This window comes from Copadichromis virginalis, linkage group LG8, assembly GCF_057382275.1.
Source record: "Copadichromis virginalis isolate Kocher_CV1m ecotype Utaka linkage group LG8, C_Virginalis_male_GT1.1, whole genome shotgun sequence".
Taxonomy (NCBI): Eukaryota; Metazoa; Chordata; class Actinopteri; order Cichliformes; family Cichlidae; genus Copadichromis; species Copadichromis virginalis.
The window spans coordinates 26,936,616-27,492,779 of NC_140625.1; the positions used below are offsets into that span (position 1 = coordinate 26,936,616).

The window sequence follows — 556,164 nt, forward strand, 5'->3', positions numbered from 1 at the left end:
CTCTGCAATGCGTCAGGAACCCACATGCAAGCCCGGCTCCTGGCAGCACTTACAAGGCTTGTATGTTCTGCAAAACTGTGCCTCAAACACATGGCAGCCCTGTGCCTGGGAGCTGGCAACAATCTAATTCCCAATACTTTTGCCCATGCAAGCGCGTGTGTGTTTGTGTTAAAGAGAGACAGAGAGGGTTATTGTGTACTATTGGCAAATCCCTTTACTTTGTAGCTGTGATGAGTATATATGTATATACAGATCTGTGCCGTGGAACACAAACAGATGTCTTCTCTGCTAGAAGGTGGTGCGGTAGCCTCAGCATTAAAACCACTGGCAGGTCATTATATTGCGCAGCGCATTGTTCAGCTGGGAAACCTTGTTTGTTGGTATTTACTCAAGTGTAATTATGACAATTATGAAAATACATTTGGAGTTTTGTGCACTATTGCTTTGTATTATACTTATACACTTAGAACAAGCCTAAACATTATTTTTCAACAAAGCTCCCCCAATGGCAGCAGTTTCCCATAGTAGAACAACCTGCTCACGGCATCAGATCCCAAAGCACTGAGCCAGCCTTCAAACTAGCAAGTCTAAATCCAATCCAGCATGTGTTTGTTGTGCCAGGGACAATCCAATACAGGGAAATCCCAGCCCAAAGCACGCACCCAAAGGATCCTCTGCCAACATCACACTGCCCTGGACACTGCCAGAGAGCTCCTCTCCATGTCCCAGCTACTAAGAGCTGTTTTGGCATCACAACGAGACATAAAAACAATATTAGGGATTTTGGCTTTAATGTTAAGTACTGGTTTATGCATTTGTTCTATAAAAAAAATCATATCAACATGTGCAGCCATGCTAAAATAGTGATATTTAAAAGTTATGTTTAGATGTTCACCAGTGAATAACAACCCAGCGTTCAATGATTAGAGTTAATGGAAACCACAATAATTCTGGTGGGAACAGTAGATTTGCTCAAACACTTCTGAGAGGGGATGGGGTGACCACTTCTGAGGACCAAAAATGTTTGCCCAAACTCTACGGCAATCTAATTTTTGTTGAGATACTTCAGTCCAGACTAAAGATGGTGACCAACCTACAGGCTGAGACACTGTGTCAGCAATGCTACAGTCACACTGGAGAAAGCTGTGGGTGGAGGCCGGAGCACAACCAAAATTACAGTGGCCATGTGCAATGAATTGTGATCTTGTTGCTTTTTCAATGGTTGCTGAAATTGAATAGTGTAAATGACCCACGGCAAACCCGATGATATTTACATGCTTTGCAGCATAATCTTTCTTAACACTCACGGTTGCTGTGCACAATCACACAGCTGCAGCTTTTCAGCTCAGCCAAACACTCCAACAACAACCGACAGGACCTAGGGCAGACTCTTTATGCCGTTGAGGTATGATTGCGGATGCCGCTCAGGTGCGTCCGCCTCCCCTGCAGCAGCACCGCAGACCACGCCCTTCAAGCTGGCAATTAGATGCAATCTGTTTGTGAGAATGTGATGACTGAATGTAGTAACTTGGCACAAATCTCAGATTTGTTGCCTTCTACATTTACAGTGCTCAGCCAAAGCACTCACAGATCTTACACAGAAAATCCCCCCACAAATAGTGACGTAGCTTCAGCACGATGACGATCTAGCTGCAAAATGGCACAGGTGCTCAGCAGCTTTGGTTTTATATAGAAATATTACCAACAAGCTCACAAGTCCAATCATGTTGGACATGAGATTTTATAATCGGAATAACTGCAATCGTAGCACAAGCTAAACAAAATGCCATGACTTCACAGCATAACACAACATTTTGTGACTTCCTGATAATACAGAAACAAATGGCTGTGTAAAGGCGATTGTCATGGTCCGCGGCCCGGCGTCTGAGGTGCTGATGGGATGCCCACTCCCGTGGGCGTGGCCGCTGCATCCCATCCCAGGCGATCACCAGGTGGACCATTTAATCCTGCCCAGCCTGCTGCTCCACGCCAGTCCGTAATCGTCCTTCAGCGATCACTGCTCGGCGTGTTTTGAGTCACCAGCCTGTCCACCTGCCTGTCCAGAATTTGGATCACGATCAACCCCAGCCGCCTCGACCTTTCTGGAGCTTCTCCCCACGGACCCTCACCCCTCCCTCCGGTTCCCTTGGCCCCGCTATCATCCCTCCCACGGTCCCGCTCTCGGCGTTTCCTGCGCGATTCTTCTCCCGGTCCCTCGGTTTCTCTGGTTCCGTGCGTTTTCTCCCTTCTACTCTCCCGGGACACTCTCAGTTATAATAAAGTTTATTTTTTCTCTCGTACCGCTGTGTGTGTGTTCTGCTCCTGGGTCCAGCTTGTGTGTTGAACTTCGGTTCTTGACAGGCGATGTCTATGGCAGCTAGAACAGAATAATAAGTGCACGTCTTAAACTCCCTGTGGTGCATTTATGTATTCATAGCACACACGGTAGCACAGACATACACACAGTCTACGTCACTCGTTATTCACACTAACACTCCCTTACACAGGGTTGCCGGCTGCTCGGATTTGACAGCAGAGGATCAAAGTGCTGCTCCATCAGCGTCTCTTTGAGGAAGGCACTGCAGGTGCAGAGGATTTACCACAGAGACAAGACCGATAAGTCCTCCCTGATATTCATAGTGCAAAATGAACAAAATGAGTACATGTCCTCCAAAGAAGACTTCCTGCATCCATGTTCACAGCAGCCTGGAAATTAATCATAAAAAATCCTCCCATTTTAGTCCTAAGCTGGCCTGGTGCTCATGTTTATGCACTACAGGTCAGTCCGCTCACCTCACAAACACAAATCTCATTATGCAAAGTACTTTTTTTTTTCTGAGGATAGCCAAGAACTTGACGAACCAATACGAAAAACAAAAAACCCCAAAACATGCTAAATAATGGTTACAAGCTTAGCATAATGAATTTTAAATGACCTTAAAAAGGAATGCAGTAAAACTGTGCTTGTGGTAAGAAATGTGGTAACTAAAGTGAATATAAAAGCCTTTGGATATTCCTGAAATATAACAGACTATTTTGAAAAATATGTTAAATTCCTATAACTTTCCTTTAAAAAAAACAAATGTCAAATTTCACTACAGCCAATGTCTATTTGCAGACAAATCAGTGGTTTCCATGCAAACTATGGATGACAACATCCCCCTGCAGGGGACCAAAGAAATCACAAAGAAGTTTTTGATGGGACACCTCTCCGATTTCATCCAGCAGCACCCAGAAACCAGCTGGGGAAGACACATTTTTCCCAGTGACCGGAAGTTCACTGTTCATATACCACACAGGAATATGCTCATCACACATCGCATTGAAGCTGACTGTTAGCAGTCGTTTCAGTAGAGAAAAGTTCCCTTGCTCACTCTGGGAGGGTTAGTGGAAAAGTACGAGCAGTCATCGAGCAAAAACAGGAGCTGGAAGCATGTAAATATAATAATAACCACTGCAGCCAAGAAGAGTGCCTGACGAGCCCAGTTGTAAGTAAGCTATTAAGACTCGACTGTACACTGTGTTCGTGTTTTCCTCCGAAAACATTAAGTTCTGTTGGAGCAGCCTTTTGACGCCTCTCTCTGTCTCTCGCAAGCAAAGTTGACCCGCACAACAAAGTAAAGCTATTTTTCTGACACGGACCCCGCCGTATTAGTCAGAGGTCCCTTTACTACTGTTCGGAGCTGCGGACCTTCAGTAATAGTAATAAATCACACAGCAATAGTACATTCACGTTGTTGTAAAAAGCATGATAATATATTAAGTAATCCAAAGTATTCAGAATACGTTACTGTCATTGAGTAACGTAACGAAATACGTTACAGAATACATTTTGGGGCATGTATTCTGTAATCTGTAATGGAATACATTTTAAAAGTAACCTTCCCAACACTGTTCATCACCAAACCAATTTTCATTTGTGCTAGCATGACAAAACCCTCTAGTGTTTTCCTTACCATCATTTTAAATACTTCAACCTTTGAGAAGTGGAAGGAGATTTTGCAAAAACATCTGTTGTGTCGTCTCAGCATCAAATTAAACTTCTTTTAAAACTCTCTCTTCACAAGAACACAAGTAACCAGCACAGCAAGAATGCTGCAACATAAGTGGATTTCTGTAAGTAACAATGAAGCTGTTACTATCTCACAGCGAGCCCCCAGGCTGAGGGCTGCTACTGGCTCGATGAGTGTCTAAGGCCTAGGACTTCAACATATGAGCCCTGAGTGAGACGAGCTTATGTTAAAGTGGACTTTATTGGATCTAAAAGTATCTTTCTGGTGCTGAAAGTTCTGTTCCTCATTAGGTAAAAAAGTATAATGCATGTATCAGTCCTTCAATCTGTGAATCACTGAAGAGGATCAAATCAGAACCTGGCCCGTGCTGAATTTTTTGGGCCAATACATTTTCTTTCCAGGAATAAAAATACAGATACAGCCAAAATTTGGAGCCAGTGAGATAAAATTTTGCACACATGTTTTAAGAATCTGTCACACAAATGTAAACAACTTTCTGGCATCAGTGAGGGATTAGATGTAGAGATATAAAACAATAAAACTGATTTAAACCTCAGAACAACTTTGGGAAGAGCCCCAAGATAATAAAATCATGCCAAAAAAATTGAAATGGCAGAGGGATGCCAGACCAAACACAGACTTGATTTAATGTTGTTCTTTTAACTCGACTTTATATTAAGTTAACGTATAATTAAAAACTACTCAACAAAAGCAGTCTCAGTTTAGGTTTTGTGCCTCAGAGTTTTTCCAGCTACTCTCTGGTTTCAGATTTTTGAGACCCAATCAAACAGCACTGATTTCCACATAAAATCCATTTATTTCACAAAAAACACGAGCGCTTTAGAATAAAACGCTTCCATCTTTTATGTAAAGGAGAGTTGAAACATTTTGCCATTCATTTTACTAGCATGCTAATTTATTTTAAACAAAACAGTATATAAGTTATAAAATATATGGGAATGGATGGAGATGTTTTGATGTTGCTGGATCTGACCTCTGCTTTTGACACTGTTGATCATCTTATTTTGTTAGATAGATTAAACCACTGGGTGGGTGTATCGGGTACCGCATTGGAATGGTTTAAATCCTATTTGTCAAATCGATCTTTCTCTGTGGCTACCTCTAAGTTTAGATCCTCCGTTAGCTCTCTTGCCTATGGGGTGCCTCAGGGCTCTGTCTTGGGACCATTACTGTTTTTGTTGTATTTACTCCCTCTTCTGCAACTTCTTAGCTCTTACTCTGATATTTCATATCGTTGTTATGCAGATGATATTCAGCTATATATCTCTTTTAGGCCACCTGATGTTTCTAAGCTCCAAATCTTGCAGTCCTGCTTAGATTCCGTTAGAGATTGGCTGGCTGGTAATTACCTTCAACTAAATAAGATAAGAGATAAGAGATAAGATAGAACTTTATTAATCCCTCGGGTGGGTTCCTCTGGGAAATTCGATTTCCAAAAAAGCACAGCACCGACAGAAGTTACAGAGTTACAGAATATTATATATACACACACACACACACACACACACACACACACACACACACATATATAAATACAGAGACAATATAAATAAAATATACGAAGGGGATAAATAGAATAAATAGGAATAAAAAATAAAAATACAAGTGAATTGCACATTTCAAGTATTGAGGTCTATTGCACTGTTGACTATTTACAAAAGTATTGCACAAAAGGTATTGTACAGTGAGGTGAAGAGGCACTACAGCTTAGTTGTTCCCCCCTCCTTTGTCCTCCTGTTTCCCCTCCCTCTCCCCTCCAGAGAGGAGTTAAACAGTCTGATGGCGTGTGGGACAAAGGAGTTTTTAAGTCTGTTAGTTCTTGTCTTGGGGAGAAGCAACCTGTCACTGAACAGACTCTTCTGATTGTTTATGGCCGTGTGCAGAGGATGCCCAGCATTGTTCATAATGTCCATCAGTTTCTTTAATGTCCTTTTCTCTGCCACTGTCACCAGAGTGTCCAGCTTCATGCCGACCACAGAGCTAGCCCTCCTGATCAGTTTCTCCAGCCTGCATGAGTCCTTCTTTGCTGTGCTGCTCCCCCAGCACACCACAGCATAGAAAAGTACTCCAGCAACCACCGACTGGTAAAACATCCTCAGGAGCTTCCTGCAGATGTTAAAAGACCTCAGCCTCCTGAGGAAGTACAGTCGGCTTTGGGCTTTTTTATACAGGTGCTCTGTGTTGCATGACCAGTCCAGTTTATTGTCCACCCACAGCCCGAGGTACTTGTACTTGTTGACCACCTCCACCTCCTCCCCCTCTATCTGAACCGGCAGTGGACCTGCTCTAGACCTCCCGAAGTCCACAACCAGTTCCTTAGTCTTTGAGGTGTTGAGTTGCAGGTGGTTTGTGTGACTCCATGCGACAAAGTTCCTCACCAGACTTCTGTACTCCTCTTCCTGATCATCCCAGATACACCCCATGATGGCTGTGTCGTCTGCAAACTTCTGAATGTGGCATAATTCAGAGTTGTAGCAGAAGTCAGAGGTGTACAGGGTGAAGAGAAGAGGGGACAGCACAGTTCCCTGTGGTGCTCCTGTGCTGCTGACCACTGTGTCAGACGTGATGTCCTTCAGCCTGACGTACTGTGGTCTGTCGATGAGGTAGTCGGAGATCCAAGCCACCAGGCAGGGGTCCACCTCTATCCTGTTCAGTTTTTCCTGAAGCATACAGGGTCGGATGGTATTAAAGGCACTGGAAAAGTCAAGAAACAGGATCCTGACCGTGCCTTTTCCCCCATCCAGGTGTGAGTGGGCTCTGTGTAGGAGGTACAGGATGGCATCCTCCACTCCGACACCCACCTTGTATGCAAACTGTAGTGGGTCCTGGGCATGTTGTACCTGTGGTCGGAGGAGGTTGAGGAAGAGCCGCTCTAGAGTCTTCATAAGATGTGACGTCAGTGCCACCGGTCGGAAGTCATTCAGCTCATTGGGCCGGTTCTTTTTGGGGACCGGGACGATGCAGGATGTCTTCCATAGGGCGGGCACTCTTAGCAGGGGCGACTGTGTCCACACAAAAGTTGAGGTAGTCTGTAAGACAGTGTGTCGCCCCCTCTATGTCCTCACCATGTGGGCTCAGGAGCACATCCCAGTCTGTGGTGTCATAACAGTCCCTCAGAGCATCCTCCTTTTCTGGGGTCCATCTCCGGATGGAGCGCGTTGTGACCGGCTGCCTTTGGACGAGGGGTGTGTAAATGCTGATAAAACGGAAGTCATTGTCTTTGCTCCTGAGAAATGTGTTCCCCTCGTGGTTAAAAATCTAGGCCCTCTTGCTTCTTATATTAAATCCTCCATTAGGAACCTTGGTGTTACATTTGATCCAGCTCTGACGCTGGACACACACGTTAAATCTTTGGTTCACTCTTGTTTTTACCATTTAAGAAATATTGCTAAGCTGAGTCCCATTGTGTCACGTTCTGAATTGGAAATGATTATTCATGCTTTTGTTTCATCTCACTTAGACTATTGTAATTCCTTGTGGGGCGATCGTGGCTCAAGAGTTGGGAGTTCGCCTTGTAATCGGAAGGTTGCCGGTTTGAGCCCTGGCTGGGACAGTCTCGGTCGTTGTGTCCTTGGGCAAGACACTTCACCCGTTGCCTACTGGTGGTGGTCAGAGGTGACGCCAGTGTCCGGCAGCCTCGCCTCTGTCAGTGCGCCCCAGGGTGGCTGTGGCTACAATGTAGCTGCCATCACCAATGTGTGTGAATGTGTGTGTGAATGGGTGGATGACTGGATATGTAAAGCGCTTTGGGGTCCTTAGGGACTAGTAAAGTGCTATATAAATACAGGCCATTTACCATTTGTTTACTTGCTTAAGTAATCCCTCCCTGGAACAACTGCAGGGCGTTGAGAATGCTGCTGCTAGGCTTCTGACAAAGCATCACAAATACTCTCATGCCACTCCCCTGCTGATTCAGCTGCATGTAGCTCCAACTTACTTAAGTGATCTTCTTCTTTCTTATCACCCCAGCAGGTCCCTGAGGTCTTGTGACCAGGGGTTGCTGGTTGTCCCGCATACAAGGTTAAAAACAAAAGGTGACAGAGCATTTGTATCAGTGGCTCCCAGAGTCTGGAACTCGCTCCCTTTGAGTTTGAGATCTGTGGACTCAGTCATGTCTTTTAAAAAGCAGTTAAAAACCTCTGTTTAAACTCACTTTTGGTTGATTTTGTTTCGTTTTAGATTTTAATGTCTGTTTTCTGCCTCTGTAAAGCACTTTGTGATTTTATCTTGAAAGGTGCTATATAAATACAATTTTACTTACTTTACTTACTATTGGGATTTTTACGCATTTTAAGATTATTATTATTATTATTATTATTATTATTATTATTATTATTATTATTATTATTATTATTATTATTATTATTAAATTATTATGTTATTATAGAAAGACACAAACCATGTACTATGTTACAAATTCAAACTTAAAGCTATTAGATTTCTTGTCATGCTGCGTACTTTGAATCACAGATGCCATGCAGCCCATCTATGACCTGAAGCCAAAACAAACACAGGCTGTTCTGCTCCATCATTAAGTTTACTGTGCACCCATTTCTCTACAGATGCCTCTGATTGCACTCAAGCTTGAGAAAACAAGACTCGAAAAGCAGTGGTGGAAACACTGTAGAGGTAAAATGTGAGCTTTAATTTCTGAGGCGTGTTGCTGCCAAATCAAAATTTCTTTTTTGTTGGGATATGTTCCTTTGTTTAGGTCTCAGTGGTTCCAGCTGAGACCTAATTTATTACCATCAGATACACCATTCACACTTTGGGGTAGGGGGAACATACAGCAGGGCGAATGCCAAATAAAAGAATTCTACAGCACAGTCGGAGGGCGATCAGCTTCTAATCTGATTGTGTCCATATTTTTACACGATTCTCATTTGCATCGGTTATTAACAAACCAGAGTGACTGGACTAATCAAAGTGCTGCACCCATGAAATCCTTGTTTGCTTGCATGCCTGTGCAGGCCGTAATTCACATTCAAAACCACAAGAAAATAAAAGCAGCGTAGAGAACATACAGGCTTTACTGACATGACAATTTGGCCTCCGCAGACTGCCAGGAAAATAAAAAAGATCAGAGAGTCAAAGCAGACAGGGAGCCCAGAGTGCCAGCAGGTCATGCCTGTGCACAGTATGATGCAGTCAGGCCCGTTGTGCACATCTAATCTTCTTTTGCTCGCTCATGCGTTTGCCTTTTTTTTTCTTTTCTTACTCCATGCCGTCGTCTTTTTCACCTTTTCTTGGACTAAAAAGTTTTTTTTTTCCAAAAAGATAAATTGTGTTCTACTGTAAATCGATATAGAATAAAATACAATATTTCTGATTGAATTATAGTAGAATGACAACAAAAAACTTCAGAAATACTAAAATATGGTTGGGAAAATAGACTGAATTTTAAGAATGCGAACACTAAGGATATAGTGTAATTGAAACTTTAAATGAATAATGAAAAACAAAAGCATTTGTCCATTTTGCCACAAAATCTGGTGGCAGCGGATGAGCTATATAATCTCCCCAGTGAACTGAGATTCTACTCTGCGTTTTCCTCCAACTGGTTGTGCCAGGATGACCTCAATGGAGAAATCCAGGAGGCATCCTAATCCAATGCTCAAACCACACCATGAACCCCCAAAAGGTTGATTCTGTTCATCTGGACGCAGCTTTTTTAGTGGGAGAAACGTTTCGTCACTCATCCAAGGGACTTCTTCAGTCTCACCTGACTGCAGGTTTCCCCAGCCTTATAAAATGCTGAAGAAGACCCTTGGATGAGTGACAAAACGTTTCTCCCACTGATAACGCTGCGTCCATATGAACAGAATCAACCTTTTGGGATTTACTTACCTGGATGATTGAGCATGCATCAAGACACATCATGAACCTTTAGCCATGAAGCAGCTACTATACTCAAGCTCCTTCCAAAGTTTGGCCAAGCCACCTTCTGCTAAGTGACGGGCTATCTCTGTGACCTCATTCTTTTGGTCACTGCCCATTTCATGATCATAGGTGAGGGCTGGAATGGAAAATGACAGGTAAGTCAAAGGTTTTGCCTTTCAGTTCAGCTTTCCCTTCAACAGCAAAGTCAGTACAACGCTCTGAGGTCAAATCAATCTCACGATCACTCCCATTCCTTGTGGACAAAGATGGTTACATTTTCCTGTAAACCCAGTGTCAGCAATCCGGTAGAAAACAAAGGCCTCAGACTTTGAGGTGCTGACTCTTTACAGTCTCACACTGCAAACTGCCCCTGTGTGAATTAAAGGTCATGTCATTTAATGAAGCCAACAGAACCACATTATCTGCACAAATTAGACGCAACTCTGAGAGTGCCAAAACCAACACCTTCCTCCCCTGGCTATGCCTTGAGATTTGGGGGGCATAAAACAAGCCACATACTAGAACTCTGCAACACAGAAGCATACTCACTGGGATGATACTCTGTATTATGATGTATGCCAAAATATACATGGCTGGAGGGTAATATAGCAGTGTTCAGTGGTTATTCTTTTAGAAGAACACTTTTGGGGGACGCTATGAGGTTCACCAAAGTAGACACCTTGAGATCCTGTGTAATGTCTATCAAAGACAGGCTGGGCAAACCCTGGGTTTGTCTGTTTTTTGGTAATCCAGTAAGTCTAATGACTGAAAAACATGCACTGATTTAAAATACAATAAAAAGGAAAGTGTAAATAATTTAAGTAATCCTAAACAAGATTTTCCAACTCTGTGTTTCCATTATAGATAAACCTGCACATACAGTGTGACGTAAACGCTTCTGATATCTCAGACACCGGCGCCTGGCACAGCTTCTATTCTAAGACGTAACCCTACAGCATCCCACTGCATCTACACCTCCAATGAAAAGTCAGTCAGCCAAAGGCAAAAACAAGCCTTATTCTCCCCTAGCACATACTGTAAATTAACCTCCCTCACATCTTTCCATTCCTCTCTGTCAGCAGCTCTCCCCTGCAATGCAGACAATTTTGAAGGCTAGCACTGATGCACTGGAGCAGGTCCAGTAAGTGATTAGGGGAGTGAGTGAGAGTACTAGGATGGCTAATGTCCAACTGTAAATTATCTTGAAGAGACAGATAGTGAGAGAGAGAAACAAACAAGGAGGAGAGAGGGTCAAACAAAGACAAAAGGATAAAAGCGTGTGGTTATGGTAGAAGCAGTCACAAAGAGTTATCTACTGTAGATTAGTGTGGAAAAAGTATCAAGTATTGAAGTAGGGTTCAGAGACTTGTGGCGCCGCAGTTTTCATTCAGCAAGAACAATGCTACTGATAAATAAAATGCTAAATAGCAAATGATAAGCTTGTAACAATCAAATGGTGATCCATTAGACTTCAAATACGTCTTATCTGTAGGACTAAAGCTTAAAGAATTGCAGATATTGACTAAATGAAATTAATTTATTGCACCAAAACTGGAGGATGGGGTGTTAGTAGAAATGTGAGATAATTCATTTTATTACATCATAGTTAACTGGATATTTTTGTCAGTTTTGGACTGCTAATCAGATAAAACATGTTTTGGTCTACAGGAGATCTATGTTGGCAATTTTTCACAGTATTTGTATGTTTTATAGAACAAATGACTAATTAGTTAATGTCAAAAAAGGTAGTTACTGACAGCCCAAAGGATAAAAGCGTTGTGTCTCTGTCACACCAGAGTAAAAAACAAAGGATGGAAACCCCCTTGCAAAAAAAAAAAAAAAAAAAAAAAAAAATCAATGGTTGCCTGGTAATTCTATTGAATTAATGGTCGGGCATTGTACAGCTACAAGCATTTCACCCCCATGTCATACTGTGTATGGTTGTGTGTGTGTGACAAATAAAATTTGAATTTGAATTTGAATTTATTGCTGGTCGAAATCAATTGCAAGCAGTAGCAGTAACCAGCTGCTCATCCAGAGGTTGTGAGTGTTGCACCCTCAACCTCTGGGCAGCTGGGTTGCATAGTGGGAAGCAACCAGCTCCCAAACAACTGCAATAGAACTGACTGGGATCACAGTTAATAATTACAATCTAATTTATGAATGCATAAAGATTGCCAACACTCAGCAGTCAGTCTGCACCAAGAACTGTAAATCATCTCTAATCCACCTCTACTCACCTTTTTTTGCTAAATGTATATTCTGATCTGCTATGTCGTACAGTAACTAACTATGTCACTATTATGAGTATCAATATATCAATGAGGTTCTGCCTGGATTCTGTAAGTGAGTAGTGTTTACTATGAATTTCTGTGTGTAGAAACAGATTAGCAATTTTCACAAAAGTAACAATCACCATATTATCGCAATTAGATTTCATGTAATTGCCAAGTGGACCCCAGTCAATCACAAACCGATAGCAGACTGATTCTTGAAGACTTTGAAGATGGTTGGTCCCTATTTTTAAAGCAGCAATTTCAAAGGCAACAAGACTGCAGGTTCATTGCAAATGGTCACAGTAATTTTTGTTGTGCTGAGGTCTCCAACCACTATTTTCCTAGTGTAAGGATATCATAATAAAATGTTGACGTTATGAGTTTTCTTTCTTTTTTTTTTTAGTTTTTGTTGTTTATCAAAACTGAGACAGACAAAGCTAATATCAGCTGGTCCAAAATTATATTTCTATGGTGCTGGTGCTCCCCATTAATTAAAAACAGCATCACACTCTTCATCCTTCACCTTCAATAACTGTTGTTTCTTGAACAAAACCCACACTGGTATTTGCAGCTGGCTTATATTAGTTTTCTTGGCACTATGAGGTTTATGGATGATTCTTCAAAGCTTCACTGACCTGCAGTCCCACACAGAAACCTTGTGTTTTTATTGCATATCACAAAGTGAGACGTGTCAGACATCATTGTCTGCTTTTGACTACTAATGTTCCTCCATTGCACACACTTTTATGTGAATAAAAGCAGAGAGGAGGAATCACAGAAAAACTGGAAGACAGTTTAGGAAAAAAGGGGAAAAAAATGGGCATATTTTACATGGCAACAAAGACGAGATCAGTTGACATCATAACCAAACTTCTCCAGTTGACACCATATATTCAAGGAATTATTTTTTGTTGATGTTTTCTGGACATTTCATGTTTTGTGCAGTATCTATCAAAACCCCATACATTTTTACTAAAAATGAATAGTTCAGGTTATAAATTTAAAGTAAGAGCAGGTAATGTCCCTACACACATCCCTAACATAAAAATGAGGTGATAATGTGCAATAATCCCCCCAGTGTGATAAAAGGGGACAGAGATAGCTCAGTAGGTAGAGTGGTGGCCCCATAATTGGAGGTCAGGTGTTCGAATCCACTGAACAGCCTCTCTGAGCAAGGTACTGTCCCTACACACTGCTCCCCGGGTGCCCAATGGCTGCCCACTGCTTCACTGAGTGAATGGGTTAAATGCAGAGAAGAATTTCCCCACAGGGATCAATAAAGTATACATTATTATTATTAAAATACAATTGTAAATGGGTTTCTTGGACATTTTCATATGACTAATCTGAAAGAAGGCATGCTATGAAAGTATATCCTGATATGAAACTGCTTCTTTGCATGTAAAAAAAAGAAAGAAAGAAAGAAAAGCAACCTAACTTTTAATCATATTAGAATAAAATTTGAAGTGAGAAAATATTTTATAAGACCCAAACTCCAGCCAGTTTACTTTGGCTCAAGAGCAGATGCTACATGCAAACGTTGTCAGAGGACAAAGGACAGAAAAGCAGCAACCAGCTGGTCAACCTGTGGACGACTTGTTGGTTTCCTCTACTGCTTGCAATTGATTTCTACCAGCGAAAAAAAAATTCAATGCAATTACCAGGCAACCATTGATTTTTTTGGCTTTGTATTCAAAGTCAGATATCATCATGGTCTTTGAATACTTAAAACATATGCAAGCATTCTCTTATAATATAAACCTTTTCCTTTGCTTTTTACATTTGAAGTGAAGCTTTGTAAAATAGCTCTACAGTATATCTCAGAGTGGACCAGTGTATAAAAAATATATGCCTGCAGGCTGGCTTTCAGCTCTGATTGTGAAAAATCTGGTTTTGTCTGTCAGTCTTTTATGGCAGACAGCTCTACATGCGACCTGTGAACCATGCTGTGGTGAATGAGTACAATCAGAGACCAAAGTACGTTAAAATGGGACACAAAGAAAGCTAATTGATATAAGGCATTATATGGTGCCTGCATTGTATTCTTAAGCTGTCACTCTTCAGCAACAAAATGGACTTTAAAAACTAACATTTTTAAAAATGCAGCACACACCTGCAGAGTCTGATGAATGTGAAATCACCCACAATCATTTTTTTTCCTTTCTAAGCCTGAACACTTGTGGCTCCTGAGGTCGTATCATGGAGGTGCTATAATGTCTGCTATAAATGTCACCTTACATGATGTCCGGCTCTGGAAAACGACGAGGTCATTGCAAAGATTCTCTCATCTTATTTTCCTATAATTCAGCAAAGCATCTTCATATGTGTCCAGGCTTTAAGTGGCAACAACTCCCATGTACTTTGCATTGGTGACCATCGGCCCATTAACTGTTCTCACCATAAAAGGCCGATTTGGATTTATGTCACTTAAGAGCAAACATCTGGTGTAAGCTCAAGAAACTACAAGCGTCTTTATTCCCATCTGTCCATTTTGTACCAGTGGCATGTAAGTAATGTATGTGAACTTCACCACTGTGCTGGTGCGTGTCCTTTTGGGGGGGGGGGGGGGAAGGATCTCAGTAGCTGTTTAGTGTTTAGTGGTAATTGAGAGGCTAAGTGGCTGAGTACATCCTGCCAAATCAGCAAAAGTACAGGAAGGAGGTCTGGCTCCAGGGGCCAGTGGCTATAATTCCCCCTTCTACTTATTAAATATTAAACATCCATCTATATTATTGTCAACTGAAGGCAAAAAATGTGGCCAAATTACAGGAACAGACGAAAGCTCAGTTCCAGTTTTACACTGATAGAGTCCATCAATCCACTATGAAAGATCTAAAAGCTCTCCACCCCTGGTATCTAAACCTATTTTTAAAAAAACAAACAAAAAAGGTAAGCTGTAAATTTCTGGGCCAAAAGCCATAACTATTATTAAATTAGCCAGTGCACCGCTCATTGCTATGTTCTTGCACAGCTCTGGAGCACTTTCGGTGCTGCTTCTATTTTTAGCTCATCATGGTCCTCAAATGTGCTCAAAGAGAAATGCCAACAGTCTTAAAGTTACCCAACTTTAGTGTTATCACAGCTGATAAGTCCATATTCTCAGAGTGTGCATATACTGTAAGCTGGATCCTGTATAGTGAAATCTAACAGATGATCTGGGAGAATTTCTGGGAATGTTGGCCCATTTCCAGACAGAGAAGTCTGCTCTAAAGTCCAGCCATGATGTGCTTTACGCACCTTTGACACTTTGCAGTCCACATGAAGTTCTAAGGTCTGTGGTGACTGGCACTGGAGGAAGTTGGACATTATACATAATTTTAATGTGGGCTACTATTTCATGACTGAGTTGCTATCATTCCCAATTACTTCCACTTTGTTATAATACCACTAACTATTGACTGTGGAACAGTTGGTAGTAATTTCACGACTGAACTTGTTGCATAGGTGGCGTCCTATCACAATACCTTGCTGGAGTTCACCGAGCTCCAGAGAGAGACGCATTCATGTCTGTAGAAGCAGTCTCCATGCCCAGTGCTGAGTTTTATACATAACCTGTGATTATGGAAGTGACTGGAACTCTTGAGCTCAATGGTCCGGATGGGTGAATATTGCTGGGAACACAGTGTACCTAGGTCTTTCCTAAAAAAGAAATAAAAAAGGGAATAAGTAAAGGAGAAGTAAACCACTGAGACATGGCTTAGTGACTCATTTACATGAATTAACATCTTGTGAAGAAAAAAAAAAAAAATAAACATCAAAAAGATTTTATCTATAACAGCTTACTGAGGTAGAAACAAAAGTCGCATCTTCTATGCGATATGGAAGGATTATATCACAGTTATAACATTAACTGCTTATTTTATATTACATGTAAACTGTATCTACTCATGACACCAGGAGCATGTATCCTTTCTGTTCCCTTATAGTTTGTAGACATAGTTTTTTAAATTTAATTTGTTTGTTTCTTATGAATATCACATGAAAATTAATGAAATCCAGTCGCTTAGTGTGCTCATGTGTGCATTGATTAGACTGCTGATCTATACTCATGTAGTGCATCATTTATGTCCACCTACTGACTCTGAAATTCTGCATGTAAAGGTCACTTGGATAATTCCTTAGATTCCTGAAAACAAGAGATTAAATACCAAAAAATATTGATTCTATTGAAAATATTTAACATTAAATATTGTAAAATCATCTTTAAAAGAGCATATCTTCAATTATTTAATTTTATAATCGCCTCTGTCAGTGCGCCCCAGGGTGGCTGTGGCTACAATGTAGCTTGCCATCACCAGTGTGTGAATGTGTGTGTGAATGGGTGGATGACTGGATATGTAAAGCGCTTTGGGGTCCTTAGGGACTAGTAAAGCGCTATATAAATACAGGCCATTTACCATTTACCATTTAATTTAATAATAATAAAAAGAAAAACAGACATATTTGCATGAGGGAAAATGTCAGTAGATCAGAAATGAAATGCCAGGCCATTTTCATTAACTTTTGTCCCCATTTTGCTGCTCAGGTTGACCTTCAGCAGGTCCTCTTGACATGTCTGCACGCCTAAATGCACTGAGTTGCTGGCTGATTAGATATTTGTGTTAATGTGTAGTTGAATCTGATTATAGTGTCCAGCAAATTCAAGTTTTTTTTAGATGATTTCTTATGTCTAACTTATGTAAATGATGCATTAAATGTAAATGAGTTGAAGGTAGAGCCAGAATGATTTATTAACAGACTGATATTATTATATGGGTGATTATTAGCTACATGGAGATGGAGCCATAACTGCATCTATAACAACAAAACAATAAAAAAGAGACAGTAGAAACACCCTTCAACCAGTCGGCATAAATGAGTAAACAAATAACTGAACAAATTTCAGGGAAATCTGTTTAAGTTTCATGTGTCTGAAAGAAAAAAATATCAGCAGATAAAGAAAATGATGGATTTTGAAATGACCAAACATCGCTACGTGTATCAGTCTTAAGCAATCTTAATCAGTTGGGCTTTGCTTAGAGGATAATTGTGGATTACAACGGAGAGCAGTGCATGTTGGCTTACATCTGTTTCCAATAAAGTGCTGCCTTTATTCAGCACCAATGCTGAAATTGGATGGAGAAACAAACAAAGCGCTGTGCTGATTCACTTTTCATTATTCAATCTTATCATTAAGACTTTTGTTTTTTTGGAAGATTTACAAGATTTCTACAACTTTAAGGCTCTAAAAATGTTTTAAAAACTTTATTTTTCATGTTATTATTCAATAGCTATACCCTTTTCCACTATCATGTAATTATTTCCACTTTCTTTCTTGTATTAACTCTTTTTCGACCTTGAGGACTTTTAGGTGGGTCAGTCTGTTCGATTGAACCGCCTGTCTATATAAGTACTTTCTTTTGGATGCTATACTATCTGCTTTCACAGGACAGACTGTCTTTATCTAGGCCCCTTCCAAGGGCCTCAGCTAATCTGAGCATCTTAAAAATCTTATGTGACATCTCCTACACTTTGTCTCCTTGCATGATCACAAAATTAAACAGCTTCACTGCCATTACAGACAATTTTGCTAATGCTCTCCAGATGAGCAGCAAAACATTAGAGAGCGAGAGAGAGAAAGCTACAAGGAAGAAAGCAGCTGTAAAAAGAAAACTGGAGACACAATCTTCCATTTATGTCCAACACTAACATTGTCTAACTGCTCCTCACTATCGTTATTACACGGTACAGTAAAGAGTCTCAGTAAATCTAATGCCAGCTGCATTCTCACAGAGGCAAAGTAACTATCACGAAATAATTGCACCATTTATTTGCCATGTCAACAAACAAAGGGCAACACGTTGCATTGTGGGAACCTGGCAACTGTTCTCTTTGCTCTGGGCTTGTTGTGTGACTGAATAAATATGATAAGAAAAGGTACAAACGAGAAGCGACAATTTTTTTTTTTTTTTTTTGTGAGGCAATATTTAAAAGGTTGAACAGATATGATATAAAAATATACAAATTAATACATGCTCTGTATTCATTATCATTATCATGTGGAGAAATGTCTGTACATTTACACAGTAGTGGCTGAATCATTATTTACTGTTCCAAGGCTACAACATGGGAGGTATACAGTTAAGCCTTATACTGATATTTGGGTTTTTTCAGCTCATTGTTTAGTTTTAAATACTTGTCATCTGTGTTCAGCTCCTCCCCAAATAGGCGTGGCTTCTTCAGGCTCAGGTTAGCACACCTGTGTCTCATTATCATTTATCCTCAGCATTTAACTCCGGCTCACCAGTCTCATTAGAGTTGCTCAGACTGTTTTGTATCTTGTTACCTTTTCTAAAGATATAAACATAGCTAAACCTCCCTTGTTCTGCCTCACCAGCATGTATGTGCCATTTGTTGTTCACCTACTGGATGAAACACAGCTCCAAAAATAAAGAATAACTGGTTAATCTAAGCCTTGAAGCCTCTGGGGACCTTAGTTCATTGTATTCAAGACTGGAAAAAATGAAGATTGCAAACTTTTACGAACCTCTGTAATTATGAGCCACAGCCGGTCTACCTCCTGTAGAGTGCGCGGTAGACTAATTGGGAGGTCCATGGCTCAATCCCTGGCTCCTCCAACTTGCATGTTGAAAGCCAATATACTGAACACTGGGGTGCATCTGTTTGAGTGTGTGAACGTTGGGTTAAAAGTGCTCCGGCATAGAAAAAAGCATGTATGAATTGGTGAACAAGTGTGTGTAGATGAGGCTTGTAGTGAGAAAGCAGTCGGAGTAGAAAAACGCTCTGTAAGTACTAATCCATGCAATACTCACCTTGTGTTTCAATAAACCTGTTGAACCTTTAGCTCCGGGGTCCCCAATCCCAATCCACGAGGGCCGGTGTCCCTGCAGGTTTTAGATGTGTCCTTGATCCATCACAGCTGATTTAAATGGATAAATTACCTTCTCAACATGTCTTGAAGTTCTCCAGAGGCCTGGTAATGAACTAATCATGTGATTCAGGTGTGTTGACCCAGGGTGAGATTTAAAACCTGCAGGACACCGGCCCTCGTGGACTGAGATTGGGTACCCCGCTTTAGCTTAACCTTTTTGCTAACAAAAAATGTTGGACCCACACTGTACCATAAAAGCAGATGGGTCCAAAGTTAATGCCACTTCGACAGCCACGCTGTCAGTGGCTACCGAAGGGATTGCCACAAGAAATGTACCACTGATTAGTAGTCAGTGGATTTACCGCTATTTTCTTCCCACAGAAATTACTTCAACTTCTAATAATCAGTTTTGAAATCTGCTGACGTTTTGCAAAAGCAAATAACTATTCTCTCAATGAGTTGAGTTTATGAGTTGGCAAAATGAGTGCCAAAAGTAAACGATGGTCTGATTATGTCAATATTGTGTTTAGAGCATGCCCCATTGCACCCAAGTTACAAAAAACTCCCCAAGGTTAAGCACATACTGCTGGTTTCACCAGAGGTTTTTATTTGGCTATAAAGTTTTTGGCCTGTAACTTCTTATTATAGCTCAACCTCTGCCTGTCACATATACTGTATGTCTAAGTAACTAAGATGATTAAAAATTAATCATTTCCAGCAGTATGGAGAGGTTAAACCTCAGTATGATCTCAGTAAAAAACTGTTGTAGAACATGCTGGCAAAGAAATGCAGCTTAATCGTAGCCAAATGAAAAATTAACATCTTTATTGAAATGCTGATGAATGTTGGGTCGTCTTATAATAAATGAATTAATATAGTTATTTGCATAATTGCATGTTTTTTTTCTCTACTGCTTCTTCATGCGATAATTATACAACATTTTACAACTTGTCCCTCTTTGACACATACACATGAAACTGTGTATGTGTGAAGCTCCATGCCAGGAGCTGGTGTACCCGGTGATGAATATACTGGATGTTTGCGCTCAAAGACAATTCAAAATGTGGACAAGAGGAGCCATAAAATTAAGTTTAAATCACCCACTCTCATTCTCTTATTCTCATTCTGTCACATTTTAGTTAATGGACTCAGGCGCAGACCGGGAATCCTTACAGAGTTAACAATCAGTTTATTCACACAACGACACCAGGTGATACTATTTACAACGTGCTGGAGGGAGGGGAGGGGGGGTCCGGGGTTTGTGAGGGGAAAGACGGGAATCAGACGCACTCCAAAGGCTCTCTCTTCACTCCCCACAATGGGGACACACAAATCCACTCACTAATGGTTGAGAGACTGACGCTGATAGCTCAACGATCCAGCGACGAGTGACACAGCGCTGCCGTCTTAAATCGGCCTTGCGATCATCCTGATAGGCACCAGGTGTGTGGGCCAGGGGCGGGAGTTATTTGTTTACTCATTTATGCCGACTGGTTGAAGGGTGTTTCTACTGTCTCTTTTTTATTGTTTTGTTGTTATAGATGCAGTTATGGCTCCATCTCCATGTAGCTAATAATCACCCATATAATAATATCAGTCTGTTAATAAATCATTCTGGCTCTACCTTCAACTCATTTACATTTAATGCATCATTTACATAAGTTAGACATAAGAAATCATCTAAAAAAACTTGAATTTGCTGGACACTATAATCAGATTCAACTACACATTAACACAAATATCTAATCAGCCAGCAACTCAGTGCATTTAGGCGTGCAGACATGTCAAGAGGACCTGCTGAAGGTCAACCTGAGCAGCAAAATGGGGACAAAAGTTAATGAAAATGGCCTGGCATTTCATTTCTGATCTACTGACATTTTCCCTCATGCAAATATGTCTGTTTTTCTTTTTATTATTATTAAATTAAATGGTAAATGGTAAATGGCCTGTATTTATATAGCGCTTTACTAGTCCCTAAGGACCCCAAAGCGCTTTACATATCCAGTCATCCACCCATTCACACACTGGTGATGGCAAGCTACATTGTAGCCACAGCCACCCTGGGGCGCACTGACCATGCGCAATGACCATGACACATTCCCCACGCTCAGAGTTAACTTTTTTCCTTTTGACATTTACATTTGACACGTCAGTAATAACATTATAAAATAAAACATTTACTTTCCAGAAGTATTCTATAATAATTCAAAGCAGTTTGCACTAATGAAGCTTTTGCATGTCAGTAACGGATCAGAAAACTGTGTGATTGCCTTTGAGGGTCTTTCATTGTAAGGAATTTTGTATATATAGGATGTTATTGTTCATAAATAGTCACACTGAAATGTTCCACACACCCAACTGTGTGGAGCATTGCAGTGTGACTATTTATGAATGCGCAAAAGAAGACACACACAACGCGCTCTGTTTAGACCCAGACCAAACAGTATTGTTTGACTGTTTTGGACTTTATGTTTCCCAATTTTGCTTGAAGTTATAAAGTTATTTTGTTATTTACATATGGCCTAATAATGATCCTTATTGCTGTTTTAGAGAGGAGCGGTGCTTCAAAGGATAGTTGCAGATTTCTGTAGGAATCTGCAGATTATACAGTACAAATAAAATGTTTGCGTTTCTCCAACGTTGTCTTCCCAACAGTTTCACTAACATCTTCACTGGATGGCCAGGAAGATTTCACGATGTCTTCTAGGACGCTTCTCCTGCGCTGATAATTAGCGTCTGTCTTGTGTCAGTGACGTAAAAGACTGATTTAATGTGACGTGACCATTCAAACAGCAGTCGCTTTCTAAAACATCAGATATGTATCGGATTCAGCACCACATTACCTGCAGTGTGAACCATCCAATAGCAATGAAATCCAAACAGGAGCCAAAAACCCCCCAAACAAACACAAAAATACAAGAAGAACTGAATTAAAACAAGAATTCAGATCTCACAAGAATAAACAAGAATGCAGGAATCAAAAGCAATACTGAACCCTGACAATGCCAGCAGTGGTCTTTTCAGCCAGAATGACTGCAAACACCTGAGCAGACATGCACAGCCTGCGATAACAAAATTACTGGCTGCGACCGAGTGGCCTGCGCTGTTTTCAGCATTTGTCTGTACATGTGTTTGTGGATGTGAATGTGTAGAAACAATGCCAGAAGATCATGTCTGCCTAAACATCCGTGGACAGATTTTATCAACTTGATAATGCCACAAACAGACGCAGTAATGACAGGCTGAGTTGGAGCAAGAGCATTATCTGCAGCCATGACTACTGAGGAGCAGTGGCGCTGTCACATCTTCTTTTGCATTTTTAATGCTTTTGTAACCCTCCATGTGATACATCTTTATGTAATATGTACTAGCTTCAATAGCGTGCACAACTCATCGGCTGAGTTGTGGTTTTTCCCAGAAAAAGAACGCCTCTTAAACACCTGCTGTTTCTGATTGCTCTGAAATGTCTCCAGTGTGCAATTTCTTGTGCTAAATGATTATAAAAGTTTAGTATTTTTTGCATTACGACCACTTGTGTTTACAAGAGGTGCTGCTGCTAGTGGGGTCGACTCATTCTAGCTGAATGAATGAGTGGTTAGAGCTCAGTATGTCATGGGTGACTGCACTCTGCACAAGACCTCTCAGTCTCCAGACAGCCACTATTAGTGCACTGCCTAAGCCCTTAAGGGATGTTCCAACCCTCATCAGGCAGTAATGAAAAGGGGTGGAATGGGAGGTATACAGGTCATGTCTTTGCTCCGGGTCTGTTCACTATTAATAAATATAGCCAGAGATCTGCCTCAAATCACAGGTATGCAAAAGCATCTGATTACACAGGCAAGTGATGTGAAAAATATTTGCGCCCTTCCTGATTTCCTAGTGTTTTGCATATTTATCACACCTATATGCTTCAGATCATCAAACACATTTTAATATTAGACGAAGATAACATGAGTAAATACACAATGCAGTTTTTAAATTATGATTTCATTGATTAAGCGAGGGTTTAAGTCATAAATTAACTGAATAGCTGCATTTTTTTTTGGAAAGCTGAGTTCAGTTTCACTAAATACATTCAGGCCTGATTACTGGCAGACATGTTGAATTAAGAAATCACTTAAATGGAACCTGTCTGACAAAGTAAAGCAGGCTAAAAGATCTCTAAAAGCAGCACATCATGCCACGATCTGAAGAAACACCTGAAAACCAAAGTCACTTAACTCAATCAGCCTGGAAAGGGTTACACAGCCATTTTTAAGGATTTGGGACTCCAGTGAACCACGGTAAGAGCCATTACACACAAACAGAGAAAACCTGGGACATTGGTGAAGCTTCCCATGTCTCAATTAAGGTCAGAGCTCATGATTCAACAATAAGAAAGAAACTTGGCAAAAATGGCATCCATCTTCGTTCCAAGGATAAAACCACTGATGACCAAAAAGAACGAAGGTTTGTCTCACATTTGCCAAAAAACCCCCATATTGATAACCTCTGTACTGACGAGACAGAAGCTGAACTTGTTGGAAGATTTGAATCCCGTTACATCTGGCATAAAACTAACACATTGATGTAGTAAATGAAACCATGAATTCTGCATTTAACAAAAACAATCATATGACCCCAATGAGCAAGCACTTTAGCGACAGTGGGAAGGAAAAACTCCCTTTTAACAGGAAGAAACCTCCAGCAGAACCAGGCTCAGGGAGGGGCGGGGCCATCTGCTGCGACCGGTTGGGGTGAGAGAAGGAAAACATGAAGAAATGCTGTAGAAGAGAGCCAGAGATTAATAACAAGTATGATTCAATGCAGAGAGGTCTATTAACACATGAGTTAGAAAGGTGACTGAAGAAGAAATACTCAGTGTATCATGGGAATCCCCCAGCAGCCTACACCTATTGCAGCATAACTAAGGGAGGATTCAGAGTCACCCGATCCAGCCCTAACTATATGCTTTAGCAAAAAGAAAAGTTTGAAGCCTAAAAGTAGACATAGTGTCTGTCTCCTGAATCCAAACTGGAAGCTGGTTCAACAGAAGAGGGGCCTGAAAACTGAAGGCAGGCAAGTCAGCCTGCAGTGTGAGAGCGAATTGCTCTAATTTGGTGATATGGTACTATAAGGTCATTAAGATAAGATGGGGCCGGATTATTTAAGACCTCGTATGCAGTGTTGGTCAAGTTACTTGAAAAAAGTAATCAGTAACTAATTACTGATTACTTCCCCCAAAAAGTAATCCCATTACTTTACTGATTACTTATTTTCAAAAGTAATTAATTACTTAGTTACTTTTTAAAAACACAATTTACAACCTGAATAGGTGATAAAGCGATAGATCTTTCAACCCAGTTCTACTTTTTCTGCACAATCCATCATACAAAATGTAATCAAATGGAAAAGTCTCTTTTTAAAACTTGTTTTATTAGTTTTAATATTTTAACTTTATGCATCAAGTTGAAAATATATGTAGTGTGTATATATTGTTTTTTGTTTTATATGTCTGAAACAAATAAAGATACAATACAATACAATACAATAATTTAATTATATGCAACATTCACTGACTGGAAGAAATTTGTTTAACATTTGAACCTATTTTCTGCACATTCCAGCACATAATTATTTTATTTTTTTTGTGTGTTTACACTCACTCTTTCAAATAGATGCAAGTAAAACACAGCAGAAAATAAATAACATCAAAGACTAGCGGTCCTGTTGCTCTATTTTCACCTGTAAAGCAGGAGTGGGGTAGGCGGAGGTTTACCCTGGTGCAGGTGTGCCGCAGCGGTCAGTGGAAGAATCCGCGAGTTTCTCTGTGAGTTTCCCATTACGCCGTAGCGCACTCGGTGCTTGCTTGGAAGTTTAGGGGTTTTTTTTCGCTGTAAAAAGAAGTTTTCTTCCCACGCACAACGGACGCTAATGTTTTTGTCACTTTTTATGGAATCAAACTCAAAGTAAGGTCAGTACTTCCACGCTTTAAACGCTGCACGCTCATACTCTCTCCTGCACTCGATATATTATCCATTGTTGATCTGCACACAGCTGTTGTCACAAACGTCGCACTCGCTTACGTCATTGTCATGAGACATTCTCGCAAAAAAATCACGGTTTTAGTAATGCAGTAACGCAGCGTGCTTACGGGAAAGTAAGAGTAATCTAATTACCTTTTTTGCAATAGTAATCCCTTACTTTACTCGTTACTTGAAAAAACTAATCGGATTACAGTAACGCGTCTGCCCATCTCTGATTGCTTGTGAGGAGCAGGATTTTGAATTCAATTCTATATTGGGAAGCCAATATAGTTGATTTTTGGATTCTGCAGCAGGACAATGATCCAAAACACCCCAAACACACCAACTCCACCTCTGCATGGCTTAAGAAAAACAATATGAAGACTTGAGTAGACTAGAGTGGCTTAGTAAGTCCTGAACGGATCCGATTGATTGCTGTGGCATGACCTTAAAAACATGGTTCATGCTTCAATGTGGCAGAATAAAAATAATTCTGCAAAGAAGAGTGGATCAAAATTCCTCCACAATGCTGTAAAAGACTAATTGTCAGTTAACAAAGGCTTGATAGCAACTGTTACTGGTGACCTAACCAGTTATCAGAGTTAGAAAACTGGAAATAAACAAAAATAAGATCCATATATATAACAGATAAGCAGTGTTGGGGAGTAACGGAATACATGTACCGCCGTTACGTATTTAAAATACAAAATATGAGTAACTGTATTCCGTTACAGTTACCGTTTAAAAAGGTGGTATTTAGAATACAGTTACTTTGTTGGAATAAATGGATTACACGGCGGTACTTTCCTGTTTCATATTGTCGCGGGTCAGGACTGTTTGGGTTTTGTTTGACAGCTACGTTCTGTTGTTGCAGGCGGCAGCGTTACGGTTGCCATGGTTACAGGGTAACGCTCTCTCTGCGACTGTGTGTTTCCTGGGTGAGCGAGCGCCTTTTTGTTGTTGTGCTAAGCTAATAGGCAGAATGCTACAGGTATAGCTCTAAAGAATGTAGCATCATGGGCAGTGTAGTCCGTGCTGCAGGGAGAATGGACTGCCATACCCGTTATGTGTCTGTGAGCGAGGGAGGGAGAAAAAGGAAAAGTATGAGTTGTCATCGAGCAGAAACGGGAGCTGGAAGCATGTAAATATAATAATAACCACTGCAGCCAAGAAGAGTGCCTGACGAGCCCAGTTGTAATAAGCTATTAAGACTCGACTGTACACCGTGTTCGTGTTTTCCTCCGAAACAATAAGTTCCGTTGGAGCAGTCTTTCAACGCCTCTCTCTGTCTCTCGCTAGCAAACTTGACCCAGACAACAAAGTAAAGCTATTTTTCGGCTACGAGCCGACAGGGACCCCGCCGTATTAGTCAGAGGTCCCTTTACTACGGTTCAGAGCCGCGGTGAGTAACAGTAATAAATCACAGCAATAGTACATTCACGTAGTTGTAAACAGCATGATAATATATTAAGTAATCCAAAGTATTCAGAATACGTTACTCTCATCGAGTAACGTAACGTAACAGTGAAGGGAATTTTGGTTCCCTATTACCTCAGGTTAATTAATATCATTATAATTTAATAATGTTAAGTGACGCTTATAGCTGAAGCTTTTATTTTGTCATGTGCTGCTTTGTTTTTAAACATACATGAGTCTTAATAAGATAAAAGATGTCATTTTATGCTAAAGCCTTTTTTATTAGATATACAGTCGAGCAAAAAAGAATTTTTCCTTCCTTTATGTAAAACTAAGTGCTCCTCCCATAGGAATTAAATATAATTAAATATAATAATAAAAAGAAAAGAATTAAGGTGTTGCAAAAGTACAGACAAAGTTTAGACCTCTTGAAATGCTGTGGTAGGACATTACGAGAGCTCTGCAAAACAAAATCCTGCAAACCTCAATAAACTCAAGCAATGTTTTTAAGGAAGAGTTTGCTAAAATTCCTCCTCAGTGATGTGTGAAACTGTTAAAGTCATACAGAAAACCGTTATTTCAAGTTATTGCTGATAAAGGTGGTTTTACAAGCTCCTGAAACATGTGGTATAGTTAGTTTTTTACAGGACTGCAAAGAGTCTGTCATGGTACTGCGTTTGTGACCCAGTATTTGTGTTTCAGACCCTGGAATTATATCTTTTAATTATTGTTGTTCATGGTTTTGTTTTTCTTTAGTTCTCAGTGATCTTCGTTCTCTCTTCGTGTTTATTTCGGCCTGTTTCAATCTCTGTCTCCGTGTGTTCTCTGGGTCATCCTGTGCTCGTCCTTTCTTGTCGAGTCAGCCTTGTCTCTGTGTTCGTTCATCTCCTGTCTCCCCCCAGTCTGTCGTGTCTCCTTGTCAAGTCCACGTCTCCATACCTGTCTCCTGTTTCCCGTTTTATTTTGATAGTTCCTTGTCCTGTGTTCAGTGGATTCAGTTTTGCTTCCTCCCAGTCTTGTTATGTCAGATTATTTCCAGCTGTGTTTCCCATTCCCTCGTTACTCCTTGTGTATTTAAGCCCTGTGTTTTCCTCTGTCAATTGTCTCGTCGTACACCCTCTTTGCTATGTGTTTCTTCCGAACTCTTAGTAGTATCCTAGTCCTCCGTTTCCCAGCTTAGTTCCTTAGTTTCCTAGTTGCTTACTTTTTATTTCTAGTTCTTTGTTTTCTGTATAAATGCAGAATTATGTCCAGTAATAAAGCTTCCGTTTTCAGTTAACTTCCCATGTTTGAGTCCTGCGTTTGTATCCTACAGCCATGACAGAGTCTGGTAGAAACCCTCTTTCACAGCTGTACTTATATAAACTAGGTTTTAAAATTTACCAGACAATTGTATTATCGTGCCACTGGTATTCTGTCTTCTTTAAAAATTTGCTGTAATTTATACATGTTCTTCATTCTGTGTCCTTCAGTGTAGTGGGAACCTTGGACATGTAGGAGAGCTTGGCGTCACATCACAGTGCAGCATATGGCAGCAGGAAAAGGTCAACTCTGCTTCAGTATCAGGTGCCAGATAATACAGAGCACACGAGGACACATTTCAGGCAGTGTTTGATATGTTTTAATGAGACAGGTGGGTGCATGATCAGGTGTCAGCCAAGAGCTAGAGAGCATCAAAACTAAAAGGTGTAGCTACACCTAATTAACACATGAATAATCGATTACGTCTTTTATCTTAGTAACTGACGAGTTGCTACAGAGGGTTAAGTCCTGAGTAATTGACACTAGCTGCATCTGAATGGTAAATCAGCTAATTATAAGTATTTTGCTGAGATATAGGTGTAAATGAGCTTTTCATTAGATTGCTAGCATAAAAAGCAACATACAGAACTGTAGTGCTGCATCAGACAGTGCAAGAGCAAAAAAAAAAAAAAAAAAAAAAAAAAAAAATGAGCCACATTTTTTTTTAAATTCACATCCCAACATACTGTATACCAAATCCCCATTAAATGGTATCTATCAAGTTTTATTTCTCAGTGTTTATCCAACCAGAATGAAGATGTCTAGAAACAACTTCAGTGCTGCTGTTGATGATGACGACACAGGGCTCGCTGAACATTTATGTAAAGCGTTGTGTCAGCAAAAATAGTGCCATACATCCACCTGACTAATACACAATCTCTAGAGGCGTCCAAAGACAGTTGTAGACTCTGGGCCTGAAAGGAGAAGCCAGTATGGTAGTGCCTTAAACCTGGATTGTTTCAAAAACCCAGCAGGGCATCAATCTTTTAGCTGCAAAGGAAATGTTAAAAAACAAACAAACAAACAAAAAACCCACAACAACAACTTTGGGGTCTTTATTTAGGATCTCAGTGAGCAGATTCCTAATTAATTTACTGTGGAAATTAAATGGCAAATGGACTGGTGGATACATAATGCTTTTATACTCTATTTGAGCACTTAAAACACTTTATATTTGCCTTATCTACACCGATTTCTCCCATTTTTTGTAGAGTGCTTTCTTCACACAAATTCATGCTCCAGTGAATGCCTTGCCCATTCTTGCCCAAGGATACTTAGGTATGCAGACTGGAAACTGGAGCAGCCAAATATCAAACCAACAACCTCACCCATCAATTGAAAAGCCAGACGCATCATGTATCAGGTCTGCAACCAAATCTGAGGCTTATTGAAAACGTTCAAAAGGTCTGGAGAAATACCGCTCATTTTCAGACTTTAGCAAAGTACTGTACAGTCTATAAACACAACTGTTTTTATAATTCAGATAAATGAAACATGCTGTGTGAAGGAAAACGTGACAAGTGACACTAATCGTGTCGCACTATTTCACTGATGAGCAAATGGTGGTGGTGAGACAATCACATAAACACAATTCCAAGAGTAAATTATTTACACTTTAAAGCCTTTCATATTCTATTTCACTTATATTATACACACTGTCCATTTGTGGCCATCAGTAAGTCTAAACAGACAGTAACACTACAGTCAAAATGAGCACATAAAAAGTAACATCTGATTTATAACAGTTTATACTACAGTTTGACCTGTTAATACCTCGAGGAATGTCTCGTCCTGCTCTGACCTACCTGTAAACCTCTTTATGTTTACATTGCTTTATACTTTGTTTACTGAATTACTAAATACATGTAAAAACTGCCCATGTTTCTAACACCTACTTTAGCAGAAAGTAAATCTAATCTTAAAAGTTGAGGTGTTTGTTTCCCCGAATCCAAACTGCGAGAGTGGCCTGATGGCTGAAGGCGCTGCCTCTCATTCCACTTTTAAAAACTCCATGAAGCACGAGTACGCCTGAAGTCTGAGAGAAAAGTGATCTTCAGCCATTGATTATAACGGATGTGCTTTATGTCATTTTTACCATTACAAGCTCCTCAAACAAGAGTGCTGTAACTACTGAATGGTTGTATTATATAACTGAATCATTCTAGCATTCATCAGCATCATCTAGTTCCTTTTTCTTATTATATTTATCTTTATAATTACTTCAATAAAACACTGATGTTAAGAATTGGCCTGATAGATCGTCTAGCTTTCAAGGTGCTGTACTATCATTTTGCTGGACTTGTTGCAGTACAGCATACAGACTCACTGAGTATATTAGAAGGAAAATAACTCATCTCTCTTGACTGATGAGGTCTTTGGCTCTGATCACTGAGCATGCAATTCGTTTTAATGAGAAATCTTTGAATCTTGGGCAACATTTGTATGTACTGTCTGTAAGGTGGGTTCCCAAGCAACAAATGGTCTTTTCAAGCCTTTAACTTAAGTGTGTGTAGAGTCACAGAGTCTCAGAGAGCTTTAATTTCAACTAAGTCATTGTCTAAGAAGCAAATAGAAAATCTGGAGATACTCCTCATAAATATAATTAGATTTATAAAATCAATAAAAATATGTGATCTATTGCCTTGTGTTCATGAGGGGCAATCAATTGTATGCATTAAGAAGACCAATCATCCGTAGTCCAAAAAACCTCCTACAGTACATGCTCCATCTGCTCCACTGTATTAAATAAAGCCTGCCTGGGTTTCACTTCATTGTGTCTACTTCAGCAGGGGAAAATAGACTCCAAACCTGGGCTCAATAACCAAATAAGGTCTGAGGCATCCTATTCATTGTCCAATCTAGTGCTCAAAATTGAAAGAAACCAATCAAAGACATCAGTTTTCAATTTTGGCACAGCTGAGAAAAATATTGATCAGGCAGGAGTTTCTTATCTAAACACTGGAAAAAAGGATGCGCTAATACCAGATTTATTATGTTTACTACTAAATCAATACCGTGGCTCCAAACATGATTTGCTTGAATTAAGATTAAAGTAATCAAGACATGTAATATAGTTAAAGACAACATGCTTGACTCAGTCACACAAACCTCCAAAATAAATCTACATTGAATTTTTCTATTTACTGAAATACCAAGAAATTTTTATAGAAAAAAAAAAACTGGACACTTTACTGGCCAACAATTACATTTTCACTCTGTTTTTTTGTTTGTGCATAATTCATCAGTACTTATTGTGTTAGTAATTTTTTCTAATTAAGAAGACTAAAATCCCAGCCACATAAGCCTTCAGACTGGTTGGTGACCACCTGAGAAACATCAGTCTCTAGGGGAAAATATGAGTAGCAATGCACAGGACGCCATTGGGTGCTCAAAGCTGTTGTATAGTTGATAAAGCCCCAGTCAGTGATCCCCTGATAACCAGTGGTCACTAGAGAAAAATGCATATTCTTTGTTTATTGCTATGATCGCTAACAGGTTGCCACAGTTGCTACTACTCACTAAGCAGTACTGCAACTGTGAAGAATGCAATGCAAACCAGGATAACTAACCATTCACCTACTAGGTATGTAGCTACTTTGATAGTGTGTGACTACTGATAGTGCCATCTCAAATCATTTAAATCATTCATGTATTCAAAATGGCGAGTTTAAGTAGTGAAATACATGATTTGACACATCTGCATCAGTTAAAGTGCAAAAATACTATTAATAAATATTTGGGTGATCAATCGGTGTAAAATGTTTAACTGTACCAACATATCAGATAGCAGTACAGAAATATAGGTGTCCTAAGACAATATTACCTTTATTTTTTCTAAAACAAAAGCTTATTTTAAAAATTAACATACAAAATTAAATGCTGGTTGAAGCCAATCAAGAACTTTAAAAGCTTTTCCATGACCGAGTTGTCTAAAAAGAAACGGAAAATCCATTCAGACATTCAATGTTCAAAATATTCACCAATTTCCCCAGCCCATCTAATTATTAATGTCAAAATGAAAAATGTATACAACTATGTAATATACAAGAAAAGGCTGGCATTAAAATTAATAGAAAGAAGAGTATTAACCATTAGAGAACCAGTGTCCTCAGGCTAAGCAGAGTAATTGCTGTAGTTAAAATGACGTTTTTATCATCACTCATTTGTTGCTGCTCAATTTTGCATTTCTTTTCCATGACACACTCATTGTATTGATTCCTTATAATATAATGCCTCATCTGACTGTAACAAAAATGGATGAGTAGAGGACTAATCAATGAACCTCACTCCCAGGACACCTGGAGGAAACCTTAGCAAAGCCGCACAGTCAGGAGTCTGCATACAGTGATGGAAAACACTCGATCCTTTCATCCAACTTGCTTTATGTTATTAAAAAAAAAGGGAGAGAAGAAATAAAAGAGCGACAACTGACAGCCCTTGTATTGTGTTGACGGTGGGAGGATTAAAGACTGAGAAAACTCGAGAAGATGAGAAGAGACTGAGCGACCATCTGAATGAGGCAGATTAGCTGCGTTTGTGGTGTTCACACAGATTTCATGAAGCTAATATCAAAGCAGCAGCTGGAGGAAAAGGCCAGGCAGAGACACATGAGGACAGCGACAGAAAAGGGAATGAGAAATGCAATCTCCTTAAAAGAGGAGGAGCCTGCCATCAACTGGTGTGTGTGTATATTTTCATATACTGCTCTGCACTGTCCTGCCCTCTCCCTCTTTAACTTGAGAGGAAATTTTCTTGTGAAACTCAGCTGGCTAACTCTTCTGGGATAATATTTTATACAGCTGCAAACTAAAACCTTGTGATGGGTTCAGAAGCCTTGTGATTGAGAACATCTTTAAAAATGCAAACCCCTTCAAAGAGCTTCACTCTGAATCCATCTGAAGACACAGCTGGCTTTCTCCCAGACTTTTTTTTAAATTTTCTTGTGGAAAAATTCTTTTCTTATGACCTTGATGTAAGCTCTGGGGTTTGATTATTAGAGGCTCTTCCTATTCGTGCAAAAATTGTTGAAATGCATCGTTCTCTGAGAGGGGATTAGCATGTTTTGGTTTCATGTTCTCATTATGTTTGCTGTTCTAATGTAGTATATTATCTAAGAGTAAATTGTTGGATCATTTTCGGTGATATCTCTGTGCTGCAATTCATCACAGTGGCAGATTTAATTTCCTGTATAGATGATAATCTTCCCCAATCAGATACAAAACTTGTAATAACAAGAATACAAACAGTTCAGGTGTTTTGTTTTGTTTTTTTAAAATGTTATCTATTTTGAGGCTGTACCTTAGTGGAACAGAGCTTTAACTCCAAATTATATACAGGAGGTGTGGAAAGTCTTGAGCCACTCCTGATTTCTTTATATTTTGTTTCCAAGGAGCCAGACGTTCTTGCATTTTTTAAGTGGTCTTGAGCAACACTTCTCCAGGTTTTCTGGAGGTCTTTCAGTTTTTTCCTCAGGCATTACGTCTTTTATGGTCCTTGTACCAGATCATTTTCAGAGGAGCGTTTTTGTGTTTGTTCGTTAAGCCACTTAACACTGACTTATGAATCATTCAAACATAAAAGAGACCTAGCTCAAGAGATGAGCCAGTGTTGTCTCTACACATAAAAGACAACTTAGCAACAGACCAGTGTTTCTTTAGGTGCTTTGTTAGTAGCAGCAGATGAATAGCATCTGAAAGTAATGCGTTTAAGAAATAGGAAAAAAAAAATCCAGCAAAGGGCGGCTCAAGACAGCCAAAACCCGACACAGGACCTGAGAGATGCGTCTCACCCTTCAGCTGATCCATCTACTGTTCACTGAAGCCTCATTAGAAATGATCTCAGTGGAAAGGTGGCTGTTAAGAAGCCATTCTCGTGGATGGGAAATGGGGAGAAAAGGCTGAGGTTTGCCAAAGTGTACATGAAATGAACTGAAAATCAGTGGATGACCCAAATGTGAAATGTGTGGCTCAGTGAGTTTCTACAGCAATCGAAAACGCAGTAGAGGCTCTATTATGGTTTAAGGCTGTATTTCAGCCAGCGTTGTTCGAGATCTTGTCAAAATTCCCTTCCCTCTCTTCTTCTTAAGGAAGCTTTGCCCACTATTGGTCCCTGTATCCAACTTTTACTGAATGCATCACAGCATTACTTAGAAGATTATTAAAAACCCTAACTGTTGACTTGGGCCTCCCATATTCTTCTCTTCACCAGCTCGGGTTAGTTCAGAACGCAGCTGTGTGTCTCTTAACTGGTACTAGAAATTATGATCACATCACACCAGTTTTAACCAACCTACATTGGCTCCCTGTCGAATATCGTTATCAATTTCAAAATTCTCTTCCTTACCTTTAAAATTCGAAACAATTTGGCTCCCAGCTATCTATCTGAACTCCTCTATTTGTATAATCCTAATAGAGCACTAAGATCTTCCAATCAGATGCTCCTGATCACGTCTGAAGTCCAGAGGTGATCCGGCTCTTGACCGGCTTTTGAATCAAACTAGTTGATAACTTCGTGGCTAGTTATGCTGTTTACCCATATTGTTCATTGCCCTCCTTTTAACTGTTTTATTCTAACCGTCTTGTGCTATTGCTCTGACCAACTGTGAAGCACGTTGGTCAACTTTGTTGTATTATGTGCTATAGAAATAAATTGTGATTTGAAAATTGATGGAATTATGAACACAGATTTTAATCCACTATGCACCACCTTTTCAAAAAGCACCATTTTTCCAGCAGGACATTGGTTATACACATACATACACACACACACACACACACACACTTAAAATGTTTATTAACAACAACAATGAGGCGTCCTTTAAGCTTTTTTTTTCTGGTTTTTATTGTTTCTACCAATATCCAAAAATGTAAACCTGTTTCTTTAAATTTGAAGATCATTAAGTCACTGAATCATTAGACAAATAAGTTAATGATAAAGGGAAAATTTAGAAAGGTTAAAAACAAAAGGCAGCCAACATCCAAAGAAGAGCTTTGAATGTCCTTCAAGGAGCCTGGAGGACTGTTCCTGAAGACCACTTAAAAATAAATAAATAAATTTACATTAAAGCTTGGAGAAGAAAGTTCAGTATAAAGGACGTCATGCTAAATGCAGATTTTCAAGCTCACTAGAATTATACAAACTATGTTTTTGCTTCCCTGTTTCAATCCAAGAAATGAGTGGTGGCTAAAGTCTTTTGCAATGTACTGTAGTCTAGTAAGGACTGTTATTACCATGTCTGAAAGTAATCTGCGAGCACAAACAGTTCGTCCCATCATAAACGATTTGGAAAACACAGAGAAGTGTGTTCTCTGGAGCTGCTTCAATTAGAACAAATGGAACAGTAACAAAGTGTTTGTGCTGAAATTTGACATTCAAATGAGCTTCATAAATTCTCATTAGGGCAGCAGTTATTTAAATTCTGAATGCATGTGTCAGCTATTATAATTAATTAGTTCGTTAATGTATACAGCAGGGTGACTGCAAGCCATATACCACTCTTAATACATTTCTAACCATATCTGAGCACATTTAACATTGACCACAAGTACTGCAGCCTGGGCATTGTTATTGTTGCGACCAAAAGTAGTTATAAAACTTACATTTTCTGACTCGTTGGCAAACTCTCTAAAGATTATACTTAATGGCGTTTTATTTTTGGACTTATTTCCAGTTGATTATTGTAGTTTCAGTTAATTTTTGTAGTTCATTAGTTCCAGGAGGTCAGAGTACAGACGTGTGATGTCATCAGTAAGCGCAGAAAAAAGAAAAACAGTGTGTGAGACGTGAGAACATTATTTGCTGATGATATGCTGCCTGTAAACTCCGAACCTGAACTGAGGAGAATAAAGTTGCCACAAGGAGAATGGAGTCATGTCTTTCTGAGGGTGCAATATTATTAGAAGTAATAATCCTATTTTCAGTTAAAAGTGACAAACAATTATGTAAATCAACTAAAATGGCATTTATGTAACTTTAATATTTTTTAATTTTATTTTTTGTGTTGCAGCTCTCAGTTCACATGCACTGCTTTGGCTTGTTGTGCCACTCAGTCAACAAACAGATCTGGGATACAGAGTTGATTTTTTTTTTCTTACACAATTATTTATAAACTTAAAAAAAAAAAAAAAAAAAAAAACCTGAACTATTAAAACATTTATTACAGCCCCATCCCCTTGGCCATCAGGTTACATCTAGCCAGTGTTTTTGACCATAAACCTTGTCTTTCGAATCACTGGTGATGGAGAAGAGAGCTAACAAAAAGGTCCAGACAGCAGGGGACTTGTCCACCCTGGGAGACTTGCAAAGTCGCCATGGAGACAGCCTAGGCCAACAAACTAACATTTCATGGTCACGTATTTCTGAAAGCAGACCAAGTGTTACAGAGTTAAAAAAAAAAAAAAAAAAAAAAAAACAAAAAACTCAGCAATTCCAGGTAAAAATTAACGATCTTTCCACAGGTTCCCTTTCAAGGTTTATTGATTTACACACAACACAAAACTGGAGCCTTATAGTAAAAAAAGTCATTATTATTTATTTATTTATTTTTAATCTTCTTTATTACTGAAAGATAATAGACAAGGTGAAAGAAGCTGGCAGAATTATTGGAACAAGTCTGCCAGAGATCAGTAATATCTTCCCCACTCGCTGTCTGAGGAGGGTGCACAGTATCCTGCGGGACCAACATCACCCTGCGCGCCACCTTTTCCATCTGCTGCCCTCAGGGAGAAGGTACAGGTCTATACAGGCCAGAACATCCAGACTGGCCAACAGCCTGTATCCACAGGCTGTGAGGCTCCTGAACTCTCTGCCCCCCTCTCACGGACAATAACCATATCCAACTTCTTAATAGCAATGAACTGGTCTGCATTGGTGCATCATATCTTTATTCTCTTCCCCCTCCTGCCCCCCCCCCCTCTTTCTTAAATAGATAACTATCATATCTGATATCATATCTCACAGTACAATAATATTGAATGGGTTGCATTGTTGTATTTTGTCATGTTTCTCAGGTCTTTGTCTGAATTTCTACGAACATTATTGCTAAGGATTGTCTTATTGCATTGGAGTCACACTGGGTTAAATATGTACACTTGGGTTTTAAGGGGTATTTATTATTTTCTTCTTTTTTGGGGGGTTGTATGGAAGCCCCAAACGCAATTTCATTGTTCTTGACAATGACAATAAATAAATAAATACTAAAATACTAAATACAAATATATGAAAAGATAATAATTGGATATTTGACAATTACTGGAATGTAGATAAGCTACATAATGTCAGACAGCAAAATGACTCAATAATACAGGAGACAAGTTAAAATTATAAGTGAATTCTAAACTACCAGCTTACATTGATACACATGAACGCAGTCAGCGGGGCAAATAAAACAGGCAGACAAATATCAGACAAGACAATATCAGTGCAAGGTCCAAAACCAGCACAGCCACTGTCAATTCACTGACAAACATAAACCACAGGAAAAAAGAGGAAAAAAAACAAGAAACTCACATGCAAAGGTCTGTGGCTCTCATTCATTGTATTAATTGAACTGACCTCACAGCCCATTGCTCATTCAGTCAGCTGGGTTCAGTTAATGTGCAAATGTATTGTTTATAAGGTTGGGGAAACCTGCAGTCAGCTGAGACTGAAGATGTCACTTGGACAAGTGACAGAACGTTTCTCCCACTGAAAACATTACATCCAAGAGGTCCAATCTCACCTCTTTTAAGAGGTCATACATTATAAAAAGCTAAATAAGAAATGGCTGGATAGCTTGACTACAAGGAAAATCAAAAAATATGGCACCTGAGGATTACCTGATCAAGAAGAGGTAGTCCAGAACACAGGCAGGAAAAAACTGGCACAACTAAAACTTGAACCAAAAGATGGACCAGATTCAAGAAATACAACATAAAAGAGAAAATGGTGGACAGCAATCAAAACAAAAAGCCACAAAGTAAATCAGTTTGGGTGACCACTTATACTTTACGCAAATACAGTTTCCTCTTCCAGGAACCAATTAATATTACGTCAAAGAAGAGCACACAGCATCATATTGAATTCACTGTACTTCCAGTATTCGGCCAAACATCTGTAAAAGTCCACTTGGGAAAGAAAGGCTGGATGGCTGCATACAAATTTCAACTTCTAAAAGCCAGAACTGTCTATTTGCACAATTCTGTCAAGGTTTAGGACAACAGTGCCAGGTTTCAAGAGGTTTCTTTGTAAGTACTACTTTTGTAGTTTTATGTTACCTTGGACAAGGTTTTATGTTCCCTTGCAAATTTTATTGCTTATTACACCTTTCAAAGAGCCAAGCTGCAGCAGTATACAGCCACCCAGGGGGTTAAAACAGTGCATCTACATCTGTGGTTGAAGCTATGATACGTTTACAGCAGCTGTGCTTTAAACACTGTAGTCATCAAAGCACTGCCAGCACAATCATGTCAAATCACTGCACATACAATGGCTGCAATAGCACCAGATCGATTGAAATGTGTCACAGCCATAATCATCATAACCAAAGCACAGCCAAGGTTACAGCCACAGCAATAATCATAATCAGAGCAGTCTGTTATCGTTTAATAGGACAAGTCCTTGGACGAATAATTGAAAGAAATGAGGTGTTCAAGACTTTTGCACAATTCTACATGGATGCAGCTCTTTGTCAAAGAGGCAAGGTCCAAAAACATCAAAAAAAAATCTAAAGCACAGGTAAGAACTGGCCCAATAAAATAAGGAACAGATGAGAGAAAAAAAAAGCCATGAACAGGTGAAAAGGTCAGACACAATGAAACAGGAAACTGCTGGAGAGGAAACACAAATGGAAAGTATCAAAATGGGGATTTACAAAAGCACCGTTTTGGGGGAGGAAAAAAAAAAAGTAGCCATGAGTTGTGATGAAACCAAGGTAATGGACTGCTTGGCAGGTGGTCTAAAATAACCTTACATCTAACTTCAGTCAGAAATACTCACTGTGAAGCCAGTGCCATTATTATCCAAACTGTTACAGTTAAATTTAGTGGCACAGGTGCCACTAAATCTATGGTGCTGTGAGCTGCATGTGAAGTAGAGTGAAAATTCAGCAGGGAGCAGAACAAAGCAGGCAGTTAAAATATACTGAATTAGAGAGAAATCACCACAGGTACTGTAGACTAGGCAGAAAGGAGGATGCTGGCGAAGGGAGAAACACTTAGCTAATGTTTACGGCAATGTTGCAGGCTGCAAATACAGCTTAAAGACATCTTTAGTTTGAACCTTCCCAGTCTTAAAATACCCATTAAAATAACATTATGACATCCCAGCACAAACAGAGATAATTTCCCTATATTTCATAACTCACCACGTAGGATTTGGCAAAGCTTACAACAGGGGTATGACTGGTTTAATTCACAGGTGTGCTGACACAAAGCTTTACTAGGTAGCGGTCATTTCTGCTTATTTGGATCACTAAGCTTCTTTAATGTGTCTGTAGTTCTGGATGGCTTTGTCTCAAAAATATTATGGCCTGCTGTTGGTACAGCCAACATCCAACATCCATATTACTCTGCTTCCAATGAAAAGACATCTGTCTGTGTGCATTACACCCATATGGTTTGTGGATGCATCTTGCTAACCGGGTTTGCTGGTTAAACATAAGGTCTCAGTCATGTAGGTCTACAGGCCTGTCAGCAACAATCTGGCCACCACCAGTCACCAGGGAAAACCGTATGCCCAGACTGGTTGGCAAGTGCACCTTAGAGGTTGCTGGCCATTGCCAGGTGATATCAGTGTATCACAAAATGGTGATACACTGAAAAACCTACTTGTCATTGCTTTGGTTGCTAGCAGATTACCAGGGCCGCTCGAAGTTTGCATGGGCTCATTCAAAAAAAAAAAAAGAAAAAATTTGAAAAAGAAAACCCCCAGCCTGAAAAGTATTTGATATATAAAGCTACAATTTGACAGTAATAAATAATAATAATCAAATTTTCCACCATATTTTTATGCTCTGAGATGATCCAGCAGAAGGCTTGGCTGATTTGACCCTCTAATATGCTAACTTGATTGTTAACACCTCTGAATTATAGTGAATCCTGAAAAAATGTGATGCTAATCAGGAAATTTGCCTTCAAAATAAAAAGGTTGCCACTGCAGCCAACATGTTTCAAAACATGCAACTTTTGCAAAGGTAAAATGTTTTTTGATTTGTGTTTGCACTTTTTACAGTTTCACACCAGATCTGAGATTTTAAAACGCAAAGCTGCTGCGGGGTGGATTTTTGGTGTAGCACTATGCTTGTGACTCCCAGCAACCTCAAGCAACCATTTACAACCAGTTGGGGAATACTCTTTTCTCCCTTTTGATTGCAGATGGCTTTCCAGGCCATATGACTGAAGCCCAACTAAGCAGTCTCTTCTAATGGAAATGTCACTTCTGGCTCAAATAAACCCAACATGCTGGCAATCTAAGCACAAAGATTAAGCTAAAAAAAAAAGTGAAGGATGATGCCCATGGGTGGCGCAGTTACAACTCCACACCTATAAACATTTCAGATGTATTGGTGCATGCTGAAGGCTATGCTCACGGACCCGTTTTAAAGAACAATGTCATGCTTTTGAACACGAGCATGACTTATGTCGTTTGATGTTTTCTGTGTACACAGGTTATGTCATAGTGTAGGTTTTCCAATGTAGCACACATTTACCCCATCCAGACACGCTGCCTGCCTGACATAAAAGCACACCCATGCAGACTTTCAGATATTTGTACAAAAGCATAGTTTCCTTAACACATGGTCAACCATTTGGAACACACACGCGCAGCTTAAGGCGTGTCAGCTTGGCTCCACTAAGCTGCCAGAGTCTATATCTGTTAGTCTGGGTGCTTTAGGTTAAAAGCTTTTAATATGAACAATGAAAAATACAGTGGCACATAAAAAAAAAAAAAAAATAACAGCACAGGAGTAAAATAGCAGGATGACAGAAAAAGAACTGTATGGAGAACGACCGAAATAGATAAAAGGTGCTGCACAGAGCACAAGGGGAATGGGACGTAAAGAGAAAATTGCAACTAATGATTAGTTTCATTAACATTTAATATCCTGGTGATTACCATTTGATTTAAAGGATATTCCAGCAATTAAGTCCTGCACTTCCATTATGTTTTGGGACTATCACAAGACAAATGAAAAAAGGGGCAAAAGCTCACATTTCCTGACTTTAGTGTCTTGCAAGTTTTGCGCAGAACTTCCCATAAAGCCTGTAATGCTAATTACACCCATTGTTTCAGGTTGTCACAGCTTCTTCAAAGCAGCACAGGGTATTCACAAAATTGTCTCTGTGTCTTTTAGAATCCTCTATGAAAAGTAAACTATTGCATGTGGAGCTGTCAATTAAATAACTGACTACAGTACACTTAATGCATGTCGTTTGGGTTATATGACTGAATTCTGCCAACAGACATCTCGGTACCATTAAGCTGCAGGATGTATTTGCCGTACAACCACAGTCACCGTCACCTCAGTCAGATTACATTGCTCAACATGTTGTATATGTTCCTCGGGGAAACTGCACATTAAGCAATGTGTACAGAACATACTGAAGGCAAAGGTCCAGAGGAAGTGGAGCATTAAAAAGAGCACACGACTGAACATTACACACTCCGTGGCAGCCTTACTGGCAGCTAAACTACAATTTCTGGACATTTATAGTTAGGTGAAAATGTTGCATTTTCTTTGGGTCACATTTTCAAATTGCTGGTTTGGTTTGAGCAGCTGTTTCAAATAGAAGAAAAAAGCTACACAGTAGAAGCAGCAAATCGTTACTATTTTACCTCGATAAAGGACTCCAAAGAATTGACAAATCACTTCAGGGTTACAATAATCTTGCCAGCCATTTCAAAAAGAGACAAGAGGGTCACCAGTGTTTGGACCCGTTGCTGACACTGTCACACATCATGTACCACTGCTGACTTTGTCTGCAACTCACATACGTGACACGCAATCAGTATTTCTTTTCCCTCTTTCTCCCTCACTCATGCACACTTCTTAGTCTTTTATGAACTAATGTTGGAAATGTGGTTTTTCTTGAAAAAAAATCAGCCAAATATTGCATCAGATTGAATAGAATCAGCTATCATTTATGATTTTTAATGGAACATCTCCACGGGTCATCTATTATTTATTCTTTTGCTCAACTTAATATTTTCCTTCTTATTTGCCAGTCTCTTAAAGACCTTTTCTTTGAAACTCTGCCTCGCAGGCTTGCATTCAAGAGTTGCTCTGCTGATGCCGAGACTGATCTTCTGCAGTTATCTGTTAATTAAGCTGGCTGATGTGCTCCCTTCTTGCCTAATCACACACCAGAGTTTTCCGTTTTGGGCAAAGCCAGGTTGTACTTCTCTGTAGGGTAGTAGAGAAGACCATTATATTTAGTCTTCAGTGTTTTGGCAGTGTTGTTGCTTACAACTGTATTAAAAGTTTCAGAAGTACAATCATTTTTTTCAGACTATTATCAAACCCAGCAAGGCTGGTGCAACTGATTTTCAAAGAAGCTAAATATATTGTGTCTTTAACCAACCACCAACTGGCCAAGGAATACACATTTTCCCCAGGAAACCAAAGGAACCAGGGTTTAGTTTTTAATTTCACTTGCTAAAACTATTTGTGAAGCTAGCTTAAGATTCTAGTTTCTTAGCTTTAAACTATTACTGTAATAAACCTGACATTCAGATTTCTCTGAGAGCCCTTTCATAACCAATTACAACTTTTCAAAGCTTCTAGCATAGCTGTAGACATTCTCACTGTGTCTCAGTTTGAATTGGTTAAAGTATGCAGTGCTGCTCTGAAAACCTTGCAATTGCACTGGCCATTAATAAATCGCTGTGGTCACCTGTAGTGTGTAAAAAAGACACTGATTTTTGTGCAAACACTTACCAACTACTCCCTAAGTCAGGGGCGTCCAAATCTAGGCCTCAAGGGCCCAGCATCCTGCAGGTTCTAGATGCGTCCTTCTTGTTCTTCTTTGTGTTTAACGGCGGTTGGCAACCAACGTAAAGGAGCATTACCGCCTCCTACTGTTCCGGAGTATGGGTCAGACAGTGAGCTTACAGTCTGTATCCAAAAAACAATACAAAACCGAAAAAAAAGACCCTACACTCTTTCATAAACACCTATATCCTTCAGAAACCCCACCAGTTCCCTCACCTGTACCGTACTACCCTCCAACACACTCTTCAGATTAAATTCCCCAATTCTCTGCTCCTTCAATCTATTCTGCAGAACTTTCCTTTCCACATCATAACCCTTGCACCGCAGTATTACATGCTCTACTGTCTCCACCTCCTCCTGGCACACTCCACAAAGCCCTGTCTCATGTTCTCCTATCATCTATAGTATTTTATTTAATGCACAATGTCCCAGTCTAAGCCTGGTAATGACCACCTCTTCTCTCCTATTACCCCTATACAACCTACACCCTGCCACCCCCTTCTTAAGATGATACAATTGCCTGCACTTACTCCCTGAATCCCACCGCGTCTGCCACTCCTGAACAACCTGCCTCCAAACAATACCTTTTGCTTCAGATTCGCTGCTTTTAATTTCCATCTCAGTCCTATTTTTAGTCAACGCTCCTTTTGCCAACCTAGCCACCTTTTCATTTCCACTGATTCCTACATGAGCTGGCACCCAAAGAAAGTGAATATTGCCACCACAACACCTTATTCTGCTTATAGTCTACAGCATACTATACAGCATGCCCTGCCTTGTCTTCGAACAAAATGACTAGACTTGGAAGAACAGCTGCAGAGTCAGAACACACTACCACCTGCCTGATTTTTGAACACTCTACCCATTTCAATGCTACCAAAATTGCTACCATTTCAACCGTGTACACTGCCAGTCCATCTTTATTTCAATATTTTTTTGATGGAATTGCTATTCCTAAACACTGTACTTCCAGTATCTGGACTTTTAGCACCATCCGTGAACACATGAATACACTCAGAGTATTCATTCAAGCTGTGAAAATGAAATGCTGAAACAAGATCGACGACTCCTTTCAATTTTCTCTTCAGATCCAGCAAGTACCAGTCCACAGGAGGGGTCTCCAATAACCATGGAGGAACCACAGGGAACACTACTGCAGGACATATTTTAAGTTCATACACTTGACACTCCTTAGCCCACTGATTCCCCACCTTTCCAAAATGATCCTTCTGACTTCTTCCATACTCCCAGCATTCCAAAAGTACCTCCTTTGTGGGATGTGTGTCACCATGACCACCAAGATGAACCCAGTAATTCACCGATATTTGCTTCCTCCTAAGATCTAGGGGCATTTCTCCCATCTCCACTTGTAGGGAGACGTTTTAAAAGCTCCACAGCACACTCCAAGGGCTTCCGATTGCAGAACATCCAAACGTCTCAGCACAGAAGGAGCTGCTGAACCATATGCCACACACCCATAATCGAAGACCGATCTAATTAATGCCTGGTAAAGACTTTTCAAAGCAGAAGAGCTCGCTCCCCAACCCCTCCCAGCTACACACCTCATAACATTAATAACTTTTTTGCATTCGGTTTCTAGATGTGTCCTTGATCCAACACAGCTGATTTAAATGGCTAAATTACCTCATCAACTGTCTTGGTAATGATCACCTGAATCATTTGATTCAGGTGTGTTGACCCAGGGTGAGAGCTAAAACCTGGGGACACTGGGCCTTGAGGCCTGGAGTTGGACAACCCTTCCCTAAGTAGTAGTGAAACAGAAAAGTGAGATGCAAACCAGAAACTTAGAAGTTCACAAAACTTTTACTTTAAAGTTAAATGTTCTCTGTTTGTTTGTAGTTTATGGGGCGATCGTGGCTCAAGAGTTGCGCGTTCGTCTTGTGATCGCAAGGTTGCCGGTTCGAGCCCCGGCTTGGACAGTCTCGGATGTTGTGTCCTTGGGCAAAACACTTCACCCGTTGCCTACTGGTGGTGGTCAGACGGCCCGGTGGCGCCAGTGCCCGGCAGCCTCGCCTCTGTCAGTGCGCCCCAGGGCGGCTGTGGCTACAATGTAGCTGCCATCACCAGTGTGTGAATGGGTGGATGATTGTGTATAGTGTAAAGCGCTTTGGGGTCCTTAGGACCAAGTAAAGCGCTATACAAATATAGACCATTTAACATTTTACCATTTTTTTATTGTTGCAGACAAGTCGACGTCTTACCTGAATAAAAAGGTCTTAAAAAAGCAGCAGGGTTGATCCTCCCTTAGCTCCGCCTAGCAACTGGAGATTACGAAGGAATCAGTCTGTAGACATGTGTGCCTGAGGTCTTAATCAGCAGATAAAATTTTTGTCCCTCTTTTGGCCTTATTTCTTTTACCTGCTGCCTTTTGGTGTTAAAACTGATTTCATCTGGCTGGAACTTTATAGTGTGTATGATGTAAGCTTTATGGCCCTTATGGTGCATTACACTAAAATGAATCACAGAAAGCAATTCGAGTAATAACTCTGCTAATCAGCATGAGTGCATTATGTGTATGTATCAGCCTCAGCTAGAAAACATAACACTATATTTCTAAGCTTTCATTCCTTCCTAGAAATACTATGTTCCCACCAACACTATATGGCCAATAAAACATTTAATACTGTGGTAAAGATAATAACACTTGGCAAAGCAGAAATGTTTTGGCCGCCTATACTGTAATACATCAACCGATTCTATTCTTGTCACTCGATTTCTCCTCGGATGCCAATAAATGACAATAAAAATGGTTCTGAATTCAACTAAAAGAGTGTTTAAGTTGAAGTATAGACTTTTACAGCACACTGCAGGTAGACAGCTTTCTATTTACATTTTAATATTCATGTCACTTCTGGACAATGTGAGCTACAACAGCCTTTGCTGTATTCATGTAGGAAAACATGACTCTTATGTCATGTGACTTATGTCTGCATTATGCCAGTAGGGATCCCAGTGTCATTAGGCTGCAGGACACATTCACTGTCAAGCCACAGTCACCTCAGTCACATTGGATAGCTCGGCACGTTGTACATGTTCCTCTGGGAAAACTCACATTAAGCAAAGTCTACAGAAGTGACTGAAGGCAAAGATCAGCAGGAACCGAAGCACTGAAATGAGGTCATGTGTTGAGATGTTCCACCCCGATGCCGATGACTGAAGACTACAAATTTCAGTGATATAGATGGAAGGCACTGACTCATGTCTTGGGGATGGGCTTGTCAGCGAGTGCGTGGTGACTGTTCCTTTACCTGCCGGACTGAGGCAGCTCAGAGGAAAGGAGCCAAATGGATCCATCCTCTTTGGGATCCCACCACCTGCAGAAGGTGCTCTAGGGGTCCACTTTGTTATAGATGCCTGGGTGCCAACTGGCTTCAGGGAAAAAGCCCTGCCTGGGGAGAGGGAAGTCTTGGCAGCTCTGGTTAGACTGCTGCCCCTGAATCTGGATAAGCAAGTGAAAAGGGATATGAATCAGACAGAGGGATGGATGAATTAAAGCACAGGAGAGCTAAAGACTAGTCAGAATGAAGTTAGCCATTCTTCATTCCTTTGGTGTTATTTGGTTTGCAAAGATAGCCTTTCAATTTTCTATGACTTTGCAAACTCTCCTTTAAAAATTAGCTTTTTTAAAACAAATGGCTAAATCACAAAGGAAGTGTGTAAATGTCACAAAGTACAATTGAGCGGACTGTGATTATGGTGCAGTGTGTGACCGTTCATGTGGAATTTTAATAGGCAGCCCAAAAACTCTCTGTGCTCTGCCTGCAATGAATTCACTTTCCCACATCAGCCAGAGGGAAAAAATGTTATCTCCTGCAAACCAAAACCAATTTGGTAGAGAATAAACGATGCACCTGCCCAATTGCCAGACACTAAAACCTCTGATCCCTTGTTATCTGCTTCATTTCTTTCATTTTGACACGGCAGTAACTGATTGTAGAGCAGGAATACTCCATCACTCTCAGAGATCATCATTTCCATGCAAATAAGAAAAGTGGACGAGCAGACAGCACACTTAAGAAGCACTGAGGTATAATATCCCACGGCGGATCAATAAACAACATATGGAAGTGACTCATCACCAGCGCATTCACCCGCCTCATCCTTCTGGCAAAGTGCTGAGGCAAGGCTCTCCCGACGTCTGCTCCAGATCCGATAAGGAGAGATGTTCCCACTCAGACACAAGGGGCCTGCTGGCAACAAGTCCATCTCGTTTTATTGATCTGCTCCACCAGGATCTAAGAAATATGACTGAGAGCTGATTCCCTAATGGGAGTGCAAATAGGAGCAGCTTGACCATGGCCTGTCTGCATGATACATGCCAGGTGGATGGACAGGCCACTCATCTTCTCATTGTCAGCTAATCGGCTGCCTGCCATGCCTTGTTTCTAAGTCAGGGCTAATAGTCGGCAGACGGTGTCTTCTGCTCTCCTAACCATCACCCATCACTCTTAGACATATACACATATAATTCCTCCTCACCCCTCTCTACTCTGTCCCCCTCAATCTAAACTCCCACAGGGGAAGAGGCGAGAGCTGTGGTTAGGGTTAAGTGTTGCAGTTATGGTGATGCACGTACATTTTTAATCACACTTATGTCCCTCTTGTAAGGCAGCAGGCTTTTTGGTCTCAGGCTCCACCATTTATATTCAAGCCCACTTCCTACAACTATAGATCATCTGCATTTGGGCAGGCTTTTGAAATTTACTGACTTTAATAGTCAAAGCAATATTCGACTCTGTTAAAGTAAAACATGAAAAGTAATCACAGAGAAAAGTTCCAGTCCATCAGTCTAATGATGATATCTTTTAGCAATATTGAAAAGGTAAGTGATAGGATCAGCCCAATCAATCATTTTGGCAGGTAATATTTTTTTACAGTATACAAATGCAATATTGGTTCATCTAGGGAGCAAATCAGGGAAACTATATTAATGTCTTAAACTTTATTAAATCAAATGAATGTAATAAAATGGGATTTAACTAACTGAAAAAAAATTACCATTAAGCAGCTCAAATTTATTTCCCTTGTAGATCACAATTTACAGTCAGTTTTTCAGTGCAGCATCAAAAGGGATTTGAGATTAAGCAATAAAAAACACTGATGGAAGTGAAGACTTTCCACTATAATTCAAAGGGTTTAACAAAAATATTACATCAACCATTTAGCAAGAACCCCCATTTTCACGAAAGTACTGTAAATTGATTATTACAGTTACAACAGGGATTATTTTTAATACTTGGATGCAAACCCGTTTCAGTCAGTGATTATCTGAGGCCTGAAACCAGAGGAGTCATTTACTGTGAAGCACCAACCCTTTAATTTTTATGCTGTGCCCCCCTTTTGTTGCTGGATCCCTTTCATTGTTTTAAATCATCTGCATCCTCCTGTGTTACACCAACCGTCTGTATATCCGCCTTCATTTCACCCATCCTTCTCTGTCACCTTCATCTTTTACTCCTGTCTAGAAGCTCTATCTTTAATAATCTTTGTCCAATATATCCACTGTCCCTCCTCTGTCCCTCTCCACCAGTGTGTGAATGTGAGAGTGAATGAATAGTGGTATTGTAAAGCGCTTTGGGTGCCTTGAAAAGCGCTATATAAATCCAATCCATTATTATTATTATCATTACTGTCCCTCCTCTGGACATGTCCAAACCATTTCAGCCTTGCCTCTCTAACTTTGTCTCTGTGTCTCTGGTATATTTTTTTCCACTCCTGTCCATCCCGGTCACTTCCAATTTAAATCGTAGCATCTTCAACCCTGCCACCTCCAGCTCCACCTCCTGTCTCCAACCTGGATGTACCAGCACACTTTAATTTACGGCTCAGCTGATACTTTTCCAAGATTCCATGTGGAAATTCTCATATACTCTGTACACAGTTTTTAAATTACTTCACCTTTCCTACATGTGCTACTGCAAGCTGCTTTGCAACCCACTTCCCCATTTTTGAACATAAATAATTGTACAAAGAAAAAGAAAGTTCTTTGATTATAGTGGTCCTGAACTTTAGTTTTGTGGTTTATTGTTAACTTTAATGATTATTCCAGTAATTGTTTGGACTTTTCTTTCATTAAAAATTCTGAGCACCTCTCCAGCCTGCAAATATCTTCTCAAACATTGTATTAAAATTTTAGGAGTCTATACTGGAATGTGGTAATGTTAGGAGTTAGGGTTAGAATTTTAAAAAGATTTAATTATATTTTAAAGAAAATTAAAACACATTTTGTTTTGCTTTGACATTGCTTTATCTAATTATCCCATAATATTTTCACAGAGGAGTGAGGACTAAAGTTACTAACTAGTAGAGGCTTCGAAGTCTGATTCATGTGTAACACTTTTGCTTTCTCCAGGCAAAGCAGCAGGATATTTCTATTCACTGATGTATATGGGAGTTACAGCAGCAGCAGCTTGGCTGACCTTGGTGCTCCTCATGTATCAGCCAAGAACCCAATGTAAGCCCAGGCAGAGGGAAATAATCACTGTGAATAATTTCGTAATGCTTTCACAGAGGAAACTGGTCAGGCAGACAAAAAAAAAGCTTGACGATGTGAAGCATAGAAAAAACATAGAAGGTTTACTGGATGGCAGCGAGACAAAGAGAGGGGATAATCAAAGAGTAATGTAATAATACATAAAACTGTAGTAAAAAGGAGGGATGAATGAAAGAAGGGCCATGCATGATAAAGGGGTGGGGTGATATGGAGGCAGTGCTGTGTCCAGAGTCCTGGGATCCTGCTGCAGTCTGCATTATTCATGGGAAAGCTAGATTCATCCAGGGTGACTTACATAGCTCATCATTTACATGCTATCACTACTGAATTATTTAAATAATGAGTTGTGAGTTTGATGATCCATAAAGCATGGGGTGGGCTCCCTAAGGGGAAACAATGACTAAGAGGTTGGTCACAAGCAGCTATGGCTAAACTAGATTCAGAATAACAGCAATTTACAGTGTAAAGACAAGAGCAGAGAGACGTCTTGAGTAATGCACTGACATTAATAAAGTTGATGTTACACTAGTGACCAGCTGGAGACCATGGCAGGACCAAAATGTATGCGACCGTGTGCAATGAACTTTGAAGTGGATGCTTGGCAGTGAGTTGCTGGCTTCAAAATGACAATAAAATGGCAAGATGAAGTCAGTCTGCTATCACCCTGCGATTAAACAGGCTCAAGTTGTCAAATACATGTGTTTGTGATAATGACTGTGACAAATCAGAGAAAACTGCAAATCTGTGGCCAGATGAACTTAAATTACTTACATTCAGTTTAACCAGAAATTCATATAACTGCAAAGGAAATTCCCCTAAAGTGACATAGTTGCTGCAAGATGGCAATTTAACTGCACAATGACATTGTCAGAATATGACCAGAATACAACGAGCTGGCATCCAGTTGAGTCAAGTCCCTTATTGCAAAGTGACACATTGCAGATGAGTTAGTTTCACTGACTCACTCAGATTGATTGTGACAATCTGTGTTTATAAATTAGACGGAAGTTACTGGCAAACTTTTCCCAATCTGTCTGAGAGCAATTGCAGTCTCCCGCCAGGCGACTTATGCAATTGCCTTCCAACAAAAAATGCCCAACCTTGCTTAATGGTTGAGTCTGCAAAACCGTCATCCTTCAAGAACTTGCAATCAGCCACCCAGTGTGGAAAAATTCAGTGCAATCACCCACCGCTTAACAACCTTCCTAGTCGCAAGGAAGTTTCAATCCCATATTTACTCTAGTGTGACTGAGCCACTGCACATCAGACATGAAAGGTAGCTGAACCAAAATCATGTGTCAATCAAGTGTCACACTGAAAATGGCTCAAACATGGTCCAGTATTCATGCCATACAGAGCTCTGCAGAGGCACGTCTACACGCTGTAGCTGTCTGCTGCAGCTGAGCTGTTCTCTTTTCTGCTCAAACAAGCTTTACAGCAAAACAGCATTAAATCTCTGCATAGCATATCATGCACAAGCAACACACTTGTTATAGACTGAAGCCCATCTGCAAAAACTATGTGCTGATTGAATTCCCAAAGTCCTTCTCACACTGGAGCGCTATATATCCAGCATAAGGAAGAGAACTTAAAACACCTAAAGTGCTAAATGTATCTAATCTGGAAGCAACTTTTGGCTTCTCTGGTGCTGAATATCTGCAGCAATCATCTTGTTGGTTTAGGTTGAACAATGAAGATTAACCCATGCTATACCATCTGTGGTATAGCAGATGAAATGTCTGTATCTTGCACTGCATACCTGGATCTTTTCATAATGGAAAATATTCACTCATATTCCAAATCTCATCATTCCAAATAAAAACAAATAAACAGTCACAGCGTCACATAAAACTCACGTTGTTTCTACAAATCTGCCACAGAAAATACATTAATTTAAAGAACCCACATAAGCAACAGACTGAATCTGTGAACCACATTACTAAACCACAGCAGTTCATCATTCATGTGACATATAATCATAACATCTACCTAAACCTAGGGGGGCATCCAGAAATGGTAACAGTTTCATACCCCACATATATGTGATGAAAGAATCTTTTATACTGGAGTTTTTGGGCTGCACACACACTTGTGGTCCCTGAGGCATTTTAGAGCTTCAAGCGTTGGCAGTAATAGCTTATAGACTGTACACTTTAATGTATGATTATACTGTAGCTCCTTATTGTAAATTATATCCAGGTGTAAAACATAAAAGTGTGTTATAAAGCATGATGGTTTGGCAGAGTAAAGGGAGTAATTCTAAGCTCATTTTATTCATTGTAATATTATGGTCACAGATCTAATGCGTTCTCTGCATCTTCCAGTTTCCCTCTTGACACAAGTCTTCTTACTGTGGCTGCTCTATAAATAAAAATGCACACGTGTAAAGTGAAAGTTTATTCTTTTCAGAAGACCCCATCTTTCAGTAACTACACCTGCGCTCAACATGATTTATCCCTCATGTTGTTGAAGCTAAAGAGAGTAGAGAGCCAGGGAGCAGCAGCGGGAATCCATGCTGAGAAAGAGTACTACGGATGTGATGTTTGCTTTGAGAGTTTGATGGAGAAGCTTGGAGAAGGCCAGAAGGAGTTGCTCTGTGTCTTTGTTGATCAAGAAAAGCATATGATGGGGAGAGAGAGGAACTGCAGAACTGCATGAGAAAGTCAGGAGTGGCAGAGAAGTATGGGAGGTCGGTGCATGAAGACAGTGAGACAGTGGTGAGCTGTGTGGTAGGGGTGACACTGGATTCAAGGTGGGGGTTTGATTACCTCAGGCACAGGCTCTGGGCACTTTCTTGCTTGTGATGGGGATGGACAGGCTGACACATGAGTCTCTATGATGTTTGCAGATGATACTGTCATCTATAGTGAGAGCAGGATGCAGGTGGAAGAGAGTCTGGACAGGCACAGGTATGTGCTGGAAAGAAGAGGAATGAAAGTCAGTATAACGAAAAGAATACGTATGGAAATGAGAAGGAGACAAGAGAAAAGGTGAACATACAAAGACTGGAAGTGAAGGTATATGAGTTTAAATACCTGAGGTCAACCTCGTAAAGCAGCAGACAATCAACAAGAGAGGTGGAGGAGAGAGTACAGGCAGAGTGGAGCTGGTGCAGACGAGTGTCCTGAGTGATTTACAACAGGATAGCAGTAAAAGTCAAAGGAAAGGTTTGCAAGACGATTGTGAGACCTGCTATGATGTATGGTTTGGAAATTGTGGCCCTGACAAAAAGACAGGAGGTGGCGTAGCTAAAGATGCTAAGATTTGGGTTGGGAGTCATCAGGATGGACTAGATTAGAAGTATATCAGAGGAACAGCACAGGCTGAGTGCTTTAGAGATGATTTGTACATGTGCAGAGGAGGAATAGTAGATATACTGGACAAAGGATGTTGTAGATGAAGCTGCCACACTCAAAAGAGAAAAAAATGAAGGCAGGAGGAAAAAAGAAAGACCTTAGAAGAGGTTCATGCAGTGAAGGATGACACTTCAAAATAGATTGCATTGAATTATAATGTATTCTGGACCTTTGATGGAGGAAATGTTCTATAACTGGATGTCCTTAAATTTTAATTGAATATCCCTGATATAGCAAAACATATTTTACAAAATAATATGCATTTCAAATTTCGGTAACATTTTAAAATGTGTATTTTTAGGAAAGCCAACTATCCAAAGTTCATACAGAACCATCCCATCTAATGCCCTCTGGCAGCAGCTAACAATGGGACTTGATAATGATGCACAAAACGTACTCTATAGATAAAGCTGCTGATTTGTCCGGATCCATTTATTCGAGGAATGGACAGAAAGCTCGTGTGGCTCAGCACAGATTAAATTATTAATATTCAGCATAACCCTTAAATGAAGAGGGTGAAGCTTTAAACTTTTGTCATCACTAAAAGCAAAAGAGAGATGATGCTTCCACACCAAATGACTGCTCGGATTAATAGCAAATTATCAACAACGATTTAAGTTAAGTGACTTACAGTCATGTCTTGTCTAGTCTTCAAAAACATTAATTCCACCCATCTGATTATGCACTGAAATTCAGTGCAGGGATAAGATATGATAAAGCTGTGAGGGGATAGCTGCAGTAAAAACCTTTCAAGTATAAATCATCCAGTGCAGAGTGGTGATCAAAGGCAGGCAACACGATTCTATATAATAAAAATGCTAGTCGTTCATTAATGCTAACCGTCAAAGTGGGCCGAGTTCAAGATGCTGCTTTTATCTTTGCATTCCCCTTTGAACTACACATACATTCATATTTAGGCAGGTGCATGTTGACATGGCTGAATGCCATTAGCTGGGGAACAGCTTTGTGATCTGATCTGAAAATACAGCAACAACCTGACGATAAATAAGACTACAGTTCTATAATAATATGTGTACATGCAGAGGGGCAGCAGAGTAATCCGAAAGCTGCACAACAAGTTTTCTCTTTCTCTTGTTCTGATCCTACAGGGACACAACCTGGACCACTTAGGAAGATTAAAAAGAATCTATAGACAAGTGGAAACAGGTCCCTGAAAGAGACAGTACGTTCGAACTAAGTGTAATTTGTCTTACTAATACATTCGAAATGCTTTCAGCCTGAACATAGGCCTTCAGAGGCAGCTTTCAGCTTTTTGCATGCTCAGTAATGCAATTGTGGTATAGCAGATGAAATTATCCTTCAGAAGGTACTCGTGATGAGAGCGCAGGGTGTGGGCTCAAGTGCTTTTATGACACACGTTCCAGTTTGTAGTCCTTGAGTCAGAAATGAAATGAAATGAAATTCTAGGGGGAGAATTTCTATAGTCCTGCTGCTACTTTAATCTAAATTTGTCTGAAAAGATGTTTGAAGATATTTAGTTGGAGATGCAATAATCAGGCTTGGATATGGTTAGATTTACAAGTATTTGGACAATAGCACTGTGGTAGCCTTCAAAGAGAGCACTTCTGTATAAAACATGTACATTTGAATAGTGTATTTTTAGATTTGGTTGTATTGTTTGCTATTTCTTTGCTTTTTATTGTTATTTATTCTACATGCTGCTAACAGGAATCTGTCGTTTATTTTACTACAGGCAGAGTAAGGTTTGGTGCCTCCTAAAAACACCATACAGTGCAAGTGTAAGGACATTTTTTCTATTAAACAATACCGCAAATGCATCTAGTTTTCTCATTATGTTAACACGGTAGCTGGTAATCTGCCGGTGCAGACATCAACCTTATTGTAGCTTTCACAGCTTGGTTGTATTAACTTAAATTGCTCAACCGGGCTTGTGTGTTTGTGTAGCAGTTATCCACAATAACACAGCTGAGGAGGGATTCCTGCAATCTGTATTTTTATTTTATAGAGTTATGTTCTTTATGTCCACTATTAAAAAAGACTGTTTTGTTGCTTTTTCTATTTTTGTTGGTCTTAATGAATTCTGCTCAGACCTGAAAATGCCTTCAGTCACGTGGTTTTGAGTGACCCACAAACACTGTTCCCCTCCTGTCTCCTCCTCTGTTAGCTCACCCTTCCATGTTTTCTCTTTACTCCACAAAATGTGAGAATAACAACACGACAGAAGCGAACACAGCTGCAGACAAAGACTGAGGGAGAACAATACAGCTGACTGTCCTTGAAAAGGCAAAATAAAACGAAACAAAACAAAAATACAAAGCAAGCACAAGATGCTCAGTAAGCCCTAGGTAATCAATTTGGGGTGTTCAGATTTAGTCATGGCTTAATACCCAGCAGTCCAGTGCTAAATTGCAGTGAAGTTAAATCTAATTAGAGCAGTCTCTTAAGCCGTGATGTGTTTTATTTATTGCAGCATTTCTGGAGCATTTTCTTAATTTATGTGGCATTACCATGGTGACCAGCAAATTTTCCACTGCTGGTTTTAAACTCTGAGTGTCACAAAGCCATCATAAATCTTATTATTGGGTGGAATGAGTATGTTAATAATGTAAAACAAGAACAGTTTATGAATATTCATAGTACATGTGATAGATCTGGGTAAGGCTTTATGAGTTGCCACATAAGCCAGACAGCTCATGCTCAAAAACTATTCGTCATCTGAAGGCGTCACTGCGGACGTCCTCGTCTATAAAGGCACAAAAGTGGGTTTCAGACTTTAGTTAAACACTTTTGTTTCGAAGTTCTTTATTACAAGTTTATTCATTTTCATTTTTTTGTTATGAGCGGGAAGACAGACAAGAGGAATTTATAACCAGCCAAGAGTCAGATTTAGATCAGTGAGTGTGTTAACGTGGATAGAAATATCCTGTTTATGGGGCTCATCCAGGCTCATCTGATTAAGCATATCCCCCAGTGTTCCTGCACCTAATTACATTTAAGACTTTTTAAGGGCTTTTTGTTAAAATATGCAATAGTTGTTTGGGTTTTTTTTTTAATTATTGTACTTTAAAAATGATGATCTAGTTACATAAAAATTAAATAGTTGGACATCTTAGTTGTTTATTGACATTTATATCATAGTTATACACAGATTTGTGCTTTTCCAGCATATTCTTTTTGGGGGGCTTCACATAATGCTGTGTTTTCAGATGCATCTCACTATTATGGACATTGCATCATTGCCTTCACGCACAAGAAATAATTATCAGCCAGGGGACAATAGCACTCAGTTTCACTTTTTTCCCAGTGATTTTTTGGGGGGTTTTGCTTTTAATTGTTGGATACATTTAGTTACCCAAAGGTGATTGGTCATCTTAAAGATCGATGACTTGGGAGTGAAAGCAGAAGGACGTCTTGACATACCAGCAGCTTTAACAATATGGGATTATAGGAGTAAGAACCACCTGGTTATTCAATCAGAAAAGTAATAATTGACAAATTAATACATCATTCATTGACTTTTTATTTAACTTTCATGTACTCGTATCCAAATAAGTGTCGAGCAGCTTTAATGCTACAGAGGCTTCCAGTAACAACTCGCTTCAAAACTGGATGGTGCTGAAACTCGAACAACAAAGCTTCCTGCAGCAAAATCAAATGTCACAACAATCCCACTTTTAGTGTAGAGATGTAGAATGTCTCCTGACAGCCCACAGCCACATCATGACTAGACTCTGACTCATGCTGGAATGCCTCCACCGCTGAAGTTGCAGTTTTTTATCCTCTTGCGTGAAAGAATGAGATACAGGTGGTGAAACTGAGCTTCCACTGAAGGGTGGCGGGCCTCTCCCATAGCAATAGGTTGAGAATTTTTTTTCTGTTGGTAAACTGGAAAGACTGGATTGTGAACACCTTCAGATCCCCCCCTGAAGAGCTGGGAAAATGACCTGAAAGAGTCTGGGTCACTACTTAAACTGCTGTACCCACAATCTGAACCTAGATAAGCACCAGAAGATGGATGCATGCATAGATATTTTAAGAAGGATGGGGTCTCTCTAAATGTTGTTAACAACTTTGGAAAGCAGAATGTGTTAATTATATCATCCATCCATTTTTGCTCAAGTGTCTATCATACTAGGTTCCCATGGAGCTTATTCCAGCTGACACAGGCAGAGTGGTGTGGTACACCATGGACTGCCAGTCCATCCTAGTACTAACATAGGTTAACACAGGTTATAATTAACCTACCATGCATTTCTTTGGACTGAGTGAACAAGCTGGAGTACCTGCAGAAAACCCACAGAGGTGCAGGAAGAACGTCCAAACTCCTGTTTTTGTCATATGATACAATGGCGACTAACCCCACCAGCTCATTTCTGGACTTCATATTCAAATCGCTTTTTTCAGGTATGAGAAAATAAACATAAATAGTTTTTGTTCACTATGAATGTGACGTTTTATAGAGTTTGACAGAGCAGTCAGAGAGACTGTAGAGAGAGCTTAAGAAAGTCTAGGGGCAAACTCTTTAAACCCCACGGTGCATTTCAATGGCAGGAGGGCAGTGTTTACAGGGACGTCATCTCCTGTTGTCCGTCCCGTCCTTGGCTTTCTCAAAGACCCTGCGAGGAATCCAGAGCTCATAATTAATTGATCCAGTTCTTGTTTGATTCTATTTATAGTTAACCACTTCCACACATCAAGACATCCTTCTTCCCTATGACATGAAACTCTCAACACCCTTGATCAACGCATTATTATCTGGTGGAAGCTTGTCAAGGTCACAGCAGGGCAGCTGAGAAATGAATCTCGAGTGCATTGTGTTTTATGAGACCCAGCACTGTCACATCCACAGGAAAACCAAGCGTATGCAGTGGGAGCCTCACAACATGGAGCATGCATATTTCAAAATGTTCAATTTGAGGAGACACGTGCCCCCTCGGTTGCAGAGGGCTTGATGGGCGCACTGCATTTCTGGTCGGGAGGTCATCCATACTTAATGAGGTTGTTGGTTGTTTGGCAGTCATGTGACTTTGTTTTCCTCCAAAGAAAAAGGCAGACATGCTGCCTCTTTGGGATGAGCAAAAACTTATTTTTGAAGTTGTGAGTTAACATAAAATAGGGGAAATTAAACATGCATACAAGATCAGAGGGTCATTGGGTTTCATAGATGTTTCAGACATATTCATTTACATTTCTGCAGCAGTGCGAGAAAACAGGCATGAGACACATAAGTAATCATAAGGTAATCACTGCCCACCACCTGACATCCACAGATCACATTTTCTCGGTTAAATCTGGTCAGCCAATCACGATTTTTAAAAATATGTCTCCTTCAACCTGCTTGAAAAGTGAATGTTTAATTTTCTGATGATAGCAGGTTTAAAAGATCTCTAAATAGTAAATACTGTCAAATCTAAAATCAGGTTACAGTAAATTTCAAAAGGAAAACTTTATCATACGTCTAGATCAGACCTAGCTACTGTTTAAAAATTAAACAAACATATTTAAGTTTAGTTTTGATACAAAATTGATACGAATTGTTTTGAGGTTGTGAAAATGTTAAATACAACACAAATATTAGCTCGTGTCTTATGCAACGAGACATAAAAACTGTTTTGTGTGTGTTTCATTCTGTGTATAAAAGGCTGTAAAAACACAAAATATTTCAGAATATATTACAGAAAATTTCAAATCTGTTGGTTCTAGGAGTCAGAGGTGCTAAGGAGGATGAGTGCACTTTCATAAGAGATGTGTTTTTCTACACATTTTTCACAACTGAAAATACTTTTTTTTACTTTACATCAAATCTTAACATTATATCTTTGAGTCTTGCATCCTCTAAATATATTCAGTTATTAAAAATCTTAATTCACGTTAATTAGCGGTACTTCTAAAATAATAAAAACAAATAAAATGTTCAAAATAACAATAAAATATGTTAAAAGTAAGATTTCTCATTCTGCAGAAATGTGGTTTCTGTCATAAAAAAAAAAACATACATTAAAGGTAACAACATTCATTAACTAAATAAGCTTCAAATGAGTGTTATTCTAAATTGTTACATTTACATGTGAGCAGCACTTTTCTGTTGTAGTTGGTTGAGGCGGAAGTAGTTTTAATTTACTGCCCTCGGTAAATCTCAGTGGCCAGTTTTGAGATGGTAGGGGAAGAAATGGAATTTATGTAAATAAATATTACAAATAAAAATATTGCAAAGTTAAATGATTGTTTTTAATTCAATTAAACAATCTTAAAAGGGTTAGAGTGGTTAAATAACTATAACAAACTAACTTGGACAAGTAACTAATATCAATATAGTAATTTTATGACTTGGTTGAACAATAAAGGTTCAAACTGTAAGAATATATCTTTATCAGATTTAATCAGTGATTCAGTATGATAACTTTCACCCTGTGAGACATGACTCCTCTGACTTTATGAGCATATACAGTGCAGTACAGTGTAGTAAATCCCAAAATAAGACAAACCCTGATATTCATTGACTGGAACTACAAGGTATTGAATTCCCAACATGAAACAAAAGGATCAAATAAATGTTGACACTATAAATAAACAGCTCCGATATTTTTACTTCACACTGCGTATGTTTAACATGGCAGATATCTACATCCTTTACTTCCTCTGCTAACAAATATTTTTTATAATTTGCGTTCACGCGTCCATACAAAGTGACAAATGTTAGCTTGGATTAAGTGTTAACTGTCAGACAAATTTAACACCTTTTCAAGGAGAGCGATGAGAAGAAAGAAGTCGCTACATTTCTATGACACTGTAAATCAGCGTAAATAAGGGAATGAACAGAGAAGAGAAAACCTCTTGACAAAAAGAGAGAAAGACCAATAATCTCCGCCTTGAGGTTTTTCTATTTATAGAGGCAGAACGTCTCTTCATATTAAGGTCAATGGCAGCTATTTGCTGCCCTCTACTGTAGAAATACAGACTGGCTTTTTTCAGGTGTACTTACTGTAGCATATTTGTTTTTGCTTTGTGTTTTTTAACTGCAGAATTCTTTATACGTATTTTGTTATTTGGTACACTGTGCACATAATATATGGCCCAGATTTTAACTGCATAGCCCAGAACATAATAACATTTTTTTTTTTGCATAAACTCTGGGTCACACATTCACATTTGCCCTATGCACTGGTCTCTTTGGCCTCAAATGGAGTGTAAAAAGAATATGAAAATAGCAAGATGAGCCAAAGCATCCTGAGACAAACATTTTAGAATAGATTCATTATTATCATCAAGCCCTTAAAAGTAAAGCAATACTTGAGAGCCACAGCTTTCAGACTGGGAAGCATGGTGGTGTGCTGTCCCATTCCCTATGACAGCTGGGACAGGCTCCCTGCAATACAGAACTGGATAAGTGGAAAGTTTTTCAGACTTCAGGAAAAGTTATTATAGTTAACTAAAACTAAAACTAAACACTAAAAATAGGTCAAAAAAGATTTTAGTTAACTAAAAGAAAAACTAGACCTAGAAACTAGAAAACTAACTGCAATAAAAAATGTAGAGGAATTACCCTCACTGTAGTTTTAGGCTTATAAAAATACTTTTTAAAAAAGAAAGCACTGTTTTTATTGTAACACTTGCACTGATTTTCCTAAACCTCTGCCTGTTGCCTGACATTTGTCCTCCTTACAATAATTAAAAAGCCATTTACTGCGTCTGTCATCTTAAACGAGTTAGTCCCGATACGGCTTTGTTTTTGCTTTAAGGTAACTGACCTTTTAAAATAATGCTAATTTTCATATAGTTTTGTTCATCTTAAGTTCCTCTTATTTTTTGTAGCATAACAACACAGAAGGCCTTTATGCAAATTTATGCTAAAACACATACAGGTAATTGTGATAAATGTCACGACTGGGGGGGGCACGTCTGCATGAACATCGGGTAGTAGTCATCATTAAAAAGAAGCACGTGATCAACATACTGGATTTTACTGATGTAGTACTAGGATATGAGCAACAAAGAACAAGTCGTTCAACTATTTCTATCAAAAAAATACAATGTTTGGACGAAACATTTACCTCCCAGGTATAACTTTAATCATGATTTCAACTCATGTTTAAAGAAGACTTTAAATCTATTCAACATAAATGGGTGGGATGCCATTGCATATCTGCTTAACACCAAATAAAAAGCTTATTTTGCCCCTAAAATGAGGATTTATATTGTTATGACTTAAATCATTTGATTGCTTTCATATAATGTGTGACACCCTGCTAATTTACTGCCTCGTAATACCTCACTGTTACTTTCGCTTACTGAATGTTTAAACAGCCCCCGGTGTTGTTTAACAGGGTGAGCACTGTACAGCGTCAGTATCAGCTTGCAATGGGGGAAATGAAGACCATAGATTTAATTTTTGATTTGATGCATAGGTTTACTATCAGGTAGAGTTGACAGAAAGTACAAAGAAGTACTGTTTCAAGCTGCAGAGTTTAGGACAATCATTCAGATTGAATAACCTGATGCACTGCACAGCTTTCAGGAGGTGCATTGCAAGAGTTACTACTCTCAGGCATTTTCTACAAACCCTTGTACCTGCAAAGACAAAGTACAGAACATAGCACAAAATATCACATCTATGCACAATTCTGAAAGTGTTTCCTGCTTTTATTAAGTACAATTTTCAAAAAAAAAAAAAAAAAAAAAAAAAGTACAATTTTCATTTTTCCTTTTGTGCAAACTCTATTGTACTGTAAGGACTAACTAGTCATGATGTTAAGCAACCTAAAAGTCTGAACTAAACTCCTGCAAACACGTCATGGAGGAGGCATGTCAGTACATTGTAGTCACTGAAAAAGGTGTCCTAAATACAGCCTTTCTCTTTTTGATGAGCAGTAATCCATCTGATGCTTACATCTGTGTTTAGAGTCAACACTCAACCTTCTTGAGAGCCCTGGATGTGCAAACAAAAGTTAAGCACAGCCACAACAAGACAGGAGAGGCTGCCTCACACCATGTTGTGCCTGTTGTACATACTGAAAAGCACACAAAAAATGATGAGCACAATGCTTCGTCTTACCAATTCCTTTACAGATCCAACACATTTTCTGCATTTTAATTAAACGCCAGAAAACGAGGACACGGCGGCACAAATACGCAGTACAACAATGAAGGATTTTGAGATGATGCTTGAAAAACATTGTATTTAGAGTCAAGCGCTCTTACAGAAAATGGCTTTGCAATGTCCTTCAAAAACAAAGCAAGTACACTTTTTTAAAAAAGAAAATCAAACCAGGAGCTACAAGCGCAACTTTTCACATTTAATCAACATTCAGTTTATCCGATGTTCTCAAACAGTCTGATAAAAAAAAAGTAAATGCATTGTCATCTTGTGCTGTAGCAAGTCTTACAATGAAGCCCTTTAGAGTAAGAATACATCTGAAAACATGATGAAGGCTCGGGCAGATCAACTATTATGTACACATACGTGAACTCTTTGGTTCTATGATCCATGTTTGATTCATTTATTACTTTTTTCCAATTTAACACACTTAATAAAATGAATGTTTTCATGTTTTGCAGTGACAGCGTGAACCACAAATCTAAGGAAAATGTGATTCTGCTACATTTACTACCGCTGCCACTCTAAGTCATTTTAAATATTAGATCTATACTTGCTCTTGCTTCTACTACTGCTAAAGGGCACAATAGTGGTTTAACTATTAATCTATACATTTTTATTTTTTCAATTCATAACAGATTTGAATGGATCCTCGTATCCCAGCACAGAATAGACGTTCCCCTCTGATTGAACATCTGGTATCGTAAAATTGAGTTCAAAAGAAGAAATGTAAAACATAATTTTACCTCGAATGAGAATTAAGATGAACTATTATACAGTTTAGTCACCTTTAAACGAAATCCATGTTTGAGCTCATGTTTCATTCCCTCTCTGCCTGTCCCCAACTAATCAGTACCATTTATCAATTTCAGAGGTCAAATATGAAATGATGCTTCTTCAAACCATAGTCTGTATTCATTTTCCAGCTCTGGCCATCTGCGGTTTTTGCTCCAGGAAAAATTTAACCTGGCAATAATTTTGACAAACATATATGAATTGTGTCTTCTTAAAGACAAATCAGGTCAAGACAACTGTTTGTGTAACTGAATCAAAGCACTGTTGTGCACGTGATACACAGCCCACAGTAACTCAAAGACCCTGAATGCTTACGATGAGGCCTGCTTTGGCCTTTCACTGACAAACGCAATGAAAACGAAGAAACACGGCGGATTTGAAAAGATGCACTTTCACTGTATTTCTCCGAAAATTGCAACCAGTGTTTTTACTGTAATGCAATGACCTCTTTTAGCACATAGGACTAGTAGAAGTGGAGATTTCAATCAGATGACGAGGAAGTACTTGATATTCTTAAAAGATCTGGATCGTACCTACTTTAAAAATCTTATGCAGCTATTTTCTTTAGTGTCTCCTTTTTCTATCCTTTTTCTTTCAGTCCACAAACTGTTCTCATTAGCCTCGTTTCCAGCACCAGCTAATTTCAGAAAACAATCAAACGGGAGACGGAGTAAGCTAAAAACATGATAAAAAAAGTGTAATCTAAAGCAGTTCATGAGACAGGTAGTTACAGAAGAGCAACACAAAGAAAAATCAAGAGTGAAAACTAGACTTCAAGTAGCCAGAAGCATCCTCCATTAAAAACTACCTAAGGTGATATTGAATGTAAGCCCTAGGCCACTGTTTGACTACTGCTTGGCTATTTTTTCCCCGAATTCAGGATCAAAACTAGGCTTAACGTAAACGAATACCAGCTCTCTGAGGAGAATTTTGAAATACATTCCAGAGGGTGATTTGGACATTTCTATCCCATATTAACAAGTTTACTTCTACCTAATCAAAATCTTACACTGGAGAATAAAGCACAGCCATAAAAAAGTCAGTAAAATTTATGTTATGGAACCTGCTAACAATCCTCACCTGCAACTCCACCCAATGTAATGCAAGAGAAATGAAGCACACCACATCCTAAATTCATTTTTCAAACCTTTGAAAAGTCCTTTTTGTACCAAATATCTGGCCTAGATCCAGATCAGGATGCTTTATGAAGAAAGCATTAAAGAAAAATGGCAGCTACAGCTGGCAGACAAAGTGATTAATCCCGCTTTGCAAGGGTTTATTTTTCTATCTTTGTCCTGAGTGCTTTATTGTTGCATTGTTTTCATCATTCTGGAGGATTTTTAATTCTTAGGTAAATGAAAGCATCCGTGCTACAGTGCATCAGACTGCACAAAGCGTACCTAATAAACATAGAACTCAGTATGCAATCTGCTGACTGGTCTGAGCTGCAGACACAGCTGACTCATGCTCAACATACCAGATCCTGAGTACTTTTACAGAGCAGGAACAAACATGTGTGAACATATTTTGCCCATCTCCAGAGCCAGACTGCAGGACCTTTGGATAAGTCAGATCAGTCGAGTGCTTTTGCACACAGACTGGAGGTTTGCAGCGCACAAACCAGGACAAGAGGTGTCCAAATAAGGAAATGGTCAGATAAAAATAAAGGCTGCTTAACTTTCCAATCTTGGCCCTGAGCAGAACAGCGAGGGCTAAATATAAAATCTCGTGGTTTCTTGTGTCTCGCTTCCGCTGCACTTCACAGGTCCCCTACCATTTCATTAAACTATTGTTGCTCTCCTCTAAGCTCAGAAACCTCAAGGAAGACGAAGCTACACGCGAGAGTGAAGCTGAATAAATACAGCAGCGTATCATTACATACAAAATAACTTTGATTACTGCCTCAGTGTGCCAGTAGTGTAAAATGGCACACCACATTTGTACAACTACATTGTCCTGTTCCCCCGGCACTTGTCACATTTGAGAACGTCTACAGAAATGTACACAATACTTTGAGAAATCCTTTTAAAATGTCTCTGGAAAAATCACGAGGCTCAAAGAAGATTTTCCACAAATAATCACAACTGAACACTTTCCCTTTGTGCTCTCTAGTGTTTTGTGTCTCCGTCCTGGGGTTTGGTACCATGGCAGTATGCTCAATAGGCTTTATTTAGAGTGCTGCTCTGCAGAGTGAGGCGCCAAACGACCACAGATCCCAATGTTTCTGCAGCCAAATCAGAAGCTTGATACTCTGTGTGCTCTCAGCAGTCCACAGGGACACAGGAAGGAGGAGTCCTCTTCTGCTGTGTCAGTACTTATTAATCCCAAAGATCCTCACACCGTGCAGCTGGGGCAGCTTGGGAATGAGTACCGTGAGCAAGGAGACAGTGTTGACAACAAAATGGGCCCGATCGTATTTGGTGTAGAAGCTGGTTAATATATACCTGAATCAAGAATAGGCACAAAAAAGGAGAAGATTACAATGAGCAAAGGACATAAAGCTTATGTCTAGATATCTCTCTGCTGGTGTGAAAGCAAGGCAGTCTGTTAAAAGCCTGAAGAAAACCACAATGTCTTTATAAAATGTCACTCTATGTATAAAAAAACCTTTCACTTAGTTTTATTCTGCCAATCACACCCAGATGTTTCCTAACTCCCAAAAGCTGTGCCAGCAGTTGTCCTGTGAGACCATTTTAATGTGCCAAACAACAGAATTACAACACTGGTAATGAGCAAATGAGTTGATATGAGAATCTGTAAGCCTAAATCTACATTAGGCTTCCAAGCACCAACAAGCTAAAAAGTCCATCTAATTTAATCCCAGCATGCATGTTAGGCTAACTGATGATTCCAATTTTGACGAGGATGAGAAGCAGATAAAACACTTAAAGTGGTTTATGAATATGAGATGATTTATCTGAAGTTCGCGAGCAGGACCACATAAACATTCCCTTTTGAGGCTTATCTACAGATGCCCACTTGTCCCACACAGCAGTTGTTCTCCTTGCTCTCCCTCCCCTCTTCCTCTGTCTGTCATCCTCTCTCAGAGGTTTCAGGGGACTTAACTGGCTCAGGAGCCACTGCCCATCCTCAAGAGGCCTCAAGAGGCCTTCCACACACTGCAGTCTCTGGTCAAGCTCTGTCTCGTTATCAATAAACGGTTTTTTCATTTGCATTTGGGGTGGTTAGAATGGTCTAAAGATCTAAGGCTAGATTTCATGTATAACACAATATATTTGTTCATAAATAGTAAATATTCTATTACCTATTCAATATTTCTACATTCAGTGATGACACCTAATCAACATATCTATAAAGCTTCCGTTTATCACAGAAATTTTTCAACTTACAACAATCTGAAAAATTATTTGTAGAATTGAACCTTCGGCCACAATTCAACCCGGCCTGCGACATCATAAAAAGTAAAAGTAGTGGGGCATATGAGGAAGATGTAAGCTAGTTTTTTATTGTAACCTCAGAGGAAACCAAAGTAAAATATGAGAAGTAAAAACAAACGGCGGCTTATAGAGTTTACCAGAATTCAGCAATGTGTGCATCTGATTTCACAGTTCTTCATCATGTGGTCCTACACTTGTTTTATTGATTATTTATCATTTTTATTATGGCCCCCTGAAAAAAACAAAAGAACCACATACATACCACATCCATGTATATAAACTCGGCTTGTGTGCTGGCTGTATGTTTGCAGAGTTGTGTTAATCCTGGTGAGATGGTGGAATAAATAAAACTATGTTGATTTAATATGAGTCGCACTTTTAGGTGTGGCAGTAAGGGATTTTTGTTAAGTGAGAATGATGAATTGCATTTCCTGCTCTCAGCGGAACAGGTAAGGACATGTACAAAAACACTCCCAGAAGATTTCAGCAGATGTGTAGCCATTACATCTGGAGTCTAAAGACTGACCGCTCACTTCTTCCTGCTGGCAGTGGTTGCAAAACAAAATGACAAAGAGCCCCTTTAAATAAGTGCAAAAACAAAGTCCACACCTGCAAAAGCGCTATCGCTACAATGTTCGTGCTGAGCTGGCAAATAAACCCTGGGGAAGCAGAGTGCTTCCTGTAAACTGAACTGTGGTGGTTAATAAGGACAGAAAAAGGCCAAGAAAGCAGCAAGCGGCACTTCTGCAACCACTGTGCCCCTTCTCAATTTGCAGGCTTGGCTAATAAGGGAGCAGCGTGTATGCTAATCAATCCACACTCACACCAAAGGAAAATAAGCGCTGAATTTTATAATGCAGCATATATTTTTCCACTGAGGTATAAGTGTGTGCAAGTTCACTCTGAATAAAAGGTACTGGCATTATGATTAAGCCACAAACACACAGGTTCATTCAAAGAGAGCTGCTTTTGCTTTAGGCCTGTCACACACAAAAGTGCTGATGGATGACACGGTAGTGAGACGTGTCCTTGTCAGAGAACTGATGACCTACTCTGGTTGTCATTTCCTGTCTACACTCTCCTTAGACCTAACATACTTGCTTAAGGTATTGTCCCATTATATTGTCCTCTATGGTTTTCTGCGGTCCTCAAAAAGCCGCATTAAACAGAAAAGCAGAGGAATGCAACTTACAGGACAATAGGTGTGATGGTGAGGAACTTCCGTGAAGCTGTAAACTGCACACCGTAGTCCATCTGCTCCCAGTGTGTAAGGAGGCGAGCTTTGCCTTGATCAGGGGTCTCGAAAGGTGTCCCTTTCACTGTATGAAGAAGCAGGTACATGCACTACAGAGAAGGGGAAAAACAGAACACTGTTGCCACACATGATTGCCACACTAGTGGATTATTGATATGTGAATACAAGAATAAACTTCGTTAAGTACAAAATCTTCCAGGAAGTTAACTTACTAAGGTCTTCCTCTTCTTCTTCTTTTAAAATAAATCTAAATCTACTGTAAAGCTCATAAGTAAAAGTCAGATGTGTTCTCAATAGTAGGAACACTTTTAAGCTGCATGATGAAACAGCCCATGCCTCAACTAGCAAATTCATTTGTGTAACAGGATCACGGTGTGGTTGCGCTCTTCTCAAGAAATGTGGGCCTGTCCAAGTTGGAAAGAAAAAAAAAAGGAACTATGAAAAAACAACAACAAAAAACAAGAAGCTTGTTAAAGAATCACCTCATTAACCAAAGGCATGTCTAAGAGCAGTGAAGCAGCAAGCAGTTGTGTCTCTGACTCAGCTCTCAACTTACTCCCATTCACCACATCCTAAACCTCTTTACTGTGCTGCACGTGCCCTCGACTTGATTTGACCTAGTCAATAAAGGTTAAGGCAAACTGTGGCAGTGCTGGTCCTTTGAGGGACACCACTACACCACTAACCAGATTATGGATGAGGTTGGTGAGGGTCCAGACCACGGGCACACTGGCAAAGGGGATGCTCAGCAGGATGATATGAAGGAGGCCGATGCCCAGGATGTAAGACAGCCACATACCCCGGCTGTTCATCACTCGGGTGTTGGGGTTAACCTCACTGTGTGCTGTTCCCACGTTCATGATGGCGGCGGTAAGACTGTGTAACTGTCTCCTGAAACAAAAACCAAAGATGTTACCTTCTGACCATCTACAACCTCTAATGGTAAGCAGTCATATTTAAAGGGTTATACAGACACCTGTAGTGAACTCAACTAAAAGAAAATGAATCATGTAGCTTGGTTGCCCTTAAATGAAACTGCATAAAGGAAAAGAATTACTTCTATGTATTACTATGTATTGCAATAAAGCAACAGTAGGTTATATGATGGCTTTAACCTGACATCTGCAAGCCAATCAGATGCCTTTGCCGTGGTATAAATAAAGAAAACATTAAAATATGATCAAATGAGATTTACACATTTTAAGAAGTAGCCTTGTGCGTGAATAAAGCTGGTGTCTACTGGTTCAGTAGCAACTGATTGACTAGAGTAAACAATGTCGCAAGCGCTGATCATTCCAGCATGCTCTTTTGCAAGTTGTCTGGAAACATCACTGGAGACAATTGATCCTTAAAAAGATCTTGAAGTGAAGCATGGAAGCAAAAACAGCAAAAAACAAGAAAAGTTCAAATGCGTTGGGTTAATTAATGAAATCATTGTGCTTACTGCAGAGAAAAATGGCTTCAACTCCGACCTTTACGGGCACTACTCCGTTATCACAGTTTTTCCGTTATCGATGGCTTCAGTTATGTAACTAATACTATCCCTGCGCGGCTGATGAGTCTGCGGGGCTTCCATTAGTCGCCCGGTTCCCCTCCTTCAGTTCCGAACGTGTCTCTAAGCCCTACGGTCCACTCGTGAACACGCAATCCATCGAGACGCGTCCACTTTTCTTTCGTCTTCTTTTAGCCAACAGCTGGTGACAACACGGCACGGTCCACGGTGTTACGTCATCGTCGCTCTCTCTCGGCACACGTTTCGGCGGAGTTTTTTTGCTCCTCGCAATTTTCTGTGATAAGTCATGTTCGAGTCACGTGAGCTGATCTGGCCAATCACAGCGGAGTGCGCTGAAAACACGTAGCTACGTCTCCCTGACGTCAGGGCAGAGGAGGAGCTCAGGGAAAAGTGATTGACACTTATAAGCTACGTTTAATAACAGGAATCCTGATTTTTAAAACGAGGAGATATGGTTTATGCAATTAAATTGCTTATATTTTTATTTTTAAACAAACAAAAATAACTATCTAAATAAATAAATAAATAAAAACGTTGTGGTTCCGATCACAAAAAACTAAAAAATATATGTAAAATAATTTTATTATTGTATTATTAATAAAATAATTGCCTTACAGTTAAGTATATGATACAAAATCCATTTATAGCAGCACCTTTACGTTCGTGCTGAATTGACCTGGAATTTAGCACATTAGGGACAAATAATATGGCATTTTAGTCAAATGCTATTTTCCTAGTTCCCTGAGTAAATTTAGGCAAATTCAATAAACATAAAATATTTGTTTCATCATCTTCTAACACACCTTCTATCAATAAATGTAAAAAGTTAAGTTAATGTTCTGTCTGGTAATAATCATTGGCTTTCAGTTGCAACACAACCTTAGATTGGCCATTGGCTCCATAATTTAGTTGTTTCCACATTCCCCTAACAAGGTAGTATGCCTAGTTTGAGCCAGTGACAAGATAAAAATCCCCTAGGGGTTGAGGCGGGAAGGTCATCTGCAGTAAAAATCTGTCAATCTGGCACCATATTTGATGTGTCGTGCAGTGGCATCCCCTTGTGAATAAGCTAAAAGGAGCCAGCTAGCTTTGAGATTTGCATTTCACTTCTTGTTTTTAGCCCCAGGAGCTTTGTGAGACTGACATGCACTGTTTCGCTTCATGTCGCTATTCACCACCATGTGAAATATCAAAATTACAATAACAAAGGCAAAAAATTCCACCAGTGTCATCCTGTTATAAGTAGCTTCATAGTCTTTATTGTTGCTGCATTTGCTTGTCTTTAAGGTATTTTCCATCATATTCCACTGAAATCTGCAACGCTTTAGACTTGGTGACTTCCCCTGTTTGTTTTCCCCTGTTTGGCATACTGTAGCCAAGGCAGCAAGAGAGTGTGACGATAACATGCACATGATTCATGATGATGGTCTTTGTTCATAACCACTGGATAGCAGTGCCTTTGAAAACTAGACTAAATCAAAATGTTACACACTGTCACAGTTACAGGATGTCGTGACAAAGGACAAAAAATATTGCAGGGACCTGGTCACCATACTTTCCCCCTCGGGATTAATAAAGTATTCTGATTCTGATTCTGATGTCAGCAGGCTCTAGCCGCCCACAGCCCTAAGTTGGAGAAGCTGCTGAAGGGCTGTTTTTTTATAGTGCGCATGCGCCAACCAGCGTGCAGCCTGTTACAGTCGCTCCTGCTTTTTCTCTTAGTTTAGCTCTTTTTTCTTACGTATTCTTTTTTTTCTGACTTGTATTTTCACTATTCTTAGTTAGCGTATTGTCTGTCTTGTTAATGTTAGTTTATGGTGGTTTATAATGGAGCACTGTAACAAAAAAAATAATTTCCCCCAGGGATCAATAAAGTATTCTGATTCTGATTCTGATTTTTTTTTGTTTTTTTTTTAGAAAAACAAACATTTTATAAATATATGATGGAACAGAGAGATTAAAACACAAAATTATCTAGAGATCATCCTGCAATGGACTCCAGCTGCTACAGAAATTGGTCTTTAGACAATTCTTGAAATATATTTGTACATCACAAGTTACCAATGAATCCATACATTCATCCTCTGCTGCTTATTAGTTACATTTCATCTCTGGCTCTCTTCCACAGCGTTTCTTTGTCCTGTCTTCCTCCCCTCACTCCCAGCTGGTCATAACAGATGGCTGCTCCTCCCTAAGCCTGGTTCTGCTGGAGTTTTCTTCCTGTTAAAAGGGAGTTTTTCCTTTCCCCTGTCGCCAAAGCATTTCCCCAAAGCAGGTCATCTTAATATTGGGGTTTTCGCTGATTTTTCTGTATTATTGTAGGGTCTTTACCTTACAATATAAAGAATCTCGAGGTAAATGTTGGTATGATTTGGTGCTAGATAAATAAAACTGAATTAAAGTGAATATTCTGATAAAATCCCAATGACAGTGAGTCTCCACAGACACTACATTAGGTTTCAACAGGCTAGCATTTTGCCACAGTAACACACAAAGAGTCAAAAACAGTCTCAGCCACGCTCTCACAGCTGGTATAAATTCCAAAATTGTGGGCATCAAAATCTTTATACACACACATAAAAGAAAGCTCTCGATTCTTCATGTAGCCAAGATGAGAGGAGACCTTGCTAGAGGCAACAGTAAATGTCTAACGTGGATCATACTGTGGTTTCAAAATCAAAAGATCAACAGTGTCATATTCTAGATCCCAAGATAAACCCATATACTAACTTTGGCCCACAGTAGCCTGAAGCAAAGGGGGTCATCAGTCCTCTGCTTGTATGAAATGTTATGTGACACCTACTGTATCTAAGGGTACCCCTGTGATGAGTGGCATCAAACGGGTTTAGCCATCTGACAGTGGACTGTCTCGTGTGCTCATAGCCTTGGGAGTTATAGTTGTGTCAGATATGTAAACCTAGAGCTCTGCTCAAATGAGAACTATGGATGTCAGTGCTGTGAGATCATCTCTGGCAATGGAACAATGACCAAGTACATGACACTGATAAAATACATATAAGGAGGAGGGAGATAATGAAAGTACTCATGTGGGCACGTATGACACCAAGAGATGAGTATTTCAGTGATTTCACCACGAGTGTGCAAATGATGGCGTGGGTAAACCTTAATAACAAAATGTAATTAAGAAAAATGGGTTTTGTTATATGTTAAAATGCCATTTTAAATCATTAGCTTTTGGTTTAGTCCAGAGCACCATTTAATAGTTGTCTTACAACTTTGGTTACCACTGATGATGATAGATCAAAGCTTCGGTGTCGTGCGGTTGCATTCATTTCTCCACAGCTATAAATCTAACAGATGTTTAGACACATTCCTCTGTAAACTCCACTTCTCTACTCTTAGGGTTTTGCCTACGGCTCATTTAGCTAAGTCTTTCAGATGTAATGCGATTCCATTAATAGGATGCATGCCAGCAACAAGAGCTTTTAATGATGAGATGCATTTCATATTTCCATGTCTCCCTTAAGATGCGGGTCAAGTGTAAATTCTTTGCATGGTTTTAGCCAGGAATATTTTTTTCGAGGCATAAATCTGTATCCAATTATCATCCATAGGTTTACAGACTTACTGTAGCTCCATGCGTGTATTCTGGGAACATTTTAACAAAAAATGGGACAGGGAAAAAAAATCTGTACCCAGGAACTTCACCATATAAATTTGTTGCTGTTACAAAAAATGTAAATCATGTGTTATAGCGCTGTTTAAACAATTAGTTGAATGCTTCTTTGTTTTTCCTACATTGTTTCAAGTCCAAATATTGCTGTGTAATTTGAAAAAAATCAAAGCCTTTTCAAAATTAAACTAGTGTAGCTTCCATTAGTCATAAAATCAGGAATGAAATTTGTAAGCAGTTATATATTCTGTGATGTGGCAAAAAAAATCTAACTCAAAGCATTCTTTAGTATATTGCACCAGATAATGTTATAATATCACAGTTTTAGCTAAATGAGTCAAAGAATACACAGTCAGTTTGGTCCGTTTAAAAAAAGACTCCCAAGTTTAACTTTCACAGTTTGAATTCTGCTTCTACAAGGTTTGAAAAAGTCAGTTTTTTGTACATCTCTTGCTACTGATACCATAAATATTAGCGAGTATTTTGCACCTGTATATTTCACTCATCAGACTGCAATATGCAGATAAACAGCAGCGTCTGATTGTAGAAGACCAGCAGATGTCACCATCAACACACTTTGAACTGGTTGCTGCCATCCTGGAGTCTGGACTGTGAGTGCTTCTACTCTTAAAGACACAACTGTGGAGGCACAGTGATATAATATGAGGTATAATTATTAATTATCATAATTAAGTCCCGCTTTTTTCTGTCATTCTAAGCAGCAAAGAAACTTAGGAGGTAATGAGCCTCTTCTTAGGTGTTTAAAATGAAGTTGTTATATATAATGAACTCAGTGCCTGTCTAAATGCACTCATGTCATAGGACCAAGTTTCCACTTTAGTAAATTAAGTTAACAAGACTATAAGGCTAGGCAATGCAAGTATGAGCTTTACACAACATATAAAGTATAATCTGTACTCATCACTTCTTCGAGAAAATTTGTGGGTTTACATTTTAGTTCATCCAGTATCTTGTATTTCCAGCACTTTCTAGACATCTACTAACTCATGAGTTCAGAATCTCAATGAATTGCAGCCACAAGGAAATTGTTCAAATTTTAAAAAGCTGATAGAGACTGTGAAAAGAGAAAAATAAAATAAAAGAATTATAAAAATCTGGAAGTGCTGCAGAGAAAGGATTTGGGCAAATCAGTGTCGCACCTTTAATTAACGCATCGGAGCAATGCTTTAGAGACGTTACCTGAAAATACAGAAATATCTACCCACAAACACGGATATGTTCTTAAGGTCAGTGGCGTTGGGGGTTTATGGCCTGCGGATGGGCTGCTTGTGACAGGAATGACACTGCCGGGGTAATTTTCTCCAGTAGGAGGGGTGGACTTGTGACCCAGGCAGGCTTGGATGATAGCCTCGCTGGAAAAGGCTGACGCAGGGAGTCCATTATTGCCCCTGGAGGAAGCGGAGGATTAGAACACCAAAGAATTTCAATAAAAGAAGTGTCTGTTTGGGGGTCGGGGAGAGGCAGAAGGATGGTGAAGGTGGTAGGGTGCTGGGGGGGGAGTTCCCCTCATTGTCCCAGCAGTGATTGAGAGCAAGAGGAGGGGAGTGGGACAGCATTGTGTTTGCAGCTTCTCTGAAGAAGGTGGTTATTAGGGGGGATGGCTAAAGAGGGGTGAGGGATGGGGAGGCTGTTGACTCTTCATCTTGTGTGAACAAAGTCTCCGGCACATAGCCCTCTTCTGTCCCTCTGTCCTGGACACCCTTGTCTACGAGTGCCATGAATTCTGTCCCTCTCGCCGGGGACCCCCACCAACTCCAACCTGCACCGCCACACATTGTGGGGCTTAAGTGCCCTTTAATTAGGCCGCCTCAGTGTCCGGCTGAAGACCGCTGAGGGTTTAGGCTCTTCCCTGTGGGACCTTGCTGAGCAGCTCAAACACACCAATAGTGCCCTTCACACAGCCAAGGGATAAGTGTTTGCTGCTCTAATGAAAAAGATTTATTTAAGAGTATGGTTCTCATTGCCCCCGACTTAAAAAGTCCTCACAATGGCCCTGATATTATCTTTAACACTGTTCCATTTCCAGGAAGCATTAGCAAGGTCTGTTAGACGAGGCAATCGCTCCACCACCGAGTGGCACAAAGCTGCCAAAAGACAGACACATCAAGACAGTACACACAGTTTACTTCCTGTACAGACAGAACATACTGCACATTGAGCTCTTATTGAGGTTATCATCATGAGGTATTAATTAATCGGGCCCTTACTTCACAGATGGAGGCCAACGAGAATCTGTTTCCTGGACACTAAATTAAAGTGGAAGGTTTCAATCTCGCACGCATTATAGGTCAGTGTGAACCCACGCGAAATTATGCAAAGGAGCGCTAATTCACATAAATTCTCTCTTCCACGTACACAGCCAAACACATGTGCAGCTTTGTCATTGTGATGGAGCTTATTTCATTATCATAACAGCATAAAGCACGGGATCCAGAGTGCAAAGAGGGAGGTGGGCAAGAGGCATTGGGAATTTGCTGAACTACTCCAACAAAATGAGTAATTTCTGGACACCCCATTGTGTGAAGAGCTTACAGGGTGAGGGCTCTGAAAGGAAGGATACAAACATGGCAGCAAGTAAAATAAAGTGAAAGATGGAAGCAATGAGATGCAGAGAAGAAAAGAAATTTGTGAAGGGAGCAGGGCGGGATTGGGCGTGTTCAGAAACTTTTTCGCTACAGCCCAGTGTGTGTAGTTACCCTCCTAATCCTAGTTTTATTGGCTGCCTGTGTCCAGCCATGCCGGTCGGATTGAGTAGGGAGGCCAAAGAAGTGGGGGTGGAGGGGCTGAACACATGTCCTTCTTTGTGGTAATACGCTGATTAGGCCTGAGAAAGAGCCGGACCTGGTTACGGCCTTTCTCAGGTCACCGTAGAAACCAGCCCGGTAGGGGACCTCTGTGTGTCTCCCCCCTCCTGATGTGGACAGGCACACCGAGGTCTTCCTCTGCAGAAATTTTTCCACAACACCACCACTCAAAATGCCCCGCAATTGTTGTTGAGTCTCCAATGTTTTTGCCTGTAATCGCGTTGCCTTTCTGGGCACTTTGCGCTGCACTTGTGGCCTCAACCTGGGAAACGTGGTTTCAATGTTGTTCAGATGCAAACCGCAGACTGATTCCTTTGCCTGCACTCATAAATTAGACCGCTGTCACATTCCCATAATCCATCCCTGGCCCTGCACACCGTCTATCGCTCCGGCACAGCAACTGTCATCCAAATCCCAGCGCTGAGCTCGGCACATTTCTGACGATGCCGTAACACATGACATTGTTCATAATCGAAAACAGACCTGCCTCAATGTCAGCACCGCTATGACATACCGCATCTTGACTTGAGGCATTGAAAAGTCATCTTTATTGGTATAGCATAGAAGACTCCCCACCACAACCAACTGGAGAGCAGGCCTCATACAACTTTCACCAGGCAATCTATCAGTTATTGTCATATTTACCCCCCACAGAACCCCGACGCCCCTCTCAAACAGGGCGGTAGGTTGAGTGCTGCTCAGTCACTGTTGTTTCCCCATCTTCATTGTTAAGGAAGACTAAAACACAGAAGGGGCGGGTGAAGGGGGCACTCCACCGCTGACCTCCAGACTTTGGTCACCGAGCTCTCTCTTCATGCGGCGGGCACTGAGCCTTCTCGATGCAGAGTGCACGCTCCCAGCCCCTGCTGAGCAACCTCACCACCCCACTCATGCCCTAGAGGTCTCCAGGAAAGGCACCATCACCCCCAAGCCACAGCCATATAGAAGTGCGGTGCAAATACTGCTACATATACACATTGCATTTATTTAAATGTAATAGTATTTATGCTGATAGGTACATCATGAGCACTGTGTAACAGCTAGTATGAACTACAAGTCTACTGTACATGATTATGGTATAATTAGAAGCATTAACGCAGTGCATAGTTGTGTAATTAATATCAGGAATTCTCAAAATTCTCAATAAAACAGGTCATTCTGAAAGTTGATGAGCTTTCTGACTTGAAAACAGGATTTCCAGGAAATGCTGGCTTCCATATGGCGCCGCATTCTCAATCTGTTGTGAAATCCATCAGGTTATCTATCCAGGCTTGTATATTAATTTTTAATAAGTGTTCACTCACATTCCTATTGTGTTGATTCAAGAATTCCTCAGGTCTGAAATTGTCTGTTTGAATATTCACATGGCAAGAATGTAAAAAAAATGTTTCCTGCACTTTAGTTAGAAGTAAAATAATCCTGATTTCAAAGAAAAAGGGATTCTTTAAAAAAAAAGATGTTAAGTAAGATATTTACAGGGATAAGTCGCTTCTGAAGTGCTCGCATCTTTGATGGTAATTCCTCCCGTGATAGCCACCTGACAATGCCTTCAGACGAAACTTTTAACTAGATTATCATCACTACAACTGGGTTTGTTTGATCTCTGCTGGGTTATCTTGTTTGCATTGGTGCTGATCAGTTTCCTTGTATGTGAATCAAATGCGTGGTTACTTCAGGCTAAGTCCATCACAAGCATCCCACCCTCCTCCTTCACTCCCTATCTCCCTCTCTCCACTCCCTCCTCCTCCTCCCCGTCCCACGGCTGCTTGCCCCACAGCCCATCAGAATGACAATGGTATTGATGTAAAATGTGTCGCCTTTGGGCCGCTGAAGCATATAACCCCTGCATGCCTGGCCCAGCTACCGCCACAGTTTATGGCTTTATTGTGTTCCCTTTTATGTCCTCCCCTGTTGGGGAGGGCGGGCAACAATTTAGAAAATTCACTGTATATGTGCCCGTGCGTGTGTTGACATGTGTGTGTGCGCACTGTACGCACATGTATCCGGATCAATTAGTCAGAGCGCAACCCCCCCGAAAAAATCAACGTGTCAACATGTATGTCAGCGTGTGTGAGGCTCCTCCTGGGCAGGAGCCGGGCTACATCGCCTACCTCCAAAACCACTTTGGGGGATCATTTTTTTCCCGATGATCCCGGGATTAAGCAAGTTGAGCAACAACTCAACTCTACCTTTTTCATCTGTCCCTCCCTATCCCTCCCTCTCTCATTTCCCTCCCTCCCTCTCTCTTTTCACTCTTTCCTTTCTTTTTCACATTACCAGGGGGTGGCGTGTGATTGACAGATGGGAACGAATAATAATTTTTTTTTTCGTAACCTAAGGCCATCTTCTGTGATTGGCTTGCCAGCTGACATCTCCAAACCTCATTCTCCCCCTGCTGCCCCCACCACCCCCCCTCTTAATATTGGGCCTGTGGATGAGGCATCCTGAGGGAGAAAAAAGTAGAGAGAGAGAGAGAGAAAAATATATCTACCTTAGGGAAGAACCTCAGAGAGAGGGAGGGAAGGAGAGGACGGGTAGGAGCGTGTGTGCATGTGTGTAAGAGACACTTATTCTCTTAACTACTAGGAGACAGACACACTTTCCTGGCCCGACTCAAAGAAGGGGGGAAAAGAGGAGGAAGATTTTTTTTTTTTTGCTTCAATATCATTTTAATTTTCCCCTCATTCAACAATCAAGCTGCCCTAAAGCTTCTCTTCCTGGAAACTCTTCTTCATTGCCTACTGGAAGTTCTATGTATTGATCTACTTACCCTCTCACACACTACAAGGCTTACCTCATGGATTTGTATCTGATTGGATATTTGATGTGTGTGTGGTTGTCCAGCTCACGGGTGCTTGGAGGCTATCCCATCTGGTGGTGAGTACGAATCCACAGTTTCAGCATCAGACCCTATAGCTGCATAAAGAGAGAGAGACTTTTTTTGGTCAAATGATCATTTCTGAGAGGGCAGAATGTGCACTTTCAGTAGACTGCGTGGAAAAATGTTCTCCAGCCCAGTCCAAAGAATCTTAACCTCAAATACTAGTGTAACGGAAAAGGCTTGCCGTTCTTTTCCCCTGCACATTCAGGTCTATTTATCACGTTGGAGTATGTTATGATGCAAAAAAGGGTGAATTTTTAGTTTAAATCATTCAAACGTGGGTGTCTTCTTTTAATTTAAGGGGGATAAAATACTTCAGCGAGTGGTCACCATGCTGATGTCAACAGCAAAAGATGGACTTCGGAGTATTTGCACATAACAGTTAAAGTCATTCATAAATACATAAATTGCGTCTTTCACTCAGGGACAATGACAGGACTGATGCTGCGCATGAAAACTCAACAAAGCCTCAAAAAACAGCCCCCCCTATTTATAAACCATAATTTCTTTTCTGAAATACAACCATGTAATTTTAGGAGTGCCTTAGGAAGTACAACAATAATGGCTTATAAGATCATCGTCATTTTGGTTTTGTTTGTTATTGTGCGTCACTGTTCTACATTCAGGCCGTCGGCCCCCCCAAAAAAACCTGCCGTGAAGTGGATCTAAAAGATTTTTGGGACTGACAAAGTCCCGTACAATTAAAAAAGAAAATATTACAAATTTGCGGTTTACCACGGGGCACAGGCTGCGCTTAAATCGGTACATTTTGGACATTTTACTTCAATTGCAATACAATTCACCCCCACCACTACGGATTTGTGAGGAGACAATATGTTTAGGTGCCGCAGGGTTTTACTCTTTGTTAAATTATCCCAGATCGCTTTTGGCACCAGCAACTGAAATTTAGAGGTTTATCTCATTACAGATTCAGCGACATGCAGCTGACCTCATAGCTCCTGGTCTTCTTTTGTAACATAAAGCTTCTATTTTGGAGATATTTGTGTAGGCGTATGACAAAGCTCTTTTGGCACCCGACACAATACTTGTCAGAGCTACTGCACTTTAGTAGCCCAACTAGCATGTGGTCCCACCGTGGTGCTGTCCAAACCGCGAGCATCTTCTGGTTTCATTTACAGAGCAGGCAGCTGCCAAGCACACAGGCCACAGGGCTGAAGTGTTAATGGCAAAGAGGACTTTACACCCACTCCTGGATTCAGCAAGAACCCTAAGACAACAGTGACAAAGAGCTCGGGATTCTCTCTGTGTGAATTACCTGCAGCTGTTCTGTTCAAGGAGCTTACATGACACTGGTGTAATGTTTGAACCTTAACAGTGCGCGCTACCTTTGATTTGGGTAACAAATTCTGAAGTGTAGGCTAGGGTAGATGTTACTGGAGGCGAAGTTGAGATGAAACAGGTAGCTTCAGGTGACCGGGCAGGTGCTGAGGAACGGGACCCGTCAGTGGCACCATCCCCACGGTATAGAGTATGTCCAAAGGGTGACAAAATGAGCTGGTGCATCAAAAACAAGAGGGTGCCGAGTTTCAGCAAGGGCCCAGGCAGCCTCTTCCTCGCTTCTGTCTCAGGGGCGATGACTTGGCCATAAATTCTCCAGCCAAGGTGGGACGGGTTTGAGTGGAAGAGGAGTTTTTGACTGCTTTATGCCTGGCAGCCGTGCTTTTTTACAAGATGGGGTGTTGAAAACAAAACAGAGCATAAATAACTCGAGTGATATGCAGATATGCGTGGACGAGGATGAGGTGTGGTGGAGAGAAAAGCCATAGCAAACTAATGAGGAGGGTTTGGAGAGACAGAGCAGTAAACTGCCTTCTTGAAATGCAAGAATGTTGGAAAAACAGCGAGTTTGTACATCAGGTTTTGAGAGAAGTCATAAAAGCTCGAAGCTTAGATGTGACCTCACATAATCCACAGGTTCCACAGCGTTTCTATCCAGTTATCTGACAACACCATGCTCTCTGTGTGGTGAAGGAAAAATGAAATAAAGATCTTATTATTAGACTTACTGCCGCGGTTTGTTTTCACCTTTTAACCCAAGAACGATGACATAATATGTTTCTCTTATTAAACGCCAGCTTTGTTAATACTCCTAATCGTAAGTTAGTGTGGCGTAGGATCTCATCTATTTTCAGAACAGCAGCCAGCAGTGTGTTTGTTTTCCTTGCATAAACAGTGATAGCTGTAAGTGAATGATGACAGCCACTCTCAGCGATGAATTACCTCAGCTGAACTGACTCCAGCCATCGAGCACCGGCAGTGATTATCGGTTTTAACTCGGCCACAAGATGTTTAAATCCAATAACTGCTGTTTTCCTGATCCTCTGTTATCATCACCGCTGCTAAATCCACATGAGAAAGCAGAGAAGTTGTACACCTCTTGTCAGTTTTGTCCGTGCTCTTTGTCATTAAAAGATTACTTTAAATTTACATAGCTGCTGTTGTGAGAGGTGAAATCAAATAGAGAACAATGGCAAGGAGAAAGAAAGAGGGGAATGACAGAGAAAGAGATGAAGGAATGACGCAAGAGTCTGTTAAATGTTTTTGAAAATCGTCTTTAATGAGCAGTAAGTGCAACTGCGGGTGACCATTATTAGTTTAACTTCCATTTAGGTGAAGAATTATTGACACAATAAAGCAGAAAAAATAAATCTGCAACATTGACACAAAAAACTAGCAAATTCCATTTCCTACAAGTGCCAGATAATACATTTAATGCCCTTTAATTAACATTTGGAGCTCGCTATGGATACATACAACTTCCTGGTTCAATCTGCATTACTTGTGGAAGTTTCGAAAACCACTGGGGCCTCAATAATATCTGTGGCATACCTCTCAAGATCTCCTTCCCGGTTCAACCTGAGCAGCTTAAATGGGGCTCTAGAGTCCATCTCCTGGTCTCAGGAATGTCATTATCTGGCTGTGACACCCCCCCGCAACTCCAAAACCCCTACCGCTGGCAAAGGGGGCCACTTAAATGATCCTTACTACGAGAAAATCCTCCCGTCTGCAAGTCTTGTTTGAAAAGATCAAGGATGTTTAGGTATTATTCTGCAGTTGAAGGTGAAGAAAAGAGCAGGAAAATCCATAAGAATGTAATTCATAAGAAACTTTCGGGTTCCATTATGAACGGCTGAAGGCTGCCATAGGGCCAGGGTCAAAGGCAATTTAGGGCTAAAGCTTAAGAGAAATGTCTCAGCAGAAATTGACGTCCACAGGGATACTGGGTACAAAACAATAATACATTTCTAAAAAAAAAAAAAAGTATGATTATGTAACAAATGTTAAGATTCCCTTTATCCTAAAGCATCTGTAATATGACTAAATATGCATTGAAGGGACCCATTATGCTCACTTCCAGCTACGCAGAGTTATTCTTGGACGTACGCTGGGCCTCAGTGGAGCCTCATGGTTCACACACTGTCTTTTAAAAACAAGCCATTTAAGCCTATTTCCTTCTGATTGGCCGTCCCTCATAAGCAGAAGGTGTCACATGAGCATTAACGTTTCTGTTTTTTCTTGCAGCCAGCAATTTTTTTTTCTTCTAGCAGATGAAAAAAATTGTATGTTTGCAACCGTGTTTCAAAGATGAGGTTTTGAAACTGACTGAAAAATTTGACTTGATGAAACTTGATTCAGTCACTCACTAAAAGATTTGCTGCCCTTATTTTCTGATCCATTACTTTACTTCACCCAGCGCAACAAGACTGTGGGATGACACTATCAAGGCAAAACCGAGCAAGGTAAGAGGTTCAAAGGAGTGTGGAGTTTCAAAGCAGCGATGGCGAGTCCTAATCTTCTCCCACCACCAAAGGACATGGGATGTGCTCTTGTAGGAAATGACAAAGTCCCCCTGGTGCATGGCTATCAGCTGCTTTAAACCACAGGGCAGCACAGTTACTCAAAGGGAAAACAGCAACGGCCAGGGGCGAAGAGATCATTAGAGGACACGTGTGGAGGCGCACATGCACACATTATTTAAAGTCTTCATTACCTGGCTGATCTCACCTCTGTGGCTTGTTACAGAGGTCAATTATTAGTGGCAAGCAATTTCTTTGACAGACAGGGTCAGTGACAAAGATGTGCCGATCACACCTGTGCAGCCTGTGTTCAGTTAAAGCCCTCAGGTCACTGACCAGGTCAGCCGAACGCCTGGCAGATGCAGCGAGAAAAGGAGGAGGCTATCATTCAAAAATAGAAGGGGTCTCATTTCAAATAGAAGATCTTTTTACTTTGCAACCACAAAATTTAAAAATTTCTCCAAACAACAACAACAAAAGATCGAGTAAATCACGCAGGAATGTTTCATTGAAAGATTTTCAGAACCAAAAGCTTTCTGTTTTCCTTTTGTTGCCAGAATTTTACTAATCAGTCACATTTGAACATTCTCTGGTTGCATGCAGATACACAGCAAAAAAACCATCTGATATTTTCTGACAATAATTCAGTTTATTATTAGTATTTTTTATTATATTTTTTTTATTTGCTATTAAGATTTTCTGACCACAACAACAGCCCTGAAAAATTAAACACTGCCAGAGAGGTTAAGCCACCAGACCAGCCAATGAGTTGCCAGACTGACACACGTGTAGAGGAGAGAAAAGTTGCATAAAGATTGCATGGTCTTGCAACAGCAGGTCCAAAGAAATGGGCAGTGTCTCAGACTGCAGCAGCAGCTCTGAGTGAAGTGTGTGTGAACCGGCGGGCTTTCTTAACCGTGTTTTATTTAATTAAAGCCATTAATTTTTTAAAATTACTTTTAAAGACAATTTGTGGTGTCTGAAATGACCACAATGAAATTCCTGAAATACAGTAAGAGATTTGCAACAGTTCAGTGTGAGTTATGATTTGCATGAGATGCATTGCCGCTGACAATTCGAGCAGGAGTGCCAACAAGCTGCCTTTCATGAAGAGAAGCTGGGGACAATGCGCTGTTTGAGTTGCGGTTCATTCAAACACTCCCTCAGGACTCAAATAAGCTCTGTCCTCTCAAGACAACAGCTCAGACTCTGTTGTGTCCACCTACCAGCAGAGAAAGATGCCAAGTTCCCGCTCTGACATTCATTTATCAGTGCCTTATACTCCCCAGAGCACTTCAGTGCAGAGCTATTGCTGCTCTCATTCTCTTCCTGACAGGGAGGTTCACAAGTTTACACCATGTTCAGTTTCCCTCTGCACGTCTCCATACTTGTGACTGCAGGGGCTCCTTGTCCTAACTCCGCATGCTCCGCAGCAGTCTGCAGAGAGAACTTGGAGAGGAGGGGAGGCAGAAGGAGGTAGAAAGACAGAACAGGTTTGAACATTTTTCAGGGGTCCTGTCATTTTTTATCTGATCAGCCAGGAGCTGTTGGACTACAAATCAAAAGTGTGCCGAAGAAAAAGAGAAGACAACAAAACACAGATAGCAGCTTTGCATTCCAGCCTCCACCAGGAAAAGTCCCATCCTCGGGCAAAGCCGGCAACTTTCCTTGGCCCACTTACTCTCTTTCGAGTGTCTTTATCTCTCTGTGGATTCTGTCGGGGGGATTCATAGATGAGATACCAACGGCAGTGTTTTTGGCGCACGGTGCCGCCTGCTTTTGCTACGGCCTCGTTTAGCAATGTGACATCCTCCAGGCAAATCTCCCAAGCTGAGCCGCAGCATCAACATATAGCGGTATATCGGAGGCAGATTAGAGTTTAATGCAAACAACAGTCTTGCAGTTTGTTACTGCAGAGGAGCGTCGCTCTCACAGAAGAAGTGACACAACACACATGGGACTCAATGCTTCAGGCACAGACCCAGCATACGCTAACAAAACAACTATAATATCTATAAAGTTCCTCTATGCGAAATAAGTTAACTTATTCAGACACGGCTAAGAACAATTGGAACACATCAGGGCTGGTTTTAGAGTGAAATATTAGGGTGCACTGATAACAATAACAGGTGGATGTAGATGTAGCCCAAAAGCTGAGAAAGAGGACCAGAAAGCCATATGTTGCAACTCAAAGGCAGTGTTATGAACTCAGATGTTAAAGAAACATTTGATGGAGAAAAGCCACTGCAGCCCTGAACTGTACTAGCATGTCAGCGAGGTGCATATGAGAACAAATGTCTAACTTTCCAGCTCCCTAATATGAAGTCCATGTGAAATCAGCTTGCATCGACGTGCAAAAAGCATAGCTAATAATGTGGGACATCCACTGGTAGAGAGTGGGTGTCTTCTGCTACATACTGCACCCTTTTTTCTGGCCTAATCCTCAACCGTAACTCATACCCACCATAAAAGCAACGTGGTTAGGGAAATGTTATCTCGAGCTGAGCATTTTTGCCCTCAACATGTTGGTGTTTTGAGACCAAATGTGAAAAGCAGGGGTGGATCTGAGCGTGAAATAGAAGCATCACACGCTCACTGGCTAATGACGAGTAATTTACAATATGTTACCCAGTGAGCATGATCGTTCCTTTCTGTCTCCAACAATGACAATGATTTGCAAAATAAACTTCATGTTGTCTTTGATATACCCTCAAGTTAGCGATGGAGCCCATAAAGTGAAGAGGAAAATCTTTACTGAGGTCACGGAGAAAGGGCACTGAGGGCAGCTTTCCCATAGACTTATGTAGTCTTTGACAACCAAAGGAGTCGCCTCCTGCTGGCCATTAAAAGGAATGCAATTGACTCACAGTAGCAACATCCATCTTTTATGCTATCTAGGCATAAGCCAAACAGAACTTTACTGGAACCGTGAACACAAAAGAAGCAAATTATATAAAAGATATACCAGCAATAGTCTCCTAATATTGTCTTAAGATTAAGGGTTCGAGTGTTAAATTCGGATCTGCCTACTATAGAGATCTCATGAAGACAGGAGGAATGTTCCCACACCACTCCACTATCCAATGATTGTGTGTAGTTTTGTTAGACATGCTAACTTTACATATGGATTTTAAACTGGACCTTTATTTTTGGTTATTTTCTAACTGATGGCTTAGGATGTTTGTTCTATTTGGACGTTACCATTTAACCTCACTACACCTAACACATTGTATTGGTTTGACGTCTGGTAATTGGGGGTTAGTAAACAGCCTCTAGGTGCATTCAGATCACCTTCAGGTGTTAATTGTGCCTTACATATTAATGGACACCGATAAAGCAAGAGGAAAAGATATATTTTAAGACAACAAATAGTCCCATAAACCAGTGGTTATTACTGGCCTGGGTACCTATTATCAATTCTCACTAAGAGCACAAATATTGGATTTCTATAGATTCTAATAAAGTTTGAAGAAAGCATCAGATCTGTTTGTAAATGACAAATCTTTCATCTGTAGCATCTTTAGTATACCACTGTTGTAGGTATACTAAAGATTTGCATATTGCACTTTCCTAGTTTACTGCCCAAGAGGAGAACAATTTGATTAGTTGGAATAATTTACAGAGTCAAACATAAAAACTCAAACATACTTGCAGGCCTCTATAATTAAAGAAGACAAATGCACCATTAGTTCTACCTGCTCTCTGACATCTTACACGACATTTACAAATATGTTTAATGCAAATTTAGCATTTCATCTGTTGCCATGTACTGTAAATAAAGATTGTGTTGGAATTAGAAACCAATAAAATCATTACCAGCATATATACAAGCACAGCCACGGTTAGCATACTAACTAACTAGACTTACAAACTATAGCTGCAATTGTTACTTTCCACATTTTACAAGCAAAACATATAATAAACATAAAATACACTAGCCTGTAATCATCAATCAGCTTTAAACATTGATCAACAATGTAAAATTACAACATGCTTGGGTCATTGTACTTCTAGTACTAATCAGTTAAAGTTTTAGTTTTTCAGCTTTAGCAAAACAGCAAAATGTGACTGAGCGTGTAGTTAACTAGCACACCAACAATAGGCCAACACATGGTAGAGATCGCTAAGAAAACCCAACTTGTTGTTAAAATAACGCTTCACTGTGGCTATAAGCCAAAAGCAGAACAATTAAAGGTGTAGTATACGATACTGTAATGCTTTTACTTTAAAAGTAGGATGACTATACACAGAGCTATCTGTTAGCTTAAAGCTAAAAACATACAAGCTAGATGAAACAGCTTGGTTAATTTCCTCTGTTCAGGTTGTGTCAAATAGTTATAATTAATAAATATAAGTACAAAAAAGAGTTTTTTTCTTCAGTATGCTTCTAGTCAAGACAAAGCACATCTTTTTACACCATATGTAAATAAATAAATAATAAAAATAAATAAACAATTTTGCTTAATTACTGAGAAACACAAAATCTGGGATTAGCTCTTCCTGACAAATTTACAGAAAATATTTAAAACACAATAAACAAACATACAGATTAATATGAGTGACACTATTATTGCTGAGTGATAACATTAGTAGCCCTGATGTTAACATAATGAACACAAAGAATAATATTTTGATGATTACACAAAGTGACAGTGTAGCAATCTGTGCCAAATTTGACAGATAAACTTCAATAGTTATGAAATTTGAATTTCAGCTCTTCTGTACGACCTCTGTTGGTGCATGCTCTTGTAAAGTCATGCTGTCTTTTACTGTCTAGAATTATCACACCAATGTAACAAGTCTTCAAACAGCGTAAGGTGCCCGCGGCAGGTTTGTCCACACTAATCTGTAAATTTGTGTATTTCAACACTGGTAAAGTCTGACAAGCCATTTTGAAGTCACATTTGATTACACCTTCATATCCCTGTGGGCACTCAACTATAATGACCCTCTATTTGCTTAACGAGGCAAACAGGCTGGAGAGCAACACTCCCGAGCTGCTTAGATTTGTGCTTATCGGCCCTGGTCATGAACTTCTGTGGACACATCGTGCTAACGGCAATGAGGTCAAATGTCATGTTGTTTTCAACAAGTTCAGAAGGTCACCTGGTACGTTTCGTGTCCCTGGATATAGGCAGCTGTCACACACTGAACCCTGTAACGCAGACCTCCCACGACACAGCACATGAGTCGACTCTTCTATTCAGGTTGAGCTTGCTCAGAAACAAAACAAGAACTAAAATGTGCAATAAAGACATGCCTTGCACCTAAATTTCCTCCCCAAGCAGCAGAGACTGCAGTAGTGACTTTATTGCACTGGGAGTGGCTGAGCCAAAAGTTTTTGTTGACAGTGTTATAGTCTTGATTGCGTGAATTCCCATTTCTCAGCAAGGTGTGTGGTGGAATCCCTTTGTTTCCTTTGCTTCATTTCTGTGGTTTCCAGTGGCCCATCATACTTTCACATCAGTCCGGTTTAGATACTGAGAAAACCCCCAACCAAGCTGTAAACCCCCAGGCCAGAAGAGGCCCCACACGGATGTGCCCGGGCATGCACCTGCCAAGCCCTGCCGTTTGCTGCTGCTCTTCTGCTCGTCTCATCCCCTGCAGCAGATTCCCCCGGCATTCTGCCTCTCTGGAGGTCTCTGCGTCTGCTGCTCCCTCACTCGGTTGAGACACGTTGCGCGTAGCTTCCGAGAAGTGAGGCAAAGCAGGCAGGATCAGCAGTGCACACATGCGGTCTCTGTGCATGCATCTTCGTGTGTGTCTGTTTGCACAATGAGTCTTGTAACTCTCATTAACACCTAGCCAATAACGTATCCCTTTCATTTTATCTATCCATAAGGATCAAGCGGGCACATGCTTTGCAAACAAAGACAAATAGCCTGGCAGATCCACAGCCTGTTGTTTAAACACGCTATGTCCACCACAAAGTCCCATGTGGTTAGCTAATTGATTCCATCAGAAATCCTGCCCACCACAGCAAACAGATTCATCCTTTTGAATGGCACAGTGGTCTGATTCATAAATATCTGACTTGAGCAAGAGAGATTTGTCTTTGAGGTAGCTCATTGATGTTGTTGGGGAGCATGTGACACCAGCATTCATCTAGTGGCTCATCATCCTCTCTGGTCTATCCCATGACTGAGAGATTAATGGGCAGCAACCCATCTAGCAGACAGTGTAATTAAGGTCCTTAGTCACTCAGTCACCAGACGGAGTGAAGTCAGCAACACTTGAACTCTGATGTTGGTGGGATTGGGACTGGCAGATGAGATAATGTGGCTACATTCGATTGGGTAAACTCAAGACAAGAACATGAATGGAGATTGATGAGCACTATCAAATTACTAGCTCCGCATGGGAACATGAAATCGGAGAAAATGGCATGTTAACTTTGAGTTATTAATAGACAGCAAGCGTATTTTTCCTTGTGCGTAGCAGCATTCGATAATTTTTGAGTATCAGATCAAGTTTTGTTATGAGCTTCCACGTGAAACATAAGAATTGTTTATTGTGTATCTGTGTCAGTCACAAACCTCACAGCAGCAACACAATTGGCTCAGCTGATTATGGGATGATCAAATTACATTAGGTCGTCTGTAAAAGCAAAACAGTTTCATGTGCCAGAATGCTACCTCCGCTAGTAACTCTTAATACCTGGCAAAATATTAATCTAAGGCTACCAATGCTTAGATGAAAAACAGTATAAAGAAGGAAGATGTGGGTGCAGGGGGTTTGGTGGGAGCTTCATGTAGAAGTGCACATGAGTATCTAAGAGCCGATTTTTTTTTCTTCCCAACTTCAATGGCTTCACTTGTGTGTTCGGGTGGGGCACTGCACTGCACTCATCTGTCAGAGTCAGTGCCTGCTATGATTGGGTTGCGCCCTGCGGGTGTCCTGAGGTCATCCCGAGTGGCGCTCTGATCTGATCGGCATCAATTGTTCCCGCGTGATCCTCTAAGGGCCTCCAGCGCCACGTTGTCCAGTCAGACTCGCTAAGTGCTGCAGAGTCTGCAGACTCCTGTGAACTGCCAGCACATCTTTACACCTCTTACCCTGTACACACTCAAATCACATGCATACATTGCAAAACAATTAGCAGCTGGGCAAGCTTGTATTCAAACACATATTTTTCATGGGGTGATAAAGGCTATGCATAGAAATAAATAAACAAGAAATATAAATCTGGCATCTAAGAGAGCTTCTGGAAGAAGCTCTGTTTGAGCTTGTCAACATGAAAAGCGTGTTAAAACATGGGCATGACACACACGTCTTCTCTCTGTCTTTTATTTCAAGAGAAATAGAAAGCAATTAAAATTAATTACCTGAGTGAAACTATAATGGTTTCTGGCAACACATGCTGAGCTCGACTGTTTGGCAGTGATTAATCCCTGCTTAGACACATCTGCACGAGTCCTCTGGTGAGGCGCATCGCCTCAGACGTGCCATCTTCGTGCATCACCATCAGTGTTCTTAACACATCACCTCCAGAGGACAACCGCAAATTAATGACGGTACTGCAAGGGCAGGTGTTTTCATATATTCAAAATCACACGAGGGGGCTTTTCCCCAAACTAAACAGACAGGTTCTTGTGTGTGTTATCAGTTAGATCAGCAGATCTGTGCAAGCTAACAAGTGGAAACACTTTGAGAAGTCAGTACTAATAGCTTGTATCCCTGCCCTGAAGTGGGCTTATTAGCCTCCTCTCTCTGGTGAGAAAAAAGGAAGCAAAATAAAGAGGAGCTCTTAGTATAAACAATATAAATCAATAAAACACTCAGGTATGAATCATTGTACTCTCTCAGGGCTACATTTATAGTGTAATGGGAGATTAATGAATACAGAAGCAGTCTCCACTCACAGAGCAGGTTGCCTTTCAGTGAGGCCTCCCTGGCAGGTTACCACTCTTGCTATTGTGGAACTGAGTTCACAGAGGGCACAGAAGATGTGAGGGAAGCACAGGGAAGGGCTTTTGAAAGAATACCAAACTAATGTGAGAAATGTACAGGTTAGTTTTATTTATTTTTTGCTTATAAAACCTACAATAAAAATGTCAAAGTTCCTAAAAGTCAGATAGCAGTACCAAATTTGTTCAATGGGTACAATTATTTAGGCACTTTTGCTGAATATGTCTTGAGGTTTGATGCAAATCCTCAGGAAAAAATAATAAATAAGTGTTTTTTGCACTTGTGTGTTTAACACAGAGGTGCTGATCTCACTTAACGATGCTTTCCCTCTCTCTGTGACACAGGTCCCTGGCACTGGGGCAGCAGTACTCATCTTTGGGCTCCCAACCAATCCTGTGTGGCTCTATCCCCGGCCTCGTACCGAAACAGCTGCGTTTCTGTCGCAACTACATTGAGATTATGCCCAGTGTCGCTGAAGGAGTCAAGCTGGGGATCCAAGAGTGCCAGCACCAGTTTAGGGGTCGCCGATGGAACTGCACCACCATCAAGGACAACCTGGCCATTTTCGGCCCTGTTCTAGATAAAGGTAGGACTTTTTTTTAGGTTGCTATATCTTTCATGCTGATTTTTGTACTGACATACAGGCTTACTGAGTAAAAAAAATGATCTAGAGGGATCTAAATAATCTCTTCCAAACAACACCCAACTTTAAAATGCAGTCTTTGAAGGTAAGGCTACTGCAAGCTGTTACAAAACTGGTGTTTAACACTTTCCACCCTAAGGCTCAGCACTGCCTGAGCTGCCTGGGCTTTTGCTGACAAACGACTAACTAGGGCAATTACAATAATATCCACCTTTCCTGGCTGCACTGAGAAATGAGTGCAGGTACAAGCACTGACACATTAGTCATCTTTATCTTCTATATTGCATTTATCTTCAAACTCATGGGCTTTTTTTTTTGGTTTTTCCCAACCTTGTTTACACACTCGTACATGAAAGAAGGTCAGTGCGGTAAATCTCTCAACAAAACCTGACAGCTGATGTACTGGAGGCATCCATCAGGTGCTGTACACGCAGAATGCTAAGTGTAAACTATCCCTACACTTATCTGCGTCAATTAGGCAGTCCCACCAGACCTGACAGTGGGAAACAAGGCACACAGGTGTCCTGCTTAAGGCCTTCCAGTCCCTAATTATAAAGGCAGACGTTTGTGTGTTGCGTGTGAGGTTGCTGATTGGAAATGAATTAGCCTGTGTGTCAGAGGCGAAGGAATCTGGGCAGAAATGGGCAGTGTGAGCAGTCCAAGCTCCTCAGTCAAATAAAAGGGAGAGGGGAGGCCAAATGAGATTACAGGCAATAGAAAAGGGCCGGGGGGCTCCGCTCAACCCCTACTGTGCATGAAGGCCAGTGCGCGCCTCACACAGTCCAGCTCCCACGGACACCCCATTCACACGCCCTTTTGACTCTGTCATGAAAACAGGCTGAAAGGGGATCTCTCCCAACCTAGCCCGAGTGTGCACAGTGGGATAGGGAAGGATAGGATGGAGGGAAGGAGGTAAGGATGTAAGGATGAAGAGTGTGCCACTTTGGGAGTGATTAATGGAGAAGCTCATGCTAGGGAAGCAAGAGCTACCAACCAGTACCCTGGCCACCTTAAGCTGTGGGTTGGCTGCCGTGGTGCTGTTGGTGGATGCCTGGAGGAAGTGGGGGGTTGAGGTGCTGCAGTGGGTGGTGGTGTATGGGATTTCGGATCAGGGTGTTGGCGGAGGGGTGGCTGGTGGGAGAGGAGGGGGACTTGGGGAGTTTAGGGAATGCCAGCTCCGGGCAGAGCTGGGCTGTGGGGGCGTGAGTCGCTGGACCCTTTGTGTGGATAATACGGTGTGACACAAGGGAAACAAAGGCGGATTGATGGGCCCAGCAGGTAGCAGGAGCAGCGCTAGCCTTGGCTAACAGCCAGAGCTCCAGGGGCCCGGGGCTCACAGGCCCCTGTTTTGGAGGGCCCACTTAGGCTTGCCAGGGCAAGTAGGGATGCCCAACATGAGGACAGTATGTCATCCAGTGTCGTTCATTGGACATTTAGATGAAAACCTCTTTTCATTAGGGATAAACAATAAACATGAAATGTGTAGACAAACAGTTTCTTATTGTTTCAGTTTTACAAAAGATATCAAAAATAATTAACAAACATAGTTTTGATTAACGTTATTTCACTGTCTGTATTTCTCAAGATTTTCTCAAAAGCAGCCAACATAAAAAAAGGGTTTTGGTTTTGGGACACTGACTGCAGTCAAATTGTGGGTGGGGAAAATATGGCTAGCTTCCAGACAAACATTTGTAAACTTTGTCTGTGGCTTGTTAAGTGGTCTCATTGAGTTTTTGGCAGTGGATCCATCAAAGAATTTCTAGCTCTAGTTGCCAGTGTGGTCAGCAAAATAGGAGCTTAATTCTCCAGTCGTGTTCATACAAATTTCAAAACTCAAGTCGTGCAATTCCGTAGATCAGATATTCCAGCTGTTGAAAGCCTGAAGGTCTGTTCTGTATAACTATCATAGAGGGGAAAAAGCTGGGATGCTAGGTAAAATGTAAATAAAAATGTTGCACAATGATTTCTAATTCTATTGATTAATGGTGTTAAAGCAATATGGTTCAGATTTTTTAAGAGAGAAATCTCTTTATTTTGGATCCAAAACTAGAAACATGCTTAAAAAAAAGGTGGGACAAGGACTATAAAATACTATAACGATTCTAATAACCCAGAGGCAACATTGGAAATGTTCCTGATGTTGCCAACTTGTTTGTGCCTGAGTTCATTTAAGATTTATGCAAACTGGAAAACTGTCCCCGTGTTCGGGCCATCAGAAATGTTTTATTCCTTTTGAAAATTATGGGAAAATCATGGCCTCCAGGGTAAAGTGAAGAACATCCAACATTATTAGTACACAGTTCAAAGGTTAGCATCCATAATGATGCAGTGAGGCGTCGGTGCACATAGAATAGGTAGCTTGGAGATCTGTAAGGGCACCATTAATGCTGAATACAGGTGCTTCTGTTCAGCCAACACTTGGGGAACACCCTTTTTAGCACTTTCTGGGGATATTGCAGCATCATAGCTCCACAGTAAGAGAGTCTTGGTGCAGGGAGAAATCATTTGGTGTCATATGAAATGGCAACTGAGCAGAACTGTCTTACCGCATCTTATATCAGTTGCACAGAAGTAGCTGTAAGTAATCTGGGCGCTACCTATAAACAATATATACGCGGTGTTTTTTCCTGAATAGTTTCGCCAGGATTACTGTCTAAGGACAGCGCTAGCAAGAAGAAAAAACAGCCCGTTCGTGTTGGTGGAAAAATGTACCATGTTGACCAATTAAAAAAATGATATGACAACATGACATTTGGTTGTTTAGGAAGAGGGGGAAGTTTTAGGAGTGAGCGAGTTTTGAGATGTGAGAGATTTGTGACGTTTAGCATGTTTGGAGTGTGTAGTTAATGTGTTGTCTTGTGTAGTTAGCGTGTAGTGTTGTGGATAGTTTTGTGTTGTGTGTCAGAACAATGAGGCGACTGCTGTCTCCAGGTAGAAACAGGAGTGATACACCTGCTGCTGTCAGACCTGCAGGTATCAGGCTGTGATGTTCTCCTTTATAGTGGACAGAAATTATTTTTTTGGTGGCACAAATAATTTTTGTGGCATGTTATTGAGCAGAACAGCTGATTGTTCTGTAAATAGTTTGAAATGGTTATTTAAAAAAGGGGTAAGAGGTAAATAGCTGCAAATAACTTTGTTGTTTGCAAAACTTGTGAATATTTTAAAATTGACAATTTATATTTGCATTTAAAGTTATGAAATATGATTCATTAAATATGTTTGTGGTTGTTACAGTAAAAAATGTAACTTTTTCTACTCAGATTTTATGTTTTTTGTCTGATTTTAGATCAATTGTGTTAATACAGTATGCCAAAATGAAAACATAACTGTAAATTCAGACACGTGAGGTTGTGCTGAAAACAATGATACCAAACAAGGCAAAGGAAATCGTTTTTAAAGGTGAAATGTAGAGTTCAAATCAAATAATTAATTACTTTTAGAATCTTGTAACTCAGTTACCTTTTTGAAGCAGTAACTAGTAACTACAATTAATTACTTTTTCAAAGTAACTTGCCCAACACTGCTGGTATCAAACTTTAAAAAATGTCTTTTTATTTAAATGTAGGTTAAGCGCTCTGAAATCATTGGATCTGTTTGTGTTTTCATTTAACAAAGCCCCTCACCTTTTTTTGGAATCGAAGTCACAGGACACCAATAGTGTGTGTTTTTCTATATCTGGTGGAGTGTAATGGGTGAGCCACAGTAAGTGTGCTGTGATTGTGAAACAATGGTGTCTGGTTACATAATAAGCTGTTGTCTTCAAAGACAGCGTAACTCCATCCGTCAGAGTGAAGAAGAAACAGCCTGACACACTGCTAGGTTTCACCAGAAGGCCTTAGGCTGTAAACAGGAATGGGTGGGGGGTAACAACATTCCTGAAACACTATCCAGATGCAAAGCAGCACACCTCAGGGATGACAGGGGGTCACTTAGATCCCACTGAGCGTTAGACTACAATAGGCTGATGTCACTGCAGGGACTCTGCTGTTAGGTTCCTTGGTGGTTCTTCCACGTCACTGATGATGATCAGAACTGTGTAAACATAGTTAAACATTGTTTATATTATATTGTATATAGGAGATGTTAAGGAGTTCTTCTATAGGCTTCTTGCTTTATTACAGTGGCAAATACCTGTCCATTAATGTGCCTTCTCAAAGATGAAATGTTGTGTTAAAAGGTTAGCGCCTGAAGGTATCCCTTTCAATACATCTGTCTGGATGTTGGCAGTAGTAAAGATCACCTTGTCTACGTTTACCATAAGATTGACACACTTCCTTTCCTTCTCCTTTTCTCTGTCTTTCTGTCTGTCTTCGTCCGTCTCTTTCAGCAACCAGAGAGTCAGCATTCGTCCATGCTATAGCTTCAGCGGGCGTTGCATTTGCAGTGACACGCTCATGTGCCGAGGGCACGTCGACCATGTGTGGGTGCGACTCCCACCACAAGGGCCCTCCAGGGGAGGGCTGGAAGTGGGGTGGCTGCAGCGAGGATGCAGAGTTTGGGGTGCTGGTGTCCAGGGAGTTTGCGGACGCCAGAGAAAACCGTCCAGACGCTCGCTCAGCAATGAATCGGCACAACAACGAGGCGGGACGCACGGTAAACACATTTACTATTAGGAACCTGCAGAGCTGCACTGTTATTTTTCTACTTTTCACATGGAAAATAACATTAACCAGCCAAAAATATGTGGGTACTACAATATAATATCCATATGAAAACCTTTAAAACCACAGATATTAACCTGCTACTGTAAGAGCTCCCACTCATCTCAGAAGAGTTTGCCCCAGTTTTTAGAACCTGGCTTTCACCCAGTCACAACAACAAAGTAAGGTTCAACACTGACACTGCGGGAAAAGTTCAAAGTCGTTGCACAACTTAAACCCAAAGATCACTTGGAAATAAGAGTTAGAGAGCATAAAAAACAAAGATAGAACAGGTAATCAAAGTCAATGTTTCTTTTTTAAACTTTCAGTTCAATTAAGTTTATTTGTATCGTATAAAATCACAACAATATTTGCCTCAAGGTGCTTTAGATTGTAAGGTAAAGACCCTATGATAACATCGAGAAAAACCAAATATTCAGACGGCACCTCTATGAGCAAACACTTGGTAACAGTGGGAAGGAAAAACTCCCTTTATACAGGAAGAAACCTCAGACTCAAGAAAAAATGACAAAATATCTCAAAAATAATGATTATTTATTATCTGAATATTTAGCTCAGTTTTAGTATTAGCTTACATGTTTTATGTGTTTTCAGACTAAATGTACTTGTCAGATGAAGCACTCTGATAAGCCATGTTAGTTAGTTACAATTATTGGTCAACGTTTAACCACGGTGATGTAAAAACAATGGACAAAAAGCTGAGTGAAACTATTACTATTTTGGATTACTGATTGCTCATGTGACAGGCATGATATAGGTACTTGACTTGTCCTCACAATCCCAAGTTTCCATCTGAAAACGAGCACTTGACTTTGAATTAGAGATGGACCGATCCGATATTACGTATCGGTATCGGTCTGATACTGACCTAAATTACTGGATCGGATATCGGAGAAAAATAAAAAATGTAATCCGATCCATTAAATATCACGAAAGCACCTCACAAAACTTGCAACACGCCGTAACTCGCCTCAGAACGACGTTAGCACGTCGGAGCAGTATGCATCACGTGATAGAGCAGCTGTGGCATGCGGGACCTGTCGGTGGTCTGGATAGCATTTGGAGCTTCGCTAGCAACCTGGCATTTCATCTCCGACAAAGTTATCCCCGAGAGAAGTAAAGCAAGTGTGTAAGTCCATCTCTGAATGTTTGTAAAGCATTCCCACGTTAAGCTTAACAAGCGACTGCCTCTCGCTCTCCGGCTGCTACTTCAATCATGAAACTGCTTAACGATCAGCTGATCGGCTTTTCTGTCGCGAGTCCGTCTCTCTTGTTTGTTTTTGGTCCACTTTGCACCAGAAAGAGGAAACCAGCGGCTGAACAACAGAAGCACGTTTAAGCTTGATAAGCTGTTGTTAGAATTTATTTAATATTACTTTCTACACCAGGATCTTTTTCTACGTAGCTGACGGCTGGTAACTGTGCAGGGGCGGATCTAGCAAAGTTTAGCCAGGGGGGCCGATAGGGCATTAACTGGGAAAAGGGGGCACAAAGACATACTTTTCTTTCTTATTCTCATTTAAAATGTCTAGCTTTTAATAAATAATTATCTGACACCCAAAGTTTTAATTTGATGTAAAATGAATAGAAGTCAATTACTGTATATAGTGACTATTAAGTCTAATATATACCCTAGTAAGCTATAGTACTTTTTCTTTTGGGAAGGTACCATCTGTGCAGTCTGCAATTTTGTTGAAGAAAGATGTTGAATCTATTTAATATTTCTTGAAAAATAATTGATTTCTGTGCATTTTTTTTCACACTGCATCAAATTAAGGTTGATTACGTCGATTAAGCATCATGAGGTGGAGCGTGAGGGGTGGTTCCTTATTTTTTATTTATTTATTTTTGTTGTTGCTGGGAGTTGGAACCCTATTAGTTAGGTTGCTTAATATTTACGCTAAGTACTCTTTAAAATACCAGAATAGGGAGGATGGTGTAGGTTTAAGTTTATTAGATTGATCAGTATTGCTGAACTATGAAATATTTTTTTTGTATACAGGTATAACAGAATAGCTTTAGTGTAGTTGTTGTTTTAAACTTGAGTATGAACTTGCAGACTTGCAAAATGCAGCAAGATATTTTAAAAAACAGTTTTGTTGATTAAAAAAACACTATATCGGATTCATATCGGTATCGGCAGATATCCAAATTTATGATATCGGTATCGGTATCGGACATAAAAAAGTGGTATCGTGCCATCTCTACTTTGAATGACTGGTTAATTACTGATCTAAGCAACATTCATCTACCCGCCATGCCCCCACACCTTGCCTTTCATGCCTTGCATCCCAATGAGAAATTCCCCGACAGTCAAATAACCCAAGTGAGCTGAGGGGGAAAAAAAAGAAGCAAATCAGCTCAGTCTTAAAACATCACTGGCTGCTGTCACTGCTGGGAGAAAACAGGCTGCTCGCTGAGAGGCAAAACAGGGGGACCACACGGCAACAAGACAGCCCTTTGATGCGCACAGCAGCAGTCAGAGCGACCACAGGAGCTCACTGAACAGAGGTAATGTCAGAGGAGTCACCCGTCCTCTCCACCTGGCCCTCTCACGCTTCGTTATTTAGCCCCGAGGGCCTTGGATTTGATGTTGGCATGACAAGCTCACGGTGTGATGTCACTGGTCCACTTTTCTCCCCTCTACTCACCCAGAGGTGCCACAGCCACCTGCCTTCCGCCCCAGCTGGGGGATTTCTGCAGCTAAATATAGCTGTTGAGCTAAAGCACAACACAATGAAAAACCGAAAACATAAAAACACGCCCCACGGGAGCATACTCACAACGTGAGCCAATAACTTCAGAGAGAATTAGCAGCGGCGCAGAGCCTCCATACTCCACAGCTGCATGACACTTCAATAAAGTGCAGCCACTGGCATATTGTTTTTCTTGGCCTGCTTTGCAAGGCTTTAGTGGTTTTGTTAGTCTGCATTACCGAATTCACTCTAAATCTCTGAGCATAAAGCTTTACCAGATCTTGTTCCGTTGTGGCAGCTTCCAAAACAGTTATCAAACTAAGACCAGCACATTTTACACTTCAGAGCAATGCGTTGCACAAAGAGAAAAAAAAATCATAACTTGTTTCTACCCAGAGGACAACAGCTGTAGTTAAAATCTCACCAACCTCACAGCTCCAACGTTCTGTCAAAAGAAGCGTACTTAAAGATTTATTGGCTAGGTGAGAATTTATTTTAATTTTTTGGAGCATACCGAACATATACAGACAAAAAGTGATCTGTGTGTTTAAGAAGCGCACTATCCTTTCATGCAGTGACTCAGGATTGTCAGTGAAATCTGTTCTGAATCCAGCTGGATGAGGCAGATTTTCTTTTCTGGGCAAGAGTCATGACGCTCAAGAGATGATGCTTTAGTGAGGAAAAGTGTTATTAGAAAAGCTTAAAAATCTTGGATGCATGCTGAGATGCCAAATATGTGGTTTTCACTTTATTTCAGTCACTATAGTCAAAAGAAGGTTGTCATTTCCATCTGCAGCAATTCATATTTGGACTTATGGTTCATTTCTGGGACTCCCAGCGCCTCCATGTGCAGCCAAGACAAAGAAAGTAGTGAGAAGACCTATTAAAAGGACAGAAGAGACACTGACAGCAGATATTACACAGATTATCAGAGAAATGGTATGAAAAGGAAGCACTGAGGTAGAGGAGGGTTACAAAGTGGCTTGCAGATGCACAATAGGTGGGCAAGTGTGAGTACAGCCTCGTGTTGCAATTAGGTGGCCTACCTAAACTAATATTAACCCTTTCAAGCCTGGGAAATAATCGCCAGGACATTTAAATGTGTTTCTTGAACTGTCGGACACATTTTTAAATAACGAATTAAATATAAATTTAAATATATGCGTTTTAATTTGTATAATATTTGCCACATCTAGCATTTTTTTGCAACATTTGAAAAAGGGAGAAAACATTTTCCCACGCACAGACTTTTATTCTGGGGTCTTTTCTCGTTCTCAGACTATCCTGGATCACATGCACCTGCGCTGCAAATGTCACGGCCTTTCTGGAAGCTGCGAGGTGAAGACGTGCTGGTGGGCGCAGCCGGACTTCCGCATGCTGGGCGACTACCTGAAGGACAAGTACGACAGCGCCTCAGAGATGGTGGTGGAGAAGCACCGCGAGTCTCGTGGCTGGGTGGAGACCCTGCGAGTCAAGTACGCCTTCTTCAAGCACCCCACTGAGCGCGACCTGGTGTACTACGAGGGCTCGCCCAATTTCTGCGAGCCCAACCCAGAGACGGGCTCCTTTGGGACACGCGATCGTGTCTGCAACGTGTCGTCGCACGGCATTGAGGGCTGCGACCTGCTGTGCTGCGGACGCGGCCACAACACCCGGACTGAGAAACGCAAAGAGAAGTGTCACTGCATCTTTCACTGGTGCTGCTACGTCAGCTGTCAGGAGTGTGTGCGCGTCTACGACGTACACACGTGTAAGTGAGACAGACAAGCTGACTGCTGGACCTTCAACTCCCCACCTCCTGCATGACTTCCTTGATTCCCCCACCACACACACACACACAAGCGCAGTCAAAAACATATTCATCCACACACATTCAAGCCCTAATGGGTAATGGCACATCAGTAATGGATACTTCTGTACCATTTTTTGTACAAACCATGCACAAGAATCTATCTTCCAAACCACTACCCCCATAACTACATAATATCTGAGCAGAATGTGTCCCGTGTTGACCTGATGGATAACTTGGTCCACTCTCACGGGAAGAAGCTAGAGTTGCCACTCTCCCCTCGTTCGTCCTCACCCTGCAGCATTGGGCCATGACTACCCCTCCCTTCCCCTTTGTCTTTATTTATTTCCCACCCTTCATGCCAACACAGCGTTTTCGGCATGTACAGTAACACTTTTACATGTGAGATTAATGCAGTAAAAAAAAAACAAAAAAACAAAAACAGTGACTCTCCTTGCTTTTGAGTAAAAAGCATCTTCTAACTAACACCTCACTTCTCCAGCCAGTCTGGTTGGTTTACCTTTTTGTTGTTGTTGTTGTTGCTGTTTTTTAACTTAACCAACCTCTCTACCCAATCACTTACTCTTAAGTAATACTGAACACGTCAGCAGCCCCAGGAAACCATCACTTTGTAACTACTGAACTGAACTGAACTGAGGCACTGGAAGTGCCGCAGTCCTGTCCTTTCTAAACTACTGAGCTGATCCCTTCCTTCCCTGCAGACTGACTACTGCGACAGTCAACTAGAAGACATGTGCTTCAGTCTGATTTTTTAATAAACCCACATTTCTGAAATATTACCACTGAGCTGGGGTTTGAGGTATGCAGGAGGAGGCATGCTCGTTCTGCTAACTAACAACCCGTGCATATGTATTTATGTGCACTATTCATAACTCCAGGTGGTAAACATTTGAGCATTGTTTATGTGAGCAAATTCTTCTTGGTTGCAAGCTAGCAGTTCTTATGAATGACGGCGCTGTTACCACATTCACCCTGTAAATCACTCATGGTTTCTACAAATGTCATGCAACTTCACCATTCAAACTTACGGAGTCTGGGGGTAAAAACTAACCACAGAAAAGTTCTGATTATATGTGTGAAGGTCACCTATTATGGCTGTGTCGTTATGAATTTGTGCATCAAACTTGAGTCCAGCTTATGTCCAATATTAACTCTGGTGTTTTGTTTTGTTTTGTTTTATTTTATATCACTTTCGGTGCAGAAAAACATTTGTCTCAACAAAAATCTTTTACTTCTGGGAACAAAAGGGAAAGAAAACAAGGGGATATGTGACGACACGTGGAGACAACATGGGCCGAGAAAGATCTGATTGGCTGTCACATCCTTCCATCTGTGTTTTCAGTCAGCTGGACAGTTGAGGTTTTTACGGTTGATTTATGAACTCGTATTCTTGTCAGTACACCCCGAAACACTCCTGCCGTCATGTTTTGATTTTTAGAATATTGGGAAAAACAAATTACTGCCATTTAATCAAAAGAATGCTTTTCATAGACTTCAGTGTCAGCACATTGTAACTTGCAACAAAAGAAACCGGTTTAAAGACCACTAACAAAAATTGCTATGATTTGTGGGTGGATTGTAAAGACTGCCAATTCACGAAGTTTAAAAAAACATCTGATTCTGAGAACATGAAGCGTAGAACGGATGATTTATAAGGGATGCGTATGTGCGTGTGCATGACAAGCTACTACAGAAGAGCATGGATGGACCGACGGACAGCGAGCTGGCTCTTCACAATGGTGGAGCAAAGCAAGAGAGGTTTCACACAACATGTTCTGACAGTCCCACCTGCTTCCTATTAATTATATTCAAGAACAAACACACAAGTTACCCAGTAGTGTGTAGGCTGTCCTCTCTTTGGGACATAGCTTAGTGTTCACGTCATCTTCTACACAGCCCTCCCTACCTGGGCCTACCTTTCTGTGTTCAGTCCCCCCACCCTACCGAGACCCCCAAAGGCCCCTCATCTTTCCCCGCTATATCCAAAGTTTTGTACAAATGTTTTAAAGTTGAATAATTCCCTTTTTATTTTATAATCGTAAATGTTATGTTTTTATAAATATTATTTATTATACAATGTATATATCTGTATGACTGAACTAAGATTATATATTTGAAGAAGAAAACCTGTGTCATGTTTCTTTATGCTTGCAAAGGTACACTCAAACACACGCCTCACTTTTCTACATGAAGTTGAAATGCAGGCTGAAACAAAGGTCTGTTAGATACTCCGTCCTTTGATACAGCATTCACTTACTTAATTTGATTCCACTTAAAGGAGAATTTTAATTATACTTTATTATTATTACGGTACTGTAGAAAAGTCCTGTGAAAAAACAAACTCCTATCGAGTTTTTTTGTGTGACTGTATATAAAAGATGGGCTTCTCCACATGAAAGTCGCCCATTGGTTTATGAAGTTAGAGGGTTTTGGCTGTTGGTCATCTTGGTTGCTTTTGAAGAGGCCATATTTGGATGAGAGCAGAGAGTTATTATTAATGTGCTCCTTCACACTCTGCCTCTAAAAGACGACATTTGACCACCTCCCTTTATCTTTAATGACACCTCAGTATATATCAATAAAGATGCAGTTTGATGACCATTAAAACTAATTTCTGAGTTTTTGTAAGGATAGCTGCACAGGCAGGGACCAGCTAACTGCTGATATTCACCGAGTCAACTTTTTCTATAAGCAGGCCTAAAATACAACAGAGATCAGTCAGTTCAGAAAAGAGCTTTAAGTTATTCCTAGTAGGTGGTTGGTTATGGTTATGAGCTAAACAGTCAAATTTCCAAAGTCGGGAAGTCATTTGTTGGGTACTTTTGCATTGTAGTCTGAAAACAACATGTTTGTGACATGTTGCATCTTATTGTTTAATTTTTAAATGATACCAGATTACTTCTAATTATTAACTTTACCTGATCTGTGTCACTCCATATTGCGGAGCAAGTAGGAGCTACAGCCTAATGCTAAACGACAAATCCAATGCAATCTCCCTCATAAAGACAAGAGGCTAAACTTTTTTCATGATTAACCAAATATTTCTTTTCCAACTTGAGTAGACGTGTATGTGACTTTTTCCAGCTGCACAATCACATCGCATTGGTTGCACATTTGGTTATTAGCTAGCAAAACATAGATGTAGCCGTTATGATGCCATCAAGTGGTTATAAACACGGAAGGAAAGTCTTTATGGAGGTCAAGTTAGAAAGTAATTGTTCCAAAGATTTTTATAGGACTGCAAATCCTCTTGTAACTACAAGTATCGCCATCATGTGGCCATAAAAAGAATGCAGGTTTAAAGCACAGCTTTGTCCATCTTTTATAGTCTTTGGTCCAGATACTAGCTAATAAATGCTAAAGAACAAACATAGAAAAAAACTAAAATTCAAACAAAGTACACAGACCACTGGTTTAATTTTGTTCTCTGTTGGATCTATATACAATATTGTCTACTCGACTGGCTAGTGCTGTTGCTAGGATTTATATGTGGTATCCCTGCATTGCTCTGCAATTTCACATCCAAAGCTTTGGGTTGCGGTGGAATTTCTATCGTCAGGTCGATCTGCTCTCTTCAAGTAGGTTTGAAAAAACTATGGTAGAAGAAGCAACTAGAAATGTGTAGTAGGAAACAATAATACTGAAGGAGCGAATCACAGTCATTGCAGGCTGTGCTGACGTGACATGTAGTTACTCATATAGGGAAGTTATGGTGTAGGATTTCAGAAGGATTGGCAGTTACATCATACTCTTTGCTCAACATACAGATTTAATCCAGAAGGATAAATCCCACTTTAGCTGCTCTACATTTGAGCATGTTAACAAGAGTGCATGGGAAGTAACTCACTTTAAGAGGCAGCCTCTAGTGGTCATTCAGTGAACTGCAGACACTTCCATGCACGTGTCATTTTTTCAGCTCCAGAGATATCTGAGAAACACATGCATGAGCCGTTCTGTGGAAGTAGGTAGGTTATTCTGATTCAAACCCACATACTGCATGAAATGTATATGAATCTAAAGCTGAAAAGAGTCTCAAAGGATTCTTAAAAACTACTGCTGTTGATCCAGTTAGAACGAGCAAATGAACTATCATTCGTGGCTCAAGAGTTGGGAGTTCGCCTTGTAATCGGAAGGTTGCCGGTTCGAGCCCCGGCTTGGACAGTCTTGGTCGTTGTGTCCTTGGGCAAGACACTTCACCCGTTGCCTACTGGTGGTGGTCAGAGGGCCCGGTGGCGCCAGTGTCCGGCAGCCTCGCCTCTGTCAGTGCGCCCCAGGGTGGCTGTGGCTACAATGTAGCTTGCCATCACCAGTGTGTGAATGTGTGTGTGAATGGGTGGATGACTGGATATGTAAAGCGCTTTGGGGTCCTTAGGGACTAGTAAAGCGCTATATAAATACAGGCCATTTACCATGGCACCTGCCTAATCCAGTGATCTCCCGGAGTTCTTGATAATACACTGGCTACTACTTAGGATGAGGTGATCTCTTTATAAAGAAAAACATGTATGTGCATGAATTCAGCTTCCCATAATTCACAAGTTTTAGCTCAAATTTAATCTCACTTGCAGAAAATACAAAAAAGGAAAAAAAAATGATACAGCGACATCATTTTGATTTTCTACTAATATCTCAAGCAACATTTTGCTACTTTTTACTACAATCCTGGAGAACTGCATCAAGAAACGTGCACACATGCAGCAGTAGCTCCTCCATAAATGGCTGAGTGTTTTCTTGCCAGGCTCTACAATCATTGCTCAACCCAGAAGCTGTGGAGGTTAACCTCAAATGTGTGAATGGGTTCATCTCTTCTCAAATATTTCATAATCAGGAGGTAATTACACTAAGTGATAGTTATGACATTCTTATGATTTCAACAGCCATGAGAACATTTAATAGTTAACTTTTTTTATTTTTCTTGGGAGCAGGAACTTTTTACATGCTACTGTAGAAAACAGTGTCTGAACTAAACAGCAACTGAAAACCTACATTATAATAATGGAACACACAGCACAAGTTCCTTTGTAACGTCCCTTTAAAAACAACATTAACTACAGATACTACAATTTTTTTGTTAGTAATATTATTTTATTCATACGATAAAAAGATCAGAGGCAAGGAAATGTGCAACATAAGAAAAGAAGTCATGGAATGATCTCTTCCTACAAATAAAGTCTATATAAACAAACATTATCATAATTAGTGTTTGTGCACATGTACTTTGCCCCGACTCTTTTTGTATACATATATATAAAATCCCAATGGAGTGCTAGAGGCATCACAAAGAGATTGCAGCACAAGCAGACACCCAGATACAACAAGCACTGCGCATATCTCTTATTTTATATTATCACATAATGCTGCAGAGGAGGAGACTGCCTGCTTGGTGTCTGCAGCTCAGAGAAGCACGCAGAGCTTCAGGGATGAGAAGGATGTAGAGAGATGGGATCTATATCTCGTTTGCTTCCTCCTGCCATCCTTTATCAGTCTTCTGATCCTCTGCAACTGAGTGAAGAGAGAGAAATAAAAGTGAGATGAGGCAGGCGGGCAAAGGAGGCATGCTGCCACAGGAGAGCGCCTGTCTAGTCGACCTATTTTTAGGCACGCTGTGCACCAGCTATACCATAAGCCTCTGATGCCAAGATGAGAAGCAAAGCTCCCGCTACTTGTTGAAAGACTTGTTGTTTATCACCGTGGGCACCGTCCTCCCGCGGTTCATTTCAGAAGGCAAGATTAGCAACTTAGACACATAACTTTCTTAAACTTTGCCCTGCGTTTTTGTAATGATTCGGATAAAGACATGGAATGATAATAACTTTGTATTCATTCACCTAGAGAGCTTTTATGATGCCAACATTCTGAGCAAAATCATTGTCAGAACTGAACAACACCCAATGCACGTCACAGTTTTACAAGCATGCATAGTCAAGGTAAAAAGAAAGCACGCCCTCTTTAAATTCTAAGGTTTTATGTCTCAGGACATAATAACGATAATCTGGTCCTTAACAGGTCTTAAAATGCTGGAGATTTAGAGCAAAACATGACATATAACAGCATGTCATTTTTTTTTATTAAGTCAAAACACAGAAGCAGCATGCAGAGTAAATACAACCTCACTAATTCCAAGTTTCAGGACCTTAATAAAAGCAGACGTTTTGGCAGTTTGCTGGTCTGGAGCATTCAGGTGTGTTAATGCCACAAAGGAAACATCAGCAATGAGCTTAAAGAAGCAATTGTTGCTCCCCATCAATCTGGGAAGGGTTTAATTTTTAAACAATTTCAGAAAGAAGTAGAAAGCATTCAAGATAGGTGCCAGTGTTCCCAGGAGTGGATCCAAGAGCTCCTTCTCATGCTCTACAGGCCTCAGTTAGCATATTAAATATTGAAGCTCATGACAGTAAAATTCTAAAAAGACTGAACAAGTATGGCTCGTTTGGAAGCATTGCCAGGAGACATGTCTGTTCTCTCCACATAAAGAACATGGCAGCACAGCTACACGCGTGGCGACACCGCCGTGATGGCATGTTTTACAGCCACGAGACCTGGGCCCTTGTAGTCATGAACTCCAATGCATACCAAAGTATTCTAGGTCAGCGATCCCCAACCGTTTTTGTGCCACGGACCGGTTTATGTCCGACAATATTTTCACAGACCGGCCTTTAAGGTCTCGCTGATAAATACAACAAATAAAACCAGTACCAGTACCAAAAAAAGGAAGATTTATTCATAACACACGGAAAAAGACCCAGGGAAACTTAGATAACGATAAAAACGATTAAAAAATAACGATAAAACCCCTGAAAACCATCAATTTCACACCCGAGTCTCAACTCTCAGGGCTCGGTGCCAAACGACTCACGGACCAGCCCGGGGGTTGTTGTTACTCACTGTTCTAGAGTAACATGTGAGGCCATCTACCCAACAGCTGAAGCTCGGCCAAGACTGGATCGTTCGAAAGAATCAAGGTGTTGCAGTCCAGGCCTCAAAAAGTTCAGAAAGCAGTGCATAAAAAATGATCGCAAACCTCAATGAACTAAAGTGACTTTGTAAAGGGAGTCAAAATTCCTCCACAATAATATGAAGGACTGATAAAGTTATATAGAAAATGGTTACTTCAAGCTGTTCCTGCTAAAGGTGTCTCCTCAAACACCCGAATCATTCACTTTGTTGGGTTTTTTACAGTAGTGTTTGGTGCCCTGTGGAAGTGTTTTTATTGTGACAATTGTTTCGTGTGATGCTTCCGATTCCACGCACGCACAGATTAGCTGTAAAACTACTTAGTCAAAGGTAAGTTTGGTAATTCAGTTTTGAGTCAGCGCATTTTAACGACATCCTCCGTTATTCTGTGGTTACATCTGCTTGACTGGACTCGCATAACGTTATTTCGAAACTTTGACTGTGACTCTTCAAAGAGTGGAATCACAGACTTTCACATCAGCTCTCCTCAACCCTCGACAGGATATGATGAGTTAAAAAATTTAACGTTTCAGCTTAAAGCGGCCTCACCGTTGAAGGATGCCTCTATTTCACCGCGTGGCTCCACTGAGTCTAGATTGCCACAAACTTATCAGAAACCAGTCTGTAGAGGGAGAAAAAGGACAAAATGTGTATTATAAATCACACTTGGTACGATGATTAAAATGTAAACACTTTGTGCTTCTGACTAACTTTTTCCTTTCTGCTACATTTGTAACTGACAGCTGGTGAAAGTGACAGACGTGTGTGCGGTGTGAGTGTTCAATGTCAATCCTGCTCTGGTGATGTGGTTAGAAACAGGAAAGGAATACTTACGCTCCTTCTTCCTGCAGCAGACTCACGAACTTCCTAACTCTGTAGTCAGGATCCATCTGAAAAGACAGATATGCATGCTTAGTGCTAACAGTCATACGATAAAATAACTATATATTTTATTAGCAGGTTCTTTGTGAACATGCACGGGTTTCTTCAGGTGTTAAACATCACAGCGGCATGCTATCAACGGCGGCGGGTCCTGGAGTTCATGTTTCAGTTTGGATTGAAGAGAAGGGGAGGGAAAAGGAAGCAAAATTAATGGGAACCTATGCAATAACTTACAGTATGTCTGGAATCGCCTGTAGCAACCAGAGTTAAGACATGAGAGCAGTCGGAAACGTTGGAATGAGAGGAAAAAAGATAAAGACCGCAAATGTGTACGTGAGTGCGGCTGTTTGCAGCATGTCCCGGCAAACACAGGTTCATACTTCTTCAAGCTCAGAATGGGGTGTGTGTGTGAGGGGGGGGGCACTGAGCATAGCATTGGAGCATACCACAGCAATTACACAGCCCCAACAAACAGGCTGCACACATAGGCAACATAACAGAGACACAGTCGGGAGAAGAAAGGAGCTAATGGTGTGATTTGGGTTTGTCTGATGCTGCTGGTGGGATGTCCGTCATCGGTTTGGTAAACAAATATTACTTGAAATATGAGGTTTTGAGATGGACGAAGAAAATTCATCGTGGCTTTGAGCAGCAGACATCGATTAGCTGGAGTGAAACATTTCAAGTTTTAAAACTTTACTTCAGGAGTTTAGAAATATCTGAGAAATTTGTAAGAAACAAGGGAAAAAATGAGAGAAGCAAAGAACGAGATGATCACTGGAACGTAGATTTCCTGTTGTGACGTACGACAGCGACTTAATTAAATCCTGCTTGGTTCTGTGATCTCCTCACAGGAGTAAAGATTTAGGACACACAAATCATCATTTTGGCAAATCGAGTAACAGGATATTTAGTTCCTGTTTCTAATTGTTCTACCTGTTACATTTTATTTTTCCTTCTCGGTTTTGTTTTCACAAAATAAAATCACCACAGCTGGACATGATGTCACAGGTTACTACAGTGACTAATTCGATACTGTTTGTCTATTTCAGTGGAGGTAAACAGTTAAAGGATGACATCTTTTAATTTTAAACAAACGTATTACTATTACTTATTTGGAACAAATTCATTTAAAAAACTAACCGGGACTAATTTTATTCATTTTGAGCTGCATATTTATAGAAAAGGGCTCAAGCAGTTTTGCATAACTCAAAACTACTGAGCTGCCGTGCAGCGGTTTATCCTCTGTCACCCTTTCATTTAAGCATCCTCATTTTTTCCTGATTGGCTGCCTTTTGTAAACAAAAGGCTTAAAAGGCAGGTGGGTGGGGCTTCTATGCTCACAAATAAAGCTCATACAAGGCAAAGAGCAGGAAAATGGAACCGCTGAAAACCGCACATTTAGAGCAGTTTAAAGCTTTTGGCTCACAGGGATTACTTGTACTCACTCTTACTGCTGTAAAATCATATATTTTGTCTGTAATGGGGAAAAAACCCCCAAAACAAAAGTCCTCTTTAAAGCCTCCACCAGTCCAAGTACCGATCAGTAAACGATTTATGATCAATCAGGTTGATTATGCTTTGTGTCCTGACAGGATCAATGTCCCTACAGGCTTTCCAAGTAAATCATTTAGGGGAACAGGGCAGAAAAGAACTACACCGCTTGCTACTGTACAGAAAAATGCACAAAAACAAAACTTGGAGGCCAAGCCACAAATCCCTTTAGGCAAAGTAAGGAAGGTGAGAAGACTCTGTACCCACTGCATCCCTCTACATAACGGGTGGGTTGAAAGGAGACCAAAAATCTGCTATGACTTGGTGGTCTATGTTTTCATTTTTGTACATGTCTCCTTGATTTATTTATTTTTTTAAACCTACCCCTCACATTTGCCCCCTTCAGTGGCTGATCTTTGCTTAAATCGTAGGTAAAACCAGACCACGAATAGCCTAAGACTTTTCTGATGAGTATCTTATTAGCAACACGTGAATATAACTTGGAAAGCTGTGCAGAGCACGGTTTCACAACTATGAATGTATTGGAGAGAATGGTTTGTGAACTAGAAATGTACTGGATCCCTCTCCTCAACAAATCATCAGCAAAGCCACACAGTTTTTCACTACAGCTAATAGATGACAGTTTTTTGTGCCTGACAGACGGATCCTGTTGACTGTCGAGAATGCCGGCCAGATGTCGAAGAAGAGGAGGGACGGCCTGCTCAAGCTCAGACCACACTGACAGAAAAAAATAATAATAACGCAAAGCCTGTGCCAGTATGAAATCTGTGTTTTGAATAAAATGGGAGGTGATGAGTGAGTTATTGAAAAGACTGTTTTCTTGTGCTTCACAAGTTTCGTACCGCCAAAATAACTTGACCTTTCTGTTGTCTAACACAACTAGTACACATGGAGCTGCAACAGCATAAGAAATGTCCAAAAATAGTCAAAAAAGAAACATAAGTTCACATTTTAAATAGATTTTTAGACAAACAACATAATAGTTGCTTATACAAGACATTTAATACAAGGTATGACATCCAAGCAGTCCAGATGTGTTGTTTGAGGAACTGTTTTCCATTCCTTGATGAGCATAGTCTGCAGCTATGCTCAACTAGGAGTGGAGCCTGCAACACGCTGGGTCGATGCACATCGTGTTCCAGGGTTTTGATATCCAGAAAAGCCTGCGCTACTCTGGCAGTGCAGGGTTTGGCATTGTCCTGCTGAAACAGCTGCAGGGAAGGGTGCTGTCACAAGAATGGCACAAGTACGGGTTGGAGCACTTCATCTTGTTACCTCTGTCCGATCCGATTTCCACCAAGAACAATCACATCTGAGGCGGCGCTCTCATGCAAAGCTGCAGGAGAGGCTCAGATACATATGGCAACGTGCAGAATGCCACAGCCCAGCCTCGGTCAACATCACCCCGTCAATCGCGGTACTCATAACAACGTTGTGCACACACCATTTGGTTTCGTGTTTTTTCTCTTGGGTTGAGGATACATGAGTTAATTTGTGTTCGGTACTGAACTGAAAACTAGTCATGTTTGGGTTTGTCTATGAGATATATGAGATCGCTGATATATTTCTGTTAGATCTGCTCCTTCTGCACATTTTGAGCACTTATTATCATTGCTATGCAGATGACACTCAGTTGTATCTCTCTTTTAAACCACAAGACATTTGTAAGTTACAGATTTCTCAGAGGTGCTTAGACTATGTTAAAAGTTGGAGGCTAACTATTTTCTGATGTGCCCCTGACAGATTTGTGCCTGAGGTAATGGAAAGTCCCCTTGCCACATTTCCTAAATCTTCTATCAGCAACCTTTGGATAATTTTTGACTCAGCTTTCACTTTGGACGGTCATGTTAAATCTCGCTTTCGCTTTTATCGCTTAAGAAATATTGCCAGTTTCCACTGTGTCATGATGGAAAATGTGATTAATGCATTTATTTCATCACTTCTGGATAATTGTAATTCACAGTTTACTTGTCTTAACAAAGCTTCCTTGGAACGTTTGCAGCCTATTCAATAAAAGCCGCTGCGAGGCTTCTGACTAAGTCTTCTAAATATTATCATGTCACTGCCCATTAACTTCTGACTTTAAGATTCTGGATTTGACTTTTAGAATTTTGCATGGACAAGCACCAACATAAAGAGTAGAGTAGAGTGCACTTATGCATCCATATAGCCCCAGCAGGTGCCTGATGTCATGTGATCAAGGCCTGCTTGCTGTGCATGCAAGGCTGAAACCGAGACCGAGATTTTGCTACAGCGGCTTCAGAATCTAATGATCTTTTTTAAAAAGCTGCCAAAAACCCATCTTTTTGTGTTGCAATTTTACCAACCTACTTAAAATAATCTCTTTTGGAATAGATTTAAAGCAAAGATGTGCTTATTTTTGGAAAAGGGAATGAAAGCACATCTGAGAATGCAAATTTAAACGCAAACCCAAAGTACGAAACTACACAATGGGTCATCACAGGCTGATGTTTAAAAGCTGTATTGTTTGCTGTGTACCAATGGTGATCATTAATTATAGGAGTCGTGAAAGTGTGCCCCCAGTGTCAAACCATCCACTTTACATAAACCCACAAATATTATATTTTTTTTTAAAAAGAAGACAAAAAAACTTGCATTACCGCAAAATTCATACTAACTACAACATAAAACTAACTAAACTGTTGAAAAAAGTAAAAAAAAAAGACCATAATAGTTTCTCACCTGTGCCGCCATTTCAATCAGCATCAGCAACTTTTTAATGCCGATCCCCAAGCGTTGGCCCTGTACAGCTTTAGCTATCATGGCCCGTTCTTTCTCATTGAAACTGCCCAGCAGCTATGTAAAGCAGAAAGAGACACAGGAACGATCAGTGCGAGAGAGAAACACTTAAATTCTGTCATTCATTTTTTGCATTCAGGAATTCTAATAAAAAAGTAAGCAAAAACAATGTCGCCAAGTCTAATGGTAAGAAGAAATTCACAGAAGAAAAGCATCTTGCATCATAGATGCAATTCTTAGAAACAGACATTAGAAATTTGTAGTTTCATAGTTGTGTAGTTTACCTCAAAGGCCTCCATCAGCTGCTCTACTTTTGAGATGTTGGGAATGTGGATGGTGGTGCTGAAAGCATCCAACATCTCCATTTCCTGAAGGACGTCTTTACGACTTGTGGTGCCAATGATGAGCAGCTTACGACCCTGAAAGAGAAGCAGATGTCATTTTGTCTGGATCTTTAATCGTTCCCTCACATTCATCAGCTGGTCTCCTCCTATTGGTCATAGGAAAAAGAGAGACCAATGATGTATAACCATTTGATAATGTACAGGAAAAGCACAGGAGCAGTCCAGATGAAAGTGTGTGATGGCTCTAACAGAGGTTCAAGCATCATGATTGCGTGTCCTGGATGGTTTCAACACTTAAACAGAGACTGCAGCATGTTGTGCGCTCTGCTGAGAAGGTGATTGGCTGCAGACTCCCATCTCTGCAGGACCTGTACACCTCCAGGACATTGCGGCGTGCAGCTCGGATCTCAGCTGACCCTTCTCACCCTGGACACAGTCTGTTTGACCTGCTCCCCTCAGGCAGGAGGCTCCGGTCCATTCGCACCAGAACCTCTCGCCATAAGAACAGTTTCTTCCCCTCTGCTGTTGGACACATGAACAATAACCATATGACTGTACCCGCCACTAACACATGACCCTACGCTGTGTCACTGCATCATTCCATGTTTGGCACTGATCACCACCTGCACTCATGTATATATCTTTCAACGTAGCACTCTTAATTCTTATTCTCATGTATATATCTCATGTATATCTCATGCACATATCTTTCCACGTAGCACTTTTAATTCTTATCCCTACTTTTATTTTTTTCCATGTCTATTTAAGTGCTATTTATGACACTATGTTTGCACTGAAGCACCGCAGCAATTTCCTAATGTTGTAAACCTGCTCAACATTTGGCAATAAACCCCATTCTGATTCTGATTCTGATTCTGATTCTTATCTAGAACTCAGCCAGACTATACAAAAACTGGGCACACCTATGTGTCACCTATGGTCTTTGAGCCATATTATGAAGCCTTATAATAACGAACATTTTGGCCACCCCAGTTCCAGCATTTTTTTTTCTCTGACCAACAACCTGTCCATCATTTGTATAGTTTTACAGCTTTAAGGCAAGTCAGCTGATGCATGTAACATACACCTGGTCTATACACGCAATCACAATGCCAACCCTGCTTCTACAGCCGTGTTAACTTCCTCAGAATACAGTCTTTGATAAAGTCAAAGTTCTAGCAACACAAGCAGCATATATAACAACTTCACTGCTTGACAGATATGAAGGTGAAAACCTTCATTTTATCTCATTTGTATTACTTTTATTGACATGTTTCATTGGTATGTGATGTATCTGATGCTGAGAGACCACAGGCCTGTAAAAACAAGCTGCACCTGCTTAGACAACAGTAATTTTATTATTAGCTAAACAACAGTTATTAAATGTAGTCCATGAGAAGCTGGTTTAATCACAGATATGTGTAAAAATTAAAATTAAGGTTGTTTTGCATTTTGTTTTCTCACTCATATCCACCCTATTAAACATGTTGTTTGTATGCATTTTTAGGACGGTGGGGAAGTTGTGTCAGAAGCTTCTACTCTGCTCCTTTAATGGCTTACACTGCAACATCAGCACTTTCTGTATCACACCGGGTTATGTTCTCATTGCCCGCGACTACAAACAAGCCAATCAGAAGTGTCGAATTGTGAACATTTTGTAATTAAGTTCTCATGTTATCCAAATTTTGATGAAGGCAGTCTTTGATGCCAAAGCTCTTATTGGTTATTGGAATACAGGGCGACTGATTTCGTCATATTCTGGAGATTTCTGGCTGCCCAGGTGAAGGCCGACATTGAGCAGGGGCTCTAAGTCACAACAGGAGTTAAAAAAATAGAAAACAATAGAAAGAAGAAAAAAAGACAGCATAATGCAGCATAATGGAGCAGAGGGCAACAGTAGAGAAGACAAACATGAGCGGGGAAGAAAGAGGGGAAGCAAAAGAAATGTCGCTGCACTAAGCCGACGAGTTGGAGAACGACCAGAAGAAGACCAAGGAGGAGAGGCAGAGGAGTGGCGAGCAGACAGGGGGATTATGGCTGCCGCCTGCCCCCCCATGGCGTGGGGGGTTGTGATGCTGCATGCAGATGAGGTGCCACACAGGCGGCAGTGCTGCCAGGTCCTGGCTCTCTCACAGAGCCCATTCTCCTCCGTGTCCCCCTGGCCTCCCCCGGCCCCAGGCACCCCGCTGGGCCCAGCGCTTTACAACCCCAGAGGAGCACTGCAGCCAGGCATTCAACACCAGGCCCCGCGCCACTTCTCATGCACATGCAGCCATATAGTGAGCTATACCCTCATTCACAAACCCATCAACAACAGACACACACAAACTACAACTAAAGAAACTATGAGAAATGGGTCTCCACCACCACCATTCACTCCGAGCACAACAGGCCTGGACCAAAACACTTGCTAATAACCATACACTCACACACAGGCGTTCACACATGCCAGTTGCAGGCAAAGACCTCTAACAATTCCTCGCAAGACTTTATGTTGGCATCCATAAGATCTGCTGCCCTCTTTCTGCCACCTCAGGACTAGCAACACTGACAGTGAGCAAGAAATAAACCCTGGTTACCTTTGGAGGTGGTTTCTTCAGCAGCACCAGCAGAGCCTGTAGCACCATGTTGGAGAAACGAGGGCCAATAGGAACGTAATCTGACGACAAACATAATTTTATTATTTCATTTCCTCGGTCTCATCAAGTCTGATTCAAATAAAAAGTAACTTCAGAAGGCAACTGAGTAGAAGACCGCAAAATATTTTGGGCTCTCTCGCCTTACCCAACAAGCGCTCGATGTCGTCCACAACCACACAGCTCAGCTGGGATTTGTAAGCATCTTCAAATATCTGCCAAAGGGAAACAAAAAGGTACAACCTGATCGCCATCAGAGAAAAAACACACCAGAAAACACTAAAAATAACTACTAGTATTTTAAAAATGACATTACTACACTAGCATCTTAACCCAAACATCCGGTATTTATATGCACTGTATCTGCATTATGAAATCTGTTACCTTTTTGATGGCCTGGCATTTGGCGATCTCAGAGTGTCCGATCATCTTGTCCGGAGAACAGATCTTGATGAATGGAAACTGGGAATCCTCAGAAATCTTAGCCGCCAGTGCCGTTTTGCCGCTGTTAGGTGGGCCTGGCGGTGAAAAGAAATCACTGATCAACCATTTTAATTGTTAGTAAAGCAGGCCGCTGTCCTCACCTTATTTTATTTGCTCTATGTGTTTGGGTTGCATGACACGTGTGAGAGTTACCTTCCAGCAGCACAGAGACTAGTGGCGTGCGGTCACTGTTCTTTGTCTGCTGCACCAGCAGCTCCCCGTCCTCCAGGGCTGCTGACACTGGGTCACCCCACCGGATTATGCCGTTCATGATGTAGCTGGCGTAGTCCTCCTGGTTGGTTCCAAATGCCTGAAGAAGTGGTACAAGGAGAGGAAAACAGAAAGTGAGACTCTAATTTTGTTTGCCTGCATGAGCTCAACCGAGAATGGAAATATTAGTTATAAAAAAGATATTTCCTCTGTGTTGTAGTCTTGTATAACCTGCACAAGTGCTTCATCTGAATCCAGTGAAGTTTAATCACAAATAAATATAATTTACAAGTATTGTGGATATAATTCTTGCTTATACCTGGACTGCTTCTTATAACATTTAGCAGGTGAACAGGTTCAATTCAGGTGTAAAATAGTGTTGAGAGGCCCCTGAAGCCTGTCAAAAACAAAACTCATGCCCAGAGTGGAAAAAAATGTTTATATTTATATGCAAAACTTAGACTAGTGACATCAGCTCGACTTCATAATACTGTCATCACAGGTTTTAGTTACAGTCTAATGAGGAGAAAAGGCATCTTTCAAAGATTCCAGCCTGCCACTAAATTTCAAGAGATTTAAGTGTTGCAAGTCAAAACACTTTTGCAAAGGTTGTGGCACAACTGATCGTTTAGCGTAAGGTGGTTTTAAACTCTAAGTGTCTCAAGTGAGCCTGATAAAAACAAACAAGCTAAATCCTAGCCTAGCTTCTTTCTTTTTTTAAAAATCTTGACTCATGCAAATAGTGTTCGATCACATAAATATTATTAACAACCAACAGGAGCACTCAGTTTTCTCAAGCAGGTCACATGCAGCTTCTGTTTCTGCACCATCATTCAAAGTTTTTCTCTTTGCAAAGATCCACCAGCAGCATGACTGGACTGCAAAATCTCAAAGTCTGTGATTAAAACTCGGACTTATCATGCATGGATTTTGATGTCAGAATGCGCCCAAGTTTGACGTTTATTAGTCTTCTTGTCTGTGGTGGCTGTTAGATTAAAACGTGATGGTGAATGGCGTACGATAAGACAAACCGACAAACTTATCCAAAACTCAGGTTTTCCTTTATATTTTAGAAACAACATTTCTCTCAAATATTTCAGGATGTTTCACAGATCATGTTACGGAATAACGAAAAGGCCAGAGAAGGTGGGAATGGTTGAGTTAAACTTCAGGTTATTTTGATTATTAATGTTACTTTTATTTCACTGTACTTTGCATTTCATGTTTAAGAACTTAAGAGAGACATGTGCACAGTAACTTACGGGTTTGATGTCGTTATTCAGCGAGGCCATGAAGTCTATCCTGCTGACCTGCAGTTTTTCCGCCGTCTCCATGTTTACCTCCACTGTGTTGCTGGCCTACATCAGAGCAACAGACAAACAGCACAGGTACAGAGACAGCAAATTGCTTCGAATGAACTCCGTACCCTGTCTCGTGAAATCCATTAAATGAAGTACTGCACATGTAGATTGCAAAATGTGTCAGAAGACAATGTACTCCCTCAGAGCAGAAAGGTCAGACAGAGAGACGGAGGGAGGGAAGAATAAGTGCCTAAAGGAGTGAAGAGAAACATCGCTGCCATCAGACATGTGTCTGTCATTTATCATCACCCTCCAATATCTGCTGCTCTGCGGGGGCAGAATGCTTAACAGATGAGAACTTCACCTTATCTTTGTGCCTTACTGAGCAGTATAGATTTGAGCCAATGCACCTGATAAAACACTTAAGGGAGGGCACACACACAAGCACACACACCTGGATACCTACCCAACCCTTCGACACCTGGGTGGCTGCTTAAACTGGCACTATAATACCATATATTATGCCCACCAGGTGTGTGGCCTGCAACTTAAGCCAGGAACATGACACTGTTCCTGTCAGTGCTTTTGAAAATAATGTATCTAATATAAAAAGAACAGGTTTTCAAAAGTTGAATACATTTTTTGCATTACTTCTACTTTCCTTCTTCTCTTCCTTTAGTTTTCTTTTTAAATTTACTGCCCTTTAATTAAACTTTGTATTTGCTTTTTATAGTGCGTATTGGCTTGTGGAAAATACTGGTTGCTTGCCAGTATTTTAACTCTTATATTAGTGAGGAACATATTGCTCTGAGGGCATTTTACTATTATTTCCTTGTTTTCTATAACCCAAAAAACATACACATTAATAAATGGACAGTAAATAAGCTCCTTGGACTGACCTTGATGTGTCTGTTCATGGCTGTGGACTGAGCAGCTCTGACCAGACCCTCCAGTTCAGCACCGCTGTAGTTCTTGGTTTCCACAGCCAGCTCTTTAACGTCGACATCGCTAGCCAGCAGTTTGTTCTCCCGCATCCTCGCTGTGTGGATGTTGAGGATCTGAATTCGCCCAGTTTCATCCGGTAAGCCTTGAAGAATAAAGCGGAAAAGGAAATGGAGAAAGTGACCGCGTGTGGTGTACTGGTTCTGTAGTGCACACAGTCAAAGAGTCACAGCTGATAACAGCCTTGTATCCATTGAGCTTTACCAGTAAGGCTGCTGGTATTAACTTGCAGAAATCTGCATAAGATACATTACTTCTTCATTTGATAGCACAAGTATTACTTATTTACACTGTTTTTAAGACTTTCTGACCCACAGTAGAAGTATTTTCACTGATTTTCTATTAATTATTTGAGCAAATACTTTAACTAATTACTTCATAGGTTTTAAAAATATGTTCTTTATAATCATTTTAACTTTCTTTTCAGTTCAATTCAGTTTTATTTATACAGCACCAAATTACAACAAAGGTTGCCTCAAGGCACTTTATTGTAAGGTAGACCTTACAATAATACAGCAGAGAAACCCCCAACAATCAGATGACCCCCTATGAGCAAGCGCTTTGGCGACAGTGGGAAGGAAAAACTCCCTTTTAACAGGAAGAAACCTCCAGCAGAACCAGGCTCAGGGAGGGGCGGGGCCATCTGCCGTGACCAGTTTGGGTAAGAGAAGGAAGAAAGGACAAAAGACATGCTGTGGACACGCTGTTTTAAGTCTACTGAATGAAATTCTGTGTGTTCGCTACTTCTTACCAATCTCCATCTTCACCTCCAGTCTTCCTGGCCTCAACAAGGCCTCATCTATCAGGTCGGGCCTGTTGGTCATACCTGAGGCAGAAAGAAAAGAAACCAGAAGAAAGGGAAGAACAAAAGTAATGAGACAGAGTTTGGCTGTTCAGGCGTGACACAGGACAGGATTTAAATGTGAAAGTGTTTATGCTAGTTTACATATACTGCGAGAAAATGTCTGCATGTTTGCACCTATGACCAGGATGTTGTTGAGTTGCTCCACTCCATCGATCTTGGATAGCAGCTGGTTAACCACGGTGTCATGGACTCCTGTGCTTCCTGCCATGCTGCCACGCTGCTTACAGATGGCGTCAATTTCATCAAATATGATGATGTGAAGGCCGCTGTTGGCACCGAGCTGTTCGCCGACACAGACGCAGAGGAAGAAGATTAATGTGTAAACTGTAAATACCTGCTTTGCACCTTTATCCTATACCATCTGTTCACACAAGCAGGGAGGACATCGCCTCGATAATGCTGAGTAAATCCAGTTTTTCTACATCTGTCATGCTGGATATAAGTAATTTTGCAGGAGATGGTGTTACACAGTTACACCTACTTACCTGAAAGCGCAAAAGTGATATGCATGTTTATCATATTTACTACAGGGGAGACAACACAGATGAACTACGGGGGTTAAAAAAAAACTTTCCCTGTTTACAAATCAATTAAGGAACATTCTCTCTTTATATTAGAAGCCTTAGAAAAGGTAATGCTTAAATATAAAAATTCAGATTTATCTAGATAAATATGACCTTCCTGACACACTTTTCCTAAACTGAAATCAGAACTGGATAGTATAGATACATAGTTCTTGTTTGATTTTATTGCCATATAAAAGTCAAAGGTTTTTATTTGTCTATAAATCAGAAATTACTTCCAACAGTCAGAACGAGTCCATCTTTTGCACTAAATCATGCACTGAATGATAAATGAACAAAGCCCTCTCTGTTAAAACTTATTGAAAGGAGTATATCTGGAACATCTGGAGGATATAAGCGCTGTATATACACAGAGTATAAGAAAAGAGATATCAACACCTTTAAACATGCACCAATTTGCAAAAATGTCTAAAAGATAAACTATAGACAAACACAAATGTGTATTTTAAACTTTTTTTCCTTCTCAAACACGCTTAATTTTGCTTGTAGCTTAATTTCTTAAACATATAGGTGTATGAATAAGTTTACCAAATAAACAGGGGGTTGGTTTTAAGGAGCTGTCTGTTATTTTCAAGGTCTTACAATATTATAATTGTCTCTTAGTTCTGGGAGTCAGTTTTCGGGTCCTCGGGTAAAGTATGTTGGTGCTGGCCATTGAATTCTGTGGAAAAGTTCATCTGCCTGCACAACTCAAGGCTGAAAATTCATCAGTGTGCTGCGGTCCATTTCTGTCCTCCCAAAGTTTTCTGCCCTGGAGCTTAGACGCACCTGATACAGCTGCATTTTATTGGAAGATGTGCAGAAAACTGACTTTGTTTTGGCTACTAAAATTCTCAAAATAAGAAAATCTGGTTAATGAAACTGGAATAACTAAAGTCTCAGGCATTTTTTTTGTAAGATCTGAAGCTGGCAAACCATAGGAAGTTCTGGTTTGGACATTCATTTAAATGTTTAGTGAACAAAAAGTAAGCACAGCAGTGTTATTACAGCTGGGTACTACCTCTCCTTGGCTGACCTGTATTTTCTTGACATCCAATTCAATTTACAGTGATTTAATGTGGAACTCCATAAAATGGCTTTCCATCTAGCACCTTGCAGAGGCAGAAGAATAAAAAAAAGAAGCTTCCTAAAATAACATAAAAACAAAAAATACATATTTTTGTTAATAAAATAAAATTTGAAAGTAAACTTTTTACTGAAAGTGGAAAATGTGAGTCAAGTTTTTATATTGTAAAAACTGTTTTTTAAAAATGCCCCCTATTATATGAAAAGATACTCAACCCAAGAGTGAGACTAATAGAAAAAATTACATTTTTAACAATAAAAACCAAATTTAAAGTAAAATCCACACAGCAAACATAAGGAAAATATAAGGAAATTGTAAATTTACATTAAAATAAAACTAAAATAAAACTACTAAAAAGTATACTATTAAACTATAATAACCTTGTAAAATATAAAATCAAATTACATTTTTTTTCAGCTGAGACACAGAAGCATAGCAAGAAGAAACCGTGACTGCTTTTCTTTCATCCTGAGCTGAATACAAGTATTGAGCCTCTTATGAATGAATGAAAAAAAAGCGATGGAGCAGCCGGGTGGGGGGTTATCGCTCCATCTACGGACCTGTCAGACTCTGACGTAGCATTTAAAGCAGGTGTAGAGCTGTTAATGTCACACACATACACGGTGTGTGTGGGGGTTTGTAGGGAGGTCTTATAGGAGGTCAAAGAGAACCCAGCCCCTCATTAAGTGGTGCAGAGTGAGGCTTATGTCACACCATCCAAACCAACTATCACTGCTGGGTTTCAGTGGCCCCTCTTCCCTTTCAAACACGCACACACACACACGCACAAACTTTAAAAAGTCATTACAGCTATGTCTGGCTAAAGGGCAGATCTCTCCACTCTTGAGAAATTAGATTTTTTCTGCAGTGCTTATCGGTATTTCACTGGGATGCTGGAAGAATACTAATAGCTACTGAGAAAATACTCTGAACAAACACAGTGACTTTTGATGACTTCTAGATTAGAAGTTTAGGAAAGTTCTAGCAACACAGCCAATATTACTTGGAAGCTGCAACAAAACAGACTCGTTTATTAATACAAACAGGACTTTTATGTTTGCTCTGCTTTGGTAAGCTGGCTCTGTTGTGGAAGAACAATACAAAATGTACATCGTGTCCTATTCTCACCCTCTTCTGTTCATCCTCTGCATCTGCAAACAGCTTCCTGATGTTCGCCTCAGACTCTCCCACATACTTGTTGAGAATCTCAGGGCCGTTGACGATCTTTGGCTCCCGGGCCTTCAGCATCTTGCCAATCTGTCGTGCCATCAGGGTTTTACCACAGCCTGGGGGCCCGTACAGCAGGATTCCCTTCACATGTTTACAGCCTGGAGATAGATGGACAAGCAGAGGAGAGGAGCTGATGTTAAACCGAGCACCCACAGTTCACTTTAACAGCTAGAAAATGAGTAGAAATCAGTGGCAAAATGCATAAATTGTATCATATGTTTCCAAAACAGTTACCTATTTAAACAGATGTCTGCATAAGAATGTGCTAAATCTATTCACAAAGGGATAAGAGATTTGATACCAGAAGCTATCCGGTTTCTGTCTGCAGTCCAGGTTGTATTGATCAGCCACATTTGAGTAGGCTCTGGCTGCAAACAGGTAAACAGTCCGTGGAGAACTACGTTGCTGAAATGCAAATTCAAAACCACTAATGTTTTAGCTTTATTTTAGCTGTGTTTAAATATATATATATATGCACTAGTAAACATAGACAAGCAAAAGAACAGGAAGTCTTGGCCTGGAAATCTGCTAGTTACACTGGAGAGCCCAGAGGTTACGTAAGAAGGATGACCAATGGCTTCTCCAGTTAAAAGAAAATAGTAATTCAACAGGAGAAGGCATTTGCTTTAAGTGTTGTTCATTACCCAAGATTTCGGACAATAATTTAGCTTTATACAATGTAGCAGCTGCAAAATGTTGGCATACACCCTAGTATTGTGGTGTATTATCGCTCTGTCGTCATTCTCAAGCTTAATATTCAATCCTTCGTAAGAAGTTGGCTATATGTTAGCCTTTTATAGAAATGATCTTAATAGATTACTTTTTTGTTGACTGAGAAGGGACTGCAGTGACGCCCTGCAAAGTTTTAGTCAGCCAGTAAGGTGTTAGTGTTAGGTGATGAAGTTTCTATAGTTTGTCTACAGATATTAACAAGAAGCTGAAATATGAATTTAGTTTTCTTAAGAAATACAGCCATTTTTGACCTTTCCCCCTTTGACTGGGGGGTAAATGTGTGATGAACATGAACAGAGTAGAGTAGGCATTCTTTGCAATTCCTACTCTACCTCACCTCCATTGATGCACATTCATATCACCTTAAAATATCTTGAGCTGCTGTTAATTTTAAGATTATGAACTTAATGATCAGACCAAGGAGCAGAAGTGTAAGCCGTATAATTCCAGCACTTAAGATTTCCTTCAAAGACTTGCTTCTTCTCCAAGAAGATCATGCGTGGAATCCATGAGCTCTCCACTCGGTAATGTTTACAGTGTGGCTCTTTTAAATGGCCTTTTGCACCTGGTTAATGACATTTAGCTCAGACTAATTGAGAGGCCACAGATAACCATCTGAGTTGCCATTTGGCCTGCTGAGGGAAAAGCGGCCCAGTCTGACAGGTGAGAGCGTAGAGACGAGGGGGTTGGCTTCTCTTGCAAGGTGGGGAGAAGTGATGTGGTTGTGTCGGGTTTGGAAGAGCAAGCACTGAAGCTTCTCTCTGTCTGCTTCACCTCTCTGGGAGCAAAGGGGAGACAAGGTGAAGCTCTCAGCATCTCAGGCACACACACATCATGTGTGACGTATGCACGCATATTGCCGCTCTGTCAGCACCTGCACCGCCTGCTCCCCACGCCTGCCAATTACCACTTTACCTTTTGCTGGGTGCGCTATCAGGACATGCCATCTCATTAGAACATCCAGCTGGGCACAGCCAAAGGCCAATCCCTGCACACAACCAACTGTTTAAAGGTCAGCTCGCACACTGCTGGACACTGCCGCTCTTAGCTCTGCAGGTATGGAGAGTCTGGGAAACTCATGTAAAGTGTATATTTGCCATGCTTTGGGGGTCCTTACAGCAGGTTTTCACAAGACTGTTAGCTTCTTGGAGCAAGGATTAGGACAGATGTGTGTGAATGCGTGTGAGAAGCGAGGGTTTGCGTATTAGTCACAAAGACCGCCTGATGGCTTTCATTAGAATGAGCTGCTGTCCTTTTGGCAAATGAATCATCATTGTAATCTGATTGCTGTCAAAGATTTATTAATGAGAGGGGATAGCAGGGAATTTAGTCACGGTCCAGGCACCCAGAAAGGACACTGCTTTGATTGTTCCCTCACTGTGGGGGTTGCCGATTCAGGTAATGCTGCTGGATTTCTCAGAGGAATTATTCGACGTTATGTTTGTGTTACGTCGACGAAAGGATTAAACACAAGCTGAATGTAATAACTGAAAACACTGATTACATTTAGCATGAGTAATCTCTTTAATCTGATGAACAGTGGAAGAAATACTGAGACAGAGAAAAACAGTGATTATTAGGATTGATTTTTTCTTTCCACATTTTGGTTGTTAATGTTCATCAAGTATGGACAAATGCACTCATATCGAGTGACTATGAAATTCTTTGACAAAACACTGAGGATCAGTGCTTTATCACTCCAAATGGGATGATAATTTAAAAAATGAACTCCATATTAGAGCCAATAAGAGTAGAAACAGTTTAGACAGTAACATCATCATGAAACAGTTTCCTGAGATCATAGATGAAGTAAGAAATAGGGTCATTTTTTCATAGATTTTGACACAACCGAACTTCTTTTTGTTGGCCAGTTATGGCCTCATCACACAGATGTCTTAAATCATCATCAGACTTTAAGCATGGCAGTATAAAAAGTGGAAAAAGAGCCACAAACAAATGAATACGTGATGACAAAACCAGGGGGGCTTACCCATCTGTTCAACTATGTCTGGAGGGAACACTCGGGAGGCGAAGGCTCTCCGGAAGATGTCCGAAAACTCCTTGTCAAGGCCGCCAATGCCCATCCTCTCAAAGTTCCAGTCTGGGCTAATAATAGACTGACGTGACTCTCGAGTCTTAGATTTCCCTGGAGGGTAAAACATAAAAATGTTTATTATTCACTCAACAGTACACTTAATTCCTTTTTCCTCCGTTTGTTAGTGTCTTAGACGTTGCAAGCTTTATTTTGATGTGCATCAAAGTTAATTAAAATTTTAAAATGTAACTTTAAACTCTCCTTGAGCCAGTTTTGGTTTCTGTATTTAAAGTATTGCATTAATAAGTCACCCAATGCCTTTAAACCCCAAAGGCCAAGCTAAGTGAGTGAAGTGTGCCCCCTTGTGTAACTTTAGAGAATTGCTTCAGATGTAGTTAATGTAGATGTATGTAAATGCAGGTGTAACAGGTGTAGTGGTTTTAGCAGTCACATTTGCACTTTGTATTAAGTGTAGGCATATGAGAATCTATTTTTACAATGAGAGAAAAAGTAAAAGTCCGACACTCACCGGCCAGGATTACGGATGAGTTCTCTGCTTTCTCAAAAATCACCTGACTGTTTGCCACCAACAAACCAATGTCAATCTAAAGAAACAAGCAAAAGTAAGATGATAACTGGCTTGAGACACTGCCCTGTTTTCACTGCCTCAATAACAGCATCAACCTGTTTGAAATCAACATTCAGGTACAACATCTGGCCCTTTAACTACCTGAGAAGGTTTAAGATAAACTGTATGGATTAAAATTAATAGCTACCATGGTATATAGGTGAGTGAACATCAAGGGACAGCATTAAAAATATTCTCCAGATACCTTCTGTTTCTTCCCAGAACCATGTCCTCCCCTCAGGATGCTGGGGTCCATGGCCTCCATATCTTTAACCACCAAGATGAACAGCTTTTCGCAGAAACTCAACACGAGCTGGTTTTAAAAAAGAAGATACATGCACAGGACAAAACGAACAAAAACACACATAGATAATCAGTTTAACAAGCACACACACATTTAAGTAGTAAACAAGTTTAAATGATCACATATTTACTCTTAAATTTATGTGTAAAGGTGTTACTAAGCTTCATTTTAAAACTGGTCTCCGGTTTTGTTTTAGAATCAGTATTTAAAGTGTTAAAGCCAAAAAGCACCTGCTGGCCAACACTGAAGGCCTGGTTGTTGAAGCTCTGGAGAACCTCAGCAGCCATCTTGTCTGTGTCGTAGGCCTTGCTGTCTGCATGCTTCTTCTGCAGGAAGTCGATTTCCACGGTCATGCTGCTTACACACTGTTTGGACTTGTCAAACGTGTAGTTTGACACTGTGATGGCAGAAAAGAACAAAATGAAAGCACAAAGTATTTCTCGTTAACCTGAATCATTGCTCATGGGCACTGTAGTGGGGAGCTGGCAGACTATTTAACGCTGGATGTGACAGTTGGTATTTTTGCAAACAGCTAAAGTAATGTTTGAAAAAGTGTAGGACTGTAGTGCATGTGTAAAAATGTTTATTATATCACCTAATAAAGCTGTCCGAATAATAAAAATCACTTTATGTGTATAGCAGTTTTCAAAACACAAAGTTACATTGAAGATAATACTTCATAGTGAACAAGTGAGGAAACAGTTGCCAATTCATATATCCACCATGTAAAGCGCAACATTAGAATTTGTCTGGAGTCATGTTATTTGGATAGAAGTCAGTGCTTCTCTTGTTCCATCTTGTTATTTAGCTCCTCGACTCTTTCCAAACACTGATCCCAAATGATTTATTATGCCTGCTGATGTAAACGAAAAAGGAGAAACTTTCAAAAAAGACATCATGAAAGCTGTTTTTATCACCACCGTTGCCTAAAAACATTTCAATCTGTTATGACATTAGTAGCTTTACTAAAACTAAAAAACTGTACTAAACTGTCTGTTTGAAAAGGCTATGAAGCCTCACAAAATGTAAATAAAAGCAGAATAAACTGATGTGCAAAACCACAAGTTTCAGATGCAATTTTGCAAACCTGAGCCATGCTGCCATGTTCTTTGTAAATAGAGGAGGCAACACTTCCAAAGAAGAATGTGCTAGGTCTCTTCCTGGGAACACTGGCAACTGTTTAGAGTTTTCCACTTGTGAATAATCTTTCTCACTGCAGAATGATGGACTTCAAAATGTGTCGGAATGTGAAAATTGACTTTTTTTTAACCACTCCCAGATTGATGAGCAGTTACAGTTGATTACTGCTGGCATCATTCCTCCTTTGCATTTTGTTAACACCTAAAGTGTCCAGAACAGCAAACTGATAAAATGTTGCTTTTATAAAGCTGATTAGCAACACAGGGCAGTAAAATATACCTAGTTTTTTGCACATTGCCTCTGCATTTGGCTTAGTTTTTATTAAATAAGCAATAAGAAATGCAATATGTAGTTTTTTTGCAGTTGATATGAGGTTTTATTTACCTAATTTTAAGACCTGCTAAGCACCAGGTTACTTATTACGTTCTGATAGGTATAACTTTAGAATTTAAAGAGAGTGTTGCTATATCTACTAGTATCCCTCTCATCTCTTGTTAAATGCTAACTAAATAGCTGAATTTGAGCTCATTAGTGCATATGGAGGGATAACCACACACTAGCTCCTCGTTAGCAGCCAGCAGCTCCTTCAGCCTTTAATGTGAGAAACCAAATGAAATCCAGGCAGCTCCTGAATTAGATATGATCCATCATCCCCTTTCACTCTAAACTGAATCTCTTCAAACTGCTGCTATCTCGTTATGAAAATGAGATAGTCTGCAAGTAGCGTGCTGATATTTCCACTGCTGCCAGGTAGTGGAAATATCCACATTCAATATGCCCAAATTAATCATAGTCACTAGAAGACACTGCTACCACATTTATATTCATTATGAAAATGATTTGAATGATTAAATACATGGTAGGTTTAAATACCAAAACATAGTGATTTGATGAATAAGAATACGTGAAGAATAAGAGTAAGGGCTTTCATGTTTTTCACGGGGATCAAATTTTAAAACTATGACGACATTTATTCTTTTCTTCCCCCCAAATCAAGTAAGACGCACCACTTTAGCCGAAGGGGCTAAGTAAAAATATCTATCAAAGGAAAGTCTTCCTCTTTCACTGGATGCTGGCTAGCCTCTGTGACAGATATGCAGAGGCAACACCTACACATATTGTTAAACTGTCTTTCAATCTGCCGGGCAAATCATATTCCCTCATTCCTTCCTGACACTTGAATAATAGCTATACCCTCTAACCTCACGCACAATTAGAAATCTGTATGATAAGACCATCAGAAGTTAGCACAGTGAGAAAGACTGCAGTGTGCAGTCAGAAGTATGCACGCTACATCAAAGAACCCTCAAGGTCCCTGCTAGTGCTTCTTATCTGGTTGCCAGTGACTCTAAAGGTATTCACTTCTATGAGAGAAATACTGAAACTCTGTTGATAAATACACAACCATGTAACAGTAGCAATCACAAAAGGTTTTGTGTTAGACCTTTCAGAATATACTGAAACCTCTTTACACAAAACTCAGGCTAAAGTCAGAGGTGTTTTTAGACTGGTGGTGCACTGGTTTCATTAGTTTGGCTCTCTTTAATGGGCCCTATGTGGCTTGTGAACTAAAATGAGTTTCACACCTATTTACTATAGCAATCATTAGTCTATGCACCCTGTACATATATGTAAGAAACTTTTACTGAGAGCTGCTCATAAGAGAAATTATCCATATTTTATCAGAATTTATCTTAATTATCAGCTATATCAGTATAACTGCATTCTAAAGCCTCGAGAATAACAGGATGAAAAAAGGATGAAAATGCAGAGATTTCTGTCAATCTTGTGTACTGTCTCACAAATTCATCCCCAATATGAACCAGGAAAAATGAAGTGAACACTTTATTACTTATTTATGAGGTATCACATATCTGTAAAGTGAAGATGGGCTTCTTTCTCCAGAAGTAGTCAGATGGGGAGAAAACAAATTAACAAAAAGCCAAAAAAAAACTTCATGTTTTGTATTCATTTTGCTCTGCTGCCCCCAAGTGGCCAAATGTGGAAAGCTTTAAATAAAAAATGCATTGAAAAGATTAAATCTTCAACTCACCTTCAATCTCTTGTCCAATTATTATACCTGCCCATTTTCTCTGTGAACAAAGAGAAGTGATTGATTTAGTTTCACGCCTTATCATTTGCTCTTAAAAAGTGACGCACTATGGCAACAACCTTGCTAACATTTAGCAGTCTAAAAGGCACTAACATTTCCTACGAAGCTACCACACAGAAAACATCACTGCACGTTTCACAGTGCAACATTCCTCTGCGAGATGGTCTTATTTCACAAAACTCCACTGAAATACATCACTCATGTCTTTGATGGGCAACTAGCCATTTTTATTTGAGACAGCAGGCAGACTCAGTTTCCGTGTTTTAAATGGTCATTCAGTAAGTATAATTCTTGTGGTAAAATAAGACCATTTTGAGGGGGTTTCAGTAGTACCTGTGTGCGGTCGTAGCTGCCAAGTTTATAGATGGAAGAAGAGCAGGCAGAGAGAGGCAAGGCAAAAAGAGGAAAAAGCAGGAACAGACAGTTTGAGACAAACAAAGAGGTCCATGCAAAGAGCTCTCAAACTACCACAGTTTTTAAGTTTACTTGTCAGAATATCAGATTGCAAACTGCTATGAAGATTAAAAGAGCAATACACAACAATATGCTTTGTTGAACACCATCAAAGTGTTTTCATGCATTTTTTTAATAAGTGGAAGTTATCTATGACACAAATTTGTGTCTGTTGCTGCTCACTGTGTCCCAAACAGTGCATTGTTTTAGTTTCCATGCTGGTCAGCTTGGTCATGTGACTACTGCAATCTACTGTAGGTAATGAGCTGTGGCTCAGGAACTCATAGAAACCTCTCATCCAAAACACTGAGCTATTTATTACTGATTAAAAACATCAATCGGTCAAAAGGTGAAAATGTTGAAGTGTTTTACTAAGTTTCCTGAAAACTACAGCAGCTCCTGACGCAGGTTACCTCTGCTTTTAAATACGTGCTAGGAAGTCACATTTTCCAGTCAATCACTCTAATCACTGCTGTACACCTAACAGCTCACCTGCTGCTTTTGTTCAAAATACAGTATATACCATCAATAAAACAGAAAAAGTACACTCTGTCAAGTCTAAGGTTTTACATTTCAGGACATAATAAATGATCTATTCTACAGCAGGTCTTAAAGTTAGGTAAATGCAACCTCAGATGAACAGAAACACATCATAAATTACACTATGTAATTATTATTTAACAAAAAATAAACAATGGAGAAGCAGCGTGTGTAATTACCCCTGATGATTTAGTATCTGTTGGACAGATGGCCTCACATGTAAAACCTGAATACTTTTGTATGTAAAGAAGTTCATGGTCAACTCAATGACTGCGAGGTGCTCAGGTTGGCTGAAAAACAAGCCCCCCCCCCTCATGAGGTGTTGTTACTGATATCCACTATTTAGTTTTTGCCAAAGTAGCACTGTACATCATGGGTAAACATCTCCGCTTTACCTATGCAAAGGACATTGCTCCAGAATCCTTATGGGTTGTTCACATATAAATTTGCAAACTTGAGCCATGCTGCTGTTTACTTTTTGGAGAGAAGAGGCTTTCTTTTGGCAGCACTTCCAAACAAGTCATACTTGTTCACTCTTTCTCCAATGGTGCTGTCATGAACCTTAACATTTAACATGCTAGCTGAGGCCTGTACAGTCTGAGGTAGATCTCTTGGGTTATTTTGCTGTTTCTTTGAGCATTGCACGGTCTGATAATTAATTTTGCACAGACTGTTTCTGCATTTTAACTTTATTCATTTATGACACATTTATTTAAGTCATGTTTTATAGTTTATCTGAGTTTGTTTTTACCCAATTTAAGACCTGCTAACGTCCTCCTGACATCTACAACCTTTGAATTTAAAGACGCTGTACTTACAGAAAACAGTCGTGGTAAAAAAGTATCGGTAAAAATACCGAGATATCATATTTGCAGGAAATACATCAAGGAACTGAGTAATCAGTGACAACATGCAGCCAAGGATCATCTGAAACTCTCAAACATTTAAGCCTACCTGAGCCTGACTGAAGGCGATGGTGTTGATGTTCACACTGGAATGCGGCTTCAAGGTGAAAACATACTTGTGGGCTGAATTGCGCACAATCACGTGTCTGCATCGAGACGAAGAATTAGAAGGAAAGCAAACATGAAGCAAATACTTGAAACAAACAAAATCCCATTACTTTTTTTTGTCTTGACAAAGGTTTTCAAACAAGATACCTTGGCTTGAGTTACGAATGAAGTCATATATTATAAATGTAATGGTAACATGTTTGACTGTCCTTCACAGAAACACCTAACATGTTTACGTTAATTGTCTTTGATGAATTTATGATTATAAACTGAATGATGGACAGTTCATTCTTGGCCTTTTAACAGCATAACAACAACAGTTTGTATCTATTTTACTTTAAGTTGTATCTTACTGGATTAATCAGACCATGACTCAGAAAATTCCATGGACATACAAACATCCATCCCATAATGGGGTCTGTTAACTGGGTCTGTCCATCTACTACAGGGCTGCCCAATCCCAGTCCACAAGAGCTACTATCCTGCAGCTTTTAGATGCATCCCTACTCCAACACAGCTGAATCAAATGGTTTGATTACCTCTTCAGCATGCCATCATGTTTGGCAAAGGCCTGATAACAAGCCATTCATTTGATTCAGGTGTGTGGGAACAAGGATGCATCTAAAAGCTGCAGGACGGTAGCTCTCGAGGACCGGGATTGGGCACCCCTGATCTACTAGAACGTCAAAAATCTGAATGCAGACATCACTATCAGCTGATACATAAACCCACTGGTTTGACGAAACTAGACACACAGCCTGTGTAGATGCACACCAAAAATCTGACTCACTGTTCAAAATGTTGATCCTTGTCACTGACGATAGCACAGTTGGTGAGCGACAATTCGTCTGACGGGCATCGAGCCGTTTGCATAACCTGAACAGAGAAAAAAAAAAATGTGACTTTGCAAAAGACAATAAATACAAATAAAAGCATTTCTCAAGTTATGTCTTTACATCACTTGTGTTGGTTTTGTGTAGAAAAACCACAGGGTAAAAGGTTTGGTCGGCCTATGGTCATACATGACACAAAAAGGAATCAGATCATCACACTTGGCCAGACTAATTGTAAATTAATTAATTAAATTTTGCAACTTAGCTAAAACTGTTAGCACATTACCTCACTTCTTTTACCAGTTAAAGGTATCATGGGGAAAGTGACATGATAATTTGTATTATTTCCTTCCTTTTTGGATTTACCCAGCTGAATTTACTGGCATAGAAGCACACGTGTGCTGTCATGGCTGAACCAAGAAGCCTTTTATTGCTAGTATTAATGAAGTGTGCCTTCAAATTTTGGTTTAGTGCACCCTAATCTTTAAAAAGGTTTAAAACTAGCAGTCCAATGCACCACGGGCCTGTACAATCTTTTTTTTCTGTGCTGGTAGGTTTTTTCCTGTCAGTTGCACTATGCAAAGCAATGATGTCAAAGCCACAGCAGAACATTAACTTTCTGCACACCTGAGTCACGTGCATGCATGCTTTTTTTTACTACTCTCTTTGCGTAGCCTAGTCAACTCTTAGACTGGCCTTGAAGAATCATTTTGTACTGTAATTGCACACTAGGTTTGCAGCTCAGTGATCTTTATGACTCCACATCAGGCTGTTGTGTAAAAAAATAATTATGAAACTATGAAAACAGAAAATGTCTCAAGGCAAATTCATACACAAGTCTTTATACTGACACACACAGGCTGCGTAGCAAAAAAAAAACATTACCAAACCAAATTACTGTAGAAACAAAATCTTGAAAATTACAAGAAAACCCCCATCTCATTACATCCTTCTTAGAAAGCGACCAAGATTTAACCTGCTTTCATCTCAAATATCCAAAAAGATGATTAAGTGCTGACCTAGATCTAAAAACGTTAATCTTGGCCTACTTTGAGCATTTCAGGAAGTAGGCTTTCTTGTGCCTTTTAGCTCTCCTGATAATCTCAGATTGTCAGTCTATCCGAGGTCAAAAGTATTAAGAATTGTTATTTTTTTGGCGAGTTGTTGGTGATAATAAGAACTGTTTTAGGTTTGTTCATTGAAAAAGGGAAAACAATAGCAGGAAGGTGTCTTGGCCCATGTTCAGTGGGCCGCCTCCCCTTCCTCTCTGAACAAAAAGAGTACTAAAGTACCAAAAAAAGCCTAAAAAAGCCTCTGAGACTGAAGAAGTCACCTGGATGAATCATGAAATGTTTCTCCCATTGAAAACACTACGTCCAGGTGAACAGACTCAATTTTATTGTACAGCAGAAAGGTGACATGGCATGTAAAACCATACTTGACTCACATTTGCAACTACACTCAGTATCTATTATAAGATTTAGCCCAAGAGGCCTCTGTTTTTCTCAGCAATAAGTTTGATGACAGAACAGCAGTGAAGCTTACTGTCAATATGGGTGTAGTTAACAACTTAGCTCCACACAGCAAACAGTGACCGCGATGTTGAACTGGGGGAATGAAAGAACATGTTTTTCTAGAGTCCACAGCAGCCCTCACTTCTGTTATCAACATTCAAGACGTTTACTGGGAAAAATCTGATAAAAGTCCTTTAGCAAACCATCTGTTTAACGAGCTTAAACAAGAAGATAATTGATCTTTCCTCTTACTCTCATCCAGCGGCACTTTGTTTTACACAGCTACAGCAAAACTGACTAAAAACTAAGGCTGTGTGTACGCAGACAAAATGCACGTTTACATGTTGCACTGGCTGAGAACAGCCCATGCTTTCTCTTTTTGACAGTAACACCTGTACTATGCCGAGGTGAATCTAAACGGCGATCACTACATTGATTTTAAAGCTATGGTTACTAATATTTTGCGCATGAATTATGCTATAGTATTAACTGTATTAAATACAACTTGACTATAATGCATCAGATTCTCTCACGTCTTGACAGAGATGCCTTCAAATACACTAAATTTTATTAATATAGCCTAGTAGTTCTTTTCCAGTATTACTGATCAAAACATTTAGAATACACACACATTAATACAGTACTTTTAATGCTAAACTATTGTATAGAGTTTTTTCTCTTACAATGCTGATATGTCTGCAGCAGCAGGGTTGCTATTAAAGGTGCATCTTATTTTGCAAAATCAGCGGCTGTGCTGTTAACGCCTCCCCTTACAAATACACTTGTAGCAAGATTGGGAAATCCTGGGTTAACTTAATGAGATGATGACCAGCTTCATGTGACTGCTTAGTCTGATTGACATGTCAGGGGTGAATCCAGACAAAGGAAACATACCCTGGATATACTAACCTTACTTTCAATTACAGGCCCCAGTACCTAAGCAAATATATTACTGCATATAATAAAAATGCTGCTGAAATGTGTTTGTTTCATGTGTGTGAATTAATATATAGGATGATATATTAGAATATCACACTTTTAAAATCACCAAATACCCTATATCTCTGAAAAGCCCTATACCCAGTAACATGGGGCTTTTCAGGCTTAATTACTGGTTAATTGAAAGTAGCTAAAGTATTAGTAAAAATGCAATTTTTAACACTGAGTTAAAAGTAAGTTTGGGCTTTCAGTAAACGTTTCTCTTTATGTGCCTTTCTTGTTCCCTTTTACCCATTAAACACCGCAACACTTCCTTCATTTCACTTCAGAGACACATCCAACCCTGAACAGCAGGTTTTTTATATCGAGGCTAAAAACACAGCTAAACAGCCCAAATATGGCAAATGTTACTTATAATAATTCACAGGTGGGAAACAAAAACAGCTGCATGAATGCTGAGTTTCACACTGGTCATAAGATACTCCATTTGTCTTCCGGGCTGCCTACGAAGTTATGAATGACAACTGAATCTGCCACACAGCTAGTGCTGTGCTGGCTCACTGTCCGAGTACAAACCCCCCTGCAGTCCTCTAAGTGTACTTCCGGCTTATTCTTCAATATTTTCCGCTCCAAGTGTACTTCTGAGTCTGAGCTTCAAATAAACTCACCCGTGTAGACATCACTGTGGGCTGTTTTTGTTTTTTATCCTACTTCTGGTAAAACTCTGCATCAAGCTTCCGCTGACAGAGGTAAACGCACAGACTGACGTCGAAGGAGGCGGGATTTCAACACGTACTGTAACGTCATCACGCAAGCGACGGGAAGCTTGTTTCTGAAATCCTTAGACACCCATAAAAGTGATCTTCTCCCAGGTTGGATTGCTCCAAGGTGACAAAAAAAAGGCTGTGTCAGATAATAGATAAAACGAAATCTTTTCTATATGGGGAAAAATGATCCACAATAACATTAGGCTGGGTTTAGACTTAGTTTTAGATTACAGTCTTCAGTTTTTATTATGCCTGTGTTTTCCTTTCATATTAGAAACCCTCAGAAATTTCAAACTGGGATGTTATTTAGGGATATCAAAAGTTATGTAGCCCTTGGACCAGGCTTATCTGGTCCTAAGTCCAGCTATAATAAAACAATGGCATTGAAGAAATAAATGTTTTAGGAAATCAGATATTAAAATGTCAATTTGTGGATTATACAACATTGTAATTTGCAATATAAAGGTGAAAACACATATTAAACATATAGGCATTATTATCATTGGGAACAAGAATTATGGGAGAAAAGAACAAATAAACAAAAAAATGTGGCTAAAATGTAAATGTGCTTAGTCAGATGGATTGTGGATTCTGTGAAGAAGATAATGTGTGAAACTTTTTTGTTTTGTTTTCTCAAAATAGTTTCTGTAGCTGAAGAACTCAGTGCAGTAGAGCAATGTTCGGATGTGGTGGAGGGGAGAGATTTACATCACGGACGTGCAGCCAACAAATCTGCAGGAAGTGTTGATATGATGCGGTAACGTCAGTATTGACCAAAATATCTGAGGATTGTTTCCAGCAGCTTGTTCCACCTGTGCTACTTAGCAATAAGGCTGTTTTTAAGGGAAAATGCATATGTAAGTGTCCAGTGAGTGTATGATCTGTCTGCTCTGGGAATCATATCGTTTCCACATGAAAAACTTCTAATAAAGAACTACTATAAATGTGCAATTTGATAACCACGTCTTGTTCTATGAGTTATAAAAACTTAAATATAACTGCCTTCAAATCACGTGGACAGCAGAAAACTATTTATGAAAACATAAGCTGGAAAACAAGATGCTTAAATTTCAAAGGCAAATGGAAATCTTTATTTATGTGGAAAATCTGTTAAAAAAAAAAAAAATCTGTAGAAATGCTGCGAGGGGATCCAAAGTTACTCATAATGATGCAGTATTTGATCTGGAACTCTTAATTATCATGACAGCTACAGTAACGACTTGTGCTTCTTGTTTTTTGAGGAAAAGAAATAAATCTTGCTTAGAATCATAGAAAAGGTTAATTCAATGTGATAAAACAAATTACCTTTAGTGAAAAAAAAAAAAAAGCAAAATGAAAATCAAAGCCATTAGAAAAAATGGATTTAATGCCCTTTGATGTAAAGTTGTTACTGACAGAGCAGCACACAAAAGTGTAGTCTTGTTCTTAGGGTGTTAACATCTCCATTTTGGGAGTAATTTTAATTTTTTAAATGTAAACACCTCTTCTTTAAAAAAAAAAAAAAAAGACATTTGCTATCGTATACATCATCTGGGATACTCTACCATCATTAAATGCATGTCAGAGAATTTTGCAACATGAAACACCAGCCTACTAACCACCTCATGCAGCTTTGTGGTTAACAAACTAGCTCCATTGGCCCAAATTATCAACTTTTTTTTTTCTTTTTTGCAAGAGACAAGACAAAATCCTTAAAATACAAAATATTTATTTTCGAAAATGTCTTTATAAGAGAAAAACAAAACGAGAAAAGAAAAAAAAAATCAAAAACCAAATCAAAACCATACAAATTGTTTGGTTGCTAGCATACCACACTAGTGCTAGGAACTAACAATGGAGAACTGTTCACCCGGGTTAACTCACAGACGCTCAGAGGCGATGACCTCCACCTCTACCCTGCGATCTCATTGCATCCAAACACTGAGGCAAACAGAAGCGCCGAAAACATGGCACTAGTGGTGAAATGGCATCCTGTCTGTTCTAGAAACTTATAATAGCAGGAGGGGCAGACGTGGCAACCATCTGATTTCCTTTTTAAAAAAAAAAAAAAAAAAAAAAAAAGAAACACAAAAGCCAAAAACAAAGAAAGTGTTTAATACATATCTGAAATACAGAGGGGACTAACTGTTGGCATTGATATGGCGAGGAGGAGGAGGGGGGAAAAAAAAAAAAAAAAAAAAAAAAAAAAAGAGCTAGAGGGAGCTCTTGGGCTAAAAATCAGCACTCCAAGGAGCATCCCAACCTTCCAAAAACTGAACAGTGTGCTTCTGAAAGATATGGAGGAGGAAGAGAAAGCCTCGCAGAGCCCGAGGCCACAGAGGTCAAAGTTGCACCTTTGAGGTTGCAGTGGAGTCAGCTTTAAGGCTTGGCAGGCCGAACCTTACAGCAGATATAAACATATATATATTCTTAAACCTTTCCATCTTTTTTTATTGTGGTTGTACAATATTCCCTGATGGCCTGATATGGCCGCTGAGTGTTATACAGAATCCTGAAGAGATATCAAAATTAAAAAGAATAAAAAGAAAAGGAAAAAAAAAAAGTGATGAAATTGTCCGTGGAGGAGGGGTAGAGAGGGGGGAGGGTTTGATGTTGGGGGATCCTGTTTTGTTGCAGTTTGTGAGACTTCCTGTTGCTCTCCCTTGTCCCCTCTGAAAATGTTGCACACGCTGGTCAAACACACAGTTTCTCCATCTCACTGCTGCAGTGATCTGCTCTGAGGGGGTTTAAAAAGAAGAAGAAAAATAGATTTAGACGAGAGAAAGAAGACTGCACATATAACCGAATCCTTTAATTTTACTCACCTATGTCAGCTTCTTGGCTTTGTTGTAAAGCGAATCCACGACTTTGCTCATGTTCTGAATTGTTTCCAAAGCTGCTTCGTATGTTTTGTCCACTGGGGGTTCTTCAAATATGATCAAAACACCTTCACCTTGGTCGAGGATTCCTAAGGCGGCGTGCAAAAAAACAGTATTACAGCAGACTGCCGAGTATAGCTTTGCAAAATACTTTTTTTTAATACAACAACGCAATTACCGTGAAACTTTTTGTCCAGAATCATTTGTGATAATTTCCTCTCAACATCGCCCTAAAGAGATAAAGATGAGGAATTAAAAATGAGCTGATACACAAGACTGAATGTTAGCTTAAAAAAATTTAAATAAATAATAAATCCAAAATGCAGCAACACTTACCTTAGATAGTTTGATTAGACCTGATATGTGTTCTATCTGAAAACCGAAGGACACAAATTAAATACAGATCTTAATTATACATTTTTCAGTTGTAATGATGAAGAACAAACAATAACATCAGTCTGTACTAGTATGAAGTAATAGACCTGTTGCAGTCACGCAGACTTCAGCTTCTATTGTTTGATAGAAATACGCAGTATAAACTGTATGATTAGCACAAGAGTTAAATCAAATAGAAAGGCTTTTAATGTAGCTGCCTCATCATGCTAATAGTCCACAGTGTGTCCGTGTGCCATTTCTGGATATTGCAGGGTTTCTCCAGGATCACTCAAACTGATATACCTTTGGGAAATAAGGTGATGCATCTAAAATATATTCACTCAGTTAAGCAGTGACTCTAGAGAGAAAGATGCCAGTATCTCCCAAAGTTTTCACCAAAATGAAAGTGTAATAAACCAAACAGCAGGGGAGGGGGAAGCATTATTGCTTATAAAATCAAGCTTTCAGGCCAAGAGATGGTATCGCATTAACTCAGAAAAGCAGAGGGTGGCTTATATGGCTGCCAGGGCAACAAAGTCTGCTAGCAGCTGTATTTACAATGATCCCCCATGTTATGAGATGTTTTTTCTTCAAAGACACAAATACAACTTTACTTTTCAGCAAATGTAAAGTTTTAGGACTGATTGGTAAAAGTTTTCACATTTTGTATTACAGTGGTGGGTTTCCTATATACACCTGAGCCTTGCATGTTCTCACCTGCACTCTGGAAAATGGTTCAATGACTCGGATGAGGTTTTGTTCCAGCAGGTTGTCGTACAGCTTGGCCAGGTGAGTGTTGATGATTGGGTCGTCCCGCAGCTCTGCTCTGTACTCTGTGAGGGCCTGGAACATGCCAAACTCTGACTTAGGAAAACTTTAAATTGTCAAATAACAAGGAGGCAGCTTACGACACAAAACGTCAAGGTTTTAATCCTTCAAAATGAAAATCGAGGACCTAATGTTAACTTCTGAGTGTGTCACCTCACCCTCAGCTGACAAATGTGAGGCCAAAGAGACCATAATGACAAAATGTGTGTTTCTTTATCTTTATCTAAAGCCACCGGGCAAAATTTGACAATGCTAAAGGCATTCTTACCTTTTCAAAATCTGCTAATGATCTGTTCTTGCTGGCCTGGGCTACACATTTCAATGCTTCTGTCTACAAACAGAAAGATGAGAAAAAAATATTAGTAATGTTTTTATCAAGAAAAAAAACATTAATGAAGCACCCACACAAAACTAAGAAATATCTGGTAGTTACAGTGAAGGTCATTTTCTTCTGAAACACACCAAGACATTTATTTAAATTCAAATATCATCAAAGATTTGAGTAAAATTCTGCAGCACTCGCACAAAAACTGTGTGCTTCACTTAAATAACATGTTTATTACACCTTTGCACACTAAAGCTGCTGCTTTGTGAATAATCCACAACTGATATTTCTATTTTATTTAGTTCAAAAGGTGGTTTGCAGCATTTGTGATTCTTTCCGTGTTTGGGTAAAAATCCAATGACAGCTTGTACTTGCCTGTCTGCCTGCGTATCTGAGGGCCAGTTTACCGCTGATCAGGGCTTGTACCTCCTCTGGCCTGAAAGAGTCAAGTAATAAATACATTCATTAGACATTTAAAGAGTGTTTAGTACCACGTATTACTGTAAAACAGTATAAGTACTACTTACGAGTTGAGTACAATTTTGCACAGGAGCATGTATTTGAGTGCTGTGATGGCTCTGGGGCTGTCGATTGAGTCGTAACCCTCGAAGGCCTCAAAGAAGTAGGAGTAGGCCGTCTTCCAGTCTTTTTCCTCTGCTGCATGGATGATCCCTGCACCAGAGATGGCACAGCATGACAGTTACCATTTCAGGCAAAAACAAAAACCCACAACAGTGAAGTATGTGATGCTTCAACAAAAACTCGGAGCGCCGAGGCTGCCATATGACTGCATGACTCCAAAGAGTATTAAAACCACCATGTGCTGAGCTTCTCTGGGCGTTGCCCGACATGGACAACTTAATCATAACGCTGGAAAGTACAAAAGAAATGATCATGTTGTGTCATTTTTTTCAGGTCATATTGTGTTATGCAGCTAAGTCTAAGAATTTAGTCAGCCATCCTGTAATCAGGAATTTAGCAGTTTGATCCCAAGCACCTCAAAGTCTGTATTTTGCCATGTAGACAAAACACTGAAAGTCAAAAACATCCCAGATGTGTCATGAGTATGTATGCAATCGTAAAATGGCTGCCTGAATGCAGCTTTTGGTGCAAACTGCTTTAAACTGTTTATAAGACTAGAAAAGCTCTACTGTATTCATCCACTCCGCCATTTATATCCATGAATAAATATGATAAGATCATGCCTCCAAGCTCTTCTGGCTTCAACATCAGAAACTGTGTGGTTTTCACATACTCATAACCGTTAGAGGCACTGGAGATCAAATCTAAATTTGTCATGCACCTGTCGAGAAAAGACCTGCTTTATGTTATTAAAACACAAAATAATTATTAATAAGGGTAAAAATTCTTGATGGTGCAGCACTGTCTACATCAACAATTTATTACTCTAAACCACCATAACTTCATTCAACTTAAGAATAGAAAAATGTGCCTTTTTTGTAAATAAAGCTGAAACTAAGAAAAAGGAAAAAAGGCCAGAAAATTACCATTTACTATGAGATCCTATCAAACAATATTAAACTCTAGAAAAGGGCATCTCGTCAAAGATTTATGGCATGCCTGGCACCTGCTCAATGACTGAACCAAAAGAGGACAACATGGTAGACATCAGGCACTAATTTTCCACATATCCAACTTTTGCAATCGAATGACATAAAAGATTCTATCAATGACAAAGTCTGAATTTTTGCATGGTAGTGTTGCAGGAAAGGATGGCTTAAAAAGCCAGAAAACTGTGCCGATCTCACATTGTCATAGCATCTGCTGACATCAGTCCTTTCCCCTCCTCTGAACAACTAAGTTGTTCTTTTTACTGTAAAAATGTGAAACTAACCCTTGCAACATTTTTCAAGCATCATCAGTGTTAAATCTGACACCTTTTTTTTCACTAGTTATTCAGAGGGACTGTTTAGGCTGATTATTACTTTTTCTCAATCAGTATCGGATCATTTTGTTTTTACTGAGCAGAGTATGGATGATGTATCTTCAGGCAGAGGTATAATATTATGTAGTCTGTTCAGTTACCTTCTACAATGGATGAGCACACCATTCATTAGCTGTTATATCCATCTGCCTTATTAACCGTTTCAGCCCCATGCAAGAAATATTCAGCAGTAATCAGCCGGTCAAGTGTGAACCTGGCCTTTACAATCCCGCATCTTTATGAATAAAAAAATGAAGGAAAAAAATAGTCTCCCATTTTTTGATAATTCGCCCAGACAGAAAGTTATTCCAGGTAAGACTTTGGTAACTCTTACCTGACTGCATGTCCAGAGCTGCCTGGAGCTTTGGAGGACAGTAAATGGCGTTGGCGGTGGTTCTGGCTGAAGTGAGGGCTGCGCGGGCCTTGGGCAGGTTACTGAGGGCGTGGTATGTCTTACTTTCAAGCAGCTGCACCTCAACCAGAAGAGCTTTGTCATCCATCTTTTTCAGCTCCTGGAGCAGCTGGGAGCCTGAGGGTAAGAGGGCAAATCTGGGTTAATATCGTGTACGCCAGCTTCTGCAATAACTTTGATCAAAATTATGTAATTGCCTGGGGATGAATGCGCAATTATAGTGCTGATATGTGCTGCTCAATTTCCTCCCACAACCCCTTATTTATGAAGTATTTTAGTCAAGCATTAACTTTTTAAATGTAGCACTAGAAGAATGAAAGACTTCTTGCCAAATATCTTGGTGGTAGAAAACAGACATTGCAATTCACCCAAAACATAAAAATGTTAAAAAGGATCTCTAAACACTCACCGAGAGCCAAGGCCTCCTGGTATCTTTTGGTGTCAAAATAGAGCGAGATCAGTCGTGCCTGAAAGAACAAGAAGCTGTTAGATGAGCAGAGAACAGCAGCAACAGCTGTGACATGGAAGCAGTTATAAGAAACAACTAATGACAGAATCGTACCCTTTATTAATTCCATCAGAGTAATCTTAACTTCTACAGCATTTTGATGATGAAAACATCTGGTTGTAACTGGTATCAAACTGTTTCTTGCAGGTATCATATCGAGCTCCGCACTGAGCATCAAGAAATCACACCGTGAGCATTTTATTAGCTTTCCAATAATTGCTGTAAATTACAACTACAACTGTCATCCTCTTCAGGCAAAGGTAAAGAATTCTTAGGTTTCCTGTTTTCATCCAGGTTCATCTCAGAGTCACAGTGGTGGTGTTGCACAACCAATCGCTCCATCATTATCTGTCTGAAATCACAGCGTCTCCCACTCCATGAGTCAGAACGCATTAAATCTGATCTCTCCCACAGCTGCTATTTATGTTTGGGATATCATATTTCTTTGTTTTCACTATCATTACTCATAAACTGTGTTCCATGTCAGCACTAAGTGAGGTCAGGTGGGAGGACAAATATATCAGCTAGCAATAACTTCATTTATGACAAATCCAATAACCATCTTTATACTCCTCTTCTATCAGAATGGCACAGTTCATGTACTGCAATTTGTTGCTTTTACTACTCTGGAGGTCTTTACTATCAAACTTCCAAAATACAAAATAATCCCCCACTTAATCCAGTTATCTTTCCCCTTCCTTTTATAAAGTAGAAAGGCCACATCTGGTGTAAAAGTGATAGAGTTCAGAAAAAAAGACTTCGTAGCACTGTTTTAACACTTTTCTGCTCTCATACGTGGTGTGGACAAAGTATGTATGGGCTTACACATTTTAGGGTTTTTACAAGCCTATGCTAGACATCTTTTTACCTCCAGAGCTTGTCGTAGGAAGGTCCTCTTCTCAGCCTTGGCCCATTCAATGCATTCAAGACACAGCTCCACCTCCTGCCCCGTTGCTGCTTCCATGTCAAGGAATAGATCTAACAGAGAGCGGACGAGCCGAGCCGCCTTGGCCTTACTGATGGACATCAGGAAAGGCCTCACAAATTTCAGGAGTCCACCAAGTTCTGTGGACAAAAACAAGAAAAACTTATTCAAAACTTTAAGAGCAAAAACATATATATGACAACATCTCTTAGCCTGAGCAGCGCCCTGCAACAGGTTTAGGGAAAACTTATTTTGTTAACCCTGAAATGAGGAAAACTGAGTTTTTTTGTTGCAAAAAGACGTATAACCTAAACAGATTGTGAACCTAACTTGCTCACTGGCAGGTTTTCTCTCTGGCACCTCCTGCTGCACCTAAAGCAGCTATAAGAGCTCTTATCAGATCAGCACAAGTTCACACTACAAATGCTGAAATCTCAGTGAGATATTCTTACTAGATGTAACCATTATCTGTATGGTTTATATTTTTATATTCAGTTGATGTAACTTGAATTTCACCCCTGTCAGATGAGCTTTTCTGGAAGCTTAACTTTTCTCATGTTAGAGTAAATCAATTCCGACTTTAAATCTAGACTCACAGTTTACTGAAACTGTTTTCTGGAACAGGACCCAGGTTTTAGCCAAACATAAAATGTACACAGAATGTCTTTGAACATTACCTGCAGCTTGTCCCGTTTTTGCCAGCAGTGTGCCCAGCTCCAAGATGCTTTGTTCTTTAACTCTAACCGCTTCCTCATCGTTCTCTTGAACATCTCTTCTCACTGATAAACAGAACAAGTTCACATGAGAAAAAAAATATTAAAATATAACTATGAGGCAAGTAAATTTACAAACATGCATAGTGATCCACACTTTATTATAACAATACACAGTCCCATCTTGTGATTTGTCATGTGACATAAACAGTTTAACCAAAAATAATTAAATAAATAAAATTAAATTTTCTTGGTTCCATAAAATCCTCAATAACAAAATCTTTTGAAATACTTTTGAAATGCCAAAGCTGTGCAGGACAAAACTGAGATATCTTAGTCCCATCACCATCTCCAAAATCCAACTAATTTACTAAAGAAAACAATCCTGAGGGAAACAGTCAATTTGTGGCTTAATAACTAAGAAATAATTTTGCCCCTTTGAGCAGTTTCAGGGGAATTGAGCATTTAATAATTTCAGCACTGATACTAGAGATATACAGGTGGAAAGAACATAAGTTCCTTAGAGGTAAACAAGAGAAAATGACATCTTGCCAGCTAGTAGGGCTGGTGTGACAAGGCAGATTGGGGACAGCTATGTCTGTTGTGGGAAATGTATGAACTCTTTACCACTACTCGTGTGTTTACACCATCATTTAGTTATTTATAGAGGTAGAGCTGATTATGAAACAGGTTATAGGTCCTCTCGCTTTATAAGGTAGCTGCTTTTCACTGTGTTGTTGAGAGGCTTTTGATAACAGGCTAATGATGTTAGCCTCAACACTAACTATGCTAACATGACAGTCTTTAGTTGGGTCAATGACAACTGTGCTCAGTGTCACAGCTCCAACACACACACAGTGGAACTCATGCACAATTCTGACAACCACCAACAGACACATTCCATGGCTAGGCCTAGAGTTAGCAACGGTGCTAACGAGCTAACATCCACCAGCTAGCAATTCCCGTTAGCCACCGTTCTACAGTGAGTCAGCACGGCACACCACCGGCTCCAGCTATTCAAAGCCACTAGCTACATGCTAACCCCGCCGCCTCACACTAACTGTAAAATCATTCATTACAGCAGTGAATGGGATGATATTCACCTCAAAACACCAGCCTAAGACTCACCTATTGAATGTAGGATGTCGATAGAGGCGTTGCGATCCGTGCTAATGAGAGACTGAGCTCTCTGAAACTCAACCACCGCTGCAGCCGCCATCTTCCTTATTCAAATGCTGCCTGAATGAAAAATACGTGCGGGGACTACGTTACCAAACGCCTGTGACGCCACTGTACATCTTGCATGTCGGGATTGAAAGGAATAATGGGAAATGTAGTCATCAAATTCCTTTGTTGCAGTATTAAAAACATAAATAGAAACTAGTTCTTATTTCTGCCCATGACAATTTTCTCCCCACAATAACTGAGAATCTTGGATCCATTTCGTCTTCACTTCTACCAGCTGTGAGAAATTAATGTTAATTCTGATGACGTATTCAGGTTTTTTTTAACCTTGACTACAGTTTTTAGAGGTCTGTTTATTTTTCTGTTTTATTTTCTATTCAGTTTTAAAGTTCAGTTTAAAATGTGATCCCTTTCAGAGAGCTCCGTGGCTAAATGCCGCCCTAAGAACGATCATCCCTAATGATGCGCGCAGGCTGTGCTATTCTGAGATCAGTTTGGGAGACAGAGTCTAAAAACTGATAAAACATTAATGTGGTCTATTTGGTGTGTTTGTTATGGATTAAAATCATGCAATTATATTTTTATTTAGTGCAAATTTACCCCGGCGTAGTATCCAGGTCATAATATCTCTTTGGGTCCCTAAATGTGTGCTGATATTCATTCTGTGCTCTTGCTGAAGCATATTCTAATTGGAAAAACATATACAAATAATGTCATTAAATTTACTGCATATCAATAACTGTTGTCTTCTGTCTCTCATAGTTTTTGTTTTGTTCTTGTCTCTCAATGTTCTCCATGTTCTCCTATCTTTTTCCTCACTCCAAAACCAGCTGTGGCAGACGCTGCCTCTCCCTGAGCCTGGTTCTGCCAGAGCTCTCCCGTTAAAAGGAAGTTCTTCCTTCCCGCTGTTGCCAAATTGTGCTAACAGGGATTCATCATTGTTGGGGTTTGCACTCTAATACTGATCTTTTCATTATCTAGCATTGTAAAGCGCCTTGAGGTGACTCTTGTTGTGTGTTGGTGCTATAGATATAAAACTGAACCAATTTAAGCTGAATTCTATGGATACTAATTCTATATTTCACAGTACACAAAACCTACTTTCTGATTAAAAACTTTAGATTACATTGCCTCTTGAGAGTTTTGCATGATATCACCCTCTCTATAAACGTGCTTTATTGTATTTTTTTTTTAAATGTACTGCATTTTTTACTGTGTGTTTTTTAAATGTTTGAGAGACGCGTGTGACACACAAAGCCTTAAATCTGCCTAGATTATTGCTGTGATCACTTCAGAAAAGACGATTATTTCCACACATGGAGAAACGCTATGGTAATTTCATCTAATAAATATAATATATCCTACAATAAAATGATGAAGAATGTTAGATGCTGCTGGCCGCATCCACACTCACCAAGCTTGATAAAGAGAATACTTGCCAGGATAATGTTTGGACTTTCGACTACAACTTGCAAAGCCTTTTTCCCCTTCTGTTGCTCTAACCATATTGCATTTGTCACAATATGACTGATTTCTGTTCAACATGCAGTGGAAATGGATACATTTGCTTTCTTTTTCGTTTCTTTCTCTTTTTTGTTACCTGACCATTTTAATCTTATAAAGGTGTGCATTGGTCACATCTTTCTCGAGAAAGAGATTTTAATCTCAAAGGACTTACTGGTTAAATAAAGGTTAAATAATGCATAAAAGTATAAAATCTACACAATTACTTAAGACTTTATTTATTTCTTATCTTTATGTATTTAAAAAAAGAAACGCTACATTACCTCGGTTACTTAAATATATATTTGTATTTATTTGACTCTGACTCTATAGGCTTTACAGAACATTGGCTATGCAGATCAAGTGCATGTGTACAAATGGCAAATTAAATATTTTATCCCGACCTTTATCTAAAAAGAAATAAATAAGAATAAATTATTTCAATATAAATATTTGTAATAAATAAATACAATACAGTTGGGTTTTTACAGCAAGTTACTGTAAAAATAGCCCTCTGAAATATACAACACGGTATGGAGATTAAAATCTGCCAATCAGGCTGTACAATGGACCTATATTCACAACAGGCTTGCAAACCCGGGGCTATGCTCACATTACAAGTAGGCGGAGAGATACTTCCAGATGAGTGCTGTTGCTTTGGTTATGCAGGTGCTATAGGGTGCCACGAGAAAAACATGCTAAGAGTTCATCGGGTTCATTTTCAGCACCTGTGTGTGTGTGTGTGTGTGTGTGTGTGTGTGTGTGTGTGTGTGTGTGTGTGTGTGTGTGTGTGTGTGTGTGTGTGTGTGTGTGTGTGGCTAAAGGCGGAGTGGTTTCCCATCAGAAACAACACCGCGCACAGAGCGCATAGCGGCGCCCCACCACCGCCTTTGCGTCAACCATCCTCACACAGTCAGTGGCACAACACAACATCAGCCCTCGCAGCATCCGCATCTCACGGCCAAGAGGACCAGGAGCAAGCACATCTTCATCCAAGCATCCATTCCACAACTGCCTGCCGTCGTCTGCGCACCGCCGACAGCAGGCGCGTGTTGATGCGCTGCTTGATACACAAATATATATTTTTAAACTCAGCTCGGATTGCGTTCTTTGTTGCATTCATATCCTGCGAGATGGTTTCGTGTTTTTATCACGCCTCATAGGGAAGAAGAGACTCGATACGCGGAGCATCACCTCGATATCGCAGTTATTTTCACACTGAGCTGGAGATTTGGTAAGTTTGCTTCGAATCTGGGGGACTGTTTTCTGTTTTTTTGTTTTTGTTTTGAAAGCCAGGCTTTTTTTTTTAACTTCTTGTGGATTCATTTTATGTGTAAACAATGCGCAGCGATATCCAATTAAGACAATATGATTATAAATGTAAAGTAAAGGGTTGTGAAGGTGAAGACAGACAATGCATCGACGCATTGTTACACTTTCGGGGACGGGGGAGGTTTAAAAGATGAGGATTTGATTCATTTTTAAAGCCACCGCCTATTACAACCAGCGTTCTCGTTTCGACGCAGACGCTCAGTTTCAGCACCACGGAGAGCAACCGATGCACACGGCGAACAGGCCAATAAATCCTTTCATTTCAATCCAGCGCAGGCACATTCGCCTGATGCTTCGGTATCTCTCTCGCAACAAATAACTGAGCCACGAGGCTGATAATAGCTGATAACAGGGGCGCTGGAATGATGGATCGAACAGCTTGCATCCTGCGCAAGAGAGCGAGGTCGATCCACCGACTGCCTCTCGTGTTCAAAGGTGCTGCAGTGAGCAACGTCCAAATAAAAAAATGCGAACATCCCTTTACGTATTTGTTCGTCTAATTCTAACGGACATCACTGTCGTGACATTGGGGTTTTTTTTTGTTTTTGTTTTGTTTTTTTACGCTGATCAAACGCGACCTTCACCTGTTATTACGGTGTTTACGTTCCGGTCTTCCATTTTAGCGAGAAGGGTGGCGCCTGCTTCACTCTTACTCGTCGCCACTGACCGTAAAATATAGCTCTTATAAAATATTTACGACACATGATTCTATTCGAATCACACGTGCATTACTCTACATGCTCTATAATCTACTGCACATAAAAATCAGCTAAAGCGCCGTTTTCACACTGAAGCGTTTATAAGGTGATTATTGTGCTGATCATTTGCAGCAGCGGGGGTCTATACCGTTTTACTAATGAGCCTAAGCTATAGGCTGATCCATTCCACCACTTACTGAGTGGGATCAATACTGCTAATAAGCCTGATTGCCGGATAAAGCACTCAGACAAGAGTGCATGAAAACATTGTAAACAGATATTATCTGATGTAAGGTGAATGATGGTTCTGTTATCTGATGAAAAAGAAAAATGTTTGCTTCTATGAAAAAAAAATCACTGATAATCTAAACGGGAGTGATCTTTTACTAATTATGTTTCTGATTATTGATCTTTTCTGCTTCCAGCAGCAGTGGCCATCCTGAGACGCAGACAGGGAGCTGAAATAGAACAGTCAAGGTGGTTCTAATCCCCTCAGAGAGCTCGTTACAGGACAATCCCCTCCAGCGCTTTAGATGCCCAGCAGCAGCCTGTAGCCTGGGACTCTCAGCTCCCAGAAACATCCAGGCTTTGAGACCCTCAGGATCCCCCCCACCCCACCCCTTCCAAACGTCTTCTGAACCAGTGCGGCTAAAGCCCCTGGAAGCCTCCCTGCAGTCACCATGGGAACCGTGCTATCTTTGTCACCTAGCTACAGAAAGTCGGCTCTGTTTGAAGATGGACCAGCCACCGTGGGCCACTACACAGCTGTCCAGAACAGCAAGAACGCCAAAGACAAGAACCTGAAGCGCCACTCGCTCATCAACGTGCTCCCCTGGAAGCGGATCGTAGCGGTGTCAGCAAAGAAGAAAGGCTCCAAGAAGGTGCAGCCCAACGGCACCTACCAGAACAATGTTACCCACCTGAACAACGAGAACCTGAAGAAGTCGCAGTCATGCGCCAACCTGTCCACCTTCACCCAGGATCAGAGCACTCCAGCTCTCACCAAGAACTCCAACACAACGACATCGTCTGTCAAGAAGGCCCCCCTGACAAACTCCAATGTGGCCCCTGGCACCCCTAAGAGAGTGATCGTCCAGGCCTCCACCAGTGAGCTGCTGCGCTGCCTTGGGGACTTTCTGTGCCGACGTTGTTACCGGCTGAAGCACCTGTCACCCACTGACCCAGTGCTGTGGCTGCGAAGTGTTGACCGCTCCCTGCTGCTCCAGGGTTGGCAGGACCAGGGATTCATCACCCCCGCCAATGTGGTCTTTGTCTACATGCTGTGCCGCGATGTGGTCTCCTCTGAAGTGGCCACGGAGCACGAGCTGCAAGCCGTGCTGCTCACCTGCCTCTACCTGTCTTACTCCTACATGGGCAATGAAATCTCTTACCCGCTCAAGCCTTTCTTGGTTGAGAGCTCCAAGGAGACCTTCTGGGACCGCTGCCTGTCCATTATCAACCTGATGAGCGCCAAGATGCTGCAGATCAACTCTGACCCGCACTACTTCACTCAAGTGTTCGCCGACCTGAAGAACGAGAGCCAGAAGGAGGAGGAGAGGAGCCGCCTGCTCATCGGCCTGGACCGGTGAGGGGATGCTTGGGGGTGGGGTAGGGGCGGGGGAGCGAAGAGGTTTGGGGAGGTGGGGGCAACCTCCGGTCTGGGATTTAGAATATTTGTGATGCTTTTTATTTATAATCGTCCAAACTGCTGAGAAACTAGACTGATTCAGAAGTGTTTGACATTCACACCAACTTTGCATCTAGCAGGACTGATTGATGGAAGGAGGGGGGATTGATATGGGTCATGTTTATCTCATATGTGTGTGTTTGAGGTCACAAAGGTCACCAAAAAATGGGGCTTAGGGTTTTAAAAAAAACTATTTCCAAACCAGCAAAGGATGGATTATGAATACACCCAAGAATGAAAGCTTGTTCTTCTTTTTTTGACAGTTATATGTAAACAAAGAAATGCCAGACTTGGGTAAATCCTTTGCTAACATGCAGATATGTTATATCTATATAAAATACTGAAAAAAATTTTAAAAAAAGGAAAAAAGTTGTTTTGAAAAGGAAGCTTACATCTACAGCAATGAATGTGGACAGGACTGAGGCTGCAGCAGTGACCTTCTGACTGTTTGACGATGTGATGTGCACTGCCTACTTACTGCAGGAGGGTGAGGGCCATCGCCTGACTGGCTTTCTTCACGGATGAGCAGGCACCCCCGGCTGCAAACCCTGCCTCTCTGGAATGCCAACACCCACGTCCTCTCCATTAAAACAGATACGACTGGACATTTTTGTATGCATATCTGGCCATCTAAGGAAATGACAGCGGGGGCCATCAGTGCTGGATCCATATTTTCGTGGGTTTCTGTTTACGGCTCTGCAGCGACCTGATGGACAATAAGCACTGCATTGTGGAACTTTTGATAAAAAAAAAAAGAAAAAAAGAAAAGACAACAGCCAGTGGACATGTGGCCAGTCACAAGTGGTCATGTTGTGTGTGTTCAGAAAGACCTACTTTATTTTCATCTAGAAAAAAATAAAACAAGTTAATGGATGTTTTACTCCGAGGCTTGCACCTGTGGAGGCTTATTTATTGCTTTTCTGGAACAAGTTTTCTTTGATTTTTTTCTCCTTTTTTCTTTTTTTACTTAGAAAAATGTAACGTTTTTGCATGTGTGCCATGCAATTTTACAGAGTCTCCAGGAGGGCAGGAGCAGTTCTTCTTTTTACTTGATTTGTAAACCAACTGCATCTGCATTAGAGAATGCTGTGAACAAAGTGACACTAGTTTATTTAGCTATGCTTGATAAAATAGGCTATTTGTTTACCAGGGAAATTTTTTTTTGTACTTTTCGTCGTTATAGGTTGTGTTGCAACCATTTTGGAATGATGTTTGAGTTTTTGTGCTTCTGATTCAGCATAGAAAATGTTAAAACAGTGCCATATCTTTGATGAAAATCCCACACGTCTGAGAAAATTCTGAGCAGGTTGACCAGCTGTTGAATGAAGGGTGGATTTTCATCACACACTAATATAAGGAAACCTAATTTATTGCCACTTATGTATTATTTAGGCACATTTAATGTAAATGAGAGACTGCGATGAGAGACTTTAAGGGAAGGACACGAAGAAAAGGTGAAGGGGGCTTGGTGGTTAAAGCCGGTGTGCTTATCTTTGGTGGGAATGAAGATTGATCTGGTTTATGCTAATGAATGTTGCAGGGATTTATCAGTGGATATCTAATTTAAAAAGAAAAGCCGTTAGATCAAAACCATGCTTAAATCTGACCATCACCGATGTGGCATCCCGAAGGACACCTTGACTCACGCTGAGCTGTTAGTTATGAGAATCACCCCGAGAATATCTTTTGTCCTGAGAGACTGACTTGAATCGGGAGCTATCCCAACCTGCTGTCCCCCACATATCAGTAACAGAAAGCACAAACCATTTTTACGGTGGAATAAATCAATTAAACCGCAATGACTCCTGCATCTCGACTGCAGAAAAGCACAGCTCACCCTTTAGGATAATCCATCAGCATGGCCTCTGATGAGAGAGATGAGGCAAGCTGCAGAAGACTAATCACAGTTTTAATCAGAAGTTACAAAGACATGGAATAACCAAACAGAAAGCATGCAGAATACTTGAGATATCCCTCATTCTTTAACCTAATGACTTCAATTACTACATGAGCTACAGTATTTGGTAACATAAGCTTCACAATTGGTGTCTTAAGAGAAATTGTGTGAACTTCTTTAGCTTGCAGTATTCTGAAAATCTGTCTAAAAAGCTGGCAGTGCCAACAGAAAGCTCTGATCAGAAAGATCTGCCCCTCCTCACCCATCCTCTCTATTTCTCTCATCACCGCTGTGTTTGCGCGAATCAGAGAAAATGAGGAGCTCAGGCAGTCATGACCTGTGGCTTTTTCTGCTGTGGATGGGGAGTCACACGCTGGCTGAGAAGACAGTTCATTTAGAGGGATTTGCTCTGGCACAATAGAGGGACACGCACTTTGGACGGGCTTCTGCTCTAGCAGAAAAAAGCAGGGCATTTGGGATACAGGGCCTCAAAACAGACACCCTTTTCTCTTTCTCTCTCTGTCCACATGCCCACTTGAAACGTGCCATGTTTTTTCACTTGCATCATTAAGTAGTTGTTTGAAAAAATACTTTCAAAAGCTTATAAAATATGAAAAAAAAACCTCAAGTGATAGTTAACGATTTCTGTCAAGTTCTTTTCTGTATCTCGTTGCGTACTTTGTAGATAAAAAAAAAAGGTGATTAAAATCAAAAAAGTCGAAGGCTGCACGTGTGAGCGAATGGAAAAAGGTGTGCGTGTGTGCGTGCGTGCGCTCGCGTGTGTGTGTGAATGACAGCGTTTTAACTGTACAGAAGAATGTGTGACATGTTGTTTTTCTCCAGCCACACTGATACTAGGACTCGGTTTTTCCCATGATGGGCTGAGGGAGGGGCGTTGATGCTATTCAGTAAAAAAAAACAATCTTTTTTTTTCTGACAAAGACAAAAAAGCTGTTGCTGTAATTGAAACTTTTTTTTTTTAGTTTGTTTCTGCTTATTTTAATTTATTTTTGTACTGTGATGGAAAAAAATAAAATGCACTGATCGTTCAAGGCCGTCGTTTGTCTTTTTGTGCCTCCGGCGGTGGATTAATGTGTGTGAAATCTGATATTAGCATCTTCTTTCTTAGGGAAAGAGCTTTATTAGGTTTGTGTGGATTTATCCGTGGAAGCAGCCCAGTAAACACCAAAATCTAATCTGGTCTAAAACGATAGCTTGACAGCTAGCTCATGGGTGGTGACACAGTATGGTACGTGCCTGGCTTGCAGTCTATGGAAGAATTCTGCAACAGCAAAGATGGTTCATTTATTTGAAAATTAATTTAAACAATGCATCAAAATAACTACCAAGTAAGTGCCCAGAGCTGTTATCAATAAGTCTCCCAGCCTTGAGGAGAATTATGGTAAATACTCAGGACTTCCAAATCAATAAGTGATGCTTCCAAGATTTCAAAAGTATGCAGTCAGTTGAGCACGATGCAGCTGTAGCCCAGAAATGTTGCAGGGCTATATTTATTTGCATTTTTATCTTTATCAATTTTCAAATTGTCAAGCAATTAGATACAGTTTACTTTCTAGATCCTGTGATAGATCTGTGATTTGTCCGGGGTTGCCTCAACTGGTTTAAGAGCTGAATTAAATGAGTGGAAGAAAACAGATGGATGGATCAATGATTCCTAGATCAGGGGCTTAGTTTGTAGTGAAAAATGTTCTGTAAGCATTAGTCACATCACAGGCATATATCCCTGTTGTTTGCTTGTTACACCAAAACAACCAGCCCAGCAACGAAACAGCTGCTTATACCTTTGTAACATGTTTGTTTTATGGGCTTTGAATTCTTTAAAAATCGTCCCAAATCTTTTCCCATTCAGGTGAATGAGAAGGCTAGATTGGGCTTATGAACTGTCAGAGTTGGAGGAGCAGAGAAGTTTTTCTTCAACATGATGTTTGCGAGCCCACAATTCTCACTCTAGAGCAACAATTCCTCAAAACCAACAAATCTAGACTTTTTAATGTGGAGGCATTTGAGTGACAGGGTGCAATAAAGCTGAAATAACCTCTTCTGGTAAATTCACCCAACCGCTGATCTGTAGAGCAACTTTTTTCGGGTTCATGTTTCTTTTCTTTTTTCTTTTTTAAATCATGTTAATGAGACTTGTGGTTCTGAATTTTAACTTTCTCTGGAGTGAAATATTACCCAGATGTCTCTGTGTACACACAACAACATGACAAGAATAACTAACTGCTGGGGCGCTTACACAGGTACACACACTGACAAGCTGGCTGACTTGAATATAATCATTACATTGTTTAATTTAAATCTCCGTTCTCTGTTTCTTTAACCGTCCGTTCTTCTGATTGGTGGAAGCAAAGACTTGTCTCTTTCTCAATCAAATGTTTGTCCTGCAGACAACTTCAATCCATCTTAAATTTTTTTATCCTTCTGTCACAGTCACAAGAAGCTATTCTGTTGAGCACAGCCATGTCGGATTTTCAGAATAAAGGCTCTGGGGAAACAGGATTCTTTAAATTCTCAGGATTCTAATGTTTGTTTGTTTTTTCAAAGTAACCCCCCAGTTATTTATTAGATCTTGTCATGATGCCTTATTGTTGTGAAATTTAAGATAGCTGGCCACTTAATTAAGGATAACTGTGCTGAGCCATTTTATTGGGTACACCTAAAGGCTTAGTATGTCTTACAATCGCAGCACAATTTCTGTAAAACACATACACCATCTACTTAACTGTTATAACTTTGGCAGTCACTTTTTTCTGAAGTTGCAGTCCGTTTGGTCTCTCAGGGCCACCGTACTTTTACCCACCACAACCAGCTGCTTCATATACACACATGTGCTTCTGTTGTGGTTTGACTACTCTTCTAACATATAGTTAGACTCTGTGCTATCACTGCTAATGGAGTCTTGTACTATCAATGATCCTGAAAGTGATCAGTCAATATGAATGAGCTCAATGCTAGTGTCTTACAGCAAAATTGTCTTCACTGTCTTCCCTTTTTGTCTTGGATCATAGATCAATAATAATTTAGTTCAGCTTTATTCAGTCGTGCCCATTCAGAACCATTTCGTGAGCATTTTCTGCTGTAACCTTCTCGATTTGCAGCCAGTTTGTGTCCAGTGGGACAAAGTGGACTTTTATGCCAGCACTATTTAGACACCACTCGCTCATAACAACACTCCTAAGATTACCTATGAAAACACGTGCCATAAAGGGAGGAAATCTGCTTTCCTGTAAGACTTAGAAAACAATAAAGTCATAACAGAAGATGGTTTGTTTAAGCTGTATATTGTATTTCAGTTCAGTTCATTGAGGACTATCTCATGAGTGCCCTCTAGGTGAATTGCAGCCATTGTCAGAACAATATTAATAGGAAGTGGAATTGCCCTCTGTACTAGGTTCAGTGTTACTGAGCCATAGGAAAATATAACTTTTAATTTCCACACCTGTGTTTATATCTGAACTGGCAGTTCATGCTCTGTTCGGCTCTCTTTTACTGTGTTGGCAAAACTGATCCTAGCCTCCACATCCACAACTAATGTTCTTGAGCAATGACCTTGAAACCCCCACATGCGGGACAGAGACATACGTGCTATAAAACTGTTGGTGACAGCTGTAAATATACAGAGTGCAACTTTGTCATCCATAGTTTTTTGTATCAGGTTTTCTTTTTTTTCTAGATGTGTGGGGTTTTGAAAGACCTGATTTGATTTCACAGATTAGAGTAGCCTCTCTGATTGTAGGTGTTAATATGTGTAACCAGATGGTCTGCACATTACCGTTGATGGCTTAGGGGCAGGACAGGTCAAATTAAGGCTACTTAATTAAGAGCCATGTTTCCTTTGCTCACCAGTGGTGTTAAAAGATAAAAATCTATCATATTCTGTTGTGTGCTGATGGAAATAGAGTCAGCAACAACAAGCTTTTTTTAGAGACTGTAGTAGAAATAGAAATGTAGTGGAGTGAGGCTGTCATCAGTCCACTGAGATCATCCTGAGCCTCAGTGATTTATGCTTTACATTACTGCAAACCTTTTATTCAACAATCACAAGCATAAATATTTTCTCATGTTGTTAAAGAAAAGCTCAGTCAGCTATGTTTTGTGTCTTCCCAAAATAATCAGCAATAATTGTCATTGTCAAGAACAAAAACACCTCAGCGCAATTAGCAATTTGAAACCTCTACTTAAGTTCTTAACAACTTGCAACTGGTCAGGAAATATATACATTTCCTTTGTAACCACGTGGTTGATAATCGCTCTCTTGGCAGCATTAAAAAGCATGTTTGAAGCCTGGTGCTAAAAATGGGTTTGCTCTTTATGGAAAGCTTCCGCCTTCATAGCAACTGTATATTGTGTGAAATTTTTAATAACTGGAATTAGGCGTGTGCCCATTTTGAACAGGTGTGCTGACACAGACAGCTGTCTGCTAGGCTGCCATCCATCTTCTTCCACTTATCCAGTTCGGGGTCATGGGTGCTCTGGAGCCTAGCGCAGCTGTTGCCAGTCTTGCGGGTGGCAACACAAATCATTGATTAGCCTAATGAGCCTGTTTTTGGACTGTGGGTAAAAGCTAATCAGGGACAAGAGGTAGCCAGTAGATTTGAACCCAGGACCTTCTTGCTGCAAGACACCAGTGCTAACCACTGTGTCACTGTTTATAGAGCTATTTTACAAATAATATAACTTACTTTGCTGGCAAGACATCCAATAACTCCATATTCTAGAAATTAAAATTCTGGTATTTTATTAGTTTGTTGCTTGGTAGGCATCTTGAAGGCATTTACACCTGAGCTTTGCACCTGTACACTTTATAGATGCTTCTCGCTATAAGTAACTCCTAATTCCACCATGTGGCTCCAATAAGCAAACCTGACACTGACCAAAATGTCAACACCGAGGCTTCTAATAATAATAATAATAATAATAATGGATTGGATTTATATAGCGCTTTTCAAGGCACCCAAAGCGCTTTACAATGCAACTATTCATTCACTCTCGCATTCACACACTGGTGGAGGCAAGCTACAGTTGTAGCCACAGCTGCCCTGGGGCAGACTGACAGAAGCGAGGCTGCCATATCGCGCCATCGGCCCCTAAATTCAAGTCCAAAACCAACTGGTAACATTATTGTGGCTCGGTCCTTTTTTAGTATACAGTCTATGTTTTTAATGTATGGCTGTATGTTTAACATCTCTGAGTGATAGTCAGAGTCTATCTTTGCAGAACAGACCCCAGAAATGTAAATCCGTACATTACTTCACATGTACTGGAAACCTCCCACACCGAGACAGACGTTTCTGGGTTAGTTTGAGCTCTGCTCATTCATTTAGCCAACAGATCAGTCAGTCCGGCCTCAGTTAGTCACTGGCCTTGAAGAAAAGTAGACTCATCCCACTCTTTGCAGCAGATAGTCATCCATCAGCCAGTGGATTATAAACCCCTGCTGAGATAGCTGATGATGGCTGGTGACACATTGGCGGTGGGAAGTGGTGTTGTCATGCCAACTGCAGAGGTTTTAGCCGTCTCGACGTCAACCGGAGAAACAGCTGTTAGTGGGTGGATTAACACTGCGCTCTGCCCAGCTATTACCGCATCATGTGTTAGAGACTACGACTGGGAAACAAAACATTAGCCTTTACATCATTTACAGATTAATGACCTCTTATCTGAGCATGCCTGTAGCACATGACGGCACACACATGCAACAAAAGCACAATGGGAATCACTTAGTGAAGCAAATAAATTTATTAATAAATCAATTATTGAAATTGCTTTCATTAAGAAATATAACTAGCATTCATACAGAATATTACAGCATTTCCCTTTAGACGTACCATAAATATATTACAGTATATTTATGGTACTAATGACATCTTACACAAATATGCAAAATACAAACTTAATATAAAATTAGGCACTTGCTGAACGAATGCTGCATACATACAGATTTAGCTTAAAGCTACAGACGACAGAATAAATTACAATAAAGAAAAGGGAATTTGTTTCACTTTGGCTAACATGGATGGGCTTGATAACAGAAACTAGAGACTGCATCTCACTGCACGCCACAATAAAGTGAAGAATGGCACAAGTCCATAAATGTTAACATTCATATTTGATCTTGCCTTTGATTTTTAATCTTATGGTAAAACTTCTAATCAGCATAAAGGAAAAGTAATTATCTTTGATTAGACTCGCACATCAAAGATTTTAATAAAAATCATTAAAGAATAAATTTTGTGATTTTTCCATATTAATAAATCCCGTGAAAACCCCACAGCCAACAACACACTGTGTACATATCCAAAAACATGTGCCATCCAGATCACTGTATTACTGGGCGACATGTCCCTCCATTAAAATGAATGCACAGACTATTTTGTGCTGTATAACATTTATTGCACTAACTGTGCATCAATGCATTTCTGATGCAGTGGTTACATCCACAACGACTGTATGTGTGCTTCAGTAACCTTTGCTAAATCTACAATGCCCAAGATTATTGTGAAAATGAAATTGCATGTTTGTCATCTACACTACATGACATCAGATATAGTTTTCAGTCATGTTCCCAGTGCAGAGCTGTGGTGCCCAAAACACACTTGATCCACTGCAGACCTGCAGCACTAATTTTCCATCAGTTTCAAAACACGTATGTTTAAATAACCTCAAGGTATAAAAAAAAACAAAATACAGGTGAATGAAATGTAAGCTATCGGAGGGTTAGTTATGTTTTATATATATGTTTTTTAGGTTCTATAATGCTTCCTTCTGGAGCTGAGGGCATGAAATTCTGTCAAAGACAAGGTGAGTAAGTATGTGTGTCAGTATTTACAGACAGTAAAGAGGCAGAGCTATTCTGGATAGGTTTCCAACTTGAATCAATGAAATGGCCCAATATTGACAGGCTGGCTGTGAAGTTGAAGGTGCTGAAGGTTTGATTTGGCCACTGCTCTTAATTCAGAGACTATAATTCACATGTAGTTGTGAACAGAGTGGGTAGTCATTAGTGCATCAGATTTAATAACTATTCGGAAATGTGTAAAATCAAAGCTGGTAAAGACGCCTGTCAGAGAGCACAGGTAAGGTGAGTGTTCCTATAAAGATGTGACAAAGCTTTTCACTGGCTCCAAGACAAAGAGATCTTCTCCTTTCCTTCATATTTATTAAGATCTTTGTCTCTGTATTTAAAGGAGCTTTGTTTCTGATCGTTTATATTTCCTGCCTTGTCTTGTTGCAGGTGTACTCTCCCTCTTTATTGCCACACCTCTCGACTCCAGGATGACTGAAGAATTGTATAAATCTGAAGGATCTTCATCGCCTTGCAGGATGGTACAGCCAGCCTAGCTGGGCAGGCAGCCAAGTGATTTGACCGAGGAAGCAAAAACAGAGAAGGAGGGAGGAATGGGGGCAGGGAGAGAGGAGAAAAGAAGCAGAGCAAGTACAGGAAAGGATCCCGGGCAGGGCTTTGTTCACCAACCCCCTTTAACTTAAGAAAGCAACGAGAGAAGCGCTGAAGTGAGAAGTGACACCGAGTCCATCCTAATGATGAGCGGTGAATAGCTGCGCAGAGAGGAGGAGAGGAGAGGACAAGCCCTGTGGGAGATTACTGCATGTTGGAGGATATGGAGAGCTGCAGTGTTATAGCTAACACACACACACACACACACACACACACACACACAGACTTTGCTGAGCTCCTCTGAAAACCACCTATTAGCGCTGCCAATGTCACTTCCTTAATCCACACCACGAATGCACCAATTTCCCCAAACAACTCTGTGTCTTATCAAGCAACAGGACAAGGTCATCCAGCAGAAAAGCTCTGAGGTAAAAATGGGGGAGAGGGGCACTCACAAGCTAATTTAGATAAATGACTTGTTCATACAACACTCAGACACAGTCAGAGAACTGTGGCTAAAACGACTGCTAACAAGTTTTCCTCTCAGTTGTGACGAAGCCTGCCTCTTCAACTAGGGCAGACACAGAGGGAACTCCATTGCTAACCTTGGGCTGTTGTTCCTTAACCCAGATTCTTTCCTGTGTCTTTACACAGAGACAATGCAGCCCTGTGACTGTGGGCAGAATAATTATATAGTACTAAAAGTTTCCGATAATCTTTGGACTCAACAAAAGCATCCGACAGCATAACTGTTCCTTCCCTATTTTAGAACCAACCTGACTTTCATTAGCAGATGTTTTTGGTGACAAATGACAAATCAGAAAGAACCCATTTTAATTTTTATTTTATTAGTATGTTAAGTGCTGCATATAGCTCAATACCTGCGTCTGTGAAGTTCTTGAATGCAGCTTTCTAGCTATAAAAATGTTGTTGTCAAGCATTTTTTTCTTAACAAGTAGAAATGTCATCGGCTGATCAAAATTATGAACTTTTATCAAAAGACCCTGAAAAACCAACTAAATGAGGTTATGTGTGAATGATTTTAAAACTGCCAGAGTCAAGAGTTTTTACTTTTAAGCTTATATATTTGTTGCATGGTAGCAAAACTGTATTTACACAAGAAAAGCAAAGAGTGTTGTTGCTGACTGAAGATGAGCATCAGGCTTTCATCGACTGTAGTTTCACAGCCATCTGTGTTTACAATTCAAGATCTACTCTGCAGGAAGCTTCCTGGTTTTGTTTGTATGTGCACTGCTGAAAACCACCGAAATTTGAATATCACCATCCAATGCACATAAAGACAGATATTGCAATTTTTATGCTGCCACACTTTGTTGTAATTAATCTTAAAAACACAAAAACAGCATATTGGAATGTGCTAACAATGGACACTCACCTAACAGCTTGTAAGAACATTACAAACCAGACCCAGAGCCACTTTCACGCGCTGATGATTAGATTAGTACAATTTGGCTTTTCACACTTTGAGAAGTGTGATTAATTTTTTTTAGTGAGATAAGATGTAAATGAAGTCTCTGAATAGACCACAAAATATACGAAAAGTCATGGGGACAGCAGTCTGACTAAGGACGTCACACCCTTCTGTCCTCGCTCCTTCTTGGTGGCTACCAGCCAGCCTCTCTGAGCCAAGAAGTGAAGAGCGAAAAGAGCTAATCAACACACACACAGACTCCCTCAATCGCACTCACACACACTCACTCACTCTCCTTTGATGAAGGGGATATTTGTCAAGTGGAAGCCTATTCCAAAGGACTAAGGGCCACTACAAGTCATCAGGCTATTCACTAGACACAAAGACAGCAAATGAGAGTGCATTTAGGAGCTGGAGTTCACATGGGATTATACAGTACTGGCCAGTAAGAACATGAAGTCTCACGTTTGGAGAAAATATGGACTGAAAACACTTGTAGGGAACAAAGTAACGCTTATGTCATCATCCACTTATTTGACTTTTGTTAACGAGTTACAGAATCCCTGTTTACACCAAATGCAGTGTAAGTTCTGCATGCACACATATTTGCACTGCTGTTCACAAACAGCACGTTCTAACCTCACATAAGCAGCGTTAGCGTGTTTATTATAAAACTGCAGACATCGCACAGAAACTATAAGATTACAAGATTAAAATTAGTAGATTTTTTCCGTGTTGCTGGCTGCAAAGTTCAGGATGTGCTCAACACATCCAGCTCAACACCCTGTGACTAAAACTAAAAGAAAAATGTGCTATTTGATTCTCGCTCACTGTCCTTTTAAGTGATTGTGACTATTGAAACAAAAACTATAAGTGGACAACCTTCCACTCACCGCTTACGCAGGCAAGTCTGCAACTAAAGTAATTATAATTAAAGTTATTTAGAAAACAAAAACAGGTTTCTACTGTTTTAAAGCAATTTAGATGAATCAAAGTCATACATGAATTTTCTCTTACTTAATTTTTTATGGTTTCACTTTTGATGTGGCTCCTACACACGGAGCTGCAGGGATTATGAATTGCTGCAAAGCCTTTGGATTTTATTTTTTTTGTCTCTTATGCAACATCAGTGGTTCTGAGAACAGTTGCTGCATAATCTCCTCTCACCTCCACTCAAAATAATCAATGCACAATAAAAAAAATATTGCACAAAGCAAATCATTTCAATTTTTGATTCTAAAAAAAGAACGAACACCTCTTTGGTGCATAATCATATAGTGCATATAAAAAAAAACCCCCGCCTAGAATTCAACTGAAAATTCAAATTTGGCATTGCTTTCCAAACTGAGGACCGAGCTGCTCTGTCACATTATTAGCAGCTCTGCAAAACAACACAACAAGTGAATCATCATCATTATTATTCAAGACAGCTTCAAAATCAGCTGCTTTTTCTGTCTCGGCCCACTTTAGTTGCCAGGAACAGCCAGGATGTACCCAGACCGGCTCTTGGTGAAGTCCGGCTGCGACTGGTTGATCTTGGGCTCAACGATGACCGTGCACTTTCTGCCATTCATGCTGCACTGGATGGGACTCGCAATGTTCACCTGCAGCTTCCTCTTCTCACTGTGGAAGGAGAATACAAAGACAGAAATACCTGTTAGAATTCAGACAAATTACTGAACACTGATTAGACGTTCTTAATGAAAATATCTGCAAACATAACCTCGGATTATTAGTCTGGTCATTACAATCAGAAAATATTTGCAGCCTCACTGGTTTCACTGTTTAATGCACAGAGATAAAATAAGCAGATCCATTAGTAACCAGAATGTGTGTACGAGGGAGAGCACAGGTATAAGCCATTAATCATGTTTACTCCATCATAATCTTGGAAATACACCACAGTCACACACACACACACACACGCTCATGTTGTAAATGCTCTTACTGTATATGCACAGTCACACTCACGCAGTAATAATAAATCTTGGAGCCACAAATCTTGCTCAGAAAAAAACTCTCCTTTCATAAAAACAAAATCCTTCTCAGTCATGCACACTGTCAGACTCACATATGTACACACAGACACACTTTTATGAAACCAGGTACTGTTGTGCACAACAATGACAGAGCATATAAGACAGAAAAACTGCTTTTAAGTGAGATGGAAAAAAATACCAGAGGGAAGTGATCCAAATATACCGTAAAAATAAAATTTTTTAATTCGTATTTATTTAAAAAGGGACAATGCAATCTAACATAGTCCTCATATGGAGCATGAAACTGATGTGCTGCACATACAGTCTATAGCTATTGCTAATTTCCAGCTCGTGTCCATTGTTGGGCTTTTACATCCACGGTCTACAAACAAAATTACAACATAATAATTCTGTGTAATGCTTAAAATAAAAGTCAGAAAAGATATATGATTAAATTAAGATGTATAAAGTGAAATACAAAATCTAATTAAATTATAAAGTGTATTAAATTAAAAACACAGTTGAAAGACCTCGAGTTGCTTAAACTTGAGCGGCTAACTTGCCTTTTAGTTTTGAACTCAGGAATCAGCTTAAAGGATTGTGGCAGAAGATCAAAGAGATCCTTTGGAATTTTATTCACGTAACACCAACTAACAGATGTCACCCTGGGTCACTTTACATAGAAAGTCTTATAGAGAGAAATCTAACAATCCCCCACTGTGCACTCAAGCAACCACAGACTTATTACAAGGTCAGAAAGGGACAACAAAAACCCCATCAGCCGGTTCATGGAGATTTTAAATTTGGAGAGAGGAGGAGAAATCCAGTCTACTAAAGAAAAAAAAGCATGCACTAACTTGCAGTAGTGTACAAAATGTGATCTTTAAGTTTAATGACTTCAGCCGTAAAATTCAAAAACATTATCTGATTAAATCTAGCTGATTATGCTTTTTTTTTTTTGTGTGTTTTTTTTTAGATTGCTTCATCCTGTCGCCTTGCACATGTGCCTCTGTGATGTGCATTCAGTGTGTCAAAACAGAAACCTGCAACTGGGATTAAATTTGCTGAACGAGGATGAAGCTGCAGATAGTCAAATGTGACGAGCAGGTTTCGTGATGACCCAAGACTCAAATAAGTGTTTGACCCTGAGGAAAGAATTCACGGTGCACAACCCCGCTGAAGAATGACAAGCATGGCATGAATACTTATCATAGAACTAGTTCTTATTACTAGTGATGATTCTCAACATGAAAACTGATCCATGGTGAAATTACATAGTGCACATCCAAGTGTTGAGGGGACCTCCATGGAGTGACAGCTGTGCTGGAAGCAGTCCAGAACTGCACAAGGAGGGAAACCTCCAAGAGGAGATCGGCCAAAATGTGTTTTTTGCAGCAAAGATTCGATCGCACCTCACATTGGATATGTGATGCAGACTAGTTTGTAAGCTGAATCTTTTAAAGACCTGTATGGTCAAGACAGCAGAAACACTGCCGCTGCACCCTGTTCAAAGCCACAGCACGAAAATACACGGGTACAGTAGAAACACTGCACACCCATGTAGGCGTTTTAAATTACTGTGGCTGTAAACGTTACAGACCTACTCTAATGTCTGTGTCATGTGATTAGCAATTAGCAATTTGAAACCTCTACTTAAGTTCTTAACAACTTGCAACTGGTCAGGAAATATATACATTTCCTTTGTAACCACGTGGTTGATAATCGCTCTCTTGGCAGCATTAAAAAGCATGTTTGAAGCCTGGTGCTAAAAATGGGTTTGCTCTTTATGGAAAGCTTCCGCCTTCATAGCAACTGTATATTGTGTGAAATTTTTAATAACTGGAATTAGGCGTGTGCCCATTTTGAACAGGTGTGCCGACACAGACAGCTGTCTGCTAGGCTGCCATCCATCTTCTTCCACTTATCCAGTTCGGGGTCATGGGTGCTCTGGAGCCTAGCGCAGCTGTTGCCAGTCTTGCGGGTGGCAACACAAATCATTGATTAGCCTAATGAGCCTGTTTTTGGACTGTGGGTAAAAGCTAATCAGGGACAAGAGGTAGCCAGTAGATTTGAACCCAGGACCTTCTTGCTGCAAGACACCAGTGCTAACCACTGTGTCACTGTTTATAGAGCTATTTTACAAATAATATAACTTACTTTGCTGGCAAGACATCCAATAACTCCATATTCTAGAAATTAAAATTCTGGTATTTTATTAGTTTGTTGCTTGGTAGGCATCTTGAAGGCATTTACACCTGAGCTTTGCACCTGTACACTTTATAGATGCTTCTCGCTATAAGTAACTCCTAATTCCACCATGTGGCTCCAATAAGCAAACCTGACACTGACCAAAATGTCAACACCGAGGCTTCTAATAATAATAATAATAATAATAATAATAATAATAATAATGGATTGGATTTATATAGCGCTTTTCAAGGCACCCAAAGCGCTTTACAATGCAACTATTCATTCACTCTCACATTCATACACTGGTGGAGGCAAGCTACAGTTGTAGCCACAGCTGCCCTGGGGCAGACTGACAGAAGCGAGGCTGCCATATCGCGCCATCGGCCCCTAAATTCAAGTCCAAAACCAACTGGTAACATTATTGTGGCTCGGTCCTTTTTTAGTATACAGTCTATGTTTTTAATGTATGGCTGTATGTTTAACATCTCTGAGTGATAGTCAGAGTCTATCTTTGCAGAACAGACCCCAGAAATGTAAATCCGTACATTACTTCACATGTACTGGAAACCTCCCACACCGAGACAGACGTTTCTGGGTTAGTTTGAGCTCTGCTCATTCATTTAGCCAACAGATCAGTCAGTCCGGCCTCAGTTAGTCACTGGCCTTGAAGAAAAGTAGACTCATCCCACTCTTTGCAGCAGATAGTCATCCATCAGCCAGTGGATTATAAACCCCTGCTGAGATAGCTGATGATGGCTGGTGACACATTGGCGGTGGGAAGTGGTGTTGTCATGCCAACTGCAGAGGTTTTAGCCGTCTCGACGTCAACCGGAGAAACAGCTGTTAGTGGGTGGATTAACACTGCGCTCTGCCCAGCTATTACCGCATCATGTGTTAGAGACTACGACTGGGAAACAAAACATTAGCCTTTACATCATTTACAGATTAATGACCTCTTATCTGAGCATGCCTGTAGCACATGACGGCACACACATGCAACAAAAGCACAATGGGAATCACTTAGTGAAGCAAATAAATTTATTAATAAATCAATTATTGAAATTGCTTTCATTAAGAAATATAACTAGCATTCATACAGAATATTACAGCATTTCCCTTTAGACGTACCATAAATATATTACAGTATATTTATGGTACTAATGACATCTTACACAAATATGCAAAATACAAACTTAATATAAAATTAGGCACTTGCTGAACGAATGCTGCATACATACAGATTTAGCTTAAAGCTACAGACGACAGAATAAATTACAATAAAGAAAAGGGAATTTGTTTCACTTTGGCTAACATGGATGGGCTTGATAACAGAAACTAGAGACTGCATCTCACTGCACGCCACAATAACCCTAACCCTTGATCTAGTGTCAAATCAGTCTAAGCCTAGAAGTGTGACTGCTAGTAGTGTATAAAGCATGCTAGCATTAATAGACAGCAGCACTAGTAGTAGTGGCTGCAGTTAACTAAGTTTTTGCAGAAACTTGCAGAGCCTTTTCTACTCGGAATCAGCCACTGAAAACCATCTGAACTATATTTATATAAAAGGGCACACATAGTATTTTGTTTACATGCTGCTCAAATGGATCATTAAAGGTAGTAAATGGCCAGTATTTGTGTACCAATTTGAAACGAATACTCGACGAGTACAAACTGGCACTGTGCTGGTTTGGTCCTGGAACGTGCTTGATGATCCAGGCTGTCAAATCAAAGCACGTCTGTTTTTCTCACCTGAACCCTTAGACGACAGCTATTCACTCTAACAACAAAAATAAAAACTGGTGTGTAGGTGGACCGTGATGTGAAGCTATTTGCTGGAAATGTCAATTAAATACAACTTAACATGATAGCTGCAGACTGCCTGCACTCATTCTCATCCAATAACAATCACACGATGTAGTATATAAAATATGGATGTAGCCTCTGGGTCTGAAAAGTAAAGTTATTATGGATAATGCATTAAAACTGGTTTCTTTCTAATGGAAAACAGCAAGCAACTTCTCTTGCTAAAAAAAGTGCATAAAAAAACTAAGTAAACACTTTCCTGATGATTTTATGGTGTCAGTCACTAGTTACAAGCTGCATGTAATGCTGACAGAGTGCAGTCTTTAAGATTTCTAGTCATCACAGTGAACAAGGCTTTAGTATTACATGTGGTCAAACGCTTGGCAAGTTGTAAATGTTTGCAGTACTGGGCAGCTGGCAGGCTAACAGCAGCCAAAATGTTGCAATGACTCATTCATTTCTGAATATAACTAGATGTAAGTGTAAAACTTGCAATTTCATTTGAGCTAAATGTATTCACTTTGCTTCTAAATATTGAGTATAGTCAGTAGTTTAGTAGTTGACAGGACTGTGTTGCTAAGCTAAGCTAAGAGGCTGGCAGATGCAGACTTATATTCGTGAGTATGATTTTGCTGTTGGACAAACAAATATTCCCCCCGCCCAAAAAACAGAGTAGAAATATTCTTTTAAATGGAAAAATAAGTAGGCAGCTAAATTTCTCAGTTCCTAACTCTTTAACGATAAAAAATGAAGCTACAGGGAGCAACAGAATAAAGCCCTGGCGATCGCCATGACAGAATATCTGTGTGTGTGTGAATGTGTTTTTAAAGCAAGAATATATGTATGAGATGCTAACGTGCTATGGAAATAAATCGTGATTATGCTATGTGGGTGTATACGAGTGTATGTGGGAGAGAAATGTGTATGATTACGGTGCTGTGCATCTTAATAACCTTCAACACAGTGGAGACGTATGTACGAGCATGTTTCAGCTCACAGATTGAGAAAATTAAGATGAATAACAGAGAAGAATTCATGCAGCTCTGCTGTTGAAGGAATGATCCATATGGTGGTGCTGGGTTGGAGCACAGCAGTGGATTGGCTTTTAGTGCCTGTCACATCTAGTTAGACCCTTTCTGGGTGAACGGGTGCTCTGCCTCGTTTGCTCTTAAACAGGATCGATGACGGGAATCAAAGAGTGAGAAGAAAACGGCATAAATCGTGTGGTTGCTGTTAGCAGAAAGCGAGAGAGAAATCCGAGGTGATGTAAATGTGAGGAGGGGAACGAGAAGATGAGAGTGATAATTGCTCTCTGGTGGAGGGGAAGATGGAAATGTAGACAGGAGGGCTGGCGACAGGAAGCTGAAAGTGTGATAAATAAATATGCATCTCTCTGTTCAGTCAAGTGCTTGTCTTGTCACACTTTCTTCAGTGGCACAATTACCGATCGTGGCATAAACAAATTCATTATCCGCAATTACTGCCTCCCATCTCTGTCCCTGAAATGTGAACCGATAACGCCGACTTGTTGCACAACAACAACAAGAAGTCATAAACAACAAGCGAAAGGCTTCTGCTGCCCACGCTGCACTCCTCTGCAGAGTGTGTGTGCAGCTCTCCATCTCCGCTTAGAGTGGAAAAGCTCAGACTACCACCGATGCTGGTTTCCATGGCAACCCCCGTGAGCTGAACTCCCCCATCTGTCATGGCTGCCAGCCAGGAAATGGGACTGTTGGTGTGAGTATGTTTAGATATGCCTCTCTCTCCGTCCATCTCTACCTCTCCCATCTCTAACGCGCTGCTGAATTGCCAGAGGGGATGCTGTGCTGTGCTCCGTGTGAAGGGCAAACAGGGTTAGGCTCACATAAACAGCAACATACCCACATGTATACACACACATAATACCCTGTAACACACTCTCACAAAGCCAAAATGATCTCAGACACCTTTCTGATCTGTCAGCTCCAAACCTTTACTCTGAATAAATACTCCAATAAAAACCAATAGAAGCCTTTATCTGTGAATAGAAAAACGTGATCAGTTGAGTCTTAAGGTCACTGGCTGGCCTTTCCCATAACGAGCCAGAGCCCCGAGGGTAGACTTGGTCCTTCATTGCATGGCCTCTCCAACTGGAAAATCAATTCTTTCCTTTACTCCAACCTCGCTCCCTTTGTGCGTCTTTGCCCTTCATGCCATGTGAGCCCAGCCTCACTTGCTTCCTAAAGTAATTCCCTTTCACTGAGAAGGATGCAGAACAGGAGGAGAAAGGGAAAAAATAAAGAGAAGGTGAACTGAAATGAGTGATTAGATGAAATGGGAGTGAAAATAAAACTTGAGCGCAAAACTGTGGAGGGTCGAGGTCAAGTTTAAGTGTGATGAAAAGGAAAGACAAATATAAAATATGTAGAAAGTCCTATGCAGAATGGTATCTGAAAGGAAAAGTGTTGCAAAATGAAAAAGGGGGGAAGAGATGTTGGAAAGACTATTTTCAGGTCGAGAAGGCAGGATTACCTCCAGTCTGTTAAGCCATCCAGTCCCACTTCTGAGTCATCCCTCTAATAGTGTACCTGGCTGTCCCCCAAGCTTGCTGCTGCTGAAAAATATATGAGCTCTGCAGGTGGGGAAGTGGGGAGGGCCACTTTGCAAAGCTAGGCTTGCTCTAAAGACTTAAGACTTTGAGGACAGGATCAAAGTTGGAGCACAGAACACAAACTACTGCAGGAGCTTAATCAGAGGCAGTGATGGTTTTGGAGTTTTACAATGATTCAAATAGCTCTTACAAAATTGGAGAAGAAAAGAAATATCTGGATAATAATCTCAATCATATTAACATGTGGTTGAAGAGCTTCCAGTGACATCATGAGTGACATATCCTATTTAGCTATATTTGCTTTAAGGATAAACTGCAAGCGTCCAACCTCTCTCTATACTCTGGTCCTAATCTTATTTAACAGGTTATCAAGGAGAAAATAATGCAATGCAGAAATCTCTGCAGCGGTACGAAACAAGGCGTCTTCAAAAGAACAAAAAATAAAGAGCAAAGAGAAAGAATCAGGCTGTGAAAGTGTGCTGAGGGATAGAGAAAGGTATAGATCTGAACAAAAACAGAAAAAAGAAACCGAAACTCCTGCAGGCTGACACACGAGAACAAAAGTTGGGTCTACACTGGAGATCTGTCAAAGCCTCAGCACAGATCTCCTCCTTACAGACAGTCCTGAAAAAGTGAGGCCACCTTCTATATATAAAAAGAAAAAAAAGAACAGTCTCCTTACATCAATATTTCAGCTGGGAGATCACAGAGATCAAGAGAGGAACCTCACGAAGGGAAGGCATGCACAAATGTGCCATATGTTTGTTCCTGACAGTGAGCATGAAGTTCAGGCACCGCAGGCCAACTTGACTGATGGATTTCAGGATTTCTTGTGCACATTAAAGCTACAACTATACAGCCATGACTTTACACACTTTAAAAGCATTCCCTTTACAGTACAGGCACGGGGCATCGTTCACTAACAGTAACTACACACAAATCGGTGCACAAGCTCTTCAAACACACGAATATTTAATCAGTATTTTCCTCCCGGCTTTGTACAAACAAATTTAGAAATGCCACCGGCCGTGCATGAGCACAGACGATGAAGGTATGACAAACATTTAATGCACAATGATGACATCCACAGTTTCAAATGCTTAACGTGTCAAATTCATGACAAAAGCTTCCATTCTTGCTCGTTACAACTTAAACTCTCCAATAGCTGCTTTTGGTCACCCCGTGATCGGAAGGTCGGGGTTTCAAATCCACTGAACGGCTACTCTGAGGTACGCCTGAGCAAGGTACCTACACACTGCTCCCTGGGTGCTGGATTGTTGGCTGCCCACTGCTTCACTGAGTGAAAGGGTTAAATGCAGAGGACAAATTTCCCAACGGGAATTAATAAAGTATACATATTATTAACTCTTATTTCTTAGTTTCAGCCTTTACTGGTTTCATCTTCTCCCTTTAGACAACCTCACCACTTTGGGTGAAGAAAAGTGAAAGTAGCAGTGCCTGCTACACGCAGTAATTTTAAATGCTTGAGATTCACTAACATACACTCAGTAATAACAATAAAATTGTATGGTGTGCATGCCTTATTGATTTTGTGTGTTTTCTGGGTAAAAAAAAAAAAAAAAAAAGATTTCTACACACACCAAACAAACGAGGCCAATTCTCTCTTGAAAAGATGGATGTGCTGCACACCAGAGATGCTTTTCCATACAAAATGGTTAAATTATTTATGTGAGGCTGGACATTTGTTGTGTTGTAGTTTTGACACCCTTTGTATGTGCGGGTACCTTTCCAGCAGCTACTGATATATGTGTTTACAGTACAGCTGAACAAGAACTGTTTTAATAAAGATATCACTCATTAATTATTTATTTATTTATTCACTTCATGCTAAGCAACGCACAACTAGTTTTCCACAAAACAATGAGGCACAGCAATTAGTTAAAGGTATGTAGCATAATAAGTGAAACTCACCTAATTGCTCAGTATGGCTACTTTATTGTTTTCTACAAATTCAGCTTTTTGAGATGCTGCATATCAGCAAAAAATATTACAGTTGTGAATCAGAATAAACAAGGAAGTAAGCAATGATGGTTACCACAAGGATAACAAAAGATAAAGAAATATAATCGCACTGCACTACAAGCAGGCACTGTGAATTTTTTGTGCCCATGCAGAAAGTTTACAGGAATGCCTGCCTTCACCAACAAAACATGATTTATAGTCTTTTCTTGTTTACATCTAAACAATGATGTCAGCCATTTACCCTTCACTCTGCACTCAGAGCCGTCAGATCGGTTGCTGTTACAATGTTCTACGTTACAGAAATGAAACAAGTGTGATTGTGAACTTTTAAAACAGCTTAATCGATTACTCAGTTTTAAAAACCTTTTATAATGTCTTCTTTATACTTACATATTTTGCTTTCATGTTCTTTTGTGTTTTTATGTTTTTGATGTTAGTTTGTTTTCATTTTTCAAAACACATTTCAACTCAGGTTTTAGAAGAGCTATAAAAACAGCAAAGCCCATTACATATTACAGTTTCACTGAGTCATTAGCCATAGACTAATCAAGGGGCTTACATGTCATCATCATCATGTGTTTCATATCCACGAGATGCAGGTACATTTACGAGGAGATTCGTTTTATTTCAGCTTAACAGTGGAAAGTTGAGATGGTGTTAATAAACATAAATACACTGAAAAAAATAAAGCTTTAAGGTGTTTAGTCCTGTATAAGTTACTTTGAGGGACAGCTAGTCGCTGATAATTGTGCTACCCTTCTCAATCATACTACATAGCCTTCCTCCAGATTACAGGCTTACTTTTTTAAATTTGCATGTCACATTTAAGCTTCTCATCTCTGCTCTGAGACTTACGCATTTAAAAATGGCATATTAAAAAGTAGAGAGAACACAGAATCTGCATTTTTGCATCCTGTTCCACTTTTCTTTTCATTTTCTTTACATTTCCTCTTCCTTATTTGCTACACAGGCTTATATTTAACAGCAGACCTGATACAGCATCTCTCTTCCTCTCACTGTCGCACCGTTTTTGTGTCTCACATGGCTGCATCGCATGTCTCACGTGCCCCCGTGTGCTATATTCACACTGCTGCAGAGGAAATGGAAAGATGCACAGGCCGTGAGGCAGCACAAACGATCATTACAAATACCCGCATCAGACTTAAAATCATTTTTTCCGGGTATAAGGAATGCATACATACTACAGGTAGAGGTTAGTGATGTCCATCTAGAACAAAAACAAACCACACACAGTGATTTAAAGTGCCCCAGTTTAAAGTGACTGAGGTCTGGACTGGTTCAAAGTGTGAAAACTGCCTGAGAGGCTTTTGAGTTCAGTTCTATAATTAGCATTAGTGAGCCCATGTAGAAAAGTTTTGGTAGAACTGCAACTGCAGGGTTGGTGTATTAATAATAGAGAAATGCAGAGGGAAGAAGCAATTCTGATGGCGAGCTAAGTGTGTTGATGGGTCTGAAATGTTTGCAGCAGGACACTTTAGTTCAGTGAAAAATGAATGCTGGTGGAGATATTCCTATTGCAGATATTAGATTTCTAAAAGTCAAAGCTAACAAGTCAGAACCATTTAGATAATTTCCTTTCATCTGGATCTACAGCTTATTCCACATTTTTACTCTACATCTCCATCCTTCCCTTTGTACCTCTGGGCTGGCAAGAAGTGTCCTATTAACTGTTGTAGAAGCAAGGAAAGCCTCAAAGACAAGATCAAATGCAACACTGAAAACCATTTGCAGCAACTGCCCTGGTCGGTATAGAATGAGATTTTGCCATAAGACAGCCTTTGCTTGCAGTGTTTACTAAGCTGTGAAAATGCAGCAAGCAGGCATATCTCCTTTCATGTCTTTTTTTTTTTTTGCCTCACCCTCACCGTGCTTTCCCTTTTCCCGTTGTTATCTATTCTCCCTGCTACAGAAAGAGAAGAGCTGTTCTCACAGTGGGAAAGATCACAAAGTAGGTCATTTTGAGAACAGGGTAAAAATGCACTGACAGCGAAAAATGCGATCGATTAAATCTGGTGTGGGGAGGAAGGAAGGAAGAAAAGAAGTTGGTTTTCAGTGCACATGGAGAAGTGGAGTTCAGAGGTGAAGCTGCGCAAGTGAGGCTCACATCAAAGCGATCTATGCAGCGGCTGAGATTCAGTCCTGCTCCAGGCCTTTGGACAAGACAAAGAAGAGGAATGTTACAAGCTATGGAAAAGTTGCCGCTGCATAACACCGTAAACCACTTTGTTCATCACACTCCCAAACATGTAAGATGGTATATTATTCTCGTTCTGATGCATTGAACTCCCATAAGACAAATTAGACTTCACAATATTGTGAGAACTAGACTCCAAAACTCCCAGGAGAAGCTGCATGAAGTTTGATGATACATGAACAGTAAACACGAGCTAAAAAGGCCTCTTCTTGTTAATATTCTAAGCGAGTGTTTCTGCTTCTTTATGCGCGAGTTCTGGAGCGCTGCAGTCGGGGAATAGAGATGCCGACTATCAAGGGCCGTCGAGGGTCAACTGTAGTGACTGAATAAAGTGCCTTTTTGTGATCCATAAGTGTAAAATTTGAGAATTTCAAGCATGTGTTTCCCAGTTTGGGCTGAAATCAAATACAAGAGCTTAAAAAACAACAATTTAACAGCTGCTGTGTTTTCTGATGAAAAGTGACTAAAGCTCAGCAGCTGCGCGTCTCAGTTTTCATCTGTTTTTCTTCCTGCTCTGATTCAGCACAGAACTGCTGCCATTATCCTGCGAATGAGTCTGTGGAAGTCTGAGACATGTGTGATTGGACAATTACGTTTAAAGCTTTGGAAGGAGAAGATCACTGAATCACATTTATATATTAGATTGTATATGAAGGATGGATTTAGCCACCCTCATGGCACCCAGTGGTTTGAGAACCTTTTCCAGTAGTCACTTAGAGATGTTGTGGTGTGATTTTAAAGTTATTTTATGGGTGAAAAAAGCACAACAAAGCTTTTTTTTGTGTCAATATGCACCACAGTTTTATATAATTTAAACTTATGCTGCTCTGATAAAATCATCTGACACCTAGTCTAAGACTAACTTAAGCACCAATACCATTTAGAACAAAAGGACCAAAAATGTGTGTTGACTACTGGTAGGACTGCCACATGACATCCTTATTCCCTGAGGACAGCAGGTGAATGACTGCCATCAATAACATCTACTTGCACAAGCTGTTCACAGATGCCCCAGTTAAACAAAAGGACAGACTTCTCACCTCTACATTTCATCGTTTAAGAGATCAGCGTGAGATGAAAAAGAACCGGAAATGTGCAAAGCAAAAGCCTTGTTCTCCAGGGGGACACTGTCGCTGCTCCACAGATGGTGGAGGCTATGAAACACTGCAGAGTCATTATAGCCACACAGCAGGAGGCTTAAACAAGCCTGTGCAGGAGGTCAGCTCTGTGTCAGATCCTGTCACTCTCTTTGTTCTTCTCTTTATACCGTGAAACCAGCGAGTTAAACCTTACTCACCAATCACCTGTGCCTTTGGCATTTCACTGATCGCATCTCAAGCCTCAGTAGAGTTTACTTTAAACACATTAGGTCAGTCAGTACATTGGTACACACTGACTCAGAGCAGATAACAAACAGAGTCAGCCTCAATTAGCTGCTCATTACCAAAGCGTGACTGCTCACTTGTCAAGTGGTTACGCCTCCACTTGTGTTCATTAAATTCAATCAACGTATCAATCAAAGGTTCATCCATTTCCATATACTGCCACAAGACTCTTCTCTTTGCAGTGGTAGGAAATCTGACATGTGCACAGTAAATCACATTAACAGACACGCTAATTGTCTGAGAAAGACAGGACTCATCGTTAATTCTAGGACAAGAAATGTAACGACGGGTTTAACTCATTTTTCAAATTTAAGTTATTTAAAAGGTAAAAACATAATTTTGGGAGCACAGATGGTCAGATACCAAATCCTCAGAGCAAATAATCAAGAGAAAAATATGCACTGAGCAGGCAACAGAAAAAGTTTGAAAGACTTAATTCAAAGAACATTTTTTCCCCACTTTCTATAAGTTGCAAACTCAATGAATCAGTCCAGCAAAAGTCCTTAAGGATGTGACTATTCCTGAGTGCTCAGCTGGAGTAAACAGTATTGAGAACTTTTAACCAATAGCTTTTCCCCCGTCGTTTAAAAAGCTTATCAAGGTATTTTTAACCAGAATGCGCAAAGTATTAAAAATATTAAAAGGCAAGAAAACCTGAGGCCAGTTTCATTAAGTTAGACACTAACTAGAGGTGGGAGAAACTAAAAAGATCTGTTGTACGAAGCAGTTTAGTCATAAATTCTGAGTTTGAAAGAAGAGAAATGGTAGACTGAGTGACAGCATCTGTTTGCCTTATTAGAAAATATTAGTCTTTTTAAAGAATTCAACAGTTACAAGTATATTTTACTAGCAGAATTCAGCACTCATCTTTTTCCTGTGGAGAAAACTACAGTGACAGTAAGAAGTGTTGGAAACTTCGTGCTTCATAAAATTTCAATGCACTGCAAACTTGCATTAGAATTTGTTATTTGACAAGACTCAATACTCTTTACTTTACAGAACAAACAAAGATGGTGTAAATATGTCCTTATTTCTCTGAATCACTCTAACTAATAATAATAATAATAATAATATCCATGAGAAACATTAAGACGGGTCTAATGCCTCTATTTTGACATTTTCAGATGAAATCAGTAGTCAAAGTATTTCTGCAGGCAAGCAGCCCCAAGTTTATCAGGGCTGGATATTACATAAACTCGGATAAAAGGCAGAAAAGGCTAGATCAAATTGACAGATATGCTGTGGTACTTTTGATATTAGTGTGAGAAAGCACAGATGGAGGGATAATGAATAAAGTAAGGCAATGAAAATGGGAAGGAAAATATGAAGGCACAAGAGAAGCGTGGTGAGACAGCAAATGATGGGGATTTAAATGGCAATTTGGAAATGAAGACAGGAAAGCAGGGACGGGAACAAGAAGAAGAAAACAAATGAGACCTCAATCTGAAATGGGAGGAGAGATAATAGAAAGGATAACAGGAGAAAAGAAGAAGAGTCCAAGGGAGGAGGAGGCGGAGGAGAAACTGTGCTGAGGCTAATCATAATTGGCCTGACACTGGGAGATGGTATGGTGCTGTTGCTGGGCGAAACATGTGTGTGTTTGGGGGTGGGGGAGGAGTACGGGGTAAATGTAAAGGTCAATGAAGAAATGAAGTCCGTGAAATATCAAGGCTCTTAATTCATTCCTACTACTTCATCTCAGCCTAACAGCACTTGTTGTGTTGTGCTTTTATCCACATGGAGAGTAAGATACTAGACTACAGTAAGAGCGAACATTATATCCATACATGCAGAGCTCCTGTGGGAATGCAGAGCCAGCTACTTTGCTAGCAAGTGGTCATGTAGCAGAAGAAATATAGTGCATAAAAACAGATGCAAACTGGTGAGTACTGGTCCATAAAAGACAGACTGGATTAACAGCCGTAGTCTACTAATACATTCATCCTTCGACAGCTTCTACAGTTAGAAAGCACCAAAAGAAGAAGTGCAATTAAAGTTTAAACAATTCAGTGCAAATGCATTTATTGCACATTTACTTGATTAATTACATTGTTGCAAAACTGTTTGCATACCAAATATCATCATAATATCCATTATTTTGCATTTTTTCTGTTCTGCTTGCTCAAGACTGTTTATGGACACTAACACGAGAGACTCTGATAAGACATTTATGTTGGAAACTTTGTGTTTTCTTCAGTTTACACTGTGTCTGAAGACAATAAGTGAGCGAGAAAGGAAAAAATAAATTTTTGAAGACATCAGTATGATGCGTGGCCACTCTTTGTTGGACCCCTGTAGTTACACTTGTGCTGAGCCTCTCGTTCAATTTGCAGTCGTCACCTCTTTGTAATCATTTGTTGATCTGCTACATTGAACCACAGGAACTGTGGCATTTGAAGGGTAGTTTAAAAAGGCAAAGTTCAGAGTTGAGATTTGTCAGAGAGCTCAGATATGAATTAAACAGCAACGCTCCATAATGAGAAGCCACAAGGTTTAAAATAATTTACTGAGGGTGCAATTAAACTTCAGAGAATTTCCCATGAAAAACTGATCCTTACGAGTAGCTTGAACTTTCCTAAATCCAGCCACACTTATCTCAGCCCATTAGAGCGCAGCTGAAATGATGCTTAATAAATCTGTCCCAGACTGCTGTATCTGTCAGAAGGTCACTAATTACATCTGTGCAGTTCTGTTCACAAGTAGTACGGCAAACACACGCCGTAAACACTATTCTGTTAACATTCACACAAGGACTCAAAGTCTTATCACTAATTACTGAGTCTCTGAAATTTTAGATGCACTCATGGTGATTTTAATTTTAATCTGCTTGAAGACATATGATCTATTCAGCTCGTCACTGTGGAATTATTGATGCTCAATGCACCAAAACAGCTAAAGCAATCAATGCAAAAGGCTTTTCTTCTGTTAGCTGATAAATACATTAAATGCATCACCACCAGTTCTAGCCATTACCTTGTAAAGTCCCATTTCAAAGTGCTGATTATTATTATTAGTATTATTATGTTGATATTGAAGTAATCATATTAGACTAGACTAGGGTGCTAAGCTATCAGCTAATGCTAGAAAAAAGGATCCATACCCGGATGGGTGTGCCACATAGACGCACACACCTGTTAATTAGTATCATATGAATACAATATTCAAACCTCTTACCAAATCTCTCTACATACATCTTCTGTTGGTACAATTAACTAGAAAATCACGTTATTTGTGAGATATACCATAATGATGTTCTAAAAAGGACCAACACCACAAACATGCTTGAGAGGTGAGTTCAGCAGTTCAAAGTATTCGAGGCATAATTACCCACACTTTGTAACTACTTGGATCAGAGGAGTCGCTTGCTTGGAGTAAAGTTTGGTATCCAGGTTGACTGCTCACATATATACATACATATATATGTATATTTGCATTTATGTGAGTCTGTACTCAGCCTCTCTCTCTTTCCTCCAGGTCATTTGGGTTTGGTTGAACTTTCTTTCAGCCATGTGTGGTCTGTCTCTTCATCTCTTTAAGTTGTGACAGATGTTGCACAACATGTGTCAGCAACAACTGGTCAGTCAAAGTCTTAATAACTTTAATAAAACTTCAGTGGGGAAATTCTTTTAAAAAATTCCCCCCAATAAGATTCCTATGTAAAAGGAAATGATCAAAAGCATTTTTGGATCAGGCTGCAAACATGTTTATTTCTGCTGGAAAGGCTTGCATTTTAACATCAGTCGTGGGTACAGACTTACTCTTGGAAGTATCCTCAAGTAGTCATTTAAACATGTGAAAATGCAAAACCAAGTCAGCCTTGAAGGTAGCTGCACTGTGTAATAATACAACATGGTATGGGAAGGCGATTTAAAGTGAAATTTTCTCCACATATGCAGATTCAGTGTGCTATACAAGGCACAAAGTAAAATGAATAATTACCCTTTATATATTGGATTCTATTCTATTTTATTTAATCCAGCGCCTCTTTCGTCCTTGTGCGTTACAGAAAAGGAGCGAAAAATGTGGCGAGACAGACGGTGTTTGGGGCTCTCTGCAGTGGAAAGTAGGTCACGTCGACTTGCACATTCACACACATTTTTTTCATTCATACACTGCACATTTTCACACTTCTAAGTATTATCTCTAATGTATGCTTACCCAGTCGGCACACCTAAACACACAATCCTCACAGTCACAACAACACAAGCACTTGGGCTTGGCTACTCGCCATCCATCACTCCACCCGGCCAGCCTCCTCCCCCAGGCTGCAGCACGGTGCCAATGAGACGAGTAGGACTACCCACTGGCCCACATAACAATGACTCCGAGTGTGTGCGAGTCTCTTTTATGTGTGTGCAGAAATTTGTGAACTTGCAGATTAGAAAATATAAAAGGTTTGAAGTCATATGTTGTCCCATGCATTACTATGGAAGACCATAACTACCATAATCAAACGTAAATGAAGAAATTAATACATGATTTAGTAAAACAAAATATATGCAAACAATATTAAATGATGTAGAGACTAAATTAATATAATATCACACATGTTGGTATATTCCACATGTGATTATTGGAATACCTGACTACGCAGGGAGTGGACTACTGTGAGTCTCCTCAATGAATAAATAAATATAAAGATATGAGGAAAAAAAGAAAACATTTGAAATAAAGAGTACAACTCCCCAGTAGCTTAAATAATGCACAAGAAAAGTAAGAAAATTGAAGAAAATTGTTTATCTCTACATATTTGATATTATTTTCAATGCATACTTGTCATTACAAATGGTTTGATACCTAATTTAAGTATAAATAATTGACTATAATTATTGCCTATAAAAATCTTTATTCACATCTAAGATGCTGTTCAAGAAACACCCTTAGCTATCTAATCAAAGACTAGTCAAGGTCATATTGGTTCAATATAGCATGTATATACCCTATAGCGTGGAAAAATCCACAGAGGATTGAGTATCTAGACAGCTAAAAGCTAATATACCAGCTTGTGCTGATTTTCTATTACACAACATATCCATCTCCTTCTTCTTTGTGTGATTTTTTCTATTATTTACAATTTGTTGTCCTACAGTTTTGTTAGTATGTTTCTTTTCACATTTCTCTGTCTGCAGTATGAGATTTGCTGTTATTATCTGCAGACAGCAGGGTTATTAATGGATCGCATGTGTATCAGACAAACATGGATCCGATGGTTGCTATGGGAACTGCATCCGCAGCGCCCCAGAAAAGGGGGGGGGGGGGGCGGAGAGAGCGAGAGCGGGAGGAGGATGAGGAATGTTAAGTGAAAAACAAGAGGGGGAGGGGGATGAGGAGCAGCAGTGGGGCGGGTGATGGATGGAGAAAGAGGAAATGGAGAAGGAGGGATGGAGCGAAAGAGGAGAAGAGAGAAGCCCACTTCTATCAGTCTGAAATATTTGATTCAGCAGAAAGGGTGACCTTGGAGAGGAAGACAAAAGCAGGTCGGCTTTCTCTCTCATTCTCTCCCTTTGTTTTTCTTATCACTCCTCTCCTCCACCCTCCCCCTCCTTTTATAAAAGATATTAGTGCCATCTTCACATATAACAGAAAAATCACTTTGGCACATTTATTGAACAGCAGTTTTTGTTCTTAAATATTAATTAGTCTCAGCAAACAGAGCTGATTCCTATAAAAAGAAAAAACTGCATGAATGGATGGCCTTGATTTATTCAAAGCACCAAATGTGTTAGCATGTTGTCCCATTTACTGCACACATAATGTTCTCCCAGCTTTTAGATAACAATCCTGAAAAGCCTAATGCTGTGTTTTAGTTATTTGGATGAAGTTTAGCAAAAATTCCAGGTAGGAATGTGCGAGTCTGTTGGGTGCCAAATAAAGCTGGTGGCATCTCAGAGATATGTGGCTTACTGTGACATATCAGGTCATGTTAAAAGCATATACAATAGTACAATAATACAGCTGGTCTTGTCACCCTTGTTCAGGATCCGTTGGGGGTCACATTAAATGCACTGGATAGCCTCAAGTACCATTTTTCTACAGGCAGGTTTAACATTGAGCTGGCATATATTACAACCCAGCTTTTCCTATCAAATCTAATTTTAGCAGCTGTTGGTACCTAAACCAAACCAAGTCGTGGGTGAAAGCTCGAGTCGATACAAAACTTACCAGTGAAAGTTAAACTAACAAGAAAACACAAAGATCTTAAACAGGAACATGAACTCTGGTTTCCAGAGTGGGACACCTGTCTGTGACTTAAGTCACTGCCAACCCTGTGGCTTCCTCACACAGACTCAGGAGACGCCAAAGAACGCCTTGCGTGCACCCACTGTGGCACTAGTGACGTTGAACAGTAGTACTTGATGCCCTGGGATGAGATTCGATCTAATAACCTGACCTTAAAGACAAAATGACAGTCATTTTGTTGTGTTTCCCCTATCAGTTACAACCTCTGATGGACCTTTGGTGGATTGTATAGTCAATTTCAGTGACACAGCAACTATTGGTCTCATGTTACCTTGAAAAACAGATTCCAGTAAGCATACAGGTCTTAACTTAAGTAAAATGAGAGCACTGCTGCTGCTGCAGACACTGACTGGACTTGATTTAAAGGCCATAACATAAGAGATTCATGCCTACTATTTTTGCTTTGCCAACAAAGGCTGATGTCTATACAATTTATGTTTTAAGTATTTTTATTTCCACATGTACGTAACCATGTTCAAATATCCACTGTGGAATAATAAAATATGAAAAAGGGTCTCAAAGGATGAACGCAGCTCTAACCATTGGAGACTCACATTAAAACCCTGCCAGTCCTTGAAAAAGCTCAATACACCCATACAAAGAAAGACTACTGTCATAATAGAGAAGGACAGGCTTTACGCGTCTATGACTAAAATAACGATCTTACTCAAACACAAACAGAAAGGAAATTAAGGAACAGTGACGCCAGCATGTCTGACGACATCATCTTACTACTGGAGACTAATGTGATCCCTGATACGCAACCTAAACCAAGAACACACAAATCAGTCAGACTTTATTCAGATAAATACAACTTTTCCATAACCAACTTCCTCTAAATTTTCTCCTTCCTTTTCTGTTATCTCTAATTTGATCCATTTCTTGCATTGCTTGCAGTCTCTCCCTCACCTCCCTTGCTGTTCTCTCCCTCACCTCCCTTGCTGTTCTCTCCCTGTTCCTAACACTCTTACTAATACTGTGTTTATTTCCCCCCCTCTGTTCTTAAACCCTGCAAGCATTCTGATTTAACACCCCTCTGGGGTGTCAGAAGCAGACAGGGGGAGGCTAAATGTTGAAGTCTTTAGGAAAGGAGGCAGGAAGCAGAAAGAGAATCTGACCACATAACTCTGATCAATGAAGCGTTGTGTACTGCACACTACTGCTGACTCATACTGTCAGACAGGATGGAGGGAGAAGAGGATGAATAATATAAGCAAGTGGGAGTGAGACAGAAGGACAAAGGGTGGGGTAGAGGTTACAGGAGAGTAAGAGAAACAAATGATATAACCAAGACGTATCTGTCACAAAGACAAACCTGAACAGTTTATAGGGACAGAACAAGGGAGGGAAGGAGAAAGTAAGCTAGGATGCTCTTATGTAGGAGGTAAGCTTTTGGTAAAAACATTCACAGTTGTAACAAAATCAGTACATACATAAAAATACTGCTTTAACTCCACTAGTCTTCAAACTGAGAGGACCTCAGACTTCTAGTAGGATGAGTGCAGGGGAATGAGTTATGGCTGGTTTGAGCAAGAGCCACAAAAACCTGCAAATTATTTTGATTTTTCTTTTGATTTCTACAGTCGGTGACCAGAGCGAGTGTACTCTACAACATCTGGACAAAGTCTTAGTTTTGAGTAGGGATGGGTATCGAAAACCGGTTCTTGTTGAGAACCGGTTCCCACTGTTTCAATTCCTTGGAATTGTTTGCCATTTTTGCAAACGATTCCCTTATCGATTCCAGTCGCCCCGAATGACGTCACCACGTTGCGGAGGGTCATTTACCTGGCAGGAAACACGGCGCCTCAAAACTTTGGTTATACTTTACGAGAACGGATGACAACAGGGCAACTTGCAATACTTGCTAAGTAGATATTTCATTTAAGGGAGGAAACACTACGAATATGCAAAAGCATTTGCTCACAAAACACGCGATGACCTTAAATGAATGTCGTGTTTTTAATTCCGATCCGGACTCGTGAATCTCAACCCAGCAGCAGCGGTAACGTTTGCACGTCCTCTCCCATTAATGCGGCAGGTAAATAATCAACTAACAGTGCATATTATGTTAGCGCGATCTGCCTTATTACAAAACCTGCCATTACTGTGCGTTTAGGTGACCATGATGAGAGAGACAGAGTCTGGCTCAGATGCTGGCAGTTCTCGCTGCAGTCTACCGGTAGCGTCTCCTTTCAGGCCAGGATAGACAAATGTCACCGAGCAGTGACTAAGTTTGTGCTAAAAGGCTTGGACCCATTTGCCACAGCAGATGCCCCGATTTTCGGTAAGTGAATGTGTTTAATTGTAGGCAGGGACATTACTGGATATTCTTGTGTAATTGTTACAGAATAATTTATGTTATACTTTGATATTGCTACAGAAGAATATTTATTTTATTATTTTACATTTACAATTTTTTTCCTGGGGACCCTGTGACACCCCATTGAGGAGCCATAGGCTGTGGATCTCTTAAGATCTCACTGCTGCGTTTGTAAGGCCATGTTACTCCTAAATTTCTATGTTGTTCAAAGAGAAGATATAAAACAAAGTTCTAAGCTAATCGACCTTAGTGTTCTCCTTTTATAAAAAGAATCGATAAGAGAATCGATAAAGAATCGAATCGTTAAACAGAATCGAAAATGGAATCGAAATCGTGAAAATCTTATCAATACCCATCCCTAGTTTTGAGTGAAATATTTTCAAATTAAAAATCACTTTAAATTAAATAACTAGCACAAAATAATAAATATAAATGTGAAGCACGCTGTGATGCTCAGTTAATTTCATCTGTCAGACGTCATGTTATACTCACCAAACTGCTGCTTTATTTTCTTTTACCAGAACAACTTTTACATTTTCCAGTTAACTGAAATGATTTCTTCTCTGTCTTGTTTTTTTCCATTTGTCATTATAACAAACAATGACTCAGCATCATTTCCTGACTGTTTGTCTTGCACTACTCTGTCCTTTATTTTTTGATTTATTTTTGTAAAATGTCTCAATTATCAGATGGACTGTCGAGGAAGGTAGATGTTCTCCTCTGATTTAATTTAACCAACTTTGATGATACCAAAACTTTTTATTAAGATGCAGTATTATGATTTCAGACACTAAAAACATCAGCTACTACTTTGGTTTGTACCTAAATATCATTGAAAGCTAACAAGCTAAACTACACGGGTGCACAACAAAATCTGTGTTAATTTAACACCAAATACTTTAATTATCATATAAAAAGTCCTGTTTTAATCGGTCTATAAAAAGAAGGCAAATATTGAGAAAAAAAAAAACTTTTTCCAGGTGAAATAAATGCTTTTCAGCCTGATTTTTCTCATTAAAAGAAGGAAGAGCAAGTGCAAATGGAATCTGCACTGTTAACTATCTAAACACTTTAACATTAAACTGCAAATAAACTTGTCTTAGCGTTTTTGTGACCGCTGCAGTTGGTATAAATTGTTGTATAATTTATCCATTTAAATTCTACTTAGGCTTATACTTAGGAATATATCTGCCTTGCTACCACGGGCAGATGTAGCCACTAGCTGTTTGCTTCACCTCTGCTAATTTAAGTAGCTAAACTGGACCTCTTAACCATGTTTATGTCTTGTTCATACTGACAAAGTAATACGGTCTGCTGTGTGGATAATGGCACTAACAATACATACAGCCTGTCCAAGAAGCCTTTGCTCAAGTTTTGGTTGCTGAAATTCTAATATTTCATTTGTACATTTGTACAATAAATAGTAGGCTGTCTGTGTGATGCGATACAACTGTTCAGGCTGAGAAAGTACCATGTTATCCAAGCTACAACCTGATCACTTCAGGCTAAAAAGCTAAAGCTAAAGCCTAAACCCCTAAATTTCAGCCTCAAAACAACAGTCAACATCAAGGTGACTATGCCCAATGTTTATTTACAGTCTGTAGTTTTTATGTAATCAATATATAATAAGTTAATAGTCAATACAGAGGTTTGTTAAACAAAACAAACAAACTGTTTTATTACTAGGATGTAATCGGTTATTGTATTGGCACTACATTCAGTCCCGATGTTCTTCTCCTTGACTAATTGACGAATTTTTTAATAACAAAACCATTAATCTCTTGTTGCAGCCAAATTCACACAGAGGACAGCAGGCAAGGATGCTATCAATGTCCTTAACCCCCCACACATCCACACACAATCCATCCACTGCACAGGCTTTTTCATTAGTCACTGTGGACATTGTAGCAACAGCTTGACTTCCCAGAGTCTTTATCTAAGAAACCAATTCCAGCTGCTTACACATCGCAGCAACTACAACGGCAGAAAACAGCAGAGATTATGTGAACCAAGGATTTAAAAGAATCAGCGGTGAGTTAGGAGGGGAAGACGTGCCAAGAAGTTTCTAATAATACATTCAGAACAACATCAACATGGCGTAAAACCCACCGAGTGCCACTTTCAAATGTCAAAAAATAAATAAATAAAAAATCCCAACCCCCTTTTTTTTTTTGGCATATATATATTGAATTTTATTTATCTACCACCTGGAGCTTATCACCTATGAGAATTGAAGACGAGGATGAATAATTCATTACAAAGTTATTTTTACATTTTGTCTCTCAGTGACGAAAAGTGCGAGTCAACATGGAAGCCTGAGATGTGGCACTGAGTGAGATATAAACTGCAACACATTTAAACAGAATACAGCACGAAGTAAATCTCATATTTATTATCAAGTCATGGTTTATTGTGCACATTTTAAAAGTGTGCAAGTCTCTTGTTCATGATGATGAGTTAACAAAGACCTCACCCTGTTAGGAGAAATGGTGTTCTTTAACATGGCCTGCAATTCATGGTGGGTCTGATATTGGAAGACAAAGCCAAAAAACAAGGGTTAGGGGGACATTTGTCTTCAAAGAAAAAGTTGTGCTTTACCAGTGCTGCTGGCACATTTCAAAACTGGTTTTTGTCAGTTTCAGTAAAGCTCAGCAAGCAGCCTGTGAGTGTTTCCAGCAGATTTGCTGTCTTTTGTGCAATCTACTGATGACCTCGCCAACCTGCTAGCAACTAAAGCAATCATAAGGAGGCTTGGAGGTCCTCATACCTCTTTACAACCACTAGCAGCTCCCACCAACCACTCATCAACCAATCATGGAATACACATTTATTTCCAGTGACTGGTGGTTACCAGATGGTTGCTGATTGGTCTTTAAACTTGTGTGACTGAGGTCTTAAGCAACATAGTGAGAAAACGAGAATTACTGCCATACCTCTGCCATCTTTTTCTCTGTGCTGGTTAATGCTTTACCTTATACTTCACATATTTATTCTTAGACTCTAGTAGAGAAGCTTTGCATGAATCACAGTTCAAAATAATCCCTTCTCATCTTATACTGCTCCTTGGGGCAGTAGTTCAGTAGGTTTTTAGCTTACACAGATTATTTGTAGACACTATGACCTCATAATTTGAAACTTCTACCGTGTTTAATATAAACACTGACACAATATATAAGATAAAAAATAAGGACAAGCAAAATAAGTCCTCTTCAAAGAAATTTTAGGGTAAAAAGACACTTGCAAACATTCAGCCGTTTCTTGTGGTGGCAGATAATCTTTACCTTTGGCATTTATTGCCAGCGGCAGAGCATTTCTGATATGCGTCTATTGACACCACACTGCAGACTGGTCCTAATGAAACCATAGCTTCTCTTTGCATTATTGATAGCTGGTCCTTTGATATATTCTTCGTGGGGTGAACAAGAAATAAGACTTCACAAACTAATGTACTGTGTTATGGTATATACAGTTTATGATATAGACCTGATTCCACCCTGTTACTATTAGAGGATGTATAGTAATCAGTGAGAGAGGCTGGAACATATATATGAGGTCTTTTGGGTTCTTTGACTCTGTCCTTGATTTTAATGTGTGACAGATGCAGCGTGTCTACTCCTATCCTAGCAGAGGATTTGTGGGTGTGCTGCAATCACTGCTGCATGGTGCGCATGTCAACACACACACAGGAGCACACACGCACACAAGGGAAAGACAGAGAAAAAAGGGGGTGGCTCTGTCTTGTCTAAATATAGGCCTCAACAGCAGCACAGCCTTAAATATTTCATTGCCTCTTCTCCAGAAATGAAGAGGGGGGGAGCCAGAGGAGGAAAAAGGAAAGATTGAGAAAGAGTCAGAGAGAGAGAGATGAGCAAGTGGAGGGGGGGCCTAAGGGGTTCAGGAGAGACTGAGATCAGGACAATAGGGATAGTCAAAAATAGGAAGAAGAAAGAAGAGCAAAAAAGGATACGCAGAGGAAGAAAGAAAGAAGAAAGGCTGGAGGCAAGGGAATCTAATCCCTCCTCCTCCTTTTTATGCAAAATAAGACTGAAATATTTTGGAATTTCTTCAGACAAGTGGTGCATCACGGCCGATAAGAGGAAGAGGGTTATCTTCTTATGTATGCGGAGTCGAAATCTCTGAATCCCTCCAGCTTGAAGGAACTTGGTATTGATAAGTTTGTGCTTGACATTATGAAAAATACTTTCATTTCTCAGCAAAATAAATAAATAAATAAATAATAACAGAAAATATCAAACAGATTAATGTCAAGCAGATTTGCAAACTGTCAAAAAGAAATGGCACCACACGGAAACTCAAGTATCCGACTACAGCCATGACAGAAGAGGATTTATTCCCTTTGGCGGTGTCATTCTGTTTTGGCCTCGATGTCACTTTGAGGAGGATAAAGTGTTGCTTTGTTGCTGATTTAAGCTGCCCTTCTTCCAGTATGCTGTTATGGACACTGTGCAGCATGCTGAAGGAGAGATAAAGGTTAAAGCCGCATCTACAGGGAGCTGCAGCAGCAGGACACTGGATGCAGAAGATCCTACAGTACACAAGCATGAGCGCAATCGCATGTACACTGCTTCACGGGAAATCCTCCACAAACACAACACACAAATCTACTAAGAACAAAGGCACAATCACGAACACATTATTTGCACATGCTGGTGTTCCCTTTGTTCTGTCACTGTTTCACAATGATGGATGAGCCTGAATGTGAAGCACATACAGGGTCATTACGCGAGGCCCACTGGAGGTTCTTAACAGCCCGACACCTACGGGGAAATGGGCTCCACAATGGAACAAGGTAACACCATCAAACGGCAATGATGAAGGACGCACACACAGGCAACGCTGCAAACACATTAAACACCAAGATGAGCAGATGCAGGCACATCTGTCTGCAAGCAATACTATATGCACCGCCCTGTCTCTCTCTTACAACCAGACACAATGAGACACAAACATGAACAGAGAACTCAATGCATGTAGCAGACTATACTGTAGACGGGTCAGGAATAATAATAATCAGTGTCAGTGACTTAAAAACACGCCTTATCAAAACATTAATGTATGGGTATATCAAATTAACAAAAAGGTCAGCTATCAACAAACTACATTGTGTCACTGGTTTGATCTTAAGCAGTCATTTAGCAGCTTACTGAGTTTATTTTAAGACTGAGTCATTTATTTTGGATTTGCATAGCTTAGACATTGACATCTTCTTCTACCATGAAAACGCAAAGTTCAACTCATGTGAAAATACTAAACACACTGCCAAGCAACTAAAAAACAAAAAAATTAAAAAAAAAACACTGTAATAGTTCACTCGACCCTCTTTAGTGCTGATGATGGCACACATACATTGTTTCAATAAGCTTATGCCAAGCTCATGTCACCATATTGATTTCCATCCAGAGTTGGATTCATTTTTCACTGAGATCTTGTATCGATGTTGGGAAAGTCAAACCGCTGCATAAAGCGGCACACATCCCACCGACGCTGATTGAAGTTGAGGTTTGCGGCGAGCGTCAAGATTATTTCTCACACTCAACACGCTTTCACTGAATCCTGGAATATTTCCATGTCGTTTCCAGCTCATTACGTATATTCGGGTAGTCTGCTGACCACAGTTTTGGGGACACAACATTGCTGAATCTTGTTGTGTCCCAACTGAATCTTGAGCAGATCAGATCAGCACCCACACTAGACACGATGGGTGCATCACTTCATGTGGTCTAAGGAGCTTGGAAAGAAAAGCGTCTGGACTTCTTTAAGTTTCTTTGAAGACGTTTCACCTCTTATCCGAGAAGCTTCATCAATTCTAAGAGCAACTGGTGGAGAGTCACAGATTTTAAGCCCTATGCGGGTGTCCCCAAGAGAGTAATGGACCCCCTATGGATCCTCTACCTAGTCACACGAGCCAAGGTGTGAAAACGGGTGTGGGTCACAATCAGCCAAGGTTTCAGGTGAACCCACTGTGAAGCCTAGCCCCACCTTACCATCCGATTTAAAGAAGTCCAGATCCTTTTCTTTCCAAAATCCTTAAACTACGATGACGTGGATGACTGATAAACTTCATGTACCTCTTTTCTGCACCACTGTGGAATAATTGAAATCTAGACTCAGACCACATGACCTTTAGCCAGTGCTTCAGTGTCCAATCTTTGTGCGCACTAGCAAACACAAGAAGAAGAAAAAAAGCTTCTGTTTTCTAGGTAAATAGAAGGAGCACTGGGAAGCAAAGCATACAGCAGACAGAGAGGTTGCAAAGGCAGAGGAAAAAGCTTATAGGGAGTTGTAGAAGCCGGGTTAAGACAGTATGTATTGTAGTATGAGACGAGCATCAGGGGTGATGTGTAACATCACAAGATGATAGTGAGACCCGCTATGATGTATGGTTTGGAAACTATAGTACTGACAAAAAGACAGGAGGTGGAGCTGGAGGTGGCAGAGGTGAAGAGGCTAAGAGTTTTGTTCAGACCAGAATGGACAAGATTATTAATGAGTATAGCAGAGGGACAGCTCAGGTTGAGCAGTTTAGAGACAAAGTTAGAGGGGCAAGGCTGGTGGCTGAGGTTTGGACATGTACAGAGGAGGAATAGTGACTAGACTGGACAAAGGATGTTGGAGATGGAGCTGCCAGGCAGGAGGAAAAGAGGAAGATAACAGAGAAGGATAGATGAAGTGAAAGAGGACATGCAGAGGGCTGGTCTGACAGAAGAGGTTGCTAGGGTAGGAAGAGATGGAGGCAGATGATCCATTGTGGTAACCCCTAAAGGGAGAAGCCAAAAGAAGCAAAAGAAGATATAGAAGAAGAGGCCGTTTTAGCAATCTCCTTAGTCGTTTTCTTTGCTTGATGCATCTTTTATCTGAATGCTGCAGCCAAGTCCCTGGGCAGCTGGTTTTGTCCGTTTAAAAAATAATCCCATATAGATGACTTTGTAATCTTTTCCATAACCAGCGAGTGTGTGCTGCTTGGATGAAAGAGGACTGTTCACACACCTCCCCTCAATAAATACGCCAGTTGTTGGACTGACGACTGGATGTGGATAAAATGTTTTATTTATATTTGAAGACATGATGAAATTTTCCCTAACTTCAATACGTAATACTGCAGGTGGAGCACAAAACAGCAATTATAGAAGAACTGCATGTTTAGACACACTCTGACTGTTTTTGTCCATTTTCTGATCCACACCACGTTTCACACAGCGAAGTTAAACTTTTTTATGCCGTCAATAAAAGATGGACCGATCACCTGCATGTCTGATGTCCACAGCTGTAGACTTTGGTGACACTATTGAGCTGAAAAAACAAATAAAAATCTATGATTACCAGTCAACTGAATTTAAATACACAATTTTTCCCAACTCCCACAACCCTGAACTGAATAAGCAGAAGAAGATGGATACATGGAATTTCTCCACTATATTTGTTTTAAGTTTAGAAGGTAAAAAAAAAAAAACTTTCTTTCTGGTGACACAAATTGAAAAGATTGAATAATAAAGATGCCCAGACTTAACTGGATGCCTGCTTCTAAAACAAGCTACAGTATATTTCTCAGAACAGATGGGAAATCGTTTTGTGTAACTTTATCAAAAAATTGTAACAAATAAATATAGATTTACTGAACTAAAGAAATTTTTATAACCTCATTCGGCTGCTCGATTATTTGCAAGGGGTCCCCACAGTGGATAGATCCACATATTTAATTTGGCCCAGATTTTATCTACAGTACACAATATCTTCAAAAGCTTTAGATTTTTAGTTTGAAAGGGCCTGAAGATCTCTGATGCCTGAGATCTTTCGGCCCTCAGGTGGCACTGCATTAAAAATATGCATGAGTATTCAAAGAAAAACCACTGCGTGGGCTCAGGAACACTTCCAGAACTCACAGTTCAGAGAATCAACCAAAAATGCAGGTTAAAGCTGTATTAAAGAAGTAGAAGCAATAAGTGAACACGATCCAAAAACACATCTTCTCTGGGCCAAAAGTCTTTTTCAAAAACATGGACATGCAACCTTTGGATTAAAGAGGAGCAGGTTTCTATCAAAGTTTACTAAAAAGCCAACATGTCTGATGGTATGGGGGTACATTATCTACAGGTTTTAAAGGAACGTGTGCTCCCATCCTGACGATGACTTGTTCAGGAAAGGCTTTGCATATTTAAGCAAAGCCTGCATTTAAGCAAACTACATACTGCATCTATTACAGCAGCATGGCTTCACAGTAGAAGAGTGTGGGTGCTTAACTGCCCTGTCTGCAGTCCACAATCCTCTCCAAAAATCCTTCAGCTGGTCCCCTCAGTTCCCAGATGTTTACAGGTTGTTATTAAAGAAGAGAAGATACTACAGTGATAAACTCGGTCCTCTCCCATGCTGCTGTCATCAAATTTGAAATGAGTCAATATTTTTCTTCATTTTAAACATTTGATATGTTTTCTATGTCCTCTGATGTGAATAAAAGTTGATTTATTAGATGAGCATTCTATTTTTATTTCCATTTTAAAGAACCCAACTTTTTCAGAACAGGGTTTGCATTTGCACAGTAGTTTCATTTCACATTAGTGTGTCGATCTTTACTGCGTTTGTCTTTTCCCTGCTCCCAGTCTCACTGTGAATGAACATCCTTGCATACAAGAGACAGGTGAAGCGAAATAACATTGAAATGGCGACATAAATCTAAAATAGCGTAGTTCTTCCTCAGTAATGTCAGCTCACTGGATCAGAGATTGCAGTTAAGTTAAAAAACTGAAGATTTACAAAAAAAGTGAAATATCTCATAACTGATAAGATTCCTCCATGTTACGTACGTTACATCTTTCCCTCAGCAATGCAATGATGCTGACGCGTGGCGTAGTGAACAGAGACCAACCGAGAATTAAACTGAACAGACTGGACAGCTGTCAGCAAGAACCAATCCAGCTTTTTAATCAGGATTAGCCTGATGTCCTATCAAAACATCTGATTGGCGCATCCATACTGACTTTTGTTCATTTCACATTTTTGACCTAAAGCGGACACAAAACCACGTAGAAACGAAACAATAGCTTTAGAAAGAATTAACAAACATTTTATCCCAATTATCCATCTGCCTTTCTCAGCTGAACAGGAAAACAACAAATGATGTACGAATTAATATCCTGTCCTGAAGCGTGCTCTGAGTCCTTATTAAGTGAACATTAGGGTTTAAGTGGGGACAGCTGCTGCTGCGTCGTCTAACTGCCTCATAATCCTGCAACCACAGGTCACATCAGCCAGTACCACACATATGAGCCAGTGTGACTGGATTTGACATAATGTTCTAGAAATTCAATTGAGCCAATTTTATTATTTTCTCAATTTAGGAAGCACGTTGCTCCTGCAGCTATGCGGGAAATTACCTCAAATGAGAGCCGCACAAGGTTTAAGTGGGGACAATATGCTGATTATTAACTGGAAGCAGTTTTCTCTACACAGTAAATAGAAGAAATGAGCTACCTTCACCTCGTGTCACCCACAAGTCTTTAAATCAGAACAGCTAACATTTTTCGGGACATTTTAACATATCATATTTAGGCACATAAACAGGTGACTCTGCTTTCACCAGTGCCTGTTGCCCTTCCTCTGACTACTACTTGTTTCCCTCACTGCTTACCTCTTGAAATGGCTAAGCAGGGTGCCAACTAGCTCCCCGATGCGGCTCTCATTGGCAGGCACCATACCCTGCAGGCACACCACGAGATCCCTGCTGTCCTTGGTGTGGAACACAACCAGCTGGTCCTTCCCGGGGGACACGCTCAGCCCTGTCACCTGAGATACACAAATAGAGAGAGAAAGGACTGAAACAGAAGATGGCAGCACTGCATGTACAAGGATGCCAGCTGCCGTTAAACCCTGAAGAAGAAGAAGCTGTGTCCCAGAATTCATAGCGCGGCCCTGCTCAGTTTCCAACAATGGCGGCAGCTAGTTAGTTTTAATATTACTCTTATTATTCTTTCTGGGTCACAAAATAAACGTTTAACATATTTTCAGGCGAAAATGTAGCTGTGTAAACCTCAAATATCTGCTCAGTTTATCAAGACATCACATATTTTCAAAAGCGCTCCGACGTTTTCGGAGACGTCTGTTTTCCACCAGCTCGATAGCTAAGCGGGGTTTAAGGCTCGCTAGAGCCCGTGAGAACACCGGACTCCCGGCAAATCGTTTTCAAACCCACCGCCGTCTTTCGCTACTCAGGTTAAACATGATATATAAGTCACTTAGATAACTTCAAAATGTTATTGTTTGGCTGTTATATTTTAGATAGCAAGGTGCAGACGGCTGAGTTTATTAAACTTCACCAAAACAATCTGCAAATTTCATTAAAATTTAATAAACTATCATCTTGCCTTTATTTTTAGTTAGCACATACCTTAAACACTTAAAGCTGTAAGCTAATGATAGTTATATAAGAGCAGATGCTGCGGGTGCAATAAGCTGTACATTTTATGTCCAATGGATGCTTGAAATGATTAGTCGACTAATCGCAAAAATAATCAGTGACTAGTCGACTATCAAAATAATTGTTTGTTGCAGCCCTACTTTGATGGCCGCTTCCATCCATGATCTAAAACTGGTTTCTTGAACAGCAAGTTTAACCCACTCAAATCTGCCCATCAGTCACCAGATCTCAGTCCCAGAGAGTGTTTGAATGGGAGATTCGCATGGTGGATGTTTCGCCAACAAATCTGCAGAAACTGTGTGATGCCATCATATCAATATGAAGCAAACTGTCTGAGGAAGAGGCCAGTATATGTTAATGATCTTCTTCCGTTAGTCTTGTCTTTTTCCAATATGCACGTCTTTATCCTGTTAATTTCAACAGTGGGACAAGGCTGGGCATGTACTTTTATTCTTTAAACATTGTGTTTTCTTCATTTCAAAGGAAACTATTAGCCGCTCGATCTTCTAGCAGAAATTGTGTAGGCTAAACATACTTTCCCCCCTTACTTTTCATTTATGATAGGATTGTACAAAATATTGCTGCTTGTTCCTGTTTTTATGTGTCCCCGAAAAGGATGCATATACAGGGTATATGGTATATGGAAGAAAAGAAAAGAAATACTCTGTTTGAATCATGAAAAACCCCTTTTTGAATTTTCTCAGAATAAATAAGAAAAGATCATTACTATTACACTAAGGCAAATTGGTGATTTATCGACAAGATGTGATGAATTACTCGGACAAATATCAGTCAGTATCCGTCTCTGGTGTCAACTGGTGTACGGGATTTCTTCTGGTGGAGAACGTCATCAGCATCTAGAGTAATGCTTTATAGATTAGCCTCCCAAAGGGCCAGTCTAATTTTTCCAATTAGAGCCCCCCGAACTAAAGCAGCTGGGTTAAAAGGAGACTCTGTTTTTCAGCTGGATTGTCTGCTTCACAGGTCTAACAAAGCTGCAGGAAGAATCCAATATATTTACAGACAAACACTTTTCAGGAGAAAAAAGAAGACCTGAGCTTCATTTCTCATTAACTTCCCATTACTTTTCCCTTTATCCTATATCCACCCTCTATTTAGCCTCGCTTTCCTTTGTCTCCTTTGTCATCTCCCCTAGGTTTTAGCCATTTTTCTTTGTCTTTCCAAGTTGAACTGAAGGCAGTGAATGTTGAGGAAATAGCCAGAGGGCAGCCAGTCAGCTACACTAATAACCATCACCAGAGAGCAATGCCGAGACAAACTCCCCATCACAGGCAGACAAGCAGAGACAGGTTTTGACCGGCGGCAAATCAACCAGCTAGCTTATTTAGCCTCAACATGATGCCCGTGATTTCAGAAACAAACACTTCACGTAATCACCGTGAATTAAAGCCTAAAGCCATGCCTCTCTGTATAGCAATCCACCCACAGTTAATTACAAAGAGCCGATTACATTTACATTTATATTAAAGGCTTAATTGATTGGAACGACAGTCGGTGTTCTAATGAGTTGGGTAATGATACATTCAGATTCGCTTCCTTGTCTCATTTTTTTCTCTGTCTTGATTCCCCCAAATCAGTTTAACCAGAATATGAAATCTGTTAGAGCCATTCATCTGCCCCGCCACCTGCTCAATGACTCGTCTGTCATCCCGTTACATATTTAACAAAACTTGGAGATGTGGACATATTTTAGTCCTGCCCTCCAATTTGGGCGCTACACGCTCTGGATCTGCATTGACGATTACACTGTAGGATTTTCAGTGCAGTTGTTATGTAGACTACACAACTGTACAACTTTTGAGCCTTTTTAAAGATGTGATGAATCCCAGTTATTTCATAATATTTCATGTTCTCCTCTTTGTTGTCTTGTTTGTTAATAATAACCGATTATCTTTAGGATATGGAATATTGCAAGAAATGTGAAACTGTGAGTGGAACCTTCACTCTTACACTTCATGTTATAGATGTTTCAATAGTTAATCAATTAAAAGTAAATATGAACACCTTCCTAGATTTATTATCTTCCAAAAATTTTCTGAAAACTTGAGATATATATATATATATATATATATATATATATATATATATATATATATATATATATATATATATATATATATATATATATAGATATAGATATATAGATATAGATATAGATATATATAGATATAGATATATATATAGATATATAGATATAGATATAGATATATATAGATATAGATATATATAGATATCTATATGGACCACGGATGTCAAGAGGACAAAATGTGAACAGCAGGTTTTCCCAGTTTATTCTTTGGGGATCAAATAATTGGTTATATAACACATCCCAGAAGCCCAATTACGATGGAAAGGGTGGATGCTCTGTGATTAAATGAATATAATAACTTAAGCTCCATAGCCATCCATGTTGCAAAAATGCAAGGGCATTCAAGCTGCAGATGCACAAATTTACAGTATTATTACAATTTATTTTTCATCATATCCTGATCTTGGGAGTGCATAAGCTGGCACTTCTTGTGTTCAATGCTTTTGAGTTATTGGAGACAACTGGTCAAGAAAAACACCACGCACTACACAGCCCTATGTAGACTATTGAACTGAGTGTGTAAATAAAGTATATGTGGTCACACTGCAGCTCTAGTTTGTGTTTGGTTGAGAGGTATGAGGAGAGCGGGAGCTCACTGCAAAGAAGGGAGGGAACGAGCGCACATACAGGAGGCCGATTTGTGCACATGCCTGAATGACACCAGACATCAGCAGATCTGCCCTGCCGCTCGGTATCCATGACAACACCGTCTCCTGGGAAGTTGGCATGACAACAACGGCGGGAGAGAGAAGAGAGAGGGGAAAGTCAGCACTAGATAGGAAATGGGGGGGAGGAAGAAGACGAGGTAAAAAAGAATGAAAAAAAAAAAGACAAAAAAAAAAAAGATTGCGAACAGAAGCAACGCGAGCCACCGATTCAGAATCGGTATTTCACCCCTTTCTTCAACGTTATTTTGTTTAATTTCAATGAACGATAACAAGCCAATGATCTCACAGCATTAATTGGCATATAAATCCTCTGGCAGACAGTTGTTGGCTCTTCACTACAGTTTTGGCCATCTATCAGCCCAGTCTTTCCTTTTAGCTGCCCTGCAGGAGCAGCAGTAAATACACAGAATAGGGCAGCCAAGGGGATGCTGTGGTGTTAGCCTATCACTGCTAATCAACAATGAACTAACTGCTCTCCCCTCTGTTTGACCTTGTCTGATCAATAGCACCAAGTCACGCTGCTGTGGCTGTCTGCCCACATCTCTATCCGCTCCTCCTCACCCACCTTTCCTTCAGCTCTTGCACTTTTTCACCTTCACCAATTCACTCACCCTTGCAGTCTGACATTTATTACATAAAGGTCTTGTATGTTATGTACACACTGGGACAGTGATGTAACGATTAAAAAAAAAAAAAGATGAATGAAAGTTCGACACCTAAAGACCGTGTTATGTGTTTGTGCATTTATTGGTTTAGAGCAAGATGTTTTTATTTAAATTTGCTTCTATCTCCACTTAAAGGCAGTTTCTTTGTGCACATGTGGACCTTCAGTTGCTGCCATTTTTAGATCACACCATGGAAATTCTGTTCTGATCACTTGCATTTGTGCATCAGTGATGTGTTAAATCTCCTATTCTGTGCAGAAATGTCCATCCTGCAACTTCAATTTCAGTTTGAAGAGGACAAAATTACAGGAAGCCAGTTGCAGGTGGTGAAGAAAAATCTCCTGTCTCTTCAGTGTGCTGTGAGAGGGCACACAATGTCAATTTGTACAGTGTGACCCTGGGCTGGGAATTCAGGCAGCACAAAGCTGTAAATGTTGGAAAAATAAATGAGAACCATGCGTCTGGTTGCATCACCATGAACTCTGCACTTTCCTCCCCTGAAAATTGCTGTGTGGTCCCTGTGTTGTTGCCTGATAACCCAGCGCTCATCAGCAGTGATACAGAAGATGATGTTTGCTCTCAGGAAAATTTAAAGTCAATGAAGAAATTGATGCGGTGTACGTACAAGCACTTGTAACGTGTCTGCAGGAAAGAGATGCTTTTGAACAGGTGGTCAGCTGAATTTAAATGAAGTCTGGACTTTTTATAAGCACAGTTGTGGATCTTTTACAATAAAAGCGTACCTCTTATTGTACAGACACTAATTTGTGAATGCCGATGACTTCATTAAAAAGCTTGGCACTGTAATCATTTCCAGTAAACAGCCGTCTGTTGGGAGTATTTGCAAAAGAGCCCAACCTAATAACAAAAATGCACAATATTACTGAATGTACGATTTCAGAACACCACTAATTTTTTATATTTTAGATCAAATCTGAAAAAAGACGAGCTGTCAGAATGTCTCTGTCCTCACGTTTCCCTCCAAATACAGTTTGCATGTAGAGCTCTGCGTATACTGAACTACTCCCATTGTGTTACTGTCAATGTTTGAATGCTACAAACCATTCCCTGTGCACTGATGGCTCTCTGTATGCCTCGTACATCAATTCAGGATGTGCATATGCATATGTGTGTGTCACTCTCTCTGAATGAACAATAACTAAAAATCCCCTTAACTCATGCTGCTCTCTCTGTCTGCCACCATCTGTCTCAACTCAATCTCCCAATTTCACTTCCAGATGCAGCGATGCCGGATTTGGGTGTCCATCTACAAGCTCTCTAATTCCCACTTGTCACTTTGTCAGATTCAATGCTGGGGTTTCTTGTCATAGCTGTCAGTGCACAGCAGCCTCATATCTCACTCATTTCTTCCACACGACAGGGGCGTATGTGCCTTGGAGATTAATGCGTTACACCTTCACTTTCTATATCATTTTTGCCTCGCCTCGAAGGTCAGAGGTGCAAAAGCAGAGCACAAGCAACGTTTGTGCCATTTTACCGCAGCAGAGCACTTGATGGCCAAAACGGAAATGCCAAAAGTTTGTGTAACATGTTCATTAAAGTTTAAAAGAAAGAAATTCTACTTTCAAATATATAATATATAGTTTATACATGCTCTGTGAGATTGAACTTTTATATCTCAAGAGTTTCACCTGAGTGGTGGTCGGCCTGTTATCGTAGTAAAAACACCTGAACTACTGTGCAAGTATAATTGACACCCACATGAGCAGTAATATAAAGTTTTAGCTCTCTGTTCATTCGTTTAAATAAAGACTGCTGTTGTAAGCCCAGCGTAAGTGGCCAGAGATGCTGCGGTCAAGTGGTCAGACTTTTTTCCTAGGACTGCGATGGCACCCAGAGCTTAAATTTATCTCAGGGATAGTCCAGCAGTTATTTTGGAGCATGCTTGTATTAGCGACAGCCAGGTTTGATAATATCAGTAAAATCATGACCATCATTATTTTACCTGATCGACTTCCAAAAGCAGACATTCCTCAACTAATAAGGAATGCCAAATATCTCATTTGCTATGAAGTGAACACAAATTAAACTAAACAGCTGGAGGCTTTGGACATTAAATGACAGATTTTAAACATGAAGACGAAACAGTGAGAGATGTTAAAATGAGAAGTGTGCAGCTTAGAAACTGCTAGGGTCAGCATAAACACCAAGTTAATGCACAGCTTGTCAAGAACCCCAAATGCAAAAATGCACACGGCTAATCTAACTTGCAGCAAGAAAGCAAATACGCCAACTTTTGAGCATGCCAGTTACGGGCAGAGACTAGGGGTAGTATAATAATCAGTTTAGAAGCTTACAAGGACAAACTGAAACAGGATCAAATCATCTACTGACCTTATAATAATAAGCTGTTATAACAATAGCAGCAGTTAACCTTAAATGATGCTAGTTTTGGCTGTAATAAATGGCAGCATGAATCATACAGGACACATTTACCATGGAAACAGCCTCCTGTGCTACGTGCATGCAGCAGCATTAATGAACCTATCACAGTGAGAACGTGAATTAAAACCAGCCAACTGCAAAGCTGAATGAGAATTTTTGCATATTGACACATTGCCAGAGGATAACAGGCTGGTGGGAAATCAATACTGTCACCTTTGCTACAGATTCAGGAAGCCACTCACACTGCTTCCTCTTTCTGTTTGTTGTTTGCTGGTTCTAACATACAGCAGGACATCAGTTAGGAGGGTTCGTGGTGGATGCTTCACCAGCAGTGTTGGTCAAGTTACTTGAAAAAAGTAATCAGTAACTAATTACTGATTATTTCCCCCAAAAAGTAATCCTGCTACTTTACTGATTACTTATTTTCAAAAGTAATTAATTACTTAGTTACTTTTTAAAAACACGATTTACAACCTGAATAGGTAATAAAGCCCTATTCTACTTTTTCTGCATAATCCATCATACAAAATGTAATCAAATGGAAAAGTCTCTTTTTTTTAAACTTGTTTTATCAGTTTTAATCTTTTAACTTTATTCATCAAGCAAAAATTAAATTATATGCACCATTCTCTGACTTGAAGAAATTAGTTTAACATTTAAAGCTATTTTCTGCACATTCCAGCACATAAAATAAAATATTTTTTGTGTTTACACTCACTCTTTCAAATAGATGCAAGTAAAACACAGCAGAAAATAAATAAAATCAAAGACTAGCGGTCCTGTTGCTCTATTTTCACCTGCATAGCAAGCGGAGGTTTGCCCTGGTGCAGGTGTGCTGCAGCGGTCAGTTGAAGAATCCGCACACTCGGGGTTTGCTCGGAAGTTCAGGGGTTTTTTCGCTGTAAAAAGAAGTTTTCTTCCCACGCAGTGAACAGCGGACACTAATGTTTTTGTCACTTTTTACGGAATCAAACTCAAAGTAAGGTCAGTACTTCCACGCTTTAAACGCTGCACGCTCATACTCTCTCTGCACTCGATATATGATCCATTGTTGATCTGCACACAGCTGTTGTCACGAACGTCGCACTCGCTTACGTCATTGTCATGAGACACTCGCAAAAAATCACGGTTTTAGTAACGCAGTAACGCAGCGTGCTTACGGGAAAGTAACAGTAATCTAATTACCTTTTTGCAATAGTAATCCCTTACTTTACTCGTTACTTGAAAAAAGTAATCAGATTACATCTCTGTTCACGAGCCACCAATTTTATATTCATGTTTGTCCACACTCATGTGAAACTTTAAAAGGAAATTAATTTAAAAAAAGAATCAAATAAAATGTTTTGCCAAGAAATATCTACTTCAGAAGATAAACTTGGGGATGTTGCTACAATGATTTGTAAAACTTGGATTATTGACACACATCTTCAACTTGCCAACCCAGTAGATCGATATAACAATCACCACTTCAAAGTGGGGATGCTAGATTCATAACACCAATTCAATACACATGGTCACAATCTCACCTCCTGTTTCTCAGATAAGATTCTGATTTATGTGAGGAGATGTGTTTTTGCAGATTCAGATGAACTCGAAGAAATTCCCTAAAGACCTGACCGAAAGTTTAAAAGGATGGGATTTTTGCACGTACAACTGATGGAATTTGCTTGCCCAATAGTTAAAAATATATCATTTAAACTAATTTAAATGATCATTTTAAGCCAATTAGTCTGAGCAAATGTTTCTAATATTCGTACCATTGTACAGCATGTTGACAGACCAAGCAGTTAATCAACTGAAAAAAAATATCTAAGACTCTTTAATTACAGGAAACCTTCTGAGCAGCACTCCTTTACTAAATACTAAACATAAAGTTTAAAACTAATGTACAGCATGAGAAGAATGATTCAAATTCCTGCTTTCATAATTACACCAGGCAATTCATACTTCTTATTCCACAGAAGCAGGTTTTCAATTTCCAATATATGATTTCAGTTAAATGTAGTAAACAATTTAACTTGGCCATAAGTAGGTCATATTAAATTCTGCAGTAAATTGGGAGTTTAAATTGGTGCTATACAGATACATGGCTGGGGTTCAGCAATAAATAAATTCATGCCTTATCATATGAACCCTCACGCACTCACTGTCATTCGGTCTAATATCTGTTTGATATTGATCAGAGAAAGGGTGTTTAGATCCACCTATCTATCGTCTGGAGCTGGTATCACAAAGCTACAGAAAGCTAGGACTCAGATCAGCAAGTTTAGTCATTACTATCCAAAGTACAGTAGAGCTAGAAGAAAACAATGGATGGAGTATGTAAAACTTAGAAACACTCATATGGAAAAACACATTAGCACAACAGTGAGCAGTGTCGCATAAAATCTCAACAAACTGCAGCATAGCCTGGATGCTGTGGCTTTGTACCTTAGCAGGGCTCAGCTTCAGGATAGTTTCTGAACAAACAATAACAATAACAATTCATATACCACAAGTATAAGACATGATAACCTCCTTTTCTCAAGTGCCAGTCTTTTTTTTTTTTTAATTCTTTTTTAGTGTTTTATGAACATTTCTTAAATAAGATATAATGTAAAGGATTCTGAGCATTGGTTGCAAATGTCTACAAAGAGTTTAGAGTAATTCCAGTGGACAAATTGGCTGGTTGGAAAGTAAATGGACAGTTTTACGAGGGGAATTCTGAAAGGCCTGAAGCAGTATTTTAAAAGGAAAAGGCTTAGCATAAATAAGTTTTTTATATTTATTTCACCACTATGATAAAACCCCTTACTTTGCATTTGTGTAAGAATACATAGCTGGGAGTAGCTGCTACTCACAGCTAACTATTTCTATGTGAAATGTTATTTGTTTTACTGTTACCGTTTTTAATTACAAAACTTTAAAGTTTAAATCAACAAACTTATTTATGCATATTCTATGAATTTCTATTTAATTTATGATGTTTCAGGTAGAGACGACTCAAGTGTCTCATTCTGACCCACACCTGCGACACTAACAACAAATTTGATGTAAATATGAATTTACATCGAGAACACTTTATGTTACATTTCACTAGCTGGGACCACATCCTTGGTAACGATGGGCGATGAGGAAATGTGAACTGGTGCTGTGGTTTGGGGGAAGGCCTCGAAGGGGACTGGCAACGGCTCCCGGGCCGGGCAGATCCCCATGTACTAACAAGAAGTGAATGAAGGAAAGGAAGAGAGGAGAAGAGAGAGAAAATTGGGGGAAGGGTGGGGCATGAAAATGAGAACAGCAGGTATTGGTGAAGGGGGGCTTTTATAGCCTGAGTCCGGAGGGGGCGTGAAGGAGGAGTGGTCCTGCTCCTGAAATTAAGATGATATCTCCACTAAGCAGATAAGCAGCATGTAACCCCTGAACTACAGGGTCTGTTACAGCAGTATCTATAGAGCTGATTTTGTCTGTTTACAGTAAAAGAAGCGTTAAAACAAAGAGTGTCATACGTTGTAGAGGGGGATGCTCTTCATGGGTTTGTACTGCTTCAGGGGGTCCATCTTGTACAGGTGGCGGTCAGTGATGAGCACAGCCCGGTTCTCCGACTTGTGGAAACGGTTGATCTGGGAAACACAAAGCTCCTCATTAGTGACACCACGGGATACAGTAGGTGCACACAAACACGGTGACATTTACACACCCTGCAGGGAAATGTTGTGAGCCATCAGCAGCTGGGTTTATGTCTTTGTACACACAGACACGTGTTGTGAGTGTGTGCACATGTGGTAAAGTCATGGATATCTGCTCTGAAAAGCTTTTACCTTGCGTACGTTGCAGGAGAACAGGACTCTCATGAATTTGTCTTTCCGCTGCAGATCGCTTGAGACCAGTGTGAACGATGCTGCTGTGTCAGGGCTGTCTCGCTTCTGTCAGACACACACCACAAGAAACTTATCAAAATATTCCAGTTTAACTCGAATTAATTCACAACCTGCCCAAGTTAAGATGAGCTTATAAATATCCTATTTATGCATGCATTTTTATTGGTTTAATGAATGTATTATCTCACAATGAAAATGTTTTCATTGCAGGAGTTTTAAATGAATAAATTGTTTGAATCATATATAATTAACCTAAAGACAGCCACAACATCCACTGACAAAAAACCCTGGCTTAATTGGGTACATTCCTTCAGTCCAGTATTCACACTCTATGGTAATTACTATTTACTGGGAAAACAGCTGAGCCAACATTACATTGTTAAGATGCTTATCTTCTTATGTCTTCTAATGTCCACCGGGTGTAATTGAGGTCTGTAAAATAAATGCGAGGTGTAAAACTGCTTCCCTTCTTTTTAGGCTTATTTTCCATTCATATCACACTGTTTGTTTCTTGTCTTGCTTGATACTTTCTTTAATAAATCTGCTCAAAGAATGAGACTAAACACTTTTCCTTTGTTTTTAACTGGAAGGTTTCTCTATAGAGTGCATATAAAAGTTAGACAAGGCCACCATATCATCACTTATTGGTTCGTGGTCTACAACTTTGAAACTTTGAAATGAAATAGGATGTCATGAGCGATGATCAGACTGATTAATGCCTGAATCCAAAAGAAAATAAACCAGGGTTTTAAGTTTGGATGCAGGCAGTATTATTAAACATTGTCTGATTGAAGAGTCAGCAAACAATGAATGAATTAAATCACATGTTTAATACCAGCAGGGTACTCTATTTTTCAGCATTTTATGCTACAAACTGCATAGCATTGAGGTTCAATAACTACGTCTGATCTGGATTTCAGCCACAGAGAAACAGCAGCTGATGCAAGCTGCAGGAGACAAAGCCTGCATGAACAAAGCTAGCATGGCCAATTTCACTCTGTAAAATATGTCTTTTTCATGACTGGACTCATGCTACCCCTCCTACTCACCAGATAGTTTCCTTCCCAGGCCCGTTGCAGCCCCAAATCAGCCCTCTGGCCCTTCAGGGCCTCCAGGCCGGCTACCTTGGCCCTCACCTGCAGGGTCTCCTCTGGAGATAAGCCTTTGATCAGTGTCCATGCCCACCACCTGGAGATAAACGCATCCAAAAACACACACACAGAGCAAACTTAGAACGGAGGAAAATCGAACTTTCTATATAAAGGATGCTGCACAGAGCCTTGTTACTGTAGTCGGGTCAGTGGGGTGTTGCAGCAGGACTGCAGTCGACCCCGTCTTCACTGTACTGTATTTACTGACAGCCAACATAATTCTCTAGGAGGGTTATTTTCTCACTGTGTCCGGCTTCAAATAGAAAAAAGGCAAACAAACAGACAATGGGATGAAAGGAAGTGATGAGCCTTTGATGGAGAAAGAAAAATCAATGCCCAGTGTGAGCCCAAGGCAGAAGGAAACATGTGTAAGTTGCTTCAAAAAGACTCATCTGGATGTAAAATAACACTGGAGGGCATGTGTTGTCTCCTGTGGTTGGAGTCAGATTTACTTTTAGTTCAGCCAATTTAGGAAAGCGATTTTCTTCAAAAGAGAACAATTTAAAAACATTTTGTTTGAATAAGGTTCAGCTTCTGTTTCTGTTCTGAACGTATAATACAACAACAGTTGGTCATCATTAAAAGCTGATATTTGCTTCTACAAGTTTAACAGTTCATTTACTCTTTTAAACTTTAATTTCGTCCTGTGGTTTGTTTCTTTTCACAGAGAAAACAAAGAAAGCAAACTTAAAGTGAACCATAAGCCTTATAAGAATGTTCTGTCTGCCTGTTGGCTAGATGTGTTCGGGGCAGGAGCAACAAAAGTCAATACAGGAAGAAGGTGCTGTATTCAGAAATAGTGGATAACAAGGAGAATTTACTCCTAACATTCATATTTGTTTATGGTGAGAATGTGATCCCACCTCGATCTGCCACATGGACGCTGCAAGTCTGAGCTAAAGATCTCTCAATAGCCACGTATGCTTTGAATTCTGGGAGTACACAAACTCTAAAATAAATGTTAGGTGTGCAGATTAAACAAACTGTACCAACTAGCTATAAAATTAACCAAGCCCTCACCTATATCCTCTACTTATAAACCCAGCCCTAGACACATTTGGCCAACAAGCAGGTTAAATGCTCTCACATGGTTTACAAAGATGGATTCTGGTTTGCTTGTAGTTTTTTCTTTGCGAAAACAAAACAACAGGGAAAAGTTACAACTCTGCAGTCTAATCAATTATTCCAGACTAGCATAAACCAATTATAGGAGTAGAAACACACTTACATACATGATGGGCCTGTTTAAAAATCTATCTCGGCAGATGTTTTCTTGTGGAGTACCTGCTATGGATGCTCTTGAGCGCCTCTTCAAACCTGCGCAGAACCTTGGGGGGCGTGGGCCACTTCACGTGCCTGCCATGATCCTTCATGGATCGCACGTTTTTGAAGCGACGGTTGACCTCACGGATGTAAGACTTGACCTTGTAGCGTCGGTAGGCCTGCAGGATGGTGAGGGCAGCTCGCATGCGTCTGTACCGCATTCTGGCTATAGTTCCTCTCCACACCTGAAGACAAGGGTTCACATAAAGAATACATAGATATAATTTTATTGCAATTACAGTACAGATCTCCACATAGAAAGTACTTTTAAATGCTTTATGGCAATCCTCACTCTGGGTTTTATGGCTTATTATTGCCTCTCTTTCTGCTCATAATGCAAAATGATATTTTGATAACTTTGCAAGGAAACTCCATCATTTGGGATGACAGGCCAAGTCTGCCTTTCATAGAAAATCCAATCCATCTCTATAGTGAGCTAATAAAAACCTTCACATCTGATTTAAAACTACATACTGTATGTTACAAACATAGTCTGGCTGAAACTGCTGTAAAAATGAAGAAATTCTTCACAGTAGTGTAACAGTGGGCTGTTTTTATGGCTGAGTGGTGTGGATTCCTGTGTTTGGCTGAGAACAGTGTAAAGGTTTAACTAGCAATGGGCCAGACACTCCAGCATCGATTAACCAGTTGTAGCCAGAGCTTATCTGCAGAGTACTAGTTAAAATGTTCAATACAGCAGCATTTTTGTAACCATGGTTTAAAGGAGCAATGGAATAGGGACAAAATGAACTTCTACATAAACAAGATCCTGAATTCAGGATGCGTGGCTGTAGCTGCACATTTTAAAGTGATAAACTGTTTATGGAGACTACGGCGCAAACACTGAAATTACTCTGCATTACCAACCACACTTTAAGCCACAACTTTTCACACTGTTTTTCGAATATGTAAACTAAACCAACAAATGTAAAGTAATACTGTGATGTATTTTGATTTATTCCTGTATAGTGTGAGTGCAATCCCAAAAGTAAGGTTTCCAAAGCGGTGGGGATGTAGAGAAACTGTTCATACGGCTGTTCGTCACACTGTTGTGATTGGTGCTTCCTCCACTCTCAAACAAGCATGCTCGGCTTCACTTGGATGCTTGTTTGGGCTTGGCAGACGTTGAAAATGGAGCTCCCGTTTTCAAGGGCGAAATGTGCGCAGTTATTCGATTTTTGAACGCAAAAGGCGTTAAACTGTTTTGTAAGTGGTGTAGAGAGTTTACAGCAGTACGAAGAGGTAAAAGATGAGGTTCAACGCTTCCTGAAGGACATGGCGGCGAGCTGGTACGACATGGGCATTGTAAAACTGGAACAGCGCCTACAAATATGCATCAACTGACATGATGATTATGTAGAAAAAGAAATAATTCAACCTTTAAAATGATGTAAATATTATAGAAAATAAACAGTTTTTGCATTTCTAAAAAAAAAAATAGGAGATCTTACTTTTGGGATTGCCCTCATATATCCAGGTTCCTCCAGGTTTTTCCTAAATGACTTTTTACTGACTGTATACTGGTTATATATTTAAAATAAACTAAAACAAACAAACAAACCTATGACTGACAGTAGTGTATATACTCTATACTCTGTCAAATGACAAATCAAACTGAACTATACTTTAAATCAGCATTGGTTTTCTTATAGTGTAGTACTACACAGTACAAAGAGACTCAGACAGCAGTGATGTTGCTTCACCAGAACCACAGGAACAAAACATTTTTAAATTGTGGAGCAGAAACAAGCAATTGTGTCAAAAATGTACCTGAAACCAATATTAATAATTTAATAACAATAAAGTAAAATGAAAAACAAGCAGGGAACTGTCAGAAAGAATAAGGAAAATAGCCCCCCCGCCTTTTCGTTCAGCAGACCTGCAGTTTCACTGCAGTTACTTTAAACCCTCCTGTATCAGAGACCACATCAGGGATCCTGCTGTACCCTCAGACAAACACTGACACGCGTTATCAATAATTTAAAACACTGTCCAAAGCTTCAACTTCGAATGACCTAAAATGGCCTTCATGTGAAGAAACAACTTCCAACATTTTGCCCTTTTATGGACTGCAGCAGGTTGCCTAGCTCATGAATCCATGATAAAAATGAACCGTAAACACGTGCAACCCACTGCACTTAAATATGAATCATGAGGTCTTCATAGCAGCATTAAATTCACTTAAATACCGCTATAGTAGCTAATATATAAGCACATATTTCAAAGTGTCAAGCACCATGTTTTTAAATTAATAATTTTGTTGTGACTCACCATTACAACTCATTAAATCTCTCATTTGTTATACATTTCTTACTGCAATGTTTAAACAGCCTTTATTCAGTCTAAAGAAGCTAAAATAAGGACCTGCCTGTAACCAAACATAGACTGAGTGGCTATTAGACACTCGAGAACATGAATAATAGATGTAAGTGGGGCCCCAGAGAACCATAACTCTAAACTCGGCCTCACTAAAATCGCCACCATATGTCTTCCTTTCGCTGTATTCCCTCCCTCTTATAGACACATACACAGGCATGCATGAAGCCTCTCAGTTTATTCCAGATTTAAGTGGCTACATTGTGTCTAAATAATCTTTCATCGCCAGTAATCCAGTGTCACAGACCTACAAATTTAAGGCAACGCTGCAGACTGCACTGGAGGCTCTCTAGCAGATATCATCTGAGTGTAATGCGCAGTAATCATAGATATCATGAATATTTAATGGATTCAAAGTGTGGGGGAGGCCGGTGGCAAAGAAAAGGATTTGTTGCATTTGCATATTAAAACTGTGGAGGTGGTAGTTTTCACCTGATGAGACTAACAAATGCCAGAGAGGAAGATAAGTCATGCACTGCTGGACTGCAGCAGAATAATTAACCGCACCAGCTGAAAATTGTTTTATATCTAGTGAAACATTTTCACTTTTTAACTAAAGCATGTAGAGAATGGTCTAGCTTAGAGTGCTGACTTAACCACGTCATTACTTACAAAGTGGAAAGAGGGTAGTTATGAGCAGAAGCTGAATCACATTTGGATCAATGAGGGAAAGCTAGCATGTTATGTAATGACCACAGTGGCTTGATCACACTCTCTTTGTTTAAAAAAAAGGAGGGTTTAATTAGTATTTTTAATCCTCCAAAGTTTATGCAGTTGTACATTATGCCCATTAAGCTGAGATCAGCCGTAGTTAGCTAGAAAAAACGGAATAATCAGCTCCCCAGATGTTACTGTAAATGATGTATGTTCAAGTATACTGAGCTGCTTCCTGTCCACAGTAGATCTGATTCTTTATATGGCTGTGTTAATTATTACAGTGTAGCTTTGATAAATGCCATGGTCCAAACTATTGTGATGCAAAGTTTGTAGGTTTTATGTCTCTGCTGTTGAAATTCAAATTTCCATCCACAGATGTCGTTAAAGAGAAACACAACATCGTCTTAAAGCTGCAAAACTGGATTACTTTTTCAAAACAGCTCAAGAAAATAGATCCAAAGGGGGGGGGGGGGAATAGCAGTCTTTATCTTTTGACACTTGTGTTACATAAACGTCAAACGATAAGAGCAAACAGTTTTCCTCTGATGCTGTGTCATTTTATGGCTTAAAACCGTATCCTCTGTTTTCTCCATGCTGCACTGTCTTTAATACATAATGCATGAGAGTGAGAAAAGGAGGGCAGCTACATAGTCATCACTAATCGACCCCTGAGAGGACTCGCCCACGTGCTCGGGGTGACGGTGGTGGGAGGAATGAATGGGCTTCAGCGACGGCGGCTTCCTCGCGTCTCTGTGAGGTTAACAGTTGCTTTCGTCTGAATTCTGAAGGGGCTCAGAGTGTTACGGTGAATTAGGCAAAGTTTCAGGAGTGGGCACTGGGTCAGACATTACTGTCAAAACGTCCCTGGTGTGAATGCAAACCAAACTATGTGCATTTAAATCAGAATTACCACCTGATGACAATATCTTACCCTCTTTATATAATGTTTATTTCTTCACCAACAAGAGGCTAGAAAACGGCTTTTCATGTTGAAACTCATTTTTCATGGATGTCAGGATTGGCTCATTTCCACTTCAGTTGTGTGCTGCTTTTTGACTATTGCAAAGATTTAATTTGAACAAAAGCAATTATTAATTCATTTACAACTTTTGTTAGAACTACATTTGCTTGTACTGGTTTGTCTTTATGTGAGATGAGGTTTGCCTTGTCGTGCATAGCAAAACTGAAAAATAAATACTGAATAGCTACACAGTATCCTCCGCTGTAATTATGTTTAGACGTTATAATAGCAGTCAACAGCTTAAAACATCATCTTTATATTCTTTGTTTACTGTCATCTGTAGCTGCTGTATGGCAAGACTTCTTATTTATGTTGTAATCTATTAGTGCATGATTATAATTACAGTTCAACATTATATTAAATACTAATTCACTCTAGATAACATTAGTCAAGAGAATTCTGTTGTTACCATCTGCAATAATTCATTTATTGCATTATGGCTCTGTTCCAGGACCATCGACCTAGTCTATGGAAAGGGGCAATGAGGGATTTATGGTGCCATAGGTTTGCAACCTACATAGATGTTTGTGTGCAGTTGGCTGAAATGTGTGTCGAAACAGGAAAGGAAAGAGTGCACAGTTCACCATGTAGAAGGAAGAGCTTAGTCAGACCTATAAGTGGAGACTTAACATCGTTTTTAACACTTTAGCTCTTTGTATAAAACTTAGATTTTCTCTGCAGCTAGCTGGAGCAACAGTAGCACATGAGTAGCTCACAGACAGACTGTTTATTTGGTCTACTAAACTGTCACCCTGGTGACAGAAAACAGCCACAACCACCTTCAAAGCCATGCATAGGCTCTCCACACGCCTTATTTAAGCCCCAAGGTTGTGAAAACAACAGAAGTGGGCCATTACTGTCGCTATTCTCCTCCACCTCTTGAGTTGTGTAACCTGTGTCACTAGAGCCACAACCAGATTAAAGGCATGAGTGTATGATTGTGTTGTTTCTTTAACCTCCATTTTAATGATCTATCAAATCAGATGCTCACTGATAAAAGGAGATGTTAGAACAGTTTAAAAAGATGAGACTTTCTAAATGACCAGTGCAGTTGGTATACTGAGCTCTTAAGGCGGACAGCATAAAAAGGATCATATGCAGGTGGGTTGTAAAGTGGCTTGCAGATTAAATGGCGACTCTTGGCAGACTAAATGTTGTGTGCAGTGCAAGATTTTCCAGTTGTATGTGTTGAAGGAGTACACTCAGTATGTTTTTCCCCCATTTTATTTCTTTTTATGCACACCAAAGCCAAAGTAGATCCATGCTCTGATGAATTAAATTCACTGTGTGTTAATATTTACAAGGAGACTTCTATAGCATTATATTTATTTATTTTTTTTCCCTTCTTTATAACAGCTGCTTCTTGAATATGCTACTTTATATGTTTCGATTATGTTTGTCTCATTCTCTGGATGTTTTATGAACCTGTTTTTAGAACTGCTAAATCTTTGTTTTTAAAAAAAAGAAAGAAATACACAACAGACCTCATTCATTAGCAGTGTGATGTGCTCTTCCTGCTGCTTCCCTTTCTGTCTTGTCTATGTCACATTGTGATATCTGACACCCCACACAGTCCCGGCCCATATGTGCTCACATCATACACTAAGTAACAAAGCAAAAGGTGGCCAAATTAGAGCTTCGGTGTAAGCCGAGTTGAGATGTTGCCTGCCTCATATCCACATGGTGCACAGGCCTACGCCAGATCAACAGCTGTGTTTATCTAAGCTACAAGTCACTAATTACATTGTAAAATACTGGGGTTGGAGGTGAAAGGCAAAGCAAGAGAAATAAAATGTAATAACTAACCAAGAATCAGACAAAAGGCATTACCATCTCCTCACTGGGGCCTCATTATAGTGCATGGCAGGTAAACAGATCTGAAAGTGACGATGAGGCCATCTAGCTACCTGTACATGCACAAACACACCCCCTAAACACATTTTCTGCCCCTTAAACAGTGTAGCAGGCTGGCTGCAATGATTGTGGCAGTCTGATGAAGATGACACTCTGGGGATTGTGGATAAATCAGGCCAATAACAAGGCCCCTGACGGTCTGCCCCCTTACTCTCCCGGCCAATAAAGCCATCTGATCATCCTTTCCAAGGCTCTGCTTTCACCACGCTTTGGAGGTTTGGATTTACGAGCTCATCAAAGCCAGATTGGGGATCTTTGGTTGCAACAAAGTGGGACAGAAAGCTGGGGTTTTATTTGAGGGGTTGACTTTATGGAAATGAAGGCTGAGTAAAAGCATTTACAAATCACATGCGCAAGGGCGACCGGTGAGAGCAGGAAGGCTGCTGTTGAAATGTTTAGTAGAACACAGACAGGGCACATTATTAGCTGGCAATACTGAATGTCTTTAATCTGAAAGTATTCTGTAGTGCCAATAAAAGGCCTACTAACGGAATTGGACTGCAGCGTTGGCAATCTAAAAGGTCTAATTCAAAGCAGGAAAAAAAACAACCATTCCTCTTGTTGTCACCTAAACACAAAGCGTGACAAAATTCCGACATGGAAAGACAGATAGGCCGGTGCGCCACACTTCACTGCACTGACGAATGCCTGAGTTTCCACATCCTCCGGGGATATTGAGCTGGTTTTCCAGTGACATGCTCGATACGCATGTTGGGTTGGAGGGGGAGGGGTGAAATCAAGAGTGTGTGACAGAATTTAGTGAAGCTTCAAACATGCACTGTCCAGAGGCTGTCACGGGAAAACATTAGGCTGAAGCTCAGGTCAGCAGCAATTATCATAAATCAATAGAGTGCTCGAGTGAGCAGCTCACTGCTCAGTAAAGATCAACGGCACAATCCAGACACCGATTCCTCATTCTTTCAATCCAGAACATGCTGTCATTTTAAATTTTACCTCTGGCTAATGTACACTAATGATGTGAAACAAATGTTTTCAAACTCAGTTTAAACATTACAATCTCACTGAGAGAGACAGGACTGAAGAGTACATTGAATATCTCTGCAAAGCTGATGCATCATTCAGATGGACTGGAGGATTATTGCCAACGGACAGCAGTATGAGCTCAAAGGAACACACATTAGTCAAACATGTTTGAAGGACACGCAATAAAACCAGCTAATTGATTCATTTACTGAAACCACAAGGTGCTCAAAGCTAATCTACAGAGCATTAATGCAGATCTCATACAAATGAAAATTTTATCAAATTTCTAACCGACAATGGAACCAAAAAACAAAAAAGAAATATCAAAATATATTCACACTTTCTGACTCTCCTGATTTTCTGAACTATCCAAAACTTTTACATTTACTTCAAAAATAGTCCAGAAATCTTATGTTTTTCTTTCACGTTTTATTTTTAGTAGTGGAAGGTTTGACATCTTTTGTCTTATCCAGTATGTAACATTTAGCCTATTCAGTAGTTTGTTTTTCAACCAAACAATGTCATTTGTGTTGAAACTGAAGATCATTAACATCAGTTCTCTGTTAATTATAACAATTAAATTCAATCAAAACAAAAATAAAAAAAAATAACAACCTCGAGACACTTTATAAGGTAAAGACCCTACAATAATAGAAGGAAAACCACAACAATCAGAGAACCCCTATGGGTGAGAAATTTGCGTCAGTGGGAAGGAAAAACTTCCTTTTAACAGGAATAAACCTCTGGCAGCATTAGGCTCGGGGAGTGGTAGCCATCTGCCACGACCGGATGGGGATAAGGGCAGGAAGACAGGATAAAGACACGCTGTAAAAGAGAGCCAGAAATTAATAAAAACTAATAATTCAGACTGGTGTATAAACACAGGGTGTGAAAAGACGGGGGGAAGAAGAAATACTCAGTGCATCATGGGACGCCTCCAGTCGCCTAGACCTATTGCAGTGTAAGGTCTGTGTAAGTGAAGGTCTCCTGATCCAGCCCTAACCACAACTATAAGTATAATTGTGTCCTTCTGGTTAAAAACAATTCAAACCAGCTTTTGGTCTAGCTGAAGTTTTTCACTTTATGGAGGTGATCTCAGTCTGCTTCCAAACCAACTCTAAACCACCAAGTGGTTTGTTTATGTTAAGAATGTGATCCCGCCTTGATTCGACAAAGTGTACACGACAAGTCTGAGCTAAGCACCTTTCCGTGGCCACATATGCTTTGCATTCTGGGATGCAGCAGACTCCCATAGGAGTGCAGATCTCCCAGATAAATAATAAATGGCAGGAGTAAATTTTCCATTGTATACACTAGTCCAGAACACAGCACCTATCTATGCAGACATTAAGCATGTGGTTTGTATTGTATTTTGCACAACTCTGTTGCTTGTGAAGCTCGCACACAAGAATTTCACTCACATGTGCTGTACCAATGTACCTGCACATGTGATGTGACAATAAAAGTGATTTGATTTGATTTGATTTGTAGGCAGGGACACATTTTGGTTTGCTTTAACTTTTTCCCTGAGAAAAGAAACCGAATCACAGGAAAAAGCTACAAATTTACAAATTTGCCAACTGATTTGGACCACATTAAACTATAGTGTGAAGAACCCTTTAGCGTGTTAGTCTGAGACACACATGCACTATTTCAAACCTGTTTCCTGGGTGACTAAATATGTACAACAACCAATTATTAATAATCATGAAAAAAAATCAAAGTATCCCTGTGTTTCTTTCAAGTTCTTGTGGCAGGATATAAATGAAAACAGTCCATACTGCACCTTTAATTGGCAGTTATTTTGAAATTCGATCACTTTCAATCTCTGAAAATGTGATTTTGTGTTTGATTTGTTCAGATACTTGTGTCAGATTTTCCCTCATTAGCCTCTTAAATTCTTTCCACTATCAAGGACCTGTGGTTTGTAATTTGCCATGTTTTAAAGGCGACAACGACAACAAGGCTACAGGGTGGCCATGTCTGTTGCATCTCTAATTTATAACATTTTCAATTTCATTCAAGTGAAATTAAATTAGTGAGAATTAGTGAGGATACAGCCAAGTGGAAAATGAATCTGCCTGTGAGCCACACTTCAGTTGCCATGGAGAAAGTTTTCACATTATCCAAAAGCATTGTGGGCTGTAAGATATTTATAGGCTACAATCAATCTCACAGCCTTGAATTTTATCCATTTATTTTTTAAATCTGCCATTTCTTTAAAAGTCAGCTTCATAGTTTAAGGAGGTTTAAAGATCAGAAACTTAGGTACTAAATAATGAATAACATGGAAGTTTGAGAATATGATATACTACAATATAAAATAAAGACTTTTTTGCCATATAACCAGTGTCATATAAAAAAAGACACATGAAGAGTTTCATCATTACAGGTTTCTCTGAGAACAAAGGAGGCACATTTCTTTCAAACCCAGCGGTGGGATTGTTACAAAAAAGTTAAACTTTCCTTTGATCAGCTACAGACAGCTGCACTGAGTTTTGTGGAGGTGATAGCTTTCGATGATAACTAAAACACTTTGCAGGTTCAGATAGGATCAAAGGATTACAGATCATGTAGCTGCTGATGTCTAGAAGAAGACAGATCAGTTCTGGGCAGTTAAACAGAGAGGAGGCAGTGTTAGCCTTGCACTAAGTAGCCCACTATTCACAAGAGGGCTATAAAGGAGGGCTCTCCATGTCAGAGTCTTCCCCAAAAAGACTTAAATTATTGCTGCACTTCTTATTGCCTGAAGACACGACTCACCCAACGGGAAACAGTACAAAATAATAAAATAAAGCTCTTTATCCTTTAAAGATATTTTCATTTAGCTCCTGCCCAGACAAGCCCCCTGTGGCTGCGCTGTTAAAGCTGACTGCCCAAGACATAACGCTCGCCACGTCTGATAAACCCACTGCTATGGAGAGTATGTAAAGCTTTGGAAAGCAATTAAGGCAGAAGCTCAGAATACACGAGAGGGGGGTGTCTCTTTTCTCGTCATTGTCCCTGCTCTGACAAACGCTGACAGGTACTGTGATGTGGATGGCTGAGCTTGAATTTATGAAATATTCATTTTAACAGAGTGAAGGTGGGGGTGGCCTATGTATAATTTATAACATCTGTATTTATGTTGAGATGTCATGTGCTTTTTTTTGGGGAATCTTCATGCTTTCATTTCTCAAAGTGGTAAAAATCAGATTGCTTTCAATGTGGCAGGCTTCAGTGTTGTCAGTGCAGGACTGCACAGACATGGATGCAGAGCAATCACTGGTATTGCGCTCAGTAGCACAACACAAGCAGGAAGATGAGGCGAGTGTGAGCACGTGAATACAGGGGCTGAAGGGTAGAGGATTAAATGAAGCAGTAGAGGACTTCTTGCCCCTCCCCCTGCACCAGTCCATTCCTCTAGCTACACCAGGTTTATTGTACATTATGGTAATTTAAAGGAATAAAGCAACAGCACAGACACAGAAAATACAATGATCTCCCGATTCCGACCAGCAGCATCGGCACTATGAGCGGCCACTCAACCTGTGTTTAGGAGACTGTGCAGATTCACAGATTGTAGGGGGATTTTTTTGTTGTTTGATGGAGCAAACTGAGTGGTTTTATAATAAATCCACAGAGCAAACGGAGAAACAAGAAGTGTGTCTGAGCCGCAGTCATACAATGACAGCCCTGGCACTGTGGTCTCGACTGGCATAAGGCAGTCTGGTGTGCCAGGTGCTGATAAGGGGATTGCTTGGCACAGCAGATCATACTCCGTCTGGGATGTTTGTTTGAGTAACAGCGTGGTACATACAGGAGTCAATTCTGCTGTCACACCACTATTTGATTTTGTGTGTCACTGCATGCATATCGCATGAGCGAATGGGCATGCGACTGTGTGTTAAGCGCAAACTGCACGCCTAGCTTTAATGCTGACAGAGGGCAAGATTAAATACCCCTCTTCCACCTCAGCAATGCTGTGATGTTTGCTTAGGTGGGGAAGCTTCAAATCCTCTGGGCTTTCCCTTCATTATCAAAGCCTGCTTATCCTGTGAGATACAAGATAAGATTCTCCTGAGGGAGCGGTTGAGCCAACACCCGTCCTGCGAGCTTGTGGGAAAAGCCTGCAAAGGGTCAAACGGATCGATAAGGTCAGCCAATCAATCCTGTACAAAAGTTAATATGGCTTGGATAACCCTTTCATGTCTGAGAGGTTGGAGAGAATGTTTGAGAAAGGTAGGGATGAAAGCAACATGGTGCAAAGGAATCTGCCCACGCGAAGGTAATGTAATGACAGGCTGGGAAAAAGCGCGTGAGTGCCAATCACATGACTCCAAATGTAGGCTATAGTCTGTAAGATGTGTGTAGAGTGTGTACACACTGCACGCCCACAAACTGCTGACAGACTGACAGTATTGCCGTTTGGCTGTCAATCAAAAGAAGCATTTTGAAGCATCCGGGCGATTTGCATTTCGTGTCCTCAATTTGATACGCAGAAAGAGCCACAGTCCACATTCTCAGACTCATGTCTTTATCTATCAAAGTAAATGAAAAAAATAACAAGTTGTACTCTGCACGCTAAGCCGACACGTGTCAGCGAATGCGACGTAATCACAACAAGACACTGACATTCTCGCCTGAAGGAGGTGTCATCAAACCGCTGACGCATGAATGCAGAGAAACACACACCAGCAATCAATATTCATAACAGATCATTTGCAGCATATATAGCTGGAAGAAAAAGCAATAAATACTGATTTCATGTGTTTCTTTTGTCCCATCAACAGTCTAAAATCTGAAGTTATTTAACTGTAATTGTACAAACCAGAGAAAAGGCGTCGCATTTGAGAAGCTGGAACATGCATTTGGCGTTAGCTTGACAAATGACAAATTATTGCTGTTAATCAACAATATATTAGTCAACTAATTGATACAGCAGCAGGAGGCAAAGCTTGCAGGCGAGCCAAAACAGGAAGCGCAGAAAAGAAATGAAAATAAAAATAAACAAATAAACAATTGGTTCAGTTTTTTTCATTTCAGTTCACTTTTCATTTCAATTAACACACATGTAAAACTGTGAAATGTTTAAATGTGTGACACGGAAGAAGGTAAACATACAAAAGAATCCAAATCACTTGATCAAGAAATATTGAAGAACAGTTAACTCATTCTTGCTATGTGTTTACGTCTCTCAGTATCAGATGCTTGATCCACAGACTGTATAAAAAATGAACACAACCTTTTAGCATTTGAAAAGTCAAGTGAAATCAATGCACAGTGCTTTAAATGTGCATTCTTTTTCATGACCAGCAGTGAGTCACATGAGTCCATATGAGGTTATAGTCTCAACTGACTATACGATAAAGATGGGTAGCTTTGGGGCGTGACTACCTGCTCCTTTGATGCCTGGTTTATAAAAACAAAGATGGCGATGGCTAAAACGCTGACCATGAGCCCTCAATATGGCTACTTGCATCGTTCATGTACAGTCTGAATTATTCCCAATATGTAAGGAAAGTCTAAGCTTAGTCCAAGCCAATCTTAACATCTATCTGAACAATCTAGGTACAACTAATTCACTTCATATTTACAGTCCACTGACACCTGCAGAGACCTCACAGTTAAAGCAGGTGTGATTAACTTCAAAGCCTGCAAAGCAAAAACATCAAAGACATGGCTCAATTACATGAGGACACATCTGCATTATGGTGGTGCTTTTAATTTAACACAAAGAACATCTCTGTTATTGCCCCAAAACCCAGACTCACCTTTAATTCTAAATTAGAGATCTACTTATCTTATCTGGTAACTGTGCGAGAGTTGCGTGGGTGAAAACTCAGACAAAAAAGAGAAGCGGCAGAAAGATATTCACCCTAAGAGATAGAGAATAATGCTAATAGTACAAGATTATATCAGGTCCAAAAATACCTCGGTGCTTGTATAACTTGGAGTACAGGCTGAGCTTTTCTAGTCTCACAGGTTATTCATATGCAGAACAAAAGCTGGTGAATATCAATGAGAGCACGACTTGGGTCTGGAAACAAGAAGAACCTCATGATCTTGTTTCAAGGGCCGTAATCAGATAATAGCTGTTGATGACTGGAAATCGGAGGTATTTACAATAACAGATGTTTGCAATTAGGAACCCTTTTGCTGTCAATGAATACCATAAAAGGATATTTTTTTGCATGAATTCAGGACAAGTTTTAGAGGATGTAAAAGGACGACTAAAAGAGAAGGAAAATATAAAATCAGTGACAACAGGGGGGCTTTTCATTAGTTTGGCAGCACTAAATCACCAATAAATTTCCCATGATATCAGTGTAATACTGACACATCTGATTTACATTTCAAGCTGACATATCTGATTCATCATCTACTGAGATTCAGTCAGACTCTTACTTTCTGGAGGAAGAGGACGATTCTCTGAACCATTTCAGCTCGCTGCTCCTCCAGGCTGAAGAGCGTCCGCGGCGTGCGGATGAAGACCTTTGTTTTGCCGTAGGCCACGTCGTGGTCGAACCCACAGCCCTGCAAGAGCCTCTTGACTGCATCTTTGTCTGATGGCAAGTCGTGGTTTGGCCAGGTAAACTCGGAGATCATCTTATATCTGGAGGAAGGACAAAGTGTTTGCATGAAGAAATGTGCACTGTGTGTCAGCAGATTTATGACTTTAAATTTAGATCATTGTGGGAGGAATTAAATAGGATCTGGATAATTCTATATATATATTTCACTTTGCTGAGGACTTCTTTCTGTCTTAATGAATCTCCCATCAGCCCCAGCTGTACATTGCATTTGTTTACGATGCCAATATGTCAAATCAAGATGGTACTTTATACCTGCTAAACATCAACATATTAGCAATGCTATAGTTAAATTCAGAGAACATTTTCTAGATATATTTTCAGCATCAGATTACATAGATATAACAAGTCCTGGGTTCAAAAACAAACAGTTAAACTCCTTCTAATCTTCTCTATACTTCTTCATCGACACTCTCAAAGCAAACGTCGCATCATCATCTTCTATTACTTCCTATTTAATTGCAGACTTTAGGGGTGGTTGCCGGAGTTCAGGATGCCATCACTGCTGCCAGATCAAATCAACAGTTTTCAAAACTTTGCCACGTAACAGCTGCGATCTGAGTCATTTCACAGCTGATCCACTGGTAAGGCTGTGATATAATGCCATCACCGAGGAGGACTGGAGTAATGGAGTTGGATGCCTTGTTAGCATGTTATGCAAAAGTCTCATTATTTAATCCTCAATCCAGCAGGATTTCTAGGAGGGCAGTGGGTGAATGTGACAGCTGGGGAATAAGGGTGAGGCACAAGTATGTGTACTATTTTGGAGTGTTAGTTAATACACTGTACACTGTGTAAGTATGGGATTGATCGCATTATGTTCCATTAGAACAAAACAATCTTACAATTATTATATCTTCTATCAGCAGTGATCAGTTCCCAATAAGTGATATTTGACTTGTATTTTTAATTAAAAAAAAGAACGTGAAGCTTAAAATGTCAGAGGACGAGTGCTATCGGAGGACTCTAAGAATCCACATCTGTCCTGTAACAGTCTTTAAAGTTTAACCCTGAGCTTTTGTTCTGCTTTGGCCTCATTACAGAAATGTAATGAGGCCAAAGCAGAACATTCTTATGAACGCTGCTGCGTGCAAGACTTTAAACTGTCGAGATTATGGATCTCTTTGATTGCAGATTTGTATTATTAATTTAGCATCCAGTGAAATGTTAATATGCCCATTGTTAATATGTTGATAAGTTCTAAGACCCCAAGTAATGTCTCTGGATATCTCTTTTGTGTTGAAACACAAACAGATTAAAAGAACAGCACACATGAAAAGCCAGAATCAGCTGGTTTTGCAGCCTGTTGTCAAAAACTAGCTCTAGATATAAAACAGGCAAATTTAGCAGATGTTTTGGTCAACGGGTGAAAGAAATGCACTATACATCACTACTTGCAGTACATGCATACGTCATACTGTTGTATACAGCCTATACTACCCGCCTGTCACAGGATAGTTAACAGCAGCGCAGAGTCAACAGAACAAACAAGAACTAAACAAGCTCTTGTGAGTTACCCAAGTCCCACTGGGGGCATCACGATGGACTGCACCAATAAAACAATGCACTGCAGCACCGTGACAGTCAGACACAGGTAATGCACAGAGAATCCAATTACATTTAAAAATAAAGACCCCTGCCTTGCAGACTAAATGGTGTCCCTCTGAAACTCCCCAGGTGTCTGTGTCATGTTAAAATAACCACAGAGAACAAAATATACTTGAAGGATAAAAAGTAAAGGTATGCAGGATCCTTAATTTACTGTTATTGGATGATTATTATTAGTGGAAGCAGCAAGTCTATGTCAGAATCAGCTAAGGTGATTTTCTATTCTGTCTGGTTTTATTACTATGTGCATATTAGTATTGTCTACCAGGTGTGTTTTTAAAGTGCTATATAAATAAATAAATGATGATGATGATGATGATGATGATGATGATGATGATGATATTCTGCCTTACATGTAGCAGTAGGTAATACGTTTCTTAAAGCTCTGTTTGAATGCACTAAACGTACTGGAATGTACTAAGTCTTTAAATTCAATCTTTTAACTTTTATTATTTATAATAGTTATGGTAACATTATGTTTTTTTTTCTTGCTAATAACTTTTGTTTCATGTTTCATGATCAAAAAAGTGTTTTAATGAACGATTTTCAACTTGGTCAAATATGTTAGATTTCTTGACTAAATTCCTGTATTGAGTTAAGCCTCAGAGGCCAGTTATTGCACCTCCAGTTGCAAGCAATTTAGAACTAATTAGAATGTAAACAGGTTTGCAACATGTCGAAGCTTTTGCCTATGAATAAACCATGAGTTTTTAACACAGGTCACTGACTAGTACTTGCTGTTTGTTTGTTATTGTGCCACATTAAAACTGGGTAATTCTTCAACAAATTAAGATGCCCTATCAGCATCCCTCTTCAGTAATTATAATCAAATGTGGGTGTTTTAGAATTGCTTTTAATCAAAAGGACAAAACATTACGCTAAATTACTGTTTAAAAAAAGAAGACACTGGAGGGATTATTTTGGAATAGCTGCTAGAGATGCAGCTGATTAGTTGATTGGATGCTGATTAGGTTACACAACACAATATTTACACCCCACAGTCAAGACTTTTTGTGCAATATCCTTGATGCCTGATCGACGCACAGCTTCAGGGGTTCAATAACATTTTAATAATAGTGTTTCAGGTGAGGGAAGCTCAGTCTCTTATTGCACAAACATTTTAAAGCTAATCTGAGAAGAAAATGTTTTAAAAAAAATGAATCATGCACCACAAACCTTCAATCTACCATACTTTCATCTAGCATGAAAAATACATCAAACTATGATTTATAATTGTGGTCATTTTTCTCAATGGTCTTGCTTAATTGACTGAACCAAATTAATTTACTGCTCACTGAGGAAAAAAAACTTCAACGTGCAATTAGATCAGGACCACTTGATCTTTAATTAAATGATTTGGTCTGTTGTTGTTCTAATGCGTTGTTGGCATGTGCTGCTGTTCGAAAGCAAGATTTGCTGCATTCACACTCAGCCCCTTGGGGACTAAAAGAATTAGGAATCCAACCAGTTTTAGATTTGTAAAAAAAATAAATATGCGGAGCTACCCGCTGTGGCGAACCCTTGTGAATAAATGAGTAATTGAAAGTAGGTTATTTTTCTTCTACTTGGACAATACTCATGCTTCAAAGGCCTAAAATTTATATTCATGTGTGTGTTTATTTTGAAATATTGTATTAAATTTGTCACATTTGATTGTTTTCTTATGGATGTTGTGTAAATGTGCAACACACGCTTGGAAATACTGCGATGGTTTTGATTCCTTCATATGCATACAAGTTGTAAACCATCTGGGATGCAGTGTTGGTAAGGTTAAGTGTTTCCCAGCACTGAATATTTGATGTCCCGTGGACATGGTCAGGACGGATGATTGAGTGGTGCTCTCCCTCTCCAACCGCCTGCGATATTGCAAAGAGTCAACCATCTGCATGTAGGAATGTCTGCTCAAACTGACCCCAGCATTTTGGCTATGTGAAAAAATTTCTGTATGTTACAGAAACGGTTCACAGAAATGTGTTTATGAGGACATTTAGGGCAAAGAAATAGGCTCCAAATTCATGCAGCTGCTCATTTTACACCAACAACTGTCACTTTAAAGAAGACTGTGGAGTCTTAAAAGTAGCCTCGGCCTCAGCTTTCAAAGGGGGTGAGGAAATGACAGAGTCTGTAAATACGTAACATCATGTTTACTCTGCCATGATAATACCCCAGGACACTCTCACGAAAGAGTCTAAATCTTAAGAGTTTGACTTCTGGGTGAATATTCATATGTGTGGGTGACACAGATTTATATGACTATTTTGTAGCTCATATTCAGGTAAATCTGATCTATTTAATACTTTTACAAGCCATAAATGTCAAAATATTGTTAAATTCAACTTCTCACATGCAAGAAATTGCTGCTTTTTTCCACACCGTTTGTATGGGCTAGTGTGATAGATAGAAAACAGTAAAAAATGGCACCTAACATTTTATAGGCAAAAAGATGAATCAAAAACATAAATGAAGGATCAATCGACATAGGTGGTTTCAGCCTTTTAAGTGGAAAGTAAAGCCCTTTAAAGTATCCATATATAATTCACTCAAACATCTTTAATCATAGGGCAGAGGTGCTTTGAAAGACTGTGTTTTGGCGCACCTTTGTAGGAAGCGAGGGTACGTCTGTCTGTTGGCGAATCCAGCGCGACGCACTCTGACGTTCTCCAGCAGCCCGAGGTATTCCACCTGATGACGGCAGCGCTCATGCTCAAAGAGCAGAGGGGACTTGACATCATTGGGCTTGATGCAGCGAACGTAGTAGGGTTCCTGTACAGAGCAACACAAGGTGGATTTACACACCAGCCAATGTTTTCTACTGTAGTTCAAACTGCAGTGGTGATATACAGTAACTATATGCTCTTCTGTAACAGACGTGTATTCGCACGGACACCAGGAACAGCAAATAAAGGGGGGCTGGGAAGTTGGTCTCGCACATTAGGGCTTCACCTCATGAATGCTGTTAGATATTATTCATATTTTTCAGGTATTTGCATGTGGGGAATAAAACGAATGCCCGTAACATTCTTTTGCATAACTTTCAGATATACTACTGACAAACAAAGCACAGTTTTGTGCAATGATTTCTTCCAAATTAAACCATATCTGGAAGATAACAGGAAGTATCAGAATCAGAAACTTTATTGTCATTGTCATGAGAACAACGAAATTAAGAATGGTCCCCGATCATTGCATCATCCCTAGCAATATCAAAATATAAATAAAACAATAAAATTCAATAAATAAAATAGATAGAATACTTAAAATACTAATAAGATATAACAGTAAAACATTCACATACATTCCCACACACATGCTTCAGACCGTGCATAGATTAACACAAGAGTGGCGTGATGGACATTTTTTTGTAGTATTCAGATGTGTTATTGCAGTTGGATAACAGCTGTGTTTGAGTCTATTAGTCCTTGCTCTGATTGCCCTGTACCGTCTGCCTGAGGGCAACAGTTCGAACAGGGAGTGGCCAGGATGTGAGGTGTCTTTTATGATGTTTTGGGCCTTTTTAAAACAGTGGGCGTTGTGTAGAACTTCCAGTGTGGGGAGAGGGCAGCCAGTGATCTTTTGGGCGGTGTTAATGATCCCTTGGAGTGCTTTCCTCTGAGCCCCTGTGCAGCTAGTGTACCAGATGCATATGCAGTAAGTTAGAACACTCTCAATGGTGGCTCTGTAGAAGGACACCAGCAGTTTCTGTGTGATGTTATTCCTCCTGAGAATTCTCAGGAAGTACAGTCTCTGTTGGGCCTTTTTCAGCAGCTCGGAGGTGTTCACACTCCAGGAAAGGTTCTCCTCTATATTGACTCCCAGGAAGCGGAAGCTTGCCACCCTTTCTACACAGTCCCCATTTATGAATAGTGGTTGGATCTCTGCCTTTTTCCTTCTGAAGTCTATTATGAGTTCTTTGGTTTTTGAAGTGTTGAGGAGGAGGTTATTGGCCTTACACCATGACGTCAGCTGCTCCACCTCGTCTCTGTACGTAGACTCGTCTCCCTTGGAAATGAGCCCCACCACTGTGGTGTCATCTGCAAATTTCACAAAGATGTTGCTGTGGTGGCGAGGAGTGCAGTCGTGTGTGTAGAGAGAGTAGAGCAGTGGACTGAGCACACAGCCCTGGGGTGAGCCAGTGCTGAGACTCAGGGCTGAGGATGTGTGATGGCCAACTCTGACTCTCTGTCTACGGCCCGAGAGGAAGCTATTGATCCACATGCAGGTGCTGTCTGGAAGCCCCAGGTCTTGTAGCTTGGCCACCAGTTTGTGTGGAAGGATGGTGTTAAAAGCTGAGCAGTAATCCACGAAGAGCATCCGCACATAGCTACCATGCTCTTCCAGGTGAGTTAATGCAGCATGGAGTGCTGTGGCTACAGCGTCTTCCGTGGATCGGTTTGCTCTGTAGGCAAACTGGTGTGGATCCAGGCTGCGGGGCAGGGCTGCTGTGATGTGTCTGCGGACCAGCTTCTCAAAGCATTTCATTACCACTGGGGTGAGTGCCACCGGTCTGTAGTCATTCAGGCCGGTGATGTGGGGCTTCTTAGGCAAGGGGACTATGGTGGAGGACTTCAGGCAGAGTGGGACAGTCGCCTGTGCGAGGGATTTGTTGAAGATCCTGGTGAAGATCCCAGCCAGCTGTCCTGCACAATCCCTCAATATTCGACCTGGCACACCATCAGGACCCGCCGCCTTCCTCGGGTTAACAGCCTGCAGCATGCGCCTCACCTCGTGCTCTTCCAGGGTGAGGGTGGTGCTGCTATGGGTGGCGTGTTGCTGCTGTGGCTCCAATACCTCCGGTACCCTGGTCTCAAAGCGGGCGAAGAAGATATTCAGCTCCTCTGCCAGCTCCAGGTCACCGTCCGCAGCTCCGAGATTGATCTTATAGTTGGTTAGGTGCTGGATGCCTTGCCACACCTGCCGGCTGGTATTACTCTTCAAATGGTCCTCGATCCTCCTCCTATAGTCCCCCTTTGCCTCTCTGATGCCTCTCTTCAGTAGTTTGGGCAAGTAGTTTGGGCAAGTAGTTTTTATTAATATTTAGCATCTCTGATGAAGATGATTCCTTTAATACAATCTTTATTTGCCCCTAAACATGAACATTTTCTTTAAGTCTGGTCATTTACTTCATGTACTTGAGAGTAATATGTAAAGTAAGGTTGAACAGTTTAAAAAATAAAACTTGCAGTATTGCATATCAGCAAGTGTACACAGGTCGTGTCATTTAACAGGATTTGTAGTCAGAATCTTTCTCTTCACTTTAATTCCTTCTTAGGAACACGTATAGGGTTATAATCCACTGGCTCAATATGAATATTATCTGATGCAGCACTTATGAAAGGTTCACCTTGGAGGCGAGGTTCTCCACCAATGAGATCATTGAATTTTTGAAGAGTGTTGCAGCCGTCAGCGGTCGCTTGGTGACCTCTGTGATCCTCAGTTTGCCCTCAGGCCACATGGCCTTAAGTACTGAGTTGGAACTGGACAGAGAAAAAGTAAAGAGAAAAGATCAACATTTACAAGACTACTGAGCAAAAAGAGAAGCAGCAGAATTTAATATTCGTCCATGTTAAATGTGACATATGTGTAACATTTCAACAAGATTTTCTAATCAAATCCAAGCATGACATTTAATGAGACCTATTATGGTCAAGACTGCACACTGCATCACTGGATGCTTGTGCATCCCTGTCCATATGCATGATAAATAAAACTAGATTGTTCAAATTTATATCCATATCTGTTAAGACTGATATAATACAATTATAGAAGACTGAGTTGTCCCTGAGTTGTCGTAATAGGACACAACCATCTATTGTCACAGTGACCTTCTGGGGGAAAAAGGGACATCACATCATCATCTTCTCTAATTTTGTGAATTTTTGTCATAATTAGCATCTGAATTCTTGGGTCATGGCTAAAAACATCTTTTTGTGTTCAGCCTTCTGGATGACCTTAACCTCTGATTACTTAAATCCAATCAATTCACCCTTGAATCCAAGAGCTGCTGTTTCTGTTTAGGAAATATCACATTCAAGTGAAGTACAGACGGACAGCATGAAATTATAATGCCTCCAGCAATGCTTGGGCCCAGCCTGGATGCATATTGGAGGCATTCTCATAAGGATAACAGCTCCATATGGCTACAACACTTAGCACATACTCTTCCAGCCAAAATTAACTGATCTGCTTTCAAAAATGTCATGATTCTGATTTGTGTTAAGAATACCATGAACATACATTAGACAGGTAAGCAATTAGTTGATCACATTTATATTCAGCACAAAAAAAGCTGAAGAGGACTGGTGAAGAAGAGGAGGAGGAGGATAAGAGCAAGCTGGGAGAGGATTCATTGCACTAGTCGTTCTTTTCAGAGAGCTGTCATGTAATCAGCGTGCTAGAAAGTGAAAGAGACACTTTGAAGAGTGTGTGTGGAGGTGATTGAAAATTGAAGCAGTGTGTATTACTGTGTGTTGTGTTACCTGTTGTACAGCAGTCTCTTGAAATCCTGGAACAGAGTGTCTTTGTTCTTATCAATAAAACCCACCACTGAGTACCTGTAGAAATACAGACAGAGGTAAATGCAAAGAGAAAGTCTTCAGATGGTCCAAAATGCAGCTGCTCGCCTGCTAACTGGTACCAAATGGAGAGAGCATATAACCCCAGTTTTAGCTTCTCTACATTGGCTTCCTCTCTCCTACAGGATCCAATTTAAACTTTTACTTTTTGCTTTTAAGCCACTTAACCCCTGAGCCACTTCTTACCTGTCTGAGCTCCTTTCTGTTTATGCTCCAGGAAAAACCATGAGGTCTAGCTCAAAATTAATGCTGTCCATCCCACGGACTTATCTCAAATCTCGTGGCAATAGAGCCTTCTCTGTGGCGGTCCCAGACTGGAATAGTCTTCCCCTAAATATTCTGCACAAACACTTGATCAATTTAAATCACTACTAAAGACACATTTTTAACACACTATGACCCAAACATTTTGGTCTTATTTAATAGTCTTAATTACTGTTTTAATTATTTTATTGTCCTATCATTGTTTTATATTGTTACTATTGTTTTACATTGTTTCTTTTTAATGGCATTTTTATATTGTTAAGCACTTTGTGCAGCATCGTCTGTCTTGTACTTTGCTATATAAATAAATTGGACTGACAGACTGATTGTATGGCATCAGCAGTGATGTGGACACTGTAGTCCTCTGTTGTGCTGAAAAGAGAGCTGACTGCGAAAGCAAAGCTGTCGATTTACCCGTCATTGTACACTTCTACCTATGGCCATGAGCTCTGAGAACTGATTTTACTGATATTCCACCACATTGACAGGATCCAGGTGGTGTGGTTTAGGTATCTGACTATGATGCTTCTTGGTTGCTTTCTGGACGAGGGGTTCTGGGTAAGACCTAGGGCAGGGGTGGGCATCTCCAGGCCTCGAGGGCCGGTGTCCCTGCAGGTTTTATATGTGTCCTTGAACCAACACAGCTGATTTAAATGGCTAAATTAGCTCCTCAACATGTCCTGAAGTTCTCCAGAGGCCTGTGTGTTGACCCAAGGTGAGATCTAAAACCTGCAGGACACCGGCCCTTGAGGCCTGGAATTGCCCACCTCTGACCTTGCGTAACCCATGAAATGATGGAGACACTGGTTTGAGAACACCTCAGGGTCCTCCTGGATAAGCTGGAAGAAGTGGCTAAGAAGAGGGAGGGGCTTATGTGCCTGGACTGTTACCCCCATGAGCCAACCAAGATAAGGATGGGTGGATGGATGGATCTGTGAATGTCTGATTTAGACAGCATCAGTTAAACAGGGAGACCACAATGTGGCCTCCAGCTGCAGTCTAAGGTGTGGAAGAGCAGCTTTAACATCAGGTGCAGGGAGTGAATGTCACGTGAATTTCAACTTCAGCATCAGGTGAGAGCAAGTGGGAGCACACCCTGAAGCACAAGTGGAAGGTAAGCTTGTTCTTTTCACCACAGCAGGACTGTAGTGGGGTGTTAATCTGAGAAGAGTGAGCAGGTGGGCTTTTATACACTAATCGTCAATAATAACGGACACTGTAGGATCAGCACACTGACAGCAGCTGGGACACTTTACCTAATCCAGTTATCCCAGTAATCTCTGTCCAGTGTTTTAAAGTGGTCGGTTAAATTTTATTGTTGTTTTTCAAATGATAATAATTAGAGATGGACCGATCCGATATTACGTATCGGTCCAATACTGACCTAAATTACTGGATCGGATATCGGAGAAAAATAAAAAATGTAATCCGATCCATTAAATATCACGAAAGCACCTCACAAAACTTGCAACACGCCGTAACTCACCTCAGAACGTTAGCACGTCTGAGCAGTATGCATCACGTGATAGAGCGGCTGTGGCATGCGGGACCTGTCGGTGGTCTGGATAGCATGTGGAGCTTCGCTAGCAACCTGGCATTTCATCTCCGACAAAGTTATCCCCGAGAGAAGTAAAGCAAGTGTGTAAGTCCATCTCTGAATGTTTGTAAAGCATTCCTGCGTTAAGCTTAACAAGCGACTGCCTCTTCTTGCTGCTACTTCAATCATGAAACTGCTTAACGATCAGCTGATCGGCTTTTCTGTCACGAGTCCGTGTCTCTTGTTTGCTTTTGGCCCACTTTGCACCAGAAAGAGGAAACCAGCGGCTGAACAACAGCAGCACGTTTAAGCTTGATCAGCTGTTGTTAGAATGTATTTAATATTACTTTCTACTCGAGGATCTTTTTCTACGTAGCTGAAGCTGGTAACTGTGCAGGGGCGCATCTAGCAAAGTTTAGCCAGGGGGGCCGATAGGGCATTAACAGGGAAAAGGGGGCACAAAGACATACTTTTTTCTTATTGTCATTTAAAATGTCGAGCTTTTAATAAATAATTATCTGACACCCAAAGTTTTAATTTGATGTAAAATGAATAGAAGTCAATTACTGTATATAGTGACTATTAAGTCTAATCTCCAAAAAGTTGATTCTGTTCATCTGGACGTAGCGTTTTGTGGGAGAAACGTTTCGTCACTCATCCAAGTGACTTCTTCAGTCTATTAAGTCTAATATATATATACCCTAGTAAGCTATAGTACTTTTTCCTTTGGGAAGGTACCATCTGTGCAGTCTGCAATTTTGTTGAAGAAAGATGTTGAATCTATTTAATATTTCTTGAAAAATAATTGATTTCTGTGCATTTTTTTCACACTGCATCAAATTAAGGTTGATTACGTCGATTAAGCATCATGAGGTGGAGCGTGAGGGGTGGTTCCCTATTTTTTATTTATTTATTTTTGTTGTTGCTGGGAGTTGGAACCCTATTAGTTAGGTTGCTTAATATTTATGCTAAGTACTCTTTAAAATACCAGAATAGGGAGGATGGTGTAGGTTTAAGTTTATTAAATTGATCAGTATTGCTGAACTATGAAATTTTTTTTTTTTTTGCATACAGGTATAACAGAATAGCTTTAGTGTAGTTGTTGTTTTAAACTTGAGTATGAACTTATACAAAATGCAGCAAGATATTTAAAAAACAGTTTTGTTGATTAAAAAACACTATATCGGATTCATATCGGTATCGGCAGATATCCAAATTTATGATATCGGTATCGGTATCGGACATAAAAAAGTGGTATCGTGCCATCTCTAATAATAATTTTCATGTGAAAACTGTCAGGCTAATATTCAGATCCACTTTTTTTAGTTAATCAACAAGAAAATAAATGAACCTTTTTTATAATCATTTTAAAAGCTTGTGGGAAGACACACCAACAGGTAGCTGTTAGTGGTGACAGCACTGAGGTTGTAAATGAATACAAATATTTAGAGACAGCGATCAAGGAAAATCTGTCATAGGATTCAAACATAAGTGCCATTTACAAGAAAGGAAACAGCAATTGTATCTCATCTGAAAGCTGCAACAGTTTGATTCAACTTGTATTTATATAGCACTAAATCCCAACAACATTTGCCACAAGGCACGTTATATTCTAAGGTAGTAATAGAAAACTCCAACAATCAGACGACTTTGAGCAGGCTCTTGGCAACAGTGGGAAGGAAAAACTCCCTTTTAAGAGAAAGAAACATCCGGCAATATCAGGCTCAGGGAGGGGGAGCCAAGAGCCGTGACTGGTTGGTGGTGAGGGGAGGAAGACAGGACAAAGACACGCTGTGGAAGAGAGCCAACAATAAACGCATGTCATCTATCAAAGACATGTGATGTCTTTGATAGATACACACTGGCTCTTTTATTCTATGCACATGTGGAATGTACTCGCCTTCTGTTTTGCTTTTTTGCCTGGAATTTTTACTGTCTGTAGTTAATAAGAGCAAATTCAATAAAATTGCACGTCAGCAACAACGCAGTTTGGCATAGTCTTAACTGGTGGGAACGGGCAAAGGTTCAGGGTACCACAATTTCTCATGCTCAGAGATCTTTTATACCTTGTATCACTCTGTCAAACAAATCAGGTGATATCACTTATGTGTACATAGTTACGCCTTGGTTTTTCGAAATATTATTTTTATTCTTAATGTCTGTAGGGACTTCATTGGTTGTATTTATCTCACATAAAAAGGCAGAAATGGAACTTCTGAAAAGACAAAGATTACTACTACCACTTGCTTCAGGGAGGGCGTTATGTGACTGCATTAAAGAACACATCCTTAGCCATAACTGCATAAAAACTGTGACCGTTTCCTGAATCTAACAAACAGTTAAAAAAATTTTTACTTAATTTTGCTCAACCACAGAGCTGCACTGTGACGTGAGTCTAATAAACAATAATAAATCATTTTAAGTAAATGCATGCTGTTACTGATGCAGCCACTACAAATATTACTCTGCCTCCTGCCTGGTGTAAGACGATCAGGGACCAATCAAGGCCGCCTGTCGAACCTGCTCCTGCCTCAGTCATCCCCCTGGGTGGCAGACACTTAGCCTTCACAAATGGGCTCAACATGCTTCCCTGAGAGCACTTTTTGGGAAGCTTAGCCTGTTTGGTTTATTCTTTTGAATGGCATCCAAGTAAGTACTCTGGGATTTGGGACTGGGAAATGGTGCTGTATTTTTATTTTTTTTGTGAGACATCATGTAATTAGGATGTCATTTAAATGTTTGAATCTGTCCACCAGTCTTCTTACACAACTGGAATGGGCAGAGTGATTGACTATAATGACAGTTTTCACCAATGACTTGGCACGTCACTGCCTTTCCAATCCAATTCCATGTGGATAAAACTATAAATTGATCACTTTGATTAAGATTAATCTTCATTTCAAAGGATGTCTTTGACGCTTTCAGTATGAATCAGTCAAACGGGGTATTTGGGCACTGAGAGCCAATTCTTCGACGTCAGTAGCAGATGGTGTAAATGTTGAGGTGGACTAGATAAAAAGATTCGGGGCCTGGTTTAGAGAGAGTTTTACATTTTTTTTAAAGCATGACTATTATATCTGGAAAATAGTAAGTGAAAGCAATGTAAATGTGTTTTTAACATTAAGTTAACTGGAGAGACATCCCTACAGGAAGCTAACTGTTGAAAAGAAAAAAAGAAGATGGGTTATGAAACAACGATTTGGTTAAAATTCAGTTGCAAAGTGTGATTTATTGCCCTGAAAACTATTCAGATTCTTTTAAGAACCAAAACCTCCATCTGCTCCTGAAGTGGGCCAGAGTGCAAGGCTGTGGTTTGAGTCGCCAGCTCTGAGGCATGAATATGTAAAGCTGAGGAAAAGAGGATGAATCATCAGTAAAAGCTTTTCCTGAATAAATAAAAGTCTTAGATACTGTAACGATGGTTAAGTGTTATTGTACAGTGACATGTTGGTGATCTCTGCACACTGTTGTTGTTCCTTTAAGATTCATGTTTGGTTGTGGTGTACAGGAAGGGGTGGGTGGGACCTGGTTGTTCTGTGTGTGTGCCAGGCTGAAGAGAGGTGGAGTTGGAGAGCGCTTCCCCCTGAGTTAACAACCCGCTGGCTTATGTGCCAAATAAACGGACAAACTGAGACCCCAACCGTCTGGTTCTTGTGAACGTTACAATACTTACACCACATCTCCTGCATAGTGCCTGATGCGAAAGTCTCTGTCAAACTCCAAACTCTTGTCAGTTGGTGAGAGCTGCAGAGACAGACGAGAAGAGAGAGCAGCGAGTGAGCAATGACACGGTAAAGTGTTCCTCAGAACAATGTATTAAAAGCATAGAGCCTTAAGGCAAAGAAAGAGACATTCACCATTTATCTAAAAATATAAAGTAGTGTTACATCAGTGCTGCTTGTTAGTACTGTACAGCCCATTACCTAAGCTTTCCAATTCAAATCACAAGTGTTCAGCTCCAAAATAAGCAGACATGGGTCAGATTTACATTTAAGTCCCCTCACAGCTCTATTAACCTCTTAGGACCTGGCGTCCACATGTGGAGATCACATTTTGGGTTATTTAGACCAAAATACTCAATTTTGCTCTACAAGGGCCTGATATCCACTTACGAGGACATTATACTGCTACTGTTCTATCAAAATTTTAAATGAATATCCTCATATGTGGCTCTTATTTTTCTTAAAAACAAAAATAAGGTAAAAAAAAAAAAAAAAATCTGGTAATTCTTTCTTTTTACATTCATCAGGCCCCAATCAACCTAAATATCAAAGAGAAATTAAAAATGAATGCCGTGGAAGAGTTCGGGTCTTAGGAGGTTAAAAAAAACCCACACCATCAACAGAGTGTACGCCAGGGTTAATAATAAATAAGGTCAACGTTTTCTTAACTTGAAGGCCACGTTTTGATTGTTGCTTGATCATCATCATTGCAGGGACAACACAGCAACGGCCATTCAAGCTCACATTCACAAGTTGACCTAACACGCACCAGAGAGAACATATGCAGGCACTGGGAGAACATGCAAGCTCCACACAGAACTGCCCCAGCAGGCCAGTGGGTTCAAACCCAGGACCTTCTTGCTATGAAAAGCGTAAGGTTGACAGATGCATCAGGGGCAACCTGGGTTTAGGTATGTTACCCAAGGATCCTTAGATACGCAGAGCAAAGGAGCCGGAGATTAGTAGATGACCCAGCTTATTTCCTGAGCCACAGGCGACCCCATAAAAAACCTTCTGATTTTATTTTCTTCTCCAGTGCCTTTAATGCAGCTCTCTACATGACAAACTATTAAAGTTAAACTGTATAGAGTGATGGGCAGAGCTGTTACTGCAAAAGTAGATGCAACGGGGCAGAAAACACCAAGACTGTCGTCACTGATAATGTCTCATAGAACAGGGCAACGAGGGGGGAGGACAGAAAGAAACAAAAGAAGGTGCTGAAAACATTCAAGGCACAGGCAATAGACATGGCAGCAGAGATGAGACAAGGAGAAAGAAGAGGGATATATGTGGTGTGATTGGAAGAGACAGAAGTAAAAAAAATAAAGTGTGTGTGTGTGTGTGTGTGTGTGTGTGTGTGTGTGTGTGTGTGTGTGTGTGTGTGTGTGATATACTGACACATGTATGTAGGCCAGTGACAGCAGAGCAAAGAGGGAGGAAGCATGAATGGAGATGCAGAGAAGTCTTCCGCAGCCCTGAAACAGCCTCTGATGAGCACATCAGGGTTCTTATTTCATCCACAACTGCACAGCAGCGAGTTCATTATGGGCTGTGCCGCTGGGTAAAGTAAGTGTGTGAGTGTGTGTGTGTGTATATGAGTGAGAGGCATCCCGAGATTCTGTCGCAATCCCAAGGAGACACAAGTGATTAGGAAGAGAAGGGTGAGGGTACAGGAAGCAGCAAGATTTTTAACAAGGAGAGAAAAAAATAATCCGTGAAAGCCCCTGGGATGGATATCTAAACATGGGTCGAGAAAGAAAAGCCCGAGAGTCATAGAGTATTGCCAGAAGTATACGGACAGGGCTTTGGTCTACAAAAAGTTTGTCTTTTATAATGATAAACAGCTGTTTCATACTCATTCATCAGCAGAAATACTACAAGCTTGGTCTGGCTCCTCAGATATGTGAAAATATTCTGTTTTGTTTTGGGGTTTTTTTTTTAAATATATAATTGTAAACTAAATTCTTTGGGGTTTAGACTGCAGGACATTTTTTCTGCTTTTCCTTCATTTTGTTAAACATTTTTCTAAAGCAATTAATCTACTAATTACTTGCATAATTAGTTGCCTGGAAGACTGAAAACAGCTACAGACTCTAAGGCTACCCTGAACACATGTCCTGTCTATTTCAGGTAAGCTTTAAACCACCAGGGCTGTAAACACCTGATATCACTGGTCATGTGTGGGGGGTATAACTAGCAACCAGAAGGTTGGTTGTTTGCAATGGCAAACAGTAAGCGTGAAAGTGTCTTTGCTTGGATTTACAATAAGATAGAAGTGTGGCAGAAACTAGCTTGAGTGCAAGGTGGTCATGGGGGTGAAAACCACAGACTGCAAAGAAATATACTGGTACAAGGAGCATGATCCATCACTATAGACACACAAGAAGAATGAAATCACAAAATATGTATGAGCTTCGCAGGTCTCAGTTTCCAGACTTTTACAAACTAGAACGGAGTGAACAGAGTAAACAGTGTTTCTGAAACTCTTCATTTTAGGAGGTCCAGAAACGTCAAAGTTGTAGTGTGAACCTAGAGGTAAACCTTTCAAAAGTTACAGACTTTAAAACTAAAATATTACCGTGGCTCTGCTCCAAGGTTCAGAACTTATCTGAACAAAATTTACTGCAGTGGTTTAATCCTAATCAGTGACAATCCCAAACCTATAGCACCAAAACTAAGCCCAATCCTTTGTGCATGTTTTTGCTTTTCTTCAAAACAAACAGAAATTTGCAAAAGACAGACTGTCATCCCCTTTTTTGTGTCAGAGAAAGCCATCCTCAATATTTATGCTACACTAAGAACATCCTGACTTGCATAACAAATCAATTGTCTCATTAACACACAGGAACAAAGAAAAGCCTCACACTTCCCAAAATATTTTAGATGCTGTTCTGAATGTCCCTTTCCTGTTGCTACTTGCACAAGCGGGGAATTTTTTGAAAGCTTGGCATGGAACAAATTTGACTGTGCAGAGCTCAACCTCATCTAACACCTCTGAGATGAACTGGAACACCGGCTGTGAGCCAGGCCAGGCCTCATCACCTGTCAGTGCTGGACCTCACTGCTGCTCTTGTATCTGGGCTGAAACCCTACTCTATCAGATCAATCCCAATGATCCTGGAATATCTGAAAATCCCATAAAAAACATTTATCTTTATTTTTGGTTATTAGTGTGGATGCTGATTAAGCATCCACAATATTGTTCTTCTACTTTTAAATTTCTGTACGTTTTTTGTATGCTATGTCCAGTTTTTTCAGAAAATGCATTTTCTAGTTATACATTTTACATTTTTACTATACATTTTAGTTATTATTTATACTATATAAATTATATTATATGGTCTAAATTCAATAAATAAGTAAGTTCAGTTCATTCAGTAAGTACAGCAAATTCTTCATGTTTCTCTCAAGTATAGGAGATAAACTGTTTGGAAAAATCAAACACACTTTTTAGGGGTTATTAGCCTTAAACACACACTGAAACACAGAACAGACAGACAAACAGATGCTATATCAGACAGACAGCCTGCATCTGTGGGAAGCCATACTTCCCTTCATCCATCCCAATCAGATACACTCCATCTCTCTCTCACACACACACACACACACACACACACACACACACACACACACACACGCAGACAAGACACAAATCTTGGCAGCGCTGTTGTTAGCACCTCCTCCGTGTCTGGGTTTCAGCCTAGCATTAAGTTTGAGACTGCTGTAGTGCTGGTTGTGGTGCTGCGTGCGTGCGTGCTCATCTACGGAGAAAGAAGCCACTTAAAAGAAAGAACAATGGTCAGAATAATGGCAACACAGAGACTTTGATGTCAGACGAAATAGCCACAAGCAAGGGTAGATGCACAATTATTAGGTCAACTTAAATCGCTGCATTTATTCTCAGTGAGATTAGCACTAATACAATCTACAGTACTAACCAGTACTGTGCAGTACTGACTCATATTTTTTTTCTACACTATGTTAACAACTTGTATTTTTTTTTGAAAGGTTGTATTTAAAAAGCACAAATATCTTACTATAATAATAGTGTACATATGGATATATCTGTCTGTATGTACCTTTTCCTCCATAACGGGTGGACCAGTCTGAGGAAACACTGTCACACATACAGTGATTATTAACATCTATATTTTTTGTAAATCCCAATTCTTTTGATTTTTAAAATATATATAATTCAAATTATTCACCTGCCAATGGAATGTTATGTTCTCAGGTTGTTTCACATGTAACATTCGATGCACGCTGCCCGTATATAACTTAACAGTCACTAAAATTTGTATCCACAATGGAATTTCATTCGGGATGCCACTAAATTCAGAGCAATTTTTTTTTAAAGAACTACGTGTTTTTAAGGAAAGTTTAAATATTTTTCTTTATTTTACTTTCTTTATCGTCAACTTTAAAAAATAAGGTCTATGACCCATCAGGTTATATAAGCCATCAGTAAAGATATTTTAAAAGTTAACAATTTTTAATGAGAGTGTCAGTGATGTGGTAGCACATTCAGCTCATGATCCATTAAAATTCAAAGATAAAATTAAAGAATAAACCTTGGTGTTGACCTAGAGTACAGTTTGGGTGAAGGCCTATTAAATGATCATTGTTTGCAAGTTTCACTAAAATTTGATCAAGAGGAGGAGTGATTGTTGTAAATTGTGGGCAGATGAATGACTCACCATGACATAGGTTCATCTTTAATCTTAGAAATATAAAGACAGAAGCTGCTAAAATGTGAACAAGGCAAAAATGTAAGAATAACTAAAATAACTAGAAAAATTTGCATTTCCTGCGAAAATGCTGTGTGGATGCCTTAACGCTGAAGATGTCTGCTGAAAAAAGCTGAAAAAGTTGAAAAACAAAACAAAAAACATTGCCCTGAGCAGGATTTGAACCTGGCCCTTCTGGTCTAGAGGCAGCGATTCGCCTCACTGCACCAAACTCATTCACACAAAGAACAGGTGGAGAGAGTGACAATTGTGGTGAAATTAGCAGAAGCTGCTTAGAATTGTGCTGATAAGAGGTGAAAAAGCTAAACATTTGGCAGAAAAGAGGTGAATCAGAAGAATTTCTGCTGAAAAGAGGCAAAGAAGCAAAAAGATGAGCTGAAAAGAGGTGTAGAAGCAGAAGTGCTTGCTGAAGATGGCTGTATGTGTAATGACACACTGGAGAGCAGTGACACACAAGAAAGCAGAGCGCATGCAAGCAGGGAACATGTGTAGCAACTGTCACAGGTAGGATTCAAACCTCTGCCACCGGGTCTCACGGCAGATGCCCTACCCTCTGAGCCAAATGAGTTCTGGTCACAAGCAAAGATATGATGAGAGGGACAATGTGCACTGTGGAGCAGAATCTCAAATTAGCAGAAAAGAGGTGAAGAGGAAGAACTTTGTTGTGAAATGAGGTAAAGAAACTGAAATTTGTGCTTAAAACAAGTGAAAAAGCTGAACTCTGAAATCCTGCTAAAACAGCAGAAGAGGCTGATATTTTTCAGCTACTCATTGAGCCAAACTGGTTCTCACGTAACTGAAAAAAGGTGGAAAAGCTTACAATTCTAATGAAAACAGCAGAAGAGGCTGAGATTTGTGCTGATAAGAGGTGAAAATGCTGAACGAATCAGAGGTACTGCTTCTGTCTGCTTCATCAGGCTGTGTACTTGTATGTGTTTCTGCCATAGACTGTTAACAAGAATCTGAGGTCCATATTAGAAAAGCTGCTAAAATCATTAAACTTTGCAGAATTGTAATAAATTATCAATATGAATTACCGGTCTGTGATAGTGTATAAATTTGTACTCAAAAACTAGGTGGGATAGAAGCATAATTCTTGCACTGGGTGAATCAGCGGACTTTGGTGTACTTTGACTGCGATTTACATAGCTCTTTGTATCTCCGTGGCGGAGACATGACGAGAGAAGAAATGGCTTAATTTTCGGAGTTTGAAAAATGAGAGGAGGACAGATTTCCACCCCTCAAACATGTTTTTGCAGAAACACTGTAATTTCGCTTAAATAGTATGAAATAGCAGTAATACTATGATTTGGCAGAAATACTACTTTTTAGCACAAATACTATTGTACAGAATGGTGTACGTCAGTTTAATGCTGGGTGGTGCTGCAATAGTAACTATCCTCGGTCAGAAGGAGAGGCTGACATCCAGGGATTAGATTACCACAGGTGGAGTTTATTGGCGGTCAGATGGATGGTACAGGGAGGCATGGCATACAGTAGGAGGATGTGGAGAGGTGATATGGTGTGGTTTCTATGATTAAGAAAACTGGCAACAAATTCCTCCACTACAAATCAGTCTGATACCACTTCTTACAGGGTTCACGTTTACTAAGGCACTACCCAAAATGCGCCACAAGAGGGCACTCCAACACAAGAGATGACCTATTTACACTGTAAACACCCCCTACTTAGCCACTACATACTACAGTGATATTACAGTATACAAATTCACACAAATACTATGATTTGGCAGAAATACTATGACTTAGTAGTAATACTATAACATAACAGTTCAATGTTCTTGCACAAATACCACAATATGGCAGAAATACTATGTTTTAGCATAAATACTGTGATTTGGTATAAATACTACGATTTGGCACACATACTATATTCCGCAGATACACTATAACATAACAGATATTCTACGACTTAGTAGTAATACTATAACATAACAGAATTATTAATTGGGCACAAATACCACAATTTGGCAAAAATACTATGATTGGGTACAAATACTATGATTTGGCAATAATACTGCATTTTAACACAACTACTGAGATTTGATTGAAATACTATGATTTAGAAGAAATACTATTACTCCATACAAATACGATGCTTTGGGACAAATACTATGTTTTGGCAGAAATACTATGCCTTAGTAGTAATACTATAACATAAGAGATATACTATGGTTTTGCAGACATACTATGTTTTTGCACAAATACCATGATTTGGAACAAATGCTATGAATTAGCAGAAATACTAAGATTGGGTACAAATACTATGATTTGGCAATAATACTGCGTTTTAACAACAACTACTGAGATTTGATTGAAATACTATGACTCCATACAAATACGATGCTTTGGCACAAATACTATGATTTGGCAGAAATATTATGACTTAGTAGTAATACTATAACATAACAGATTTCCTAAAAAAACTATGAAATTGCAGTAATTCTATGACTTGGCAGAGATAATACGTTTTAGCACAAATACTATAACAACGCAGAAATACTATGACTTAGTAGTAATACTATAACATAACAGTTCAATGTTCTTGCACAAATGCCACAATATGGCAGAAATACTATGTTTTAGCACAAATACTACGATTTGGCACACATACTATATTCCGCAGATACACTATAACATAACAGATATTCTACGACTTAGTAGTAATAATATAACATAACAGAATTATTAATTGGGCACAAATACCACGATTTGGCAAAAATACCATGATTCGACACAAATACGATGACATGGCAAAAATACTATGATTGGGTACAACTACTATGATTTGGCAATAATACTGCATTTTAACACAACTACTGAGATTTAATTGAAATACTATGATTTAGAAGAAATACTATTACTCCATACAAATACGATGCTTTGGCACAAATACTATGATTTGGCAGAAGTACTATGATTTAGTACAAATACTATGATGGGGCAGAAGTACTATGTTTTAGTACAAATACTATGATTTGGCAGAAGTACTATCTTTTGGTAGAAATTCCTGCTAAAAGGTACTATTTCTGCTTTTAAGCAGAAATACTGTAATTTGGCATAAATACTATAATTTGGGATAAATACTATGATTTGGCACATATAATATATTCAGCACATATATTATAAAATAACAGAAATATTATGATTTGGCCCCAAAACCATGATTTTGCACAAATACCATGATTTTGCAAAAATACTATGATTTTTCAAAAATACTATGATTTAGCAGAAGTACTAAGATGTAGCAGAAGTACTTTGTTTTAGCAGAAATACTATGATTGAGGAGTAATACCTAAACATAGGAGAAATATTGATACACAGACACACATACACAGAGAGTAAAGGGAACAGGAGCTGTTGAGAGTCTGGGCTTGGTATATGTAGGTCAGTTAAATTAGCTGCACCTGCTGTAGTCAGCCCTTACACACACAGACACAGAGAGAGGTGTGAGTTTTCTTCAGTGTATTTCTGACATTCAGGATTCCCCTCGAACAAATGGCCATAATTTCCTAACCGTAGAGGCTAGAACGGTCATTCAGACATTGTTTTATTCAGAAGAGATGGGGGAATCTTCAGGTCTTCATAATTCAGAGATAAAATATAAATTATTAAAGATATATGACTTGTAATACACTGTAACTGAGTAGAGGCGAATCAAAAACTGCCTTGACTTGCTCTCAAACAACCTTTGGTAACTCTAAATCTATATGGAGCATCAAAATCATTCTTTCACCGTAAGAAACAGCAGGCTTTGGTGAACAGTCATGGAAATTTTCAGGGCTCTGTGGAAATCCATCAAAAAGATATGACGAGAGAAAAAAGTGGTTCATTTCCAGAGATTGAAATCTGATGAAATCTGAGCGAGGGACAAATTTCCTACCCTCAAACAAGTCCAACTCATTTCAGAACGGTAATAGGTGAGAAAGAAATTCTTGAATTGTGAGCGTCAGGAGTGTCTGAAGATATACGGGGACAAGCATCATGTCTTAACTTTGCTTCGTTAAGGAGATATGACAATTTGAAAATGCCTCTCATTACAGAAATCCAGCGGTGATTTTGAACAAACTCTCCATTGAGTTTAAATGGAGAGTTTTCTGACTTTGTGTTACTCTGAGGAGATTTGCAAAATATCTATGAGTCCCACAACAATGATAGGGACATTTTCTGAAAGCCAGCAAAAATACCTACGTTTTGATGTATAATTTGTGGGGCTTGAGTGGAAATTGAGCGAGCAGCAAGAAGTTGTTTGGACATGAAGAGAAAATTCAAACAGTTTCACTGTCCCCTATGACTTAATTGCATAGCAACCATAGCAACGCATGTATTTTCTGAAAAATCACAATTTTGCAACTGAAGACTTAAAGAGAGATAAGATGAAAACGGTAGAAGATCTGAAAAAGCTGAATCACACAGGAATAGCCCAATCATTTGAGAACGTTTTAAAGTTTGAATGGAGTTTCTAGGTGAAAGTATGAGGAAGTAGTTAAGTTTCAAAGACAAGAACGTTTTAGCAGAATTGTGGAAGTTTCCCATTCATTTCAATGGGACAAATTAAAGGAAAAAAGTGTAATATTTTAAAAAGTATAATAGCAATAAACACCAAAAGTCATAGCCGGCATTAGCAGAAAGAGCAGAACAGTTTAGAGTTTGAACGGTGAAAATAGCACAAAAATTGTGGAAGTAGATCCACGGCGAAAAGTGTACGGAAACACCCGGAATAATAAAGAACTAGAAAAATTTGCATTTCCTGCGAAAATGCAGTGTGGATGCCTTAACGGCTGAAGATATCTGCTGAAAAAAGCTGAAAAAGTTGAGAAAAAAAAAAAAAAAAAAAAAAAGATGCCCTGAGCAGGATTCGAACCTGGCCCTCCTGGTCAAAGGGCAGCTATTTAGCTCACTGAGCCAAACACTTTCTCACAAAGAAAAGGTGGAGAGATTGACAATTGTGCTAGCAGAATTTGGGCAAAAAAAAAAGGGGTGAAAATTCTGCTGAAAAGAGGTGAATGAGCAGAATTCTGCTGAAAATAGTTTTTTTCTGAAAACAGCAGAAAAAACTGAAAATTTTGCTGAAAAGAGTTGAATGAGCAGAATTCTGCTGAAAAGAGGTTTTTGCTGAAAAAGAGCTGATAAAGTTTGGATTTGTGCTGAAAAGGGGTTAAAAAAACTGAAAATTTTGCTGAAAAGGGGTGAATAAAATGAAATTTGTGTTGAAAAGAGTTTAAAAAAAGTTTAACTGTTAAGTGAAAGAAATGTTGCCATAAGCTGGATTTGAACCCAGGCCTCCCAGTCTGAGAACGGATGCTTATCTCACTGAGGTAAAGCACAGCTCAGCCCATCATGCAAAATCAGTGACCACATTGATAATGTGTTCCATTCATTTCAATGGTCAAAAGTCATAACACACATCAGCAGAAATAGCAGAATTTTTTAAAGTTTAAACATAGCATTTCTGCTAAAACTTAGTATTTATACTAAATAATATTTTTTTCCTGCCAAATCATAGCATTTGTGCTGGAACACAGAAAGTTCCACCAAATCATACAATTTGTACTAAAACATTATTTATGATTTAGCAGAAACATTGGGACTTGGTAGAAATACTATGATTTACATGAAATACTTTGACTTAGCAGAAGTACTACAATCTAGGAAAAAAGTACTAAAGCATAGCAGAAATTCTATCATTGAGCAGAATTACTAGGATTTAGAAGAAATACTAAGATTTGGCACAAACACTGATGTGGCTCAAGAACCTTTATTGTGCAGTTATACTATGATTTGGAAGAAATACTATACTTTGGCACAAATACTATGATTTGGAAGAAATACTATGTTTTAGCACAAATACTATGATTTGGCTCAAATACTATAACTATCCTCGGTCAGAAGGAGAGGCTGACATCCAGGGATTAGATTACCACAGGTGGAGTTTATTGCGGTCAGATGGATGGTACAGGGAGGTATGGCATACAGTAGGAGGATGTGGAGAGGTGATATGGTGTGGTTTCTATGATTAAGAACAGGGTATGCATTACAACATGCATACAGATTAAAGATTAAGAAAACTGGTAACAAATTCCTCCACTACAAATCAGTCTGATGCCACTTTTTACAGGGTTCCCGTTTACTAAGGCACTACCCAAAAGGCGCCACAAGAGGGCACTCCAACACAAGAGATGACCTATTTACACTGATGCACTTAGTAAACAGCCCCTACTTAGCCACTACATAATACAGTGATATTACAGTATACAAATTCACACGAATACTATGATTTGGCAGAAATACTATGACTGAGTAGTAATACTATAACATAACAGATTTCCTAAAAAAAACTATTAAATTGCAGTAATTCTATGACTTGGCAGAGATACTACGTTTTAGCACAAATACTATAACAACGCAGAAATACTATGACTTAGTAGTAATACTATAACATAACAGTTCAATGTTCTTGCACAAATACCACAATATGGCAGAAATACTATGTTTTAGCACAAATACTGTGATTTGGTATAAATACTATGATTTGGCACACATACTATATTCCGCAGATACACTATAACATAACAGATATGCTACAACTTAGTAGTAATACTATAACATAACAGAATTATTATTTGGGCACAAATACCACGATTTGGCAAAAATACTATGATTGGGTATAAATACTATGATTTGGCAATAATACTGCATTTTAACACAACTACTGAGATTTAATTGAAATACTATGATTTAGAAGAAATACTATTACTCCATACAAATACGATACTTTGGGACAAATACTATGTTTTGGTTCTAATACTATGATGTGCAACAAATACTATGATTTGGCACAAGTACTATGATTTAGTACAAATACTATGATTTGGCAGAAATACTATGCCTTAGTAGTAATACTATGACATAAAAGATATACTATGGTTTTGCAGACATACTATGATTTTGCACAAATACCATGATTTGGCACAAATGCTATGATTTAGCAGAAATACTATGATTGGGTACAAATACTATGATTTGGCAATAATACTGCGTTTTAACAACAACTACTGAGATTTGATTGAAATACTATGATTTAGAAGAAATACTATGACTCCATACAAATACGATGCTTTGGCACAAATACTGTGATTTGGCAGAAATACTATGACTGAGTAGTAATACTATAACATAACAGATTTTCTAAAAAAAACTATGAAATTGCAGTAATTCTATGACTTGGCAGAGATACTACGTTTTAGTACAAATACTATAACAATGCAGAAATACTATGACTTAGTAGTAATACTATAACATAACAGTTCAATGTTCTTGCACAAATACCACAATATGGCAGAAATACTATGTTTTACCACAAATACTGTGATTTGGTATAAATACTGCGATTTGGCACACATACTATGATTTGGCAGAAATACTATGCCTTAGTAGTAATACTATAACATAAGAGATATACTATGGTTTTGCAGACATACTATGTTTTTGCACAAATACCATGATTTGGCACAAATGCTATGATTTAGCAGAAATACTATGATTGGGTATAAATACTATGATTGGGCAGAAACCATGTTTCAGTACAAATACTATGATTTGGCAGGAATACTCTGGTTTAGCAGAAATACTCTGATTTAGCAGAAGTACTATCTTTTGGTAGAAATTCCTGCTAAAAGGTACTATTTCTGCGTTTTAGCAGTAATACTGTAATTTGGCATAAATACTATAATTTGGGATAAATACTATGATTTGGCACATATAATATATTCAGCACATATATTATAAAATAACAGAAATATTTGGCCCCAAAACCATGATTTTGCACAAATACCATGATTTTGCAAAAATACTATGAATTGGCAGAAATACTATGATTTAGCAGAAATACTATGATTTGGCAAAAGTACTTAGATGTAGTAGAAGTACTTTGCTTTAGCAGAAATACTATGATTGAGGAGTAATACCTAAACATAGGAGAAATATTGATACACAGACACACATACACAGACAGTAAAGGGAACAGGAGCTGTGAAGAGTCTGGGCTTGGTATATGTAGGTCAGTTAAATTAGCTGCACCTGCTGTAGTCAGCCCTTACACACACAGACACAGAGAGAGGTGTGAGTTTTCTTCAGTGTATTTCTGACATTCAGGATTCCCCTCGAACAAATGGCCATAATTTCCTAACCGTAGAGGCTAGAACGGTCATTCAGGCATCGTTTTATTCAGAAGAGATGGGGGAATCTTCAGGTCTTCATAATTCAGAGATAAAACATAAATTCTTAAAGATATATGACTTGTAATACACTGTAACTGAGTAGAGGCGAAGCAAAAACTGCATTGACTTGCGCTCAAACAACCTTTGGTAACTCTAAATCTATATGGAGCATCAAAATCATTCTTTCACCGTAAGAAACAGCAGGCTTTGGTGAACAGTCATGGAAATTTTCAGGGCTCTGTGGAAATCCATCAAAAAGATATGACGAGAGAAAAAAGTGGTTCATTTCCAGAGATTGAAATCTGATGAAATCTGAGCGAGGGACAAATTTCCTACCCTCAAACAAGTCCAACTCATTTCAGAACGGTAATAGGTGAGAAAGAAATTCTTGAATTGTGAGCGTCAGGAGTGTCTGAACATATACGGGGACAAGCCTCATGTCTTAACTTCGCTTCGTTAAGGAGATATGACAATTTGAAAATGCCTCTCATTAGAGAAATCCAGCGGTGATTTTGAACAAACTCTCCATTGAGTTTAAATGGAGAGTTTTCTGACTTTGTGTTACTCTGAGGAGATTTGCAAAATATCTATGAGTCCCACAACAATGATAGTGACATTTTCTGAAAGCCAGCAAAAATACCTACGTTTTGATGTATAATTTGTGGGGCTTGAGTGGAAATTGAGCGAGTAGCAAGAAGTTGTTTGGACATGAAGAGAAAATTCAAACAGTTTCACTGTCCCCTCTGAGTTAATTGCATAGCAACCATAGCAACGCATGTATTTTCTGAAAAATCACAATTTTGCAACTGAAAACTCAAAGAGGGATAAGATTAAAACGGTAGAAGATCTGAAAAAGCTGAATCATACAGGAATAGCCAAATCATTTGAGAACATTTTAAAGTTTGAATGAAGTTTCTAGGTGAAAGTATGAGGCAGTAGTTAAGTTTCAAAGACAAGAAAGTTTTAGCAGAATTGTGGAAGTTTCCCATTCATTTCAATGGGACAAATTAAAGGAAAAAAGTGTAATATTTTAAAAAGTATAATAGTAATAAACACCAAAAGTCATAGCCGGCATTAGCAGAAAGAGCAGAACAGTTTAGAGTTTGAACGGTGAAAATAGCACAAAAATTGTGGAAGTAGATCCACGGCGAAAAGTGTACGGAAACACCCGGAATAATAAAGAACTAGAAAAATTTGCATTTCCTGCGAAAATGCTGTGTGGATGCCTTAACGTTGAAGATGTCTGCTGAAAAAAGCTGAAAAAGTTGAAAACAAAAAACATTGCCCTGAGCAGGATTCGAACCTGGCCCTCCTGGTCAAAGGGCAGCTATTTAGCTCACTGAGCCAAACACTTTCTCACAAAGAAAAGGTGGAGAGATTGACAATTGTGCTAGCAGAATTTGGGCAAAAAAAGGGGGTGAAAATTCTGCTGAAAAGAGTTCAATCAGCAGAATTTCTGCTGAAAAGAGGTGAATGAGCAGAATTCTGCTGAAAAGAGTTTTTTTCTGAAAACAGCAGAAAAAACTGAAAATTTTGCTGAAAAGAGGTTTTTGCTGAAAAAGAGCTGAAAAAGTTTGGATTTGTGCTGAAAAGGGGTTAAAAAAACTGAAAATTTTGCTGAAAAGGGGTGAAAAAAATGAAATTTGTGTTGAAAAGAGTTTAAAAAAAGTTTAACTGTTAAGTGAAAGAAATGTTGCCATAAGCTGGATTTGAACCCAGGCCTCCCAGTCTGAGAACGGATGCTTATCTCACTGAGGTAAAGCACAGCTCAGCCCATCATGCAAAATCAGTGACCACATTGATAATGTGTTCCATTCATTTCAATGGTCAAAAGTCATAACACACATCAGCAGAAATAGCAGAATTTTTTAAAGTTTAAACATAGCATTTCTGCTAAAACTTAGTATTTATACTAAATAATATTTTTTTCCTGCCAAATCATAGCATTTGTGCTGGAACACAGAAAGTTCCACCAAATCATACAATTTGTACTAAAACATTATTTATGATTTAGCAGAAACATTGGGACTTGGTAGAAATACTATGATTTACATGAAATACTTTGACTTAGCAGAAGTACTACAATCTAGGAAAAAAGTACTAAAGCATAGCAGAAATTCTATCATTGAGCAGAATTACTAGGATTTAGAAGAAATACTAAGATTTGGCACAAACACTGATGTGGCTCAAGAACCTTTATTGTGCAGTTATACTATGATTTGGAAGAAATACTATACTTTGGCACAAATACTATGTTATGGATAGGCGTAGCTTTGGGTCACGTGGTGTCTGTAATAGTGATTGCTATATCACCTGTTCACAGCCCGAGGGAAATTTTGTGAATGAGTGGGTGATGGGGGAAGTCGACTTTTGCTGACCGCTCAAGCTTGGAATGTTTTTTGATCACTGTTTTTCTACGGATTTTAAGGATTTGATAACAAATAAAGGAGTTTTAACTTGGAGCTTTGACTAACGTTTTAAACAGCGGGCGCGTCAACATTATTCCCCTATTCAGCTGCTCGGCGACTCAAAGGCTTGAAAGTCGCCAACATACTATGATTTGGAAGAAATACTATGTTTTAGCACAAATACTATGATTTGGCTCAAATACTATAACTATCCTCGGTCAGAAGGAGAGGCTGACATCCAGGGATTAGATTACCACAGGTGGAGTTTATTGCGGTCAGATGGATGGTACAGGGAGGTATGGCATACAGTAGGAGGATGTGGAGAGGTGATATGGTGTGGTTTCTATGATTAAGAACAGGGTATGCATTACAACATGCATACAGATTAAAGATTAAGAAAACTGGTAACAAATTCCTCCACTACAAATCAGTCTGATGCCACTTTTTACAGGGTTCCCGTTTACTAAGGCACTACCCAAAAGGCGCCACAAGAGGGCACTCCAACACAAGAGATGACCTATTTACACTGATGCACTTAGTAAACAGCCCCTACTTAGCCACTACATAATACAGTGATATTACAGTATACAAATTCACACAAATACTATGATTTGGCAGAAATACTATGACTGAGTAGTAATACTATAACATAACAGATTTCCTAAAAAAAACTATTAAATTGCAGTAATTCTATGACTTGGCAGAGATACTACGTTTTAGCACAAATACTATAACAACGCAGAAATACTATGACTTAGTAGTAATACTATAACATAACAGTTCAATGTTCTTGCACAAATACCACAATATGGCAGAAATACTATGTTTTAGCACAAATACTGTGATTTGGTATAAATACTATGATTTGGCACACATACTATATTCCGCAGATACACTATAACATAACAGATATTCTACAACTTAGTAGTAATACTATAACATAACAGAATTATTATTTGGGCACAAATACCACGATTTGGCAAAAATACTATGATTGGGTACAAATACTATGATTTGGCAATAATACTGCATTTTAACACAACTACTGAGATTTGATTGAAATACTATGATTTAGAAGAAATACTATTACTCAATACAAATACGATGCTTTGGGACAAATACTATGTTTTGGTTCCAATACTATGATGTTCAACAAATACTATGATTTGGCACAAGTACTATGATTTAGTACAAATACTATGATTTGGCAGAAATACTATGCCTTAGTAGTAATACTATAACATAAGAGATATACTATGGTTTTGCAGACATACTATGTTTTTGCACAAATACCATGATTTGGCACAAATGCTATGATTTAGCAGAAATACTATGATTGGGTACAAATACTATGATTTGGCAATAATACTGCGTTTTAACAACAACTACTGAGATTTGATTGAAATACTATGATTTAGAAGAAATACTATGACTCCATACAAATACGATGCTTTGGCACAAATACTATGATTTGGCAGAAATACTATGACTTAGTAGTAATACTATAACATAACAGATTTCCTAAAAAAAACTATGAAATTGTAGTAATTCTATGACTTGGCAGAGATACTACGTTTTAGTACAAATACTATAACAATGCAGAAATACTATGACTTAGTAGTAATACTATAACATAACAGTTCAATGTTCTTGCACAAATACCACAATATGGCAGAAATACTATGTTTTACCACAAATACTGTGATTTGGTATAAATACTGCGATTTGGCACACACACTATGATTTGGCAGAAATACTATGCCTTAGTAGTAATACTATAACATAAGAGATATACTATGGTTTTGCAGACATACTATGTTTTTGCACAAATACCATGATTTGGCACAAATGCTATGATTTAGCAGAAATACTATGATTGGGTATAAATACTATGATTTGGCACAAGTACTATGATTTAGTACAAATACTATGATTGGGCAGAAGTACCATGTTTCAGTACAAATACTATGATTTGGCAGGAATACTCTGGTTTAGCAGAAATACTCTGATTTAGCAGAAGTACTATCTTTTGGTAGAAATTCCTGCTAAAAGGTACTATTTCTGCGTTTTAGCAGAAATACTGTAATTTGGCATAAATACTATAATTTGGGATAAATACTATGATTTGGCACATATATTATAAAATAACAGAAATATTTGGCCCCAAAACCATGATTTTGCACAAATACCATGATTTTGCAAAAATACTATGAATTGGCAGAAATACTATGATTTAGCAGAAGTACTAAGATGTAGTAGAAGTACTTTGCTTTAGCAGAAATACTATGATTGAGGAGTAATACCTAAACATAGGAGAAATATTGATACACAGACACACATACACAGACAGTAAAGGGAACAGGAGCTGTTGAGAGTCTGGGCTTGGTATATGTAGGTCAGTTAAATTAGCTGCACCTGCTGTAGTCAGCCCTTACACACACAGACACAGAGAGAGGTGTGAGTTTTCTTCAGTGTATTTCTGACATTCAGGATTCCCCTCGAACAAATGGCCATAATTTCCTAACCATAGAGGCTAGAACGGTCATTCAGGCATCGTTTTATTCAGAAGAGATGGGGGAATCTTCAGGTCTTCATAATTCAGAGATAAAACATAAATTATTAAAGATATATGACTTGTAATACACTGTAACTGAGTAGAGGCGAAGCAAAAACTGCATTGACTTGCGCTCAAACAACCTTTGGTAACTCTAAATCTATATGGAGCATCAAAATCATTCTTTCACCGTAAGAAACAGCAGGCTTTGGTGAACAGTCATGGAAATTTTCAGGGCTCTGTGGAAATCCATCAAAAAGATATGACGAGAGAAAAAAGTGGTTCATTTCCAGAGATTGAAATCTGATGAAATCTGAGCGAGGGACAAATTTCCTACCCTCAAACAAGTCCAACTCATTTCAGAACGGTAATAGGTGAGAAAGAAATTCTTGAATTGTGAGCGTCAGGAGTGTCTGAACATATACGGGGACAAGCCTCATGTCTTAACTTCGCTTCGTTAAGGAGATATGACAATTTGAAAATGCCTCTCATTAGAGAAATCCAGCGGTGATTTTGAACAAACTCTCCATTGAGTTTAAATGGAGAGTTTTCTGACTTTGTGTTACTCTGAGGAGATTTGCAAAATATCTATGAGTCCCACAACAATGATAGTGACATTTTCTGAAAGCCAGCAAAAATACCTACGTTTTGATGTATAATTTGTGGGGCTTGAGTGGAAATTGAGCGAGTAGCAAGAAGTTGTTTGGACATGAAGAGAAAATTCAAACAGTTTCACTGTCCCCTCTGAGTTAATTGCATAGCAACCATAGCAACGCATGTATTTTCTGAAAAATCACAATTTTGCAACTGAAAACTCAAAGAGGGATAAGATTAAAACGGTAGAAGATCTGAAAAAGCTGAATCATACAGGAATAGCCAAATCATTTGAGAACATTTTAAAGTTTGAATGGAGTTTCTAGGTGAAAGTATGAGGCAGTAGTTAAGTTTCAAAGACAAGAAAGTTTTAGCAGAATTGTGGAAGTTTCCCATTCATTTCAATGGGACAAATTAAAGGAAAAAAGTGTAATATTTTAAAAAGTATAATAGTAAGAAACACCAAAAGTCATAGCCGGCATTAGCAGAAAGAGCAGAACAGTTTAGAGTTTGAACGGTGAAAATAGCACAAAAATTGTGGAAGTAGATCCACGGCGAAAAGTGTACGGAAACACCCGGAATAATAAAGAATAAAGAGAAACAGGAACTCAATAGTGTGGATGCCTATTAAGGCATCCACACAATAAAGAGAAACAGGAACTCAATAGTGTGGATGCCTATTAAGGCATCCACACAATAAAGAGAAACAGGAACTCAATAGTGTGGATGCCTATTAAGGCATCCACACAATAACTGCAGAGCAACTCAGTTATTTCAGTGAAATTTAAAAAAAAAAAATGCTAGTGATGCTAATTTAAGAGGTAGGACATAGTGATTATGGCGAACAGCTTCACCTCATGAATGTAAATATGCAGAACAGAGAAAAAGAAAAAGTACAAAACATTTGAAAAGACCACAAGAGAGTTCCCAAAGCCTAAGGTGTTCCTGGTCACCATGCTTGCTTTATCTGATTTGCAGTTTAAAATTTGAATGTACGATGCCAGAAAAAAAAAATTGTTTAAAATTAATTTTCATATTCACAAAGAAACAAAGAAGCACGACCACTCTGGCCTTCGTTTCACCCTGTTCTGCTTTAAAAATGAAATGCATGTTTAGCAGAAATTACTGCCGACAGCCAAAGCATTTAATTAAAAACAGAAAAGGACTTCAGGTACAGCCAAAAACATAAAACGAAACTGAGGAAGAAGAAAGAATGATCGGGTAATATGAAAATGGAAACAAGATAGACAGAACAAAAAATAATATCATTTAACCTCAAAATAACGAGCATTAAAATAATCTTGATAAAAGAATAGAAGGCAGAAGAGATGAGGCAACAAGAGATGGGAGGATTTAAATACAGAGAGAAGAAGCAGAGCGAGAGCTGAGGTGAGAAGGCGAGAGACAGACAAGAACTGTGGGCCGAGCGCATCAGGTACACAGTGTAACATAAGCTGGTGTCAAAACGACAAAAAGCAGTGATAAGAAGCTTCCACACGTCATTTTCACTTTTTCCTTTTATTGCTGTCACATGTTTCAACATTTATTAGCAGAGAAAAGCGCCTTGAGGCGACTTTTGTTGTGATTTGGCGCTATATAAATAAAATTGAATTGAATTGAATTGAATAGAAAAGACGAGATGAAAACAACCAGGACAGAGCTGACAGCAGAAACTGAAGCAGAGGTTACTCATTCTTCTGCAGTATGTTCAGAATATACCTGACCATGAAGATAAAGGACTGAAGCAGCACTAAGAGCCAGACATCAGGCTTTGGTAACATATATGTAATTGGAAAGATCAACAAAGCGAGAGGCAACAAATGTAAAAGAAAAAATGGAAAATGTGAGTGAGGCTACAGCTTCCACAGACACTGGTTTTCAACTCAGCAGACCTGCTATAGGAGTTACTTGTTAGATCTCCTCAGGTCCACTCAAACAAGAAACACGATTTGGATAATCCCTCTGGTAGAGTTCAGACACTTAGAGAATAGTTCTTCATTGAAACCTCCAAAGTATGCACCCAACCGCCAGTATGCACGGAGGCAGAATGGAAGATAAAAGTAGATGTTTCACGTTACACAGCTGACCTTATTCACATCAGTATGGTCCTGGGTGTGAAACCCCTGGCTGACTGGGGCCTTTCTGTGTGTACGCATGTTTTCATGAATCAAAGATAATAGGTTCTGTCTCAGTACTCCAGTTTTCACCCACAGTCCAATGGCATGCAGGGGTAAGGGTAACTGGTGATTCTAAGGGCCAGATTTACTAAAAGGGACAAAATAGCGTGTGGGCGCAATAAATCTGGCACTAAATTAGCCAGAGTTATGAAATTAAGTGTGACTGGTTGTCTGTCTCTCTGTGGTAGCTCTGTCATAGACTGGTGACTTGTTCTGTAAAAGCTGGGATGAGCTACAGCCTCCCCCTGAATTGGAGCAGAAGGATAGGTAGCTTTTTAAAAACATTTTTAACAGCACGTTCCATGCTGTCTGAAACCCCCGGGGTACAATTTTTTGCTGTTTTCTAAAACAATGTATATGTTGCTTCTATGAAAATGATCGAATGTCCAATCTGAGAAAAAAAAGACATGTACCATCAATACTAAAAACTACACTACATGTCTGCACTGTGGTATGAATTTTCTTTAACCTCCTCCTTCTTTAATTTCTCTTTGATATTTGAGCTGATTGGGACCTGATGAATGTAGAAACAAAGAATTACCAGATTTTTTATTTTTTTTACCTTATTTTTGTGTCTAAGAAAAATAAGAGCCACATATGAGGATATTCATTTAAAATTTCCATAGAACAGTAGCAGTATAATGTCCTTGTAAGTGAATATCAGGCCCTTGTAGGGCAAAATTGAGTATTTTGGTCTAAATAACCCAAAATGTGATGTCCACATATGTGGACGCCAGGTACTAGGAGGTTAAATGTTTAAAATTTTACTTAAAAATGATTCAATTGAAGTACAAAAATTACATTTACCCTAAAATACAAAGTTAATGTTGATCATCTTGTCATTAGTCCAATAACTAAAGCAGTTAAGGTCCAACTATTGTTTAATGTAACAGCCAATATTAAATGTCAGAAACATGGCTACTGGTTTTGACATTGGCTGTTACATTAGACACATCGGCCATGTTTCTGTACAGACGAGTTCAGTGGATCTCATTCTGGCAAACCAAACCCTTTTGAACAGATTTTATTGTTAAACTGTCAATAAAAGTGACCTCCAACTTAATGTGAAATGCCCCACTTTCTGCCAGCTTCTCGCCTTCCATCACCTCCTGCAATCACTTTTCCTGCAGTCCTGTTTGCCACCTGTGCCCTCCTGCTCTCTAGCCTCTGGACTGGAGAGCCATCTATGATGGCACAAGCCAGACCTCCCAATGAGAAGCATCTGACTATCTCCAAGCCTGTCAAGAACTCACACTAGGCACTGCAGTCAACAATGCAGGTGGCAGATGAGGAGATGGATTTTACGTTTCATGCCCAGTGCACTGAGTGGCAGCTGTCAGGACATTAAAACCCAGCATATCAAACTACATGCTAATCCAGACACCAACAGACAGAGTACAAACCCTGAAACAACCATCAGACTGTCCTGGTGCTGAACCGTTTTACGCCACCGATTCTCCTCTTAGAGACATCAGTTAGCTGCCTGTGTCCATCCTGACTGCTACAGCTGACCTTGTGCATCCCTGGGACTAATGACCAGCATCTCAGTGATTAGCATCACCAACACATGGCCCATAACAGCTTTACCACTTAGTACACCATGTGCACTCATACATGTAGCAGAAGGCAGAGGACACACATACACAAGCATATACTCATGTACATCCCATTAGTATGCCGCGCCATAGCATGCCACATGCTGCGATGCTGTGATCTATGTGAAAGGTAAAAAAAGAAAACAGTGAAAGCAGATGGGAGAAAATTGAAATATATAAAGTGAAACAACGAAAGATTTAAAAGCTAATAAAAAAACAGAAAAACTGATATTTTACTGCAAAATGCTACCAAACATGTGATTGCTTTAGCAAATTATAGATTAGAAAATGAAGCTGATGTTATTCTATTTAATAAATCCAGTATAACAATAACACTTTTCAGCAGCCCAAATCACAGTGTTTCCTGTTGAAAATCTTTACACCTGCAATACCAGATTTTTTTTGGGGCCACTTGGGAGCTACAAACAAAATCAGACAAAAATCCAGCAGATACGGAGCAAACGAGGTATTTGCTCTCCTTTCAGATCTTCTCCTGAGGGGAATCTCTGGATCTTTAGCTATCAAATTCTGCTCTATGTTGAACAACTAACTCTGTGTGCTTGTAAATGGTTGGGTAGTAGCACACATTAAATTACAAAAACAGCTGCCTGAGCACATTTATTTAAAATGTTACGGCCAAATAAAATATCTGTGTTACGAGGGAAGAAACTTATAAAGATAATCCATCCACCCAATTGTTAGCAAAAATGTTAAGGTTATACACACGCAAGCCCAGATACAACGCCCTTACAAACAATATTCAAATCAGTGGTAAACACTGAGACATAACACAATAAGCTACTGCAGATTTGACATCTAATTCAATAGCTGGTCTCTACTGTTTGTGGTTTTCCGCTTTGTAATCAGGGTCATACCCAATAACTTGCAGTAAAAACTGAAAAGGCCAATCACTGTCTACAACTTTACAGCAAGTGTTTAAATTGTTGTGTAACTGTGAACCTACAAACATACCATGCAGACTAAAATAGAAAAGAAATATTTAAACAATAAGGCTTTTACATTTCAGTGTTTGTGGTGTAAGAAGACAAAAAATCAAGTAAAAAGGCGACGAGGCGTGTAGACACAGTCAAACTACACAGTTTGTTAGCGATGAGTCATTACATTTATGAAACTAGTTAGATTTCAGTGTGATTAAAGTGTTGAGTCGAGCACACACAGGCTGATACAAAAACTGGAGACAGCTGGATTTTATGGCGCCAAAAGCAAAAATCTGACTGATGTATCACTCGCATCAGATTCAAGTGCTTCCCTTTAGGTGAGAATTCTCTGTAAACAAGCCCGCAGCTCCCATGCATCAAAACTGCCTGATTAATTCATAACAAGGCTGAGAAGCCTGGAAGCAAATGAAAAGAAATTCAGATCAGCAGACTCCAACGCAACATGACATATGGAGACCTGAAAGAACGGTTTAGGAATGCTCTCTCTTCTTACTTTGACAACGGCGTGCCAAATTTAATGTCCACATGTAGTATGTAGCGAATGAACGAACACTGCAGAGCGTACGTATTTGTGCGTCACATTTTGTGAGCTGAAGCCAGACGACAGCGTAGCATCATTCAGTCCTGGAAGCAGAGTGAGAACATTACGGTAGATCGTGTTATGTGAACATTTCCTGGAATTGATCTCTGACTCAATCTCTTGCTCTGCATGTCTCATTTCCATCTCATCAGCTTTTGAGGCTCTCATGCGACTACTGCACACTGAAGCAGAAATGGTTTACATTTCGTATACACTCAGCAAGCAGTTTATTAGTAAAATAACCAGTGAAAGGCAATGGATTTTTATACAGCACTGAACCTTCCTTCACGTTCAAACTGCTTTATTTAATTTTACACTATAGTGCTTTTGTTATTTAGGATCATTATGAAGTAATTCTAATGAATTACACCGAGTTATACCTACAAGTCTTTCTGTTATTTTGTCTGACAGTAACCTGAATAACTAAAGCATCTTCAGTGTTGGTCAAGTTACTTGAAAAAAGTAATCAGTAACTAATTACTGATTACTTCCCCCAAAAAAGTAATCCTGTTACTTTACTAATTACGTTTTTTCAAAAGTAATTAATTACTTAGTTACTTTTTATAAACATGATTTACAACCTGAATAGGTGATAAAGTGATAGATCTTTCAGCCCAGTTCTACTTTTTCTACATAATCCATCATACAAAATGTAATCAAATGAAAAAGTCTCTTTTTAAAAAAAATTGTTTTATCAGTTTTAATCTTTTAACTTTATGCATCAAGCAAAAATTAAATTATATGCACCATTCTCTGACTTGAAGAAATTAGTTTAACATTTAAACTTATTTTCTGCACATTCCAGCACATAAAATAAAATATTTTTTGTGTTTACACTCAGTCTTTCAAATAAATGCAAGTAAAACACAGCAGAAAATAAATAAAGTCAAAGACTAGCGGTCCTGTTGCTCTATTTTCACCTGTAAAGCAGGAGTGGGGTAGGCGGAGGTTTGCCCTGGTGCAGGTGTGCCGCAGCGGTCAGTGGAAGAATACGCGAGTTTCTCTGTGAATTTCCCATTACGTCGTAGCGCACTCGGTGCTTGTTTACAGGGTTTTTTTTCCCGCTGTAAAAAGAAGTTTTCTTCCCACGCACAACGGACGCTAATGTTTTTGTCACTTTTTATGGAATCAAACTCAAAGTAAGGTCAGTACTTCCACACTTTAAACGCTGCACACTCATACTCTCTCCTGCACTCGATATACAGTGGGGCAAAAAAGTATTTAGTCAGCCACCGATTGTGCAAGTTCCCCCACCTAAAATGATGACAGAGGTCAGTAATTTGCACCAGAGGTACACGTCAACTGTGAGAGACAGAATGTGAAAAAAAAATCCATGAATCCACATGGTAGGATTTGTAATGAATTTATTCATGAATCAGGGTGGAAAATAAGTATTTGGTCAATAACAAAAATACAACTCAATACTTTGTAACATAACCTTTGTTGGCAATAACAGAGGTCAAACGTTTACTATAGGTCTTTACCAGGTTTGCACACACAGTAGCTGGTATTTTGGCCCATTCCTCCATGCAGATCTTCTCGAGAGCAGTGATGTTTTGGGGCTGTCGCCGAGCAACACGGACTTTCAACTCCCGCCACAGATTTTCTATGGGGTTGAGGTCTGGAGACTGGCTAGGCCACTCCAGGACTTTCAAATGCTTCTTACGGAGCCACTCCTTTGTTGCCCGGGCGGTGTGTTTTGGATCATTGTCATGTTGGAAGACCCAGCCTCGTTTCATCTTCAAAGTTCTCACTGATGGAAGGAGGTTTTGGCTCAAAATCTCACGATACATGGCCCCATTCATTCTGTCCTTAACACGGATCAGTCGTCCTGTCCCCTTGGCAGAAAAACAGCCCCATAGCATGATGTTTCCACCCCCATGCTTCACAGTAGGTATGGTGTTCTTGGGATGCAACTCAGTATTCTTCTTCCTCCAAACACGACGAGTTGAGTTTATACCAAAAAGTTCTACTTTGGTTTCATCTGACCACATGACATTCTCCCAATCCTCTGCTGTATCATCCATGTGCTCTCTGGCAAACTTCAGACGGGCCTGGACATGCACTGGCTTCAGCAGCGGAACACGTCTGGCACTGCGGGATTTGATTCCCTGCCGTTGTAGTGTGTTACTGATGGTGACCTTTGTTACTTTGGTCCCAGCTCTCTGCAGGTCATTCACCAGGTCCCCCCGTGTGGTTCTGGGATCTTTGCTCACCGTTCTCATGATCATTTTGACCCCAAGGGATGAGATCTTGCATGGAGCCCCAGATCGAGGGAGATTATCAGTGGTCTTGTATGTGGTCTTGTATGTCTTCCATTTTCTGATGATTGCTCCCACAGTTGATTTTTTCACACCAAGCTGCTTGTCTATTGTAGATTCACTCTTCCCAGTCTGGTGCAGGTCTACAATACTTTTCCTGGTGTCCTTCGAAAGCTCTTTGGTCTTGGCCATGGCGGAGTTTGGAGTCTGACTGTTTGAGGCTGTGGACAGGTGTCTTTTATACAGATGATGAGTTCAAACAGGTGCCATTCATACAGGTAACGAGTGGGGGACAGAAAAGCTTCTTACAGAAGACGTTACAGGTCTGTGAGAGCCAGAGATTTTCCTTGTTTGAGGTGACCAAATACTTATTTTCCACCCTGATTTACGAATAAATTCTTTACAAATCCTACCATGTGAATTCATGGATTTTTTTTTCACATTCTGTCTCTCACAGTTGAAGTGTACCTCTGGTGCAAATTACTGACCTCTGTCATCATTTTAAGTGGGGGAACTTGCACAATCGGTGGCTGACTAAATACTTTTTTGCCCCACTGTATTATCCATTGTTGATCTGCACACAGCTGTTGTCACAAACGTCGCACTCGCTTACGTCATTGTCATGAGACACTCTCGCAAAAAACAAAAAACAAACAAAAAAAAAAATCACGGTTTTAGTAACGCAGTAACGCAGCATGCTTACGGGAAAGTAACGGTAATCGAATTACCGTTTTTGCGATAGTAATCCCTTACTTTACTCGTTACTTTAAAAAAGTAATCAGATTACAGTAACGCGTTTACAAGTAACGCGTTACTGCCCATCTCTGAGCATCTTTATGCATAATGCAGGTATGTATAGTTGGAAATGAAGCTGCATCACTGGTGTTTATTGATGACATGGCCCAAAATAAATATCTATACTGAGAAATGCTAAATTGATAGGTGTGAGCTTTCATAATCGTATCAAAAACAGAGCAGAAAAGAGAGCGTAGAGCTGCTAAAGCCAACTAAATGGTTCTCAAATGGCTCACTCTTCTGACCTCAGCCCAGTTGAGCATGCCTTTCACCTACTGAAGACAACACTTAATGCCCAAACAACCACACACAAGCAGCACTAAGCAATGCCTTACAACATATCTCAGTTAAATGAAATCCAGCATCTGCTGATGTCTGTGGGTTCATTGATAGCAAAGCTTCAGCGTTTAAAGTCATACAAATAAGCTTAAACTCAAAATTACTGTATGTAGGTTTACTTACTTTTGAACATGGCCTTGAATTAAAGCTGAAAGCCCACACTTTAACTGCATGATGAGTGCAGTTTAAATAAGTTCAAATCCCTTGTGGTGTTGCAGTTATATAACACACAAATACATTCATATCCTTCGCATGGAAAACAGAGTTGCTCAGTTGACCTTGGACCTGGCTTTTCTTTATAAAGCAACAGATGACATCTTCATTTTGAATAGAGGCAAACACAATCGCTTATTTTTACACATCCGGTAACTACTCGCAAATATTATTCTTGAGTTTTTCCTCAAGCCGCCAAATAACTATAAAGATCACAGACATACTTAGCCAATGAGGTGATGTTCATTGATTTGTGAATTCTGACTTTGAAGCCTTGACTGCAGCACACTGGCCATCACCGTCTGGACCTTTGGTTCATTTAGAGCTACCATATTTAGATTATTTAGGGCTCCACCCTAAACGATTGGCTAAGGCTAGCAACAGGCTGTACTGCCTGTCACATTACATATCAGATGATTATATTGAATATCATTAAAGGAACTGCAGTCTTGGTGCTGGTTTCATTTTTCAACTCTGGAAGCTGCAGCTTGGTTGAAAGCAATGTTCTCTCTCTTTTGCACAACCTTTAAGCCATTTCGATAATTATCTGGTTCTTTTGTTACTCAGATGTCTGATTTTCCTTGTCTTTTATCGATGGGTAGGTTATCTAGTGTTATTACTTTGTTGGAAACATCTATATGCTCATGGAATCTATTTTGATGGGAGAGGGAAAGAATACAATAATACCTAGCTCTTGTTTTCATAAAACTGTGCTTCACCCCTTTCATTTCTCTTGCGGAATGTGCACATCTCACTTCCCCTCACATAACAACTCCCAGTCTCTCACATTGCACCTCACTTTCCCTTTCCTCTTCTTTCGGTCTCCCTACATCTTCACACTTTCATCCTGCCAACTTGAGGAGCTCTGAGCTATGAGGTGAGAGTGCTTCTGTTAGTCTTTCAAGGCTGCAGAGCTCGTGTTCTCCTTGAATGCTCAAAACCTTGAACATTTTAAAACTTTCCCAAAAACTAATTTGCATATGAATGTAGGTTAGGGCATCTGTTTTGAGGTCACAGTAATATACAGTTTCTCTCTTGCTGGCTCTGTTTTTTTCAGTGACCCTGTGTCACCAATGACAACACTATTTAACTTCTAAAATGTTTCATTTTTTATGACCAAGAAATTCCAAATCCATTCCATACCTGACGGATAACACAGACATACTAACAAAATTCTCATGGGTTAGTTTTTTGGTTTTTTTTACTTTATAAGAGTTTCCAGAAAAACAACTGTGGGCTTGTCATGTGACACTCCATGTGTGGAGTAAAATATACAGCAGTTTGCATATCACAGCTCCTTAACTGCCAAGACAACACGTGACCAAAGACTGTGAGCAAATTTGTCAGCGTTTTTTCAATAATACAGGTATTTAACACTTTAGGTTTAAGTGTGTGTATCCAGCCACCCACCAGCTCCAACATCAGTCAGTACCAAACTAGACATGAAGCCTCCACTTCAATTAAAACGTCACTTCAAGCTCACTGAGTGTCATCATTTTAAAGAGGAACTCTAAAATGATTTGGCATGGTAAATAACATCTATCTCTATTTGTTTTTATCTAAAACATATCTATTGAGGCAAGTAGAGTGCGTTCTAAACATAAGATAAAGCTTTGGCTAATAAACAAAACAAAAAAGCATATCTATACAAAGCCATAAATCCATTTTACATTCCTCAAACACCAAAAAACACTTCCATATATACAGGGAGTGCAGAATTATTAGGCAAATGAGTATTTTGTCCACATCATCCTCTTCATGCATGTTGTCTTACTCCAAGCTGTATAGGCTCGAAAGCCTACTACCAATTAAGCATATTAGGTGATGTGCATCTCTGTAATGAGAAGGAGTGTGGTCTAATGACATCAACACCCTATATCAGGTGTGCATAATTATTAGGCAACGTCCTTTCCTTTGGCAAAATGGGTCAAAAGAAGGACTTGACAGGCTCAGAAAAGTCAAAAATAGTGAGATATCTTGCAGAGGGATGCAGCAGTCTCAAAATTGCAAAGCTTCTGAAGCGTGATCATCGAACAATCAAGCGTTTCATTCAAAATAGTCAACAGGGTCGCAAGAAGCGTGTGGAAAAACCAAGGCGCCAAATAACTGCCCATGAACTGAGAAAAGTCAAGCGTGCAGCTGCCAAGATGCCACTTGCCACCAGTTTGGCCATATTTCAGAGCTGCAACATCACTGGAGTGCCCAAAAGCACAAGGTGTGCAATACTCAGAGACATGGCCAAGGTAAGACAGGCTGAAAGACGACCACCACTGAACAAGACACACAAGCTGAAACGTCAAGACTGGGCCAAGAAATATCTCAAGACTGGTTTTTCTAAGGTTTTATGGACTGATGAAATGAGAGTGAGTCTTGATGGGCCAGATGGATGGGCCCGTGGCTCAATTGGTAAAGGGCAGAGAGCTCCAGTCCGACTCAGACGCCAGCAAGGTGGAGGTGGAGTACTGGTTTGGGCTGGTATCATCAAAGATGAGCTTGTGGGGCCTTCTCGGGTTGAGGATGGAGTCGAGCTCAACTCCCAGTCCTACTGCCAGTTTCTGGAAGACACCTTCTTCAAGCAGTGGTACAGGAAGAAGTCTGCATCCTTCAAGAAAAACACGATTTTCATGCAGGACAATGCTCCATCACACGCGTCCAAGTACTCCACAGCGTGGCTGGCAAGAAAGGGTATAAAAGAAGAAAAACTAATGACATGGCCTCCTTGTTCACCTGATCTGAACCCCATTGAGAACCTGTGGTCCATCATCAAATGTGAGATTTACAAGGAGGGAAAACAGTACACCTCTCTGAACAGTGTCTGGGAGGCTGTGGTTGCTGCTGCACGCAATGTTGATGGTGAACAGATCAAAACACTGACAGAATCCATGGATGGCAGGCTTTTGAGTGTCCTTGCAAAGAAAGGTGGCTATATTGGTCGCTGATTTGTTTTTGAATGTCAGAAATGTATATTTGTGAATGTGGAGATGTTATATTGGTTTCACTGGTAAAAATAAATAATTGAAATGGGTATATATTTGTTTTTTGTTAAGTTGCCTAATAATTATGCACAGTAATAGTCACCTGCACACACAGATATCCCCCTAAAATAGCTGAAACTAAAAACAAACTATAAACTACTTCTAAAAACATTCAGCTTTGATATTAATGAGTTTTTTGGGTTCATTGAGAACATGGTTGTTGTTCAATAATAAAATTATTCCTCAAAAATACAACTTGCCTAATAATTCTGCACTCCCTGTAGAATATATGTATAGTTATAAAAAAAATAATTTAACACTAACAGTGCAATATAAATAAAGATGCCTAGGCATGATGACGGTGGCAACCCTAGACTCTAACACAGTCTACGTTATTTAAATAATCCATAGAGCGGCCAAATAGGACAAACATTCAGTGTAACAGTTATAAAATTCTTGTGTAAAGATCAGGTTCATGCAACATTACTCTGATGTCTGCACTGCATAAATAAACAAATAACAGAGAAAAACATTCAGAACTTGAGTCTAAGGAGCTTGGAAAGAAAAGCATCTGGAGCGTCCAAGCTCCTTAGACTACGATGACCTGGATGACTGAGAACCTTTGCAGACATTCAGAACAGGACACATCAGGCCAACACCAGAATGATGATCTGCGTTTTTCATCCTTCATATGGCAAAGTGGCATTTTCTCTTGATGTGCATGTTTTCCTTTTCCAAGTCTCCCATTTTAGTTTCAGTACTACATTGACATAAAACATAGACTCAATAAGACCACAGATCTGCAAGACGTACATAATTTGTGAACAATTCTAAAAAGTGAGGAATAACCGATTTAAAAAAAAAAAAGCTACATTCTGCACATATCATGCATGTAGCTTTCTCCTTCTTTTGGGTCAAAAACTTTACCTGGCTGTCACAAAAAGCAAATAAGACTGAATGCAGTGAGATGTCCTGTCTGTCTCTTTGCTGCTGTTTCATTCAGTACTGGGGAAAGCACTGCGAGCCCCCAGGCAAAAAAACTAAAAATATATACAGTATGACAACAGACTGGATCAGACAGACTTGAAGCTTTAAATATGTTATAAACAAAAAGCACTTTTACACTTGTTTCCATGTCATTATTGTTGTTCTTTTGCTGTTTTTCTATAGGGTACATCAAACTTTAACTGAGGACAGCTGAAAAGCTATAGAAATACACTTGAGGGTGCTGCTTACTATTATATTGTGAAGGGGTGCATATAACAGCAGTGTTTTTACTTATATATGTTAAAAATACTGGCGGCTGCTGGTGTTACCTCTCAGCCTCCCAGTACAAATAGCTATGGTATCAATTTGAAAATACCACATTGTTTTGTTTTCAAGTTATTGCATTCACAAGATTTCCAAAAAACATGACCTCTGATCTTGAGGTCAAGGTGAGTGAGATTTGAACTTCTCTGAGATTCTCTGCCACAACACCCCATCAGCCTTTTACAGCTAAGAGGTAAAAAGGAGAAGACACTCGCTACACTTCAGTTCATCCACTTTCATGCTCTTGCAATAAGCAGAACATTTAATTTAACTGCTGTTTTTTTTGTTTCAGATCATTCAAAGATCATCTTCTCTGCATTCAATGTTACTTGGAAAGCTCATCTCTTGTGGGGTCTGGACAAATTAACTTTTGAAAAGATGTTAATCTAAATGGTAATACGCACCGTTTATTCCCCCCAAAATGCCCCAGAGATCGACTAAAGGCCCCTACAATTCACTCATTATGGCAATACTGCCTGGCAACATTAACAGCCTCCACATTGTACAGTAGTCCAGACACTGCAGGAGGAAAGTCTCTGGATAATATTTATTCATGCCAATATTGGTTCCAGGAAGTAGCAGCTGGATCACTTTACATTCAAACCCACCACTTCACATGCCTTTCAAAGTCAGAAGTCTGCTACCAGCAGCAGGAGGAGGTCGGAGTGTAGCAGAAGAGTGATGGCGAGGGGAATACTGACTCCAAGATGATAAGAGGGTAAGAGGAATACACCCCACAGTACAATCTTTACCTGATCTTGACTCATCCTGGCTTTATTCACAGTTTCTATGTCACAGTGCACTTCATTCACTTTGAACTATAACAGCAACTGCAGGGTTCACTGCCTACCGTTCACTATTCTTTCTTCACATCACATGGGACTATGCAGCCTTTCAACAGTTTTGACACAGTGACTTACTTTGTAGCCTGTTGCTTTAAGTATTTTGATCCACAGTATGCTGCCCAGAAATATACAGAGATGTTTACCTACCACCTGTCATCATTTATTTTCACTCTATCACCCTCTCCCTCCTCTCTCCTTTTCTTCCTCTCTTTTTCTCTGCATGGCTCCCCTCATGCATTTGTAAATACGCATTTTCCACTACTTATACCAACACAGCAAAGCACCAGCTCCACAAACTCTCATTGGCTGCCAGTGACATCACTTGTGCAAAGTGTTGAGTCAGACTCCAAGAAGCTCTTTCACTGACAGCTGATGCCCCCTTGTGTCCACACAGAAAACTGCAGCCCTAAAAATAAAAACACCTCCTGGATTTGAACACTAATCATCAGCTGCTCCAGACAACCTTTTACATGTTAAACAGCACTAGAAAAAGCTACATACACGCAAACCAGATCTATGACGGCAAGTCACCTTAACCTCATTGTAAGCCATCTGATCTCCCGGAGAAAGCAAAGGATGTTTGCAAATTAAATTGGCTTATGTTTAGTCTAATGGTCTGCACAGACCATTAGAGTGAATTACATTGTAAGCCTGGCTGATTATTAAAGCTAACGGGATCATGTTCAGTCTCTTTCCCCAAGCACTAATCGCTACTGCACAGTGTAATCTGCCCTCTGCTGTTCTCAGGTTACTTATAGCCACACAATGCCTCATTAGAAGCAAACAGCCTTGATTTTTTACATCAAAGTTTGCTGAAAAGCGTGTAGTTTTGGATCTAAGGGATAGCAGGAAATTATGAAAAAAATATTTGATTAAACTGTGCTGCAGAAATATTCCCTGTACATATTGCTCTGGATTGAGATGAAAATTACAGCCATCATGTGTTTTTAGATTGATTAATGTGCTATTTTGTTTAATATTTGTCCATAAAATGTCAGAAAGTTGCTGAAATCACAGTCTAAAACATATTTGGGTTACTGAAAGCCAGACAGCAATCAGACTTCTGACCCATTTAAAGGAGAAGCTGCTGAGTTCAAAAAAAGAAGAAGATAGAGACAGCACAGCGCGCACTTCATTTTCCCTACCTTGCGGCTGGTGTAGTGGGCATGCTTAGCCAGCTTCGTATTGAGTCCTTGCAGAAAAACCTCATCAGTGACTTTGCCCACATTCATACAGGCTTCATCCAGCACAGCAAAGATGCCCTTATGCTGCTGTTCCACCAGGTCAACAATGATCTGGTTATTGAAGTAATCAATCTAATAAAGGAAACAAAGGAGTAAAAGTAACCATGATGAAACAAAAATATACAAGCAGGCAAATTAAATACCATATGATGATGTACGAAAGGATCTTAAATGAAAACTACTTGATAAAACATGTTAATGATCACTGAAAAGTTAGAGTATTTTCTTCTTACGTGTTTCCAGGGGATGCCTTCCCTCTGATACTCATCCTGTTCCTGCTTTAGCACCAGCTGGATGAAGAGCTGCTGCAGCTTTTCATTACAGTAGTTGATGCAGAACTGTTCAAAGCTGCAGCATAAAGAATAGTAACATTAAATGCAATGTGTTTTACAACAAGATACAAAGACAAATGTATTGGAAATTCTCCTTTTTTAAAAATATTTTATTTAATTATTCTTTCTTATACAGACCTGTTGTTCTGGAAAATCTCAAATCCATAGATGTCCAGAACCCCGATGACAGTGTTTTTCCCGTGGATTTTGGCGTCATAGTTCCTCACCTCAATGATGTCATTGATGCGACTCACAATCCAGCAGAACAAGCGCTCATACATGGCCTGTGGACGACAAAATCGCAGCGTGAATTGTTTGTTTTGGACTCCTTGGCAGCTTGCTGGTGAGCAAGTGCCTTGCTCATGGGCACAAGATCACCCAGTGTGCAATTAACAGTTAGAGAAGTTAAATGTCAAAATATATGAGTCACAACCCACAGTGCTGGTCCTGCAATTGCCCACAAACATTACATCCTCCACAGTCTCCAGCCTCTGTCTCGAGTCATAACACTGTGACTCATGTAAGTGTGAATCAGTGTGAACAGCAGTAGAAATATCACCAAGCACTGAGCAAAATATCACAGCCCTACAGGTGCTGGCCCACAGGCCACCGTGAACATATCGAGTATTCACAGCAATAACCTTGGCTAGCGCGTCCCGCCCGTAGTTGGCCTCTTGTGTTGTGTGCTGTTTTTCAATGACATCCCGTCCCGTGGCTACCGTGCGATAAAGCAACGCCTTCTCCACGTTTTCCTCCTTGGTGGACAGCAGCTCCCTGATCACAGACACCAGCTTTGTGTTCTCTATCAGGGTCACATCACCGTCCACTCCAAATGTCAAATTTCCCTAAAATATAGAACAAAGACAATGGCTTAGTATTTATGGCATGAAATACTAAAGTAAAACGTCTACGCTACGTGAGAAATTTAACTTAAATGAGGAACATATTCTGCTTAACCCAACTAAACTTTAATAACGTTGTGGTGCTCGTCTTTTAACGACCACTAAACTGAAATAATTTTCAGGAATTTGCTTTGAATAAACAGACATAAAAATCATAAAACAAAGCATAAACAACATTTTAAAAGTGTAAATATGATCTGATTATGCGACAAACACTATATACAGTAACAAAAATAAATAAAAATTCTCATTCACCCCACACAAATCAGCCACATCAACAAAACCACTGTCAGGTGCACTGAATAACTCATCGTCTCGTTCCTTATCAATCTTCAGGGGAATTCTTGGCTCCGTGTATTCACGTCTAACTCACATACCACCCACTTGAACACTGATCTAGCCTTAAGGAACCTCTCCCTGACTGGACTGGCCTCCCACAGCAGTACAATGCACCCCACTACACTAGAGATTTTATTTAGGAACACCATAAAGGTCCTAAGTCTTGACCCATCCTCCAAAACTCCACAGATCCCAATCTGATGGAGCACCTGCAAGATCCGCAGGACCCAGGCAACCTCCTACCAACCCCAGAGGCCAATATTAGGTGCGTCGCTTTAGTATTGGGGCTGGACATTTAATAATTCTTCTGATTTATCCCAAGTAATAATAAAAGTAATAAGAGTTTGTACTCTGGGACATCTAAGGAGCTTGGAAATTAAAGTGAGTGGACTTCTTTAAGTTTCTTGAAGATGCTTCACCTCTCATCCAAGAAGCTTCTTCAGTTCTAAGAGAAGTTTCCATGACCTGGATGACTGAGAACCTTCACAGACATACACTGGGACACAGCTGGCAAAAGAAATAAGCAGAGTTGTCGTATTACTGGGCATTACCAGATGCAGGATGGTTGCCAGGATCTTGTAAACAGTCTGAATCTCATCCCCTGTGAAACCGATCACTTTCATGGCATCAGCTACAGCTTTGAAATCAGCACCATCGTTGATGCAAGACTGGAGAGAAGAAGGAGAGACACTGAAAGCGGATCAAAACAAATAACTGGAAGGAAACAGGAAACAATCAGCAAAGCCTAACATCTTTTCAACATTTATCCCCCTTAATGGTTCAATGGAACAAATACAGATGTTAGTATACAATGTTACAGTTTACAATGTTTTTCTGTTTAGTCTTTGTGCTTTCTCCTTTCTCTTCTAATCAATCGAGTCAGGATATCACGTGTTAATTAAATAACAAACCAGCTCTTAGCTGAGATGCTTTCCTATAAAAACAGGAGTCGCTGAGGCGAACTGTGTACAAACCGCCACCTCGGCTGTGTGGTGGTGTTTTGTTCCATGACGTCAGGCAATTTGTTGCTGTCAAGTGGTTTTGTTCCTACTCATTAAGCTCAGGCAAAGATGGCAACACACAGCAGAAGTCTGAATTAAAACATATCTCAAGAGACCACAGTGAATTTAATGCACCGTGACTTTGAATTGTTAATCAATGAAATTATTTTTTCCACTTGTGCTCCAAATATGGGAGTTACGTGGTTTGTTTCAAAAAAGCCTATAAACTGTGGTCAGGACAGACACATCTGCAAATCGTGTGCTTGATTGTATTTATCCCAGTGCAAACAAACTTACTGTCACGCTGACATTCTTTTAGGGGTTTTCATGCTTTGCCAGTTCTATAAACACATCTTAAAAGTTAAATTTTTTAAAAACAAAACCACAACAAAGTTCATATGTGAATTGCAATGTATATAAAATTGCCTAGATTACCTTAAGCTGGCCTCCAACTTTGATGAAATTGTATGCTTTTGGGTCCTTCTGGATGTGAAGCGAGCGTAAAAGGGAATCTGGAGCTCCTCTGAGTAGCTAGTGAAGGATAACAAAGAAAATACTTTGTTGTTTTTAATGCTGTTGACTGAAACTTTGCACGTGTTAATCATATAGAACAGAAATATGCTGCAGCCTGAGCCATTAGCATGCCAATCTTAAGTTAAGCCATTTAGGAAAAGTAAAAAGAAAAAGAAAAGATGTTTACTCCGTGGAATTTTTCCCAAGTTCAGGAAATTGTCTAAATGATACCCTTAACTAAAAATGTTTGCTTTTCTGGTTCAAATAGCAGACCTATTAGTATGCTCCTCATGCTCAGCAAGCAATAAACAAACAAACAAAAACATATAAAACAACCTAGAGTGCAGAACAGGGCAGCCGGACTAGTTCTGCACTGCTCCTACCAATTTGCACGAGATGCATAAACAATTATCTGGACTTACCGATAACTTAAAGGCACAGCTTTTGTTATATATACACAAAGGTATCATGAAATCTAGGCCACATTTGTTTTGTGATAAGAAAAGTGTTTGAGTATCTGAAACAGGTTGCCAAACATCAAACAAAGAAAGAGTTTCATTTGACAAGTTTCTACGGCAACGGTTGTGGAGTTTATCTCAATGAGTACTGCAACTATTTAATTTCCGGAATTTCTTTACCTGGATTTCTTTACCAACACAGATTGCCACTATTGTTTCTATGCTCTTTGATATTAGCGGAATATTAGTGTTGTTTTGAAACATGTTCATGTATATTTTTAAAATGGAATCCAGGAAGAGTAGCTGTGCTCTGTGTTACAGCCAATGGGGGTTCCTAATAAATAAACAAATAAATTCAACATCAAACAACCTCAACTCACTATCCTCCCACATTTGGAAACAAAAGGTCTTTTGACTCAGAAATGCTGCAGGGATTCAGAATCCTGCTGCTGAGTCTGTATTTTGCATATTAAAAAGGGGACCCTGTGGAGCTTTTCTAAAAATAAACTAAAATTGTGTTTTCATCCAGATTTCCCTGCCAAAATGTGTTGTCTGTCTTCAAGGTCCAGCTAACATATTTACAGACTGTTTTCATCAGTGTTTACTAGGTTGCAGTTTACTTTGATTGCACTCAGTAGTGTTTATTGTTGCACTACTGCTCACTGTTGATCACTGAATTAATGAGACACCGCTGCATTTGCATTCATGTGAATCCATATGTGCATGCACAGGGAACCTTTAACAAACAACCTTAATGATTACATGCAAATAAACACAGGTGCGCACATATTTACCTGGTAGAACGAATGAAAGCTCCTCTCGCCTTCCTGCTGGAAAATTACCCTGGACTGTTTGGAAAATGAACAAAACGTGTGTCACATAATGCTCGAAGCCTTGTCAACCAAGAAAAAACAAAATCTGTAACTATCACTGCATGATTTTGCTTTATAAACATATAAAAATAATATGGTAGGGTTAGGATGTCAGGCAGTCACTCTGGAATTACACAAACAGAAAGAACAGACAGAGACCGCTTGGAACAATGTGCTCGGCAACTACTGTAACAAACTCCAGGCACCTTCATTTTAATGCTGAAAACTTTTGCACATGTACTTAAAATATTTTAGAATCGTCATGCACTAATCAAACAAAGTCTTTACCAAATGCAATGCATACCTTCTCCAGCAGGTAGTTGTTAATATGGCCTCCGATGGGATCCCCCTTGAAGTCAAAATTAATGTCCATGTATTTGCCAAAGCGGCTGGAGTTGTCATTACGGTTGGTTTTGGCATTGCCGAAGGCCTCCAACACGCAGTTTGATTTCAGCAACATGTTCTTTACTCTGTGGGACGGCATCATGATATTAGAAGTTAAGTGGCTGATTATAGAGGACCTAGTATGTATATTAGTTACCATGGTTATGTAGCCATTATTTCAACAGCTGATGTTTGTGTGTGTATATGTCAGAGGTAATATAAGTACAGACATTCTCCACTTAAGCAGAAGCTCAGATAGTTGTGTCAAAAAACACTTTTTACTCAAACTAAAAGTGTAAAAGTACAGGCTCTGAAATGTACTTGAAGTAAAAAGTAGCTCTTTGAGGGCATTTTCAAGCCATCTGAATCTCATGTTATACTAATATACTAATAAAATAATATTAATGGGAGAGAATACACAGTTTGTTTCAACCTAAATTCTCATTCTTATAAATCCACACAGCCTGAAGCTTGTGCAGGATGCAAGCAGAGAAAAACAAAGGAAAAATTTTTTAAAGGCACCGGTCTGCATGATGGATAGGTGACTAAAGAGAAAAGTGAGGTTAAAGTGGGATTTGATAGGCAGGGGAATCCTAGTGGTGCAGCATGGGGGGAAAGAATCCCTTAGACACTATAAAGCTGAAAATACAGACACAATTCTGTGAGCAACTCTAATCAGCTTCATCATTTTAAATTGAAATTTATGTCGGCTACCCTTTATGTAATCTAACACTGACCATGAACATCACAGCCACTCTGCACCAGTGCAACATCATCCATTCACCACAGTAATGCAAATTAACCTGCTTAAACCTGCTTAACCTGGACTAACCTATATTTAACTGCTGAGTAGGGATGGGTACCGGTGTCGGTTCTGACATAAACGGTAGTAACCAGACCGAAAAGCAGCGCACATTTCGGTGCTTTATTTCGGTGCTTTTTTTTCCTGAGCTGTGATACACTTTAGATTCTAGCCAATCATTTTACGTTTCCGAGGATCGTAGGCGGGGCCAGGTACGTACGTTCTGTTAGAGCAGAGCTACAGATTAAAAATGTCCAAGGCGAAGCGGTCAAAAGTCTGGCTGTACTTCATAGCAAAATATGCAAACTCAGCAGCCTGCAACAAGTGCTTTAAGCTGATACTGTGATACTGTCAAAGGAGGTAACACCTCGAATCCGATGAAACACCTGGCGACGCGTAGCGTTTTTTTAAAAGCCCAGAAATGCGCCGTATTTGATAGCTTGCTGCGAGACCTCACACCGAGCACATCTACTGCGGGTGGGTTGCCTGTTATGCAACATCCCCCAAAAACACGAAGAGGAGAGTCCTGGCCCCTAGCCCTGCCAGTGTAGCAGAAATGATGACGGATGATGGTGGCAGCAGCCGTTCTTCTCTGCGTGAGTAGCTAATTTACGTTGAGTAGGCTAACCACGTTATTACATTAATGCATGTAAGGTGAACTAGCAAACATCATCATAGCTACATGCTGTCCTCTTGTTTGATGGCAGATACTCCCTTCACCCTGGCTAAAAAGACTAAAATGACCAAAGAAAAAGTGGAAAACAGTTAAACATGAGAGGTTTAGGACAAAGTTTGTGTTTTTTCCATTGTTTAAGCACTGCTTCCAGCCAAGAGTGATACCATATATGCCCCATAGCTGCAGAAAAGGCTAACATTGTTATATTTTTACAAAAAACAGCTAAACATGAGAGGTTTTTGGACCAATTTTGTGTTCTCCATTCTTTAAGCACCGGTTTGAGCACCGTTTGAGCACCGGCACCGTTTCAAAAGTACCGATTTGGCACCGGTATCGGATAAAACCTAAACGATACCCATCCCTACTGCTGAGTATTTTCATACAACCTTTAAATAAAAAATAAAGTTAGTATACTTTAATTTCACTTACAGGATGTTTCACAATATGAAAAACAAAACGCATGACATCAAAAGCGTATCGTGCACAGATCTGATATTAACAAGCCCTAAAATAACTGAGGACATGACATATAAGCTTGAAATTTCCAGTTTATCAAATGTCACTGAGCAATCTATAACCTGCCGCCTTCTTCTCTGAGTAAACATATCAATCAAAAATCCCACTCTGGATCGTTCAGGCCCACTGTAACCCCTGAGTACAGTTCTATAAATAATACATAAATAAGGTTTTTTGTTGGTGTATCTTGTGATGGATACACCAATAGGATTGTTTTACGTTTTACTGTTGAAATATTAAGTCTGTGCTTGAATCTGTATGGAAGTGAAAGGAGATATGACACATATGGTCATTTCAAGCTAAAAGCTTCAGCTGTGAGAAAAAAAAAGTCCCGCCCACCTGCTGTCAAAGCACCTGTTTGCGAGGGATAGCCAGTTAGAAAGAAGTCAACTTAAAAAGAGGGCAAACAGCCGCCAAGTTCAGCCAATTTAAAAACAGTGACTCATACGGTCTAGTATGTGGATCGAGAGATAAACAGGTAATTTATATGGGACATACATAAACACAGCCAACAACTTTAAACACTATGTGTACACAGTAACTTACTTTAGTGCCTTTTTGATAAAGACTGTATACATACGAAGCACATCCTGTCCACATACATTTCCTTTAGAATATCATTAGTATGTGAGTACGCAGTCAAACTCCTTCTACCCATCTACAATTTGTTATTTTCTAAATATGCTTTATATAATCAAATACTATACTCTTCTATACTCAAGGGTTTTAAAGCATTGGCTAATTATACCATCCTGTACTGAAATGTAATGAAGTAAACCACCAGCTGCTGTAACCTCAGCGATAAATAGAAAGCACAATTCTAAACTTTGCTCTGTGAGCAAAGAATTTTATGGATTTCAAAATGTTTATTCGTGCATAAAGTTTTAGTGTCTCCGCATTTGTCAGCACTTTGTATTCACCACCTAAATGGTTGACCGTCAAGGCTTTTCCAGCTTTTTCCCTTGACCTACATTTCGTGGACTTTGCATCAAAGCTGCTCTACTTTCTTATTATCTTGATGATTTTAAGAGACTGAAATAAAATCCGACTGTAATGTGATGCAACGACTTCTTTTTGCACAGTAACAGCTCACACCTATTCACTTATCAGTGGCTTTGACTAAGCTTAGCTGAGCTGTAACTATATCCCACTATGATCTAAAAGCCTCTGACCACTTGCTGATTTACTTCTAAAATTAAAGACTGACTTATTTTTAGCAACAAAACCTGTGATAAGACCTGCGAGTAGTCATCATTGCACTGGGACCGACACAAAGAATGAAGAGTTAAATCCTGTTTACTCAGAAATGTGTTGTGAGACCGTTTACACCTTCTATTAAAACATACGCGCCTGGTTGTTTTTGTTCAATAACCATAACACTGATTATGTGATGAGCTTTCTGCCCACAGAAGTGGTGATGCATAACAACTGGAACTCACAAGAAAACAACTTCCTTTCTGGTAATATTCACCATGTGTTTATGTGCTGACAGTGTCCATAAGAGCTGCTCACCTTTCAACTTCAGCCCTCTGATTAGGATTGGTAATAGCAGCAATGTATTGCATTATATACTTGCTGGCTTCAGTTTTTCCTGCTCCACTTTCCCCTGAAACAAAAAACAAAACAAAACAGTTTAATAGCGGGGTTTTTTTTTTAAATAACCATAAATCATGTTGGCATCTATAATTTTGTGGTGTGTTGCATGCTCTGCAAATTTAACCAACAAAATGCAAGTGGTTTAAAATGCTGAATATTTTAAACAGACACGAGTTGAGACGTCCATGCTGGTGAGACCCATAAACAAATCCTGAGCTGCAGTTTTTGTTTTATATTCATGTTATGCACAAAACTATTTAATTCCACATTAATTATTTTTTTATTTTACAAATAATATTTGCCCGAACCACATGACAGAATGCACTCATGGCGTGATCTCAGGATCTGAGGGTCTTATTTCCCTCTCTGACCACTAAGTGGTGCTTCATCCTCTCTGCACTCACCCAGCTTGTGACCACATGAAACACTTGTTTTGGACTAATCATAATCATCATTTTCAGCTGAATTGAGAAGACAAAACATCTGAGTCATCAGAAGACAATGTGTGAAGTCAACAGCACAAAAAGAGTTTCAACAAATGCTTTGTAGATGTAAAGGTGTCTTTTGTCTGGTCTGTGCAGGGGGGCTTCTCGTGATACCTGAGATGACAATGCAAGTGTCTTTGTTCCTCCTCTTCATGGCTTTGTAAGCAGCATCAGCAATGGCAAACAGGTGTGGCGGCCTCTCGTAGAGCTCACGGCCCTTGTACTGTTCTATGACGTCCCGGCCGTATATGTTCATGGCACGGTAAGGGTTGACAGACACCACCACCTCGCCGATGTAGGTGTAGATCCTCCCCTTCTCAAACCTGAAGAATATAAAAAAATGATTTTTTTATTGATAATCACAACCAACAAGATTAGACTGATAGCCTGGCAATGATTTCAATGATTTTCATTGAAATAATAAAGATTAACAAAACTTTTTTTGGAAACATATGTTTAAAAAAACAAAACAAAACTACAATGCAATGCCTTTACTATTCAAAATGCATAGTTTCCATGTATTTAGAAGATATAATTCTTATTATATTTTTTATACAGCTCATTTACTGTATTACTCTAGAGTTCTGTATAGTCTAATATCAGACACCAGAAACCACAAAAAGCATTATAATTACAACACTGCAGAATCACAATGCTGACACAATTGCAACACTTGTCAACATCGCCCTTTTACAAATCAGTCACACCACATTTTAGACCTCTACAGATTACATTTTCACCAATTACAATAGCAGAAAGGCATTTATGAAATATGAACAAACTGTGACACCAGCTTAAGGTTTCCCATCTTGCTTTATTTGCATGTTACAATATCATGCTGCAGATGTTATTAGCGTGCTCTGTGTTAGACGCTGTTTTGAATGTATCTGTTGTTATGAAGGTTAATATCAATAAGGAAGCTGTTTAAATAATAACTGATGGCTTATGGAGAAGGGTTGGGTTAAATCATTGTGAACCAGCAAAGCACTATTAACAGATATTCCAGTGTATTTTGGGGAAGTCTTTGTATATAGTATGTTTTTCTAAGTTTTCTAAAGAGACATCCCCAGATTTCTGTGGAAGCACCCAACAGGTCTGATGTTTTCCCTAATCCACATCCCACCCCTTTGGGATGAACCGCTGACCAATCTGACCAGATTGGAGCATATCCAGCCACAGGAGTAAATTAGGTTTTTTCTTCTTCAGTTTAAAAAAAACAAGCAAAATAGCTGCCAAACATATAATAGTTCATGTTAAAGTTGCTCTACCTCTGGCTACCTTTCCCGCGCTCTAACTTTCTGTGCCCTTTTCTTTCACCCACACAATCTTTCTCTCCCTCTCCTGGCTTTTCCCTCTCCCTGAGGCCGCCTGCCTGACTTCCTTCCTCTCCAAAATGGACTAGGATGCCAGTTTCTCTCCACAGAAGAATGGTCTCTTTCTCCACAGCTGCCAAACCTCTGCTGCTGCATTTGCAAACAACCCTAAAAGCATATTATGACTGCTGAGTCAGACGATGAGAGAGGTTAAGTAGTCCTCAACACTTCGATATTGCTGCACATGAACACATTTGTCAATATAAAAGTCTTTGAGCATCATCCCAAATTGCTGATGGGTGTCCAAGACTCTCATTTTGTTTATCAGCATATTTAAAAGGAGATAAGCCTCAGCCCTGTTAATCTATTTTATGCGCCCTAAAATAGCCTCTGTGTGACATTTGGATTCAAGATGATCGTAAACCAACCTTCCAGTGCAGGAAATTGGCTCTATTAAAAAAAAAAAGGAAAAGTTTCCATCAGATTAGATTTATCTTTCATCAGTTGCAGTGTCCCATGGAAATAGAAACTAAATACTGGTTTATGGTCATATCTCTAGACCCAAAGAAGCACAAGTACTAAGAAAACAGGAAACAAGAGAACAGAAAATTCTAAGAATGTAAAACAGCAAGGCACACACTCAGATTAGCTCATTCCTGTGTTTAGATTGACTGACACAGTGTCATAGGTGGCAATGACATACCACACACACGTGTCCTGAAAGAGGATCAACCAGAACAAGGTTAGATAAAAACAAAAACACAAAAAAACCACAGAAAACCGAAGGTATTCTTTGTGACTCAATATATTCAATACTAATTTTTGCTGTGCATGCATAATATAATGTGCTTATTCTCAGCCAACATGGCCCATCATCGTGTTACTTTTCAGTTACACTAAATATATAAAAGAAATTCTGACATTTGAAGACCAGAGCAAATATTAAAACCACCAGTTAAACCTCCAAGCACATGGAGGTTGAATGTTCAGGTTCACAACAATGTCTCTAAGCAGCTAAGCTAACTTGCTAGCAACTCCTCCCCTGGTGCTACAGTAAAAGACCTATTGTGCCCTCCACAAGCAGGAGGCTGCTGTGTGCCAGCACCATTGTTTAGACATCAATTGGAGGTCTTTGTCTGAGACGGGGCCTCCATCTCCTACCGCATGGGTCGACACAGCGAGCTGCCCACTTAACTCACATGTGCAATAGTTTCTGGTGGACAATACTTTACGAGATGGGAGGTGACAGGGTCTACCACCATAATGACAAATGTGCAGGTATTTTTATAGTGTATTAGACATTATGCTGGTGAAGTGTCTGCTGGGGACTAATTGGGTGGAGAAAAACACAGTGTGTATGTGTGGAAAGAGTGAGATGGGAATATGGGAATATATCTACAGACAGACTGAACTGTGCTTGTTTTTTCCAAAACAGCCTGTATAACAAAAGAAGAAGCCACAGTGACACCACCCATTGCTTTCTGATATCCTGTTTTGTTTGGAGCAAGAAGTGACCTCATTTGAACCAGAAGGTGGAGTGTTATCACCTTGGTTAGCAAGATATATTCACAGTATATGGGTGGGTGGTAGAAAGATTAGGTATCGAACCCAACCGTGGTTTTGTAGTAGGATATTAACATATTTATTTATTCCTTCTGTTAAATTGGGTACTATCAAGGTCTATGGTCACTGAGTCGCTTTTACAGCAAGCTCTAAATGTCCAACTACACAACTGAAGTTTCTTGTTCTACATTAAATTAATTTCTGGAGGACGCTGTTCATTGTTTTACCTCATTGTCTGAAGTCCTCATTTAGAAATAAACTAATAAAATTACACAGTTTTGTGTATTTCATGTGCTTGTTTTTTCAAAAACTGACCTCAGTATTAAGTATAGTATTAAGTGTACTTAGTCTTAAATTACTATACTGATTATATTTCCAGGAAATGTGTTAATAAATGTTTTAATTCATGCAGACTTGGCATGAATTATGACCTTCACATAATCGATCCAGTCTAATACATATGGAAGATTTTACACAACCCTCTGCAGCGATACATGCAGGCAAAAAGATCAAAGATCAAACAAACATGAAGTTATTGATTTAAGCCGTGATTAACAATGTTTGAAAAAAACACGATGATAAAAAAAAAGTTGCTAAACCCTCATGATAAGTTTTTTTAAAATATAGGATAAGAAGCTTTAAACGTTCTGCTAAATGAGTCCTAAGTCTGGCTGACACATGTCAGCATATCATTGGTACAATAACATAGCAGCAATAAACCACATGAGATGACCTAATTACACGTGAAGTAGCAGGTAAAGCTGGGTAGCTAAAAATAGGTCAGTGCGTGCAGAATCATACATTATTTATATCAATATAATTTAATGTTGCAATACATCAAGTGTTTCTTCAGTAAACTGTTATTTTGTGCAGCTCGACACTCATTTCACCATCAGTCACTGTGCAACAGCAAGGAGGGAGACACTGTGCAGTAATAACACATGTGAATGACTTAAAGCTTGAAGTTATATTTTGATGTTAAAACTACATGACTGACAGCAGACAACAACGCTGATTAACTTTGAGAAAACAACAATGTGGGCCATGATGCTAATAATGAAATCTCTCTTTAAAGCCACCAGACTCTGCTGGCAAAAACAGTGATTTTTAAGTTTACAGTTGGTTACCAACTGCTGCCTCAGTAAACAAAGGACTCCTGTGTTTTGTAAGGTAAAATTACTGTTAGTGAACTCTGGAGTTTGCTTCCTTGTCAGAAAGAACAGGTAAAGTGGTGAAACCATAAATAAAGCATATACATATAAACCAATATTAATGTCTTTCAGGTGGTTACTGTCCACAGCAGTACATGGCTTTGGTTTCTTTCACCTGCTGCTGTGTGCTTAGGGGCGTGGCCTACTGGTATGCACACTTATTGTAGATCAGAACTGCATTAAAACCCCACTACAAAGAAACTGAACTATTCCTGAGTCATAGAAAGTTGATCTTTAGATTCATATTTATGAATGCTTATACGCTGGTCAGTGCAAGTAACATCACATTTTGCATTTTGAAGTAAATATCAATTTATGTCAAGATATTTTTGTCACTACTGCAAAGCAAAAGTGAATCGAGGCATCGGCAGAACCTTTCTTTGAGCAAACACCGCAGGGAAACGCATATAAATATTATTACTGTGTCCACCACAATGCCAGTGCCAATGCCAGTGTCAGACTGGCATTGTGGGTTTCAATTTCCCTTCCAATAGTAAAACATTACACACTACACAAACAAAGAGTAATCTAATCATTCAACATGCTCATGATTCACTGTGAAGTTGTATAGTCAGGACTGACACAGAGGGTGAGTTTATTCAGCAAAAAGCCCAGAAGAAACCCGTTTTCCCCACCTAGGTTTATAAATATCAGAAGAGGAGAGGAGAGGAGAGAAGAAGCGAAACTCAATCAGTTGGAGCATGTTAGCTGAGATAAAGGGCTGGCTGATCCATCTGTTCCACTCTGATTTAGAAGGATTTAAATGACACACAGGAAAAAGATTAGAGAACCTTAATAGCTGGGAGGCCATAATAGCCTCCCAGAAATGTTATTTATAGGAGCACTGAAGCTGAATCAGATTTCAGTTTGGTCAGGTTATCTGTCTGTTTTAAAATCAGATAAAAAATTAAATAAGGGATTAAAGTGAGACATTGGGCAGTACATAAATCTGCAGGTGTAATAATGCGACTCTCTTTACATCCTCTCTCACTTCCTCCCATCATCCAACTTTCTGTCTGCCCAGCTGTGAAAGGAAGTGTGGCTAAACTGGTCTGACCTGCAGTCGTGTGATCTCCTTCCAAAGAGGTCTCTCCTAAGGGCTGCCAGAAAATGGGAGAATCAGACAGGGAAAAAAAGAGAAGCAGGAGATGGAGAAGAGCTGAAGAGAAAAAGGGAGTAGGAAGATGATCTTTGCTGATGACTACTCCATGGCCTGACTTTCAACTAAATTATCATTTAATGATTAATGTTGCTAAAATAATCACGGTGACATGTATTATTTCAATGTGATCACAAGCCACTAGCAATGCACACCCATCTGCAGACACGTCAACACCAGTCCTAACCAAAAACACAGACAGGGTTGAAGGCTAAGTCGAATGGAAGAATACATTTAAAATTTCAATTTTGAGAAAAATTATGATTTCACTCTATATACTGCTTCTTGATTTTATTTTTAACATAATATTGTTAATCAATTTTATACTGATGACCCCCCGATATATCACACTGAAATTTAAACAATAATCCATCTGATCTTGGTTTTTAGAACCATTTTTCAATCTCATATTTAAAGACAGAAGACAAAACGTCCCTCATGCTTTTACTAGGTTCAGATTGGACAACTGCAGTTATCATATAGGAGTGGGCATCTCATCGCAGTTTCTGCTGGCTGAAATGCTCCAGTTCGGCAGACTGGTAAGCATAAATATGAATTCATTTTAACTTCACAGGGTTAAAAAACAACAACAATGCACTGGTCACCTAAATTGACCATGGATGTGAATGTGAGTATGAACCAAAAGCTGTTAGTCATGTGATCAAGACTGGGCTTTCTTATAATCCGCTCCTAAACCTCGACTTGACGGTATCGGAGTGTAACCATCACAATGTTTCACTACATGATAGGGCTGTGCGATATGACCAAAATCTCATATCCCGATATAAGAATTCTATCGTCCGATAACGATATAAATCACAAAAATGTAACATTTTCTGTAAATTCTGAGAATCTCGGGCAGCTCGTCTTGCGTGAAGTGTTTCCAGCTGGGCGTCATGTAGCTGGAGTCGAGTGTTTTAACCGATGCATGAAACGATACATTTTTAGACATAAGTTGTAACAGCCGCCATTTTCTTTGTGAGTATTTATTACTCGGCGTGCTGCGGGGAAAAGCCTGTTCTAACGTTTGAGTCTAAGGTCTATTTTTTAGCACCTGGCGGCTCTTTTTTACTTCTCATCCGTAAATAATCTGCTCTTTCACGTAATTCCGTTTATTTTGAAAAGCCTCAACAGGATCTTGAGCTTTATTGTGAAAGGTTTGTGGAACATAAACAAGCGGACACGCGAAGGTGTTACCGTCGTTGTTGCTAACGACAACGCATAAAAACAGGCGCTTGTCCGTCTGTAGTGTGGTTATATTAAATATAAGAGAAAGAGAGAACTTTAAGAAATTAATATAGCCACTACAGTGACTATCAAAACGATGAAAACAATATTGCCGTAAACAGTTTATTTTGCGACACCACGAAACAAACGATAGCGTAAAATGAAACGATAGACGTTTTTATATCGTCATCCGATGTATATCGTTATATCGAACAGCCCTACTACACGATGAGGTTGAGTCTGCCTACAGGCATCTGTCTGCTTCTTCTAGATTCCACCTTGTCTCAATGAGACATGAGCAGATCAACACACATATTTACCCTTAAACAGACAGAGACCAATGTTTTTTCACTCTAACATGGTACTCTGTCTCCCCTCTAAATACCAGGACAAACTTTTGCCACACATGTCTACAACCCTACTGCACATATACACATATGACAAGTTTCCCTCAGATGTGAATTACAGAGCAAAGCTGAGCACAACCGCTGTCTCCAATCTTGTTTGGGTGGGTCTTTTTTATGGTTAACTTGGGGAGGAGTACAAGCAAATTATAACATTTTCTCACCAAGAAGCACACCCCATCTTCCCAGAAAAGGAATAAACTCAGGAAAGAATTCGGAGGTAAATGTGACTCAAATAACGAGAGGAAAAAAGCCTTCTTCAACAAATCACCCTGAAGCAGCTCACAGTGATGCCGTTATAACATTTTATATGATTTTCTGTCTCTGCTTAGCACTCATACAGAGACTTGTTGCAGGATCAGCATTTTAACTCCTAAAGTTCAAATAAAGCAGGCGAGGAATTCATGTTAAAAATTAGACCAGTGAGGCTTAAGCACACTTGCAATGAAGAAGTGGGTGTCTGAACTGTGCCCTACATCTGATGGTGCAATCTGTGGCCCACATCAGGTTGAGCCGAGATACTCTGTGTTGTCATCATTGTGAGTGTGAACTTCAGGGTCACCGTAGGAATTATGAAGGGCAGGGAGATAATCTGTGTCTGTTCCACTTTTAAACTCAGTGTTCATTACCATCACTGCTCGTGTTTAGAGTCACAGCAGCCTGCTTTAATGCTGGGTAAGGGAAGACCTTATCTTCTCTTAAAAAGCCATAACAAAAACCATGCTGCTTATTTTAGCTTTTCTGCTTCTCCCCATAAGTGTAGGCCTGAAACAATTAGTATTCATTTTTGTACTAAACAACTGCATATCTTTTTCCAGCAAATATGCCAAATGAGCCAAACTTTTAATGGTTCCAGGTTTTCTTATGCAAGGATTTTAAACTTGTTTTAATAACATAAAATAGCACTGTACATCTATGTGTGGGTCACGGAATAAAAGTCTTCTGAAGATGTAAGATATGAGTCTCTTTTAGTAATATCTTGATGCATGCTCAAATCAGCCACGTAAGGAAAGCTCAAAAAGTTGATTCTGTTCATCTGGACGTAGGTTTTCAATGAAATGTTTCTTTCACTCACAACGCTATGTCCAGATGAACAGAATCAACTTTTTGGGCTTTCCTTACGTGGCTGATTTGATCCACCTATTCCTCCACTCCCTTTCGCTGGTCAAACACAGCAAATAAACTCTTTCTTTAAACAGCAACATCCTAAATTGATTTACTAATAGTAAATTTTCCTCACTCTTGTTTTACAAGATCCATCACCACCAAAAAGCTAAAATACCATTTGATCTCGTTCACGGAAGATCTTGATCAGTGGTCAATGTGCTAGACTGCAGCTGGTGATGGTATCTACTGCTCTGCTTTAGAGATCTTTTGCAAGCTTTAACATCATTTTAACCAGAACCTTGCAGCAGGTGGAGAGCTGGTCGTGTGCTGTTATGAGGCTGCAAAGCAAAATGAAGACTACTGCCAACATTTGCAGGATGCAGGAGTTCATCCGGAGGATGACAAACCTATTAGAGAGCAGCTGCTCAGTTATTTGTGTCAAAGTACTTGGCAAATGAAATATTTGCAGAAGACAAAATTATAAACAGAAGTATTTATTAATTCAATTAGAACCCCCCCCCCCCCCCCTCCATCCATCCCACACAAGAAATAAAGTCTAAATCTGTTGAAACACTGAATGTGATCTCATGTATAACTGTCCAGCTCTCAAGGACAGCCATTGTTTCACAGTGCCCAATACAGACCAACTATAATAATCGAAGTTTGTCTGGCAAATATCAGTGCCTTTTTTATTCTGCTACCCACCAGAAATGTGTTCAAAGTGCTGCTCTACTCCACTTTGCTCTCCTCTGCTCCATTCTTTTATGTACTGTGCCACAGAAGTTTTCTTCACGGTCTGCAGCCATCAGACATCTGGGCTGTGCATTAGGGGATTTTCCGCTGCTTTGTAAAGCCTGCTTAGTCTGGGAGCTGCTGTTTAGCACTATCTTTAGGAGACACAGCCCGTCAACACATAACCCATCCACCCTCCCACAGGCCCACATCAAATGGTTCCAAGCTACTGGCACAGTTTCCTCCAACAATAGGCTTTTATAAAGGACTTTTCACTTTCTTTATCCCCCGGGATCAAAAAATCTGGAATTTTTCACTGTCTAAAATAAATACAAGAAACTAGGCAACATCCTTTAACAGTTACATCAGCAACGTAAACAAAAGACTGACTAAATCTTATGTCATCTTACAATGAATGGGTCTGGTATGAACACTGTCACGCTTTTTGTCCTCTAATGATGTCATGTCTACCTAAAAGTGAACGATTTAATGATATCAAATTAGAATGAGGCAGAGAAATGCAGACACCCCATCTGTCAAAATAATAACAAGCCAAAAAGTACAGTAATAAATCCACATAAGGATGATTGAACTGGATGCTGTGTATCACAGAGAGAAGAGTCTATGGTCATCTCTAAATCAGTGGTGTCAAACATAAGGCCCTGTAATTTAGCACATTTATCTTGTAGAAAACAGATGTTGCTGAAATTGCACTTCTTTTTCTGATATTAAGACTTAATCGGGGATTAAATGCTTAATTAAATGTCTTTGCACTGTCAGAAAGAGGAGTTTTACTCATCTGGATCAAATTTGTGTTGTATGTGACCCACGCTCTAAAGCAATCAAGGGGACACAAAATCCTATTGTTTCGCCAAATACCAATTTCCAAATTAATAATAAACTTGTAAGAAAGTTAAAAACTCTATATTAGATTTCAGTTCTGTTTGTATTTTGGACAGCTGGATAATTTGACTATGCCACTTTGGAAAAGCGTGAGCACATGTTTGAAAACAGTGTTTGCATAGACCTTTTTTTATATAGCAGACTCGGGCACATAACAGGAAAAACACTGGTATAACTGATATGCTGACATCTGCTTTCATTTAAGTGACCCACTTCCAGGCTTCCTGTATTACGGATTCAGAGTAGCTAAGTGGGACCCCCGATGGACCTGAGCCAATGTTAATGGGATTGGTTTTACCTGTGCTTTACCTGACAAATCAGACAGTCTGACAAGTCACACTGAAAGAAGCGTAACTAAACAGCTGAAATAATAAAACTAAGGATAATACTACTGAAAAAATACAACACGTGATACTGACACCGATTCTAGTAAGTAATATAACTCACAATTTCTATTGTGCACACTTCACTATGTGCACTTTTCACATAGGTAAAAACGACATTTCCATATTTTCATTTGCATAAAGTATATAGGTATTATCGCTGTTTTGCTAGCTGTTTAGAGGAAATTATTAAAGCACAACTCATAAAAACTGTCACACAAGAGGTACATGTCTTATAAAACAATCTTCTGTGAGGAGCTGCAACAGGCAGATTAACAGACAAAGCCAAGCTACACAAAGTTCCCATGAGGGCGGCAGGCCTGGATACTTAGGGGAAATGGGAGCCATGTGTAAACAGCCTGGCTGGAGATCAGGTGGCCGACCCTCCTTTCTTTGTTTAATGTGATCACAGCTATCTGCTCCGCCTCTTTATTCACACACAATATACCATACCAAAGTTGAGCTGCCACTGCAGCATGTATAGTATTTGAGTAGAGGACTTTGTCCCGATTAAATATTAAAAATTCAATGAAGGCCTTGAGGGCCTGTTAATATAGAAGAAATGAAGGGAGCAGTGGTGGTAGTGGTTGAGTTTTTGAGTCTGGCCGCTTTCCTGACACAGAACCCGTTTACGCTTTAACACACTGGCCAGCAGCGGCTGATGTAAAAATCACAGTGGGCTTTGGCTATGAAAATGGATGACTGGGTGGATTTTTGAAGAAACAGAGCGAGAAGAAAAAAACTGAGAAATGATCCAACCCAAAAGAACCAGACATTACTCAACACGCTATTTCAGGAAAGTACTATGATTTCTATCAGGGCTAAAAGGGCAGCATGGAAGAGCACAAAAACAGACGGATGGACAAAAAATAACAGCAGGAGTAGACAGAGGAGGCAAGAAAAGGACAGAAATAGATGAAACGGGATTAGTTATTATGCTAGAGCTGAAATAATTAACTAAATAACAGAAATTCTAGCTTTTTTTTTTCCTTAAATTATTCTGAGAACTTTTCATGTGTAAAAATAAAGACAGACCATCTATGCAGAGATTTCAGTCGGGTGAGTTCAGATATACGAATGTAAAAGCCATTTTAATTTGCTTAAACCCCTTTAATGTGAATTTTCACTTTTATGGCACATCTTTAACAACTGATTACCAATTGGGAGAAATAAGAACACAAAGTTTCAAAGTGTACAGTCTGAAAAATGGTTCCCATGAAGCTTTTGAAAGAGAAAAATGGCCACCGAATGCTGACAGTAAATAATCCGCCTACATGTACTCCTTCACTTAGGAGCTGCAAAGTGATGTGAGGTGCTGGCTGTGAAAGTGAGTAAGCTGTTCCACCCCCACTGTGGCTCAAAGCACAGCTCCAACAGGTGGACAAGAGAACAATACAACAAAGGAGGAGGCAGGGGACGACATCATCGCTACCTTGGACACACAATGTGCACAAAAGACAACGCATACATACCCAAAACCACAAACGCACATAAATAACCAAAAGACTAACACTCCTTATCTGGGATTGCTAAGCTCTACGTCATGTTAGCGGACTTGAAGTGAATGAGATTCAGACAGGAGATAAAGAGTCCTGTGTGTAGACTGGAGAATGAGGGTACTGGGAATTTTGTCAGGGCATTATGTTGCACAGACAGGTTGCGGTTGCTTGTTGCATCATCAGCCAGACAGTTTACATGTGATGCCTGACAAATTTAAACCCTAAAGGGCAAGTCAAATTTCAATTATTTTATTCATAGGTAAATTGATAATGGATATGTTAGTGTTTAAAGCTTATTTGTGTATAGATGTGCATTAAGATGTTTTTGGTAGCTGTTATTATTCCCTCTATAGAAATTGGCCATAAAATCCCAAATGAATCCTTTTGCATCTTAAATGTGCTGAAGAAAATGTGTCAGCTAATCATCTGGAACCTCATGGCTCCAGAGGAAAAAAAACATCTTATAATAACCAATACGTTTTAAGCTATCTAAGGATTTTTTTAACTCTGAAATCTAAAGTGTCAAATTACATGAACTGAGTTGAATTGTGTAAGTTTTTCTACACACACAAGGCGGACTTTGTTATGCATTTCCTCACTTCAGGAAGAAGCTGCTTTATAGTCGGTATGAACAGAGGGAACAGTCTGTAGATTCCTTGCATAACATTCAGAAAACCATTGTTAATAATGACACCCATTAAAGACACTGCATACCTGAGTAGAAGGCCCAATAAAACCAAAGTTAATTTGGATCTAATGAAGCCACCAACAGCAGATACACAGAATAATGGAAAAGATGCAGCAAGAAAAATGGAAACTGTGACACAACAGCACTAAAATAAAGACCAAAACCTGGTCCTAGAAACACTATACTTGGGCTAGCGTCCTGCTGCTGACCCCGCCTGCCATCTCAAGAGTCCACAAATGAGACATCTCTGAGAGTCGCTGAACCTATTTTGGAGGGAAATAAAGCTACACAAGCACAGCCCCTGTTTATGTAAGGATGGTAATGTGTTTCAGATTATAGGCGGTTGTATGGAAATTCTTGTGGTGAGACTGGACTTTTCACTGCTGGATTGCAGGGGAGCAGGCCGATGAGGCATTTCTCAAACAGCCTTCTATGAATCTGTCAGCTCGGCGAAGGCTCGTTTTCTTAGTAAGAAATCTCGCAGGAAGATAGGCAGTGTGAGGGACTGAAGCAACTGGAGTTTGCAATAAAGAGCAAACAGTTTTCATTAATGTTTAGCTACTGCAACATAAAGGAAACAGATGTTAATCACACAACGAGCCTGTCATCTCCCTCAGATCTTGTACCATTAACGCCAACGATTGTAACTGACGTCATGCACATTTCTGTGCTTGCTGCTGCTGGCCCTCCATTTCCAAAAGCACACAATCTTAGCATTCATCTAAAGACATTTCTCTTCCATTGACTGAAAAACCACTGGAAGGAAAAAACTTTAATATGCGGGTCGGGATTAAATATTCTTACAGTCATCTGCTGCACACTATCACCGTTTTCATCTTTGCTGTGGGGCTAGAGAGCATGTCAGCCAGGACAGGGTTGTGCACATGGACTTTGGTTTTATTGCAGAGGAATGAACAAAGGCACAAAAGCAGCAAATAAAGACGGATTTAGTTGAGGAAAAGCCTTAAGCTTAATATGTTCCAGATGCCAATGCATTTAAATTGAAAGACCCCCCCCACACACACACACAAAACCCATAACATATAAACACGTAGTGGGTCTTTAGTGTCACCGGTCCTCCAAGACCATATCTTACAAGAGTGGAAGACACTAGGTTTCCAACACTAAGTTTGATCTCTTATTTTTTTTTGCAGCACAAAAACAGAGAAGGTTGTCTCATTTAACATCACCCCTCTTTTAATGTACCTGCAGTTGGAGCAGTTAAAACAGGAGGAGCATTGTTCCTTTTACAGCAATTCAAAGCAATTTACCAAGCAATTCTATGTTTAAATACAGGAAATGCCACAATGGAGTGACAACTGTAACCTAGCTATGCTACCTGAGAACAAAATCGAATCTCATATGTACAGCATATGCCCGTCTGCACACAAAATTCTTTACTGAGCTGGGAAGAGGCTGTAGGAATCAATGAAATGTGAGGAGCAAAGGCAGGGGAAATGCCAGCTTTCCTGCTTTGCCGGCCTGCTCCACATTATTGTAGACTTCCCGCTCAAAGTCCTGTTTAACTCCGCATAGATAGGTTCAAGGGTCAAATCACTCAGAGCAGTCAAACAAACAGAAGCCTTCAGACGTTCAGAACAATATTTTGCTTGTGTAGAAGTCCTGATAATATTATCATACTTAGCCCAGTAGAAAGAAAACCCACAAAGATGGTTAGGATTAAAGCAAACAGCCCATTTCCCATCGTGTTCCTCTCATCCAATTTTCATTCATCTGGACATTAATTAAAAACCTGCCCTCATCTGTTAGTGTGACAATCTGGAAGATCAGACACTTATTTATAAGACTGATGTACAATAAAAATACCCCCATGTTTATTTGGGAAACACAGGGGTTCAGAGGATTTTTTTCCCTTGGAAAAGACAAGACAATGCTGCCTTATAAAGACATTTAGTGGCAGAAAAACTTGCCTGGTTGAAGGGATATACACAAGAGCTGTGAGTTCGCAGGATGTCAGATCTAAAGGACAAAGTGATCACTAAATACTGCTATAACTGTTTTGCCCATATTTTGCTTTATTTAGTCAATTTAAGGTATAAAATCACATTTACTGTCATCAGTAAACATGAGTTTAAATTAGGAGAGATAACTCACAGTTATAAAAAATAATCAGATATAGGTTCTGCTGAACAGTTTTGAGCATATCTGCTTAACGTCGATGTGCAAAGTTCTCAAGACCATACAGCTATCTGGCATTATTCTCCTACCATCTCTACAAAAAGACTTTGGGCAACTGCTGGGCTCTATTTTGAGACTGGGAGGCTCTCTGGAACAGGCCACACAGTTCAACCTCAAGTCAAACAAAGTAAATGTCAACTTGAACAACCATTTCTGGCCACAGTGAGGGAACACAAGCAATCTTTTCCAAATCATGCCTTACATGCATGCAGCCACCGGGGAACTTGATTACCTTCCCAACATGGCAGGCATTTAACAACACTAGCAGAAATCCCATATAGAGCGGAGTAATTGAGTCGGTTAGTCAAACTTGGCCAACTGGGGAGTCACTAAATGAGGACTGGCTCCACACCAAAGCTTGGCTTTTGACCCACTTTAAATAAAAATATTTGGGGATTTTCACAACTTTTGGAAGAGTGAACAATGTGAGCTTCTCAGTAAGAGCGCCTGAGGAACCACCTGGAAAATGTTATGTTAGCTCTTCCAGCACCTGTAAATAACTTCAAATAAATGCATTCAATTTAGTGGCTCTGAAGCTAAATTTCAGTGTGTTACACTATATTATGACGCTCAGCTCCCACACACGGTGTAAAACACACCCATGAGAGATGTGCAAAAGGGCTGCAGCACTGCTCACTTTGGATGAGAGAACTGGAGACAGCCTAAACACACTCACACATGTGCCCATGAATGCATGCATGCACCCTCAGACTAGGGGAAAAGGAGCAAAAAGGAAGCACTCCTTGCTGGTCACACCCTCCTCTACAAATAACAATCTGCACACGCCACCTCTGGACCGAGCTGCCTAGCTGGAGGGAAAACAAACAGACAGAAAATAGGACAGAGTCGGGAAAAAGAGGCCCGGTGCTGTCTGGATCCTTGCAGGTTTCTTGCCTGTCTGCCAAGGCTACTGTTCACACCACAGAAGCTGATCTAATTTTAAAAGTATGTTAGTAAAAGCTTTGTTAACGAGAACAGCAATGTCCTCTATAAACATGTACACTTGTGCATCTGGCACTCTCACCTCTCAGACATCTTTGATTTATCGTAAACAGCAAACTGTACACTAAAAAAACAAGAGCAGTCCAAATGCATTTAACAACTAAAGCTCTGAAATATATTGAAATGATTTTAATATATTCCCTAAATATATTCCTTCTAATGATGGTGTTCAAGTAACTCTAAAAGCCCCAGTTTTCTGAGCATGGATTTAAGCTTGAATATTGGCACATTGTAACAAATGTTTATGCGGAGTAAAACATGAGGAAAAGCTGGCAGAAGGTACTGAGAGGGAGAAGAAAGACTTTAAGGTACCACTAATACTTAGCACCAAGTGATTCTGGCTGCAATCCACTTCTTTTAAGCAGGTACGTGCATCTAACAGTTCTCGCCATTATCACCAGCCCCACCCTCCACGGGCGGAAAAGGAATCACAAACATTTTGGTGTGGTCCACATTCCTGAATATCTTGCTCTGCTTGGTCATATAAGGAAAAACCACACAGCCAACTGACTGCCAGTAGAAAAAGACCTTGGAAAGTGCAACCTTAAAGTCCTTCAAATATTTACTCTACAAGTCACTGCTGGCAGTATGTCTACTAATAACTGAACTTGTATGTTGTTTAATGAAGACCTTCACATTCACAGCAGCAAAACACTTTACGCTTTTGCAAAACTCGCTACACTACAGATGACAGGTTAAACAATGAGTGCAGTGCCTCTGTTATACGTTCCCTAAGAAGGAAGGAAGGACGCTGTAAGTCAAAACAAAGCTGCTCTAAGTGATCACTTTAATTCTTGATGAAACAGTTTACCCCTAGTGTAAGCGGTCTCTTCAAGATGACAAAGGCAACATCAAGACTCAGGGGCTCACTAAATAGTTTGATGAGGATGATGTCGAACATAGTCTATGGCCTTCATTGTCACCAGGTTACAAAACCACAAACCAACTTCGGATATTTTAGGCTTAAATGATAGTCGCCGGTCTCATTATCATCATCAAATAAGAAATACTTTTTGGATTGTGATTCATGCTGCACTTGGAGAATCAATCTCAAGGAGCACAGAAGTTGTCAGTATGTAATATTGTGACCCAATAACTACCAAGACACTTTATTTGATTACGTTTGTAACATCGGCACAAAGTGAAATGTTACTTCTTTGTATTATTTTGTAACTCCTTTTAAAGCATTTTTCCTGTCTTCAGATCCTTTGTTGTTCTCTCATTAGGTGTTTTTCCCCTGAACATCAATAAAGTCTTATCTTGATCTGACTCACACTATATGGACAAAAGTGTTGGTCCATTTATAGAATAAATGTTTTAATACATCTCATTATGACGTCTGAATCTATAAGTATCAATATGGAGTTGGTCCAAGCTTTGCAGCTATAACAGCAGATACTTCAAACTGTGTTCTAGTTCATTCCAAAGATGTTGGATGGCGTTGAGGTCGGGGCTATGCATGAGCCACTCAGGTTCTTGCACACCAGACTCATCCAACCATGCCCTTATGGACCTTGCTTGTGCACTAGGGTATGGTCACGATGCACTGGAAATTTGTCTTCCTCAAACTGCATACAATTGGCCAAAACTCCAGAAAAACAAGTCCGCAGCATCGTCCCTCCTCCACCAAACCTTAAGTGTGGCACAGTTGGAGAGTTAATGTTCTCCTGGTATTCTTCAAAGCAAGTCTCATCCATCAGATTTGCAGACAGATAAACATGATTTTTCCCTCCACAGAACACATTTTTACTACTCCAAAGTCCAGTGGTGCTTTACAGCAATCCATCCTGCACTTGGCATTGTGTTTGGTGATGTAAGGCGTGCATGCTGCTCCTCAACCATGGAAACCCATGCCCTGAAACTCCAGGCATGCTGTGTTTGTGCTGATATTCATGACAGAAGAGGTTCAACCCTTTGAAGCCATGTGACTAAGTACAGCAACTTTACAGGGTCTAACTGTATGTGGCTGAGTTGCTGTGGGTCCCAAACACTTCCACTTTGAAGTCATATTGCTTAAAGTTCAAAAAATGACTCATTGCAGCACTCTAACCCTAACAAAAACAGGCGAGCTCTTTAGAATCAGCTCACTCTTTCACAAATATTTGTAAGGGGAGAAAGGGAGGAGCTACATCTTATACACCTGTGCCAAACGGACAGAAAACACCTAAAGTCAAAGAATAAGTGGTATGGTCTAAAACTTTCATCCATATAGTGATACTAATAAAGCACATGTGCTAAGTAGGGAAAGTGAAACTAGTGACTAAACATCTTGCCAGGTTTTTGTCCTATGTATTTATTTATTTTTGATTACATCCCTACATTCATTTTTCAATATTCTTTAAATCTTTATTTAATTAGGAAGTGAAGCTCCTGGGAATACAAATCTCTGTTGCAAGAGTCTCCTGGCCAAAGATAGACAGGATAACCCAAGCACATTGTTTGAGTCAACTTCCATTGCTAGTTTGAATTGTGCAACTTAAGCCAACACACAGTTCTGACACTGACATTTTTTTTTCAGCACATATCCTCTTATTTGCTTTTGACCATTTATGGACCATGTTTCTTCACATGCCAGCTTACTGCCAATACTGTTATTAATTGTTCCGGCTGTAAATTGACATTTATTGAAATACATAACTGAAGCACAATTTTAATATACTTGCACTTTAAGTATCTCTGTGTTTTGCTACTGTCTATGTCCACTCCTCTATATTTGAATGCAAATATTATTAGCACTCCACACCATGTATTTTAAACCTTTTGGTTCTGATGCAAATTTAATAAACTGTGCTGCACCATTACAGCTAAAGCTACCCAGCAGTATAAAACCAATTAAACCAATCATCTCAAGTTCCAATATTTAACCGATAAACACAGTAATCAATCATTTTTTTAAATTATATTATGTGCATGATTTTGCCAAACTTTCACTTCAGGTTATTTGCGTATATTATCCTAAAAAGTTATAATCCTATTTAACAAAGTTAAGTAAAAGGTCTAACTTTTTATTTTATTAATTTATAAAACAGTTATTAAATACAAAATAATTTTGAGGCTCTTGTGCAGCACCACTGTTCATGTATTAGCCATCTAATTCATCAATTCATGTACCTCAAAATTGTAGCCAGCCGTTCCTGTGAAGTATTTTTCTGATCAAATATTCTGATTTTCTGTGTGCCCCCTGCTTTGTTCTAAGTTCCCCCAGTACCACACCATTAAAAACACACCAACACACCAAGACCTCACTCCAAACTGACATTGGGGATCAGCTTCCACTTTCATCACAGATGGCAGAGGTGAGGAAAGGAGATGAAGAAACTGAACTCCAAGCCACAGCCCATCTGAAACGTAATGTTACCCCCACGCTGCAAGGCGTGCCTGACATCATGCTTGACACAGAGCCACTGACAACACAGCTGATAGAAACCGGTCTGGAGGAGAATCCGTTCAAACCGTACAGGAGTTGTGTGCATGTCTGTGTGTGGAGGCTGGGTGGAGTTTCACTCAAAATATTTCAAAGCGAATTACCGGTTTGGTCAGAAAGCAGGAAAAGGTGTGAGAAGCGCGACAGCAACCAAACACTATAAACAAGCTTCCCATCCCATCATTCACATGTGAAAGTGACGTATCGAAAACAGGTGATGGCAGAGCTTATAGCAGCTTGACAAGTTCTCTTCATTCAGCAAGAATGAGCTTTGTAGCACCTGTTGAATGACAAACAGCAAACATTTTGGCTAAAAATGCTGTTAGCAGGTACCGTGTTCGCTCTAAATCTCCACTCTCCCGAGCGTGAGTGCTTATTAGACACTCCTGCGGATTTACAAAGGTGAACGACCGCAGCCGTGCAGGGCTGGCTTACCTGAGTTTTAGGTTAGCCATGAATTCTTCCATAGACACGTTGTCCAAAAGCACAAAGTCTGCTTTTCCAAACTCCAGGCTCTCGTGTTCTGCCATACTGTTATTTTTTTTCTTCTTACTGAAACTCCTGGAAAATAAAATGTGTCAACAAGTTGCTCTGAAGTGCCGACAAAGGGTGGACATTGGCGGGCTTCCCTGACCACCTCCTCTACTTTAATGTGCAGCTCTGTAGTCGGTGCTCATTTTTTTCTTTTCTTTTTTTTTTTTGGTCAAACTCTAATTTTAGTCATGTTTAATTGAGGTCGGAAATTCCCTTTTAAAAACCAGCAGCTGCTAATTCTGAACGTTTTAACACGCCGTTTCCCTTCAGGAGCTCCGCTTTTCTTTTAACAAGCAGGAATTATTCCAAAATATCCTCATGTCCATACAAAGTTTCGTCTTTACGCCGAAAGGTACCGTCCCGTTACACCGTGCGCCAGCTCCCCCCGTCCGTCCGTCCTTTTTCCTGGAGTTTCTCTCCTGTCCCTCCTGAACGACCGTACACCAATAGGATTGAAGCATCCTCGTCTAAGCCCCGCCCCCGCCCTGTGGAGAGGTGTTGGTCAGGCAGCGATGTGTAAGTTGAAAAGCATTGCAAATATTTCTGTAGACCACCGCTCCACCAGTTTCTGATACATATTTCAGCAATGACGACGCCACCTCTAAGCTGTTAAACACTCGGAGGAAAACCATAATGTTTTTGGCCTCACTTTAATGATGCCCTCTTTTACCATAAAAGGGAAAACTGGGTCTCAGTAAGATTTTCTCAAGATGATATGAATGAAAAGTAGACGTACAGTTATGTAGACAACGAGTCATTCACTGGATTAATTATCAAATAACCTGTGATAAATAAAACATTATTTTTTAGGTTTTCCCTCCTATGCTGTATCTTAACGTTGCCTCCTGAATGAAACCTCCTGTAAAAGAAGCTGAACACTTTAAGTGCCGCCGGCTTCTCACTAGGCTTACTCTGATATTAGTGCGCCACCTTGTGTAAAAGAGACGTAAATGGCTTTTAATGACGCTTATGACTGAAAACTCCACCCTGACAAACAGCAGTGTTGCTCTAATCGTATTAACTTACATGCTTATATTGTAAAATATCATCCAGTATGTGATTTCATTGAGATTAAATTTTTAACCTGAATAAATAAATGATTAAAAAAAGACATTTGTTCTGTCATTACAATACATCATAAATCAATTAATTTAGGACATAAATGACTGGATGACGTTTTATTTCCTACTTCTATATTTGGCCCTAAAATCCTTGGCCTCCAACAGCTCCATGTGTAGTAATCTTGGAGTCATTTTTGATCAGTATACGCCAAAAACATTAAAAAAAATGTAGAATTGCTTTCTTTCATCTGAGTAATATTATTAAAATTACAATTATCCTGCCTCAGTGATGCTGAAAAACTAGTTCACGCATTTATTACTTCTAGCCTGAACTATTACTATTTTTTAATATCAGGTTGTTCCTAAAGTTCCGTGAAAAGCCTCCAATTAATCCAAAATGCTGCAGTGGGGATAGCAGCAGGAACTGCAAAGAGAGACTATATTTCCTCTATGCTGGCTTGTCTTCACTGGCTCCCTGTTAAATCTTTCTCCTCATATACACAACCTTGAATAATCAGGCACCATTATATCTTAAAGAGTACATAATATAATATTACCCTAACGGAGCACTTTGCTCACTTACTTGTGGTTCTCATAATTTCTGAAAGTAGAGTGGGAGGCAGAGCCTTCAGCTATCAGCTCTTTGCCTGTGGATTTGGGAGACAGACATCCTCTCCACTTTTAAGATTAGACATATAACTTTTCTTTTTGATAAAGCTTATAGTTAGAGTGGGATCAGGTGACTCAAGCATCACTTTTTATGCTGTTGTAGACACAGGCTGCTGGAGGACGTCCTGTACCAGACAGCACATTTCTACTCTCCTCACCACTTTGTATTATGGCTACTGCTCCTGCTATTACTGCTACACATCTGTCTCCCATCCTCTGTGTTTTGTTCTGTCTACCTATGCTCCCCTTTTTCTCTTTCCTTCCATCCCCAGCCGTTCACAGCAGATGGCTCGCCCTCTCTTAGACTGGTTCTATTGGAGGCTTCTTCCTGTTGAGAAAAGCTTTTTCTTCCCGCTGTCACATAGTGCTTGTTGGGATTTCTTACCAAATAAAGTGCCTTGCTGAATTTTGAGGCTTTATAAATAAAACTGAATAGAAAGTGAATTTTAAATGAATGTATAAATTGCAGTAATGATGGATTTAGATAATAACATCACTCTTAAGTCTTTTTAATATTAATATTTTCATTTAAGCATCAAAGCAGACATTTAGCTGGCACTCCAGAGTAGTTAATACAGTGGAACTGGTTGATTTAGCACGAGTTAGCATTAGCAAAAATAATGAAATAAATTACAACAACCGTGAATCTGTTGACAGAAAGAACAAACTTTTTCCTTATCTCCTCTTTGCTAAAATACAAAAACAAATAAAAGTGACATGCGACATCAATGAGCACCATTTTAAACATCAGAGGTGTATATTATTTACTTTGTAAAAGCAGTGAGCCTCCAAATGTAATAGTCATGGATGCAGCAGTGGCCCAGGAGTTACCACAGTTGTGGGTGACATAGACTGAAGCCCCTCTGCGGAGGAAAGTCATGTATGTAGATGTGCTTCCAACACTGTAGGAACGGGGAACATGTGCACGAGAAACGGCCACCCAGTAATTATTTATTACTAGCCACAGATCGGTTTTAAGGCCCTTAATGGTTGTCTGAGTGGAGAAGAAGAACTGGTAGATTCCTTTGACGGGAGCCCTGAACACACCAGTCCTCCTGTCGAAGGCTCGGCCCACATTCACCAGCACCTTGCTGTACTTGATCCTGTTCAGTTTGCCATTGATTTGGGCTGGGTAAGACGCAAAGAAGTGGATCTTTTGGGAAGACACTGAAGAGCAGGTAATCTTATTAGTATTATTACAAAGACAAATAGATATATACCTTGCAGCAATTTCTTAATAAAGAGAGGCTTTTGTAGGTGTATTATGGAAAGCACAGGATAATATCTTAATCATTCTTACACAAACTATGTAGCAGATTCTCCAGCTTTGCTTACAATTAAAGTTTGAGGAGCAAAAAAGGAAGACTTCACCTGTCTCTTAATATTTCTTAAAGTAATACAAATGTTTGAACACAGTTGTTTAATGAACCTTTTGTATGTTGAATTTTTGTATTTATATAGATACAAACTAGTAACAAATTAGTGCTGTACAATAATACATGCAACTATTTGTGCCTGATTGCCCATATTAATCAATGTTAGTATTCAATAAGTTGCATTACGATTGACAAAGAAACGCTGTCACCAAACAGAGAAGAATAAAAGCCCCAGACATCCAAGGCCTTCCATCCCTTCAGCGTAAACGTTAGTATGACACATTCAAACTGACAAAAACTTTACTTACTTCTGTTTGTCTTGCATCTCCAGTTAATCTTATCTCTGCTCACACAGGACTGGTTTCTCCTGCATCGCCCGCACACAAGCGTGTTGACGTCTGAGAACACACATTCAGCAACATTCGAAAAGGCCTCTAAAAAGCACTGCTCTTAGCAGGAATTAGACTGTTCCAAAAGGTATACATTTGCAGCAATCAGGATAAATATGGATTGTGGGTGAAAGTGGATGTTTAATTTCTTAATTTTTCAGCATCCAAAAGCCAAATGCTCCCACAAATGTGCACAATATTAATGCATTTTTTCATTTATACCTGCACAGTAAGCCAAATAACAGGATGTTGGCTTAGTGAACTGATAGATGTAATAGTTGCCCGGGCACTTCTTGACTTTGATGGGGGTGGAATGGAAAGCACAGCATCTTTTGTTCCAAGTGCCGCAGACATTGCGGGTCACAATACCATCCCTGATCCTTGGATGAGGCCCGGACAGCCACAGCGGGGAGTTGGTGCCACAGTTGTTCACAGGGATGCACCTCTCAGGCATCTGCAGACTTTTACCCTTGTAGAAAAGACGGTACCACCCTCCAATAGAAGATGAAAATTTTATTCTGTTTTTTGAAATGCCATTGCTGCTTTTAGTGAAATAGGTGCATGCTACATATAAAGAAAGTGCAGTCGGTTACCTTTCCAGTCTACTTGCCGATCACACATCTTCAGCTTGCTGGTGGTGTTGGTGGCGCGCCAGGTCTGATCTAGGACCGTGTAGTGGAAACAGGGGTCACCTCGTCTTCTTGCATCTTCCACAGATGACTGAAAGTTATCAACCTCAATGTAATTTGGACTGTAAGTGAGGATGTGTGTTCCTGCTTGAGAAGAGAGATTGCAGCACATATTGAATTAAGAGTGCGTGTTGAAAATAGTTTTATTTTGAGTAAAGAATGCAGATTATTTTATTCACTGACCTACTTTCTTCTGAGCTCTTTTCTGATGGCTTGATATATGCATCTGCGCATGAAAAAAATAACACATTCAGTAGCTGGTGCTCAGTATGGAGACAGATTGTAAGGAGTTATATAGAGGCTACCTGAGTCAGAGCATTGTGCTGCTGCTGAAGTGTTGTTTGTTCACACTTCAGGCTCTCCATCTCCTGCAATAGTGAGCATTTTTAGAAAGAGTGACATGCTGCAGTCTCATTGACAGATAAAATAATAATAATTCGGATTTATAGGGATTTACATAATAATGATAATAATAATAAAAATAGTGGGTCCAGATGCTCCAGATTATGTCCAATACATACAGAGTCAGAGTAGTAACTGTGCGGTAATTTATAGAAGTTACCTATACCTATGTCACTATAGAAACAAGAAGATAAAGAAAAGGAATGAATAAATGCATGTGTATGTGTGTACAAATACATGCATATCTATATATGAGTATGTATACTGTATATACAGTACTCTTGTAAAAGGCTGGTTTGGATTTGAGGATTTGTTTGCAGAAGGCTGGATTGTTGTAGATGTTTATAATTTATTTATGTTTTTTATTTTATCTTGTGCTTTAATAAAAGCTTTAATGCAATGGCCGTAGCTCATAAGGTAGTGCAGGTAGTCTACAAATCCTAAGGTTAGTGGTTTGATCCACTTTGTGGAAAGCAAGGCACTCTATAAGAACCACTCCATTTACCATTAAAAAAGCAAAGCCCACTGCAATTAATTTTAAGGCAAATTCTAGTGATTTCCTACTAAATGTCTGAAAAATCAAGTAAAAAATAAAAACAGATTTTAACACACAGAAAATGGAAACAAGCATTTGAAGCAACATTTCCACCTTGACTTTATTGATGCAAAATTGGCAGTTGATATAAATAAAATAATTTTTTTTAAGTAGATGAATTGGGTAATATAATCAAACGTTTTTGGCCTACAGGGACCCTTCGCTAAGATGAAGGCCTGATGTTCATAAAAAAATAAGATTTAAAGAATAGTGAATAATTAACCTGCCTAGTTTCTTACTTTATTTACCAATAAAGTGTCTGGTCTATAACATCAAAAAAGGTGAAAAATACAGGTCACAATTTCTTAAAATTTAAAAGAAAAGATATTAAAATGTCATTTATTTTTTTTATTTTTTAATAAACGAAAAATTATTTAACAGAATGGTTAATCAACAGACTTGTTTATTAATTTTGTTGCCCTAATTGTGTAATAGCTCATTGCATCACCTTGAAAATAGCAGCTAGTTGCACAGACAAAGGTTGATCTTCTACGCGCCAAAGTTTGAGTTCAGACTGGAAAAGAAGAAACAAAAACTTTCTCAAACGACAAATTGAAGTAATTGATATTAAACATATCGTGATGTTCTATTCTCTCTACGAGCTCAGTGTGACAAGAGCTCGGCACAGTTCTGTCTGTGCTAAATAACATCTGGGGAAAACTTTTGTTGCATAATAAATGGGTTTTTTTTGTATTGTTCCATCTGCCTTCTAGCTTCATAACATCAATGAACAAAGCTCATACTCACAGAATTTGTGTTCCCCGAGCAACCAACTGCACAAGATGACAATGCTACGAACATGGCCAGAGCTAAGACAACCATCTGGGGATAACAACAGTTACACAATAGTTATGTAAAAGATGACATTTAAATGCTTTCTCATTTACTCGTTGAATAAATCCCGACAAAACACTGTACAAATGTCAGTGTTTATTGGAGAAACAAACAATTTGTGACCAGATGCTCGAAGCTTTGGTTTTATTTTTTTTATCACATATCATTAGTGCGAGATGTTGGAATTAATTGAGGAAAAACGCTTTTAAAGGCTTGGGTTTTATGACAGAAACACATTTAGATACGGTTTATATTTATACAGAAAGAAAAGGACAAAGAAATAAAAATTACAAGTCAATTCAACCAATTCAATATATTTAGATTTAATTAGATCTGCAGACTTTGCTATTTTTGCTCCTTTTTTAAATTAAAAACAACTACAACAACAATAATTGATCATTTGATTTGCAAGTTACTGAGTTCAGATTAAACACATTACAAAAAAATTGAAAAGTATAAAGAATAATAAAAAGTATGCCTATAACAACACTATATCATCACACAGTCAATGTTCAGCTACAGTTATATTGCAAAGAAATCTTACAGTTCCATGAATATCCAAAAATTGTACCTTGAACTATCCAGTCAGCAGTCTGTGGTTATAGAAGCGGGCCATTAAAGTGCTGAAAGAATGAAAATAACAAAACATTAAATACGTTTGGACGTCCAATTTCAATGCAATCAGATGTCTATAAGTGTAAAGCTACACTCACCTCTCATTTCATCATGATGAGAAACTGCACCCTGTCTGAACATGGCCTTAAATACTGACCCGCTTCAGTTTAAAAAAAGGAGAAAATTCAGTTTAACAGCATCTAAAGGTGCAATTTTTCACAGACTTGTTGCAAGCGTAGACATGAAATTTCTGTAGTGTTGGCAGTTTCTTCAGTTTGCCCAGTCAGCAGACAGTGGTGACACTGTAAAAGTGGTCATTTTTTCATGACCTGTCTTATTACTCCATACGCAGATGGCCAAGGTGTGAAAACAGTCCAACTGACATTAATGTGAAGGCTGTGACATTTCTGTTATTAAAATTATAGTTATCTGGCAAGTGAACAAGTGAAGAGTACCTGCAGTAAATACTTCTTGCATTTGCTACACACGTCAAGACATCTTTGAGCTTTAAGATGAAGAATGTACTACTTACTATGAGTTCAACTGGAAGCGTGGGGTGGAGGTAATGTGACTTGAAGCTGTTGTGTTGTGGTGAATGTGTTATTCTTCTAAATGAAATAGGCTGTATTTTCTTTCAGTGTTGCTCAGAATTAAATGTTTGTACAATTAAAGATTTTATCAAAAGTTCTTATCAGCCAATCACACGGGAGCAACTTGATGCATTTTGGTCAAGAGAGCCTGCTGAAATTCAAACTGATCATGAAAACGATTAACAAAGTAATCACTCTTTGCACGCAAGATATGCAGAACAGTATAAGATGTTAAACCTTGAAGCAGGTGGACTAAAATGCCACTTCTGTCAGCTAAGAACAGGAAACTGGGTCTGCAGCTCTCATGAGCTCACTAACTTAGACAACAGATGATTGAAATACGCTGCCTGGTCTGATGAGTCTCGATTTCTGCTGAAACTTTGGGATAGTGGTTCAGAATTTGCCATAAACAACATGAAAGCACGGATCCATCCTGCCTTGTATCAGCGGTGGTTCAGGCTGCTGCTGGAGTGGGGGATATTTTCTTGGTACACTTTGAGCCTCTTAGTACCAACTGACCTTCGCTTAAAATGTCACAGCCTACTTAAGTATTGTTGCTGACCATATCCATCTCTTTATGACCACAGTGTACCCATCTTTGGATGGCTGCTTACAACACACGATGTCATAAAGCTTAGATGATCTAAAGGTGATGTCTCTAGCACTGTTAAATCTAAGCCATAACAAGCTCAGACAGCTTGAGCAAGGTGTACCTAATTAAGTGTCTGGTGACTGTATTGCAAACAGTGAATTCACTAGTTTCCATGCAAACTAACTACAGGTGGATGTTTCTATAATCAAACAGGCCACTAGAGGGTAACAGCAGCAATAGAAGCTCAGCACCATTACCCCATTATTATTAATAATATAATGAGCCGAGAGTTATCTTTACTTGAAAAGAAAATGAGATAGTTCTTGTGTTTTATTGTGGGCTGACTTAAAGTGGAGGAGATAATTGTAGCTCCAGTCCAAATGTGCAGTAAATGAATAGCTTTATGAAAAGCACCCCATTGGCAGAGCAAGCCGCGTGCTTTACTGCTGTTGAAATCACAGTTAGTTTGTCATGATGAAAACATTTGGCATGTTAGTATCTGTTGGCAGTCAGGGTGTTTACAGTGTTTCACCCTGGCAGTTGTGGCGGTTGTAATGTTCTGCTCTGGATATTTGTCTGCAGGTCACTGGGCCACAGGTCACCGAGAGATGTAACTGAGCTGAGGCAGGTTGTTTATCTTCCTTTTTTTTTAAAATCACCAATTACCACTACTTGTTCGTTCATTAAAACTGAATCTGTCACGTTCCAGATGCTTTACTTTAGAGAACTAATATTAAATAACACTAATAATCACAAACCCAATGTAAAGAGAAATAAGAAAGAAAAAAACACAGTGTAAAATGTAAATAAAAGCAGAAGAAGATGTGCAAGTTTCATGAAACTATATCTTATTCATTTCCTCTAATGGCCACCTGAGGCTGAAATTCTTAGGATAAAACTCTTAACTTTAGCTTGCTACTAAGGGTTCTGGAGTAAAAATCTGTGTTATTACAGGTGTGGCTTGCAAACCCACTCATTTCTAACAACTTGTCAATCACAGTTCATCAGCCATTGAGCATATCCAACAACTATCCTTTCAAAAACTGAGTATGAACAAGATTCGTGAAACTGACTAAGGATTTTTATTCAATATAACCCAAAACGAGTCATACTGACTCATTATTATCCCAGAGCCTAGAGGCAGACAAGAGTTTACTGGGATCAAGTCAGAGCGCCGTGTTCTAACTAGACTTGTATGGGACTTGAAGTCTATTTAGCAAATCGCTTCCACATTTGCTTCAACTTTTCAGATCCAGAGTCTACGATCTTCTTTTTTAATGTCTATGAGTCCAAATTGAGGCTTTAAAACAGTAGAACACGAAACCAATGGGAGCTGTCATGATATATATGAAGTCTATAACTTCTTATCTATCAAACATTGCACACCTTTGGTACAAAAAGATTATGCATAAGGGCACTTTGAGAATTCTTGTACACGTCAACATGCTGATGATGGACATTGTGTACTTTGGCAGGGGTTGCTGTTGCTATGGAGAGTTTATCAGCCTTTTGTTTGTATGAGATAGAAGCTGAGCGCTATTGGATTCTTTCCTCTGTGTATCTGTGTAAGCCTGCGGGTAAACACTCAGAGCTATGGCTGCATTTAGATCAGCTGCTGGCCCATATACACTCAATACGGGATATAGAACAAGCCACCCACAGGACCTTTCATTCATCAACAAAAACAAATGGGCATCCCTGGAGGGTTTTAAGAGATACTGTAAAACTAAATGAGTGATTAAGTCAGATACAGCAGTTTAATAATTCTTTAAATTGATTGTATTATTATATTGTCCTCCCCTTTAAACATATCAGCATATTAGAGAAACATACAAGCAAACGTCTTGAATTTAAACTCCACCTGCTGCTAGGACTGTCCAATTCTGGACTGGAAAATCAGCTTGAAAGAGGTGGTACCTTTGCTCTTGAAACACAGACAGGAACATAGCAACTGTTCACTCCTCCTTCTGTTCACTCACAGCCAGCATGTCCTCAGCATACCACGAGGCCAATTCTGTGCTATGACTCGCTGAAGTGTGTTTTTAGCTTTAGTTGTTTTTGTGAGAGCTTGGTTTGCGTTACCAGCAATAAGTCAGACTGGTTCTCTGGGCCTAGTTAGCCAGGGCTATCCTTTGCTACCAATTTCTAAGCGCAGTCAGTGGGTTTGGGGGTTTCAGAATCTCGTCTCTGCTTTTTGCAGATGATGTGGTCCTGTTGGCTTCAGTGATCAATGACCTGGGGCAGCTTGCACTAGAACACTTTTCATCCAGGTGTGGATCAGTCTGGATTAGAATTTGCACCTCCAAATCTGGTTCTCAGCCTGAAAAGGCTGGATAGTCCACTCTGGGTCAGGTACAACTTTCCATTGAGTGTTTAAGCATCTTGGGGTTGCTTCCTAAGTTAGCAGAGAGAGGAATGGGAGACTAACAGCCAGACCGGTCTGTCGTGATGAAGTGAGAGCAGAGTGTAAAAGTGAAGCTGTGAGGTCTGCATTTCTACTCATGAGCTCTGAGTAGTGATTGAAAGAATGAGACTGCAGATGCAAGCAGCGGAAATGAGTTTCCTCCAAAGGGTGTCTGTACTCAGCCTTAGAGATAGGGTGAGGAACTGAGCTGCTACTCCTCCACATCAAAAGGAGCCAGCTGAGGTGTTTCAGGCATGTAATGAGTGCCAATCGAGCACATGCTGGAAGAGATTACATCTCTGGGATGGATAGTTATTTATTTATTTAGATCATTTTATACAGGGGGTGAAAATTACCCCCTGATTGGTTTCATCATATAAATACAACACAAGTAATGTTTACTTGAAATTACTGATAATTAAGTGATAGCACAATCACAGGATAATAAATATGCTTGTAAGTGGTAATGTTGATTAAGTTGTATTAATGAAAAGTTTAATTTTTGGTTTCTACAAATATGACCACTGACCTTGAGGTCGTAGTCACTCAAATTAAAACACATGCAAGATTTGTATGAATTTTAAAATCCAACATTGCCTCGTCCTTGAGTTATCGAATTCAAAAGCTTGGATGTCCATGCTGCCCCATCAGCCTTTTACAGCTTAAGGGGTAAAAAAGTCAGTTTTTGACTCTAGAATTTAGAACAAGCATCTCTAAGTGACCTTTAAAGCACAGCCATTACTGAACATGTTAAATGTATACTGCCTCTCACCCTCTTGAAAAAGAAAGCGAGCAGAAGCCAGCTATTATTAGAACTCCCTTTAGGCTTTTATCCTTTGGCTGCATGAGTCTCACACTCCCCACATATCCAGCAACCACAAGCCCACATCTTAGTCCGTTTACTCGAACATGACCTCTGTCTTATTGGGCTCCGAGCCGAGAGCTACTAAACCAGTGTGTTCCTTCTTATCACTTCCCGGCAAAATAGTGGTGTAACTCTTTGTACCCCGAGGCAGTGAAAGCAGCTGAGTGGAAATAACTAGACGTAAAGTCCTGATCGGTCACGTACGTGGTGAGATTTCTTTGGCGCATGAGGGTCACGTGGTGGAATGTCTACAGGGTAGAGTTACTGAACTTGACCTCATCTCCATCTTTAGAGGAGACCCGGTGACACCGGGCGGAAAAACTCTACTTTTGTTTCTTTCCCTAATCACTTCTCCTTTCATCCCCCACAGCTGTAATCAGCTGCACCCTAGGGACCATCCACTGATTGATATAATCACTTCTGTACGCTTAATTAACCGACTGCAGATGACATTAAAATAAAAAAATAGAACAGAAGAGTAACACTTTAAACTGTTTGCTGTTTTATTGTCATTTGGATCACATTTACAGTATTTACAATATTTTCAGCTGCAAAAAAGTGTAGCTATAAAAACAATTCTGCACATACTGTATGATTAAGATGGATTTAAATCATTAAAAAAACAACAAAAAAAAAAACAACACACACACACACAACAACAACAAAACATAACTGTTCATATGCAACAGGGCATTTTGTTCTCATATGGCACATTACAACAAAAGATCTGCCCCTGCCTTGCTGGATCACAAGATGGTAGAGAGTTTAAACACGACATCCGATGAAGTTTAATAACAATTGCCTCCATTGAACTGTCACAAAGCATTAAACCACCCACCAAGGCAGGCAAACGATACTGTAGCTTGCTGTTGTACGTCAGAGAGAACCGCGTGTCCTGTAGATTATATCATGTACTGTTCTTTTCACTGCAATTAATGCAAAACAACACCCAGAAAGAGAGTGGATTACATTCAGCCTGGTCCACAAAAAACTGATGTTAGTGGGAATACTGCGATTACATTTTTTTTTAAAGAAAAAAAGAAATGCATGCACAAAACTTGCTCAGAGTCAAACATTTGTTCAAATTTACACACGAAACAGCATTACAGTACAGCAGAAATGTAACAATGTGCAACACCAGTATTAGTTTAAATACTTCAAGTATTCGAATAAAGTGATCCTTTGGGTGAAATTGCTGTGATAAGGCTGAACAACAGGCGCTTCCTGTTAACTGAACACCTCCACATGTCCCTTATTAAACAGCTGTAAAGACTTTTAATAGAAAAGTCTTCAACAGCATTACTGTATGAAATCAGTCATAATCTACGTTTTTAAAATCACCCGCAACATGCTGCATTATCCCCGGCCGCCCGTCTCTTCCTCGAGGACGTCACCTCACACTCTCGACCGATACCGAGTGTAGTTCAGCAACACTGGAGCGACTTCACCAAAGTCTGAGAGGTGATTGTAATGCATTTCCTGTTAGTAGCCATTTCTGATGTGTGCATTTTCTCATGAAAAGGATAACGGATGCAGAAAGCATTAACGAGCTACTGCTAAAAAAAACAGGCTGAAATTAAAAAGGCTACTTATGTCTGCTCTAGTCTGAAGAGGATTCTCAGAGTGAAAAAAAACAAAGTCTGGTTCCCATCTTGTTGGCAGAAGATGATACGGGATATGAAGACGTATTCTGGAGGCTTCATTGTACTGCCCAGAAGAGGTTTTCACTTGGTCACCTTATAGCTGCTCAGATCTAGCGGCTCTTTGCTGGGTACACACCAGTCGTCAGCCTCTTGGCTCATTTTGTAGTTCTTCAGAGCAGTTTTGTTGTACACTGGCAGCCTTTCGATGGAGTCTGTGGACAGCGCCTGGAGGGACAAGACGACAGGATGTAATTACAAATGTCCTGTCTTACCTACACCAGTTCCACAGGTCTGCAGAGTTGGTTTTGTGTTTAACAAAAGGCATGGCACAGGGCAGCTTCTATTTGTTATGCGCTCCAGACTTTCAAACTGCCGGCTTCTTGTCACAGTTTCATGCATGATCACCCTGCCTGGCTCACCTTCAAGTAGATGACAGCGTCTGTGCCATAGCCCTCCATGGAGTAGAGCTGCAAGTCCCCCTGGAAGTACTTGGCGTAGAGACGAGAAATGGGCAGACCGTAGCCGAAGCCAGCCTGTACAGAGAGACGAGGGAGATCAAGGGTTTAAGAAGGCTTTGTTCTGTCACACTGAAAGCAGCACTGCTCATCCATGGAACAAACAGATCTTTTGTCAAGTTTGTATTGTGACTGAAGGTCAATGGCTTTTTCAGAAAAACAACAATATTAGTCCAGTGCTTCAAACTTTAAATGACTAAGTAAGCAACAAAACGCTTGGAGGCTATAAAGAAAGGCAACCAAAGAGAATGTGGTGCTCATAACGGCACCCTTTAGACCTGCTGAATAAACAGTTTGTTGTTTGTGCAAAGCTGTTAATGATCGACTTCTTAGGCTTTACTTTTACTTACCAGTGGAGGCCGTTTCTGGTCTCCTATTTGTGGAGCCGGAGCAGTAGAGTACATGTAGCTGAAAAGGTTCTCAATCCTACGAAATGGGACACCGCCACCCTTGTCGCTCACCTACAGCACAGCACGGGCAGGGGGTAAAAATAGAGAATGATGTGAGGTGCTTGGACAGAGCTGAAGAGAGACGGGCCTGCCTGTCATGAACACTCGGCTTCAATATAAGGGTGGAAGCCGAGTGTCTTATGTTTGTGTCTAATTTCAAGTGCAGATTCTGCCATTTAATTCACAAACTGTTAAAGACCAATAAGTTTTTGTTTATTATAGTATGTCACTTATAGTCAAGCTAGTCGGGCACAAGAAGCCTCGACAGTGTTTTGTTGACACATGGGCATAAAGTCAAGATTTATAGGCTCTGTGAGTATGAATGCACACAGCCCATGGTGCTAATCTTATCAGAGCTTAGTAGCTCTGCGTGCCAGTAGGCACTCTGCTTAATTGAGGGTGAAGTCATTACATAACATGTTTAGAGAAAGCGCTGGGTGGACATGACAAAAGGAGAGGTAAGTTTAGCTTTGAAATCAGATGCACGCTTTGTACCGTGTGGGATATCCCTGTATTATTAATGCAATAAATACTAAATGGGTGCAACGACAGCAATAAACAGGATCAGTGTGGTGAAATAATTTTGCCTTTACAAGCTTCATTAACCTTGCTTTATATGTGCTTGTTCACAAAAATAAAAACCACCTACGCTCCTGTTGACTCCTACAGGCAATTTAAACCCTTTAATCCAGCTGCTGTTAATATGTTAGAACACTATGGGAGGAAACTCCTTGAAGTAACCTGCATGAATGCATGTAGAACAAGACCAAGTTCACATCAAGGATGTCGTTTGATCTTTCGCTTTCCCACCACATTAAGGATGTTATCTGAATCCAGAGTGGGGCTGAACACAGGTATGCTGTGCAGATTTGAGCACTTTTTAATCATTTAATTTTGAGGTACTGAGTTACTATTAAAAATTTCTGGATTTACCAAATATACCCATAAAATTGGTCCAATTTATGCACCCCTGAAATCACACCATTTCCCCCCCAGTGCCAGTGATCCATTTAGATCATTTTGATCTGAGGTGCCCAATTTTGGGGATCATAGGTGCCGAGACGCCTGCCTTTGCTTGCACCTAAATGACACTTACTCAGAGGTTCCTACCAGACTGGCCCAGTCACCAGTAGTTCACCTGGAAGACGTCCATTTGTCTACACAAACTTAAAAACAACTCGCCATGATGCAGTGAAACTGAAATGTGGGACAAACCAGAAATGGAGATTACTTTTACTTTGAAGGCAAACCCCTGCAACCAAAACATTTCAAAAGGTGCAACTTTTACTCAGAAGTTTTGTGTTGCACGTTTTCAAGCTTCACTGCAGCTCAGAACGTAAATGGCGAGTGTTTGCAAAAAAGTTGACATCAATCTGATGCACGCTCAATCATCCAACCCTGAAAACTAGACTGAAACTAGCACTACTGACTAACAATGGGCTGTGAGGTGAGTTTCTTCATCATTAATATGCAAATTTTCATGCCTTTAGATCAATGACAGTGAGTACCATTTTAACCAAACTTCTCTGCGAGTGGTACTCATGACCATTACCCAATGACAATTGATCAATGGTCATGAAAATTTGCATATTAATGATCAGGAACTGACCCCACAGCCCATTGTTAGTCATGGTACTTGTTTCAGTCATCACGCAAATGTGTTGTTTATAAGGTTGGGGAAACGTTTCTCCCACTGAAAACGCTACGTCCAGATGAACAGAATCAACTTTTGGGGCAATCATAAGGAGGCCAAACGCTGGTCAGCTGGTTGGGGAATGCACATTTTACCTGGAGGCCTGGTGTTTTAACCCTTTAAGACCTACCATAGAACCAATTCCACCAGAGCTTATCTTATATTTTTACATGCTGTAGTGCCATTTTTGGGAGTATTTCAAGTTGCTATACATCAATACAACCATTATAGCCTAAGTTTTAATGATATGCATGCATTAAGTGCATAGTAATTACATAAATTGCAAAGAAGTGCAAGGAAAAATAAATAAATAAAATTGAAAATCATTTTTGTTTTTTTAACATATATTTGTAGTTAGAGAAATTTAAGAGGCTTATCCCTCAAAACTGTAAATACAAAAAAGTTGCACAAACTAGTTTCCCACCACAGGAAATTTATTTTGAGTGTCTTCATAGTTTTATTTTTGAAATACACCAATTTCTATACACTGCAGGAAAAACGAAAATAAATATTATAGTGCAAATTTGCAAAAAAGCAGCATCTGCATCAAAATAAACTATTTCCAGCAGTGCAATATGTGTCCTAAGCATCCCAGAAACGACACAGAAAGTCAAACATAACTTTTAACAACACCAGTATAGGCTCATGAGGCCTTGATGGTAAAAAAAAACTACATTTCTGCGAAAGTGACGTCACTTCCGGTTTCGGGCAGGACATGGCGGACATGTGATAGTTCACGCTAATGGACGTAGGAAGTGTTACAAACAGCTGATCGGATCGGCAAAGCGTTTTTCTGGAATATTATGTTTTTATTGCTGCAAGTGATTTTTATGCAGTTTTTGCAAAGATATGTGTGGAAGGAAACTGTGACCTAGGACAAGCTGATGGCATAAGATGTAAGTACAACTCCTCTGGAATCATATGCAAAAAAATTTATTGTGCTAGCTCACGTGGTTGCAGAGCTACCGGGATTTAAAAATAGTTAGGCAAAACGGAGCGTGCCCGCTCAGACCGGTTTTAAAGGGTTAAATAGGATTCTTTATTTATTTTTCTTATTATTTCTTTTTAAACTCTGAGCAATCTGTACAATCACCATCTCCAGAATCGAGCAACTGACAACAACCAGTCTACATGGAGGAAAATTGGAGGTCAGGATGAATTGTCCCTTTATTTTTTTAAGATTGCAACTCACCTTAATCGTCAAATCTTCATCCCCAAGAGAGACCATGACTTTAATAGGTGGAAGGTTCCTGCTGCTCTCATGAGTCTCTATCGTGGCCCTCATAGCATTCTATAAATATTTAAGACAAAATAAATTTTCAAGATGTTCAGGAATATTGAGTTGAACATGCACATATTCAAAACTGGGTCTCCTACCTTGAAGAGCTCAAACAGCATGTGATAAAGGTGAGATGGCACATAAACAATCGTTACTGGATGATTTGTCTTCTTCACTGCACAGAAGGAAAAAAAAGAAGTATTTATTCTATCCACTTCATTTACAGTTCATTATTCTAACCACTCATGGATGATTTCCATTAGTGGCAATTACTCTGCTGCACTCTGGTTTTACGCTTTGTGAGGATGGAGAGGAAAAGGTCTGTGTGTCAATACTGCCTGATGTGGTCAGCTAGGCCCGCTTAGCCATCAAATCAGACTCTCTGCTATATTTAGAGCCCTCTCGGATCCATCATGCTCTCTTACATAAAACCACTCATACTGTGCATACATACTGGAGGCCCGGGGTCTATTTGTGCTTTACTGAAACCACTTCATTGCACTGCAATGACTTTTACCCTTGAGGCTGTTTGCATGATTACCTTAAAAGATTTTTCACACCTGGGTAAATTTAACGCTAAAGGGTCAATATGGGCCGCAGGACAGACTTCCAGAATTCCTAAATTCTGTAACTTACGATTCATCTCCTGAAGTATCACATCAGGGGCACAGAGGTAGTACTGATCACAAAGCATCTTGGCACTTCCGAAGGCATCTGTGAATATAAAGGGAGAGCATGTCACCGAAAACAAAAAACAAAGGGACAAACAAAATTCAGATTCAACCATATTGTATATTTACCCTGGACTACATCTCCAACTTTACAGTGAGGATCAATGCTTCCAATGGTGTTTGGGTGAACCGGATTGGTGGTACCGTCAAAAATCAGGGCTGTAGAAATAAGAAAACAGTGAATCTTCTGCAAACGGACCACTGAGATACACGTTTAACTAAAAACTACAAATACTATACACAGCTTGGTTTTGATGCAAAGATAATGAAGAAGTACAACTATTTTCTGTTGTTTTAATAGTGCTACTTATTAATACATATATTAGAAAAAAAACTCAAAGGGGGTCATATTATGTTCATGCCAGCTCTATAATATAACTGTTATACTCTAGTAGATCAGCTTTGCATGATTCACAGCTCAAAATAATCCTTATTTATCTTATTATCAGCCTTGATGCAACCCCTCAGCCCATTTTTTATGAAACATAAATTATATACAGCTTGTATATTATGTGTATCTGGGACACCCATATATCCCCTTTCTTTGATATCATAAAGACTGAAGAAGAGCTGAACTGTGTTGAACACAGTGATTACTTAGAACATATGGTGCCCTTATTATTTGAAACATTGGCTGTGTTTACTATGATCATTTACCACCACAACAGCATATAAATGACAGAAAATGAAAAACACGCATCAAGTCAGACACTTGGGAACACATGCTAAAAATACCACTGAGGAGCACAATATGCTGCTATGAGATGCAGAAACCTGCATACGTGTTAAAAGTGTTTCTCAAGAAGAGTTGTGCAGTTAATAAAGCATAAATGCTTTCCTTTACGCAACAGTGATTTTGAAAATCTAAACTATCAGATCAGTGATATGCATCACCTGTCTTTGTTCCACATGGCTGATGATACCTCCACAAGCTCTCAATAACAAAACAGAAGTCTGAAGAGCATAACATCATGCCAGAGCAACCATCTGCTGTTGACATGGGAGTGTTATCAGCACTTGTCACAGGGACAACAGGCAAAAAGAAGGAAAATGGGGCGTATCAGTCGGAAAAATGTAAAGCCATTCACTCTTTTGCCTAAAACAGAAAAATGTGAGCAATTTTGCTTTCAGAATTCTGCTCCAAATGGGAGGCTTGCGGCACCAAATCCATCCATGTGATGACTCATCAGTACATTTACATCAGCTTGTAATTGTGCAATGAACGCTGCATCATATACAAGCACAGCAGTCGGTGCAGCATTTCTTCTTTTCGGTGCCTAAGTTTGTGTGGAGCCCATTAAGACTGTAATTTGTTTAAAAGCCCACACAGAATGAAATGGTCAAAAGATTAAACACGGCAGAATCAAATTAGATTTTCATAAGCTTTTTCATAACCTGATCAGAAGAAAAGAAATTCTAGCATGTAAACAATTTAAGCTAATTTCTAGCTGGCCATGCTCTTCATGTGATGATTCCCTGACGGCATTCAATGATATCCAACAACAACACACTGACAATAAAGGTACGGTGAATTAAAATAAATAAATAAAAAATTCAAATGTTACTCACTGTGCTGGTTGATGAGCATCCGGATTGAGATGCGGCTCATGTAGAAGCGATCCAGAAAGTACTGGATGTTCTGGTTGGTGGCCACATCCTGGGGGAAGGCCTCTTTGTATTCTATGACACCCTGGGCCATGGTGGGCACCACATCATTGTGTCTGTTTCTGATGGTAACTAAGGTATCAACAAACCTGGGGAGGAATGACAAAGACATCCTGCATCAGGGGTTTGGGCAGTATCACATTGAAAGGGATGAAGGCACTTGGGAGAACACAAAGGTCATGTTTCATTACAAAACATGAAAACACCCATAAGAATGAGAAACTTACTCTCCAAGGACTTTGTGATCATCAGGATTCTTGTCCAGGAACTCAAGGAGCTCCATTAAACTCTGGACATACCTGAAAATATAAGTTAAAACATGTTAACATGTGCTGCAAAATACAAGAGAAACTGCTAAGTCCTCAATTCTTTAAGAAAAACTTTGTTTATGGCACATATACAGATCACAGCCCACTCCTCATAAAGGGAAACAGCAGAAACGGCAGCCTTGAAAACAACAGTCACGTGACATGTGAGGAGAAACTAGGGTAAAGTTCAACTCTAACGTCTCCGCCTCACACTCACCAGCGCAGCCCTAGTTGGAAGGAGTACAGCTTGGTCAGATAGGGGGCTTTGTAATTCTGAGCACGATGGGGGGGATAAACTGGCAATAAACAAGTCAACAGCTGTGACTGTGACTAGATGGAAGATAAAAGCTGGCATCAAATATGCTTCTTAAAACACTGGAGGCTGACAGACACTAACTGTAATAAGCTGCTCTTTTGTTTTAGAAAATGTTTCTGCTGAATAAATACATTTACAATATAAAAAGCAACTAAATACATTTGATTACTTGGATCATATTAATCAATAAACCCCATTCAACTTACCAGCCCTGCACCATTTTCACAGATGGCGTTGTGAGCAGTTTGTCAGGGAGCAAGTTAATCTCCTTCATGATATTTGAGAGCCTTACTGGAAGCTCCTGCCTCAGAAAAGCAAAGGATGTCTTTTCACAGGCATTAATGGAACCTGAATTGGGGACAAACAGATGTACTGACTAGATGATCCGGAGAAAAATACTCATTCAGAAGTTTTTTTAATGTCTTAAATGTTAGTAAGAAGGACTTTGTGCGAATTTGAGACATTTAGAGAAAGTTTTTTTTTTGAACTGCTCACTGGAATAAACAACTGTATGCATAACGGTGGGTAATTTTTAAACTAACTTTAATCCAACAAAATTAAAGTCAGATGGATAAAAAAAATAAAAAAATAACAGCGATAATAATAACAACAACAACAATAATAATAACAACAATAATAGAAAATTAATATTCGCATGTTAACATCTGTGTCGAGACTTGCAATCCCTTTGCACAAAACGCGTGATAGTCTGCACATCATAAAGTCTTTATTAGCAGTTCATAGTGGTGAGAAAATTAAAAACATATACTTTAATGCACACAGTGATAGGCCCACGTCTGACGCAACACTAGCAAAAATGAGCACCATGTTTCTGCAAACACTGCAGAGCAGATGCAGAGCCGTGCAAGCATGCATGGCCACGGGACATTTGGTCACGAAACGGTGGTACATCTGTGGTCACGTCTTCGCAGCTGACGCCACATAGGTCACGTAGCCCCCCATTGTCACAAAAACAAACCAGCAACAACATTAGCGAGGATCAATACTCACCGAAATCGAGAAACTGCTTCATGGAGAGGGGTGAAGGAGAGAATTTCGAGAAATGCTCGATGTGTTGCGGCGCGCTGGCCACGGCGGCGTTTTTCATGATAAACCGAACGAACTTCATTGTTGCTCTGTGAGGTCCCGAGTCTACTCAGAAACAGGTTCCAAAGCTAAGCTACTCCAAACCACTGAAGGTGTTTTCATGCTGTAGTATGAAAACAAGGGAGGCAGCAGCGGAGATGTAGGATTCTCCAGCCAATGGGAGAGTGGGAATTCTAATTTACTCTCCAGGCTGGCCAATCAGAAGAGGAGGAGGCGGGCTTAGTGAGTTTGGGTTCTTCCACTCTAGCAAACTCAGAGGCCCCAACTTTCGAAATTCTTCCTAAATTCTTCCTCAGTTCCCCAAGCTGAACTAATATATAAATAAATTAACACGTTTATCAAGTGGTTTTAGTCATAAAAACGCTAACACAAACACAATAAACAACAATAAACCCTAAACTAATATTAATCCTCTTCTGGAAGCCATGCTTACTGCTTGTTGGCCATCTTTGCAATGCTTACAAGCCCCTGAATAGTATTTTGGGTGGAATCACAAGAATCACCAGTAGGAAGAACCACCATCTTTGTTTGGGGAACCCAGAGAAACTGGAGCTACACCGAAACCATAAATTGCGTAAAATTGAAACAAAATAACCAGCCTGTTCACTTTAAGGCCAATACATAAAAGGTGTGTTTAATGTCAATTTAAAACATTTAAAAAAAACCCAAGACTTTATTTTGTATGAAAGCAGAAGTACATGTCTCAACATGTCTCAGGCTTTGCCTCCTGCTGCCATGCAACATACAAAAGTTCATTCAGATTCAGAAGACTTAACTTCTGAATCCCCGAGGGGCAATTGAGAGACTGACCTTGCCGACCATACATACAATACACAAACATCACAATGGGGAAACAGGTCAGGCTAGGTAGCTGGCCGGTCCAGCTACCTAACTTACAAAAGTTAAAACGTGAGCATAGTTAATGTAGTTTTGTTTTTTCATTTGGTTTCAACACCGATTCACCAATTTCATTAATTACTATATTTATTTGCAGCTTACAATTAAGAAGTTCAGAACAGGTATTATGCTACAACTCAAGCACTCTCAGTAAACATGTGAGTCTGAATAGATATGTGCTGGATGTGTTGTTCTGACTAAAGCTAAAGCTGAGACTAAAATAGCATATTTTGTCATTTATCTTACTTGGGGTTTACATGTGCACAATATTCCTTGTTTAGTCTAATTCGTATTAACTAAAAGCCTTTTAGTTTAGTTTTACTTAGATATAATAACCTTCAGAACAAGAGCTGACAGTATATGTAGAACATGCAAAGACGCAAAAAAGCCCCATGTAGCCAACCAAAATGCTCAAACCTTTATCAAGAGTATGCAGTACCCAAGCAGAAAATGACCCATTACAAGAGCTTACTTTGATCTGGTGTTATGTAATACATTACTAAGAATTAAAACATTACCCATAACTGTGTTGGTGCACTGGGTAAGTTTTTTTGACATTGTGATTACTGTAATAATTCATGGTTAGCGTTCACTAGTATAGGTTTAATGTAAGTGAGGTCAGAGGAAGTTGTGTGTCTGAAACTTAGCTGCCAGTTTGCTAAAAGTATGACAGACGTGCAGTTCAACTCATCTGGTTTTCACACTTTCAACCTTCATTCAGGATTAAACTGGACTCAACGGCAAACATATTCAGTCTGGTTTGGGCAGCCCTGAACTTTCCCAGTGAATGTGACAAGGCAGCTGTCCAACATGTTCTGATCAGACATTAAACATTTAACCCGCTGGTACAAAGTTTGTGTGATCATGCCTGCAAATAGCACAGACTGAGCTGGTGTCATGCACTCTCTTCTTTCAGCAAACTAAAATTCCTTTAGTGATTTTTAGGGTAAGGCCTGTTTTCCAGCTCTCAAAGATATTGGATTGGACATAGGTCAGAGCCCCACATGAAATCTATTTCAACACTGGTTTTCACCCATCAAGCTGAAAAGCATTTCTGTCAGGACTGCTAAAGCCCAAATAACTTGCCTTCCCATTTCCATCTTCAGTAATTTGTTTTTAGCTCTATGGCTCTGTTCTGGGACCTTCACCATCTATGTGCATAGAGCCACCAGCTGCTCATTAATGCAAATATCTAATGGGACAATCACATTGCAGCAAGTCTGCATTTAGGGATCCAGAAATGGTCAAGATGACCTGCTAAAGTAAAAGACAAGCATCAGAATGGGGGAGAACGGTGATTTAAGTGACTTTGAATGCAGTGTGGTTGGTGGTGCCAGATATGCGAGTTTAATGACTCTTTGTTACAAAAAAGATATGCAGAGAGAGCACAACACATAAAACATTGAAGCAAATGGGGTATAGGAGGAGAAGACGGCACTGGTTTCCATTCCTGTGAGATAAGAACAGAAAACTGAGGATACAAATTGTACAGGTTCACCAAAAGTGGACCACAGAAGATTGGAAAAGCATTGCATGATGTGATAAGTGTTGACTTCTGCCGTGACATTCAGATGGTAGGACCAGAATTTTGCATGAACGACATGAAAGCATGGTTGCATCCTGCTTTGCATCAATGTTGCCTGAGTATTGTTGCTGACCATCTCCATCCCTTTTAAACGACAGTGTACACATCTATTGATGGGCTGCTTCCAGCAATGACAGCAGATATGACGTTAGGTCAGAAACAGCCTGAAAGCATGATTTGGGCTGGCAGTGGGTTGCAAAGCCACTTGCAGATGAGTAGCAACTGTGGGAAGGCTAAATTGGTTTAAAAACCTGCCACTGGTGTAGGTCATGTAGAAGAGTGTCAAGTAAGCCACCAGATGTTGCAGACTACAACTGAGTTTGACATAGTTTGATTCAATACTATGCTTTCTTAACAAATCTGGGACCTGATAAAAAATGATAGTCCGAGTGAACAGGAGTACACTCTCTGTGAATGATTCTCTGGAAGCTTGCCACACATGGTTTTGAAAAGAAGTGCCTTCGTCAGGGAACACAGTGTCCCAGTCAAATCTCCCATTACATAAGCGACGGCTGTGTCGGTACAGTTGGGATTGTCCTCATAATGCCAGCGTGTCCTGCCCCTCAATCAAAACATTAGAGTTTACACAGTATGTGCAAAGAGGGAAAAAAGAAAAAACAACAGCCTAAAGCAGTATTCCAGGGAAATAACAGACATCACCACCACAAAATGTCACGACACATATCACCTTTTTTTTATCAGGTCCCACTACATGATAATAAGCTGATCCCTGGTAGACGTCATCAAAACAAGCATTAGTCATATTGTTGTCAAGTGGCAGGTTGTTTATTGCACCATATCAGCTTCATTTGTGCTCTAACAAGATTTGATCTTGCTTCATTTTAAGGTATTTCGAGCAGCTGTGATAGATGAATCTGTGAGTTTATGCCTTGCATTGGAATACTTTGGAAATGATTAGCACTTTTCCTGTAAGACTTTAAAACTTGCCAGTCAGAGGAAGATTTGCTGTCCTTGAAAATGTTTCATTTGAAAGGGAGAGTACAAGAAGCCAACCACATATTTCTGCTATGAACAAGCAAAGAGTAAAAAACCTTTTCTGTATTTTCATGCATTATTTGGTCAATTTCATGTATGCTCGTGTTTTGTATTTCACTTCAGGCTAATGTCAAAACCAGGATTTCTAAAGGCTGCAGTCAGTGATGTGTCTAATCATCCTCATTCGAAGCACACCCGAGGGACGCTTGATTTGCACTTCTATTCCCTGATGATTTTGTGCATTTTATTTCAAGGGACACGTTTAAGCTTTGCAGCAGTAACCTGTGAAATTTCTTCCATTTTTTCCCCAAAGTAACGCGCATGCGTTATTGTTTTGCATGCAATGCAATTTCCTGTTGTCTCATCCATGAGAATCAGACAGTCGTGTGAGAACGGCGACATATTTACTGTTTTTGATGTGATGGTTAGATTTGGGTAGCCCTCTTTCCTCTGCTTCAGTCATTTAAAGAATAACATATTTGTTCAAGTATTACTCCAGTAAGGTTCAATTTCGACTTAGTTTAGATGTCTTTGTTGTTTTTGATCTGTCAGTCAGCTTCATTAACATAGTTGAGATATATACATGTTCAGTAAAAATCATCCCATATTTGTGAAATATGTTTTTAACATGCATAAAGATATGCGACACAAATTGCGCAGATATAGGTCGTGCACATTTAAGTGCGTTACTTCTCCAAACAAAAGACACGAACGTCACCTGATTTCAAAAAGAAATGTGACTTGGGACACCTGACTCTCACATGAGAGGCAAGCAAACACAAGAACACAGAAAAATAATCATGTCTTGTGTTGACTCAGCAGAATAAAAATGAGCATTGAAAAAAAAATGAAGGTGCAAAGAATAAGAAACTGAATTATTTTGCCATTTTAAACTGGTTCTAGTCCAATTTTGTATGTTTAAGAAACATCCAGCATATTTTAAGACATAAAAGATTCAAATCGATTCATCAAAATTAATCAGAATGCAATTAAGTGTCTGAAGGTTTTAATTTCCTGGGGCGGGAAGAAAAAATAAAATGTATTAGTGCTGACATATCCATCTGCTCTTTAGTGCAGACCCTTGGTTAATCTTTACTCTGTGACACACCATTTTACTCTTTAAGCCAACTTTCTTCTGACTGGCTAACTCTCACAAACAGAAGGTTTTGACAACAGGTGGATGAGGCAGATGCGTCTGCCCGAGATGTTCGTTTTCGGGGTTCCGGCTGTTTTTTGACATCAACCAAGACTTAAACAAAACTGAAACTGTGCAAAAAGCTTGTTTAGCTCTGTCTGCAGCCTGAAATTTTGACTGTCAGGATTACTTCTAGACAGAACATGTTAGAAGGAATTTTTCTACAACAGCATCATTATAAAGTTATATAATTTGGCTCACTGACACAGGATTTTGCATCACACTTTACAAAAAACGATCCAATTTTTCAGTGGGAAAATGTGGGGGAAAAGAGAGCAATGTTATTGGATCAATACTGGGGATGAGCATATCCTGGCATCTGAACTGGTCCTGGGAGGGAAAACGTAGAGTGAGAACATCAATGGTTGTTTGACTGTGGCTTATCACTGCCAATACAAATGGCAAGAGAAGCATTTTATGAACCTGTGAGAGATCGGAAAAACCTCGTTCCAGAGAATAAATGTCATTTTATTTTGCTGTCGCTTGTAACTACAGGCTTGTTTAAAATTGGCCCTCGAGACACAACTATTGGAACGTGCTTAACTGGTCAGGGGGCTTATGGGAGTAGTTGTTGACTACCCCCAGTACTTTTCCGCTCTCCGTCAGTCTACATTCCTGCCAGTAGTCAGCTCCTATTCCCCACTGTCAACAAACAGCTGGGCATATCAGCCATAAATATCTGTGCATTCTGTCAGTGCCATATTGGTGGAAGGGTGAGCAACTGGATGACAACAACAACTCCAGTGGAAATTTCCCCTCTCACTGTAGGGCAGGGGTGAGCTGTCGAGGGCTCATTAGGCAGACGTGGATTTAAATGCAAATAATTACACTTTCCTGCTAAAAAACTGACCCTGAATAAAGTTTAAGTTATCTCCATTGTAACACATTCATGATCACAACCTGTAAAAGACCAGGTTTTTAATAATTAATCAAGCCCATTGCATTTTTACAGTCTGTCTGACTAGTGTAATCATTACAACATTCACACTGTATTTAGTCCCTATTCAGAACACAAAGGATAATGGGAGTGCTACGTGAATACAGATTAAAGATATTCTACTAATCAAGTCTATGAAAGGAGCTTCTGCATGGCCATTATAATCATTTTAAAGGAAGTGCCGTCAGTGAACGATGAAGTAAGTAGAGAGGGAAGTGCAAATGAAAGACATAACCAGAGGCCTGCAGTGGACAATCTTTCAAAGGTTATAGCTTTGAGATCAAAGTCTCACCATTATTTAAACTAAATTCTGAGCTTCAGGATCTTCTTTTGAGCAATCTGGTCTAAATATTAGACTCTTACTCAAAACTGGGACCATAACTATGTTTTAAAATGTCTTTTTACTTCAAATTTAAACAGAAATGTAAATGCAGAGCAAAACCACGAGAGCTAATTACACCAATTTGTTGGCTTTAACCCTGTAACACCAAGTGAATCCTATTAGTTTTTGTGGCCTTTACATCATCACTGTGATTTTTCCCCCCGAAAAACTTGATGTATACAATGTGACACATGAAGCGCTACCATGAGCAATAATTTCACAGTGCAGAGAAAATTCGACAAATGAAAACTCATATAGACATAATTTGCCAGAAGGTTCAATAAACACTCACGTTTTGAGAATTTTTTTTTAAAATTGATTTTAGATTTCAGAAACTGCTGCCACCTAAGTCTGCTCTAAAGTAAGAAATGAGTGGCCTTTGGTGCCTCCTGCCCTAATTTGAGCCCAGAGCAAGCACTCCCACCAGTGCTCTTCCAGGTTATTCCATCCTTCTTCCTCTCCATCATTTAAATTGGCCAGCCATCTCCCTGGATATTATTCCCAGGTTATCTTCTTCTGAAGGTAACACAATCATCCTCACCATTACCAATAACGTTTTAAAGCTGGCAGTCTTATCTAATCGTTCTTCCTCCAAGAAAAGGTCCGTGTCGTGGTTTTCATCTTTGCGGTCTCCCAAAAGATGCATTCTCCAAACCTGTGTGCCCAGTTTGCATCATGTTTTTCTTTTTTCTACAGAATGCTGCAAAATCCAATCAGAAACTGAAGGATTTCTGTGTGCATGTTTATGTTTTGATTTCCTAGACCCAGTCTTGTTGGAGTTATCAGTTCACTAGCTGGGCCCACGTCCTCATTTTAGGTTCGACAGCGTTTTAGTAGGTTAAGGTGAATGGCTTGGAAATGAATTCAGCTGCGGTTTGGGGAAGGCCTCGAAGGAGACTGGTGGCAGCTCCCAGGCCTGGCAGATCTCCATGTACTAAATAGAAGTGAAGAAGTTAAAGAATTGAAAAGGGGAGGAAGGGTAGGAAACGAGAATGAACAGCTTGTAAAGGGGAGAACATATATAGATAAGAACTGGAAGGAGCGTGTTTGGAGGCGTGGTCCTGCTCCTGAAATTCCAATACTTTATCTCCAATTAATCTGGACTGAATATGACCACAGCTCTATTTTTCTCTTTTAACCCCCCCTGTCTGTACCTTTTACACTGTACCTGTGAGTATCAATCATAACCGTTCCCAAAGCAAGAGGATGAGGGGACTATGTCATTAATGCGTGCACTGGTGCACTGTGGCTGTGAGGGTGTTACAGAAGTGTGACCAATGAATATCAATCTCCTGCCCTGTGTGCACCAGAGCATCTGGTTCTCAACTTAGAACCAAAAACTGAATTCAAGGAATGTGACAAAAGGCCTGCGGTGCTGTCTTGGCCTTAATGTCAAGCAGACCTACTGGGACAATGGATGTATTACAAACATCCTTACAGGTCAGAGATGTTTCGACCTATACAGTATTAGGCAAGTGGATTTATTGAAGTGGCTGGTCAGTGTAAGAGCTATATATTACATGAACAGTATCAAGAAGCATACTATTTATTTTATGAAATATGCACACACAGGGAGAGAATAATCTTTGCACTCTCTACCTTTGAGTCACTAATACTACTGTAATCGGCTGCATACTGCCAGATTCAACCAAGCAAATGCAGCTTCTCTGATGAAATGTGACCTGGAAGCTTTCTTCTTGTGCCCATCTTCACTGACGTAAAATGTGTAGGAAGAAACAGAAATCATGCAAACAATTATTAAAAGGCACTTCCCCACAAAGGTAACAAGGAGTCAGATCTCTGCCTCAATTAATTCCTGCTTTTAAAAACCAGAGTTGGATACATTAGCGCACAATTGAAGAACCTGTATATAGTCAATACATATAAATATCTATAATTGAGATCAGGTTTTCCAGAGTTTTCCAGAGCTTCTTGGAAAAACCTTACCCAGATGAAAAAGCTCTCAGTGTGATTGTCAATCAAAACACATCCACATGCTACATTAGAGCTACAATTGTCTCCTCTCAGTGTTTGCTCTTGTGTGCCTGCTCGAGTTACTGCAGAAGCATGAACCGGGATAATTGTGTAATCAAATTCTCCGAAGATGCAGCTATCTTGGGCTTAATGCACAAGAATAGCGCCCTATCAGTATAAGGAGAGAGTTGTGAAATGGTGTGATAAGAACCCTCTCACACAACATTAAAAAAAAACACATGAAAGACAGTTTTTTGATCCCAGAAGCCCAAGCCTGTGGGGATCCATCAAGAATCCATCACTCACATCTATTCCTGCAAGAAACTTAGGCAATACAGCATCCTGGGAGAATGTCAGAAAAGGTTTTACGAAACAGTGCTGACCTGAAGAGAGAGCAGCATGAGATTCAGAATTTCAGCTGGAGCTTTTTTAGCCATCCTGCATGAAATGCTAAGCAACAGCGTGCAGGCATGAGTAGGCTGTGTATTGACATGCAGATTAGCTAATCTGTCAATTTGAGTCATTAAAGAGCAGACATCTTTCTAACTGCATCTTCAAGGTAGGCTTCAAGATGGTCTTTTCTTTATTTTGTGTGAATGTAAAACATTGTGACATAACCACAGACTTGAGAAAATGTGATAGATATTTTATTGTTTTCTTATCACCCCATTTCCAAATATGTTAGTGTTTCATGAGAGGAGTCACTATAACAAGGGTGAGAGAGAGGGGAAAAAGAGTTGCAGGAGGTAGATTCAGAAATAATGTGAAGATTCTGTTTAAAAGGTTTAGCTTAGACAGATAAGACCCTACGTTTATGAAAAACCGAAGACAAAAGAGAGATGACAGCAAACTCTAAATGAAGGCTGAAAGGAAGGAGATTTAATTAAAGCTTTTTTCTCCCTGTAAAAAAAAAACAAAAACCTACACTTGCTAGAAGAAGAAGACCATAGACACTCAACACTACTGAAGCTTGCCCACTGGGGCTGGTCAGCTCCTTTCCCAAGCTTTCATACCCAGTGCTGATTGCTGAGTGGAGTCAGCTGTGCACTGGCTTTGCAGGGAAAAGGGGTGACATCAGAGTCAGTGGAAAGGACACGCCTCCATCACAAAACATGGTAGGTGTGCTAGCACCATAACAGTCAGATTACTGTAAAATGTAAATGCATACACAGCAATGATTTGCAAATCACTCAAAGCATACTAGATGGTCTCAAAACCCACAAATCAATTACTGAAACTATGAAATTTCACCTGTGAGGCTGAACCTTCAGAAGTAAAGATTGCAAAGTGTTCATCGTTCTGCATGGACAAAGAGTTCACAAGCAAAAGCTAGATAAGGTGAACTTGGGAATTTCATCATCTGTGTCTACATAATATTAAAAGATTCAGAGAATCCACAGAAACCTCTGAAAGGATGAAAACCAATACTGAATAGCAATGATCTTCATTGAGTACAGATGTGGTTCTGTAGTGGGAATCACTGTATGGGCTCAGGAACACTTGTGGAAACTACTGTCACTGAACACAGTTAGCATCCAAGTAAAAAAAATCCATGAACTGCTTTTTGTCTGAGAGATCTGAGTCTGATGTGCTGTTTGGAAATCGGGGACGTCCTACCCTTCAGGCTGAAGAGGAAAGACCTCACAGAACATGTTGTGAGTGCAAAGACTGGGCGCATTGTCTGTGATAGTAATGAAGTGGCATTAGTGCACACAGCATAGGTAACCACCACACCACAAAATTCTGGGCGGCATGGTGGTGCAGTGGTTGGCAGGTCCTGCACTTCTCTGTGGCTTCCTCCCACATTCCAAAGACACAAATGTCCACTAAACATGAACGTGGGTGTGAATGATTGAGTCTTTATGTGTACCTAGCCTCCCACCCTATGACAGCTGGGATAGGCTCCAGCCCCACTCCAAACATGAACTGGATAAAAAGGAGTGAGGGAGGGCTGGATACAGATTTTGGAGTAATATATTCAACTATGAAAACAATGTATTATTTTGCTCAAGGACTATTTCATGGAGATAAAGCCAAACTACATTCCTTAAACATTACAGGGTGAAAAAGTGCTTATTTAGCCTGCCTGCAGTCCAATCCTGCCACTCACTGAAATCATGCCACACATTATGAAATATTTTGTTTCAAAATATGACACAGGAGGCCTTTAACTGTGATGAAAACTTATATCAAGTAATAATAGGAAACAGTGTCTTTCAAAAGTCCAATAATGTTCCAAGTTCACAAACTCTTACACAGGGGATCGTTAAAAGACGAGGTGATGCAACGCGGTGGTAAACTTGCTCTGCTGCAACTTTGAAATGTTTTTCAGGTATCAAATTCAACGTGAGCACAAAAATCATGTCATTTGTTAGTTTCAACATCTGACACATTGTCTTTGCAACATTTTCAGTTAGTATATCTTTGCATTCTATGATTATTTACATTTTTACACAGGACTAGCCAATAACATAAAAACCTAAGCCTGCAAAGCAAATACACCATCAATTTTTAAGTGGACCACGATGCGTTTTGTGCACTGAAAGACAATTTTATAAAAGATTTACTGCTGGAAGTCCCAAATAAGACGTGCAAATGAAACAGCACTTTCTCCTTCTTGGCAGAGGTTATGCCCATTTCAGAAGTGGGACACTGACCCAAATTATCTATATGAGGGTCAAAGATGTAAAAGACGCAGCAATCAGACAGAGACCTGGATTTGAAATTGTGTTTCCAGTGCCTGACACTTCATCTAGCTTAGTTGGCACCAGTGCCAGTTCAAGCAGCGTTTTTTTCTTCACAGCTCTGAAAACAGAAGGTGTGAATAATTTTCATGTATAGAGGATGTAGCCATTGCAGGAGCCATGTGGCTTTAAATGTAAGCTGTTGAATTGTTTGCAAAAAAAAAAAAAAAGCATGCGCTATAAATAACACTTCAGTCCCGTTATGTGCTGCTTTTATCTCATTCCCTTCTGCTGTTTGGGGACTCTGTAAGGACTTAATGCGTCTGGACTACAGGGTCGAAGTGTTATAACGTTCGTGTTTGCCTCAGTTTGCTGTCAGATTCTTAGCTCTCCCTCTAAAATGCAGGGTGACTCAGGCAGGAGACATAGATGTTCTCGTTAAAAGGAGAAACTAACGCTGCTATTCCCGCGACATCATCATCCCACACTAGTGGAGCTCCACGGTGCGCGATGTGATGCTCAGTCCTGCACAGTAGCAGCTACAGGAGACGTGCTTATCCCTGCCACAGGCGCACAGGAGCACGGGAGGAGGAGGACTACAGGAGCGGCCAGCGGGTTTTTCCCGGGCACCGGACACACCGTGAAACAGGACGCTTTTCCAGGGGGTGCTGTCCCCCCGCTTCCCACTCTCTCCAGCGATGGCATCCACGGATCGATCAACGGGAGCGCGTGAGTTTTTCTTCTTTTATGCAAACCGTGCAAAGGCTTTCATGTGACGGACATAGTGTGTGTGCGTGTGTGTGTGTGTGTGTGCTGGAGATAGAGAGCAAACTGCATGTCTAACACCACAGCCATGTTTTGGTCATCGCACTGATCGCCTCGTGTAAAAAAGAAAAAAGAAAAACGGGGATTTAAGATTTTATTCTTCTTTTTTTTTTTTTTTAAATACAGCATACAACTGTGTTTATTTATTATACGCTCAATTTATTTGCCTACAGCTGATGCGTAGCTCTCCTTAAAGGAGACGCGTGTGCTCGCTTCTCTGGCAACATCAGCACCACAAAGAGCGATGCCCCTGGCCGCAGGCAAGCTTCAACTTCGGCTCCGTGCTCCGCGCTCAACGCGGTCAGCAAAGTGTAGACTACATTTGTTGGCTAGTGGTTGTCAAATCTGCTTTTCTCACTCTATATTGCTACTTAGGAGAGTTATGGAAAACAGTAAATTCTGCACAGCCTTCTATATATTTTCACTGCAGGCATAACTATCCTCTTAAAACCCTGCGAGAATATTTGGGAATTTCAGACATTTTCAGACTGAAAATATGCAAGCTGTTCTCGCAAAGCCACGCTTTCTTTCTCTTTTCTGTTGGTGCTGAAGGGGGATGTGTGCTCACTGGATTGTAGAAGCAGTCTGTGGAGCATTTCTGGCTGTGAAATACAAACAGTGCGCATCGGCTAAGTAAAGACAAATGAGAGAAGGAGGTGAAAAGGAAAACAAAGACTTGCCCTTTTCTCGTGGAATAGAAACACTTGCGTATGGATGTAGCTGTTCTTCGTGGTTCGTTAATGTGTTCGAGAAAAATGGAAAAGTCACGGAAAAACAGCCACGGGTTAAGAAAAATCTCACAGCAGAACTTCACCCATGTATTCGCCTCTCCAAACAGAATTTGACTGTAATAGTAAGCTAGAGTGTGAACTGGGGAAAAAAATCTATCAAGTTTCATGCTGATGTCTCCAAAATAAATGTGTCTGTTTAACTGCAAAGCACACTCATCACTGAAGTAAACCGTCAGTAACTCAGTATCACATTTTTTGTCTATTTTGTAGATAGAAAAGAATTTGACCCATTGCTGATGCTTAAGCCGGTGGTTCACCAAACTGAAAGGGCTTAAAATTTGAATCTGAAGCAAAGTAATGGACAAGCTAGCTGACCAGGATCCGTCCAGCCTGGTATATAGACACAGATACTTGTGTTTAAGCTGCATCTCCTGGTTGTATGAATGTGGGTTGATGTGACTCCTGCACATGAGATGGAAATGGCACAGTGGAAACCAAGAAAATGGAGATTTGTAAGAGGTGTTTAATTAAAGTTGGAGAAAATGCTGTTCTAACCAAGAGCTTTTGGTGTATAAATCACACCAAAGCATGAAGTGAAAAATGAAGGAATGTGATACTTGAACAGGATCCAAGACTTGACTCTTAGGTGTGTGTTTGTGCCTCCAAATCTACCCCCTGACGTGGAATTCATGGTTTTGCATTTTTGTTTGTTTGTGTAGCTATTCAGCTGGCCTGAGTAAAAGTTTATGGATATGCAACTGTTGCAGACATGCTTGCACGGAGCCCAAAAAGCCCTCGAAAAATAAAACAACCAAGAAAAGGAGAAAAAATCTCTTAGCCTGATGGAGATCATGGGCACCCCTGGTGACAGTACAAAGATGCAGCATGTAGACAGCAGAAAAGCACCGTGTCCTCTGTGCAGGGTCAATGCACAAAATAATTTTTGCTTAGGTCCTTGTGGTTTGTTTTTGGTGTGTTTGTTAGCAAATTTACTCAAAGTTTTTTGTATGGATTTGTATGAAAAGTTTACCCCGGGTGTGATTTGGTTGAGCTTCACAGTGATTAACTTTTGAGGTCAAGATCATCAAAGCCTGATTTTTATTTTTATTTTTTATTACTTTTACTATCCAAAAGTTAAAATGTCTGGTTATTATCCAATTAGGTCAAATCTCAAATTTTTAACTTACAAACTCAAACTTCTGAGAAAATAGCTACAATTGAGGAAGACAACTTGGAACTTCAATTTAATAACCCCAAATTTTGACGTATGGGTGTCAAAAACAACCCAGATCTCTGTAACAACAAACTTTGTTAAGGATTTTTTTTTAACATCGAAAGATCGGAAAAAATTGCTAAATCTCCCATCATGTACTCACAATTCCATATTAAACTATAACGGCTTGATATTCCCACGAAAATGTTACAGACTAACTAAGAGTAACACAGCATGCTGCTCATCATTATTCATTCAGGATGTGTTTAGATTAAATTATATTGTAGTTTGAAGTCGTTTGTCTTTCTTTTATGACAAACACAAAATGTTTTTGCATAGAGTGAATATTTAAAGGATTCTCTCAAGAGTGGGCAGGGACATCGTGCTGAAAGGCAGTCGGGATTGTCTTCACGGGCCTCATAGCGTGTACACAGGTGCACAAGGAGGAAAGCGAACATTTGAGCATGAAGGAGGAGTGCCTAGACCATGAAAACCTTGAATATCTAATCACTCTTTTGGGACTAACATCCCTGATCCGAGTCATTATTTCACATGTTCATATAGCCTTAATAATTAGCACCATGCGCAATCTGTCAGTCACTGTCAGTGCCTCTGCAGTGGCCTGTAAGAGGGGTCAAGAGGTTACATTAAGAACACTTAACTTTAAGCTTCCCATCCATCTACAGAGCCAGATCTTACCGGTCTCCAGACTTCAGTTGATTAGCACCACTTCAGCTTTCATCCCACCCTTCTTGTCAGTTCCCAGGGGGTCGCCTTTGAGGGAGCTAATTTAAGTAAGTGAATCATAACTTTACCTGCTAATCACCAATCACATAACCACTGTACTGCTGTATCGTCCCTCATGGGTCCGGGCTTGTTTTGCTGTTTTTCTGCCCTCGTTAATCATGTTTTTTCCCCTCCACGCTTTAAATTGGATCGCAGCGAGCTCCTCCATGCTTGAAGCTGTTGTATAATGTACTTTGTTATTTGCTGATGAGTGCTGTTGATGCTGTTTTTTTGGAAACATGATGCGCTGTGAAGTGAGGTTAGAGTATGCCAGTGAGTTTACTCTCATGAGGAAATGGCCTCTCAGACAGATTTTGTTTAGAAAATTATTAGATTTATACCGAGGACACCGTCTACACCTAATATTACATATGTTATTTTGGGGTTTGTTGTGTTTTATTTGATTGTATTTAGACACACTTGAGGGGAAAGTGTGCATCCCCAGCTCTGGGATTGAGCTTTCATTGTGTGAGACACACCGTCAAGTGTTTATATCATTTTTTAATAATACAAAGTCTTTTTAGGGGCGGCTGTTTGGTGCCGGCCGACTTTGAGACTTGCTCTATGAGTAACTCCTGTAATGTGTTTAAAGACAGTGTTTGTGTGTATTTGTGTGTGTGTGGAAGGAGTGGTTACTGACGCAATCACACTGAGAACATTGGCACCTTTCATTGCACAGAGGAAGTGTTTTTCTGTGCTGAATGAATTAACGTGCCGAAGCAAACGAGAATCACAGCTGAAACAGTTGCCGTTTGCACGACTCGTTCAGGGTGCAAAATCTGAAAAATCACATCCTTTGCAATACGCAGAATCTTAAGAGCAGATTTGCTCTGCAGGTCTAACATTTAACCCTTCTGGAAAAGAAATGCTTTTCAAATCGTTGCCTCAGTTTTGCAAAATAGAGAAACGCAGTCGATTATTAGGTCTGCTCAGCTCTGTGAGTGGCACATTTCGGGCTCTGCTAATCACTGATGTTTTTTTTCCTGCAAAGTGCGCATTAAGATTCTGACATGCAAACATAAATCTGCTTTTCTGTTATCATTAGAAGAATTTCTCATCCAGACACGATTCATAATTAAATTATGCAAAGCTAAAAGCTGCCACTCACATAAATGAATAAAATCAATGCAACTTTTATATTACACAACACTACACACACACACTCACACACTATATTATAGATGGACGCCCACATGACAAATAATGTAATTTGGTTGCTACAAGTTTATAAATGTAATGCTTGTAATGTAGTCTCATGCTGTTGGCCTGAATGAAAGATAAGGCGTGGGGAACAGAAGTCTGATTGACTCAAGTATTTCTGCTTCAAACTCCAAGTGAACTTAGTCATGCAACACATCATTTGGAAGCACAAAGGGATTTTTAGAGGGTTTCTCACATATGAAGTAGTACCCTTTAAGACCTGAAAAGGAGATATTGTGTAAGGTCAGTGGAGCTCCAATTATAGGGGTAGCTCCTTTGCAGAAATCACGACATAAAAATACACAAAGCTTGTGCAGAGCACTTTTAGGTAGGAAGTATTTTCTTTCTATTGTCTATTTAAGGTACATATCCTTATTTCCCAATGGGTCACCACAGTGGAGGGGACAAAACCCTCCTGTTTATACTAGGTACCACCACTAGGGGTAGGTTATTCGGCGTGTGAGGCAACTGTGCTAACCAACTAGCTAAGACTACAGGTCAAATAATGCATTCTCACCAGGGAATTTACATAATCACGTTGCGTCAGATGCTATTTGTGTTTCATCATTATGCATGAGGTATTTTATGGTATTTTATTTTAGAGACTTACAAAATCAACTTCAGGGGGCTGGAGAGGTGCTGGTGACATAAGGTTATCTGCTATGAGACTGTGGTTCACATTTCCTTTGGACCATTATGTTTTGGACTTATTATCTGGGTTAGGTTCAGGCACTAGTGGCTCAGTCACAGCAGAGCACGGCAACCTCTTTGTGACTAGAAAAAAATCAGCAGTTCCCCGACATTTGTGTTGAGTTTTTTGCTGTTGCTGGTTTAGACTGAGGGTGTTGCAACCACTGAGCGACTGTTTTCGATCACACAATGGCTAAATACATTGCAACCTCTCTTAGACAGATTGGCAAAGCATTGCAAATAACTGGAGATTTGCAACACATTGAAATCAATGCTAAAGACCGCAACTCAGGGCATCTCTTTGCAACCAGTGATTCCACTCAGCTGCTTGTATTCTGCCTATATTCCTACATAAAAACAAGGTTGCTGAGCACCTGTGTCATTTCGCAGTTAGATTGCTGCCCTGAAAGAACTAGGTGAGTTTTTGTGGAAGATTTTTGAATTTCTGTTTCAAATCTGGCAGAACTTGAATTCAAACTGGCAACAGATTCACGACAGATGGCAACAGATTCCTGATTTTTGCCAATTTATGACAGTTAATCTCAAAGAGATTGAACGTAATGGCCATCTTGACCCCTTTCAATTACAACCTGATAGCAGACTGATAGGTGACCTACTCTTATTGATGTTTTATTGCAATCGTGACGCATCACAGTTGCTTTAAAGACAGCAGCTGACTACATGTGTTGACAGATCTGATCTCTCTCTCCAAAGAAACCATTTCAAAGGCAGTGATTAGGTCATGTCATGGTCTGCAACCACTGTTATATTGTAAAACCTGCTTGTCTAACACTATGTAAACACTTTGGGTGAAAACACACCCCATTGAAAAAACGTTAGGAGTTACAATCCCGCTTTGCCGATGCTGTAACCTGCTGTGTGCCACCAAAGAACTCCTTGTGTTTAACTAAGAGTTGCAATGCAGAGTTATACAATTGGTGGGTATAGAATACTTCCTTTGTGAAACTACTCAAGACAAGGTTTGTGTGTGTGTTTTTTCTTTTTTGAGTGCTGTGTTGGTTAACAGCAGGACACAAAAGAGAGCTATGAGTTCATTTGTATTGGCAGATGATCTTGGCTAGCTGTCCGTGGCTGCAGACTGAAGACAGTAGTTGGAGATGGCTGGAGAGCAGGACAAGCAGGTTTAATGCACAGTGAGCTGAGCCCAGGTAACTGAAATGAACCAAAGTACACGAAGAATACAAAACTAGGAACAAAAGCTGGCTCTAGCGTAAGTACATGAGAGACTAAAGGATCTGACAGCCAGTGAAATGAAGAGCTGGGGTATGTATGCAGCTGTGTCCTAAAAGAAGCCAATAGAGCTTAATGTTAGAACATTATGAATACAAAGTGTTCTCTAGTGTTAAAGTCATAGGCGGCATTGAGGTTTTTTAGTTCTTTAACAACTTCTAGCTCCTGACAGACAAGAGTAATAATTAACACCAACAGTTCTTGTCATTAAACACAAACATGTACAGTTTGGGTTTTTTAACATATGATTAACGCTGCTATTTTTATTGTGAGGATAGTTGGATGAGTCATTTTATTGTTCTATATAAATCTGTGTTGTTTTTCTTCCCTGAACCTTGCCGCCCTGCTGGACTGAATCTGGGAGCTGTCAGCACGTTAAGAGTGACAACGCTGAGCAGTACACACTGTCTTCTTCGTACAAAGCATAACTGTCGTTATCGTCTTCTGCAAACGAGATCTTTCAAAAGGCAGTTCTGACATGATAATGCATAGAAATAGTCAAAAACATGCAGAAAGATTGAAGCCATTCAAGCAAATAAAGGACAGAACATAACACAAAGGACAGAAAGTCGTGTTCTTTAAAAAAAAAGAAAGAAAAGTTGGCAAAAATTCGACTAAAGCAAGTATGCAGGATTTTTTTAATGTCGTAAAGACCTTGGCCTCTCCAGCTTTCTGCTCTGAGTGACAAGCTGCTTGTGTTTAACTGCTGTGCTCTTTAGACTGGCTTCAAAAGCAGGATTTAATTTAAGACACTGCATGCGTTATTTCCTCTCATAGCTGAGTGTTCACTGTATATCGGCTGCATCAGGACGGCACAAACTGTTATTGCACGTCTGTCTTCTTCGTCGTGACGCTTGCACAGCCTGCGTTGGCTTATTGCAGCTTCGACGATAGCGTTAATGATGTTCTCACCTCAGGGGATGTCACGGGGAGATGGGATTAACGACAACGAATAATTTTCTAATGAATTAGAATTAATTTGAGTGTCAGGTCAAAATGATGACGTAGAATTGATGTAAATGGATTGCATCACAGCTCAGAGGTCTGCTGGGATAATAAAGTGTTTATTATCCACTAAATGAGGCGGTTATTTCCAAAATTTATTGGCCTTTGCTGTCATCTTGAATTAAGTCTTTGATCGATTCTTAATTTAAAAATATTGATTATTGCAGCTTTCTCTAGCTTTATTAAAACCATTCTGTTCCACACTGTTAATACGTATTTGATCAAACTCAGGCCTCACTTACAGCCCAACATTTAATCAAAAGGAAATTGTGGATTTATGTCAATGTATTTCATTAGTTAAATTATAGGGGTTTAGTTTTATGGATGGCATTGTTAGATTAACAGTAACTCTCAACCAGGTTATTTGGCAAGAGATACGACATTGCTGCAAAATGAGGCACAAACAGTCACGGTGCACGGCATGCAAAAGTCTTGAGCCTTCCCATTTCTTTATAGTTTCTTTATAGTGGTTTATAAATTCAATTCAATTCAATTTATTTATAATGTGCCAAATGACAACAACAGTCACGTCAAGGCCCTTTATATTGTATGGTAGAACCTGCAATAATGCATACAGTGAAAAACTATCATATGATTCCTATGAGCAAGGGAGGACAAACTCCCTTTTAAGAGGAAGAAACCTCCAGCAGAACCAGGCTCAGGGAGGGGCGGGGCCATCTGCTGCGACCGGTTGGGGTGAGAGAAGGAAGACAGGATAGATCCCAATACCTATAAATTATTCAAGCATAAAAATGGCAAAGGGATGAATTGTGTTATGTCTACACATAACTGACAACTTGGCAAGAACCTAGCAACCTGTCAAAATAACACACAGTTTGTTCCCATTTCTTTAGCTAAATCTATTTAAAAAATGCAAAACATAACACAGTTTGACAGGCATAAGATACTCAAAATAATCAAAATACAGGCGTCAACAATGTCACCATTAAGCTTTTTTGTTGCTAGGAAGAAATTTTTTTTAAAATTGTTTATTTTTTTTTACAGACAATGGTGCACATAGAAGTTGCAATTAATAATCCACTTTGTTCACTCAGCACCTTGATGATGCTGTAGTTTCCACTCAGCACCTGAGAGTCGGGCTCAGCCTTAGGAATATGAGGTCGTTTGTCTCACTCTGCAGTATCATCACTGGTGGCCAGCGAACATTAGACCGATTGCATGCGCACACACAGCAAGGAAGCATCCTGCCTAGAAACAGTCCCGACATAACTCTCAGATAGACAATTTATGCAAAACTTATTTCATTTTCCTCCAATAGATTCGCCACTGTTCCATACTTTAGCTTTCAGTGTCTCCTGCCCCTGGGTCAGCTCGCTGGGAGGATCTACTCACTTATGTGTTCATATACATAAATATGGACGTTTATGTAAGCTACTTACTGACTGAATCACTAAATGAAAAGAGAGAGCACAGGCCCTGCTGGCTGACGGAATATTCATGGATGGCTTTCAAGGGTCACCAGGGGTAAAGGAAGAAGGAGACAGGGAGAAAAAACAGGGAATGACTGCCACTAACTGCTGTGTATCCTGCCTTTATGTTTTGTTCATGTGATGTCTCTATTTAGGCCTGGCTGTTAAATAAGTCAAAGTATTGCAGGCTAGAGCAAGTCAGATACTCAGTTGTGTAAGTCACTGCAGCAGGTTTCTCTGTTTGACATCTGTGAAAATAGAATTTTCTAACAGTCATCATTTTGAGCTAAGATAATGACCATTTCCGAAAGATGCTAACCAGTCACGACTGGTGACTAAATGTTAATCATTTTAATAGAGAAAGCACCAAAATCCAATTAAGCACAACCCCCAGGCTCACCTGCATAAAAACAGACATAAGAGGCTTCTTTTGAAGTACGGTTGATAACGGTGATTGGTTCCAGAGCACAAAGTGTCTCTTTTTAATCCAAATAAAAGCAAAAGTAATGTTAAGTCAGTGATAGACAGTTCCCATGAGCCTCAAAATCCACTCAGATTTCACTAATCAGGTTTATGGCACAGTGGAAAATGCTGCACAACTTGTTACACCTGGAGAACATATAGGTGACAAAGCTTTGATAATTTCAGGGAATAAATCCTCTTGAGGCGACCTCCTGGTTACCTTCAGGAGACAAAAAGGTAAAAAAACAACAACAAAAAAAACCCAAACAAATCTGGAGACACAGATATAAATATGTCCTTTTTTTATTACAATACTTTGATGTTGTGGTTTAAAATCTTTTTGGAAATAAACGTTTGAGAGAAATATCAATTTTATGCAACTCTGGGAGAATTTCAAAGACATGGGCATCAGTTTTATGAGTACTGACTGCTAAGTTCAAGTCCAAAAAGGCAAAAAAACAAAAACCCTAAGCAGTCACACATTCAGATATTAACAGCCCGTCCCCTTGTTATCCAAACTTGAGTGAATGGAATTATTATCCAAGCTGTCCATTGTCCACTGAGCTGTGAAAAATGCTAATGGCATTTAGAAATGCTCCATTTCAGCTTCTACATCCAAATAAAGTCGTTCAGATGAGATACTGAGGGAAGTCGCCTGAACGCTTGAATATCTTGCCATGTCAGTGTAAGAGTTTATCATACTAGATATAACAGATGATTAAAACTACAAAAGTAATAAATTGTACAACGAGGTGATGAAAGCATTCCTCAGAGACTTTGGTCCATATTGACATGATAGCATCACAGAGTTCCTGCAGGTTTATTAGCTGCACAGCTGTCATGCAAATGTCCATTTGAGTGCATTAAACTCACTGTCATGTTGAAAGAATCACTTTGAGATTATTTACATTTTTTGACATGGCCTGTTATCCTATTGAAAGAATCAAACCATCCGTAACAGATGGGAGAGGTCAATGTGACCAGAAAGCCTTGCATTTCTGCACATGTCAGTCTACTTTGAATTTGTGTTAATCAATTCTCTTGAAATAAAAAAATGCAGTGTATGAATTCACTTTGCTCTCTGTCTAAAGACCTTTTTCAAAATGTTTTTATATAACTGTGGTGTAATATCTGTGGGCTAAGAAAGTGACCACTGATTCTCTCTTTACTGCTGCTTCTGTAAAAGCCAGGGGCAGCCCACCTGCATCGAGGCTCTCCTTTCAATCAGAGTTTTGGCTTTGGTTGAGTCACTTTACCATATTCTTTCAAGCCTCACTTCTTTCAAACTCGTCTTTGCTGCTCTGAGAAGAAGAAAAAACCTCACACCTCCCACTGCCCTGTCACAACTGTTTCTCCATTGTTCAGCAGAAACCCCACTGACTGCACCAAATACCACCAAGACTTTGCACAGCAGTAGAGCAGGAAGGTGATAACGAGGAATGACTTTTTAATAAATATATATATAGATATACATAAAACACCTTGAACATTGTGTTGCAGCTGCAGGGATGATATAACACGGTTGTGTTGCTTTTGTTGTTGGAGGACACCTGGTTGCTGAGGAGACTGAAGGAGTGATGTAACAGTAGTGTAATGTGACCACTCACTCTCTCTGCCCACTCAAGGCACCAAGCCAACCAACAGAGGGATAATGTAGTGTAATATGCATGCTGTTAGTGCGTGTTTGTGTGTATGGATGTGTGTGTGACCAGATCAGCTGTGTGACAGAGACTTGTAGTAAAAGCAGAGCAAAAGAGGCATAAAAAGGATTGTGTGTGAGACATTGAGAAATCCTTGTTCGGGAAGGAGGTAGAAAGTCCGTTTTGGGCCTGGAGTCTTCGTGCTCACTGGGGATTCATGTGATTCTTTTTGTGTCTCTGTAAAACCAGGTTACCCACTTGCTTGTCACTCGTTACAGGACTTCCTAAGCTTAGTCTGGTGCACCTAAAAATATCTCCTCACACTATGAGAATGCCCCACCAGTGCTTTGTATGCCTTTTTGTTGACATCTCTGAAAATGTTTGCCGTTTTAATGTTGCTGCTGCTGCGACTTTATTCATCTCCTTTTAAAGACGTATACACACATATATACTCAAAACCGAAGACAACCTTCCTTTCAGTCTGTACACAAGTATGTCAGATTTTGTTTTACTCAAGCCAAGAAAAAAAGAGCAGTCAGGCATATTGACAACCTCTATCAGAGGAAAGATGCCTGCTTCTGGCTGGAGACAGATCCGACCAACAAAATGTCATCAAACTGACTCTGAGGATACAAAGAATAATTTCATTTGAGGCATAATCTTTGGATTCTCAGCACAGCACAGCCACAGCACATAGATTTCCAATAAATATGTAGCTGACAAACAGTGTGCATCAGATCGAGTGACACGCAGGTCACACAGGAAGACTGAGCGGAAGCACAATGATCTGTTTGGACCTTCAGCAAAAACAGTGCTTGTTAGTTTTCCAGTGCAGGTCAGGGGGGGTTATCCTAAAATCTGATATCCAATTCTTGACCACAAGTGGCACTACTGAGCCAATGTCCTGATAACAAGAGGTATGAGCATGGAGATGAATGTCTGCTAATGATCAGTGACTTCAGTCTTCTATATGGCTCATGGCTAATCTGCAATTCCTGTTCCATCTACAGTAAAAATCCCCAAAAGTAAAAGTCAACCCCACTATTAAAGTTAAAAGACATGACATAAATGAGGCCCTGGTGGGTTCCAAAGCAGCTTGCAGACAAAGTAGCAAATATAGGCAGGCTAAAGCAAGTAAAACAATTAAATGAAACATTAACAACTGGACAGAAAGGAAACTATCAGCTGATGTTGGCTGGTATTGCGATCAGCTGATCTGCTGGGACTGCAGGCTGAGATTGACTTTGTGGTCTGCCTGAACTAATAATATAGTCAATTTTTTATCATGCCTCCCAGGTATGCAACGTCTCTCAATCTACTTCATACACATCCAGAATTGTGAGGAGAAAGAAGAAATAATAAACAGAACGGGATTTACTAGTTTTACTCATTGGAATCCGTACTCCGTTTAATTTTATTAACAACGTTTCAAGTGACTACAAGTTTTTTTCTGAGGAAAATACAGAAATAAAAAAAGAGGTGCATATGCAGAAAAACGACGAGTGACATTTTAATGATCTACTCATCACACATTCATATGTCAAGTTATCCTTGCTTCAAAGGAAATACAGCCTCGATTTATGAAAAATAAACAGCTTTACTGATGTTTGAGATCAGTCAGAATTTTGGGGTATGCCACACAAACGCACCCCAGCAGACATGCTTAATACTGCTAATGCCTGCAATGTCAGTGTAGTTAGTGGCTGTTAGTGTGAAAAGAATGTAGGCTATTTGATATTTGAGAACTATTTGATAACCTGCTTTGTTTTCTTCTTAACACGTCCAGTGGAGGAACTGCTTATTGCCGATACATCATTATTATTTATTTGATTAATCAAAGATAGTAAAGAAGTTAGTGATAATATAATAGTTTCGGGTTTTCAGGGATCCTTTGAAGTGGTAAATGTACTGCACTGACTCCAGCACACACAGTTTTAAACTTATAAACTTGCACAAAATTACTGGTAATAAAAACAAAAACTGTTTACAGCCAAGAAAATACTTATATTAGCCAATAATACAGTATTTATACGTGGTTGCTACTATATTCAACCTTGAAAAAACACACAAGTATGATTAATTATAATTAATATTTGATCAATCTCAAATTAAATCAGAAAGAAAGGATCCAATCCACTAGTGTAACGACTTCAGCAGCCAATTTTTAGGTGCCTACATTGCAGCACGTAATAAGGATATCCGAGCCAGTATTTCCAGTTTCATCTGCTGAGCATCAAAACCTAGCTGAATTGTTGTCAAAAGACAGAGAGTGGTTTGCCACTGTAATTTTTCTTTTGTAATATTTCCTAAATGGACTTGACCATTTAAGACTGACACCCACAAAACTGTAACACTGCAGTCATTTTAATCATTAAGGATTAAATCTGGAAAAACAGCTCATTCTGTGAATCCAGGCTAATTCGTTCACTGTCTCATAGAAACAGCATTGCATCTATTCAGCGTCCAAGAGCTTTGTTTCCTGTAGGAAGGCCTTGACAGTGTTGTTTGCTGAGTGGGCTGCTGTCCGTGGTACTGAAAGCCAACAACCAGATGAACTGTCCACAAAAAGACATAGTGAATTCATGTCCCATTGCAAGTAAACACAATAGTACTGAAAATTAGGAAGAATTTTTTTTCTTCATACTCCACATAATATCTCCCAAATCTGAAACTCTTGACTTGCACCGGTAGCGCTATCGTAGATGCTACAAGAAGGTTGGAAATTAGCTGCGTGAATCATACACACGCCGCCTCGTAATCCCGCGTGACTAAAGAAAACAGATTTTTGGATCCAAAATCCATGAAGACTGTTTTACTCTCCTCATATATCACCTTGATTTATTGTTGTTGCTATTCAGTCGAAGCCCTTTCCGCCACCTTTTTAAGCATTTTTTACTTAAAGCTAGATGACAAAAGCTGGAGGATTAGTACATTTATGCAGAAGGTTACTATCTTTAGAGAATAGATGCACAGTCCTTTCCTTTTGCTTGGGTGAATGGTGCGTCTTAAGTTAAAGCTGGTCTACACGTGTGAGAGAGAGACACGTGAACTGAAACATATGGGTTCAGTGCCCTAACAAGTCTGCTGTTGCGCCTTTGTCTGAGTGTAATAATTGGCTGTCGAATGCAGTTCTCCTACCTCTACCTCTAAACAGAAAGCATGGCACAGGCTGCAAACCCCTTTAGCCTCTTTTCTTTTAATCATCTCTCTCTGCCCCTTCTCTCCGAGTTCTACCTCCGAGTTCTACCTTTACAGCACAGCTGATTGGATGAATAATCTACTGTCGTCGTGTCCTTTATCCTTCACAAGCGTCGCATGTCCCCAGCTCCCTCAAGTCAGTTACAGTGAATTTTTCACTGCCTTCTGTCATTCATATGTTTGTTCTTGTCACTCCGCTGGCAGCTCAGACGCCTGTTCCTATCAAACAACAATCGTGCGGTGACTACCGGTGCATGCATACCTCCTTTATTATCCACAGAATGAAAAAGAGACACACGTGAGGCTGAAACTGATGACTTTGGTTGGATCCCATCCATACTGAAATGCACTCCATGCAAGCGCAGAATGGAGTAGTTCAACCCTTTTGGTAAGGCTTTCAGTGTGTTCTGCAGTTTAGCTGGCTGGGGACTTACACAGACACATGGATAGCTCACATGGATAGTGTACAAGTGAGATGAAAGTTTTGCTTGCCATAATGGCAGACGAAATTGTGCTTACTTCCACTGACTGCTTACTAGCGTATGGTTTGGATTTGCAAAGAGTATGCTGCTTGGAGAAACAGATTTAGAGGCAGGGTTCCTCAAAGCACCTCAGGGGCTTTTGTGAGTACTTGGATTACATTTTAGTTTATATAATTTTAATATGCACTGACTCTAAAAGAGGTGCAGCAAAGTAAAAGGGATGCATCACAGTTTTTGTGTTTGCAGATGCATCAAGTTTCTCTAATAACCAAGTCCTAAATGGTGGCTTCAAACATCGGAATAAATCCCCAAGTTTGTTTGATGAAATACTTCCTAATTTGCTCTAGAAATGAGAAAACGTTTCTCACTTGCTCATTTGAAATTTACAGAAAAATTCTGTCATAGCAGCTTCATAGCTTCCTTGGCTAATAAAAAAAATCTCAGCGACATTCTGTCATATTAGCTGATCTCAGTGCCACATCAGCTAGTATCTTTGTGCTCATCCGACTGGCAAGTCTCATAAAGGGGCTTTTTTTGCTGTGTATATGACACCCACCTCCATCCCAACACCAACTTAATCAGTGTCATATCATTGATGTCTGCTCAGTTTTGTAACGGGGCGCCGCTGGGGTTTTTCCTCCCTCTGGCTTTCCATGGATGTGTGGGACGTCCAAGATCAAAACTCTACAACCAAATATAAACAGAGTCCAGATGGAAAAGGTTTTCAAAGCAATTCCTAAAAATTCAGGTAACACACTCACACTTCCATGGATTTTATTCTGGGCTTTTCAAAACACTATGTCTACATTATTTGCTCTAATGTCTCTTTTATCTGATGCATGTTCTTTCAGTTATTATACGTACTCGTGTGTTCTCAACTGTGGCAATGTGACATTTAGATAAACTTTAGTGGCCTTTACACATGGCTACATTGGTGTTGTAGACCTCTACTGACCTCCACTGTGCAGCCACAAACAATCCACTTCTCAAGAGTTAAAACAAGACGGAACAGCCGATTAAGTGTTTAGGTGATCAAGAGTAAATTGATTTGAAACAAATTTTATAGTTGAGATGTAAGCTGATATTTAAGCAGAAATGCCACCGTTTAATTGGTATCTCTGCTCAAATGTAGTTTAAGGGTGCTACCTAACCAACATACCCGACCAAGTTTTCTCCCTTAATTGCTTCAAACATCAAGCAAAGTAAAAGCCGTATGGTAAAAGAATTCAGGTAAAATTAGTTCACTGTATATTAAAACAAATAAGTCTTGATTTACCACGAGAGGAGTTACAAGATGGAGGAGAGAGGACCTAACACAGCTTAATTTTAGCAGTTGAGATTTTCATGGTTAATTAGATTATGTTGAGTTAAATACTCGACATAATCTGGCTTTTGGGACCGTGGGGATCAGTTGCATGTTTTGCAAGCTGGCAATCTGGTCTTGGCCTCCCAGTATTGGACTATCCCCTCAGACTTCAATAGAGTTCCTTGAGTACATTTTCCTTTGCACATACTCGTCCCCCCCCCTCCCCCCCCACTATCTTTTGATTCCCCCTACATACAGTCACATGCATGCATGTGTACACACGCTCACCTTTTCATCTTGCAGTACTCTAGTCTTTACGCGAAGGAGAGCATCACAGAGCCTGGTTTAAAGTGCGTGTGTGTGTTTTAATTCTTGGTTGGTTCTCCTTTCCTGACTCATCTTCAAAGGCCTGGTTGAGATGACTTATTTTGGATTGATGTTATGACTACATTAGTTAGGTCTGGGCCAGGTGTTTAGTTTTAATTGTTAACGTTTGTTATGTAAGTGGATATCCTCACAAAGCCATTTAAAGATAAACGCATATTGCAGTGTGTGTGTGTTTATTTAAACATCTCTGAGCACCAGAAACTGGCACTTGTGGGGACCAAATGCCCGCGTCCTCAAGAATTTGAAGGCATTTTTGAGGCTGAAAATGTGATTCTAGAGTTACAGTTAGGTTATGGTTAGGTTCAGGGTAAGGGCTCAGTTTAGGCATTCATTTCTGATGGTTAGGGTTAGGGTAAGGAGCTAGGGTGGGCATTATATCAATCAGATGTCCCCACCAAGACATGAAAACAAGTGTGTGTTTGTGTGTGTGTATATGTGTGTGACAGACTGGTGAAAAAGAGAGCAGCCCTCAGCGGTTGAGCAGCTATGTCCTTTGCCAAGGACAGTGACTTTCATTAAAGTAATGTACTCACACCTTACAAAGAGGCACACGTGCTGCTGTAAAACACACACAGGGGACACGCATGTGCTGTCGATATTTTTTATTCATGATCTCATCCACGTGCGCTCATCATGAGTGCATGCATCGCTCGTGTTTATCATATATTCTTTCTGATCCAAGCCACTGCTCTCTTTTCCCTCACACATCATCTTGTCTCTGGACTCATCCATCATGCATCAGCAGCAGTGGCAGCAGCAGAAGCATGCACTTCTAATTAATCAGGAGCCACAGATTGTCACATCAGCACTCAGAGCCAATTAAACACTTGGTTATATTTTCTGTCTTTAGCAGCCTCTCGTAGATCTTAATGTCTTAAAATGATGGAAGCCACGGTTGGAATCAACCTCTCTTTTTGCAGCTCAGTGTAGTAGATTGCGTATTTGCTGAGGGGTACGATTGGATATGAATGCGTTATAATGTGGATATATAATAAAGTTGATTTCTAATAAAATTTTAGGCTCCGGATCTCCTCAGATAAGCCCATAACTTGTTAAAACCACATTATGTGTGGTGCTTTATGATGCATTTGTGTGGATATGCCCACTAAATATGTTCAGGTTTTTTGTGCAATTTCCATGAATCCGGCATCTGAATAAATATGCAGTAAAGAGAAGTTAATTTGAGTAAAGTAGGGTAAAAATTGATATCCAAATAGACATGGTCTTAATTCTGAATGCATTTTCATGACTGAAAATAACAGTGACTTTTCCACTTTGCTCTGTTTGCATTACTTCTCGTTCTCATGCATATTTGGCATACCATCATTTTTCATATTTTTACATTTTAAGCATATTTGTGTGCATTTGTGTGCATACGTGTGTGTGTGTCTAACTATCAGTCAGTCTTTTAGTCAGTGTATGACAGCAGAACAGACATACTGGAGGAGGATGTGATGTTCTGTGAAGCGAACGAGCCTTCAGATGCCGGGAAAACAAGACAAAAGTGGGATCCAAGTAAGAGTCAGGGCCACTGGCGCTGGAATGATCTGAGCTGTCAAGGCCTTTGGCTGGAGTTAATGTATGTATGCACGAACGTGTGATGGCATCTGACTGATGCTGCTTTCCACTACAAGGCTGTGAAGCTTTGCAGTGCTGTACCGTTTTGCATTACAGCGTCTTCCCCGCCACCTAACCCACCCTTGCAGCAAGTTTTAAAAGAGTCAACAACTGCGGCATCACTGCAAGGAGCCACAAAACTAAACCCGCACTGTGCCATGTGTGTAATGATTATGAGATGTTATTAAATAAACCATGAGAGCCATCTCATCCCATGGAGGATGGGGCATAAGTTAAAAAGCTTCATCACAAAATTAGGACAGCAACAAACTCAATCCTCTTCATCATGAATAAAAAGGAAGTTTGATTCTCCAGTCCATGAAATGTCAGAAAATGAAGAGAAAAATATCCGTCTGAGGTTTTCAGAGAGCAAGAAGATATCTTTACGTTCATTGTTTTGTGCCCTTCAAAGCTCAAAGCTAATCAGTGTTTGGCATTTGATAATAAGATTGGACTAAGAGGCTATTAAACACCAAATAAACAAACATACATATACATAAAACACCTCCTGCTTGGTTGCTAGAGTCTTTTATTCTGAAAGGACCTGTAGCTTAGGCTTGCTAATATTGCTAATATGTGGTAAATAGATATCCCATCCATCCATCAAGTTTTTTCATGTAATATTATTGTTTATTTATTTGTGATTATTTAGTAATCTGAACCATATTTGGTTTGTGGATTACAATTTTGAAGCCTCAGTTTTAGCTTTCTTTGTATTTGGTAGCCAAAACTCAAACCCTATCCTTATTCTTATGGCATAAAAGTAAATATGTTATTTTGTCAATTACATCTCAAGCCCGAACAATAGATTTTTAAGATGTGTGTACGCACTGCAACTTAAAAAAAAAAAAACAGCAGCAAAAACTGGAGAAAACACAACAAAAACAGAAAAAATACAGCTAAAGCTCACAAAAAATGTTTCAAAAAAATAAATAAAAAGCTTACAATACACAACAGAAGTGATTTAGGGAAAACTTTAAGATGACGGAATAGCTGTGGTAAGCAACTAATAGCAAACATATAGCTACAGTATTACTGGTATATGGGATACCAGTATTTTGGTGATCTAAAAATACAGCCAATATTTTTTTTCCTTTAAGACACACAACATGGACAGAGTTTCCTAAAATTTGTTATGTGTAGTTATTTTTGCTCGTTTACACTCTGGATTAGCTGGTTTTTGTGTGTGGAATCCCAAACCTGTGTCAACAACAAGGAAGCAGCACAGTGCCCTCTGGTGGACAAACTATGCCACATCAACACTCATATTTGAACATATTTGAAGGGTGTTTCAGTCTTTTCTTTACTTTTTTTTTTTTACATTTTTTTCTATTTAGCGCTGTTATAAAAGCTTATATATAGCTAAGATTGGCGGTCGTGCAGTGTGCGACACACTGGGTTGGTGCATTAGTGAGATGGGCTGGTATGTCTACACCAGTTTCAGTTGCTGTGAAATACATGGTGGATATAACACAAAGATTTTTTGTGAAAGAGTTGCATCTGGAAACTACTCCGTTTACAGTGGATGGTGGATCTGTAAAGCTAGAGAGTCATGCAACAACTCGCTCTGGGTATATTATTATGAGCAATATGTTTCCTATAATGTCATTTTGCCCTAATATTACTAATGTAATGTGGCACAAACATTCAGCACAGTTTTAAATATCCCGCTCTGACCTCTAGGCTAACTGCACCGACAGCTCTGTCACATTTTCTCATCATACTGTGCATCTCATCTTACTGAGCAGCCATCTTTCACTCCAGCCTGCTGGCGTGCCAACTGTGCAACGAGACAAAGCATTGTGCTCTCTCCCTTAATGCGCTTTTTACCAGCTGAGACCAAATTACAGGCTTTGTTTCACTGGGAAACACACTAGTACTCGTGAGTCATCCGACTCAGTCATCGTGTCAGCGTGTGTGTGAGTGTACTGCATGTACACCGCATGTGTCCGTGAGAGTGTGTGGTCGTGGTTAAATGGGGAGGCTACATTAAGTTGGTCAAAGGAGGCAGGACTTTAATTGCAGCCCGAAAAGAAAAGTCATTCTTTTCTCACCCTCTCTGTCTTTTTGTCTTTGCTTCTGGGCTGCAGCTTAGCTCGACTCAGATTTCAGAGTGAGGGAATCCAAGTATTGGATTGGCTATAATAATAATGAGGAGATTAATGTCTTTTGTGGGGAAAGTTCTCATTCAAAGTCAAGATAAAGGTTTTTTCTAACCCACTCAGAGTGGGTTGGGGGGAGGGGGGGGGGGGGGGCTGTGATAAACTTTGCTGCTGAATACCAAGATGGATGAATGACAGTGAGAAAGAGCAAGAGAGAGGGAGGAAAGACGGGGTGGTGGTGGTGGGAAGAGAAAGGTGAAGGAATTGACTATTTGTTTCAGCTTCGGTGGAAAGAAAGATGAGGGGAGGATGAGAGAAAAGAGAGATGGAGCTGACAGAAAACAGAGAGCAGAGAGCAAAAAACCCCCACAACTCATTGTCTCCATCCTGCCCCTGCCATCAATCTCCCAAATGGCAGCTGCCTTACTTACACACAAAAACACGTACACACAGATAGTTCTGTGGCCGCCTGCATACACAGCTGATTCCCCCAGTGATGAATCATAGAGCAGTATGGCATGGCACAGAACGTCATTTGTTAGAGTTGGTGTCTTTCTCCTGCACCAACAGGCTGTATAAGTGCTTTGCATTATTCATCATGCATGTGTGACGTGTCTCTGTAGGTGTGCTTGGATGTGGACCTTATTGGCACATGACGTAGGCTGAGCTGTGTGCATATGTGTGTGTGTGTGTAGTACGCACGTGTTCAAAGAGTACATGGCGTTCCAGTCTTAACATCACACAGCAACAGCAGCTTATTGAACAGACATAGATGTTAGTCAGCCAACAGTCATAAAAAAATAGACTTGTGTTAATTTATTATGGCAGGTCTCCAGTTACCGCTGCTGCTTTTAAAATCATTCATTTGATTTGTTGTGAATATGAATATTTGCTATAAAAAAAAGCACATGAAACCAGCGATCTGTGTGGCTATGCATCATTTAGCTAAATGTATTATTCATTTGAGGGCCACATTTAAGGTAAAGCTTTGCATTTTTCAGGTTTCATTAAAATTTTGCTTCTGCAAAATCTAGAAATATGAGCCTTTCATAGCTTCCCAAATAAACATGATTTTTTAAACACATCTATTTTTGATGATATCCTTCATTTATCCTCGTCATTTTTCTCATTAAAATCAAATATGTTTTTCAAGAAACACTTAACCAGGAAGACAGTACATAATACATAATGACACGAGTACAACTATGACACACTAAGAGGAGTGCAGTTTTAACAGCAATCACACTGACATAGTATTTTTCCACTCCTTTAAATGTCAGTCCTTAGTAATCAGACATCAGTTTCAGGTGCTTCTGTTGATGATTTCAGGGAAAAGGCTCAGCATATTTAGTACTGATCTGGCTCTGGGAACGACGTGTCTGGAGCTTTTTGCGCTGTCACAGGGCAAGAGGTAGGACTGCAGGTTTCATCATATAAAAGAAAATATGATGATAGGATTTCATTCAGTCAGCTAGCAAATCAGTTAATACACAGAGGGGTTCAGTATTTTGAGACAGGACACTTTAGCACAGAGACCGGAGACACTGGGGATTGGACTTCCAGCCCTGCAGCTCTCTACCACCAAAGCAGCAAAGGAGGGGCAAGAGGTCTAGCCAGGGTGGCACATACCTCTTCAGTGAGGTATGTTAAATCCCTTGTATTTAACTATTCTAGAACTGTTCTTCTAAGAAAACACATATTTTTTTCCGTTTCTGAAACAGAAACATATTTTTTTTCATATTACAAAATAAATTAAACTCCTCAGTACCTCAGATAAATCCCATGCTTTTCTTATCTACATTGTTGTTTAAACTTGGAGGATAGCTGACCAAAATAGAAATGAAACAAGCCTAACATGAGCATGGCAGCATGAGCAATAATGAGAAAAAAACCCCCAAACCTTTGATACTAAATGCTACAGACGTATTTGGGTTGGTACCCCTGATTTGAATTTCTTTACCACAATTTAATTCCTGGAAGTCATTATTTAGACTTTCATCTTGGAGAATAAAATGCAAAATGTGACCCAGAAGCCATTGGGCTTGTGATCAACGAGCATACAGCAGATAGTCAGACGTGATGTACTATTTGATATTTCTAATATTTGAACACAAATATCAAATCAAATGTATTTGATGTGTATGAATGAACTAAACTAAATGGATCTCAGTGTTCTTAAAATAAGTAATTGGCTATGCCCTGGAAGAGGATCACTAAAGTACAGTATGAAATAAAAGACATGCATGAGAAAAATCAAATTCCGCACTCAGTCATGTATATTCAACATCCAAGTTCACAGGAACCAGTTTGTGCTCTTGTAGATATTTGCTTGAACACCTTGGAGTACCCGGTGTTTAGGCTTTGAAGTAAGTTTGGGTAGTTCGGTCGTTGTGTCTTTTGGGCAAGACATTTCACCCGTTGCCTACTGGTGGTGGTCAGAGGGCCCGGTGGCGCCAGTGTCCGGCAGCCTCGCCTCTGTCAGTGCGCCCCAGGGTGGCTGTGGCTACAATGTAGCTTGCCATCACCAGTGTGTGAATGGGCGAATGACTGAATGTGTAAAGCGCTTTGGGGTCCTTAGGGACTAGTAAAGCGCTATACAAATACAGGCCATTTACCATTAGTTAGCAAATGTAAAATGGTCTGAAATATTATTTTGAATAAAAAACATAAACCTGAAACACAATCAACAATACTCCGGTTCTCTCTCCCTAAATGCCAGATCCTAATTATTACATCTGCTGTATTATGATGTATGTCAACTACCTCCCTTCTGGCTCTTCAAGTAGGTTGATGTGCTGTTTTTATCACTTGTTCCATGTCTGACAGCTATCAAATGTGTTCACCCACAATGCTATCCTAAGGAGACATGACGCACAGCTCACTGCTGCTTGTTCAGCTCATTGCCTAGAGCACAGTAACAGCTGAAGGAAGCATCGTTGGGTGTGTAAATATATTTACCAACCTAGATATTCTAAAATCTGGAGAATAACAGGGATGGACAGTGAGTGTCATGGTCCTGGGTCATTTTGGCCCAGCGTTTTGTGTTTCCTTGAAGTTCATTTTTGTGCTTTGTGTTTATTCTGATTTTGTATTGGTTTAGGGTTGAACCTGTAGTTTGGTGTGTGTATTCAGCCCTACCTGTGTCTGTCCTTGGTGCTCTGTTCATGTCCCCGTGTTGTGTTGTAAATCAGTCTGTGTGTTCCTGCTTTACTTTGAAGGCTCATGTTCTGGATTTCCTATTCTATTTTGAAGGTCTGTGTCTGTTGTCATTGTGTTCAGCTTGTGTCCTCCGGTCCTCATGTGTATTAGGTTCAGCTGTTCTTCCCTCCTGTGTGTGATTACCTGATTACCTTGTGTGTGTATATTTAGTGGGTGTCGGTCTGTGTTCATTGTCGGCTTGTCTGCGTTCTATGGTGTTCCTGTCTCTGCGTCTCTCTGCCCCGCACCCCTTTTGTATGGTCTCAGGTTTGTCATTTAGTTCTCCCAGTTTAGGTTTCTTCAGTTGTTTTGTCATGCCTCACTGCCTGTTTCTGCCATTGTCACTTTGTAAATAAACATCACTCGTATCATCAGTCACTGCTGCATTTTGGGTCCTCCCTTTCCTCCACACCACACGGCTCACTCCGCCAGCCGTGACAGTATGAGCCGACCAAACATGGACCCAGCAGCTTTGTCTGGAGAGAGCGACCTCGCACGCATCCGACGCCTGATGGACTGGGTAACCCACACCACCAACGCAAGGGCACAAGTGGTGGGGTTAAAAGCCATCGAAGCAATCCTGGAAGAAAATCCCTACCTCTGCCAGCTTAAGGGAGTTTCAGGCTTAATTTGCAACCTGCATAAAGCCCGGGGGGTGGTGCGAGCTCGGGAATCCACAGACTTTGTCCAGCAGCAGCGGATTACGGCCACCCCGGAACAGCCACGTCAGCTTCTCCCGCCGGAGGTTTTGCCCCTCCCGCCGGAGGTTTTGCCCCTCCCGCCGGAGGTTTTGCCCCTCCCGCCGGAGGTTTTGCCCCTCCCGCCGGAGGTTTTGCCCCTCCCGCCGGAGGTTTTGCCCGGGAGGAAGCGACGATCGCGCCGTCAGCGCGTCACCCCACAGCCAGATATTGGAACTTCAGAACTGCCGGCCGTGGTGAGTGAGAAGGACCCTTTTTCTGTCTTGGACTGTGGAACAGTTTATCCAGGGACTTTGTTTGGTGCAGCAGACGACAAGGAGAACTGTGTGTTGCTTGCTCATTCTCCTGCTGAGCTGTCTTTACCTCGTTTAGCTGCACAGCCACAAGCAACTCGGACTCCGGTATCTCCTCTAGCCCAGTCATTCATGCCGTCTCCGTCTTCACAGACTCCCTCTGTACGGGAGGCTGCGCTTGTGCCTCCCATTTTTGACTCTTTTTTTCTAGTACGTATTATTTGCAGAGAGACAAACACGTTAAAAATGCAATCGTTCCTCAACAGCTGGCTAGTTTAGAGACTGCTACTTGCTCCAGGGCCTCACCAGAGGTTAAGTTACAGCCCTCAGCTGACTCTGGACCCCTGGAGGCTAAGAACCCAGCTGAGAACTGCACCCGGCTGTCGCTGCCTGAGCAGGGTCGGTGCTCCGCGCAGCTGCAGTCTGTTTTGTCCCTGCCAGAGGCCCGTGCGCCTGCTGGTTCTGTTGCGTCCCTGCCAGAGGCCCGCGTGCCTGCTGGTTCTGTTGCGTCCCTGCCAGAGACCCGTGTGCCTGCTGGTTCTGTTCTGTGTGTGCCAGGGGCTCCAGTGCCCACTGGGTCTGAGACTGTTTTTGCTGGGGGGCCCGAGGAGCCCGTCCAGCCTTCTGCCTCGTCAGCTGGGGGGCCCGAGGAGCCCGTCCAGCCATCAGCTGCAGTCTCATCACCCTCGCCTGCTGCGGCCTCAGAGTCTTCGGCCTCGCCTGGTCCGGTTTCAGCATCTGCTTTGGCTTCATCCTCGCCTGGTCCGGTTTCAGCATTTGCTTTGGCTTCATCCGGTCCGGCCTCTGCATCCTCGTCATCTTCGTCTGGTCCGGCCTCTGCATCCTCGTCATCCACGCCTGGTCCGGCCTCCGTGTCGTCATCCACGCCGCCGCCTGGTCCGGCCTCGGCTCCGCCTTCGTCTGATCCTGCGGTTGCCACACCGCCGTCAGAGCCAGCTCGACCCGTTCTGCCTCGCCTCTGCCGGCCGTTTTCCGGGCCTCTAAGATGGCATCACGGCCTTTGGGGGCGGCCTCCGGAAAGAGTTCGTCGCCGCCGCTGGCATCGCGGCCGTCCTCCGGACCTGCTCGGTGGCCACCACTACCTTCCAAGTGGTCGGCCTCCAGAATTGTTTGCCTGTCGCCGCCGTTGCCGTGTGCACGGTCGGTCCCCAGAACTGTTTGCCCGTTGCCGCCGTTGCCGTGTGCACGGTCGGTCCCCAGAACTGTTTGCCCGTCGCCGTGTGCACGGTCGGTCCCCAGAACTGTTTGCCCGTCGCCGCCGTTGCCGTGTGCACGGTCGGCCCCCTGAACTGCCTCCACTCCGCCACCGCTGCCTTCCGCTCGGTCGGCTTTTGGATCTGTGTCAGCCTCCGGGCCGGCCTCCTGAACTGTGTTTTGTCCTTGTGCTCTGGCATGTGTGTTTGTTTTGGACAGGTCACTTGGTTCGCTGGGGCTTGTTTTTGTTCGGTGTTGGTCCCTCCGTCCTGGGCCCCCGCCGCCCGCCCTGGGTTGGTCATCTGTTTTTGTTTTGGGCTGTCTGGAGTCAGCCCTTGGAGGGGGGGGTACTGTCATGGTCCTGGGTCATTTTGGCCCAGCGTTTTGTGTTTCCTTGAAGTTCATTTTTGTGCTTTGTGTTTATTCTGATTTTGTATTGGTTTAGGGTTGAACCTGTAGTTTGGTGTGTGTATTCAGCCCTACCTGTGTCTGTCCTTGGTGCTCTGTTCATGTCCCCGTGTTGTGTTGTAAATCAGTCTGTGTGTTCCTGCTTTACTTTGAAGGCTCATGTTCTGGATTTCCTATTCTATTTTGAAGGTCTGTGTCTGTTGTCATTGTGTTCAGCTTGTGTCCTCCGGTCCTCATGTGTATTAGGTTCAGCTGTTCTTCCCTCCTGTGTGTGATTACCTGATTACCGTGTGTGTGTGTGTGTGTGTGTGTGTGTGTATTTAGTGGGTGTCGGTCTGTGTTCATTGTCGGCTCGTCTGCGTTCTATGGTGTTCCTGTCTCTGCGTCTCTCTGCCCCGCACCCCTTTTGTATGGTCTCAGGTTTGTCATTTAGTTCTCCCAGTTTAGGTTTCTTCAGTTGTTTTGTCATGCCTCACTGCCTGTTTCTGCCATTGTCACTTTGTAAATAAACATCACTCGTATCATCAGTCACTGCTGCATTTTGGGTCCTCCCTTTCCTCCACACCACACGGCTCACTCCGCCAGCCGTGACAGTGAGAGATGTTGGCAAGAGGATCTAAACAAAAACAGACGATAAAATAGGATTTTTTTTTTTTTTTTAAAGTCAGAGTGGCATATTTTCCACATAATGTCAGTGGAAATGTGTCCTTGAACATGTTGGCCTCGTTATTGAAATGCTGAACAGGTTTGCTGTGCTGCGTAAAATGCAGCTCTTTATTATTTGAAACACAATTTGTAATCTGCATATGTTATCAGATATGTGAGTGTCTTTATTTTCAGCTTGCATTTTTTAATGGTAAAATGGTAAATGGCCTGTATTTGTATAGCGCTTTACTAGTCCCTAAGGACCCCAAAGCGCTTTACACTACATCCAGTCACCCACACATTCACACACTGGTGATGGCAGCTACATTGTAGCCACAGCCACCCTGGGGCGCACTGACAGAGGCGAGGCTGCCGGACACTGGCGCCACCGGGCCCTCTGACCACCACCAGTAGGCAACGGGTGAAGTGTCTTGCCCAAGGACATAACGATCAAGACTGTCGGAGCCGGGGCTCGAACCGGCAACCTTCCGATTACAAGGCGAACTCCCAACTCTTGAGCCACGTATGAATGAAAGGTATGCAGTAGCAAATGCTGGGCATGGTCTGATCAAATAAATTTTCAAATAAAACATACTATGGTCATGTGTCTTTCTAAAATGGCGACCATGGCCGCCAGTGGTCGAGTCTCTGTTTGTGCGGTTGGTTGCTGTGATGTGATATGGGTGCGTCCAAGAAGTCTGTCCTCCAGTTTTGGTGAGTGACATTTTAATATCTTCTAATCCTAGTTAGCAGGAATTGTGTCTGTATGATGTAGCTGTAAAGTTTATAAATTCAGCCCACTAGCCTTACTACGGTAATAACTTAGTAACTCCAAATATATAGCCACTTCTGGCTCAAATAAAAAATGATGGCTCATGCATCTTTTAACTACAGTCTATGATTGTGAATTATAAGTTGGCGATATTTATACGTCAGCTTACTTAGCTTTGGGCAAGTTTTAACTACTTTCCGGATGTTTAATTGTGAACCAATAATAATAATAATAATAATAATATTGCATTTATATAGCGCTTTTCAAGACCCTCAAAGCACTTTACAATTTCACTATACATTCACACACTGGTGGAGGCAGCTACAGTTGTAGCCACAGCTGCCCTGGGGCAGACTGACAGAAGCGAGGCTGCAATATCATGCCATTGGCCCCTCTGGCCATCACCAGTAGGCGGTAGGTGAAGTGTCTTGCCCAAGGACACAACGACTGAGACTGTCCGAGCCAGGGCTCGAACCGGCAACCTTCTGATTACAAGACGAACTGCCAAGTCTTGAGCCACGATCACCACAATAATATGTATATCAACAAAAACCAGATAAGTAATTTATTCATAAAGCCACAGCACCGTGTGCATCCACTGACCCTTGCTACCTGTCTCTTTTTGGCAACAGCAAGCACACAAACACACTAAATGATCACCTTTCCTGCAGTGACTGCTTTGTCCTTGTGCTGACACTCACAAAACACACACTCTCTTTGCACTGACTCATTTCCACACTCGTTGATGTGCCTGTCCTCATGTCCGCATGGATACGCACACAAAGGCACGCAGTCAAACCCTACCTGCCGGCATGTTAATAGGTTCTCAGTGTGTGCCGTGCCATCCAGGTTTGGCCTTGTTCACTGTGAAAGGCAGAGGAAACAGGTGCAGCCGACTGAAGCCAGGCATTATGGGAGCATTTGGCGGATGAGCGCAGGGCCGAAAGTCACACCACCTCCCTACCCTGGACTCACCATTCGTAGACATACTGTCTGATTCAGAGGTGCCAAATGTCCAGCCTGTGGGGATCACAGGGCAGCACTGAGAGGAGCTGTTTAACACTGCCAGACAGAGAGAAGGGAGAAAGTAGAGAGAGCGAGGACGGGGAAGAGAAAGGATAGGATGAAAGGAGATGGAAGGTATAAGGGAAAACAGTAAAATGTAATACAAGCTCAGGGGAAGGACGTGGGCTGGATGGAAGAGAAAAGCGGTTGCATCGTTCACGTACAAGATACAACATTTAAATCGCACTCTGTGGGGACTCCAGTTTTCTCTTTGGTCCTGGTTCTGTTATCACTGGAAAGCTCAGCCTTGACCGCGCTGGCGTGATTTCTACTGCACTCGTATATTTATGCCTTTGGATACAACAGAAGCCCTAAAAACGTACATGCACAACCTTGTAAATGTGCATGCAGGATCATTGTGGGAAATAAAAAAAGCTAATAATTATATTGTTCGAGGTTTTAATATCTTTAGTATTACAAAGCCACACAGTGAAAACACGAAGATCCTTTTTCAATATTTACATGCAGATTTTCCCCTTCACAGTCTACGGTAATCAATGATTAGCTGGCAGTGAGACACAAACAGATCTCCCATCGAGAGAAGAATCATCTGTTGTTCGAATCCTCTGAGGTTCCCAAAAATATGATTTGCAGCATTTACAGAAAGCAGCAGCGCTAAGGATCTGATTGGGTTATGAATGTTTGTAAATGAATGAGGCTTGTTCTTTTTAACTCAGCGTAGGATACCCTGCTGAGACTTTGCACCATTTTAGCTGCTGTATGGCATGCTAAACAGAGGATACATCAGGTGTTTGCAGGATCACAGTTTTATATTTGAAGTTTTATATTTACTGTAATATAATGCACTGTCCTCCCAAGGTGCTGGAAAATGTATAGAGCTGTACATATTACCTGTTACAAAAACGGAAACATTCATCTGAATGTGTTAGGTGAGGTCAAAGGAGAGAAGAAGAGATCTAGCTGCAAAAATAAATAAATACAAATCAAATCTTGGCATGCTCCAGTAGATAAAAGCTGCATTTTCACCAATAGCATCTTTAATGGTCTTACGTACTTTCATCTATTTGTTGAAGTAATTGCTTTTTGGAATTCAAAGACATGGCTCCTTCATTACATGTTTTTAATGGCTCTATTTAAACATGGCAGGAAATCTGTGCTAAGATAATAATGGGTTTATGTTAGAAAATAATGAAAAGAGATGCTCTATGATCTGCATCACAGATTTTGGCAGTCAAACCAGTGATTATCTCCGTGTCTTAATTGGTAGCCATCATGCGAGTTAATGGTTGCACATCGCTGCTATGCACAGACATTACATACTATTACATTTTCTAATGAATATAGAGGTGATATAGTTGTGCTGCACGTGTTACACAAGCCAAAAGTATAGTTATTGTGGCAATGTTCCAATATGGGGTTAAATAATTCATCTGAAGTATGTGTGTGTGTGTGTGTATGTATGTATGTATGTGTGTGTGTGTGTGTGTGTGTGTGTATATATGTATATATATATGTATATATATATGTATATATATGTGTATGTATGTATATATATATATATATATATATATATATATATATATATATATATATATATATATATTAGTCCTTTTTCCACTGTGCAAGCATTTGCAATGTAGAAATCAACACAAAGAACAGATGCAATTACTATCAGTGTCATTATTTATGCATGTATTTGATCTGAAAGCCAGTGACAATTCATCCTGAGGGGGCGCATAGTGTAAGCATGGTTATGCATCCAGTGGATAACAGTTGCTGTTTTACTTAAACGAAAAAATAAAATGTCACTAGAGGACAAATCTGGATCAGCAAAGTCATTAAGATTCATTCTCTGAGCCCACCCAATTTCTATTCCGAATTTCACTCCAATTCATGAAATATTCAGGTACAGAATGACGGACCAATGGCGGACTAACCATTAGACTGGCTTTGCAATCCAAATAGCTGTGTGGCTAATGTTAAAATTCTTTAATTTATTTTTGCTGACATGCTGAATGGAAAACATTTCATAAGCAGCTGGTATTCGTGAAAGCTGAAAATTTAGGGAGACCTTTGGCTTGATTGATTTCTGATCTTTGGTTTCCTTACTCCAATCTGAAATTTAAAAACGTGCAAATAAACCATTTGGCATCTGAAAAGTGCTGTTTCAAAATTCAAGTGCCATATGTTTCATGAATTTTTAATGCCTTAGTCTGATAGGCTGATCACGAGGCAAGATGCACTTGAATCCTAGTCTCTAATGGATAGCTTCTTAGTGGGTCTTGTAGACCATTCTGCTAAAGTTGTTGTATTTTTGGCTTTAAATGGATTCTTTTAATTCTCCTAAGACTGCAGAAAAAAGACCAAGTAATATATATTTCTCTCTGAGTGTGTATTTAAATTTGTGCTGCAGTGTGTGAATGTGATAACATTCGGTTTCAGACGTGAATCACGCTGGAAGAAAATGTCATCAGACCAGAACTTCTCAAACTGTTGTTTAGGCTATTGTGAAATAAAATAAATAATAGGGTAGCTCATTGAAACACAACACAGACATGTAAAGATGAACACATTAACTGCTTAGTTGTCGTGACTTTAGACTTTCCACAGCAGCAGTCTGTGGCCTTTTTAGTACTATGACATAGAAGGATGGGAGTGGTGATTTAATCTCTGGAGAGAACGAAAGGGGGACAAGGAGGGAAGAGGGTGAGAAAAGAAGAGTGGGGGGAGGTAGTCTCTGTGGAACAGTGTCTGCCACGTGGCTTCCAGGTAATGTATGACTTCTTGCGGTAATCACTGTAATGAAGCAGGGAGCTGGTTGGGGGAGAAGCATCTGACTTTATGCCTGGAGTCCAGTGGGGCTTTGAGAACCTCAGCAAATGAGCCTTGTGGTCCAAACAAGAGACAGAGAGGGGATAGAAGAGTGGAAAAGAGGGGACGGCATGAAGATATCAGAGGGATATTTTGAGTAGAGGAGCTGTGAGTGTGTATATGTGATAAATGCATCACTGTGATAAATGAGAGGAGCACAAAACACAGATGTTCCCGAGTTCTGGTCCTTACCTATCAGAAGATAAACTGATCATCATCCACGGCACTCTCTGTGCAACTAGAGGAAATTATTTTCTATGCAAATTACTCAGATATCCACGGCCAGCACATAATTCTTTTCGAATTTATGGCATGATTTATGTTTTGCACGGGGTGCTGAATATAAATATCCACATGGTGCTATAATATCTTTTTTTTTTTTTTTAGATATGCAGCCTATATGTAGGCAGATCATATAATTTTAATGTAAATAATTCCACCCAATACTACGTGGTGAAAGTTTACTTTGTTGTAGGTTTGTTTGGTTTAAATATAATTTGGTAATCTATCCTGAGGTTGTATTTTTATAATATATCACCATCTTGCCATGACTTATTCAAAGTGATTTACCAGGCTGAGCAAAACAAATAAATGGATAAATACATAAATACATAGAAGCAGCTCTTCCAGATATTAACACGTTGTTCTTGCTGGGGATTAGTTTAAGACCACGTGTGAAAATGGAGAACAATTAACCGAGCCGCGCTAATGGAGAGTTTAACCCTTTAAGACCTACCATAGAACCAAGCCCGCCAGAGCTTATATTATATTTTTACATGCTGTGGAGCCATTTTTGGGAGCATTTCAAGTTGCTATACATCATTACAACCATTACAGCCTAAATTTTAATAATATGTATGCATTAAGTGCATAGTAATTACATAAATTGCAAAAAAGTGCAATAAACTACAAAAAAATCGTTTTGTTTTTTTTAAACATATATTTCTAGTTAGAGAAATTTAAGAGGCTTATCCCTCAAAACTGTAAATACAGAAAAGTTGCACAAAATAGTTTCCTACCACAGGAAATTTATTTTGAGTGTCTTCATAGTTTTATTTTTGAAAAACACCAATTTTTATACACTGCAGGAAAAACGAAAATAAATATTATAGTGCAAAAACAGCATATATATCAAAATAAAATATTTCCAGCAGTGCAATATGAGTCCTAAGCATCCCAGAATCAACACAGAAAGTCATAAAGTCAAACATAACTTTTAAAAACACCAGTATAGGCTCATGAGGCCCTGACGGTAATAAAAACTACATTTCCGCAAAAATTGCGTCACTTCCGGTTTCGGGCAGGTCATGGCGGACATGCGATAGTTCGCGCTGACGTCTATTCCAACGTAGGAAGTGTTATGAACAGCTGATCGGATCGGCAAGGCGTGTTTCTGGAATATTATGTTTTTGTTGCTGCAAGCGCTTTTTATGCAGTTTTTGCAGAGCTTTATGTGGAAGGAAACTGTGACCGAGGACAAGCTGATGGCATAAGATGTAAGTACAACTCCTCCAGTTTCATATGCAAAAAAAATTATTGCGCTAGCTCACATGGTTGCAGAGCTACCGGGATTTTAAAGTAGTTGCACAAAACGGAGCGTGCCCGCTCCGATCGGTTTTAAAGGGTTAATAGCCACAGCAGCTGAACGAGCTTGGATGGAAGCGGCATCCTACCTGAGTACTTTGGATCGCATCCAAGAGCTCATGTTTAAATGAGAAAAGAAAACCTTGGCCAGCCTTCCAAAGCAAACATGGACAGTTTTGTGGTTAAAGTTGTATTAACTCTTTTGGGTCACTTGAGGGCAGTAGAGCGTCCTACCAGTACTACGTTTTTGTTGTTGTTGAGAGACATAATGAGGTTCCACCTGTGCCAGAAATATGACCTCTGAACATGTGACGTGACATTGTTCAGTGTTTTTCTTTACCTTGAAAGTTAATGTGACAAAATTCTTTTGACTAACTGATGATCTGTGTTGATTCTTAGTTAACTTTACCTCTGTTGTGTTGTCCTGATAGATCATCAGATTTCGCTGTTATTGACTATCTTGTGCTCATTTCTTGCCGTCCAGTACTGCAAATAAAAACGACTTGTGATTTCATATATACTTATGGACACAGCAAGAATTAATTTAACTCTTTAACAGATCTTTTTAAACTATAGACAGTATACAAGTAGCTACCGTAACATTGCCCATTGGTTTGTGACGCCCCATTTCTAATCCTTGGGACAAACAATTTCAACGTTGCCATCTTTGTATTTTAACTGGCTATGAAACTACACACTCATTGGCTAATGGCTTGCCAATCAGCAAGTCATCAACCAATGGGCATGGCCTAGATAATCGGACAAAAATTTACATAACGGACAAGTGTAATGACCAAGGCCTTAAACTCGTCATGATTTCTAAAGGACTGCAAGTTGTTTTTGGAGCCACGGTATCCCAGCCGGTGGCTACTAAAAGAATTGGAGGTTTAAGGCACTTCTGCTTCATTTTTCAGACCCAGAAGTTACGTCCATCTTTAGTAGAAGCTGTAGTGTAATCCAAAAGATATGCATCAGATTTATGACATAAATAGCTCAGTTGTTGGCAGTCAGACTACAATAAGAAGAAAATACACATAAATATAACATTCCTAACAACAGATTCAGGTGGCACTAGGATGTCAGAGCGCATCGGGACAACAATAGTTTCCAAGGAGAACACATAATGAAGTATACTTCAGACTACAAAACCAAGCTGATTTTGTCACTGTGCATGTGAACAGAATTTTAGCACCAACAGAAGCTAATAACACATGAGTTAGCCACAAGATTGTTAGCCAGAAAATTGTGCTTAGGCTCCAGCGTTCCATGTATGAGCTTAGGAGAAGAGAGAGGATTGGGTTGAAAAGTGCCCCTTTCCAAAATGAAACCTGCATGCTCACATTTGGCACCTAACAGTATCTAGTGCATTTAATAGTGATGCCAAGAGGTTCTGGCATTGTCGCTCATGTCTGGGACACCAGTGACAGAAACCGAACAACACAACGTGACTGTTAACAAAGACTTACCTACTTTAATATAAACATATAGCAAACGTAGTACTCACCTGAAGTTATGTCTGAGTCCATTTAATACACATGATATGTACACTCTTAAATTAGATCTGTTTTTGTCTGTGCCAACCTTTAAGAAAAATATCCGTCTCTTTGGATAAAACGCACTATATAAGAATCATCTAATGAAATCATCTAATGAAGAAATGTGACATGAGAGGTCACATTTTTTCATTAGAATTTTTATTGCTAAAACAACAACACTGATTATTGCAGATTTGCAGTTGTAAAAACATTTCTGTCGCGGTTAAAAGAAACCAATCGCTGTCTCACCAATATTTCCATTTTAATGGTATTCAGTGTTATTCTCCCTCTGCTCCCTTTTTTTGTACAAACTGTTTATCTTTCCTCCTGCTATATGAGACACCATGTGCAAAGATATGATATTATAGTGACGCAGTGTTTGCCAGAGTAAACTGCCTCAGACTTGACAGCATGATGTCAACACAGTATACATCACGGAGCCTTAATATCTTCCCAGCTTAAACACTACTGTCCAGGCAGTTGGCAGGTGATGGGCACTGCTTGATCAAACAGGCATTTTTGTCCACGCGTGCATTTTACTCAGTGTTTTTGTGTGTGTGTGTGTGTGTGTGTGTGTGTGTATGTGCGTGCCTGTGCTCGTGGGAGTGCTTTTGGATCATCCCGTTAGACCAGCGAGGAAAAGAGCCGTAGATTGGCTGAGGCTTTATTCCCCTCTCTCTTGAAACACAAGGAAAATAGCACCGTGGAGGAAGGGAGCAGATGAAAATAGCTCAGTGGGCAATCGCTGACTCACAAGGCAATGCTGGGAGTCAGGAAGGCATCCATTCCAGTATACATCAAATCAACTAGCTGTTGTGTAACTCCTCTAGTACCAGTAAATCAAACCGCTGTTGCTACGTCTAGTATGACTTTTGTGCATTTGTGCCCTTTGTAGCGGAATTAAAAGAGGATAGTGACATCACAGGCGCCATTTATCACTTTTGACAGCCCAGCCCGGAGTCTTCGGGGCAGGGGAGGGAGGCCAGCGTGGTCAGCTAGCTACTCAGCTCATTCATCATGCCACTCAAGGAGTCTAGGCTGTCAGAGCTCATGTTTTTTTTAAGTACTGTGAAATGGAACAAGACAGCAAACCCAACTCATATGCAAATCATACTCTGATTAACATATCAGCTACAGTACATGCACTGGTTACTCATGCACCTGTGAGGGACTTCTCACCAAAAATTAAATGCAAAAGGCCGAGGTAATGAAGGCCAAAGGGTTCACGAGATTACGTGTGCTTTACTGTTTTGCTAATAATCACAGTTTTGTACATGTAAGCATCATATCCTGGTTAAGCCTGGAGAAAAAGATACAAATCCGACTTCAGAAAAGTGTATTTATATTGCTGTGAGTGGCTAATTGAACTCAGGAGATACAGAGAACTTGGGAGGCGGAATAGGCTGAAAACACCAGGCTGTCTTCTGAAAACATTTTATCACCACAGGTGTTTGTTTGCTTTGTTAAAGAATATCCGCAAAAGCAATTCACTGCAAATTTCTGGCCCTAGCCGACTGCTGCTTAACCTCCAGACCCACAGCAATCTAAATGTTCCCAACAGAAATGCCCTTCATAAAATTAAAATGTTGACACGTTATTCCGTGCAGGGAGAGCGGCAGCATTAACTTCTCAGACGTTTTTTGTTGAGTGGGATGTGATGATTGATGTGTCCCACCCTTCCCTTCTTTGTGACTGGAGAGCTAAGTGAAAAGAGACAACGAGGAGCACGGCGTTTTATCCAGAGATGAACCTTGAGTGCCATATATTGTAAAATCACAGCGAAAAAAAAAGGGAAATAAAAGACAAGAACAAGGGCAGTGTTTGCTTCATAGACTTACATTATATAATACAGAATATTAAATGAAAAATATAAGTAACGAAGACCCAAAATCACAATATTAAAAACAATGCAGAAGTCATATTAAAACACTGTGTAGTTATCCTGCAGGCAATAACAAAGCAGGCACACAAAAGGAAAAAAAAAAGCACAAAAGTAAGCTGTTATTTTTAAATGGAAGTGATGGAAAGATTTTAAACAGGCTCAAAGAAACACTGATCCATCTCAGCCCTCCAGAGACCCAAAGTCTGGGTGAACACTGAAAGCTAAGTGCCATTAAAAACACATACATGGATGGGCTCAGCGGTTCAGAAATATTTGGGAACCAGTGCAGTGGATTGTTTTGAAGTCTTTATCTGTTGGCAACACTACGGAGTCTAATCATATTCAAATAGGGTGCTTTTATGCTGAAATATGTTTGATTTTACAGAAGAAGAAAAAAAAAATCTTTCGAACTCATGATCTAAAGCTGTGCTCTGACTTATCTAAAAACCGTCTACGGCTTGCTTTCTCTTTATTTCATTTCTCTCAGTTTCTTTGTTTTGTACCTTCAAAACCTTCTGATTGCAGACAAATGATTTGTTCAAGCTAAAACACGTTAAGATCTCCGTGTCTTTCCCTCACCTTGTTATCCAGAGCAAATTTGCATCTCTTTGTGTCCGCTGCACTGACCTGATATGCGGTCACGCTGCTTCTCGAGTTTGCTTCCCTTCTGTCAGAATGGGGCAGTGAATAATCAGGTAGCTCTGTGTGTACTGGCATTTCTTTTGTGGGGGGCAGCTTATGCGTAAGCACACCCGATGTGATATTGTGGCTAACTGGATCATTGCACCTACAGTACATCTGAACTCCTAAGACACAGTAAGCCATCTCTAAATTTCACGTGCCCCTCAGTCATCCTCCCGTGTCTCTCGGTACCCACTGTGCTTTTGAATATTTTACATTGTGTGTGCCAGCAGTCCGACTGCTCTCGATAGAAAACTGCTTTGTTCTTTTTTGTTTGTTGCGAGTAGCTGAGTGCTTGATGTTTTTTGGATTGCTGCTGTAGCACCGAGAGGCGACCCCAGCCAGAGTTATGAAATGTTTCTTTTTTTAATTACTTTATTTTTGGATGGTGCATTTAATTGAATGGAAACAATCTGGCAGTTTAATAATTAATAAGCAAATATCTGTCTCTGTGTGCCCTCAGCTTGAAGCTCTGAGTGATGCAATCTCTGTTTGGAGGCGGAGGGGAGCTGGGGCTGCTCGGTGGAGGCGGCGACGCAGGAGGCCTGAAGGAGGATGGCTGTGGCAGCGTCGCGTGGCGGTCTTCGCCGCTGCCCCATGATGAAATCTACTCAACCTCCCACTTCGCCCTTATCACCGCCTATCAGGACATCAAGACCAGGCTGGCCTGCCTGGAGCGGGAGAACACCAGTATCAAGAGGAAGCTGAAGATCTATGAGATCAAGGTGAAGAGTTTTTCACTCCTAATGTCAAACATTACAGCAAACTCAGACTCGCACAGTTGTTTTTGACCTTGTTGGTATCAGACAGAAAAAGTGCAGTACTGGAGAGGATGAGGCTAATGTGTTTTTTTTTATTTTATTTACTGAAAGTTGCTCAAAAGGGGAGACTGCTGTCCACTCACCTTCCATTTTATTGAAGTAGTGAGATTGTGCACAAAAAAGATGAAAGAGGGAGCTTTCATGCTCTGTGATTGGTCGGCTTTGATCCTTGGCTAGCTGGAGAATGAACATTAACCTGAAAGGAGGGAATTATTCTGTGATATATGGCACAGAAGCCAAATTTTTTTTCCTTTAAATGATACTAAATGACATTTGTAAACATGTATCAGAGCCTGAAATTAATTCCAAATATTTGTCTGTATGCACTGACCCTAGAAGGTTATATCGATCCAGATTAGTCTGTGATCATTTCTTGAGGACATCAACATAATGTCAGTTTGATATGTATTTTGCTTTTTCTTTTATTTGTAAGGAGTCCTTCCGAAGGCTTTTGGATCGAGATTCAACTTAAATCCAAAAGTTAAAGGCTTAAAGCCAAGAATGAAGCAGTTTTGTGCAACTTTTACGTAATCCCGAACTAAATCCACTCAAGTTACTCAACTAGCAGAGGTGTCAAAAAAATCACAGGAGACCAGACGAGCTGAAGACCTCAGGAGTTTGTCTCACATCTCAACAAACTTAGTGAGATATTAAACTCATATGCATACTCGGATACTTTTTTAGGTGCAAATGTTCAGCTGCACGTTCACGCTTCCAGTGGTGTCTTTATTAACTCAGGCTTTCTGCTTCAGGCTGTGTTTCATACATCATTTCACTTTTTGCATACAAAATGGATGTCAGTCAGAGGAGCATTTCATCAGGAGCTAAAAGGAAACTATGGCTACAAATAAGGCATGAAAGCAATGCTGGCAGAAAACAGTCAATTTTGTGTATTTTTAAGTTTATATTTTTAATTCCCCACTCAATACGCTCTCGGTGCTGGCATTTACTTCTAAGGTGACAGCTTGCATTAGAGTTGTCAAATTTGATATGTTTAAACTTCACAAGCAAGAAAGAGATGTGGAAATCACACATTTATTTTTATTGACTGCGTTTTCTTTGATAGGTTACAGTAATCGAATTGATTCTCGTATCTGTGTTCTGTTCGATGAGTTGCATAAAACACACTTTGCAGTAAATCTGAACCGAGAATAAAAGCATATTTATGCATATTTATTCATGCATTTTCTGTGCCACCAAGTAAAGGCATGTAAATTCCCCGTGTCAACGTGACGCAAATAGTGTGTGCTGCAAGGCTTCGTTGAATAACATCACTAACGTATGGCTTTACAGGTTTGCATATAAAACATATCCCATGCCTCAGTTTAAGTGCTCGCTGTCACTGACAAAACTGGGTTGATTAAGTGCATGAATGTACACTATTAGCACTGAAATCTACTGGGATTCAGCAGAAGGGTTGTGACAAAGAGTTCAAGCAAAAACGTCTTAGTTTCCAAAGATAACGTCAGCGACAGTAAATATTTCTGCACAGCTGGACCTGCAACTTTGTCGGTGGATATCAAAGCAGTTCTTGGTTGGGTGAGAAAGCTGGTGAGGCAGAAATCCACCTCGCAGCAGTGGTTGGACCAGCACGTTGATTTAACGGGGAAAGGGAAGGCAAATGAGCGTAAAGAAATAGCGTGGGAGGACAGAAAATGAGGAAAAATGGGAAAAGAAGTGGAAAGAAGGAGCAACATGGGCGGAATCATGCGTTGATAAACACGGAGAGAGGGTGAGAAATGAAGGAGTGAAGGGAGATAATGATGTACGGAGCAAGGGAGAGCTAAATGGTTCAAATTAAGAACACAGAAGGATTGGAGAAAAATCACTCCTACATTGTGATCATCATTAGTCTGTGGTCTACTTATTCTAGAAATAATATGGCTATGAAGTAGTGATGTATCTGAATTTCCCTCAGCCTTCACTGCCTAATTCTCCTTCAGGTACACAAGGACTTTTAATAAGCTGTACTGCTTACAGTATTGGAGAGCATCATTAACAGTGTAGCTCTTGTTCTGCTGCATGTGAACAGAGAACAAAATGTTTTAAATGACTGAAAAATTGTGAAAGAGGCTGCTGTGATAATGAAGACAGTTCCAAAAAGATGCAAGCTGTTGCAGTATTACGAGCTACCGGGGAGAATTTTAAGCTTCAGCTATGTTTGAGTTGACTGTTTGTGAAAGAAACAGTCAACCAGAACGACTCCAACCCCATATCACGACAAAGGGTGCAACAGACATGCCGGTTAACCGTGCCCGTAAAATGGGCACACGTGCAGATGTTGCATTTCCAGCAGGGGGAGATAATACATTTAAAGCCAAGAAGGCGGTAGTGAGCAAAAAAGTGCATTCCCGGGTCCTAAGTTACCAGAAACAATTAAGCTAGGCGGTTAATATGTATTTACATGTAAATGTGGTAATAATGTCTGTTTCCCACGATTACTTCTGATTGTGTGTATATTACACATTTTGCCGTGATACCAGGTTGAAGAGTCAGGGTGAGATTCTGAATGAATTTTGTTGGCTTTTCTATGATTTATTGTTTGCAAGAGATAAAACATGTGCTGGAAATGCATGAGAGGGGTGGCAGGTATGGAGAAGTAAGACCGAAGTCCTGCATCATTCTAGTGAGCAGCTGTTGTTCGAGGCTTCAGGCCGCCACATTGCTGTTGACTTACTCTCAAACTGTGGTTTGTTCAGGGCCCTCTCCCAGAGAGACAGATGTTGATTTTGGAAGAGCAGGTGCAGATGTTTGCTGTTTGGAGTAGAAGCTGTCACACCTGTGCCTATGTAAATAGAACATGTGCCTTTTTTCAGCTTTGAATATTTAAGCATCCCCCTCCGGAGCAGACAAGTGAAGCTAATGTGGAAGTGCCAAAAATTCTTATAATGGACACTTGAGGGAAGTCAGTTTCCACAGACTCCCGTGTTAAAATGCCTGGTTTTACAGCATGATGACTCCAATTTTGAAACTCCATCAATATGTATGGAGGGCAGGAGAGAGGTGAGAGTCTACAGCCATCTGTGAAACATGGTGGAGGATCTGTCATAAAGTACCATTAGACTTTGAGTTCAGATCCACCATTCAGTGCCATCTGAAGAGCATCTGACTCCTAAACAATACATTAATGCATTTAATGTTTTATCCACATAGGTCCGCTTGGGACAATCGTGTGCCTGCTTTCTGCTTTATATGCTGTATTTCTATGTATGTTTGCACATGCAGCAAAGTATACACTGGGGAATATGATTATCTGTTTGGTATCAGGTGTTGCAGAAAATTGGAATGAACAAGAACCAAGCATTACTAAAGAAAGGAGGAAGTAACAGAGCGGAAACCAAAAACCATGGCACCTGATCCAGCTGTTATCCAGCTGTTATCAGTTACAAATGGAAGACATTTTAGTAGTCCTAAGTGTAGCTCAAGGTTCCTCAGCACAGCTGCTGCAGTGATACAAATGGAAGTGGTTTTTTTTTTGTTGCTTTGTTCATGGGTAAATCAAGGTTGTTGTCGGCGTTCCTGATGCTCAGCGGCGTGAGAATACTTGATGCCCTCTGGGATTGCCCACGTTGGGAACATTTACTGTTAAACTGAGCAGAGAGAGGTGTTGCACTAAATGGAAAAGGGTTGTTTGCTCCTCGAACAGACATTGCATCAGCAAAACAATGACTTCACACAGAAAATGAATAGCCCTCTGAGCCTATGGTAGGCACTTTAAATGTAAATGTGTTCATTTAGGTTGAACGACACACGCAGTTATATAACGTGTATGTTTCTATCAAAGCATTCTGGTAACTACAGGAGTTCAGGACCATGACCGCCGACACTAGAAAACAATAGTAAATGTAATAAAGTCCATTAACTCCTTTTCTAAAGTTATGATGATGATGTAATAAATCACACCGGCATAAATTCAGCTACATATAATGAAATTATTCCAGCATATTTTAAATGTAAGCGATGTATTTGCTAAAATGCCGGTTCTCTGCCATCCTTTATTATTTCCTTGCCTGTGTCTTAGTAATAAAACTAGCAATTTCTATGTTTTTCAGATTGTCAACAAATCACATCCAAAGACAAATCAGCACTGATCCAACTAGAAGTATTGTGCCTGATTCTGCTGTTCTTAAAGAGCTCCATTGTTGTCAGAATTTATTACTAACACATCAGTGAGCCTCGCTGTTGCACTGGGTGACATAGTCCTTCATTACCATGAGCACACTCTGCAGTTTATTTCGAGTCAGTCTCGCATACACGATTCTGAGAGTTGAAATACTCATTATAGCACCAAATGTGTATTAATGCAACGGTGAAAATAGTGCCAATCACTAGCAATTTACTCCTGCTTGAATTATGCTTACTAAAACCTGCAATAAACAGGTGTTTTAAATAATTATTGTGCTTTTCTTTTCTTTTTTTATTTTTTCCTTTTTTTTTTTTTTCACCATCACAGGAGGAAAAATTTTACTCCGATCTCATCGTCCCAGATCCTGCATTCCTAGCATATTTCATGCTATGACCATGACTTACAATGTCCTGAACAGAGGTGCCAATATAAAAAAAACAAAAACAAACAAACACAACGAAATAGGCCAAAGGAAAAATGCAGGATTGGTCCCTTGACGACCATGAATACCTGTACACCTTGTCAGCTAAAACCAAAAGTTTGTTTAAACTAAAGCGCAATGAAATCTATAACCACAGCTTATCTTTCCTCACATGTTTATTCGGCACACGTCGTAACCAAATGTGCTGGAAATCACTCAAAAACTTCTCACAGTCAGTGTCACCAATCAAAATTCAGAAAAATCTAAAAAACTAAAAATATAATATTTGCCACATTTTTATTATTTAAATGTTTTTAAAAGGGTAAATGTAACAAAAATTTGTAAAGAATTACAACTTGATAAGTGGATTTCAATTTCAATTACTGACTTAAAAAAAAAATTAAGAGTTACACAAACGGTGTTCATGAGAAAAACAAAAATTTGCCTCATTTGTAATTTACAAATAGATCAGATAACTTCCAGCTGAGTCTCAAATGCATGATTATATCTACAATATGAGGTAGATGAGGACTGAGTCACATTTAACTCTATGTACATGAGACTTATTGGGCTGGGATTTTGATGCATTTTACAATTAAAATGCATCAGTTTACAATGAACAATTATGACCTTTAATTTGTAACCATTTTTTACTACATCCATCATTTTCATTCAGTTTTTGCTTAAAATGTTATTGTGCTGACAATGTAGCGTTCTCAAAGTATCACAAAAAGTATCAAGTAAGTATCAAGTAAGTATTCAACTATCAAGTGTGACACACTTGGCATCGCAGGGTTTTTTTTTTTTGTTATTCTCTTTTTATTAAACAACCTATATAAACACAAATAATCCAAAATAAACATATAATCAAGAACAGACGTAAATAATAAACAAATAAATAAATGAAAATAAGAAAAACAGACGGGTGTACCCTCTAGTGTGTATGTACTCGCACACACATATTCACTCACACACCCATATTCTTAAGCATACATACACATACCTACTTACATATGTGTTCACTTGTAGTCTCATACATACTAACATATACATATAAACACATAACGATTCAGAAATGTGGCATATATAGTTACAGAGATTCAAACAAGATCGGGTCTCCTTAACCGGATGTAGTGTTTCCATTTACCCCAAATTTCACTAAATATATCAAACTGGAGTCTTTTAATGAAGGTAATTCTTTCCATTTTAAACATCCCATGTACAGTCTCATGCCAATCACCCAGTGATGGAATTTTCACACTAAGCCATTTCTTGGTAATAATTTTACGGGCAGCCAAACTCAGGATACCATACAACTGCTTAGACATTTTATCTACATTTACTGAGTATAAATATCCAAACAAAAGTTCGTCCCAATTAAAGGGAAGCTGCATACCAAAAATAATCTGCAACTCAGAGTGGATCAATACCCAAAAAATGTTGATCCTTGGGCAAGACCAGAACAGATGAAAATGTTTTACTCCTTGGGCCCCACAATTTCTCCAGCAATTAGAGTGATTAAAATAATGTTTACTTTGTGCAGGGGTAATAAAAAACCTACAGATACTCTTCCAACCGTAACATCTCCATGTATTAGAACTAGAAATTCTCCACTGAAAAGCGCACTGCTCATACCAAATGTTATCTGATATTGCTATATTTGTTTCATTTTCCCATTTTTTTTTTTGATGTAGGTAGTATTCCACTTCTTAACCTCTTGTATACCCTTGTACAATCTTGAAATCACCTTATGGCCTGTGTCAGCCTGATAAGCCTTGACAAATATACTCAGAACAGCTAAAGAAAAAAGATCTGTTCTCTTAGGTATAAAATTATATAGATGATGCCTAATTTGTAAGAACCTAAAAAAGTCCGTTTTACTTAACTGGTATTGATCTTTTATTGATTGGAAGTCCCTAAGAGTTCCCTTATCGTAAAACATACAATATGCCGTTAAACCTTGTCCAGACCATTTTTTATATCTTACGTCTAATTCATTAGGTAAAAAAATCACTGTCAAAAGCGCACCATCTTAAAATCCTAACCTCTTCAATCCAATCATTCTTATTAAGAAATTGTAACCAGAGTTTTAAAGGTAGGTTAATCCATTGGTTTCCTTGATGAATTTGTTTTTTAATAAGTGTCACATCCCCTAGAATTGCCTGAATTGGAGAATCTTTTAAGGTCACTGTTTCTAGTTCTTTCCATCTCGCTTGATAATCTACATTACACCAACACACTAATGTCCTCAATTGAGCAGAAATATAATAGTCTTTCAAACATGGGAACCCCAACCCTCCTTTGTCTTTAGCCAACTGAATAGTTTGGTACTTAATCCGTGGTTTTTTCCCCTGCCATATAAACCTAGAGATTATTTTGTCCCATTCCCGAAATTGTTTGTCAGTTATTTCTACAGGGAGTGTTTGGAATAGGTAGAGCATCCTGGGCAAGATATTCATTTTAACTGTATCTATACGTGATTCAAAATTTAAAAATGGTAATAAATTCCATCTTTTAATATCCTCATTTATTTTATAACTTAAAGGATTAAAGTTTGCATTGTATATCTTAGACAGATCTTTAGTAATATTTACTCCAAGATACTTCATCTGCTCCGTTTCCCATTTCAAATTGGCTTTAGCCTTAATTTCATAATTGGGCTCATAGTTAAAAGTTAATATCTGAGTCTTCGATATATTTAGTTTATAACCTGATATTGAACTAAAGATCTCCAGAAGTGACAATAGCTTGGGGAAAGTAGTGTTTGGATTTGTCAAATAAATCAAAATATCATCAGCAAACAAGGAAATCTTATGCTCTCGACCCCTAATCTTGACTCCAGTAATAGTATTGCTTTGTATTACACTTTGACTCAGGGCCTCTATGAAGAGAGCAAAGAGTGAGGGGCTTAGAGGACAACCCTGACGTGTCCCTCTCTGTAGGTTAAAAACATTTGAAAGCGCCCCGTTAACTTTGAGTCTTGCCTTTGGTGATTTATATAATGCTTGTATAATCCTGATAAACGATTGATGGAATCCGAATTTATCCATGACTTTGTATAAAAATTCCCAATTAACCCGATCGAAGGCCTTTTCTGCATCTAAGCTCATAAGGACCATCTGAATTTTATTTTTCCTAACATGATCAATAACGTGTAGTGTTCGGCGAACATTATCTTGCGTTTGTCTCTGCTTAATAAAACCAGTCTGATCCAAACTAATTATCTGAACAAGAATATTTTCAATTCTTTTGGCAAGAATGTATGTAAATATCTTAAAGTCCTGGTTAAGAACACTAATGGGGCGGTAATTTCCACAGTCAAGCCTGTCCTTTCCTTCTTTAGCTATTATAGAGATAGAAGCCTCATTCCAAGATGGGGGAATTACTCCCGTCTTTAAAATATAGTTGAATGATGTTCTCATCAAAGGAATCAGTACCTCTTTCATTTCTTTATACCAGTCTGATGGGAATCCATCTGGGCCTGGGCATTTATTCGGTTTCAATTTTGTAATAGCTTTTTTAATTTCAAATTCAGATATGTCCTTGATTAGGGTTATATTCTGTTTTTCATTCAACTTTGGTAAGTCGAATGAATCTAAAAAAGATATCATACCTTTAATATCCACTCTAGGTTGTGTATATAGTTCTTTGTAGAATTTTAGGAAGGCTGACTGTATATCTTCAAGTTTATACACAATGTTATTTGTTTGAGGGTCCTTTATTTTATATATTGTATTTTCTAATTGTTGTTTTTTTAATTTATAAGCCAGTAATTTAGCAGATTTGCCTCCTACCTCATAGTATCTTTGTTTTAAAAAAACCATATTTTTTTGTATTTCACTTGAAAAAATTTCATCGATTTCGTTTTTCTTCTTTTGTATTTCTAATTGTAAGTTTGTAACTGCGCTTATTTTATGGGCATCTTCAAGATATTGTAGTTGTGTCTGGAGTTTTCTTAAATGCTCATTTCTCTTCTTTTTTAAATTAGCGCTGTAACCTATGAGTTTTCCTCTTATCACTGCTTTTAGGGCGTCCCATAGAATACTTGGGGAAACTTCTTCATTATTATTTTCCGCTATATAATCTATTATATCTTGACTAATTTGTTCTTTCATCGTGCTTAGAATACTTGTATTTAATCTCCAGGATGTAACTCTTCTTTCGTATCCAAGCACTACTTCCAGGTACAATGGGGCATGGTCTGATAAATCCATCACTCCTATCCTGCAATTGATCACCCTGCTAAAATCTTTTTGGTACATAAAAAAATAATCCAATCTAGAATAAAATGAATGAGGGTGAGAAAAAAAGGTATAATCCTTCTTGTTGGGGTTTAGTTCTCTCCATACATCTATGAGCCCTACGTCCTTTAAGATTAATTTGATGTTTTTGGTTGTTTTATTCAATCCCGGAGCGTGTGGGTTTGATGAGTCCAAGGACGGGTTGAGGCGAACATTCCAATCTCCTCCCAAAATCAGAGTACCTTGTGCCTCTCCAACAATCAATTCAAAAACCTTTTTGAAAAATTTTATCTCTGATCCTGGGGGAGCATATACATTTATAAGAGTAATCAGTATACCCTCCAGGTACCCTTTGACTAACACAAACCTCCCCTCCTTATCACTGATTTCTTGGATGCATTCAAAATTTAACCTACTAGAGATTAGAATTACCACACCCCTTTTAGGACTCTGAGGGCAGGAAGAGGAATACTGATTAAATTTCCATTTCTTTAATTTATCATGTTCGAGCTTCGATAAGTGAGATTCCTGTATAAAGGCAACTTCTATTTGTTCTCTTTTTATTTTTGACATAATTTTACTTCTTTTAATATGGCTCCCCAGACCATTTACATTAAATGACACTATTTTAGTTACCTTACAGGGCATTGATGTACGACCTTATATAATTCCAATCTCTGTACATAGCCAAAGATCGAAAGGTACTCCCCCAAAACAGAAAAGAAAAGAGAAAAGAGAAAAAAGAAAAGAAAACCCCCCCCCAAAAAAACATTATACAACGAAAACATATAATCATGTTGACTTCCAAAAACATAATCGCTATATTAGCTATATTTGGTGAGGGAAAAACTCTTCTGTCCACTTGTGGAAGAGTGCCCTCTCCGGCACACAGGCCGAAAGCCCAGTGGTCTGTAGGGTCCAACTTATTGTGCAAATAAATGACCCGACTTTAATGTAATTTTATATGCCCTCTTTATAAGATTAACTAATTATATAACAAAACAAGTAAATCGAAATAAAATTCATATTCTCAGTTCATCTTAGGTCTCAATATTCTTGAGTTTACCTCTAGTATAGTGCTCCGTCACACACTTGCTGTTTATCCACTGTCATCTTGGTGCCTAAATATCTGAAGGCGTTCCTTGAAACCCAGCTTTGGAGTCGAGTTTCCACCTTTCTTCTTCGTACTTGTTTGCCAAGTGTGCTGTTTTATTTGATCCAAGAATGAGTCTCTGTCTTTCACAACTTCTACCGATAATCCCCTCTTCACCATATCTGTAGTCGCTTCGTGCGCCGTGTTGTATGTCACAATTCCCTCTCTGTAGAACACCCTTAGCTTGGCCGGGAAAGGCGTCTGGAAGCGAATATTGTTCTCTTTAAGCACCTTCTTCGCTGTCGCATATTCCTTTCTTCTTCTTTGTATCTCCGGGGCATAGTCATTGTCCACATATATCCTAGAATCCATAAAGTTGAAGCCCTTAGCCTGCCAGGCCTTCTTAATAATGTCTTCTTTGTTACGATAACTTGCGAGTTTAACTACAATTGAGCGTGGAGGGGCTCCTTCCGGGGGTTTTTTGCCACCGGCTCGATGTGCTCTTTCAATTCCCAACACCGTGGGGCGGGAGAGACTCATTGTCTTTTCAAATAGAACCTCTACAAAATTGACAACGGATGGAAATTTGTCCTCTTCCCCTTCCCTCACGCCATATATTCTAAGATTCTTGCGACGTGACCGTCCCTCTAATTCCAGTAGCTTAGATTCGCATCGCAACTGAAAATTTGCCATTTCAATTAGCAGCTCCTCCGAGGCCTGGATTCGAGTCTCCATTACGTCTATGCGTCCCTCTGCTTCGTCGAGTCTTATACCAATGCCGACGACCTTCTCCCTTATAGCATTAAACTGATCATTTGTGTCTTTTCTAAAAGCACGTAATTCTTTTAATATCATGTCCATCGTAGCTGGGTGGTCCTTCGCTGTGGCGTTAGCATTGGGTTGCTGGTCTTCTTCCATATTGCTGCTAGCTTGCGACGAAGCATCTTCTTCCGCTTCAGTACGTTCTCCTACATCCTTTTTCTTGGATTTTCTGGGCATTTCTATTCCTTGGTATAGTACCCCACAAAGATAAATCCAAACTTTTTATGTTTCGAGTTAGGTAAATTGGGGTAGAAAAAATGTCGGGAGCAACTATCCTACACAGCCATCACACGACCCGCCAAACCGGAAGTCGTGCTTTTCTTTTAAATGAAACTAGATGTTTGTCGCTCATTTTTTAAAATAGCTCTTTAGTAGAAGTGCGTGGGAAATTGTGGGCTTCACAGTGGTTAAGTATGAGAGCACTTGGACAGACTGAGCGTGGTGGCTTTTGATCTTTCTGACAGACATAAAAATATAGGAAATTGATGGTTTTAAGTTTAAAAAAAAAAAAGACTTTTTTGGAGCTAAAAGTGACCATATGAGACACAGAATGTGAAAACCTACTTTTATCCAAGAAGCAGATGTCATTAATCTGTCTTTGTTTATTTTTTATACATTTTTTACCTTGTAGATGTCAATCTGTGTCCATTTGTTAAATTATTTTAGTGTTATAATGATAGAAACAGATAAATAGTCACTTGTAGCCTGCTCATAAATGATTAAACCTCTGATAAAGAAACTGTCAATTGTAGTCCACACAGTGTTAACGCCACAGGCTAAAGACTAACAAGCCACCTGCATCACTAATGGGGCAAATTTCAGTGGTTAACTGACCACCTCAGAGGTGTGTCTGGGTTTTCCCTCATACCCGAGAGGTTTACTGGATGTGGAATTGACACAAAACAATGTATTATTTGTAGTTTATGCATAACAAAGTGTTCAATAAACTACATTTTTAGGTTTTTAGAGATATTTGAAGACAGTGAAGGTGAGATATCAAACCCCAACAAGCACTTGGCGACTGTGGGAAGGAAAAACTCCTTTTTAACAAGAAGAATCGTCTGGCAGAACCAGGCAGCCATCTGTAAGGACAGGGAGACTGGTTAATAAGCAACAGGCCCTCAAAACAGGAATAAAACCTTCTTGGACCTGCAGTTTGTTCAATCATGTTAGGTGAAGCCTAATAGAAAGCTAGTAGGGTATGCTTTTCAAAGCTGCCACTCTAACGATGTGTAACTTTAACTTTTTACGGAAGTTGAATTTATATTATAATTGGATTTATAAATAAATTCACATCCTCAGAAGTTGTTATCAAGAAGAAAGTTAGCAACAGAGATGAAAACTTTGTTTTTAGGCTGTAAACTTGTTTGTTGTTGTTATAAAGCTGGGCACTTTAACTTGGGAGTCTATGGGGACTGACTTGCTTTCCGAGTCACCATCTAGTGCCTATTTGAGGAACTGCAGTGTTTCTGATTTAGGCACCGGCTGCTGTTTGCATTCATCTGAGGGATCTTAAATGACATTTTTTGAAAGGGTGATTTTTAAAAAGCGCTTCATCATTCTCCAACGTTTTGCCGCAAAACACGAGAAGATGGACAAACTTAGAGATGGATAGGCTGACCGACAAAGCTTAGTAATAGGCCCTCCCCAGATTTCACCGTGTGGGACGAAATTAGGAAATATGACTGGAACAACTTGACATGGAAATTCATTAATTAGTTTAAAAGCTCTGAAAAATACCCCCCTACTCCCCAATCCTATGAGTGATATCTGGGCCAAACAGAAGCTGCAGCTGATGTAAGATGAATCATTAATGATCACAGTGTGGACTCGTGAAAAATTGCAGAATACAGCAGCAAAAACAAAAATCAAAACCAAGCAAACAAAAAATATAAACAAGCTCAATGTACTTTTGTCTTCTTGTTTACTTTTCCTCTGCAGTTCCCCATGATCAATGAGTTTGGTGAGGACACTAACTCCTACTGCTCATTTGAGAGCAAAGAGACGGCGATGCTGCACTCAGAAAACGGCAGCCTGCAGCAGAGAGTCAACGCCCTGACCCACGAGGTAAGAGAACAGACAAGACACAGGATTTTTATGCTGGTGCTCTATTTTGGTGGCGCGGCATAACCGGGTCTAAACCTGGCTACAGATGTGCTTATCGTGTAAACCTTCAGAAAACAAATGCTAAAGAAGGCGCGCCTTTTTACAAACACACAGGCATCACACATTTTTAAATTAGTGCACGCATAATGTGTGCATGCTGCACACAAGCACTAATTGTGGACTTTATGTGCTCCCGCTGTCCAAAACCTTGATGAATGGCTGTGCCCGAAATGTGCTCGGACTACTTGTTTCTCCTCACTTGTAACTCTCCTGTTTCAAAGTCTGTGAGAACAAGAGCGTGGGGAAATACAATTGAGAAACGACTGACACAGGAAGGCCGTGGTAAAACTGGTAGCAGCAGCGGTAAAAAGAACTACACAGCAGAACAAAGGGAAGGAAATGGTTTATGGGAGCAGCATAAACGATTAGCGTGGGACATACAAGGTCATGGGGCGCTGATACCATGCAGTCAGAGTGATTAAAAGGCTCATGGCTGCAGGAGCATGCTCTGTTGGTACAAGACCCTGACCACAACCACCTATGCATGCTGACAGGCACAAACCTTATATTTTCAATGAAGTGGTGACCTCCAATAATCAAAGGCAGGTAGAGAAAATCGAATTACTGTACAGCCTATAAATTTACAGTTTCATGTATCATCACACAATCATGTGAACACTCGCTTTGGGAACATAATGATGCTTTCTTATGCTTTTTTCATTTTTTCTGCCCCCGTTTTGCGTATAATAATATTTTTCAGCTATTTCCTCAGTGAACCCTCATACGCACGCTCTGAGACACATCAGGGGTTTTTTCAAACTCCTACAAAATCTTTTCTTTTTATTTCACCTTTGCTTTGATGTGAGGAATTTTTTGTCCTTTACCTCTGAAACCAAATATACATAACTGTACTTTCATCACAAGGTCTGTAATTTCTGTGTTGGTGTTCCTAATTTTTTGTTTCTGACTTAGTCTATTTTTATTTGAACTTTCACCCCTTCCTAAACATAAATAAGCAGTTTTAGTGTCAAAGCAAAATGAAAAGCTATATCTGAAAATATACATTTTATGCTTTTGCCATTTTTGGTTTCATATGGGACACAGGCCCGAGTCTCTGGGTTAAAGTCCTGTGTTTGATCCTTTGACTTAGTTTAAGTGGACTTTAATAAAATGTCACTTTCGTCCACTATAAGAAGTGTATTAATGTGTTTTGCAGACAACAAATCATAATGCGTGTCCATTTTCTATGATTATTTGGGCTTCTCTTGCAGGATCCGGGCACCTTGCAGTTGCTAACCTGCATTAGTGGATGGCACAGTTAGCCTGTGCAGTGATTTCCATGACAGAAGCATGCCTGTTTTTAATACAATGCTGCCTGAGGGCCCAAAGATCACAGGGATCCAATACTGAATGTCAGCCTGCACAGATATTTCTCCAGAAAATCTGAATCTTATTATGCACATCCCATGAACTTCAAAAATACCTGATAGTTTTCTTGTGGTACATTTCAGTTTAGACATTTTAAACATTTTTTCCATATTCTATTGTGAATATAACATAGGTGAGATTTGCAGATCATTGCATTAGGTTTTTAGTTGTTTTACACAGCATCCCAAATCTTTGGAGTTAGGTTTGTTTTTTCTAGAGTTAGAGGTGAGGCCTTCTGTCCTCCAAATCGAGTCATGCAACAGGACAATGATCCCAAGCACAGCAGAAAGACTGAAAAAGGGGAAAGTGTTGCAGGGGCCCAGTCAAAGTTCAGACCTCAACCTCACCGGACTTTAAGAAAGCTGCAAAATAAATGCCTTCAAACCTGAAGCAACACTGCAAAGGAGAGTGGACTGAAACTCTGCCTCAGTGATGTGAGAGACCAACAAAGTCATACTGAAAATAATTACTTTAAGTTATAGCTGCTAAAGGTGCTTCTACATTGTTGTTTTTTTGCCACCAGACTGCAGAGATAACTTATATTTGTGAGTATGTTTGATTTAAGGATGCTGTCCCTTTAAACTGCAACTGTACGGCTCTCCAGGTAACCAGAGTTTTCAGCGTTTTCTCTCGTGATAGCACTGCCTTCAGCTACTGAACAAACCAAACTAACCACAGAAGGCTTCTGCTCTTTAAAGCCACAGCACACCTAAAAAAAACTAACATATATGATCTTCCTCTGGCCCGTAGCGCTCACTCTCTCTTTTTTAAATATCACGGAACCGCATAGCACCACAAAAAGCACGTTTATTAAACAGCTGACAAAAACGTTTTTGAGTTTATGGATGGATTTTTTCTTTTTTCTTTTACTGTACAGTAATACAGTTTTTTATTCCATTTAAGGACTCCACATTCATAACAAAGAAAAAAACAATCTTCCACCTTTTCATCGAGATTCTCAGAGTATTGTATTCTTCCTTTAGCGCTAAGTACTACTAATAACTGCTAACTGATTCTTTTATACTATTAATTACGAAGGGATACCAACTATGGAAAACAAACAATCCCGCCCACAGTATCTACACTGAAGTGCAAATGTAAAACGTGATAATGAATATATCTCCTTATTTTAGGAAACCGTGCATTTGTGGGCCTCTCAGGACAGAAATCCAGCTCTGGAGTAATTCTGCTCGCCTCCGTCACGATGCTGTTGACAAGCCGCACTCGGAGGTGGGGTGCCCCCGGCCTCTCGGCCTGGGGCTCGGTCACTCAGGCACGGCTGGCTGCCGGCGGAGCTCACGGGCGCGTCACTGCAACTCCCCCTGGCTTCTGCTCCGCGGCTGCTGAGTGAGCCCTCATCTGGGACTCTCCTCAGCTCTTTCTGGGACAGTGGCGCGGCTGCCCCTCTGTTGGTCTTCCTTGGTCTCTTGTGTTCTGGGGGCCTCTGGATGTCTGGAGTTTTGATCTCCTCCATACCTGCTTCATGCCCTGGAGGACGGGGCTGTGGCCCCCCCACACCCTCTAGCAGATCATTACATGAAGGAACCTTTTAAAAAACAAAAAACAAGCGCGTCCATGCTCACAGGTGTACACACGGGTGATCACACCCACAAACTACACCCTTTTTGGCTCCTACCTCAAAGCACACTGTGTTCTGTTGATCTTATGTGCTGCACAATAATGTTTAATATTTAGTATTTACTGTCATATTCCCATATATCATTGTGATGTTGTTTATTCTATTACTCTTGTTCTCTTCTGCTTGTTTTCTTTTTTCTTTCTCAGCAGGTGACCCAGGTGATTGATATATGCATTTTTTATTTCTTTTTTTTTTTCTGCTCATTCTGTTGGTTTTTGTTTTTTGCCCTTCTCCCCCGTCCCTCTTCTCAGCTGTTTCTCTTTCCCTCTTTCTTTCTCCCCTTCTTTCCCCCAGTCAAGTCTGTCCCATGTTCAGTAAGTGAAAATAAAATAAACAATAAAAGGTGAATCAAATGGACCATTATGGCAAGGCTGGGATGGTCAATTTGGTAAAGTAAATCCGTTGGGCATCTTTCTTTGCCTTTAGACAACAATTCTGATGGCAAAAGAGCCAAACGGGACAGGCAAAAAAAAAAAAAAAAAAGACAAGCCGCACACGCCTTGGTGCCAGTTTTTTTCCCCCCAGGCATATGTTACCATAGACACACTGAATAGGCTTCAGTGCTCCACCACACAGCAGTGATATACCTTTGTCCTCTGTTTATCTCACTCCCTTGCTGCTGCTCCCGCTCTCATTTTCTGCGTAGTCCAAAGTGACCATATTTTTCCATATTCTTCAATAAAAGGCTCACTTCTGTGCCTTCATCTGCTTTGAAAATGAACTCATTTCTCTCAATTTGGTGCATGTCACTGCCCTCAGAGCTGTCTGTCTTTATGGCATCCAGTGGCATTCACCCCTCGTATTATGCCACACTGTAAGAAGATTAGATCAGCGACATGTCAAGAAATCCTTCTTTTTAACACACTTGAACATCCTTGTTTTGGAGATGAGGCAAACGCTGAGCTTTCAGGATTTCTGTGCCCCAAATTTGCTTGGTTACACAACAGTTTCTCAACCAACGCATTTGACGCCTCTCAAAATGAAAGCTGTACCCCCGTTTTGTTTGTTCTTTGTGAAGAAGTTTTAAAAGTTGGAATGAAGGGAAAAAAGTAACCCTTTTCCTTTTTACATTTCTTTCTCCTTTTCTGTATCTCGCTTCAGCTCCAGAAGAGAAAGGAGCGAGAGGAACAGCTGGAGGATGTGATCAAGGCTTACGAGAAGATTCACATGGAGAAGAACAACCTCCAGAGGGATCTCGACAAGATGGTCAGAGGCATTATTCAGTTCATTATTTTGCAGTAGCTTTCTTTGCGAGACATATGGCTCATTAAGTTTCGCAGCTTCACGTTCTGGTAATCGGGACCAAATTTAAAAAGTAAAACTCTTCATGGTTGACATCACTAAGACAACAGACAAATTGCAAAATTGAGTAAAGTGTGTGGATGGTGGCGCTGACTTGTGTGTGTAGTTTCATTGTTTTTATGAAAGCTTTTATTTTAAAACTGCAGATGTCTCAGATTCTGGAGTCCTGCATTGATTATGCTCTACTACATCATATACCATACTTCTAAGCTTTTAAAGAATGATCATCCGTGTGTGAAATGCAATGATTAGGATGTTAATCAGCTAACAGTTAATCAGCATCAGTCCCGACAAAAGATGATCCAACAGAACAGATGAGGTTGAGATTTAAACTTAAAGGAGAAGCAGAGTCGTTGAAAAACATTAAGATCTGCTGGTGAAGACGACGACAGGAAGGAGGAATGTCTGGAAACCCTTTGTCTGGTTGGGTCTTGTCCACATCTATCCCAGCCCAGTTCCATTTGAGGTCATTGTTTATGAATGGATATAAATTTTAATGAGTTAATAAAAAAGCGAAATTGTTGCCTAACATTTCCCGGTGGTTTTGAGATTAGATTACACTTCAGTAAGTGCGATTCCTAATCGGCTCTTACCTGGATGCAACCAAAGCCGTTCAGAGCTGATTGGATAATGCACCCTGGACGACAGATGAGAAGCAGAAACCTACTGCTACTAAAAATGTACCTTGCAGACAGAATCCGAATAGGAATAGGAGAGCAGACAGACCGACAACAGAAAAATGGGAAGATAGGATTCCGAATAAACAAGGAATAAAATAAGGAGGCAGGTGAATCTAATCAGTGGGACAAAAAAAGTGACAGGAAGTAAAACAAGCTCAGAGTGATGACCAAAATAAAACAAAAAAATACAAGAACAAAGACTTGCAAGGAAATTTGGAAAAAGATTAAACACAAGGAAATATAAAAGAGTGCATCTACAAAATAAAGGTAAGATCCAAAGATGTTGCAAACACCCCAAACCGGACATGAATATATGACTGAATGTGGAACACATGTAGTTACAAAAATAAAACTTTAGTGTTTGCACTCATCTTAAATGAAGACATCTATTTAAACTAATAGCCATCACCAAAAGCAAAATCCAAAAGCTCACTTTACTTTAATACGTAACTGTCCTCAGACATGTTTATGAATTATTATAGTGAGTGATTTGTCCTTGGTGTGAAAAAGTCATTTTTTAAAAGTTCTCCTCTAGCGCTAAACAAAACTGCGTTAAGCTGAAACAAAATCATATTTGAAAAGATTCTATTCAGTGTTTCCCCAAAGAAAATAATCTCATTTTTTAAACACAGCAAATCAAGGTTGATCCAGATCCGCCCGAAGCTGCCAGCTGAACAGATTGGCTGGCTGGTCTTCCCCTAAATGCCCTCTATGCTAATAAACCATCTCATATGATAGTGAAGTCCATCATACAGAGAAGCCTCAGCAGTTTCAGAGGTCTCAGTGATTAAGGGATAAAGTGCACCAAAGATGTTGGAACTGCTTCCTGCCAACAGCTGAGACACTGTCAATGTCACCTGAAGCTGCAGCTCGCTGTTAATTCAGCTCCGTCTACCTGTTGGGCCTCATTGACCTTTATCTTCCATCCTTTCACTCACTTACTAACATAATATACAGAACTGAAAGTAAAGTGAGGATTCAGAAGCATAATACCATTAATAGTTTTTTCACAAGTTAATTTCAAAGGCGTTTTTTGAATCTAGGGATGCTTTTTTTAAAGCATATTAAAGAACGTGTCAGAGTTCTTCTGTGGATTTTGATGTTTTTGTTGTCGAGTTGAGGCCTCTGTGCTGACAACATCCACCGCAGGAGTCATTCTTCTTTATATTTCTAAAGATGCCTCAATGCTAAACACATATTGTTTTATTTACCACCCATGTGCATTGCAAGGAAGTATGCAAATCACTTTTAAAACACATGAACAAACAAAGAAGTCTTCCCTAAGTTCACACAGTCCCTTAGCTCAGCTCCACCCCTGCTTCCCCATTTCTAACCAACTAGTTGATGTCAAAAGAAACAAAAACTAAAATTGTGGCATCAACACAACAGAGGAATTATCTGCAAACATCACTGGGTAATGATACAAATGCAAACAAGTGATAACTAAGATTACCAAAAAAGCAAATGTTTCTTTAATCTCAGCTCTGAAAGGTACTCTGGAAGTGTAATTTAAATGGTGTTTTCTCTATCCATATTTACTATGTAACATTTTTAACCTAAGTAAATAGTTGAATCCCGGTGACTTTAAAGAAAGATTTGAATATGCGTTTGATTACAGACCAGTTTGGTGGAGAAACATGTTGAGCGGATCCTGAGCCTGGAGTCAGCTCTGAGGCAGAGGGACAACTCCCTGCAGAAACTCAACATGCAGCTGCACAGCAAAGACATGCAGTATCTGCAGCTCCATGCTGGCCCAGACGCACACAGTAAGTGATCCAGCAATCTTACTCTCTATATCTTCACTATGCATCTTTATATCTGATTTTGAATAAACCATATGAGCACTGGTGTGCATCAAATGTTTCAATAGAGAGAAATGGCAATATGGTGATCAGTTTCAACCACTCACACCACAAACCAAGGCTGAAATCACGATGCATTTATGAACTCTGACCTAGAGTTTATGGACCCAATTATGGCAATTACAAAACCATCCTGGTATGATTCAGCAAGCTTGTGAAAAACCGTGCTTATAAAGCAGGGAGTGTACTAATTTCTCTCCAAAAGTGCTCAGTGAATGGCTAAGTAGCTCTGGAAAGAATATGCCCCCATAGCTTTCTGAAGTTGGATTAGGATGCTTTGTGCCTGATCATTTATGTAACTCCAGCATTCAAACTCACATAATGTTTTTTGTCTGGGTTGCTGTGCAGAGGTGAGAGGAGCTGGAGTTTCTGTGCTGCTGACCCAACTTCATTGCTGACCCTCAGTTGGTACAAATGTTGAAGCCTGTTGAGGCAAATCATAAAAAATGAAAGCAACTCTCTTAAACAGAAGCAATGTTGATTTGCCTTTTTACTTATAGCATCTGTATTTGAATCAAAGTGTAGCTTATCGTCTAGAAAGGTGCTGAAATATTTATATCGCTCAAGTCACCTTTAAGGACTCCTTTTTATAGCCCCGCCACTGAGTGTAGCCATTCAGAACAACTGCTGATTTTAGTCACGATATATTGTTGCAGTAATTGGGAGAGCAGTGTCACGACAGGACAGAACAGAGTAGAGCAAGAGGCAGTGACAACAGGCCCTGGCCCTGATTAAGTGAGACACAGTAGGTGCTGAGATAGAAATGGAACTCCACCGCTATAAGCCCAACTGTAGGCTAAAGGTTAAAGCAACTTAAACAGACTACGTGATGTAAAATTTGCCAGTAGGATGCATAGAAAGGGATCAGCTGATTTACAGGGAGTGTGGCCTGACTTCTTCCTGATACATCCATCCATCAATCTATCTATTCTCTTCAACTTATCCTTATCGGGGGGGCTTGAGCCTATCCCAGCTACCATCAGTGGGGAGGCAGAGTACACCCTTGGCTCTTCTTACTGATTTAAAGTGTAAAAGAGTTTTTTTGTGCATTTTATTTACACAAACAAAAAAACAAGAAAACAGCTATCACTCTATAATATTGCTCAGCATTTTCCTGTTCATGGAGTCTTTGATCAAATCCAACAGTCTGTTTGAAAAGCATTTTAATTGAGGTCAGGTTAGACCGCAGCCTGTCAGAAAGACTCAGCCTGGACATTTTGTTCCTACTCCCCAGTCACAGAGAAAAGAGACCTGTAATCTATGCGTGAGCTGGTGACTGAAATTCACTCATTCTGGCTTCAGAAACATTTGCAGTAAAGTGACTTGCTCTGTAAATTTGGGGATTTATCTGTATTATTCAGCTGTTGCTTCCATCTGTACTGTTGAGTGATCTGTTTTGTGACTAGTGTGCATTACGAAATGCTGGAAAACCCTTGAGACAACAGGACTTATTACAATGCATTTCTATAGACTCTGCAAACATGGCAGAACACTCCACTGTGCTTCTTAAAAAGTTTGTGAACAAACGTAGGATTTTAGATTTTAAATTCAAATTGTCTCAGCGAGTCAGTACATTATGTGACTGTAGCATCGAATTCAGGATAGGACACGCAGTCTACTTCTGCATGGAGGAGGATCTGTTGACTTAAACTGATCTAGAGTGAGTAGAAGCTAAACTCTGCCCTCTCCAACAATGTGGGCGGTTGAAAGATGGAAGAAATGTGTCACTGCCACCTCAACAGATGCCTCTGCTGATAGTATACCTTCATGAGGAGGAGGTACTACTTTGCATAGGCTTCAAATTACCTTAACGAATATTTGGAAAAAACGGTGTAAACAATGGGTTTTTTTTCCCTTAATTTATACGTGAGGAAGTGATGATTAATAGCTGCATATGAATGAGGAAAACCTGTTACTGCACATACGAGCGCTCTGTTGAGGAGGCAGGAGGAGCAGGGATAAAAGATGATACTGCTGTACTGTTACTGTCTTCTGGCTCAAGGACTGAGTCTGTGTGAGCGGCGCTGAATCACTAGCATGCCCACACAGATCACATCACCCAGGTACAAACTGAACGATGCTGCCCTTGGAAGAAGTCATCTCTTTTGCTCTTTCATACTCATCGATTGTACAGCAGCCATGGACAGCAGCACGCTGCATTAGTCAGGCGAAAACCACTCAAAGCACTGTGTTTTTTAGCGCTTTTACCTCTTCTCCTTTCTCCCAGTGCTTGACTGCCCGGCGTTGACCCTTCAGAGCTCCCGTAGCCTTGACGCCCTGTCCGACCTTAAGCTGCAGCGCCTGGAGGCCGAGCTAGAAGGGGCGCGGCACGAAGCCCAGGGGGCATGTCAGCGGGAGGAGGAGCTGAAGGCAGAGTGCGAAAGACTAAAGGACGAGATGAGACAGCTGCAGAATAGCCAGAGGGTCAGTGTTGGCTTGTTTTAATCTGCTAGGGAAGCATTAGGAGGCTTGTGCACTGTCAGAGAAGCAGCAAACAAAAATACATTCTGGTCATGCATCCCCTGAAATGTCCTTGGAGATTTGTGATAAGCATTAAGAGAAATGAAAACTCTATTCTCCGTCCATTAGAGGAGATTCCTGCTGAATAATTCATCAAAATCCCCCATGACCTTTAAACACAGTCATTTTTTTTATCATTTAATGCCACGATTTTGTCTTTAAATAATGCATATCTACAGCTAATTAGAGTGTCCATAATTGATATTTATATATCGCAGTGTATTAAATGCAATGTGCATGATTTATATACATAAAAATAAACCATATCTGCAGTTTGCCTCATATTTAGAGATCCCTGTAAAGATCTCGCTGTTTAGTGGCAACCAGGGGTGGAGTCAAGGGGGTTTGGGTTGCTAGACATTAGGAGTCTACTTAGGTACAACAGGTAAATACTATTTTCTAGCTGAAGTCATTTTAGCGAACCGTCTCTTCACTAAGTAGTTGCTCCATGGCTGACATATCAGTGCAACCACCCATTAAAATTCTCTCATGACCTTTAAAAACAATTGCGAGAGAATAACCTGTATAACTACTGCCTCACGGTGTGCTTGTACATGTCAGCTGTGTCTGCACAATCCAATGAAAACAGCGAGAGACAAAAATTAAGCATGCAGTTGGCCACAAATGAAATCCAAAGGACATCAGCGTCTGTGCTATGCCAATGTACATAATCTCTCATCCTAATCAAAGCTGTAACAACTGTCTGGCTTCACCACCGGACCAGAGAGCAATCGGGCCAAGTCACAGAAAGCTGGTGAACACAGTAAAGCATTTAGAAGCTTAGAAGTCAGATAATTCCCTCAGTTGTTATTGGTGTCAGCCAAGACCGCATCACAGAATGCTATTCTTCTATCAAAGAGTAAAGAAAGTCAACTTTCTGTCTGCGTCATATCTGTGATGGAACAGCATGGCTAAAAAGGTGGCATCCTCCACATACGGAAGCTGTAAAGGGTACCACACATAAACCACACACTGTATATAAAAATGGACTTAGATTCAGAGTCTGAAAAGTGAAGCCTAGTCAGAAGTGTCTTAAAACTGCAATCTCTCTAATGGCCCACAGGGGGCGACTCCTCTGATTTTAAATGAGAAATCTATTTGTATACAAAGACATCTATGGAAAAGCTACCCATAATCCCTTGATTCAACCCCCTGCTAAACAATTTCTTGAGGAGTTTGTGGGCTCAGTAGCTGATATGTATTTTGTAAATGATGGTCCCCATTAGTGTCCAGAGGTTGATAACGCTCAGTTTGATGCTTAAGAAGAAAGGAACTTTGCAAACTAATGGCATGGCAGCGGTGTCCATATCTTACATGCAATATAAGCCAAGAAAACCACCACATGTAGTGCTTGAATAAATAAATAATAATGGCACAAGCCTTTTGTTTTTATGGGTACACATTCTCTTAGCTGTGTTAGTGTCAAACAGGCTTCAAATAGACTCTTGCTGTCAGATTTTTTTCCCCAATATTCTACCAGCACCTGCATGCTAATCTAATTTCATGCTCTACTTCGGCAGGAAATGACTTCTCCGTGCAAGCAGTGTGATGTGGAGTGGATAAAGAAGGTGGGAGATGAGCAGTAAGTGACCACGGCAGATCTCTGGGAGGGGAGGGGGGGGGGGGACTAAAGCTGATGAAGTAAATCTGAGGAGAGATGGATGGAAAGGAGGAAACTTAGTCATATGAGGAAGGAAGGATACTGGTTAAGAAACTCAGAGGAGGCAACAGTGAATATAAGAAGACTGATGCGAGGATTAGGAGAATGCTTTCACCAGGAGCTGCTGCTCATCTGTATTTTTACTCTCCCGCCGTGATGCGCTCAGGCCGACCTCCGGGGGCCTCGTTAGGCAGTAGACAAGCTCTCCAGCACAGCATTAATACAAGGGTATTCACGTTTGGACACGAACACTGCATGTTATGTATTTTCCGCTGTGTGTGCATGAAACTTTAACTCCACTGTTTGTGTGTTTAACATTTAATCAAGGAGGTTTGGAATGAAATTAGCCTGAGCAGCAGGGGGCAGTGTAAGCACAGCGTTAAGACTCCTTTCAGTCCATTTCCTCCTGTTTATTTAATAGAGACCCAGTTTTATCTTTGCATTTGTTCTTTTATTTTTATTTTATTTTTCCTCACATAAGCCATCGTGATAAATGCAGCTGGGAGTATTCATGGCCCTGCCTGTGTACAACCAATGAGAGAAATATGTTTGCAACTGAGGGGGCAACAAAGTAGCTTTTTTTCTTCTTTTTTTTAATAACCCCCCCCACAGATTGTCCCAGGCATTGCATGTTTACAAGATAGAGGAGGTAAGGAAGAAAAAAAGAACGAGAAAGAATGACAAAAAAAACCACATCATGTTGGGCAATTGACTCCCACACAGCGAAACCCCAGAAGTGTTTCGATGGGGTTCAAACTGAAAGTAAATAGTTTGCCAGCGAAGACAGTCTTAGTTTTTAGCTTTTAACAAGTGTGTGGTAGAAGCCTACTGCTTTTTCCAAACCTTGGTCACCTTTTGGTTTTACTCAACAATATCACCTACTCCCACTGATATGCCGCTACTTGGTTTCCTTGTGCTTTTTCTTGTAATTGGGCTCATTTAGTGTAAACTGCACAGATTGATAGAAGAATTTTAGAATAGAACTGAATAGAATTTTGTATGTGCTGCGGAGGATATTAACACAGCATCTTTGGCCTTCTTATAATCTAGAGAGCAGCATGTGTTTGAGTTTAATTAGCTTCCCTGATATTTTTGTAGTTGTTGTAACCAGTGAACGATTCCATAAATTAATTAGCACCTTTAAATGCAAGAAAAGTTATGAAATCACCTTCCGGCAGTGCAGCCGAGTTAATTTTGCCATCCGTTAGTTACAAGATGTATCTGTTTTTGTCATGTTTCGTTTTTTTTTAACCACTTCTCACCTTTCTGATCTTTTCCAAGTCAAAATTTTCATGATCGCATTTGTGGACTTTCGTTTGCCTCACTCATGACTGATAATACGTGAAGCAGCTTGCCTCACCAACCACAAGCCACACTGCAGAGACGCTGGCAGGCACCTGGCAGTAACCCCCCCCCCTACACATCACATACACACGTACACATTATGCTATACTATACTATGCTAATGTACACAGAGAGAATGACTAATTCATCTTCAGCTTTGAAAACGTGAGAGCTGTTTCCAATAAATCACAGCATAATGATTTTAAATTCAAGCGGAATTCCCGTTTCTTGTTGGAAATTCAAACAAGTAAAAAAACAATATTAACCAAATTCTGCAATGAATTCAAACTGGATATTTATATTTTTTAGTACAGCTTGTACAGCTAGTACAGTATCTGTTTATTAATTTCTTAATGAAAAATTAGACGCATGAAACACAAGTGTTTGCTGGTGCAAACTGTATTGTTAGCATCGCTGCAGCTTGGCGTGAGAACTGTTTGACACCTCTCTTTGTTTAGCTGAAAGTGCTTGAAACATAATGCAGAAGTACGTGTGTGTGTGTGTGTGTGTGTGTGTGTGTGTGTGTGTGTGTGTGTGTGTGTGTGTGTGTGTGTGTGTGTGTGTGTGTGTGTTTGGACTGCAGAGTGTAAAAAGCCCCCACCACAATTCAGTGTCTGTTAAACACCCACCCCTTCAGCGAGGTCCGAATTCTAGTTTCCCCATTTCTTCTAAGCGCAATAAATATCTTTATTTATTTGTTTATCTTTCCCCGAAACTTGGCCGCACACAGTGACAAGAAGTTTACCGCCACATCACGTGGACTACCAGGTATCTGCGTGTTACCTTCCGCCTCACGCCAGGTCCATTCTGTGAGTGGTTGAACAGTAGCAGCAGGTTTGAAAAACACGTTTTCTACCAAACAGAGAGGGTCGGCGTCCACGGGCGCGTGCGGTGATGTCTTTTTTCTCGAAAATGTCTAATCCAAGATCAGATGTGAAAATCAGCCCACACTCGTCTCCCACACAAACATATACAATGTACATACCTCTGTTCCTGATCTATTCACTTGCACGAGTCTTTTATCAATGCTGTATCAGCATTATCACACCCCTCCTACGTACTGTAGTGTACATGTTACAGTATGCACACATTTACTTGCATGCAAAGTGGAGAGAGAAATAAATATAGGTGCGAGCCAAAAGGAGAGACGTATGCTGGCAAACATGTGCAGTAAGACACAAAAGCACGCACAGGTCCTGGTTTCACAGAAAAAACGACGCAGTTTATTAGTGATTAAATGCTTCGTGCACCCTTGCACTCAAGTGCAGGTGTTCACACATGGCCGCGTGACTTAGAGGTGTTGCATTCTCACCAAAACCGTAAGACAAAGATTTTCAAAACGCACAAAATTGAAACGTGCGATAACACAAGTGTGAAAAGGAAGGGGTATGCCAATCTAAAGAGAGAATTTCACTATATACATCTGCATTTAGAAATAAAGCGCCTGAGAGCCAAGAGCCACCTGAGAGTACCGAGGAGAGGAAGCGAATACACTTTATCAGCCCTTTGGCAATATTGATATTGTACGTCACGCTCCACCCACCATGCCAGTAAGTAGCGTAAATGTTTGTTATTTTCCTACGGATGCACTGAATGTATCTGCGTGTTTGTGGCCGTTATTTATCCAAAGCCACAATTAGGATAAGGGTGAACTTTGACCTTGATTCAGCTCAGCATTAGTATCGGGTTCCACCAACTCGTACCACAAAGAAGACGTTATTTGTAACATGGAGGGGGCTGAAGGGGTTTGATACCACCACTCTGTATGAGTCACAGCTTTGGAAAACTAGGTGGGCCTCCAACACAAAGCCAGCTACCCAGTGGAAGTTATGACTTCTTTTTTATTTTTATTTTTTTGTGAGCTTAACTGAACCGAGTTCCCTGTCCTTACTTATTTTGTGCCAGGTGTTAAAAATATGCCAGGATGCAGTCCTCTGTTGGCATGGAAAGCATGTTTGTGCGTACACTTTTTTGCAGATATCTTTAATAGAATACAGATATAGCAGTTCAGAGGATGATATCAGCACAAACATATGTTTCTCTAATACATTCCCATGTAGCAGGATTACGCATGCAAGTGGGAGGGCTCAATTAAATTAGTGCGCGGGAGTGCCAGAGAACATATTTTTAATTTGACAGTGTGTTTTATTAGCTGTGTAGGACGCATGCATGTTCGTTCTTTGCTTCTTTTTTTGTGTTGGTGCTGCAGTTGAAGTTCAACTCTGTTCCTATTCATGCAATAGAAATCCCCAGTACATACAGATGTGTCGTTTGCAACTTTTTATCTGCCACGATCTCTATGGAGGAATGAACTGAGTCAGATTCTCATCAAGGGGCTAAATTTGCAGTGCTTTATCAGATCTGAGCCTGGCAACAATTTGGTGCCCGAGCACAGCAAGCATCTTTCTTCACGCTTTCCTGTCTAACTGACTGTTCATATTTGCAATCACGAGATGTTTGAATTTTTTATTTTTATTGTTTTCAAGTTTTGAGAACAAAGCAAAGACTGATAAATGTGCCCCGCTGCGACATTTTAAAAGATGCAAATTCACGTATCCTTTTGTGGAACTAGTGATAATGGCAATTTCCTCTAAATGCAAGTCTTCATATAAGAAATTACTCAAATTAGTAGATTAAATAGATTATCTTGGCGGATTTCACGTTAGATTAAGGTTTCTGTCTTGCAATAAACATGAAGAAATGAGTCAATTTCAGATCAAGACTGTAGAGTTTATAAAAATTGGTGAGATAAACAGTCTTATCAGATCTGGGGCTATTGGTAGTGACTAACTACTAAAGCTGCTACATTCTTGTTGAACAAAACTCCTTATATCATGGCATCTAAACTGTCAGATAAATGCTTACAGTCTGTAAAGTGATTATTTTTCATATCCACTTGCTTAATACTAAATGGCCTCACATGAATTGATATTGCAGGGTTCAGATCAGTTTTTATACTAACAAAAAAGACAAAGTCATCTTGTTGCTAGGGCTAAAAGACACACAGCCTTGTTTACGCTTCTTGAAATAGAGATGCTGTAGTCCGTATGGCCTCTCAGAGCCATGACACATCTTGAAATGGTGTGATTTTATGCACTTCAATTATACACCATGACATGAGATCTAAGAATTCAGGCCTAGAAGCCTGTCAATTCCTAATTTGCAGGTCCATGTCAGAGCTGCAGGATTCATTGAGTTTAAAGAGGAGATGCGTTTGTATTGAAGTTGCATGCATTCATTTAAAAAATGGTTCAAAGTAATTAAGATCAGTGGTGTATATTCGACAGAGATTTGACAGAAATTACTATGTGTGTGCAATCGTGCGGAGTTGTAACACCTTCTGTTAACATTGTGATCCTCTATGATTAAAAACGATGACGATAATGACACATTGCCTCGCTTTCTCCTTCAGGGTGAATTTGGCTCTGGCGTACACAGAGTTAACGGAGGAGCTGGGACGCCTCCGTGCGCTGAGCTCCAAGCAGACGGAGATCCTGAGGAAAGCCACGCAGGAGCAGGCTAGTCCAGGTTAGCATCGACAGTAAAAAAGCAAAACCCACAGCACAGCAGCACATGAAGCTCTTCAGCTGAGATAACTGGCTGTTACGCTGCACGGCCTTATCTGTAACGGATGTGCGTGTGCAGAAATGTGCGTGTACAGAAATGTGCGCGCTTCTTGTCACCTTGACATTTAAATGGAATTCCACATTAAAACGATTCAACATGTTTGAGTCACGCTAATATCAATATATTGTTGAAGTCGGCTTTATGTTTTTTATTGCACTACAGTCAGTTGTCTTCTTGTGTCCATAGGTGTGTTTTATCCTTTTTTAAACACTGAAGCTAAGTCACATTTTAGGTTAACAAGAGCAAATCTTTAGAAGCGCATATTGATTAATTATCTTTAGTTTAGCTTTTATTTTACTACCAAAAGAACAGAGACAGATTATAGATCACAATTTTATTAATTTCTCACATAATTAATATAATTATTTTGTTTTTGTAGCTGTTGCTTTATAACTAGTGCAAGGATTTTAACAGCTGTTTTTTTGCTTTTTTGTGGATGACAAAATTAGCTTAATTTACATCGTTCCAGAAACAAGAATGACTTGATGTTTAATATGATAAATATAATCTTATTATGCTTATAATTTAGATAATATTTAAATAAACAGGAACAGTAATAACTATTTTATTTTATTTCTAGTAATTACAAATATTTTTTTTTAAATCTGAAGTAAATGGTCTCAGTCTACTTTTGTAATGTCAGTTGCTTATAACCAATTTTACACAACTGCAGAAGTACAGCATTCCTGCAGAGTTTCTGCCTAAGGCTTTTATCTTAAAAGCCAAATCAAAGGCGAGGCCACCTAGCACATTTAAAGAACACGCGGGGTTCTCGGTACAAGTCGTGCAGTCACACAAGCTACCCAACCTAGCAGCTTGCCGGCTATCAATAGCTTCCTTTGTAACACTGTAACCAGAAAATACAGTTTTTGTCTTTATTCGGACTCTGCATTCATTTATAAGCTAAGCATAGCCATATTTGGCAATAGTAATGCACTTCAGCACTTCATTTGAATTCTTATAGGAAATCTGTACAAAGGCCTTCACACACTATAGCTGTTAGAGGTCTCACATTTTAGCTTTCTTTCTAAGTCTGTTCACACTGTGGTAATAAAAAAAGTACTTAGTGCTTGAAAAACAGTGTGCAGAGTGCTCTTGTATGGCGCTAGCCTTCTCGATTTGAAGCAGTCGTTTCAAAAGTATTTCCCCTGTGAGTGTTTAAGGGTGCTATTGTTATCACTGATGCATCAAAGTCAAAGTACAGTTTGCAGTTTACCACTATGGTAGTCGGTTCATGTAGAAAATTTTTTAGAAGAGCTGTCATGTAAGTTTTCCGTCAGCAAAAGTTACGTAGGAATGACATGTTTATAAATGATCCAGGAAGCAGACAGTAAATATAAAAAAGTACATTTACTGACATGAAACTACAATGAGATGGATGATAAAGTAGTATTTACGTTTAAATCCTAAAGTAAAGTTTTTAGCTATTTCATTGGAATAAATGTCCTTCGGTGTAGGTGCGCGTAAAAGCACAAATAATTGATATAAAAGTTTTATATAATCAGAGCTCTTAAACATTGAAACACCTAGCTAAAATCTATTTAAACACATCACGTGGACATTTTTGCTCGTTCCATTCATGTGCCAGAAAATAACTACTGGTTGTGATTTGTTGCAGCTGTTTTCTCATTAAAACAAGTAAAGATAGGAACTCACACAGACACGTTGTGGAGTAAAACCTAAAAGTGCTAAACGCTGGCAACACCTTTCTCTTCCTGTGCGCATATTCACACACATAGCTAATGTCTCGCAACTGTGCATCTACTACCTACCACAAACCAAAAAATACCACACAGACTGACAGTTTGTAAATGCTACAAACTGGAAAATAATGTTTAAAAAAAAAGCCTCAATGAATATGTGCACATTTTTACATAGCTAGCAGCGGGGAAAACACAGAAAACCCCAAGCTTCATCTGAGTTCTCCTTAAACCCGGGGCAACTCTCGCAAAGCTGGAAAAAGCGTCTTATATGCCACTTCTGTTTCATTAGTTGCAGGATTGTGCGAGGGATATGATTTCCTCCTGGATATCTGTAACGCAAACAAATATTTTTCATGAATTGTTAAAATATTCAGGGAGGTGGGAATTTGTGAGGAGCCATTAAATTTCTCCTGGGTGTTGTATGAGTTAAGGAAAGTAGTCCCATTTGACTGTGTTTTTCTCATTCAAAGAGCGCCTGAGAGCACAAACGCCCCCTCCCTTTTTACACCTCAACCAATCAGCCATAAATGATGTTTCCTCTTTGAAATGGGAAGTGGAGCTGAAGTGGTGACTACAGGGCTGACTGACTCATCAGCATATCTTGTAATTACAGGAAATACTACAACTGTACTTGTGCAAATAAATCTTTTTTTATGAATATATAGGGGAACATAATGTGCATCTCTATTAAGTGACTATCATGTCATATCATCTGAAGAAAGGATTAGAGCCTTACAGAAATGTCATCTAATAAAATAATGGTATCATTGCCAAATAATGAGCTGTAATGAAAATGTTATCTTTATGTATAATTAAAGTGGCGAATCAGTTTCCTTTTCTTCACATTGCGCCGAAAAAATAGTGGAACAGAATCATATAAGTGACTGTTTGGGAACAAAAGCTGTTGTAAGTGTGTACTCTATTATTGCGCAAGGCTAAATGTGCATTGACACCTGAAGACTTGTGTTGGTTATTGTATTCACAAGAGCCACAAGAGAAACACACCAGTGAGTGATACGTGTTGTCTCACAGCTGTTGTTCGTTTTAAAGGTGTTACATGAGGTTTGGGTCAGGGTTCTATGCACGCCACTTCAGGTCTTGCACAACAATGTGTACCCGGTGTCCAAAAAGAAACAGTTATTTTCATGTTTAAACAAAAACGGGGCTACCACTGTTCGCTAGCAAAAATGCTAGCAAACTACTGTTCGCACATGGTCTGAATGTTAGCTTGCAGACAGATTCAACACTACTAAAATATTTTTTGGATTGTCACCTCACTGACTTGTTGTGGATGTGTGTCTGTTTTGGGGTTTAAAAGTCGTAGCGAGGTCAGATGGCAAAGATCCTCGAGGTCGACACAGACACAAATAACCAGTCAAAATCTGTAATTTATGTCACCTTTTGCGCAATGTAGTTCTTTTACCAACCAGCAATCTGTTTAATAAATCCAAAAGCAGATCTAAGTATGAAATACAGCTCTGTGAAAGGCTTGAGTCACCCCTCATTTCTTTGGGCTTTACTCGGAAAATGGGACATGGATAAAGCGATTTACTGACACGTGCAAACATACATGGGAATATAGAACAGAAGGCAAAAGCTGAATTTGTACACTTTAGAGCAATTTTTGGTTTGACTAACTTTATTCCTCAACACAGCATGAACTATTGGTTTCTTAATATTTCTTGAAGTATTCTTCAGGAATAGTTCTCCAGGCTTCTCAAAGGAATCCCAAAGATGGTTTTTTGGATGTTGGCTACTTTTTGTTTCATCCTTTGTCAGGGTGCTTTAATAATGTCGAAGTCTGGGGAGATCAATCAATGACTGATAGTGTTTCATTGTATGTTTTTCTATTTAGGTATGCTTTAGTGTGTTTGGGATTGCCATACTTAATGCATGTTGGATCAAAATACCTTTCTGCATTCATAATTTCATTACATAATCAAATGTGAAAACATCTCCAACACCACTGACTGAAATGCAGCCATAAAACTGTGGTTTACAGCTGGCTGTAGATGCTCACTATAGTACCTATTCCGTGATCTCTGTTTTCAGATGCTTTTAATCTGCTTCAGGTAATTTTTTTTAAGGACACACGACACACCATGCCAGGATATGCCTGGCTTGTAGTTAATATCTCTTTGAGAATCACCTTGCTGGTGCAAAATTAGAATTTTATGTCTGTCAAACTGTGTTACCTTTGGCCTTTTTGGAGATTTTTACTTTGTTAGAAGTAACAAAGTGCCTAAAGATTAAAAAAATTACAAATTGATTCTAAGTTGTTTGTCACATGTAGACACAACAATGGTTCGTGCTGTGAGTTTGGTGCCTTTTATATGCTTAACCGATTCATAGATCAGAGCTAAAACATTAAACCAAAATAAAGAAAGAAAACATTCCTCTGAAAATGGACAGAGAAAGGACTGGACTAACAGTGAGTGCAGAAAGCAGCCAATTTCCAAACTTTCAGAAAGCCCGGACAACACGGTCTGGCTCCTTGGAAGCAAAATAAAAAGAAAGTAGAGGTGGTTTAAGACTTTTGCACAGTGCTGTATGAAAAACAAAACATGAAAACTGTTTGAGTGTTTATTCCTACATGCCAGACATGAAGTAATCTGACAGCAGACTTGCAAGAAGCACTGGTTGAACGTCCAGTAAATAAATATATAGTGTGTACTGCAAAGTACAACTGAGCTCTGTGTATTGATTTGTGTTTTGTCCTGTATAAGTAACAGCATAAGTAGAGCTAATGTGTTTCCCATCATGCCTTCTGTGTGAACAGTTTTGGAGCTTCATGAGATAAAACACTATTCATCTCTTTCTTTGTGCACCGGTTGAACAGGCCTTAAAAGAATGTTGCTGAAGTATGTTTTAACTCTTGTCCATAGTGTGTAATGAATTATAGCATGTTGCTAAGATGCATGCAAATCTTGATTGGGTTTTTTTCCTTTTTGTTTCCTCAGTCCAGCTTCACTCTCCCATACACCACCAGCGCCACTCTCCAGTATCGCAGCGCCACTCGCCCATTCCACAGCGCCATTCTCCAGTCCCGCCTCCGCCGCACCACTCTCCTATTCAGCAGCGACGCTCTCCGGTGCTGCAGCGCCTCTCCCCGGACATGCACCGCCGCTCACCCCTGCTGGACGTGAACGATGGACCAGCCTCTTACTCCTGCCGACCACCCAGCCAGCACCTACGAGCCAGCTTTCAGGGTCGTCGTAGTTACTCAGAGGTTGCCGATCCCTCAGCTTACCAGTGCCCGCCCCGCTTCTCTCTGGACCCAGTTTCCACCCTGCCGAAACCTCGGCCCTACGTTGAGAGCTACGCAAAACAGCAGTCCCAACACATAGGTTCTCCCCACAGTAGACTGCAGCACAGAGGGTCCCCATCTCCCCATCAAGGTGGCGGAGGGGGAGACGGAGGCCATGACGAGAGCTCCATGCGCCACTCCAGAGAGATGCCATTTCCACTGTCAGAGGTGGCCCACCTTCACTTTGAGCCCCCTCCTCCTTCCACACCAGCCCCTCAACCACCACAATCCTCAGAGGATGAGGAAGAGTGGACCTGTCCGCATCCCATCAGCCCTCCGAGGACACTGGGCGTGCTCTCTGCTGCAGTGCCCAGCGGTGTCATGAGGGGCCCAGCGTCCTGCTCAGCCTTTCCCGTCCCTCAGAGGTCTAACACCCTCACCTGTCACCCGCAGCCAGGGTACATGTCAGCAGAGCATGCTCAGTCCTGGCCTTCAATCAATGTGAGTTTAAATAAAGTTTATTACATATATGTAAACCATAAACATTCAACCTGATGCATGTTTGCGTTACTTTAAAAACATTAACTAGCACTCGGTGTCAATTTTATCAGTGCTGCAGTTGTTGCAGACCCATTTTTAAAATTTCCACTAAGGGTAGCTTGCTCATGCTTAATCATCTTAAAGTCCGTGCCATAGTTCCTTTAAATGAACATTTCAAAAAATATTGAGAAATACATTTCTCAGCTTTCTTGTGAGAGACTAGAAGTTTGATACCAATCTTATGACTTTGCATTTAATACAGAGATGGAGTTAAGATGTGCTTAGACAAACTTAGCAAAAAGGGGGAAACAGCTTACCCAGGCATGTGTGAAGTTAAACCACATGCCTAAAAACAATCCTTCAGATATGAAAATGTACATATTTTAATTATTTAACCTACACAGAAAAAAAACAAATGCACAAATCCATATTAGGATATAATAAAAAGTCATCTAATCCTTACCAGGTAAACTTGGATGAACAGTAACACATGCTATATTACACCATGTCATTATTTATCTAAAGGAAGTGGAGGCATGATGATTTAGACTTGACCTGGGCAACCTGCAGTCATGTCCTCTCCATGCTTGAGTACTCTAGATAAAAGGCCAATTGTTCAACAGCTGAAGTTTAGCTAAAATTGGATCATGCAAAAGAACAATCACAGCAGCAAACCAACAAAGGAATGGGTGAAAAAGAAAAAAATAGTGTTGCAGTGGTCGAGCCAAAATTAACTGAATTGAAATGCTGTGGACCTTAACACACAGAATGACCTTAACATGAACTTAAGACCTGCAAGACCTTAACAGAGCTGTGCATAAATAAATACTCAAAAGACTCAGTTAACTGAATCATTGTTCTTTATAAAAGTGGGGGAAAGCCCTCTGAAAATATGAAGTCATGCATAAAATAATAAGGTTTCAGGTTATACTTGGTTTGTCATATACTTCTTACATAGTTTTTCTTGAATGAATAATAACATGGAGTAATGTCACATACTGATGTTCTTCTGAAATTATTATTTAAATAATTTTAGTACCAGATTATTTTTTTATTGTTGTCCTGATAATTAGTAACTGAGCTGGTCTGCTGTTTATTCTACTTGCACTCTCAAAGCACTTTGTTACACTGTAACAGCAACTCCAGGTTCCGTACCTTGCCAGAGGATATTTTGGCATGCAGACTGGAGCAGCAAGGGATTGAACCACCAACCTTCCACTTAGTGGATGTCCCGCTCTACCCTTGAGCAACAGCCACTGAATAAATGAAACAATTTCCTCTAATATTTTCCAGGTTAGAAAGATTATTCACCAAAACAGACCAAAACAAACTGTGTTCATGTGTTGTTGGCAGAACAAGTCCTAACAACAGTTATGTCACATTTGTGTTAGAGAAGAAAGACACCCTACATTTTGGTTAATTGACATTCAATTAGACGTGTTGGTGACTGTATTTAATTTATGATAGCACAAGTCTGCTTATTTCCCCCTCTGTCCACATTTTAAGATAAACTGACTATACCGAGGCGTATTTGTGGTGTTTATAAAGCCACAAAGTCCTCAGATGGAGAAGGCTGAAGAGAATAGATGAGTCAGTGAAAAGTCAGACTTTTACACATGAAGCCGCAGTTCTTTTCCGATTTCCTACTGACAATCTTGGTTTTCTTTAACCATGATGATGCACGTTCCTTAACCTTTAAAGGGAATCCACTGATTTCCCCCCCGACTACAGAGTGTTTACAGTTCCACGTTTGTATTATTGCATTTTCAGTGGGACAAAAATATAAAAAATTACCTCAAACTATGTCACATGAGTCAGTGTTGGCTAGGTGTGAAGATGAAACTACTTCCTTTTTGAGGGTAAAGGACAAAGAGTACGCTCTATCTAAAGTATAGATGTAACCAGTGTAACGTCACTCATTGTTTTATGAAATCCAGTTCTAAGTCATCATGAGTAAACTGTGGATCTGACTAAACAGCACTTGAAACCAGCAACGGAGACCATAACTTATAGGTTGTTTTTCATAGACTTCTATGAAATCACACTTCTTATTTGAAAAAAAAAATATCACAGGAGTCACCCCCTGCTGGACATAAAAAGGACTACACTTCCACATTTGCAAGTATTTGCCTGTTTTTCGACATCCATCTTCTCGACAGTTTATGGGATGTTGGCTACAGAAGCTCCTTTTAACGTAGCTCACCTAAACTGTGGCTCATCACTGGATTGCAGTGGGTTCACTGGGTACTTTTGACAAGCAGAGAGAGAATGGGCTTAGAAACACACCACATATGATCTGAAAGCTCTAAATATAAAGGGGAGCTCTTATGCTAATATTTTTAATTCTTGGACTCTACTAGTGTAGCATGACTCACAATTTTACAAAAAATCTCATACCAGCTTTGGTGTAGTCACTCAGTTCATCCACTTCCTGAAACAAGCTGTTGTAACTGCCTTCCCCCTGCCCTTTCAGGCAAGCTTGCACAGCAGGTAGGTGGAACTATTGTGCTCGCAGCCTGAGCTAAGGATATCCCTTCTCTTCAAAATCATAATCAGCCAATAATAGCACTGAGAGCAGACTAAAGTCTGAGCTTTAGGCGTATTAGGATTAATTGTAAATCTGCTGGCCTCATTATTTGAAATATAATATCAGTATTCACTGCTGTAGCAGTGTATATATACAGTCCCAGGTACTACAGCCTCAGATGAGCAACTATGTCATTATTTATTTCTACATACAAAAGTAGTATGTTGAAAACTAAGTACACGCTTACTGTTTCCATATTACATAGAATTAAGAGGCTAATCAAGTAATCAAATACAGGTATTTAATTGATCGTTAGCAAGTCATACAGCAGCTTTAACGTCAAGCAATCGCTCTGTGTATGACTTTTTCAGTTTCTCACATCATTGTGGAGGAATTTTGGTCCCCGGTGAATTCTTTATTATGTGGTAATATGCAAAACCTTAGTACTGAAAGAGGGCGTACTTCAGTACTTTCTTTTTCGTATGAGTGCATCAGAGAAAAAACTCATAGCAGGTCCTCTTTAGCGTTAAATCATGAGGATCACGATGTACTTAAGCAACAAAATCAACAAAAAAAGAAAATTGAAGCTGGTACTGATGTTAAGTCGCCCTTATTAAGAAAGCAAATACACATATTTCTCACAATTGTGAACTATTTTTTCTAATATATTAAATCCACCTGGGTTTACTACAAGGTTGTCTCTTTTTAAAAACCTTTTGTGTAAGCCTGAATTGATCGCTTACCCTGCAATGATGAAACTGTGAATCTGCCTCCCACAGACTTACTAATACTATCCTGTGAAGTGAGTACGCTGAGGACTGCATGTGATTTGACCTGATAGTGACTACGTGTGTGTGTGTGTGTGTGTGTGTGTGTGTGTGTGTGTGTGTGTGTGTGTGTGTGTGTGTGTGTGTGTGTTTTGCAGCTCTGGATGGAGACCGAAGAGAGTGACATGAGGAGCTGCCCTCTCTGCCAGCTGATATTCCCGGTCGGTTACCCTGACGATGCCCTCATCAAGCACATCGACTCCCACCTGGAGAATAGCAAGATATGATTGTCATGGCAACCAGCCCGCGCACATCTGCGCTCTCTTCTTATAGATTATGTAAGAGATTAGCAGACCTGGCTAGAGAGGAAGTCAAATGTACACAAACAAGCCATCCATTTAGGGTGTGAACCAGTTAGCTGCTGTATGTGTGACGCTATAGGTAGAGATGCAAAGTGGCGCAGAGGTTTATTTTATTTTGGAGGAATTTAAAAATAAGTCTACATGCAGAGTCCCTTACTGATTGCCCTTAAGACAGATCTGCCTGTATAATCACTGGCTCTGGTTGCTGCTATTTGTTTAAAAGTCTTGTTGTGCAGTGTTCAGGCAATTTAGGGTATTGTGTTGTCTTTTTTTAAATTATTATTATTATTCTTTTTTCTTTTTCCGCTAAAGTGTGGATTTGATTTAGCAAAGTAAATTGTGAGAGGCACACTGGCAGGTTCAGGGGCTCTGCATGCCAAAATGTTTGTCCAGCAGTAAAAGTTCAGGGAGCTATGGTGCAACTATTCTCACCACTTAGCTTTAAATATTCCTGCTTGGAAATTTTCTATCTCGCACAGACACACACATATACACACAGACGCGCACTGCAGTTTATTTTACAGAGGACCCTGCGCAGTAAGTGCCAAGGACAATGCCCTGGTAGAAGCTGGTCTAATGAGATGATCAGAGGGCCATACGAAAGCATGCGGGGAAAGTCGTTTTAAGTTTCTGACACCGAAGGAAGGAAATGCCAGTTTCACTTCTCTGAAACAAGGAAGTATGGCAGTTAAGAAAGTATAAAACATTCCAGTCTTTCATTTCATCTGCTGAGAAAAAAACTGACAAACTGGAGAACATGAATCAGAAAGGATGTCTGAGTGAGCCAGAAAGCTCCAAATTTTGTGTTTTGATATTGCCCTGCAGGGCGGGGCACCGATGAAGGTACTTTAAGAGGAGGGAAATTTTAGTCAGTATATACCTTTTATGCTTGCAGCCTGTTCAAATCGTATATTAGCCCTTTCAGTTAGCATAGTCTATACAATGTATCAGTTTTCAGTCCCTATATATATTTTCAATATGTAATTTACTATTTATATTGTCTATCTGTAAGGCAAAAAATATGAAGTTATATTTTTGCAAATGTCAACGCACCACATGTCTCATGCTGGTGAAAAAGAATCTTTCCCATGTGCTTACATGCTGCTACATACAGCAGACTCAAAGCTCAAAATCCCACCGAATGGGATACTTTCTGTACAAAGAATATCAACTGGGATTCTTCTCAGTCTTCCTCGAGATCTGACCTTCGTAAAAGATTGATGTCACGACTGCCCAGACCGCCCAACAAAAAACTAAAACACACAGCTGGTTGCATGAGATCAAGACATCTGACCTGCTTTGAAGAAAAAGTGGCAGGCTTTTTAGTGTACTATTTTTACTGTCTCAGAGATCTGACATCAAAAACACCATCGCCAATCAGCAAAGTTATCTCTCCAGGGTTTAAGCAAAGACGAGACTCTTCTTTTGATACATGTGTTTAATTTTTACCACAAGGGAACTCAAGATCTCTTTGTGGGACCTGAACTTTTTGAACACAAAAAGTGAAAACAAAAACAAAAAAACACAGTTACACTGATGTCAGCTAATCCGAGGCTTTCAGTTACATGTGCAGTTTCTAACATTTGGGGATGTCCCTACAAAGCCAACCATGCATCTCAACCGGTTTGAAGTTACTGAAGAGAGGAACGCAGCAGATTAGAGCACACAGGGCAGTGACTGTGACCGCAGGATGATGATGGACGTGTACCATAATGTGACGCACTCTTGAGCAAATCACTGAATCACTGCAAACTCTGGATGCTTTGAGTTTCCTGTGAATGTTTAGAGGAAAGAGTTTTCCAAATGGATCAAAGAAGTACCAGTTTAAAGGATGACTCTGGTTTATTACCACCTGCCTCTTAATTTATCAGGTTTTAACATTTATTATTGGTTCTGATGACCCTGCAATCATCTGCTTCACTGCTGAAAATTCAAAAAATCTTACTAATCAATCAAGCTCTCTCAGTTTTCTCAATAATTTGAACACTGGCATTTTTTAAATGTTGCATGCAATAAGCTGACTTCAATTGATTACTGAAATTTATTTTTAAAACGTTAGCGAAGGACTCAAAAGTAAAGTTCTTAGGCATTAGCAAGCTAGTTAACTTATTAGCATACCACCAGGTTTAAATTTTAACAGATGTGTTTGCACTGCTGAGTTCTGCAAAGTTCATATTCTAACTGAAGAGGTTAAATCAAAGGTACTTGCTGGTAGTCACTCGGTGAAATTGGTTGCAAAACGGTATATAAGGCGCTACACCAAAAGCCTCCTCGTGATTGTCTTGGAGTGCAGGAGATTGCCGTCTTCGTCTACTTTGGATGGAAGACACAGACTTGTCTGTAAAGCTTTGCCAACTACTTGGTAATTGGTAGCAGAACTGAAAACTGCAATGCAAAACAGAGAATCAGGCTGTTTGCCTTCAAAGTAAAATTTGCGTCATTTGAAACGTGTCGGTTTCAGTGGTAAAGTACAGCTTTTACTTTGAAGGCAAACGTTCTCCGTTTCTGTTTTGTGTCGCACTTTTTCAAGTTTCGTTACTGCTAAGTGGTTAGTTAGAGAAGTTGGCATCCTCCAGTGACCACAGCAGTATATTAGTGACCAAAGCAATCACAGGGAGGTTTTTGTTGAAAAACCCTCTTTGTGATCGACTTCCACTGACAACAGCAAGCAACGTCCTGCATACACTCGCTAATCGATCTGGGGATGTAAATGTTTTAGTTAGTGACTCTAATCTGCCGGTCACTGTGCTGATAAACGTCTTCAGCACTGTAAAATTAGAAATTTGATCCAAAACAATCACATCTTTCAAATCCAAATGAAGTGGATCTGGTGCCTAAGCCTCACCAACAAGCGAGCAAACCTTAAAAACTGCACCAGATGAGACTCAAACACATCTACCAGCACACCTTACTTTTGCATCGGGTGACTCATGATGCTTTTTTTTGCTGTTTTAAAGTGGAAATTATAACTCAGAAAAAGTCACCATCCACTGCTACAGACTTAAAATGCTTAAGTGTTTTAAATGTAGTGCTGAAGATTTTTATTTATTGATTATTATTATTATTGGCATTGCAAGAGAGCAGAGCAAGGTTAGAAAGTCATTATGATAACAGTCACTCAGCATTATCACACCTTTTTCAAAATGTATTTAAAGAAAGAAAGCATGCATATAGTACACATCTGGAATCTCCAACGAGCGGCAACACAAGCTGTCGTCTGAGCTCATCTTGATTGTCTAAAAGCTTGTCGTAAACAGGAATCTGTTACACTTTAACCTTACCTTCCATTTGACGTGAGTGTGTTACAAGCTGTGGTTCTGTAACTTTGTTACTTTTGAATTTTCTTGATCTAAAACTGAATGTAAAAAAAACCTGTCTGATTTACTTTAAATGCTCTGTGTTGTTGTGTCGTTTGCATGAGGTGTTAACAGGGGTCTTTCAGCGACGAGGTCATTGTCATCTTGTAGTTCAAATGCATTCCATGGATGATTCATTTTCTTTCTTTTCTTTTTAAAATAGGAGCAAGGTGGGGGGGAGAAGAGAGCTCTATTTAACACCTCTGCTAACCAATTTCCTGGGGGAAAACCTAAAAACTATTAAGAATTTCACAAGAAAATGGTCAGGTTCAGAGAAGTTCAAAATGAGTGCATGTAGCAGATTTCCTTAATTCTTGCATAAAATTGATGACAGCTTGTGTTTCCTGCCCAGTCTGATTCTTAAGAACCGGGAGGTGATTACAAACTTATTGATGCTAAAAAAGAACTGAATTAAAATAAACCAGAATTGTCCTTTAAAACTGCATCCTGAGGTTTACAGTAACTTCAGAGCAGTTCTTGACCATTAAATCGAAGAGGGCTTTCATGGCTCCAGAGTATTCTATATACTGTCTGTACAGTTTGTAACTATATCACTCTGTGTACAATATTTAAAGCTGTGTATAGACAGAATTTTTGCAAGTGTGTAATACTAATGAAACATGTACTCTATTACTCAACAACTTCAAATTGGAGTGTCTGTAAATCAGTATATACACATAATCCTAATCAACACCACACTAAATATGAATTATATGTGAGTTACATGCCAGTACTACCCTACAACTTTACTCACTACTTACTTTTACTCACTAAGTAGCGGTACTTTCTATATTCAAGTGATATCCAAAAACACGGTTGCAGCTTTCAGAGAAAAACCTGTGTTTGTCTTAAAGTTTCGGTCCTTACAGAAACTTTTTGACACATTTTTTTCCGACTTGACTGATAATTCAGCAACGGCACGAGAATCAAAACATGCACAGCTGTTTGTCTTTGTGGAGGAAGATGATGCGACGTTGCATCATAAAGTATTTGTGCAGCAGTAGAAAACTGCAAACCAGTACAGTAGTACATGATAAACTTTAATGTAAAGGGGACCTATTATGCTTATCCTTTTTTTTTATGGGATAGTGGATGTTCATCTTTAAACGTGACCAAAGTTTCAAATAATGAGGTCTGTGTAGGTACAAGAAATCCCTTCGAGCCGAAAGCTCAGGCATTTCAGCAAGGCACCTTTAGTTTTTGAGGGGCAGCCAATCAACAGAAAGCTGCTTTAAAGTGTGCAGGACAGGATGTAATGGCATCGTTTCAGATAGAAGTCCAGTATAAAGTGAATTTTAATGAAGGGTCAATCATGCAATGTTACTCCAGTAGAGTCCAAAATAGCATAATATGTCCCCTTTTAGTTAAAACATGATTAAATCACTAAGATGTGTACTTTTTCTTACGACTGAGGACCTATGTTGGCTCAGAACCAAAGAAAATAATTTCCTGTCGTTTCAAAAACTGAGGGTTTGCTTGGCAGGTAGTTCATGTCATGTATGGGAAGATGCTGCACTGTGGTTCATGCTGTCTTGTGCTCAACCACAAACGTTTTGGCCAGCAGCAGCGGTGCAGAATGATCACACCCTGCATGAGTTCACAATGCGATGCACACGGATGTTCACACAACAACACATTCGCGCGTGTACGAGCCGCCCCGAGGCCCACCGAGTGAAGTTTAGGATCGCTGGTTCAGGGTTTTAAATGCTTAATTTCTGGTTTTTGTTTCCACCAGCTGCCATGGTTTAAAAAGTCAACGTCAAAAGCTAAAATCATAGCGCTTTCTTCTTATTTCTCGTGTTTTAACAGCAAACTGGCTCCTTTGGTTTACTCAGGAGACTAACAAAGACAGACAAAAAGATCAGCTTTGCCAGCATTAAAGATTAAATAGATTTCTTTGTCATGAAATTTCAGTCTAAATTTCTTTCAGATTTACTCAGGAGACACATAGCTAGGTCCAGCAAAGAGCTGCAGCTGAAATCAAGTCAGTTTTCTGTTCTCGTGTAGCTCCACTTGCCCATGAGTAACTATGTGAGTCAGGCTGTCTAAATGCGAAACCTTCATTGCACATGGAGACCTCGGCACTAATGAACTCTCCGCAACACTAATGAGAACTAATATTTATGTGTTTAAGTAATGTGTGGTGGAGCAACACTGCTGGCATTCAACAAGTTTAATGAACACAAAGAAAACAACCACAGAGCCACACAAAGAGACCGCTTTTCTTTCTCCATCTCAATCTCTCTGTTTGTAAATATTCCACTAAATAAACTGAAACTTGCACTGAAATGAAGTGTGATCGTGCTTCTTTATGCTCGCACCGTGATGTCATTTCCTCAGCTCCATTTCACATCCTGTTTTCGTTGACCAGTATTAATTTTAGAGCTCCAGTTGCACATTGGAGCTACAGGTGTTGTGAAGATAAACTGCATGTTTTTCTGCGATACAGAAAAACCTTCAGAGGTGCAAATACTGCTCTGGAATTTAAAACTATGATAAAATAACTGTTTTCTGTGTAAAAAGCAGTTAAAATGTAGACACAAAAGTGTAAATTATGGCTTTACATAAGAATGCAGCTAAACTAGAATAGAAATTAGTATTTAAAGCTTTAATTTCTTGCAATAGAACACAGATTTCCAACAAGTATGTAAAAGGAAGCATGAATATTTGTTTTAGAATAACGCAAACCTACTGAGCATGAAAGACCGCGTTCACCTCTTGGTGCATGTTGTGCCCGTGATGCACGCTGTAATAATTTTATATCCTTGAAACATGCAAAAGGTGCATAAACACAAACATAAGCTGTGCTGTTGTTGTGCTTGACGAGTCCTTGAGAGCAGAAATTATGCTGTTAGTTTCAGTCAGCAGAGAAGCTGTTTTTGCTACAGAGTGAGCCGAGATCATTGCGAAAATACATCGCACCTTCATCACCGTGTAAGACCTCTCTGATGTTGTGGGTACGACACGCTGCAGAGGATCAACTTAAAAAGAAATACACTGACAGAGACCTCAAACAGTTCTGTCTCTTAATGTGATGACAGCTGATAAATTGTGTTTGCTATGAGTCACTGAGATACATCTAATCGTTCTTAATTATATGTTTTAAAAGAGGATGAAGTTGAAGCAACTGATGTCCAGTCATGTAACTACAGCCTTTATAAATATTTAGGCAAATATTTTTATGTTACGGGTTTAATGTTACGGGAGGGAGGCTGAGAGCTATTTACTGATAACTGATGTCAGTTTTTCACAAATGCCAGAACAGAATTTTGTTAAGGAAACCATGAATACGTTTTTATTAACCCAGAAAATCAGTAGCAGCGACTTTTCAAGAGTTTATCTGCACGTCAGGCGTCATTACTTTAAAACAGATCAATCTGTTTACTGGAAGCGCTTCTGACGCAGAAAACGTCGACGCTTTTAAGATATGAAAACACTGGAGGTCGTTTTGTTTACTTTAAATCATAGCCTCCATCCTTCAGCCGCCAGCTCTCTTACCAAGTTTGTTTCCTACGTCTTTTGCTCTGCGCCGCTAACCTCAATGCTTAGACTACCTCAGGAAAAAGAAAAATGCACCCACCCATCCGGGCCACAAAACCACAAACTCTGTTAAACTTATGAGAATCTATATATGCAGTAGGCCTGCAGAGAGAAGTAACAGAGAAAAACCACACGAACTTTGTCAATAAGCGATGAAAAGCTGCGCTTTCTGTTCACTGATAAAAAACACAACAACTTCTCTTTGTACTTAGACGCTCTCAAACAAGAGCACACCTCAAGATAGTTTAAATACACACCGACATGCACGCATGCCTCTCATAGATCTATACATATACGCATTATAGAGAGAGACACATGATTCTTAGAAGCCTTTTCTTTTTCAATACTTTGCTGAATTTGGCTTTAGGTAAAGAGGTTAACTGTGCTGAAGCTGCTGGACCTGTGAGCAGGGTTAGACCTGAAACTCAAATTGCACTTTGACCCCATCTTCCTAACAGGGTTATATGAAAAAGAAAATGATTCAGTAGCAATAAATGAAGGCTTTGTTGGTAGTTTGATAGCTTGCGATGATCTCATACTGGCAGCTTAGGTATCCAGCGCCTTTGATGTCAGAGGTGACATTTTCTGGACTGAAAAATAAACCTGGTTTAAATTTATCTCATGTGCTCATTTCCTGCTATTTTTTTTCTGGGACTCTGCTAGTGTAGCTTTGTATGACTCACAGTTCAAAATAATTGTATCTTATACTGGACGTTGGTGAAGCCCTTCGGTCAATCCACTGTCTGAAAATCTTCTTTTAACCGGCTTCCCTGTGTAAGCACCGGGTGGTAGTACGTGGGTGGACTTCTGTGGTCAGCTAAATTATGATGATGGTGTTAGGGGTATCCATTCTCTCTGACATCACACAGATTCAAAAGAAGAAAAAGTGTCTGAAACCAAGTACAACTCTGCAGCCTCACCTTTAGACTCAGGAAAAGAATGATAGGTCACCTTTAAATGCAATCATATGGATTCTAAACCGTACAATCAAGAGAAGTGCTAAAAATATCAGGTCTGGAAAACATAAAACACAAAAGTTTTGTGTCTGCACAGCGGGCTTTTGCATACTTTTTAATAGCAGCAACACACCAGAAGATGTTGACATAATGATGCAGTATAACAGGTGCACGGGTTTTCCTACATCACACAACAAACCTGAAGGCACTCTGAACACCGGGCATTTGTTTTCAGCTGCTGGGTAGTTTTTAACACTTGCATTAGAAAGCGCTCGAGTTGTGTGGGAGTCGAAAACGCTGACAGTCACTGAGGTTTCCAATTTCCCTCACCTACTATTTTTGCATATTTGGTACAAGCCCAAAGAGGCCAAATTCTTGTAAACATTGTACTTTTACAGTAAATCCACAGTGGGTTCAGCCAGACCAGCTATGCTACACATCTGTGTTCATGTTCAAACACTGTGTATTGTGTGAATTTCAGCATTTGGGGTTTTGCACAGAAAGTGAAAACTTTTCATTTCACATTAAGAGCTTTGACTCATTGAAAGTGAGTTGACAGTAACTTTCCAAGCAAGGAAAATCCAGTGCATTTGTATCCATATGGGAAGTGTGTTACAAGTCCACTAGATGGCCACACAAACCACACAAACCACAGAGCTTTATCCTACCTCATTTTCCACCAAAGCATGGGGAAACAGTCACAGCTTGTCTTTACATGAGCTGAAAAGAAAAGCAGGAACAAACTCAGTTTACTGTCTTGAAGAGCAGTGGATGATTAGAGACACAGAGACACTGCTAGGAAAGATTTATCAAAACGCAAGAAGGTAGTTTGTGAGTTTTGTCCCATCTTCTGTTAACTTTATGGTTACACTTTCTGGATTTTAATTTTAATCAGATCATGTCTAAATTAAATATACTCTTGATTTAAAATGCAAAATTATCCACAAGTGTCAAGAAGAAAATCTTTTAGCAACAATGTCCACATGAACATGTCTTCATAGTTCTAAAATGTCCTTATTTGGTTTGTTTTTTTACTTTTACTTTTTTTGAGTTTGTCTATAATCCAGAATATCTTTGAAACAGCTGTCATGTTACAAATATATCCACACTATCTGATGCAAAAGTAGTCCCCACTGTCCAAATGTCTTTAATCAACCATAGACAGTTTACTTTCCACAAGCAGTCTCAACTTCTTTTAATTATTATTATTTTATGTGGTTATTTATTTTGCATCTGACCTTTTATATATATATATATAATACACAGGAAGGGTGGGCCCCAAAACTGACCTATATTGCAGCGCTGGGTTCTGGTTTGTAACTCTCTGATCCTCAAAGAGCATTTTGATTGACACAGTCTGTTCAGCAGTGCAGGAGTCACTGTTTCCTTGTTAACAGGAAGTATTCACGAGGCACATAAAATCACAGTTTTGGTTTTGGCTAAGAACTGAAAAAATCAATCAGCAAGAAAGTACATGAAGGTGACTGTAAAAACAGAAAAGTAGGTGTTTACAGGAAGGGTGAAGGAGAAGAACTGATAAGAGAGAAAATGTATTGCTGTATGAGCCAATTGGTTCTACACAGCTGTTTCGTAGCTGTTTCATGATTTATAGTATGTAGTGTACTGTTTTTGGTAACAGTTTTAACCTTAAAGTGGGCTTTACGCTCATTTTCCTCTTTCTGTTATTATTCTTGTACTCTAGTACGGTATCTTTGTGTGATTTATAGTTCAAAGTATATTAAACTGACTTGGTGCCCTCAGCTTTCTAAAAGTTGCTTCTCTCTTTAGGCTAACTTTCTTCTGATTGGTTGCCCCTCCCAAAGAGAGGGTTTTAACAGCAGGTGAGCGGAGCTTTGGCATTCACAGTTGTGTGCCTGTGATCAAAATCGTTCCCTGCCAAGAAAAGATAAGAAAACCTTTGTGATACTGACCATGTAGAGGACTCTGAATCCTGAGGTTTTGGCTTACTGGGATTACTCGGGGCGACCGTGGCTCAGGGGGTTGGGAAGTTGTGTCCTTGGGCAAGACACTTTACCCTACCGCCTACTGGTGTTGGCCAGAGGGGCCGATGGTGCGATATGGCAGCCTCGCTTCTGTCAGTCTGCCCCAGGGCAGCTGTGGCTACAACTGTAGCTTGCCTCCACCAGTGTGTGAATGTGAGAGAAAAGTGCTATATAAATGCAATCCATCATTACTGTACACACACACTGATATTATTTGACTCTCTGGCCATTTCTTATATAAGTACCCACAACTGTAAGTCTATATATAGGAAACAAGGCAGAAAGGCAGTTTCTTATCTGTCACTGTGTGTAAAAGGCATTTTCTTACAATCAGCTGAATTCAGTTTTATTAATATGGTTAATATAGTAACCATGTCACAACATCAGTCACTGCAGTGCACTTTGTATCGTAAGGTAAGATAATACAATAATGCAGAGAAAACCCCAACAATCAAACAACACCTGGCACTTGGCAACAGTGGGAAGGAAAAACTCACTTTTAACAGGAAGAACGGTCCAGGCAGGTTCAGGAGCATTTGCCACGACTGAATGGGGTCAGTGCAGGAAGATGGGACAAAAGACACGCTGTGGAAGAGAGCCAGAGAAAGCCTTGTATGTACTGTTATAAGGAAACCTGATGAAATGTTTCTCACACTGAAATCATTACATCCAGATGAACAGAATCAGCTTTTTGGGAACTAATGATTAAAATGCAGAGTGGTGTATAAACATAGTGAGTGAAAAAAGTAAGTGCACTCAGTGCATCATGGGAAAGCCTCCAGCAGCCCAGACCTACTGTAGCATAACTAAGGAAGGATTCAGGGTCACCTGATCCAACCTTAACTATATGCATTATCAAAAAGGAAAGTTTTCAGTCTGATTGTAACAGTGGAGAGAATATCTGTCTCCTGAATCCAAACTGGAATATGCTTCCACAATTTGGATTTTGAATATGAGCAAACCTTACAAATACTCTCTGAGCCAATGCAATATGACTGCTACCACTCCATAGATCTTTGTGGCATTTGCCTCTCAGTGACTGAGATGTATTCAGTGATACAGCTGATCAGACACAGATTTACCACCTGCTATTCAAGAGGCAATAATGCGCTTGTGTTCCACATGCCCCCAGTGGCAACATGTTCATTATACCGGCTGGCAGGGAGCCCAGGACAAAGATCGAAACCCTCCGTGCTGTGGCCGAGTGAGTAAACACACGAGCCAAGACATCGACACGGTCCAATGACACGCAAACATACATACAGAATATTAATGCAGGGACGAGGACACATCCACATATTTGCATCCCAGCACTCATGCTTACACACTCCAACACTCCAGCACACATAATATGCACGGGTAGAGGCACAGCTAGTGCCGGCGTGAAGCAGTGAACTGCATTTGAACCGCTGACCTCTGTAACTCACCCATATTGATGGCAGGCAGCGCACTCGCTCACAACACAGCGCTTCAGCAAGCATAGCATGGCTCCAGGGACTCTAGGCGTCAATGGGGGGAGGGAAGAGGGAAGCATGGATGGATGGATGAATGGCGGAGTTCACAGACAAGTCAAACACATTGCCAGTCAAGTTTATTTGTCAAGGTGTTATGGTGGAATAACAAAGAGAAAGATAGAAGAGGGGAGAGTGAAATATGTTATCCCCAGTAGGAAGGTTTAATGAATGGTGCTAAAGAGATAAAGAGGAGGAGAGTCTTTTTCACTAACTGTCCTACACTGGCCTTAGAGACAGTGAGGGTGTAAATTAAAGGAAAAGCCAAATACTATTCCCTTTGTGAGCACTGTGAGCATGTTTGTATTCAATTGCACAAATTGAGTTTATTCTGACATAAAGGCTGCAGCAAAAGTAGTGCTTCCATGGTCTCTTTGTGCACTTATGTCACAATATGACATGAACTGTGGATGAATGGAAAGTACTTTCCTTGTCATGCACAAGCATTCAATAAAATCCCATGCTTTAAGAACACAACTGAGGAGGAGGATTTATCCTGTACTTTCTTTTTTCTTTTCCAAATTGTCGGTTTCCCACCTCGAAGGATCTCTGTAATACGAAATGATCCCCAAACAAAAAACCAACCTCTTTAAATTTCAGCAGGCTTGTCTACATGCCACTGGTTATACAATCTACTATATTAAGCATTAATAAAACATTGCTTGTTCATGTTGCATTTGCAGGTAAACATTATATAGAACACATACAGAAATTCTGTTGAGGATAAGACTTTGACCAGTCATGTGACCTATCCTGGAGCACAGATTGGTGCTGCTACAAACCTTTGGGGTGACAAAGAGGTGAGCCACGGTCTCCATAAATTATTCACGTTATGTTTATAATTTTGCATTCACAACGGCCTGTTAAGCCAGGGACTTCCTCTACCCTGCTGTGTGATACACTGAGCTTCGTGCAATATCTTAATATAGTGCATATATGAATGCATGTTCTTATCAATGACACATTATAAGTAATGGATGTTAGAGGATATTTGTGGTCAGTATCAGAATGAATGTATCCCACACAGTACTAGCTTTTACTCTCAGCACCACCTTCTGCTTTAATATTTGATCAAGAACAGGCAGCTCTCCATCAGGGTATCTGCCCAGGTGTCTGGTACATAGTACAGCTAAGTTCATCTTTGTCCCACTAACACAGAAAAAAATAGCCTTTTAAATCCACACTGCACTCAAATCACTCCAAGAAAAAAGAAAGGGGTAAAAAGGAACTAATTATAATGTTTGAAAAATGTTTCCATCTTCTTGTTCTCTTAATGTAAAAAACAGGAAAAACCGATATGTGTGAGTCTACTACTACTACGCCCCATGACTTCAGAGAAAAGAGGAAGTGTGTGCACATCCAGGAAAAATTTCTTTTGACAAATGCCTGAGGAAGATCCTACAAATCAAAAAATCTCTTTTGTGTAAATGATTTAAGAATTGAATTATTACTTGGAGCTCAATGTGTGCAGACCTTTCCCCTTTTCACAATATCAAGTGACACAATCAGCCCCATCAGGACGTCTATTTTTATGCAGTCAAAAGACACTGGTGATGACGATGATGTGAAGAAAAAGCCATGGTGTTGGATTCTTATTGATAAAAGAGATAATTAAACTGCATACGTTTTTAAGTGTTGTTTTTCTGCATGGACTGCTGCCATGAATCTCTCCGGACATTACTCAAAGAAACTGTGTGAGAACGCAAATGTCTTAATCAGGTGGACTGGCCACTGAACAGTTTTTAATCTTTCATATCACCAGTACAAAATCTATGTAATGTGTGCCCATACATAAAAACGGCAGCTTAATACCCTGTAAATTCACACCAGTTCAGAGGGCATCACATATGTTCTATGTCCTGCACAACCTCCACAGGCAGCACCCTCACCTAGTCTGAAGCACCGCCATCTTCCGCTAGGTGCTACCTGTAAAAATTGACAACTCGGGACAGTATTCCAACATTATCCACAGGTCATGTGTTAAAACAACTTTAGCATAAAAGAAATTATCAAAACAAGTACAGTGGATATAAGCATCGTCTTCCAGACTCACCTTTGGCATATCTTCATTAGTGAGGCTTATCACCGGGGTCATGTTTTTTCTCAGTTCACCCCAAAGGTGTTAGTGGGAGTTAAGGTCAGGACTCGGTGCAGATCAGTCAAGTTCCCTTAACATCAGCAGAACCACTTGCTGTACATGGGGCAACATTATGTTGACAGGTCAACTGCTACTACTGTGTTGAAAAGCATTCAGGTTTCTGCTAATTGAATCTAAGAGGCCTAAAAATAGCCCCAAACCCAAAGTAAGCAAAAGGAACCCCTATCATCTACACACTTTTTGCCATGTAGTGTATTAAAAGCATGAAAATGAGCTGAATTAAAGTATTGCACACATTTAATATAATAGATTGTGTAGGCTGTTCCATTTTGTTCCAGTTTACTTTATTCTTCTGCCTACACTGTTAGCTAAATGTGCCAAGTTTCCAAAAGCAGAAGCTTAACTAGGAGAGTAAAGCATCACAGTATAGTCTGAATATGCTATTTAAATGTCTTTTTTTCCATGCTGTAAAGCCTTTAATGATTGTTTAATGAAACCCAAAGAAATGAAAGCTACTCCGACTGAAGCAACGAGACTTTCTCTGCTATTTCAACATTCCAAGTAATCTTTGAGGCAAACAAATGGAGGCAGGTGCTTGAGAATCTGCCAAATCAACCATATGGTCCCTAAGGTGGAAGCAAAAAGAGTTGGTGCACAGTAGCTCTCATTTCCTTTCCACACTGAAATGTTCAGCTCAGCAGAGTACATTCAAGCTGTGGGTTCTGGTAACAAATGTGACAAAGGTGTTGTAGCCCGGAGCAGCCCACTTGACCTCGACTGCTTTGGGTGAGAACGTAGATGTCTTCTTCGAAAAGTGTTGATCCCATTTCAACACTTGTAGCTTTATTGTCAGTTACAATATGGAGTTGAGCATCACTGGTGAAGAGTGAGGCTGCACTGGTCTCCATGCAAGATGGAGGTATGTCTGTCTGCAAACATATCAAGCGAGTGATTGGTGGGCATATTGCTCGACTCGGGGAGTTTTCATCATTAGCCTGCACTGCATGGCAAACGGGTGGCGTGGCCCCTTTTTTTTTCTTTTCAGGCGGCAGTATCACAGCTCTGATCTGTCACCCTTCGCTTGCCTTAATGTGTGAAAGCAAGACGTGTTGCGCCTATTAGCACTTCTTGGCAAGCCTGGCATGCTGATCCCTCATCCCCGGGGAGCCTGGCAATATGGTGCCGCATGGTGACCGCCCGCCAGCCCTGGCTCCCGCTGTCACAACACATCACACATCCCCAGCAACCACCGCCACCACCTCCTCTTCCGCCACACCTCCATCACTGCGGCTGAATGAGTGACAGGACCGCCCAACAGCCAGAGCCAAGGGTCCTCTGGGTGGGATATATACAAAAAACTTTTAGAGTCAGGGGACAGCTCAAGTGGTCTATTTTTTAATTAACAAGAAAAACTGTGTTTGGTTCAGTGGAGGGCTCATATGAGATCCCACATGCGAGAATATCATGCTCATAGTCTACACTTGATACGTGTTACCAGTGGATAAGATTAAAGAGCCAATAGTGAGGCGTGTTTTTGCTTTCACCGGTCATTATGAAGTAAATGTTGGCTGACTGCCTATAAGCCTCGCTTACACTGTAAGCCACTGGAGAAAATTAAGGCTAAAATGTACAACAAACATCTGTTTTCCCCAGTAGCTTTCACCAGATAGCTGATATTGTTGACCCAATGGAGAGGGTCCTGGGACTAAACAGGATTAGGTGAGTATATATTAACAATCAGGTTGTGGGGTGGAGAGTTTGATGATTTTTGTCATTTAACTTGGCAGATTTACCCGTCCTTTGCCTCCTTGACAAATCAACTTACTAAATCATTACTAAAGCCAGTAATTGAGGCCTCCTTCATTTTTTTGTGTTGACCTAAATAGTGGTGGAGATTCTCAGAGTAGACCTGGTATTGTACGGGTAATGTTTCTGAACTAGCATGAAGTTCCAGAGGCCACAACAGGCAAAGACGCCAAGTACATTATTGGTTCCATTTCAGTGCAGTTTCATCAACACTGCTAACAAAATGCATCATGATCCTCTTTTAGTATATGTCATCAACATCTGTTTGTTGCTTAGAAGGTTGAAAGGTATTCAGATGGATGGCTGGATTGATAGATTTGATTGTTTTATATATCATCCATCCATCAGGTCACAGCGGCAGTAATCTAAGCAGAGAAGCCCCTATTTGCCTCTCTCCTGCCCCTTCTAGGAGTTCCCAAGCCATTTAAGGGATGTAGTTTCTGCAGTGTTTCCTGGGTCTGCCCCAGGTTCTCTTCCTCCTGGAAGGACATGTCCAAACCACATCAAATGGCTCTTTTCAATGAATCTCTCCCAAATCCCAGAGCTCCTCAACTTTAAGGGCGGGTTAAGGTTAGGGGAGTTTCCAGAAACCTTTCAGAGGAAATTTATATCTCCTTCTCATTCTTTTTTAAACACCCAGAGCCATGACCATGGGTGACGATAGGTGTTTTTATCCAGTTTAAGCAAAAATAACCCCAAATAGTTGATTTGGTATTCTTGCTCATGAGTGCGTGCACGAATGGTAGTCACTGGTATAGTGACAAGCTGGGAAATCTAAATTTAAAAGTTTAAATGCACCATTCAGTTGACATAATCTTCCCCTTCTGATCTAGTCTGACCTACAAATAAACTTTCTTAAATGGGAGGCAATAAGGGAAACATTACATTTAACCAGTGTACTGCACTGGGAGGTTAGCAGGAAATTTAGAACCTTTCATCTGAAATACTCGAAAGGAAGGGTGAGAATGAGATAGGAAAGCAAAGAGATGGAGGAAGATGGATTGTGAAAACAGCAACTGCGTGCCTAGCATGGCTGGCCCTAGTTTGGCTGATAATGTCATGAAAACCACACAGTACTAACAAAACCATTCTTATCTAATTTACAGACAGCTTTCTCATTCTAAAACAAATAAGAGTTGTCTCCAGACTGATAACCCCGCACACATATGTGACTTGTAGAGTGATTCAGACAAATGAATGACGAAAAATATGATTATCAGATTATTTAACCACCATTAAAAAGAGTCACTGCATATTTCTTTGCTCGTATGCATTGGAAATATATTTTTTGAATGGATGAAGCTATTCTGAACTGAACAGTTAGCTGTGAGGTTTGTCGTAGGATGGTGGAAAAACAGCACATTTGGAGAAACAGAAACAAAAACTGCCAAATGGGAAAGACAGGGCCACTGCCCCATTAATGACTCGCACTCTAAGTAATCATTTCCATTCTGTATTCATGACACAGAGGATGACAAAGCGGGCTGCAGCTCGGCTCTTCTGCCTGGATGTGGACCCGATAATGAGTGGTCGTCTCTGTCTTAGTTAGTGAAGCTTTGAGTCATGAGGCTTCCACTGACTAACTCTGAGCAAAGCAGACCACAAGTATATCAGCATGCAAGTGCATGTGGGGATCCACCCACAATGTTTTTGTGGTTAAGTAGAAAACTTACAGTAAGAGGAAATGAGTCTGTATATAATTTTCATCAAAGGAAATTGAATATTCTTTAATTTTACATGTTCAATTTGGAATAATCCAACTTATTCTCAAATAAGGGATGTCAGTTTGTGTTTGTCCCCAGTTGGGAATATATTTGTGGAAGATAAAAAGAGACACTAAGAGCCTTATCTGACTATAAAAAAAATCTCAACACTGATAGTTCAGTTACTCTGATGGGAGATTTTACTTGTTAGCAAACTCTGATTAACTCAGACTCATATCAGTGATGAGCTGCTGCAGGTTCAGCTTTTTCAGATTTAAGTGCCACAAGATGGGATGACTCCAGTTGATAAGAGGCCCAATCGAGTCGCTACACCCATTTACCAATACTAATATTGGTGACACACGTGATCGCCTTATTTACGGCACAGGCTCAATCTATAAAATCTTATCAAGGTGAAATCTGAGGTCTGCATCTGCTAAAGCTTTTTAAACATTTTCACATTCACACAGTCTCAGCCACAAAGCCATGTGTTTACTGTGTACGCCACGTACACAGTAAACACATGGCACGCCACGTTTTGCACACAGTCATGCAACCAAAAAGGCCATATTAATGGAAGGGCTTCTTACACAGCGTGACAAGTGAAGCATATCCTACCTGCATGTTGCAACCACCAATCTGCCCCTATACCCACCATATATGTGCTACTGTAAGAGGTAATGCTGCAGGTTATAGCGACAGACTGCTGTTGCGAAATTACGACTTGCCACGAGTGTAACACCTGCGAGGTGCCTACCGTACACAGCTATCACTGCTGATCCTCTCTTCCACCACGACGGCGCCCACTGGGCATCCTTTGGCGCTGTGATGCATCGTACCCCGAGCACCAGAGACGGACAGGTTCTGACCCGAAATTAAATAAAAAGTTCCAAGTGCCCGAGGCGATGCCTGGACAGTAAAGGATATTTAATCGTGGTGCTGAAGGCAGGGTGGCGGATGGGGAAGGGTGTAGCAAAGGGGTTCGCCTGCTGATCTCTAGCAGCTCCACGCCTGGCTGGCCATGCTCACATTAACAGTGACAGGACAAAGAGGTGACACATCTTGGCCTGCAGGGGCCAAGATATATGAACACATCCATCCACGTGGCATTTACTCAGATTCATATATGCATACATGCGGTTGGCATGAAAGGTTGAAAAATCTATCATTTAATATTAATATTCAACATTAGATAAAGAAAAAGGGAAAACTTTATGTGCTGTGCAAGGTCTTAAGATCCCACTTTTTAAAAAGTTGCATTCAAGAGACGTCAAACAGCCGTATTTACACTTGAGCAGTCTTTAAGCACAAGCATCCATAGCATAGGTCTCATATGATATACAGAGGACTATATCATGGTTGGGATGACATATGAGAGGTGGCAGAAAGCGTTACCAAATCACACTGAACTTTGTATGCTTTGGACAGCTTCAACAAGCAGGGGGCACTCAGCGGTCACAGAGGGCACGGCTCCGGTCAGTGGGGGCTGGCACAGCATCGGGAGGAGGGTGCTGGGCAGGGGGGATAGAGAAAGGGAGGAGGGGGATGATGGTGAGGGGAAGGGAGGGCTGGGGCGCACAAGGCGTTGCGGTGTCACCGTAATGTCAGCCCGTGTCAAGTGGAATCACTGTTAGCTCTAATTTTCTGAGCAATTAGAGAGCTTATATTGAGAATGGTTGCCAGCTGACAAACAGGGAGACTGGCTGAAGGAGTTCCTCATAGCTACGCTGGACAGGCGCACACACAGACACACACCAAGCAACAGCCAGCAGTCAACACCTCCCTAGCATCTCCTATTTTTTCATCATCTGGTTGAGTTGGTTTATCCTCCTTTGACATCAGCCTGTTTTCAAAGAAGCATATTATTTATTAAGATTTTTAAGTTCCCATCTAAGCTACTAACTAAGAAACTAACTAAGAATGAAATCATAAACATGATACTGGAGATGAAACAGGGGATGGGCTGTGTGTGCGGTGTTTTAATGTGTGTGATAGGGGCATAATTTGGAGACACAACCTCAATTTGACGCAGTTAAAATAGGTGCATTCCTCTTAGTTGCAAAACTGGGTGAAGAGACTGACCCCACCCAGGCACCCACCGTCAACCCCACACAGCCGCGTACGGATACAATATGAACAGATCCTCAAAGACATACACATGCGCACACGTAAGCAGAACTGAAACTGGTGCAACACATCCAATCATTACAAATATTTAATAAATAATTGCATCGTTCAAATCAAAGACATGAGAGCTAAATATGGGAACACTGAAGATCATGGTAGAATTTAACCGTCTGTTTAACCTTACACTGATCAAGCTGCTGGAGGGGTGATCGTGTGCATTTATAGTTTGGATTTTGGTGCGTTTTTCTTTTTTTAAGCTAAAATAGAGTCATGGTTGGTGCATAAAACCAAACCACAGAAGAGAAAAAGGAAGAATAAAGAGAGAAGAAAAGCAAAGATGGACAGTTTGATAAGAGATAGCCAATCATCATGGTGAATTGTATGAATCTATAAATACATATATATATATGTGTGTGTGTGTGTGTGTGTGTGTGTGTGTGCGTGCGTGCGTGCGTGCGTGTGTGTGTGTGTGTGTGTGTGTGTGTGTGTGTACGTGCATCTTATGCAGGCTTGCAGCCCTGCTGTGGATTAAAGCTGATATATTCTCAGTCTCACTTTCCGTCCATCTCGCACCCTCCCCTTCTTACACTTTCAGGAAGCTTTAACATCACCCACCACATGGGCATCCTCCCATGTCACCCACTATTTTACTGACACACGTCTATCTGGGACAAGTTGCTGCCCACATCCTGTCTGACATGTTGGCTGGTCCCTCGTCAGCACCGAGCACCAGCATCTGTCTCCACCGACCCCCGGACAGTGAGAGGATCAGGATATGACACGAGCTTGAAAACACAGGCTGAGCCACCAGCCCCTGACGCTTAAGACGGTGCAGTGAGACTGAGATATACGGCTGTGGTTTTAGACAACAGGGGCTGGCAGCAATCCAAGCAACGAGCAACAGCTATAGACAGCAGGTCACGCTCTGTGTCTTTCGAATGTATCCGTATCACAAGGAAGTTCTTAAAGTTAGTTTATTTATAACTATATATATATATATATATATATATATATATATATATATATATATATATATATATATATATATATATATATGTCTGGCCACATTCATATTGTGTTTCAGGCATTTGCTTTGTTCAGACTTTGGTTAAATTTATCCTTGTAAAATTCACTGAAATTCAGCAGCATGGCTGCAAAAGGAAGTGGCAAGACTGCAATTCCTTTAATGATCACCCGAGACTGGTTTCTAAACTGAGACTGTCCCCATAGACTCCTGTGTTAAAGTGCCCAGAAATAAATAAGCTTACAGCGCCAAACAAAAACTATTTCACACTCCACAGCCTCATTTTAAAGTAAAAATTGTGTTATTTCATGTTTCAAAAGTTGCACACCTTTGTTCACATTTTAATCTTAATTCCCTTCATACCAGCTCTCATGAAACTCTAAAATCTCCTTATATATATTTGCTTGAAAAATGTTCTTTTGTAAATCAGAGGGCTTGCAAGAAACTGATGGGCTTGTTGTCGAATCTGTGATTGCAGATTCTTGTCTGTACCTATATTTCTTGTTTTACTGTGACTACGGGGGTGAGAACAAGTGAGTGGGAGGCAGAAAGAGACAAATGCTGAGACATACCGGACAAAGACAGAGGAAGGTAAACAGAGAAAGGGAGAGGATGTACAACAGACAGCAAAAGAATCAGGGCTGCTCATCTCCTCCGCCTCCCTCGCTCCATCATGTGTAGGTGCCGGGTGTATAAATACCTCATTTCCCTTTGGGCCAGCTCAGCCCAGCAGGACTCTCTCTGCCCCCCTGCTCAGACCCTCCCTCCCCAGCCCTCCTTGTCCAGCTCCCTCTTACCCCCCCCCCCCCCTCCCCTTTTGCATTGTCTAATTAGGATCTTGGGCCTCGTTAAGGCCAACATCCCCGGGGACCCACTGGTACAAAAGCTGATTCTATCTGACGTAACAAGTCAATGCCAAGGGGACAGATGCTAATTTTAATTAATTAAACGGAAGGGTCAGCTTGTGACAAACATGGGCCAGAGGGAGGGTCGGTGTGCTGGTGCGCTTGGACCAGCCAGACCCCCGTTCCTCTGGAGGGGAATATCAGGCCAGTTGTTGTTAATACTACTGCTGTTCATCTCACAATGCTAAATCCCCTCATTCCAGAATGAGAAATTTGCAGGCAAGTGATGGCTGGTAGGCAGAAATGCAGAGGAAGGAAAAAAGAGGCCGTCTTCTTGCCTTGTTAGCATGACTTTTTAATATGGACTATAAGCCATGTTTTAAGGTGGAAATGTTTGAAAATATGGTTTATGTTGCTGTGATATCAATTAATTTGATAAAGATTACTGGCTAAATACAAGATGTCTATTGTTTGCTGACAAAAATGTAATAAAAATAACTATAAATACAGAGATTTTTAAAATTGATCTTTTTAGTATTTTGCAGATTGGAGAGGTTTTTGGTTTTTACTCCACTTTCTAATGAGTACATTAAATCAGCACCAGGAAAAACATAAAGTGTATGGAGAAAGGACTGGGCCACACAGACTCTTAATTTTTTAATTCTGGAGTTTTCTGTCCCATTTCTAAAAGTCTGTAAAATCAAGCACCTAGCCATGCAGTCTGACTTCACGAGCATTTTTCAAGATTGAAGATTCTTTATTCGTCACATGCATAGTTATACAAGTACAACACGCAGTGAAATGTATCCTGACACGCTCCTCGACTGTGCAAAAGGGGAGAGAACATCGATGCAAGAAGTCAATCGGATAAATTATATTCCACAAGCCACTGTAAGTGATATTATCGCTGTATGCCACCTTTATCGATATTATAAAGGTGGCATACAGTTCCTGGTTTGCACCTGCCAGGCAGCTGCAGCCTTACTGCACATTTTCCCTGTGCCTGCCTGGCTTCCTTCCACAACCTGGGATCAAAATGCTTTTTAAGGCAGTCAAACATTCTCATTTCAGTCCTTAAATTCAATATTTTAACATGGGGGTCCACAGGGATCAATCCATAGGATGGACCATAAAGAAGATGGCCACAACAACCTTGACATCACCCACTGATTCCTGTTTTAAAACCGGGAAATGAGACTTCCAGGAAACCATTTACAGAGTTCAAGGGCTGTTTTCCCCTACACTTCTATAGAACAAGAAGTCTTTCTGCAAACAAGACTATATCCACTGGTGGCCACTAAAAAGGGTGCAAGTTCTGCGCTAGATTCACTTTTTAGACTTGGAAGCTGCTCCATCTTTGATACCATCTGTGTTTTGGAGCCAGCCTTAAGTGGCCGCTCCAGGAACAGAAATCATCTAATTTAAGAGTAAGCAAGTAAGGTCCATCCCCAATATCTGATGCCACTTCTGTTCCATATTAATAGGGTCCCAAAATAGCACTGAAGTGAGATATTCAGCACTAGCAGTGACAGATGCTGCTCATTACGGCTACTGGATACCTTCCCGCAAAGCATCTGAATTATGCAACTCTTTAAAGTTCATTTGTTGCTCGTGTCATTATCAGTTGCCCTCTGTTTGCGAGATTGTGGAGATCCTGCGGTAGCAACCACAGGTGTCTTCAGCAGTTAGGACCAAACCAGCACTGACAATGAAACCACAAGTCTGTGATTGTCTACTGACTGCTGATGTTGTCTGTCTGATGAAATGGCCATGTTTTCTTTTGGTACAGTAGAAATGCTTGACAGTGGTAGATGAGTGGGTGATAAAGACGAACTTGATACACTTTACAATTTCTTTTGTTTAAGTTGTTGAAAACTTAAATAATGTGACACATTTTTCTTTTGTTTTTGTTTTTTTAAATATCTCAATATTACCAATCCCCCCACCCTGTCTCTTTTTCTCTCTTCCCCCTGACCTAGTTTTGGCATTTGATCCTGACTGGAAGATCAACCCCTAGAGGCTGCACAGTGTCAGCCTTGTGCCACGTCAATTCCCACACAAAGGGCACCCTTTGTCACTTCATATTTTCAAAGCTCCAAAACCCTGGATTTTTCATTGTTGTTTCTGTGGCAGGGGTCATTTCCTGATGGTGGCCCTGCTTCCCTGTTGTTCTTCCCTATGGTGCACCTGCTGCCGTTGTTGACCATCACACAACAAGGAGCCAAACGTCTCCATTCACAGGTTATAGCTCTGAGCTCGATCTAGCAAACCTTCAGTGCTGCTAGAGAATGATACCAATAAAAGGAATCATGTGTAAAGTCACCTTAAAGCAATATTTGTTGCTTTTTTTTAAAAAAAATCTCTGGTGATGCCGTTTAGTAAGATTATCTAAAGTACTTTATTTATAGGTTTAATCACAGCTACAAAAAAGGCATTTGAACAAAGTTGAAGGAAGTTGGCCTTTTAATGATGTTTATAATACACCATAATGGGTCATAATTTTAGTTCTGCTTCTTTTTTTCTAAGCTAAGCTACTTTTTTAAAAATCCAAAAATCCCCAAACCTACAAAAGTTAGGGCCGAAAATTAAACGAGCCTTAATTATCTTTTAATTCTCCCTCAAAGTGTTCTGCAAACTATTTCCCACTCCCCCCTCTAATCCATTGTAACAAGGTGTCCTTGATGAGGCCCAGCAAATATTACCCAAAGTGCCATCTTTCCCATCGCCACTTACTATTTGACAGCAGGAGAGTGAGGGCTGCTCCTGGCAGGAAGTGAGCCCAGAACCTGGCATCATTGGTGCCCAACACCGGCCGACCATCACGGCCAATGCTCCGCCGGGGGTCAGCAGCCATCACACACGGCGGCCTAATGCTGCTGATGAGAGAGAGCCTGCCTCGCAGGCCTGCACACCCCCGAGGTGTGGCCACTCAGCATCAGGTTAACCTGAGCTGACAGATTGTCCACCAAGCTGCACTCACAGAAGCGTGCACGTCCTCACACACCCACCAGTTCATAAAGATGCACACATGCACATACGAATACACACACATGAGTTCATAAAAATACCCAAAGCCACACAAAACCACCTTCTTGTATACAGAAAAGCACAGTCTAACTCAAACACACACACACAGCCAGAATGATCATTAGAAAAAAAAATAAAGCACATGTGTACATTTGAATTCTTATATTACTTTTATAAGTTGTGCTAACTTTCTTAATATTTTGATTTTTTTTACTCAGTAGTTCAAAAAAACAAGACCAACAGGCGGTTCACACATATACACTAAAAATACAACGGTTCCACTGTGAATAAGACTTGAGTGCTGAAACTTATAAAAGAACCAAACTGAAATAAAAAGGAAAGTTTATACAAAAACTCTCCAACACGAAAAAAAACTGCTTTTGGCTAAAGTGGGATCGGGAGGTGGGAAACCATAAAATCCACTGTAGTGGTGCAATGGGGGAAAAAACGACTTGCATCCTATAAAAAATCAGCAAATGTTATAATGTTCCAGTAATGGATGCTTATGGCAAACATAATGATGTCTGTGTGTATGTACAGGAAATGAAGAATAAGAATCTGGACTTGAAAATGAGCTTAATTTAAGTGATAACTTCTACTCTTGACCTGATTTGATACTAATCCCGGCTACCACAGCCTGACCTGCACCTGGACAAATTATTCATATTATAAATTACTATTGAGCTTTGATGCCTTCATCTGTTAAAATTCTGCAGTATTGTGACCAGTGACTTGATTGCTTCAAAATCCTCTGGTCTTTAAAATTTCATTAGTAAATGAAATTTACTTTCAATTTTGAAAGTATTTGGTTATAAAAACCAAAGTGATGAAAAAATATATTATCAAGTGAAGAAATAATGTCCAAAATAATTTAGCCCAATAGTTAGCCATGAAATAGCCACTACTACTACTTACTTAAAATCACCAATGTCAGTCTCAAAGAGGTGCCAGGAGATTTCAGTTCAGTTGTATTCATATATCGCCAAATCACAACAAGAGTCACCTCAAGGTGCTTAATATTGGAAGGTAGAGACCCTTGAATAATGCAGAGAAAACCCCAACAATCAGATGACCCCTATGAGAAAGCACTTGGCAACAGTGGGAAGGAAAAACTCCCCTTTAACAGCAAAAAAACCTCCACCAGAACCAGGCGTAGGGAGTTGCATCCACCTCGGGGGTGATTGGAGGAAGACAGAACAAAAGACACACTGTGGAAGAGAGCAAGAAATTAATAATAAGTAATAATTAAATGCAAAGTGGTGTAAAAACACAGAGAAAGTACAGTGCAGTACAGTAACTAATAGAGGATTCAGGGTCACCTGATCCAGCCCCAACTATAAGCTTTATTAAAAAGGAAAATTTCAGCCCCAGTCAATTTGAGAGGGTGTCTGTTTCCCATCCATCCATCCATCCTCTTAATGCTCTTATGCAGATAGGGTTGCACAGAGGCAGAGTTCACCCTGGACAGGTCACCATTACAGTGCCAACATATAAAGACAGGCAGCAGTTCACACCTAAAACCATTATAGAATACCACTTAACCTAACATGAATGACTTTGGACTGTGGTAGGAAACCAGAGCACCCAGAAGAAACCTGCTCAGACATGAGAAAATCCAAACTTCTCACAGAAAAGCCCCACTCATGCTATCCACTGCAACCCATCCCACTGCTGGGAATATGAATGCCTTAACACCAATCTATTCAACAGTTTTGAGTCACCAGAAAGATGGGCTGATATTCTTCTGTGAAGTTAATTAAATCTAGGTAATCAGGTAAGGGCAAATATATGCACATATAACACTGTGCATTTTGCTCCGTCTACTGCCTTGCTGTTTACATCAACAGTAAAATGCATTTCACATTGACATAAATAAAAAGGGGCAAATGACTGAGGGGATGTGATGGTTTTCACACCCAGCATGTTCATGTGAGCATCATGTGGTTAGAAACCAGATTAGAAACAGAGTGGAAACTGTTCACTCTACTGAAGTGCACTGCTTTTTTTTTCTAAATCTGAGAACTTAAGAACTCCTCAACATCAACATCTCATCTGTTGTTTGCGGTTTACAGTGGATGGTTCTCTTCAGATATGACGTAATCCTATATTATATTTACAGTTTAATATAAACCCGACAGTGTTAACTGTGAAGTACCACATTTGAATCAACAGAGTCCAGCTGAGGACACACATTTCCTTAGATACAGCCATGATAAAATCCACAGCAGGCTGGGATTCGGTGCATTGCTCAAGGGCGCTTGCAGGCAGTGATGGTGGAAGGCAAAGGTGTAACACCAGGCAGGCGCATGGAGCATAATGTTCCCTGAAGTTTAAAATGTCACTTCAAAATGTCACTTCAGATCAAGCCATCTGAGTCATTAGTGGGCATCAGTGTTCCACATGAATAAAAACCTTGTCTAAAGCTGTTTTGATGCTAACATCATTGGTGGCATTTCCAGCATGTTTCATACAGTACTATTGAGGCAACACCTTGCAGCATTTAAGCCAGTCACGTTAAGTAAAACAGATCCTAAACATGTTAACATCTCAGTGTTATCATAACTAAAAATACTATGTACCCTCAACCAGATCATATACTATATTTAAGCAAAACAAGATCTGTCCAAGGTGCTTTGTGAATAACCTACTGACTACTACCAAAACAGCTATTAACAATGTACAACAAGAGAAAGGTGATGTTTAACTGCTATTAAAGTTGTACATTGCAACAGCTCAACTCATTTCTTTCTAACATTTTAACTCACAAATACTGACTATAACCTGAGCATCAACTCAAGCTGAGCATACTGGCAACAAATAATGAAAGTACATCCATATAATTGTGGAGGATGCCACATGCTCCGCAAGGGATAAAATCAAATCAAAAGACTTCTCTAGACTTTCCAGATGTTATCTGACTAAAACGTTTTAAATGTTTTGGTCAAGCCTGAGAAATTATATGCATGCTCATCAGTGTTGGTCAAGTTACTAATTACTGATTACTTCCCCAAAAAAGTAATCCCGTTACTTTACTGATTACTTATTTTCAAAAGTAATTAATTACTTAGTTACTTTAAAAACATGATTTACAACCTGAAGAGGTGATAAAGCGATAGATCTTTCAGCCCAATTCTACTTTTTCTCCATAATCCATCATACAAAATGTAATCAAATGGAAAAGTCTCTTTTTTTTTAAACTTGTTTTATCAGTTTTAATCTTTTAACTTTATGCATCAAGTAAAAATTAAATTATATGCACCATTCTCTGACTTGAAGAAATTAGTTTAACATTTAAACTTATTTTCTGCACATTCCAGCACATAAAATAAAATATTTTGTGTGTTTACACTCACTCTTTCAAATAGATGCAAGTAAAACACAGCAGAAAATAAATAAAGTCAAAGACTAGCGGTCCTGTTGCTCTATTTTCACCTGTAAAGCAGGAGTGGTGTAGGCGGAGGTGTGCCCTGGTGCAGGTGTGCTGCGGTCAGTGGAAGAATCCGCGAGTTTCTCTGTGAATTTCCCATTACCTCGTTGCGCACTTGGTGCTTGTTTAGGGGTTTTTTTCGCTGTAAAAAGAAGTTTTCTTCCCACGCACAACGGACACTAATGTTTTTGTCACTTTTTATGGAATCAAACTCAAAGTAAGGTAAGTACTTCCACGCTTTAAACGCTGCACGCTCATACTCTCTCCCACAATCGATTTAATATCCATTGTTGATCTGCACACAGCTGTTGTCACGAACGTCGCACTCGCTTACGTCACTGTCATGAGACATTCTCGCAAAAAAATCACGGTTTTAGTAACGCAGTAACGCAGCGTTCCTATAGGAAAGTAACGGTAATCTACCGTTTTTGCGATAGTAATCCCTTACTTTACTTGTTACTAAAAAAAGTAATCAGATTACAGTAACGCGTTACTGCCCTTCTCCGATGCTCATACAGTAAGGCCTTGTCAATCACAATGTATCTGAATTCTAATTTATTTTTAATGGGGCACATTTAGACCTTAAAGGGTCTAGAAGTGTTAGGGTCTGAAAAGTGAACCATAAGTAAGAGGTTTCATGTGTAAGGACTCCACACACCTTATGTACAGATTTGATTTATAATAAAATACCTGAAAGTCTAAAGGCATTCCCAACAGTCTCAAGTGTACTTTGAAAACTGTGCTAATTATCGTGTTAACACACTACACTAAAATTGTAAACATGATTAACATTATACCTACTAAACATAAGAATGTTAGCATGTTGTCATCCTAAGCATGCTGACATTTGCATTTAGCCCTAAGCACTGTTGTGCAGCTTCTAGCACTGTTAGCATGACTGGAGACTCTATCCATTAAGGAGAGAGAGACAGAGGAGTGTGGGTGGGCTGGCGTGCGACAGAGACTGACCATGGACTCCTTTCATATCAGCCGTGAGATCCACAAGATGTGCCAACTAGTAAATTAGGAAAGAAATTGCAAGTCTTGAACAATTTCCAAGTCCTTCCAAAGTCCTTCCAACACTAATGTCAGTGACATTAGTTATGTCATTGTAAGATTAACCTCTTTCCATGACATGGGTTTGGATGAGTGAAAATCATCTGCTGATGTATTGATCATTCTCTGTCTCATCACCCTACTAAAAGCCAGCACCATAAGGAGCAGCCAGCATTTCTAACAAGCATAACAGAAAAGCTACTTAATGATTGAGGAGAGTTCACAGAGCCCTTTGAGGAAACTATATTTATTAACTATATTAATAAGTATTTTAGAGTTCACAGGGGTCTTCTTCTAGCTTATCCCAAGATAAAGTCAGAGTAGATAAAAACGTTGCCATAAATCAAATATAAGGGTTAACGGTAGAATATCTTCATAATGGCAAATTGACTTGTTTTATCAGAACACCTGAGTGTATAATTTATCATTTCTGTTTCTGATTTATATCAGGACACCAACTTTAACATCCTGACTCTTGTTTTTACTGTCGTATTCTGGGCCTGTGTGTCTTATTTCATGAGGTCTGAGTAAATATTAGTTCATTATTACACACATAAAACGACAGCCTTAATTGTTTCACTTTTAGTTTTTTGTTTGTTACACAAATGACAACACGTTATTGGTTTGATTGTCTTGTTATTACAAAGAATTGGTGCAGAGATTGTGGTGAGCTCCAGGGTGGTGGATGTGGGTGAAAGGAAACACTGTGGTGCTAATCTTCTGGAATGCAGCATGCCAGAGAGCTGGCTTGACTGGCACCAAACCAAATGCCTTCAGCCCCCCGCCCAACCAGCACCACGAGCACCCCTCTCCTACCCTTACTCCCCCCCCCACCTATCTCTCTCACTCTCTTTTCTACAACCCATGAAACAGGAGAACCGCCATCTCGGCTTCCTCCCCAGGATCAGCCTTCACTGTGCCCAGGACTCCGGACAGACGGCATTCCTTCCCCCTGCTGCTGCTGCTGTTGCTGGCCGGCTGTTGCGCTGGACGTCTAGAATAGATCTGTGACGTCCGCCTGATTACTAGAATACGCCAGTGTCCCAAGAATCAAAGGAACATGCAGAATAGACACGTAGAAAGGTGTACATAAATAAAACACAGACATATTTCTTTATACAAAAGAACCACAGAGAGATATACATATGTATGCGGCCATGACAAAGAGTGTTCAAAGGTACATGACAACATTACGCAGAAAAGGAGCCTTTAAATAGCGATGTCACACATAAGAGCTGAGTGTGGGGGAAGGGAGCGACTGTGGTCTGAAAAGTGACCAGACTTTGACCTCCATATGCTAATTACCCATATCAATACTATCAATACAAATGGCAACAGTACTCATCTAAAGATGTGGATGGCCTACTGTACGTCAGCCAATATCTTCCACAGCTGTTAACCTGGTTTTTCTGATCGCCAATATAAAAGCACACATCATAGTCTATAAAAAGAAAGACCAACTCTGTATGTTATTGTAGCCTGCCGCTGTGATTCCAGTGAGAGCATCGGTAGTTCCTTTTATTTAGGTACTAAAGTGTCTCAGTAAATATTGCATGAAATCCAGAACAAATATGTATGTCATCCATGAGATGAATCTTAATGACACTGATGAGCTACTAATTCTTTAAAAGCACCACCAGGAGGTCAAAGTTTTCTAGTCTGAGTATCTGTTGCAGGGGTGGGCAGTTACTGAGGCCCAATAAGCTTGACTTCAGTTCTGCTCAATATTAATTTTTATCTCTGTTTGCTGGTGCAGCCGTCAGAAACAATCCCAGCTGCTCATTTAGACTCTTGGGGAAAATTACTTTCCCACTCCTGAATTATTGGATTGATTGACACCAAGAATTCGTCCCAAACCAGTCCAGTAACCAGAGTCAGTGCATGGCTGGCGGGGTTGAGGAGAGGTAGGATCCAAAGGGAGGACACCAGCAGATTGGTTTAGGCAAATGCAAACAGTGAAACATTAATAAATGAAAATGAAACAGAAAAATCTGAACACAGGGAGACCCAAACAGGGAGTATAACAGACAATCTGAAAAGCACAAAAGAGGGAAACAGGCCTTTTATATACTGAGGTCTGACTGTGAATCAGAAACAACAAGACAAGACATGTGAAAGTGATTACAGACAGATCAAGACAATCAGGACACTCAGGAGAAAGTCAACTGAATACAAGGTGTGAAAGGAAACCAACCTTCAAAGTAAAATAGTAAGTAAAAAAAAAGATACGAATGTCACACTAGACAAGATAAAAGAGACAGATGCAGGAATAAACAGGCAAACAATGAGGGAACTAAAACTATAAATCAACACGTGAGCAGAATGCAACGCTGAAAACACATCACTAGAATAAGCATGAAGTAAAATCGGGAATACAAGACTGAAAATCAAATTAAGACTCACAACATACAGTGAAAACAGGGATCAGATCATTGAGCAGATTTTAATATCAGACAAAGATGACTCAAGTAAATGCAAAATGCAGTTTTAAAATCATGATTCAATTTCATAAGGTGAAAAAAATTAGCGAACTTGTCGGCAGCTTTGTGTCAGATCACATCTGGCGTAAAACTAAAACAGAATTTCATGAAAAGAACATCAACAGTCAAACATGGTGGTGGTAGTGTGATGGTCTGGGGCTGCTTTGCTGCTTCATGACCTGGAAGAATTTACGGAACTTTGAATTATGCTCTCTACTGGAAAATCCACAAGGCAAATTTCCGACTATCAGTTTGTGCCCTGAAGCTCACTTTGGTTATGCAGCAGGACAATGATCTGAAACACACCAGCACCCAGATCTGAATGCCTCAGAAAAAATTAAGAAAATAAAGGTTGTTGAGTGGAGCAATGACTCAAATCAGATTAAGATGCTTTGTTATGACCTTAAAGATGTCATTCAAAACTAGAAAAATAGTCAAACAGAAATACTAATTCAAATATCTTATCTTAAAAGTCTCAGAAAACCACAAGACCATGACTCCCTCAGATTATTGTCCCAGTGCCTTTGCATAGATTTAGGCTACAGTGTTGTGCAGTGTGGGCACTGCGGGTATGTTAGCATTTGCATTTTGCTTAGAAATTCCAGCAAACAGTATAATGAGATTTCAGACTTCTAGTCATTTCTAATAGGTGACTTTCACATCTCTCTAAAGTAACACATTTAACTACTGAATTGTTAGAAACTAGCATACATGTGTTTACACTGTTTTGTGCAAGAATTTAATGATTAAAAGCTTATAAATATTGCACTTTGTAGTCAGTGGGGTTTGATTTCAGACACATTTAATCTTTTAAACTTCAAGCAGTAAAAAAGCATCAAAAGGAAAAACAAAAAGAAGTTCTCTTATTCATAATCAAACTTTTAAAAGGCCAGGGAGGAAACGAGCGAGGGGTTTGTCAGTGGATGGCATGGCTGTCACTTTAGCTGGTGTCCATTCACATGATTCATGTTGACTGAAGCCCTGCGTTTGTCAGGGGAGGTGTCTGCAGTAAAAGTGCCACAGCCCTCCAGATTGACACTCATTAGTGAGGGGCTCCGAGGCAGAGAGGGCCCGCAGGGGGCAAGAGGGCACGGAGGAGGGCGAGAGGCCACATCCCACTAAAAATAAATGATTTTTAATGATTGATACAGATAGCAGCAGACTGATAAGGCCAGATGAATCAGAGGGCTTAGGTGGTGGCGGTGGCAGGCAAGACCTGTGGTTGGCAAGCTGTTGTCAGTTGAAACGCCGCTTAAAGCCAGCGTGTCCGGCTCAAACGTGTCTCATCTGAATCCCAATACACACATGCATGTACCACCTCGATGCCAGCCCCCCCCCCCCCCCCCCCCCTGCACTTGTTGTGTTTGACCACCCCTAGCAGCGCCCCTCTGCCCCCTGCCAATCAAGCTATAGACACAAATATCTGCATTCACATCACACACATTGCAAACAAATGCCAGCACTCACCCAGGAGCAAGTGAAACAAACAGGGGCTACCACACTCCAGCGTCCTCCCACACACATATACACACTTCAGACTTCAGCCGCTTGTGCTTTAATTCTGCTGCACTTTCCAAGGCTTCACATCCCCCGGAACACCGTGTCCATCACTGTGTAAATCTGCAGCTCAGGTCATTCATTACACATGTCTTAAGCTGCCAATCATTCAATCAATAGCGGCTTCATTACAATGATTGTAATATCAAGGCCGCCAGCATCAAGATTGCAGGATGTTGGGGAGTAAGGGGGCAGGATTATTTTAATACACCATTCAGATCAAATTTCCTTCAAAAGTAATTTTCTGCTGCACTTTCTTATGAAGTGTTTTTCAAAGCCTGAGTTAGAGTGGGAGAGGAATGAGGTTTTAAGTGGACATTGGACTGTAAGGTGATAAAGCTGGAGTTTTTATACTGGGCTATGACATGGCCCACTAGCACATCAGCATGCAATCAACTTAGTGTTTTTGTCGTTCTTTGAAGTGCATGATATATAAATAATTTTTTTCATTTTCTTTAAAACTTTAAAACCGTGGGTTCATATTTATGTGATCTTTTTACTGTTTCGGCAGCAGCAAAGCGCCACTTTCCAGTGCTTCATCACTGCTGCAACCAAACACAAGAACCAAGAAGTGCCAGGTAGACAGTGAGAAGCAAGGGAAGCTGACTAATTGGGTCAGTGTCAGAGTGAGGATGGCTCAAGTGTTTCAACTCACAGGCTGTGGGAGAAAGGCAGTTGGTTATGCTTGATACGAGGCAAACTCAACAGAAAGAAGCATGTTAAATTCACAAATATTCCACTGCCAGATTTCATCTCGTATTTCTGCTGCGGTATTCACGGACATCCGCTAAATTCCTCTCAAGTTACAGTAACGTCAAGGATAATGAAGCCATCCCTCAAGTGTCAGTGTGGGATTAGAAAGCTGGGCAGGCACTGAGACACAACAGAAACCATGCTGGCCGTCTGCATGCCCCGACCCTTTATGAGAGCTGAACAATTATTAAATGAACACACTGTGCCTCTGTGAGGAGACGTGTCTCAAGCCAGTGGAAATCCTTGGCTGAATTGGCAGCACCTGACACCTTGTTCAGGAGGATTTATAGCCTCATAATTAGGCATTAAAAGGAGAGCCTATCCAGAAAGGCAGCTGATGTACAGTTGCTACTCTGGATAGACAGAAACAGCTAAGCTTGTCATTGAAGGAAGACATAGGGGTTTTTTCCATGCCCTTTAAATGTGAGCCAAACATCAGAAAAAAAACAACAATCTTATAAATAAAAACCCAAAAACCTAGATAAAGTTTTCAGCATAAATTACATTTTTTTTTTGTTTAGTTAAATGCAAAATATGTTAGTTCTCTTTGTGCATTTTTACTGGTGACACAACAAAATTACTCCAACTCTAATAAGACTGAGACACCGTATGAAATAAAAACAGAATGCAATGAATTTTAAATCTCATAAATTCATATTTTATTCACAATAGAAAACAGAAAATATATCAAATGTTTAGAATAAAAGTACCATTTTCAGAATAAAATTTGTTCTTTTTGAATTGGTTGGCAGCGACTTGTTAAAAAAAAGTTGGGACACAACTATGTGCTCATATGACTGTGTGGCATTCCCTGTGTGTTTTACAACAATCCATAAATGTCTGGGAACCGGGAGCAGTTGCTGGACTTCTGGGAGGAAGGTTATCCCATATTTTTGTGATGTAGGATTTTAGCTGCTCAACAGTTCGGGGACTTGTTGTTGACTTGTTGTCTTTTTTATTTCATAATGTGCAAAATGCTTTCAGCTAGTTAAATTTCTGGACTGCAGCGAGAACCACACTCCTCTATTATGAACCTATGCTGTTGTAATATATGAGGTATGTGGTTTCGAAATATGCGAGAAAACTAGCTCAGGCTAAGGCTATTAAAGAGGCTAATCTTTGCCCTGCATGTCTCATCCCTGTTTTCTAGCTTTTTTTGAAACTGACCTGGGAAAAAACAAATAAATAAATAAAAAAGATTTTACCTGGATGGGTTTATGTTGCTCTAAAACATGTATATACCTTTAAACTTTGATGGTGCCTTTCCAGATGTGCAAGCAGCTAATTCTGTATGAACTGATGGGCCCAAACATCAGGCTTTTGAATTCAGTGCTGCAAAGAAGCCGGATAGTCCCTTTCATCTTTAGTCCACAGGATGCACCATGTCCATGTTTTCCAAAAAGAATTTCAAATCTTAAGTCACCTGTTCACAGAACGGTTTTCTACTTTGTCTCAGTCTATGTTAAATTTATTACATTATTTTATTATCTTTTATTATTTATTCACATATTGTAGAAAGTCTTCACAAATTTACACTGATCAACACTATTCTAAAATTAATTAATAAAATGAGGTGTAGAGGGAAATGAGCCACATATTTTTTTTGGACACAGCACCTACAGACCATTGAACCAGTTATCACCCCCAAAAGTGTGCATGCTGCAGGTGTTGCACAGACCCACATGATGACGCTGGGTTTAAGTGCATCAATGGACCGACCATGTCAATATTGGACTTTGATTTGTAGGTATCTTTTAAAGATAGCTACAAACTCAACATTAGAAGGCTGGGGGAACAGAGAAAGGAGAAAGTTTTTATTTTTTTCCTCACAAATTTTATTTTCATTTAAACTTGCTAATTAGATTTAGGGAATCAGGATGAGTTGGTTTAGTAGATGTAGTAGTTGTTGCCTCCACACATCAATAACACGGCCTGCTGAAAAAAGCACATTATACTTTTGTGACCTGGATCGTACTGTTTCCATTCTTTAAGCTAAAGTAAGATAAAATATCTTAATCAGCAAGTTTTCAAAGGGCTAATAGATGCTGTTTGTCGGCTTTGCACAGTCTGTGTCCCCATTGAAGCGCTGCTTTTTTCTCAGTTTTAGGAACGCAACTGTATCCTTTAATCCTTCATTCTATACAACCTAAAGTAAAAACTGCTTTATCCAGTAGCTTCTGCTTGCTTAGGTTCTAAATAAAATTGAGTATTAGAAACAGCAGTTTCACTTCCATAATCTCGATATTACTCATAAATATAAGTTTCAGAACTTGGCAATGTGCCGGGAATATACTGTAGGGACCACCGCCACTAGAGACACAACCACAGAACCACAACTCATTCACAATTTCAGTAATGCATAGAAAATGTCTGGAGATGAAATTTAAAACGCTGATAGGCAGCAACTAGATTCCATAAAGGTCTTTATGGTTAATCTGCTGTAAACTCAATGCTTTGCCTGGAATTAAGTCCCAAATAGCTGCAGCCGTGTAGCTGACCTAAAGCCAGCTGACCCTGACAGTAGCATTTGGCATAGCGGGATCAGCCCTGCCCTGAGAAGTATGATGATTTCTGAATGTAGTCGCAGAGCACAGCAAGTAAACAGTGGCAGAGACAGAAAGACTGTCTCCGTATACGTTGGGTCTTGGTGAAGAGCGCAAGAGGTATGGCGTCCGTAAGGGGAGGTGGTTGAGGGGCGCCCTGGGGTTGATCTGTGTTCATGGAGTAGGCCAGAGGAATGTGGGGGAAATGCACAGCTGCCCAGTTTTGTCATAGCTGCGCGCTGTGCTGTCTGAGTAACATAAAGCTGCCAGTGTTGTGTGTTCATGTGCAGGACCTCCCGTGGAACTGCAGGCCCCAGATGCACAGCCCAGCACGAGCGTACATATACAGGGCACCAGCCAGTGAAGCGGAGTCTGGGCTTGAAAGCAGCACTGGCCATCAGTCATAGTTTATTTTAGTTGTGGCTCATCACGCTGTCAGATCTATCACTGTGCTTACAATGAAACCAACACAAGCAGTGTGATGCGTGGCTGGTGTTTTCAGGGTGGATAATATAGCCAGATAACAACAGTACTGCAGTACGTATATGAACAGAACAGACCTCTTTTCTTCCTATAGTTGGTTGTATTTAGCTCTAAATATAATTAAACACTTGCTTAATCTCTCAAATTTAAAAACAAAGAGTCTTTGTAAAATGTAGGTTTTGAAGTATGTGATGTATTTGAGCGACACCTCAGTTTTGGCTCTATTAGCTAATTCAGTGTGTCACCTTGGACACATTACCATCTCTCCTTTTCTTATATAATTTAAAGGATTCCTTTAAGCAAGCAGTAGTTGCCTAAAATCGTTTTTCTAATGTTTAAATAATATTTCAGAATATCAAAAATGCATTTTTGTATAAACTTTATCTTTGAGTCACCTAAAAGCGTGCCCTTTCTGTATTCTGTTAATCTTTCTTGATATAGAGGTTTAGCTTCACACACTCCTGTATAATCAAGCCTGATCTTATGGCCAACCCATCTTTGCACCAGGTAGATACATTAAATCATCAAAGTTGGAGAATCATATATTTGGATTCTCCAGAAACTCATGACAGCTACAATATGTCATTAAGTTTGGGTTACTTGGTTACTGTTTACCAACACTGTATCCAAAACTCATATGAAGTCATGGAAACAATATGATGGGTGTCAAAAACACTGTTAAAGCAAAGCAGCACCATAAAGGCAAAGGTCCTGCAAAAATACATTTGTCTGTAAATTTTAAATTCAACCACTTGGAGCTCTCAGTAAAAACGATCATGTGTTGATCTTGAAAACTATGATAGCTTTAAATAATTTAATTTCAGCGGTGGAGTATAAGATAAGATAAGATAAGATAAGATAACCTTTATTAGTCCCACACGTGGGAAATTTGTTAAAGCCAGGACTGAGAAGTTGACAACTTGTCATCTTAGGTTTACTTTCTCTGACTTTATAGGGGTTAGAGAGAGTTCAGAGGTCAACTACAGAGTGATAACCATCCCATTACTCTCCCACCGCAACACTCTCCCATCCCAAGCAAGCTCTGGTAAGAGAAAGTGGGAAGTGTCACAACACAGCTTGTGCTAATAGAGCTGTTTTTGAACTCCCTGGGGACATGGCATCATTTCAAAGACATATTTGATTTTTCTCTTCGTCCCCCTTAGGTTTTTCTTTTTTTCAAAACACCCTCGGAAAGGTCACTGCTCACCCTTGAACTTGCATCAAAATTATAAATTGAACATCCTGTTTCCATGTTTTGTCAGGTAGCCCAAATATGCTGGGAACACTTTCCGAAAACAAGGCTTAATGCTCTCTATGTTGGATCGTCATCTGAGACCTGAGAGTACAGCTGCAGGTCTAATGTTGCCCCACGATGGCTGGGGACGTCTGACAGGACAGAAAACCACCCAGCATTGATTACCAGCTAATTATAGACTAAGGAAGTGGCAGCTTGTTTGTTTCTGGGTTGCTGAGGAATACATTTGCACTTCACCAAGAGTTCATGAGCTATCGGGTGCGAATTCCGCTGAGCACTAAGTGCTATCTTTTCTGTCTCACTTCTGTCTTGACTTCACAAGATCTCTCCATTCTCTCTTTCCTCACTTAATTCCACCACCCTCTGTTTTCACAGCCTCTGTGGGTGGTGCCTCCTGAAGCCCTCTTTCACACCCTGTTCAGAGATTTGAATAAACATATGTTGCGTTAATTATGAACCACTGCCATGGTGCTTCAGACAGGAAGGCGTTTTTTAGAAGCTGCTATGGAGGGTCTGAGCTCCAGCTAAGTCGATCTAATGAGAAACGTTTGCACAGTGATTATGAGGGATGTCCTCACTCGTGCTTCTCACAGCTCCCAAACACCTGCTCCCAGCACAGGCTCGCCAAAACTAAAGCCAAGCTTCGTCACAATATTCATTTTTATTACAAACTTAATAAACTTGTCAGCGTCGTGTAGGAAAAGAGCTGCCTATCATAGTACAGCCTCTATAACATATGCAATAAGTCTTATTAATGTGTACCAGGAAAGTGCAACTCCAGTTCCAGAAAAGAGTCAAATGCAATAAATTGCACATCTCATAAACCAATAAGTAGTGCCATTCTTGTCTGACATAGCTGCTGAAAACCAAATGTTTTCAGTTGGTGAAAGATCTGGACTGCAGGCAGGTCAGTTCAGCACCGGGACTCTTCTGTGAAGCTATGCTGTTGGAAATCTATTATACATTTTAGGATTTTCTTGCTGAAATATGCAAGGTCCTCCCCGAAAAAGACATTGCCTAGATGGGAGGATATGTTGCTCTAAAACCTGAATTTACCTTTCAGCATTGCCTGCAATGCCGCTCAGCCTTTCCAAATGTGCAAGCTGGCATTTCCATCACACCTGCATATCATCAGACATGCTTTTGAATTGAGTGCTGATAACAAGCTAAATAGTCCCTCTCCTCTTTAGTGCATTGGATCTCCATGTTTTCCAAAAAGATTTTGGTTTATCTGACCACAGTATCGTTTCCTGCTTTGCCCCAGTGCATTTTAAAGGAGCTTTGGTGTTGAGAAAACAGCAATGTTCACATATGGCTTCTTCTTTTCACTCTGGAAACCTGCATTTGTGGATAGAATGACAGACTGCGTCCATAGAAAATAATTTCTGAAAGTGTCCATGAGCCCATGCTCTGATTTCCATAGTGTGCTTAGTGAGCATCCCATATTGATTTTTGGCCTTACACCCTGTACACAGACCTTTCTACAGATTCTCTGAATAGTTTGATATTTGTTTATATGTAGGGGAGACCGGGGATAGTTGTAACATTTTTGACATTTCTGTCTGTAGCTTGGAGCTCTTTTAAGGTAGTGGATTCAAAATGTAATGCAAAGTATTTACATGTCTCTGCTATTAAATAGTGCAGCTATTTTCTCTGCAGCACAATTACCCATTGCATGGTATGCTCTCAAACACAAAGAGTGAAATGTTACAATTAACCCCATAGTCTGGGTTAGTTGTAACATACCCCGGGGTGAGATGTAACACAATGAAATAAGGGTACTGACAAAATCTTAAGATGTAATCTATTTTATTCAACACCTGAATGCACTTATAAACATTTATGTAGCTATTTGTGTGTTTGTGAGTGTGTGTAGGAGTGTGTGACAGAGTGCAGAAATATAGATTTTGAACATACTGTAACAAAAACTTTTCACCAACTGAATTTTTCAATAATTTTGGTTGGCCTTCATTGAGTCTTCATTGGCTCGGTGGGGATTATAACCGACAACTCTTGCCACATTTGAACATAATAATTAACCTGAAAAAATGTAGCTGTGCACCAGCTTCATCAAATGAACTGTATGTGTTTCTGTCAAGTTTTTAATCACCATCAGAATCACAGTGGTGACAGATGTATGGCTGTCCTGGAGTGCAGGCCTCATGAGCCCACAGTGCACAGGTCAGGCACTTAACCCAAGCTTCTTTTGGCTTTGAGTTATTGAAGTTTTCCATGCACACAATACAGAAATTCTCAGCAGCATCTGAGGAATCTGTGTTGTCCTGTTCAGTGTTATTCATTTTCTGATTTTTCTTTCGTGATGTGGAAAGCTTGGATTGTTTTAGGTTTGTGGGAGTGGATTTGCCTTGTTTCTGGCACAGCCTCTTCTTTGGAAAACTTATTTTCCTGCTTCTCTGGTCTGCTTCAAGGGCCATCTTAACTGGTGTATCAGTGAGTATTGCTGTTTGTTTCCTTTTTCTTCCCGTTGAAGGGGTTTTTCTAGGTCCAGCTTTTGGTAAGGGTCGCACATCTTCTGGGTTAAAGCCCAAGGAGGTCTGTGGGTTTTCATCACAGCCTGATGAGGGAGCAGCTTGGAGGTCAGTTGGGAGACTGGAGATGTGAGCATCTGGAGGAGTGGTCATGTCGTCAGCTGTAGGACTGGTGAGATGAGCAGCAATAGGAGCGGACTGTTGGTCAGCTGGAGAAATGTCCATATGGACTGCTGGAGAAGGACGATCTGTGACCTGTGATGGAGCAAAGTCACTGTCCTCAAATATGTTTGGATTGTATGGCCAAATTCCACAGCACTGGAATCCAGCCTGTATATTCTTTGGTGTAGCTGCTGCTGGAAGTGCCGTCCTGACAAGACCTGGTATTTCATATATTGTTATGGTCTTTCCTGGATTCATTCTCATCCAGGAATCACTTGCACTGTTCACCATCTTTTTCAGTGGGCCATAAACACTCCTGTCAAGTGGTTGGAGTTTGTGACTGCAGTGAGGGGGAAATGCAATTCCATTGCTTTTGCAGAAGTCAATGGCTGCAATTGACAGGTGTGAACTGTGGTTATCCATGAGAAGAATCACTTTTCTTTCATTGCTGACCTTGGTGTGGTTTGCAAAGTGCTTTAAAAAGACGAGGAACTCTGTTTCTTGCATCCATCCTGACTTATTTCCACTGCCAATACTTCCTACTGGCCCATCTCTGACAAAGTGGTCTGCATAACGTATGCGTGGGAACACAAACATTGGAGGAATTGTGTTGCCAATGGCATTAACTGCACATGCAAGGGTGACCAGTGAACCTCTCTCTGCCGATGTCATTGCACCAACTTGTTTAGTGCCACGTTTTGCAATCACTCTGTCCGGGGTTTGCACAGTTGTTATGCCAGTCTCATCAATATGTCATTTGCTGTTAAGGTGTGTCTCTTTAGCACTTCATCAAATTTTTTGAAAAACATTGCTACATTGTGTTGATTAAAACTGGTGGCCCGTGCCAGACTTGTAGCCTCAGCACTTCTAATGGACAAAGTTGGGTTTCGTTTCATGTAGGCTGAGAACCAGTCTGGTCCAGCCCTTGAGAATTTGTCCCATGACTTTGGATATTTGCATCCATGTTTCACTGCAAGCTGATATGCCAGTTCTTTTACCTGTAATTTTAATCACGAAATATGTTAGTATTTCTGATATACTATATTTTAAATTGCTACCATTACAAATTTCTAACTTTCCCTTGTCTTATCCTTTATTGCTTCCTATCTGCTTACCTCACGTGGACATAGTCCATAAAATGCATCTGCAGCTCTCATCAGGTATTCTGTTAATTCCTTCTCTTGTTCATCAGTGAAGACCTTCTTTCCACTATGGTATCCTACACGTGGGAGTTCCATTGATCCCTGCTCTTCCACCTTCTTCCTCTCTTTACAAAATCGGTGCAAAGTGACATGGCAAATGCCATACAATTTTGCCACAGATCTGGTGGACTTTCCCTGATTTCTAACATCATTTGATGCTCTCTCCAAAATACTGAGAGGCACCCCTCGGTCAGTCTGTCTTTTCCATGACCTAGGCATACTGTAATTCAAAGAAAACAAAAAAATATGAGTTAAAGTAATAGTGGGGTAAGTTGTAACATTTGCATGGTTGTTACAACTAACCCAGGCTGTTGCTGTTACAACTGACCCAGACTCCTATAGCCACGATCTAGCTCGCATTACAGCTAACACATAAAACATTAGCACTAAAGACATGCACAGAATATATCCCCATAGACATACAAATAACATAATTTAAGTTTGATGAGTTTAACTGCAAAGCAGTTAGTGCTATTAGAAAATGAAATAAAGTCAAAAAACTTACTTTTTGGCATACAAATTAGTTTCTTTCTTCTAAAATTGTCTGTGTTTGTCGAAGGGTGCTGATTTTTCACCAGTGATAGAAGAACTGAATTGCGCATGTACAGAGTGAATCACATGATTTGAAACTTAGCCCTGATTGGAGAAATTAGAAGTGTTACAACTGACCCACGTTACAACTATCCCCGGTCTCCCCTACTGTAGATGTTAATATGTTCAAATTCTTCTGACAAATACTGCCTCTCTATGCTCTTTTTATACCCAGTAATATCACTGACCCGTCTCTGAATAACTTGATTATTTGCAAATGTACCTACAGCTGTTTCTTTTTAATGTTACTTACTTTTCCGGTCCTCTGTTGGCCCAGTCACAAATTCTTATGGTCATGTCCGTCTTTTATTTACCGTCTGTGCTATTTGACCAATAATATTTTCCAAACACATCTCTCTGCTGATTTTCTTTGAATCAAAATACCTTTGCTTGATCCTCAGTTTTACCTCTTCAGACTATTTGAATGGTACAACGTGTTTTCTGGCACACTGCTCAGAACTCCAAGGAAACCCGAATGAGAAGCACTGATGGTTCTAAATCATCACAAAAAACTAAAAAGTTGTCTAATTTCAGATTTTTAAACATTTGCTCATAAATGTTCTAAATGACAACAAATTCATGTCAAGTAAATTTTTATCGTAGGTAAACAATAATCTCGTACTCATCTCTCCATGTGATGACAACACATGCAGAGATGCTTGAAACTGCTTGAAAATAGAGTTGAAATGAAATGAATGCCGCGGCTCAGCCTGTACAGTGGGTTTGATTTGTGAACTCTTTGTCAGGCATGCCTTGCCCACCCACATCGGCACAATGTCAAGACCAGATATTTATGGCTGAGGGGGTTAAGCACCCAAAACAAAGCTGACTTAGAACAATGAAGGAAGAAAAATAAATGACACAGTCATTCTAGAGTCAATATTATTTCAAAGCTCCAATGAAGGTTCAGTTTTGGACAGATGTGGCTCAAATACTGTAGGAAGTGGATGTTAATGACAAGTATAGGAGTTTGACATAGTGAACATTTTGGTCATGAGTTAGAGCAACATGAAGCCTCCTTGGGTTTCAGGTGGGGGGAGGGTGGGCCTTTCCAGTGCAGATTGAGCGGGAGCAAACTGTAAACTATATCTGTGGTGTCCGCTCGTAAGTGTTATACCTGCTTTAAGGGTTTCAGTGCGATTAAGATAAATTAAATCTCATTTGAACACATGAAAAGGGAGAAAGAGTCATCCATATGTTTGCATGTTAATCCCATCCCGAACTCATGAGAAGAACTACAATAGCCGTTGATATTTTTAGCATGGGGCGATCGTGGCTCAAGAGTTGGGCGTTCGCCTTGTAATCGGAAGGTTGCCGGTTCGAGCCCCGGCTTGGACAGTCTCGGTCGTTGTGTCCTTGGGCAAGACACTTCACCCGTTGCCTACTGGTGGTGGTCAGAGGGCCCGGTGGCGCCAGTGTCCGGCAGCCTCGCCTCTGTCAGTGCTTCTGTAGCTTGCCATCACCAGTGTGTGAATGGGTGGATGACTGGATATGTAAAGCGCTTTGGGGTCCTTAGGGACTAGAAAAGCGCTATATAAATACAGGCCATTTACCATATGGTTAAAGTAGATGACGTCTTGCGGCTCTCTGAGTAATTACCTCGTTGAATTACCTGTAAAACCTTTTCATATGTCATATGTGAAATATGTCATATGTGAAATATCGATCTAGCTACTCACTGGTTAGTGAAGTCTTATCAAAAAGACTTGAGCTGAGGAGTATTTCCATTACCATCTTGTTATTTTAAAGACAGATGTGCCGAGTAAGGAGTGCAGCAAAGCAACCACAGCTTACAGCATACACTACTTTACTGTCTCTTTTAGTCTCAATTGAATCACAACATACAAATCGAACATTATGCTGTATTAAATAAGATTAAGGCCATGACACCATTAGCATAATATTTAATGTGATATTTAATGAAGACAGCAGGAGGATCATTTTCCCATAGATTCCTATGAGATTGCATTCTTTTTGCAAACAGTGTAGTCATCCACTGCTGGTCATTAGGAAGAATGCAAGTTTAAGGCACTCCAGGCTGGTCTTTACGCCTTAAAGTTACTTCTGTCTTTCTCAAAGTGTGATTTAGGCCCGACTGTAAAGCAAAGTAATAACAGAAAACCACGAGTAGAAAGTGAACACTGCTTCCACATGGGGCACAAATTTAAAACAAATTTTTGAATTAAAGCCATGTTAAATTTGCTGCATATTCTTGATAGCTGGCCTTGATATTGCCTGTTTTGGGCTTAAAATTGACAATTTGTAAATTTAGGAACCACTGGGAATGGAATAACTCTTTCCTTTAGGTTTGGTATGAACACCTGTTGGTTATTCTGCTCTTACAGAATGGCAAACTCTATGTAGGAAAGCGATGGGGGTGGATGGATGCGTCAACAAAATATTGAACTTTGTCTTGGAAGATCACTGTTCTGCTTTCTTATTTCTAATCTTAATGAAGTGGTTCTGAAGGTTCTCTGACTGTAAGCCTGCAACGGCCGCATGGAGGAGCAGAAGTAACCCAACACTGATATGTCATCATCTTTTAAGTGGCTACGGAAAACATGTCGTTATCATTCTGGAGCTTCATGATTCATTTTCGGCTTGATTTATCAGATATGCGCTGTCATTTTTGGTTTCTCTTGGGGCAATAACACATTTGTTTACATGATGATTGCACTACTGTTCTCACTAACCATGTTTTTCTGATGTTCAGCGAAGAGCATTTATGGTATAGAGAGTTTTCTACAACTTTTTCACCAAAACAACTACGTGCTGTGGTTGAAAACAGCACAATGAGCGGTGAACCTGACTAGCAAAGCTTAACAAGGACCTGAAACTCATTATGGAGTGCCATAATGGAGCTGAAAAGTCTGTGTAGGCTCATTTACAAGCAACACCTTTCGCAGTGTCATATTGTTTTTCACATTGTCATTCATTAAGTTTTTGTCTGCCTTAATCTAACCAAACCATGCACGGTTAAACAACACTGTAAATTGGAGAAAAATACCTATATTTACATATCAGTGCCCCCAAGTGTGACATTTTATTTTGTTTCTTTAAAGCCGTTCTTGGCAACATAATCCAGGGTTTGATTAGGTTTAGAAAAACCTAATTGGTAGAAAAATTCAAACAGAAATGTCTTGGACATTTACAAGATTTTAAAAAGATTGTAAATCATCTGAAAATGTGGATAATACTGGGGCCTTTAACGTGAGCCACTGTGTCATTAATTACAGGCCAAATCAAACATCTCACTTTCATATTTCAGTTATATTTCAAAGCACAGCGAATTATTTCATGCTGTAATTCTAGCTATCTCATAATCATCACCTTCCTTTAATGAAGACATCTGATGATGTGCCCGTCTATCACCTCTAAATTTGTCAACCCACAGAAGCCGTGGACAAGTTAACCACACTTGCTTTTACTGCATTCTTTTGAAGTCATCAAGATTTTACTTCAGTTTCCAGTTACCGCATAGCTCTGAGTACGAGCGCGGTTATAATTCACTATTTATAACTCCTTCTCACCCACTTTTATCCACTGGCTTACGTTCAGGTATCGGTGGAAAGTTTAGAATCCGGCAGAAAAGGCTGATATTGTACGGGCTCCACCAGGATTACAAACACTTTATCCTGCTCGCAATATATTCCAAGTTATGCTCCTGTGCACATGAGCACATGAGGGCCACCTGACCTGCTCTTAACAGAAAATGAAAGCTGATTTGTGCCACAGAAGGTGATGGCCTGAGGCTCTAACCGGAAGCAAGAAGAGGATAGAAGAGGAAGTGGTGACTCCAGGGGTGAGCGAGATGGGTGGAGGTGGAGGTGTGTGTGTGTGTGTGTGGGGAGGGGTGCCGCTCACACTGTGGCCCTCTCACCACCCGTGTCAACACTGATGACTTCAGCGTGCGCCCTTGTGAGCTCACCTTGCTAGGAGAGACGCAGGAAGTGGGATTAGAGTAGTGACAGCGTCGATGGGGATAACTGTGTCATACCTGTACTGGAGGGGGGTTTCATCTATTAATGTGTGTGCATGTGTATGGTCACACACATGCAGCTGTTAATACCCCAGGGTTATCTCTTTCATCTGTGTTTATAAAGCAGATCCCCCGTGCAGGCCGGGCTCGCTGACCAGTGACACACAAACACTAAGAGGTCTTATTTAATAGAAGAGCCTGCTGCTGTGTGACAGCCAGCTTCCTGTTTCATCCAGCTTTGGAAGCAAATGATGTGTGATTGGTTACAAACGGTGACGCTTTGACAGTTTCAGGAAACATATGTGAAAGTTAATTTTGCATATTGGGACTGAAACTGTACCTGATGCTGTCTGAGGTGTTCTGCCGCCACAGGGCGCACATGTTAAAAAACCAAGTCATAACAACATTATATAATACCCATACTGAGTACTGAAAATGTAGTGTCAGTCCAGCAGTAAGACCCATTTAAACATGCCATTATCAGGGCCTTAAACAAGACTCTGCTTGGAGGGGGAATGGTTCGAGTTAAAGGTAAATTTTAATCATTTTTAGCCTCAGTAAGAGTCTCTCTTTGTTGTCACTTGACTTAAACGCATAGATTTTTATTTATATTCTGAATATAGACACAGGTTTGTTTTTTTAAGTGTATTATTTTTAAGATTATTGCTCAAATAATGGGTACAATGTATTTTTATGTACTGGAAATCATTTTTTAAGATTACAAATATATTTAACATAAAAAATAACCCAAAATATTATTTTAAAAAATATAAAAATATAATCAATTTCCTATAAAATATGATACATTTCACTGGGCTTTATTTTTAAATAATTTCTATAACACAGTGAGCTCTCTGAAGCTGCTAAAACAGTCAGTCTCGTTGTTGATTTTTTTTCTTACTGTAAAAAATAATAAAATAAAAAATAAACTTGTACATTTTGACGTGTTTCGTGATTGAGACTGAAAATGAAAATAAAATCGTGTTGCTGATTCAAAATGTGAACTAGTTTATGGTGACAAAAAAACCTGAAACCCTGTGACACAGAGTGAGTAATACTTTAATAGACTTGTTTTTGTAAATATATGTTTCAGCTAAATTACAATAAATCACACACGTTAACGGATAAACTTTAACGTTAGAAAGAAGCACGGTGTGTCGAGCTGGTAGGAGATAAAAGTACATTTTAAGTAGTTTTATTCAGTCTTATTAAAAAGTAGAAATACATAAAATTAATAAACTCGTCTTATATGAACCGACTGCACCATTGTTTATTTTATCGCTAAATTAAATGCGAATTTAACGTGTGGGACTTAACATCTGCGAATGATTGTTGCTTTGTCAAAATTATCAGTGTTATTACTCTAATTATTAAAAACCTCTGCAGGCCTTTAATTGAATTCCACCTCTGACTAACTTCATTAAATTATTATTACCTATTTTCTCTTAAACAAAATCATGACAGCAGGTTTTAATGTGCGCAAATGAACCAAAAGGCGCAAAATAGCATCAGAGACAATTAAAATTATAACATAAATTTTTTATTTGCTGTCACTTCTAAAACATTTCTGCTGTGTCCATATTTTAATTTTAAAGCAGAAGACTACACTCTACTCCTCTTTTTCCCCAAAGGTCTCTGCGTGCGTGTCTGTGTGTGTGGGTGTAATCTCGTGTCTCTACTGAGGGGATGTTCTCTTTCATATCTGGAGCCTATCGCGCCCTCCCCTGCCTCTGACACACCTCCAAAATATGACCACCTACAAAATGTATATATCATAGGTTAGAAAAGCGAGCATGTGTTTGAGTTACTGCTAGCGACTCCACACGTCAAAAAAGACAAACACCAACTCTGGCAATAATAAAAGTTTATCGATGAACAGACTAATGAGGCGTGAGGGATGTTTTTATATCTGAACCTCTGAGCGGCGGAGACACCGAGTTAAAAATTCATGTCGGTGCGTTTTGAGTCGTAGGTGAGGGCAAGTGACTTTGTTGTTTTTTGGTCTTGGTTTTTATGATTATCATCGTACATGTTTTTACTCAAACGGAGCGCAAACTTATGACATTTGACACAGCCTGGGAGCGGGGCTGCAAATGGGCGGCATAGGTGGCAACCTCTACCTCAGCATGTTGAATGGGACTGAAACGCAAACTTTCGGAAAGAACGCCGACATCAGCAGTCACTTCCACCGCGGCGGCAAGGATCTAGCCGAGTTCAAAATGGGGATTCAGGACGCGAGGTTTTACTACTCGGACTCTGTTCAGAGCGGGCAGGACGCGCTGCCGCTGCCCTACCACTCGGACCAGGCGGTAGGAGGATACGGAGCGCAACCCGGCAGGTTTTACGCACAGACCCTCAGCAGCTGCCCGTACGGCAGCGTGCGCTCTCCGCCGAGAAGCGGAGCCGGGCAGGCTTACATCCCGACGGCAGGAGACGGGTTTCCCACGGGCGGTAAAGACGTGTACTCCCCTTCTCCGGAGAATTACCCAGCGAGCTTTCAGCACGGGTTCCAGCGGCAGCCTCTCTACCCTTTACCTGGGCTACAGGTGTGCGGGAAGACTCAGGCTCTGCTCAATAACTACCCGCTGTGGGCCAAGTTCCACAAGTTCCAAACCGAGATGATAATCACCAAGCAGGGGAGGTGAGTCTCACAGAAAAACAGAAAAACTACACATTGTTTCCTCCGCTGTCGATTAGCACATTTAATGGAGCAAAGAGGGGGTCATAGAAAGCGTGAATTTCACACCGCTGCCCTTTGGTTTTTACACTTTCTAATTTACTCACTCACCTGTCTTATCTTTACCATGAGCAGCCTCCGCTACGCCACAAGAGCGCACTTCAATTCACGTCTAAAACCAGTTTTATTTTTCTGTTTCCGAGAGTTGAATGGCGGTCGTCTTCCAGCTCTGCAGACTGTGCAGGCATCACCAACACGTCTCTGCTCAGGTGACGTGGTTGTTGGGAGTTTTTCTGGGATAATGATCGAAAGGTGCAAAGTTTTGCGCAAAATTTGCCTCATCCGAGCTGTTGCCTACTTAAAGGATGTGAAAGTACGACAGTTTCTAAAGAATTGAGTTTTAAATTTGAAATTTATTAGGGTACGCACAGAAGGCCACTATGTCATTTTACTGAGAGGCATCTCAAAGGTTTGTTACTATGCAAGGAATTACAGCCGAATTAAAAAGTTGTTGAAGAGGCAAACAAACTGCAAAGTGGAGTCTCAGCTGCAGGCTGAGCTGTTCTTTGACCTATAAAGTCTCTTGGGTGCCTTCACTTTATATCAGCACCTCTTCAGCTGCCAAAAAGGAAATTTTACAGTTTTTCGAACCATCAGAGAAAGCGGTAATCTTTAAAAAAAAAAAAAAAAAAAAGTTACGTCATCTTTTTGACCATCCGTCATTGGCAATAATCGACGTTACAAAACTCAATTTGGGAGCTAATCAAATTCTTGTTCGTGCAGACAGCGAGGAAGAAATCTAAAACAAGAGTCAAAAACAACCCTCATAGCGATACTCTTAAGTGGGAAGCTTTAAAAAAATGACGATATCGAAATTGTGATTAAAAAAACATGTGGGCTCGCGCAGGCAGCTCTCTGCAGCGCACACAGCTCATGGCCTGAGAGGGGAAGAGACGGCGCTGCCGGGCCTCTCTTGATAGGTCACCGAGCATTAAGATGCAGTCACGTCGATGAGGATTAATTCACTAATATGCGACACTTGTGTTTGACACAAGGTTTCAGGCCATAGGTTTCTCATGGCTCGGATCTGTGCACGGGAAACAATTGCGCTGTCACATAATATGACACTGATATTTCCAGTGGCTTCACTCGGTTTGTCGGCTGAAACTCAAAATTTTTGTATTAAAATGGCTTGAGTAAAAATTCACAAAGTTTACTCAAGCCATTTTAATCTATATATCTAAGGTTGTGTGTGTGGTGTTGTTGTTGTTGCATGTGGCGTTTTGTGGTTTTTTGAAACAGATGAATTTCAGTTTGGTAGGTGCAGCTTATGTTCTTGCAAAATATTCCCCTTTGACCTGCATGGCTTCTTTGCCTTCTGGTTTACTACTGAAAGTTATTCTGAGTGCAGTACACTTACGGTTTTGGGGGTAAGAAATGCTCCTTTTAGATAGACTTTTGATATACTTTCTTGCCTTTTATCTGCTAAACCTGATCACAAATTGCACATTTAACTGTTCACATGGTTCACAAATGGATCGTTTTAGAAATTCCCTTCAATGCCTTGTAATTCATTTTATGGTGTGCACAGGTTTTGCAGAATTAGCCAATGATTTGGGGATTTTAGTGTTAAAAATGTAGTATTTTATTACGTTTTTATCCAAGTGTGTGTGCGTGTGTGTGCGTGTGTGTGTGTGTGTGTGTGTGTGTGCGAGTGTGTGTGTGTGTGTGTGTGCGTGCATCTTCTATTATTTGACGTAGCAATTCCTGGCAGTTTCCTCTGTAGACAAACTCACTGTGGTAAGTAGCATCATATATCAGGTCACGTAATTAAAATGCATGCAGTACACTTTTATTTTGCTCCAGCTAATTTCAGCTTCCCTCAGAGCAAAGAAAAAGTCAAAGACTACCCGCAATAATAATAGGGTCGGTGAGTGCAGAGGTGTTATCCTTCCACATGTGACAAAAAGCAAATTTTCTTGTTGTGCAAAAACCACAAACCTCATATTGTGAAAATGTGAAATCCTGGCGATGAAAATGTTCTGTCTTTTATCTTTACCCCTGTTTCTGACACTCACACTTTTTCGTAACATAAAAAAAGAAAAAATCCTACAAGATTTTGAAGAAGGTGAGCAGAGAAACACTAAAAAAGAAGAAAAAACTTTCAATATCAGAGGCAATATCCTTCTTAAAATTTTCATCTTGGTTTCAGGCTTCCACAATAATTTTGGTGTGATTTTAAGAGAGGAGTCCGGGGGTCTGCAATGTTAATCAAAACCTCGGTATCAGTAGGCGAAAGGGTGAAAGAAACTCTAGAGAAATGAAGTGAAGGGTCAAACATTACTGAAGCTTTAGATGGCCACACTGAGGAGGTGAGGCACCTTTGATGTTCAGGAAGTAAAAGACTAGGTTCTCTTTTTTTTCTGCTTTCTTCAGCCTCCACTAGACGGTGGGTGTACAGCCTGACAGATCTCTCAGAAGCTCATGTAGCACACCTGGGCTTTGAAATCTAGACACATTTTCTCGGCCTGTAGCGAAGGGTGGGGGCGAATTCATCTGCACTTCTCATGAGCTAAATTCAGATTCACCTCACTAGCTGATACCATGGCACAGGCTGTCCTCGGCTAAGACGAAGTTTGTGTCAGCGCAACCGTGTTACCGCGATGATCCAAGGGGTCGAACAAATTGTGGTAGAAAATGGGAAAAAGGGGATATTTTGTGATTTAAAAGAAATCAAATGACTAAATTTGAAAAGAGAAAGTGAAGCTTTCTTCCTTATTCATTTGTTTGACCAGGGATCCTACACCTGTGGTACTCTTGGTGCAGATATGAGTCAAAAAGGCAAACTTTTCCCTGCAGCTGTTTCCAAGAAGTACATGCATTCGTGGGGACTTTTTTTGGGAAACTGCAGTAGAAAGCAGCTTCATTTTTTGTTAAAAGGGTTAGGCCGCGTTTGAATTTGTAGGAAATCACCTCGAAATGTGCCTCTAATTGAACGATCCTCTGGTAGTTTTCAAAGAGGAAATAATTCGCTTTAATTACAGCACATAACTTACAAAGAAAGTCTTGCTCGGCCATGCAGTGTGTGTTCTAGGAAGGAGAAAGTACTGACTAAGTTCTCAGCGTAAAAACACCTTTTAGGGAAATAATGTAAAACTAAAGTTCAGACTCGGAGGAATCATGCTCATCTGCCCTCTCTGCTCCACTGACTGCAAACTGTAAACTGTATCAGTCTGACATCCTGTAGTTTTTTGAGAGGAAACAATCCTTTGATTTATTTTGTTCCCAAGAATAGATGGTGCTGCTGTGTTTTGAGTAGAATGAGCGCTCAGAAACGGTAATCGCCGCGTATGATGAGTTTTAGGTTCCTGTATCTGTTCTTAATAAACCGTTCTGGTGCTTTTTTATTAACACACAATGAAAATGAAATGTGGTTTTTATTCTTCTAATATACTGCAGCCCATTGGTGAAAATGCTGTTTTTCTATGAATTCATCAAATGATTTAGGTAATAACCAGCTTTATTTCCAAAGTAGGCTTCTCATGTTGTGGAAATTATCACTTCACATCACCAAGGAAATAAGAGTGGGTGTCTTTAGAAGGGCAGCTTGCTCTAGAAATTTAAAGAAGTTAATGCTGAAATTAACATATCAGAAAAACATATTTAAGAATTGCATCGCGAGCTGCCTTTTTGGTGAATGTTTGGAAGTCGTATGTATTCGTTTTTGCTCGCATTCTCTCTCTCTCTCTCTCTGAAAGCAGAAGTGGGACTATTTCAAGGTTTTGACAGTATGACCTGTCACTTCCTGTTCAGCTGTTTATGTGTGCCTATGTAGCTTTTCGCAGAAACATCTAGTGCCAATATTTTAGACAGCTATACAAGTACTTCCTCATACCGTGTAATTAAGCTCCTCTTCAAAGTGAGTAATGTCCACTGCATTTGGAGCCTTAGGCTTATTACTGACACACTTGACATATTTTTTTTAACTTTATAGCTCTATATTTGGTTCCCAAAAAGTTTGATTAAAAAATACTGTTACTAATTGAACATGAAGATAGGCTGCTGACTGGTTGTGGAACTAATTAGATAAAGAAATATAAATTGTATCTACTTCCCTATTTGTTTTCTATTGCTGGCAAGTTCATTGTTAACAATGATTTGATTCCACTGTTATAAATGGACTGTATACTGATAAATACTAATATATACATTGATCAGCCACAACATTACAACCACTGATAGGTGAAGTCAGTATCACTATTCATCGCGATGCTACTTTGCTACTTGGCATAATGACACATACCGCACACCTAAACGTTATCGCAGATGCTCCCTGATGGCTGCAGCCTCCCTCTGCAGGATAATCCAAAAACTCCTCAGGAATGGCACGAGGAAGACAACACCGAACCCGGAGCATCGACTGATCTCCAAACATGTGTTTTTAATTATACATTCTGGATCTGAGAAGTTAAGCTAATGTCAAAACACGGTAAACTTGCATTTCTTGTAATGGCCAACAGGGGGCTACTCAGTTCGTTCATACCGAGGTCTTTTAAAAAATGACTTTACTACTCATTTGACCTCTGACCTCAGCGAAAATGTTCCTTTAATTTTATCACTTTTAATCGCTAATGCAGTGTTATGTTCTTTTTTAAAGTGTGGCCCCTTTTAGAGTGAAATAGATGATAAAGCTGGATGTGCTAGGGCGTGTCTACATTTATCTTCTCTGTACAGTGTGTGGTTATAATGTTGTGGCTGATAGGATCTTTACCAGACTGTTTGATTGTCCAAAAGCTACTGAAAGAAACATTAGCGAGGCCCAAGCATAAACAAGCACACACCAGTACACCAACCCCAACAAATGGGAATTAATGTGCTCCTGAAATTTGTTCCTAATTCCTCACTGTAGAAACTAATGGCCTTGTGTCGTGTTTGATAGACAAGAAGCTGGATGTGTTGGAAAGCAGACTAAACTACAACTGCTTTTAGTCTGTCCGAAGGCTTTGTTTATGATAAAAATCCAGATTAACAGTAGCATTATCCTTTATGAGGTCTGAAGCATGAAGTCCACAGTATCAGGTGACTACCCCTGACTACTACCCCCCAAAATGGACATTTCAGCACTTATAGTGGCTGAATTCCTCTGCCATAAGTCAATACACAAACAAGGGTGTCCATGTGCTAAAGAGTCCTTGTGTCCGGCAGCAGCTGTAGACTGGCATGTTTTCGTCACAGATGATCAAGCGTACGCGCGGTGACAAAAACTGGACCTGAACTCCTGTCCAGATGAATCAGCGGGTGCGCTCATGTGGAAAAGTCTTCTCCCTGGTGAATACCCAGTTCCTCTTCTCCGCTCAAGCTTCTGCCTCGCATCCCCAGGACAAAACCCCCACCCTTCCCCACCCCACCTCTCCTCTCCTCTCCCTCCTTCCCTCTCTTCACTCCACCCTCTGCTCTTTCCTTTTCCCTTTCTCCAACCTCCATCTCCCCCCCCACAGTTTCCCCTCCCGTGCCCTCCCATTCCTCGCTCTCCAACATCCACACAGTTTATTTTGATTTTTTTTTTTCTTTTAAATGTCACTGTCTCTATATTAGTGACTGGTTCACCACACTCATCTTCTTCTATGGTATTTTGCCTTAAAAACGACTACAGTTATGACTCTTCATGTTCGTACACGGCGTGCTCAGAAATAGACATTTGCCGTTACTGTTTCTATAATTCAGTGGCACGCTGGCAGGTTTATTAGTTAGCCTGTCTGGTAGCTGGGTAACTGAAATTGTGATTTCCTATTGTGTTAAAGCGACTTCATGTGTCTGTGTATCATCATTTTCCAAACTGCAACAGACAGAGGTGCTTTCCTTGTGACTGTATCTGCCATGTAAAAGTAAAATCATGTTTGTGTGACACTCTAGACATGACAGCTACCATGCCCTTAATTACCACAACGCCACCACACTGAAAATAACTGCACACTATCATGTATGTATGTAGTGCTTTTCAGCGTCTCTGAGTGAACTTTGAACACAAAGAGCCTCCCACACATGCAAATACCCCTCTGTGTTGTGTTTTCTTTGGTTTCTCCCCTTCTCAAGTTCTGATTTCCTATAAAAGGCTCTACTATAAGTAAACTGATAATATGAATGGGGTAAAAAAAAAATTATAACAATTCTACTTCTTTCTAGATTACTCTCACTCAGTGTAGGTGGATCAATCCATTCATGAGCTCAACAGCCAAGTTTCTGTTTTCGCTTGTATTAAATACTGCTGCGGAAGAAGAGCCCTTTCACCTGTTCTTTGCGAGCCACTAAAGAGCTGCTGCCACGATTGTGTTTCACCGAGAACTATGATTGATTGTTAAACTGGACTTGCCTTGTAGCCAGAAAACCCCAACTGGGACGGTTCAGCGTAGGGTTTTGTCTTACTAGTGAGCAAGGAGGGCGTGTGTATGTGCTGCTGTCTTAAAGAGCCAGCAGTCAAAGAGACAAACTGGAAAACATTTGATCATCTGAACTTTTTCTTTACATGAATTAAGGAAAAGTCCAGCTTTTGCCGTTCTTTTTATAATCAATAGAGATGTGTTTTTGAAAACTGGACACAAAGCTTGCATTTATATATCCAAATTTAAAGTAAAGTACCTTTAGTCTACAAATCAATGCAAATGCGAATTACCACGATTTTTGTAGTAATTTTAACCCTTCAGCATTGTTATTAAACAATATGGGTACATATGTGAGCAGTACAGAGCCCCCTAAGGGTCACATCAGGAATTTATTCAAGACTTCTTTTGCACTACCCGAAAATAACTTTTGCGTTTCCTCTGATTCATAAAGAAATGCTGAGCTGTATTATGATACACACACTGCCGTTGGCTGTGGCCACAGCCAGTCTGCATACCCTCAGCTGTGGCTGCTCAGTTGCAAGTCTGTAGCCTTACAGTCAGAAAGATAACCAGAGGAGCTGGTGTACCAGTTTGCTCATTGACCACTGCCAAAGCTGATTTGGAGCTGCAGCTGTGCCCACAGCCAGTGGCTGTATGTTGCAGCTCAGCCTTTTGAGAGGTCTAATGAGCAATAAATGCATAATGTGAAACATCACAGCATCTGTGCTTTCTCTCTGCAGAGCATTCCCATAAGCCAGTGAACCTAAACCGGGAGCTCGAGTAGCCCAGGGGGTGCTTCTGCAATTGCCAGGGGGGTAATTGGAAATCTGAACCACACTAATCTGAAAAGAAACAGTAGAAATTACAGTTTAATTAAAGTAATTTAATTCATTGTAACAAGAAATTTAACAAATAGTTGATACCGCTAGATAAGAATATGGCTAACAGCTACAAATGTTCAGTAACGGTATGGAAAACAGATTAAAAATGATAAACACTTAAAATAAAGCTCGATAAAGTTATTAATAAAAGTCTGCAGAAAGAAAGTCACTTTTTTTTTTACCACAAATAATATGGATCTTTTTGGTCTCACACACTTGCTCTTATTTTAAACATAATATATGCACCGTGTAAATACTGGTAGATAGAACTGTCTATTTTTTATTAATAGATTGGGCTATTTCCTAACAGCAGTGAACTACTGGTTAGAACAGTAAGTCAGTAGTTGGGATAAATGGATGTCATACTGTGGTTCACTAAGCATAATTGTAACAATCATTAAGAGTGAATCGATTATTCAAAACTGGCTGAATAATTTTTTAAAAGTTTTGAATAATCGATTTATTCTTAACGATTATGCTCAGCTGTCAGTTATGCTTAGTGAACCACAGTATCACAGCTTTTAGTTATTTACAGTTATTTCTAGCACTGTTGCTCATTTTGTATATTATACAGTTTAAACACAAAGTAAAGTGCCCCATCGTAATACCATGTGACAAATGTAAAAGTAACTTTATGCATCTCTTAATTTCCCGTACAAACGATGTACGCAGATTCAGGCTACACACATGAAATCCTCATCAGCACGGACGGGCCCTCGGGCCGTCGCTAACAGTAGCCTCTTACTCATTGTCTCGTTACACACCTGTCTTGTTTTTGCACCCCTAAATCACCCAGCTGATTTTAGATGAGGTCAGTTTCGATCGAGAAGAGATAACAGGTTTTGTAGTTTACCAAAACGATGCTGCCAACATGTAGTATCATGTTCTCGGCACAAACTTTAACTGACTGAATTATATTTAGGCTATATGTCTAACTTTCATTTCTAACGTGTGTGTGTGTGTGTGTGCGCGCAGTTTGCGCAGTGTGCGGTGATCAAATAGACATGAGACCTTATCTATCTTTTCCACCCACATCAAAATGTTTTAGACAAGAAAGTAAAGGGTGTTTCTCGAAGAGCTATTTTTTCTGTTTTTGTGCGCACTTTGCCCTCTTAAAGTGACTACGACATGCTTTTCATAGAACTCATTATAACCATCTATACTTTTACACACTTTCAGCTCTTTTTTAGCCAAATCTATTATTTGAAGAAAAATAGACAAAGGCATGTTTTTATTCTATTTACATTTGTAGGTTTAAAACCACTTGTGCACTTTTAATACCGAACAAATCTAAATGGCAGGGGTGGGCAGCGGGAGCTGAATGTCAGTCATTACAAATGCTCCATAGCCTGAGGAGCTTTTAGCTGGTGTCAAACACAATGCCTTTATTTACACCAGCTACACTCTGGTGACCTCATATGGACCCAGAGTTCATCGCAGGGGTATTTATAAGCATGCCATGGCAATAAAGAGACAGAAATGAATGAACATGAGATTTGGTGGCATTATCAGGAAAAGCTCAGGTCTTCCTTTAAATCACTGAGTTTCTGTAATGATAAAACAAATGAGATCATTTTTTGCATGCAGTGATCTTTAGGGGAAGGTGAGTTGTGAGGCAAATTTTTAGTCATTATATCTCCAGAAACGTCAATTTCAGTCTCTTGAAGGACTCTGTGGTTCAGTCTGAAATTTCTCAGTAATGATTTGGTTTTATAGAGAAGCTCAAGGTCACGAGTGGCCACATCCTACGGAGTTCTGCAATGTGTTAATGCCATCTTTCCTAAAATTTACATATCGCTAGACTGTCTTCCTCTAAGAAAGATTAGGTTTTTGCAAACTGTTATTCACATCTTTATTTTCATGTTAACCCAAACCACAAGCTTTTCCTAAACCTAACCAAATAAATCCGTAATAGTAATTAGTAAATCGAGATGAGATTCAAACTCCAGGCTTCTTTAAAGTTTTCATGCCACCTCTTCTGAGTTTGCACGCTAATATGACGTCAGTCAGTCATTTGCTAGATGGCATTTTAGAAACACCTACATGAGTCATTTCAGATGCTTGCCGCGTACAGCTAATATCACCATTTAGTTTGAGCATTTCTTCAGTCTCATAATATTAAAGGGCATTCTCAGTTAAATCTCAAGGAAATACTTTTTCTGCTTGAGAACATTTGCTCACAAAAACATTGCAAGCAGCACATCTTTGCTATCTATAGTCTACCTTTAGCACCTCATCAAGTAAACTATTATTACAAGCCACAAAGCAGAGGACAGGCCTCTAACGTGGCTGTGAAAGGGGTCTTTTCCTAAAGCTCACGAAGCCGTGTTGATGTCTAACTTAACCAGGAAATAATATGAAACTAGGTGGGGGAAAAAATCAGTTTAATAAAAGCCTTGTCGATTAAATCTCCATCAAACTTTTTCTCACCTATCAGTCATTTGGGAAAATGAATATTAAAGGACATGATTGTCCAACTAATTTCCCTTAAGTGGATTTCCCCCAGAGAATGACTAACATTTGTGTGTTACATGTTGCGCTATAATGTAAAGTGTGAACTACAACTCAGTAGGGTTAGTAATTCTGAATCACTACAGTAAGTGTTTCGCGTCGACATGCACTCCGGATATTTGGCGCACACGTGAATGTCAGCAGGGTTTATCTGCCGTTGTGTGTTCAGAGTCCATTTCTTATATGTTTGTGTGTGTCTCTTTAATTTTAATTTAACCCAGCTTCTCCCTCTCCGTTCCCGGGTCGTCCCAGTTACCTCGTCTCACTGAAGTGATCAAAACGAGTTGAACATGCAAAGCTCCAGCAATCAAGAGCATCTTCTGGGGCATCTTTTATTAAAAGCAGCATTAAATATTGAGCTCAAGTGTCAGCTGTCCTCTCCACCTCTCATGACTCCTTTAGCTGCTTAGGAAACCGAGGATTACAGTTTGAAAGGCCAAACATGAATCATCTCAACAGCTTACGTACATGCACTGTTGAGAAAATTTACAATAGTTCAGTTTTCAACAACAGATTATTTTAATGGAATCCATAATTTTTAGAGGCTGTGTGATTCAAAAGAGAGAAATGTCAGTTGTTTCTGACAGCTGAACTTATTTTGTACTGTTTGTACCGTGGCTCAGGGGGTTGGGAATCGCATCTGTAACCGGAAGGTCGCCGGTTCGATCCCAGGGCTCTCTGTCCTGGTCGTTGTGTCCCTGGGCAAGACACTTTACCCTACTTGCCTACTGGTCTTGGCCAGAGGGGCCGATGGCGCGATATGGCAGCCTCGCTTCTGTCAGTCTGCCCCAGGGCAGCTGTGGCTACAACTGTAGCTTGCCTCCACCAGTGTATGAATGTGAGAGTGAATGAATAGTGGCATTGTAAAGCGCTTTGGGTGCCTTGAAAAGCGCTATATAAATCCAATCCATTATTATTCTGTTACATAAAGTTTCATGCAATGATGTCAGTGTATATGCATGTAATCAACAGACATCAGGGTCTACTTTCCACTCTCAGCTCTGTATGTCCACCTGCTGTTCAAATCTCCGGTTTGTGAGAAGAAAGCTGACTTAAAGCAAGAGGAGCCAAAGTGGCTTGTTTTAGACAGAGGATGAACTAATGGTCTACACCAATAAAGCTGATTTTGAATAGTGATCCAAGTTACTGGAGTCTAAGTTTTAATATTTGGAAATATAACATAAACCTTTTATACGGAATAAAAACTCATCTCCTGTTTTTTCAACACACTAACCATGTGCAGGGCTAATATGGATAAAGTGTAATATGGGTTTCAGTCGCTACTCACATGCACATTATTTTAAAAACTCAGGGGCAGCAGCCTCACATGGCTGTTTTCTGTTAACTTTGAAGACAGATATGTTTGCTGGATAGACATTTTCAATTATAGATAGATGTGTTTAACATTGAGATCTGTCAGCACTTTGATGCATTTTGTAACTGTCATCAGAATAATCGTGATAACAAAAAAAGTCATAACCTCTCGAGATTTTATCTGCTTCTCTGTGCACCTTGGACGTGGGCGTAGTTGATCCATAAACCTCTACAATATGTGAACAAAGGTATAAACAACGTTTTTGGGTTGTTTTTTTAACAAATAAATTTCTCTTATGTCTCTCCAGGAGGATGTTCCCCTTTCTGAGCTTCAATATCAGTGTTCTGGATCCTACTGCCCACTATAACGTCTATGTGGACGTCGTTCTAGCTGATCAGCACCACTGGAGATACCAGGGCGGCAAGTGGGTCCAGTGTGGGAAGGCAGAAGGGAACATGCCAGGTACACTGAAACTATAGCACAGAATGTAAAACCCTGGGGCTGCCTTTATGACTGTTAGAAACCAAGATTTGGTACGCTGATCAAACAACTACATTTACATTCACAAATACTAAAAAAAGAAGAAAAAAAGAGTGCTGCAGCGTCTATTGAAAAAGACTTTGAACACACTGATAAAAACGATAAGCGACTAAGATTATAACTTTTATATATAGCAGATGTAAAAATGCAAAAGGATATAAAAGGGATGACGTACACCACCAAAGTAATTGTACTTTACTTGACCGATTTCACTTAAAATGCTTTATATTAACTCCACTATAGTTAAAACCTTAAAATAAACTGTTGCATTATATCAAAGGAACGTAGCTGGATTAGCATTTGCACTGATACATACATAAATGCATGTAATATAATGAAACCGGCTATTCTGGACGACAAATATTGCAATTTTGGATTCACGAGTTTTACTAGTACTCCTAATACGTAAGAACAGCTCTTCCACCTGTGAAAAAAAAATGTCTACTACTCATTGAAAATAGCTATTTTCTTCTCATCGTGCATTTACCACCAGTAGCCGGTAAACAGCTCAAACCCACAATCTTCCTGGGGCTTCCTACACTAGATTCTAATGCGAAGTTTATGATTTAAACCCGCCATCGAAAATAAACTTGGGTCAGTCAAGCAGGAGACTTCACTCAGTGTGCTGCCTGGAAGAGCCTGAGGAAGTGGTTTATTTAGCAGTATTGTAGCAAACCTAGATGCATACAGTAGGGAAACCAAAACGTGCATTAAGATGCACACTTGGTCTGAGAGGTTTTCAGTCAGCAGCTTCACAACATGTTTTGCAATTTTTTCAAAGATTGCCTGATGTTCCTTGGTTTAAGGAGCTATAATAACTGACTTAAACAGGAATGCATTTTTGTTGAGCCGAGACGAATCCTAAAAACCAATTTACTTACCAGAAAAATACACTCAAACATTTTTAAGACGCGGAAAATTTGTACTTTGGAAATTTGGAGTATTTTTTTTAGTCAGCCTCCATCTACAAAGTACGACAATAAAATCTTTAGGAATATTATGCCATCTTTAACCCCTCTTTAAACCCACTAAAAACATGTCCAGTAATTTGATCACTTTGAATATGACTAACAATTGCACTCACAGTTTCTCCAGCACCTATCAAAGCTCTCCGGGTCCCGCTTTGATCTTCCGTGGCATCCAAGAGTGTCTGAATTACTCACCAGATGTACCTCCAATCGTGCTTCTCCCCAAGTATCTCGTTATACATCAGAGTTCATTTCAGCCACTTCTCTCGTCTTTTCTTGTAAAGACGTGTTCAACATCAAGCATAGAAGTAATTATTTAACACGTTACATTTACATTTCTACGCCCTGTTCTCTCCACAACCTTTCATTCAGTATTTCCTCCTGTTCACACTTCAGAAAAAAAAAGAAAAAACTAAGCATAACAATAGCAAGTTAACCGAGATTTCATTTTATGTGTGATTGATGATAGACAAACCACAAATATATAAATGAGAGAAACTGCAAGGTGCTGTCACACATATGCCAGGTGTTGTGGAAAGGTGACTGCTGATGTGCTACAGTTGTGGAATTTGTGGTGAAACAACTTCACTCAATTAGATTTAATATTACCCTTATGTGGTGTGCAAAAATAAGGTTAGCAGGTCGTTGTGGTAATGTTGTGAGAAATCTTGGCTGCTCTAGGAATATATTAAAATATTAAAGGAAGGAAAACAGAGCCATCCCAGTTTGCAGGGGAAATACCTGATGGAAAAGTGGCGTTTTAAGACGTTTTTCATCTTCCCTTGTATTCAACTGAAGTGGCCTACAGACAGTAACTTATTATTAATATCCATTAACTTTTGTGCCATAAATATTTTATAGTGCTTGCTGATGATTTGCAGAAAATATAATTTTTAATCGCATCAAATTCAACTTGAATTCATGTAAATCTCTATAAAATTGACTTTAGATCAGAGAAGATTTTAAGTCCTTAAGCCAAAGTTGTTTTTTGTAAATTTACACCTGAGGGGCTCCAGCAAAATGTTGTTTCCCTCTGCCTAATCAGCAAAACAGAAAGTGAATAGCAGCATTTTAAAAATGACTCAGAAAACACTGATATTACTGAAACTGTCCTAAAAAGTCTCATTTCAAAATTTACCAAATTCGACGCTACAGAAATGAAGCGTGTCATGATGCACCTGTTTTAGTCATAGTGTTAGTGGCAGGTTACATTTTGAAACTGCTTGGTCTCAGCGCATTGACCGTCTGGGTTAACAGGTGGAGGATTCATGGAAAAGCTGCTGAGTTATGGGAAGAAATCTAATCACAGTTAGTCTGTTCATTACTGAGAGCTTTAAAAAAACAAAAAAAAACCAGCTGAATAAAACACAGCTGTAAAGGAAATGGTGCAGAAGAGAAAAAGTGAGAATCAAAGCAAAACTCGCTGCAGCACGATATTCCTGTTCTCTTGTTTTTGTGATAGCTTGAAGCCAAAACTGTGAAAATAAATAAATAAAACAAAGCGTGCAGCCCTTATTCATAACTACATGCGCTGCTCGCCATGTGCTTCGGTGATTGCAGGGAACAGGATGTACATGCACCCCGACTCTCCCAACACAGGAGCTCACTGGATGAGACAAGAGGTGTCGTTTAGCAAGCTCAAGCTCACCAACAACAAGGGAAGCACCAACAATGTGGCACAGGTACCGTGCTTTTGCCTCTAATTTGCTTTCTATCTACAAATCTGTCTGTGAATACGCTCGCGTGGTCAGTGAGTGGCTGAAACATATCGATGAATGCAATAACTGTCACCTTCTGCTTATATTTTACACTACTTTAATCATTTCCTTTCGTATTCTTGATATATGAAAACATTAACCACATTATGAGTGTCGCGATGGAAACCATCTGCAAACACTCAATTTCTGCCTGCTCATTTCCTGCCTTTATTTTTCTCGCTTATCGGTAAAATAAAGGTATCTTTGTTTCCTGCTCTTAATCTTTAGCAGCCAAATGACCATAATATTACATCTCCCTTTCTCCAGATGATAGTTCTCCAGTCCCTCCATAAATACCAGCCTCGTCTTCACATCGTGCAGGTAAAGGAGGATGGCACGGAGGACCCCTTCCTCTCTTCTAAAGCTCAGACGTTCATCTTCCCGGAGACTCAGTTCATCGCTGTTACTGCTTATCAAAATGCAGATGTAAGTCACCTCAGACACAAAGATGAAGATGAGATTTGTATGCTTTAAAAATATGTTTTAAGGTGTGAACCGCAGCCTGTGTTGCAGACCACTGACATGCTATTCTACCATGTTTGCATATTTATTGTATTGTATTTGGCAACAACCTTCCACAACTGGCCCACAAAAACACCTCTTATAACTTCGATTGCACAGCTTTAATGATGTTGAGAGATCAATGATTCATGTCAGCGACATGTTTTACTGATTTATGCATGCATGCATCAAAAATGCAGACACACCAACTTACATTTCTGCAACCTTCAAGAGTCGCTTCACCTCGGCTGACCTGAGCACCGTAGCTCACATCTCTCTTGTGTGCGGTGTATTTTTTACGGCTGTTCAAATAAACTGTGGAACAGTTACTCCATGCAAGATATACTCTCCCAATTTTACATTTGTGTTCCTCCCCTTTGCGGTTTTTAAGATGAAATCTTTCCAATAAGAGATAAAACTGCAGTGTAGCCTCATTAATTATTAGTCGGTTAGTTCTCTTTCTGCGCTCTTGTTTCTTCAATGTGGTTACTCACTCCTTCTCTTTTTTCCTTTGCCTACGTTCTCTCATTGCCCTCCTCTTATTCCCTACACAGATCACTCAGCTGAAAATAGACCATAACCCGTTCGCTAAAGGTTTCCGTGACAATTATGACACGTAAGTAATTTCAAAAATGTCTGTATTTACAAAAAGCAAATCCTCTTCTGTTCTCAGTGTGAACCCTGCGTTCTCTCAGCATTAATAATGAGACTGGGTCACTGCTGGGACTTGAATGTCCTGAGTGCTCGTGTCAGCCTTTTAATATTGGAAAAGATGCAATTACTTGCTGCTGCTGAGCATGCTGCAGTGAAAGGGTGTGAGGGGCTGTGAGATGTTTGATAGTTGTTTGAGGTTTGGGCAGGAAATAACACCTTCTTTTTTTCCTCTTCTTCTCACACTCGCTTCTCTTCCCCTCCTCCTCCTCCCTCCTGCCTAGGCTGTACGCTCCTCCCGACTCTGATCGCCTCACCCCCTCCCCTACAGAGGGCCAGCAGCTGCTGCCAGGGAGCTGCTACGCCCAAGGCTACCTCTCTGAACAGTACATGAGCCCCCTGCCCCAGAGCCGCTTCTATGGTCGCGAGCACATTGGTATGGGCCAGCAGCACAAAGACCCATCCGCAACCCCCGGTCCCCACAGCCGCTGGTACCTGTCACCTCAGCAAGGCGTGGCCCCAAATCGGCTTGACTTCACTTCCTCCTATGAGGGGGACTTCTCTGGAAATGGTTTCTACAAGCCCTTCCCCTTGCAGACATCTGCTCACCATGCTCTCAGCTACTATTCAGATCATCCTTTTGCGTCTACAAGCGTGTCTGTATCAGGAGCCGCCTCAGCAGGTTGGAGCGCCAGCCGGCCCACCCCACAGTACCTCGGTCACCCCACTAAATCCGGCCCCACTCTTGGGTGGTTTAGACCCATATCATCCTCCTCTTCCTCCTCCTCATCTTCGACATCCCCTGGGAACCCCAGGCTGCACCCTCCTCCACTCCTGGACTCTTTTCAGCCGCCCTTGCTGCAGGACAAGCCCAAAGACACTGTGGGCGTAGTGCAAGAGGAGCCTTGGCTCGAACCACCTTCTGTGAAATCAGCGGACTCAGGCGACTCTAGCCTGTTTGAGGGAGGTGTGGGTGAAAACAAGAAGAGGAGGGTGTCGCCATATACGTCCAGCACTGAAAACTCCCCACCCCCGCGCAGTGGAGAGGTCTGTGAAAAAGACAGCAACAGCGATGCAGACTATTATGGTTATTACACCCACTGAAGACCTCACACATTATCATGGTTGCCACAGTGTCTCCCAACACCTTCCCACACTGCCCTCATTGACACATTTACTGCCTGTCCAGGATAACGATGACGGGCTGGAACAGTCTCTGGTTTTGCTACAGACAAACTGCAGAACGTAGAGAAGGACAGTGACCAGCCCCTCAAAGTGTCAGACGACTACAGGAACTTTCAAAGTTAGTGTCAAGGTTGGTGTCGAACAGAGTGGAAGTGACTGGAACGCTGGCCTAAAGTGACATAAACACCAAACAGACATAAAGACCTGTGGCTTAGGCCTTTGAAACATCTGGAGATTTGTAAAAAAAACAACGAAACAAAAAAAAAAGATGTGCATATCTGCTTGCTGACAGACGCCTGCAGCAATTGTCTGTTCTTTCTGCATCAAACACTCTCACCATGTCTCCTTTGGTCTCATCTACGTCAGTTCTCACCATCAACCACTCACACATCTTTGCAATATGTTCATGTTCATTTCCCATGACGATTCTGAGCAGAAATTATGGCTTTTCACAGTGTCCTCTATCTAATTAGTGCAACACCACCTAGCGGCCACAGTGAAGCGCTGTAGGCCATGAAGTGACAGCAGGCTTGTGTTCTAGAAGGGGAACCTTCCTCATACATATTAGCCCGACATTTTCTGTGTGTTCCTCTACATCTGCCGAGATTTTTCCAACCACAGCAAAAATCGCAGGTCCACACGCCTGCAGGCAATCCAACATATCTTACTGGTTTGAAAGCAAAGCTGTTTGAGTAATATTTAATGTTAAAAGTTATTCAATTTATTGTGACACCTCTTTGTACTTTACTGTAACCCTGTATGCCACTCTAAGTCCAAACCCAGACGCAGGTAATACAGAACCACCTTCGTCAATTTCAGTAACTGTCGCAGTCAGGTTTTAATCAAAACTGATCAACCCACCAGGATGTGGTTCACTTTGTCAAACATTAGTAAGCTGAATTTTGGGGGGAGTATTATAAAAGAGTTTGTGCTTTTGAATCTGTCAGTCACATCTCATGCATCTGCACTACCCACAGTTCATTTCCTAGTCGTTGGATTCCTCAATTAAGATGGAGATGTTTTCTGTCCTGTATTGTTTTCTCACTGTACACTGACTCCTAGTTAACAAAATTCTCCAATTTGAGGAATTCCTGCTGATGCAAACACTGTTTTGAGGGTTTCGCAGGATGTAGCAGCAGAGATCTGCATGGTTTACAAAGTGTTGTACTGACTCTGGCTGAATTTTTCACATGAGTTCATTTGGGATGGTGCTTGTGATTTCTATTGAGTTTGCAGTGTGCATGTAGGTCTTAAAGCAAGATACTGACCTCTCAATGCACTGTGAAGCAATATTCTAATAAGTGGGGCCATATTTTGTCCGTAGCATGCTCATGGGAACACATATTGCAGGGTATTTCCAATCGGTTCAAATTATTCCCCTGAAACCAATCAACACAACAGTGCCATCAAGGTTTTTGGTTTAAATGATACCAGAAACTCCATTATGGCTTATGTTGCATATTGGAAAAACCTCAAAGGTACATAAGCATTAAACTCTTTATGTTTAACTAAACAAATTGCCATGTTTTCCATATAACAGTGTCATAATTTTGAGGATCTGGGTTAATTTAATAGCTCCAAGTTTTGGTATTTGTTTAAATATAGAAATAAAGATCTTGGTGTGCACATGTAGGCTTTCAAAGTAATACATTTGTTAAGATTGTTTAAGTTTCACTTCCATACAAATGGGCATTTTTTTATGTGAAGTGATGAATCTGAACATCAGATTTGGTTTTGAAAGTTACTGAAATTGCTGGACACAGCACTCCTTCGATCTGATGTGTGATGGGCATGTAGGAGGAGGGAGTTTCCAAGGCGATCTGACTGTTCTGAAGAAGCATACCAAGAGCTTTTAAGCGTGAAGCTAGTCCTTACCTCACAATGTGTCGACGTTGCATCAGTCAGAAAAGTCCCTCGCTGCAATCATAGCGTCACAATCCAGAAAATTATTGCTGTTTTTATAGATAATATGAAAGAAAAGTGGCAACATGTTCGCATTAAGGGAAGTTTGTAGCAAATTATTCGGTATCAGTTTGTTTTCAGCAGCAGTTTCATAGCTGCAACGGTTTGTCATAGCGTTTGGAAAATCCCTCCGTTTTAATCAGTTCCATCAACATCACTTTTTTTTAGTTTTAGCTTTTGGGCGATTTAGAAGCACTGATGAGTGATTTCAGCAAGGCTAAACTTTTCAGCAGCAGATTTACACAAACCCAGCTGCACCCTACTTTGCTTGGATTAAAAAATATATATGACAAAGGCCGAGCACCCTGCTTCCTTCAGCTGACTTCAAAATGCTCCTATCCACACATGGCTACAGCCCACAATCAATAACAGCACTGATATTGATGAAACAGGACCAGGTGAGGGGAAACGTGAGCACTTAAACCACACAGCAGACATTTAGTGTGCTCCAAAATTCTAAATGAGAATTTGTATTGTTGCCTCAGTAGTAAGACTGGGGATTCTTGCCGTAGTTCTCCAGGTTTTCCTCAATCTGCTGCCATAAATTGGAGTAGACCATTAAAGTGGGTCATAGAGGATGACCACACGCACCTGTACTTAAAGAGACAAGGTGCTGTCACCTTCAGACCACAATAAACAGGAAGCACAAAGTGACCAGACAGACACTCTGAATTTCCCCCCTAGTCTTTGGGCCTATCATGTGGTGACGCCGGCTGACAGAGGCCCGGCTCCCACCCTGGTGACAGAAATGAAGAGTGAGGCACCAGTCGGCGCTGATCAGAGGTCTGCTCCTCATTCCTCACTAGGTGTGCTAATGGCCTCAGACAACACTACGGGCGACAGGCAGGCACTCGGTGTCAAACAAGTCTCTACAGATCGAGAGATGAAGTTGAGTCTCTTTACATATGTGTGACTGAATCTGAAAAGACTTTAAATACGTAAAATGAAGTCCTCGGTTTACCATCCTGAGACCAACAGATAGTCACTTCCTTTATGTCTAATGAATATTCAGACTTGATTCTGGCTTTTTTTTCTACATTTTCCTCACCTCATAAACAAAATTGTCTATTTTTTCATCAAATTACACAAAGCAGAGCAGAGCACCATTAACTGTAGCCTCTCTAAAATGCATGTAGTTTTATTGAACTGAATATAACATTTATTTCATTAAAAAAAGTTTGTTGAACTGAACAATAAAGCTACAGCAAAACATGCTTTCCTTGTAGACTATTTGGATAGTTTTTAGTTTTTATTCAAAGAGAGTGGCACTAAGGCTCTTAGTGGCACAGTTTCGTTAGATTTAGATAAAAGTTCAAAACCAAAACACATGCACTGCACTAATGTAGGCATGTGTGCTACAATGTTTAAGCTTCGTCTACTAAATTAACCCCTGGAGGGTCTTGGGTCGATTTGTGGCTCTAAGCCCAATAGTGTATGCATTTTTCTAGGACCCTCCAGGGGTTAAAAACATATTTATTTTAATAAATGAATTGTAAAGGTTATTGTAAAGGTTAACGAACATACAAAAGTGTGCTTAGAGGAGCTACTAGTCAGATTTTCTTCACCTTCAGACAGCACCAGGCCGACTACATGCAGAAGCTGCTTAACCCTAATCAAGTTTTATATTTCCAAAAATCCAGGCCAATTCTTTCACACGAGCCAAGCTTGACTGTAAAATAATCAAATGAGGCCGATGCTGAGGCTGTGTTTTGTGTAAATCATGTTTAACTGATGCAAAAAACAGAAAAAATTGCACTGCAAGAGACTTTGAAACATGCATATAGATTATATGCATGTTTGGCAAACTTACAGCAAAATGTGCTTTCCTTGTGGACTGTATTGGGACATAAATGTCTGCAGAAACAGTTCAATTAGCTGATAATAAAATGTAAAATCATCATTATTAGTTAGATGAGTTGGACTCCTGACTTTATATGGGCTTTCTTTCTCAGGAGACATGTCGCTGTATAAGTGCGGATGTAAAAAATGAGATCTTTAAGGTGATTAATGTCCCTGGGAGCACCTTTGCTTTTCCTAGTGTGACTGTGAAAAGGCCTGTTGCTGTATAAATCCTGCCTTTGACCCCTGAAATTTATTGGATCCACCGGATCTCATAAACAATAATAAACACATAACGTTCAAGAACAAATCGTCCCTTCACCAGGACATTAACAAAACTAAAAAACTGGTTACGAAGAGCTAAAAACTGAATCGGTATGAACTGAAGAAAAAGTAGCTTGTGTAGCATTTCCAAAAGATGTAGTATTTAATGTTTTTGTTGACATCTGTCAGAAAAAGGGTGCTCTCACATTAACAAAGCTGTACAATCGCCAGTTCATATTTTAAGTGCAATTAATAGAACAAAAATTAGCTTAGATTTAAGGATGTTGTGGCGAGAACAACGAGAGAAGAGTTTTATGTTGACAGTTTGAGTTATGGAGCTCTTGTTAATATAGTACACTGAATGCTACTGCACCACATGAGTGTATGATCTCACATCAAACAGCAGAGAAATGCTTTCAGGTGGCAAAGGAAAGACCCCTGCTGGATACTGCAGATATTACAACCAGCTTCACCCTGACCCCTGGTGTTGGACCACTCATACTTCTGTTTCCCCTCAGTCCGCGTTCACCTTGAAAGCACATTTCTCTTAGTGTTTGGGAACTGTATTTCCAGAGATGTTACTGTAATGCAATGGTGTGAAGGATGGAGCTCAGACAACTCAAGCAACAAGCATGTAAATTTTTGAGTGTGACCCCTGTGCACTGAACCGATCATCCTTTATTTAAGAGCTTTTGAACTGCAATACAAGAAGAAATAAGAAGAAAGATTTCTGCTAGGGAAATTCTTATTTATTAAATGTCGAATAGGTTTATTGTAAATGTTTTTTAATTAATTAAAATTAAAGCTTATACATGAACAGTCTCTGCCGTGTTGATGTTGTCCTTTTATTCAACTGATGCAGCAACTTTTTGGGGACAGTGTAACAAATGTTTTTGGTCGCTATCATTTACAAACTTCCCTTAAATGCAGAACAATAATGAATTATGTACTTCACAAAAGAAGAGACGTTAATTAAATTTGGCTGTGCAGAAGATGCAGACTTTAGGATGCCGTGTTCAAAAAACACAAGTAAGTGGCTAACATCATTTATCACAGGAAACCAATGACAATAAATAAAAAGATCTCTTTCACACCCCTCCAACTGTTTGTTTAATGACCTTGGTGTCAGTGTCAGAGGTAGCATTAGTGTTCAGTTAGGGCAGTGGTCCCCAACCCCTGGGGTTTTTATTGTTAACTCGGTTTCACTGGGTCTTTTCCCGTGTTGTAGCTGTGTGTCTTATTTTGAAAGAAATATTTAAACATTACCATAGCGACCAGAGAGCATTAAGTGGCAGAGAGGAGGATGTTACTCTCAATGTTGTTGGCGCACTTCAGGAGGACGCTGCTAATAAACAAAATAAACCACAAAATACCAGTTTTTGTCTTGGTCATATCGTTTTATTTTGTTGTATTTATCCACGACACCTTAAAGGCCGGTTTGTCTGACGTTAAACTGGTCCGTGGCGCAAAAAAGCTTGGGGACCGCTGGGTTAGGGTGAGATGGGTTTGATATACTTAAACTTAATTTAGAATGCTGCATACAATCTTTGCAATAGTGGATAACTTAATTGTTTGCATTTATACGTGTGGTGTGTATTCATTGCTCTGCCATCACAAGCGAAAGTTATCACAGGCTAATAAGGTCTTTGTTTCTGGATTTACATTTCTGGGAAGGTGGATTCTGTAGCAGATTCAGCAAATAATAAATTGAGGGGTAAGATATTTGTGAGTGCTTTAATGTCATGGGATGTCCTCTCAAAGTTAACAAAGATGCATGCCTTTGTGTATGTGTGCCCCTCTCCCAAGAAAATGTCTGTCCCTCAAACTGAGAACAACTTTCAGGTAAAATGTAAGACGCACTCATCCAAATGATCTCAGAGGCAGTGCTGCGGTTACCCGATCCCTCAGCAGAACACCATCCAGGTACGAAGTAGATTGAGTGGACAGTTTTTGAGATAAGTAAACAAGTACAGCACTGTAGACGATCAGAGAGTAAGTATTTAACCAACTACAATTTTACAGTCAGACAGAAAAACAGGGAAAATGACTTTTTTTTCTGTCTATTGTCAGTCAGATGCTTTCCAGATGATATTGCAAGGTGAATCAAAATCTGATGGTGCTTTTCTGCATTCACTATTTCATCAATCACCAACAAGATCACCAACACTTTCTGGCTGAAATGCAAACCCAAACTATGACAGAGCCTCCACCATGTTTTAGAGATGCCTGTAGACAATCACTGTTGTACCGCTGTCCTGACCTCTTCAGTACATACTGAAAAATTTGATCCAATGATTTAAAATTTGGATTTATCACTCCATCAGACCTGTTGCCACTGCCAAAAATACTACTTTATGCCTATCAAACTGTTTTATCTTTGACATTTTCTATAGTGTCACCAAAGAAATCAGAACAAAGGTGTGTTTTTGTGACAGGCTGTGAGCATCCAAAAGAAGAAAGTTATTTTAGATGCAATTTAAAAGTTGTTTGTTTTGACACTGATTCACTCCGTCAGTTATGAGCCTTTTTATGCTTGAGCAGTTTAAAGGTCAGTGTTTAGCGGCTTAACGGCATTTTTTTAAAAAAATAAAACATTTCTCTGAAAATAATCAGGTAAAAGGAGGGACCTTCAGAACACTTTCCTGTCTCACAGGAAGCAAAACACACTGTTCAAAAAAATTAAGTGTGTCAGTGCCACCTGGCAGTTTGCTGCCCTCTGTTGTCTGATTGGCAGATGAATCTTGAAAATGAAATAGGTGTGCGAAGTGGGCTCTGCTCTCTTCAGTGGGAATTCAAGGACAGAATGGTCTCACTCTTGTGTGAGTGTTCATGAGTTATGTGTGGCCACAAGTTTTGATTGGAAGGATTCGTAGATTTGTCAAGATTTAGCATGTGGTGAAAGCCCTCCAGCAGGCCACTGGTGTGAATGTCTCTGACCAAACAATGAGGGTGCATGAAATGCTACACATATAAAGGCTAATTTACACCACTGAGCCCTGCTCTCAAAAGATGACATACATGTAACTCTGTCTGTGAAGCCAGATTTTAAAAAATAAGTGCTTACAGTTAAAGTTTTAAAAACATGTTTAGTGCTATCTTCTGTCAGTATGGAACATGACATCACGTGGTTGGTTGCAGCTAATAGATTTACATTAGTTTATAATAATTTTGCAGTAAAATTGTACATTGTCTCCTCCATGTATTACATTTGTTGTTATTGTTCCTCTTGAAATAAAGTTGGAGGAAAAAGAACTTGTGCTTATGTTAGCTAACTAGTGGCAGAATCGATAACTCGGAGGAAAATAAAGACACTAAAATGAAAAGTCAGTTTAAGGGGATCACTTTGGTGCTGCAACAATGAGTTTTGTGTTAAAACCCAGGATATACTGTCCACTTTCACTGACTGTCTCTTCAGCAGTAAGTGGCTGGTCGCTGTCAGGGGTGGACACTCCAGGCCTCAAGGGCCGGTGTCCCTGCAGGTTTAAGATGTGTCCTTGAACCAACACAGCAGATTTAAATGGCTAAATTAGCATCTCAACATGTCCTGAAGTTCTCCAGAGGCCTGGTAACGAACTAATCATGTGATTCAGGTGTGTTGACCCAAGGTGAGATATAAAACCTGCAGGACACCGGCCCTCGAGGCCTGGAATTGCCCACCTCTGGGCTAGCTGCACCTATACGGGAAAATCCAGCTGTTAGCCGTAATGTTCTGTGTTGTAAAGCTATTTAAAAGTAAGAAGAGTGTGTAGAGTCTTTGAGCCAGGTGACAGGTGGTTCACGGACCCACAGAAACGGATTTTTCCTCCTCTGGCAGAGGATCAGTGCTATTTTATGCAATAAAATAATCTTTCTCTACTCAAGCATATCAAGACAGTTCACAACATAACATCCCCCTACATGCACACCACACCAGAAATATAACCAAGTTTCTTACCGAAGCAGGATCGGGAATCCCATCAGACCCCATGCAGGGAAAGTAGGTCGATGTGTGCGAAGGGGGGGCGGACTCTCCGAGGAAAAGTTACTACAATTTTGGGGACCTTCTGTGTTTTTTTTCTCCCATCATCTCACTGAGCGGATTACTTCATATTAGAAGTGAGGAGAAGCAAAGCCCAAATGTAAGTGAAGGAGATTGTAACATGGAGATTTTTTTCCCTTGCGGAAATGCTAATGGATGTTAGGGTTTCCAATCGTCTTCGGTAAGAAACTGCTGTTTTTGGTGTGACACGCATGTTGTAAACTGTTTGATTGTTTTTGGAAAAGCGCAAATATTTTATTGCGTAAAATAGCACTGATCGCATTTTGGCGACATCTGCTTTGCTCGCTGATTGCACTTCTCGGTGTACCCGCTGTGTTGACATTTCTGCATACATGTCAGGGCCATGCAATGCGTTAATTCGCATGCCCACGTATGCGCACTGTAGAAAACCACGTGTATATGAGTCCTCAGCTCATCAGGGTGCCATAGGATAATTGCCATTTCTATCAAATGATGTCACTTCCTCTCCTTTCTAACACATTGCCATGTCCACATCAGTATAGATATACAGCATGATAACATTCAGGAACGTTAGATGAGCAGGTCTTATATTTCACTTGAAAGTTTATCTCTGTTAGACGGATACATCGACATGTTTGACTATCTTTAAGAGGACATTAAATATCTTTAATAGACATCTTACCTTTCAGTTTAAGAATCACAACTAATGCCTGATTTAGATGTTAAATTCGCACCATAGTATGACATCCACCTTCCCAGAATTATAACTACATGTAACAGAGATGCAGACCTGACCTGTGAAAAGCAGATTTGGCATCAATATGCAGTGTATCCACAGTAAATTGATTAGCACTAAGATAATAACTTTATCACAAAGTAATTGGGCCTAAGTCCATCTAGCTTGTTCATAAGTTAATGCAATAGCTAGTATTCTGCCAGTGTAGACATATGCTGCTTTCTCTTTTCATAGTTCTGACAATATGCATATGAACTGAGTGTCAGTTAAGGCCTTTTCTCTGTATGTCAGTGAAAGTAATGTGACCGACGTGTTCAGCTCACTTTCACAGCTCTGTGACGCAGATCCACTGCAAGTATAAATGCAAACACTGAAGTCACCCACTATGGGAAAGATTGTATGCACCGCTATAAATTGACCAAACCATACCTTGACCTGAAACTAATTCTCTCACCTTAAAACCAACTCCTTACCATTAACTGGGTGTCTGAAGGGGTGTGAAAAATAGTTTTTTTATTTGTTTCTTTGGTTTCCTGTGACCAATGATACAGCTTTTTCCTATGACCCACTCATTTTTGAATGGTGAAGACTGCAACCTACAATTTACTTTTTTTTTTTTTAAATCAAATCAAATCTGCACAATCTGTACATTACATTAGTATCTCCCTAAAGTTGCCATCTTTTGAAACATCTCTTCTTTTCTACCTCAAAACCTGTCCTTCCAATCCACTTCGAAATTGGCACTTGTACTACCAGGGTCTGAGGAAGTACAGTATTAGCTTGGGATCCTTTGGATTAGTGGGTCCTAAAAGCTATTACCAGGACTCTCTCGTAATAGCTTTTCTTTATTACGAGAGACCATCGTCTATGTCAGAGATAGCCAAACATACATGCCTGCATCTGTATGCATGTGTACCTCTCTCCCTATCTCTGAGAAGACAGTCACAGATATGAATCTATTGAAAGTTTTAACGTAAGCAGTCATAATGCTTAAATGTCAGTTTAAGCACAGCAACTAAAGTCTGAGTTATAGTACTATGTTAAATCTAGGCCATAGTCTAACGTCCACCTTCCCAGAAGTCTAATGGCATGTTGCAGAAATCCATACTTTAACAACTATAAAAGGTCTGCAATAACTTTCATGTGTAAAGAACTAAACAATGAAGTTTTCCACTTTGCCAGGGATTGCACAGTGTGCTTTAAATTAAGTGTAAGTGTCAAACCAAAACCTTACCCTGAACCTCATTCTAACTCTAACCTGAACAACAAGTTCATTAAACAGGTGTCTGAAGGGGTGTGAAAAATATTTTATTTTTTCTCTTTGGTTTCCTGTGACAAATGATATTAGTCACTCACTCATGTTGAGAAAGCTGCAACCTAGAGTTTGCAAGTCCTCCACAGTCATGTTTTGAACAGGCACAGCTATTTAAATAGTGTCTCCCCTTTTTCAAATATGCAAAATTCTTATCAATTCCCATCCCTAGTCCTGGGGATATCCTCCCAGATCTGGACCAGGGCATCACTGAGCTTCTGATGAGACTGAGACACAACCTGGCAGTGTAGAATGGACCAAAACACAATGGTGCTCTGTTGATTTAGGTCAGGCTTGTGGGGTCCAGTCAGTGTTATCAATTCTTTAATCCTCCAGGAACTGCCTATTTGCCATATGAGGCTGGGCATTGTCATGCATCAGGAATGTTGCTTCTCCAGACCCTTTGACGTCTGTCATATGTGCTCAGGGTGAACTTGCTCTCATCTGCGAAAAGCACAGGTCGCCAGTGGTGGGCCTGCCAATTCTGGTATTCTATGGCAAAATCCAGTCTGGCAACACAGTGCCGGGAAGTGAGCACAGGGCCCTCTAGAGGACGTTAAGTCCTCAGGCCACCCTCATGAAGTCTGTTTCTGATTGTTTGGTCAGAACCATTCGCGTTAGTGTCCTGCTTTGTAGTTATGGTAGTGCTCATCCTGTTCGTCCTTGCACAAAGGAGCAGATACTGGTCCTTCTGATGGTTAAGGGTTTTCTACGGCCCTGTCCAGCCCTCGTAGAGTAGCTGCTTATCTCCTGGAATCTCCTTCAGGAAATCTTCTGCCAGTGGCACATATTGATGTTGGACTACCTGTGTAATCTCTGCAGGGGCCAGGTATCATCTCGTTATACCAGTAGTGACACTGCCCCTAGCCAAAAGCAAAACTAGTGAAAAAAGATACATTTTTTTCTTGCCCAAGGATACTTGACATGCAGACGAGGAGCCAGGGATCAAACCACTAACCTGATCAGTAGGTGACCTGCTCTACCTCCTGAGCTGCAGCCACAATGATGAAGTTAAGGCCTTGAGTTTGACTCCACCATCTGGCCGGGACCTTTCTGCATGTTCTCCCTCTGCTTGCATGGGTTCTCTCTGGGTACTCCGGCTTCCTCCCACAGTAAAACGATATGCAACCAGGGTGTACCCTCCTGTCCTTTGATAGCCAGGCTAGACTCCAGAAACACGAGAGAATGGATGTTTGTGCAGTGTGTAATGCTGAATTCACTATGACCCCAGCTGTACAAGTGCCAAGTTTGAAGTGGTTTGGATGGACAGTTTTTCAGATAGCTAAAGTACAGTGTTTCAAAAACAGGGCATCTATAAGGAGACACTAAGGAGACCTACAGGTTGTGCACATTTAATTTGATTAATGAGATGTGCAGAACATGCTGATTATAGGTTGCAACTTTCTCCATTCAACATGAGTGGTTCGAAGAAGGAAACTGCATCATTTATCACAGGAAACCAAAGGCACAAATAAAAGAATATTTTTTTCACACCCCTTCAGACACCTGGTTAATAGTAAACACTTGGTTTTAAGGTGAGAAAATAGTTTCTCCTACTGCGGCATGTTTTCTTTTATGCTCATAACATCCTTCGTGTTCAGGGGGCAGCAGAAGTGAAGAGGAGAAGGAAATATTCCAGCTGTGTGTCACACATCTTCCAAGTGTTATGGTATAGTCGTATTATGGAAAGCATCTTTTAAGCTCCTTCCCCTGCTGCAAAAGAAGTGCAGTAAAGGCCTTGCTTAATTATAAACAATCTCAAGTCTATTTCTTCTTTTATGTCCAGAAACTTCCAGTGGTCTTTTAAAAGAAAGGGCATCTCATAATAAATGCAGTCCCAGTAAAAACACAGTCATGATATCACCAGTTTAATGTAATGTATAAATACAGTATGTGCAGATTTCCAACCAGCTGGATACTCATTTTCCTATTAATGACATATAAACAAAGGATAATATATTATCTCCTCTTTTAAATATGTGATTACTGAACATTTGTAACTCTTATTTAGATTACAGGTCAAAAACACATACAAAAATGTTAATAATATATATTTTTTGGAAAAAAAAATTTCAATGATAACATAACTAAAGCAGACAAATTCTGTCTTTGACTTTAGTTAGGCAAAAGGAATTGAAATTCTCAATCAAGAATCTCTTATGCCAGAATGTCCTGAGCCACGATAGGCAAACGTTCTCATAAAGAGGAAGCAACAGATATCAAGTTCATTTTTTGGACAGTTAAATATATGTTGTATAGTGTAGCCCAGGGGCAACCCCAGGCCTCGAGGGCCAGTGTCCTGCAGGTTTTAGATGTGTCCTTGATCCAACACAGCTGATTTCAATGACTAAATTACCTCTTCAACATATCTTGAAGTTCTCCAGAGGCCTGGTAATGAACTAATCATTTCATTTAGGTGTGTTGATCAGGGTGATACCTAAAACCTGCAGGACACCGGCCCTTGAGGCCTGGAGTTGCCCACCCCTGGTGTAGCCTGAAGTTAGATTTGCCTGAATAAAGAGTCTGTTGTAACATATAAACTGAGGTTTCACAGTGGTTCTCCAGTGGAGTCAGGGTGTGCCAAAGGATACACACAGTATTTTTCTATTATCCATAAAATTGTGGAGTGTCAATGAAAACTGAGCACAGATGGGAATCAATAGAACCAGCTGTTTTTGTCCATTACTATCTAAACCTAGATTGTAATGGATAGTAATGCACCTTGTAGGTGGTCCCTGTGTCTGTGTGTGTGTAGGTGTGTCTGAATTAAAGGTCTGCTTAGATGTTCAAAAGTTTTGAACCATTGGAATCAAATTCTATACTCAATATAGAACATTTGCACACATAGCAGTTAAGGACACTGTTTTTTATATTTAAAGCCATGTGTTTTTCCAGTTTCTAGAACTATATATATGTATATATTCTTTACACTCTTTTTGCTCTATTTTGGTCTCCACCACTCCACCAAATTTTTTCTCAAACTCAATTGCAATAGATCAAACTATCACAAAGCAGCATCCTGATAGAAACACCACAGAGAAAAGCAATTTTTAAGTCTTAAAGAGTTTAGAGTTTGTTGGGGGGGAAAAGAAATTCACATAAAAACAGCATATTGATTTAAGTAATCTAAAAAATTAAATGAATAAGATTTTATTGTATTTCCATTAATGTTTGTTGGGTATCTGAGGATTCCCATGAGCCAGTCACGGGTGTGCAGAAGAATCAAGAACAGATCCGCAGCACTATCTTCACTCTCCGAGTGGTTCATACGTGCTGTCCAGAATATCCACGGCTGAATATCCATGATCTCGTCCTTTCATGTGGTTTTGTCCACTCATTTCTGCAGTCTCATCTCATCACCACAGAGTTAAGTTTTCAAGATTAGCAAACCCTGGATTCTCTCGAAGTTTCCAGTAAGTCCCGTTTGTCAACCACACGTCCCGTCCAGAGGAATCTTTGGATCTCCTGATGATGTAAAATAACCATAAAGAATAATAATTTGCACACCGGCATTTCTACAGTTCATGAATTTGCATGTTGTTGATGGCAGAAATGATTTTAAATGTTTAAATAATGTTACTGAAGTTACAAAGTTACCATATAAAGCTGCAAGAACTGAATGGACTGTAAGTATTTTTACTGAATGATTTATCAGAGGTGTGGACTCGAGTCACATGACTTGGACTCGAGTCATTAATTTTATGACTTTAGACTTGACTTGAAAAAATGTTCTAAGACTGTGACTTAACTTGGACTTTTACACCAGTGACCTGGGACTTGAATTGGACTTGAACCGGTTTACTTGAAAAGACTTGATATTTCACCCCAAATCTAAAATTTAACACACATATTATATAGAAAGTGTGCACCATTAATTCAATTCATTCATTCATTTATTCCAACCACACTCCGTACGTATGTGTGCATGAGCTGTAGCACAGCAAATCAAATTAACCAGATTTTTTTTTAAGAAGAAAACAAACGCTCAAAAATGCTGCAAGGAGTTATTATTTTCAGGTACATAAACTATGAAGTAGTCAACAAAAAAACGAAATGCAATATGCAAAACATGCAAGCAGAGAATCACAGACAGCGATGGAACAACTTCCAACTTTGTCCGACAGTTGAAGTTGCATAAAGAACGGTAGGTGGTGCTTCTCTTTTGCTACGATGAGATAGCTGACTTCATCTAACTTTGTGATGTCAACTAACTTTAATGTGTATGATATTTTTGTCATGCTATTTTAAAGCCGGTCCTACAAGCGCATCCAAGAATAACATGCAGCTTATCTCAGAATTGTCGGTGAAAATTATTCTTGGAGCTAAGTTTATTTGAGCTGCATTTCATAGAGGTGCAATTTCACAATTTGTGTATATTTTCTAAGTTCACTATTTCGTCATGTGTTGAGAAAAACAGATTTAAAAATCACATGGTCTAATATTTACATTTAGCATATAACTGCGACATTTTTTTTTCGCTTTTTTTTTTTTTTTTTTTAAAGACTCGAAAGGACTTGAAATTCAAAGTTTCAGACTTGTGACTTTACTCGGACTTTTACACCAGTGACTTGAGACTTGACTCTGACTTGCCTGACATTACTTGAGACTTGAGGATAAAGACTTGAGACTTACTTGAGACTTGCAAAACAATGACTTGGTCCCACCTCTGTGATTTATCCATGTACTAAAGCAAATTTCAGTCTATGGAGCTGCCTGCTTTTTCCTCTAAAAGCAGTTGTTTTTAAATGTGGCACACAAATAACCAGAACTGTACAATTACTTCAAATATACAGACACAAAGATATAACCAAATATCAAGGTTGGAAGACTACAATTAAGATAAATGGAAATTATCAATGAACCTGGATTTTAAAGGGAATTGACTTACTTGAAAAAATGAGGAACATGCTCTTCACCCCTTTTGCCGAGCTCTTTTCTCCGCTCTCTCTGCATTTCTTCAATCTCGTCCTTCTTTTTGTCAGCTTCATCCACCCTTCCATCCTCCAGCATTCTGCAAGAAGGTGACATCAAGCTTACACCATATTTACTCCGTGTTTCTGGATGATTTTAGCTTGTGCTACACTATAGTCTGTACAGTATTGCAGAGGAGTGCTGACTTTTACATACAAAGCCATTCTTACCTGGCTCCTCCTACGTAGTTGTGAAAACAACCATTATGGCCTTTACAGCCATTGCTCTCTTTCCCCTGAATGCACAGAAGGACTTTAAAGTGCTAGGGGAGTTTTCTGTTTGTCATGTGACAACAGCTACACATCCTTGATGTGAATCTCTTCTTCATCCACATCCCAAAGATGCTCTGTTGGAGTGGGATCTGGTGACTGTGAAGGCCACTTGAGGCCATTTGAACTCACTTTCATGTTAAAGAAACCAGTTTTAAATTGTTGTGAGCTTTGTGACCTGGTGTGTTATTCAGCAGGAAGCAGCCATCAGAAGATGGGTACAGTGTGGTCATAAAGGGATGGACATGGGCAGGAACAATACTTGTTTAGGCTGTGGTGTTTAAATGATGGTCAGCAGGCCTAAAGTGTGTCAGGAAAATATCCCCCACACCAGCAGCAGCTTGAACTGTTGATGTAAGACAGGATGGATCTATACCACAGGTGTGGAACTCCAGGCCTCGAGGGCCGGTGTCCTGCAGGTTTTAGATGTGTCCTTGATCCAACACAGCTGATTTAAATGGCTAAATTACTTCCTCAACATGTGTTGAAGTTCTCCAGAGGCCTGGTAATGAACTTTCCCAATCTACTGTTGTCCAATTCTGGGGAGTCTGTGTGATCTGTTTCCTGTTCTTAGCTGAGAGGAGGGGCACCCAGTGTAGTTTTCTGTTGCTGTAGACCAGGGGTGTCGAATTCCAGGCTTCGAGGGCCAGTGTCCTGCATATCACCCTGGGTCAACGCACCTGAATCAAATGATTAGTTCATTACCAGGCTTCTGGGGAACTTCAAGACATGTTGAGGAGGCAATTTGGCCATTTAAATCAGCTGTGTTGGATCAAGAACACATCTAAAACTTGCAGGACACCGGCCCTCGAGGCCTGAAGTTCGACACCTGTGGTGTAGACCATCTGCTTCAAGATTAAACATGTTATGATTTCAGAGATGCACTTCTGCCTACCTTGGTTGTAACAATTTGTATAATACTCTCTGTGACTAGGAGTCAGTTTCTGAACCCAGTGTCACAGAGTTGTTCTTAAATACCCAGTGCTTAAATCACATTTCTTCCCCATTCTGATGCTGGGTTTGAACTTCAGCTGGTCGTCTTGACTATAACTGCATGCCTAAATGCCCCGAGTTGCTCCCATGTGATTGGCTTTTTAGATATTTATTTCTGTTAAGGAGCAGTTGAACAGGTATGCCTAATAAAGTGGGCAGTACATGGATCTATCTACTTGTAGATAGATAATATTCCAGAGCATTGTAATGGACCACAGCTGTGTTCAAATCCCATCTAGTATTGTTTTGGTTTTCCCTTTTTATTTTTTGCATTGGAAAGATTTCTGACCTTTGGTCTGGGCGCAGGCGCGTATCTGTAGGAGGCAGAAGAGGCTTCAAGTCTGAAGGGAGTTCATTCAACTCCATGGCAAAGCTGGAGAAACCATAATACAGCAGGTAATCCTTTGGCTGTTGATCTGTGGGGTGATAGAAGCCTCTTAGGTGAACTGAGGCACAAACGTGACACTTGGCTTTATCCTGATTAGCTATTTTGGTAGAAAGAGTACCTAATCATCTCACTTAACCTCCATTTAAACTTCTAAAGAGACGTTTTTGCACCCACCACGTGACTCAGACTAAAAAGAAATGATGGTCAAAACTAAACAGACAACATTTAAGGAAGCATGTCTTAGTTATTTAGGACTCACTTGGCTTCCAGATGCATTTTGGAGTCGGCAGAGTGTCACAGAAGATGCCTTCATGCCACAGACCTCCAAACCGGTGAATGGCACTCCCACTTTGGTCCAACACCACACCCTGAACCTCATTCTTATTCGTTTCTGAACCCCAATAACGAGACTGCGGCAGAAGAAAAACCTGTTAATCTCGCATCTAAAGAGTGTAAGACACGAGCGCTGAGTGGTCCCTCACCTTGACAAAAGTAATCTTGCATGTGCAGATGTTACTTTTGAGGTTTTTGATGATGACCTCTCCATAATGCTCCAGATAGCGCTGCTGGCTGAAGACGTTATGGATGCAAGTCGCTACTTTGTTCCACTCATAGTGGTCAGCATACCTGAGGAAAACCCACAAATGCAGAATATTTGGTTATCACTGACACAGATGGTCAATTTTAAATAAAAAAAAGATGGCAAATAATTCTGATTGCAGCTTTTCAAAAGTGAGGATTCATACTTTTATTTGGGTTTTTTAAGGTTTTGAACATGTGTAATTTAAAAAAAAAATCAGTTTCCAGCAGCGACACTGAGTTTAGACACAGCACAGGAGTCCACAGTATCCAGACTGTGGCGAAACAATTCACGGGTATGACCAAGTGTTTTATTCTTTTTCGTTTAAGAAGTTTTTCTCATGGCAATGTAAAGCTTAACTACCATCCTAAGGTGTGGCCCTGAGGGTGAACCACTGGAATTATGGCACCTCAGATGGTGTGCCAGCTCAGTGCTTTGAAATCACTTTCTTTACAAAGCCAAACCAACTGCTGTTCACTGAATACTCTACTCATTCAATTTTCTGGCTATATTATTGCCCCTAAAATGGAATTTTAGTTGGAAAGCTACCTTTCTGACACAGTGGGAAAGACGCAGATGTGCTAGTGTAAATGGTCTCACAAAAAGCTGCTATGCCCCACCTGGAAGTGGGTAGCATCCAGGGCCCGTATCCCTAAAGATTCTGAGAATCCTCTCAGAGAGCTCCTAACTTAACCTAAAAATTCCTTGCCAGGAGTTTTAGCTTAGAAGTGATTCCAGAACATTTTCAGTGAACTCTGAGCAAGGAATGGATGGAAAATCCTATCTTAGTGAGGAGGTGTGGTTGACCCCGTTGCTAGGTATGAGTCATCATTTCAAAAGCCGTGATTGGTTGATCCTACAAGTTTGATGGAAATGAGCTTTTGGTGATAATGAGCAAAGGATATACCCTCAAATCAATAAACATAATTATACACTCTAATCTTATGCTGACTGTAATTGTAAATAATATTTCACATTCAAGAAAATATCTGGAAAATGAATAGTAAGCTGTAGGGGTTATAGCCTAACATTAGAATCTAAAATATGTGAAAACTTAAACTCATTACACCCTGTTCAAATAATGATTTGTGTCTTATTTGCTCATATTAATATCCTAGCTGACATATTTTGTACTTTCACTCCCATATGGACCCTGTTGAAAACAAGATGGCCTATCTCAAGGGGCTGTCCTTAATGAAGTAGAAATCACAACGTTACAAGTTCAGTGTGGTCTTAACGAGGGTAACACGGCTCAGCTTTTAGCAATGTCTGTGATTGCAGACCCAAGTCATCACTGCTGCATTGTTGCATTTTCCCGGATGCCAAATACCTCGGGGTTGTGATTACTTTCGTCTCCGGTGTAATAGTGTTGTGGCGTCGAGTTGGTGAAGTAATTGCATCTCTAAGGAGATCCACCACAAACATGATTCCTGCACGATCCAATCTGTAGCGTCTCAATAATTCCCTGTCATCCAGTGTTTGCAGGACATCTCTCCTGCCTCTTCTGTTGGCCATTTTGTGCAGCTGCTTAGGGGAACTCCTAAGCCACTAAAAGTCCTCTTCCCTGCTCTTAGCAGATCTCGCCTTAGGAGCCCTTTTAAGCATTAGGAATCTTGAGGAATAGCTTTTATATTAACTGGGATTGTCGTGTCACTTTTAGGGGAAATTCTAAGAAAACGTCATGACTCTGAGAATTTTCTTAGAATTTGGCCGCTAGGAGCCACTTTTTGCACAAAGATTCTTTAGGGATACGGGCCCAGATGTCTAAGTCACACCACACCACCCACACTTCCCATGTGTGGGACTAATAAAGGTTATCTTATCTTATCTTTGTATTTTATATCAGGAGCTTCTCATTGCATCTCATTTTAGCTAAACATTTAAATCTACCAACAAAATTTTCAAATATCAACAATCGCTGGTTGGGTTCTTTTATAATATGTCAGCCAGAGAGGAAAAATTGAAAATAAAGCCAGATCGTTTACCTCGGCAGAGTCACGTTTACCATTCCTGTTGGCAGGATCTCCAGCGACTTTCCCCAGAATTTATTTTTCCATCGCTGGTCTGTTCAGATGTAAGAAAGTATTGGTGACACTATACAATATACTCACATCCTTCCTAAAAGCATAATTAAGTCAGAAGACAGAAACAGCTAGTTACAACAGATAAAGAGAGTGTGCTGGTTTGATAAAAGAAGTTGTTCACCTTGCCAGAAGGAGAAGTTCTCTGAGTCAGCATGGCAGGCAGAGATGGGAGGATGGTGGCAGACCTGGGCAAGTACAGAGACTTCATCACAAAATTATGTCTTAACTATTTCATCCTCAACAATGAAACAAAGTTCCCAAGTTAAAAAAGCAGGAAACATTGTGTCCATTTAATACATCTTCCTCATTAAACCAACAGATTTACCTGCAGCAATTTTACCTGTATGCACTACAAAACCAAATCCTATTCCACCGACACTTTGCCACCAACCAATCTAGAGCCGGTTCCATGCATTCAATCCAAAAAACTAGAAAATTGACAGCCCAGACTAAAGACTCTACCCCGATCCTCTTACCATTGAAATTACCTAGATTTCTAATTCAGATTAGGATTGCTAATTAACACTGTCTGTTGAATATGTGGTTCTTAAAAAGCACCAAGGCAGAACTAATGCCGCACCAGCACTAGTGTTAGTATCAGCCTTTCATTTGCTGCACTTCATGGTATGGTTCATGCTCTAAGAAAGCGTTTCCCAAACGGTGTGACCTGAGGCAAGTTGAGGTATGCGGTGGGATTTTGTATCAACCGTACGATGCATAACAAATTTATTCGATTTTACAAAGATATTTAAAGAGATATTTCAGAGATCTGTCAAAAACCTGTTCAAAAGTAAAAAATTATTATTGATAGGCTTAGACAAACTGCATGCATTTTTTATACCCAAATATAAGCTGGAACACTGGAGTTCTCTAAATTAAAAAGAATAATCATTAGCTCTATGATTATCTATTATTAATTAATTAGATTATCCTTCCTAATTCATCTTTTCCTACTTTTCTATATCTGTTCAGCTGTATAAATATCCCTTCTAGGTAACTGAGTGTTTTCCGCGTATAAAGATAACCATGATACACCTGATTAAGATACCTGCTCACTGATGAGGCGGAAACCTCGGTCCTCTCTGATACACTCGTAGGTCTCCCCCAGAATCGGGTTAACGGGCTTGTAGCGGTTCCTGAACGTCGCAGTGGAGTAGCCAGAGATAGCGAAGGCAGCAATGTAAACCTAAACGAGATAAAACACAAAACATAAAAGGTCGCTTTGTTTATCCCCATGTAAAATAATTTTATTTAGTTATTGCTTTCTATGCTATATTTTCTTTCTCTTGCGATTTTAAATATTTCCCCTTTAAGGTCATCTCCTTGTGCATCTCTGGATCACTTCAAAGGCCCCTGTAAGTTCTAACCACCTGCACTTGTCCACCTGGAGTGCATGCTGGATCTGCCCCACTCTGTCAAAATTTCATTTTGGGTAACTGACAGAAAGTTCGATTTGATGAGTAGAGTAAGTGATATACAAAGCTTGTGTTAATGTGGAAAATACCAGTTCATAGCGAAGTGAGAGTTTTAACTTAGGTCACAGTGTGAGAAAGCTGAGGGCTGTTTTTTTATAGGCTGATATGTAGGCAGAGGTCTTTTTGCAAACAGAACAGCCGCCTCTTGCTGGCCATCACAAAGAATGCAGTTTTAAGGCACTTCCTTTAATCTTTTACTACACACATTGAGCTGGACGTATATCTTATGGTATGTTAACTCGTTTTAAGTGTGGACAGACTTACCATCCTCTGGTAGGGGTCTGATGTGTTGTTGGCAGTATCCAGCAGCTCACTGTACTCCAGCTCTTCACACAGCCTCTGCAGCAGGTTAATGGGCTCATTGAGAACAGCTGGCATGGACACTCGAGCCAAGTCTTTACCTGTGAAGAAACAAAACAGAGGGCTCTGAAAACTGCCACGAAGCCTCTTTTCTTGCATATTATCAATTCGAGTACTGAGTAAGTCTGGATTCCTGGTTCTTACCTATGTTGTTATAGAGTATGGCCACGAGCCCCACATGGCTATTGTCAGGACAGTGAACAGGCAGTTTTGTTCGACGTCCAGTGCTCTTGGGAACAACACTGTTGGGAGTCCTGGAAATGCTGGCACGGTACTTCCGGGTAGCTGATGCTGCAATGTTGATTAAAGAAAATAATATTATTATTATCAAGAATAAAAGTACGGCTGGATGTTTCTATTCAGGCAATAACAAGAATAAGAGTCTGCATCAGTGCCAGTGGTTTTCAGGTTGTACATAGTGTGAATTGTTGTTTTAGTTAGTACAATATTCACATCAAAGAGTAGATACAGAAAGAAGAGTAGGTAGAACTATTCAGCAATACTATTCAAGTACATTAAAGCTATTTTTTTTAGGATATAAAAAAAACCCACTGACTTTTTATACACTTTAAACCCTGGTCACTGATACTGGTGTACCCACTGTGTCCTTCCTCCGGCTCAGAATTGGTGGTGCTTCCGTCACTTAGTCCGGATTCATCAGACACCTCAGAGGAGCTGCCCCACAGGATGTCATCACTGGCATCAAAATATTCTGCAGCAGAGTCTGCCACTGAAGGAGGTCCTTGGGATGAATGCCTCACTGCCTCAGGCTGGCACCAGGGGAAGAAAAAAAAAGGAATGAACAAAGAAAATCAGCCACCAAGTATAAAAAACCAAACAGGATAAAGTGGGACAGAGAGTCCAGATGACAAATCTAACCTGAGCTAATGTGTTAGACTGGTGCATGTTGTTAGCGTCCCAGACTGCCTGCAGCTTCTGCCTCTCCTGGGACAGAGTCTCATGCACCGACTTCAGAGAGTTGAGCACTAAAGGAGCATTAAACAACAGTTTCTGTTGAACAGGAAGGTATCTGTGGCATTTACATATTTTGCAATAAAGCGATTCCCAGGATAAATGTGCTCAAATTAACTTTTGTCTACCGGTAGATGACATATTTGTGTTTATATGTTTCTCTGACCTCGTTGAGACATAGCGTAGATGTCCTGTTGGATTTTCTTCCCTTCGGGCGAATTGACCGTGGAAGGGGAGAGCTGAGAGTACACGTAGTCGGGGATACACGGGACCGATGCACCGAGGTGGGCCGAGTTGCTCAGGTGACTTGAGGACAGCTGTGAAGTGAACAGAGGAAGGACTGTGGTTGATTCCCTTGCTATCTATCTTTGTGTGAGTAGATGTCACTGTTGTGTTGTGTTATCCAGCACAGGTTTAACTAGCACTATGAAGGGAAGTCCCAATGTTTATACCAGGGAATGGGAATGCACCACCAACATACAGAGATCTTCACAAATCTTACTAGTACTGCTGAAAGTGGGAGTCCTGTTTTACTGCCCATCTCAGGTTTGTGCTTACAGAACATCTGAGAGGATCCAAATGATCTTTGGGTCTATTTGGGACATCTGTGTGTTGTATTTGCATGTCACCTTTAGGCCTCTTTGGGTTTGTGAAGACCTCTAATGTTAGGGGTTAACAGAGACTACAAAAGCACCTACAACGGAGCGGAAAGAATAGTTTAATATTGGGGAAATGTGTGCTCTTTTAGATGAGTTGGATGAGTAGACTCCCATCATTGTCTTCACCTGCTGTTGATTTCTTACACCTTTGTCTTATTTCGCTACATAAGTCTTCTTACGTAATTGTCCACATTGTGTGTATATATAGTCATTTTTCCCTCTGTATCCTTTTCCCTGTCTGATTGTCTGTGATTGTGTGGATTTCATACATTAGGTTTTTGCAGTATTCTGTAATTGTTCCTAATAAAGCTTGCTTTTTGTTTCTTTATTGAGCCTATTTATCTACATTAACATGTATTTGTACAAACTAGAATAAAATCTGGAGCTTTTGGGTGTTACACATGATGTTAGTTAGTTAAGATGATGGCTGAATTGCACCGAATTTTTATTATTGTTATTAAATACTCCTATGCTTCTGGCTAATATAAAGACATGGCTAGGAGTGTAATCTATAAAATTACAACATTCTAATCAGTGACATATTAATGTCTTAAATGTGGATGTCTGCTACCACAGTCTGTCTTACAAGCTGCTTACAAATGCATTAATTTGCCATTTTTTAGTTTGATCACTTCCTGTTGTTTGGTAAGAAAGAAAACCTACAAAGCTGTAGAATAGACAGCTGACATTACTGGAGACAGGAAAAGCAGATTTGCTGTAAACAAGTTTGTTCATACATCTTACAGTCATGCCATTGTTATGCTCTTTTTTGTGCAAAACGGTTGATTACATTGTAACCTAGAGTGGAGAGACTCTTTCTCCACCTCCAGGGCTCTAAGAAATATGTTCCAGTCAAGATTAACACAAGAAACCACTCATACATTGTGCTTATACAGCCACAGCGTGAACACCATATCTTCGGTTGCCGCTACCTGCTGCATCTTCGGTTGCCGCTACCTGCTGCATTGGTCACTTTGAGCAACAGCGATGACATCACACAGTCACACCCATTTATGCTCACGTTATGTTACAGCACAGGTAACTGCAGTATTCTCCTGAACAATTGGAGTTCAATATCAGCGCTGGTATAGAAGGAGAGGAGGCCAAACCAGGATCAAAGAAATTGCTGAGTTTTTGGGGGGTTTTTTCAACATTTTGTCCACAAAATCTTTCCAAGCAGTTGCAACAACTCCTATATCATCTTTGAGCTTTTGTACTTTTATATCATTAAAATGTTAGCAAAAACCACGACGATCATACGCCAGATTACAAAAATCGAGAGGTGCACAAGCAGCACCTTAGTCCTCATATGTATAACTAAGGAAGTCTCAACACAGTAGAGAATATGGGTTACACTGGCAGTGCTGTTTTCCTTTTTACCCTGGAAAAAAAACATCATTCATGAAGTTATAATTCATGGTTAGGAAGTCTGCTGTAGAGTGTGACTGAAGAACATTCAAACATTTTTAAGCATGAAGTTGTCTCATGTACTAATAGTGACTCACCGATTTAGTAATCCCACGAATAGGCTTTGGATTAGATTAGAGAAAGGTCCCAAAATGTTACTGAAGAATTGGGATTTCATAAACCCAATATGCTGACTCAATGTATAAATTCAAAAACCAAGATGTACTATATGTCAAATTGAACATGAACATTTAGCAATCTTGTTGATCGTGTCCTTTTTAAGAAAGTGAAGGTTACAGACCATTCTTACCATTCCCAGGGCCTCCACTCTGGACAGTGTGCGGGAATGACCCCAGATCTTCCCTGATTTCGGCTTCTTCGGTTTCTCCAGTGACAGATTCTGCACCAAAAAAGGTTTATTTTCTCATGTGATTATTGCTGGAGACATAATGCAGTATGTACAACATGCTTGAATGATCAGCCTATATGCACCTGTATGCTGATGATCCGTTGCAGGTCTCCATTAGTAAAGGCCTGCCCCACCTCCAGTGCCTGCAGCCTCTGGATTAAGCGGTTTAGCTCAGAAAGGTCCAGATGACAACGGTTCAGCTCTGGCAGGAAATATCAAGGAAGCAAATTTTTTTAACTAATTAATCACAAAAGAGTCCTGCTGGCCACAGAGCTAATATACAGAAATAGCCGTTGCACTGTGAGCGCAAGAAAAACACCTTTTTCTTTAAATCTGGTGGACTGAGACAACAACTTGATGTTTATCAAGTTTTATGCAGATGACTATCCCCTATTAAATGGTGTTAGCATGTTAAAATGACAACAACAACAAAAAAGAAAATTTAACTATATTTTCCCCAATTTAACTCTAAACAGTAACGGGACACAGTAAAATACATTTAAGTAAACTTATTGTACTTTTACCTCATTGTTATTGTTGCTTGCTATTTTTCATGCCTAAAGAATTTGCATACAAAATGTAAGATATAAAAAGTTTACAATATACTTTGATTTAAATCAAACTATCCAACAGTACATACATTATTAATGATAACTAATATTAATTTTAATGTTCCAGCTTTTTCTTTTCAACATTTGTAATAATTGAGATGTGAATGTGATTTTAATAGGTCTGACGAAACTCTGGATAACTGTATTAGGTTTCTTTCACCATTTTATCAATCAGTAATTCAATGAATTTAGTAAATAACACTTGTCTTATTGGAACAGTCGGAAAAATACCTGAACTCCAACCAACCTCAAAAGCAAATGTTAGTTAGACATTTTGCACACCTAATAAATAATCTAATAATAGTCACATAGGACACATTGGTCATTTTTAAGTCACCTACTTTAAGTCTTCTTTTCTGTAAATACTATTTGTGGGTGTTTTATATGGACACTCAATTATTATATATTATCAAAAAGAGAAAACCAAGTTGAAGAACAGAGGATGTCAGGCAATATAACCTAATGCTGAAACTTGAAGACTGTACTCAACAAACTGCCACTTTTAGAATCACCTGTTCAGTTTTGTCGTTGCAGCTAGGATTATTAGACAAATACCTTGAACACAGATGTCTGGATTGTGGCTTTGTTGCAGCCAGGCAGACACCTTCGTGTTCACGGCTGTGTTAGCTGACGGCAGCACGCCTGACACTCCAGCTGAATCTGCCATCCCCGTGGCGCTCTGATAAATTAGAGGCAAGAGAACACCGGGTTACTCTCGGTGGCCTGTAACAACTGTGGCTTTCAGTCTGACGTCACTTTCTTACTCCATTATTACCAAATCTCCATTTCCCTGAGCTTGTTCAGCCGCAGTGGGAAGGGACAAAGTGTGGAGGACGCTGCTGTGAAGATGAGCCGCCTCATTCTTCTTGTACAGGCGGTGAGCTTGTAGCTTGGTTACCCAGATGTAGAAGAGTTCATGACTCTTTGCCTTCATATGATACAGAATGTCCTCTGCATCCAAATCAATCCGATTTGATTTCTTGTTTATCGATATTACTGCGAGGCTAACATCTAGCGAGCCCTGGACTCGTCCCCTGGCCACCTGTCAAAAACAAAGTGATATGAAAGCTTGTTATTAAGATTATTTACTGACACTGAATAAATCAGACATCACATTAAAGTTGGGTTAGAGGTGGTGTGGTTTGGTTTGAAAGGTCAATCCTTGCATTGTCTGGACAAACATAAAATTTCACTTACATCTTGTTGATTTTTGGAGTAGCGTAAGATCCCTCCTTCCAAGACGAAGTACCGCTGAAAAAGAGATCATCTTTTTTGAAACTGACGGATTTTAAAGAGACCCGACGTTTGAGCAGCATTGTGAATGAGTGCACTGACTTCTCACCTTGTGCCAGCCTTTAAGTGGCCATTTCCTCCTCTTGAGAAGATATCCTTCACAGATTCCCGGGGCGGTCCTGTCTTGAGGATCGTCACCTGCTCCCTGCATTTCAACCTGAAGGTCGTCAATTACTTCCCAGTCTTTGATAATCTGTGGAAAGTATGAAGAAAAATTAAGTGTCCGATTCAACAGGAAAATTGTCGTTTCTTGCTTACAGTGTAAATAAATGGATAAAGATGAAAGTTTAAATGGATGAATGGAAATATCCTAAAGTTGTAAATTGAAGAAAATCAATCTGCAACTATTTTGATAACCGATTAACCGCTTTAATACTTTTTAAGGCAAAAATTCCAAATATATTTGAAGATTTGTGGCTTTTTTGCTGCATCTGATCATATAAACTGTTCTTTTTTGATTGTTTTTTGATTGTTTATTAGACTGATTAAGTTATGTGACTTTTTAAACATATATATAACTTCAGCAGTCTCAAAACGTCTGGGAGGATGGGGATGATCGAGAGGAAATGTGGAGTTGATGAATATTATTTATTTTCATGTTTTCATAGACCGAACTGTCTGACCTGTCTGGAGTGGCGAGATGACAGAGTGCTGCTGCTCTGAGAGTGGGCTGGCTTGTTCCAGGTGTGGGAAGTCTTCTCCAGGCCGCTTGCCAGCGATTGGCTGCGATTGAGTGAAGATCCAGACAGGTCCATCTCAGAGCGCCGACCTCAGACTCCCCTTCTTGTTGTGAGCGAGTTCTGCTGCGATCTACCAAAATCCCCCTGAAATCAAAGGAAGACCAAGGAGATGATGGTTATTCTGAGAGTACAAGTGCCTACTTCCTTATAATTATTTCCATTTTTAAGCTGTTATAAAGCAGAATTTAAAACAGAAATGAATGCCACATCTGATGAATCAATGCAGGCCCATTGTTCTTAGCCACATAAACATAAAACTGAAAAGCACATCACACATCCACAGCAGTCAAAGTCTAATCAAAAAATAACTGAAATAACCATCACAAGACTTCTTAAGTAGTGATTTCTCAAACATTTACATTTTCACTTGCCAGAGAAAATCTACTATCCTATAATATCAAAAACAAAAAACGGCACCAAACCTTTAAACCAAATCAGTGAACACTGGGCTTGGAGACACTTCCATGTACAATAAGCCTGTTTCCCATTTATTTCCGCCTGATCCAAACTGGCCTTTAAAAGGTAACACCAGCCCTTTAGCAAAGAGTTAGTGCACACTTATTTTAGCTGCAACAAAAATCTATTTTAGCCAAAGTAAGGCAGACAGCCTCTTAACTGGATGTGCATAATTTTTTTTTTTACTAGTCTTCTAAATATCAGACAAAAGGTCAATTTTTTTCTCATAACCTTAATGTTCTGGGCGACAAATCTAAACAAATCTGAGAAAAATTATCATTTGAGTGTTTAAGATTCTGGCACCTCAAACACCATCAGCTGACGAAGCTCATTTGCTTAAACTCTGTTCTTAAAACATATTTAAATTCCAGTGGTTTAAAAAATATAATTGATCAACTAATCAGTGACAGGTGAAAACTGATATGTTCCTCTGATTATTAAACTTCTCATTGAGACCTGTGATATTAACTGTGTCACATATCATTCCTTCCTTTGACACCTTCCCGTTTCCTGCCTGTATGCCCGCTAGCACTATGAATAATAAAAATAAACATAATTATGAGCCTTTAAAAAGTCAGGACTTAAGTGAACAATAAGTTGGCAAACAATCCTGCATGAACAAACAAACAAAAACTTTAAATATATTGATACATTTCTACCTTGATGTCTTATTTTCACCAAATCTTGCATTAGGTCAGTTTAATTTAGTCCTGTATGAAGAGCTGTGAAAGGTGAGAAAGTTCCATGAGCAACAAGTGAAAGTGTTTAACAGACTGAGCAGAGCAGGAGACAAGGAAGGAATCGAAGTAATCCAGTTACCTAACACAGGTGAGAGCTGAGCTCTTGGTTCAAGCCTGCTATCATAAATGCTACCTGGATATAGCACAGCACACCTGAATCCTCCAACCAGATCACTCTGGATCCTAGAGTCAAGCACACTGATTTAGAGCATTTTACTGACCAAAAACCAAAGCCAAAGTTGGAAGATTTATCTAAGAATATGTTATGTTTTATCTTATCATAATGAATACATCACGCTTTAAGGTGCACAGATTTGGGGGGAAATATGTGACAATTTATTATCAACAGTTTTAACTTTAACTAACAGTTTTAAAGTTTGTATGTTTAGCTCAATAAGGCTAGCTGTTCCTATTTCCCCACCTGCTTCCTCTATGGAACGCCAGGACTGCCATAATGAATTAATTAAATACACCATTAAATAATGAATTAAATGTGGCAATAATTAATTAAAATTGGAATTAATTAATTAAATAAATAGTTATGACACATGTAATTAATTAATTATTGACACATTTAATTAATTATTTATGTATTTCACATTTTAATTAATTATTGACACATTTAATTAATTAATTATTGACACATTTAATTAATTATTTATGTATTTCACATTTTAATTAATTATTGACACATTTCATTAATTATTGACACATTTAATTAATTATTTAATGATATATTTATTTATTTCATTTTGGCAGTCCTGACGCCTGGCTCTCGTCATGAAATAATTTTATCTGTCAGCCTCACCCATCAAACTCAGGGGGCGGGGTTAACGCTGATCGAGTCAAAACCATTGCTTTGGCCTGGTGGCCATTGTTTCTAGCACACAACAACCGGCATGTGGAAGCTAACAGAACTGAGCTTTGAAAAACCCTGTTTGTGTGTTACCAAATACCGTTTTAATATTTTTTTAGCCGAGAATGTAGTGGTTTAATCTTCATGTGTCTGGTCGGTTTGTCAAGATACAGCCTCTTTGCAAAAGTGTTTCGATGATTTCGGAGATGTCTGCCCAGTCTCACGGCAAAGCGTGGGATAGACCCGCTCGCCTCGCAAGCAATCCCACCGACAAAGCGCAGGCCCCGGTACACAGCTGTAGTAACCCCCGCTGACTTCTTTTACTGAGGTTATATTTATCGATGTTTTATTTCCTGATGTTCTTATGTGTCCTACGTGTTTCAGTCGCCAATTCTGAATTATAACTAACATTAAAAACATGTTTAAGGAGGAGAGAGAGCAAATAAATCTGTTTAACATCTGATCTTTGGGTTTTTGTTCAGTAATCAGCGTGACCTGTGTATAAACACATAAAAGAGATAACGTTGGTGTTTCCGTCATGTAGTAACTGCTGGCTTTAACTGTACAAAGGTTGTTCGACACTATGAAACACATACAGACTTCATGATGTTCGGCTAATATTTTTATTGTGAATATTAATCATGCTGACCTCGCTCTGTACACCACGCAGCGAGGTCAGCATATCCACGATATCCTCAGCTCCATGAGTTAACACAAAGTTTCCCAGCTGACTATCTAACTGCCAACTATTCCAGAGACGTGAAAATATACAGCATAAAGAAAAGTGTAAGAGACTCAGCAGCAGATTAGAATAACAGTTATACATTTAATAAATCACCAAATGAATCCAAGAAACGAGCAAACCTGTTCCGACAATTTGAGTTTGTATTCCCTCAGCTGCAGACTCGCTGCTGTTTAAATGTTTGAAAAGGAAGATTAGATATAAAAAACGTCAAACATAGACTCAGTCTGCCTTCACATTTGATATGAGGCCAGCACGTATAGTGGCCTCAGCAGGCTATTACTGAAATACACGTGCTAGATCATAAACTATGATATAAACAGGGAGGTCCTATTATTACACTGTATTTTTTAATTTTATTGTTATTGTTAAGCACTTTGTGCAGCATCGGCTGTTGGAAATGTGCTATATAAATAAATCTGACCTTGACCTTGACCTTGACCTATTAACATGTTTAGTTTTAAAGGACACCTTCCTGCCTTTAGTCTCATTCATGAGCAGTATTAGTTTTCTTCTAACATCCAGAAGTCTGCACGATGTGTTTCATAGTTTGTAACAAGCCTTTGACAGGTAAACATAACATGACCGAAAAAGAAAAAAAAAAGAAAAAAAAAAGAGAGAGAGTGTTGACATAAGAAGAGAAAATTCTCTCAATTATGGAGACAGACAAATGGTTCATTTATGTTTGATGTGTGTTTATTCCTCCCTAAATATCGTCGGTGAAGTTTGCCATGCATGTCAGATTTTCCTGCGCATTTTTATACCTCTGCCAACAGAGAGAGAAAAAAAATCACATTCTAACAGACAGCTGGTGCTTAGAATACAGTTGAATAACTATTAAAAAACAGATGATATTTAGATGATAGTTCAGTCTAACACATGTGCCAGTGAACCATTAAACGTCTGTGAAACTATGCAGTTATGAAACGTAACTTTAACCTCAGCCAAACCGATTTGCTCAGTTGTAAATAAAACAGCGAAGTAAACGTGACCCGACAGACAGAACCTGAGTGAATGAAGTCCAGCGTTTAACCACTGAGAGCTAAAACTCAGCTGAGGTTTGAAAGCTGTGTGCCGGTGATTGGACATCAGCCGCTGATAAAGCTGTTCGCCTATAAAGTGCTCTGTAAGGAAACGAGCTCCAGCAGCTCTGCGCTCGGGGAAAACACTATATTTACTTATCTTGTGCAGAAAAATGCGCTGACATTGCTTTATATCGAGCACCGGCTGCCCAGTTAAACTGTGACTATCACCAGGTAACTAGGCGTGTTTCTTGAATTAGCAGCAGGTGTTAAACAGCTGACAGATGAGGAGGAGGATGCATGCAGGTAAACTGAGGGTCTGCTGAGCTGATCGCTGGTTTCGTGAGAAAAATGTCAGCTCGTTCTTTATGTTACAGAAGCACAGAGACACAAGACCAGGCGGAAAGAGACGATCGTTCGGTGAAAATGAGAATCTGCGAATGCAACATGTGGAACACGGAGAGTGGAATATGTAAACAAACCGGTTAACGTAACCCCCTCGGTGCACTCTGCATGCTAACTGTTAGCAGAGCTAGTGAAATCTCTGAAAACATCTGAGCACTTTTGCAAACATGTTCTATGTTGACAACCTGACCAGACATACGGCGCGACATTCGCGGCTAAAACACTGTTAAAAGTGTAGCTGGTGACAGAAAAACGGGGTATTTTAAAACTACACCACCACCATTGCTGCTTGTGATTTGATCTGCATTCTGGGATAACTGGCTGCCCCAAGTCTACACAAGCAATCGATTTTCTAGGATCGACCTGTTTTGACTTACTTTGCACGGCAACCAATCAAATGTTAGAGAAGCTGCATGGGCAGCGTTAACCCCGCCCCCTGAGTTTGATGGGTGAGGCTGACAGATAAAATTATTTCATGACGAGAGCCAGGCGTCAGGACTGCCAAAATGAAATAAATAAATATATCATTAAATAATTAATTAAATGTGTCAATAATTAATTAAATGTGTCAATAATTAATTAAAATGTGAAATACATAAATAATTAAATGTGTCAATAATTAATTAATTACATGTGTCAATAATTAATTAAAATGTGAAATACATAAATAATTAATTAAATGTGTCAATAATTAATTAATTACATGTGTCATAACTATTTATTTAATTAATTAATTCCAATTTTAATTAATTATTGCCACATTTAATTAATTATTTAATGGTGTATTTAATTAATTCATTATGGCAGTCCTGGCGTTCCATACTTCCCGTGATCGCCCTCTGTGTGTCCGTGTGTGTATATACATATAGTCCCAGTTGAGTCTATATTTGGGTCTTCATTCCTGACATGTTTTTATTGTTGTTCTTATAGCAAAATGATTTTAATTTTGTCTTTTAAATCAAAGTTTTTAAGTTTCACAAAAGGCAGGTTTAGTTGTACAAATATAAATAAAATAACATTATATGTCTTAAATTATTATTTTATAATTTTATTTACAAAGACACAAGAGCGAAAGCAGATTTCTAATTTAACAAGTTTATTTTGTAGCAGATGCAACATTTTAAATTTGTTTGATTAAAAAAGCAGATGTACCTGGTTCCAGATCTTTAAATGTGTGCACATCCTTAGACATCTGTGGCAGTAAATTTATTACTTTGGGTTTGAGGCTGATGGTTTTTTAAGCTTTCATTTGCTGATATTTAATAGGCCAAGAAAATCTTAATTGACATTTTAATCAGCCTGTGCAGACGTAATTATTTGCACAGGCTGGTTTAACAGCTACTGTATGACTATGACTGGATTGATCTGTTAAGGCAGGGGTGGGCAATTCCAGGCCTCGAGGGCCGGTGTCCCTGCAGGTTTTAGATGTGTCCTTGAACCAACACAGCTGATTTAAATGGCTAAATTAGCTCCTCAACATGTCCTGAAGTTCTCCAGAGGCCTGGTAATGAACTAATCATGTGATTCAGGTGTGTTGACCCAAGGTGAGATCTAAAATCTGCAGGACACCGGCCCTCGGGGCCTGGAATTGCCCACCCCTGTGTTAAGGGCTCCTTCTGGCCCTCCCCCTTAATCTAAATACAAACCACACATCAAACAATCCTGCATCAGTTTGGAGTCATTTGATGACACACCTCTTTAGCAATATGAATCTTTAGAAAAACTCTCAGATGGACTGAGGATCTCCAAATATTTAGCCTAATTAATTTTGGGTAATTAGCTGTTTAAGCAACTTAACACATATGTAGCTAATTAAACTGCTAAAACTACTGGAGGTGGGTGAATCTGTGGCTTCTGGGGGATCCCCGTGCAGTTTGCCTTGTTGGTAATCCACTCTTGTGCAGTGTGTGGCACCATGGCCAATACCGTCTGCAAGGAGAGGATTACCTCTTCTTAATTGGTTTTTCAAGAGATGTTTTTAGCTACTTAGAGTAACCTGGACACGGAGTAACTCGATCTGAAGACGGAGAGCACTGACACAATAATATTAATCATGATTACCACAGAATAACACTTCTATACACTTAATATAAATATATGCCATGGTTTGTTTTACTTAGAATGTTTTATGACTTTCAAGAGCTGCAGAAAAGAAATACTTTTTTTCCAAAGAAAACTCTTCTATTTGTCGTATTTTATGTGTATGTGTTTATGTGTGTTTTATGTATTTGCGTTTAATTTGTGAGTCTGAGAACAAGCTACTAATATTCGTTGTGTTAAAATTTGCATTTTAACACAGACATCACAGCGTCAGTCTGCAGAATCACTGTACAGTTGTGGGAATATAACTTTCATATTTATATTTTTTGACCTGACTGACTTAAAGAAGGTTTCTCGGGTGCAACAAAATGCTTTACAAATCTTTCCAATACACTGTAGTAAGTAATTTTGCCAGTACTGGGATGCTAAGTCAGTGCATTCAATTTGATTTCTGTCTAAATCTATCCAGAAGCAGCCTGCCTTGCTGTTATGTAAGGGCAAGAGAGGATGAGAGTAACTGACCTCAGTACTGAAAGCCTGTGGTGGAAACAGGATGAAAGGATTTGCAGGTTTCTGAGCTTGCTTAGTCAGAAAGGTTCATGCACAATAGTCCGCACTGAGTTTGATTATGATTTCCACTCACATTTTATTTTGGTTTCATGTTCTAGACACAGAAAAATAAAAAACCTCTGTGTATCTCCCATGTTTAGAAGTTATCCTTACAGTGTAAATATCATAGTTGCATACATTTAAACCACTCACACTCCAGTTCATTTAACTCAACTTCCGAACTGCAATAAAACAATAAATAACTCAAAGATGATGAATGGTTATTTGCTGGACTACTGTTTGACCTCATTTGACCCAGAAAACCTAGATAATGCACGCTAATGACGCATGCGCCATTAGCGTGCTGCCTGCTGTAACCTATAATTTCCTTCGGGATTAATAAAGTATTCTGATTCTGATTCTAAAACAATGTGCATGCAGATGGATGAGTGATTTAATGAGCTCACGGGGGGGGGGGGGGGGGGGGATGGTGGTCAACACAACAAGTCAGCCAAGGTGGAGACTTCATGCATCATGCCTGAGGGTGGAGTTAAGATGCACAGATTATGACTGTTATAATCTCTTGTGTGGAATAAAATACTCTTACCAATAGTGTTCAGGACGCTAGTATATACAAGAAAACGTGCAACTTACATCAAAAAGACTAAATGCTGAGCACGTTTTTGGACTCCAAACTCAGAGGGAATTTTTTTTAAAACACAAAACATTACAAAGGGCAGTGAAACAGTTTTAAAGGTAGATTCTTGTCCTGATCACTTCACATCCTTGGTTAACAAGTCCTTTGTTTCACCTGTAAACTACTGAAGTCTGCATAGGGTCTAATCTGGATTAATATACTACTGCCTCAGCACAACGACAAGTAAAGGTTACTTTCATTTTAATCAAATGCTTTTAGTGTTGTTTCATACATATATATATGTATGTGCAGATTAACATATTCCCATGACGCATTCGCTGTCCAGATTAGACCACACATAACTGCTGAATTACACAGAATACTGGTGGTTATATTCTGTGTTTTCCATTAAGATTTAGCCCAAACTTTCACATTGTTTGTCTGGTATTTTCAAATCTATTTTGGAAAAGCAATTTTTAAAAACTCCCACCTGAAATCCACCTCCGACTCTCATCGTCTGTCCTTCCGCGTCTGATTAATCCGACAAAAGTCTCATTTGGCGTTTAATAATCTGTGAAAACTCAGCATTTCGATGAAAAAATAGCGACAAACGTTGAAACAAAAGAAGTCAGACTGCATGCTTTATCCAGAGACAATCACATAATCTCACCCACCGTGCCCTCTCTGCGGAGGGTGACAGCAGCTCCCTCAAATCCAAGGAGGGCCGTGCGTCGCAGGCGGCGCGCACCATGCGCAATGTGTCCTCCCCATTATCCGCATTAGCTGGAATTACACTGAGAGTCTAGGGCTGTAGTGGAGAGTGAATCTAAGCAGGCTCCTCTCTCTGAACACTCGGTTTACTCATTTTTAGGTTGAAGCAGAGATTAAATGGACAAAACCTGAAGCCTCTTCACACAAACTTATTAATACAGTATTTTAGGGGATATTAATGACCTTTATATGTTAATAACTTCCAGGAGAACACCAGAATGTCTTGATATGGCCTTCTTAATTCTTAATAATTCACAATAAACCATGATTTACCATTTCTTTAATATTATATCTTATTTTAATAGATTCAGTTCTGCAGCTTCTGTCGTTTTGTTAATAAAATCTTAAATTTTTTTAATACGGTTCCTTTTTTTCTGCACTCTAAATTACATTGTTGTACTACTGTTTGCCTGATCTTGTGCAGAGGTGCATACTGTTGAAGTGAAAATGAGTAATATGCATCTCTCCCATTTGACCCAGATTAGCATGCTGTAATCTGTAACATGGAGATTAACTCATCAGATCTGTGACCAGTTGTGTTTATTATGGCTGGAGCTGTTTTTATTATGCCACTTGGTCACAACTCCATCTGGCACTGTACTAAACAAAATCTCCTGAAATGTAAACAGAAGCATTATAACCCCAACCAATGGGAATATGTGATTGGTAGTGTCTGTGAAAAAGTTCTGCCCAGATTTGCATGAAAGTGCGAGAAAGATTTTGCCCAATAATTGGACATTTTGCACCATATCATCACAAATGCCCGTCACCCTGAAATAGGAAGAATATCACAAGCAATCCTAGTCCTTCTAAATCCAAAGACTTGACTGATGTATGGTGTGGAGTGTGCTTTTAACCGTGGCAGAAGTATGCTATCTCACACTGTTCTTTGTTCGCACTGTTCCCTCAGTAACAGAAAGTCTTCATAGAAACAACATGAGCCAAAGTAAGCGCTGAAGTCATTTATTAAACACTTAAATAAAGCCATTTGAAGCATTATTTATCCAATAACTCCAGACATCTCCAGGCTGAGGTGTCCGAAAGGTGGACGCTCACTGTGTCACCAATTTATCTCTTTCACTCAAGACTTTCTTTTCAATCTTTAAAGTCTGATTGATGCCAAATTAAAACAAAGACTGCATCCAGTCCATTTACAGTCGTTTGCTGTTCCACTTGGCTCTCGATCTGAAAGTCACCAGTCCCAGTAATGTCCTCTGTAGCTCTACGTGGCCTCCTCTGCTTTAGGAGCTGCCTCTGCGCTTCCATCCGAGCTCTGCTGTTTGATATACTGCTGGAGCAGCTGTGACAGGTGGGCCGGGTGGCGCTGCAGCAGGTAAGCTGTGTGAGAAGTCAGCATGGAGAGCCCGCTCACCACCTCGCCCTGGATGACAGTCATTGACGGCAGTTTGGAGTAGCTCACGATGCCCTGTGCACTCAGCAGCGTGTTGTCTATGCAGGCTCCTGATGAAAGAAGAGCAAAGATCATTACAGATATTTGCAGTGGATTCCTTCCATTTCTGGACTGATCTGAAATCTGTTTTACAGAGACAGGCTTCAGCTGGCAAAATATTATCTGTTTAATTTTACAAACAGTTTTTAACACCGGTTCACAAACTTGGGTTAATAAGCGTGATTTGGTGCAGATTCAGTGTTGGAGGGTTTGAAAACACACTTCCATTTAAGGAAGTGAACATGCAGACAAAGCGAACGTCTGTAGAGGACAGACTGAATTTGGGCCACAGTATCCTTGTGTACACTCACAGTACACTTGGCATTTTCTAGATGAGAGGCAGTAACTGCTTATCCCAACTAACTGGATCCCTAACTTCATCTACCAACCGATTGTGCTCCAAGGTTAGACGCAAGCAGGTTGTGGAACCTTATCTCAACCCACAGCCCCAAACTGTCACCAGCAGAAGATTGACGAGTTAATTTAGAAGACAATTTAGCTCAACTTTTCCTGAACTCATTTCATGGTTCCCGAGGCATCATAACAATATCCAATGCTAATTATTCCTCGCACGTGGATAAACGTACCCAGTAGTGTCATCTGTGGGCTGCCCCTCAGAGTCGTCAGCATCTCTTTCACCTTCGGCTCTTTGCTAACAAACATAACCGTTGGGCCGACGAACAGAAGACCCATGTTGCAGTAAATGGAGTCACTCAGGAACGACCGCACGACCTGAAAACAAACAACTGTGAATTAGAAGATTAATGATCCTTGATGTGAAATTGTGCAGCAGGATGTTCTTCTATATGAAGGACGCTGTGAGCTAAAAAGCTGCAGACAGAAACAACAACTCAAAGTTTATCGTCTTATGTATCATCAGAAAATGATTTATTGTTGCTGTTATAGTTTATGTAAAGTATAAGGGATGGTCCTGGGTGCCATCAGACAGTGAACAAATTCAGTTGTTACGCTGGGCGTCGACTTGACATTGGTTACACATCAGGTTACGTGGAAGGTTAAGGCGTGGTTAAATAAGTTATGACATAGATTCGCCACAGAAGTCTAAATCACGCATTAGAAGTATAACAGGACTACTCATCCATGGAGTGTGCAGCTGTCAACATTCAAGAGAATATAATCCACACTTTGTTGTCCTTTCTGACCCTAAAAATGTTACCAAAAACACTGTCTATTACTTAGATTTGGATTAATGAAAGCTGTTTTATTATGTTATTATTCAGAAACATCTCAAACGTATTTGATTCCCGATAAATAGGAAACGTCACAGAATCAACAACGTCAGTCTTACCTTGTTGGGGAAGAACTTGACTGTGATGTTGTGTTTATAAAGTCTGTGCCTGAGAGTCATCATGTCTTCAGCACTGCTGCTGCTGTTCTGGACCACGGCGATCATTTTACAATCCTCAAACAACTTCTTCAACTCCCTCTTCATTAGTAAGGTCAAATCATTATCCTGAAGGAATGAGACGGAAGAGATTGACACTCAGTAAAGCACGAGACCTGCAGACCAAACCAGGAAAAAAAAGACTACTACTTGAACAAAAGGACATAAGTGCATACTTTCAAAATCTGCTTGAAGTAACAAAATAAAAGCCCAATTAATTCTGTAATGTGTAAAATTCTGGTTCCAAAAAATGTTTTTATCATTTACCTACTGAGCAGCAGAAAATATATCGTATTTTACTGTAAAAGATGAAGCTTTCAGGTAAAAATAACCTCATCTTTGAAAATGGTAAGAGTAGCTAAAGTTCTGAATAAGCTTTACATCTATCAGAGTTGTATACACAGTTGTTATGCTACTTTTTAAAAAAGACATCCAAAGCAACAGACAGTACACAAGAGTGCAGGCAGGGTGGCGACATGTGTCGAGGTGACAGAAGCATAGCAGTACAAGTAAAAGGTAAGATTTTAAAGAGGTTAGTGAGACCTGCTATGATGTATGGTTTGGACACTATAGTACTGACAAAAAGACAGGACGCCAAGTTTAAGATGTAAAGATTTTCATTGGGAATGAGCGGGATGGACAGGATTAGAAATGAGTGCATGGGAAGGACAACTTAGAGGGGTAAGGGTAAGAAGGTTTGGACATGTTTAGAGGTGGGATAGTGGATATACTGAACAAAGGATCGTGAAGATGGAGCTGCAAGCAAGAAGAAAAGAGGGAGAGCACAGAGACAATTAGTGAAGGAGGACATGAAGAGGGTTGGTGTGACAGAGGAGAATGCTCTGTCACATCATGGGATAGGGTAGGGTAACCGTGCAAGTTAAAGGTTTCATAATGACCAAGCGAAAAATAAATATGACAATATTGCAAATATTTAAATGAAACCAACTTTTCCAATTACCTTGCAAATTAAATACAAAGTGCAGATGTGGAAGATAAAGTTTATCATGTCCTTAAGCACGTGTACAAACACTGTTGTATATTCCCATTTCTTTTGCAACAGTTATTAAACTGCTCCATCAGCTGCTGACTGCCTGGTAAAAGTTGTTTAGGATGCAATGCCAAATGCCTGTTTTTAAGCAACATATTTCAAAGGTTTTGTAAACCTAAGCCAATCCAAGAAATAAGCACACAATGCTGAGCAGTCCTATATGAAGTGAGACTTGTTCCGATCGTGCAGGCTTTCAGTAAAAGGCTGAACATGCTGGTGTGTTACCTCCTGGACGTGTTTGGTCTGGGACGGGTAAGCGCCTGGAGGAAACTCCCGTGCGGGGGGGATGTACTGAGTAACCGCTAGCAGCTTCTGTTTCTGGATGTGCAGAGGCTTCCTGTGGCGGGTCACAGCCTTGGACCCGTGTCGGACACTCTGTGTGAGGGGAAGCCATCCTGAAAGCCACAAATGTCAGGTAAATGTCTGCTGTACAACCTGTCAGTGAGCGCTGCGGAGCTAACATCGACTAACTGAGCGTAATAACAGCTAAAAACGGAGTCCCCGCTAACGCTACTAACAGTAGCTAGTTGCTGAAAATTAGACAGACTAACCAGAACCGCAATGTTTAAAAAAGAAAAAGTAATGGTATAAGTATAGTACTTTACCATGTTTTGGCAGCAATTTCGAACACAAGGTCGCCGCCATCTTTCACAGGAAAACGTCGTTATTCAGGAAAGTGACGAACGCATGCGTGCTGCGTTTACTGACATGTCGGCAAAAAGAAAACCTTCCTCATATTTAACAAACTTTAAGCGTAAAAAGAAAACAAAATTACCTAAATGAAGCTGTGCTTTGTGACAAACACGTCGGAAAACATTTAAAAACCGATAACCTGTATCCATATACGTATTATCTAAATAATTTGGCTAAAATAATAAGCAAATTGCTGCAATGCCGGAGAAGAGACTCCGAGTGGGCTTGTACGCGAACGCGTCCTAGCGTAATGACGCACAATTACCGACGTTCGGGGTTTTTTTGTTTTGTTTTTGTTTGCATTTTTAGTTCATATGAAAATAAATCCGTAGATTACATAGTTTCTAAATAAGTAGAGTAAAATGATTTTTTAAATCGATGATTTTCTTACAGCATTCTTTTGCGTAACATTTTACGTAAGGGAGCGTTACGTCAGCGTGTGTTTTACAGGCATGAGGCGCATACTCAGTACGATTATATTGAGACATATTTGCTTTATTGGAGGAAATCTGCCCTCTCGTGCCACTAGGATAGTAGGGCTGCCGCGCGTTTTTACCTCGAAACACTGCAGCGGAACCAGTATGGACCTGAGTAACATGAGGAAGAGGTACAAAGGAGATCTGGAGGTGAGAAACTGCTGAGTTACCTGCGTTGGGATACAATGTATTGAGTCATGTAACTGAAGCCACTCTGTCAGTGCTGTGCAAATGCAAGGTCACGATATGAACCCAGAATTAGATGTGCAAAAAAAATACAGTGAGTGTGCACAGCTGGAATCTAATCTGGCTGCCATGGATAGAGTCTGTGACCAGATCCCACTGCGTTAAATGTTTCCGTATGGGTTGCGTCTTACTTCAGTGAATTACTTTTTCATCTACATTGCTAAATGAATACAGTAATTAACTATTATTTTAGTAGCTTCAAAATCTGGTTATCATCTTCAGCTTTCATCAGTTAACCTACACATGCATGTGCTTGGGCTGGGAGCCGGAGTACCTGGATAAAAAGCCACGCAGGCACATTGAGGTCATTGAGACTTAACACAGAAAAGCCCCAGGAGGTTCAAACCAGGGAAGTTAGTGCTGTGAGGGACACTGCTATCCTTGTATTTGTTTTTAAGCACGTTTCGTGTTAAAACCATTACCCATAAAATCTGGCTTATATCTTCCTGGATAAAGTGCCAGTTAACAGTTTTTTTCACTTATCCCATGCTTAACAGGGAAAAGTGCAAGGGAAGTCACTACAAAGTCATGAGCTCTGCAGATTTCTGCAGGATATGATGTATAGAAACTACCAAAAAGAGAAGGAAAAACTACTGAGTGGGTCAAGCCTGTGAAATAATATGGATTTAAGAATACTATCAAGCAAAAATCTTCCTTTTATTCTTATTGTTTGGAAAGTTGCATTCAGATAAAAGGCTGTGTAATTATTGTCCCACACAAATTTACTTTTAGGAAGTTTGCATCTGGTCACGCTGTATACAGCTGGAGAAAGCAGGTGTTCCCCAGATGTTTCACACCTCAGCTTTGACCTCTAAATAGGACATATTTCTCTGGCATGTTTAAAAGTGATAAACACAATTGAATAATTAATTAAATCGTAATTATACTGCCTACAGCCTGTACTCACTATAATCCAAAAGCATCAGTGAATCATTTGAATCCTGCATTATGTAAAAGTGGCTGTTTTCCTGTGTTTTTTTACATCTGTATCGGTTGTTTTGTTTCCAGTGCTTTGAGGAGAGTCAGCTCGTGTCTCTCGACCCCATCAAGCAGTTTGGAAACTGGTTTGATGAAGCCACCAAGTGTCCTGAAATAGGAGAGTCCAATGCTATGTGCCTCGCCACTGCCACCAAGTAAGAAACGCTGCCCCCCGAACAGATTGGAGCTGATTTCTTTTCACAGTTTTGTACAATTAATCGTATCTGTTGTGTACTCAGGGATGGACGTCCGTCCGCTCGCATGGTCCTCCTGAAAGGTTACAGCAGTGAAGGTTTCCGTTTCTTCACCAACTATGAGAGCAGAAAGGGCTGCGAGCTGGTAAGAAGCATCTTTATCGCTGACTCTGTCAGCAGCCGTCTACATCCATGCTCTGCTTCTTTTGCCCTCAGGTGGTTTTGAATAAATGTGTAATTCTTCCTGTTTCCTGTGTTATTGTCTCACAGATAGTGCATTACTGTGTTTAAATGCTATTATTGAGTCCAGCTCTTTTGCTTTTATCAATAATGTATTTCTTAAGCGAGTAGTTAGCAGGCACAAAAAATTACAAATCAACATCTGTATCAGTCATACAAACAAAAATGGCACCAATTCACTGGTTTGAGCTTTGGAAATACATTTCTATGACTTTGGGGACAATAAACTCTTTATCTTTGGATTTTTGCCCATAATTTATGCAGAACACGTTATCAAGCCATTTCTTTGCTTTAGAGTTTCAAAGGGTTTTTGATGCCTTCATGAGCCAAGGCTGAGATGGTTTTAGCGCGCACAGACGAGGGATAGTGGATATAATGGACAAAATATAATGACTATGGAGCTGCCAGGCAGGAAGAAGAGAAGAAGACCACACAGAAGGTTCATGTTAGATGCCAGTTATAGGGTGAGATGGAAGCAGGTGATCCACTGATTTTAGACATCTTTAAAAAAAACATTTGAAAATGCATTTTTATTCTTTGGCTTTTACTGATACTTTTACTGATAAGTACATATTGCTTTCTGAAGACTTTGTTTTTATTATTCTAAATAAAAATTATATCGCGGGAATTTTTTATTCATCAGGTTTCAAATGTTTTGCATGAATTTTGATATGCATTGTCTCCTTTTTGTCTTAAATCAAATACTGACACTTGTCGCCCCTTGTTGATAAAGTCTGCCTCCATCTCACCCTGTGTCCAGCATCCTCCACTGTCACAACAACCCTATGCATGTCCTCCTTCACTTCATCCATGAATCTTTAAGGCTTCTTCCGTGTTGTCGGGTCCTCTGATCACTTTCTTCTCCACAGGAGAGCAATCCGCATGCATGCCTGGTCTTCTACTGGGAACCACTGAACAGACAGGTGCAGAAACCTTAATTTTACTATTACGTTTTAATATTACGTTCTTCTTTAAACTTTTTATTTTCATAGTAAATGTAAGTTAAATTTAATTTTGATTTTCAGATTCGCATTGAAGGCACCGTGGAGCGGATCCCCTACCAGAGCTCCTGCGATTATTTCCACTCCCGGCCAAAGAGCAGCCAGGTCGGCGCTGTCGTGAGCCGACAAAGCACTACTGTGCCTAACAGAGATGTAAGCGCCGAAGCTGCTCCACCTGCACGTTGTAGGTAATGCGTACAATGTCTAAGTCTCAGTTTTCACAATTTCTTTCAGTATCTGAGGCAGAAAAATGCAGAACTGGAGGAGAAGTACAAGGACACAGAGGTGCCTATGCCTGATTACTGGTAAACCTTTGCTCTTAATTAAAGTTAATAACATGTTGGTACGGCTTCTTAAAGCTTTTTCGGTTCGTTGCCTTTAACTGTCCCATGATTTTCTTTTCCAATAGGGGCGGCTACATCGTAAAGCCTTTTTTAATAGAGTTCTGGCAGGGACAGACAAACAGACTGCACGACCGCATCGTCTTCACCAAGCTGAAGGACGGAGAGTCCGAGCTGGGAGAGTTTCAGCACGCTGCAGAGGGAGGCTGGGTGTACCAGCGACTGTCCCCATGAGGAGCATCAGCAGGCTGTGAAATAAAGGAGAGGACATGTTTCATCTCGACTATCACTGATTTAAAAAGATCACCATCTTTACCTCACATTAATAACCTTGCATAGGTGCTGTTGTGCGCAGTTTATCAACAAGCCAAATGTCACTGTGCTGTTTTTGAGGTGAACCATGTGTGCTAAGTGGATAAGTGGAGCAGCGTGGCACAATCTGACTGTGCAACTTTTGAGTTTTCCATGCTTTGTAATGGAAAAAGGGCACTGGCCTGAAAAAGTGGAGCAAACTTTACCCACTCAAAATAATGATTAACAGTATGGCTGTGGTTGTTTAACAGTGCAGTCGTTGACCTTCTAGGACATGAAAACTGTTTCTTATTTCTTAAAAAGCACAATCTGTTCCACTCATCAACACTTAGATGCTGTTCTTCTCCATTGGTGTGATTATTTCTGTACAGGTGTGTAGTTTTCTAAAGAAAATATGGAAAATTGAGACAATTGCTTGAGAAAGAAAGAAAAGTGTGACTGTTTTGCTAATTATGGATTCAGAACATCATCTTTGGCCATAACCTGAACAATAAATATAAAAATGAATTTAGAGGCTTTTATATGGGGAATATGAGAGCATGCTCAATGTGTCATCTTAGAATTTATGACAAAAAGAGCTTGTTCCTCATGAGAAAACTAATATTTTTTTCAAATTCATTGTTGTCTCTAGACAGAGTTTACTGCCTCAGTCGTGTTAGCAACTCGTGAAAAAATCACAAGTCTGTTAACTGAACAACTAAAGTATATTTTTCTTCTAATTGGTGACAAATATGATTTTACACTTACAAATGGAAAATATGTGACCTGTACTGGTGGTTAACTTAATTTAAATTGATTGTATCAGGCTTAAATCTATGGCAGTGACTGCCTTTTAATAGTGAGATTAAAAGAGCACGTGATGTCATTTGTGCCAACTGTTGTGTGTCCTGTATTGTTTGAGGATGAAATTGTGGTATATAGCTTGAAGTAACTGTGGGAAAATAGCTATTAATAAAGTTTTAATTTGTAACTGAGGACAGAGTGTGCGTTTGACCAGCAGATGTCAGTAGCACAGCTAACACAAACACCAAGATTCAGCGAAACACGATCACTCAGAATCACTAGAAACATGCAATATTCTCATGGATTAACTGTTGACTTGTGGATTTCTGTGAATCACTCGATGATATCTGTCATTTTCTCAGCTAACAGCAGGGCAGCTCCACTACAAAATGCAGAAGCAGACCGCAGGGTGTCAAATATCACCCTGCTTACTATCACCATGTCAACAAAACAGGCTGAACAGCTCACTAACCCCAAAGAACGACCTCACCAAGATCATCGCGTTTAAACAGGCCACCATCTGCATGTTAAAAGCTCTCCTCGCTGTAGACTCCAGCACAAACAGAAGAAAATCTTACATGTTAACAACTTTTATATTTATTACAAACAAAAAAGCATCTCAGAAAAAAATTACAGACAGCATTTCTTGTTGTTGATGTGTCACATGCAATGGCTGCAGGAGTTATTTGGACAGTTAAACCAACAAAACAGCATGAAGTTATTTCACAATGACATAAACAGATATTTGATTCGTACAAAAGCACAATTAGCATACCCAAGTCATGTTTTCTGATATGATTGTATCCATAAACTGTACCGCGGTCACCTGGGGCAACCTCCAGGCTCGAAAAATAAAGCCAAAACCTGCAGTTCCTCTAAAAGCCTGGCTCCAGATATGAGTCAGTCTGAATTTACAGCTTGAATTTTGTCCCTGTAGCTAATTCCCCCCTTAACAGCAACTATGAGAGGATGCTTTTCTTTTAAAGAACTGACTTTTTTAAAGCATATTAAGGCTTAAAGCTTGCATTATTACGGTTGTGGCTGGAGTGACAGACATTGATATAGGCAACTGTAGCTTGCCATGTACATTTCAAAACATCTAAACCATGTTGGTGCCTTTTAGAGCATTTTAAAGGAATTTCTGCCACTTTTCTTCCTGTGTGATCAGCTGTACTGACCGATACTGAACATTATCGAAACTCTGCGGTTTATGACTGCACCTATCTAATCAGGCTTTCTAGGGCTAGCTGATAATTTAGAACTCCACCCTCTTATCCAACTTCTACATCCAAGGAAACCAACGTGAATTTAGATGTTTTCATATGTGAAACATGAGAGCATTTTTCAGGGTGTCAACTTAGAATTCATGACAATGAGAGCTGTAATTTGCACATGTATTCCTCACAAGTAAACGTTTAATATTTGTGGCTGCAAAATATGTTGTCAAACTGACTGTTGCCTCGAGAAAAAGTTGACATTGTTGCATGTTTGGATGACAAGATCAACATGGTGATCGTTAATGGTTACATTAATCTTTCATATACAATCTATAATTTTCATTTAAGAACATGTGGAAACAAGGATGGACGAAAGATGTTTGTCCTTCCCCGTTTGGGGATATTTTACTTGACAAGTGTATATAGATATATAAATAAATACATTTACTTTAACATTTTGTTTCTTAGAGCTGAGAAATTCAAGTCTTTTCAATGATGACTTGATACTTTTGGGGGCCTTTATATTTGAAAGCATCCACCATAATGTTTCAGATGTAATCAGTGACGTCAAGTCTTTGGTCATAAAAATGTAAAAAAAATTTCCTTTGACATTTAACAAAACATAAAAACCTGAAACATAACATTACATCTACAACATTAAAAAATGAAAACTTAAATGACACCAATGTTACATTTGAATCATGAGGCGAGAATTCCCCAAATTTTCCTTCATGTCATTTTTGAAAATATAAAACAACAGCGTGAGCACAAGGAAGTAAATATAAAAGTTAAAAGACAGAAAATCTGGAGAAAAATGTGTCCAGGACTGTGTTTAGTTCCCGTCTGCCGGGTGGATGTTTAAATTTTGACACCTCGTTGTTTATTTAAGTGTCTTTTTTTCTTGTGTTTTCCTGTGTGTGGTGAATAGTAGCACAGTAGTAGTACATGTAGGACAACATGGTGGTGTTTGCATACATTCAAGCCATCTTTGAAGCTTCTTATGTGTATATGACACATTACTGATCAAGTATGTGCATTTTCTGTGCTATTTCTCTGTCTTCTTTTTATGATTCTCTTGACTGAGGTTGTTGTCTGCAAACAGATTTGGGTTCTCGGCCAGCGTGACGCGGACCCTCTTCTTCTCCTTGTAGCGGCCGGAGTTGGAGACCTTGACGTGGCGTCCTTTGGTGGCAGATTTATCGACGATTTTCTCCAGTTTGGCATTCAACTGGCTGTCCAGTTCTGGAGAGCCGTTACTACTTGGGTGGTCTTTGTTCCCAGTGTTACTGCCATGCTCTGCTGGGATTTCATACAGAACCTTGGATTCAGACTTCTTCTTGCGTGAGAAGGTCAGCCTCCACCAGCTTGAGTCAGCCATGGCACCAACAGAGACTGGAGGATCGACCTGTAAAGTTCAGAGATCTTAGCGTGTGGTGAGCAATAGCAAAGAATTCTAGGTAAATAAAGTGTTTTAGCATTACTTTGTACACTTCAAAACAGCATTTATTCTGTCAGTTTTAATGCAGCCATGTTAGTCAGTCTTTATCTATACAAAAAGTCTTTTTATTTCCATCTATAAATGCATATCTAAATGTAGTCAGGAAAGGGTCTAGGCCACAAAAAAACTACAGTATGTACAGCTAGATCAAAACTTGGTAGAATTTTGAAATATACCGAGTCTCTTTATCACTATCATTTGACCAGAGGAAGATTTGAAACCAGTCAAACATTTACATTTATTCATACCTGGTCAACAATATAAATAAGAGCTTTGTAGTGTTACGAATCAACTGAATAGCCAAGTATTTATGAAACTTTAATGTATCACTTACAACCAGTTTTAATTTAAAGGTCTGAAATCATGAAAGGCTAAGCTGGAGAAAGTTTGGTAGTGGCAGTCAAGACAGCATCATCAGCATAAAAATGTACATTACACTTCTGAGTGGGAAATTACACTGAATAAATGCACTTTGAAAGTAATTAACAGTGGGCCCGGTGTTGATCCCTGAGAGACGCCATTATCAGCCATGTTTTTTCTGTCAAATTGATTTTGCTAACGTCAATAAAATTCAGGTTTTAATATAAAAATACAAAACATTGGATTAGATTATCATAACTCAAAATGTACTTTAAGAAGTAATTCAGTAGTTTGTATAAAATAAACTCCAGTTCCACTTACTTGTTTTTTTTTCCATTTTGAATTAATTAAAATAATTTAAAGGTGATTTTATGTGGTAAATTGCAAAGCCTCGTACACAGAGGTGGCCTAAAGTTTTACAAGGCCTTAAGCAGGATTTGATTAAAGGCCCTCAGCCACCCACGTCAGCAAAGCCACTATTAGCTATATTGCCCTTGCCAAACCATTTCTGCATTACGCATCTAACACAACAATTCTAATGGCTTAGTTATTCTGTGCTGGAAAGAAATACAATAAACAAGCAGATGATGATTTTTAAAACAAGTTCACTGTTTTAATTTTTTTTAAATTGTGCAAAAGGGCAGCACAGTCACAAAGAATTTACCACAGACCGAAATATTATTTTATGTAACAGCGCAAATTTAAAAACAGTGTTAAATAAATTAAATGGAAACTAACTGTCTAGAGAGTAAAAATAGGTTAACACTGTAATTGCTGTTTCCATACAATATCCCCTGAGCTCACCACCCCTTGACATTTCTGTTATTGTTGTTATTGTTAGTGAATGTTAATAATAAATAACTTGCAAAAGCTCAGCGCTCACAGTGAATGATTAAACCGGTCAGTTAACATATTTATTAAATTAATTGGGGGCCCTCTGCTGATGTGGGGGCCCCCAAGCAGCTGCTTCTGTGTGAATTTTGAGTGTTGTCTATGCTGCTGCGCTTGTTTCCCCAGGTAGCTCTGGTTTCTCCTGCTATTGAAAAACATGTTAAATTAGTACCACCTCTATTGCCCCAGGGCATTCTCCTTTAATCTCAGCAGTTTTGCTTCCGGGTTTAATAAAGATTAAAGCAATGATATTACAGTGTAGGAAAACCCAGAGATTTGCAACAGTCATTTATGGATGTTAGTTAAATTTATACATGCTCTGCCACACTTCATTGTTTTATATTTGTTCCTCTGTGTTTTAGTTCATTTGCTCAGGATGTCCTTTATTTACATTCATGCGAGAACAGCAAAGCTGTAAAACTGTGACTGAAGTTCTTTGATAAGAACTTTAATTGATCTGAAGTTAAATTATACATATAGCATGTAATCAAAAGATTTAAATTCTGAAATTCATTTATAAGGTTTTTAAAGGGAAAATGCATTAATATTTGAAGTTCTGCTAACTTACAATAACTATAGCTCCAACTACTTACATTTAATGTCAAAAAGTAGATGCAAATTTTTCACTTGTACAAATTTTCTGCTGCAGATTTGCATTCAAATTAATCTCAGTCTGCACTGAACATCATGCCTTTAATGTTATATCATTCTCTCATTGTTGGTGAACCAGTTCAAAAAGACAAACAACACTGTTTACTCCGCTGCTCTGTGCAGGACTAGTTTGTAGAAAGCAGACGATACTACAGCTGGCTTACTTCATCCAGTGCACATCTCCGTGATTACGAGGTGTAACCCAATGGGGGAGCAACACCTGACACTCTGCTCTCAGCTGATAAATTAATGATTATCTGCACAGGATCCTCTATCGCTCGCATGTGATCTGATATAAAGTCAGGAAAGCAAATACTGGGGAAGCAAGCTGTCGTCCCGATGCTGAACCAGGAGTTTGGAAACGTGTTACATAATGACAAAGGGTGTCTTTCTGTTGTTCACTTAAGAATCACAACATGACCAAAAGCCTCTGGGTTTTCTCATCAAGTGATATCATCTGTATTATTTCAGGTGTATGGATACATACACAGGTAACGATAACAGAATAATACACCCAGGTCTTTGTGGTCCTCGGTCACCTGGTAACCAAACAGGTCAAATAACTTCCTTATGGAGCAATCGCTGACTCTTTCATGCCAACTCTTTTATCGTATCAAAGAGGTCATAAACATGTTCATGGGTCGGATCATGCCTTACATAAATCATCTTGAATACACACAGAAAATATGTTTTGTGTCTTTATTTTTCTATTTCTTCCACCTTCTTTTAATATATTCTTATGTCTGTAAAGAATATACACTTACAGCCACTTTATTAGGTGCACCTGCTCAGCTTCTCCTAAACCTCAGTATCTAATCAGCCAATCACATGGCAGCATTTAGACTTGGTCACGATGACCATAATCAGAATTGGAAGGAAAGGTGATTCAAGTGACACTGAACGTGGAATGGTTGCTGGTGCCAGATGGGCTGATCTGAGTTTCTCAGAAACTGCTGATCAGCTGGGATTTTCCCACATAATTAAAATCCCTATGATGTCAGAGGGCAAAGGATGACCAGACTGCTTTGAGCTGATAGGAAGAAAACAGAAACTCAAATGGCCACTTCCTACAGCCAAAGTATGCAGAAGAGCATCTCTGATTATGTAACATGTTAAACCTTGAAGCAGATAGGATACAGCAGCAGAAGACCACACGGGGTAACGCTGCTGTCAGCTAAGAACAGGAAACTGAGGCTACAGTTAACAAGGGATCCCCAAAACTGCAAAACAGAAGACTGGAAAATCTTTGCCTGGTCTGATGAGTCTTAATTTCTGCAGCAAAATTAGTCTATCAATGGCTCAGGCTGCCGGAGGTGTAATGCTGTGGGTGATATTTTCTTGGCATATTTTGGGCCTCTTGGTAACAACTGAGCATTGTTTAAAAGCCAAAGCCTGCTTGAATATTGCTGCTGGTTGTTGGAAGATGATAACGCACCATGTCACAAAGCTCAAATGATGTCAAACGTCACCAGTTCTCAATCTATTAGAGCATCTTTGAGATGCAATGGTGCAGGAGATTCACATCATGGATGTGCAGCAACTGTGTGATGCTGTCATGTCAACATGAACCAAAATCTCTGAGGAATATTTTTATTATTATTTTACTGCATTTAACTGCAGGCGTGTTTGCTTGGCTTTACAGTTTTCAAATTGATCCTTTGCTTGACAGAAAGCTAACCTGCAACTGTTCTGATGGTTTATTTCCAAGTAAAACTGCCAAAATACAAAAAGTCAGAAATTACTTTACATATTTTAAACTGAATTTTGTAAGTTTCACGTTTAAAGCAGTGCATCATGTCCTCAAAACCACAAAATAAGCTGTGAACTTGTAAATAATAGCATTTTTACTGTAGTTGTAAGCACAATCAGTGAGACTATTATGGTAAGTACAGCTCTGAGGTCTTTTTATTTTAGTTTTACCAGAATTTAGAGGAATTTTGTTGAGCTACTTTACTAAAGCGGGGACCAGATAGATTCAATGAAAACGTGGATGTGCGATAAACACATAGTGAGCAGTTTATTAAGTATTTTAGATTAACCCCACCTCTCTCTGCAACATTTAAAACTTAAACTTGAAGGTTGGGATGAAACATTTAAAAAAAGTGTTTAGATAAAAGCGTGGCTCATAAACCAGATTTTATGACTTTCACAAACACAGCCATATCGCTCTCTTTTATGATGGCTGACAGGAAGTCAGGCCCTTTGGTGTGGTTATTTTATCATGTAGCACCTATGCAAATAAAGAGTCTATGCCCTTTGCAGAAACACTCATCCTACTCTTATCTGACCCATGTGATGTTTGGCAAATGGCACGAACGAAGAGTGCAAAGGTTCTTTGATTTTAAGTTTTGGAAACAGCAATGCAGGCACCTTTTACATTTATTCCTCTGGACCCGGGGTTGCTCTTTGCTTAATAACCTGGGTGTGTGGTTTTCACAGATGCTCAGGTAACAGATAGTTGCTCACCAAGAAGAGCTTTTACAAGGGTCTGAACCACTTCAATGTGTTTACTTGGGTTTCCATAGCTTCTTTTATGTCACATTCCTCAGATTTTAGCATTTTTTCTCTCTGTTTCATCATCTGTTTGTTTATTCCTACACAAAAAGGACAGGTTTCTTCATAGCAAACATTTACAGAGCATTTGCATAATTTTCTTGACTCTCCATCAAAACAGCTTCTACAAGACAGAATACCTTCTCGGCACTTTCACACCATGTTAAGTAAGACAGCTTGTCGATATGCACACATATTTCCAAAAGAATGCCGTGTTTGACTTAGATATGACCTTTGAGACAAAAACTCCTGTTGACACAAAGGAGGCCCTCCATTTTAATAAGTTACCATGTATTCTGTTATGTGTGGGTGAGCCGCCCAAGCAAAGCCTCAGAGATCACAGCAGGAACTGTGGCGCACAATCAGAAATCACTAACGACCTGCAAAGTCTTTGAAAAGAATAACTTTTGAGCCGCAGAAAGACAGAGAGGAGCCTCCAAGGGCACCGAGGGCTTTGCTGCCCTCGTAACTTAAACTGAAGGTTCACTAGATTCTCAGGTTTCATCCCTTGTACCAGACTTGCTGTTGACCCCTAGCAGCAAAGTTTTTTTGGCTCGTCTGATTATTTCCATTAATAAAAATGTCTTTTAGTCATTTGTTCCAGAGGCCTTCCTGCCTTCTCAAAGGTCACAAAAATCCACAGGCTGATTGAATTGTAAACTTCACACAGGTGCAAAGTCCAAAAAGGTTAATTTGTGACTGTAGCTCTTTTATGACTTAGTGTTATTCTAACCAGCTCAAACATGACAAATAAAATCATGTTAAAACATATCTGCACTATGTTATTTAGCATGCATAGTAACCCTGTGGGCCTCCTAATATTTTCTGATGTAAGATAATGCATTAGTGTCTCCTTCAGGCTTCAACCCTTTTTAATTATTCAATTAACTGTCTTTAAAAACAGTGGCAAAGGTCAAAATGTGTCACAGTTTGTCCAGCTCAAGCTGATTTCTTCCAATGTTTTCTTCTGTAAATCAAAAGCTCTCAAACTCTGAATTTGTTTGATATAAGACAAGTAAAAACCCCAAGTTTTCACTTTTGAGAGGCTGAAATCATCGAAAGTCAGGCCTCTTTTCCAAAGAATTTTACTTCAGCCATAATTTGACTGTTAAAACACAGCACTCACCTCAAGTTACCCAAGCTAATGTCTCCATATTTATTGTTTTTGTCCCTGAAAAACTCAAAAATATCCAGTTTGCATCTACATACTGTGAAAAACTAAAGTCGTTTCTCCAACTTAAGGATCTAGAAACAAAAAACTTTTGACATTTTCACTTGGAAATTTGACTTTAGCTGTTGTTTGGCTATACAAATGCAGTACTGCAGTTCTAATATGTTGATCAGGGTTGCTGAGCTGTGGAAATACCAGCGAAAAAGATGGAAGTAGCATGTTGATTTTTGTAATTAGAGTTAAATGTGTATTTCTTGCACAGATAAAAGTCTAGTTTCCACTGCAGTTCATTGGAGGCTTTCAGGTGCGCTCGTTCTCTTACCTTGTTCACAGTGTGCTGGCTGAAAGGGGACTCTCTCACATGCGACACTGTCTCACCATGCTTACAAACTTTCTATCTCCTCTCTTTGTTTTTCTGTGGAATCTTTTTCCTCTCCTCAGGTGAGCGTGCACAGGTGCAGCATCTCTCTCCCTCTGCCTCTCCCTCTTACCTTGTCCCTCTGCACTCCTCTTTAGCACACACCCTCCTCAAACACACACATACACACACACCTAGAGCCCGCCCAGCTGAGTGCATGACTGAGTAAATGTTGCAGCCATGTGATTTTCAGCTCAGTCCCATATCAAGATCTCTGACATCAGGGCTAATGTGAACCTGAGAGGTGATTGGCTTTCCAAACTGTAAATAAAACCCCCGTTATCAGTCTCACTTTAAATCCAAGTATTGTTTTAATGTGGACTTTGGAGTCAGAATAAAGTCACCTTTCACTGAGCATTTTCTCTTACATAAGTCTTTGTGATGGCTTTAAGCTGGAGGGAGAGAACGAGAGCAATCGAGCTGCTTTGCATGGCTTGTTTAAAATCACAGACAGTGAATAGACGCTGAATTTGCAAGTTAGGTCACCATTCAAATGAACTGAAATTAGGCCACTACAGAAACTCTGTTGCTGCAGGGATTTAATGCTTGTGTTTTCAGGTTTGTCCAGTCTGGAGTTCACAAGAAGCCAAATTGTTGAATTATTACTGTTGTTTTTCACCCATATCACTTTTTTCAATAACAATAATACACTGTGTCAGTCTCTGTTTTCTCATATTTAAAATTATGTTACATAATGAACAAAATAAAACTGTAACGACACATTTAACTGTTTAAAAAACGTGTTTAGTAAATAAATGTTTTGTTAATAGTTTAGTTAACAAAGTTTAATGTTTAGTTATTGATCACTGAACGGCCAAAATCAAACATAAATAAATAAGTATTAATAATGATTCAATTCAATTCAATTTTATTTATATAGCGCCAAATCACAACAAAAGTCGCCTCGAGGCGCTTCATAGATACAGAGAAAAACCCAACAATCATATGACCCCCTATGAGCAACCTTTTTATACATTTGATGAGATAATGATATCTTATCAAATGTATAAAATATAACAGATGGACATAAAATGTGACGTTAATTGGTGTCTGGTGTTTCCGCCAGTTCCTTTCTGTGCCCCGCTCATGTATTGAGCCACATGCCTGTTCATCTTAGCCGATATGATGCCCGCCAGGAGCTTCCATGTGGTACTGAGGCAGGTTATTGGCTGGTAGTTGGATGGGACTGGTCCCTTCTGGGGATCCTCAGGGATCTTGTGCCTCTTTTATTAGCAGTTGGTTCCTTTGTGCAGTTAGCTTCTTCAGCTAGCAGGAGTGAATCATGTCGGGGGCCTGTCCGACTCTTCATACTGGAGACCCTTTCTGGGATGTCTGCCACTGTAATGGTTACTATAAACCCTGTTCAGGAAGGTTGCTGTGGTCTTAGATCTACTAATCGCTGAGGTCTCACTCAATGACTTCAACACACCAGTTGTTGGGCTTGGTACCACATCTCGGGTGGGGGTGATGATCTCCCTCCTGACCTGACATCCTGGCTCCCCCTTGCTGTAGCATTTGTGTTGTACCTCATCAATCTCCAGCTGTGATAGCAGTTGCTTCTTCCGAATGCTGGAACACTGAGTTACTAGTTCTTTCACCGTTGGTCTAGATGTTGGGCATCAAAAAGTCCAGAGGTCCCACATCCTCTTCATTTAACCCTTTCTGTTGGGGTTAATTGCATAGTGGGATTCCAACAGCGCCATGTTCTCATCCCATGTCCACGTCTGAGCTTCTTGTTCCACTAGCCCATTTCTCATCATTTCATCGTCTCATTTCAACAAATTTCATTTTTTAAGTTTTTTTAAACAATAAATTTAAGTTTAGAATTCAAAATTTCCTATTTGTGGATATAAAACTTTGGATTAATGTTCTGATTCTTTTCCCCTCAATTTTGTGCATGAATTTAAACATGCAAAGCATTAAGTGCAAAGAAATAGCATACTTACAATAGTGTGCTTGGATAATAGAGTAATAAGTATATAGGAAAGCATGAAATAAACAAATAAAGAGAGATATAAATGAGATGTAGACACAGAACCAGAATAATTTAAATACATTTTTAAAGAAATTGGAGCACATTTGTTACAACTGTGTCAAATGTTTTTATTTTAACAGGCTTGCAGGTAATAACTGTCTAGATAGATAGATGTAGATTTCCTTTTCTGAAGGTAAACTACATTTATGTTTATTTAACTGTGCAAGAAATATCATGAGACCTTTTTTTTAACAAATGACTGACCCATAACAAGAAATGGCCAACATTTTCCAGGTATTCTTCCACATTTTTCATGGGCTACTCTTAGTTTGGGAACAACTGACCTTAAGTAAAGTGACACTACCGCCCTCTAGCGACAGTCTCATTAGTTGCACCAATCAGGGGCCACGACGATTCACCAATCCAAATGCAGCTATCGACATGGCAACATCGCCTCCTCCTATTGGCTCTCTTTCTCCTAACGTGTCATAAACAGGAAAGCTCCGGATGGTGATGATAATCCTGGATATAAACCGGAATATAATCGTATAATGAAGCCCTGAATGGTCGGAAACGTTTTTAAAAAGAAAAGGAAATAATGGAGGTGAGATTAAATTTAGTTTTTTTTCCGAGCTGGCTTTAAAAACTAGCCTGCGAGCTAACGCTAGCTAGCTGACACAGTCAAAAGTCCACTTAAGTGACAGAGAAATGAACACTTTACACTGAGTTTAAGTTAGCAAAGAAAACAGTCTGTCCTATGACATTTTTTAAGATACTTATTCACAATGTCTTCCTAACGGTTTAATGTGATATTGTCCTTTACGTTAGTTAAATAAGGTGTAAATAACAAAATCTATTGGCTGTCTCCCTTCAGCGGAACATTCAGAACCTTCCCATCGACATACAGACCAGCAAACTTTTAGGTAAGACAAAAACACGCACATTTAAAACAAGCACTTGCTTTTCTATGTGTTCCTCTGCAGCTGAGCTACAAGCAGCTAATACAGCCCTGTAGTCCTTTAGCCTGCTGGCTGAAACAGATGTTACAGACGTAAACTTGCTCTGTGTGGTTGCAGACTGGCTGGTGGATCGGAGGCACTGTAACCTGAAATGGCAAAGTGCAGTGAAGGTGATCAGGGAGAAGATCAATGCTGCCATCCAGGACATGCCGGAGAACGAGGAGATCAAGGCGCTCCTCTCCGGCTCTTGTAGGTCCCCTACAACTCAATACACCCACCCATCCTTCCACTTCTCTGAGAGATGAATCTATTATGGACCCAGCAGGCTATTTAGCACCATTTCTACTCTTCTCAGGGACTCCCCTTTCCAACCAGATATAGGTTTTGGGTTACTTTATAATCATCAATGCAGGCTTAAACCCCACTTCACAACTTTATTAATGTTTTTTTTTTCTTGTTGTTATCATTATTCTTATTTTAAGGTGGTGTTACAACCCTGCTAATGACTGCAACAAAGTGGAGACTAACATTGGAGTTTTTTAATGGTCTTATTTTAAAATACTGTCTAATCTAAGCTAATAATGGTAGTCAGGAGAGCATCACAGGGTTTAGCAATAAGTGCTGTCCCTCCCAAGCCAACCTCAGGCATGCTTTTGCACAACTTTTGGACAACTAGCAGTTAACCTCAGGCAACTCCCAAAGACTCTTGCACTGCTACTGCAACACCAGCAGGGGTTGCAGAGGAGCATGGCTTTGGTGTTTATTGTATTTTAAGCAGCTGTTAATATGCACTGCTTTTAAATCTTCATCTATTTCTGTGCTTTGTTTACTTTCACTGACAGACATTCACTACTTTCACTGCTTGAGGATCGTGGAGATCCTGAAGGGAACTGAGGCTTCCTCCAAGAACATCTTTGGCAGATACTCATCACAGAGGATGAAGGTGAGAGGATTCATACATGTCAATGTCACATGTTAAGGGGATTTTTTTTATTTGGGTTTTCTGCTGTAAAACTTTCTCCCTTGTGGTTTTGTTTTCATAGGACTGGCAGGAGATTGTGTCTCTTTATGAAGCAGATAATGTCTATTTGGGTAAGTGTGTTAGGAAAATAAGGGAAAGACATATCAATATGTCTTCTTTATAGTATAAAAACACCTGTGAACACAGCTACGTATCTTTGGCTCCTTTGAAAATAAATCTTAAAATATCTTTAATTCATATTTACTGACAGTATGGATGAGTTTTAAGTGTTTTTTGTCTTCTTAATGTGCAAATTTCCATCTCTCAGTGCTGCTATTTTTGTCCCATTTAAACATTTAGGTCGTGAAATGCGACTGTGTACAAACATGTGTTAATGCTTTATAGTTCAGCTAAGACTTTCATGCTGTTTAATATGCTTTAAACCAGTTAGCAATGAGATAATGTATCTGGTTAACCTAATTATTGTAGCTTATGCCTAAAAGAATGTCTTAAATATAGGGACCCCTGTACTTGGGTCCAGGTGGGAAATTGGTTTAGGCCCAGTTGGATGCTGACCTTGTAACATACTGGTGGAAAAGGCAAAGAAGACGAGTCTACTTGTTTACACAAAGTGCTTATGAGACCGTTTGTTGTCACTTTATGTCATATTGTCTATTTTTATTTTTTTAGCTTGTTTATTTTGTAGGGACAATAAACAAGGCATATATTTGACCTAAAAGCTCACTTTCATCTGTAGTTTTTAGACAGATGAACCGGATCAGTAAATATAAAAGCATTCTTTAGTGCAAATAAATTTCAACCATGTTAACCAAAGTTCATTTTCACACAGTTTGCTGTCTGCAGAACTGCGACTCTTTCAACTGCGTTTTCTGATGTTCTGTGGTCACAAATTTCACAACTCTGCTGCCTTAACAGAAAAACAGTTTAATCATCCGGTGTTGGGGACTAAAATGTAAAACTTTCCATGTACAGATTGCTTATATAGCAGCACGAAGCAAGTCCAAGAGAACTTCTTTAAATTCTAGAGCTCTATGTGCACCTTCTAATGATCAAGTTTCCCAAGTAGGGCCTCGTGGATGTACAAAGTCTAACACGTGAATATCAAATACAGCTGATGTAGAGGAATATAGAAGTCACTTCACTATGGTTAGAAAACTTTAAATTAGCAGCTAAAACTGACATCTAGCAACATGAACCACCTTATATTTTGTCTTGGTGATTATTTTTAACTTTACTTTAAAAGAGTGTATTTTCACCATAGACTGTATGTAATTGGTGGCTGTAGAGGAGTCGCCCCCTGCTGGATGGAAAGAATGCAGCATTAAAGCACTTCCCATTGCTGTTTCAGATCTTGAAGCTATGCTGTATCTGTTATACAGTCTGTGGTTTTTGGTGTATTTTTCCAGCCCTTAAATTTAGTCTAAGATATGTTAAAGTTCCTGAAGTCTTGATTTAAGTCAAGATTTAACTTGCTTATACCTGTAGGCTCCCTCTTTTAAAGCAGGAAGGTTATAAGTGTTAATTTTGCTGCTGCATTTGTGTAGCTTAGGATCGACCACAAAATCCAGCTGAAGAAACAAAATAATTGCATGTGCTGAATGATAAAAAATGTGTTTGTGTGTCCCAGTGGAGTTGGCCAGCTTGCTGAGCCGCAACGTGAGCTACGAAGGCCCGGCTCTGAGGAGGCAGCTGGCCAAAGCTCAGCAGCTGCAGCAGGAGCTGAGCAGGCGGGAGGTGGAGTGCCAGAGCTCAGCTGCAGACTTGAGGGAACGCTACTATGCTGCCTGCAAACAGTATGGCATCACAGTAAGTGCAAGAACGTGCACACCTCTAGGAGAATATTCAGACACAAACACTCAGAGTTACGCATTTTATTAACTGATTGATGCGAATGTGAACAGAAAGCAGTAACCTTAGGCGGGGGCCTCACCCTGTAAGGCCATGAATGTAAGAACAAAGATTTTAAACTCAAATCTAAACTGGTGGAAAAGCTTTAACAATCGTGTGCTATGTGAGGATTTCTGAGCCTTTGATTGACTTATTTGCTTCTTACAGGGTGAAAATGTTCCTCGAGAGCTTCAGGCTCTGGTGAAGGACTTGCCAGCGGTTCTTGACGAAGTCGGGAAGGATGCTGCGAGGCTCGAAGAGCAAATACAACTTTATGCTGCCTTTACAAACTTTGTCTGTGACTGGTGAGTAAGGGATACAGTAGAGATGCCATGTTATGGGGGGAAAAAAACATAATTTCTGTTATTTTGGGCAATATTGAAATCTTAAGTATTTAAAATTGGTTAGTTACAAACTTAACAAATGGTTAAAAACTTTTCACGGGGAATCTCCTTGAACTTTAAATGTCGTTCAAACTGAAAACAAGTTAATAATTGAGTTATAAAAGGTGGGCCATTCTGTGAAGAGTGAGCCAAAAACAGATGGGATGAGAGACAATCTGAGTTAAAAAGACAAAGCCGGCTGCAGGCAACTGTTAATGATCCTTCAAGTTTCATGATCCTAACTCGTTCAAGATAGACCAGGTTGTCCAAAGGCTCACTCATGAGTTAAAGCAGCTCCTTTGCTAATCAGAGGTAAAGTGGTTGACTCTTCCAGTCCACATGTTGATGTGTGCTTGGACCAAAAAAGCATGAAAGGCCTTTATAAATGCATCTGTGACTGGGCAACTGCAGCTTTCAGTGTAAAAACTTTGTGTTTTCATAATATTGGAAGCTAAATTATTTTCAGTTGTAACTGAAATCCAGTTTATCATCCAGACTTAAAATATTATGTTTTGTTTTGTCGCAGTTTCACTCAAATGTATATTTTTGCAGATACAGCTCAAACATCGGTGTATATCCATTAGAGCAGTTCACAAAAAACTAAGAAAGTAAACTTGAAAGAAACACTTTCTGTTCTGTTTAACTACATAAACCATAGATAATGTTTGTGCTGGGTCACATGAGCTCACATGTTGTCATTTGTAGGTCTGAGCCAGTACTCCCTATGCTGACATTTGCCCAAAAAAGAGGGAATGCAACATTTTATGAGTGGAGAACGGGGAAAGTTCCCACAGTTGTTGAAAGGCCAGTTGTGGGTGAATCACCACCTGATACCATCACAGAGGACACGGTTAGTTTTACTGCATGTGTATTCTTGTTGTTGTGCTCATATAATTAAAACTAGTAAGAACCATTCATTATTCTATCTTAATGCAGTTCACTATGTAAACTGGGCCATAATTGAAATTATCAGTAAATGCCTGCATGTTTCAAAGTGATTCCAAATGTCCACTCACAGCAGGAGTCCTTTCTTACCGCTGTTTTTGCTTCGTCTTCTAAAATCTGTTTTAGATCGACTGGGGCGACTTTGGCAAAGTATCAGATTCCCTGGGTGTGAGTTCAGGCATCACAGCCGAGGATGGAATAGACTGGGGAATCAGCCTGGAGCCGAACTCCAAGGTAGGGCGTCTGAACACGTCTGCGTTGCATCCTTTTCTCTAAAACAATGATATATGATATAGTGATTTTTTTTTTAAAGGTACATCCTCATCTTAAACCAGCTGCAGTGCCTGAATTTTGCAGCAGAAATTCAGTGTGTGTGAAAACATGTTAGCAAGCTGATTAACACCAAATAGGTCACAAGTTAACATACAAATGGCCAAAAATAACTGGCTAAAACTACAAGGTAAATCGTACATATGAAGCCTGGTAAAATAATAACAACAATAATAATGAAAACTTTTTTTCATTGTGTAGGTTCCACTAAAGCAAAGTTGCTTGCTCGCTATTGTCCCCCTTATGTGCAGCAATTTGCAACATAATTTGTGCCATTACTGCTGGCATGCAACTCCAGCTCTTTGGCACAACCAATGGTGTGGAAAATTGCATCTCCACAGTCTATCAGTGCAGGGTCCTGCAAGTGAACAGAACCAGTAGAGAGGTTTGGGAGTGGGGTGGGGGATTCAAGAAAATTAGAAAAAAATTGAAAATAAAAGACACTTTTTTTGTTTTTGTTTGAGTGACGCACTACCAGGTATATTTTTCCCTGCAGAGACACAATTAATTTCAGGAGACTGCAGTGAGTGACGTATACAATGTTGTGGTGATGTATTGTGTTGCAACATCAGTGTGTGTAGGAAGTGGCCATTGAGTCAAGCATAACCTCAGATTAATGGATAAATGGTCAAAATAGATATCTTACTGTATAGTTGCTTGGAATATACAGGCGCTATGAATGAATGGTCAAAAACATTGCACCATAAAATATTAAAAACGCTTTAATGGCATTTTTGTTAACTTTTAATAAAGTCAAATTAAATTTGGTTTGTTTTTTTGTTCTTTCATTATAATTGTTAATGCTTGATAATACATTTTGTTCTGTTTGGTGCAATCTCTCAGGTTCTGAAGGGAATATGCCAGAAAAAGTTTGAGAACTGCTGGATAAAGTAAAAGTATATGGTTACATGATTGCGGAACTACAGAATATATTGGGTGAAAATGTCTAAAAGTACTGTAGAGCTATGCCAGGCAGAAAAAGCTGTAATAAACCACAGTGTTGATTACTTTTTGGGAAAAGGTAGTCAGTTGAGTAATGGGAGGTAAAAGGCTGAACTATTCTCTCTCCGTCTCCCTCATCAGGACCCCGGGGCAGGCGGTATCAACTGGGGTGACAGCGCAGAAGCTCCCATTGAAATTGAAATTGTGGATGTGGGCACAGACTGTGAGAAACTTTTTTTTTTCCCCCTTCTAATCCTTTTTATGTTTGCAGCTGTCACATGCTCAGCTGCTGAAATGTCCATTTGCTAAAAAAGACTCATTTTATTTTGAAGGCCCTGAGGGAGTGGCGAGGGGTGAAGATGCTCTAACTATACTGGAAAACCCTCTGTCACGCAGCCGGTTCATTGACGAGTTGATGGAGGTAAAGACTACAGTCATTCGATCTCAAATTACTTCAAGAAGACCCACATATATTTGTATATAGCCTAATGATATAAAGCTATAGGCAGAACACACAAGTGGAGCATTAAGCAGCTTAGAGGGAGAGTGTGTTGTTAAAAACGTTTTGTTTTACTCCAAACACACCAGGTTTGCTGGTGTGTTTGGAGTGAATGATAGTGAAAAGCATTTAACAGCATCAGTTTTAACTTTCAGACAAAAACGTGTAAGGTAACAGTTCCACAGACTGACACGGAGGACATTTTGTAATTTTTTATTTTATTTGTATTTGTATGGTTTTAGTCTTTTGTTGTTGTTTATATTTATTGCAGTTTTTAAAAACTAAAATTTTGAAGGATAGAAGGAGTGACCTTTCAGTGACTAGCTAAGTGTTGCTCAGTTTTTTAGGTTGAACATTTGTATTTTAACTTAAGGTTGTGTGATGATTGTAAAATGTTCTGGACAAAATTATTGATGATGAAAATTTGTAAATATCATTTAGTCCCACAGGTCTCCTCACTAAGCCATTAAATCTATTTAAATTAAGGAAAAAGGTCTAATTGAACTGCTTAGTTTCAGATAGAAGTGCCGGGGAAATGCTTTTGGGGTTTTTTCTTGGCCACCCAAAAAGTTAGGAACACCCTGTTCCTGGAAGGTTAAAGCTTATGTCGTCTACAGGTTTTGTTGGAACACAACTGTGCGAGGGTCCACAAGCCAGTGTATGTGTAATGCTGGTCCCGAGCCCAGATAAATGGGAAGGGTTGTGTCAGAAAGAGCATCTGGCATAAAATCTTGGCCAAAATCAAACATGTGGATCATGAAGAATGAGATTTCCATACTGGATCAGTCAGAGCCCAAGTTAACGAAGACCACCTTCAGTGCTGAATGTTCATCAGAGTGCTGGTGAAAGCTTTGCTACTGTTGGCGAATGCAAAGGAAGAGGAAAGGGGGAAGGCATGTTAGGAGGCAGCGAGAGAGAAGGAAAGGCAGGGAGTGTGGAGGGTGAGAGGAGGGACTGTAAATGTTGGGATGACGCAAGAAAAATCTTGATGTCTGAAACATGACTGTAGCCACCAAAGGTATTTCTGCCATTAGGCTACAAATAAAGTACGCCATAGTCTTATGACTTCACCATCACCTCCTGCATTCACTTTGATGACGACTTATCTGCAGTCTTATTTAGCCATTTGCCAGTAAGCATCTTCTCTAGTACACATAATATATTAACCAGTGAGCTATTTACATGTGTTTCATGTTGTGGAACAAAAGGTAAAATGTCCAAGGTTTGCGTTAACAGCCAAACTCAAGAGTTGACTCAGTTTTTAGCAGTCAATCCATGTAGTTGTGTGCACCATACTTATTATTTAATCCAAATCAAAACATTTTATTCCCAAGGCCATCAGAGCAGCACACATCTATCTGTACTTTTAATTAAGTGGGTACAGGGGGTGTCTGAAGCCTGCCTCATTTGATTTTTGTCTGGAGGCAGAGCACACTGCAAACAGGTTGCAGTAATTCACATGTTTTAGGTACTACTGAACATGAATAATAGTGCAGTAAAGTGTAATGTAGTATTCAAAGTATAACTTCAGATTTGAAGAATCTCCTTGTGTGTCTCTTCTCTGTAGCAGTGGCTAAGTAAGAATAAAGACACAGCTGCAGCTGAAAATTGCTGGTGTATGTAATTCAAATGCCTTTAAGAAGGTTATTTCAGATTGTAGAAACATACATATGTTGGCAGGTAAGCAATCCAGTCAGGACGAAGTAAACCAAGAAGAAAGAAAACAAGAAAGCTGAATAAAGTAGCTGCAGTGTGTTATCAAGGTGAAGGCTTTGAGACCACTAACAAGCAGCCTGACGTTCTTGTGAGCACAGCGGCTACATGTCATTATAAAGTTTTAGATAAGCTCAAAAGAGATGGCAACAAAGCTGCAAGAATGAAGTTAAAATGGTGAAAAAAGAACGCCAAGATTGAGGTCAAACAGTTTCTAGTTGTAGCACTGAATCAAGACGAATGCATAGCAACAGTGAAATGCAGAGGCGGCCACTTTATACTCCAGATGAAGTGAAAAGGATTGGAATTGGGTCATGGTTTCGGTGTTTGGTACTAGTCAGGAGTGTCTCCCACGTGTGGGACTAATAAAGGTTATCTTATGGTTAAACAGCTGCTGGTGCGATAAGGAAGACCTCTGCACAGAGAGAACTGCAGAAATTCAGGAAAGAGGCAATAAAGGCAGATGGTGTGATTTCATAATCTTTTACGTGGATTAAATAGAAAAATCTGGTCCTGATAAATGTTTAGCTGATATGGTCTTATGCATTCAGACATAACAGAAGATTAGGATCTCAGTTTAACAATATTTCACCTGAAGGAATGCTCCCACTGTTGAGGTGCAATTGCATTTTTTACTGTGATATTTATATATAAGTGTTTGAATGCCAGATTTGGTTTTCTGTCACTAACGCATGACTCTGGCTTCATTTGTTGGTGCAGCTGGAGGTGTTCCTGACTCAGCGTCTGAGTGAGATGAGAGAAGAGGGCGATGTGGTAGCTATGAGCCAGTTCCAGCAGGCCCCCTCGGTCATCCAAGGCCAAACCTGCGAACACATCCAGGCGATGCTGTCTGAGGTGCAGGACCTTCTGGGGAGGCTCACCTCTCTCCGGATGCAGCACCTGTTCATGATTCACGCCTCTCCACGGTATGATGGTCGCCAGAATATCAGCATGATCACCACTGAGCTCTATTTCAGGAAACAATGTGAATACATGACCTTGTTGTAAAATAACACACATAAGATGAAGAACTATCATTTCAAACTTCTCTTTTAGCACTTTATTGTGACTTTTGTATATAATAGCTTAACAAGTTTATAGCTTAGAGCAAGGGTGGGGAACTCCAGGCCTTGAGGGCCGGTGTCCTGCAGGTTTTAGATCTCACCCTGCGTCACCACACCTGAATCAAATGATTAGTTCATTACCAGGCCTCTGGAGAACTTCAAGACATGTTGAGGAGGTCGTTTAACCATTTAAATCACCCGTGTTGGATCAAGGACACATCTAAACCCTGCAGGACGCCGGCCGTTGAGACCTGGAGTTCCCCATCCCTGTGCTTATTTCAGAAAGTGAAAGTTAGAATTTGTGCCACAAAATCTGGAGTTTCTGTACTCTTAAGGATCCCCTTTCTCCAATCAGACCCAGAAAAAACCTTTGCAGATAAACAATTGCAAGCCTGATATTACCTTGACATTAATGTCTGTGGTTAGTGTGATTAGCTCTGTGATTCATTTCTACCATAACTGGCTGTGATTTAAGAGACAGTTAACTTTTATTATTCTGTCTCTCTTCTGTAGAAGGGAAATTAAAGTATAGAATGCTTAATTAATTGCCTTGTAGCAGGTCCTTTTTTATGTAAAGTACACTGACAATACATTTTATTCTGTATAAATAATATAAGCTACTTTGAGCTGCTCACTTATTCACAGCGGGTAGCTCTGCATATTTGATTTGGCAGATTTTTACACCAGATGCCCTTCCTGACACAAACCCCTCTGTGACTCCTTGTGGGCTCAAACTGGGGCTCTTTTGCTTGTTAGGCAAATAAGTTAACCGCTACAATACAGAGCCACTTATTCAGTATAAATGACATAAATCATTTCTATCATGAGCATCAGTCTTTAAATAAAGTGGAAAAACCCCTTTGTATGCATCAGAAATGTTGCACCTTTTGTTCATTATTTTTAATGTGATGTGCGTGTTCAGGTATGTTGAGCGCGTGTCAGAGATGCTGAGACAGAAAATGAAGCAGGCTGACATTCTGGTGCTGAAAGGAGCCACAATGGCAGAGAAGAGGCAGGAAGCCCTGCAGGAGCAGTCCAGGCTGGAGCCTCGTGTTGACCTGCTGGCAGGATGCACCCGGGAACTCCAGAAGCTGGTACAGCATTATTTTTTGTATTTGTTTCTGTTGGCACGGTGGATAATTTACTAACTATGTCAAATGAGGAGGCTGCAGGAAGCAGAAAATACTGAAAACTGTCATTGTGAGATCTCTGTTTAAATATGAGCAGACACATAAAGGTATTCATATTCTATGTGACATGGAAACGGTACAAATTCTAAGTGTTACGCCGACAATGTTCTCAGAAGTAACTGATGATTGTTATGTTTGTTTTCACAGATCGAGGCAGACATTTCAAAGCGATACCACAACAGGCCTGTGAACCTGATGGGGGTTAATATTTAGTGAACTTCAGACAGTCACTGAAAATATTTTGTCATGATCTACAACAGAAATTAAAAAAGTGATATTTAATGTAAACTTTTGTTGGGTTTTTTTTTTGTTCTTTGCGTTTTTGTATAACTGCTGTAGAGATAAAGAAACAAACAATGTTGAAAATACTAAAACGTGATAAAAATAACTTGTGTATTGTTAGGATTGGTTTAAAACCAGGGAATAAAACTGGATTTTAAGCAGGTTTCAAGTTTTGATGCCCCTGTATTAAAACAAAATATATTACTGTCCAAGAGTCCGGAGCCACCACTCATTTCTTTATATTTCGCTTCCAAGAAACCTGATTTTCTTGAAATTTTTCTAAAGTGGACCTCTGAAGTTTTTCTTTGGACATTGACTGCTTTTTCACTCATTTTCAGTCCAGTCCTTGTACCTAACCATTTTCAGAGGAATGCTTGAAAAATGCCAAAGACAACACTGATTTGCAGTTATAAACTGGTATATTTGCACCAACAAGGTGATTCTAAAAAAGCTATTGGCCAAAAAACAAACACACTGCGTAGCGTGCAGTGTGACCTTAAGAAATTTGAGGAAACTGGACAAGTTTGGGGCAAAAGGAGCGACAGACTTGAAAACATTTTTGAAAAACAGCAGATGAACAGTATCTGAAGGTCATGTCATTAAGAAATAGGAATAAATCCATCAAAGACCTGAGAGATGCATCTGGACCTTCAGCTGAGCCATGTACTATTCACTGAAGCCGCGTCGGAAATGATGAAAACTTTTCATGACCACTGGCTGAAGAACAAGATCTTCTTTGTCGCTGATGTTTGCCAGAATTTTCTGGTTTATTTTGTTTTTCCGTATGTGTGTTTTGTTTCTTTAGACTATGCATCCATAATATGAATGTCATACTTTGACTTCTATATGTTATTATGACTGCAAAGGAACCTTACAAACCTCTTTAAATATATTTATAATATAAATACATTTTCATTTTATTATCATTGAAAAGCATTGTCATTGCTTTCAAGACTCACTATAATTAAAAAACTAAATATTTGAAATTTAAAAGACTGGGTGAAGGTGATTAAATCACCCCCAACTCATCATTCTTGATTTAAAAATTCTTGTAAATCAAGAATTTACAATATTTAAGTTGTAAATTTACAAGAAAACACTAAGAAAAAGGTCAAATTTATGTCAAAACTTAGCTAAATAAAAATGAATATTTTTACCTAAAAAAAAAGTCCTCATAAATATATGAGGGGAAAAACGGAAAATGAAAATTAGTCAATGACATTAGTCATAACAAATATGACTAATTCAGCTCAACATTACCACTTTGTTTAGCTGAAAAGTGCAGTAACCAACTGTAACAAAGTGATTCCCTCAATATTTCCAACAATATTACAGCAGAATAAAGGGCCGCTGTGTTTTATGAAAAGGACACTTTGGCTGTAAAGTGATTACTTAATATGCATGCAATGTGCTTTCCCATTCTGCACTTTTTAGACTGTCCCAATGCAAAAAAGGGTCGGAAAAATACAAAGCATATGAATGATGACACAGTGTTACCACTAGTTCTTGTTTAACAGGCTAAAAAGGTTTCAGTAACAGCATTGCACATATGCTGTGAGGCACAACCTGCTATGGACAATTACAAAATAAAAATAAAAATGGTTTAAAAGTTCCAAGAGAGGTCAATAAAATCAAAACAAAAACGTGGATTTATAACTTAACACTGATTTTTTTTCTGGGTTCTGGAGAGCTATTTTATATTTAAAATTATATTTTGAAACCACTTTTCAACAACTAGGTTTACATTTAGTCTCAGGACAGATGTTTTTTAAAATATTTTGTGCATATTGTTTTCAAATTCATGGCTGGGCCAGAAAATGGCCTGCAATTGTAGAATGCACTGAATTTCTCCCCAGCTTGAACCTTGAAAAGTAAAGCTGCCGATAATTGACTCAAAAAACGAAAAAGAAAGGAAATCCAAGATTTCCTAAATGTTCCAATTATATTTTAAGTAAACTAACTTCCCCCTTTTCACGTAATTTTGCGTGTTTTTCCCGTAATATTTACTTTTATTTCTTGTAAATCAAAACATTACAAAATATTTTTTATTTCGAAATTTTACATGCATGTCCTCACCCTTGACCTTTTTTCATTATCATCATTATTATTATTATTATTATCTTTATTTTGCCGTCGTATACTTGTGGAAGATTACCAGCGGGGGAATTTTCAGTCGGCTGATGAAAGCTTGCTTGCCACTAGAATGTTCTACGCATGCTCTGTGTGAAAGCGTGTTTTGGTGTCAAGCGGCGCTGCTAGGCTAGCCGGGCTAGCTAGCAATTTTGCAAGTCATGGTGGGCCATTCAATGAGGAAAGGCTGGAGAGTGCTGTATCTGGCATCACTGTGGAACTTTTAATGAAAAAGGACTTGTTACTATTCTAAGCTGACTTTGAGGCATGAAGGCACACTTGCAAAATCTTCATGCGTAAGTATTGCAATCAAAAGGTTTTAAATTAAATAAGTAATACTGTGCGGCGAAACCGCATTGACTTACGGCGCAAGCTAACGTTAGCAGACACGTAAATTAATAAAAGTGATGTTTACGGGAGGGCAATGAACATAGTGGTGTATCTTGTTTACGTTACTTTTAAAACTAACTGAATTGTTTAGGTAGTTAGAAGAAAACTAGCTCATAAGGCTAGCACAGTGTACGTTTTGAGCTCCAATAGTAGTTGGGCATTTTCTGTCAACCCCGCCCTTGCCCTATTCTTATTGGTCGGGAGTAACTGGAGTCATGTGTCGTCGCTGCGCCCAAAGCATGTGGATGGCTGTACTTTCTGTCAATCACCTTTTCACCACTTGTTGCTAGGGAGATTGTTGATGCTAGCTACAGCGGAAGTAGGCAGTCCTAAAATTAAAATATAAACAGAGAAAGCTGTCATTTATTTAAGGGTAAGTGGATAAAACGCATCACAGCTACTTTGTCTTGTGTAATAAGGTAATGCGTAGTACCGATAGCCGGATTTTAAGAGACAGGGCAGCTAACAGCTAACGTCGTAAGGACGAAAGGAGGGAGGGACCGTGCCATCCACCTAACATTGGTGCGTATGCTAGCAGCCCAGCGAGCTTTCTGGACTCCCTCATTCACCTTCAGCAGCACCCACACGAAGTAGTTGTCCTGTCAAGGGTGGGGTGATGCCTGGAGCTCTCTCTTCACCATCTCTGGGCTGCTGAATGTCCAGCAATGAGGAGGCATTGCGCGTTGCGAACCGACATCACTTATTTAGTCTTTAGAGGATGGAGTGGTTGCAATGGGCTAGCAAGTCCTGTTTTCATTAACATGTGCCTAAAGCAAATGTAGGTAGGTAAGGCTTGGCGTGCTTCAGGGCTGAATGTATTGTAATGTTTAATTTTATTGCAAAAGAGCATTAACACATTTATTTCTCACTTTTGCCAGGAATGGGATGATGACACTCTTTTGAAGAGCAGAGCTTTGACTTTAAACTGGACTCTCTAAAAAAGTGAAAACCTCATCTTGGATCCTATACAGCTTTTTGACATAGATAATCCTGTTGACAACCCTCCCCTTTTGCTATATTTAACTGGTTTTTATGTTCATGTATCTATCTCAGTCTTTTAGTGGTAGTGGAGAACTATTGATCCAAGAAAGTTGGCCCCCTTTTTGTTTTTGTTTTTTACTTTCACCTTTTGTTCCTTTGTAAAGAAATGCTTTACCTGAAAAAGTACTTCACAGAGGGCCTGATTCAGTTCACCATCCTTCTGAGTCTCATTGGGGTGCGGGTGGACGTTGACACCTACCTAAACAATCAGCTGCCCCCACTGAGAGAGATCATCCTGGGGCCTAGCTCAGCCTACACCCAGACACAGTTTCACAACCTGCGCAACACGCTGGACGGCTATGGCATCCATCCAAAAAGTGTGGACCTCGATCGTTTCTTCACCACTAGACGACTGCTAAACCAGGTGCGCCAGCTGGATCGCCTCTTCGTGCCCAGTACAGAGCTCAACACCTGGCTAGTGCATCGTGACTCTGATACTGTGGTGTCCGCCAGCAGCCAGTCCAGCCCCACCATCACCCTGGACAATGGGGCCGGCCTAGAGGACGTTAACAACCCTGACGCTACCCCGGCCATGAGGGGAGGAAGTGGAGCGCCTGAATCCACATACAGTCTGAACACAGCGGACAGCAGCCTGGGAGCTGTGGCCCCCGAGGGCAACCAGGAGCACGGCAACAGGGATGGCAATGATGATCTCACAAAAGAGGTATGTTTCCACCAGGAGAGCATCAATCAAAATGTAGATGCTCTCCGTTTAGCAGAATTTATGGATTTGAGTTATGTTAAAAGAGAATTTTTTTCAACAAATGAGTAAATTTGTTTGTTACAGAAGCCAAAAATTAAACGCAGCATAAAGCAAAATAATTTAAATAATTACAGTAACTATGATACATATAGGCCATATAAAATCATATATATATATATATATATATATATATATATATATATATATATATATATATATATATATATATATATATATATATATGTGTGTGTGAATGTGTGTTTATGTTGTGAATGGCAGATTTAAGAGTAGTCTAGCCTAGCAAAGTAAAAAAAAAAATATAAAAAAAGAAAGAAGAGAGGAAAAAATGCTTTTTTTGTTACCTGAAAACATTGTATATATGTATTTATTAATAAATCCAGTATTTAGTATCCATTTCCACTAAAAATAAATACAAAAAAGTTCATTCAACATAGCTTTACGGTGAGTAATAAAAACAGCCTCCACCCTAGGTCTTTTATCAGTGTGTGATATTTTTAGTCGAACCAGTTGAGTCACATTTAATACAGCTGTGGTTCTGGCCATATTTAACATTCTCCAACTTTGAAATGCATGGCGAGCAGCCCCCCCCCCCCAAGTTTACTTCCTTACCTTAAAATGGAACGAAAGACATGATAACTATACAATCTTTTTGTTTGTTTCTTTTACGTTTAGTGTTTATGTGTTGTTATTTCTCACATTAACTATTATGTGAAGTATTCTCAACACACAATGGCCATATTGACACTGTGGAGATCGAGTTCACAGTCATTATTGGATTGCAATAAAGCAAGACTTCTTTCTGATCACATGATAACTACCGTGCCCAAGTGTTTATGTCACGGTTACATCATCTGATTTGTGTTATATCCACTCTCAGATGAAAACGGCCCATATAAAAGGTTTAATAAAAAAGTGACGATTTATCATATATTAGGTCATATTTTTAGTTGTGCACATGCCAAATATGTTGATAGTCAGTATGTGGCTATTAAAGTACCTTTCCTCTCTATACAGGGCCATTTTTCAATGGTTGCTCTGTGTTTTTTCAGGACATTGACTTGATTGACATCCTATGGCGACAGGACATTGATCTTGGCGCAGGAAGAGAAGTTTTTAACTACAGCAACCGTCAGAAGGAAAACGAGGAGGAGAAGCCCAGCCCACAGGAGAACAAAGACAGGAATGAGGAACAAGAAAGCTGGAGAAATGGTGTGAACTTACAAGGGGCTCCACCAGTGGATGGAGAGACTGGAGAGAGCATTCCTGAGCAGGTTTGTTAACACCAAGCCTTTCATTATATGCTATTGTTTTTAGTCGGACGCCTGCCTTTTAAGACATAAAAAGGAAACTTAAAAATAGGAGCTGTACACTGGTGATAAAAAGGAAATTTTCTCTGCTCAGTATTAATTTTATAAATGTAGAGACTTTCCACTTAGTTTCTTTGCTGCATTTGACCAAGATGTTGCAAGTTTAAAAATTTGTGCTCAAAATCAAAATTGCTCCGCATGTATGTAATAGCATCATCTCGTTGTTGAGTCACACAAGCCGGTAATATAAAGCACATCAAGCCGTTGCAGTTAGATTAAGGTAGAAGTTCATTTCACAGAGACACACATGACTGTATTGCATTTATTTTAAGGCTTCCCATCCAAGAGAATTTTCCAGCGAACCAGAGGCAGTTCAGAATCACAAGATCATGTTACCCACCATAAAAGTACAACTGCATAGAGACGCATAGTGTCAAGCACAGGGTTTATACAAACCCATAACGAAATCAAAAGCAAAAGAAATTTGTGTTAAATATTGATTAGATACATTAGCTGGGGATTGACTTGACAAATACACAGAGTATTAACTAACTGCATTAATAGTCCAAGAAACAAATGAGAGATTACAGGAATTTGTCTGTTTAGGCCTTAAAATTTCAGCAGCTAGACTTAAAAGAAGGGGTTGGGGTTTGTTTGTTTTTAAACCAATTATGCCCAGATCGAGACGTATTTAGAAAAGTAAGTGCATTTCTGACTGACTGTTTTTCCACATTACAAAGAAATGCTGCTGCAGTAAATCAAAGGAAACTGGCTGCATGGTAAAATTACAGAAAAAGTATTGACAGCTCGTTTCCTGGACTTTGTCCTGTAAAATAAAACAGAAGTTTTCTGTTAATTCACAGAAATCCCCCCCCTCTCCCCAACACACACACACACACACACACACACACACACACACTTTTTCTGATATATAATGAAAGTAATAGTAAAACAAACCCAAAAAAACCCCACCTGTTGGGTTTATTTTTTGTTTTGTTTTTCTTTATCCGGTACTTTTTTGGCCTAGTATTGTATGCTATGGGTGATTTCTTTGTTAGTAAGAAGGTTGTAAAAATGACGATTACTCAGATCTCTGCCTCAGGTTAACAGTTCAGACTTTCATGAGGTTATCTTTCCTTAAAGAGAAAAATACAGTGAAAAGTCACAAATTTCTGCCTTAAAAAAAAAAAAAATAATAATAATAATTTAAACCCCCACATTGGGAGACATTTTTGGCCCTTGGGCCACATGTTGGACACCCCTGAGCTGGACTGTCGGAATGACTGATGCTTACAGCCTTAAACTGTTTGAGCTAATATGGGCAGGGTGTGAAAGCCCAAAGGAGAGCCCTCAAAAAAGGAGGGTCTCAAGTCTGCTTCCAAGCAGAATCTGCTGGAGTTTGCTTGTGATGTGAAACAATCACAAGCACTGTTAAGAAAGCAATGTCTTGATTTCTATTGGCAAAGTTAGTGACTAAGAAGCCATGATCGGGTTTGAGTTGGTTGATTGGCTGCGTAAAAAAAATAAAACCGCTCACAAACTGACAAAATCATTTGCATAGTTTTTGGGCTATAAATCCAAAGTGTGATATCATTTAAAGACGGTAAAGGATGACCTCAATAATGTGCCCGGAAACCCCTCAGGTGAGTCAGTTGTTAACCTCAAGCACTGATTTACTGTTTAAACATGCATGTAGCCTAATGTTAGCCACAATGGACCACTCTTAGATTAGGAGCTGTCCTGGCTGGGTGCACATGTTTTTGTAAAATGTATATTTTTGCTTTTAAACTTCGCTGTTGTATTTCTTTGTAATGTAAGTGTTGATTAGATTTTCTTCTACCTGGAAGTAAAAAATTTATTAATTAATTAAGTAAAAAAAACATTTTTTGATTCCCCCCCAAAAAGCATATGTGTAAGTGAATTAAAAAGATGTAACAAAGAGTTAACAAATGACCTAAAACAGTGGTTCTCACACCTTTTTTTTCTGGCTTTTCAGAAGCCCCAGTAAAAACCCTTGTAAAAATAGCTGGTTAAAAATATTTGTATCTGATTTTTTTTTTTTTTTTTTTTTTTTTTTAATCGTCCTGGTGATTTTCCTCTGACGGGATGGCTGCAGCCACTTTAGTGAGCACCAGAGTTCTGAATATGCAGTAAAAAGCCGACCTTCAATTAACTAAGTTCCACTCCATATTTTTTTCCCTGGTTGTGTGCCCCACAGTTTAAGAATTGCTGACCTAAAATGGCAACTACTTGTCAACTAGGAATGTCTTTGGTGAGGGAAGCCCTGGTTTATACCCTGGATAATTATTCAAATTTAGGCAGCAATCCCCCATACCAATTCATATATATGAACTTCTTCATGTGTGTACAAAAAAAGCCATTTTGTCTGGACAAATAAAATATAAGAGCTTCTCTTGTGAAAACACTTTAAGATTATTACCTTTCTTTTTTTTTTTTTTCTTCGGTGTTACCAGCTTCCAGCTCTCGGCACACAGACCTCACTGTCTCTACAAGAATGCTTGAGGCTATTGGAGGCCACATTCCCTTTTGGAGAAGAAACTGAGGTAACAAAGAAAAATCTGCTGTTGAAATTGTCATGGCCACATATTTTATTTTTTTGGTGGCATCGCTCCTTCCCCTCCCCCCCACATACATGTGCGGAAAGCCTAAGGCAGTGAGAGCAGCAGCAGAAACCACTAACTAGGGAACAGAACAGACCAGCCATCAGGAAAAGCAAATATGATATTGACAAGTGTGAGGAGTTGGGGTGGAGGAAGCAGTAATTCAAGGCAGGCTAGAGCAGCCTAAGCAGGATGCCTTGGATTTGACTGATGAGATACGATGCACTCCCCTTTTCTCAAAACTTGAGCAGTTCTTACTTTAGTGCAGCTGAAAGATAAATCAGACCTACAGTCTCATATTTTAAATTGGATAAATTGGCACAATAAGCTACATATAATGTAAAATCAAGTTATTTTTTAATTTATGTGATATTTTTAATCAGTTTCCAGCCCCGGTTGTCAGCCCAGAAATTGCCGTTTCCAATGAAGAAGTTCCTTCTACATCTCAGGGCCTCCCTCTGGTGCCACAGCTGCCCTCAGCAGAACCACAGTTAGACCTGGAGCAGCAGTGGCAAGACATCATGGCCATCATGGAGCTACAAGTAAGATGTTTTTGTTTTGTCCTCATGATTGCTTGTGAAGTATATTTTGTAACACCAGACACCTTCAGGTCTACATTAAATTCAAAATACTGAAATTATTTTAACATTGTTTTAAAATAATGCATTTTTCTCTTTAAACTCGTTTTTTAAAGGCAATGGAAGTGAACAACACTTCTCTCCACACCAATTCAAGCAGCGTAAGTGCCATAAGTGGGACAACTGAGTCAAGCACTGCGGGAAACTTTGAATTGTCTACTCGCTCGACACCAATAAACCAGGATGTCAGCCTTCATCAGGCTTCCCTCCCCAGCTGCAGCCAAGACTTCCCCCAGATTTTTAACCCTCAGCTGGACTCGGCAAGCATTGCCCCAAGAACCGCCACACTTAGACCCTCCTCCAGCAACTCCACTAACATCAACTCCACATTCGGAGCCACCAACCTAACTGGGATCTTTCTCCCGCCACACGTGAACAGTTCCAGTAACAACGTTACTTCCACCCCTGTCCTCCCCGATCCTTTCAGCACCCTGCTGGAGGAGTCGATGCTTGACGAAATCAGCCTGTTGGACCTCGCCATGGAGGAGGGCTTCAGTCAGGCCCAGGCGTCCCAGTTGGAGGATGAGCTTGACTCAGATTCTGGTCTTTCCCTGGACTCCAGCCACAGCCCGGCCTCCCCAAGCAGCTCAGAAACCTCCTGCTCATCTGCAGCTTCCTCCTCTTCAACGTCTGCCACTTTCTCGGAGGAAGGAGCTGTGGGCTACAGCACTGACTCTGAGGTGGCCACTGTAGAGACAGAGGAAGGAGCTGTTGGAGGTTACCAGCCTGAATATAGCAAGCTCTGCCGTATGAGCTATCAGGACCCCTCCCAGTTCCACACTCTCCCTCAACTTGACAGCATCAGCCATAATCATACCTACAACCTGCCGCTTTCCTCTGCCTTCTCTGAGCACCCAGAGCTCCCCATTTCGGTCGGGAAGAAGACTGTCCGTGACAAACAGAACTCAAAGCCTCAGCCTCCTCAGGACCTGCTCGACAAGCACTCAAGCCGCGACGAGCGCAGAGCCCGGGCCATGAAAATCCCCTTCTCCAACGAAAAGATCATCAACTTGCCTGTGGAAGAGTTCAACGAGCTGCTAGCCAAGCACCACCTGAGCGAAGCCCAGCTGGCCCTTATCCGTGACATCCGCAGGCGCGGGAAGAACAAGATGGCAGCCCAGAACTGCCGCAAACGCAAGCTGGACACCATCATAAAGCTGGAGCAGGGCGTCCAAGATCTGAGGCGCGACAAGGCCCGCCTGCTGAAGGAGAAGATGGAATTCATTCGCTCCATCCGGCAAATGAAGCAGAAGATGCAAAGCTTGTACCAAGAGGTGTTCACTCAGTTGCGGGACGAGGAGGGCCGGCCCTATCCTCCCAGCGAGTACTCGCTGCAGTACAGCGCCGACGGCAGCGTGCTCATCATGCCCCGCAGCGTGACGACCGCCGAGCAGAACCGAAAGCCAGAGAAAAAACAGAAGGACAAAAAGAAGTGAGGGAGCACAAACTGCTGTTTATTCTATAACTTTGCTAAGTCAGTAAGAAAGATTTCTGCAGACACGAGAGAGATGTCCTTATTTCCTTTAAGAAGATTGTGGTGAGTAGAAAAATGGCATTGTTGACTACTCTTCCTGCATTAGTTTCTCCCGTTTCATTCTGTTCCTACAATTTTTGTTCCTGGAAACAACTTTGACGCAGAAGTAGCTCTTCGTTCGAGTACTGAGATTTAATTATTTAGACGAGGAGAAGAGGGATATAAAAGGACATAAAACGAGCTATTAGGAAGAAGGAAAAAAAATTAGCTGCTCTTGATCCTTTTGCACCAAACCACTGAGGATGGAGGAGTTTCGCAGGGTGAAAGAAGGGACTGGGGGAGTACAAGAACACTGTCGAGGATGTTTGGAATACCTATGCACCGAAGGTTTTAAAGGACTATCAGATCACATCCCACCCTGGAGACTTTTGGTGATTTTCATAGTCACTGAGGCTTTTACGTTGCAAAGAAATGCATCGATGGTTGTGAGTTTAGATACCAAAGGCCAAAAGGAAGTCCATTATTTTAGGATGCCAATTAACACCTATACTAACCAAAGGTTGTATTTGGTGCACATCACATGATCTGTATACATCTTAAATGCTCCAACACTGCACTCTAATTCTGTAGGTTCCAGTTTTCGAGTCAGGTGGCATCTAAGTTTAGAAGGCCATAAATAGATCGGGTTTGATGTGTGGAAGGTGGATGTTGAGATGAGAGGAGTGGGAGGCTGAGAGCATTCTTGCGCTGGTCACTGCTGAAAGAGGCCTGGAGGTGAAGTCTTTGAAGGGGAGCAGATTTAGGGAGGAGGCACGCTGCATTGCAAAATGTATCGACTTCCTTATAAATTATACATAGCACTGTAATTTGTCTTTAAAAGGCTTGGCTGTATGCATTTTGCCGTGTCTGTCGCTATTCCTTCGCTGCAGGATTAAATACGGGAGCTGCGTTTAGGAAGGCTCTTATTAACTGTTCATAATCTGTAGTATAAGCAAGGTTATAGGTCTAGCCACATCAGCTTTACATAGACGCCTACACCCTTTTTGTTGAATTCTAAATTCTGAGCCTGTAGTTAAAGGAAGAATTCAAGATAACGGTGATGGGCCAGGAGCTCCAGAGAGTAGTGCATTATTAAAACCAACTCCAGGCAGTCTTGAGTCAAAGTCATTCAGTTTTCTTGGATGCCCCATTTTTAGCATTAACAGAAGGCAGGCTCAGTTGACGCTGGGGTGTAGCAACTTCCCTTTCAAGTAACATACGCGCCAAATGTTAAATACAACAGTGTATTAGGGCCGGTTAAGGGCGAAAACAATTTAAAAAGCTTGGCGAAGCTGAGGTGAAGGCCTGAGACAAAAGAATAGAGATTTTTGTTGCTGTTGTTGTTGTTGTTTCTTTGTTTTCTCAGAATTGTTTTGCTTTAACCTCAAATTGAGGAGAAAAAACCTGTTTATTATTTCAAAACCAGAAACAAGAAACAAACTGGCAAATTTATGGGAAGAAGACCTGAAAAATTTAAGAGAAAAAGAATTAGGAGAATATTTACAGTCGAAAGAGATATTTTAGGAAAACAAAACAGGCAAATTCATGAGGAAAAAAATGGAAATTTACATTAAAACTGCAGAAAATTATCAAGAAAATGAAATGAAAATTCACAGTTTAAAAAAAAAAGTAAAAAGTCTGTTGTAAAGAAAATTTATGAGAAAAAACAGGCAATTCACAAGAAAAAATGCAAATTTCATAGAAAACTAGTTGCAAATGAATGAGAAAAGAATATGTAAATTAACAAAGCAAAAAGGAAATTGTGGAAAAAGAAAAAGAAAAGATCAATTCAAAAACATAAAGCTGTAACAAGAAAACAGGTTGTTTTTTTTGGTTAGATAAGGTTGCTTGACTAAAAAAATGACCAAAAACAAAAAAACTACTTTGCGAGTTTCTATTCAGTTTCTACTCATATTTGCCAATTTTTTTTCTTGGAAATGTTTTAGAGTTCTCTATAATTGCAGTTTAAATCGAGTTGCCTGATTCTCCTCGCCCTGTAGATTTTGTTTTACTTTGAACGACCCTGGTACGGCGTTGCGACTGTACGAAAAACCACTTGAGGATTTTTTTTTTTTAAACTGCTGTAAAGCCAAAGTGTTGGCTTCAATCAAGTTTTTGTGTTTATAACAGAGCGAGCCACGCGACTGATAACGCAAAAGCAACTCGAATGTGTGAAATGACGACACGTGTCGTGGCCACTTTGATCTGAATGCCTTTATTTAACGTTTCCGTCACTTTTATGGGTTTTGAGAACCGAAGAGAGGAGGGATTTTAAAAAAATGTTCTCAAAGTAGAAGTGCTATTACTTGTCTATTTGAATGAAGTTTGTCAGTACATGTGTTATATCACCTTCTTAAAAAAATAAATAAAATAGGTCCGTTGTGTCAGCTGAGATAGGAGATAGGCTAGATCTTTTTCCAAGAGGCTGAACAGAACTCGCAACATTAAGATGATGTCCAAAAAAAACAGTTTTGAACGGAGAAGTGTCCTCATTAAATGTGATATTCAGGCATGAACCTCTGGTTAACATTCACTTCAGTGTAACACCAACTACTTAGTACTGCTACTACTTAGTGCACTTTTTTTGTCTGTCTTGTTCTGTAAATATTTTCATGTTTGTGTTTGTTATGATTTTATGTAGTCTGTTTAAAAACGTCTCCATTAACGGTCACACCCTCTGCTTTGAGTTTGGATGTAGTTCCCTCCGTTTTGAGGTATTTGCTGGCAATCAAGAATTGTTTTTATTGATTAATAAAGTGTTTTTATTTTCACCTGTGACTCTTGTGTTCTAGTTGTCCATGTTTCAGGCTTCCAGTCGGCGAAGGCACTAGATACCTTGACCATGAACAACCTGAAAAAGGTTTATTTTCAGCTTCCTTTTTTTCTATTATTTTTGGTTTCTTTTAGAGTAACTTTGCTTGATCCACAGCTCAAAATAACCCCTATTTATCTAATACTGACCAGCCCCTCAGGTCATCTCCTCCCTTTAAGCCACCTTTCTGCTGCTTGCAAACAAGGTTTGGATGTGGCGTGTTAAAACATCAATAATTCAGGGAACTCCCGCAGCTCTTCTGGAGGGAGATACCGAGGTGTTCTTGAGAGATATCATTCACCAGCGTGTCCTCCCTGTAGGGCATGCCTGAGACATCTCACCTGGGATGCATCCAAGAGGCATGGTCAGATACTCGAACCACTCCAGCTGGCTCCTTTCAGTGTCGAGCTCTGCTCTGAGCCCCTCTCCTGATCTGTAATGCTGAGCCCAGACATCCTCCAGACGAAGCTCATTTTGGCCGCTTGTATCTGCGATCTCATTCTTTCGGACACTACCCAGAGCAATAGGTGAGGTAGGAATGTAAATCACCAACTTTGCCTTCCTTTGTTTTTTCTTTATGCTTCTGTAGAGCTGACAGATTACCTCAACATTTCCATGCACTTGTATTCCAAGTTTGGTTTTGCAGCTTGATGTGCCCTGTTTGAACAGCACATGGGTGGGACTCCTGCTGTGCCTGAGATGATCAGATTAGAAATATTTACTCTTTGACATCATAAATGGTCAAGAGTAGGGAAAAACCTGCTTGAAATGGTGCTGAGGTGCGTGCACGCGCTCACCTTTGAGATCTCACATATTGTTAGAAAGTCGGTCAATGTTTACTTTCAGCCGCTTCCTCGTCACAAGGGGTCGCTGCAGCATGTTTTACACCGGATGCCCTTCCTTATTCAACCCCAGAGGGGATTTGTGTCTCCAGCCGAAGTCAAACCAGCAATTTTATGCTTGTCATGCAAATATAATTGCCAGAAAATAAAGAAAGCCCTAATCGGTCCCCTTCAGTTATTATACCTCGAACAATGGTTTACCTTGAAGTAACCGGCTATCCAGACAGCAGAAACGCTGTTTGACTTCCTGCTCTGGTCTCAGTTTTACATCGTGGCATTTATTGAAATGCAATCCAACTTTTTCTCTCAACAGTGACTTTTAACCTGCATGTGATAAAGAAAATCAGAAAAATTCAGGCATCTAAACTACAGACAGACACGTTACCTTGAAATAAAACAACATTTTTAGCCAGTCTGATAAATTAACCAGAATATAAAGATGATAATTATCTTCAAATTTAAAGTGACACAAAGCCACTGTAACAAAAAGTGGTTTATTCTCCAAAAGCGACAAGCAAGACGTGACAAACACTACAAAGATTACCAAAGAACAAAATATTACAGAAGTTGTTCATAACCGTACATCAATACGGATGCTAAGGAAACGCCTAAAATGAACACAGTTTTGGCCCCGGAGAGCGCTGATAAACGGAGTAAAAACAATGGCACGCGAAAGAAATGAAAACATCACCTCACTGATACGATGTCATTGCAAGATGAGCCAGATGTGGAAAGGACATCGAAAGCCTGGTGAAGGGAAAATTAACACTGCTTTGTTTGAGCTGGTTTTTGTCAAGCAAATCTGAAGGATATTTACATGGAGATTTGATCTGGATAAAAGTAGAATCGAATGAGTGATACTACGCCAAGAAGACTAATGAGTCCAGGATGTCTTGCTTGCCTCTGGCCCATCCCCCTTCTTCGCCTCCCCTCCCCTCCCTCATGGAAAGTACACAGAAGTTCAAAATGACATTTCTTCTCCTCCTGCCCCTTCGCCCTGTGCTAGTTTTTCTCATCCTTCTTCTCGTCTTCGGAGGGGTACGAGTGCCAGGTGAGCCGTTCTTCATAGAAAGAGATGACCACTTGCGGACACTTGACGTTGGCCTCTTTCGCCGGCACAAGGTCCGCTTCATCTGAATTTTTCCTTTAAAAAGGGCAAAGGAAAAAGTCATTTAACCTACTGTAGAAACGCATTTAATGGCATATTTGAATTCCCCAACGTGTGGGGCAACACTTACACACCATTTCATGAGGAACATGAGTTCTCCTGTGGAATCTGTGGCACCGATAATCCTTTCTGGATCCAGACCTCGAGCAAAGCCCCTTAACTTCTCTGTCTGAGGATCAAGAAACAAAATAAAACTTAAATCCATCCTAATACAGGATGCCCACAGAAAAACCGTCAAATCGGAGACAAAAAGATTTCTAATCAATCATACAAGACATTTCTGGTAGGTCCTGGGAGGAACAGGGGGAACACTACCAGAGCCCAACAAAACAACCTCCAGCTGGTTACTCATGTACACGGCTCTGACCTAACTCAGAGCCCAGCACTGCAGTTTGACTGGTATTCACAAGAAAAACACATTAGAACTGGCAGGTCCACAACTGGCACCCTGCTCTCTTCACAGATAAGAGGAAGAGGTTTACACTGAGCATGTTTGATAGATGTGAGAGTCTTGAGAAGTGGGTCAACAATGATTATAGGGGGGACTTCTGGGTTAAAGGTACTGGAATGGAATCCTCACACCTGGTGTCAAACCACCTTAAGCTGGTGCAGAGAGCCCAGGGTTTGTCCTGCCCAGCCCCATAGTCCTAAACGTTGAAGGCATGGAAGCCACGGAAAGCCCCTCATGTTCTGACCTGAATCCAACAGAGAACCTCTGGGACACTATTGGTACATCAAATGGGGCTAAACAGCACCACAGACTGATGATTCAGGTCTAGGAGGAGGTGAAGAAGCATGCCCAGATGTTGTTGGGAATGCATACAGGAACTAATCCTGTCATCACTGGTTATCCTGGTTTCCACTGTTATCACATCATTTTGTTCTCAAGAAATTAGAAACTATTTCCTAAAAAGTTGGTATGTTGTGTAAAATGTAAATAAAAATGAAACACAGTAATTTGCAAATCTCACAAACCTATATTTTATTGACAACAGAACACAAAAAAAATTAGCTTGTTTTGAATTTTATCGCGGCATTGAGTTTTTATTTACATTTTACACAACATCCTGACTTTTTGGTATATCAGGTTAAGTGCTCCTTTCATTTTTTCTTAACAGTGAAGTGTATTTTTAGATAACTTGGCATTAAACGAGACTCATGGAAAAATTGGGACTCACATCATCTTTCTTCTTCTTTGATTTACTGTCGTCTCCTTCTGCTTCTCCGGCTGCCTTCCTTTTTCCATCATGTGCTGATTTCTGGGACTGCAGGAACTCTGCAATCAAATCTGGACAGTCCAGGTTGTCTTCTGGTTCCCACGTGTTATCTTCACTGTAGATTTAAATACACGAAAATATGATTTAACTCCTCATTTAGTTGCTTGTGATGTTTACAGTCAAAATATTCTCCACTATCATCATGCGAAAGCTGCTTCCAGAGTCCAGCTGAGTATCACTGGAGTCTGATAACATAGAGTCCTGATGTTTTTCTCACTTTTTGCAAAGATACTTACACAAGCTATACAATAACTTTCCCTCACACAATGGCTCTGGGGAGGCCAGTCCATTTTTAATACAGGTATTTGCTGTGTTTTTGGCATCGTCTTGCTGAAAAATTAGGCCACTGCCAGTCAGATTGCATGTCAGATCAAAGATCTGATGTTTGGGTGGGTGGGGGCAGATATTGAGTCCAGATATTTTGACAAAATTCCCAACATCAGTGATTCAAATGCAGCCCTACACCATGACTGAACCTCCACCGTGTTTTAACGGTGGGCTGTAGACACTTATCCGTACATACTGACATCAATTTGATCCAAAAATTTCAATTTTTGGATTCATCACTCCACAACACCTGTTACCACTGATTTTCAGTCCAGTTTTAGAGTATTTTGGTAAGTCGGCCTGCTTCCCTTCTCTGATGCCTCCTATGAAGGCATCAGAGAACAGCAGATAGATCAGATCAGACTTTTTAAGGACCCACCCATGGCAATATATGCCGATTTTCTGGCTAATAGTTCTTTAGAAATCTCTTTGTTGGTACAAAAACACTAATGTGAGTAAAACTGTGTTTTCTTTGGCATTTTTTTTAAATGATTTGATTTTAAGCTGCATGTAATGACATCTAACTCTTATAGCAGCTGTTTTCAAAGTCAACATGTGGCTCCTTAGAGTTCACGTTCCCACACCACAGACGTGAACCTTTGAAACAAATATGTTCATTAAAACTTTGAGGCACATATGACTCTACCTCCATTAAAAACACCTGTTAGATCTGAATCAGATCTAGCAGACCGCGCTGCCGTAGTACCAGATACTCGAAACCTTTAATGATGCTAGAAAAACATTAAAAACCCTTTACAGAAAACCAACAACAGCAGGAACTAGGGCTGTGCGATATGACCAAAATCTCATATCCCGATATAAGAATTCTATCGTCCCGATAACGATATAAATCACAAAAATGTAACATTTTCTGTAAATTCTGTGAATCTCGGGCAGCTCGACTTGCGGGAAGCTGCGCGTCATGTAGCTGGAGTCAAGTGTTTTAACTGATGCATGAAACGATACATTTTTAGACATAAGTTGTAACTGCCGCCGTTTTCTTTGTGAGTATTTATTACACGGCGTGCTGCGGGGAAAAGCCTGTTCTAACGTTTGAGTCTAAGGTTTATTTTTTAGCACCTGGCGGCTCTTTTTTACTTCTCATCCGTAAATAATCTGCTCTTTCACGTTATTCAGTTTATTTTGAAAAGTCTCAACAGGATCTTGAGCTTCATTGTGAAAGGTTTATGTGGAACATAAACAAGCGGACACGCGATGCTGTTACTGTTGTTGATGCTAACGACAACGCATAAAAACAGGCGCTTGTCCGTCTGTGTGGTTATATTAAATATAAGAGAAAGAGAGAAATTAATATAGCCACTACAGTGACCATCAAAACGATGAAAAAATATTGCCGAAAACAGTTTATTTTGCGACACCACGAAACAAACGATAGCGTAAAATGAAACGATAGACGTTTTTATATCGTCATCGATATATATCGTTATATCGAACAGCCCTAGCAGGAACCTTAACTTTTGCATAGCTCATGTTAAGAAGTGCATCTTTCATCTGGCGTTTGTTTGGCAAATCTGGGTTGTCAGGTGAAGATAAAAGTGTGAATGAGCTGACATGAGCCAACCAGTGACCCATGAATTAATTTTTTAAACACTTACTTAGAGAAGCCTTTCCACTTAAGAAGGTACTCTACTTTGCCTTTCACCACCCGTCGATTCAGAACCTTTTCCACCACATATTCTTCCTCCTCTTCTTCTTCCTCGGCCACTTCATCTGGCTTCTTGTCCTTCTTCTCAGCCGAAGTCATTTTGCTCTCTGTCGGTTTGCAAACAGGGGAAATGAGAACACATCTGTGGCCCCAGATGCCTCAGTGGCTTGAAACTGAGAACTCTTACTGCCTGCAGAGTTAAAGACGCTGACATGTGTCTGCCGAGTTCAAATGGCATCACAAACACTTATAGAGTCACGTACACGATTCATTTCTTGATAGACACCTTAATCGCACAACGACAAGTGAAACAGAAATTCATGTTAGGAAATAATGATGTTTAAAACCTTCTGTAACAGTGGGACCATCGTTAGAGGGTTCTGTAGTCAGGCTCATACTCATCAGGTAGACCTGGGGACCCGCAGGTGCCTGGTCAACGTCAAGATTGTTGCATGTTGGAAAAAAACAGCATTGGAGAATGGGATTCAATGACGAGAAGCATGAGAGGCAATGCCGATTATTACAATCAGCCTATGATTGTGGTTTTTTTTTAAAGGTTTAAGAGCTTTTCTGTCAAAGAAGTGATTGTCTAATCTACATTGCCTCATGTTAACCATGATTTATAACCTTATATGACATGATATAAGCTCACAGAATGGTATTTCCATGTGCTTCTGCCGAGTGCAAAGTAAGACAATTGCATATACAAGCCCCAGCAAAAATGATGGAATCACCACACTTGGAGGATGTTCATTCAGCTTTTTTTCTCTCTCTTTTCTCACTTTGCTGCAAATAAACAAATCTCTGATATTCTGGCTTCATTACCTTAATAAATTGTATTTTTTCCAGCTCAAGTAGCATAACCATAGTAAATGTACATATGCAAAAGTCTGCAAAAGCTGTTGATGGTGAAGCGTGACCCTAATGAGCTTAAAGAGGGAATCTGACTAAAGAGGTTGTTCTCAGTTGTGTCTACAATTTGGATCATTCAAACAGAAAACTCATGATAGAAATGCACAGCAACAAGCAAAAAAAGAAGAAAAACTATTTAATGTTTGTGACAGAAGTGGAAGAGGGGCTGATTGAAATGGGATTTCCATACAGGAAAATAAAACAAGCTCAGAGTGGGCTAACAAAAAAAAAAAAACAATCATGGGTGGTGGATTATTGGATTAAAGAGATGTTCAGTGATGAATCTGGGCTGGTCGAGAAGGTGATGCTGGAACTTTTGCCTGAAGAAAACAAGCAAATATCCCCACTCATTCATGGTATGGGGTTGGAGGACAGGTGGAGAACAAGAGGAGGCGGCAGTAACAGTAACTGGACAGGTGTATGCTCAGATTTGGGACTTTTCTCATTCCGTGATGAAAGGTTTTGGTAATGATAAGGTGTGCAACCTGCCACTGAGGAAAGAGTGTTAAAGGTTTTTCACTTCAGGGACGAGGTACATCAAATGTATGGTGGAAACTGAAGGAAGTAATGGTTCATTCTGCAAAGCTGATCTGTCAGATCTTACTCATGCCTCAAAGAATTAAGAGTACTAAAATTGTGATGTTTTTGTTATTGATTCCACATTTTTCATTTCCCATTGATTAAAATAATCCCATTGAATGTGTTTGGTGTGTGCTTCATGAGAACAGGTTGTCCAGCTATTAAAGAACAATAGATTTTACCATATGTGTTATATATTTTATTCTAGGTTCAACAAAAAATGAGTATGCATCCTCCCAGTATGTCGATTCCAACATTTCTGGCTTTATTCATAATTTAGTCGATTAATAATAAAGCGGAGGCAGAGTAGGGAGGTATCTATGGCCGTACATGTAGCAATCAGCATCAACAACGTGAGATTTGCAACACCTGGCGGCGGCTGAGCAGCAGCGTGGAGGGGCTAATTAAAAAAGAAACTGGACTACTTTGGGGGAAAGGGGCGTCGTCGCGGTGTAAAATACTCCTCTGTGCTCAGTGTAGAAGGGATTATTTTTAACGTTAGCAGAGAGCGAGAGGCAGAAGAAAAGCGCGCACGACAAAAGCCTTGCAGGGACCCACAGTGTACTGCTAGCTGGCGATTCCTCCATATTGCCTTCGTGGTAGCAACTAATGTAGCGGCTCAGGGATGCCTGTCGGATGTAAACACCGCGAATAACCGCGCAGTATGCGGAGCTAGTCTCCTGAGCAGGTGTCTTTTTAATACTGACTTAAAATAAACCTCCCAGCTAGCTAACGTTAGCCTCATGCACAATCCAGCGTTAGAGCACCTTTGGAAGGAGGAGGGTGAAAAAATGGAACTCACCGATGACTTACAGTGTAATCGGTTTGTTTTAAAACTTCCGCCCGAGCCGAAATGAAACAGCTACGGCTATCGCAGGTTTACGGTAATAACGTTTGTGTCGGTTTGTTGTCGAAACACAGAGCCGCTACCTTCTCCACGGCGAAATGTGTCGTTTCCGCCCCTTCGTCTGGTGTGAAGGGAGCAGAAGAAGGAGGGGGGAACGCCCGCTGGAGCGCGAGGAGGAGCCCCTCCGCAGACCGCGAAGCACGCGGATGGAACGCTCGGCGCCAGCACGCGCCACTCGCGCTCAGTGCGGACGATATACAGATCTACGGAAGCAGCATGCGCGCAAACGGCGGGCTGGAGATGAACGAAGCGGACCTCCCTGCGTTATAAACACAGGTTATAGATGCTCGAGGTGCTTTATAAATCTGTGCACAGCTGGATAAATACCCAGGCGGGGAGGACTACCAAGCGGTACTGCCGGGGTCCCAGGGAGGCGGCGGGCGTCCTGAGCTAACCCTGTTTAAATACAGTGTTCTTTATATCACAGAAAAATACACGAAATAAATACATAAAAAGATAAAGATGAAAAATGATTAGACAAATAAAACTGCAACGATAAGGGACCAAAATTGAGCGCGAAAGACCATAAATTATTATAGTTTTGTGTCATGAAAAATGTTTACATCTCTTTGTGTTTTGGTTAATTGCATTTAATTTTAAACATGACTACATGAGCAATACAATCATTTCATATATAATAATGTATCTATAACAACGAGTGTGTTTTTCGTATCAAATACTTTTACTTTATTATTTTAAAAAGCTAAATTTGCAGTACAGGCATATATACACCTTGCATAGATATATAGATATACTAAAGTCTACAGTTAACAGGGAGTGTTTGCAGACCTTAACTAGCTGTGGTCTGTGGCTCATTGAAAGAAAGCATGGCCTCAACAAGTTGAAACAAGGGAAAGACTTTTATAACTACTTTAAACATGGGGTGTGGGAAATGATGCTTGCACCCAGTCAGCT

At 40.0% G+C, this 556,164-nt stretch overlaps 17 protein-coding genes and 1 long non-coding RNA gene across 31 annotated transcripts; 7 read left to right on the plus strand and 11 right to left on the minus strand.

The window, feature by feature from the left end:
• Positions 1-15,645: 15,645 nt before the first annotated feature.
• LOC146703573 (ORM1-like protein 3) lies at positions 15,646-68,937 on the minus strand. Of its 3 annotated transcripts, none has more exons than XM_085466840.1 (4): positions 68,591-68,937; positions 67,833-68,037; positions 67,084-67,235; positions 15,646-15,829 (listed from the first exon to the last, which is right to left on the minus strand). In XM_085466840.1, the coding sequence occupies exons 2-4, from the start codon at positions 68,004-68,006 to the stop codon at positions 15,646-15,648; spliced, it is 510 nt and encodes a 169-aa protein (XP_085322966.1). In that variant the 5' UTR covers positions 68,007-68,037; positions 68,591-68,937. The 3 variants fall into 3 exon arrangements, with proteins under 3 accessions (XP_085322966.1, XP_085322965.1, XP_085322967.1); XM_085466839.1 differs by lacking the exon at positions 15,646-15,829 and adding an exon at positions 45,379-46,212; XM_085466841.1 differs by lacking the exon at positions 15,646-15,829 and adding an exon at positions 61,764-64,937.
• On the plus strand, positions 25,999-100,758 carry wnt3 (wingless-type MMTV integration site family, member 3). Of its 2 annotated transcripts, XM_085466838.1 has the most exons (5): positions 25,999-26,468; positions 27,955-28,048; positions 90,070-90,311; positions 94,699-94,964; positions 99,007-100,758. In XM_085466838.1, exons 2-5 carry the CDS (start codon positions 28,011-28,013, stop codon positions 99,484-99,486), a joined length of 1,026 nt encoding a protein of 341 aa, XP_085322964.1. In that variant the 5' UTR covers positions 25,999-26,468; positions 27,955-28,010; the 3' UTR covers positions 99,487-100,758. The 2 variants fall into 2 exon arrangements, with proteins under 2 accessions (XP_085322964.1, XP_085322963.1); XM_085466837.1 differs by lacking the exons at positions 25,999-26,468; positions 27,955-28,048 and adding an exon at positions 77,705-77,995.
• Positions 100,759-104,069: 3,311 nt separating this feature from the next.
• On the minus strand, positions 104,070-134,397 carry LOC146703575 (vesicle-fusing ATPase-like). 2 transcript variants are annotated; one of them, XM_085466842.1, is made up of 22 exons: positions 134,283-134,397; positions 131,119-131,204; positions 130,270-130,366; positions 128,263-128,302; positions 125,300-125,466; positions 124,971-125,078; positions 124,667-124,742; positions 124,093-124,248; positions 121,269-121,468; positions 118,605-118,770; positions 118,377-118,451; positions 117,523-117,710; positions 116,585-116,680; positions 115,266-115,422; positions 115,014-115,147; positions 114,778-114,844; positions 114,573-114,652; positions 111,934-112,068; positions 111,593-111,706; positions 107,327-107,382; positions 107,042-107,114; positions 104,070-105,040 (listed from the first exon to the last, which is right to left on the minus strand). In XM_085466842.1, the coding sequence occupies exons 1-21, from the start codon at positions 134,292-134,294 to the stop codon at positions 107,084-107,086; spliced, it is 2,241 nt and encodes a 746-aa protein (XP_085322968.1). In that variant the 5' UTR covers positions 134,295-134,397; the 3' UTR covers positions 104,070-105,040; positions 107,042-107,083. The 2 variants fall into 2 exon arrangements, with proteins under 2 accessions (XP_085322968.1, XP_085322969.1); XM_085466843.1 differs by lacking the exons at positions 131,119-131,204; positions 134,283-134,397 and adding an exon at positions 128,656-128,671 and having other exon boundaries at positions 130,270-130,328.
• Positions 134,398-136,072: 1,675 nt separating this feature from the next.
• psmd11b (proteasome 26S subunit, non-ATPase 11b) lies at positions 136,073-144,875 on the minus strand. Of its 2 annotated transcripts, none has more exons than XM_085466845.1 (13): positions 144,399-144,875; positions 143,235-143,336; positions 142,501-142,697; positions 141,534-141,591; positions 141,047-141,241; positions 139,295-139,439; positions 139,143-139,203; positions 138,711-138,773; positions 138,332-138,457; positions 137,576-137,611; positions 137,418-137,469; positions 137,186-137,328; positions 136,073-137,092 (listed from the first exon to the last, which is right to left on the minus strand). In XM_085466845.1, the coding sequence occupies exons 1-12, from the start codon at positions 144,487-144,489 to the stop codon at positions 137,186-137,188; spliced, it is 1,269 nt and encodes a 422-aa protein (XP_085322971.1). In that variant the 5' UTR covers positions 144,490-144,875; the 3' UTR covers positions 136,073-137,092. The 2 variants fall into 2 exon arrangements, with proteins under 2 accessions (XP_085322971.1, XP_085322970.1); XM_085466844.1 differs by having other exon boundaries at positions 136,073-137,097; positions 144,399-144,874.
• A 1,940-nt stretch (positions 144,876-146,815) lies between these two features.
• Positions 146,816-152,624, plus strand: cdk5r1b (cyclin dependent kinase 5, regulatory subunit 1b (p35)). 2 transcript variants are annotated; one of them, XM_085466846.1, is made up of 3 exons: positions 146,816-147,192; positions 148,414-149,573; positions 150,159-152,624. In XM_085466846.1, exons 2-3 carry the CDS (start codon positions 148,669-148,671, stop codon positions 150,178-150,180), a joined length of 927 nt encoding a protein of 308 aa, XP_085322972.1. In that variant the 5' UTR covers positions 146,816-147,192; positions 148,414-148,668; the 3' UTR covers positions 150,181-152,624. The 2 variants fall into 2 exon arrangements, with proteins under 2 accessions (XP_085322972.1, XP_085322973.1); XM_085466847.1 differs by having other exon boundaries at positions 148,417-149,573.
• A 4,693-nt stretch (positions 152,625-157,317) lies between these two features.
• On the minus strand, positions 157,318-295,440 carry myo1d (myosin 1D). The gene is made up of 22 exons (XM_085466848.1): positions 294,928-295,440; positions 275,793-276,001; positions 275,110-275,203; positions 271,524-271,689; positions 271,142-271,195; positions 269,812-269,907; positions 268,927-269,043; positions 267,776-267,979; positions 267,273-267,418; positions 267,036-267,150; positions 266,704-266,874; positions 232,917-232,987; positions 227,347-227,421; positions 226,212-226,344; positions 223,467-223,633; positions 219,078-219,285; positions 205,700-205,923; positions 204,314-204,452; positions 203,205-203,309; positions 202,893-203,006; positions 192,770-192,924; positions 157,318-162,044 (listed from the first exon to the last, which is right to left on the minus strand). The coding sequence occupies exons 1-22, from the start codon at positions 295,020-295,022 to the stop codon at positions 161,888-161,890; spliced, it is 3,015 nt and encodes a 1,004-aa protein (XP_085322974.1). The 5' UTR covers positions 295,023-295,440; the 3' UTR covers positions 157,318-161,887.
• Positions 295,441-297,231: 1,791 nt separating this feature from the next.
• On the minus strand, positions 297,232-301,667 carry LOC146703579 (uncharacterized). 2 transcript variants are annotated; one of them, XM_085467267.1, is made up of 9 exons: positions 301,613-301,667; positions 300,955-301,029; positions 300,656-300,721; positions 299,516-299,578; positions 299,394-299,436; positions 299,115-299,294; positions 298,744-299,013; positions 298,441-298,530; positions 297,232-297,923 (listed from the first exon to the last, which is right to left on the minus strand). In XM_085467267.1, the coding sequence occupies exons 2-9, from the start codon at positions 301,027-301,029 to the stop codon at positions 297,517-297,519; spliced, it is 1,194 nt and encodes a 397-aa protein (XP_085323393.1). In that variant the 5' UTR covers positions 301,613-301,667; the 3' UTR covers positions 297,232-297,516. The 2 variants fall into 2 exon arrangements, with proteins under 2 accessions (XP_085323393.1, XP_085323392.1); XM_085467266.1 differs by having other exon boundaries at positions 299,115-299,297.
• A 4,919-nt stretch (positions 301,668-306,586) lies between these two features.
• Positions 306,587-315,944, minus strand: pdk2a (pyruvate dehydrogenase kinase 2a). Its single transcript, XM_085466849.1, has 11 exons — positions 315,718-315,944; positions 314,913-315,054; positions 314,310-314,381; positions 313,987-314,171; positions 312,487-312,576; positions 312,323-312,400; positions 311,785-311,861; positions 311,600-311,698; positions 308,616-308,726; positions 308,170-308,283; positions 306,587-307,975 (listed from the first exon to the last, which is right to left on the minus strand). Exons 1-11 carry the CDS (start codon positions 315,833-315,835, stop codon positions 307,832-307,834), a joined length of 1,230 nt encoding a protein of 409 aa, XP_085322975.1. The 5' UTR covers positions 315,836-315,944; the 3' UTR covers positions 306,587-307,831.
• Positions 315,945-326,754: 10,810 nt separating this feature from the next.
• tbkbp1 (TBK1 binding protein 1) lies at positions 326,755-407,512 on the plus strand. The gene is made up of 10 exons (XM_085466850.1): positions 326,755-327,192; positions 364,060-364,321; positions 377,062-377,187; positions 381,395-381,499; positions 383,894-384,041; positions 386,365-386,561; positions 388,178-388,239; positions 393,074-393,189; positions 397,952-398,739; positions 402,231-407,512. Exons 2-10 carry the CDS (start codon positions 364,076-364,078, stop codon positions 402,357-402,359), a joined length of 1,917 nt encoding a protein of 638 aa, XP_085322976.1. The 5' UTR covers positions 326,755-327,192; positions 364,060-364,075; the 3' UTR covers positions 402,360-407,512.
• A 34,297-nt stretch (positions 407,513-441,809) lies between these two features.
• Positions 441,810-444,510, minus strand: LOC146703582 (uncharacterized). Its single transcript, XR_014922102.1, has 3 exons — positions 444,343-444,510; positions 443,751-444,057; positions 441,810-442,419 (listed from the first exon to the last, which is right to left on the minus strand). It is a non-coding gene; the product is annotated as an uncharacterized LOC146703582 (long non-coding RNA).
• A 5,712-nt stretch (positions 444,511-450,222) lies between these two features.
• Positions 450,223-472,660, plus strand: tbx21 (T-box transcription factor 21). The gene is made up of 6 exons (XM_085466851.1): positions 450,223-451,048; positions 462,479-462,633; positions 465,240-465,361; positions 465,704-465,862; positions 466,492-466,553; positions 466,873-472,660. The coding sequence occupies exons 1-6, from the start codon at positions 450,501-450,503 to the stop codon at positions 467,690-467,692; spliced, it is 1,866 nt and encodes a 621-aa protein (XP_085322977.1). The 5' UTR covers positions 450,223-450,500; the 3' UTR covers positions 467,693-472,660.
• Positions 472,661-481,239: 8,579 nt separating this feature from the next.
• On the minus strand, positions 481,240-495,151 carry osbpl7 (oxysterol binding protein-like 7). 3 transcript variants are annotated; one of them, XM_085467270.1, is made up of 21 exons: positions 494,981-495,151; positions 494,407-494,550; positions 494,262-494,315; positions 493,840-494,106; positions 493,620-493,743; positions 492,537-492,655; positions 492,355-492,444; positions 492,143-492,166; positions 490,145-490,295; positions 489,886-489,992; positions 489,608-489,776; positions 489,151-489,297; positions 488,911-489,047; positions 488,220-488,357; positions 487,293-487,356; positions 487,073-487,151; positions 484,990-485,134; positions 484,767-484,917; positions 484,409-484,535; positions 482,775-482,897; positions 481,240-481,351 (listed from the first exon to the last, which is right to left on the minus strand). In XM_085467270.1, exons 1-21 carry the CDS (start codon positions 495,110-495,112, stop codon positions 481,243-481,245), a joined length of 2,601 nt encoding a protein of 866 aa, XP_085323396.1. In that variant the 5' UTR covers positions 495,113-495,151; the 3' UTR covers positions 481,240-481,242. The 3 variants fall into 3 exon arrangements, with proteins under 3 accessions (XP_085323396.1, XP_085323395.1, XP_085323394.1); XM_085467269.1 differs by having other exon boundaries at positions 492,346-492,444; XM_085467268.1 differs by having other exon boundaries at positions 489,563-489,776; positions 492,346-492,444.
• A 9,111-nt stretch (positions 495,152-504,262) lies between these two features.
• mrpl10 (mitochondrial ribosomal protein L10) lies at positions 504,263-507,909 on the minus strand. Its single transcript, XM_085466852.1, has 5 exons — positions 507,827-507,909; positions 507,447-507,616; positions 506,075-506,239; positions 505,353-505,497; positions 504,263-504,776 (listed from the first exon to the last, which is right to left on the minus strand). The coding sequence occupies exons 1-5, from the start codon at positions 507,864-507,866 to the stop codon at positions 504,538-504,540; spliced, it is 759 nt and encodes a 252-aa protein (XP_085322978.1). The 5' UTR covers positions 507,867-507,909; the 3' UTR covers positions 504,263-504,537.
• Positions 507,910-508,228: 319 nt separating this feature from the next.
• Positions 508,229-512,676, plus strand: pnpo (pyridoxamine 5'-phosphate oxidase). Its single transcript, XM_085466853.1, has 7 exons — positions 508,229-508,540; positions 509,645-509,769; positions 509,854-509,953; positions 510,918-510,971; positions 511,074-511,202; positions 511,284-511,354; positions 511,459-512,676. The coding sequence occupies exons 1-7, from the start codon at positions 508,367-508,369 to the stop codon at positions 511,622-511,624; spliced, it is 819 nt and encodes a 272-aa protein (XP_085322979.1). The 5' UTR covers positions 508,229-508,366; the 3' UTR covers positions 511,625-512,676.
• A 388-nt stretch (positions 512,677-513,064) lies between these two features.
• prr15lb (proline rich 15 like b) lies at positions 513,065-521,351 on the minus strand. The gene is made up of 2 exons (XM_085466854.1): positions 521,149-521,351; positions 513,065-515,107 (listed from the first exon to the last, which is right to left on the minus strand). The coding sequence occupies exon 2, from the start codon at positions 515,078-515,080 to the stop codon at positions 514,748-514,750; it is 333 nt and encodes a 110-aa protein (XP_085322980.1). The 5' UTR covers positions 515,081-515,107; positions 521,149-521,351; the 3' UTR covers positions 513,065-514,747.
• A 2,313-nt stretch (positions 521,352-523,664) lies between these two features.
• Positions 523,665-534,401, plus strand: cdk5rap3 (CDK5 regulatory subunit associated protein 3). Its single transcript, XM_085466855.1, has 14 exons — positions 523,665-523,823; positions 524,094-524,142; positions 524,296-524,427; positions 525,021-525,121; positions 525,222-525,270; positions 526,788-526,966; positions 527,216-527,352; positions 528,136-528,280; positions 528,502-528,609; positions 529,789-529,870; positions 529,980-530,068; positions 532,580-532,785; positions 533,846-534,017; positions 534,261-534,401. The coding sequence occupies exons 1-14, from the start codon at positions 523,818-523,820 to the stop codon at positions 534,324-534,326; spliced, it is 1,521 nt and encodes a 506-aa protein (XP_085322981.1). The 5' UTR covers positions 523,665-523,817; the 3' UTR covers positions 534,327-534,401.
• Positions 534,402-536,612: 2,211 nt separating this feature from the next.
• nfe2l1b (nfe2 like bZIP transcription factor 1b) lies at positions 536,613-547,537 on the plus strand. 3 transcript variants are annotated; one of them, XM_085466856.1, is made up of 6 exons: positions 536,613-536,821; positions 537,794-538,620; positions 539,730-539,951; positions 542,462-542,551; positions 542,992-543,150; positions 543,303-547,537. In XM_085466856.1, the coding sequence occupies exons 2-6, from the start codon at positions 538,063-538,065 to the stop codon at positions 544,680-544,682; spliced, it is 2,409 nt and encodes an 802-aa protein (XP_085322982.1). In that variant the 5' UTR covers positions 536,613-536,821; positions 537,794-538,062; the 3' UTR covers positions 544,683-547,537. The 3 variants fall into 3 exon arrangements, with proteins under 3 accessions (XP_085322982.1, XP_085322984.1, XP_085322983.1); XM_085466858.1 differs by lacking the exon at positions 536,613-536,821 and adding an exon at positions 537,185-537,288; XM_085466857.1 differs by lacking the exon at positions 536,613-536,821 and adding an exon at positions 537,298-537,697.
• A 1,616-nt stretch (positions 547,538-549,153) lies between these two features.
• On the minus strand, positions 549,154-555,412 carry cbx1b (chromobox homolog 1b (HP1 beta homolog Drosophila)). 3 transcript variants are annotated; one of them, XM_085466861.1, is made up of 6 exons: positions 555,273-555,412; positions 553,199-553,280; positions 552,802-552,958; positions 550,760-550,913; positions 549,656-549,750; positions 549,154-549,557 (listed from the first exon to the last, which is right to left on the minus strand). In XM_085466861.1, exons 2-6 carry the CDS (start codon positions 553,251-553,253, stop codon positions 549,416-549,418), a joined length of 603 nt encoding a protein of 200 aa, XP_085322987.1. In that variant the 5' UTR covers positions 553,254-553,280; positions 555,273-555,412; the 3' UTR covers positions 549,154-549,415. The 3 variants fall into 3 exon arrangements, with proteins under 3 accessions (XP_085322987.1, XP_085322986.1, XP_085322985.1); XM_085466860.1 differs by having other exon boundaries at positions 555,156-555,339; XM_085466859.1 differs by having other exon boundaries at positions 555,145-555,339.
• Between the last annotated feature and the right edge of the window lie 752 nt (positions 555,413-556,164).

Coding starts and splice junctions, on each gene's coding strand:
- tbx21 (XM_085466851.1), top strand. CDS start 450,501: ATGGGCGGCATAGGTGGCAACCTCTACCTCAGCATGTTGAATGGGACT. Junction 451,049..462,478: donor ATAATCACCAAGCAGGGGAG/GTGAGTCTCACA, acceptor ATGTCTCTCCAG/GAGGATGTTCCCCTTTCTGA. Junction 465,863..466,491: donor CTGCTTATCAAAATGCAGAT/GTAAGTCACCTC, acceptor TTCCCTACACAG/ATCACTCAGCTGAAAATAGA.
- mrpl10 (XM_085466852.1), bottom strand. CDS start 507,866: ATGGCGGCGACCTTGTGTTCGAAATTGCTGCCAAAACATG. Junction 506,240..507,446: donor AGACCAAACACGTCCAGGAG/GTAACACACCAG, acceptor TCATTCCTTCAG/GATAATGATTTGACCTTACT. Junction 504,777..505,352: donor CCCACAGATGACACTACTGG/GTACGTTTATCC, acceptor TTCTTTCATCAG/GAGCCTGCATAGACAACACG.
- psmd11b (XM_085466845.1), bottom strand. CDS start 144,489: ATGGCGGCTGCAGCGGTGGTTGAGTTTCAGAGAGCTCAGTCTCTCATT. Junction 138,458..138,710: donor CATTAGCAGATTTTGAAAAG/GTAAGAATGCCT, acceptor GGCATGTTCCAG/GCCCTCACAGAGTACAGAGC. Junction 137,329..137,417: donor TCTGGACAAAAAGTTTCACG/GTAATTGCGTTG, acceptor ACGCCGCCTTAG/GAATCCTCGACCAAGGTGAA.
- myo1d (XM_085466848.1), bottom strand. CDS start 295,022: ATGGCAGAACACGAGAGCCTGGAGTTTGGAAAAGCAGACTTTGTGCTT. Junction 267,151..267,272: donor GAGATTTTCCAGAACAACAG/GTCTGTATAAGA, acceptor TTTATGCTGCAG/CTTTGAACAGTTCTGCATCA. Junction 232,988..266,703: donor CCCACTACACCAGCCGCAAG/GTAGGGAAAATG, acceptor CTGTCTCTGCAG/CTCTCACCAACTGACAAGAG.
- LOC146703575 (XM_085466842.1), bottom strand. Junction 125,467..128,262: donor AATTGGACAAGAGATTGAAG/GTGAGTTGAAGA, acceptor CTGCCATCACAG/TGTCAAACTACACGTTTGAC. Junction 107,115..107,326: donor CTGCTGCAGGAAGAAGGAGC/GTAAGTATTCCT, acceptor CTCCCTCTACAG/ACTGGTTTCTGATAAGTTTG.
- wnt3 (XM_085466837.1), top strand. CDS start 77,916: ATGGATTTGTATCTGATTGGATATTTGATGTGTGTGTGGTTGTCCAGC. Junction 77,996..90,069: donor GGAGGCTATCCCATCTGGTG/GTGAGTACGAAT, acceptor TCTGTGACACAG/GTCCCTGGCACTGGGGCAGC. Junction 94,965..99,006: donor ACAACGAGGCGGGACGCACG/GTAAACACATTT, acceptor TCTCGTTCTCAG/ACTATCCTGGATCACATGCA.
- pnpo (XM_085466853.1), top strand. CDS start 508,367: ATGAGGCGCATACTCAGTACGATTATATTGAGACATATTTGCTTTATT. Junction 509,770..509,853: donor TGCCTCGCCACTGCCACCAA/GTAAGAAACGCT, acceptor TTGTGTACTCAG/GGATGGACGTCCGTCCGCTC. Junction 509,954..510,917: donor GCAGAAAGGGCTGCGAGCTG/GTAAGAAGCATC, acceptor TCTTCTCCACAG/GAGAGCAATCCGCATGCATG.
- LOC146703573 (XM_085466839.1), bottom strand. CDS start 68,006: ATGAACGTGGGAACAGCACACAGTGAGGTTAACCCCAACACCCGAGTG. Junction 67,236..67,832: donor CCAACCTCATCCATAATCTG/GTTAGTGGTGTA, acceptor CCTTCTCTGTAG/TGCATGTACCTGCTTCTTCA. Junction 46,213..67,083: donor ACCATCACACCTATTGTCCT/GTAAGTTGCATT, acceptor TTGCTTATCCAG/ATTCAGGGGCAGCAGTCTAA.
- prr15lb (XM_085466854.1), bottom strand. CDS start 515,080: ATGGCTGACTCAAGCTGGTGGAGGCTGACCTTCTCACGCAAGAAGAAG.
- osbpl7 (XM_085467268.1), bottom strand. CDS start 495,112: ATGGACCTGTCTGGATCTTCACTCAATCGCAGCCAATCGCTGGCAAGC. Junction 488,358..488,910: donor CAGACCCCTACCAGAGGATG/GTAAGTCTGTCC, acceptor TATCTCGTTTAG/GTTTACATTGCTGCCTTCGC. Junction 482,898..484,408: donor CGCCTGCGCCCAGACCAAAG/GTCAGAAATCTT, acceptor ACCTTCTTGCAG/AATGCTGGAGGATGGAAGGG.
- cbx1b (XM_085466861.1), bottom strand. CDS start 553,253: ATGAGTATGAGCCTGACTACAGAACCCTCTAACGATGGTCCCACTGTT. Junction 552,959..553,198: donor TGGTCCCACTGTTACAGAAG/GTTTTAAACATC, acceptor GCAAACCGACAG/AGAGCAAAATGACTTCGGCT. Junction 549,751..550,759: donor CAAAGAAGAAGAAAGATGAT/GTGAGTCCCAAT, acceptor CTTGATCCTCAG/ACAGAGAAGTTAAGGGGCTT.
- pdk2a (XM_085466849.1), bottom strand. CDS start 315,835: ATGAAGTTCGTTCGGTTTATCATGAAAAACGCCGCCGTGGCCAGCGCG. Junction 311,862..312,322: donor GATACTTCAGGAGATGAATC/GTAAGTTACAGA, acceptor CCTTCTGTGCAG/TGAAGAAGACAAATCATCCA. Junction 308,284..308,615: donor ACCAGAAACGGCCTCCACTG/GTAAGTAAAAGT, acceptor CTCTCTGTACAG/GCTGGCTTCGGCTACGGTCT.
- LOC146703579 (XM_085467266.1), bottom strand. CDS start 301,029: ATGGTTGTCTTAGCTCTGGCCATGTTCGTAGCATTGTCATCTTGTGCA. Junction 299,437..299,515: donor AGCACAATGCTCTGACTCAG/GTAGCCTCTATA, acceptor TTTCATGCGCAG/ATGCATATATCAAGCCATCA. Junction 297,924..298,440: donor GAGATGCAAGACAAACAGAA/GTAAGTAAAGTT, acceptor CCTGCTCTTCAG/TGTCTTCCCAAAAGATCCAC.
- nfe2l1b (XM_085466856.1), top strand. CDS start 538,063: ATGCTTTACCTGAAAAAGTACTTCACAGAGGGCCTGATTCAGTTCACC. Junction 539,952..542,461: donor GAGAGAGCATTCCTGAGCAG/GTTTGTTAACAC, acceptor CGGTGTTACCAG/CTTCCAGCTCTCGGCACACA. Junction 542,552..542,991: donor CTTTTGGAGAAGAAACTGAG/GTAACAAAGAAA, acceptor ATTTTTAATCAG/TTTCCAGCCCCGGTTGTCAG.
- cdk5r1b (XM_085466846.1), top strand. CDS start 148,669: ATGGGAACCGTGCTATCTTTGTCACCTAGCTACAGAAAGTCGGCTCTG. Junction 149,574..150,158: donor CTGCTCATCGGCCTGGACCG/GTGAGGGGATGC, acceptor TACTTACTGCAG/GAGGGTGAGGGCCATCGCCT.
- cdk5rap3 (XM_085466855.1), top strand. Junction 530,069..532,579: donor TCATTGACGAGTTGATGGAG/GTAAAGACTACA, acceptor TTGTTGGTGCAG/CTGGAGGTGTTCCTGACTCA. Junction 534,018..534,260: donor CCCGGGAACTCCAGAAGCTG/GTACAGCATTAT, acceptor TTGTTTTCACAG/ATCGAGGCAGACATTTCAAA.
- tbkbp1 (XM_085466850.1), top strand. CDS start 364,076: ATGCAATCTCTGTTTGGAGGCGGAGGGGAGCTGGGGCTGCTCGGTGGA. Junction 388,240..393,073: donor AAGAAGGTGGGAGATGAGCA/GTAAGTGACCAC, acceptor TTTCTCCTTCAG/GGTGAATTTGGCTCTGGCGT. Junction 393,190..397,951: donor GCAGGAGCAGGCTAGTCCAG/GTTAGCATCGAC, acceptor TTGTTTCCTCAG/TCCAGCTTCACTCTCCCATA.